The following is a 576716-nucleotide window of genomic DNA, read 5'->3' as shown; positions in this document are numbered from 1 at the left end:
GCCCTCAGAATACAGGCACGTCAAAGAGGTGTGGAAACTTGTCAAAGCTGTGAACATCAGGGTCTTGGCAGGGTGACTTGTTCTCTTAGATAAAAATGGCCCAGTAATGTCAGCTGCTGCGAGACAGAAGTGTCATCTGTGTCTGTCTTACCTGAAGTGGCTCAAACAAAGCAAACTATATTAACGGTTCATCAGAAGAGAATTGAATCTGTTTTAAACGTTATTTTGGTGAGTTCTGTCTCTTTTTTTTAAAATATATATCTACATTAGTTGTTATTGTTTATTGTTATTGTTATTATTATTATTATTATTATTATTATTATTATTATCACCACTATAATTATAATAATTATTATTATTATTATTATATATAATAAAATGTTTCTTATAATGGCACGTTTCAAAATGTTTTATTCCTTTTATACCAGAGTATTCATAAATATTATTATTTCAGAGTTAAGACTGCAGAACAATTTAATTTCTTAAAAAGAACAACCATTCAATCTTTTATTTTGTGTTAATAATTTTGTGTTAATAAGTTAAGACGCTATAAATAAATAGTAAACCCCAAAACACAAAACACAGAACCTCCTTCCAGAAAAACTAAATAAATGTTATAGACAACTTCAACAACTGCACTTTTTAAAATGTGTTTATGTGGAGCATATGCTGGTAAGTTGTTTTTACAATAGACATGATAAAAAATTGATAAAAATAAAACATATTGTCTGATGAATCATAATAGAGCATTTAACATTATGTTATGAAGCAAGTAAGCTTTTTTCACTTGAGTCACTATGTGTCACTATTCTTTTCTGAGTATCAATACTTGTTCAGTCCATTCCTCATACTCTCTCTTATCCTCTCTCTCTCTCTCTCTCTCTCTCTCTCTCTCTCTCTCTCCACATCTATTCTGCACTTGTGTTGCTTGCTCAATTGCTCAATTGGTGGAAACTTGCAGCACTTGTATCACTGTCAGCCCCTTTATTGGCTAGACACTCAGATTGTATTCTGCATCACTTGCAAATTGCTTTGGAGACAAGCATCTGCCAAATTTAAATGTAAATCCAAACATAGGTACATATTGGTAGTATCCTATTTAGGGCTAAAACTTTGGAAAGTATGGAGATCTGGTTTGAGAGTGCTATCACTGTGATTAACAATGATCACTTGAAAATCTGTACTGAATTAGCCAACTGTGCTTCCACTTCTGTTTGATATGTTTGAAAAATAAATTCCTGAATTGTTTTATGAGTATCTGTGTTAGAATCTGTATTAAGACAGTATGAGTTGTAATGATCAACTAAATAAAAATGTTAGTTAGCAAAGAGCATAAAGAGGGATCAACTGTATCCATGACAATATGACTATAAATTAATTAGAACATTAGTATATAGTATACTCCACATTGTTCTTAAAGGATTCTATTTCCATTTACTTTAATAAAATTGTGCCTCTAAAATCAAACTATTTGCTTCAGGATCTGTAGATCTACCAATTTTAGTTTTTATTCATGTTTTATTCAAGTATGCATGCTTAATTTTATGCTTTGCGCTTTATCTTCAAAAGTCAGTAACTGCTTCTGTTTCAGAAATTTACTGGAATGATCTATGAATAAACTGTCATCTAGTTAGGATATTGTCAACTCGCCGTCAAACTTCCCACACGTTCTGACAGCTCCTGTATCTCTCTACTCTAAAAGAGAAACTTATAATTTAATTATCTTTCCTGTGTAAGATGAATAATTTTTTTGAGAACTGGTTGATATATGTCTTCTGTGTATTAAAGTTTGCTTTACTAAACAGCTTTTAGGAATAAAGAGTGCACTAACATACAATAAGATCCTTCTTAATTTTTTCTAAAAGGCATCAAGCTTATAATTTACATATACATTGTCATCATCTGTACAATAGAAAACCAATACACAACCAATACACAATGTAGAATTGAGCTGATCTTGTTAAAGGCTTTGGTGTGCAATTGCATCACATAAAATTCTCTGACTAAAAATAATGTGCAAAATGGGTTTTTGTTGTGTACTTTTTTGTATAACACCTATTAAAGAAAATATGATGCATCCCAAACTATTGTAGTCATAATATAAAAAAGTAAACAAATGAGTGTTTTTTTCTGTTCTGGTAATCTGAAGTGCAGCAATTATCTAACATTAATATGAAACAGACATTGCCATGGTAATATCTTCTCATTTTAGGACATGTTATTATTGTAGCATGCCTTTGTGCAATTGCTTTTTAATTCTTTGCTATTAAACAACCTGAAAAGGCAAAAATTATTCTTGAATATGACTGTACTTATTTGTAATCGCCAGTCCTGAGAGGACTTTTAAACTTAGCAAAACATATTGTATCGGTTAAAGTAACCTAATGGCATACACATTACCTGTGATGCGGAGAATGAGGCGGAAGCCGAAGTAGACGCACTACAAGTCTTTAATGAATTACTCAGGAGACAAACACACATACAGCGAAGCGTTGCAGTCCTGTGAATGTAAATGGCAGTCTGTGTATGGTAATCCACGGGGCACTGGCAACAGCCAGAGAATAGCGATGCAGACAGCGTGACGTGGGAAAACAATAACGGACGAAGTGGGAGTGAAGATAGGCTGCTTATATGTGCGTGGTTGATGGAGATCAGGTGCACCGCGTTAGTAATCAGGCGAGCAGCTCCGTGCAGGCGGGGCTGGTGCGGGCGAAGACGCAGGGTGCTCCCTGACACCACCCCCTACCCCAGGGGCGACACCGGACGCCCTGACCCTGCGACGAGGCCGGCCCCTAGCCCTGGGCGCCGGGCGACGCGGGTGAGCGGCGTGGAACTCCTCCAGCAGCGCCGGGTCCAGCACGTCCTGCCTGGCCACCCAAGACCGCTCCTCCGGACCATATCCCTCCCAGTCCACCAGGTACTCGAGGCGACCCCCGCGCCGCCGGGAATCCAACACCTCCCAGACCGCGTAGACCTCAGGTTGATCCACAACCTCCGGCTGGACGGGCGCCGCGGGGTCACCTGGAGGGCGAGAGACAGGCGAGACATAAGGTTTCAACCGGGACACATGAAAGGTCGGATGGATACGATACCTGGGCGGCAACTCCAACCGGTAGGACACGTCGTTGATCTGCCGGACCAACTTAAAGGGCCCGATGAACCGGGGGCTCAACTTACGGCACGGGAGTTTCAGCCGCAGGTCCCTCGTTGACAGCCAGACCCGGTGCCCGGGACGGAACCGCGTCGACTTCAGACGACGAGCATCGGCGTGTCTACGAGTGTTCCGTACCGCCCAACGTAGTTGGGTGTGAGCTGACTCCCAGACATGGTTGCTTTCCCAGAACCAGGCATCCACTGGGGGCACGTTGCTGGGCTCGTCGGACCAGGGGAATAAGGGCGGTTGGAAACCCAGCGTACACTGAAAGGGGGTGAGGCCCGTGGTGTCTTGACGGAGTGAGTTTTGTGCATACTCGGCCCATGGTAGGAAACGACACCAATTCCCCTGGTCTTGGCTGCAGTAGACCCTCAGATACTGGCTCAGCTCCTGGATCTTCCGCTCCGCTTGGCCGTTGGACTATGGATGGTAGCCAGAGGAGAGGTTAACAGACTTCCCTAGGAGCCGAAAGAAAGCCCTCCAGACCCGGGAAGTGAATTGAGGTCCCCTGTCCGAGACGATCTCCTCCGGGAGGCCGAAGGTGCGGAAAACCTGGTGGAACAGGACCTCGGCTGTTTCAAGGGCCGTGGGTAGGCCCTTCAGGGGGATGAAGCGGCAGCCCTTGGAGAAGCGATCCACCACCACTAGGATGCAGGTGTTGCCCTCGGACCGTGGTAGGTCGGTCACAAAGTCGATGCCCAAGTGGGACCAGGGGCGCTGAGGGATCGGGAGCGGCACGAGCTTGCCCACAGGCAGGTGACGTGGGACCTTTGGCATGGCACAGGTAGCACATTCCTGGACGAAGCGGTTGATGTCCCTGGTCATACCGGGCCACCAGTAACGCTTGGACGAGCTGAACCATGCATTTCTCGCCTGGGTGGCCTGTACCCAGCCCTTCGTGGACTGACTGGATGAGACCCCACCGACAGGTGGTGGGGACGAACACCCGTCCCTCCGGACAGCCTTCCGGGGCAGGCTCCTGGCTTGAGGCCGTGCGGATCTCCTCGTCGATCTCCCATACGATGGGCCCCACGATGAGCGAGGGTGGAAGGATGGGGTCAGGATCGCAGGGTTCCTCCGGCCCAAACACGCGGGAGAGAGCATCAGCCTTCCCATTCTGTGATCCAGCTCGGTAGGTGACCTGAAAACGGAACCTGGTAAAGAAGAGCGCCCACCGAGCCTGCCTGGGGTTTAATCTCCGAGCCTCTCGCAGGTATTGGAGGTTCTTGTGGTCAGTGATTACTGTGAACGGGTGTTCGGCGCCCTCCAACCAGTGTCTCCATTCCTCCAGGGCAAGCTTGATCGCCAGAAGCTCCTGGTTGCCGATGTCGTAGTTCTGCTCGGCCGCGGAGAGCTTATGGGAGAAGAACGCGCACGGGTGGAGCCGAGGAGGAGAACCAGACCATTGAGAGAGGGCCGCCCCTACGCCAGTTGAGGAGGCATCGACCTCGACCACGAACGGCCTTCTGGGATCCGGGTGGTGGAGTACAGGATCGTTGCAGAAACGCCGGCGGAGCTCGTGGAAAGCCTCCTGAGCCTCCTGGGTCCACTTCAGGGTTCGTGCCTTACCCCTGAGGAGTGAGGTGAGGGAAGCGGCGATTCGGCTGTAGCCCTGGATGAACCGGCGGTAAAAGTTGGCGAAGCCCAGAAAGCGTTGGAGCTCCTTGATGGTCTCTGGGATGGGCCAGTCCCGCACTGCCTTAACTTTCCCCTCGTCCATCTGTATACCACGAGCGCTGATCACGTACCCCCAGAAAATGGGTCTGTGGGCGGTGGAACTCACACTTCGAAAGGTTCAAGTAGAGATGGTGCGACCGGAGTGCTCCTAGGACCTGTTGCACATGGGTGTGGTGATCCTCCAGATTCCGTGAGTAGATGAGAATGTCATCGATGTAGACCATCACGAACCTCTGGAGGTAAGGTCGGAGCACCTCGTTCATGAACCCTTGAAAGATGGCCGGAGAGATGGAGAGGCCGTACGGCATGACCCGGTACTCGTAGTGCCCAGACGGGTTGATGAAAGCGGTCTTCCACTCGTCCCCCTTCCTGATACGCACCAGGTTGTAGGCACTCCGGAGATCGAGCTTGGTGAACACCCGAGCCTCCCTTAGGTCCTCAAGGGCCGCTGGAACGAGCGGGAGGGGATAAGGGAGAGGAGCGATCTGGGAGTTCAACTGCTGGTAATCGATGCATGGACGGAGACCTCCGTCCTTCTTCCCCACGAAGAAAAAGCTAGACGCCGCCGGGGATGTAGACGGGGTGATGAATCCCTGTCGAAGGGCCTGCTGGACGAACTCCTCCATTGCTCGATGTTCAGGGGCCGACAGGGGATAGATGCAGCCCTTGGGCAGCTTCGCCCCGGGGAGCAGATCAATGCAGCAATCCCACGGTCGATGTGGGGGAAGACGAGTGACCGCTTTTGCACAGAACACATCCTTGAACGCCTGATACTCCTCTGGGATCTCCACCTGGGTAGCGGTTGTCGCCTCCTCCACCCGGGTGGCGCCCACCGTGGCTCTGGGGATCCTGGATGGAAGCCGGGAGAGGCAGTGTCTTAGGCAGTGGGGACTCCACTCCAGGATATCACACGGGTCCCAGGAGCATCTTGGGGCATGTTGCTGTAGCCAGGGTCTCCCCAAGATCACACTGACCGTGGAGTCCTCGAGCACCATGTACCGGATCTCCTCCTGGTGGAACAGCCCGACTTGTAGCGTCACGACCGGTGCGCAGTACTTTACCCAGCCCCTGCCCAGTGGACGTCCCTGGATGGTCTGGACGGCTAAGTCCTCGGAGCCCCTCTCTCGGGGGAGCTGCAGGCGGTCGAGGCAGGCCTGAGAGATGAAGTTTCCTGCAGAGCCGGAGTCGACCAGCGCCCGAACCGAAATGGAGAGAGCAGGGGTTAGCAGAGTCACAGTGAGTTTGGACAGAGGTGAAATATCCGGAAACTTGACTGTACTCAACGCGTGCGCGAGGGCGTGTGGGGCACTTGGAAATGGAATGACCCGGCTTTCCGCAGTATAAGCATTTACCCGTGACCAGGCGGCTGTTTCGCTCCCTCTGGGACAGTCGCTGGGAGCCCAACTGCATCGGCTCGGAGCCGGCGGCCGCCTGTGCACCAGGTGGTGTCACCAAAGGCAGGGGCGTAGCGTAGGTTGAGGTGGTGTCAAAGTGCATGCCGCCAGGCGTTGCGAGAGGCCGATGGATTTCTGGATAAATCCCTCCAGCCCCACCTAGTCATCACAGACGGCCATTGCTTGCCTAATTTCTGGAGATAACCCTTGCCGATATACACCGAGAAGCGCCGACTCGTTCCAGCCACTAGATGCCGCCAGAGTGCGAAAACGGAGGCTGTAATCCGTAATGGTGTCGTCACCCTGACGCAAGCTGAGCAGCTGATCGGCCGTTGTAAGGACCCCAGAGGCGGCGTTAAACACTTCCAGGAAGTGCGCCGTGAACGGCGCGTAGGCGTTTACCACCGGGCCGGCGGCCTCCCACAGCGATTGCGCCCACGCTAGCGCTTTCCCGGACAGGAGCGAGATGAAAAATGCGACTTTTGACCGTTCGGTGGGGAATCGCTGCGGCTGCATCTCGATATATAGATTCACTTGCATCAGGAAGCCGCGGCATTCGGACGGTTCGCCGGAGAACGTCGCTTGGAGTGCCATGGGACTGCCGGTGGCAGCGGGGAGGCTTGGACGAGCTGCAGCAGAAGGGAAGGCGGCTCGGAGCGCGGCGAGGAGGTCCCGAACTGAGTCCGAAGGTGCGCTGGGTTGGGAATCCATCTTGAGGTGAGCCGCTCTTTGTTTCTTCTTCGGTCTGTTATTCTGTGATGCGGAGAATGAGGCGGAAGCCGAAGTAGACGCACTACAAGTCTTTAATGAATTACTCAGGAGACAAACACACATACAGCGAAGCGTTGCAGTCCTTTGAATGTAAATGGCAGTCTGTGTATGGTAGAATAGCGATGCAGACAGCGTGACGTGGGAAAACAATAACGGACGAAGTGGGAGTGAAGATAGGCTGCTTATATGTGCGTGGTTGATGGAGATCAGGTGCACCGCGTTAGTAATCAGGCGAGCAGCTCCGTGCAGGCGGGGCTGGTGCAGGCGAAGATGCAGGGTGCTCCCTGACATTACCCTGTGGTTTGCATTTTTAAGTAGAAAAGCCCCAGATTGCCTGTAAGCCTTTAAAATTGGGTAAGTGCTATTTTGGGGCAAGTGAAAGACACTATCCTCTTTTGTATTTGTTAGTTGATTGTGTTACACACCATTAGTAAATCAAGGCCTCTGTTGTCAGGGCTCAACTTACAGTAGGGATCTTCAAGAGTTAGCGTTATCATTCGAAGTTGTTGCCAAGTATTGTAATGGTGAATATAGGCCTAAATGGAAGATTTTTTTTGAGAGAACCCAGAAAAGCTTTTGAGAACAAACTTTGTCCAGTGAGAAATTTAATGTAAGGCATTTCAAATTTGGTTGAAAGCTGGTAGACAAAATAGTTACTAAAGGGGTAAAGTGGAGCACAACTTTATTCTGAAACAAGAGCAGCTTCGTTATGAAGTACAAATTCTTACAGGCAGTGTATATTTGATTAGTATTATATAGTTTGCATAGCATTTAAACAACCTGACTTTTTTATTCTTGGTGTGGGATAACCCCCTTCGCCACCCTTCTTTACATCAGTCACAACCAGTGTTGCTGTGATAGCAGACTATTGACAAGTGTGACAGGACTTTGATTACAGCGTCAGCCCTGGGGCTGCGGCTCGTCATCTGTCAAGTCTGAGCTAAGCTCTGCTGGGCTGATGGCAAGCGCAAACATTGAGGAGAGATAGGGTGAAGGGAAGGAGAGGAATCATTAAATCATTATACTTCACTCTGCATTCCACTGTACACAAGTCAAACTAGTGGCAGCTTCAAACCCAGAATGAGCAATCAAAGTAGCTTTCAAATGGTTTTCATTCAATTTTCAAGTCATTTGACTACATTTAGTGGACACTGTCTGAAATGTTATGCAAATTAAGACAATGTTTTCATATTTTGCCCTAAATTTTAACTACTAGAAAATAACCTATCCACAGACTGAACCAAGATTTCATGTCTAAATGACAAGTAAACATTTGGAGAAAAAGTTTCATCTAGGATTCTATCTTCAAACTCTTTTCTGTGTTCAGTTGTCAATGTTCTCATGGGTCTCCCAATTTCCTTACATTTCCTAATAACTGCCAGCTGTAAAATGGCTACAAGGTGTGAAGAAGTTCATGTGTTTAAATCCTGACACTGCCCCTCGAATAGGCAACTGCTGGGAAATAATAAATGGAATTAATACTAGTCTTCTTAAAGGGTATTACAAATTTCATGGGCTAATGTTTGTCCACATTTAGAGACTCGTCATATTGAATACATTTAATACATATAAAATAAAATACATTTCTATGAAATTTTTTTTTTTAATTCTCAAATCCAAAACACATTCCTAGACATCATACCATATAATTTCTATAGCCATAGTTTTTAAAATTCATTTATACATCTTTAGTAACCTCTTTATTCCTGTAAGGATGGCAGTGGATCCAGAGCCTATCTCAGAAAAATTGGATATGAAACAGTAATACACCCTGGATAGGATTGCATTATTTATATCCTTCTATATATAACAGCCATACTTCTTTTTTTATCTGTGATGATGTGTTTTTAATGCACTTAGTAATTATCTGAATTCTGCCCAGTGCCTCCATCACTGCTGCCCGGAAATGGCAAAAGTACACACATCCTTCACTTAAGTAGAAATAAAGATTAATAATGCTTTAAAATACTCCTGTAAAAGTGGAAGTACTGACTATACTTTTTTACTCAAGTTAAAGTAAAGAGGTTTGGGCTCTGATATGTACTTAAATAAAAAGTAGCCATTACTACTTTTTTTTATTACTACCTGTTTTCCTGTTTTAGTGTCACGCTGGTAACTGGACCTCACGTCATAATGTTTTGTATTAGTGAAACCCTAATCAACATAAAGCATGAAGACAAAATATTATTTTAAATGTTCAAAAGTAATTATGTTTTAAATTACGTAAATCATAAGGACACCAAATGGAACCTTTGCTGTTTCCACACGAACGCTTAATGAGGTGATACCGGAAAAACTGTACCTCTTCTAACTTTTATATGGATTACATAATCAGAGAATATTTGTTTTAGATGTAAAAATGCTTATTCCCTGAGATTCAGACTGTTTTATTTATGTATGTGAAGAGAGATGACAGAGACAGCAGGGAGCGCTCCCTGTCTGTTTTCTTTATTTTACAAAAGCACAGCATTTTGTTGTTATTATGAGTGTATACAAATAAAATTAGACCCTTTACAGATTCAAATGATGTATTGCTCTTATCTGTATGTTTAAAAAAGACAGTAATTTAAGTTTGTTTCTGCTTTATAAAGAAAATTTGCCACAAAACGCACTGGGGCATTTGCTGACCACAGAGAGTTCATTGTGTGCATCATGCAGATTTTGGTGCTGGTTTGAGACTTGGTGGCACCAAGTATGTGCACTTGTAAAACGAATCCTTTTTGGTGAAGTTTATTTATTTGTTTATATCTGAGTAAAGAAAGGAGGTCTTGAATAAACATGTTGCGTTCAAGGTTTTAATTTCACCTCTTCTATATTTATTTATTTATATTTCTAAAAAAAAATGGTCAAACAGAAATGCGCACTTAAAATTCATTTCCGTTACACTTTATTAAGGTGTTCATTTTTACAGCCCTATTTAATATATCAATACAAAAGAATTTCTTATTTTGGTATCCAGGCTGATTATCCACCATATAGAACACAAGTAGAGTAAAGATGATGATGATCAGGTGATCAGGAATGTCTCTGTTCTCAGTAATGTTTACATCACTGACTCCCTCTGTCTCATCCACATTAGCCCCAGACTTCTTGTTGCCTTCTGACTGCTCATTGTTTGCTTTGTAAACTAGCCTACGCCTGTGGTGTGTGAGAGCCAGGAAATGTGGTTAATGGGATGAAAACGGCATGCAGTGAGATAAAAAAAGTTTGAAAAGTAGAAAGGACAAATATTTGTGTAAAAATGCTGTGAATAAAAGTAAAAAATTAATAGTGAAGTACTGATACCAGAAAAATCTACTTAAGTACAAATTACGAAGTATTTGTACTTTGTTACTTCCCACCTCTGTTACCCTACACAGAGCTTTATATCGAGTATATGACAGGTGGTTGACTGGTGGCTCTGTTATATTATGTGAACTGTGGACATTTTGTGACAATTTGCTGATTCATTCCTATTCAAAAGTAAGGCTTATTGTAATTCAATACAAGGTTCTTCTGACAAATCATCTTTATCTTTTGATAAAACGCATCTACGCTGAAGGTGAAGTATTCTCTTCCAAGATGACTCTGCTCCCATCTACAGAGCACAAGGCATCACTGATTGGTTTGATGAGGATGAAGATAATGTAAATCATATATTATTGGTTAATAGTGAGCACATTTTACCCCAACTTAACACCCATTGCAATTTTTTATACAGTATTTATGCAATGCTCTTATAAGAAAATATATTTTGAATAAAAGTTCAATGTGTATTTGTCGTAATACAATTTTTGGGGGGGTTTCCTTTAAACTAGTCTTTATTGTTTACTATAATCACAACTTGCGCACACACACACACACACACATACACACACACACACACACACACACACACACACACACACACACACACCTACACACCTACACACACACACACACACACACGCACACCAATTAGATAAAAAGTTCTGTCTAGGAATTTATGCCTCCCATCACTAAAATAACCAACATGCCAAGCATCTGTTTTCTATATAGCAATTTTGCTTTGTTAAGCAACTACTGTATCTCCATTTCAAAACCAGGTAAAATGAATTGGTTCTGTCATATTTTTTTTATTTTTACTTTTGGAAAACAAGAAATTATTTTACAAAAGCTGTAGAAGATAGACAAATCTTTCTACTATTTAAGCCAAAAAAATGCTAAGTGAACTTCTGAAAAGTAATGCCTGAAAATGATATGCTTTGCAGATGCTTTTTATCAGGTAGTGTGGTTTTCACATAAACATTCTCAAATTAAACTGATGTTATGATACATGAGCAGGGTATTGGGATACATGAAGGATAATTTACACTATGGAATGGCTGATTTTGGCAGAAACAAACACACATGAAGAAAGTTTAAGTGTGTCTCACAATGACATTTTCACATTTTAAACATACTGTATTGTGGATGCAAATTGCCTGTGGGAAGTAACTCTTCTCATTCTCCCTGTGTATGTCTTCAGGGATATGAAGCATCTCTGACCACAACAAAAATAAAATAATCCATTGTTCACTATCATCATTGCCCTGGGTTCAGCACCATTTACTCTAGGTAGACTGTGGGTCAGGAAGCTCAGTGGCAATGGTAAGATCAACTGATTGCACCATAATCTCAAGAACTCGTTTCCAGGGTTAGCCATTCTGTAACACCTTTTAAAGACCCTTAATCATTAATTTAAATGATGCCGCAAATAATATATAAAATATATTTTGTATTATAAATACTACAAAGTTAATAAATGTTTGTATTTTATAGGATATTGAATGTATAATGATGATGTATAATGTTTAATAAATACTTAACTCTATAGTAATCTTAAATGTTTAGAAACTAGGAAAAAGGTGGCAAAAAAAGAAAGAAAAAGGATACATTATATACTATAAATGTACTTAAAATATTGAACTTAAAAGTAACTTAGTAGTAATAGTAATTTAAGGTGCTTAAATATATAATTGAATGTTAAAATAAAAAATGTTGAGTAAAATAAATATATTGAATAAAGTTAAAGATTCTCTGGTTTGATGTTATTTCTGGAGGTCACTTGTTGTGTTATGGTTTAGAGAAAGTGGCATTGAGTAAAAGACAGGAGGTGGAGCTGGAGGTGGCAGAGCTGAAGATGTTGAGGTTTTCGTTGGGAGTGACGACGATGTACAGGATTAGAAATGAGTTTATTAGAGGGACATCGCATGTAGGGTGTTTTGGAGACAAGGTGAGGGAGGCGAGATTGAGATGGTTTGGGCAAGTGCAGAGGAGGGACATGAGTTATACCGGTAGAAGAATGCTGAGGATGGAGCCACCAGGAAGGAGGAAAAGAGGAAGACCAAAAAGAAGGTTTATGGATGTGGTGAGGGAAGACATGCAGGTAGTTGGTTTGAAAGAGGCAGATGTAGAGGACAGGGGGGTATCGAGACTGATGATCCGCTGTGGCGACCCCTAATGGGAGCAGCCGAAAAAGAAGAAGTTGCTGTGGAAGCATCAGAGGGCACTAACAGGTCTTATCTCCAGCGTTGTCACATGCAGCTCTTCAGGAACAGATGATAAGCAAGACCACTTTATAAACCACTGATATTGGTGCTTGCGTATCTGTGGAGAGCCTGAGTAGCATGTACAAAGAAAGGAAAATAAAGGGGATGTTGTGCTTAAGATATGAGCAGTACATTTATTTTATTTACTGCACTATAGCAGAAAATATGCATTTAATAAATGTCTTAATTCCTCTTTAAGACAACTCTGATGGATGTGTTATATCATTATAACAGAAAAGCTCCTTACTTACAATAAGCACTTAAAAAGAACTGCCTTGCTTTGAGCTCCCAGATGTCTCAGGAGTTAATCAGTTTGAACAGGAGCTCCAGCAATGCTTCCTGTGGAAATAAATATAAATAAATATATATTATTTTCGACCTAAGCAAGAAGAGAAAATGTCAACTAAAATTAATCAACATTCGTAATGTTTTCCCATTTGAAAGTGCTTTTGAGACTCTTAAAACCTTTGGATGCGTCTCTTTTACGAAGTACCTCAGCACAGTGAGAAAAGTTAGAAATGTAATCAGTTTCACACATTAAAGACTCAAACTCAAATCTATTACATTTACTGATGTGCAGTTGTACACAAATATTTCCAAACTTACCTGAGCCTTGAACAACAGGAAGCGAATCAGCAAATTATAGGCTAGGTTAACAAATCATGTCAACAAAGAAGATTCTTTATTACTCCTTTGTCCCCTCAGGTAGTACTAAACGTGTTCAAGACAGAAGCAGGTGAAATTGGCACCCACCTGGTTGATGATTGCTGCCAGGTTGCAGATTGCTGCCTTCCTCGTACAGGAAGAACTAAATGTGGACACTTACCAACAGTCTTTGAAAATGGGGTAATCTTCTATTGTAGTAACTAGCAGCAGGTCTTCAGAAATACTAGAAATGTTTACTCAGAGAGAACGCCCTGCGGATTGCAGGCAGACATAAAGACTTAAAATGTGAAGATGAAAGTATCTCAGAAAAAAAAAAAAAAAAAAAAACAGATTAAAGTACCTCATATTTATATAATAAATTAAAATAAACTCCCAATGATATAAATAGAAATTAAGTCTGAAATACAGAATTGCCTCTGTTTCTGACTGAAGGTCTATGTCAATGTGAATAGCTTAGAAACTATTTTCTTTCCTGCAAATAACGATCACCCAAATGCTTGTTTATCCATAATCAATATTTTATAAAAGTAATAAAGATTGCAATTATGTGTTGATTAAAGCAGCAGGTCTTAAAGGAGGTAAAATACCGCAGCTGGATTTCTGGCCTTCTCACTAATCACATGAAGTACTTGTGAATCCCCTTCGTCTAGCAACAGAAACACAACACCACAGAATACAGCATGCATACAGGAGGGTACAGTTGTATGTCTGTTCTGGCACTGAACCCTGACTTCACTAAAATACCTTAAATTGTGAGCTGTAAGGGTCCATATATAGAAACTGGATATTTTTTGCTGCACTGTAAACATCAAGATCGGCTGTACTATTTTTCTGACACCTACCTAGATGATGGCAGCCCTCTCCATAATAACGGACCCTGCAATAAATTTCACACATTTATATACTGATGTTATAACAGTAATGTATTTGTTCCATTACATTCAGTCTAATTAAAAACAGTTTTAAAGTGGGTATGTAATGTAATAAGGACTTGAATAGAAATTGTTGAGTGTTTAATGATCAAATGTGGCATAATAAATAATATATTCTGAATATCATATCATATCATATCATATCATATCATATCATATCATATCATATATCATGCATCAGGTCAGGGTTACTTATAAAGTGCTGAATTCTCTAAGATATTCAAAAGATTTTTTATAAAACTGCACAAAGTGTACTGGAATGCATTATTTCCACTTAGCACTTATTTACAAGCACATATGCCTTTACATGCACCTATTGTTGTTGTATCGCAACATGCTTTGTGGATGGCATGGTTTCTTTACATAAGACTTAAAGAATTGTAATGTGAAGATGAATATACCTCATAAAGGGGAACTTCATCTCCTTTAACGAAAGTTCCTCATCACATTCCTGCAGCAAGAAAACAGCATTCGATCATTTAACACCACATAGTATATTTACCCAGACTGCCACTGGTATAGAGACACTGATTTACCTTTGTGTCTGACTGAAGGTCAGTGTCAATGTGATGTGTGTAGGATCTTCCTTTGGATGAGACATGCCCAACCGATTGTCGCAACTCTAACAATCCACACAAACAAACACTCACATATGACTTCACATGCACCTATTTTTTTTCTGTGTCCCAAAATCAGATTTATGCACATTAATGTTTTTTCTGATCTTTTTAAAGTGATTCTCTACCTAAATTAAATGAAATTAAATATGTAGATGTCTTCAGAATAATTAAAAAAAACTCTAAGCACTGCATAATTGATCATTATTCACCCCATCACATTTGTATATATTTAAATATGTAATACAGCAAAAAAAAAAATCCAGATAACACAAGAAACAGTCGGTTCCATAAGCATTTGGACAGCAGCACAATTAGCATAATTTGGTAAACTGTGTCAACCACCAATATGGATTTGGAATAAAGCAATCCAGATGTGTTTGAAGAGTAGGCTTTTAGATTTGGGGGGTTTAACAACTCAGGTTGTGCTGGAAAACAATCCAGGACTGGGTGCTGTCACAAAGCCAGAAATAAAGCGGGTTACACTTAGAACACAAGTGGATTTATTATTTGCCCATTACATTTTTTTTCAGTTTGTATTAATATATGAAGTTACACATAAGTTAGTACAGTTATCACGTCATTATAGGATTTTTATAGCAAGTTCTCTTTCCAGCATCAGTGTCAGTTCTGTCAATTGACTTGTATTTGATTTTCTCCAAGCTAGTTTCCATAGCCCTCTGCAAGGACATTAATAAATGTTAAATATGTAAAATTTATTGCAGTTCTGATGTTGTTTTAGAGGAGGCTAAGGTTGCCCAGGTATATGTCAGAAAAATACAGAAATACTTCATACAGCAATTTAAAACCATTTTATTTGCTAATTCACTGATACAATCTGTCAGCTCCAACATACTAAAGTTGAATAAAACATTTATTATGAATAGATGAGCATTTGAGTGATGTGCTGTTGTCACTGTTATTTGCAGGAAATTACTAAATATGCAAGATACAAGGGCACCCTTACCGGCATACAGGTAAGAGCTTAAATGTTTTGCCACCACAAAGCTTTACTAACTGACGAAATTTCTCTTTTTCCCTCATAAGCGAGTCTTTGCAGGGACAGTGACAGAACAGGTTTCCTTCGAGCACACAGAGACGATTGTCCATGTGCCCGGTGATAAATTCAATACATTATTCATTACATTATAAATTTCCCTTCCAGAGTTTGTGCACTCTCTATGTTTGTGTTTCATTTAAAACAAACCTTTTAACAGGTAAGCTGCTCCTATCTGCAATGTGGATGTGGACGACTAGGTGGACACGTCCCTTCAGGAGCAAGAGAAGAGCTTCTACACTCTACACACTGAATTATTTCTATCTATATCAGTGAGAGACTGGATAAATTTACTGTGTGGTATTGAATGAGCTAATGCTCTTTTCTTACTGCAGAAAAGTCCCTTTTATGTCGTACACTCATCTTGACATTTAAGAAAACTAATTTTTAGTTAGTTTTTTCGCTGGTGATTTGCAGAAAATGAAGTCACAGGTTTTATTATTGAGCTGCCTGCCATCCATAAGGAGTTTCGGTGAGTCAACCTTTCTTTATTCATTTGGTTTTTCTGAAGTTCTGCTGTTAATATACAATTTCACTCTGTCCTGACTCATGTTCAGGGCCTGTATGATGAAGAATATGATGATTCTGGAAGCAGCCAGCAATAAGTCATGTGCTAATTTTACTTCATTCTGTCATTTTATGCATTTAGTGTAGCTGATGAGAAAAAGATGTGCCTGCTTTCTATACAGGATGTGGTCGGCTGGCCTATGACTGATTCTTTTCTTAAAAAGACTTCAAATCAGGAAGACAAAGTTGTTCAAGTACAATTATACAACACTAAATCGAAAAGATTTGAGTTTATGTATTTAATGTGCAAACCTAACTGCTTTTCTCCCCTGTGCCCAGATGCCTTTCTTGAGCTCACTGTGCTGAGCTGCTTAGTAAAGGAGTCACATCAAAAGGCTGTAAGAGTCTCATCAGCACTTTCAAATAGGTAAACTTTATGAATGTTGGTTCATTGTAGTTGACATTTTCACTCTTAGTGAGAGAAAAAATAATGACGCTGGGGGAATAGAGGAAAACTGAGCAAAACATACATTCTAGAAAACTCTATTTTGTACAATGTTTAATGAACTAAAATGTACTGGTCATTCTGTACCTAAAGCACAGTACCTTTCTCTAATTCACATTTGTAACATTTATATATGAATAATTTTTTTAGGCAGATAAATAATACATAAATTACATGTCCCAAGGTTTGTAGACACCTGAACATTACACACATGTGCTTTATCCCCAAACGGCTGGAACGATTGGAAATGCAAAATTATATAGGAGATCACTCTATGCTTAAGCATTACAGTTTTCCTTCAATGATCTAAGTATTTTATAATCATTTTCTGTAAAGTTAATTCACAGTGACCTGTTTGGCAGATTTTATACATAATCTAAGATGTATAACATAATCTCATCAGAAGACAGAGATGTTTTAGCAAATTTAAAGTTCATATTCTATCACTTTAGTGGCGTCCTTAAAAACTATAAGCAGCTACTTAAAAAAATAAAAAAACATTTTGTCTTATTTGTTAGATATATAATTTATTGATAGAAAAGAGTTGATAGTAGACTTTTGCATTAACAGGAGAGGAGCTACCTCTATCACTATTTCCCATCACAAAGGAACCGGCCCAAACCCATCACATCAATACTCTGGTGAAGAAGTCCCATCAGCTACTTTACCACCTTAGACACTTAGGACACTGTCCTCTTAATGGGAGCATTATGACTGGATGCATCAAAGCCTGTTTTGGGAAAAACACCATGAAGTATATGTGAGTTCCCCAGGTTATGGTCCTATCATCTCAGCATACACTGAGCTCCCTGACCTTCAGTCTATCTATAGCAGACCACGAAGATAGCGAAGGACCTTAGTCATCTGAACACTGAACTCTTCTCTCTGTTGCCATCAGTGATGTATTTCCTCCCTCTGATGGCAAACACAGAGCGAATGAGATCTGCTTCCCACAGGCCATTTGCACACAGATGGTAGATTTCCAGAGCGGCAAATACCTTAAATACCATAATTTAAGAATGGCAAGGTCATGAGTAATATTTCTTGCACTATTCAAACCTCTGGGAATAATTTAATCCACATGAAATTCATTCAGTAATTTCAATCGATTTTAGCCACAAAGTAATATAGTCTTTTCAGAGAATTGCAAATGATATAGAAATGAGGGATATGGACAAAAATGCAATATCCTTAAATATATAATATACATAAACAACACAAATACCAGGCCACTTTCCAGGTTAACTTGCAAACAAAATGAAGAATAAAGGTAACATATGAAGTCAGAAGCTGTCTATCACCTCATATATCAAATGGGAATAAGGGGAAGGGAACTAAGGAACTGGAAAATCAAAGAGAAAAGAAGAAGGTACCCAATCTGCAACTGTGTAGAGGGGCTTTGACAGACACGTCTCACAGAAGCTGACAGCTCTGTCAATAGCCCCAGGATGGCACGCTTGATTGACAGCAAGCAGGTGGTGGCTGAATGGAATTGTCAGACCAACTGTCAATCAACAGCCCTGCCACAGAAACGGGGGAGGCAGCGCAGCTGTCCAAGGTGATCTGTTGTTTTTCAAGGCAAAAGCAGGCATACATATGCACTGTGATAAGAAAAAGCTGGGCCGGGGAGAGGAGACAAGAACAGGTGTGCATGTCTTCTGTGCGACTGGAAATGTTTGTATTTCTTTTAAGAGAATGATCAGGAAACACAAAGAAGTAAATATACACTAAAGGTGAAAATAATGTTATGTTTTTGCTCTTAATTATGTTAATCTTGTATATTGAATTCATTAAAAAAAGAGGCTACAAATAAACATGATTCAAGGCATAAAGAAATTCTATATAAAGTCTCAGATTTTTGCTCTGTATTCATTAATCTCTTGCATACAATACAACATCCACACCAAGTACAACAAGATCCACTATAAAGCCATCGCTTGTCAGATATTATTGGTAAACTGAGCACTGATTACGAACTAAATGATAATATACACAAGATGTGTCTACAGTGTGTAACTGGTTTGGTTTATGCATTCTAAGGGGCATACTGAGTTTAAAACTGGGGATGGCCCTCAGCATACAAATGAATGTTGAGACTTCTTTAGACGTCTTCTTTATTATTTAGTGTGTAATTATCTCTAATGGTTGTTACTTTGTAAAACTGTCTTTTACATTCCACTTTTACATTCCATAGTCATTTGTTTAAATTGCCACACAGAGACCCTAAAGATTGCTGTGGATATGAATGTTCATATGTTCAGTGTTTATACAACTAACACAATTGGATCCTAAATTATTGACTAAAAAAAAAAAAAATATATATATATATATATATATATATATATATATATATATATATATATATATATATATATATGACCTGGCCTCCACAGTCACCGGACCTGAACCCAATCGAGATGGTTTATGGGTGAGCTGGACCGCAGAGTGAAGGCAAAAGGGCCAACAAGTGCCAAGCATCTCTCGGGGAACTCCTTCAAGACTGTTGGAAGACCATTTCAGGTGACTACCTCTTGAAGCTCATCAAGAGAATGACAAGAGTGTGCAAAGCAGTAATCAAAGCAAAAGGTGGCTACTTTGAAGAACCTAGAATATGACATTTTTCAGTTGTTTCACACTTTTTTGTTATGTATATAACTCCACATGTGTTAATTCATAGTTTTGATGCCTTCAGTGTAAATCTACATTTTTCATAGTCATGAAAATAAAGAAAACTCTTTGAATGAGAAGGTGTGTCCAAACTTTTGGTCTGTACTGTATATATATATATATATATATATATATATATATATATATATATATATATATATATAAGGGGTTTCTTTTTGAACCAGGTTCCTTTCAAAGTTTCTTTATCAAGTCATTTTAGCGAGTTGCACTTTGGCTTGATCATGTAAATTATTACATTCAGATTTTGGTAAAAACTGTTTTGCGACAATGATTATTGTGCTGTATAAATAATAATTTAAAAAGCCACAGGCAAAATGGTCAACTACAGAGAAGGGATCATTAGTGTAATCTTCAAGGCTTTGACAGCCAAAAAAAAAATCTCATGTACTGATGAATAACTACAATCTGAGAAGTGCAGGCTACCAATGCATAAACAAAACACAGAAAATTATATTCAATTATATCCTGCATCTTCTAAATGCAAAACATGATATGGAACTTGCATCACTTCTCAAATCATACAGCCATCTGTCTTGTTTTCTTTGTTTAGAGATTTCTTTCCCCCTATATGCTGTCTTTGGGATAATTGCATTCAAAAGTCATCATATATGGTGGCATACTCCACATTTTCTTAGATCAGGTGAAGTGGCCCTTATACCCCCAAAATCTGGAACTTTAGTGTACCTGAAAATTGACAGACATTTTGAAAATGTATTGGAAGACATACACCAATCAGGCATAATATTATGACCACTGAATAGCGAAGTGAAAAACACTAATAATCTCTTCATCATGGCATTTGTTAGTGAGTGAGAGACATTAGGCAACAAGCGAACATTTTGTCCTCAAAGTTGTGGTTAGACGCAGGAAAAATGGTCAATCTTAGGGATTTGAGCGAGTTTGAACATGGCCCAATTGTGGTGGCATCTTCAAAACTGCAGCTCTTGTGTGTTCCTTGTTTGCAGTGGTCAGTATCTCTCAAAAGTGGTCCAAGGAAGGAACAGTGATGAACCGGCAACAGGGTCATGGGCAGCTGAGGCTCACCGATGCACGAGTGAAGGCTGATCCATGTTGTCTGATCCAACAGACAAGCTACTGTAGCTTTAACTGCTGAAGAAGTTAACATTGATTCTGATAGAAAGGTGTGAAAATACACAGTGCATCGCAGGTTGTTGCGTATGGAGCTGCATAGCCAGACCAGTCAGGGTGCCCATGCTGACCCCTGCCCACCGCTGAAAGCACCAACAAGGGGCATATAAGCATCAGAACTGGAGCGGAGCAATAGAAGATGGCGGTCTGGTCTGATGAATCACATTTTCTTTTACATCACGTGGATGGCTGGGTGCATGTTTCACTTTCCTGGGGAACACATGGCACCGGGTGAAACTATAGGAAATAGGCCGGCAGAGGCAGTGTGATACCTTGGCCAATGTTCTGCTGGGAAACCTTGGGTCTGACCATCGATGTAAATGTTACTTTGACACTTAACACCTACCTAAGCATTGTTAAAAACCATGTACACCCTTTCATGCAAACATTATTCCCCGATGGCTGTGGCCTCTTTCAACAGGATAATGCACCCTGCTACAAAGCAGCTGGTTCGGCTATGATTTAGGGAGCACAACAACGAGTTTGTGGTGTTGATTCGGCCTCCAAATTCCCCAGATCTTAATCCAATCGAGCATCTGTGGGACACTACATCACACCTTCAGAGGTCTAGCCGAGTCCATACCTCCATGGTTGAACCGCCAACTCGGAGAAATGATGAAATACTGTAATTTGAACAGCACTGCACAGTGGATTGAAATTTATCTCCCTCTAGTGGCTGTAGCTCGACAACACAGCAGAAAAGCTCAAAATGTTTTGGACTATTTCCAAACTTCGTTCAACACAGTGAACAAAAAAATCGAAATAAGAATGGATACTGTTTCGTTGTGAGAACCAATCCAAACTTGACCACTTTGCATAGTAACAGAACATTTGCAATTTGATCATGCCAAATTCTAGTTAACTTCAGAGTCTGCATGGAAATGGAATTAATTCTGTTGTATCATTAAATATCAGACATGGCAAATAAATTCTATTTACACCTTAACTTTGTTCCATTGAGCTTGATTAACAAACAAGACTAAAGTCACTATAGGCAAAAATCTTTTATTTTTCTGATTAACATTTGTATTCGATCACAAAAAGCTGATCCACATCCAAAGACTGGAGACACAGCAAAATCTCAATATAGAAGATTTTTTACAAAGGTTTAGAAGTTAAAGGAGACTGTTTGCAGGATGAGCTACTTTATAAGGTACAAAACAGACAGATGACTGTTATAGACGGTAATTTAGACAGGTCACCAGTGAAGCTAGTAAAATCACAAAGACAATAACCTGCCACGTATGTGTGTAGCACATGAAATTTCTAATGCTCCTGCTTCATTTTCACATAGATGTGGCCTTTGGGCACACAAAACAAAGGCAGTTGGTATATATAATAAAAGTGAGATATGCAGCCTTATCTCAGTAAACAAAAAGTGCCTGCTCAAATCAGCAAAGTGGAGAGGCTGAAGAGGTTTGTTTAGAGTTAGATGTTCTACTCTACAAACAAATACAGAACAAAGCTGATGTTTAGAAAATGCATAGTGAAAGAGGCTGTCTGGCTTGAGCAAGGCAGCACAGAACTGTAGCAAATGCTAAAAGAAAGAAAGCAAGAGAGGACAGGGGGAAAAAACAAAGAAAGAGAGAGAAAGAGAGAGAGAAAGAGAGAGAGAGAGATCAGACAGAGGTTTACAGGACCATCAATTATTACTGTCATACAAAAGGGATTCTAGAAAAGGAAATAACTAATAGATCTTTACGGGTGTCACTTATGCTGCAGCCGGGCAGCTTTAAACTTTGATACCCTCTTGGGGGGCTCCTGGGGTACTTCTGAGCCCACCTCTTCTTGCTTTCTTTCGAGAATTGTGGGTAACGCAGGAGGGGTGATCGTCAAATAAGGAATCATTGAAGGCAGTGGATCCTTTTCAATTACTGTTCCTGAAAATGCCTAAAACAAAAAACATACAGGGGTCAGGACACACAAAAATCATTTTATTACATCTCAATCAGTCTGCGACAAATTGATTGAACCGATACACAGGTCTCCAGTACCTCAAAGCGTCCATTAGGGTAAAGACTTATTCCAGGACTGTCCTCTTCAGTAATCCCGTCGCTTGTGTCGCTGTGGGTGGCGTCATCGTGGCTGTGTGTGCGGTTAACAAAGGCACGACGCTCCTCAAAGTCTGCCGTGCTGCTCTCGCTGGTGTCACTGCACACGCTGTTCTCACGACTGCGAGACTTTAGGATGGATTTCCTCGGGACAGGCTCACCATTTACTACATCCACGAAGACCCTGCAGATACACAGGCATACACAATGCAATGTCAGACAGTTATGCTAAAAAACCAATGGTATCTGGTCTAACACCTGTATAAGACTGCTAAGTTTTGAAAGGAACTAATATGGTGCTTAATGATTGCATAATTTCTCAAATATGAACTATGCTCTATTATAATAAGATTTGTACAATGAAATGGCTGAACTGACAGTTTAAACTAATTCAAAGGGACATGCAAATGGCAGCTCGGCCAAAACTCAATAATACATCAAAATAGTCTGCCACTTCAGACATCAAAACTGAGAGATGATGCAATTTCTGCATATTTCACACAGTTCACTTCCTGTTTTTCATTATTATTATGACTAGTGCCACCTTCTGGTAGGGTGGTTTATTTATGCTAACACAAGCAGCAGAATTGACATGCATGCCAGCCATCAGCTGTAGCATGGGCAGTGTGTGTTTCACATAAACCTAACGAGATCTTTTGTTGGGTCTAAATCCTAGACATCAATTTGGTGTTTTAGGGCTCCGAGAGTGCTTGTCCAGTAGACAAGACGGCAGATTTGATGGGGTCAACCTAAAATAATTTCAGTCCTGCTTTTGCGTCAGTGAAACCAGAGCGTTTGACGGCTACCTGTAGATATCAGCAGGCGTCGTGATTTTATGATGCTCGTGAACAGCATGTCCGTTGCACTTGCCGTTCTTCTTCTTACGTTTAGCCTGCTCTTTCTGCTCTTTCCTCTCACTGAACTTTAGAGTGGTGTTCTTTCCTGTGTTTATTCGCACCTAAGCCACAGAAAACACAAATAGAAAATTACTCAGACTTGTGACTGTTCAACAACTACACAAGTTAGTACCTTAAAAGATGCAACTGTAGCGCTTCCTTACTTTTTTCGGCTCAACTGTATGACTGAAGTAGATAGTTGGAAGAGCATTGCCTTCCTCTTCACCTTCCTCGTCTTGCTCTTCATCAAGCTGTGGTTTGATGCCATTGATCTGGCTTATGTGAGAGGCAGGAGCAAAGTCAGAATGTTTATCATGGCCATTAACCTGGACCTTTGCACCAGCATCTGCCTCCTTCTCTTCTTCCGACGAAGAAGTCGTGTCCTCACCGTTGGTATCCGTGCTATCCCTTCTGATGGAACAAAATGAGGCTAATTAATAATTGTATTTTTATACAGCTGCAGATAAACACTCTTTATTAGGATGTTTAAATACAGAGCAAAGACAATGGTGTTTTTATTTCTAGCATATGATCAACTGGCAGTGAAGAAAAAGGACTGTTACTGTTGGGAATGTTTTACAAGCCTTATTTGTGTTTTCAGGGGGTCATTTATGTTGATAATTGGTCATGGCCTTCACTGTAGCCTCTTCTGCACAGCACCCAATCACACATGGGGGTGGAGTTTATCTCACCTGTCCCTCTCATCCTGCTCCTCCTCCAGACGCTCCAGCTCATCCAGCCGTACCCACAGCTCCTCCTCAGACAGTACTCTTTTACTTCCTGCATCCATACTGTCATCCTCCTCCTCTTCCTCCTCCAACTGCACCATGTACTCCTCCTTAGGCTTGGAGTTTGTTTTGTGGGCCACACGATGTTTACCTGTCAAATACACATTACACTCATCATAATGCATAGATTATGATAAGACAGAGGTTCTTCAATTTGCAAGCATTATTGTAAATAATTAACACCCATAGCTCTTGAGTATTTGGTCCCCAATCTTATTTCTTAACTTTTATATTTTAAACAAAATGATTTAAAATGTTGTGGCAGACTGAATGCCTCAGATATTCAAAATACTTTTTTGTTTAGTGTCATGCAAGTTGCAAACTGTGTACATGTTGTCAAATATGTATAATAAAAATAATAATTTAATGTATATATTGTTTTGGCTGATAGTCTATTTACTTTTTATGAATCAAAATTTTAATATTATTACATTTTATAGGCATATTGACACTAATTGTGATTTTTCACCATTGAAATGGGTCAGTCCGGTGAAGTCCCACAGTACAGTTTTCTTAATAAAACTTACAATTGTTGACTTATAAATATATAAATAGCTTATTATTAATGCTTGGAATCAAATGTAGTAGATGATGGGAGAACTGCAATCTAAATATGGCAAAGGATCCAGTGTCCTGGAGTTAAGAATCACTAGACTTATCAATCTAAAGCAGGTCCTGCATATGCCGGCATCATAATAAAAAACAGAACCAGACATCATTAATATACTTATCCAGAGGACTGTTGCAAAAATCTTAAACTTTAAACCTGGAAAAGTATTACCCAAAACACAGCCATCTTTGAAAGTCTTTGATAAATTAAAATAATAGGCACGAATGCATGATTATTAAAAGCCATTCACAATTGCTCTTTATTAATAATACTGTTTAAAAATGCCATACCTGTCCCTGCGTAGAACGAAAACTACCATTTGAGTTCTCTGGTTACAGATCAATTTAGACCTCACACAGCAGATATGCTTAGAGGGCAGATAAAGTTTAAACGCTATAATAAAACTAGAGTAAAATTTATTTAAAGTAATATTTTGCATAGACATCATGATGTAGAATGTAAAAATAAATTAAAACATTTACAAACAAGCATATGTTGATTATTGATGTTTTACTGAATCTGTGTCATAACCGTGTTATGACACAGATTCAGTTTAAATATCTGTTTAAATATCACTGTTTTTGTAAATTGTATTTTATCTTTCATTTTTCTTCTTCTTTTTTTGGCTTCTCCCATTAGGGGTCACCATAGCAGATCATCAGTCTCCATACCCCCCTGTCCTCTACATCTGCCTTTTTCAAACCAACTACTTGCATGTCTTCGCTCACCACATCCATAAACCTCCTCCTTGGTCTTCCTCTTTTTCTCCTTCATGCGGCTCCATCCTCAGCATTCTCCTACCGATATGTCCCTCCTTTGCCCATGACCAAATAATCTCAATCTCGCCTCCTTCACTTTGTCTCCGAAACGTCCTAAATGCACAGCCCCTCTAAAAACTTGTTTCTAATCCTGTCTATCCTTGTCACTCCCAATGTAGATCTCTGCATCTTCAACTCTGCTACCTCCAGTTCCACCTCCTGTCTTTTACTCAATTCACTGTCTCTAAACCTTACAACATCGCAGGTCTCACCACAGTCCTATAAACTTCTAAACTCCTGAACTTCAAAAGTCCTATAAAAAATCCCTTTCTCTCTTGCAGATACAGTAAAACCCCGTTGTACGAGCAACCTATAGTACGAGCAAACGGAGATACGAGCAAACTCGCTCGCAAAATTTTACCGTTTCACGAGCAAATTTCGAAGGCACGAGCAAACCCACACTACCGGTTCACGCTTACTTGATGACGTATCACTCGGTCGCTCTCGTTGTTCAGTGCAGCAAAAACCTAACTTTTTTTAGTTTTATATTTTTATTTCACGAGAAATCTTGAAAAATGTCTCCCAAGAAAATCAGTGATGGTGCTGTGAAAACGAAAGTAAATAGAATTACCATGGAAACCAAGAAGGTTACGAGCATGGTGCGTGTCTCACACTCGCAATTAACCACTACCACATGAGTAAGTGTTAAATTATGTTTACATTATGGTGATTAAAAATACTATGGTATTTACTTTTTATGTGCAGAAATAAGCAATCGAAAGAGGTCTTGGAATGGATTAAATCGCTCTTATTGGGAAAATCAGTTAGAACGTACGAGCAAATGGACCTACGAGCAATTTTCAAGAACGAATTATGTTCATACAACGGGTTTTACTGTATTTTTCGACCACAAATCGCTCCTGCCATCACTCTTCTCCACCCACTCCACCCTGCCTGCACTCTTTTCTTCACTTCTCTAACACACTTTCCATTATTTTGCACTGTTGGTACCTGAACTCCTCCACCTTCTCCACCTCTTCTCCCTGCAACTGTACTACTCCACTGCCCTCCCTCTCATTCACACACATGTACTCTGTTTTACTCCTACTGACTTTCATTCCCCTTCTCTCCAGCACGTACCTCCACCTCTCCAGGCTCTTCTCAACCTGCTCCCTACTTTTACCACAAATAACAATATCATCTGCAAACATCATAGTAAACGGAGACTTTTGTCTGACCTCGTCCATCACCACTGCAAACAGGAAAGGGTTTAGAGCCGATCCTTGATGCAGTCCAACCTCCACCTTGAACCAGTCTATCGTTCCTACCATACACTTCACTGCTGTCACACTATCCTCATGCATGTCCTGCCCCCTTACATACATCTCGGACACACCTGACTTCCTCATACAATACAATAACTTCTCTCTTGGCACCCTGTCGTACGCTTACTCTAACTCTACAAACACACAATGCAACTCTTGCTGACCTCCTCTATAATTCTCCATCAACAGTCTCAAAGCAAATATTGCATCTGTGCTCTTCCTCGGCATTAAACCATATTGTTGCTCACTTACTTCTGCATTTTGTAATGCTCCCCAAAAAAGTCGTGCAACAAATTACATTTGTAGAAATCAAACAGTTTAGTGCACTACTTTGGTGTGTGTGTGTGTGTGTGTGTGTTACCTTTGGTAACTGCTTCCACATTTTCTACTTCTTCTCTGATGTCAATAAAATCTCCTCTATCCTGCTGAAAGCATGGCAATTTGTTATTGGAAAGCTGTTCATGGGCTGTAAAACCAATTGTAAGGAGATAAAACGCTTACTAAGGCCATCCTTTTAAGATCTTCTGTGAAGCCAGCTCGGTCTTGAAAGCTCTTCATCACTTTGTGCAAATCATCCAGTTTACTCTTTACATCTACAACAGAATTGTACGACATATCGAGTAAACAGTTTGTTATGGCTATGCAAATGACTTAACTGACATTCAGAGAGCCTAATTTACACATTAATTTGAAGAAAAAAAACAACAACAATGCAAACGTAACTCACGTTTCTTTCTGTGTTCTACAAGTGTCTGGGCCTGCTTAGAAGAACACTTTGTGAACCAGTTATCTCCGAGCAGAACTGTAAGCTCATTGGTGTGAACCAGCTTCCCAGGCATGAAAGCCAAAGAACCAAATGGTACCTAAAATGACGGACAGAAAATATATAAATTATTTACAAACACGGCATGAATTTTATCATAGCCCAGACTTTAAGTAATTATATAACCAAGAAGAAACAAAGATAGCATGTGAGAGGGAAAAAAAAGAGAAAGAAAGGAGAGATACTCCATCCCCAACCATTTATACAAATGGCAAACAGAACCTGGGGCAAAAGGGAAAGTAAAACTGGCACACTTCTTATTACCATAATATCATAGGACAGCTTATCAGGCAAAGTGCTGAGGCGCTTCTGCAGACTTTCATAATCATTCTTGAATTTTCTCCTAACAGAGACAAGAACAAATGCAACACAATAAGTAATAATGATCCGTGATTCTGTAAAATTACACGGTAGGAAAGAAAATGCACCTTTATCAATTTATATATATTCACACTGTGTAATATAAATACCTAACCCGGTTTCTCGGTTTTGTACTTCAAGTCATGGTAAATAAAAGAGCAAGTAGAACAATTCTTATTAAAAAAAGATTAAAAAATTTAAAAATTAAAAACACGAGGGGGATTATATAAAGCTTGCGGGTTCTTTGACACGAGAAATGAGAAATGACACTCACCAGTGTGAAATTTGACTTTGGCAGTCTTTCACCACCTGTTGTTGGAACAGTGACACATGTTGTTATAACCCTTGAACTAAAAAAAACCTTAAGAACTTCCATTTCCATTAAACAGCTGCCTTGGACATACGCGTTTACGATAAGGTATCACTGTATACCACTGAAGTGTACCACAGAAAAGGTTTGTTTGATACAAAAATAAAAGAAAAAGCATTAACATGACCTATAAAGACAGTCACCTTTCTGATAAAACAGCTTATATAAATGAACAATCCTTGTTATATTGCTTTGTGCATTCAGCCCTTACTTTATGTAAATACAAATATTAAATATGACCAGTAAGGTAGCACAAATTCAAGTGTGTACCTCTGTCTAAGGTCATCCTGCGGTGATTCTGTATTTGTGTTGAATTGGTGATTATACTGTTTATCTGTCTGAATGGTAGTAATTATGAAACGATAGATGATGCAATGTTTAACAAATAAAGTTTTTTTTTCCCCTGTGTTTTTATGGATAATGAAGTCTCTGGAAAGGTTATAATTTCAGGTCATTTGATCCACTTGTACAACTAGAAATATATATCAAAGTATAGATGGAAGGCTGTGATTTCAATAAGACACAACTGCAACGCACTGATGAAAGTGAAACGAAAGGTAAAGTTGAAATTCCACTCACAACTGATAAGAAGTCGGTGTTGAATTCTTAAAAAAAAAAAAAGCATTAACTGGCTGACTGTTTTTCAATTACGAGAACAAGCGAGGTAAAAGCAATGCACCGACTCTTTTGCTTTCAGTCACCAATGTGTATTGCAGGTCACAATCTTCAAATGCTGCGATTGCCTTTCCATTTCTGCTGATTAAAAATTCATTAGGAGATCTGATGAAGGTTCAGCTATTGAGTGTGGAACATTCTGTCACAAACTAAAATATTAACCATTTGTATGTTACATTCTGTCACTGCCGTCATTGTTTTTCTATCTTAACAACCCCATGATAGAGTCTCGGAGAGATCAAGAGATAAATAAGTCTATGCAATGAAAGTTTTGCTTTCAGTGTGGATCGTTTTTCCACACGTCAAAAAAGATCTAAACTGTATGTTCATTGCATGTCTCCTTCTCTCCATGCTATATTCATTTTAATAATCCATTTTGGTTTTTTTTTTACTGTGGCACGTTAGACATGCGATGTAACATGAAATGTATAAATGGTTGTGTATTGTATTTCAGGGGTTTTTTTTACTACCACTGATGGTATTGCTTTAGCACAGAAACTTCTTCATACTTGCAGGGGGTCACTTTTCCATGAGCAACCTAAAATAGCTACACAGCCATCATGTAGTTGCAACCAAAGTTACAATACTTACAATATTATTAAGTCTATATACTTAATTTTTCAATTATGTGGAGATTCTTTTAAATGCAACAAAGGAGCCTGAGGAAATCTTTAATATGATTATGACTCTGAAAAAAAGAGGGATGAGGACTATTTGGAAATGATTGTGTGCTACACAAATATTAGCTACAAAATGAAGTATAAAATATTAAGAACACGTGCAATTTTCATGCACATGGTGCCAGAAAGAAATCCTGAAGAGCGTTAGCGTCATCTTCCCATGTGGTGACCCGAGCCAGTGTTAGCAACCCGAAGAACACGTGACCAATCCAGAAGATTCTCGAAAGCAGAAACATTTCGGCGTCAGTTTTCGTGCAAACCGCAGCAATTTGTCTTCTTTCGTCGTGGATATGGTTTAACAGATGGGTGCCATCACCATGCCTTCCTCTCGACGTGTCACGTAGACGTGCAGGAGGGGATCTCCTGACTTTACACACACACACACAAAACACAAACGCGTGCACAGAGCCTGAAATGATTATTACCTTTCGATGTTCCTCCTTTAATCTATCCATGCCTGTAGGTAGTTCACTACTCAGTTTCCCTTTACCGGCCATGCTTTGCTAGAAGCCGTACGATATGATTTTCAATGATCCGAGAACAACACTCAGGGGTTTGAAGTCCTATAGAAATGTTTATGAATGGCGTTGAATGTATTCCTGCGTCCTGGTCGCTTTTTAGTCATCAACGAAGCAGTAGAAGTGATCCAATACAAGATTGAGACCATTTCACCCATGCATTGTACAGGATCGAGCTTTTCCAGGAAAAAAAATGTATCCCTCTGGTTGTTTTCTTCCTAATCGTCTGCAATCCTAGTCCACCTGCGCCATGTTTGTCTCTCCACAACAACACCACCACCAGCAGATCCGCTGTAGGCCGCGTGATGCCAACATCGAGGCGTTTATAGGTGCGTTCAATTTACGCAGAACAAATTTAAGTCAATAAACTGTGGTATACTCACACTCATATGATAACCATAGCGTCATGAAAAAAGAGCACAAACACCTCTGAGAGGACAATGAACATGCGTATTTAGTTTTGTTTAAACTGTAATAATCGTAGCAAAATCATTAGTGATTAGATATAAACATTTACACAATATTTTACTTTTACCAATTTATCTAAAGGGCCTATCTGTACCAATGATAATTAGATTTGTAATCTCATAATTACAAAAAAGCAGGCAGTTATAGACCATTAGACCATACACACTCTAAACAAATTAAATGTTATAGCAAAGCAACTCAGTGCCATAGCAATAAAGCAAAATACAAGAAACATGAAATAAAAACCTATGAGCATATGAAAATATTATGATTAAAACAATGTAGAGAAAAAGAAAAGAGAAGCATTAATTAAAAGTGTAAGATTAAACAGTAGTGTAGTTTTCTGTAAAAAAAAAAAAAAAAAAACCTAAGGTATATTGTTTTATGCCCTTTTTATATACTTGGTGAACACACACTTGAAAACCTCAGATGAGATCTTCCTATAAAGATGACCATGTATTCATCCCTCTTTAAAATGTTATATTAAATATATAAAATACAGTAAATATAGTGTTTGTAAAAAATGAACAGCATGCTCTAAAGAACCATGTTTATTTTTAATGTCTGTAGAGCAAAACCCCCTTATGTGAGGGTAGGACAAATTTGATCAGAGCGTTTTGCCTGGATATGAATTGTCACAGAGGGGCATGGTGGGCACCTGTCTGTCTTGCATGTACAGGGATTTTGGGTTCGAATCCTATGTCCTTGTGTGTGCAGAGTCCACCCTGGGTTCTTTCCGTAGTCCAAAAATATGTGTTGTATTCACAAATTGTCTGTATGTTTGTGAGTGGTTGTGCATTTAAAACCCACTTGTACACATTGCATCTGTGTGCTGGACTGCATGCAATGAGTTGGCATCTTGTTTAGAGTCTATAAGGAAGGGACAAAGACACTAGCATATACATTCCAATTTTTATAATTCTTTATCTCTGTGAAGCTGATCTAGGACAATTTTTAAAAGCACTATACAAATAAAACTGAATTGAACTGAATTGTCCATCGTGTCCCCTATCTTGTGCCCTGACTTCCCTGCAGAGGCGGACCATGTATTTCACAACTAGGCATTCACTGTCCTACCTGAATCAATCCACCTCTTAATACCACCATTATGACACCATGGATATAGAAACCATCAATATTATAAAGACATGCAGAATACCAGAGTGCTACATCACAGACAGGTATCTCATACACTGAGTGAATGCCATTACTAAAGCAAGAATTCACCCTGGGTTTTCCGCAAATATATATTTTTATAATTTATATATATATAATTTTTTTTTGCATATTTTGTATTTTCCCAGGGATTTAAAATTAAAGACAATGCACAGTATAAATGGTTCATTAAAAAAAATATTAACGGCTGTTTTGTCTCACAATGTCCAACTTTTTTTTTTATTCCATCTTGTATAAGTCCTTGTAAATGTACCTGCATCTAAATAAATTTCTTCTCCTCCATTGTGGAATGTAAAACATCTATTAAATCCACACAGATATATTTTAACCTGTGCAGCTTGCATCAGATGCATTTTGTGAGTCTGGATAGTGTGCTCTCTGTCCAGCCAATCAAAGAACATGAAAATGTGATGTGTTTGGATGCCTGCTAGGGGCCCTTGGAGGGTTAATCAGACACATTGCAGTCTGAATAATAAAAAACAACAGCTTTAAGCAGCTGGAATAGAATTTAACAAGCGCCTACACTGTTAACTGTTACGGCAATATGTGATGTGACGGGTGATATCTGAATGGACAGAAACTCTACCTGATAATTACATTATTGGGAATGATTTAATACATGTTTATGGACTAAAATACAGTATATTAAAGCAGAAGTTAGCGATTAAGAGAATGTCAGGAGAGAAGGCCTTGCTGACCCTGACGGCCTGCCACAGGCTCCCTGGCATATGCTCCAGGTTCTCTCTTTACCCTGTGTAGGATCAATAGTTAAAAAAAAAATGGTTGGATAAAATCACACATTTTCATTTGTTTTTCACAGAAGTGATGAACCATGAAATGTAAATAAATGAATAAAATAAAAGCTACTTGTATAGTTTGTATATACTATAATAATTCTGTCTATAATATTAAGCTATAAGTATGGAAAATCTCTGGCACAATCTGAATTGTGTGTAAAGCGGATTTGTTTAGTGTATAGTGGTTAACTTTGTGCTCTTACGATTTGTTCTTTATTATACCATGATTTTATATAAAAGCTCTGCACTCTTAGTTTGAAGGGAAAAGGAAATTTTGATTGGGCGGCCATATTGGATCCCGGTAAGGACGAATAAGTGAGGGGAGAAAAGGTATGCTTTGGATTTGAATTATTTTAATATCTAATGCGTTGCTGAGGATTAAGTGTTGGTGAATAATTGTATAATACTGGTTACAGGTCATGTTTGAGTTCATCCTGCTATATTCATAGGCTTACCTGGTTATTTCATGTTAGTATCGACATGTTTATTAACTCCAACCTGTTTAATTTTGGTTTTATTCTGCACTTCGTCTCTTGGATTTTTCCAATCAGAAGCTGAACTGCACTGATCATGAACAGACACCTGAGGACATTTCTGGCTTGTATGGTAAGACTCAGGACTGATTTGTCCTCAAGGGGAACTTCCTTCCTGTGTCCTTACACATGCACTTCAGATTTGCGGACTCAGTCTACGAGCGTGAAGACGCGCTCGTACCTACAGTATGTTAAAAGGAAAGTCTTCGCCCCCAGAGCTCCTCCGTACGGCCACGTGTGTCAGGTCGGAGATCCGGTATTGCGCTGCAGAGCCGCAGACGTGGAGCCGGCAGCTGTGCAGGGAGCGGAAGTGAAGCGCGTGATCAGCACCATGGTAACGGTGATGCGCAGGCTGAGGTGCGTGGGTCTGAGCGCGCCGCAGGTCGGGGTTCCTCTGCGCATCATAGCTGTGGAGTATAGCGAGAGAATGCTGCAGGAGAACCCTCCAGCCGCCATCGAGGCCCGTGGGCTGGTGACAGTGCCCCTCAAGGTGGTCATTAATCCTCAGCTTCGTGTGCTGAATGGACAGACTGTCAGCTTCCAGGAGGCCTGTGAGAGCCTCTCAGGATTCTCGGCTTCTGTTCCGCGCTACATCTCTGTAGAGGTCTCAGGTGGTGTAGAAGTCTCATGTACTTTTCACTTCTTTAGCAACTGCTTTATCCTGGTCCACTGGTTGAAAGTGATGCCAGTGCATCATAAGGCAGCATTTGCACCAAAGCTTAATTTTGAATCCACCTTTCTGCAGTTTTGGAAACCCATACAGACATGCAAAACCCCAAATTTACTCATTTGGATATAACTTTTATACAAAAAGATTTACAGCTGAGAAAAGATGCAGGCATTATGGGGTCATGCTCAAGGGCCCAAGACCTGTAACCGAGCTCAGGATCAAGGCAGCACAGCTCAATAATCAGCAATATACTGTTTAAATAATATCCAACCTGACAATGATCTTTTCTGTGATGGGGGTTGTGCCTGTACATGAAAGAAAGCAATTCTTTTTTTACTTTAGAGAAATAAAATTGATTTCTAAGATCCTAATTTTACTTATTTGCCCTGAGCAGATTGGAAGCAATATATATATGAAATAAATATAGTATGATGTCAGTTAAAAGTTTGTAAAAAAACAAAACCAAAAAAAATACATGTTTGTATGTAGACTGTATACACTAAATTGCGCCTACATTTGAATAAGTGTGTGAATGTGTTTACATGGTGGTGCACTGGACCGGTGTTTTCATCTGTCCTGTCACACGGCCAGTGCGCAAGATCCACCGAGACACTGACCAGGACAAAGTACTTACTAAGGAAAAATAGATGAATAGTAACAAATAAGACAAATAGCAGATTGGGATAAAAGTTACAACTAAAACACTAAAGTATTTAGTGACAATCATCTAATCTTTTTTTTTTTTTTCTTTCCAAAGGACTGAATGAAAAAGCCGAACCAGTCACGTGGCAAGCGAGCGGCTGGCCAGCAAGAATAGTGCAGCATGAAATGGATCACCTCGATGGAGTTCTTTATGTTGATCGTATGGACAGTAAAACGTTTATTAATGTGAACTGGGAACAATACAATGAATAACAGTTCTGCATTAAACAATTACATTTGTTTGTCACTGATTGTGCTTTAAACTTAATGTTTGTTTTTTTATTCCATTATATTTTAAATTAGTAGACAATATTGTAATTTTGTAATAACAATGAGTGCAATCACGTAAAGCTTTATGGAAATTAAGAACCATACCACATTATCAGACATTTCTATCAAAACAAAATTGAAAACACCATCAACACACAAGAAACCGACTGCAACACTGAAAGAGCTTCGTCTGTCGTCTGTTTTGATGTGGCTGTGCATTATCAGAAGAGCAGTTAAAATACATTGTGTCTAAAATGCGGCCTCGTTATGTATTAAACTCGTACTTCAGAACCATATCAGTAGTCTGATAATGCCATTTTGCATAAGGCAGTGTTTGTGTCAATTTAGTACATTATATAGTAATTTACCTGTAGTAGCAGGTAACAAAAAAACTGTTAAAGTGCCTTTAAAGCAGCTAGATAAACATACAAATTCTCTAGTCACTCCTTTAAACGGCAGTGATATCAAAAGGCATGCCACATCTGCAATCCAGGGGGTCCTTAAACCAACATTTTTTGCAAATTTGGGTAAAGCAGTACCTACACAAAATGTAAAGCTCAGGGTCTGAGCACACACAGCATGTGTTTTTAAGATTGTGCACTTCATGCTGTCCTTGGCAATGATTATCTTCACAGGAAAGGGCATGGAAAACCCTGCATGTGAGGCAGGCAAACTTTGGTTTGGTTGATGTACAGCACTGATGCAAAGGCACAGGTTTGGCTTTTTCGTTATTTTCTGGCAGGTATGCCACCTTGTGGGCAGACATTTGGCAGACCCGTAGGTCACTGCAAAGTAAACTGTGGGATTTGTTACACGTATGACAGACTCCTTGTTCTTTATCTTCGTGTATGCATGTATGAGCAGTCACTCCTTTTTCTACATGAGCTGGCTGTAACCTTCCAGTATTTTGCACATTATGGTTTGTGTAGTAACACATTCCAAGTTCCTCACATTTTGAATCATGAATATAATGACAATCGTGGCACACAATGACACTATCGATGCTGGGTTCGGTAATGCAGCCGTGTTGCTTTAAATCATCTTTTGGTGGTCTGCTCTGGGATTGTGCATCCATCATGTGCATCTCTATAGATTTTACCTCATGCCCTAGTTTTATACAGTTCTGAAAACAAGAACAATACATACTATGTATTTCCTCACACTGAAGGCATTGCTTAAGATACAAGCCAGGTGACTTTATGCACTCGCACACACGTTGTCCTTCTTTTGACGCATTATGCTGGGCATTCCGTATTGCTGTAAATTGTCTTTTATTTTCATATGGCTTGAGGTTCGCGTTGGCCTTCTGTGGTGTTGCATTGATGTGACAGGTAAGGGATGAGATGGAGGTCGTCTGTGCCTTGATTTCATTCCCCTCCTTGTTTGATCGAGAAATGTTACTGGGGGACATCTTATGTGTTAAGGCATCTGTACTAGGTGGAATGTACAGGAGGCTGGGTGGTGAAGCCATGTGACTGTGCTTTGCCAGGCTGTCATCTGTGTATAGGTCTAGAGTTGTATCTAGAGCTAATGGTGGATCACATGTAGCATGGAGCTCCAGCTTTGCCTTTGCACTGTCCAGTGCCTTTTGAAAATTGCAGCCATGCTTTCTTTCGTGAATGAGCTGAAGCACCCACTCAATGCTGCCACCCAAGGAGTTTGAGGCAGTAAGCAGCAGCTGGCACTCTATACGAGCGGTGAAGAAACTGCATGCCAGCTGGAGCAGGTTGTGCGAATGAACCGGTTTTGTTGTTAGTCGAAGCTCCTCTTCATTGCCGCTCACTGGCTGGTATCCGAGTAATGCAAATAGCTCTTTAGCTTGCTGTGCTGTCAGAGCAGGTTTGATGCAGTGAGTAAACATACCCGAGAACATCTAAAAAGAGAAGTTCAAATCTTAAATATGATGGACAACACTATAAAATCAAACTTTTGTTAAAAAACAAATAAATCGGTACCTTCACCACCTTGTACTCCTTCCGCCATGGACACAAATAGAGATTTAGAGCTGCAAGCTCGAGCACTTCAAACGCCTTCACCAGACTTTTGAGTCTATTTTGGCCCTGTGTTTGGTTTGATGCTCGAAGGGACACTTCCATCACTGACAGCAGGTCTAACCCAAGCTGAGAGTGAAAGTCTTGGAGACTGCATTCGGACAAACGTGTCTCAACTTCCTTACACAGTTCTTCATCTCGGCACACAGGATCACACTCTCCTTGCTGAAGCCGATGTTCTAAGCAGGCCTGATAAACATCCAAACACCGCATTCCAGCACTCATCCTGAAAACAGATAGGTTTATACTTTTTGTAAACAAGTGAAAGCCATTCAAATAAGATGCTTTTCCCAATGAATATTACAAAATACTCTTTTTTTGTTACAAATACATATTTGTAAACCTTTAACTAGTGAGAGCACCTATTAAAACAGGATCTTAGCAAAAATGTGGATATTTAAATGAATAACTACAAAAAAAATAGTGAAACAATATACAGAATAACCGAATAAACCGATTATCTAATAGTATATTTCGATAGTTTAGTGTTCAATTCAAAAGCTAAAAAAAAAAAACGAAATCGAAAGCGGTTTATAACCAACAATCTCTGTGTCCAAATAACAACTAAACATTTATTTAATTACATAACTTAATTAAACTTTTTAACAACATTTTAAGTGTATTAGGTCGTATTTTTATTAGCTAAACCCGACATTTTTTCCGGTCACTTTCCTTTCTGTCGACTAAGTGACTTTTCCGAATACGGAACTTTTTAAAAAACGAATTTAAAAGCTTAAAAACAGAAATAACCTGAAACTTGTTCACTTTCTTCTGGTTATTACGACAATGTTTTATAACTCAAACTTGAATCCGCAGCGTGCGCGACTACACGCCTGAAGCTGAAGTGAAAATAAAATAAGAAAAAAAAACAACCTTTGACGTAACTTCCGCAAACGGCGTCCCAACGTAGTTCGACCTCTGGCTGAATACCAAATTGCTTCCTGTTGCATAAAAAGTGTACTAAACACTATTTGTTCATACCCTATGCAGTGAACTGATCACATGGAGGTTATTTGGAGTTTAACCATAAAGTGTACTACCGCTGTGGGACACGTGATACTCGCAGCTGCGTTCACGACAACCGACATCACGTGACTTTGTACGTGATAATTCAGGACAGATTTCATGGGTTTGGGTTATTAAAGAAAATGTTGCCTGGTTTCTCTAATGTAAACAAACAAACAAATTATTTGATTAAAGGATGTAATATATTTGATCTAGATGCATTGTTATTTTTATTATTATTATTGTTGTTATTTCTTCAATTACTTCCTTAATTATTTATGTATTATATAAGTATTACACATTTATTATATATGAATTAGGGCTGTTAAACTGAACGCATTAATAACACGTTATCCTCTTCTTCTTCTATGGACGCCATAGTCCATGGAGACTCCTGTCTGACCTCGTCCATCCGCCTGTCCATCAGCACTGCAAACAGGAAAGGGCTCAAAATCGATCCTTGATGCAGTACCACTTCCACTTTAACAGGCCTGTCATTCCTACTGCACACTTCACTGCTGTCACACTGTCCTCATACATGTCCTGCACCACCCTCACATACTTCTCCGACACACCTGACTTCCTCATACAATACCACAACTCCTCTCTCGGCACCCTGTCATACGCTTTCTCTAAATCCACAAACACACAATGCAACTCCTTCTGACCTTCTCTATACTTCTCCATCAACATTCTCAAAGCAAATTATGCATCTGTGGTGCTCTTCCTTGGCATGAAACCATACTGTTGCTCACAGATGGTCACTTCCTCCCTCAGCCTGGCTTCCACTACTCTTTCCCATAACTACATGGTGTGACTAATCAACTTTATTCCCCTGAAGTTCCCAGCACACTCCTTCTCCATTCCTCAGGCATCATCGCACCTCCAAAATTAAGTTGAACAATCTGGTTAAAAACTTCACTGCCATCTCTCCTGAACATCTCCACGCTTCTACTAGTATGTCACCTGGTCCAACCGACTTTCCACTCTTCATCCTCTTAATCGCTGCTTTCACTTCCTCCTTACTAATTCTATCCACTTCCTTCTTCACCAACTCCAACTCACTCAACCTTCTCTCTCTTTCATTTTCCTCATTCATCAGCTGCTCAAAATACTCCCTCCTCCTCCTTAACACACTCTCCTCACTAGTCAAATCGCACATTATCGCACATTAATTTTACTGCTACTAATAAAGAGTCCTCATCTAAACCATTGCTAATTTGTCTTTCCACAAAATATTTTTTTAAATAAATCAATGGAGAATGTTAAAACAATTACGGCAAGAAGACTTTAATCTGACCCAGCATATTAATTTACTAGAATACTAGTTATGCAGTGCATGATTGCTTAAAACATTTGTTAACTTGTACTGCCATATTGAGTTTATTCTGGAATTGTAACAACAACAACAACAACAATATTTAACATTAATAAATAATAAATCAATATAAGAATGCATACAAACATGTTGGTAAAGTCTATTATGTTAATGACTATGGTCTGCTGAGAAATAGCAAATGGCCAAATTAGACTTCTCTGAAAGAGAGAAGAATGTTCTCAAGTCTATCCAGAGGAAACATTTAATTTTTAACTCAGAATACAGAAATTAGATACTTCCATAAATATCTGCTTTTTTTGGCTTCTCATATTAGGGGTCGCCACAGCGGATCATGCGTCTTCATTCCCCCCTGTACTCTACATCTGCTTCATTCACACCAACTACCTGCATGTCTTCCCTCACCACATCCATAAACCTCCTCCTTGGTCTTCCTCTTTTCCTCCATTCTGGCAGCTCCATCCTTAGCATTCTCCTACCCATATACAAACCATCTCAATCTCGACTCCCTCAGCTTGTCTTCAAAGCGTCCTACATGCGCTGTCCCTCTAATAAACTCATTTCTAATCCTGTCCATCGCTGTCACTCTCAACGAAAACCTCAACATCTTCAGCTTTGCTACCTCCAGCTCCACCCCCTGTCTTTTACTCAATGTCACTGTCTCTAAACATCTCAGGTCTCACCACAGTCCTATAAACTTTCCTTTTCACTCTTGCAGATATCCTTCAATCACAAATCACTCCTGCCACTCTTCTCCACCCACTCCACCCTGCCTGCACTCTTTTCTTTACTTCACTAACACACTCTCCATTACTTTGCACTCCATTGCCATCTCTCCCAAACATCTCCATGCTTCTACCGGTATGTCATCTGGTCCAACCGACTTTCCCTCTTCATCCTTTTAGCTCTTGTGCTCTCACTTCCTTCTTACTAATCATCTCCACACCATCCAACCTTCTCTCTCATTTTCCTCATTCATTAGCTGCTCAAAATACTCCCTCCACCTTTTCAACACACTTTTCTCGCTAGTCAACACACTTCCACCTCCATCCTTTATTTCTCTAATTTGTAGCACATCCTTCACAGCTCAGTCCCTCTGCCTGGCCAATCGGTACAAATCCTTTTCTCGTTCCTTAGTGTCCAAATTTTCACACAGCTCTTGCACATTCCTCTTCATCTGCTGTCGCATCTCTCCTACACTTTCTCATTCCACCACCACGTCTCTTTGTCTTCCTTTCTATTTCCAGATGTCACACCAAGTACCTTTCTAGCTGTCTCCCTTATCACTTCTGCAGTAGTTGCCAAATCATCCAGCAGCTCTTGACCATTTCTTAGCCCCTGTCTGTCCTCTTCCCTGAACCTTACACTACCGTCTTCCTCCTTCAGTTTTACATCTTACAACCCACTTGTGGCGCATAGGCACTGATGACATTTATCATAAATACTTCTATAAACATATGAATTGAATAAAAATGTGTGAAAATCAAAACGCATTCTTGTAAAGTTCCACTAGATGGAGCCAAAACCACAAAATAATATTAGACTTCTCGTTTTCCAAAATAATTAATTCATTCAGTAATTTAAAGTCTCTAACTAACCTTTATTGAAAAACATGTTATAGGTTGCATATAAAAAGCAACATTTGGTCATTTGTTTTATATAGATGAAGCTATCCGGTCGTATTTTAGTCTACTGAGCTCGAATAAAACTTTTCTGAATATGATCATTAGATAGAATAGCTCTGGTACGGGGGCGTGGTTAGTGTGCCAAGAGGGCGGGGCAGTTTAGCCGCGATCTCTTAAAAACTCTGCATCGCCGCACCGTTAGCGTTTGTACATCCCGGTAACGGCAGTGTGTCCGACTACACAACAGGTGTGCGTGCGCGTGTGTGTTGGTGATGTCGAACGGGGAGCGCGTGGTTCTAGCGCTCGGTGGAGCGGGTACTGTGGGCTCCGGGCTGGTGAAGGGGCTTTTGGACAGAGGTAAGGAAAACGAGAACTTCAGGCAGGATTGATACCGCACTGTAATCACAGTGAAAAATTCTCCAAAAAATTAATAATCAAGAGTCAGCATTCAGATTTTCGTCATGAATATGGCTCTCAAGAATATAACACTGCAATAATACAATAACATTTTCTTTTTCCTCCTCTTTCTTTTCTTTCTTTCTTTTTCTTTCTTTCTTTCTTTCTTTCTTTCTTTCTTTCTTTCTTTCTTTCTTTCTTTCTTTCTTTCTTTCTTTCTTTCTTTCTTTCTTTCTTTCTTTCTTTCTTCCTTCCTTCCTTCCTTCCTTTCTTTCTTTCTTTCTTTCTTTCTTTCTTTCTTTCTTTCTTTCTTTCTTTCTTTCTTATTTTTTCTTTTATTTTCGTCTTCTTCTTCTAATAACAATTATAATAATAATAATATAATTATTGAAAGAATTAGAAGAGTGGATGTATGTTAGTGAATAATGTAGGATTTGCAGAACTTTATATGGACCATTGGAAGCTGAGAGAATGAGTGTATTTTCTTCACAGATTCCTAGGGATGCAAACAATAATTTGTTTAATAATTGTCAATACAGCATCTGATGTAGCTCATACACTCTCTGCTGCGTTGAAATGTATAAAAGTTGCATTACAAATGAAGTGTTTATTTCTAAAGGGTTTAAGGTTGCTGTGGTCTCCAGAGACAAGAATAAGCTAGAGAAGCTCAGAGACTTTGTTTCGCCCTCCACTAAAGGCAACCTGACGACTCTGGTAGGAGATGTTGGTAAGTCTTACCTCTTACGTGTCGTTCTTTGGGATGTCTTTGTGGGTCAGCAGGGGTGGGTTTGTTTAAAAGAATATTGCACCTTTTCCCTAGGTTCGGAGGAGGAAGCTGAAGAGGTCAAGCAAGCCCTCTTGAAGTCTGTGGGGAAGATTACAGATGTGGTGTCATCTCTGGGCTTCAGCTGGTGGCAAGGAGGGCCACCGCACACCCAACCTCTCAAAGAACTCCACTGGGTGAATAGACTCATGAAATCTTTTTTTAATAATGTCGAGTCAGTTAAGCAAATAGGCAAATGAATATCATATAGTCAGGCTTTGATTTAGAGTCTGTTTTAATAACTGCATGAACGCTAAACAACAATTGAGACATCCCTTCCTCTATACAGTCATTTGTATGTAAGTACTGGTTATTATTATTGGCACTTCACACATTACATACAGCGGTACCAGTTTAAAACCAGGGCTGTCAAAATTAATGATTTAATATCGCAAATTCATTTTAACTGCACAATTTTTTATTAACATACAATTAATGCAGCGCAAGTTTCTGTTTGACAATTTTATATATATATATATATATATATATATATATATATATATATATATATATATATATATATATATATAAGAGTTGAAATTAAAACCACACTTTTAATCACAAAATCCTTTCCTTACTGATATTGGAAAAAATCTCTACTGAAAAATTATTTTCAATTACTAAACATTTGTTTTACTGATGCTCCAAGTCTCAAATCAAGCACCAAAATCCTTTATTTGTGGATACTGCTGGAATATGCAAATTCCCAAAGGAATGAATAAAGTTTGTATGTATGTATGTATGAATGTATGAATGTATGTATGTATGTATGTATGTATGTATGTATGTATGTATCTATCTATCTATCTATCTATCTATCTATCTATCTATCTATCTATCTATCTATCTATCTATCTATCTATTTATTTTGTGTCCAATAGACATGAACAAGTTCTTTAAAAACCATCTATGACCTTTGAAACATGTCTAGTTTTCATGCTTTATAATGAGTATGGTTTAATAAGATAAAAATGTGTGATTAATCACGAGTTAACTCATGACAATCATGTGATTAATTGTGATTGAATATTTGAATCCATCGACAGCCCTAGTTACAGTTTTTCTCGAATCATCCTTAATCAGTAACCAGTAAGTGCATCCTCAAAACAACTGGTACAAACAGCACAAAACATTGAATTTCTTGCAAAAGCCTGTACTTTTCTCAAAATCCTAATTTCATCTCTCAAAAGTAAGTATTTATGCTAATGAACATGTCATTTCCCATCAAAATGAAAAGTCTCTTTGTCATTTTTCACAAACAAAATCATCCAACTAGTTAATTGTGTTGATCTGATGCTGTACACTCTCCTTCATTAGTGGCATTCAAGAGTCATTTGCTTAATTCATTAATTCGTTACATTAAAAAAAAAAAGGTAATAGAAATTTTAGATGACAGATGATGACAACTGGTTTATCCATTTTGCATTCAATGACTTATGCAATGAGCTGATGTTAAGATGTTTTGGGGGTTAAGACCGTTAAGGTAAAACCAGTATAATATATTTTGATCAACATTTACATAAACAACTGATAAGGTAGGACACAGCAGACACTTGTACACAATCGATTAAATAAATGTACTAAAGCATTCGCAATTTGATCAAAGCAACGAGAATTGTTTTTATGATGAGCACGTTACTAAATGATGTTCAGATTGAACAAGGATTCTTGAGAATTTCATTTCTGATCTGAGAAACGCTCCAAAGCAACTGAGAATAACTGTAAACACATCCCTGACTGACCCTGCCTCTGCTCTTTGGTCATCAGGTTATTGAGACACTTCTGTTCAGCACATTTGTATCATGGAAAACATTCTTTCCCCTGGTGAGAGATGATCCCAATTGCACCTACACATTTATTACAGGTGGGTCCTATTAATATGCATTCCAATCAAATAGTAATGGTAATGCAATGGAAATTACAGCTTTAACTATTTGTGCCTCCAATTATACTGGGAAAAATGTTGTGTCCTGCAGGGGGTGCTGGGGAAAAACTGCTAATGCCAGGCACAGGCTTTTTGACAGTGGGCTCAGCCGGCACTCTAGCATTCTGTCAGATTCTGCGAGAAGAGTACGCAGAGGTTCCCTGCAAACTTAATCAGGTCTGTCTGATAGTTATACAATTGCCTTCATAATCCTGAAATTTGCTTGATTTCTCAAACATTTCCAACTAAAATTCTGCTATTTCTCTGCTTGTAGGTGAAGATCAACACAGGTGTTGGTACCCCTGAGCGCATGGGGCCTGGGTACCTGAATCATGTGGAGTTAGGTGAGGCAGTGGCTACGCTGGTGGAAAGGAGGAATAAATCACACACAGTCTTCAACATAAATTGCCCTGCCGACCTTAAAACCGTCATCTGTAATGATAAGGGAGCTCTGTAGGGTCTATTCACTCTCGACTCCACTCACTATTTACTTTGCATGCAAATGAATACACAATGCTTAAGTAACGTCCAGCTTCTTCATTATACTTAGTTTAGACTAACACAACACAATAGAAATGCACGGCTTTAGCGGGGTGTAGCTGTGCACAAATATGTTTGGTTTGAAAATAGTAGCATGACTCAAGAGGCACACAAACAGATTCCTTTGTAATGTGAGAATGAAAGAGAAGAAATATTTTGGACTGTGCTCAAGCTTTATAGTTTAATCCAGGCTTCAGGTCGATGGGAGAGTGTTAGGACTGGAAGAGGGATGTGATCTCCCTAGCGTGACTCCCTGCTCTGCTAACAAATATTCTTCAGTCTACATCTGTTCTGCTTATGTGGTTCCAGTTATCCTACACCACACTGCCTGAAAATAAACAGAGCTGCGATGGTAGAATACCCAAGTGTTCAAACAAGGGAAATGTTATAGAAGGTAGATCTTTGTTTGTTTGTTAATGTTATGGTGTACTTTACATACACCCCTGGATATGTATTTGACATTTCACTAAATAAAACAAGCTCTAAAATCAAGAGTGGCCTGTGACCAGTAAAAACACAGATTTATTAGACCCGATTGATCACTTTTGTTTATCAGATTGTTTTATCACATTGTTTATTCAACTTGTTTATTTCAAAGGATGTACGAGGCATTTCAATGCAGGTTGAGAGAGTAGGAAATGGCTGAAACACATTAGCAGATGATCATGTAACGATTTTCTGCATCACCTGCTCAGGATAGCAAATACGTTTTTACGTATTAACTTAATCTCCATATCAACCGTTTGTTTATCATCAATACTGGGAACAGAAAGTGCCTGAATTCTGCAAACCTCCACGTGTTTAGTCTTGAAGGGGGTGAGTCACCTGCGCCTGACGAGGATACGAGGACGTGACCTCCACTTCACTCATCTGGTTAACATTAAAAATTGATTTTATTGCACTCCTTAAAAGGACTAGGAACTCAAATATTGGAACAGATTTCAAAACTAAACATCATCCCCCAAAACGCAACACTCGCCCTTCCATGAGACAATGTGGTCTCCGTGCCAGAAAAAGGCATGGCTGCTTTCCCTTCTGAAAATAATCTTTAGAGACAAAAATACATCACAGGCAACATATTGTTTGCTTCTATATTAGAAACATACTGCAGGTAATGTGTAATAAAGGATTATCCAGTTTTATATTCACCAGAATCATTGGAAATGAGTGGTGTCACTTGATCAACTGCTAGCATACTTGAGTGGTCTGTATTATTTCATTACAGACAGAAGGCCAGTGAGACAAGTCACGCTATGTACCTTACTTACGATTCCAAGGCGTACATTTCCAGAAAGTGGTGGTATTTCAGATTTGCAGACATTTCTTCTGCAAACTTGATAAACTAATTCTTCTGCATTGAAAACAGCACCAAGCACAAAGAAGTGCTAAGCCCATGATCTGATATATGACAATTAGAAATAGAAACATTTTCAACAATCTTAAACACAAAGCAAAACAGTCTGGGTCTGCACTGGTGGACAGTAGCGAAGTCAATGTAATTCGTTACAGTATTAGAGTTGTGTTTAATGCGTATCTGTACTGTATTCAAGTATTTCCGTTTACGAATACTTTTAACTTCACTACATTTCAAAGTCAAATATCTGACTTTCTACTCAACTAAATTACGCAAAATCACTCGTTTCTTTTTATAAATGAGTGGATAAAAACTGGTCAAGCACACAGCAAGCCACCAATCATGGTAGAGCACGTGCTGATTTAAACTGGTTTTGATTGCATGGCATCTTGCTGGGTGGTGACTACGTAGAAAACAAAGATTTTTTTTTTCTTTTTTTTACCACCCATTTGGATGGAGGGTCAGGATTCGGAGTGTGCACTCACCGCCCGGAAAAGTTCCCTCACTCATACACTCAGAAAGAAGGGGTGGGGGTTAGGTTGGGTGCTGTCACAGGGGTTAGGATTTAATGACGTGAATTTAATTGTGCAATAAATGCATTCTACATGAAATGGAGTTCTCAGAAATGTATCCAAATTTGTGAACTGCTCTGGGAATATGTTCTTACTCATCCAGTGACAATAGCTGAAGCAAAGAGGAGCTTTTCAAAACAGAAACTAATCAATGGGGAGAAGTTGGGTCATGGCATGGTTCACCTTCAGGGCTTAGAACATCTATTGCTGGTTAGAGGTATCTACTTAGAACAAACATACAGTTCCGCATCAGTTTAACAGCAAGCAGAACATTTTGAGAGGAATAAATGGAAGAAACTCCTGACTCGAACTTGCCACAACACCCCTTGTCTTATTTGCACAATTTTAGTTGAAAAGGTGGTTTCGGGCTCATGATCATTTTAATAGATATCAGTGTTTGACTCATTAATATCATTCTATTCATTAAGTCTTGTGATAAAAATGATAAGGAACATTATAGCCATATTGAATCATAGTACTTTGATACTTAAGTTCATTTAAAGGCAAATACTTTTATACAAGTTAAATGTTAAATGGAGCAAAGCACATGCTTTGTGTACTTCGTCCACCACTGGTTAAGTCCTAAAAACTCTTCTCTCACCATTTGATGACTCACCCACAATGACAAATGAAACATGGATGTATTGGAAACAAAAACCCTACAAATGCAATGCAGCTATAAAACACAGCTGCGCTGAGTTACAGCAGAGCTTCAGTTTGGCTAGTTAGTGATGGACATGAAATGGTAATGGTGGTATTAGCACGAATGCTCTGGAACCGGATCTGTTTAGACAGAGTGTACAAATGAAGAGAAGACGGCTACACAGACTAGAAGGCACCAGCAGTAGAGTTAAGGCAAGTCCGCCTCAGAAGTTCAGAGGTCATGATTCGAGAAAACTGTATAAACTACAACTGCTTAGACAACATGCAACATTAACACAAACCTTACTGGCTTTCTGCAGGTATCATATTCATATTAATAAAAACCTGAAAAAATAGTAAAAAATATAATTAATTTGTAATCACACGAGTTTCGTGGCCTACAGATGCATGCAACCTGTAATTATATTTCCACCAGAAATTGAAAGCAGCATAAATTCCTTTGGGCTTTTGTGCATTGCTAAAGAGAAATATTCTTCATTCTAGAAGTTATGTTTGTTCATGTAACAGAAAACAAGAACTGGGGAAAAATAGAGGACAATAAGCTGGACATCAGAGTTAACAATAGACAAGAAAGGGTATATGAGAAATTCCTGGGTGCACCGCCCTCTGATGTAAACTGGCATGTTTAATCCAGTCTTACCTGGCATGAAATATCTTGTAACATTCTAGAATTCTGCTTCTTAGTTATTCCTGGCACCCAAAGCTGAAAATCAAGACTTTTTCAATAAATCAAAGTTATACTTTTTTTCTGCCTTAGCCCAATTTGTACCCGTTACCTGTGAAGGACAACCCAGGGTAAAGGTCACTTCAGTTTTATTATTACAAAACCCATGGCATACTATACATTATGCATTCTTTTTCAACAAATTCACATTTAAAGATCATTAGCAATACAGCAAATATTCAATTGATTGCAGCCAGTGATCCACATACACAGAAGGAAAAAAAAAAAAAAAAAACTAGGACAAATACATTTATATTAGACAGATGTTACATAAGGTTAGATACATATTTACATTAGATATGGTACAGCAATGCCAGCATTTTATATTCATAAACTAAGACTTTTTTTTTTCCTTCTCAACATTCATTTTGCATAATTGAATGGAGCATAAAATACACTTAAGCATCAACAGTTCACATAAAAAAAAAAAAAAAATCTTTTGGTACAACTCTTTTTTATGTCGAAATGATTTTTGGTAAAGCAGTAAATATTTAAACACATTAGTTTAGTAAAATATTTGAAAGGAGCAAAAACAGTAAACAAGACCATATATAATTGTTTATACAAACAATATAATTCATGGTGGGTGGAAGAAAACGCAGTTATATACATGTATACTACTCTGTAGGAAACTTAATATTCAGTGAATGTTTAAATATGCAGTCCTTGTTATGTGCTTCTCAAAGTGCTGATCCAGGTCACTGTCACAATAAAAAAAAATGTAAATAAAGTGTCTGGCATATCTCTCATGCCACTATTTTCAAAATCAGGATGTAGATAGCTCGAAAAATCCCATTTATTATCCAACCTGCAAACATCATTCATCAAAGTATAACGTCAACAAAACAAGTTAGTTGGATATTTATCTGAAACATGCTCAATTCCATTAATTACAGTGTGCTAGAAATTACGTCCTTGTTTTTTCCTCATTAAAACAGCAGGTCAGTCCTTCGTCTTCAAGGTTTATAGTTATGATGATACAATGATAAAACTTAAATGGCACAACTTTTCTTACACAAAAAAAATTTAGTCATTGCAATCTCTTCACTCATGACTTTCTAGGAGTCTTTTTAAACAGCACAATTTTGCCATTTTTATACTTCGTGAGAAGACATGTACTAGACCCGGGTAAAAAAAAAAAAAAAAAAAAAAACAGCAAAACAAAAACAAATGGTTGTAGTTATTTTAGTCTTCTGTTCACTCACAGTAAAACAACTATATTATGAAGAAAACAAAACAGGACGCAGAGATAATTGAATTAGGCACGCTATTTGATTTAATTTTTTAAACGCCCAAAACAACTCCCTCATAACATCAACCTGATTCCATTTCACTAACCAAAGACCATTTGGGACCCAACTCTGCAACACAGCAGGATTCAGAGCTCTCACGCTTTTGAGGCTGCAAAGCTCCAGACTCGCTTTGTGTTACATCTTCTATGCTGGATGGATGACGGGTGTTTAATCTTGCAGCACTGATGATAGGAAAGACTGAGACGTTGCTGTCCTGGATTGAAGGACTAAAGAGAAACGTATGGAGTCTGTGAAAAACATCAGCCCCAGTCACAAAAAAAACAACAACTGACTTTTAAACAGTCTTTGTGCAATCACAGATTTTGTACTTACAAGCCTTAACCCCTAATGTATTAAAGTTTCTTTGTAAACAGTCCTTATGTGATAATGTTACCAATGTATACATAAAAAAAAAAATAGCAAGTTGTTGGCCAACACAGACTGTATCTGTAGATTTACTCAATGCTGACATTGTAGGCTAAACAGCACACATGAAAACGGTGTTCAGCTGAATTCACATTCCGCCAAATTTAGAATTCGATCATTCCGTACTAATTTTCAGATATACAAATATTAACAAACAAGACAGTTCAACAACAATGGATATTTTACAACGGGTGGTAAACACATTGTGTGCAACATTATATAAACAAACTGGACTACAAAGCATTGTTAGTCATGTTTTCTAGAAACTGCAAAAAGGCTTATATATTAAAATGTTTTTTAATACTGGTTTAACCGATACACTATTTATGCTGTTTGCATGGATGTACTATCTACTGACATGCAAGGGATTCTGTGGTTAAGTTCTACTGTTTCTCTCTTGCTGCTCGGAGGCTTTATTGTGAGTGGTGCTGGCACCCCTGCACCCTGTTTCATGGAAGTTCCACAACATAAAATCATAACTACAAACAGATAAATTATGATGCTCAAATGCACAAATTGCTGTGGTAGAGGATTAAAACCATTTCAGGACATGCGATTATAGGAAAATGATCAACGTCAGCGAGGTAACAACACCACACCACAAGACACAAACTGAATTGAATGTGCACAGTGCACATAGCATGAGCATCTCCTTTACGTGTTTCTAGTGACATAATAGGGCATGTTTGAGTTGCATGAATGGGCTATAAAGTGAGAATCCGCAAACCACCAACTTGCCCGGCCCTTTTCTTGACACAAAAGCACAGATAACTCTACAAAAATAACTTATTTTATATTGCAACGTTAAGTTGTACTTTTGGGTTTAATAACGTGCAGGTGCACGCTATCCGCACCTACAGTGACTCATTGTATGGCATATTTAATGGATGAGTTGTGCAGTGTCTTACCTGAGTCAGGTAGGTTTTGCAGCCAGATCCAAAGCTCCAGTCAAGTGCAGTGACTCCACATACGACAGGGCACTCTGCAGTGACGTTAGGCAGTAGCCCTCCTCGCCAATCAGATACCTAAGGAAAGAATTCAAAATCCGTTTAAACTGATCCAAAAGATCCTTATGTGATAATGTTACCAATCCCCCCACACAACCACATTAGCCTAAAATACTACAAACTAATGTAAAACATTCCCTAGAGAATCACTTCCCTAATACTGCATGCGTGTACAGGTGGTCCAGAGAAGATAAACGCAGTCATTTAAAATAAGACTAATAGTCACCTCTGGGTGACCAAGAACAAAATGTCTATCTAAAATTACATTTTAATTAACAAAAGCGCTGTAATCTGAATCAATAGTGAAAGAATAATTAAAAGGAGGTACATGTGGCCTTTTCTAGAATTCAGCACAATAACTTCCAACTGCTCCAATTCAGATCTTTCCAAACCACTTAGTTACACAAACAGTGAGAGGAATTTTATTTGTATTTTATAGAAAGTTTAAAAAAAAAAAAAAAAAAAAAAAAAAAAAGAAAAAGGCAAACCAGAGTGTAATGGAAATTCCCATATCACTGCCAACCTAACCAGGCTGTAAAAAAGGGTGGCTTTTACAGAGATAAACAGAGCTCTTGACTGTGGTCTCAGCAGGCACGCAAGCGCATTCTAGCACCCAAGAGTGGGGCAGTCCTCGAGACATAATATAGAATTGAATCCTTTACAATAAATTTACAACAATTTACAAGCAGCAGCACCAAGTGGAAATTCCAATACCCATTTGAACTGGTGACACATAGCAGAAGTTTTATGCTTTCTCTCCACTAATTTGCTGTTGTTAAAAGCACTTTCAGTGGCTATAGAAACCATCAATATTATTACAGAGCAATGCAGTATGAGAGCTCCATCACAGACAGGGACCTCATGCAGCGAGATTAAATGTCATTACTAAAGGTCGACCAATATTGGATTTTACAGATACCGATAATTATGTTAGATTGTACTTGCTGATAACTGATTAATCAGACATTTTTTAAAGTAGACAGTGGATAAAACTTTTTTTTAAATAATAATAAAAAAATCCATCTACATAGTACTGCACTTTATTACAAAAATAAACAGTACTGATTTATAAAAATTAAATAAATTAGTACATTATATCAATAATAAAATATAGCTGCAAGCAGCGATGGCGGGCCCTCGCATGTTTGTGTATCGCTATACGGTGCCCCCCAGAAAGCAATGCACGGTGGGCAAGTGCATCAAGTGGGTAAATATCAGTGGACTATTTTATGTTGTTACTGACCCATTTGGGGACTGTAGGTAAAAGAAACCCCACATTTTAGACAAACGGGGGCGCTAGTGAGCCACTTAAGAGACACACCATTGTTCGACCTTTTTGTCCACACTTGAGATGTATGTGACTTGTCAAATGTGATGTATGTGTCAAATTTCAAGGTAATCTAAGCATGCCAAAAGCCTTAAATATGCCTGACATAAAAGTAAAGTTTGACGCGTTGCCATGGGAACAGCGTTCGAGGTATATCAAAAATTCCTTCGCAATTTATTATCTACAATGTCTCAGCATCATGTTGACCACGTTTGGTGTCAATCGCATAAATATCCTGGGAGGAGTATTTAAAAGTTCACCACATGCAACTGTCAAAAAATCCACCTTTTGTGACTGACACACTTCCTGGCGCCTGTTGGTGTCGCTATGTCCGAGATTCACAATAGGCACATCGATGCGAACGGAATCCTTGGCAGAACATATACACAGCGTGTCATCTGAATAAGACATTTTTTTGCTTTAGATATTAAACACTTCCTGTTCTCCGAATTCGCCATAAATTTGTCGCCTCGCCATGGCAGCACCGTTCGAGATATCAAAAATCCCTTCGCAATTTAGCAAGTCCAATGTCTCGGCATCATGTTCGCCACGTTTGATGTCAATCGCATGAATTCCCTAGGAGGAGTATTTAAAAGTTCACTGCATGCACTTATAAAACAAACCAAAATGGCTGACTTCCTGTTGGGCGTAGCTCATAGTTTAGAGGGCGAACGTTGTTTGGCTCGATGAGATCTATATGCGTACCAACTTTCGTACATGTGCGAACATAATTGCCCGATCTGTGCACAAATGTTTGGTTTTGAATTTCAGGGGGCGCTACAGAGCCCCCCTGCCACGCCTTAATACCGGCCTTTGTCCGGCCCTAGTGACAAAGGACTCTGACGTGTGTGCCAAATTTCAAGAGTTTTCGAGTATGTTAAGGGACCTCTAATGACCAATGTGTGTAAAAAATAAAAAATAAATAAATAAATAAATAAATTCTAAGGAAACCAATAGGGCTTCGCACCTCTGGTGCAGGCCATTCTGGCCTGCTCCTCGGTGCTCGGGCCCTAATAATAATAAATAAATAAATAAATAAATAAATAAATAAATTCTAAGGAAAACAATAGGGCTTCGCACCTCTGGTGCAGGCCATTCTGGCCTGCTCCTTGGTGCTCGGGCCCTAATTATATATAACAGTGCTCTCCGTGCAGTGCGCAGTTTTGTAAAACAAACAGCAATTGGCATCAGTGATTAACCTCTAGAGGCAGCTCTTGTAATGACAGCGGACCTTCTCAGCATGGTATCGGTATGTTTTTTTTGCCGATAGTTACAGCAATCAACTATCGACTCAAAACGTAATCGCTGAAATATGATTGGATAGAAACTAACCGAAACATACACTACTGGAAGCAGCAAAAAAGAGAAAAGCTATGAAAGGAAGAGAATAAGACTATTGGAAATAATTTAATACATATATATGGAAAAAGGTTTAGGCCAGCAGAGAAGGCCTTGCTGGTCCTGATAGCCTGCCACTGCAAGCCATACAACACACTGCAGACTTGAGAAGAATAAGTGGGTTCTGAATTTCAGGGACTCACCCCTCGTGGATGAATTCTTCCAGCGCAGCACATTCAGAGACTAGCTGAGGCAGTTCAGAGCGCAAAGCCACATAAGACAAAATGGGCAGCAAATCATCTGCTCCACTGTAAGAAAGAAAAGGGAAAGGAGATAAAAGTATGATCATTCTTTCTAATGAACAGTAATACTTCGAACATTCTCATGTCTTCTCATGTCTAGAGGCTCTTGTTTGGTATTTCAGATGGTGCACTCATGCAAAGTGCAAATCCTTCAAAGTCACCACTTGGCAAAACCCACAAGTATTCACACGCGCTTTGGATTGAGGCGTGCTTGCGTGAGAAAGTACCTGGGTGTCCTCTTTCTTGCTGGCCCAAAGGACACCGGATATCTTTCAGCTAAGCAATTGAGCAGTGGACATAGCAACAAGCTTTACATAGTGAAGCCATGCCAAAATATCTAATTCCAGGTGTATAGAATTAATACTTATATCTAGTAAAGTCGAGTTTCAGGTCTTGCCTGAATGACTGAATGTGATCAGAATTTGGATTGTTTTTCTTGGATCATGTAGTAATAATTAAACTTCATAGATCATGAGGGTTTTGCCAAAATACATAAGGTTACATAGACGTGTCAATCCTATAGACATGCAAAATGAGGAAAAGGTTCACTGCAAGGTCCTCAGGTGAGTGAGTAAAAAAAAATAAAAATAAAAAAAAAAAATATATGGAGGGTGTGGGGTGTTAAGCAGAAGGGGAAAAAAACCCAGATTACCTCAAACAGTGCACCATGAGATCCACTCTTAATTTAAAAGGCAGTAAATGAATGGGGACAAGTGTGCAAAAAATACAAAATAAACTGATCAAGTGAAGGGAAAAAAAAAGTGTAAAAAGTGTGTAAAAGTGTCTTAGACTATGTAATAAAGAGACAAAAAGAAATCAGACAATGCAAGAGAATGAAAAAGGGTTAGAATACTTTAATTGTTCCTGTGCAGACATGCATGAGCAAATTCACAAGCCCTAACCGCCAGGCACAAACTAAAAAAAAAAAAGGGCAGCAAGCGTACCAATCTCTACTGCCACTTTAAAATCATAGATATATTTATATAACTTTGATACCAAGCACAAAAAGTTCCCTCGAGCAATTGCAATAAATTTAACCCATACTCATTATAGGCCGAAGCCACACACAGCTCTGGTAATAGAACATTTTAACACGGTACTAAATAAAACTCAAACAGGACACAAACACGCACATTTCCTATCCAATAAATCCAAATTAGCCAGTAGATTCTGGAAATCTGAAAAGCACAACGTTGAGCTAAACAGACATGATGCACAGTCATTCAGCTTCATTCAGATTATTTAACATGATGCCTGTATGAGCTCACATGTATTGCCTTGATTACAAATGTATTTAATGAAAACTAAAATAAAACCTCCCAACACCACAGCTGAGCAGTCTGTTATCTGCTTAGATTTAATGGACAAATACAACTCTATCTTGCATGCACAGGCCAACCAGCCCAACATATTACAGTTACAGGGGGAATAAATTAAAAAGGGATAAAAAGTTGATGAAAGCTTAAGCCACTGGAAAAAAAAACAACCTAATTACTTCATTTTACTTTCCAATCTTTAAACATCAAACATTTATTTCAGATATTATTAATATTTCAGATATTATTTTTTGTTATTTAGAGCAAGTCATCTTTCAGCTGCTTCCATTAGGGGTCACCACAGCGGATCGTCCATCTCCATACCCCCCTGATCCCTACATCTGACTCTTTCAAACCAACTACCCGCATGTCTTCCCTCACCACATCCATAAACCTCCTCTTTGGCCTTCCTCTTTTCCTCCTGCCTAGTGACTCAATCCTCAGCCTTCTTCATATATACCCCATGTCCTTCTTCTGCACATGAAGCAACCATCTCAGTCGAGCCTCTCTCACATTGTCTCCCAAACGTCCTACATGTACAGCCCCTCTAATAAACTCGTTTCTAATCCTGTCCATCCTCGTCACTCCCAATGAAAATCTCAGCACCTTAAACTCTGACTACTATTTAGAGTAAACAAGGACACCCATTCTTTGCCTGTACTAGTGAAAATATGTAATTTTGTTTGAGAAATGTCAAATTAAATTCTCTTTAATATCTTATATAATACAGTTCTTCCCTATCTACATTTGATGTCCCCTCTTATTTCCAGGCAGCTAACTGACTAATCCTCCAACAGCATTCTGTCACTTTCCTGTGACACCATGTCGAGGCCTGTATTTGTCCCTGAAAGAACGACCCACTTAACACGCTAACCATTTCAGAGCATCCCACTGAGAGCCTAGGGCTGAGACAGCCCCCCTGCTATGCTTTGACCAGTGTGGGGTCTGATGAAATCTGACAGACTGCTAAAGGGACATGCAGGAGGTCGCCTACTTAACTCAAAAACATCCACATCAACTTCCTCATGTCTCTCCCAAACTTTTGTTCAATGCTAGGCAGAAGAATGAAGGCAAGTAGACAGCAAGCTGAGCATTCACTAGTGCACAAGCCAAACTTGGCCTACTTACATGGCTGCCGTTTTAGGTGATGGATCGTTTTCTTGAAGGAGACGGTAATGCTCAGCACAGGCACAAATGAGCCGTAAGGTTCTCACTGAAGTGTAAAACAATAACAAAATGTTTTAGCCAAATTCAGTGCTTGCTCGATATTTTCCATGAAATCAAATCTAATTATTCCCCCAATATAAAAAATGTATTAATGATGGCCATTATATGAGCTAATTAATTACTTACTAACTACCACATGTTATTATGCCAGGGGATCTCACCTATGCATTCTAGCTTCTTCTGAGGACAACAGTCTTTACAGAGGAGCTGAAGTTCCTGCACTGCAGACTCGTATGGGTAGGAACCATGCAGTACAGCAGGATCTTTGGGAAACAGTTTGTCTGCTACACCAATATCACCAGGTGAAATATTACGGTACAGGAGAACACTGCTCTCAAAAGCCTGCTCGCGATCTTGATTCACCTTCCTAAAGCATAGTTAGAAAATAAACAGTTTTGTACGGAAAAAAAAGCTCAAGGATATACAGGACGACTGCCTTTAGGAGGACAGCTTTAAACTAGTTACAGAGGGCAACAGTATCTGCTATTGATCTGATTTTTATATTTCCAGAAATGCAGATCTATTTGAAAGTCAGATGTTCAGGGCATTTTAATAGTGTCTTTGGCAATAAAAATTAATTGCGTTCCCTGCTCTAACACATTAACTAAAAAACAGGCTATTAATAAATGATTAGTTTAGACAGACACATAGAAATGACACATTGAATAACTTCATTTGTTTTTAGCTTAAGAGCACCCTCTATTGTTAAGACTGAGCAAACACTGGCACTGAAATGAATTTGTAGAGATTGAGTTCAGTTTTATAGTTGAGTCAGTCAACGGTGGTACACTCTTTCAATCGGTATTTGCAAAAAATATCTAGGCATTTTTTTTGGTTCTTTCAACATAGCAGGGTGCAGCTCTTTTCTGATAATGAAAACATTTCAAGACCAGACAGGTTCACTTAAAGAACTTAAACAAACCTGCCATACTAAAATTATTCCACCTGACTCCTGGATTACACCCAAATCCCAGCATTTTTACTGCTATAACTCACCTGACTCAAACACTTTACAAGTGAGCTGCCAATTGCTTGTAAAATGCTGGCTAAACCCATGCATACGTAATGTGCTAGGCAAGCTGCTCAATATTTATTTTGTATGTATTTAATCATTACAGACTGCTAACCAATTTCACTTATTCCATGTTCTTCATTTTGATTTATTTAGCATTGGGTTATACAGAATCGTGTTAATGGACTGCCTACCAGTATTTCTATATTAAACACCCAGTTGTAGTGCCACTCTACATGCAAAACACAAGTTGATCTCTAATCAAAACTGTAACTAATTAATATTTACTAAATCAAAATCAACATACTATAAAACTTGGAATACCTAAAAAGTGCCAGTAGAGGGCCCCATATTGGGGTGAAGAAGACCTCCTCTATGCATGCTACACATTGGTCTTTGGAGCTTGCAGTGTTGAGACATTCAAAAGAAAGTAGACACAGAGACAGCAGCCGATCTAAAGAGGGGAGACAAAAGCATTCATTTAGACAATCATTAAACACAATCACAATTATTGTAAAATTATATTTTTCTTATGTTCTTTCTTTAAACATCCACATCCCTTCACTTTTTCCACATTTTCCACAACAATACCCCATAAAGACATCGTGAAAGAAGTTTGTTTGAAATCTAAGCCAATTTATTAAATACAAAAACCAAACAAACCAAAAAAAAAAAAAAAAACCTGAAATAAATAAAAATCACATGTACACAAGTATTCCGCTCCGGTGCATCCTGCAGCCACTGATCATCCTTGAGATGTTTCTAAACTTGATTGGAGTCTACCTGTGGTAAATTCAGTTCATTGGACATGATCTGGAAAAGTACACACCTGTCTATATAAAAGGTCCCACAGAGAATAGTTGCATGTCAGAGCACAAACCAAGCCATGGAGTCCAAGGAAATGTCTGTAGACCTCAGAGACAGGATTGTATCGAGGCACAGATCTGGGGAAAGGTACAGAAAGATTTCTGCAGCATTGAAGACCCCAATGAGCACAGTGGCCTTAATCATCCGTAAATGAAAGAGGTTTGGACCCACCAGGACTCTTCCTAGAGCAGGCCGCCCGGCCAAACTGAGCGATCAGGGGAGAAGGGTCTTAGTCAGGGAGGTGACCAAGAACCCGAAGGTCACTCTGAAAGAGCTCCAGCGTTTCTCTGTGGAGAGGAGAACCTTCCAGAAGAACAACCATCTCTGCAGCACTACACCAATCAAGCTTGTATGGTAGAGAGGCCAGACAGAAGCCACTCCTCAGTAAAAAAGACATCAGCTCAACTGCAGTTTGCCAAAAAGCATCTGACAGAACCTTAGACCATCAGAAACAAAATATGTCGAACATTCTTTGGCCTGAACGCCAAGTATCAGGCCAAACCAGGCACCGCTCACCAGGCCAAAACAATGGTGGGGGCAGCATCATGCTGTGGGGATGTTTTTCAGCAGCAGGAACTGGGAGACTAGTCATGATCGAGGGAAAGATGAATGCAGCAATGCACAGAGACATTCTTGATGAAAACCTGCTTTAGAGCGCTCTGGACCTCAGGCTGGGGCAACGCTTCATCTTCCAAAAGGACAACGATCCTAAGTACACAACCAAGATAACAACAGAGTGACTACGGAACAACTCTTTTAATGTCCTTGAGTGGCTCAGCCAGAGCCCAGACTTGAACACAATTAAACATCTCTGGAGTGATCTGAAAATAGCTGTGCACCGATGCTCTTCATACAACCTGATGGAGCTTGAGTGGTTCTGCCAAGAAGATTGAGAGAAACTGCCCCAAAAATAGGTGTGCCACACTTGTAAGATCATATTTAAAGACTTTAATTTTAAAAGGCTGTAATTTGTGCCAAGGGTACTTCAACACAATATTGAGCAAAGGCTGTGATGAATATTTTTTCGCTTTTTAATTTGAATACATTTGCAAAAATTTCACACACTTCTTTCATGTCATCATAATGGAGTATTGTTTGTACAATTTTGAGAAAAATAATGAGTTGAATCCACTTTCGAATAAGGGTGTAACATAAAAATGTGGAAAAAGTGAAGTGCTTGAATACTTTCCGAAGGCACTGTAAGCATGCTTGCCTACCAATGGCATTGTGGATGTCTTTGACTGTAGCTTTCAGGTGTTCTTTTAAAGCTCGCTCCTCCAGGTCTTGAAGGTGAGCTTCCATGTCACTATGGGTCATGTCAAAGGTCATATCAGAGAGTGTGTCACCTGTACAAGCTGAAGCCCAGTCCAGCTGGGCCATATACTGCTCAAGATCCTCAAAAGAGTTCTCTCGATCTGGAGGAACTGGGGTCGGGAGCACTTCTGAATCTATTTTTGAGGCTGCATTGTTAGCGTTTAGGTCAGGGAGTGGTGAGAGTGAGATGGAAGCATCTGATAGGCTGTGGCTTAGGCTAGGCTTGAGCTGACACGGTGGACTTTGAGGGAGCAGCAGGCTCTGTGCACTGTGTGAAGGCTTTAATGGAACAGCGTGGCCAGGTGTTGGACTTGGAGGAACAGTATGGCTTATTATGGGGTACAGCCTGTTATAAACTTCATACTGGAGCTTCTTTAATAACTTCACAACAGGATGCTCTGGACAGCTTAAATATAAAAAAAAGATTTTTATTAAAAGCAACATGGTAACAAGATAAATACATTATCTTAAAATCCTTATTTACCAACCATGTCTTTTTGAGTTCATACCTAAGAAGATAGGTGACTAGGCCTGAAACCAAAGTTGAATCATTTGGATTCTTCTTCAAGCTAGCTTTCCATACCTTAGGCCAATCCTAAAGAACCAAACATAATTTAAAAGAAAATATGTTTCAAAGGTTACCTGCTTTATGTAAATTATAACAAACATCCAGTGAACTGCACATTTAAGTGTCATTCACAAAAACACTTACATGATCTTGCTCATATTCTAATATATTTGCATATAGAACTCGTTGCTCCTGCTCCTCAGGTGTCAGAATCACAGATGAAGAAAATTTCCTGTAGGAAAAAACACAAATCTGCATCCTGTATACATAAAGATGGAAGTCATCGTAACAGTTTTTATAACAATAAGAGCAACATGCAGGAAAAGTCAGCTGGCATCGTGTAAGAAATAAGGGTGTAATTTGTTACAAGGAAGCATCAAATAAAGACATTTTACCTTTGCAAATGCCTGGAATTTTTTTTTATAAATATATATATTTTTTTCAAATTTTAACAAAAAAGTTTCACCTGTTTGCTTGCTCTTGCAGCCTGAGTCTTCTCTCTTCCATTTTCCTTTGGAGCTTTAGTTATTGAGGAAAACTTCAAAACGCAAGTCCTTAGTGAGTCCTCTAAAATTGTCAAATAATTTATATGCATTCCAGGCATTTTCATTCTTCATTTTTTCTGTCCTCATAATCCAAAGCTTGATTATGCAATTTTTATCTGCAATAATTCAGGAAAATCTGACTTGAAAACATAACAGTGCTCTTTTTTCCCCCCTTTTTCCAAAATTGATGCTGATGTCTTCTTTGCAACAAATCAATATGGATCGCTTTTCTTTCAGTCAACAAGTTTGACCTACTGCACACATCAAATGTCAAACATATGACCAATATATACTTTTGGGGGCGTTGTCCATAGTTAGCACTATTATGAATCACAGGATTTCCTGATATATATATATATATATATATATATAAAAAGAATATATATATATATATATATATATATATATAAAATAAAACAATCGCATTCACATATTAATGTCTATAGCAACGTTGGTCTCAGATCATCTCATAAAATGTAGGTACATTTAGATCTGGTTGCAGTTTGACATCTTATAAATAAAGGATACAGCATCTTGTCTGGCTCTGGCTATAATCAGGTTCTCCATCATTTGCCTCTGAAGAGACAGTGTCTTATATTGGGGGGGGGGAAACAAACATTAAAGGTAGCTTATTTTCGCAGCACACAAATATCAGGTAATAAAAGAAGTCTAAAGTTTAATCAATTTAAAAAAAAATAATAAAAAAAAATAAATAAATAAAATTTACTGGAGGATTTCAATTAGCAGATTGGTGTTAAGATGTGGACCCAGCAGTGTACTTCAACCAATCAAAGTAAGCATAAAAAAAAAAATACAATAAAATCATGGTTCAATGACTAGTTTGTAAACATGAACGACTGATTTCTCAGCAGATCCTCTCCTCAAATGTAATTCTTAAAATGTATTTTCCCTCGATGGTCACAGTAAAGAAGTGTCAACACTGATTTCTTAAAAAAAATGTAAATAAATAAACGCACAGAGAAATATGAATTTATTGACCCGTTTAAGTTCAAATCAAGTTCGATGGCACTAGTCAAATTACCTAATGTGTAGCACATCTAACAATAAAACAAACCAAGGAGACAGTGGTTTTATTTACACTAATGGTTAAGCAGTAAATGTGCCTGTTGGCATTCAGGAGCAATACATTTTAGTGAAATTTGGATGAATAATAAATAAATAAATCTGATTTTGTTTATTGAACTAAAAAGGCAGCTTTTGGCTTGCACTTGTTTATGAGGACTCAGCACTGTCCCCATTTCTAGAACTATTTTGTATTTACAAGCATTGATAATTAAGATGCAGGCATCTATATCTATCTATCTATCTATCTATCTATCTATCTATGCAGAAATTCAATTTAAAAACTACAGGCTGTAAATCTAGAGTGGGGATGTGAAAGCAGTGTCCATGTTTGCAGGAGGTGAGCTTAAACAAAGCCTACACTAATACCTTTTTGAGAAGCGACAGAAAATCCTTAAGAATAAATACATTTAATGTTTTACTTTTTAAAATACTGAACTCAGAAAAGTTCACTTGCACACGTCTATGTTAACCATGCTAAGGTGAAGAGGTCAAATGGTTACTAATTAACTTAAAAAACTAAACAAAAAAACACCTACTTTTTCGGCTATTTAACAAAAACAGGTCGGAGATTTAATTGAAACCAATTCTAATGTAAAAAAAAATAAGTATTTGAGAGATAATACCTTTAGAAACGTTCTGAATTTACTCCAGTAGGTAGGAACCCCCATCAGAGCTTGACCACGTTGTCGAAACATTTCCAGGTGTGTTTAATTAAAACGTCGTTTTCAGACTTGTATTTTTTAATAGATTACGATCAACTATAGTGGTAACATTAAAACTAAAGTGGTGCAAAAACTAAAAAATAATCATCAGTCTAGCTGGATTCCCTGAGCGGTATGACACTCTCTTCCCCTTCTCACACACACACACACACACACACACACGGTATGTTGATCTGCCCGCTGAGTGAATCAACGTCTTAATCGATGCTAAAGCAAAAGTGTCACCTGAGAGGAGACCCGCGCGCTCATTAGCATAAAAACACACTCATTATTCTACAGTCGGTGCTGCACTAAAACTCAACACACTGCACTGAAACACTCATTCATCCTTCTCATTAACTAACTCCCAAACAAACGAAGGAAAAAGTGTTGGTGGGAGTGGAGGACTCGTAAAATTACACCCGACTCTAATTACACGCCGGAAAGACACGCTTTAATTTAGCTTACACCGACACCCCACCTGCAGCGTGCACACCAAACAATGTCCTCATGACGCCGGAAACCATACCGAGCTGTTCTGCTTTTTAATCGCCAAATTATCTCCGAGCCAATCACAACACAGTGAACAGCCCTAAAGCCAATCACAACACCGCAACACGAGTCAATCAAAACACAGCAAACAACCCCAAGAGGCAATCCCAACACAATGCACAACTCCAAGAGCCAATCCCAACACAATGCACAACTCCAAGAGGCAATCCCAACAAAATGCACAACTCCAAGAGGCAATCCCAACACAATGCACAACTCCAAGAGGCAATCCCAACACAATGCACAACTCCAAGAGGCAATCCCAACACAATGCACAACCCCAAGAGGCAATCCCAACACAATGCACAACTCAAGAGGCAATCCCAACACAATGCACAACTCAAGAGGCAATCCCAACACAATGCACAACCCCAAGAGCCAATCCCAACACAATGCACAACTCCAAGAGGCAATCCCAACACAATGCACAACTCCAAGAGGCAATCCCAACACAATGCACAACTCCAAGAGGCAATCCCAACACAATGCACAACTCAAGAGGCAATCCCAACACAATGCACAACTCCAAGAGGCAATCCCAACACAATGCACAACTCCAAGAGCCAATCCCAACACAATGCACAACTCCAAGAGCCAATCACAACACAATGCACAACTCCAAGAGCCGATCACAACACAACAAATACATACTATTATAAATCTAAAGTTTAGCTACTGTTTTTCTTTTTCTTTCTGAGAAGTCCTCAGAACTGATGCTGCACACAGTTAAAGGTGCTAATCTAATCTAATCTAATTTAATCTAATCTAAAAGCCTTAGTTGTAATGGGCAATATGACTGAGGGGAGTGTTTTTGCTGCTAGCAATCACACATGAATTTGAAAAGGGAGAGATGAAAATATCATTAAATGCATGTAGTGAGGGTGGAGGGCTGCAGACATTTTGTTTTAGCCACACTCCAAGATCTAGTGAAAAACCATTTCAGGCAAGTGAAGACTAAGTTCCTTTTTACATTCAAGATTTTGGAATGGGCACATATTTGTGTGATAGTCAGCTGTCTGCTTACTATATATGAGTGAAGTAATAAATATAACAGTTACATAAGGTTGGACTGTAAGCTCCTGTAACAAATCAAAACAAAACCCCACTGACCTCCTGGCAATGCTTCACAGACCCCACTCTGAGAACCTATACATATGTATAAACTGAATAGTTTCATTCAGCCAAAGACTAAAAACCATAGTCAGAGTAAAACCAAAAAAACAAATCTGTAGTGATGTATATATAAAGTATCCTTTTTAAAACTCAAACCTACCTTGGAATATATCAAATGTATTACCACATATAGTTCTCAGCATTATCTGAATTTATTCAAATTAGTGCATATTATTTGTACATATGCAATATGTACAATTTTCACATATAAAATGTGAAGTCCTATATGACAAAGCAATTCAAATTAGTATTAGTAGAACAGGCCATGTTAAAAGCAGCGATGAATTTTGACATATTTGAAATAGATTATAAATATAGCAGAAGTTAGACAAAGGCAGTTAAGTGTACTTTACTTCTGGGCATGCAATTGATGGCGAGAAAACAAAGAGGATTGTTAAAATGCTCAGACATCTCCATGTGAGTAAAAAAAAAAATAAATAAAAAATTAATAAAGGAGACTGAAAAGACAATTGCTTGAGAAGAGGTATTTACCAGTGATGTTTTCTGTGTGGCCTGACCGGGGGCAAGCCGTGCCAGACGTGCCTCATAATTAGCTTTTAGTTTCTGGTTTAGACATGAAGCCTCCTCAATAGGTGTTAATTCCCTGTAACACAAATCAGGTTGTGAGATCAAAAACTCGGTTCTAAATAAAAATGAGTATCCTGGACTTCAGAACGTTTTTATTTATTTTTCTAAAATTGTGGGAAAAAGAGAGAGGAACACGTTTTCTCTCGTGCACATGTTTCTTCCCCTTATTTTTACAATAATGAGGATATACTTATTCATTTTTTTAAGCTTCTAATTTATTCCAGGCAGCATCATGGTGGAGCCATGGTCTATCCCAGGAACACCTGACACAAGGCATGTCTGAATAGCAAGCCAGGACACCATGCAGACTCCATATTCATACCCAGGATGTTTTGGAAATGGTAGGGAACCGAAGAACCCAGAGAACACTTACAACTCCATACAAACAAAAACTTGAACTCACGATCAAAACAGAGACTTATTTTCAAACTTATCACAGAAAACCAATTTCTCTATTACACTATTTCACAAGTTTCCCCTTTTTTAGAAATTGCTGATGCCAGTTGGAAAAAGTATAGACAGATCTTGATGACATTTAGAAATATATCAAACTGCACTTTCTTCACATACATTCTGCATGGATTTGTTCTCTATCACAAACTTGATAGCCATGACAAATCAATTTCTCAGCTCAATAAACAGGGTAAATATCCCCAGGACAGATCTGTGGTGTGATATAGACCATAAAATAAAAATAGAAAAACAAAAAATATTGGAAGGGCTTACAAGTCATAGTGGGACATGTCCATATCATAGTTTTTAGAGATACACATTTCGACTTACTTCCTTCAAGGGCTGTGCACATAAAGTACATTAACATACAGCATACACTTAAATGCATAGAGAATGTGCAACAGATGGGCGTTTGGACGGTGTTTGGAAAGATTACAAAGGTATTAAAAAAAACTTTGAAACAATACAAATCTGAAAAAACAACATTCAGAAAGAGGTAAACATTTGATAAAAAAAAAAAATGATGACGTTTGTATTTAAAATAATATTTTTTTTTAAATAAAAATATAATAATATTCACCATATCCTGGAAAAGCATACATGACATAATTTATGTTACATTGTCCTGGCCTGATGTACAGTATATACATAATGGTAGAAAATAAAATGTGTTGTTTTTTTTTTTTAAGGAATGATAAACAATCAAACACACATAATAGCATGATGTGCTGGCAAATTTTAAAATACTTTGACAATATCCAGTGATGACAATATTATCTTAGAGATGATGCAGGTGGCATCCTGTTATTGCATTTCTTGTCATTGCTTTTCGGAGATATCATGCTGTTCTTTGCCACAAACTTAGAGGACCTATTTTTACTTTCATAATTCCGCTGCCTATGTAATGCAAACATGACCTCATTCAGTTCAAGACTATTGCATGCCGAATGCAGTACGTGATAGAAATAAAAAACGAAAGTAAAACTTCTATGTAAAACAACAAACAAAAAGCAGCAGTGACCACGACCTGTCTAAATCATATACTTAGTTATTCATTAATACGATGTACATATTATTATTATCTAGCTGTAAGAGTACAAGCTCTAAGTCTATACCTCTGAATTAACAGCTCAAGTGTATTTATGACAACATTTAAAAGTTAAAATAACCATGAGCAGTGAACAGTAACTCCAGCCTGTGCAAAGATCTAGATAGATTACACACTATGATTATAAACTCATTCTGCACTGAACACATCTGCTTTACATAAACAGGCTCCACATATCTGAATTTTAAAGAACAAATGTGCCCCTGTACTGACCCTTAAGAATAAATGCGGGATCAATATTTCTTGCAAAGCAAGATAAGGCACAAATTTTAGATCAATATGTATTGGTTTTGTTTAACCTTATAATTCGTGACAAGATGAACGTTTCTAGATCATTTCTGTACGTGCATGTAGCACTTGTGAGCTGAATAAATATTTTGGGTAATTAGAGAGTTTGAATTTTTTACTTGTGATTTGATTTCTTTATTTTTTTACTGCAGTTTTATGTGCTTGTGTTTGTTTATGTTATTTGGCGTTTTATATAATCTGCAAAACATGGTAACATTTTAAAGTTGACGGTCAACAATCCAATTCAGGGACTCTGCACCGCAACGATTGTTCAGTGGAACTGTTATGAAGCAATGAGTGACTCACTTTTTGTTGTCTTGTGACTCCAGAACTTGTAGCCTCTGAAATTGTTCGGGGGGCAGGAAAGGACAGTCTTCCCCCTTATCTTCTGAGAGCACTTTGTGATGTCGAGAGTTCTGCTTGATCAGGCAGAATTTACTCGGCTCCATCACTACTTCATTCAATGTCTCTACATATATACATAAATAAATATATAAAATAGACACTTGAATTTCTGTTTTACAAAGTCTGGAGTATCTGGTGCAAAAACATACTGCTCACCTGATGTTTTGGTATTCGTTTGAGGGGTGATCTGTGCAAGTGAAGATGCCTGAATGGGGGTTGTAGAAGAATTAAAAACAGAGGTTTCATTTCTCTTTCCTATACTAGATTTTATTCTCTCTAAGCACTGCTCAGCCAACTTGACCATCTTCTCTACTTCCACTTCCTCCATTTCTCCCACAGCTGTCAAAGAATATAAAGAGAATGCAAAAAATATATGTAAGTATACACTTTCAATACACTGCCAACTGGTAAGAGTTTGACAGAAATCTCTATAAAAACTCTTATTACTCCAAAATATATTGGAACGGTATTAATACATCACAATCAGGGATGACATCATTAAATGAATAGTGCCTCCAGATGAAATCTCTCCAAACCCACAAGTGGTTAAGATAAGGTTCTCCCTTCCTGAACATGAAACTGCTAACGACTGCTTGTCTGTCTGGTTGATAAACAGCTGTTGGTCTCTAAAAACTGCTGGAGCAAAGCATACAAGAACAAAGAAAGAAAAAACCAAACAAACAAAAAAAGAGACAGACCCTACTTCAATAGTGGCTAGAGCTGACAATAGTATTGATTTTGCTGCAGTAAACTAAAAATGAACCCATTCAAGCTTTTTCAGAAAACTCTCAGTTTCACCATCATAATCAACACTGAGTAATTTCTTTGATACCTACCAACCTATATAAACCTGCATATGATTAGGACGATGTAGACTTTATGATATAAAAGGACAACATGAAAATAATAACATTCGGCATAATCTTTTTAGCAACAAGTCACATCATCATACACTCTCGAGAGTCATGCAAACTCAAACATTGATCCAAAACAGTACAATTATCCCATCATTACACACTAGATATAACTAATTATGCTTACAAAATATATACATTTCATTTCCAAATCAAGTATTTGCATGATTTATAATCTAACCTGGAAATGTTTAAAGAAATATATATAAACAATTATAATATCTAACACCTTTCCTGTAAAATATATACAATGGTGCATATGTTTATAAAGTGCAAACATAACCAGACTAAAATCTATGCTGCAAAATCTTCTTCTTCTTCTCTCAGCTTCTCCCATTAGGGGTCGCCACAGCGGATCATCCATCTCCACAACCCTCTGTCCTCTACATCTGCCTCTTTCACACCAACTACCTGCATGTCTTCCCTCACCACATTCATAAACCTCCTCCTTGGCCTTCCTCTTTTCCTCCTTCCTGGTAGCTCCATCCTCAGCATTCTTCTACCGATATATCCCATGTGCCTCCTCTGTACATGTCCAAACCATCTCAATCTCACCTCCCTCACCTTGTCTCCAAAACGTCCTACATGCGCTGTCCCTCTAATAAACTCATTTCTAATCCTGTACATCGTCGTCACTCCCAACGAAAACCTCAACATCTTCAGCTCTGCTACCTCCAGCTCCACCTCCTGTCTTTTACTTAATGCCACTGTCTAAACCATGCATGCATGTCTAAACACAAAATAACAAAACATTATAGAAACAAAATTATGATAAATACATAACCACACAGTCAACATTACAGAATTCTTATTAGAGGGAGGAATTGTACCTGTATATCATGGATAATACGATATGGCACAATCCTAGCACGATTCATATAATACATAAATATATTTTTGTATTGTATAAATAAATATTTTTTCTTATTTTCCCATTCCTTCATACATTGATTCACTGTAGTCGCTTCATGTGATTAACTGATATCTCATCAGACTGCATTTTTGCTTTATGCCCATTTGTTCCTAGTATAAGCTGCAGTGGAACTGAACTCTAAATAAAGAACACAAAGCACTTTTATCCCCTTTAAAGGCAACTCCCCCCAATAATGGCTTAGATTCTAATTCCTGAACAGACGAGCAAAAAATCAAAAATCCTGTTTCTCCTGTACTAGAAAGTTTCCTTGGTGTTCCACGTCGTTTGTTTCTCGTTCAAGGAACACCAGGGTTTTAACGGGTCACAAAGTCCAGAGTTTGTCCTCTGAGCATACGTTCTACTGAAACAGAAACCATGTGGGGATAAATATTAGAAACAAAAAGTGTCAAAAATGACTTCTTCCACCTTTACACATTGCATCCTGGAGCAGGGCATGAGAGATGTAGTTGACACTCCTCAAGTATTCACAGTAAGCTTCCTAAAGGAAGAAGAAGAAGTGGAAGAAGACTCATTACATCATTCGTTTCCTCAAACACATGATCATGCCAGGGTAAGGGTGACATAGACTGATATTATACATATAATGGGGGAAATGAAGCTACTTCAACTTTTTGTATTTATATGACAAGGAAATAATAATTCCAGTAATAACACCAGCCGCACCTAGACAAACTGTTTACCTGGGCATGTTCATTGATCAAGCAAACATGCACTACATAGTAAACAGTAAAACATGCAACAGAATACACAGTCACTGTAGTGAGAATAGACTGAAACCCTGCAGACTGTATAACCGGGTAGATCTCTGGCGGTGTGTTATTTCAAGATCTCTTTATAGTGTTGTGCAATTTAATAGTGTATACAGTTATATTGGACGCAGACCATATATTCAAATACCTTGTGTTTGTTCCCCGAATCCAGCTGAATCGCCACTTTTACGAGGCGCATAGCATTTTGAAGAGGTCTCTGAATGATGTCATTGGCAGCACAAGCCATTGTACATAATTATAATAATTGTGAAATAATGACCTGGGAGCAACAACTGCCTCATAATAATACAAACCGCGAAGTCAACAACCGATATCAACAAAGAAACCCGGAACTATTTATTTTCAAAATAAAGGTCACTCAAGTACCATTCAAAAAACGTTATTTCAAAATCTTTCAATGTACATTGTTTGAAGCACTCTTAAAAAAAAATAGATTTGAGGTGGCTGTTCCTTCAAGGGGACACGACATAAACCATTTTTTTGCCTTTACTAATATATCCACGTGTGCATATTCTAATATACTATATAAAAGCATACATAAAGCATAGGTCTGCATTGTAAAAGGCATGCCAACTTCCCCTATATTATACAATGCAGGTCTTAGAATTGAAAAGCTTTCATGTGAAGGAAAATCAATCCCTCTTTCTGGAACTTCAACCCCTGATTACCAATCCTTAGTCAGTGTTTATTAACTATTTTACACAAAAGAAACCCTGTATGTAGCCTGTTAAAAAGCTTACATAATTGTATTGGCAAGGCCTGCTGATATAGTATATAATAAAAATCTTATAACCTTTCCAAACTCAGCCTATTGCTACGCATTAGACCTGTCTTTATTACCAAATCTAGGCAGGCCTGCTCCTGCGTTTGTCTTGAAAGAAATGAGGATAAATTACAAATGTACCCTGCTGATTTAAAAAAAAAATGCAGACCGAACAAGAGAGACTAAGGACAGATTTTTATTTATGTTGTTTCAGAAATGCAAAATGGGAGTTGTATGCAGGTTACAGGAAAGAGATAAGATATCTATTGTGAGTCTTGGGATGAGCATGTGACTGTCTTTATGATTACAGCTGTCAAAAAAATGTATATGGCGTACATGGATAGATCCCTCTCAAATATACTCTTTTTAAAACCATAGAATCCCCTTGTTCTTAATATGACAACACCACCAGATGGTGCTCATAGAAAAGGAATTGAGAAATATTTCATGCCCATGCTTTGTAATAACCTCAGTGGCACCATGGCATTAGGGGCAGGTGTAGCCCATCCATCATCATAGGTATATAAACTTTATTGCCTTTATTTAAATATGTCCTACTCAACATACTTCATTCAGTAGTGATTAATTATATTTTACAATTTTAATTGCACAATCTGTGATTTATAGGCACATAAATCTAAATGATGTACCTTTTGTGCAAGTGCAAGCTTAGTGTTTCATCACATTGCATGCATGATGAAACAATATTTTGGAAATAAAGAGAGAAAGCAAGACGGTATTTCAGTTCTGGTAAACTTAAATGCAGAAAATAAGTGAAAAGACAAGGACAAAGTATCTATATAGTTATGAAAATTGAAGTGTTTTTTGTTTCCCTCCCTTTAATAATTTCTAACACCCAATTTCTGCTTCTGCATATCACAACATTTCTTTTTCATATTCCATGGATGCAGAATTTTGGTCTTACACGTCATTTAAAACCAGACGTTGAAACAGAAAGAACACAAGCACGAAACACAGACTAATCAGATTACAATGTGGTAAAAACTGGTTGTCAAGATACCACAACTGGCAAATGTAGGCCTGCCAGTCTATAGATATTTCCCAAGGCTTACTCATCCTGGAGGGTCCATTCAGTTCCAGACATTTGTATCCATTTTTATCATGGCCTTATTAGCTATTAATGGGTTTTCAACACAGTTCAATAACCTCACCCCACATCTCTGACTTGTCAGGCTCTACTGCCTACAACCAGAAGAATTAATTACAATTGATTAAACTCATCTTCAAAAGAACCCGTCGCTCATCTAAAAATAATTCACAATTCCTCTTTTGTTCTTTAATCAGTGGAAGTTTTTTTTTTTTTTATCATTCCTTTATAGAGGAAAATCATCTAACAAATTAGGATATTTTTGCCATGGTTGGTTGACCAGAGAACAGGAGAACTTCTCATTAATGATTTTTTTTTATAGAACACAATCAGGAAATATAAGTACACTTTATTATTGGGATTTTATAATAAGAGTTTAACCAGATTTTAATAAACTGCTATCATGAGACAGTGTATGGTAATAGGTTTAAATGGTTTTCTAAAAATGTATAAGTAAAAGTTAATCTTTGTGTATAAAACAAATTGTCCTAATACTTAATATGTGTCATATACTATATAGTTTATCCAGGCAACGTCTGAATATGTAGACAGCTAAAAACCCTGAGAGTCAGTACACCTACTTTTCAGTCCTGGATGCAAATAGAAGATTCACAAAGAGCGCATGAGCTGTAACCTATCATTTTCTTTCTTAAAGCAGGTTGCCGAAGACATTTTGACATATAATTGATGGCTAATTGCTACTCTGTTTCTTTGAAACCATACTCAGGTAAAAACCTCTGACACCTGTTAGGACTGATTGCTAGCTTTTTTTCTGTGATGCCATCACCACGATTTTAGTGGCAAGGTCTCAGAAATGACCTTTGACATCCACATTTAAATGGTTTTTATTATTTTTTTTTATTTAGATGTGAGAATTCTTTGCACAGAACCACCAAACACTAATTCTTCCTTTCAATTTATTGGAGCTAAAGACAGGATGTGTGACCATTTTGAGTTATTGATTCTTCAGAATAATATGTTATAATGTCAGGCAGGTATTGAACATTATTATTTACGCTGTCTAACATGGGATTGTGGGACATCACAATTATATAATGAGGTAGAACTGGAGATTTACAGCATTTTTAGGGGCCTAAAGTAATTGGACAACTGACTGCTCAGCTGTTTTGTAGCCAGGTTTATTCCATCTTGTTACCTAAATGTAAACATATGTTGGACTTCAGTATAATGTCCAAGGAGCTGTAACTGCTACAGAGGCAAGCCATCATTAGGCTGAAAAATCAAGCAAGAAAGCAATAATGCCAGAAGGCCTGGCAAGCCATGTAAAACACCTGGGGTGGAAAACAGAAGGTTTTTTCCCTCTGGTAAAGGAAAAAAACACTTTTTCATTAAACACCATCCAGGAGTTAGGGTTTTGTATGCTGTGTCAAAAAGACAACAATCAATCAAAGTCCCCAGAGTTATAATCTATTGGTACCTCAAATAACAAGAAGGCCACAATGGAGATGTCAAGAAATATATATAAAAAAAGCTCATAGAGTTCTGGAACAACAGCCTATGGACAGTTGAGACAAACATTTTTTTGTAAATAACTTTTACCAGAATGATAGAAGAGAAGAGTGTGGAAGAGGAAATACACTGCACATGAACCAAGGTTGAATTCTGAAGTGTATAGGGCGATATCATCTGCTCAGATTCAGCCAAACTGGATGGTGCTTCAAAACCCCAATGGACAGTGCTTCACAGTACAGCTGCAAATGGACCTGAAGCATACTTCAGAAATAAGTCTTTTTTAAGGCAACAAAGTAAAACATATTGCATTCTGCAAGTCAATCACCTGACCTGAATACAATTGAGCAAGGCAATCCAATTGCTGAAGGCAAAATACCCCAAGAACCAGCAAGAATTGAAGAAAGCTTCAGTTAAAATACTGACAGAGCAGTTCCAGAGAAGTGTCTGGTCTTGTCTATGGGTTGCACAATCTAGACAGTCATTGACTGCAAAAGATTTGTTATCAAATATTAAACATTTTATAGTTTAATTTATGAATGTTAGTTTGTCCAATTGCTAATGTTATTTCCTATTTAGAATGTACCAAATAGTTTCTTTGGCTAAACTGTTTTGTTTCTATTGATTTTTCAGCCTAATTAAGGCTTGCACTGTTGGCATTTTGAAAATGAATAGCAACAGATTCTTAAAATCCACCTAAAGGTATGTTTTTGTGAGGTTATAGAAAACCAGTTAACCCAACGAAAACCTACATGGACACAGGTAGAACATGTAGGAAACCTAGGTGTACTGTAACAAACATTTAGTGTGGAAAGGGTAAAAAAATAACTACAGTGCACATGCTAATACAATTTGTGGCTTATTTTGATGTGTATAATATGTGCTATTTCTTTAAATATATTCATCCCCAATGTGTAATATATTCATTTACAGTGTCATGAGTATAAAAAAACTGACAGTTTATTAATAGAACATGTTGACTTCATGCAGACTATTGCTGCTTATTATTTAAACTTTGTTGTGTTTCATAATTGTCCTACTTTTTGAATAATGAGAGCTACAAATTATGAGAGTCTGTTTGCCAAATACATATATTATAGAGTTTATAATGTAGATATTTCTAAAGTCTTAGCTAGTATCATTATTTTAGCACAGTATCTGACTACATGCAACACATCCTGGGGTGAGCTTTAGCTGTGTGTGTGTGTGTGTGTGTGTGTGTGTGTGTGTGTGTGTCTGTGTGTGTGTGTGTGTGTGTGTGTGTGTGTGTGTGTGTGTGTCTGTATGTATGTATTGTGAAGTGCAATGATACAGTCATGGCAGTGCCTTGAAATGCTTCAGATGCCTGGAAGCAGAGAGAGAGAAAGTGAGAGTGGAGAGAGAAAGACAGGCCAGTCAGAATGGGTGGGCAAGAGAGATTTATTACTTTCTGTTAATCCTCTCCTTTTTGGTGTGCAGGTCTTCTATGGCTCACTTGTTTCCCTCCAGCACCCAGTCCTTGTCAGAAGGCTCCACAGTGCTTGGGCAGACAAAGCCAGGGTTTGATGAAAATGACAAGTGACCCACAGAGAGCAGCAGCACACTACAAACACTAACCTATTGCCTTGGGTGGAGATATTTAAAATTGGCCCTTTACACCTTACATCCCATTTTTCTCAGGAGTTCTCTGGTAGGCAGTTGTAATTAATGGACCACTATTTACATCAAACCTGTACCCTCCTCCCCTCTTCTCCTCCATCTCTTCCAGCATCTCACCTGACAGAGGAATGTGTGAAGATTGACAGATCAGCTATTTCTGCTTAACAACTTTAATTAAAGCTAATTAGGTTTGGTGATAGCATTCTCAGCCCCCTCCGTCCATTCCAATTAGAGACAGTATTAGGTTCTTAACATCTTGAATCAGATAAGTCTATTGGGATGGAAGGGTGAGCCAGAGACAACAAAACCTCCTGTGTATAGATACTCTTTATAATGCACTATGAGGTAGGGCAATGGATCAAACAGGTAAATACCCAGTGGTCTAAATGGTATAGATTAACCAAAGATAAATCCTTATTCATGTTCCATCTCCCTCTTTATTTCTCTTTCCTCCTTGTCCTCCTCCTTTTTCTGTTTTTTAGCAGAGGCAGCTTGTCACTTTGATACCTGCATTAGAGCATCTTGCTGCCACAGCACTCATTTCACAGTAGCCTTTTTTCTTTCTTTGGCTATGCAGAGATTAAAGCAGCACCCTAATGTCCCTTCGGGGACATGTCTCTGTTCTTTCTTTACTTCAGATTTTCCTTACTGGATGTGAGAATCAGTTTAATGCTCTAACAAATAAGATATTTATAAGAATCTTCTCAGGTCACTTGGTATTCAAGCAAGAGATTCTTTAGCTCAGATCAGATCTACTATTTATTTAAGCAGTTCAACAGCTGACCCCAATTATCACAGTAAAAGGAATACACCCCCATCACCCCCCCCCCCCCCCAAAAAAAAAATAAAATCCCACCTAATTATTAAATGCTTGATTGCTTTTCCCACTAAAATGGACACTAAACTTTGATCTGTTCTCAATTTACTACCATTGCCCCAGCAATTACTATAAAATAAAAAAATATAAAATGCAGAAGATTTTTTTCGCTGCAAGTGAACAGAGGAAACATGAAACACAGGCAACAGGGATCTCATTGTGACTTTCAGACATTTTGCCAATACAACAGGCTTGTATTTAGTTTTATCCCAGCATTTACAGTCAACTATAGAACTACTGGCATCATTGGGCAGCGTGTAATTTATTTGAATGCTTTATTTTTCTGAAATTACAATCTTTCAATGTAATTTGTCAAGTGGAGCTGAAATAATACTTTCTTCTTTCTAAGATATCCCATAGGCTTAAGGTCAGGCCTCAGTCCACTAAAGATCTTCCATAGCACCATGGTCAAAGCATTTCTTTGCCTTATGCGCAATAGCACTGTCATGCTATTAGTTAAAGTATAGGGAAAAAGTAATGTTTAAAGCATACAAATATATTCTTGAAGGTTTTTGGTCTTGGTCTTTGTGATGACAGTCTGGGAAGTCCTTCATTCTATCATTCAGTGTATTTTTTAATGCCTTCGTTGGCTAAAGTATTTCTTTCACAGTGATAATTGTGTTCAGCTGTGTGCAGTGGTGGCTCAGAGTTTAAGGCTTAATGTTTAAGGTTGGGGTTTCCTGCCACCATTGTGGATGCTTAAGCAAAGCACGTAACCCCCTCTGCTCCAGAGGCTTAATATCAAAGCTGACCCTGTGTTCTGACCCCACAGTCCTAACAAGCTGGGATATAAAAAGAAAAAAAATTCACTATACTGTAATGTATATGTGATAAATGAAGGCATTCTTCTAACATATTTAGAAGAATGCTAAAAATGTATAATTCACTGACCACTGATTTGTTTGGGAAACCATTAAAAGTAAAAAAAATTCTCATTTTGTTCCATTTTTCTCTCAGGTTTGCAATGTATGAAAGTAGAACATTTGAATAAGTGTGTGTAACATTTTAATTGTGGCTCCTAGAATTTTTGACAGACATAAATGGGATAAACATATGGTGGTAATATGTTGCACTAGTCACCACTTGCATAACATTACATAGCTTTTCATAAAAGTATTGTAGTAAAAAACATTCTGAAATCGACAGCTAAAATGCTTTTTAAAAAACACTATTTGAAAAGTAAGCCTGTCTGATCTAAGGATAAAATAGATCAGTTAATTTACAAGTGATTTGGCATGAAATAACACTATCTCTGATACTGGTTCTTCATTTCATTGTATTTAAGTGAAAAATATATACATTATGTATGAATAATTCATTGATTACTCAGTGTTCATGCTCTGATGGGATGACTGGAAGGCTGTGACTTCTATTTCTGAACTGTGCATACTTCAATACATTTTTGATGTTTACAAAAAGACCTTATTTCTAAATTTTAAAAGCTTCTAAAATGAGAGCTTTCTCCCAGGGCACTTTGATTTCTAATCCATTGCTGCCATTCAAAAACACTCTGTCATAGTAAATGTCCCTTTGAATGTACAGTATGCTTGAGTGCTTCCTGTAATAAACAGTCAAGTCTGCTGCCTACTCCTTCCAACCTGTCTGGCACAACGTCTTTGGCCTAATGCAGTGTTTTATCAGCTCAAATCATAAAATGATTAAGATCTTTTGTTCTTCTTACAGACAGAAAGAAAAGAGATTTTCAGTTTCTCTTGAAATCTGTTTGGAATCTAATCTTCTTTTATCTTTTTCTTGTAGCTAAATAATACCACTCTATTGTGTTCACCACTTTATTTCAAGAAAGTAAAGATATTCTCATAATAGTGAAAACTAATCTTTCCTGTTTAACTGTTTTGGAGCAGGTAATAGAGGTACAAGTTTTCTTACTAGGTTGCCAAGCTGCCTAGCTTCTTCCTGATCTGAGGGCACCACAGTGAGCTTTCCAAGAGAGAGTGTCTCCTTCTGCCAGTCTCGGCAAAAAAACACTTTCATATAAATGCTAATCCAATTCAATCTATTCAGTCACTAATTCATGCACTTTTCTGATGGTACAATGGAGGAGAGAGATTAAAAACAAGAAGCAAAAAAAGTTGAATTGGCAAGGCAAGGTGATCAACAGACACAGTCTTTGCTTTTGTTAATTGAAGTGTTCAAACATAAAATCCACAGAAAATTAAACAGAATTAAACATCCTTATTTGTTTGTTTGCTTATTAATTTACTTATTTGTGTTGATTGACTGTGAATGTGTTTCTATAAAAAGAATACATGCTGTTCAATTTAATGTATGTTAAGAGCATTGCTAAGGATGGTGAATATGATGAGAAGAGGAATATGATGTGAAACTCTCAAATCTGCAGTCCCAGCATGTTTCATGGGCCACTGATCTGCCACAGGTCCCTGATCCATTTTCATCAAAAACGTCTGCGCTACCGTTGGCTTACTGATCTGATGCTTTGATCATGCAGAACAGCACTATATGAGGGACTTCAGCAATGTGCTCAGATTAAAAAAAAAATTTGTTTAGAGGAAAAGCCGAATTACCAGAAAAAAGTAACCAAGCTTGTATATTATTGATGTGTGGAGATAAAGCAAGGACTGTTAATGAATGTGGACTGTTGCTTGTATGAGCAAAGGTGGGTGTTTAAATCAGTGCAAATGTCTTGTTCTGTGAAAATTTAGGGTCACAAATTTTCCCTGTTTTCTTTCAAATTGGTTAGGTGATTAAGTGTTTTCATCCTAGTCAACCAACATGTTTATGCAAATGTATTGGGCATTTAGTCTTGAAGAAATGAAAGAGGCAGCTGAATGTAAGTGTAAGCAAATCCTACAGTTAGTTAGCAGACAGAATCATTGTCAGTACTGGGGCAGTTCAAAAAGATTGAGCTGGTTAACAGGGAACAAGTGAACTAGTGTTTAGTGCCATTGGTTTGGGATCTAGACTAGAAGTGTTTGCCTTTAGCTTTAATTTTATATCCTCTTTACCTATTCGGCCTAAACAAAATTAATATGTGCCTGAATGTATATCTGCCTAATTATGTGTTTTCTGAATAATATAAACATGGTGCCTATCTGTGCATAGTACAGACACATTTCAGGACAATTATAGCCTTAAACAACATAATCAGTTTTTTTCCATATTACGGGTTTACTCTGGTTAACTGTTTATAAACATTGCTGGTATTCTAGATTACAACAAATAAATGCATCATAAAATCAGAAATAAGAGACTATTAAAACGAGTTGAGAGCGACTTCTTTTTTACAAAACAAAACCAAGTACAGAGCTGTTACTCATCCAAAAAAACAGTGATAATCATAATCATTTTATGCATAGTGATGCATTATATTGCTTAATAGGACACTTTGCAGGAAGTAGCCTTGAAAAATAGTAGCGCTTGACTGCCTTTTTGCAATATAAATAATTTTTATTAAGGGCTCATCATTTCATTCAAATGGAACCAATCCAAGATACATGCCACATTTCCAGGGCATGTTTGATATAAAGTAATGTACTGTGAATGTAATGTGCTGCCTGCTTAAAACCCTGTTGTATGAATATGTTATATACAGTAGTAACAATCGGTAATGCAGTGCAGGCTGCTAGGGCAACACAATAGATTTTATTTCATATGGTATCTTTCTGTGGTGTGAAATAGCTAGGTATGGTGTTTTGGTGATAGATGATGATTCATCTCATATGAGTCAGTGTGAATTGCTAATCTACAGAATTGTGGAAATACAAAAATTGACACAAGCATGGAATTATTTCCTGACTGTAAAATACTGCCATTTGAAATAATCCACAGGCTTTTATTGTGATAAAACTATAATAATATGATATAATAAACATTTCTTTTAAAATATAATATGCAGATACCAAACAATAAAAAGTGTTAAAAAAGCACACAGACAAAGAATTTTAAACCTCATCATAACCTTAAAGGCTACATTTTAATGCTGTTTTTTGTGCAAGCGTGTTCTAGTTTCATTAATTGAAGAATAAAGTGCATAAAGATTTTATTTAATAACTTTCTAAAACCATGACAACAAAAGACAAGTAATTACAAGTAATTACAGGAAAATAGCGCAGTGGTTTGCTGGATATTGAAACTGACATTTTTTTGTGTTCATAATGAAGGGTGAAGCTTGAGCACTAGATTTCCTGAAATGGGATGAATGTGCATGTTTAAATCTTAGATGAGGACATGCAAGTTGACTGAATTTTCAATTCAATCAGTTTTACATAAAATCTTTTACTGTGGTGATGGATATTTGGACCCCAATGTAGTAAATGGTTTTATTTTGGTTTTGGCAGAAGTATTTAAGACTCTTTACTGGTACTGTATGTTTTCATAATGAAGACAAAAAAAAAATAATCATAAATATCTCATGATATTATACAATCTTGAGAATGTAAAGATTAGTGTTATTTCAACTGGTGATTTGAAAGCAGGTAAAATACATACTTTTTCCATACATTTGCACATCCATCCATTTTACTTACACAACAGAGTCAGATGGGTATAAAAGCCCATAGATAATTACATCACTTACTTGTCTATGTGTATTGTACTTGTCCAAATCCAAATAGTGCTTAAAATATTAGTTCTAGACAGATTTATATAAAGAAAAAATGGCTTTATAGATAATTTAATTACTTAAGAGAGCACATTTGGCCTTTAAAGACAAGACAGTGCACATCCCACTTGGTGTGGTGCTGCTCTCATTTCCTGTAACATAATTCAGGCAATTCTAAATCCGGACAGTACAGAACCATGGCCAGATGTGAAAAAAGGCTAAATTGACCATCTGCTAGCTGCCTTTAGGTAGTAAGTCCATCACATTGTGTCTGTTTCCAGTGCTAAACATAAACAAAAATGCAGAAAGTTTGTTCAAGTCATCTAGTTGACAAAAAACGTGATCATAACAAAAGGCCTGGAATGATAAATATTAATATTTAATTAATTTTATTCTTATTAAATATTATAATATTAGTTTAAACTATAATAAATGTTAGTCTAAACTGATTATTGTTCATAAAACTATAACAAATCATGATTATGGATTAAAGTCCTTTAATTAATATAATTTATTTAACAGAAACTTTAAACTCATAGTATATTTGCCATCACATCAGCATGTGCTTTATTAACATCTTATTCCAAATATGCCCTTGTTCTTTAATACCCTCTACTCTTCTGAAAAGACTTTGCACTAGACTTGCACTAGACATGGTGGTAAAGATTAGTAAGTGCAATAAGAGCTTCAGTAAGGTCAGGCACTGATCCTGGGCAGTGGTCTTTCTTGCATTCAGCATTCCAGTTCATCGCCAAGGTATTCACTGGGGTTAAGGTCAGGGTTCTGTGCAGGCCACTGAAGTTCCCCACACCAACCTTGACAAGCCATATCTTCATTGTCATGCTGGACTTATAGTGTATATACCCTACCATCATAGGAGGTAGTACCATAACTATTTACAGCAATAATCTTGACCAGTGACATTCAATAGAGGGATTATTGTCCAGGACCGAAAAGCATTTCATTATGTTCTCAAGACAACATCTCAGAATGAAAAATAGCCTCTCCTCCAGTCCATGTGAAACTTTGTGTGCTCTCCTTAGGTTTTGTTCCAATCACAAAGCCTGTGAATCTGTTTATCTTACAACAAAGATAATGAGGACAGGCTGTTAGTTTAATGTACTAGTCAAAAAATGTTTAGACACGCTTCAAGAGTTTTCTAATATCACACACAAAACATAAATAGGCATGTTTAAAAATTGCTTAGTACAAAAAAAATAGAAGAATGTTTCATTTTAAGAAGAGTTGAATTGAATATACATGTTCATATTCCTTGTGGTAAAAACAAAGCCCAGATGCTTATTTTATAATGAAACCATGTTCATTATAAAAAAGGCGTAATAGCAGGCATCACCATGAGAACAAGCATGCAAATTTCAAGCAAAGCGACTCACAGAACATGGATATATAAACCACAAAAACCCAGGTATATCATTAAAATTAGATACAAACTGAATAATGATAAAAACTGTGACACAGCAAGAGCAAGCACCAATACCAAGAGTAGAGAAACATAGCCTTTGGGCGAACGCAACAAAAGCTCGTCTAATGTGTATCAATTAATATTGTGTATGTGTCCAGTGATACTTGATGCAAAAAAAAAATAATTCATGTCAGTGATGAAATGTCAGAATTGTCATCAAGTCCATCAGTCCTGTACTTCATAGGGTTCGTAGAGTTTGTTTCACTTACTTATCTTCTATGGACCTTCAGTTCTGTTGAATGTGGGTAAGTAGACCTCTGATATTTACTTTTGAGTACTTTTTTACAGATATTACCCAGAAAGCTTTGCACTAGATAATGTCCTTTTTAAACATAAAAATAATTAGAGTTGGAAAACACAGGAAACTTGGGTTTGAAATAAAATTTGCCTTATTCACTTTGATATTATTTTACATTTTGGCAAAGCTGGGCCCCTTTTTACTTTATTGACTGATCCCACCAGGATCCTGTAGATCTACAGTACTTTTAAAAACTTCTACTGTAAGTACTCTACTGCTGCTGTAATCATAAAGACTGTCCTGTTCACATTCGAGGACTCCTACAGAATATGTTCTAAACATAATTTCAACACAATGAGCACTGCTTGCCTTTACTTTATAACAAAGGCATACCGCAATGCCTTAGAGAATGAACTCATTTACATTTTGTCACTTTGGTTTGCTAAATAGGGATCTTATTATAAATGTACAACAAATCTATGTTTGTGTTGCTTGCTTTGTGTTAAAAGTGCTATACAAATAAAAATTGAATCGAAAAAAAAAAAAAAATTAATAATACACCCTTCTTTGATTCTAAGAAACAAACCCAACAGTCAAGGCGTTTAATATGCAATGTTCCACTTGCCAACTCCATACAAAAAAGTGTCGTGCTGTTCCCTGCACTGACAGCAATAACCACCTCAGGTTTGTGTGCCTGCTGTGAGATTGTACTATTCTGCCCATTTCCCAGACCCTGGGCTTGGCATGCATGTAATCTTCTTATATTGGCACTGTCATGCTGAGAAAACAGTAAAATTAGATCTGGGAAGTATGTGGTTGGAGTGAAGGTGTGCATGTGTGTGCATGTTTGTGTGTGTGTAAGTACATGTTTGTGCACCCATACAAACTGGACAACTGATTTTGATTGCTGACTGTACTGCGTAGAACCATTTTAGGCTTCTGGAATACAGATTTGTGGCACTGAGCAGTCTCTCAGGTACAATTTTATGCAACTAGTTGTGCAACTTTTGCAGCAAACGATTTACATGTAATATATCCTCAACCATGCCTTCACTCACAAATCTCTTTGGTACCCCTTTGCTTCATTGCTTTCCTATCATATAAAGATTACATTTACATTAGACCTACATCAGATTTGCATCAAACTCACATTAGTTAAAAATACCCACAAGGCATGTTTGCTTATTGTGTCATTACTTCACAACAGATGCTGTCACATTTCTTTTCTTTTATTCATCTTCTCTGGCTACTTGTCTCTTTCTCTTTCCTTTAATATGCAAACATAGGTGCATTTCTATTATGTATAAATCCTTGGGGTTATAATACCTTTTTCCAGAATACAGCTGCTTTAAATATTCTTTTTCTCCTGCAGTGTGAGGAATGTTACAGGTAACTGTTGTTTTTAAGGCTGTGATGTCGGTAAATTCTCAGTTAATGATAAGGATTGCATGCAATCCTTTGTTTAAGGAAATCTGAATGCTGTTTATTTCAGGACATGCTGTTTATTTTATGGATGGAAGGTTGTGGTATTAAGATTCGATCACACTTTGGTAGAATTCAGAGCGAGCCATTTAAATACCACAACTTTCCTTACAGTCACATGAATGATTACATCACTTACATGTGAAACGTGCATATGTGTTTTTTTAAACAATGCAAATTATGCAATTAAGTATTCAGCCAATTGTGTGGCATGTTTTTCGTTGGCAGAGTTTGAGTAATGATTGCTTTCCTGAGTCTATAGTTTTTTCTCAGAATGGTGCAAAAAACATTGGTGCTTTGACAGAGATCAGTGGAAAATGGTTTGTCAGGTGCAAGCTGACTAAAAGACTACAGTAACTTATATAGACATTTTGCCCAATAAACCGTAAGACACATGGACCACCAAAACCATCTCCACTGCAGTGGGCAAAAGTGATGAAACTTGATTATTTCTGAGGCACAGAATTTGGCACCAACAGCCTGAATCCATGAACCCAACCTACCTTCAGCCTGGTGGAGGTGGTGTGATGGTATGGGGAAAGCTTATCAAATATTGATTAATGATTATTCAATTTTAGTCTTATTAATCTTAGAATAATTTTACATTGCGAAGTGTTATTTTCAAAAATGTAATCTCTGGCATAAGAAATAAAATCATATCATGGACAAGGTTTCCACCTTTAGCAGAAACAGTAATGGGTCCAGATTTATTCCTACTTTGTGCTTTTTGAATATTTTCAAAGAAATACAATTCAAATGGTATGGCTTAGATTAAACAGAAACCCATCACATTATCAATTTATTCAGTACAGATTGTAAACATGTTTACATGATTATTATTATTATAATTATTATTATTATAAATTAATAACATTTTATTTACATGAGAACAAAAAACTGATTCTGCAACAATATAATTTAATTTTGTGTAGTTCTATTTCCTTATTGGCACAAGGAAAGCTATCGTGGTAACACACATGTGATGTGTTAGATTAAGTCCTTTGTCCTTTGAATGTACTAGTTATGTCAATAGCTGTGGTGGGGAAGTCAAGCACTAAATTACTCATTACTCTGTCCATGCATGACGTGTTCAATTTGCATATCTAATTGTGATAAGTGTGATCTGTCCTTGGATGAGAGGTCTCTGGTTCTCTATGTGGACCCATGAGTCCTTGGGCTCAATGTCAGACAATATTGTATGCCATGTTCACCCACCCACCGTGTCCCATAATGTGGTTTTGCTTTTATTTTTTAAATATGTTTTTTTATAGAGCTTCTACATTTATATAGTTTTTTGAAGGTAGTCATTAAAACGATGTAAAATGTTTCTAAATTCAATAAAGTGTAATTATTTAATCTTTTTTTTATTAATACATTATTAATTGTTGTGATATTGAAGAGAACTAGCATTGAGTTTATGATCCAATAGGGATAAGGCAATCATTTGGTTTATTTACAAATATTGGAGATTATGAGAAAACCCCAATGAATAATAATTGTTAAACAAGTAATATGTGAGGTTTATGTTTTCTTTCAAATAGCACTGTGGTATTTCGTTATTCTACTTTATAATCAAATTACATTCATCAAAGTCTTATTAGCAAACTGAAAACTAATATACATTTTGCGAAAGCTACTTTATTTATAGCAGTATTCTTAACTTTAACCCTGGAGGCTCAAAAACTTGCATAGTCTTGAATTTTCCCAACACACCCATGCAATCTCCTGAGCTAAAGTATCTCTGCAACAACAACAGCAACAAAAAAAAAAAAAACACTGGGCTCTCTTTGCTGGAGTTAAAAACAACAGTGTAAAAGACTACTACATTTTCTGAAATCTTACATCTTTGAGCACTACACACAAATCCTGAAATATCTTTCAATTTGGGAGCCACCGGATTATTTGCAATCATTTGCACCACAATTGATTTAATTTTAACTAAAAATGTCAGCTGAGAATATCGGGTGTTTCATGTCCATACCTCTTTAGAGTTTTCTGCTGTGCTCTTGTCATTAGTAGCAGAATTATATTTTCAGTTTCTTCCAGAAGGGTCCCTTTTATGATCCTAAGGCACAAGGACTCTTATGACTAATTAAAACCACAAACCACATGCTCTGCTATAGCATTCTACAAGAATATCCAGTATCCAAGGGACCCCCACCCCCCCAATTCAGGGCTGGAAATAGTACTCAGAAATCGTACTTGTGAATTTGTAGATAATAAGAAAATACAATTCTCAATTAAAAGGTGGAACTAGCTGGCTGGAAATGTTCTCAAATGAAATTCAAAAGTTGATACTTTTGGATGTAGTATGAAAAAGTAAAAAGTTTTGTACCAATTAAACCAGTTTTTTCTTTTATGTGAAAATAGCCTTGCACTTTATTTTTATTTCATTTTGAAGCAGCAGCATTTTTTTGCATGAAAACATTTTCTACTCCTTGCTGCACAGTTTGCTCAGATTAATTAATCAGAGGTAAAATATACCGTGAACAACCAACATTTTCCATCAGCTACAATTGGACTTTTTGGCAAATGATGCTAGCTACTAGAACTGATGTTAGTCTAACTTGGCATTAGCAAAGAAAGCTTGCTTACTTAGTTAAATGTGGCCTATTAATGTTAGCAAACTACCCATACTTCTAAATGTTGTTTTGTTCCTCTTTCACTAATGCATTAATGTATTCAGACAGTCCATCCTTTGTTCATTCACCGGTGATTTCTGTTTAGCATGAGTGGTTGAATGCTTGTAGGATTGATATAAAATTATCAGTGTAAGAAGGAGATTACAATTTGGATTTACAATTAGGAATTAACACAAGCAGGCTCATGGTCATAACAAGAGCAAATGTTGTTGAGCATGAAGGCATCCTTACTGGTAATGTAGTTATGCATAATCTAAGATTGAGATCATGTCTCCAAGGATGGCAAAGATATATCAAATTTGCTTACCCCAGCATTTTATTAAAGAAGGCCCTGGGGTGCTCATATTCAGTAAAGTGGCTTATTCATGTTCAGACACATAGATAGCCAAAACACTGTCTACAAAAGGCAGGGTGAGGAGCCTACAGCTCATTGCATCTTATGAGTTGATTCTTGATATTTTTGATATTTTTTTGTTCGCTTATAAATTTGACTGGATCGCACACTGAAATGACTCTTATCAAACTTATCAAACTTATCAGATTATTATAGTATATACGGTAGTGTACAGTTATTGGATTTAATAAAAAATAAGTGGCATCTGTAATTTGTAAAGATAACTATGATGATCTTAATGCATAATTTAAGGGAGTAAACATATAACAAAGTACTTCCAATTAGACTGGGCAGTCACTGGGCAACAGTACTGTCTGTGATATTATCTTCAGTCAATTTAACAAGAAAAGATCATGTCTAAGTTGTATTCAGTGAAATACTTTGGCTAAGACCTCTGGGTTAGCCAAGGCCAAGAACCCCTGGATGCTCATACAGATGATAGACAGAGACATTTGGCAGCTGTTCCAATTTTAGTTTTTCTGGGTCTGAGGCAAAAAAGAAGGCTTATTGAGCATTCTTTGGTAAATACATGAGCCAAGCAGTGGATGCTTATATAAATTGATGTTTCACTTTCATTGTTGCTCACTTTAGGTCTGTTGCAAACTCCCTAATCCAAAGCTGTTTACAATGCACTAAATGTCTTTTATGTACCATACAGACACAGCTGGTTCTTTCAAGCTCTATAACCAAAACCCTGATGTCTCACACAAGGGTAAAAATGTTTTTTACCATAAATTCCAAATTTAGCATAAACCATTATAATAATATATTATTATATACTGAGTGTTTACATTGTGTGTAATCTTTACTAATGCAAGTAGTTTCAAAATCCACTGCCATAATGTTAAGGCAAATTAACATGCCAATATAGAACCATAGTTTAGGCACTCTACACTAGACCATGACTATTCACAGGCTGAAACAAGCTACTGCATTATAATTATATTTTGATTACCATAGCATGAGAAGTCCATTCAGAATACATCAGTCTCGATTAGTCCTGATGGACATGCTGTGAGAAACTAAGGTACTGTGCAGTGTAATGGAATTGATTGTTTATGCTACATATTAATGAAATTAAGGGTGACACTTCATAATACCTTTCATTAATACATCATTCATAAGCATGGGAAAATCAGTAGTTATTCAGCATTTTACAATTTACACATATTTAAAATTACCAGGTTATGTCAGTATGCCATTTAACTGTAATGGGAAAAAACAATCTTTCTAACAGGGCAATCTTTTTTAACAGCTCTGTATTTGGTTATTAATCGTGATACACATATCATTAGTCTGAATCTTAACATTGCCAAATGTTTTTAGATGACACTTTATGACATATAATATCATTTAAAAACATTTAAGTGGAATTAAAGTTTAAATTAAATTGCACTGCAAGCAACAGTGTGAATACTATTAATGGTGGTGCATATGAATGAACAGCGATATGAATGGTGGATGATGGTATATCTACTATTTAATTTCAACTATTGTCCAATTAGCTTCTCCTTTGACTGGTTCAGTGCAAAATCAAGTCCCAACATGATAATGAGTGGTTGTACAGTGTGATCAAAGCTGGTACACCTATCTCATGTACCTGAATTAAATGCAGTGAAATTGAATGACTCTTGTAATAAAGTAGATCTGCTGTAGTAGGCCATTAAGGGGTTGCTGCTTACTGTTCAAAATAGTTATGAGATCAGAATAGTTTTCTTTCATCACCTCAAAAACTGTCCAGAGTGCAGCCCAAGACCTAACCTGTCTTCTTAAACAGTTTGTAAAACTTGTGCCTTTATAACTGCCTCCTCAATATACTGCTGCAAAGAGCACCATCCACTACAAACTGGTAAAATATCTCAAACACATTTATCTAAACATTAAAAGATCAGAGCTTTGTCAGAAACTACAGTTTCCTACTACCTGTACACATCCTCTGACTGACCTTTGATTACAGATGGACACCAAAGTATCTGTGGTTGTGAATGCTTAAAGTCCTGTCCCATGATGGTTAAGGAACTGGCTGTGGTCTTCTTCCATCTGTAGTCCACCACCATCAATTTGGTTTTGGCCACATTAAGGAGAAGATGTTCTCAGGAAGAAGTTCTTCCTGCACCAATCCACAAATTTGTTGACCATGTCCCTGAACTGCTCTCCCTGCTGATCTGCAGTGTAAAAGATGAAGAGGAAGGGGGCAAATGCACAGTTCCCTCTGGTGCTATAGTGTTACTCAGGTTCCCAGTCACACAATCTCTGATTTGATCTGAACCTGGGAGATTATGTCCATTGTTACCTACAATCTTTTTCATTGGGAGTTAGTGTTAAATACACTTCAGAAATGTAAGTAAATGATTCTCAGTTTGGGGTTGGATTGGACCTTTTGCAGTAGATGATTGACTGCATCTTCAACTCATCCTTTGAAATTCCTTTTGATAAAAAATGTTTTTTTTTTCTTTTCGGTGCTAATGACTGGTCTGTATCCTGTTGTGGAGCCTCTGCAATTCTCCTCTCAAAGTCATCGGTGAATACTTACTTATTTCACCACTGCTCTCTGCAGATGGCCTTTGGCTATTTTAGTTTTTCTTCACAGCTCCAACAATTTGTCTGTAATCCGGTATTGTGGTATTCTTGAAAGCTTGGTTCTCCTCCATGCACAAGAGGAAATGCATTTGAAAAGACACTTCATACGGCTTGTCTATTTACTCTGTGGTAAATGTTAATGGCATTTGCATTGCTCAAGTATTTTTTCACTTTGCGTTTTTTCTAGCTAGTGCCATATTCACAGCTCCTGTATGTTTACAGAGAAGAGAAAAAGAGAAATCTAAAATGTTTTTTATTTGAAAGACCTCGCCTCCGTGTATCCCAGCTAAATTTGTGGGCTAGATTAAATAAATGACATAGCATTTCATTTAGCCATGTCTAGAAATTAAAATCTACCATTCTTCACTAAACCTATTTGTGGTTTGCAATATAAATTCCAATTATGTAATGTGAATGACCAATTGTAAAGCAAAGTGTTCAACTTCTATCTCTCACTCATCCAACCCTTAAAATTATACATGAGCATAGTATTAAAATAATTTATATTATTATTATGTAGTACAGTCTTTACACTGTGCAGTGCATAATATAATATAATATAATATAATGTGCAACTATTATATCACTAAAAAAGAAAAATTCAACAGCATCCATGCCAGTTGATTAAAATACCAAAGAACTATAATGCATAATATTCTAGCTACAATTTGGTGCCACACTAAATGGTGGTGAGCTACAATTGCGCAATCTCAACGCTCAGCTTCAATACTCAATCAGCTCTCATTTGGGAGCAGCATGTGAGACATTAACCTCGCCATGTTGTTTTCTGCCTTGCTTCTAATGGAGGGTAATGAAGCGAGCCTGTTAGATAGTGTGTGTTCCAGCCAGAGTGCAGAAACAGATAAATAGATACAGAAATAATTAAATCACAGTGGTAATTGCATAAAGGCCCCATGTGTGTGCAGTGAACATAGCTAGTGTCGGCTGTTCAGTCTCTGTAGATATGACCAACTGTAACAGTTTCTGCCAACTGGAAGTGGCAAACCAAAAACAGAAAAGCACAGTGATGTACCCATGTTTTTCAGAAAAACAAATTTTTTTATGTTGTTCTTGTTATTGTACTATTGTCAGGGTTTTTTTGGCAGTGTTTTTTTATTTTTAATTTTTTTTTTTTATTTAGGTCTAAATGGCTTTGTATTCAAGCTCACATCTGTATCTGACTGTCTTTATTTATCTATCACTATGCTTCTATCTTCAGTGATGGCTAGTTTCCACATGGAATAAGCAGTCAAAAAAATTCACACAATACATTCATTGAGAGACAGATCACCAACTCCAATTTGGGTATTTTTTTTAAATCTAGTGTTTCGAGCCTGTAATCATGGCATGTTTACTCTGAATAGCAAGCATGGTAAACAGCTCACAAAATGTTTGGTTGCTGTTTGTTGCTTTGTCAAAAAGGGAGATGGACTTGTATGATTCCTTCAAATCCAACTGCAATAATTATATAAATAGGTTATTAAATATAAACCTAATGTAAGTAGACCTAATCTATAAATAGTTAATTAATAAAAAACAGTTATTGTATAATTATTATTCAGCATCTTTTAATTTGAGAATTCAAGAATTCTGAATGCAATAATTCAAGATAACCACCTGTATGTATGCTCCAATGTACTGTAATATACCTTAAAGGCACTTATAATCAATAAAGTATTATCATGTTTATTACATGTATAATTGCATTTTGCGGTATGGCCTCTTAATCAATGCAGATGATGTGTCGGAAAAGTGGCTTAAATGAATGAAACCCAGTGATCACAACATTTTATGTAATGACATGACTATCAGTAATATAGTGGGTTAGAAAAAAATCTGCCTCAGCCTATAATCGATTCTGTTTCATTAACTATCAGTGAGTGCTGTTGTTCTTGGCTTTTACATATCTATCTATCTATCTATCTATCTATCTATCTATCTATCTATCTATCTATCTATCTATCTATCTATCTATCTATCTATCTGTCTGTCTGTCTGTCTGTCTGTCTGTCTGTCTGTCTGTCTGTCTGTCTGTCTGTCTGTCTGTCTGTCTGTCTGTCTATCTATCTATCTATCTATCTATCTATCTATCTATCTATCTATCTATCTATCTATCTATCTATCTATCTATCTATTATTGTGTGTGTGTGTGTGTGTGTGTGTGTGTGTGTCCGTGTGTGTGTGTGTGTGTGTGTGTGTGTGTGTGTGTGTGTGTGTGTGTGTGTGTGTGTGTGAGGCACAACTTAACAGTTTTCATTTTTAAAATACTATAGATTTATTTTTCCAAGACATGAGCTTGCACTTACAGAGTACAAAATACTTCCACGTCAACTGTCCTTATTTCAGAAAACACATCAGTTTTGTCAGATTTAACAAAACACTCATATGTATTCCAAAGTATATGAAAGTAAGAGCAACTGCAAGTAAGAGAACATAACGTGATTTGACAGAAGCGCATAATAAGGTTTATAATAAGCCATGAGGTTAGAAAGGTCAAGCCAACTGTGTCCTGTGCTGCCAGGTTAATAGAGAAGCCTGCAGGTGATAAGGAATGGATATACAGGTGTAGTCTCAAGAAGCACATTTTGCTTGGGATTGTATACAAAACATGCAAATGACCAGTTATTAACTCCACTCCTCATTTACATCTTACAATAAATAAGCAATATTTATATATAATCTGTTTTCAACTAAACACTGTACAAGTATTTGCTATTCTTAAGGAACAAACGGTATTAAATATATACATCCAATATATTCAATTCTGCAGTCATGACACATCAGGCTGAATTAAGCTGTTTTAATTTTGCTTCATTGAGGGGCATTCAGCCTCACACAGCATGCTACTAATCCTGTTCAATGCCTCCTGTACAGCTCTTTGCATTTACCTTTACTTAAGCAGAAGCCCATGAAAGCCCATTTGTCAGTCTTCTTTATGGCCTACTCGGTAACACTTTATTCATTGATAGTGTGATGCCATATCTGTTTATTTTTTGTCATGCAAATATCTTAAATGCTTAATTGATCAAATGCCATTTTTTCCAATCCCGGCCACTGTGTCCCTGCTGGGTTATGCTCATGCTGTGCGGATTTATTGGCTCTTTTAAAAATATTTATGTGTTTTAAAAACTGTTTCATGAAAGTAAAATGAGCCATGAGGAATTGAAGTGAAACTACCCCTGAAAAAATGTAGTTTCCTCTACAAGGTCTTATTTTTCATAGGGGTATAGAGGCTAAAATAGCTGCAGTATAATATTTGCTTTAGTTTTGGTTATTGGTTGTCTAATATTTTTTACATTGGTTATTGATTGTGTAATATTCAGCAGCAATTGTTGTCCTTTGTTTCCGGTTTGATTGTGAAGTCCATGTAAGTAGGCAATGATGCACTGAAGTAAGACCACCTACATTGCTCCTGGTGCAACAATTTAAAATCAATCTTGCAGCAAGAACAATACATGAAGCACTGTTTTACACACATGAAATACATGGATCTGTCATAGCTTATATTAAACAGCCATTGGACCTGCTCTTAAATAGTGGCATCATCTGCGTCATAGTTAACCTCACCACTTTCATAGTGATAGCCTTTCCCAGTTTTAGGTGTCTATGTGGAACGGATTTTACACTTGAAATCAAAAGAGTCACTAAGCCACTAGGGTTCAATCATAGAAGAAATGCTTTCAGGATGACACTTTTAAAATTTTGGACCGAACGAACTATTCCTACTTTCCCTTGTACTGTTTTTTCTCTTTTACTGTTAGTACCAGTACAATGAACCCAGTTTTATTGCCTGTTAACCCTGCAATTGATGCAACATGATGACAATTTATTATACTGCCACTTCCTTCAAGGGTTTTTTAGGTCACTGTGTGCATTCTGTCTTGTTTAATGAGATATCGAACCTATTAAAATCTGTGCCGGGTTATATAAATATTATAGCAGCAGTGATGTACTGAAATATGTTTTCCCCTGCTTTGTAAATACATACCATTAGAGTTGTTTTCAGACACTCATTCCACATTGACTTCCAAAACATTTAATTAGTATATGTTCTCTTTAAGAGTTAAACCAGTGACCTTGGAGTCACTTGGCAGCAGTATGTTTTAATAGCGCTCTATAAGATGAGCTACAGGAATACATCTCTTGCATCAGCTCTGAATGAACTGAAGTAAAATTAACCAAATAGTTAGGTAGTTGATATTTTGCTAGTTTGTTAATAGAGTTTGCTTAATTATTTTTATACTTTCTTCGTTTCACTTTCTCTTAAACAATTGAATATGAGAAGTGGGGAATTAATACCAAAAATGCACACAACAGTAAATAGACCTCAGGTTTACCTGGTGGGCATGAGTTGCGTGCCAGGGGAAGCTAAAAACAGACTTGTGTCTCAGCTACATATATTTCTGTTATGTTAAATACACAATTATGGCACTATTAGTTCACTAAAATTCATAAAATGTTAGAGATTAGATTCTTATTCCAAGATCAAACTAATAAATGAATAAATTATTGAACAATATTGGGATCCTAGTCAGCAAATAAATGATTGGTAAGCGTATCCTTTAAACCATTATTATTATTTTCCTTTAATAAAAGAGCACATCAAATTAACAAGAAAATGTTGAAAGGACAACTAAAGAACGTGATTTAAAAGCACGATAAGGTAAATAACGTCCCACCTACAGGTTACAATCCCATGACCTTGATGTAGTACCTATGTAATGTAGGTGTCATTAAGTTGATTAAGTCAATTTTTTCAATAAAAAATGCAAAATGTTAGTTTTATGTGTTATTTTATATGCTGTTGATTAATGTTGGCCGTTATTCTTGAATACAACCAATTTTTCAGTTATTAATGTGATAAAAACATGTGCCAACTCAAACATGCGGATGATCCGCTGTGGCGACCCCTAATGGGAGAAGCCGAAAGAAAGTTTAATGTGATAATTGAAACTAGTGCTATTTATGCCAAAATATGTTAGCAACCTAATTGACTCTAATTGGATTCTTTTTGTGTTGTTACTGTATTTTTTGATGCATAAAGTCTATTTCCATTGTAAAAATAGTCTCTGACAGAAAAGAAAAAAATCACTGTTGTTTTGGCCTGCAATTTCATCCCTATTTTTTCTGCAGGAAACATTTTTCTATCTTAATGTGCCTAAAAGTAGAGCTCTTATGATACATCATGCCTTTACATCATCTGTCTAAGCCATAAAAAACAGAGAGCAAACTGCCCAATAGCGCCGATCAATGACCGTCACAAATATTCATAACCTAAAACCCATGTTATAACAGTCCAAAAAAAATTTTTTAGAAGCTTTCAGCCAACAACAGTTCCAAGTTCTACAGTGTGCAGGTAAACCGCCAAAAAGTTCGATATTTTTAATAAGACTATGGGACTAATTATGGTGAAAATGATGCCTCAGGTGCTGCTAAATAGCTCATTATGTGCATTATGTTATTAACATTTTCTCTAGGCCAGAGACATTGTTGATTCAGCGAGATTTTTGAGAAATAATTGTAATATATTATTAAATATATAATATTTATATATTTAAGATAGGGTGTAGTACATTTTGTTTACAATATTAAACCTCTGTTTAATCAATTTTCCATTTATTTAGGTTTATACACATAAAAATACACATTGTTTGCATTGTTTATTACACAAAAATCAAAAAGGATTTTCTTCGTCAACATTTTTCTTCATTAAAATTTTATTTTAAATATTGTGAGAATTTAATCATGAAGTCAGTCACGATTGATAGATAGATAGATAGATAGATAGATAGATAGATAGATAGATAGATAGATAGATAGATAGATAGATAGATAGATAGATAGATAAACAGACAGACAGACAGATAGATAGATAGATAGACAGACAGACAGACAGACAGACAGACAGACAGACAGACAGACCGACAGATAGATAGATAGATAGATAGATAGATAGATAGATAGATAGATAGATAGATAGATAGATAGATAGATAGATAAACAGACAGACAGACAGACAGACAGACAGACAGATGATAGATAGATAGATAGATAGATAGATAGATAGATAGATAGATAGATAGATAGATAGATAGATAGATAGATAGATAGATGGCCACAGGCCATATTTATTATAGAATGGACCAAGATAACGACATAAATATGAAGTACTTTTTGCTTCATAGTTTTTCCCACTTTGTAAAGTGTTCTGAGTGAAATTAGCAGTAAAATTAGATTTTAATGCTTGATCACTGCTGTGTTTGCTCTGTCATGTTTGCATTTTCATTCTCTCTCTCTCTCTCTCTCTCTCTCTCTCTCTCTCTCTCTCTCTCTTTCTCTTTCTCTTTCTCTTTCTCTCTCTCAAAGTCCCAACTTTATAAATGACTCAGTCTTTTTCTGTAATTACAGTTCATAGTGTCACAGTGGTGGCTTTATGAAGCACACACAACACTGATTGATTTCTTTGTGAAACGTGCACTTCACATTTTCTTGCCTCAGTAGCACCTTAGAACTTAAGAAAGAGACTATGGCATGGGTGCAGTGGGTTATTACTGAAGTGGGTTATTACTCTCTTGGGTTAGTACATCAGGCAAAAATTTGTTGTAAGTCCTCTAATCACTGCACTGAATGAGAGATAGAAAAATAGAAGATTATCCTAAACACAGAATAAAATTTTAAAAACATACTGTATAAAGATCTTTTTGCTTATTTGTTTCAAATCAAGCACATTCAGTTAAGTTTTAACCGAACACAACATTAAAGAGAATGAGTCTGATAAATAAAAAACAATATAATAAAAAAGAAGGCAATATTACATTATGCTTACTGACCAATAAATTCTTTTAAAAGTGATGTATGAAAAGTTCAGTTTTCAAAATAGTTGAAAAAAAAATAGTTGAAAAGTGAGGTAAAAGTGCAAAATAATGTATGTGTGTAAAATTAGAAAATCAAAGACGACTGCAAGAATGAAATCAGGAAATAGCTTTTTAGCTTTTTTAGACTTTAGTTGTCCTACTTAAAATTTTGGACACCATGAGTCCAGGGTTGTTGGAAACTTCAGAGATATGTGATGGACTGATTTAAAAATGTACATACATTTCCAAATATTTCCAATGTATATAAAAACCATAGCAGGTGCAATTAAAATGATATCAGTCTTGTCATTTTAGAGACTTGTTGCTAGTATTAGTAATTTTTTTTTTAAGACTTGCATCTGGCGATAAGTCTACTGACTCTGTGCGGATGTTAGCAACTGTTCTGAATTCAATACTCAATATCCAGCTCACATCACAGCTGCTACCTACACCAGCAGAGAGTAAGCTCAACTCATCCCCAGGGTAGGATACCTATATTGTGCATTTTCACAATATGGTTGTTTTTATTAACAAGTCACTAATTACCACTCTTCAATAAAGTTTTTTTGTAAATCCCCAAGGTGCCATGACCAGTAATGACTCCTTTTTGTACGAAGTAAATTAATTAAAGAAATGACATTCAAAAAATAAATTGCATCATATTTTTAAGCACAAATATGGTTTTAGTAAGCATAAACTTAACTCTTTGTTAAGTGCATGCTTACTGAATTAATATGCAAATTATTTCATAGTGTCATCTGACGTCTAGAAATGTTTTGTGTTTTTTTTTAGCAGTCAGCACCACTGGGCGAATGAATGTATGAATGAATGAATGAATAAGACAAAATTCATACAAGACCTGGTAAATGTGTCATGGAGCACATGATCAGCATGTTAAATTAGCATTTCTTTGTCTTTTATATCTGACTGCCCACTCATGCTTACATGAGTAACTGTTAATAATTGCTCACTCCCATAAATATTTTTTTGGGAATCATTGATAATAATGGAAAGTCTTTTTTTCTTTGGAGGACTATTCAGATTTGAAAACACCAGCATTTACTTTGTGGCATTTTTAAATAATATGATGACTTATATGTCCATCACAGCCATATGTTTTAAAACTGTTTTAAAAAATCCTTCTCTTATTTAAAAATATGTTTTTATTAGGTTGTCATATATGATCACTAAGGCTCCAAACACAGTTTTGTAATCAGCTTTTTAAAATCTCACTCCCAGCAGATCCTGAGCTACAATGGTCATCTCATTTCAGTACTCCACATGTGATGCCGTAAGCCTGTAGAGATCTGATGGCTGGATGTTTTATTGTATTGCTGTACAATTAGAAATGAACTTGAAAATTTGTCTGTGTGCCTTAATCCCTCCTGTTCTCCTTACAAAGGCTGACAGCTGGAAGCTAAATGGTAGATGAGTGGGGAGAGAAATAACTGTTCCACTGTCACCTCTCGATCTCTTTACTTCCATAGTTCCATGTCCCGCAGTTGCTGTCTAGAAGAACAAATCTGTTTACTGCTTCATTGCACACTGAGAGTGAGATAGAGAAAATATATATGTAGTAAAAAAAGAGCAACTAAAACAATCAGGAACCAAAGAAAAGATGAAAAAAAAAAGCTGAAAGACGAGAAACATTTCTAAAGAACAATAAAACTTGACCTATCAAAACTTAATTCTGAAAAGAATAAAACTGCCAACAAAATTAAAGGCACTTTCAAGAATAGATATATAAGAAAAAAGCAAAGGATAGCAATCAAATGATTGTCTAAATATATGAGAGTGCAAGCAGGTGACCAAGAACACCCCATTAACACCTACTGTTTTGGACATAACGTAATTTCCGGACTATAAAGTGCACCCATATATAAGCCGCACCCTGAATTTTACAAACATTTTTATTTTTAACATAAATAAGCCGCACCTGTCTATAAGCCGCAGTCTACAGTGACACTAATCAACTTTACACAGGCTTTAACGAAAGACACATTACACATGGTGTAACGGGTGAAATATGGAGTTAGTGAGCTCTCCATTCATCCTGACTTAACGCGTTACAACGGCTTGTATCTAAACAGTAGCCTACCAAGAAAGTCATTGTTCACTGTCTTCCTCCTTCCTTTCACAACTATTTCTCTCGAGAGTTTATCTATTGGCATCGTCGTGCGTTTAAAAAAACCTTTTTTTCTCCCGATGCCGTGCAGCTCAGAACACAGGTGAGGTGCGTTTTTTCGTTTCTGTTTGTAAATATTATTGGTCTAATGTTATGGGGTTCAGTTTTTTGGCTTGAAGTTTGTGAAAAACCCAGGAAAAATTCATAAATAAGCCTCTTCGTTGTTTAAGCCGCGGGGTTCAAAACGTAGGCTTATAGTCCGAAAAATACGGTACTCTCATCTACTCGTCTACCCATCATAACTGGCCATTGTCAAAGCTACTGTAAAACATTAACTTTGAGAAATGACTGTTCACTTGCTGCCTAATACATCCTACCTCTTGACAGGTGCCATAGCAATGAGATAATTAATGATATCCACTTCATCTGTCAGTTGTTCTAGTGTAATAAGTAATTAAAGAAAAATAACCATATAACAGAAAATAGTATGGAAACACCCAGATGTCTTGTTTTTGAGACACATACATGTTCCTTATGTCTATACGCAAACCATTAAGGAGTTTAACAAACACACACCCACAAACCCACGCACGCACGCGCACACACACACACACACACACACACACACACACACACACACACACACAGACACTGTCATGCATCTTGTAAAACTTTCCAAAGGTCTTGTTTCTAGTTGGATAATTCTTTCTGACCTTGCAATCCAGTTCATTCCAGAGCATTTTAATAGGATTTCAGTGTGGTGCCTGGCCAGGCTATTTCATTATAGATAACACTCCAGTCAACTGTTTATTCTCTAAATATAGCTTACAAGGCTTGGACGTATATTTTGGACGTATACTATTGGACTTTGGACATATACTATTGTCTTGTTGTATGGTGAAGTTGCCTTCCATTAGCTGAAGTCGAGATGGAATTTCATGCCGTTAAACATGGAATGGTAGCCAAGTTGGTTTAGTATTCCTTTACCATTTAGCCTAATGTTTATAATGAATTAGCATGTTCTCCAAACATAAACAAAAATTTGTGAAACGGAATCTGACAAACGTACTGTTATTGCCCAAGGAACTGTGTTTATATAAATAAATAAATAAATAAATAAATAAATATATATATATATATATATATATATATATATATATATATATATATATATATATATATATATATATATATATATATATACAGTATATATAATAAAATTTAATGCTACTTACTTTAACTATATACATTTTATATGGGCACATTTAAATACAGTATACGTTATTGGTGCAGATTAAGATACACATAAACAAATGGCAAAAAAAAGTATATAAAAAGTATTTAAATGTTATGTGAGAGGTGAAGGAGAGGGCAAAAGCAGTTTAAATGCCATACTGGCATTAGTGGACAGGTGTGAAAAGTTGTATTTGCACTAGTGACTTGAGAACATCAACTGCCTGTCAAACGCAGCCTGCATTCCCACAGCCATTTCCTGTGTCATAATGCCTTTATCATCAATGAGCAGTAGGGTTTCAGAGCAGATGGTTGCTATAACCAGTGCTTTATTTGTTCTTGCAATTATTATTGTAATCACTGCAAATTTGTTTTAGTTTTAGATTTCTTACTGTCATTATACAGCCACATAGAAAATAGTGCTGTACAGCCAAATTCTATGTCATACAGTGGTAGAAAGATTAAAGCTAATGCAGAAGCGAAAAATTCAACCTAAGGGCAACAAAAAGTGCAACTCTATATTTGTGCTCCATTTAGCAATTCTTTGTTTACTTTGTCTGTGTGACCCTCTGATTTTTGATTATGTGAGTCTCTGATTTTACATATTTATAATGTCATAGCTCAAGAGAAAATAATGCTGCAAGGTATGCAGCCTAAAGCTCATCTCACACTGCACCACATGTGGCAGTTACTTACCCATTATAACAAGCATTTTAAACCACACCTGTGTAAACCTGCATAAATTACACTATCACACTTTCTGTATGATGTGAACTTTATTTAAAAAACACAATCTACTTTGATCACATGGTTGTGCAGTGTGATTTATGTTCTGCTGGAATGTGAGTTAGGTGATATTTAGCAAAAAAAAAAAAAAGATATCTAATGTCTAATGTCTGTCTAATGTTTATATTATATTATAAAGTTAATTTAATTCTTCATTCATCTAGTCAAATTGTTTTTTCATTCTACTGCCACATATTTTGACTTTGTTCTGGTTGCTTTGGCTTTTTGTAATCATATAGCACAAATAGATAAAATTTGACTATATTCAAAATGCTGTATTTTGAAGCACATTTAACCTGTTGGTCCAGATGTGGCTCTATCAGAAAGGTGGCATACTACTTAATAAAGAAACAGCCTTTATTTGTTATGCATTAAGCACAGTAAAATTCATTTTGTCACATATCCCAGCTTGTTAGGAAGTTCGAATCACAGAGCATTGTCAGTCATGTTATGGCAACCCTGGAGATGAAATGGGTTGAACGATTTTTTTCAAGAGCCCAATAGTGGCAGCTTGGAGGTGTTTGGGATCGAATCCCCAGCCTTCTGATCAGCAACCCAGAACCTTAACTGTTGACCCATGATTGCCACCTACAGTATGATTAAACAGCATTTTAGTGCAAATCAGATATTTTTCAGCATTGCAATAAAATCTAAATATGATGTAACTCTAGCTGCTAAGTAATCAATTAAAAATACTTTTGATATCCAAATATATTTTCGAATATTATTGTGAAGACTTGCTCAAATAATGAAATTCCATGGTCACAGAATTTCCAACCCTTGGTGACGACATCTTTTCTCTCTCACTTGAAGCCTGAAAAGTATAATTAAACTCAGGAAAAATAAATGGATATTTCTGTGTTCCAGTGATCTGTAAACAGGGCAACAAATGGGGTTTGTGAACCCTGCTAATTAAAATCAATGGTGTGCAGTTTTGTGTTTGTGAAATGAAACAGATCCACAAAGCAGATGTCAGGAAGCTTTCTGACCAAGGCTGATTCTTTTGTAACATATTGTGGAAGCTACAGCTAGCTCCAAACATAAAATCAAGCACATGCCTAGAGTTTGTGCAGTAGAACTTCCAATATCACACTAAGGATTTATGTTGATTGTAAGTTTACAAAAAAAAACCCATTGTATTTATATTGAGGTAAGTTTTTTTATAATATTTAAAACTGCTCTGAATTTACATCCCTGTTAGACATTTAGCTTTATTAGATTAGATTCAACTTTGTCATTGTGCAAGGTATATGTACAGAACCAATGAAATGCAGTATGTCAGACATACTGTTGTGTGTATCAATTAGACAACTTATTTCATATCTTAAATCTTATATTTACTAAAGTATTTAAAAGTTGATCCTATACAGGATGTTGGGCTGCTAATGGAACAGATGTGTGCACAAATAAACACATATGGGTAAACATACAGGTGTCATCATACGTATGGCCATATTCTGTATATAGAAATTAAGTTTACTGGCACAGTGTCTGTTTTTTTTTTTATTATTGGTGTGCATAGTGTGCAAGATTAGGTAAAACTGTATCTGAGTTTGAAATGCATGTCAATTAATTGAATAATTGCAGATGACCGCTTCACCATCTTATCCATATGTGGAGGTTTTGTTTAAACAAAAGCCAATCAAGCAAATAATCTGAAGCAATTATTCATTCTTAAACTTACTACAGTGGAATCAAAAAATAATTTAAAAAGTATATCATGCTCATATAATTTTGTCTCATTGGCACATTCTTTTTGGGTCTAAATTCTACATTTTACATGACCAGTTTAGTTACATCTGCATATTCATTCCTGCCATTGTGTCATGCATTCTGTTGCTGGTAATAAAAAATACAGTATTTTCCAACAGTTAGTTCTGGTCCATGAATTTTATTGGACAAGCAGTGTATTATAACAGCAGTGGTACATTTCATTGTTTGCATCACTTTGTTTGCCTTTGTTCACTAAATACAATTTGTAGAATAAACTATTACACTTTTTCTTTTGATAAAAATTGTATTTAAATATAAAATATATTCATTTGTTACATCAAAACTGTCAGTACACTTCATTTCAGTTTGTCTGTGCATTGTATAGCAACATGCAGCACTCTATCCAGCTGTGACTTCTTTGGGAACAACTTTCCAGGAAACAGGAACAGGAACAGACAGGAAATCAGAGCTACACTATGCTTATTGGTACTTAATGTAATGCTTGCCTTTGTAGAAAAAAGACCTTCAATGTTTCTCTTTATCTGTTCTAGCTTAACTATGGAAGAGGGCACATGGCATGTTTAATTTAACAAATAAGTGTACACAGTAATTATTCAATTGTTAGTAGTGCTGTTAGTGGCTCTCATGGGGGTTGGAGAGGGCATTGCCAGCAGCAGATGTGAGATGAAAAAGCATCACTGTTTTCTCACCTCAGCTGTACTTCTTTTGGTGCCTCCATGAAAAGCACTTCATTATGCAGCTTCAGACAGATTCCAAATGGAGCAGTGAGTGAATGCTCTGAAGCTATGCATACATTACCTCTGCTTTTCCAGCAGAAAGGGTCTGGAAGCATGCCAGTTGTCAAATATAATGCTTTAGCATAATGTACAAAATATACTTATTTAAAAAAACAGCCTTTTGTAAGTTCTTTACATTCGCTATTACATTCCACATTGTAACTGTATAATATTAGTATTCGAACAGATAATTAGAGCAGCATTTATATGTTTTAATATGTCCTAGAGTGTGTGATTAAACATTAAAAGGCCCTAATCAGAAAAAAAGAGAAACTAGAGCATTTAGTATGGTACATATATTAATAAAGCTTCATATACTAGTCACTCAACAATACTCACACAAATCATTTAAAACAAACATTTTCTTTTACTACCACCAGTTCACAGTTCTTTCAACTAAACCCTTAGTAGGCTTTAAATTTGTTTAATACAAATCATGGTCACATTTTGATTGTAATCAGACATAGACATTACATTGCCTAGGGATTTGATAATATTATATATTATGTGCTATATTGTAACTCAGCGTTTCCTTGGTTGGTTGCCAAACATGGTGATAACAACAACAACAACAACAACAATAACAACAATAATAATAATAATATTTATAATAATAATAATAATTTTAGTAGTCCTAGTAGTACTTGTAGCAGTAGTATTATTATGATCAATACTTAATGTGTGAGCAATGAATTTTCCTCTCGGTAAGAGGGTAATAAAAAAAAAAAAAGTGCATTGATGCAGTGAGCATACCAGAGTGTATCAGTGCAGAACTACAGAAAGGTTATTCACCTGTTCAGTCTGCACAAAGACAGAAAAAGCCATTACACCAAGTACAAGGCCTTCATTGATTCACCCTCCTCCTACCCCACCACTATCACATTTTTTCTCTTTCATTGTTACATCTGTATTTTCTCTTATCCTATTCATTACACATTTTCTCCATCTTGTTTTTTTCTTGTCTATCACACCCTTGCTATCCTCCAATGTTTTTTTTGGATTATATATTATAGCTCATATACTTTATTCCTACTAGTGTCTTAAGCCCTCAAACCCTATAAGATAATTAAGCAATAGATCTTGGCTGGCATATTTGTGAAAGTATTAGATGTTTGGATGTTTATTACAAATAGAGAAATCGCCCGCTTTACCACAGTTTGAATCTTGTGCACCCGGTTTATCGCAGAATTGCATTTGCCACATAACTAATTTGTTCCGCTGATTTTTCTGGTCTCTCGCGGATAGCAGGATAGACTAAAAAACGTATAGGGAATTGTTTTTATAGAGTTTTATGTTGAAATAATGACATTTATGAATAAAAATATAATTACTGTATTCTTACAAATGTTTTCTGTGTACGTTTAAAGTGTGTGGGAGGATGATTTCTGGCTTTAACAATAAAAAAAAGCATTTTTAGGGTGGTATCCGTTTATCGCGGTTTTACGTTCATCGTGGGTGGTTTTCAAACTTAACCACTGTGATAAACAAGGGATTACTGTATATCAGAAGTGTCTATGGGTAAGGATATGCTGACACATTGAGAAACATGTTGCATTGTTTTATATTGACATGGATGCTCTTTTACAAGCTTCCTAATAGTGCGTATATGTTCTGTGTTTCCTCTTGCTTGTTTTACCTGTCTAAGTTCTACCTATCATACTTATTTACATTTATTTTTACAATTAAAGGATGTGGAATTAGATCCTGTGATCACACATAGTAATAGTAATTTACAGTTTTATAGAATACCCAAAACTACAAAGAGCACTAAAGACTTTATCCAAAAATGTCCAATACACATCTCTGTACAGAACACATCACTATCTCTGCAATTACAATTAACATTGTAAATATATATATATATATATATATATATATATATATATATATATATATATATATATATATATATATATATATATATATATATATAATTGTAATAGCTGGCCAAAAAAGTCATAGGGTGTTAATGCTTTGCCTCACAGTCTCATGTCACATTATCAGCTGTGTTGTAATTACAGCTATAAATTTGTCTGTTCCCTTAAACCATTTTTCATTGACAAAGAAATGGTGCGTGATAGATTTCTTGATAAAAATGATGGAGTAAAACTTTATCAGTACTGCCTCTTAGAACTGTATTTTTCTGTTTCATGTGTCCAATGAAACAGATGCTTAAATTGGGTCAGTAGTTAATCTCCCAGTCAATAGAGCACAATAAATAATTTTTCTTTTATAAGTACACAATGTTTATTCCTCAGTGCTGCCAAAACACACCTACAGTAAAAATGTCAGTTTCTTTGTTTATATTCTGTGTGGCTATTAAATTAAATAAACATTTGTTTCTACTCATTATTACTGACAATATGGAATAGTTATAGGAAAGCAGGGGTGTCGATTATCATTTCTGTTATACTTAATCTCTTTAACATATCTAAGTACAAAGATTCAAATTATTAATTATAAATTAATAATTAATTATAAAGATTCAAATCAATTTCAGTATGGTCACCCACCACGGTTGTGTCATCGGCAAACTTGATGATGTGGTTCGAGCTATGCATTGATACACAGTCGTGAGTCAGCAGAGTAAACAGCAGTAAGCTGGGTGTCTCTGCTGTCCTGGAAGCAATCGTGCATTTTCTTTGCGTGTGGGTGCTTCGCCTATCTGATGGCAGGGGACAGTTTGGCCCTTGCTGTTTTAAGGCTGTCTTGTCCTTTGCTCTGAAAGCAGAGTCTCTATGTTTCAGCAGCGTATGCACTTTTGCAGTCATCCACAGCTTCTGGTTGGAGCGTGTAGTGATGGTCTTGGAGATGGTCAGGTCATCAATGCACTTGCTGATGTAGCTGGTCACTGTTGATGTGTACTCCTCCAAGGTGATGGAATCACCATTGATTGCAGCTTCCCCAAACATGTCCCAGTCAGTGCACTCAAAACAGTCTTAAAGAGCAGAAGTGACCTCCTGCTGGCCAGGTTTTCACCTGTTTTTGAAACGGTTTAGAGTGTCTGACGAGCGGTCTGTATGCTGGAATTAGCATAACAGAGATGTTGTCTGAGTAGCCGAGATGGGGGCGGGGCTCCGCACGATACATGCTGGTGATGTTGGACAATTAGTTTAGTATTACATTAATGCTTGTGAACAATGTAAACCTCTTAACCAATTTGTTTTACCCTCAGTTCTAAATTCAACATCCTGAGTGTATTTCTTGACATATAAGGTCTATGTATGTTAGTTGCTAAAAATCTTTATAGATTTGCAATGTAAAGCCATGCTGCTATAATATAGGCTAATCCAAGTATATTATTACTAAAATTATATTTCTGAGGAAAATTCTGTAGGCAGCAAAGGCCTTTATTTTCATACAGGCCTTAACAGAACTCATTCATTAAGTTCAATCAGATTCATTCAGATTTAAAGTGTTAATGAGTTTTAGATGTTTTCTTAATTCCATGAGTGGCAAGAAAGCTGTTAATCGATCATTATCATGCCTACTGTTCTCTGTAATTGCCTTTTTTTTTTTGTCATTACCCTTGACAGGCCGATGAGCTCTCATACAGTCTGCTGGACTGCTTGGATTTCAGTGAGAAAAAAGCAAGAACAATTTAAATTAATTCTTTCTCTTTCCTTCTCTCTACAGTATTTCTTGTCATCAAGATTTTGCTTCTGCTACTGAAAAACAGAGAGAGAGAGAAATAGAGAGAGAGAGAAAGTGTGTGTGTGTGTGTGTGTGTGTGTGTGTGTGTGTGTGTGTGTGTGTGTGTGAGAGAGAGAGAGAGAGAGAGAGAGAGAGAGAGAGAGAGAGAGAGAGAGGGAGAGTGAGAGACACTGAGAAGGTAAAGAATCCTGTAGAAGGAAGACTCATGTTCATTATCACATGTCTGGCAGAGCACCATTTTAACAATTATTATTTCTTGCTGCCAGTAATGTGGCCATTACAAAGACAAGTGGCCAAATATAATAGGGTTTAACATGGAGGAAAAGCACAATGAGGCCATTGGACAGCACCTTGTGCTCCTTTATGAATGGGCTTTGTGCGTATAAGTATATTTTGCATATCGTTTACATATTTTTAGAGTTAATATGCAGGACACAACTACTAATCAGGCTTCTAATTGTGAGGTAAATCATGCAAAATTACCTTATATATAACACAGACTATAATGTGTGTGTGTATATATATATATATATATATATATATATATATATATATATATATATATATATATATATATATATATATATATATATATATATATATATATATTGTACATAACACAAATACAGGTGAGAGGGTGATTTCTAAAATGTATGTTATTTAATATTTATTCATTAAAATTCATGAGAATTCATGAACTTTTACCTGTTCCCTTAAGCGAAAAGTTTGATGCGAAGGAAAACACAATGGAAAGCGATTCTTAGTCGAGGCAGGAAGCCAAATGTAAGACAACAAATAACACAAGAACTACGCCATTAAGATTTTCACATTTTCTGAAAATAATGAATTCAAAAAGGCTTACAATGAATTATGATCAATATAATTAATATTAACTTTGAATTAACCACAAATTAGGCATAAAAGATTTCTGTTGACAAGAGTATAAAAATAATTGTTGGCCAAGAATTAAGTTAAAATATTTAAGTAAAATAATTTTTTCCATCATGTCATGTTAAATGTCCTACACTCTTCTCAAACATGTCCTGCTTGTCATTTATTTCATAAGTAGATACATCACATTTTGTTCTTATCTTTTACATTGTTTTTTTCTTGATTTGATGGAGAATTCACCAGCAGATCTGAATGCTAGAACTGTAGAGCACTGCAAGCTCATTTAGCTCTGCCTAAGGCCACTTATTAAGGAAGCTGACAAACAAGAGCACATAGCTTATTCTGAACCTGTGACTTTTAAGAAGCTTTTTTTCTAACATTTCTGGACATTTTTTGACTGTTAAATTGTGCCCTTGGCCAAGCTAAATTGGCAATTTGGCTTGGCAGGTAAAGTAATCTAAATACTAAAAGTGTTAGCAGTAACATTAGAAGTCTATACTACACAATCCATTATACTTTTGCACCTTGATATGATATAAGCCTCTACTAATTCTGTACTTTACCCCATATGTGATTATATTGTGTTGGTCCTGTGCTGTGGTATCAGCTAAGACTTGAGCAGCAGATCCTTTAAATTCTGTAAGGCAGGGGTGTCAAACTCAAATTTACAGTGGGCCAAAATTAAAAACTGGGACGAAGTCGCGGGCCAAACTCAATATTTATTGAAAAATTGACTGCAATTGTGCATGTTTTCCGTCTCTCCAGATCTGTAATGTTGAACCTTTTCATATGGAAACAAACTTTAGTTTTGCATAAACATTGAATCTGGAACAACCAAAGTTTAATATTATAAACACATGAGAAATTTAATTTGAAATAAAACACACATCAGTGCTATTCGTTTCTTATTATGTCTCTCTCTCTCTCTCTCTCTCTCTCTCTCTCTCTCTCTCTCTCTCTCTCTCTCTAGACTTTCTAATTCCTTTTTTCACAGGTCAACAACAAAACAACCAAAAATAATAATAATTTCCTTCAATTAAAAAAAACCAATCATTCAACCATTAACAGTTCATGCCTTAGAGTAGAAAAAGTGCATAAAGACAACATTCATTCGAGCTCAGTTTGCTACACTCTGATTGACTCTGATTGGTTGAAGTCAGATTCCTGCATCTCTTCTTAAATGCAAGTGTATCATGTCTGAGTTGAGGCTCTGAGCAGAGCATCATGTCTGGGTTTAGGCTCTGAGCTGAGGAAATCCTCAGGATTGAGTGAAGGTGTTCATCAGTGAGACTCCTGAGTGGTGTTTTGTTCATCTTCATTAAAGACACCAGGTACTCTCACACAGATATGTGCTGGTGAACACAGAGAGGATTTGAGCAGCTTGGACACGGAGTTGGAGCAGTGTGTCGGGGAGAAACATGGAAACTGTGCAGCACACACAGAGTCGTACTTTGACTTGAGCGTGTCTCTACACTGGAGTTCAATCGGCTACATTTGGAGGTTGGTCGGTGCGCTTTCCACGTCAACCACAAACGGATTACTGAGCAGTTCAAATCTGCATTCTGGGATTCAAAGTCGGTAAATCTCCGGGTAAATTTAGCGCTGAGGATTTTCTGGGATTTGTAGTATTAGCGGTGTATGCGCTATACACTGGCGGGCAGCTCTAATACACATTTGATATGATCTCGCGGGCCAAAAATAATTACTCCGCGGGCCAGATTTGGCACCCCTGCTGTAAGGAGTGAGATGGGGCCTCCATGGATCAGACCTGTTTGTAAAGCACATCCCAAAAATGGCTGAGCTCTGAAAAATTTGGAAGATGGGTCAGTACCTCAAACCATTCCTGACCAATTTTTTCAGTGTAACAGGGAGTGATACCTGGCTAAAACAGACAATTTGGCTATTATGAAAAGTCTCATAGATCCTTAAGCTGGGCAATTTTCCATGTTTTTAACTTAATCAACTTTGACAACTAACTGTTCATCTGTTACCTAATAGAGTTGTTAGTGTACAATAAATTTTCATTTTATTTTACTTTATGCAGTGTATAGAAAAAGTCTAAACATCCTTAGGAAATTATAGGTTTTTTTTATATATAAATATTTTTATATTTAAAAAACAAAAAACAAAAATGTCAGCCTTGCAGAGGTGGAAAGAGTAATAAAACATTCTACTCAAGTAAAAGTACTGTTTCTTCAATAAATTTTTACTTAAGTACAAGTAAAGATACTGGTCTATAAATCTACTCAAGCAAAAGTAAAAAGTACCCCATTGGTGTGGGGTGGTGGATTCTAGTCTAGTTTACAAAGGACAAAGTGAAATAAATCCATTTTTTTTTAATTACACACTTTTACAAATGAATTTTTTTGCTTGTTTAAAGTATTGTTTTTATGCCTCGCCAGTGCATCTATCAATCGCAATAGCATTCATACAGTTAAATTTTATGTACTGTAACTGTATATGACCTAACCCGCCCATTAGGGTTCCACAAGCCAGTGCACTCAGTGCCGGTCCCAAGCCCGGATAAATGGGGAAGGTTGCGTTAGGAAGGGCATCCAGCATAAAACATGTGCCAAATCAAATATGCGGCTCATTGGGCTACTGGTGGCCAAATGGAGGAGAAAGAGAGATGGAAGATGTCTACTGAGACGGCAGGGAAAGGAGTAGTGTAGAAGAGTGGCGGTTAGAGTTGGTACAATAAATGTTGGTACTATGGCTAGTGAAGGGAGAGAGTTAGCTAATATGATGGAGAGGAGAAAGGTAGACATGTTGTGTGTTCAGGAGACCATGTGAAAAGGGACCAGAAACATTGAAGGGGGTTCAAACTGTTCTATCATGGTGTGGATGGAAAGAGAAATAGTGTAGGGGTGATTCTGAAGGAAGAGTACAGTAAGAGTGTAGTGGAGGTGAAGAGAGTTTCTGATAGGGTGATGAATGTGAAGCTGGAAGTTGAAGGGGTGATGATAAATGTCATCAGTGCTTATGCTCCACAAGTGGGTTGTGAGATGGAGGAGAAGGAAAAATTCTAGAGTGTTAGTTAGATGAATTGGTAGATGGTGTACATAGGACAGAAAGATTGGTGATTGGGGCAGACTTTAATGGGCATGTAGGTAAAGGGAACAGAAGTGATGAGTAGGTGATGGGTAAGTATGGCTTTAAGTAGCGGAATGTGGAAGGGCATTTTGCTAAAAGGATGTAAATAGCAGTAGTGAATACTTATTTTAAGAAGAAGGAGGATCATAGGTTGATGTATAAGAGTGGAGGAAGGTGCACACAGGTGGACTATGTTCTATGTAGGAGATGCAACCTGAAGGAGGGTTGGAGAAGATGCCTGAGGAATTGAGACGGAGTGTGCTGGTACCAAAGAATAAGGGAGATGTGCAGACCTGCTGTAACTACAGGGGAATTTTTTTTATCAGTCTCACCATGAAGTTATGAGAAAGAGTAGTGGAAGGCAGGCTGAAAGAAGAGGTGACCATCTGTGAGCAAAAGTATATCATGAAGAGCACCACAGATGCATTATTTGCTTTGAGAATGTTGATGGAGAAGTAAAGAGAAGGTCAGAAGGAGTTGCATAGTGTGTTTGTGGATTTAGAGAAAGCGTACGACAGAGTGCCGAGAGAGGAGTTGTGGTATTGTATGAGGAAGTCAGGTGTGTCAGAGAAGTATGTGAGGGTGGTGCAGGACATGTATGAGGGCAGTGTGACAGTAGTGAAGTGTGCAGTAGGAACGACAGACTGGTTCAAAGTGGAGGTTGGACTGAATCAAGGATCGGCTCCGACCCCTTTCCTGTTTGCAGTGGTGATGGACAGGTTGACGGTTGAGGAGAGATAAAGAAGGTGAAGGAGTTTAGGTACATGGAGGCAAGAGTGCAAAGTAATGGACAGTGTTTTAGAGAAGTGATTGGCAGGAGTGATTTGTGACAGAAGGGTATCTGCAAGAGGTAAAGAGAAAGTTTATCGGACTGTAGTGAGACCTGCAATGTTGTATGGTTTAGAGACAGTGGCATTGAGTGAAAGACAGGAGGTGGAGCTGGAAGTAGCAGAGATGAAGATTTAAGGGTTTTCATTGGGAGTGACGAGGATGGACCGGATTAGAAATTAGTTTATTAGAGGGATGTTTTGTAGACAAGGTGAGGGCGGAGAGATTGAGATAGTTTGGACATGTGCAGTGACGAAATCTAAAATCTTTGATTGGACACTGCATTCTCAACAAAAGTGTGTGATTGGGTATATCGTAATGCTCAGCAGATCTACTCTAAAATATACCAATTTTCATTTATTTCATATGATACATAAATTGTGAAACTGGTGATAGAGCTAGCTTAACTGTGCATTGACAATGTGTCCCCAGTTAATTTCGAACCATGGTGCTAACCAAATTAACAATGTAATGCAGTGATGCAATGCAACAGTACAATACTTTTGCAAACTAAACATATGTTATTAATAAACTGACCGCAACATGCTTGTGCAGGTTTTATGACGACTTTTGATAAGCTGCTAGAGCCATCGCTTTGGACAAACACAGCTCACACTGCATAATAAAGCTGTTGCACTTCTTGCACTTAAAGTAAAAGTGGTAGCTGAAATATGGTAAGGGGGTTTGTTTTATAAGAATTAAAAGGTTTTTCACTTTAAGCTGGGTCTGCATCACTGGCGTCCAGTGGCGGTGCTAGGGTTTCTGGGCCCCTGGATAATTTGTACTCTGGGCCCCACTAGATTTAATGCTGTTTGGTGTTTTTCCGTTTTTTTTTTCTGAAGCTCAGAGTTGTTCCATTACTATTGCTAGATTGCATAGAACAAGATAGATTCTTGGAAATACTGTTCTGGAATACTGTTCAACTTCTAGTGGATGAACATCAGGTTGAGTAACTAAAAGAATGTCTATTTTATGTTCAGTAAACCAACTTCATACAGCTAGCTTCAGAAACATAACACAAAACAGGGAACATAAATCACCTTTTTTTTTTTTTTTTTTTTTTTTTACAAAACTGGGTGTCTAGCTGACCTGTCTTGCTCTCTCCTCTTTTTCAAGTTTTTCTTTTCCTCATTTGACATCCTGTTTCTTGCATTTCACATCTACCAGATGCGTGACGAGTCAGAACTTCTAAACTGGTCTTTGAAGCACTGCACACGTGCAGAAATTTACAGGCCGTAATCCAACTCTAATTATCCTTTTCTGATTAGTGAAAAAAAAAAACTTTGCCTATTTATTTTTTATCTATCTTGACAAGTGTCCCAGCTGAAGAGAAGCAGAACCAAAGCATCATGCTACCCCTAACATGCTTCACTGTCTGTATTTTGTTCCTTGGATGATGCGCTGCACTATACTCCCTCCAATCCTCAACCACTCTTTGACTGGTCTCACCATCTCTCAGGGTACAAGAAAGACATGATTATAGACTCTTCTCTGTTCTAACACCTAAGTTTCAATTTACATTTGATATGAACAACTCAGTCTCTTGCAAATTGACTTGAATGAGAGTACAGTACTCTTATATGCTAGAGTATAAATTTGCTAAAGTTGTATGCTGGCACTTAACTGTAAGCCTTGGACACAGACAGTCATACATTAATTTTAGGGTTCATTTGGGGGGTGGGAGACTGGAGTCCTTGCATGGACACAGGGAAAACATGTTTAGAAACTTGTAAACCATTCGTGAACATGTGATGTGCAGTGGCTGATTGGTGCTGCAGCCCAACTGACACCCTAAAAGTTAAGGACGGTACTGACTTGTGAAATCAAAGAGAAAGCTAAGCACTGTTGGGTTTTCCGGCAGGGAGATAGTCCCATGTCTTGACTGTGCACTGCCTTCTTAAATTGGTTAAAAACTTCTATTTTTTTAAAAATAGTGTTTTTACTATTAAATAATATAATTGTAAAAGCCAGTATTTGTTGAAAATGTGTAATTTCCTTGTATTTTAAGGTGTGGATAATGTTTAGGCAGGTGTAAATGAAATAAAATAATCCAATTATCTCTGGCTATTATTGCATTGAAATTATGAAAACAACATTTTATTTAAATTTGGAAACCCTCAACATTTTTGTATTAATCGGAATTTGTTTTGAAATAATGGCATAATCACTGGGGAGTAGTGTATAGTAAGTTCAATACATTTAATCCAATCAAACCTGCTTAAAAACAACTATCAATCCACAAAACACATCTACTTTAGCACAAACTCTCCTTTAATTATATTATACTAAATTTTAAATAAAAGGAGATTTTTAACCCCTTTTGTGCAAAGATTTATATTCATAAAAGATCCAAGGCTACTGAGCTGCCAAGTATTTAACGCCAAGTGCAAGAGTACAAGCTCACTGGGATTTATTTTGCCTCCTTAAATGCATGACTAACAGCAGCTAAGATCCCCAGGCAATATTTTTCCCTTTTCCTCATTTAATCTTTTACTTTACACGTTTCAGCTGAATTGAAGAGGCAGGTTTTATAACAATTTCAGGATAGTGAGGCATATAAGTATGCACTGGTAGCTGACAAATTAGAGTGATGTAGAGTGCATGATCTTAGTGAATAATCCTTTCTTTTTTTGTCAGAACTAGTGCTCACCATTTTAAGATTTAGATTTGGATGATTGCTGGGTAATGCATACTATATTGTAGATTTACTAAAACAGTAAATGTTAAAAGGCACAAATGGAATAAAGGGTTTTTCATTCTAAAGGAACAACAGGACTCCATTTTGCAGTACCTGCCCCTTAACAGCTGCCCACACCAATCGATAACATCACCTAGCAACAGCTAGCCTGCCAGGTGAGCGATTTACTTGAAGTTGCTTTGAAAAACTCACTAAAAACTGTTGACCTCTGTGCATCATTGAATCATTGCTGATCCCACAGTGTATATTTACCAAATGATACATAGTTTTAAACAGAAATCCACTTTGCACTTAACACAACCTTCTTTAGAGGGGAAAAAATTCTATGTGACATCAATATGAATTTGTTATGAAATCTTGCTCGTGTTATTAGTGTCACTACATTTACTCACATACATTAGTTATGATATCAGTAAATACAGTGTGTGCTAGTTTAACCATCATAATAAACAAAATAACCATTAAAAAAAAGATAACTGCAATAAAAGTACATAAATAAGCAGGTAGTGATATATAAATATGAATGAAAAGTGCACTATTTAAAATACATTACAAACACCACTGGATGGTGCTAAATTATCCTCCTCATTGAACATACAAAGGCACAATAATAAACACCATTTTTTCACCTTATTATTCACACCTTTCTACCCACCGTGAGTTAAAAAAAAAAGCTACCCACCGTGAGTGGTTACAGTGGCCGACACCACTGTTATTTCCATCCTTTTACCAAAATATACCACCATCTGCCCTTCATTCCTCTCCCTAAGACCATACCTACATATCACCTCCTCATCACCTCTGTCCCAATTCACCAACATAGCCATTTTCAATCTGCCCCAAGCACCAATTTTTCTTTTCTAGGCACACACTCCACCACTTCATTTAACTCAATCCAGAATTTTTCTTTCTCCTACATCTCACAACCCACTTGTGGAACATAAGCACTGTCACCCTACATCACCCCACATCACCCTATCAGAAACTCTCTTCACCTCCACTACACTCCCTCAGAATCACCCCTACACCCTTTCTCTTTCCATCCACACCATGATAGAACAGTTTAAACCCCCTACAATGTTCCTGGCCTTACTCCCTTCCACTTGTTCTCCTGAACATACAGCATGTCTATCTTTCGCCTCTCCATCATATCAGCTAACTCTCTTCCTTTACCAGTCATAGTACCAACATTTAAAGTACCCACCATAACCTCCTACCTTTTTTTCCTACAATTTTTTCTCTTTTCCTTGCTGTCTCGGTAGATTCCTTCTCTCCTTCTCCTCCTTTGGCCAACAGTAGCCCAATTTCCACCGGTACTCTGTTGGCTAACGATACCTGTGGTAACCCGGGCCTCGAATGATCCGGTATAAAATTCTGATTTGTGATCCACATATTTGATTTGGCACATGTTTTACGTTGGATGCCCTTCCTTATACAACTACGGGCTTGTGAAAAAGAGAACACTGGCTTGTGCAACCCTAATGGCTGGGTTAAAAGAAAAATAAATAATAAAGTAAGAAAACATATTTGGGGAGATATCAAGGTCTACTGAACATGGGGATAAAGGTTGTACTTTCAAAAATGCTGAAACACACTCTCACACACTCTCACCTGCATAGACTAACTTTTATTCTGTTTATTTCATCTAAACATATTCAATTTCTTTATTTCAGTGTTGAAACTTTACTTCTATTGTGTGTGTGTAGAGATGCAGTAGGTAAAATAATACTCCAGTAAAAGTAAAAGTGCTCCCTTTAAACTTTTACTTGAGTAAAATTGCCTTCAAATGCACTATAATGTCTATAATGTCCTTTTTTGTCACAAAAGTATTGCTTAATCAATTCAGTTTTGTGAAAAGACTCTAATGTTACTCTTAGCACACCAATCTATTAATAGAATGATATTAATGACAAACACTGATTGATATAAAATTATATTAGCACAAAACTGTTTTACTTACTTAACTATCGCATAAACATGTTGTGGCAAATTAGAGTTAGAAGTGTATTTTTTTATTTATTAATTTATTAACATTTATTCATTTATCAAAATGTTCTGCTTGCTATTGAACTAATGCTGTGTGATTGACCAGTTAAGTTTTTATTCATTTATAAATAAAAAGGAACAACTGATTTTGCAAAATGTAGTGAAGTTAAAGTAAAAGTCTCCCCAAATGGAAATACTTCAGTAAAGTACAGGTATGCAAAAAAGCTAATTAAGTACAGTAACAAATTACATTTACTTTGTTAATGTTCACCACTGCCCATCTGAGGAATATGCTCCACATAATGACACTGTTTAGGATAAAGCAGCAAAACTGTTTGAGAACAACCATTTCTTTGGGTTTCAGTTCCTAAGCACTTTGTATTGGTAAAAGTGCTATTATTTTTATGGCAGGTTTAAGGTTTCTAGATTCCTGTGCATTGTGCAATACCAGAGTACAAATAAATAGCTTTAGCAAAAAAAAAAACCCGAAAAAACCCCACACTATACAAAGGCTTACAGTGAAGTAGTTAAGTCAAAGATATGCAAAATATCATGTAGGTTTGCTTTATGGTTGCTTCACTTACACTCATTTCAAGTGCATTTATGAAGCTTAATCTAACATTGAATAAAAATGAAAAATAGCTCCATTTGATCATGGGAAATGTGCAAGCTCCCAAACCTAATTTACCCACCCGCTATCCTTTCCTGTTGTGAAATGTCAGGGTGATTATGTGTAATCTTAATGAAGTGTGGGTTAACAGTTGGGTCTAATGAAGGCAGTGTGACATTAACAGTGGATTCCCCGGATGTATTATTCCACCCTTTATATTTATTACAATGGGCAATCAGTTAAATGCTTGGAAATTACCTGAAAACAGTAATTGCACAATATGAGCTTTGAAATGAGCCAATTCTGAACACTTCTATACCAATCAGGTGACTTGTAATGAGTTCAGCCCTAGTTGATGCAAATGTGGTAAAAACAGACACTGAAATTAAACATATATTTAGCTATATTCATTAAACGTATCCATTGCATTTAGGACGTTATAATAGGTAATCTACAGAGCCATCAGTGATGTGTGTAAACTACTTTAATTGTGTAAATATTGTTTATGACCCAGTCTAGAATTGAGTGATGTGTGTGTAGTGTATGCCCACTTATTAGTCTCTTAAAGCACATGTCCTGCACCACCCTCACATACTTCCTTGCCGCACCTGACTTCCTCATACAATACCACAACTCCTCTCTCGGCACTCTGTCATTCACTTTCTCCAAATCCACAAACACACAATGCAACTCCTTATGAGCTTCTCTATACTTCTTTATCAACATTCTCAAAGCAAATAATGCGTCTGTAGTGCGTTTGATCTGCATAAAACCATACTGTTGCTCACAGATGGTCACCTCTTCTCTCAGCCTGGCTTCCACTACTCTTTCCTATAACTTCATGGTGTGACTGATCAACTTTATTCCCCTGTAGTTACTGCAGGTCTGCACATCTCCCTTATTTTAAAAAAATCCTCAGGCATCTTCTCACCTTCCAGAATCTTGTCAAACAATCTGGTTGAAATATAATATGAAAACACTGAGGTTTATTATCTTAATTTTCATTTGTAAGATCGGGGGAGAAGGGCCTTAATCATAATGGCTGTACATCGACGCTCCGCATCCAACCTGAAGGAGCTTGAGGGGTTCTGCAAAGAAGAATGGGAAAAACTGCCCAAAAGTAAGTTGTAATTTGTGCCAAAGGTGCTTCAACAAAGCATTGTGCAAAAAGGCTGTGAATGCTTATGTACATGTGATTTAATTTTAATTTTATTATTTTATAAATTTTCAAAGATTTCAAACACATTTCTTTCATATTGTCATTGTAGTGTATTGTTTGTATAATTTTGAGGAAAATAATGAATGTAATAGATTTTAGAATAAGGCTATAACACAACAAAATGTGAAAAAAGTGAAGTGAACATCCTAAACTAAAACTTCCTATTTAATAATTTTTACAAATGTAATGTTTAACATTGTATCTTGAGACAATATAAAAAAAAAACATTTACTGCCTTGTTTAAATGATATTAGTGAGCTTTAATATGGTATCCACAGGTCCAAGAATGTAATGCACTTACTCACCTTTTTTTATGTGTAACAGAAAATATAAAGCTAAACAAGAGGCCAAATAGTGAAACAAGGGGTCAACTTCTGACTTGTGAAATAAATATTAAGAGATGAATGTTTTAAGAGATTAATGATTTTGTGGCCTTGTAAATGTGTTTGGGTTGCCATTAATAGAGATATGTCCAGTTCTTAAAAAATCCAAATAGAGTAGTAATTAAAGAAAAATAATAATTAAGGAAAATTTACTTTGACCTCTGCCTACCAAACTATGCTCCCCTACTTTCATATAAAATCAGTGTGTGCACGTATGTGTGTATATGCTTGATTGTGCCCATTCCATAAAAATCGAAAAATTAATCAAACTTAAGGAGAATTAATTACATTCAGTGGTCAAGGCCCTGAGTTACTGATCGGAAGGTTGGCAAACCAACCCCAATCTACCAATATGCCCCAGTTGGGCCCTTGAGTTAGACCTTTAACACTCTTTACTCCAACAATTATATATAATGAATGACCTTGCTTTTTAACAAGCTGGGATGTGCAAAGAAAAGAATTTCACTGTGCTGTGAAGTGTATGTGACACAATGCTTTTCCTTCTTTTTTCATCTTCTTCCTCTTCTACTATTGTGACAGATACTACCACTGCTTGTTCTGCACTCGTCATAGGGACAATGCAGACAATGTTGTGTGTGTGTGTGTGTGTGTGTGTGTGTGTGTGTGTGTGTCTTCTGTCAGGGCTTAGAGAGAGATGTGTAGATTGGTCGATGATTCACTTGCAGGCTTATCCTTCCCTTATGGCCAGAGTGTAATGGCCATAGTGTCTGTTAGACTGCCGATGTACATTTGATGAATGTCCCTTATCTTGCCTATGTCTTTAGCCACAAGATGCATCAGAGCGAATGTGCTGAAGCTAAGCGTATGTTTCTGTGGCCTGGCATTAGCACAGATCATTTACTTTCTGCCGAACCATTGAACCTGTTCTAACTCATCGGGAGTACGGTAATGCTTGCTGCCTCTCCCATTAAAATCTCTTAGATAAACGCACCGGTGGAGACCTCCTGCCATGCTATCAACCATAAGTCAGCTTCAAACTCTCCGAACACCAGCTTATTCTTCTCTTTCTCCACAGCCCTCCCTTGAGGTTTTTTTTTAACCACTTTCCTTCATTGCTTCTACTTCAGCATCTCATTAATCCTTTTGTTTATCTCTTTTCATTTTTCTTACCTGTTATTCTGTCCAGAATTTCCTGCAGTTGTGTGTATTGCTCTCTAGACCTCATTACCCAGTCTCTGGTTTCCGTTCTCATTCAAAATTCCTCCTTTCAGCCCATAGTTCATTTTTTTCACTACCTTTTATCCTGCCCTCTAAAATTAATTGCAGATACACTGTTTGCTGATTCAGTGTTAAATCGACCTCACATAGACAAAGGATACATGCGCTTCACCCGGAAACAAGCTTTTACATGAATATTAGAAAATTGAAAATGTTTTAGCTGTTATGTTCAAAATACATAGTCCTTAATCTTTCCATCTGGGCTTCATAATTTGTCTGTGATCCCTGGTTGTTAACAAAATCCATCATAAGATGCAGTTTCTGAGGTTATTTATTTTAACCTTGAACAACACCATCTGATTTCACTAATTAGTTTACTACCTTAACAACAAGCAAAATTAATTGATGAAATCAGATGGTGTGGTGTACATTGATAGTCATGGCATGGGCAAGGCACTATTTGATTGAATTTAAACATAATTTACTATAAAATAGATGCATAGAAAAATTAATAAAACGTGTTAATGGATGCAGTCAAGTCAAGCTTGTACAAATCTTGTAATTTAATGTGTGGTAACTTAAACTAACAGCTTATATTGACTGTGTTGGTTCAGACATTATTCCTGATATATGAGGTATAAATAAGGCCTCTGGTGCACCAGAGTTTATTAGAAATCAAATGAAATTGTTTATAGCCATTGCTTTAGTGTGTGGAGCTGTGAGCCTGAGTATCTAATGTATCTAAGAAAATGGAGAAAAAAATCTCTTTTACAGGGTATCTACACTAGGACTTCATAACACTTTCATAAAGACTGTATAAATATTTTATCATGCAATACTGTAGGATTTATGTAAGTCTTATGTCACATTTGAGCGATGTGACTTTTTTTAATGAAGTGTATTGCTTTATTTTTATATGAAAAGAGAAACGAGAAGATGCCTCAACTGGGTCGACAGTTGTATCTGTAATATTTTAGTGATCTGTAATGTTGTCTTTGCAGATTTCATTAATAAAATAATCGATTCATTTTTGTTTTCACTAAAATATTCAAGTATCATCTTACCTTTTTTTACTACGAGCATGAACTTTTTCATAACTGCATTAAAATTTGAAGTACCATTCATGTACAACTTCAGTTATTTGAAGATCCAGTATATCAACCAAACGAATGAGCTGAACGCCCCTAACAAAAGTAATAATTAACTTTGCATTTGTATCTTTGATGAAGTAAAATGTGAAGTGTTTTTTAAAATGAATCAAAGTGATAATCAAGTTTAACAAAACAAGTTTACCCATAATGATAATTAGGCCTTAAAATTATTAATTATTATTAATTTTTTTCTTCTTCAAATAAAGACAATGTCACATAAAACTTTTACACAATTTTGGCAGACTTGCTTCTTTTGAATGTTATGTTGAATATCTTATGTTATAAACACCCTGAGCAAGTACCCTTCAAAAAAACCCTTTTACAGTTTGCGGTTTTTACGGTTACAACTCTAGAGTTTGTGTAGTACAGTACATTGCTTATTATAATTAGATTAGATTAGATTCAACTTTATTTTCATTGTGCAGGGTACATGTACAGAGCCAATGACATGCTAATGTCCTGTTAGCCTCTCTGTAAATACAGTACATACTGTATGTTGCTTGTTGTTGTTTAGTGTAGCACCAGGGTTCCAGAGGAACATTGTCTCGTTTTTACTGTGTACTGTGTACCACTGTGTATAGTAGAAATGACAATAAAAGCCTCTTTACTTGACTTGACTTGACTTGCAGAACCTCTTGCAAAGAGTATCTATGCAATAAAACATCTGAGTGGGGGGTTTCGAAGTCCCATTTTTATGCTCAGATTTGTAGAATACAAACAAATGAACTATACAGGCCTTTAAATGAATATTAATTAAAGTTTTTTTATGTTTGGTTTAATTGTTGGCTGTTTAAAATACAAAATAAGCCATTTCTCAGTTGTGATAACTTTCTTATTAAGAGAATTTCATGGTAGGATCAATGAGAGCCTAAATCATAGTATGGTGGAGTAGTTTCTGCATGCTGAGGATAAGACAGAGAGGGTAAGAAGCACTGATGGTTATTCATGACCATCTGTGGGGCACATTGCAACCAGCAGCTTAAAGAAAATGACAGCTGTCTGGCAAGGAAGCATATCCTGGCTGGAATCTACTCCTTCCTCAAAAATGGGAAAACCCTTCAAGGCAAAGTTAAAATATTTTTTGTTTATTTATAGTGTTTTTTTCTCAATTTTTCTTTTGTTTTTTTAGCATTTTTCATACATAAAACATATCACAAAAAAGTTAATATTTATCCCTGCTTATTTATTTATTTGTTTGTTTGTTTGTTTTACATTTATTGAATTTAGCAGACGCTTTATCCAGAATGACTTACAATTATTAGATTTGTACAACTGAACAGTTTAGGGATTAAGAGGTTGGTGATTTGAATTCATGACCTTCTGATGAGAAATTCTAAACCACTACCCATTTATATTGTTCATTTTATAGAAAGGTACTTGGTGTGACATTTGAAAATAGAAAGGAAAAGAGACATGGTGGTGGAATGAGGAAGTGCAGGAGAGCACAAGGAGAAAGAGGTTGGCAAAACAGAATTGGGATCGACAGAGTGATGAGAAAAAGTAGGCAGGAGTATAAGGTGATGTGGCAGCAGGTGGAGAGGGAAAGGAAAAGGCATATGAGGAGCTGTATGAGAAGTTGGACACTAAGGAAAGAGAAAAGTATTTATACTGATTGGCCAGGCAGAGGGACCGAGCTGGGAAGGATGCTGCAAGTTAGAGCAATAAAGGATGAAGATGGAAATGTGCTGACTAGTGAGGAGAGTGTGTTAAGAAGGTGGAGAGAGTATTTTTAGCAGCTGATGAATGAGGAAAATAAGAGAGAGAGAAGGTTAGAGGATGTGGAGATTTGAAGCAAGAAGTGGAAAGGATTAGTAAAGAGGAAGTGAGAGCAGTGATTAAGAGGATGAAGAGTGGAAAGTCAGTTAGACCAGATGACATACCGGTGGAAGCATGGAGATGTTTAAGGGACATGACAGTGGGTTTTTTAACCAGAATGTTTAACAGGATTTTGGAAGGTGAGAGGATGCCTGAGGAATGGAGAAGGAGTGTGCTGGTACCGATCTGCAGTAACTGAAGAAGAAGTGACCATCTGTCAGCAACAGTATAGTTTCAGGCTGAGGAAGTGCACCACAGACACATTATTTGCTTTGAGAATGTTGATGGAGAAGTATAGAGAAGGTCAGAAGGAGTTGCATTTGTGTTTGTTGATTTAGAGAAAGCGTACGACAGGGAGGAGTTAAGGTATTATATGAGGAAGTCAGGTGTGTCAGAGAAGTATGTGAGGGTGGTGCAGGACATGTATGAGGAGAGTGTGACAGCAGTGAAGTGTGCAGTAGGAATAACAGACTGGTTCAAGGTGGAGGTTGGACTGAATCAAGGATCAGCTCCGACCCCATTCCTGTTTGCAGTGGTGAAGGACAGGTTGACGGACAAGGGCAGACAGGAGTCTCCATGGGCTATGATGTTTGCGGATGATATTGTGATTTGTGGTGAGAGTAGGGATCATGTTGAAAAAAGGTACGTGCTGGAGAGAAGGGGAATGAAAGCCATTTGGAGTAAGACAGAGTACATGTGTGTGAATAATCGAGAGGACAGTGGAGTGGTGCGGTTGCAGGGAGAAGAGGTGGAGAAGGTGGTGGTGTTCAGGTACCTGGGGTCAACAGTGCAAATTAATGGAGAATGTGTTAAAAAAAGAAAAGAAGTGCAGGCAGGGTGGAGTGGGTGAAGAAGAGTGATAGCAGGAGTGATTTGTGATAAAAGAGTCTCTGCAAGAGTAAAAGGGAAAGTTTATAGGACTGTGGTGAGACCTGGGATGTTGTATGGTTTAGATACAGTGGCATTGGGTAAAAGACAGGAGGTGGAGCTGTTGGTAGCAGAGTTGAAGATGTTGAGATTTTTGTTGGAAGTGACGAGGATGGACAGGATTAGAAATGAGTTTATACTAGGGACAGCACAGGTAGAACATTTTTAAAAGGCCCGATTGAGATGGTTTGGACATGTACAGAGGAGGGACATGGGGTATATCGGTAGGAGAATGTTGAGGCTGGAGCCACCAGGAAGGAGGAAAGTTTTATGGATGTGGTGAGGGAAGACATGCAGGTAGTTTGTTTGGGCAGATGTAGAGGACAGGTAGGTATGGAGATAGTTGATCCGCTGTGGTGACCTCTAATGGGAGAAGCCAGAAGAAGAAGAAGAAGAAGAAGAAGAAGAAGAAGAATTGGGGTAAAAGGTGTTTAAAAAAGAAATATCAATAAAAAATATTTTGTAAAAAAAAAAAAAAAAAAAAAAAAGGACGAATTTCCTGTATAATTTTGACTTCAAAATAAACATAACATATATGGGCCACTTTCTTCTTTAATCTGGCTTATACATTGTATAAATGTCCAAAACAATATCCTTCAGTGTACTGATTTTTCTTAAAGTGTAATATCATAATGAATGTTCTATAAAGAAAAAAAAAATCTAGTTATGACTATGCAAAAAATAAAAAATGCAGATATTTTGTTTGTATCCACATGCAATCTTTTATTATGAATTAAGCTGGTAGAATTCCCAAAATATAAAGAAATAGTTTACTTAATCCACAATAACTTTTAATAAGATAAAGCTGAAAATGAATAAACAAATGAACAAAATGATCAATGAGCAATACCCAAAACATTTTTTTTATTAGATTCCATGTTTCATTCAAGTTCAGCATGAAACTTTTTTCTAGACAGTTTTTAAATCAGGTAAACAATACCCCTGCTTATCTATGAGATATCTGTAACAATGAAATCATTACATGTGCGGTCCTAATTTGCTTTATTTATGCTGTTCTTTCTTGATTAGGTTGAAATTAAATGTAATGTAAAACATTTTAATTTGTTCATATATATCTATCTTTTTATCTATCTATCTATCTATCTATCTATCTATCTATCTATCTATCTATCTATCTATCTATCTATCTATCTATCTATCTATCTATCTATCTATCTATCTATCTATACTGTGTGAATGTGAGAATGACAATGACATTGTTTTGCACTGCATGCTTACTTATTAAAGGTCCACAAAGTCATCATTATGCTTCCATAATTAACTTCCACAAATGTCAAATGAATCATATTTTATTTCCTGTTTGTGAAACATGTCATAATCAGATATTTTTCTGTGTTTTTTTTTTTTTATGCCAGCTAGTTCAACTCTAAGATCAGGAATATCGCAGATAAGTAAATTCAAAAGAAATTGATTGAAGATTATGTAACAATATTTTTTTGCCGTCTGCCTAAAGTTCAAAAGCACATCCAACTTATCAATATAATAGTCAAGATTATGCTGTTATTTCATTTAGCATATTTCTGATTTTCCCTATTCATTTTCTTCTGGATCCATACCCCTGTTATCCTCATCATTAAATTCATTAGCCTTCACAGATACTGACAATAAGAAAAACATAAACAGATAAAGATGATATATGTTGATGTCTGACATGATATCCTTTGGCAATGTAAGCTGCAGGAGATCTCTTCCTTCTCATTCTCAACCCAAGACCCAAAGCCAGGGGGATTGCCTATTGTGCATTAAAGAACATTTATTTCATTTAGTGTGTATAAACATGTTTCTCCATGTAAGGATTTTCTAAGCAGGCAGGAAAAAAATATGATGAAATATTAAAATGTATAAAATATATTATAAGCAAGAGGCAGCCAACAAGATAGATATGTTTATATATATCTTGTTGGCTTTCTCTTGCTTATTTTATACAGTTTTGCATTGTATAAAGGGCATCTTTAACTGGAAAATAACAATAGTATAAACAGGAGGCTAGGTTTACGTAACAACTTTTTAATGCATGATGCACTAAGAGAAAAAAACCTCAGCATGAAGCATTATATGTTAAAATTAAAAACGTATTCTCTGGGGCAGACATCACACTACCCCATTCCCGCTCTTTTGGACAAGTGGCAAGATCCTGTTTTATAGCAAATAATCAGAACTAAATCTAACATTTTTCCACAAACAGATGCAAAGCATAAATGCAGGCACTGCGTTTATGATGTAAACATCATGTTTGTTTTGATCAGGAGGAGGGGACAGGATAATTATGGCATGGATACTGTCCATAAATCAGAGTTGTTTTCCTTGCAAAAGGATGAAGAAAATAAGAGATTTTTCCCTTTTTCTACTGCATAAATTTCTGGGGCTAGGTTTAGGCCTTTTCAGGATGGGAAGAACATCTGTTATAATAAACACAGTTCTCGAAAACAAGCTGTGAGACAATATGCTGGATGCCTGTAATCTAAAAATATGACAGTAATTTACTAGCAACACAGCTGCCAATAAAGTAGTAATGATTGTACTGAAAACAAATGCAAACATATTTGCAATAAACAAATGTAATATCTTACATAATATAAAATAACACATCGTCTACTAGCAGTATAATATTGTATTAATTCTATAAAAGAGGTTTTTCCTCTGCCAAGAAAGACACGACTCCCCCTTTACTTTGTACCGTACAATTAAAAGAGCATGTAGTTCAGATCAAATGTTGCAGGAACCTTGAAATGTGAGCGGCACTCAGAGACAATCACTTATGGAAAATACGGCGTTTAATGAATGAGACAAACACAGCATAAAACTAACTACACAAACATACAAAATAAAGAAAGAAAATAAAAATAAACAAAAAGTTAAAATTAGGAAAAAGGAGGAAGAGAAGGCAAAAGAAGGAAAGAGAGAGAGAAAGAAAGGAAAGAAATGGCAAGCTTAATCGTCAAAATTAACCACATCCTAAATGAGAAATCATCAAAGAATTCAAATTCACCTTAAACGGGCTCAAACTTAAACACGCATCTAAATTGGTTGGTAAAATGGTTACTTGCATTGGGTTGTTGCACAAGAGTCCGGATGCAGTAGACAAAGGAATCTTTGAAGAGTCGGTTAGGAGGGAGTCACATGTTCCTCCAGGTTTTTCTGAAGATCAGAGCAGTTGCTTTTCTTAAAGGTAAAGCTTGCCGGAAGATCTTTAAAAGGGTTTAAAATCTCATCTTGAAGAGTCGCTGCTGAGCTGTTCTAAGCGTCCGACTCTCCGGGCCTTCGGGACCCCGGCCTTCAGATAATTTTGTGATCATTTTGATATTAAACATGAAAAGCAAGGACAGCATTGAAACAGAGGTACATTAACATACCAGTTAACATTACCAGTATTTAAGGTATAACTTTGTTAATACAATGTTATATTCTGGTATATTACTGCACCCTTTTTAGGAAAGCAAAAAGTAGATAATTTTATATAAACTTTGACATCAGGCTTTGAAAGGAGACAGCATTAATGTGGAGGTACATTAATAAACCTTTAGAGTGTAACTATTGTTGAGGTAGAGTTAAACACTTGGTTTATTTACATAGGAAGATATATGCACGATGTATGTTTATGTCATGTAATGTGGGACATTTTATTTATTATTCAATTAATAAAAGAATGCTCCCTTGTGGTGTGTGCATACATATATATATATATATATATATATATATATATATATATATATATATATATATATATATATATATATATATATATGTGTGTGTGTGTGTGTGTCTTTGTGTGTGTCTTTGTGTGTGTGTCACAAACAGACGTACTGGTTTAAGGGTCCCTGTAAAGTCAACTAGAGAGGCCAGGGTGTGTGTGTGTGTGTGTGTGTGTGTGTGTGTGTGTGTACTGTGTAAGGTATAGAGACTGGCTTGTGTTATCAGTTGAATGCTGCTTTGAAGTCAGCTGGATAGGTCAGGGTTTGTACTGCTTCGTGTCTTCCGGGGTGGGGGTATGACACTGTGGTATACAAACCCCCAATAAAAGTGTAAGCCGTGGTGCTCATCCTTTGATTGAAATGCAGATGTCAAGGGTTAAAAGGAATGCCTGGGACATGAAACCTAAATGACCTGTGCCAGATGTTACATACAGAAATGCCTGGGACACGAAGTCTAAATGCTACAACAATCACAACAGTATGACAAAGCAGGGATTTGAAAACAACTTTTTTCAGATCTATAACTCAAAGCAGTAAGGTGGGAAAACTAGCTAAAATATCTTATTAGTGCAAGTTAATTGAATTGATGCAAAAGTCACTGGGTTAAGTATGTAACCCTAGTTCCCTGAGGGAACAAGACTTTGCGTCAAAATGTTTTGGGACAGCCTCGCGTTGTTCACGCTCTGAATCACGTGTAAAATCCGGCCAATAGGCAAGTCTTGATGTCATCAGCGGGCGACATCACGTAAACAAGGAAGCTACGAAGTGGGTAAGTGATGGTAGCGACATTAGCTTCTAAAAAAAGCATTTAGAGACAGACATTAAGCTGGTTTAAATCATACCTGTCTGATCGTTACCATTTTATAAACTTAAATGGAGAGCTATCCAGGTCAACGCAAGTTAATTATGTGGTACCACAGGGTTCAGTTCTAGGACCCCTGCATTTCACAATATACACGGTTCCCTTAGGAGTGTTATATCTCATCGAAACTAGATGATACAGCTCAATAGGCTTGGATAACTGAGTGTGTTAAAGAATTAAAAGACTGGATGACTCATAACTTTCTATTATTATATTCTGATTAAACAAAGATTTTGCTCATCGGCCCAAAAACCAGTACACAGAAGCTCCAGCATTTCAACCTGCATTCAGAAGGATGTACTGTACCTACTACAAACCCGATTCCAAAAAAGTTGGGACACTGTACAAATTGTGAATAAAAAAGAAATGCAATAATTTACAAATCTCATAAACTTATATTTTATTCACAATAGAATATAGATAATATATCAAATGTTGAAAATTAGACATTTTGAAATGTCATGCCAAATATTGGCTCATTTTGGATTTCATGAGAGCTACACATTGCAAACAAGTTGGGACAGGTAGCAATAAGGAAATGTTAAATTTATATATAAGGAACCGCTGGAGGACCAAATTGCAACTTATTAGGTCAATTGGCAAAATGATTGGGTATAAAAATAGCCTCTCAGAGTGGCAGTGTCTCTCAGAAGTCAAGATGGGCAGAGGATCACCAATTCCCCCAATGCTGCAGCGAAAAATAGTGGAGCAATATCAGAAAGGATTTTCTCAGAGAAAAATTGCAAAGAGTTTGAAGTTATCATCATCTACAGTACATAATATTATCCAAAGATTCAGAGAATCTGAAACAATCTCTGTGCGTAAGGGTCAAGGCCGGAAAACCATTATGGATGCCTGTGATCTTTGTGCCCTTAGATGGCACGGCATCACATACAGGAATGCTACTGTAATGGAAATCACAAAATGGGTTCAGGAATACTTCCAGAAAACATTGTCGGTGAACACAATCCGCCTTGCCATTCGCTGTCGCCGGCCAAAAAAGAAGCCATATCTAAATATGATCCAGAAACGCAGGCGTTTTCTCTGGGCCAAGGCTCAGTTAAAATGGACTGTGGTCAGACGAATAAAAATTTTAAGTTCTTTTTTGGAAAAATGGGACGCCATGTCATCCGGACTAAAGAGGATAAGGACATACCAAGTTGTTATTAGCACTCAGTTCAGAAGCCTGCATCTCTAATGGTATGGGGTTGCATGAGTGCGTGTGGCATGGGCAGCTTACACATCTGGAAAGGCACCATCAATGCTGAAAGGTATATCCAAGTTCTAGAACAACATATGATCCCATCCAGACGTCGTCTTTCTCAGGGAAGAACTTGCATTTTCCAACAATGGTGACAATGCCAGACCATATACTGCATTAATTACAACATCATGGCTACATAGAAGAAGGATCCGGGTACTGAAATGGCTAGCCTGCAGTCCAGATCCTTCACCTATAAAAGACATTTGGCGCATCATAAAGAGGAAGATGCGCCAAATGAAGAAGATGAAGACATAAGGCAATTGAGAATCTAGAAGCCTGTGTTAGACAAGAATGGGACAACATTCCTATTCCAAAATTCGAGCAACTTGTCTCCTCAGTCACCAGACATTTGCAGACTGTTTTAAAAAGAAGAGGGGATGCCACACAGTGGTAAACATGGCCTTGTCCCAACTTTTTTGAAATGTGTTGATGCCATAAAATTTTAAATCAACTTATTTTCCCCATAAAATGATACATTTTCTTAGTTTAAACATTTGATATGTCATCTATGTTGACATTTGATATTTTATCTATGTTTGATATGCCATCTATATTGAAATTTGAAACTTCCACATCATTGCATTCTGTTTTTATTCACAATTTGTACAGTGTCCCAACTTTTTTGGAATCGGGTTTGTACTTCAACAGTAAATTATTAGAGTTATTTTAGACAGCAACTTGTTTTTTGAAAATCACATCAACCATGTTACAAAAACAGCCTTCTTCTACCTTAGAAATATTGCTAAGCTAAGAAACATGTTGTCTATATTCTGATGCAGAGAAGCTCGTCCACGCATTCATGGCCTCCAGACTGTACTATTGTAATGCATTACTAGGTGGATGTCCTGCATCATAATAAACAAGCTACAGTTTGTCTAAAAAAGCAGCCAGAGTTCTCACAAGGTCGAGATAATATGACCATATAACCCCAATCGTCTACAAACTATTGCTACTTACCTACAAAACACTAAATGGTTTGGCTCCCATGTATCTTTCCAGTCTTCTAACACATTACAATCCGTCATCCTCCACCCCGTCGCTTAACGCTAATGACGGATGCATCCCATGAGTGGTCGCTCCGCCCGAGGTCTGTGGGAAGGGCCCCATCTACCCTGGCACATCATCTGCCTAGAGATGCTGGCCATGCTTCTAGCACTGAAGCATTTACTCTCAGACCTCAGAGGTCACCACGTGTTGGTCTGTACGGACATTACTGCGGTGGTCTCCTACATCAACCATCGAGGAGGTCTGTGTTCACGCCCCCTGTGCAGGCTGGTGCACCAGATACTCCTTTAGGCCCAGAAGAAACTCAGTTTACATCCCAGGCTGGTTGAACGAGGCAGCAGACACCCTGTCGAGGCAGGGGTTGAGACCCGGGGAATGACGGCTTCACTACGGTGTGTCGGAGCAGGTTTGGGAGAAATTCAGAAGCGCCCATGTGGATCTGTTTGCGTCTTAAGAGATGTTGCACTGTCCCCTCTGGTTCTCCCTTACTCCTCTACCCCTGCTGGGGCTAAAGGCCATGGCTCAGGCGTGGCTGAGGCCGCATCTATATGCTTTTCCCCCGTCGTGCTGCTTCCAGGAGTTCTGGAGAGAGTTTGCCGGGACAGACTCCATCTCCTCCTGGTAGCTCCAAGGTGGCCGAGCAAACCATGGTTTGCGAACCTGGTAGCTCTCCTCGAGCACCCTCCATGGGAGATTCCTTTGAGGCGGGATCTTCCTTCCCAGCTTGGGGGTGCCATATTTCACCCCCACCTGGAGATGTGGAGGCTGTGGCTGTGGCCTCTGAGGGGGCACAGCTCCGAGGTTCGGGTCTCTCCAACCAGGTTCTCTGCAGAGGGGAAAGCACACTCTTCTTTGCATTTAGTCTTAACCCCAATTTCTTCATATTGGCGAGAATGACATCTCGATGCTGGACCGCCTAAAGCTCTAAACAAGCTAATATCAACCAATCATTGACATAATTTAGAATGCGGATGCCCCTGAAGCCATAGCGGGCACTCATGCACTTGGTGAAGGTGCGGGGTGAAAGTGCTAGGCCGAACGGGAGGACCCGATATTGGTAAGCTTCGCACGTGAAAGCAAATCTCTGTGAGTGGGAAGAATGGCTATGTAAAAATAGGCATCCCTTAGATTTATTGTGACAAACCAGTCCTTGGACTTGATCTGAGACACGACCTCCCTGAGAGTGAGCATGCTGAACCTGAGCTTCACGAGTGAGCGGTTCAAGGAACGCAGATCTAGGATTAGCCGCAATCCATCATCCTTCTTCAGAACTACTGAGTACTGGCTGTGGTAGCCTGACTCTCTGACTAAGGGAGGAACCACTTTGATGGCCTCTTTTCTTAAAAGGGTTCACACTTTCTGTTCCAGGACCATAACCTGCTTGGGTCCCACTAGGGTGGAACACAACCCGTTAAACTGGGGAGGAGAGGACCCGAACTGAATTGAGTAGTCCAGTTCTCTGTTTGCAGAACCCACCGAGATACATCTGGCAGGCCTTTCCAAGCTGCCAGGAAATCTCTTAGGCTGGTCTCTGACCCTCCCAGAGCGGCTGGAGCAATGCCCTGCAGCCATTGGGGCCTCCTGAGAGGTGGCTGGTCTCCTCCATCCGCAGTGATCTCTCAGGCAGAAATGGAGGGAGACACCCACAGGAGGAAGGCTGCATTCTGAGGCACATCTTGAGGAAGAGTTAACAGCCTGGCCTCCCCTTCTGCCCGGAAGTCAGATCGGGGAACCAGCCTTTCAAGGCTGGCTTCTGGCCCTCTCAGAACAGCTGGGGTGATCCCCTGCAGCCATGAATGCTTCCTGAGCAGGCAAGGGTCCCCTCCATTCCCAGTGGGGATGGATGGAGTCACCCGGTGGAGGGAGACTACGCTTGGAGGCACATCTTGTGGGAGAGCTAACAGTCTGACCTCCTGGTGGTTTCGAGGAGGTATGGGCACCGTGTAATGAGGCGTAAACCGCCCATCCCGAAATAGGGTGCTCTGATTGTCAGGGCCGCTGCACCACTGCCTGTTTGTTTAAGGAGAGGACCACCCTCAGGTTGGCCAACTCCTTCGATCTGGGCTTAGATTTTGATTTTCGGCATCGCTTCGCCTTGGCGAGAGCAGGACCTGAGCCGCGAGGGAGTGAAGAGCCACACAGCTAAAAATGCTAACACATCGGCTGGAATTTAAAGCTCATGCCTGCACAGATTTACACACAAAGCGCTTACCTGAACAAACAGAAGCTGATGTCGCTACCATCACTCATCCATTTTGTAGCTTCCTGGTTTACGTGACATCGCCCGCCAATGACCGGCCCTACTGGCCGGATTTGACACGTGATTCAGAGCGTGAACAACGCGAGGCATTCCCAAAGCATTTCGACACAGCTCACTGAAAAGGAACTAGTTGAGGTAACTTTGTTTACCAGCCTTTCTAAAATGTAAATAGTTCTAAGAGTTACATGTTTGCTGCCAATCTCTTTTTTACCCAGATGCATCTGTTCATGGGTCAAGCAACTATGCATATATTTACTCCCCTGCTCTTTTACCTGTTCTGCATAGATGACACAGCTGGGGCAGCACCAAAGGTAAAAAAAGCTCTTAAATTGCTTTTCATTGATCTGACTTTCATCTTTATATTTGAGGGCAATTTTTGTTCTACAGTGCAAAGCTACTCAGTCAGAGGTCAATACATCTAGACCAGCAGAGGCACATATGTGTCTTAAATACGAATAAGTTACAATGAGCTTAACTCCTTGCACTTCCCACTATTTAGTGTTTCATCTTGCAGCGTATTATTCAGTAACACTTACTATTAATTATTAGGTAAGTCATTAAAATATAAACAAGTCCAAGTGTGTCACTTATGTTACATGTCTCCAACTTGAGCAAACAGCATCAACAGTTTTTGAACCATAGCCCTAACCTAAAAAAACAAAACTTTTAAAAACCATTCATCACTCTGGTCAAGCACTTTTTAAGACCTTGGTAAGCACCTCTTAGGAAGAGCAAGATACATTTTTCACTAAATGTTACAGTCAAGCTGGTTGTTGCCCCAGATAGCATTCGGTCTGACAATAATGTTAAATACAAAAGCAACCCATGAGGTTTTTTTTTTAGTTTTTTTTATGAGTTATAGGATTTGTCTTAATTATTAATTAATTATTTAATTACAATGTCAAAATCTTATTGTGAACAGTTTTTGTTTCTATCTATAGCACATTCTCTGTTGACCATAGGCCTAATTCTCTGTTGACATTTGGTCATATATATGGCCATTGAAACAGTCAGGAATGGTTTTCTGTTCTGGCACTCAACATTCTTAAAATGATATCAATCTTTCAGGTCATAATTATATATGAGAAATGTTTTCTATACACTTTATATACACAAATAAAACATTTAATATCACCACACAAATTTTTACATGCAGCTTTCATAAATTCTTCAGCATTGCATTATAAAAGATTCATGGAGTATTTATCTTGAAGTTATAAATACCCTTCAAATAGTCTTCCCAAATAAACACCCCCAAAGTGATGCATGAGTACTAGCATATTTATATATTAAATGAAACACACCTCTCTACTTGGGATTTTGATAGTGTTTCTATAAATAACATGGATTAATGATTTTACTTTGCTTTCAGCAGGATTCTTAAATTGTCATTCGCCAGACATTAGACAGATTGGCACCAGGTGCTGTTGTGAAAAATAATTGTATGTAGGATTTTAACTATTAACCATTTAACATTCTTCAGTTGCTGGCTTGAACAGCTACAAAATTGCTTAAACATTATTAACATTACTTATTTCGTAGGCTCTTAGGGGGGTAAAAAAAGAATCAATTTGTAATAAAATATTTTGTTGGCTTTCTAGATTTTATTTTCAATGCCAGTTTAATTGTTATCAGTGGGTCAGAATGGAGACTTCTAGCAAAGTAATATTTGTGTGTGTGTGTGTGTGTGTGTGTGTGTGTGTGTGTGTGTGTGTGTGTGTGTGTGTCCATTAGTATGGCAGGGACAGAGATAGAGCGGATCATGGGGGTCATGGCAGCTCAGATGTTTTGTTATAAATACTCCAGCTTTTGCGTAGTGAGGAAAGTCCATTTCTCTCCACACCCTCCCTCTCAGTGCAGTCTACAGACTGTGTAATAGAGTTGCCTCAGATAGTAAACATCAGTCCTGATGGACAGGGAGTGCCACAGTAAATGGGGAGATACCAGGATTTATATTTTTCTCCAAAATATCTATCTCTGTGTCATTCCTAAATTTTATACTTCACCCTTCATTTCCTGTACAATTAGCATTTGTGTGTTTGATTTCCTGTGATTTTTAGGTGCTTTCCCATTATCTCTTCTAATGACTACATGGGAGTATAATTGTCCTTGCTGGAGCAGAACTTAAATAGGTTTGAGGGAGAATCCTGCTGAAGGGAAAGATTTGCGTTTGTTTGCTTGCCACCTGATTATCCAAGGGTTTAATTGATCTTATTATTAAACTTCGCCTACGGTTTTATATTTAGCCAGTGTACAAAACCCTTGTAGATAAGCAAAGCTTATCTTTCTTGCTTAAGCCAATTTGCCCACAAATCTTGGAAAATAGCAGAATATCTTGCAATAAGGTTAATTGTGCAATTACAACGATACATGCCGAGACTATTGTGAAAACAAATTCTTAAGCTTGCTCACCTGATAGTGGACTATGCTGAACATAAACACAATTTCTTGAGTGCAATAATGAGTATATTTCAATTCTCCAGGTACTTTAGCACAGATATCTATTAGAGCAAGTTATATATGTGGCAAATAACCAGTAAGATTGGTTTACACAAGTAAATGATGAGCAGGCTTTAAAATTATTTATATTTAGAGCTGCCAGTAATAAAAGCTTGGATTCATTGCTATAAAGACAGCTTGATTTTTTCTGTGTCTACTATAGCAAAGCATTCCACAAAATATAAAAGGCAACTTGAAATATAATCTTTTTAGCTCCAGTTTGTAATGAGTACTTATGATACAACGCTGTACTATGTAAAAGCAGTTGAGTTTTTGACAACAGGATGCATTGTTATAGAATGGCATAGCAGTGTTATATTGTTGTAGCTGTAAAAATATTTTAGTATCTGTAATTTAATGATGCTCATTAGATTTGTGTGTGTATGTAAATTACTTCACTGTGAAGGATGACTGACTATTTCCTACAGTCATAAATTGATGGGGCTGCATTGTAGATACACCTGATACACCTGATACAACATCTATTGTTTCCTTCAATTAAAAAGCCAATTGTATACACACAGAACTCAAAGAGTGCTATTTTTGTCCACTCCAGGGTTGGACTATGTACTGAGAAATTACGTCAATTAAATTAACTGTACACAAGTATTTAATATTGAATAGTTAACCAATAAAATTAATTGAATGCTATTCATGTGAAAATATGATTAGCTTTATGATGACTTTTTAAAAATAACTACCAGGTTAGTCTGAAAATATCATTCAATCTCTGTTACGTTTGCAAGCCAGTTATGTAAGATCCTTAAGCATCGACTATAGATGGAAAGAGAGACGGTGGATTGAACAGACAGGCAACACTTGATAGTTCCCACTTGTATGTTTTTGGCATCTTTCTCAGGTTTTTCTTTCAGTAGATGCTGTTGAGCCAAAAGAATTGGAGCCAAAATAACACACAATACACATGATTTTATTTCATTTTCATTTTAATTTGGAACATGCACACACACACACACACACACACACACACACACACACACACACACACACACACACACATAAGCACTGGGATCGACATTTATTAAAAATTGTTAGCCCAAAACTGCACTTGATTAAAAATAAATTTAAATTTTTTTTTTTTGTCACTGACGTCTATATTTCCTATATTTATTTTTGACATTTTTATGCTTGCTACATTTTTCGTCTTTCCTACTTACAGAACTAAATTATGGTTTATATCAATTAAAATTTTTGTTCTATTTTTATGCCACTGACAGTTAAAAAGGCACTTCATAGCACATTGTTGTCAGCTTTATGTCACTGTGCCTTACTAAACCAGGTTATATGAATTTCTTTGCACCTGTTGCACAATTGCTAATAACAAGGACTAATATGTATGTCTCATTTTGCACTGCACTCACTGTCAGCCACATGACAATCGGGTGCCTGTCCTTAAGTTTAACACTGTAGTCTGGTGGATTATCTATTTTTAAATGCACGCAGATATGAAGTTGTGTAGCATGAAAAGGTCATGGCTGATGCCAAATAGGTATGATTATATTTTTTACTAAATTAACACATTTAGATTAGCCTTTTTAAAGGTTAATCTAAATGTATTCAACTAAAATACAGCACACAGTATTTAAATGGATAAGAGAAAAGGGCCTTTAAGATTAATAACAACTTGAAAGGTCTAAATCAAAATTGAGTTATTAAAAAAAGTTTTTTGTGAAAATTATATTAAGTAAGAGTACAAGCATTCAATTTCAGTGATAGTCCAGTAAAGTATAAATATTACAGTATAATACATGAGTACAATTACTCAAGGATTTTCAACTACTGGTCCACTCACACTACCTGTAAGTGAGCAAAAATCAGATTATTTTAGTTTCTAACAAGAAAATAGTATAAAATGTTATCAGTATCAATTATAATATTATTGTGTGTATCAAGTTTGATACAAGATTAAAAATTTAATAATATATAATATGTAATATATAAGCCTTTAGAATAGTTTATAATGTATAATAAGTAACAAGGCCAACACTACCAAACATTCATATTTTACTAAATAACAGATTTTTAATTACCAATAATGTTATTAGTCTAAAATGTGTTTATTTATCCATACTCATGCTCTGCTAAAGAACAGATTAAATGAAATTTCAAATGAAATGACAAAGTTATCTAGATGTGTTTCACAATGAATGATGGCAGTCAAAGCAAGAATACAAACAGTGCTGTGTTCCTTATATTTGCTTTAGTAAGCACCAAAGAAATTCATGTACTCTATATATCACTATGGTATTGATGCAACCCTACTTAATTGTGTAAAAAAAAGCAATGGTAACTAATAGGTTATAATGTTGTAATCTATTCAAAATTCAAGTGGTTAATGATCATTCAATTTTTTCATGTTCTAATAATAATGTTTAAAAATGAATGTTTAGTACTATTTTTTCTTATAGCCAAGTCATAGCTCGTTCTATTACTTACTGCATGATAGCATTTTGGCTTGATAAAATATTTGGTTCCAAGGGAAATACTGTATACTCTTCATAATTATGCCAAGTAATCTACAGCCAGTCCTGTTTTTCCTCTGAAATTCATTAAATTTTCCTACTGCTTTTCAAAATAAACATTTATGATTTATAACCCAATTTAAGCTTCTCATGAGAATGACATTTAAATCAATTTGCTCTTTTTTTTGTTTTTGGGTTCCACATTGTTCTCGATGACCTCTGTGTTTTTCATAACTGTCTGTAAAATCAATAGAAATTGATTGCCTTTGGATGATTACGCAAATGACTACTTTCTAACATATTTTGAGAAGTCATTTGTTTTAGCCCACAGCCCATTTATCATCATTTATTTTAAAAAGTCACCCCATTTACACAACACTGAGTTACATCTTGTAATGCACAGAGGAGAAAAATGAATGGGATTCATACGTGTGCTAAATTTGTTTGAAATATTTCTTAAAAAAATATACACAAATTGCAAAGAAAGTTACTAATAAAAACCGTGCAGGTGGAAACATAGCTGTCAGGGCTCCACCGGCTTCGCCTGGTCTCGGCGCCCTGCCCGTACTGAGCGCCTCTCCTGCGTACTAACTATCCACAACTGAACCTCATTCACGAGGCCTACTTAAGGACCTCAGCCTCACTATGGGGCGTTCTTTATTGCACGTTGTGCCTAGAGAACTCTCGTACTCTGTATTCATCGTGTGGACCGTGCCTCTCTTCACGACTCGGTATCCGTTTCAGAATTTGTGGGCCTCGCCGCCATTCGGCGTACCACGGATTATCTCCTTCCCATTTCGATTCTCGAGCAAACTCTCAGCTGTCCTATGTTTTCTAAATAAACTCGCTTCATCTACTACGACTTCCTCCTTCGTTTCTCCACGCATGACAACAGCACAGTGGACACTGGATTGTACAGTGCTTGCCAAATGTTTGAAACACCTAGTCTTTCATTACCAAACACCTAGACACATTCATGTTCTCTTTGTTTATATGCAACAAACTTTGTAAAAGGCAAAATTAACAGAAGACTTGGACAGTGAATGACCAAAAGAAAGTTCTGTGGACAGATAAGTTCAAATTTGATATTTTTGGCTCTAACAGAAAAATGTGGTAGATGCAGAACAGAAGAGAAGATGTTAGCAGACCGCCGCACACCCCCAGACGAACATTAAGGTGAAAGCTTAATGGTTTTGGTTGTTTTGGAGAAGATAAAGTTAGAGGCTTATTTTGTGTTATGTCCCAGTCTAGTGCTAGGGCGCCCAGCCTGATTAAAGGAACGGGTTGGTGGATAAAAGGTGGATTTTGTATAAGTGGTGAAGAATAGAACCAACTATCGGGGTATCTTAAAAATGGGAGTTTTATTGTAAGATGTATAGTACAGACTTCAGGGTAGACCAAGGCCAAAATAATAAACAGAAATCATTCTTATTACAAACACTAAATTACCTTCAAACAAATGCAACAGAAAGACAAAACACTTTCCTAACTCACTCACCAAAAACAGGGAAGAAACATATGAGAATATATTTACAACCGTTTAATGCAGTGAGTATTTAAAATAAGGTAACAAAACTTCAGACGGGACAGGGCAAACTCGGAGTCAGAATTAGTGTAGGCCAATCACAGGTTATCACAAGACATGGAACAGAATATCAAATGAACTAAGCGAGTGTCAGCTAAGCAAGCACCTGGTTCCTGCTTCTGTCCTGACTTTATAGGTCAACTCCTGGTGACATCATCTACAGGGAAGTGAGCTCAGCTTTAATTAACTGGAGTGCAGTGAAGGCCTGGAATGAAGTCTCAGGATGGCACCTGCACAAATAAACAACACACCGCATACAAATACAATACAACCCACAAAATACTTGGGTTGTAACATCTGGTTGAAAGGAATACTGAACCAACATAATTACCATTCTATACTTCAGCACTATGCAATTCTGCATGGACTGTAGATGATTGGAACTAACTTCATCATACAACACAACTTTGACTCAAAGCATATGTCTAAGTTCTGGAAGCATTATTTAGAGAGCAAACAGTCAGCTGGAGTGTTATCTATCATGAAATATTATTATTTATCTGACCATTCACCTGACCTAAATCTTGTTGAACAGGTCTGGGATGGACTGTATTGCACGGCCAAAAAAAACCCATTTAACTAGCAAAGAACATTCCAGAAGAGGCATGGCAAAGTAAGTTTACTTTGTGTGTAACACTGTTTCAATGCAAATAACTTTATCTTTATATTTATTTATATGTTTGTTCAAAGTAAATCTTTATACCATTTAATTGCCCAGTTTTTTTGCATATAAACAAAAGAAAAATGCATGTGTTTCTCAAAAATGACTAAAAAACTGTTTCTGAATTTTTGACAGGAACTCTATAGAAAGCTTGTAGAGACAGTGATGAGTTTAAGCAGTAAGAAATGTATAAATTACATCTTATTTAATTATTTTTCCTAAAGAATTAATCGGTTTCAAACTGTTTCACATATTATGTCAGATGTAAAATGCTGATGAATAAGGTGATAATAAATATTATATATTACAATTATTTGCACGGCTCCAATACTGAATCAATGGAAATGCAAAAACATTTAATAAATAACAACAGAAATAAATAAATACAAACAAATACACCTAAGTAATAGCAAAATAGAAATCATACAGTCTTTCTATCTTTTGTGCTGAAAAATGCACCATTGTCTCTGTCAACTGCCTTTTCGTGTCACACAAATTACCTCACACACTTTCTAAGCTCTACAGTAGCAATCCTGAAGCAGTGCATTGCATAGCTGCTCCAGTAAATGTCATTGTGATATTAAATAACCATTATTTGGTTTGGGTTATAGATTGAGGTTATCATTCTCTTGTTCACTTCTTCTGACCCCTCCCCCCACCCCCGCTATTCTTTTACTTGTTCTCAGAGGTGCCAATTAAATGAAAAAGGATGCTGTCTTCCCCAACCATTACTGAAATACATACATTTGTTTATTTTATTAAAAATTTGCTTGTTACTGTGCTTTCTTGCTGTTAGTGTAAACTTCCCCCTGTTGGCACAGTCTAAATACATGAATATATAATAAAGCATTTAATCAAAATTACTTTACACCCCTATAGTGTGTATCTACCTACAATGCCTTAAAATGATAGAAAACCAAATCCAAGATGCTTCCTGATTTTCTTATAATATTGCAGTATTTTGCATGATTCTGCACTAAGATTGACACCTTGTAGTTCCTGAATCGTTAATAGTGGGGAACTGTGGCGAATTAGTCATAAGGCCCAGGTATAATTAGGTATAAGGCCCAGCTGGAGCCGCAGTTCCTTTTTTAATTTCTCAAACGCAGCTTGTGAGAAGAAATTATGGTGTAGGATGGAAGACCTCTATATGGGCATGCAAGAATATAGCAACTCTCCCCAAACTCCTCCCCAATCTAACATTCATAGCACAATTTTTTTCTTTCTATCGTGTATTTGTCATGCAAACATGCAAAAATGTAAATGACCACATCTTAAAAAAATCTATTAACTCTTTTGTCATTCATAATCCACCACCTGCAAAACACTGTATTTTTCAGCACATTTTTCAAATGCTAAAAATCCGCATTAAAAACTTTCTTTCGGCTTCTCCTGTTAGGGGTCGTTTGATTTGGCACATGTTTTTACGCTGGATGCCCTTCCTAACGTAACTCTCCCCGTTTATCCGGGGTTGGGACCACACTGAGAGTGGCTGGGGTTGGTTCCCTGACCAGGGATCAAACCCGGGCCGCAGCGGAGAGAGCGCGGCATCCTAACCACTAGACCACCAGGGAACTGTTTAAAAACAGTATGATGGCAAATTTGATGCATTTCTATAGTAATTTTATTAGAAAATCTTTATAAATCTTTAATTAGACAGAGATTAAATGTGGATGTCCCAGGGCAGAAAAGAACTAACATCACAATGACTGCAGCAATGTCCAATCATTGGCCTCTATAAGACAGTCTCTCTTTTTTTCTGAATGACCTGCATAATCGATGCAAAGAATTGAGCAACATCAAACTCCCCCATTTTGTTGTCGTGTACGATAATGTGACATTGCACCACTCTGCTGCTGAAATCCCAGGATGTCAGTAATATTCCCACATCTATACTCCCCGTTCTTAAACCCCCAAGAGGAATTTTTATCTGCATGGTGGTTGACCACCATTCACATTATTTGATGACTTTACTAGTTGTATTCAAGGCAGGGTGTGGAGATAGTTCTCCTTAAGACTGCCAGGTTGGATTAGACATTCCAGAAGGTACTTTACCAAAGTGTGTTGCCAGAGAAGACATACAGTAAGTTGTGATGTTGATGAGACCTTGTGGTCAGATGCAGAAAAGATGGAGGACTAGAACCCTCATATTACTGTACAATATGAGTAATTAGATGACACATAAAGTTGATGTGATGATAATTTAAATAATGCTTCCTGTTCCATGATTTTAGGTCAATGTGTTATGAGTAACAGTGTATGCTTTCTGTATGAGAGTTAAGATAAGATGCTTTTTATTTGTTACATATACATCACAGCACAGTGAAATTTCTTTTTTTGCATGTTCCAACTTTTAAGAAAGTTGGGGTCAGAGCACAGGGTCAGCAAAGAGGGTTAAGGGCCCTGCTCAAGTGCTCAACAGTGGCAGCTTGTCACTGTTGGTGCTTGAACCATTAACCCTCGGATCAGTAACCCACAGCCTCAAGCATTAAGCTACCAGCAATGTTTCCAGTGTTATGGCGGTGAGACACATATACATTGTTTTGTTGGGTTGAGTGAGTTTTCAAGGTGAGATTAACTGTTTAGAAAAGATTCATGTTGGTGATGCAGACTGAGCCCAAAGTTTTGAAAATGTGGTTTTAGTATTGATCAATGTATGTTTACAATAAAGAAGACAAACTGTAATACGTTAATGCAAACACACCAGTATTCAATGAAGCACTATTTTATACTACTGTGCCAGCGATGAGCGAGTGGAGGGCGGAGCCGGACGGAATGAGCGGTAAAAGATACCTGCAGCTGATGCGACTAATCAGTGCGCTCTGTTTCAAAGAAGGCCATGCCAGCCCATGTAAACCATAACTTCATAGACTTTGTTTTGTTCAAAGACGTCTTCTAATTCACAGGGGTCTCCTAGTTCAAGTAAAGGGAAAGTTTCATTCTAAATGTTAGTCATGTTTGTATCTCACTGAGTAAAAACGGCAAGTTGTGAGGATCCTTTTGTTAAAGAGGTCTGCCAATCAGCATAAGGAGATTATGTAATCTATGTATGGCAAAAAAGTCCAGTAAACACTGAAATATTTCTTTTTTTTTCAAAATGCACCCACCCAAACTGCATACAAATATAGTAGAAATATGGGTTAATTTTTCTTCTGCCTCTTTCGAACCAACTACCTGCATGTCTTAGCTCACCACATTTATAAACCTTCTTTTATAAATTTTATAAATGTGGTGAGCTAAGACATGCAGGGAGTTGTTCGAAAGAGGCAGATGTAGAGGACAGAGTAGTATGGAGACAGATGATCCATCGTGGGAGCAGCTGAAAGAATGAGAAAAAGACTTAATTTAATTCAATTCAATTCAATAAATTTTTTATTTCATTTATTTATTTATTTATTTTTGTATAGCGCTTTTAACTTAGGTTAGCTTTTTCTTATATCTACACTTTACTGAACTTTACTTTCATTTTAGTAAATTTTAAAGTAAAATGTACTGTTTACTCAACTACATTTTGGTAAATCTTTGATTGTTGCTTGTTGGTATCTATTTGGCCTTCCTCTTTTCCTCCTTTTTTTTCTCTTTCCTGAGCATTCTTTTTCCTATATACCCTATGTCCCTCCTCTGCACAGATACGAACCAGAAAAAGCTACTTAAGTACAGTAACAATTTCCATTTACTTTATTACTGTCCATGACTGCACATTTGCAGTTTTGTTATGATTCTATGTGTACAGCACCTACAATATCCCAGGGGTTTATTACATGTGAAGATGTAGCTGGCTGGCACTAAACTTTTATAAATTTAAAAAGCTTTTAGTGTGTATTATTATTGAAACAGGTGGAATCTATCATAAATATAAAGCATCAAGATCTGATAAATACACATTAGTGCTCATACATGGCTTCTAATGACATATGAATACAGAGTAAATTTGATGCTACTGGAAGCTGAACCTATTCATTCAGATCCTCATGAACAAGGATGTGGTTCAGTTATTTAATGTACACAAAATGCATACTACATATTACAGAGATTGTGAAAACACAGAGATGGTGAAATTATAGAAAATGATGGTGCTTTGCATCAGTGATAGTGAGTACTTGGTAATTAAGCATCATCAAAGACTTTTCATATAAGTTTTTCTATATCATAGCATAATAGAGTGATACTCGGATGTCTGGTTGCATTGAACTCATTGCTGTTCTAAACCTTAATGGACCATTATGCCACTAAATAAGGCACATTTTTGTAGTTATTATGGCCATTTCTGCCTGTTTTTCAAGGTTTCAAAGACAAGTATTTTTATCTTTTACTATTCTAATCATGCATGTGTGTGATGTGTGTGTGTGCATGTGCATGTAGGTGTGTTGATGTGTGTCTCTTAGATCTGGGTTGGAGGTAAATACTGTATCATAATCTTTACATCTTACTTGTTTTTATATCTAGGGTATTTATTTCTTGGTATCTTGAAATTGTGGGTACCTTTAGTTATTTCCTGTGAGGAAGACCTGATTACTGAGGTTGAGGGTTCAGTAAAGGGTCATTATTAAAAGGTAAAACACGACTGTGAGACACACACAACACAACTCAAGTGTGAATAAATATCCATGTATTTACATTAAATAACCTCCTAGTAGAGCAAACAAAAACCCATCATGCATCCTCTATACTGTAGCTGTAAAGGTATAACTTAGGTAGTTGTTTGATGTTTGTGAAAGAGCTGTGTGCAAACCACTTCAAAAAATATCAGGTGGATGCACTTACAGCCCAAAGTCAATATGAAATTATCAAAACAACTCACAGTGAATCAATGTGTCCAGGCACAATGAATTTGGCCTGATAGAGTAACCAAAACATTGGTAAAGTCATACCTACTAATCAGCTCTTTCCTCTACACCATCATGCTGCGATGTTGCTGTAGTTGTATTTTTTTGGTTTGTTTTAATCTCTGTCTTTTGATAAGTGCCATTGACAACAATTAGAGTGCTATATAGAGTATTTGTTATAAAGCCAAATTTACAACTAAGCACCGAATGTATACCTTTAGCTCTAACAATAAGATTGAATTAATTAAAATTAATAAAGCAAAACAATATATAGGTTTCTACAAAGATTTTACTTGACCTGTGGTTGTATTTCACAAATAAATCAAAATAAATAACATTTTGTGCAACATTGAAGAACCTATAGAGTAACACACAAATAAAAGCATACTGCTGATGTTACAGAGCACAGACAGGAGAAAAATTAACGATGTGATCTATCTGTTCTGGCTAGATAATAGTTTTTGTAAAAAAACATTTTGGTACAGGGATATAAAAATAAAGATTTTGCAAGAGTGTATGCTAATTTTGTTAGCAAGAAATCAAGTGTCTTGTAGTACAATTAGCACCTGTTATAGGATTATCATGCTTCAGAATGGTCTCTGATTGTTAAGAGTAAAATAATAGGGTGCAGTAATAAAACAGAAAAGATGGACACTAAATTCCTTTTTTTAAAAAGTCTGTTTTTTAAATCCAAGGTTGTCATTTTAGAAAATAAGATTTTCAAAATATTTTGTAAAACTGCACAAAACAGTTTCGACATACAAAACTAGACACATTCCATGTTTTATTTGATGGTGACTTTAATATAGGTTCACCCGTCACACTAACACTAACTAAAGCTCTTGTCCTATATTTGCATTATTTATGCAATTGTCATGCTGCCACATAAAAGGCTGATTGGATAACTGAATAAATAAACAGGTGTACACGTGTGGTCCTACTAAAGCGGACAACGCATGCATACTATTGAGCCATTCACAATTCTCTTATCAACATAGCTTGGCTAATTTGCTCTGAAATGTCCTTGATGTGTGTTTACTAAGTTGTTATTGGCAAAAATATGTCCTTATATGTCCAACCTAATGTATCTAACTAGCTAAAATTAACTATGTCAAATTTTGGCAAACATAATGCCTTTAAAGCCTTTATGTACCTGTTCGGGAAGTTTATTTATGAATTTTAAAGGGACGTAGTTAAAAAAGTACCAAAAGCTACAGTTCTATGAAAATGTGTTACATCTTCCTAACAAATGAGGACAATTAAATGCTTTCATCCAGTAATTAATTAGCAAACAACAGAAACCTTTATTATTATACATAAACTTCAAATCAACATGCATTGCCACACATGTGCAAATTTGTCTCAGTCTTTTTGCTTTACTCCTGTTTCTACTTTATGATCATGTAGCATTCCAATGTAAGTGTAATAGCAGGTTCATATTCAACTTTGTGATGCAGGCGTATCTTTTCCCTCACAGTATTCACTATTACGCTTGAGATGTGATGTGTTTCTTTTAATGTCAGCACGCCAACCAAACAAGCTCATTTAAAATACAGAAACTGTTAACACAAAAACTTTGTGAGTCGATGTTTAAATAGAAACAAAGACAATTAGTCACGCTTTTCCAGTAGCTGTGTCTCAAAGGGCACCCAGCTGGATGTGGAGTGAAGTTTTACTATCTTATCAAGGGAGCAGAAAAAGTAAATAGGAATCAATTTGGTATGCAGCTTAATTTAGAGGTGATACATTTTACTTGGAGATTATTGGTGTAGAATGTTAGGGGCAATTGCTGTAAATAAAACTACACCTGGTACTGTCAAAGGGTTGCCCTTTGGCAGCTTTAGGTTGCCCCTGTTTTGGTGACCAATTTTGAGATCGACACCATCCAAAACCCTGCATTATATTCTTAAACAGGAACGCTCACATGTCAACATGTAGTACTTTGTTTTACTTATGTGTGTACCTTTTGTTTTATTCCTTTTTCCATTGTATAGTAAAGCATCTTAAAGTAAGCGTAATAGTTATTTGACTAGAAATGCTATCTATCTATCTATCTATCTATCTATCTATCTATCTATCTATCTATCTATCTATCTATCTATCTATCTATCTATCTATCTATCTATCTATCTATCTATCTATCTATCTATCCAACCATCCATTTATCAAAATATTTATTAAATATTAAAAAATATATATAATCCAAATGCAATGTTTTTTGTGTTTTTTTTTGCTTTAATTTGCAAAATTCTGTGACAAAAAAATCTTCACGTGTACATATTTAAATTTCAACAGAAGCTTCATATTTACCCACACAATCATTATTTCCACTGACACAGTTGAATATAAGCATGCTGTTATGAATGCAGGCAGGAGAAGGCAAATACAGGCTTGGGCTTTAAAGTAAAACAAGCAGACAAACCAAAAGAAGCAGGCAGAAATTTTAAAGCATGAACAGGACGAAGGTCAGGTGATCAACAAACAGGCACAAAACCAAATAATACATGATGGGGAGTTGCTGAAAAGCAAGCTCTCATGTTCACTATGACATGATGATGATGGTCATGTCATTACATACTGTATATCATTTATACACAGTTAGGAAGTCTACAAATGATGATTATCTCATTTCCTCTATGACAAAAGCAATCTTCCCATACTATGATTGTTTTTACTGACTCCGTGTCTGACTGAAAAGAAGGACTTACCATATTAATAAATCTTTAAGAAATTTACGAGATTGTATCAAAAAGTCAGAGACTAGCTCTGTTAACAAGAAAAGGTACTTTTATTTATCTATGTTTACACACTATCGCCTTCAAAATAGTCAAAGCAACACAGTACTCCCAGTGTTTCTGCCACTTCTGGAATGTGTCATGAAAGTCTTCTTCTTAAAACTATCAAGCGCCTTCTGCTATGCATACTGCTACTGCAGTGGTGTCAAAATGGTGACCTTCGAGCTAGATCTTCATCTTCAAGCAGAGGTCGAAGTCAGCATGAGCCAAATCTGGCAAGTAGGGTGGGTGTGAGAAACTAACGTGTGAGGAGAGCTTGTGACAGGCCGTGGATGTGGCCAGAATAGCAGACGTGGTAACACACCTGGTCCGAATAGCACCAGTTAAACAGGTCCTGATGTCTTTTAGCACACTGAACAATTTAGCTAGAAAACTAACACAGAACCTTTATTATTATCAACAAAACAAACAAATGATCACTCTGGTAACAATGCATGAAAGAAAAAATGACATTTGGAATAATAAAAAAAAAAGAAAAAACTTTACAATTAAGTAATTTGTTTTGGTATTTATTGGAATTATTTTAGAAAAATAAGAAAAATCACAGTTTTTCAACCCAAGGGGATTAGAAAAATCTAAGTTTTTCAACCCAAGGGGTTCATGGACCCCTTGTGGACCATTGCATAATTACAGGGGGTCTGTGGGATTTTAGATATTTAAGATATCTAAATGTCTGAATGGTAATTTCTTTAAATATTTTAAAAAAAAAAGTACTTTAAATACATTTAGCCCTTTAAATTCGAGAAAAAGTTAGTTTTCTGTGACTTTTATTTCATTATTTATTAATTTATTTTAAATTAACCTATTTGCTTAGTCATTCACATCTCTCTGTTTAAATTACTGTAGTTAGCTTTATCTGTGCTCATTGTGCTGTTGTTATTATACCCAACATTAATGGGTACAATCAAGGAATGTTCATTCTGAGTGATAATCAAATTAGATGTAATGATAGCAATAAAATGTGAGGACATTTTGCTCTTCATCCAAGGCAGCAAAAACATTGGTGGGTAAAATGGGTCTCAATGTGCATTGTTAATGTACACTACAAACATAAGTCCATGGCTAAAAAAAAGGATTCTACCTAATATGCTGTCTTTATTTCTTATTCAGGTGATAGAGAGATCCCAAATAGGTTACAGTTCAAATGTTTTTTTTTTTTTTAAAGATTATAGTAACTCAAAATAAGCCGACCATATTCAGCGTTGCATTTTATTACAAATTATTTAACAATTTCACAATTTGTTACTGTAAAAATGTGCACAAGACAGATAAATGATGGGTACATTTCTAATTTAATAATTCAGTTTGAACTCTGATTAATTGATCTAACATCCAACCATTTTATATGCGACTTATAACCCAGGGTCATGGGAGAACATGGAAGGAAGCTCATCTCAGGGCACAGTCACAATGCTAGTTGTGGAAATGCCGATCAGCCTACAACATGTTTTTAAACCGGGAAGGAAAGCAGAAGACCCAGATGAAACCTGCAAGCACAGGGCTGAGGCATTCAAACCCCAAACTCAAAAGTGAAAAGCAAAAATGCTAAACATTAAACACCATGCCTGCTTAATTATAGAAATACGGCATTCAAAAATCTATTATTATTAATCCATTAAAAAGAGTAGAAGTAGTCCTACTGACACTGAATTACTGCATAAATTAAACAAATAAACAAATGCAAACAAGGCCAAGTCCCACACAATAGCTGTCTCTTCCATACTGCACGGCAACTGAGAAGGTTGAGGGCTAGAATGTTTCTTTCAAGGTGCGTGAAGTCAACTATAGTCTTTTAAACTGTTGCATCACAGGGCAGCTTAACAAACTCAAAGAAAAATGTTATTTCGAGGGCAAATAACTGCATAAATTTGCATGAGCTAACAGACACACATGCTTGTTTAATGTCAGCCTGATTGGCAGGGGGCCATCCTACCCACCCGGTCTTTCTAACCATTGGCTGAGTGTGTTTTGCCATTCAAGAGCCCATAATTATTATTATTTTTTTCTCCACAATATTTTGGAATCACACAGATTAGATAGTTTCAGGTTCAAGAAGAGTGTTAATATGCTCCCAACACCTTCATATATATTAAATGGGTATTTCTCTCTGATTGAATAGTGTGTTAACCCTGATTTGGCATGAATAAATTCCAGGTCAGAACATACTGAACTGGGGAAGGATGATTACCTCAATTTTCTGGCCTGTTATTTTTATGGTGGCTGATTTGTATCTTTAATGAATGACAAAGCACCAGCCTACAAAGAGGTCATGAGTGGGTGATAAAGAAATGCCCATATTCAGTATAGACAGCATTTGCATTTACCCATAACACCTGGTTGTCATTCTGATCAGACAAAAAAGAACACAAACCATGACAAAAATTCTAATGTGTTCCACTACAAACAAATTACAAACCAATAGCTTTTAACAAATAAATCTATTTAAAAAGTTGTTTCTGTTATTTTGGGACATTATCAAATCATCTTCAAACCAAAAAAAAAAAAACATTGAAGAATCATATTGTAATCCTAACGTTTAATGATATCCTAACGGCTTTCACTGAATACCAACATGTAATCTACAAGTTGCCATTTGTGTTCTATTGGTCCTTAATAGATCACATATATTATTCTAACAAAAAGAATCCACCACAGTATCACAAGCTGATCAAGCTAATTTTCATTTCCAACCACACAGTCATATAGACGTTTAAGGTGACCTGATTACTGCACATATCGTAATCAAATACTCAATAACATGTAACCCTTGCTCACACACACATTAAAAAAGTATAGTTTTCAGATTACATAGTATACATAGTCTTTACTAAGAATAAAAACAAATACACAAACACAAATAGAAATAAATTTAGTAAAATTCTGAAAAAACTGGATGAATTTTTCCTTTTTTTTTTTGCTATCTTTTGTATTCTCTGGTGTGCTGTGCGATATGGACTTGAATGCAGAACTCCATATTAACATAAATGGCTTGGATGAGTTTTTGTGGCTCAGCTCCAGTGTGCATCTCTGCAGCAACTGAGGAAAAAAAAGACAAATCACAAAAATAAACTGTCACAAAATGTGACACGCGTTACTTTGTTATAAAAGTTCTTCTTTGGAAGAAAATTTTACTGTATCTATTGTATTGACAGTGACACAGGAACATCTTTGCTGTTCTACAGTCACACAGGTCATGAAGGTGAGTACGTGCCAAAGGATTTACATTTAAGTGACATCAGTCTGATGCAACTGTTTTCTCTTTGTCCATGACTCTCTCTCACAAACACACACACACACACACACACACACACACACAAAATACACACTAATGAAGAGCTTCAGAGTCCAGCACAAAGTTGATTCAGAGCAGTGTTTAATCACCACAGCACCATAAACCCTGTACGTTGTTGCCCCTCAGACATTTGTTTGTGTATTTACAGAAAGACAGTAATAGTCTAGTGATATCCCCTGCAATGGTTGATGGTGCCATTTAGACAAACAAATATTTACATGCTCATTTTCTTGATGTGGTTATGTCTCTTTCTTCTCTCTCTCTCTCTCTCTATAGCAGGGGTTCTCAAAGTGGGGTCTGTAAACTCATATTGAAGAGATCTATCATTTTTATTTTACTTTATTAAAGTGATGAAGCAGTTATGCAAAAGGCTTTGCAGTCAGGGACCCCTTTAACTGAAAAATTTATATCACAGACCCCTTCTAACAAACTTTAAACATGTCCAATAACATTTTACCTATTTATTGCAGCTTTGTAATTCCTTACACATCAGGTCCAAGTTATTAAAGTTGTGTTAGAAAAACATTCAATTAATGATACAAGTCCAAAAGACTAATAACTATGGAAATCGAATCATTTATTTCATCCCTGGCTGTAAAAATGTAGAAAACCCCTGTTCCCCATTCGGGAACTCAAGCTGCATCGCAACGCTTTGGTAACGATTTGCGTTGTCTACGCTCTAAAACACGTGTGAAATCTGGCCAGTAGGCAAGTCATGACAACATTGGCAGGTGACGTCACGACAACAGCTACAAAATGGATGTGCAGTGGTAGCGACATTAGCTTCTGCTTGTTCAGGTTTGTGTGTGATTGCTGTGCAAGCATGACTAACATAAAAAAATATCGTCTGTGTCTTCATCTGTGTCTCCGTTTCATTACGGGGAAGGATGGAGTGGAGCATTTTTAATCAGCTCTCAAGGGAGTCGATTGTTCGCATTGTAGCCGCATGGCCATGCGCACGCTTTGCTCCCAAAGAGCACTCTTCGAGGAGATTGCTCTCCCTCGTGACTCCAGTCCTGCTCTTGCCGAGGCAAAGCAGCGGCAGCTGTCGTGGCGCTCGCAGGCTGATCTGGCAGAAGGCATTAAGTCGGATGAGTCCTCTCCGGGCCTCTCCTGCAGGGTCGAGCGCCTGCTCTCTTGGGAAGATGTCCTTCAGAGGAGATACAGGAGGGCTCTCCTCTCACAGGTGTGGGGGGAAGCCCTGGTTCACCCCCGCCCAGAGTTGTGGAGGCTATGGCTGTGGCCCCTGAGGGGGCACAGTTTGTAGCAGATGGTCTCTCTGCTGTGTTAGTGGAGACCATCCTCCATTCCAGAGCTCCCTCCATGAGGAGGTCCTATGCCGGCAGGTGGTGTCTGTTCTCTACGTGGTGTGTTAGACCAAATTAACTGCCCGGTTGGTTCAGTTCTGGAGTTCTTGCAGGAACAGTTTGCCACAGGGTTGACTCCTTCAACCCTGAAGGTTAATGTGTCTGCTATTGCGGCTTGTATTACCCCACCTGCGGGGTAGTTGCTGGGTATGCACCCTCTGGTGACACATTTCCTCCGTGGCGAACGGAGGCTGAGGCCCGGGACGTGATCCAGTATGCCTGTCTTGGCCATTGTGTTGGCAGCTCTATCTGAGCCCCCCTTCGAGCCCCTAACTGAACTGGCCCTTAGGTACCTGTCTGTAAAGGTCATGGCGATTTCCTCCCTGAAGTGTGTCGGGGACCCGCAGGCTCTGTCCTTGGCCTTGGTATGTACCTAAGGTGCCTACGGCTCCCTCATGACCTGTCATGCTGCAGGCATTCTGCCCTCCTCCATTCCTAGCCCCCAACCAGGAGAAACAGAACCGGCTGTGTCTGCGAGCACTGGACATTTGTCTCCACAGGACAAGTCCGTGGAGGAGGTCTGAGCAGCTGTTTGTCTGCTATGGCCCTAACAGGAAGAGATTCCCTGCCAATAAGCAGACTCTCAGCAGGTGGATAGTGGATGCTGTCTCATCATCTTATGAGTCCTCTGGTCTCCCCGCTCTGCTCGGGGTCAAGCTTACTCCACTCGGAGTATGGCGGCCTCTACAGCCTGGTCCGCTGGAGTCATACTCCAGGACATCTGCGACGCTGTGGGCTAGTCTCTCACACACTAGGCAGGGTCTGGTCAGTGTGGCATGATTGGACACTCATTCCCAAAGCGTTGCGTATGTAACCCTAGTTCCCCGAGGAAACAAGACGCTGCGTCCCCGGGCCACACTCCCTGCATTCCTGCTGCGCTTACCTTCTCTCTTTTGCATAAGCTAATGTTGCTACCATCGCACAGCCATTTTGTAGCTCCTGGTTGTCGCGACGTCGCCTACCGATGACGTCACGACATGCCTATTGGCCATATTTCACACATGGTTCAGAGAGTTGACAACGCAAGGCGTGGACAATGCAAAGCGTTGCGACGCAGCATCTTGTTCACTCGGGGAACTAGGGTTATATACATAACCTAGAGACATTCTTCAATAATTACATTTTTCACACACACACTAACTTATGACCCTGGCACTGACGTCAAAAACTATTTTGGCTTCATATCGAAAGCAGTGTGTGTTTAAATATTGACTTGACTGCATGAGCAGGTTCATTGTCATGAAATTGTGGATGTAAATCAATGTAAAGACAATTCTATATGAATTGAATGTGATGTAGTTTTCTTGTTTACTTCACCAAACTATCTGAAATTTCATATTTGAAAATTTGCTTTAATCCCATTTATAAATGAACCTACAATATAAATATCTGTATCACAGCCACAAAAATTTAATTTTTTACATTATTAAACATATAGATCCATCTTAGGCAATCTTTAAATTAGATTATGACTTGCAATAATAACATTTTGAATGCATAAATAGTATAAATAGTATGAATGCAGAGATACTTCTAGACTGAAGCTCTTCTTTATAAATTGTAATTACACATCTTAAGGTAGGAAAGTTCCAGTCATGCAGAAAGCTGTATTGCTTCTTAAAATAATTCCCTTGTCTTGTTTAACACCCTTTCTGTCAGATTGTGCTGTAAAAAAGGGTTTATATTCCATCCTATACATTTGTGCAAACTCAACTATTTCAACAAAGTAGCCCATGCTGAAATATGCTAAAATGTATATAGTATATTAAACTCTAAAATGCTTTAGTTTACCGACAGATGTTGCTTTTAGAGGATAGAATTTGAATATTTACATCCTGTGAACTTATAGTAAATTTTTTAGAGAGCCATAAAATTTTAAATTAAACATGCTTTACTGTATTTTTAGTGGTCTTAATCAAAACCAGCATTTGGCCTTTCAGGGCATCACCTAAACATGTTTAATAAAAAGGTGAAAGCATTTTCTGGGATACAACATTAATCTGAACTGTAATGTAAGTCACATTGGTTTTACATTTTCAAAGTTGGAAAAACAATTTCAAGGGGTTTTTTTCGCCCTTAATGTTTCTTCTGCTATTAGAAACTTTTAAATGTCTGTAATAAAGATCCCAGTGATGCCTTTGGTGCATGTACCATGTACCAGGTTCATGCCCTGCGATTTCTTGAACTCTATTATCCATTACCTATTTATTACCTTTCCATTTCTACAAACCTTTTTTCAAGTTATCGTATTGATGTCTGCTTCTTTTCAATGCAGCGGAAAGGAGTCACAGCATGAAGTCTGGCTTTTTACACTTCCACCAAGTGCCACATTATCGTCTCTCTGAGGTCTGTATAAAGACAAATATAGAGAAATTACTGTAACAGCGTCCTTTTTTTTATCAATCTGTCAGCCAGTGCTATTCATACTTCATGTAGGCTCGGTGCGTTTAGAGTGTGCTCACTAAAGTTAGGTTTAATTATATTGAAGTAAGCATCGGGCATGCTGGTATAAGTGTGGTGTTTCTTTTTTTTATTATTTACCAAGTTACTTAGGTTATATTTTTAAATAACAGCATGTTTGGTGGTGTTTTATTACACTTATAACCTAACTTGCTGTTCCTATAAAAACCCTAGCATTGAAATAAACACCGTAATATAAATTTCACCTTGCATTATTGTCAGTCTCGCACACAAAATATAATTTATTTATGTTTATGTATTTCAATTCACACTACATCAGTGTGATTAATAGATCAGTATTCTGTAGTAATTACTTTATCCCCTACCAAATGTGTGTGTAGAGATACTCACTATTTATAAACTAGGCTTATGCTTTTAATCAGTTGATGGTTGAATTGCAAGCTACTAAATAAAATCGATTGAAATAGATTTAACATATCATAAATACATATTTAAAATTGCATTGCTTAATACCAAAAATTAATGTAAAATGTATCTATACCTTAACTTTTTTTTTTAATCCCTTAAGCATTTTTTTTTTCTGGTAACAGTCCAAATTTAACTTTGCAATCATGCTGCACAGGCAATTTACACTACAGCTGTCAACAAATTGATAAGACGTGCCCACGTACATGCCCAGCTCCCTCAGAGCACTGCATGAGGATGTGTATGGCATTGTGTATTGTCTGCATTGCTTTTAGCATCTCCTTCAAATCCAGTAAGTCTGTGTGGTGCATTCCTAACCCCCTGGCACCTGGAATCCAAAATGAAAGGACACATACATCCAATCATCAAATATATATGATGGAAGAGGGAAAGGAGATTAGCAGTAAATGATATTTTCATGGACGGCCGTAATTCAGGCTGCATTTGCCCGTATTTGAATAAACACTATAAATTCATGTGGCGGCAGTTCTTTTCTGGCAGTAATAAAAAGTGAAATGAATTGTGGGGAGGTTTTAATGCACAGTGCGTCTGATGTAGACTGATAGGCATCTGCTGGGGGCATAGGGATGGTGGGGATTGGTGAGCAGGGAGGTATTTTGGAGTGCTACTCACAGATTTTGTATTTTTTCTCCCCTTCTGGCATAGGCAGACATCACAGAAGGTTGACAGGGCTGGAGCAAAACATACAGGGCTCTATCACAAAAGGGGTTGTTCTTAATCTACAGAAAAAGAAAAAGAATGAGAGTGAGAAAAAGGGAACAAAGAACTTTGATTACTGCTTTAAACAGTGATATGGCGTGCTCAACAGTACTTGTATCAATAAAGAAATTGCTTTCTTAGCAATCCTTTAGCAAGTCCAAGGTCTCTGCATGCATGCCTTTACGCCAGTGTGTGTGTGTGTGTGTGTGTGTGTGTGTGTGTGTGTGTGAGAGAGAGAGAGAGGGAGAGATGAGCCTTAAAGTAAGAGGATGCATGTTGGGGGGAATATTAGAACCAAGTGAAGTTGGAAGTGATGTTGATCCTTTGATGATGATTCGCCTTTTCAGAGTTTGGTGTCAGGGGCTCAGCATGGCCTCATTCGTCTATGGTTTTATTTGTACTTACCTACAAATAGAAGTCCCAGTGTCGCATCTGCAGGGGTGAAACAGAACAGGCCCTCCATGTAATTTACAACACCCACCCACCCACCCACACACCCACACACACACACACACACACACACACACACACACACACACACACACACACACACACGCACACACACACACACACACACACACACATTCTGACTGCTCTCTAGCACAAGATACTGGACCTCAGATATACAGCTCGCATATACACTCTGTTTAACTACACATGTGAACATTATTTACAAATTTTTAACAATTATATGATTTAAAGTTGTCTGACTGCAGTTTTGCTTTGTCATGAATAATTCAGTTGTGGTGTTACTTTGAATTAAAAGCCAGTTTTCTCTCAAACTAAAAGAGTTTGAGACAAAAGTAAAGATACAATTTTATTAATTTCAAAGAAAATGTAATTTAACATTTTCTACATTAAAAAAATATATACTATTGAAACTTAAATAAAGCAATGTCGATGCTTAGCATGTCAGCAGAGTAGTTATATCAGTAGATTTATCACATTTATTTATTTATTTATTTATTTATTTATTTATTTATTTTACATACTGTACTGTTTTACCTGAACACTGGCTGGTAAAATCTTGGGCACAGTTGGCACAGTCCTTTCCTTTAGATTCTGAGTGTCATTTTTGCTTCTGTTTTGTAGATAATCCCTATCAGCCTTCATGATGTTTTTGTTTAAAAATGGTGTATAATATAATATGTTACTGGCAAGAGAAATGTTTGCCCAGTTGTCCTGGGTACTTTTTCTCCCCTTTCAAACATAGTGACACTAGCCAATCTATGAGCCTATGTATGCAAATAGAAAAACTGTTGTTGGTTTGTGTCTAGGATAGAGTGACCTGCATCTTGTAACTCGTGCTGTCTTACATTTCACTTAAAAACAAAGAGTTTGAACAGATAAAGGTTTTAGTAAAGGTTTTTATCATGTTTCTATCATAGTATTTTGTTAAGATCTACATTGATATAGAAGAAAAATGCTATTTCCTCACTATTTAAGTAAATGTCCCAATGAAGTGGGGGCAAATCTGACTTTCACCCATAGACTGTGCAGAATATATGGAAGCCTGTCATTAAAGGACTGTGTTAGCTTCACCTAAACTGGAACTCTTTAGCATAGAAACCGTTTGCTAGTAACATAGTTACATTAGCCTAGTTACATTTGAAAGAAAATAACTGAAAAAGATGCCATGCTGGAAGTTGCATAGTCAATCAAAATTACAAATCAAAAAAGACTTGTTTAAAAAGTTACTTAAAAATGTCTTAAATAGGTCAACACAATGGCACTATATCTCTGAATTTTACCGGTAATATTTTTAATAATGCTGAAATCATTCTGTAACTGTGTAGCCTTTGTGCCTTTGTGTGGTAGCAAAAAAAGGTGAGAACAGCCTCACACCTCCCAGTGTGATGAATAAGTGACAACTCAGAGGCATAATCATGGAGCTAAAGCTAGCACTAAGGCTTACCCTTCACTTCAGATGTCAGACAGGTTTGCTGTTCTCAGGTACCTGCTGAGAAGCCAATTGAAAGAGGGCTGGTTAGAGAAGACTTTACCTAGATAAACTTTAGTGTATAGGGTACATAGGGTATATACACTGTATATCACACACACACACACACACACACACACACACACACACACACACACACACACTTGGGTCTTTGGCAAGCATAGCCAAGGCGATACAGCAGACATCCATCCAGTGATGTTACATATAAAACACATTATGCAAAAAAAAAAAAACGTCTTATGTTTATTTTAATGGCATGCTGTCTGGATGTTCCAGTATAGGCATGGCATGAACAAACTCCAGTTTATCCAATATGGATCCAAATCCAATATAGGTTTGCTCCCAGTGTAATTTGACATTATGAAATATTATTACTGACCTATAAAGTTCAACAAGATTTTGTTGAAGGTGAGAAGATGCCTGAGGAATGGAGAAGGTGCAGACGTGCAGTAACTACAGGGGAATTAAGTTGATCAGTCACACCATGAAGTTATGGGAAAGAGTAGTGGAAGCGATGGAAGAGGTGGAGAAGGTGGAGGAGTTCAGGTACCTGGGGTGAACAGTGCAAGGTAATGGAGAGTGTGTTAGAGAAGTAAAGAAAAGAGTGCAGGCAGGGTGGAGTGGGTGGAGAAGGGTGGCAGGAATGATTTGTGATAAAAGGGTATCTGCAAGAGTGAAAGGGAAAGTTTATAGGACTGTGGTGAGACCTGTGATGTTGGATGGTTTAGAGACAGTGGCATTGAGTAAAAGACAGGAGGTGGAGCTGGAGGTAGCAGAGCTGAAGATGTTGAGGTTTTCGTTGGGAGTGACGACAATGGACAGGATTAGAAATTAGTTTATTAGAGGGACAAAGCATGTAGGATGTTTTGAAAAAAAGGTAAGAGAGGCGAGATTGAGATGGTTTGGACATGTGCATGAGAGGGACATGGGGTATATTGGTAAGAGAATGCTGAGGATGGAGCCAACAGGAAGGAGAAAAAGAGGAAGACCAAGGAGGAGGTTTATGGATGTGGTGAGGGAAGACATGCAGGTAGTTGGTTTGAAAGAGGCAGATGTAGAGGACAGGGGGTATGGAGACGGATGATCCACTGTGGTGACCCTTGATGGGAGAAGCCAAAAGAAGAAGAAAAGAAGAGAAGAAGAAGAAGAAGAAGAAGAAGAAGAAGAAGAAGAAGAAGAAGAAGAAGAAGAAGAAGAGAAGATTACTGACCTATAAAGCACTGAATAGTCCCACACTGAAGTGTTTGTCTTTGATTCACTGCTCCTGCTTCAAATTAAAGTTTGTTTTAACACACTTTGCTGTGACTTTCTTTACAAAAAATACAGTTATATAAAATAAATCATTTACCACAGATAAAGATGGGTTTCATTTAGGGTCTGGTTCCTCTGAAGATCTATTTCTTATGTAGTCTCAGAGAGTTATTCCTTGCTACCCTCAACTCTAACATACCGACTGTGGATTTAAATTTCTCTAAACTGTTTTCTTACAATGTCGAATAGCACGAAATGCAAATAACTCTGAATTCAATTGAACAGCATTTGCCTAATAAATATAAATAAATGTTCTCCTCTCTGTAAACCATCAGGGCATAGGGAGTAGGGCTAGCCAAATATTATAAATTATATTTCCTTTCATGTTATATGAGAAGTCAGTAACAAGCAATAGATCTAAATGAATATTACAGGTAAATTTAAAGACTGAAGCTGAAATGGTCTATGAAATGACCTGGTTTTGACTCAAGGGGGCGTTCAGCTTAAAACAAAACGAAACAAAAAAAGAACTAATTACAACAATTAGTAATGGGATCTGTCCAGGACTAACACTGAAAGCGCCAAGGGATACACTCAACTGCCCTCTTTGTAATTCATCTTCTTTCCTACCAAGAAATCCACATTCATTAATCAGACCCATAAGGAAGTAATGAATAATAGCTGTGTAAAAAAACAACACCAAGATAAAAAGCTGAGAGATTAAATAGTCTTGTGTATTTATATATTTAGACAGGGTAAACGTGCTTAAAAAGAAATTAATTTTCCTATTTATGTTCTTTTTTTTAAGGCTGAAGAATTTACTGTACATAAATGGTATGCACACACACCGTGCACACTTTATTTGTTATCTGTGAGAATTAATTTTCACTGAAATGCTTCAGAGAGGTAGACAGGCTCTTGAATGGTGCAACAGGAAAGCGATTGACCTATTGTTAGTGGATCCGGATTTTGACGGAAGGACAATTGGTTGTGCTCTTTGTCAGTTAGTGTGACACTAAGTCAGTTGTGGGAGTCCGTAAGGTCAGGGTATGCAGAAACGATTAGAATGCTGTCCTCTACTCAAAAAGCTGTTCAAACAAGATGTAGTTGGTTGGCTTGACATGTCTCTGAGGAAGCATGTGTTGGTCTTCACCCTCACTGGTTGGTAGCTGTTGTGTGATAGTGACAGCTCGCTTAAAAAGAAACAATTAAGGTGTATTTTATAAGGCATGGATGATGTACAGATTTAAGCATGAATAGTGTTTGATTTTATGTAGGCTATATATGCATTTTTAGTCTGTTTGAATTGTCAGCTTATTGTCCAAAGGAGATATTTTTCATTTATAGTTTATAAAAAGAAGAAGAGAGATTACAGAAACGGGAAGGTAGGCCGTTTATGTAAACAACTTGGGTTGGCCCAGATTTCATCTAACAGCGATTCTTTTGCTGAGAAATGATGCTTAAACAAGGACAAGGAGTGGTTAAAAAAAATCCAGCATATTTATATTGAAAAGCACTTTGATGATTGAAAGCATTTATTGCGATAGCACCATAAGCAGCAAGTAGGAAGAGGAAAAAAAAAACATTTGTGCTGATTGCACACAGATCTAGCCTGCTACCCCATTGGGGAACCATTTGAATTGCTAAAAGAAAAATGACAATAAGCTGCCTGTTCGAAATGGTCATTGTGTGTTTGTGTATGTCTGGTCTCTTTATTCTGTATTGATTGACTGATACTTAAATAAATATAATATAACATGTTGCTCAGTAAAATATGCTAAAGGCCCAGAGAAGTCCCTTTTAAATAAGGGTTTATTTGATGCAGGGCAGACTAATTTATCAAAGCTAATAAGCATGTTTAGCTCTCACTGCTGAGGCCCGGGTTCGATCCCCGGTCAGGGAATCAACCCCAGCCAATAGGGTTGCACAAGCCTTAGTGCCGGTCCCAAGCCCGGATAAATGGGGAGGGTTGCTTTAGTAAGGGCATCCAGCGTAACCAGTTTAATAGTTATCAGTATAATTTATCTGAGCCTATATAGTTTTGCCAATCAGAACATATTTTGTAGCTCTCTGGCTACAAAGGCATCTGTTCCAACTACCCATTCTTGAATCTAGGTTTAAAATAATGTTTCAAATGTGCTTGTTTGGAGTTTATGCACTTTTTCTGGGTCCGAAAGTTATAATTTAATGGATGGAAAGATACATTTACCACAGGTTATTTTGCTAGATGGACACTTTTTACTTAAATAGTTTTAGTCATTACCTTACCTTACCTTACCTTACCTTACCTTACCTTACCTTACCTTACCATTACATTATCCAAGTCTGAGAGTTTACGTTAGATTTCAGCTGCAATTTATTTTTGGAGATTGATGGCTTCAAAATATTTTGCAAACCATTTTGTATGATTTCTGGCTCAGCTGTCAAGATAGCATTCCCACCATAGGCTGAATTGAAAGCCTTCCACTATACACAGGATCTAAACCCCTTAATCAACACCTTATCACAAATATTTTCACCTGCAGTCAACTGTAAAACATCTTTTTCTCCTTTCCTGATCTTCTTTGTTATCAGCAAAGGTCAGATTATGGAAAGTGCTGCACAACCATACACTCAATATCATCCACATTATAGAGTAAAGATTTGTGGCAGTGATAAAAAGCAACCAAGTAAAAACTGTAGATTGTAGCCACGAAGAAAGCACCTTTTCTATAGTTATCATTCTCTCGACATTTGTATGAATGAAGGCTTATTGAAGCAATTTTGTGTAGACATTGCCTGTCAGTTGGACTACATTGCTTAAGCTTGTAAATCTCCATGGGTATGTTGTCTCGTATCAAGGCAATAAGTGGCCCCTGGTGTAAACATTGTATTATTGATGCTTGTGCCATTTAGAAAAGATTTACATGCCTCGCTAAAGTCCAATTACAGTGCCCTATAAATAAGTGGTGCTCAAGCGTTGTGTAATGCACGTCAACAAGGTCAGCTAGACCTCAATCATGCTCTTGTCATCAAATATCCCTCTTTTATGAGCTTGACAACAGCCTTACTCTTTTTTTTTTTTTGCAAGAATACTTTAGTCATAAAAAATTGAAGATGTAGGGGGAAATTAGAGACACTTAGAGGCAGATAATGTATGTGTGTTGTCCAGAATGAGACAGAGGGAAGTAATAAAGTGGATGCAAGTTGTAATAAAGCATCCGACGCATGGGCCATCAATCTCCACGAATGATCACAACGCTCAGGAGTTTTCCCTGGCCTGCCTTTGCCTCTGGCAGCACATCACCTGTTTACTCCCAAGGACAAAGCTTGGCCAGTGTGTGACGTCGTTCCTTTGGACGGCTCTTCTTCAGTGCAGCAGGAATCTTCATCACCACCCAGTGGTTGCTGTTTGATGCTGCATCCTCAGGAACACTTAGTAGACAAAGATGCCTTAATAGCATGTAAATGAGGAGTGTGGCATTCATTGTACAATATTTTGCTTTTATTAGACAGTGGTATTCAAATCGACCCAGAAGGGTTTTACAAACATGGATTTCTTAAAACGCTGATAAGCCCTATGAGGGGAGTTTTGATACAAGGAACTGTCTCTTCTTTCTTTCTTTGCTATCTGATGTGTCTACTGCATACATTTACTGCTTGATTTTGTTCCAGAAAATGTATTTGTTCAATCTGAATAATTTGCTGAACATGCAGATTTTTCAAAAAATTTGTTTGGTTTGGGTTCAGTGAATGCAAGTCCCTGTTCTCTTGAGATGGAAGTTCCGTCTGTTTTTCGATTTCTGATTGCCGTTTATATGTTTTAAAATGAGCAACAAGCAACATACATACATGGAAACATATCAAACTGATTGATGTGCTACCAAGAATTGCTATAAAAGCCAAGGTCATTGATCTGCTAATGGGTTTTTGGAAAGTAGTGGGTAGGTAGATGGAGAGTGCTCCAAAGATTATAGTCTCTTTTTGTAAAAAATGTCATGATTGCAGTTCAAGGTTAGTCATGCAAAGAATAAACCAACACACACATTTGTCTAATTATTGCCTATAAATGAACCTAACCCTAAACTTAACCTCACTATTTTACTGTTTTAAAAATATGTTGGTTTTCTCTCAAAAAGGAAACAAGCAATGTATTTGTAATGGTTTTCTACAAATGTCAAAATGTCCTTATTGTGTGCACTAAACTTAAACAATGAATGAGAAACAAAATTATCATCGTAACACAGAAATACAGAGATACTGATTTTTAATACAGTTCAGTCCATTGTTGTTGTTTGTGGTGTTTGTATAAATGCAAAAGAGTCTGTCTGGGCTTCTCTCTCTCTCTCTCTCTCTCTCTCTCTCTCTCACACACACACACACACACACACACACACACACACACACACACACACACACACACACACACACACACACACACTTTCCCTTGGGGTCATGATCTTTAGTCCCTGATAGTTTTGTGGTTATGCATAAAAGATTAATCCGGAAGCATGAACACTTTATTGTGCATGTCTGAGCTATTTTATAAAGTCAATAGCCCATCAGCTTGCTTACTGTACACTTTGGACATCTGCCCTGTAGCTGAATATGTATTTAGTTTGCTTAATAATCAAACAAATAAAATCATGTCTGATTAAATATTGCTCAATGAGTTTAATTATGCTCCTGACTTCCTTTCAAGGTAGGCAAAAACATACTGTAGTCAGAACAAATAAACTGCCATGTGTGATTAATGTGTATAAATATGTACAGAAAGCAAATTCTATGTCCACACAATTACTGATGTCTATTAAAAAAATGGCCATTGTACATAAGCTTTTTAAGTATTTTTATTTATTATAAGCATTTCCATTTGTCCCACCGTACTCCATTTGCTTGTTATAGAGACAAAGAACACTAAAGCTGAAGCATTGTAACACAGTTTATCTTTTGTGTTTATAGCAGCTGTAAATAGTCATTCCTCCATTAGCCTCTTTTTCCTTTCAAAGTCCAGCAGCGTCATTGTACTCAAAAACCACAAAATAGTTTATCCTGAATTTCAGCTTTACCTCTGACTGTAACAAAGCTTTGACATTTCTATATTCAAAAATCCACTAATGTAAAACTGGCAAATGGAATGTAAATGCTGTTGTGTATGTACATTTCTACATTGCAAATTTTCATTGCAAATTTTATTACATTGCTTATTTTAATTTTCAATTATATTTTTATTTGTCCATGATGTTAATTGCTATTTATATTGTAAATACTACATTTCTACATATGAGTTCACTGCAGGAAGAACCAGAATTAACTTGCTTTTTGGATGTTCATCAGCAATAAATGTAACTATAAACATATTGTGTGTTCTTTACTAAATAAAAATGAACGTTGTTGTTAAGACTAATTACATCTAAATCTCTGTAATTTTAGAGTAATAGAACACTTTAGAACTTGTAGTTATTGGTAATAAATGGCCGTTTATACCCTTCCCGAGATTGACTGATAACTTTTCTATTACACTGCATCCCACTGTGTTATATTTATTTGTACTCCTTTACTGTTTTATCAATAGAACAATTAGTAGATAAAACTAATTTGGTTTATAAGAGGCAGATGTAGAGGACAGGGGGGTATGGAGACGGATGATCCGCTGTGGCGACCCCTAATGGGAACAGCCGAAGGAAGAAGAAGAGTAGATAAGAATTTTACAGAATATTTAAAGAAGTAACTTATACTTATATTTATACTTATACCTTAAAGAATTATGTGAAACTTTAACAGTTTCCAGAGGTATAAACCATGTGATAAATCTACTTAGATACTTACGTTCAATTTGTATGTTCAAGAACAGAGCTTGCAATTTTCATTTTTGAGATTTTCTTCGACATATAATTTCTTATCCTTTGAACTAAGTAATTTAAGTTATTTTCTCCTTCACAACTGATCAGTCTAAAACAGACCAGAGCCACTTCTGGTTTAATCCACTGCTAAATAGAAATTCAGGCACATTGTCTTGTGAGAACAATTCCTAAGGCAATTACAACAAATCCAAGCTTCATATTTTATATGCTGAGAAAAGAGAGGAAATCTGACTGGAGCTCTGAGAATGGATGATGGTGACCTGAGGGGGCCATTGTGCATCATAACCTTTCCCTTTTATTTCTTCTAAATGGCTGTTATGCACAAATCTTTCATCTCTATGCTTGTGGCCTTTCTCATGTGGGTGCAGGGATGTGTATGAAATATGACTAAATTTAAGACACCCCTTCTATATCCTTTGGACATCAGTTCATCTTTGCTTTGTGGACAGCTGTGTGAAGAGAGTGCAGAAATCATCCCTTCTATGTGGAAAGCTCCGGTCAATCAATCAATCAATCAATTATAAGCGTCATGTGAGAAATCACAGAGGCAGTCCATCTGGCAGAATCAGAAACTGGACAGTGATGGACAACACACCACTGGCCTCTGAGGAAGAAAACTGCCTTTCTGATTGACTTGCTGTGATTTATTTGGTCATCCTGTGTCTTCAAATTAATTTGTTTTTGCTGGGATTTGTCCAGACACAGGCAAACAGGAGTGGCACTAATCATTTAGTTTTTAATTATATATTAACTTTGAATGCTGATATCTCATTAGAGGTGACTTGACAATTTGTTGGGACACAGGGGATTTTGGCATAGATAATTTCTTATAACTGCAATTTTAGGGATAATTCTAGTTCTGTTTTAACTTTAATTGCAAAATATAACACTGAAAGAAGTCATATTGGGGGTTGGGAACGTAATATTATATCTAAGTAACTTGAAAGCTTACAGCATTTTAGCTTTTAAATTTAACTCGTCATGGTTTCATAACTGAAAGGCTAGATGTACCGTAGTCTCCCTTCAAATTTAGCTCGACAAACTATATAATAAACGAATAAATAAAGCCCACTGGTAATACAGAGGGTTGCAATGCCATCTCATGGTAACTACGATCCTGAGTTCATGTTCAGTTTGTATAGAGTTTTCCCCTTTTCTTATATCTGTATAAGTTTAATAAGGGACCTCCAATTTCCTTCCACCTTCCAAAAAAAATGTGCCAGGATGTCGATTGACTTGAAATTTTCCCTAATTGTGAACCAGTGTGTAAATGTGTGTGGTGCCATGTGATTGGCTGACATCCCATTCCTGCTTGTGACCAGTATAAAGTGGTTGCTGAAAATAAATAAATAAATGAATAATGAATAAATGAGTAAACAATCAAATGGCCTGGATTTGTTTTTTGCATGGGGGAAATCTTGATGCAGGTTGTCTGGTGTGACACAGAGATGTTAAAAAGCTTAGCTTTAAGCAACAAGGCACAAACAATTCTGCAGCATGTTGAATTATATAAACGTACAGTATGTATTTGATTTTGGTGAGTCTGGTACATCAGAAAGCTTATTAGACTTTTTCATCCTTCTCTTGCTCTTCTGTTATCCCTCTGTTCATGAGAGTAGTTATTAACATTTACATAGCATGGCAAGGGAATGAAATACTTTAAAGATAAGGTAAGGTCATGATTAGGGATTACTTTTGTGTTTTTTTTCTTTATAATATTAATTGCACTGATGGTTTAGATGATTCAGGAAGGGCAAAGAGCACATCTGACTACACTGACAACAAAGCTTTGCTGTTTTAGATAAATGTGTTTTAATATTAATTCTCCTGATAGTTGTGTCACTATGGATTGGATTGACTGAAGCTCCGGGGATACACAGAACAGCTATTAGTGAGTCATTTTTATCTTTTTGGTTTGTTTCTCTTTCTCTTTACCCCTACAGGGTTATTTAATCAAAATTCGTCCATGAACACCTTTTTTTCAACATCTAAGCTGTTCATTAGTGTGAATGGTGAGACTTTATGGTTTTGTGATCATTGGATGATTGTTTGCTTGGTCACCCAAGGGTTTTTTCACATTTGATTGTATATTATTTGTGGCAGTAAGTATCCACAGATATTATCCCTTAGAGATCTGTGCATTCCTTTAGCAAGCTTTCCATTTGAGATTTAATATGTTTAATGTCAATTTGCAGTTAAGTAGTGATGTCCAATATTTCGGCTGTTTATTATATGAGATCAACCACAGTATTGCTGTGTTTGTCACAGGAGGACTTGAAGGCAGAATGGTTGAGCATTTCTCTTAAGTCAAGCATTTAGCAAATATCTAATTCAAATGGTTTGTAGTTCAGCATGATGAGAAGCTAGCACTTCAAACAATATGCTATTAGATGGCTGAATCTGCAAAGGGTTGTTCCTGTTATTCTCTTAATCAGCCCAGGCTACAAATTGAAATGACTTCTTATGTTATAAGCACTTCTTCCTTTGCACTCTTGATTTTGCCATAAATCAACACCATTAAAATTTAAATGATGGCCTTAATTGATGGACCTTTTTGGTATTACAGAAATAAGGAGGTACTGTAGAGTGTATTTCCCAGTTGCAAATATAACTCTAAGACAAAAGTTTTTCCCCAACAAAAGATGTGAAGTAGAGCCTGTTTAATATCCTAGACATTTTAACTATCCAAAAGAAGTCAAGTCAAGTCAAGTTTATTTCTATAGCGCTTTTCACAACAGACATTGTCTCAAAGCAGCTTTACAGAAATCAACAGTCAAGGTGAACGGTGTGCATTTATCCCTGATGAGCAAGCCATGGCAATTATCCAAAAGAACTGAGAAGACCTGTTTTCTTAAAGCAGTGAACCATGTTTACTTTATTACTCTTAATAATGAATCACAAACACAACAAGCACAATAACATTAATGCAGTAATGCTTACATTGTTACATTGAGTGCAGATTTATAAAACCTGTTAACAGCCGTTTGAGTTTTTTTTTTAACAATTTCAAAAAAAGTAAGGCAGAAATAAACAGTCTCTTGTAAAAATATCATAAACTTTGTATGGCTTTGGGAAGAAAAAATGTCACAGAGCTGTTTGTAAGCCAAACGATTCATGAACTGAGCCAAATTATGATTCAGAGCTGAAATGCCCATTGCAGCTAACAAGCTGTGAATTGTTCATGAGTGACTTTTCTAGTGATTATGAATAAGCACTTGAGCTATACACAAAACAAAAGAAAAACAAGAAAAGAAGAGATCGCTGGATCATTAGTATGGACATTGTTTTGCACGTTGTAGGCATAAACGTTGTTAATTAAGCTATTTTCTCAAAGCAGTGGACTTTTGCATTGTGCATGAATGTTCCCTTCTAAGATCCTAATAAGCATGTACTGTACATGCAGTTCGGAGGTCTTGAATATTATCTGGGCTGTAGGACTTCTTAACAGCTGATTAGGAGACAGAAATAGAAGCAAAGGAATGAGCTGTGTCTCCTGTTTATTTGAAATGAAAGCCTGTAGCCATACCAGGACTTCATGGGTAAGCTGGGTCACCCCTTGGATAGTTTAATTCGTCTTAACCTATTTAGAAATATAGCATTTGCATTATGCATGTAATATAAAGTTTGGAGGTTAACAACGTCTAAACATTGCACAATGTACATTCTTAATGGTAGCATGAATGTATAATAAATGTATATCTACATTATGATATAATATAAATAATTAACAAAAATAAAACAATAATAATAATAATGTACAAGACTACTATTTGGTTTTATGTGTGTTCATGCATGCTGTCATGTATTAGAAGCGGAAATTTATGTAATTATACATATTTATTTTAAGTGCAAATGTAAGGCAAATAACCTACTATAAACCTGAGCATGAGACAACAAGAACAAATGAGATACAAAGAGTGCAGTGAGAGATAAGGCTATATACAATACAAAGGCTAATCATGAGTGAATGTGGATCAGCTGTGGAGATCACATGTTGCAGTGGCTTGTGGGAAACTAACATTAGCACATTTTAATGTGCATGAGCGAATGCATAAATGTGGCTAGGTGGTGTGGCTGATTCTAATATAGCAAATGTGCCTTGCAGTAGATTTTATACAGGGAATATTTAAGAGTTGTTCCTTCTGTCCTTGTCTATTTATTTTTGTTAAATTTTAGGGCACTGTATAAAATTTGCTGGTCTGTAACTTATAGAAAAACTGCAATGTTTAGGGGCCCAATTTACTCTCGATTCGGTTATAAAAAAAATCTCAGCTGCACAGTAGTATAGTAACTGCTGTCTGTTGGGCTAATGAGTAGTACAGAAGTTCTGAGGGGCGACGCATTATAAGTTTCTTTTCTTGTTTTCTTATGATCACTACTTCATTTTCTTCTGATCTAGACATAACAAAAGTATTTTTTCCTTATCACGAGATCACAAGAAAACAACTTTTGTTATGTTGAGATCGCGAGTAAACTAATTTTGTTATGTCGAGATTAAAGAGACAATTAAGTCGTGGTTACGAGAAAACAAGGAAACAAATATTATAATACGTGGCCCTTTAGGACTTTTATATAGGTAGTACATGAGACATAAGTACTTTAATTGTCATAAACTTAATTAGTTGATTTGTGTATTTTAATGATTAATAAAGAAACAGCAATTGGTGTTTTGGAAGGAACAAACAAAAACCCATTGGGACCTTGAAAAGCTGCAATCTATGAGAGGTGAAAAGCTCTAATTTAACCCATAGAGAAACATTTATGCAGTAACTCAGGTAAAATAGAATGTGATTCAGCCTGAGCTCGAGCACTGGGGTAGCAGTCATGGCCCTCTTTGGAATATTTGTCCTGCAACATCGAATCTTACCTGTCAGGTGCCAGCAAGTTTAAAGCAATAAACTTGGTAAATGTGGCCATTACAGGTGTACGGATCCTTGAATTAAGGTGGTATATCACTGACACACAGCCTGCCATTTGGAGAGATGTGAAAGTACATACTAGTACATACTACATAGTTGCCCTAATGCAAAACCTTTCAGTAACGGTAAAACACAGGAGTTACTTGGAGGCTAAGTGGATATGGATTTGTGCTCGTAATATCAGAATGTTTGCTGTGGCCTTTTATAAGATTGAATTTTAATTCACAGAGGTAGTCCCTATGTACACAAGGTAGTGGAGGTGGTAATGGTGGTGAGGGGTGTCTGATATCTTAAAATGTACATTCACCAGGTAGTTTGTAAGCAGAGGTACCACTTGCTCATTCATCTTAGCATTTTAGATGTACACCATGTAAAACCTTGAGGTACATGTGCTACAGCAGCAGGAAACCACATTGCACTGTCAGAAAAAGAAATCAGGAATCTGATGATGTTAATAGTGATTATTTGCTGTTCCATTTACAAAACTGCTGCTTGCAGTATATTTTTTTCTCCTCTGTGTAAATTATACAGGCTGTTGTGCATAAAGAAACCCAGGAGATCTGCAGATTCTGAAAACATACCATAGTCACCAAGACACTGTAATCAAATGATTTATTGTTTTGAGCTGCTGCTACCATAATGGCACCTGCATAACTTCATGATTACTCAGATGTTCAAGTTAAAGTGGTCACTAACTATACATGTCTATCTAAGATGAGCTAAATAATAGATAGATAATATTATATAATATATAATATTCTTCTAGGTGTCTGTTTATGTCATCCTTTGTAGCATTTTAAAAAAACTGTTATTGGCTACGTGTTTAAAGTCCACTCAGGTAAAAATCTCTCAGGAAGTAGATTGGGATTGTTAAAGATTTTTTTCTAATAACACTAACTGATTTCTTCTTTTCTGCCTATACTATGGGCTGGTTAGTGTATCAGTTTCGGACTGTGCATGAGTGTTTAAAATTATAACCATGGAATATTTTGCATCTCCAAGATTATTTAGGCTTTGGGCAGAATGGCAACTCTTTGTTTTGTGAAAAGGAGTCTCTGTGGTCAGCACTAATTGTTTTGTGACAAAATGTTGTGCTTTCCATAGTTGGCAGAATAAAATAAGGCAGACACATACAGGCTTTTTCCCCTGAGTGTGATGACAGAATTACATGAAATAAAGTCCTTTGGACACAATGTAAACTGATTTTCATCATGTTAATGATGAAAGTCCTATTAAATAAAACAAATGTAGTTATAATAATTAATGATAATGACTACTTAAAAAGATGACAGCTGGTGTCTGGCATTCCATATATTAGATAATTTTTTACCTTTAGTATTGTGAAAATATGTTTAACGCCTAAAATTACAAAGGATTTCGATACCAAAGATCACTTCGGGTCAGATTGAAATAATTATGCAATACAGGAAAATCTCCATAGGTTAAATGTCAGAAAGAAAGAGAGAATTAAATTAATTAACCACTTGCAGTTAATTTGCTACTTACCCATTGCTACACTTTTATAGCAATAAAAAGACAAAGAACTAAAAAAACAACTTACAAAGAAAACTAAAATAGGAATGAATCTCTATATATAATTAGCCATCTCTTGCATTTACAGTATACACTTTTTTGTCCTTACTAGGTATGTTGTATGGAAGGCTTTAAAGAATCTTCATAGCCTCTTGTGGTATATATAATAAAGAACACAGTAAAAATGCTCTACACTTTTATTTTGCTAAATAAGTAATACAATATATCAATTTAGTCCTGACCTCATTCGCACTATGTTGCCCTGCATACAATGCCAAAACCTCATTCCAGTCATAAAGCATAATGAAGCGAGACTAACTTTTGCAGCTAATTTCAATTCTCAAGGCCTGGAAGACCAGATATTTTTCTGAAGAATTCATTTTAGTTTTGCCTAAAACATTGAAGTCGAGAAAAGTATTTAAAAAAAAACATCTGTTAGATGGTTTTATATAGAGAAATGGACCAAAATGTCTTCTAATCATTGTCCAGGACTGGTGAGTGGATACAGTGTTCAATAATACCAACCTTATTTTGCCTTCAATTCAGTACAGCTGCAAGTGTAATTCTGACGATAACATTTTACTACAGAAAGCCTATAGTAGTTAAATGTCTTCACAAAGGAAAATAACCCTGAGCTGCAGTAATGCTGCCTAGATCCTATGACAAAAAATCAATGCAATCAGCCATCTGTAGGATAAATGTCTAAAAGTGTTAGCATCATATTATCTATGTGGTGCTAGATCGAGCTTCTCAGTTGTTACATCACACTGTCTATAAGAGATCACTTTTATTAAAGTGTTGACTTTTATGCTTTGTATAAACTTAAAAGGTTGTTGAGAAAAATGACTAAGAATGATAAATAAGGAATTGTCTTGCAAGCATTGCATTATTTTAAGGCTGAGTCTTTTAATTATTTAGTTATATTTAGTACATTTCTGTTTCCTCTTTTCTTCTTTTTCTTCTTCTTCTTCTTCTTCTTCTTCTTGTTTTACTTGCTTTTCTGGCTTCTGGGAAAGTACATTTTGAGAAGCATGACAATTGTAAATTAAGTTGCACATGTCCAACATGCTGGACAGACCAAGCACAGTTTCTGAAATAGTCTGAGGAATTACCATCCAGAAGTTTTAAGGGGTTTCTGCAATTGCCTGTTTAACCTGTCCTAAAGCTACACCTCTGCCAAAAAACGGCCTAAAAGTGTGTAAACGTGTGTGCACCACTGCTTGGGAATTGGCTGGCATCCCATCAAGGATGTATCCCTGCCTCATTTCCCAGTGTTTTAATGGGATTTTTTTATGGACCCACATCGGCCCAGATCAGAATGAAGTGGCTGCAGTAAATCATTGACGGAGTGTGTAAATTTATGTGCATGGTGCCTTGTGACAGTCTGGCATATTAATAAATATATTTAAAAGAGGCGAAATTAAAACCTTTAATGCAAGACACATTTATTCACACCATCCTTTCTTAACTCAGATATTAAAAAAATAAACTTCATTGAAAATACATTTTTCATCATTAAACATGTTTTACCGATGCGCCAACTTTCAAATCAAACAACGAAAGCCGCCATGATGCACACATCCGGCAATTAAAACCGTCTGTGTGGAAACATACCAAAAGTTCCGTTTGGTGTCCAGATAATTTACGTAATTTAAAACATTACTTTAAAACATTTACAAGAGTACTTTGATTTTATGCACTGTGATGTGTTTCACTAATAATAAACATACATTTGCATAAAGCATTGATATTTGTCTATGCCCATGTTAATTAGAGTACTTGAATATATTGAGTATCAATTTAAGGTATTTAGAACAATCATGCGTTTAATCACAATTCAATATTTATTAATTGATTGAGATAATATTATATATATATATCTCGCGCCAGTGTTATCAAACGGTATATAACTAATCTGTGTCTGTGTTATCAGGATATTCTTTGGCAGATGTTTTGCATAAAACCCCCCCACGCTTTTATTTGCGCGTCGGGTCCACGCGTGCAGTAGGAAATCCGCCCCTGTAAATCTATTGGTCACAGATCGGGCGCCTCTATCCAATGCCTCAGCGCGCGAGGCTGCACTTGTAGTGTGGAAGGAAGTTGGCTCGAGGCTTCGTGGCTCCACTCTTCGCAGCGCCACTTGCACTCCGGCATTATGAGCAGAGCTGGCCAGAGCTGCGCGCCTTTCTGAATACCGTGCCGAGATCAGGTTAGAGATCATGGAGTTGAGAGCCCGCGTCTTCGTCGCCTTCCTCGCCTCCCAGGTAAAAGCACATTTCCGTGCGTGGAATAATCGCCGCTGCTCCTTCTGCCGGAGCCTCCTGGACCGCCGTGCTTCATTTACGACTCAGTTGCGTGACAGTTGCGTTATGGCAAATTTATTGTATTTATTTTACTTATTGTCAAATTGTCTTTTTTTACGCGCGTGATCACGCATCACTTGTCATGCATCTGGTTGGTTGTGTGTCAGTGATTTGTGCAGGGAGACAAGTGTATACACCGGGTTCCTTTAGAAAACTCATTTATTCTTTAGATGCATTTAGATGGTAAATGCATGCGCGTTTGGTTGTTACTTGCACGAGAGACGGAGTACAGAAGGCTGATTTGAGCGCAAGCGAAACTCCATCTACATTCAGCTCAGCTCCGAAGTTCAGCGTTCCTTTGGCTCCGTTCATTAGGGGTGAACGCTGTGTGTGTGTGTGTGTGTGTGTGTGCGCGCGAGAGAGAGAGTGAAAAAGAGGGTGCGTGTGTGCCTGTGCGCGCGCGGGCGCTCGCGCTCGCGAGAGAGAGATTCACACGGCGTTCCCTTTTACACGACTGAATTGAGACAAGCCAGCGAGCTGTGTCTCTCCTCACTCTCAGAATGATTCAGATTTTGATATGATTTTTTTCTTTTTTAAATGCAAGACAATTGATGCATATCATGTGCCCCAGAAAAAAAAACGAGGTTGCTTTTTATCTCCAACATCTCTTTAAATGATATTTGTTTTTTATGGTTTATATAAGGGATAATAGATTGAAAAGACTGATGTCTGTGTAATGCATGGCGATATCCAACAGGTGCCAACACATTAGATCATTATACCTTTTCCAATATTTACAGAGAATTGATCTCACGGTGTATTAGATATGGGTTTATTGCTGGTATATAAATATGTCAGAGGGAAAGGAAAAGCCAGAGTATGGTGTTGCATTCAGAGCTGCATGTTTGACTCTATAGACAGTGAGCAGAATGATTGCTTGATTTAATAAAGCATGTTGTTCCCTATATTCTACATTAGATATGAAATATCTGTACTGCACTGTGCATCGGAGGGATTTGAGATTTGGCTCTGTGGAAAGGTCGTGACCATGGCATTTTGTTTATACATAAACTACTGGGTGTTGGCCGGATTGCGCATGTCCGTAATGGGTCTTAGTCTAGATGTAAAAGTTTTCCTCTCCTTGATTTTCCGCTGCACGGATACTGAGGTGCTCTTCCAACTTTCTTGCTGTGATTTTCCGTCTGTCTGTCTCATCATGCGCGTCTCCTGGTTTCATTTCCTACACAGTGTTCAGGGCAGCAGGACAGAGTTGGAGGGAGGATTACCATGATTACGGTTACGCATGATGATGGAAGGCACCGCGTTTCCCAATACACGAACTATGTTGCGTTTTTTTAAAACTCCACCGCACATTTACCTTCCTCCGTTTTTCTTTTCCGCTCCGTGTGCGTTCGAGTGGAAGCAATCTTATTTATAGGCGCGCAGGTAGGGCGCCGATTCTCTCTTGCGCAGGAGCTGCTGGGATTTTTTCCCCCCTGACTATAAATCCCTGCGTTCAAAAGCAAACCAAACGTGGTGCAGCAAAGTAATCAGAACCTGCTCGCTCTCTCTCTCTCTCTCTCTCTCTCTCTCGCTCTCTCGCTCTCTTTCTGTCTGTCTGTCTGTATGTCTGCATGTCTTCTCTCTCACGCTCTCTCTCTCTCTCTCTCTCTCTCTCTCTCTCTCTCTCTCTTTCTGTCTGTCTGTCTGTCTGTCTGTATGTCTTCTTGTCTCTCTCTCTCTCTCTCTCTCTCTCTTTCTGTCTGTCTGTCTGTCTGTCTGTCTGTCTGTCTGTCTGTATGTCTTCTTGTCTCTCTCTCTCTCTCTCTCTCTCTCTCTCTCACTCTGTCTGTATGTCTGCCTGGCTTATCTCTCTCTCTCTCTCTCTCTCTCTCTCTCTCTCTCTCTCTCTTCTGTCTGTCTGTCTGTATGTATGTCTGCTTGTCTTCTCTCTCATGCTCTCTCTCTCTCTCTCTCTCTCTCTCTCTCTCTCTTTGTTACACACACATACACATTTCAGCAGAATCTGAATGTACACGGAATTTGTCATGGTGTGCTGGTGCTATAACAATCTGAAAAACTATAAAAACTAGGAAACTAAAACTAATAAAGTAATAAATAAAGATAGACATTAACCCCTATACAGCTTGTGCAGGGTATCTAAAAGTGACGCAAATGATAATATTTCCCAAATAAGTCAAAGGCGCAGGTTTGCAATATAGCAGTCTTTGTTAATTGCATTAACAGAACACGTATGAAATGACAGCGTGAGGTTTAACTTAATGTAGTGTTAGTCTTTGTGGAGGCAAATAAGAGGTGATGGTGGGTCCTTGGTATTGTTGATGGATTGTGGATGGAAACTATTGTGCAAACTGCACTTTATTTAATTCAAGATCAATATTTATGTCATTTTTGCCATTAACAGATTTAAATTCATGGGCATGTCAGTTTGTATCAGATGCCACCCCATTCAGCATTTCACCTTCCATGTGCATGGAGTCCCCTGGGATAGACCTGGCAACCCTGAGTAGGATAAGCTGTAAAGAAAATGGATGGATGATCATATATATGGATATTGCTCCACTGTGCATGGTCTTGTGCCCTGTTATGTTTTGGTGTCTTGTCCTTGGTGTACATCGCCTCTTCCTCCAGTTTTACCAATTTGTATCCACAACTGCCCTGAGCAGGATAAAGTGCTGAATGGATAGACGAAGTAATGTAGACATGACATAGTTTACTTAATTTATTTTTTTTGTCCCTGAGATTAATACTGCAATCTCTTTGATTTTTCTTATTATTTAAATCCACTCTTCTTGAAAATTGGATAATATGTGGATGGATGAAGTATTATGTGACAGCTTAATGTAGAACATTCAACACAACCACAAAATCCCACAATGCACCGCATTACAATATGGTCATAGTGATGTACCTAAAGGGAACAGTGCGCATCCATAATAGCCTTTGAAGCTCAGAGGGAATAGGGAGTTGACGTTTTTCAACGTTTCCAAAAATTGCTAGTCCATGCTGAAACTTCTGAAAAGGCTGCACATGAGTAAAAAATCGGGACAAGCGCTGGCCTACGTCAATATCCGTCTGACATTTATTTGCCTACCTGACTTTTTAGTCACATCACTAAAAATACATCATGGTCTCTGAATATTTAAGTTTTCTGTATATTTAAGTGGCATGTTTATCCACTTGAGAGAACATTTTCAAAAATCTCTATTTCTTTGGACAAATTTATCATCCACGTGTGGACAGAAGGCCAACATATATAGAAAGCGATATGTTTTCACCTGGATGTAGCCTGAGAAAGATGATAGAATAAAGTTATAGGGATTGGTTGAAAAGTTTATAACAGGTTTGTAACTGAGACTTTACCCGTACACACAACATTTTCTTGGCTACACACAAACAAAATTTACTCAGTGTCAGTATTTATAAATTTTTTGTTTTACAATGATCATAGATTTTCAGATTAGTGAGCAATTTTACAGCTTTGATGCATGGAATATGCTGATACTTTCCAACAGTAACATGACTGATATGTGCTATAGCACCTCCAAATTTAGTTCCACTTGCAGAAAAAAACAAAAAACTAAAGAAAATATATATCTATATATGACAGAATGTGGTAACACATCAATGTTACATTTGCATGTTTGGTATAGTGTTGATTAGTATATATTGTCACAGCAGAACAATTTGCTGTATGTTTATAAAAGTTGTTTGCTGCTTTCTAACTTTAAAATTTGGTATATAGCGAACAAAAAATGTAAGATTAAGGTAAGCAGCAAGGTAATGAAACTTTTCATCTTTCTATGTCAACAGGGCGAAAGCGATTTATGCACTCCTAGACAAGACAGACATGATTCAGCTCAGTGAAATTCTTCAGTTTGACTTCAATATCAGTATTTCCCTCATGTGGTGCTATACTGTAATCAGGAATACATATCCAGGAAGGAGATCAAGCTTATTCAGTGCAATTATCATATTTTATTTTGCACCAATGCACATTTAAAAAAGCTTCATACAACTCATTCATTTTCCAAATTAAGGCAGGCTATTTTCAGCTGTTTTCCGGAATGAAGACAATAGGTGAAAGACACCTTCTAATCAGCTTTGCATTATGCCTAATTTATGATTCTTGCTACTGACAAGACTGAAATTGAAGGCACGGCACAGGATCGTGCCACATTCGCTCCGTTTTCTAGTCAAAATCCTGTGAGGATAATGAGACTGTTCAGTCATTAGTGCTGCTGAATCTCTGAAAAGATTTGCTTTGCGCCATTCTCCTTTATGCCGCCACCCCCTAAAGACAAGGTCACTGCCGGACCCTTTTGATCACAGTCCTAATTGGAGAACTCCTTCCTTGTTTTGGTGTGGGCTCGTGTCTGTGCCCAGGGTGGATGTTTTGATTTTAGATTATCTAGATGGACTCTAGAAATAATGATTGAATATTGGGTTGTGTTTGTACTAAGCCTCACAGGTCACACTCATGACCAAACCTAGAGAGGAGCTATTTCATTAGGTACTCTTTGATGTAGTGGGAATAAATTACACACACACACACACACACACACACACACACACACACACACACACACACACACACACACACTGAGAGCTTGCATGTCAGGGGTGCGGCTTTTAAAGGCTCTGGTGATGAGTGGTATTAAAGTAAAGAGCCTTATTCAGCTTTTTGCATTTTTAATGGAAACGGGTAGAATCATCTTGGTCCTTGCTATTTTAATCATATTATAATACTAAAAATGTTTCTATTCGACCTGCATAAAGTAGCTCTGACTCATCCTGATGCGAGTTCTATATCTATATTTTCTTTTAATGACAGCGTTGGGTTTTGACCCTTCTGGCATATCCTTGTAATCAGGCATATTTCAGGTCCTTTTGTTTCTAAAGTCAAAATGTGTCATGCGTCTTGGTGAATCGACTTGCTTTTATTGCTCTGTTTATTCTCCTTTTTTTGCTCTGGAGAGAAAATGGGAGCAGGAGATTAGGAAGTTATAATTTCTGCAGGTGCATCTGCTCGTCTCGTCTCGTCACCGATATCAATTACCTGGAAGGTTGTTCGCTTCTAAATGTATTAACCATGACTATCTGAACGAATGAGTGGGTGAAAGAGGAAAAAGCAAATTAACACTTGTGTTGTGCCCCAAGAGATTATGAGAGACTTTGAAAGTGTCCTCAACCATCTTGTCTATCAGGAGCACATGCGTTCACGTCTGAAATTGGTTCCTTTTCTTGCAATGTTTAGGAAAGAAAAAAAATCTAATTGTACAGAGTGAAGAAATAACACTGCTGTTTCACTCATAATCATAATGTCTCGATGTGCCGTTCTCTTCCTTCGTCACTTTATCTCTTTCTCATTCCCATCTCTGTTTGCAGAGCTCTTCCTTCCGTCAGGAGGATAATTGCTGGGCAATCTGAAAGAAACAGAATTGTCTAATCCATTGCTCAAACACACGGTGTTGCACACAGCCAGCAAGGCCACAAAGAGGCTTCATCTTTTGTTTTTCCATCAGTCTCTATTTCCATTCATCTCATATTTTTTCATGAGTTCACTCTCAGTCGTTCGTAGGCTCTCGCTCTGTGCAAAACCACTCAATCTTTCTCAGGCACTGTTGCAGGGGAGTTGGTAAATATGGATAGCTCAAGGTTTGGCACTGTGATTCTATTCACCACATCCTGATGAGTTCTGGTTTAGGTTGTTCTCTCTCTCTCTCTCTCTCTCTCTCTCTCTCTCTCTCTGTCAATGGGAGATCAGTGGAATTTTTCACTCACTGTATCTCAGGTGTTGCTGCACATTTTGCAGTGAGAATGGCTTTCCCTTTTTCCATCGCTTTGGGTTTGTGTGTGCATACTTGATTTAGTAAACCCGCACCTGTGGGACCAGAGGCAGTGTTGGGATTGCTATCTGAAACAATCAGAGACCGATGCTGTCTCTTTGGCTCTTTCCTTTGGAGACTGATTTGGCTGTGAATAGGGTAGAAATGTCATGGTGAACAGGGTGCATGTTTATCTCTAGATGCTCATGCTGCACATTCCCACAGTTGTTAAAAGCAGGGCAGAGAATACTAATAGGAGGACTGATAGGGTTTGCATAGCAGAAAGAGCATCTCCATTTGTATAGTGTGTGTGTGTGTGTGTGTGTGTGTGTGTGTGTGTGTGTGTGTGTGTATGTTCGTGCTTGTGACAGAGAGGGTGTCTAGTGGGAGAGAGCCTATTCTAGCATCCGTGCTAAACATTGGTCTTCCACACATACATGCACTCACTCACCCATCTTGCGAACATAGTTTAACACTCAACAGATGATGGATTGCGTCTGTTTGAAATCCATCCACATATACCTGGGTTGTCTGTGCCACAACCACCTCACTGGGGCATTAATGTACTCACAGTCTGGAAATCAATTTACAGTCAATTCACAGGGCAGAAACTGAAGCCTCAGTGTAATCCTAGATGCCTTGCCTGCAAGACTGATGCCCAGGTTTAGCGATCAACCGTGTCTGAGTGGTGTCCTGCTTTTCCCTGTCTCTCATATAGGCTAAACTGTGGCCAGAGGTCATGTTTGCTCTTAGCTTGCCGGTGTAACTCGGTGGGAACAGGCGGTTGTGCGCCATTCACCACTGTGTTTTTTTGTTTCATCCCACTCAATCTTCCTTCTGTTGTCTTTAATTCTCACTGATCCTTAGAATTCTGTCTAAGCCAAATGTCCTAACCTGGCTGGATCAGTCAGACACAGTATCCACTTTTTCTCTGCATTATCCACTCCCACCACCTAGATGGCGACATAGTGACAGTGATTCTTCTGGGATCAGCAGAAGTGTAAGACAAGGCTGAACGACAAATCACTATTTGTGATTGTGTGTTCCAGTTTGTATTTGGATACATATGGCGAATAAAATCATTTTGGCTCTCAAAGGAATCAACACCAATCGTTTTAGCTCTCTGTGAAAGCGAACAGAGCTCAGGATATCTTAGCTGCCTGGAGAGCGTTTCCCGCTCGACTAGGAGAAAAAGGCCTGGGGTTTTATTCAAGGTGATGGAAAAATGAGAGCTAGAAGAGTGCCAAAGCTTGGCACTTGGATTGAACTTTAGCTGCATTCCTGTAAACACTATCCAGTACTCTGGTATTCGTGCATTTGAGGCTTTCATTCTTTGAACATCTAAATGGAGTGTGCACAAACACACCAATAACTGGCTAAATTAATTTAATCAAGATGCTCAGCTATTTATCCGGCTAGCATTTCTTGCATTCTTTGAAAATGCATCATGTTTTTGTCACGTTTCCTGATAAGTCTTAGTTTTCAGCAATTTGATGTACTGTGTATGAAGTGGCTTGTATTTCTAATACAAACCATTCAGTGATTGCAGCACATATTTATTTAATTATTTATAGAAAATTTCATTTAATTTTGGTCTTCTTTGTTCAGAGAGTTTAAGTTGACAGAGGATTTATAATCATGATCTATATTTTGAAGTTTAAAGCTTTGCCTTGAAATAAGATTGCACATTTTGTTCAATCTTCCACGTTAGCTAGAAATGTCCACTTTATGGAATATCAAATGTAAAAAAAAGTCTTAATATGTACTCATGGAACAAACATTGTGGCATCACAATTTTAAGGGTAAATGCAATAATATGTTTATATTAAAATATTTGTGACCCGATTATTCTGCTTTGCCGTGTGCTGTTATTTTGTTGTTCTTGCTAGATGCTAGCAGTTGATTGTTGCAATGTGACACTGCTTGTACAGTTACAATGTTGTGTAATAGGAGAAGTGACAATGGGCAGATTTTGCACTTAGCGCATTAAATCAAAAGCGCAACCATTTCTTTCTTGCTGCATTCCAATGTATTAATGGGAAATCCAAGCTGAAAGTATTGGAAACAGCAAATGATGAACTCAGATTTCCAAAATGTAATGTGTCCACATGGAACAATACTGACTTACAGTTTTAGCTAGTTAGCGCTGCTTATTAAGCAGCTTAGCACAACTGTCTTTATGATGGTATTTGCATGAAAGTCAAAACTTTTAAATCTGCTTTGTGTGAGCAGAGTGTACAGATGTGGTATTACATAAACAGAACAAACTAAGTGATAAGTGCTTCAGCATCTGTCTTAGTTCAAACAAAGCCAGAGCTAAATCGCAGTGACTATAGTAGTCAGTAGTCAGTTGGCAATGGTTGTAATAGGTGGATTTTTTCTAGAGGGTTCATTGTCCGGTTTGAGTTTATTGGATGGCCTGTTTTTACAATATTTATATTACACGAGAAGGTCTGTTTTTAGCTGAAGGGTGATAATCATTTTTATTCAATTCCTTGGCAATGTGTAGACTAAGTCCTAGCCCCGGCATTCATACAGTGTCATTACAAAGAAGGACAGAGTTTTGCAAAGTGGAGTATTTTGCGCTTTTGAAAAGCTGCGTCTTCTGTTTTACAGAGCAGTAAGCCTATCCTTGTATAAACATCTATAATGCTTTGAAGCGGCATGTACTTTTCCAAGAAAAGACAGCGAATCCTCAAAGCTGGCGCAACCTTTTAGCTCGAATACAAAAAGCCTCAGGCATGACGATGATGTGGCAGTGACGCTTGCTTGATTAGCGTATTAAAAATCTGCGGGTGTCTTAGTCATTAAGCAGCTTTGCCTGGCTCTTTTTGGGGGAAGGTTTGTTGGGGGTATTGCTGCGGAGGAGAGATGGGTGGGAGTGACTAAACTGATAGGATTCTGGAGGCAGTTGGAATGTACGTGTGTACAGCTGGGTGTCAAGCGACTTTTTTGTTTGCTTTCACAAGTTTTGGCTGTGCTCTATACAGGTGGCAGTAGCCAATAGAGGCATGCAGTATGGTACTGTACATTAATACTGCTGGGAGCAGTGCTGAGGAGTCAGTGGATGACGTTAGCGCTTAGTGATCTGAGCTGGATATTTTTAGGCAACATCAGGTTAGAGGTGAAGTGATTAGTTTTTTCCTCAGTTCTTCCTTTATTTTATTTCTGTGAGGTGAGACATTCTTTAATTAAAGGTTTCCTTTATTAATAGTAGGACCAAGAAGCTGCACTACAGAGGATATTAATAGTCTCCGAGGTTCAGGAACCTCTTGTGTAATGAAGACTTAAGTTGTCAGCATTGCAGTTCAGACCTTTTTTAAATAACCCTTTTTTTGTGAATTTGTGTAGTTTTGCAGTTTGATGCTTATTTAAGCATTGTTCGATCCATATTTGTGGGCGGATCCTTTTGTGCCCTTGATGCAGCCAAATATGCATGCATGCCGCTGGATATGATTTTCATTAGAATTTCATGTCTAGCCTGTCACATCCTCTGCACACTCTACACGCTTTGCTGGATACAATTTCCTGCCCCTGTAAAAAGCTGATTTTACCTTCATTCCTCTGCTCTGTCCATGACACATGCAGATTGTATCCACATAAACATACAGTACAAGCATTAAAAACTGAAAAAAAAAGCCAGTAGAATTTCTAGCTCAATTATCAAACAGAAATTAGTTTTTTTTTTCCCACCCACATATGTGACTGTATACAATGTTTGAATCACCTCAGCCGCGTCTGGTCTTCTTGCCAATAAATATGTTTTTCTATTAGCGATTTAAGCATGTAAAAGGTATTGTCTTTGTGAGACACAGTTAAACTGAGAGTATTGAGTTACTGATTACAAACAAGAAGTTTGCTGCACAAGTGCCATATACTTGCTATTAAAAAACCCTGATCAATATGCACTTAACCTCTTAGTGGATGTAAACAGATTCATATTTATGTATATTTATTTACTAATAAACTATGTTATATATTTGATTTCTTGTACTTTAGTTCCCATGTGGACTATAAGGGAAACAATAAGGAATAAGTGCAATAAGGAATTGCAATACGAAATGCAGATACTAAAAACAAGAAGTGTTCACCCACACTCTCTTTCAGCCAGACACTTCGTCAAGGCCAATCATAGTCTGTATACATGTTATGTGTAATACAAAGAAAATACACCCACACTACACAGACTGCTATTATTCAGTGTGCAGCAAATGGATTTACTATATGGATTGTCTAACCAAATTAAATAATGTACTAACGCCCTCTTGTTTTTTTTCTGTGTTCTTTAACCTTTTATATGTTTAAGTTTTAAATGATGTGTTCAAAACTTTTCATGATTTTTTTCATCTGTGTGTTTGAAACTTTTCAATCAATGATTATAGTTACATTTAATGTTGTGAAACCTATAAGAGACAAATTATCACATACACTGCTCAGGCATAACATTATGACAGAACATGACTGGTGAGTAAATAACACTGATTATCTGTTCATCATGGTACCTGTTAGTGGGTGGGATATATTAGACAGCAAATGAACATTTTGTCCTCAAAGTTGAGAATTTACAATGGGTAGGATAAGGATTTGAGTATGACAAGGCCAAATTGTTATGGCTAGACGACTGGGTAGCAGATCATCTCCAAAACTGTAGCTCTTGTGGGATGTTCCCGGTGTTATCAGTATCTATCAAAAGTGGTCAGAGGAAGGAACGGTGGTGAACTGGCGACAGGGTCATGGGCAGCCACTGTAGTTTAAATTGCTGAAGAAGTTAATGCTGATAATGGTCAACAGCTCAGGACTGTTTTGGCAGCAAAAGGAGGACTATCACAATATAAGGCAGGTGGTAAAGTTTATGCCTAGTGACTGAATGTTATAACAGCTATAAACAGTTCTCCCCTCATCACCCTCTAAGTTTCTTTTTTATCCAGTAAAACAAACAACCAAAAAATATATTATATCAATGACAATATTCACTGTTTTTGCTAATTCCTGGTTTCTGGTACAAAGCACTGACAATAGAGACTCCTTCCATTGATATAGAAAAAAATACGTTTTAAATACAGAAATCTTTACTTCATTGTTAAATATGTGCTTTAATTGTTGTTCAATATAGTACATGTGAAATAGTTTTATTTAATTATTATAAATTAAATGGAAACGTGAAAGTAAACACACAAATGGCAATCTGTGATTTGTTTTGTAGCTAGCACTACTATCAGAGTTGCTGTTTATCACAAAACACCTTCTGACCAATCATAATCAAGCTTTCCATGGCGCTGCAGTATAAGATTGTTGGTTTAGCTAACAAGGTCATGGGGCTTCGAAATGTTTGGCCTAGTTTACAGTGTCTGTTTTTATTCTTTAAAAGTCAATTTGTATTTTCGGGGTTGTGCTAGACAAGCACCAGGAGAATCTGGCTGAGATTCAAGATGTCAAGTTTGATTCCAGCTGATAGCCACTGCAGTGAGGCACTTAACCTCAGTGTTCTCCATGGGGACTCTACCTGCAGCTGTTTTTATGTAAATGTCTTTGGCTTCAAGTATCGGAGGAAAAAAAAAAGACAAACTAAAGTTTAATTGTGAATATTTTACAGTGAGGTGCTTCATATGCATGAAATTGCTTGCCGTAATAGGCATTTTGACAGATGAATGAGCTTTAGTGTGGCTCATCTAGTTGACCGGCCTTTCAGTGGGTCTTCCCAGATGCAATCTAAAAAACATTTGTTAGCGCTACTGCCCAGTGACAAGCATGGACCACTCATGGCATTAAATAGACACCCGCATCAATGTTGTTAAGAGCTGGTTATAGCAAAAAGCTTCAGCTTTTATTCTCTTTTTTTTGTGTCATCATGCCATTTTGCAATATTTACACGTTACAATGATACTACAGAAGCTCCTCCTGCATCTTTATCTACGTAAGCCTTTCCTCTGAAAACAATTATTCCAAGTATATTTTGAGAATCTGTTAAATTAAAGTATTTATTTACTACATTTAATCATCACTACTGTTTAATTTTTAATTTATTCAATTGAATTCTTATTTAGTAATAGTTCACCATAACATTTTGAGGTTTAAACATTATTTATCTTTCTCCGTTACATTGATAGTTTATGGATTTCCATCATATCTGATAAATTCATTAGGTCACGAATCACTGAAACATCGCAAGGTTCATTACATGAAGTATTGATTGAATGCAAGTCTGCCAGCATTCATTAGTCTTTTTTGCTTGTAATGTTTTTAGCAAAGAAAAAAACTGAATATATTTTGCTCGAGACCGCTTAGTGCTGCTATAGGTGCTTGAGAATATCCTAATGCACTTAGTAAGGTAGCCAGCTCAGCTTAAAAGCTGCAATGATTGCCCTTGACACTGTCATTTTAAGAATTGTTGAGATGTCAGCAAATGCAGTTGTAGCTGATTTTAACCCTGAAGTGTTTTTGACCAGGGACGGAAATGGCAATCGATTTGCGAGCCGAGTAAATGTTATAGACGGTAGGTAAATATTGTTTGGTTGTCATGTAGTGAAAAACATTTAAAAACCCATATTTCAAATCCAGTTCTTTTAAAGCTTAGTTGAGTGGCTAAACTTTCCATAAATGCCTTTGACAGAATGAAGAAATGTACTAATTCTTATTTTATTTTTTCTTCAAGCTGTGTGTATTAAAAGGTGAGGGTTGCCTGCTGGTGTCTTCTTAGACAGAAGTGTTTGATTTTTTGCCTGGTTGCATTTCACTGCTATTCTCAAGCGTTCAGACCTTCAGCCTCTACCATCACCTCTATGAAAGTCAGCGGCCCTTATGGCTGTAATCATTCTTTCCTCTTTGACCTCTTTCTTCTCTCTCTCTGATTTACTCTTAAGGTTCACAAATGCCATAAAGGAAACAACCTTTTGTTCTTCGCACTGATGTAGATATAGACAATGTTACATGTAGACACAAAAAAAGGAATATAGAATGACAAAAGAGGAATTGGCAAAAAGATTGAGTGAGCAAGAAAGAGAGTAAGTGCATTTCTTTGCTGTTGCCTGGAGGTGATAGCTGGACTGGTGAACCAGAGCAGGCTGAGTTGTAGTGCTGGAATGGGCAATGACAGCCACATCTCTCAGCCTCAGGTTAATTCTTTATGTCTCCGATTATGTTTTTCTATTCTATAACCAATAGATACATGCTACTGTGGAATAGATGGAATTTTTTTTCATACTGTGTTTGAGAAAATGAAAGCTGGAGGAAGTGACCTCTTCTAATCACCATCGACTTCTGAGAATCATAATTAGATCATTTATAAACCATAGCTGAGGGTGAGTATATAAGCATTAGCATTAAAATACATTAAACATGGACCAGGTTTCAAACTGAATTCATTTTGCCAAGTTGCAAACATCCCTAAGATTTTTTTTCTTTAATACAGTATTTAAACAGATAGATGGATAAAGTTGAGCACCTGTAAAAAAAAAAATAACAAAATACCCAAAGCAAAACTTGTTCTAATTCACAACATTTTGCTTCAGTTTATGTCTCCATTCCATAGGTAATTTACATTGCTACCAACTTCATCAAATGCTGTTAGCTGGCATAAAGATTGGATCGTTTCCACATTCTACATACTGCAGCTGTAGGATCAGGATGAGCCCTTAACAGGTGTTTCTGGGAAAGCGTCCAAAACAAAACTAATTCAGCACTACCGCACACTGTGTGAAATGATCGCCTGGTCATTTCATTGATTATCTGTGCTCATCTCCATACCATAAACTAAGCTAAAATTATAAACAATCAACACTAGCGCTTATTCTTCACAGGAAATGCGGCTTGTCATTTATCACTACATATGAAATAGATTTTTTTCTCTCAAACCTCGAAAACACTTTAGTTAAATGGCACCAGTAAAATTTTATTACAGTGCGTGAAATGAAACTTTAATTGAATTTGTAGACAGTCATGGTGTTTGCAATAGAAGGGTCACTCATATCAAGGTTTTGCCTTCCTGTGTGGGAGTGAAACTGACCGCTTCTATTTGTTTTTGAGGGTCAAGAATATATTACACTCAAGTAAAAGTCGAGACTGTTATTTAGTCTAGAAAAACCTGATGTTGTTATTAAGTGTTGTTTAGCTTAGTAATGCTTAGTGTTATATTGGGGGTTGCTTTTCCTTTTTTCTCTTTATTTCTACTTTTTTGAAAAGCAGAAACTTTCTCAATCTTTCACTCTGCATTCTGATTGTTGTGAAATATTCCCCAAACACAGACCATTGTTTTATATTTAAGACAATGCTACAGAAAGCCCACATGGACATGAGGACATGTGAAAATCCATACAGACAAACCAGATCAAATCAGGGAGCTGTGAGGTGTCAATGCTACTTGCTGCACCTCTCATAAGTACTTATGTCTTTATCTCATATTCCTCAAGTCAGGTATTAAAAATGTGTCGAATATCTGCAGGTGCAGCAGCCAAAGCATCAAGCACAATGATTTGATGAATGACTAATTGTTATTCCATGGTCAGTCTGAACACTTGAATCTGATTGGCTAGAAGGTAATTTTGGCACTTTAATTTGATCACTGTTCTAAATCAATGCCTTATAAACAGTTGTAACCTTAGTAGCACATAGTAACAATTATATACACAGAGTGAGACAGCTATTGTAAACATTTTCTAATGAACTCACTTAGCTAGATGGATGATTTTTGTGTCATTGCACTCTCTCTCTCTCTCTCTCTCTCTCTCTCTCTCTCTCTCTCTCTCTCTTTCTCTCTATCTTTCTCTTTTTTTCTCTACCCTTTTCCCTTATAATATTTATATAATTTATTAATATTCATACATATAAAGAAATCTTATTGCACTACTTTGTGTATGATTTAGAGCATGCAGACTTCCAAATCAAATGGCCCATATATAAAATATTTTGCAAAACTTACCAGTTATTTTTATTTATTTGGACAATTTTGCACTGTAAGCATCACTGTAACACTACAGTTTTCCCCCAAACAGTTACCACAAAGTTGAAGGCACACAATTGTATAAGATGTCTTTGGATTTGGTAGCATTACATTTTCCTTTCATTTGAATTAGGAGACCCAAACCTGTTTCAGCATGACACAAGTGCACAACGTGAGCTCCGTGAAGGAATGGTTTACATGGGTTGGAGTTGAAGAGCTTGAGTGGCCTGCTATAGAACTCTGACCTCAACTCTATTAAACATTTTGGAATGAATTGGAATGCAGACTTGACTCAAGGCTAATTGAGCACAAATTTCTCCAAACAAAATCAAGTGTTATATCTTTAGATAAGTGTGAAGATATTATAATAGCAAATGGGGAGTAGTTGTGGAACGTGACATTCACTAAGCACATAGAATCTTATGGTCATGTGTCCACAGACTTTTGCCCATATGATGCAGCTTTAACTTGTCAATTCTGGCAAATGACCATGGAAAACCATCACATGTAACACCATTTTAATGTTATTCATCTTCTGTGCCAGGCATTGAAATGGTCTATCCCCTAACCATGGATTATACTGTACATTTCATTTATTTCTTTTATAGTATATAAATTGTCCTTTTAAAAACGTACTTGAAAGTTTTGTTAAAAGTCAACAGGATTATTGTACATGATGGCTGACAGGTTATGGGAAATGGCCTGTGGGTGGTGGTTTGACATGTCAGTCGAGTGCTCGGTGAAAACGAGGAAATGTGCCAGACTTTAAAGAAGTTGGAGTGTCTGGCTTGCAAAACTTAGTATAGGTTAATCGTAGTCTATTATTTCGTTTAATAAAATGAAGTGGGCTTGACAACCATCAAGTAAAATTGTGATGGACTTCATAGATTTTGAACTGACAGCTGTAAAGTTATTTTTGCCAAAAGGGCACTAAGTTCAAGGTATCATGCTGAATGAGGGCGAGACAAGCAGGATAAGGGAAACTTTGGGCCAGGCTCTCTTTCAGTGCCTCAGGGTTGACTGTCCCTTTAGTGAACATATAAACCTTGTCTCAGAGCAGTATGGGATCTGTGAGTTGCTCTTCTCTGTGTGATCAAGAGCAAGTGCTTGGATTGAGGATAGAGACAGTCCACTTGAGATCCATCCAGCTACTCAGGAGGGAAGGTATAAGAGCAGGGGTATCAGGGCTATTTAAACAGAGTGCATCAGAGGACTGCCCTGCTAGGAAAGATATTGCCAAGTTTGGTGAAAATAGCTCAAATCAGCAAAGAGATCAGAAATAGAGGGTAGGAAAATATGTTTGAGCGAATTTTAAGTGTGCTGTAGTTGTTAGCTCTTCTGTGAAGCCAAGTGTAAAATCCTGACCCCATGATGCACCTACTAGCCAACAGTGGGCTTTTTATAGCCACATTATAGCCAAAGTTTATAGACACCTTACCTTTACAACCATATGTTCTTCTTGAACATCCCATTCACTCAGGAGTGAAGGCTTTCCAGTTGCATGGCTATGGAGATTTATGCACATAAAGCCGAAGTGAATTAGTAAGGTCAGACACTGATGTTGGGTGAGGAGGCAACCAGTGAGGAGGCAACCAGTGTTTCAGTTCATTCCAAAGATTTTCAGTGGAGTTGAGGTCAAATCTTTTTGCAGAACAATTGAATACTTGTACTCTTTCTGGGCCTTTAGCTTTAGCATATAAAGACCTCCTATACAATTGTAAGTTTACAACTTTGGCAAAAGAAATGTGGTGTTCATGACACCATGTGGTGTTCATTCATAGCTGAAGCATAGCTGTTTTATAGTTACATAATAGTAACTTAAATTTACAGAATAAAATTAAAAATTGTATATTATTTTATATTTTATATTAACAATGACAAATGAGACTACCCACTTAATCAACATAAATGTATTAAAACCAATTAAAAGGAGGAAGTGTGAGTCAGAACCCTTTGGGTGGTGCAATGGCTGAACTGCTTTACTAGCAGATTTAGCATACTGTGTCCATTTAATAGGCATTTCATTGTTTTCAGTTTTATGAGTGTCAGTAAATGTAAAACAGCTGTGAAGTGCTTGGTGAAAGTCGTAGGTGCTTTGCATTAATCAAAATATGCATATGATTTTGCAGCAATTCAGTGTTACAGACTCTCTCTAGTGGGAAATTTATGGCATGGTTTGGCCTATGAAAAGCTTCGGTGCTTCAGTGCTTCAATGCTATGCTCCAGTGTCTCCTTGGTGGAGCTTGGTGAATTTGGTTTCTATTTATTTCAGTAAATAGAAACATTTACTTTTACAAAGAAATTTATTTGTTAAACCTTTTTTTTATTGTACTTTATGGTAACCTTGTTTATAGGTTCTTCTGTGGGTGCCTTTTTTATTTTTTATTTTTTCTAAACCTAGTTCATGTTCAGAGCAATGACTCTGACAGTACAAATGCACACACTATCAAAGCACAGATGTTTCCCTTGAAGGGTCATCTATATCAAGCAGCAAAAACCTAGGCATGTCAGATCCGGTCAAAGACACATGCAAGCCTTTTTTAATTAGTGGTTGACTGAACTGGAATAGATTATGTAAATCAATCTCAAGGGCAACTAACCTATTAGGATAAACCAAACAAATACATCTGCTTTGCTATTTCCCTCCCCAATCTTTAGCCTTTTACAGTATCAGCTCTTTTCTGAAAGCTCATGTCAGCCAGAAGATTCTTAATCTTTCTGGATGGTCCTTTAGCATTCTCTTCAGTCCAGATGATCCTGAGCTTAGCATGGTAATGAGAGCTTCACCCTCTGCAAATGAATGAACAGTTTCAGCCTATGACAGGACAAAAAGAGTTCAGCTTCTTTTGCTATCGCTAATTCAAAAAGACAGTCAGTAAGTCATAATTGCTTTGTGTAAATGCTAACCACTGAAAGTATACTTGAGTTTGCATTCTGATTGATCATTTTATCATGAGACAGTGGATGCCAAGGCTTCTAAAAGCTAAATCTCAAAATAGACAAAGGCCATGTAAGAACGGCCCACTGACATTTAGTCGGCCAACTGAATCTGGCTCAAGGACTTGGCAGTTAGTCGGTGCAGCATTGGCCATTTTATATGCACAGTTCTCTCTAAAACCAGCTTTACAATGTATTATTTGCTACCTTATATTGCTTTTGCAGACAAAAATTGCATGTCCGAACAAATTTTGGTCATGAGTTGTTGACAACTTGGAACGCATATTGTGACAATCTTCACAGTCGCTTATTTAGTGAGCACTGGCAGCATTAGGCATCTTTTCATGGTTTCTTTTTTATAAAAGTATCTGATATAAGAACGGTGAAACTCATGAGACAGCTACAAATGACGAACTATAAACAGAACATGAGCAGTTTACTGAATTTTTCATTCAATTAGATTTTTTTTAACCCAGCCATGAGTGACCCCTTTTTACTTCCATCTCCAATTATTACATTTTTAGAGTGTGTTTTCAATAGAGATCATATTAGCACTATTACACCAAGGCTAGTTTCTGTTTATGCAGCTCGCATTTTTTGCTGATGTTGTGGGCAGAAATTAGTCATGTTCAAGAATTGCAAGTCTGTCATTAAAAGATTTTCATCTTGTAATCTAAGATGGAGAACAGAGTCTGTTATTCAGTAGAATCAATCAATTTATAGCATGTATGGATTAAATAGGGTTCATCTAGTAATTTGCAGCAAGTAATAATTGCTGAAAGATTTCAGGTTTAAGGCATTAGACTACGTTTGACAGAAGCCACCGGATCATGTCACATGACTGTGTGCATTCGTGCCACATTTTGAGTTAAAGAGCACCTGTATTTTTTAAGTCACATCTTGAACATACACTTTTTTCTTGGTCATGCTCGTCGTGTTCCCGCTCAGGTTAAGTTTTTTTTGTTCATGTGTCATTTGATTTTTTCGTTTTCATTTGTTTTGTGATCTACTTTCGCCTCTCTTACGCTACACAGATCCTTTTAAACTTTCAGCTTCATCAGCAGAACCGCTCATTGTCTATTTAAACAACACTCACTAATTTGCTGACTGTCATGACTGAACCACTCTATTCCCCATGTGTCTTGTTTACAATTTGACTACAGCTTTTGCAGTGTAGTGTAGCTTAGCGCATACGTTTCTTTGCTTGGAATTCGATTGCTTTTTTTAATTGGAAGGTTGTCAGACGTGAACAAATTACAGTTTATGTTATTTATTTTCAATGAGTGTGTGATTTACATTGTCAGGCGACCAAGCGATTTTTGCCAATGTGACATAAGTTGAGCAAGGAACGCAAAAACAAATATAGAACACAACTTAGAACAGCAATATAACGACCGCTGTAGCATGCTTCATATTCCCCCCACTGAGAAATATTATCCATGTTTTTATCCAGAGATGCCATGCAGCTATGGGCTCAAAGTGTTTTATGAACCCAATTACAGCAAAGCTGGTATTTTTTCTGCTGTAAATCGAATTAGTTTTTGGCTCTTTCTGACTCTAGTAGACCATTGAGTGTTGCACAAATACAATTTATACACAAGTTAACGGTTTCCCTGAACAATTTTTATTTGGTTTATTTTTATTTATAGAAAAACTAGTACAGTATCCAGATATGACTTTGTGCCTATATATTTTAATGGCCAGTGCCCCAGTGCCTTTTAGTAAAACCATGGCAACTAACAATAATTCCAGAACACCTGCTTACGATATATCTTGAATCATGCATGGTGAAAAGATTATTGCTGGTGGGAATGCTGTGTTTTTCCCCAGGTGGTTTCGGTCTTATTTACTAGTCACTTTGTATTCAAGCCAAGAAAAAAAAAAAAAACCCTTATATATTTCTCTTAGTAGAAAATATTTGCATTGTGTTTGTTACAAAAATGCTAAAACATATAGCCTATTTATTTTTTCACAGTCTGCACTTGCAACTTTTAATTTCTACACAATTAATACAGCCAGTTTTGCCAACATTCCTCACAGATGCAGTTTCATGCAGGTTGTGTATCTTTCTGGAGTTTTGTAGAAAAAGACATTTTTAAACCTTCTGGTTTGCTCCCAGAGCAAATCAACTGGGTCAAGATGCACTGGCTAGACAGGCCATATTATTACCGGCACACTTCTTTTTTAAACTATTAAATGGTATTTAAACTCAAACATAACATTTTACAAAATGGCAAGGTCTAATTAAACAAATCATGAACCAACAAAATGCTAGGCCATTTATTTTTAGCACTAATAATATGGAATGATTAGCTACATGGAATGATTATCAGCACGGCGCTTTTAAAACACGGAGACAAATAATATCTGGTTTCCACAATCCTGGATTCTATCATACAGGGCATGCAGGGGGTGCTGAACTGTCATCAGTCACTATATTCTTCCTGCTCTTCTGCGTGCACCCAAAAACATAGCTGCAGGTCAACTGATAACTTTAAATTACCCCATGTGTGTGTAAAACACTCTGTCTCATCCATAATGCATTCTGGCCTTCCACACTGTTCCCAGGAGGAACTGGAATTTATATGACCCTAAACAGGATAAAGTAGTTTCTGCAGATGAATAAGATGAATGTACTACTTTCTTGGGCCCTGGCATGGCATCAATAATCCTCACTTTCCTGGTTGCGTAAGGGTCAGAGAGCAACCTCTCCTTCCATCAGGTGTTCCGTTGACATTTTCAGTGTTTGAGCCTTTGACCTCACAGTCTCATTCAGAATACTGCCCAGGCTGTGATATCCTTAGGCGGGCAACTACATGCTTACGGGCACTGGGCTGTTGTCAGGGTTAACCAGCAGCCTTGTGTGTTGAAAGCACCTGGAGGCCTGAAGCCCGTGCTGACATTTCCTTGTGGAGCTCGTGCCAGAATGCATGTCATTGCCTTTTGATGCTTCCTCCTCTTGTTTTGTCTGGGTGTCTGTGCAGGAGAGACAGCTTGGCAGGGGCATGGCGACAGGCTCATAAAGGAGAAGCCTTCTCTGTTGGCCCGCATCTCTGCTGCGTGACCGTTGGGAAAGAATGACCCCTCTCCCAATAGACACTGGGTCTGTTTGTGTGAGTTTATCAGTCAGGTGCAGTGAGCACAGTCTGTTCTGGATTTCCCATAGCCAGCTGTGGATTTGAGTGTGTGTGTTTGTGTGTGTTTACCAGCCTATGCGGTCTGATCTGTGTTCCCAATGGTCTGTAGAGCCCCTCACTAGTCCCTCACCTGTCTGTGCTTCGTCAGAAGGCTCACTTGTTCTTCATCCATTGCACCGTATGCTGGAACAGTCCAGAAAAACTTGGTTCTCTGTCTAGCTCTCAAATCAGGGCTGCAATCGAATCTACATGGAAGAACAGAAACATGGAGGAGGAAATGCATGATACAGAGGTAAAACTCTATAATAAGCCCTAGTATAACCAAATAATTGACTGTCATGATACAGTGTGGCGTCATGCTAAGGCCGAAAGAACTATTACACAGTGTAACATAAGACAAATCTAACACTATGAGACTGCATGATAAACAAGCATTGACCCATGATAACCGTCTTGCAGTTTCCCATATGGGAAAACTGGCTGCAACTCGAAACAGTTTTTTGTTTCAAGTTGCAGCTCTCCACTCATTTGCAACTACATAGTGGTATAGATTTAACTGAGTTGCATTTCCAATCCAACCTCTGCTCTCCTCCTGATGAGGCAACATAAATGCCTGTGGGGAGGCTTGCTGCCCGACTCCATGAATATTAGAGTGCTCCAGGAAGCAGGATGTTAGGAGAAGCAGGGCTCATTATTACATCAAGGTTAGAAAATTCACATAGGGGTCCCTGGTTTCTTTTCCTTTTGTAATTCTTCTGCTTGAGTTCAATTACCCACCTAAATTTGTTTATTTTTGCATGGATTAGCTTTCTATAGCAGGGTAGTAGCTCATCATACGTCGCTTATTATACTCTTTGGAAATGTGAGATATGGGCGTTGCTGGGGTGATAGCAAACCAGTGTGTGTGTGTGTGTGTGTGTGTGTGTGTGTGTGTGTGTGTGTGTGTGTGTGTGTGTGTGTGTTTGTGTGAGTAGGAGATGATGGATTTTTCACTTTCATTTCCTTATGCTCATGGCCATTACATTTTGGGATGGGGTGTTATGAGGTTCAGGCTTAACCACTGGTTTAAATTAAGGTCAACCCAGAGACCAGCTCCACATTTAAATGCATGAAAGAACAGAATGGATTCATAGATTACACTTTGACATTAAAAGCCATGACATTTGCCCCAGTAGAAAACTCCACATTTTTATTTCATTTCATTTCCATTGCCACCAGGTTCGAATTCATACGATGTGTAATATTTGACAACATAACCCTTGTGATTTGTTTACCCGTGAATTGATTGAACTGTTAATTAATGTTGTATAAAGTCCTGGCAAATTATATTTAAGTAAAAAAACAAATAATGTGTAAAAATCTTCCAAATTTAAATAAGTAAAACCATTATTTACAGGCAAATAAAGAAGACAAGTCAGCAAAACATATCTCAATATCTGCTTTTTTTTTCGGAATACGTGGCTAAGAAAAAGACACCAAATTATATATGGCTTTTCTTACTGCCACATATTGAACAATGTTACTGAATTAGAGCCAAAGGCACTCAATCTCAACACTAAAGTCACACAGGAATAGCTATAGTTCCTAGCTTCATTGCATAGTATGGTAAGGTCACAGCATATGTATCCAAGTATATTGCAGTGTGGTAATATCACTGTTTGTCCATGTGCAGTTCATGTAGGCATGTGTGTGTGGTATAGGTCTGTCTAGCTTTTACAAGTGTGTTATATCTTTTAGTTCTGTGTTATTTTATCAGACTGTATATTAGTGAAATTATAATAAACGCCACATGATTGGCATAAGTATTCATCATACTGTTAGTGTATATTGTTAAACTTGATTAAATGCTTTAAACTAGATGAAATGCACAGGAGGTCATTTTATTGATGTATAACAACTTGTCAAAGGCAAGAAGAAGTGACCTTGGAAAATTGTAAAGAGTACTTTAAAGATAATGAAAACATAAGGAGTAAAAAGTAAGGAGTTATGTATGAGTCCTTAAAAACACTTGAGAATCATTACCTCATAATTATACTTATTTATAGTAATGAAGTACAATGACTTATGTATTTACCACCTCTAAAGATAAAAGTGACCCTGTGCAATCACCATTATATTCTCAGAATACCTGTGAGTAAGAGCTACAGTGTATGTTTTCCATCCAGCTAACAAATCATGCATCCTGTTGATCCTGAGCATGAATATGAAATGTTGGTTTGTGTACTCTGCCTCTGGTGTGTGATGAGGCATCATCGGGCAGCAGTAGGCTGTGAAATTGAGTTAGGGTGGGTTGGTTACAGAGGGATGGAATTGCGACTTGGAGTTAGGTTTTCGGAAGCTGTGAGTTGAAGGATTGGGCCTGTAGAAAATGCCATTATATCCGTCTGCCATTCACCTGCAGTCTTCATCTGGTCGCCCTGCCCCTGGGCTCAGCAGCTACCTTCTGAGTGACACATTGATTATTCCTGTTAAATCACCTTTTATAGCTGCTTGTAAAGCTGGGGATATGGGTTTGGGTTAGTCCATCAAGAGGAGCCTTTAGAGCCTTGCAAACTACGAAAAATGGCAAGGCAGTATAAGCTCTAAGATGGGATGAATTTGAAAAAGAATAAGATCCCAAACTAGGCTGTCGAGGATTGAAATGGACTTCTTGTTCCTTATCCTTTCTGCCCCTCCTGTACAAAACAAGACAAGATGTGTGAGAGGTCGGCATTAGCCCCAAGACATTGGTGGCATGTATGAACTTTCTGTGCGGGTATTCTCTAAATGGTGACCATGAAATCATGCATGCTAGTTCCTCTTTGAATCAACAATGTGTTTGGCAGCTGCATGTCACAAATCTATGAATGGCAAGCCTTGTTCTTTATTTATTTCCCAAAAAATGTGTCAGGATAGAGGTTCGACAGGGTCATTTCAGTGATGCAGATGTTCACAGTATCCTGTTGGTTTTCATGGAAAAGAACAGGAGAAAAGTTTCCACAGTCTCTGGGCAAAAAGAGTGGCAAATAATGGGATACAAAATACAGAGTACATATATATATGTAATCGCTTCAGAGAGCTATGTTGCTCTTTTTTTATCACAGTGCATCTATATCCGAAAAGTACAATAGTATCACTATTTCTGCTGCCTGTGGGAAATGTGTGATAATAGCCCTATATGGATAGGATTAAATACTGTATACTTGGGGATCTTAGGTAATTCCATTATTTGCAGGTGCTACTTTGTGATTTTTTCTTCTGTCCATTCTCTCCTGAGAAAATTACAAACCAAATTGTCTGCTGTTATTTATTTATTTATTTTTTGAAAGCAATGCTGCTGTGTTTTGATCATTTTCGTCTGGAGAGAAACCCCGGTTATTTCGCAAACTGTGTCCTTTTCTGTTGGAAAAACATTTTTAACCGCTGCTACGCTTTATATTTGTCATCTAGCATGGATATCGCAGTTTGGATAGAAAAATACGATGCTGTAGGCTGATAAAAGCCTCTATTATAATGACAGTCACAGGAATAAAGCTTTATACTTTACTTTTTTACTTTATGCTATAGATTCAGCCTTACTTTATATTCATATATTTATGTATGCCACAAGCCTATACAACATTTCTCGAAGGAAATGACTGAGCACTGTACGTTTCTAGCATTCTTAAACATGTAACATTTGATGTTGGCAAATAAATATAGATATAAATAATAATCATTTATTCCAAAGTAATAATCAAATATCTTCCCACTGAAATGTATATTTTTTTTTAAACTCACATGAACACAGGAAGATTGTGAAACTCCATAGAGCATCTCAGTGTTCAGGCTTGAGCTAGAGACCATAGAGATTGTGATACACTACTCTCTGTGCTACAAGTCTACCCTCCAGCAATGCTCTCTATATACAACCTGTTAATACATCTGGAATAAAAGACAAGGGCCATGTAAGATGCATACCTCAGTGTACAAAGTGTGAAACAAAAAAAACCAATAACCCCAATATAATTCATTCGATATTCAGACATGAAAGGAAACCTGCAAACATTTTATTAGAGTCATCACCCATTGACACCAGCACACGTGGCATTATCAGAGCTATTTCAGCACATTTAATAGCATGTATAGTAGAACGGAAACGTTCACAATTCAGTTTATGACTCAGGAACAAAGCAAACCTTTGCATTTCAGAGAAAACATTTTTAATTTCCTTGAGACAAACTCCTGATGCATCTGCTGCACATCTGCTTCAAATATTTGAATGCAAAGCAGTCCCACTGCAAAGGGTGTGCTGACATCATGCTATGTAAGATTGGTGTTTTGTATATTGGCACTATGAAAATATTCCATCATTTTATTCCATTTTATCATTCTTTGAAATCGATTTTGGTTGTGTAGGTGCCTTGTGTGGGTGTTAGTACTGCTTTGATGTGAGAAAAAGAATGGGAATAGGAGAGAAATGTAGAGAGAAAAAGTGTAAGAGTAAGAAGCAGTCTGCAGAAAAGAACATCACTACATGGGAGAAAATGGACTTATATTTTCATCACCAGCTTCATTCTGGTGTGTTTTCTTTCAATTTTCAATCAATACTGCAAAATGATATATAAAAGGTTTTTATTTTTTAAATATTTTAGGTGGCCCTAAACATTTACACATTATATATATATATATATATATATATATATATATATATATATATATATATATATATATATATATATAATTTATTTATTTATTTGTTTTTTTTAATTGAAGCTGTAGAAGTTTCGTTTGTTAAAAGCTTCTACTCTTATGTACAACCACTTTACTTTTTGTGCAGCTCTCTGGTGTGGTTTGGATTAATTAGCAGCACACTATGTGCCTAATCTGCATGAATTATTTTTCTGAAGATGTTACATTCCCTCATTTCATGCATATGTGGGTGTCAGATTTTAGAGACTTTTTTTCCGAACGCAATAATCACATCCTCATATTCACTGAAATTATCTTCTCACATTTAAGTCCTTCATTGTGAAACTGTCAGGCGTTTAACCCTGAGACACTCTTCTACCTAACATTTCGGCTGTAATTTACCAACTGCATTAACAAGCTTGTGATTAATCGGTTGTGTTTAATTACCGTTGAGCAAATTTTTTTTCAAATCACAAAATTTTAACGATCCTGAGATTTCTGAGATAAGGTCAGATCGCAGAGGACATCTAGGACTCAATGACTTTCACTTGGTACACTCCAATGAGCTCTGCCCGTCGCCACTTAGTCATTGCTTAACACATTATTGATAGCAGCGCATTAACAATATTCATCAGATTACAGACAAGGCCAGCACATTGCTGATGCTGCTTCATTTGTTATGTGTATAGCTCAATGCCTTTGTATTTAAGAAAAGCAAGACAAGGTTAACAGATCATATATGTTTTGTCATTTATGAAGCATTCCTTTTTTGCATTTATGTGTTCGAAATAAAAAAAAAAAAAAGCAAAGCAGAGATGAACCTGGGAACAGATATGTGTTCTGCATTGTTAGCTTATTTGGCAGTTTTTACTGCTATCCAGATAAGAGACTGGCACACTTGGGTACAGCTGGGATTTTAACATCAGTTCCAAAGGGCATGCATGGGGAACATGTCCATCAATCACTTGTCAGTATAAGTAAAAGTGCGTGCTTTTTTTTTTTTTTGCAGCCGAATACATTTACTATAAAAACAAAACAAATAAAAACAAAACAAAAAAAGAGTTCTATAAAGTTATTTGTGTGTTTAATGATTCTTAGCTTTCCAACAGATTTCTACTTGGATCTTCATGCCAATAAGCACACTTATATACATTGTTAATGCATTAGTACCCTGAAATTGCTCCCAATTCTTATTGTATCACTAAAATGTCCAGTAAAGAACATTTAAAGATTTTTTAGCTTAAATATCTAAATAATTCATGAAGAACATACTTTTTAAGCATCATGTAGGTACCATGGTTATACTTAAAAAAGTGTATATGTATGTGTCTATGTGCAATTATAGGTAAAAAAAAAGGACAATCTAATAAGATTTTTTTGGCTTGTCCTTCCGTGAGAAACAATGTAAGATGTAAGATTGCACTCAAGGCTTTTTGATAGATCACAGACAATAGATACAATGGGAAGGCCATGTAGCCTCCTGCCTGAATGAACAGCAACTCTAAAAGCACTCATCTCATTTCTCACATCTGAATTTCTCACTCTGACCATTCTGAAATCTATTCCTACCAGACGCTATACATTTACACACTTATGTAAATAAATAATAATTATAGTAAAAAAAAGTGCTCTGCCATTGAACCTCCCTTATCAAAGTGCACAGATAGCTCTGCTTTAATGTGCTACATAACCACATCATAGTGAATAAAATATAATTTTATATATATATATATATATATATATATATATATATATATATATATGTAAAGAGAGAGCGAGCAAGAGAAAGAGAGAGAGAGAGAGAGCTGATATATACAGAAAAAAATCCTCATTGCTCTCTTGATGATAATAATAAATATAGAAATAAAGAAAAAATAGAAGTCATCTACAAGGACAGTTTCCTCATATTTTCCTCTGGTACATGTGCACCAGCTCTCTGTTTCTCCAGTGTCTGATGAAAGGACAGCGGATGTAATGTCTTTCACTCATGTTTCTCTTCCACGTTTGGTACTTGTAGCTGAGCAGGTTGGTGGTTACAGATGGCTCCGGTGACAGGATCCTCGCCAGATCCCCATCTGCAGTCTCAGCACTCCGGACATTGATCAGTTCCCACAGAGCACCGCTGTCTTCCTCTGCTGCATATGTTTTCAGACACAAGAGCAAGTTTGAAAGTATAATGAGATTCTGTGAACCAATTGTGATGAAATCGCAGTTATTTGGTGTACCACAACTAGTTTGACAATTGTGTGGATTTTTCGGCAAATAGCAACATATAAAGCTAGAATCTTGACAGTGTTCACAACAACAACAACAACAATAATAATAATTTTTATACATAAAAACCAGCTCAAAATGGACAAAATTACAGACAAACTATTATAAGACAAAGTGTAAACCACATGAAAGGAAAAGTTTTTCAATGTGAGTGTAAGGCTGAATAGTGATCCAACAATGTCATACATATTCCTAAAGGAGGACTAGTTTTACACTTTCAGATATGGATGTATTTCTAAAAGTTCGGAAACATGCACATTTCTTTTAAAAGAGCCTGCGACTTTACTTATTGATTAATCTGTACCTAAAAGCCATTAAGGTGGCTTTTTGTTATTGGAAATGTTTTGAGGAAAATCAACCTATTGGGTTGTTTTATATGAAAGCAATAATGCAGAACTTTGTTTTGTGAATTGGATTTTCAAAAATGAATTGCTTTAGCTGAGGGAAAGAAAAAAAAAAAAAAAGAGTTGGACAATATAGCAGGCTTCTGACAAGGTCCAGTAGGATTCATGTTTCTGGTTTATTTTATGTTTTCCCTGCCAGACTCTGAGATTGGAGAGGTGTTCAGAGTTAAGGAGCTAAATCAGGCAAATCCGCAGTCATGGGAGCTCATACACTTGGCTTTGGTTTATTTCTGGATACATTGAGGTTTACTGAGCATGGTGTTTCTCCAGAGAGACCCCTCTGAGACTATAGAAGGGTTTAATAAGTACCCGAGACCATATCAAGCCACAGTGTCTATCTTCTAAATAAACACTGGCATGCTTCAGTGCATTTTCCTCCACACATTGCCTAGGGAAAAACAAAAAAAATTCTTCATTGGATTATTAAAAGTAAATTATTCTTTTGCTAGAATTGGAGGTTAATTCATGCAACACATCATACTGGATGGACAAATCAATAGCCCAGACGCCTGGAACAAACAGATTTCATTTACACTGCGTGTTCCTTACCAGAATACATTGGGTATGTTACATTATTACATTACAGTGCATTAGGTACTGCTACTTTAAAGCATATTATGTACTTAATCGTATAAAAGCAACATACATGCTCCAGCCTGCAAGGCATGGTCTTACAGAACAAGATAAATTGCATGAAGACTGCAAATGCTAAGAGGTTCTGCTAATTAATAAAGTTGTACAGGAACTTTTATTACTTCATGTGTAGAGAGAATAGTAGTAACAATATGACCTGGAGTTTTATGCATTAGTGTAGCAAATGAACAAGTATTATGTGGATACCAGCAAACAAAAAATGTGTGTGACAGCTTTCTAATTTGCTCAGGTAATCTAGTTGGGATTGAAATATAGCATCAAAGTAATCGATGGAGAAGGAGTATAGCAACAGTAATGCGGAAAAACTGCCAAAACCAAGCAAAATAAAGCCCTGTAATAAAACATAAAGTGACCTCCACGAAGATATGGTTTTCTTGGGTTGGAGTGGAATGGACTGCTGTAGAGCTTTGGCCTTAACCCTATTGAATTCCTTTGAATGAATTATAACGCTGACTCTCCTTTATGGCTGAATGAGCCTAAAGTACACTCCAAAATATAGTGGAACATCTTCCCAGAATAGTGGAGGCTATTATAACAGTAAATGATGATTAAATGTAAAGTGGGATTTTCAAAAAAAGCACAAATTTATCTTATGTTCAAGTGTTTACAAACTATTTTTATGTACTGTAATGTGGCCAAGCCAATGTCAGAAAAATATTACCTTTTCTTGCCTGGATGCTTAGCTATAAAATTGATTTGCCAAAAAAATAATAATTCCCTTCAAATGTGCATTTAGCTGCATAGCATACAAACAAACATTTTCTCGATAAAATTACATCTCCATTATCAGACTTGTTTTATGGATTTACTTTCACCTCTGGTCCTTTTAATCCTCATTATGTTTGAATGTATTAAAAAGGCTCCTTATGAATTATTCAGTCAGCTGATTGTGTTGCCTTTTAGACACTGTTTGGTTAATCACAGTGTTATTTGCGTGATTACCATGCACAATTTGCCATGGGCAGTTCATTGTCACCTACATGACAGCAGAAAGCTAAACTAGAAAACAAGAGAATAAACAATGTCGTGAGAGTAGGAGGAAACAGCAGGGCAATCATGCATTAAACCCGATTGGCAGAGGGTGGCGATACAAAAAAAAACGATATAAATTTCATCTACCTGTATGCAGCATGGCTGTCACCCTGTTTGTTTGATGGATGGGGTGAAGAAAAACGCCGTTTAAGCCAGGTGGAGACGGTGCGATGTAGAAAGGTATCAAGTGTAATCAGCTTTCCCATGTCCTCCAAATAGACGGAAAAAAGTATGTGGAGGAAAAAGTCTGAAGTCAGAAGAGGCACCCTGTGTGTGTTTGATTATTGCTTACTATTATCACAGCTGTAGTGGATTACATACTCAATTTTCATTTCATTTTAGCCTGTCTGAATTTGCCATATGAGTTAGCAGCTGGTCAGCCGAACTCTTTGGTAGAACGTAATTCACTTTTCGCAGAAAAGTGAATTTGGAAATTCATTATTTTTGTGCTCCTTTCTATCAGCAAAGTAAATTCATATAATGTATCTTTTGCAATTTAGAATTCGGCCACGTCTCTTGCACAAAATGAGTGTGTAATTGATATATTTTAATTCTGAGAGGATTTGTGGATAAATCGCTGTTCAAGAATATTGCCCTGGGTGAGTAGTTTAATATTTCCAGCAGCAGGCAGTAGTTAATCTATTTGAGCTTGCTCTCTAACATCGGGCAGTGTTGCATTTAGTTCACATAGCAGCTTTTCCTAAGTAACTGAACAAATTAAATCAGCATTGAGAATGTCACCCTGCATATGAAGAAAATCTTAACATTTATGGTCAGCGCCCTTGGATACATCGCTCACTTTTTTACACTTGGATATAACATATAGAAATGACATTCAGATACTCAGTTAAATAATTTCTGCTGATGCATCAAAAATCCGCTCTGTTCATAATTTTTTATTTTTTTTTAATTAATATATATTTTTTTATCAGAGAAAGTTTTAGAATATGAAATATACAAAAAATTTCAAAATATGAAAATACAGGTATAAGTAAATACTGGTTTATTTATAAGTACTTGGAACGCAGCAGACTGTTGAGTACAGATCCATATGATGGAGGTTTATTTTACAAACTTTGCAAAGGTCAAGGCAATCTGGGTTGATGCTGATAATAAACAGGATTCCAACAAATCCAAAAACAGTAGCAAAAGGCAAGTTTTTTTGGGCAGAGCAGGGTCAAAAATACCAATAATCAAAATTCGACCAAACACAGATTAAAGTGCTAGGCAAGGAGCAAATTCAAGAAGAGTCAGACAAGGTCATACGCAATAAACCGATTCGAAAAACATGTCTCAGACATTAAAGCTTCACACAGAAGTTCAAATCCATGTGTTTTATTTTTCACACTGAAGATTTTCAATATTTACGATTGGGCTCCTGTCTGAAAAGATACAACACACGCTTTTGTTCAGAAGTTTAAGTGTCATATTTATATCACTGACTTGACCTAGAATTTCTCCTACAACTTGCATATTTCATCCAAGCTTCAGAAGCAGACAGAGCACACAGAGCTTTTCACTAAAGTGTTTTTGGATACACGGTGTCACGCCTTTCATTTCACTACTCTATTGATGGACTCAGCAGCTGTCATCGGTACACATTATTAATGTGAAGTTTGTTCATCTGTAGAAACCTATTAAATTCTTCAGTTTTTTTTTTTGTGGGACCGTATTAAACTGCCTAATGGTCGCTCATAAATTACCTGACAAAGAGTGTGATACTGCCGCCGCCTCTTGCGTCTTCAAAATGAGAATTTTCTCGTTGAGACAGACCAACCCGTTTTTAATGGGGCGATCTAATTAACGTAGAATTAATTTCCTTACATGGGATACTGGAAACAAATATCAATCTTCTTTGTTTTTGATTCTGTGCCAAGCTGCCGTTAATGAGAGTGGCTTCAACGTATTGCCGGCGTAAACTAAGGAACATCATTGCAATGAATGTATATGTACATATCTCCATCTGTCTGTCTTTCTATGTGGCTGTCTGTGTGCCTAGCGACCTTATGCTTTAGCACTTTACGAAACAGAGTCTTCTATCTGTGTTGTGACTGCTGTAGGTTTTGCTGCTTCTCTTTAATTAGTGGAAGAAATGAAGGACGGGTTAATTGGTTCATGAAGCTGGGTGGAGTAGGCCTGTCATACCTATGCTTGTCTTTGACAGTCGCCAGGTGTGTGTCTGTGTGTATGCCCGTACGTGTGTGTGTGTGTGTGTGTGTGTGTGTGTTTGTGCGTGAGTGTTGGGCTGCATTCATATTGCTATATTTATCAGCAGCCCACATTTTCGGATATGTTGGTATCAGAATGCTTATTGTGGCTACTGCAGACAGATTGGAGCCCATTCATAATTTACAATTCATTTTGCTCTCTCCCCTTCCTGAAAGGCCTTTCCACTTATACTGCTAGCTGTTTGCCCAGAGCAGGCCAGGTGTGTGACCTTGAGTATACTATAGGGAGTTGAGCAAAAGACCCGTGCAGGTTTTTTTTTTAGCAGCAGTGTTCCGAGAACCTCACTGCATAGCAAGGTATGCCACACAAATTATTATTTTTTTTTTTTACAATTTCTACCTACATATTCATAACAGAAAGGTATAGGGACTGACATTGCCGCTTCACAGCTACATTGTCCTTTGTGTTGGTGTGTTAGTGATTACAAGTGGCTGTGTGTGGAGCTTGGGTTGCAGATTGTTCTCTGTCACACTGTTGTTGCCCTCGTTCCAGCCTGTTGCCCTCAGTGCTTGGCGTGGAACAGTGGTTGCTGTGCCATGCTGGGACAGTAGTTCGACATTCGGCACGGCTGATGATGGTCTGAATCATCACGCTATGATGCGCATTCAGCTGCAAGGAAGTTACCCACACCATCTGTCTGAAGGTTTATCAACCTCCAACTGCATGTCTTTCACGCACTTTTCTGGCCAGAAGCTTCAGAATCTGTGCAAGATTGCAACTTGATTGCAATCCACACTCCTTTGCATATGCTTTTCGATGTGTCAGAATACTGAACTATTATCTGGCAATGCTTGTAATTCGTTTGTTTGGTTTTTATTTTCTTCTCTGCTACTGTGCTTAGGTTTAAGTGTAAGCATAGCATTAATCATAATTATGTCAGTGAAAGGTCCTCACAAGGGTAATGAGACAAACGTGTGTGTGTTGAAGTAGACATCTACAACCTTTAGATTTAATGCACAGTTAATACCAGTGCATTAGTTGCAATCGATAAAGCTTTATTCTGGTCATTAGCGAATTCCTTTTACTCAGCGTATGTATGAAAATACCTTTTTATAACATAACCAATAATCCTACATGAGTTTCACAAAGGAAAATTGTCTTTTTTTCCACCTCTATTTTTGTGCTGTAATTGTAATCAAATCCAGCATAAAGTCAGCAAGAGAAACAGTATATACATACAGTATATTCATTAAGTAGGGTAATTAGGGCTGGACACATCCTACATATATTTGATAGGCAACTGGACATTTGAAAACTCTAATATGCAACTAAAAAGGTAGATAATTTTTTATGACAGTGGTTATGACAAGGCTCCATCAGTACCAAGCTGCTACTTTTGGGCCTTTGAGAAAAGCCCTTAACCCTCAGTGTCTAAATAAGATAAATTGCACTGGATACGTGTCTCTGCCTAATGCTACAAACTAGGGATGCACCGAATATTCGGCCACCGAAAATATTCGGCCGAAAATGGCCCAAAGGTTTTGATTACTTTCAGTTAAAAAACCTGGCCTTTTCTATACATGCCAGGTAAAGTAAAGGGTGATTTCACAGGACTTTCTGTCTGTTTTTTTAAGGTTCTCTTAAAACGTATTTAGATTGTTTGCCCTATAATTTTATTTAATGTGATGCTGTATGATATTATGTACAGCACATCAACTCGTTGTTTTTAAATGTGCATTATTATTAACATTTTTTCTTTACTTCTATTTCTTATTTAGAAAATGTTTAAAATATCACTTTTCATGCGCATTTGGAGAGAACTTTAGAGCAAAAAAATACCATTGTAATGATTTGTCTGTGCTTTGCTAACTACACATTCACTTTATAATTTAACACATTCTCAATAATACTAGCATACTTGACTGCTATAATTATATAAGTACTGAAGTACTGTACGCTTAGATAGACAGGCAAAACAAAGCATTTTTCTTACTTTTTCTTTTGTGCTTCTTTTATTATTTACTTCATTCAGACTGGCTCAGAAGGGAAAACACTTTTAATCTTAGAGAAACTCGCCCCATTGCCTTTAATGGTCCGACTAGAAAAATATGTTTTTTCTTTGGTGTGCCACATTGGGACTCAAAAGTGGTCAGGCAATAAATACTTAGTTTAGAACTTCTTGTTTAGGGGAGGCTGCAGTGAGGGCCAAGCATATTGTCAAAAGGGGCACTGGCCACCTTCTTTTTTCCCCACTCACAACCGCTCCTGCTGAATTGAGCAATGTCAATGTCAGCAATGTCAATAAAATTTTCTTGCGTTTTGTGCAGCAGTGTACTTTTTTTTTACATTCTTAGTCGTGAATGTGTGCAGTTTAGAATGTGGAGACACTTTTCACTTTTTTAAAACATCAATACAAGCAATGTTTAACTGCCAGAAATGTATTTTTTTATTTTTTTCAGCATGATGTCCAGCATCTCTCTTTCTCCTGTGGTGAATCTCCTTGCACCCATTCATGTCTAGCCTCATTTAGAGCAGCTCAGCTCCTGGGGCTGTAATGGTGTGGTAGATGCACTGTCAAAATGCTGAGAATACAGTAATTAGACTACAATGTACTGACTTGTATTGAAAACCTGGCTTATTAAATAAATACATTTGGAAAAAGTAGATAAAAAAAATAGAGACATATACTGCTCATTGGAAGCTGCTCATTACAAACAGCATGTTATAGTTACGATAGCATGATTTGACTCATTCCCTGTCAATATCTGTGCTTCAATGTTGTCAGTTTATTAGGTATATTGACTAGTTTCCTATAAGAAGTCAAATTAGTTTACACATTCACAAAGGCTAACTTAAAAAAAAAAAAAAAAAAAAGTTATTAAACCCCACTTTGACTTATGAGAAGAAGCGCATGGATAGTACATTTAAAGCTCCAGCTAAAGTTTTGTCAAAATTGACAGCCATGTGAGATTTCACTTGGCCGCCATCATCTTCTGATGGACATCCTTAATGATGTACTAGAGATTAAACATCCCTGGGAGATAGCAGATTAAAAAGAAGGCATGCTTTTAAGTAGGCTGTCATGTGGAAGCTTGTCACCCAGGCGCATTTGTCTGCTGGAGCTGATAAACACACAGACACTGGACACATTTGCTGTCTGTGTGATAGAGCTAGAAGTTTAAAAATCTTTGTCTCAGCATCTGTGTGTACTGTCTTCCCTCTTCCCACAGTTTTAATGAGCACTCTCCCACCAGATTTCCCACAGTGCTTTGCCACACACCTTGTTGTTGTTCTTATTTTCTGCACTCTGCAGCAGGTGGGATTGGTGGGCCATTTCCTGGCTGCCCATTGGTAAACAAAGCGTTCAGCAGTGAAGAGTGATTCAATTAAGGTTAATTGAAAAGTGCATCACGTCTGGGGCTTGAGCACTCTCTCCTGTCTCTCCTGTCAGTTAGCTCAGCTTGGCATAGCATGGCACTGCAAGGCTTCATTCTCCAATACTGCACACTACTTCCTTCTCTTTTTCTGCTTTATCAGGATCCCACCTCAGCAGCTCTGGCAGCCTCTAGAGTCTTTCAGTCTTGAACTAATGAGAGAGCGATGCACATTTTAGTCATCTCTTCTGTTTCTCAAACTCTGTCTATTTGTCTGCTTCAGTGGGCCAACTGTTCTAGTTAAGGAAGGAAATATCTGTGTAAATCTGTGTAAAGCTGCTTTGAGACAATGTCCATTGTAAAAAGTGCAATGCAAATTTGAAATACAAAATTGAATGGAATTAAATTGTTGTGTTTTATTTACTGGTTGTGACTGGTGCAGTGGAAAAAGTACATAACAAAAAATGATGAGCATTGGCAGGGGTTGAAGATATACCTAAGTAAAAAAAAACACATTTAAATAAACTTAAACAGAAAAGAATTAACTGAAATCAATATCATTTGTTCGATAAGTGATCATGACTGCTTGTATGATTTCTCAGATGAAAACAAAACAAAGCAAGGACAATAAATTACCAATAGAAATTCCCAATTCCTACCAATAAATATAACTGATTGTGGTACAATTTATATTTTTTGAAGGCTATGAATTTGATTAGGCATCTTAATGTACACTAGTTTGTAAATAAAGTAAAAATACAATGATTGTATATGTAGTTGTCAAAATAACATGTTTTTAAGTTGTTTAAAATTATAAATAAAACAGTACTATAAGTGGTCAAAAGCATAACAATTAAGAAATCTAATTAAGAAATCTAATTAAGAGTACTGTAATGTTTATTGACACTGAGTCAAAGCACAAAACCCAGTAGTGAGCCACAATTGTGTAAGTACTTTTCACTTCAGGTTACACAACAAAATGACTCAAGTCAGTTATAATGTACTAAACAAGCTTATCTCATTGCTGGATGTTGATCCCTATTTTATCCAGAACAGCTTGTCTATTAAATTTTGTACCATAAATGATAATTAAAAAATACCAAGTTTCTTTAATATTCTACAGGGATTAAAAAACAAGTACCATCAAAGTTTTACTGGTATGTCTTAAGTCTAGTGACTTTTTTAGTCAGTTGACTGAACAACAAAACAGAGAAGCCAAGTGCATATGGACAAAGATTCATTTTGTCTTTTAGCAGCTGCGCTTCCATTTCTGCCCTAACTGCATGGTGCTGTGGTCCATCTGCTGCTGCTGATGGTTTTGGCGTTAGTGTTAGTGCTGGGGCTTCGTGTCTCTGAGCCTGCCATTTGTTAATTCACACTGATCTGAGGATACAGCAGATTTGGAACATGGCATGAGTGTTGGCTTACTGCTTCCCCGGGGCATCCTTTTTGACAGACAGTGATAGGAGTGCTGATAGACTGAACCGTGATATTTTGTAGTGTGCTGGGAATCGTATTGGGACAAAGGAAAGTCAATATTGAACGCACGTTTGAAACAGTCTAATACTTTTGGACAGTTTATGTTCGTTGCACTTCTTTCTCAGTGTTACATCATAGGATTTTATTGACATAAATCCCCGGCTGAAGTATAAAAAAGACACATGCTTTGTACCTTCTAGAAACATGTTTTGCTCTCAGTAAAACTTTTAAAGAATTTACAAGAATCTTACTTGACATATAGACTTTACTTCATATGAGCAAAAAAAAAAATAATTAATTGCAACTATTATGAGAAACTTGACAGCTGTTAAAAACTTGGACAAATAAGCTAAGATCTATATCTATTCTGAAATCTTGTGATATCTTTTACGCTTTTATCGGTATACCTAATGCAAAATTATTGGCAGAAAAAAACTATTTGCACAAAGTTTGCTTTATATGTAGGATTGGCAGATAGTTCTAACTTTTGAAGGGATCAGAGTTGTATTTATGTAGTAATATGACAAATTAAACTATTTATTTTGTTAATTGGTAGACATAAATAGATAAATAGAATCAAATATCAATAAGCTATGTTGTAAAAAATTAAACAGGACTTTTTAGACTTTAGTTCACGGGTGCACACAATTTTTCAGCATGCGATCTACTTATAAAATGATCAAGTGAAAATTACTCACTATAAATACTACTGATTATACTATAATAATGCATAAATAAATATAAATTTTTTTTAATGTCATGCAATCTACCCACAGTACCTTTGCGATCGACCGGTAGATCGCGATCGTGTATTGGGCACCCCTGCTTTAGATTATGTTAAAAAATGTTGTTATGGCATCGGGTCTTAAATTCCATTTAATTGTCCCCAACTAAAAATAATAAATACAAATAGAAACAAATTATATTCAGTTAAAACTGAAAAGATCCAGTTAAACATGTACACAAGTCATTAAGCTCATTTGAAATGTACAAAATGTTTAAAAATTAGCTGATGAAATAAAGAATATGCAATGTTTTAAAAATGTAAAAAACTTTAAATAATGAATTGTGCAGAATTAAATTTTTTCTATATAACCAATATGTAGCTAAAACTAATAATTGGCTAGAATTTGTCTTGTTGATCAATGCTGAAGTGGAATCAATGCTAGATTAACCATTAACTATGAAAACTTATTTACAAAAAAGCCAGTTAGCAACGTTAGAAAAATTGTAAAAACAACTGAAATTAATCTCCACTGAATTCTTCTAAATAAAATATTTGACTGAGGTTTGTGACAGTGGACTTGTTGCTAATCTATTTTCAAACAGATGGCTCTAGTGCTAACTACTGTTCATAGCATGAAAAGGTTACAGCAGATGACAAATTGGCAAGTTGTAGCTCAGAGTTTAACTTTGTTAAATGTGTCAAAATGAGATTTAAGTAAAATTTTGAAAATCTTATTCATGGTCCACATGATTCCGTCCATAGGCTCTATACATGTTTATAGCTTTACATGGCAGAGAAATTGCACAGCACTCCTAACTTTTTTTTTACATTAATGCTGTTATCTTTATATCATTTAGTTTACGAGTTATGTACATGTTACAAAAATCCAGCGTACATTTCTGACAGCTTTACATGCTTTCTCATGTTTTTTTTTTTTTTTTTTTTTCACCTACATGCTGTTATTCCTGCCGCCTCTTACTTCAGGCAGCACAAGTGTAATTCAAGCTCAGCATGTTGCATTACACTTACTTTAAAGTGATCAATAGAATTTCTTGAAAACAAGAGTAATTTTTGCAGAGGTACTCCCTGACACTTTGTGATGGCTTTATTTTATTTTTTATCATAAACTGTGTTTGTTTGCTCACTGTTAGAATCCTTTTGGCAAATTGGCTGGTCTCTGATAGAACAGCATACGGTGGGGAAAAAATGGGCAAGAACATTTCTTTAGCATTGTTAGCTTTAGAATCTGGCAGCCTAGTGTACAGCGAGGTGGAATGAAATACAGGGTTTTGTGCCATGGCCAACAATGAAAGACTATCATTTGATAAAAAAAGCATCCCTCAAGTGCAGTGTGGAATCTTTCAAGTAAATGCCATACCGATGAAGCTAAATGTTGTAAATTCTGAGGAAAATATATATATATATATATAGAGAGAGAGCAAGAGAAGAATCTTCATACTTATCCATTTTGCAATAGAATATGGATTCCTCTGTGTCTGTATGTTGTGTTTGCGTATCCTTGTAGGAACCAAAAGTGAAAAGGAATATCTGCCAGGATTTTCCCCTCAATTTCAAATCCTACAAGAGCAAAAGGTTTTCTTACTAAGATTAAGTGTAAGGTTAGATTTAGGTGTAGTCAGAGCATTAATTAGCTGCACATTGATAATTATGTCAATTGATGGTCCTGTGTGTGTGTGTGTGTGTGTGTGTGTGTGTGTGTGTGTGTGTGTGTGTGTGTGTGTGTGTGTAAGTGGGTATTTTCTAACATTTACTACAGGTAATCTATAGGCTTAGATGAGTGCTTAGGGCCACAACACCAGTAAAGAGCCATAGCACTGTCACTGCCATGGATTAATGGGGTTTCGAGTTAAAGAGACTTTCTTGTGTTTGTGAGCTAGGTACTTAGCACTAGTAGTGCCACACTGAACCCATTTCTCTCTCACATTCACTTAAACCCCTCCCTGACCTGATGCTCTCCTAGGCCTTGTTATTGTACTGAATCATTTTACCCTGTTTAATTTAATTTCTCTTATTTGACTGTGTTGAGATGAAATATTGAAATGCATGGCTATGTGTAATTTCTCCCTGTTCGGAGCATTGTGTGCATTGTGGAACATAATGGCTCAGCTGTCAGTTTAAGAGGCGGCCCCACACCTTTCCTTCCTTTCCAGGAGTTTGACAAATGGCCCTCAGGTGGAGATATGACAGCACTGTAAACCACTCACTCTCTCCCTGAAACAATATGACGGCAGGTTTATAACTCTCCTCCTTGAGCGGTCCCCTTCTTGGCACTGTAAAGTTAATGCGATTGGCATATTTTAGCAAATTGGAAAACATGGGCATGGCTATCTGAGATTAGGAGCAGCTGCATAGTTAAATGAAGACCAAATCCATATAAATATACTGTATACAAGTGAATAAATGAATGGATCCTTTGTTTAGTTCTCTGTTTTGTTATTTTCAATATGCTGTTTTGGTGAATAGTGAAAACTATTTTTATAAAAGTCCACCAATTTGGTTTTTTCCTGCTGAGTATTACTATTGACCTCCTTTTTTTTAATCTCTTATTCTGTCATTGACTCATTATTATTATTATTATTTCTCCTGTCAGTACAAATGCTGTTTCTCTTGTTCTTTGACTGTACTTTAAAGAGCCTCTTGTGAAGTATTTCTTACAGCTCTTTTTCTCTACACCCCCATCTTTTTAGATTTTTGCAAAAGGGTCCTTGTAAATTCTTGTTTTTTTTTTTAATGTTAATCTATCATGTCTCATCTAGCAGTTCAAGAGATCACTTTGGAAATGATTTTTATTATCAGCACAAGCTCCCATGCCTTTTTAATACAGACTCGGTACACAGTGCACTTGGAAACACTTAAGGTGGAAATAGGGGGCAGTGGCTGTTGTATATTTCCACAAGAATCACACCATTTCGAGTGTTTACCTCTCAGCCCTCTATGATAGTGAGCAGTGAGCAAATGCGAGTTTTAGATGTGCCTAGACATGTATTCATCCTGCCAGCCTCAGGATGTCAATAAACTCTGAGAATATGAGATATTTTGATATGTCTGTCTCAAAGCTAGTTTAGTGAGAATTATACAATGTGTTTCCTTATAACTCTAAAACTAGAAGACACATGAGGAACATAAATTAAAAAAAACAAATAAATAAATAAAATAATTTCATTCTATGTATTCTGCACATAGAGTTGATTATTAATTTGGCTCAACTTAAAAATAATGCAGGGTGGTAGTCCCTTTGCTTCATGAGATATTGCAGTATAAATGGCATTATTTAAAAGGTCTAATTTAATTCAGAAGGATTATTCAACTCACTTGCCTATATGCTTATATCTGCAAAGCCAGGCATTTTTTATCAGAATATAGGAACCGAACCAAATTGAAATTAGACATTTTAACGCTCTACACACTGCACCATAGGAAATATTAAGCAGTTATTGAGCTTCTGATCTTTTGGTTGATGGACCTACAAAAAATGTAATGGTCTGACTTACTATACAATGGGGAAAAAAGCTTACATATTCTGACAATTGTAGAATTGTAGAAAAGTATGCTTTTCTCAGCATATGGGGATTGAAGTGTTGAGCTGTAGGAAAGGTCCTCTTGTACTTCATAATAAAAATAAATAAAAAAGAATCCACAAGCTGGCACACACTGGGAAATTGGTCCATCATAGACGTTCCCTCTTTTATAAACATCTTCATAGACTTAACAGAATTCATTAATGAAACTAGAAATTATTCATTATTCATTAAATTAGACAGAAAGTCCATATCCTAGCATTGGTAGGTTGTCAAAAAAACTAGCTTACAATTTTAACTATTTATTATGTTTTTTACACACACATTATGCAAATTATGGCAAAAGAAAATAGAAAAGAAAATCTGCAGTCTACCATCCTTAATATTTGGGCTTCCAAATTGGCACAACACTTTTGTGATAAGGCAACAGCAGTGTATAATTGGCTTTCAGGTATAGTATACAATGTTTGTGTGCGTGTGTGTGTGTGTGTGTGTGTGTGTGTGTGTGTGTGTGTGTGTGTGTGTGTGTTGTGTAATTTAGAGAACTTGAGTACGAATGGTTAGAATTTAGAAAGCTATGTCCCTGAGCTGACAGTGTCAGAGCTTGTTTTACTGCACATGAGTGTTTATCACTTGCTTAAGTGCCCTCGAGCACCAACCCCAGCACCATAACTCTAATGGAAACCAAAGTTACAACCAAAAGAGCAGGGCTCCTGCAGCTTTCCAATAATGCATCATGAAAGTGTTACGTTCTCAAATATGGATAATGAAACACACACACACACACACACACACACACACACACACACACACACCATGAAAAGAAGGTGCAGCCATTTCCCCTACCAACATATTTCCTTCTTTGGGATCCTTGTTGACTTCTTTTCAAATGGTAGCGTTTTTTTCGATAGACTTATTTGAGAGCCACACCACAGCAGTTGTAATGACAATGTGTGTGTTGATTACATAATTCGTGTGGATGTAACTTAACAGAATTCACGTAACAGAATTCTGTGATATACTTTGGTCATTTGATTTTTCTAAACAGTTTAGCACACTTAACCATGTGGTGGATGAGCCTTTTTGTGTTACTTTAGTGCAGTATCAAAATCACAGCTCAACTCATTATATGCAGTATTTTTTAGCACTTTAATTTCACTGTATTTTCATAATAATTTGCAGTAGTTGAATAATAGCCTTTATGCTGAATACTAGGATAATATGCTGGGAGTTAAAAGGGTGATTTTCATGCAATATTGATGTAGAATACAAATCTGTTTGTCAGAAATTGATGATAATAGTGTGGGCTGTAAATTCACATTGATGCAAATGACTGATTCATATTAAAGCACTCTTTCAAATATGTTATAACTTTTATAGCCCCCCCGATTGATAGCATAGTTGATGCTGTATATAATTGAATAATGTAAAGCAAACAGCAGAACTGCAAATATGACAAAGCTTTCTGTAAGGATTTCTTCACTTAGCATTTTTGGAAGAGGTCTCCCAGTTTTAGCATTTGTAACAATTTGATGTAAAAAGATTTTTTTTATCAGAATTTCACACAGAGTATGTAGTTATTCTGTTTTATAAACTTCTAGCATTTACTTCAGAGTGGTATTAGCTTGATGCCCCTCAATGTTATTTTCTTATAACAACATGTTCTTGTTTAGTTCCCTACTTAAAAGTATTGAGTTTATTGCAATTTCAATCTGGAATGGAAAATCTGGTCTTGACTTTCATAACATTTATTTTCAGTTATTAGCAGAAGTGGGCAGCTCTTAGACAGTCACTAATTAATAGCACTGATACACAGAATACATTATTGACCCCTCCCCCCAACCCACCCACACACACATACACACACACACACACACACACACACACACACACACACACACACACACACACACCCACACACACTCAGTCACACATATCTTTCAGATATATTTGTTTTATTGTCATCTCTCATATTTCACAAAGTGTCTAAAAGTTGTTGTACTTAATACATTGAGTCTACCCTTGAGCACCACAGTCAATGTTCCATTTACTGTATCATCATTTTCTTTTCCAATTTATCCAGCTACAATACCCAAGCTCTTTTTAATTTAGCAATTTAAAACACATTTCGTTTTACAGCACAGTCAAATGTAATGAAATTGCCTTTTGTGTTGACAGTATAGTAGGCGGAAGAACATTTCCTGTATTTATGGCCTAAAAACATATGCATGAGCGCACAGATCAGGGACATTAATATCAGAAAGGAGTGCTGAGGCAGTGTTAATGAATAAACTAAGTGGATTGTAAAAACAGACTACAATTAGCTACACTGATACAGAAAGATGTTGTGGTGTGAGAGTAAGCTAAAATTTTGATGGTAGGCTTAGAGAATATTGGGATTGGATGAAGATGAAGATGGACTGGTTATTGATCCATGGTAGGATGGCATAGGGCTGAAGTTGAAAGGTGCACTCACACAGCTGTGTGTGTGTGTGTGTGTGAGAGAGAGAGAGAGAGAGAGAGAGAGAGAGAAGAGATTAAAGATGAGAGCATTAATGCACATAAAATGCATCCTTTCCTGTAAAAGGCTTTGCCAGTGAGACAGCCACTGCACCACACAATTTTTTACAGAGTTGGTGTTTGCCATGCATACAGTGCATTTACTGTTGCTGATCATATGTCAGCCATTAGGTTTACTAATTTATGCATTGTTCCTATTTATGTAACATATTCTGATAGATGTATAAAATAGCTTTTGAGTTTGGAGTTAAGAAAATAGTTTAGAAAGCTTGCTACTTTTTAAGGTTAATGCTAGTTTCTAAATTCAATAATAGGTTATTTACAAAAAATGAAAAAGGTGAACACTGTTGAGTGTGTGAGTTGTAAGTATATCTAAATCACTGTACAGGTGAATGCTCTAGCAAAGTGCACTTTTCTGAAGGGTTAATAAAACAAGCACATGCAGTTTATGTTTTTTTCTTTGTGAAAGGTTGTGGATATGCGTAGTGCATTACATGTAGTGCATACAAGTAATATTTATTGATAGTGTAATTGATTTTAGGGTTCAAGGCCTGTTATACCAGGGGGAAACAAATCATGTATTTGCTAGCCTTTTTGGCAAGTGAACATTCTAATTTCTAATTCTTATATTTTTGTCTCTTGAAAATGTAATTAAAGAAAAACTTCACCCTGGATGACATGCATATACATATTTATAATTAATATCTAGGATTATTGACTACCTTTTTGTTCACAGTGCAGCAAAGCTTTCAGTCTTTCCAGCTCCTTTACTTCTTTATCAGCATACAGTTAAAACAGATATTGCTGCAAAGCTTAAGCTTTCACACTAATACCACCATCAACTCCGTCAGACTTGTCATCTTGTAAATTAGTCATTTAGCTCTGTCATGAGACATCAACATATGCTGTCTCCACCACTTTCTCATTACTATGACATTAAATGTTTAGAATGGTGATTGTGAAAAGCTCCTTTTTTAATAGCTAACAAAACTTTTCCTCATATTGCTTGTAACACCATTTTAACTGTGTTTGCAGAGTCCTAACTTTTTTACAGAAATAATATAAATAATCCAACACCAACTGTCAGATTAGCACCGCATTTACTATGCACATCACATGTATTTTAATATAAATATACAGTATGTGAATTGAAAAAAATAAGTAGGGAATAACACATATGACACACTAGGGTGCTGACAGTAATTTCGTAAATCTTTTTCCATAAACAAAAAAATAAATTACACTATCTGGAGAAAAGTATTGAGACACCTGACTTTTAGTGCCATATGTGGCTCTTCTCCAAACTGTTACCACAAAGCTGGAGGCAAACAATTGTATAGGACGTCTTTGGACGGTGTATAATAAATTGCGTTCACCCGAACTTTAAAATCCAAACCTGTTCCAGCATGGCAATGAAAAACTTCAAGCTCCGTAAAGAAATGGTTTACATTGTTTGAAAAGGAAGATCTTGAATGGCCTGGTATAGAGTTTTGATTCCAACCATCATATAGTTTTGTAAAGATTTTAGTTTTACTTTCTTTTGCTCAGTTTTTTTTACTGTTTTCAAAAGAAAAAAATTAATAAATCACACAATCAGTTAAAATTAATCAGTTAAAGAATAATATCTACAAAATGGCTCAGTGTGTGGTTATTGTCTGTGGTTATAACTAGTACTGCATTACATTGTATTACACCATTAGGGATTACAGTCACTCTACTCTAGCATAGTATATGTATGTGTATATATATATATATATATATATATATATATATATATATATATATATATATATATATATATATATATATAAATTATTTAAAACATTTAATCGCGAATAATCGCATGATTGTCATGAGTAAAATTGTGATTAATCTGTGCTAAATGTACCGTAAATTATACTTGTTTAAGTTTTGAATACTCTAATCATCATGGGCATGGACAAATATGGATGCTTTATTCAAATGTATGTTTATTATTACTAAAACCACTATGAGTAAAAGCTCACACAGTACATGCTCGGACATAATTTGGGTCTCTGGCAAGTCAATTTGTCCACTGAATGTAATTTTGCTACTAGATTAGTGTGTGAGCGTAATAGATTTTTTTTACTGGGCATCATGAACTTAAGCAAGAAACGAAATAATGGCTTTCTAAGAACGTCGCCGCTGAAATTCATTACACTGAGTAAACACTAATAAAAGATCTGATGCTTTATTAGCTCTGTGTGCACAAGAACACACACACAAGAACACACACACAAGAACACACGCACACACACGCGCGCGGGCGCACACCCACATATGACTGCACTCAAAACCTCCTCACTTACATCAGTACATGACTTTACTAATACCCTTGTGGCATAACTTTATGACCCCATGCATAATATTGTTTTGGTCCCCCATTTGCTGCTAAAACAGTCCTGACCTGTTGATCATTAACAGCATTAACTTGTTCAGCAATTTGAGCTACAGAAGCTCGTCTGTTGGATTGGACCACACTGGAAGCCTTCATTCCCCATGTGCATCAGTGAGCCTTGGCCGCCCATGACTTTGTTGCTGGTTCACCACTTTTCCTTCCTAGGACCACTTTTGATAGATACCTACCCACCACTGGCCCTTGTCAAACTTTCTCAAATCCTTATGCTTGCCCATTCTTCCTTCTTCTAATACATAATTATTTTAGGACAGAATGTTGACTTACTGCTTAATATATCCCACCCACTGACCGGTGCCTTAATGAAGAGATAATTAGTGTAATTCACTTACCCTTCATAATGTATAATGTCATAATATTATAATGTTATGCCTGGTCACATATATATATATGTGTGTGTGTGTGTGTGTGTGTGTGTGTGTGTGTGTGTGTGTGTGTGTGTGTGTGTGCTTGCATGTTTGTCTTAGCATCCTTGTAAGCCCTTTCATTGACATAATTATTTATGTATCTAATTAATGACATGACTCTTCCAGAATCTAACTTTGACCTTAATCTCATTAACCAAATTAAAACATTTGGTTAACTGCAGTTTTCTTGGCTAAATGTCCCTTACAAGGTCAAAACTTACAGATATTTCTGTCTTTGGGCACAATTAAAGCTGTTACTACAATCTTAGGAGGACCTCCACCTGTTATGCTGGACCTGATGTGCTAGGAGAAGGTATATAATCTCCATTTCTACACTGCATGTACACAAGCACTAATAGACACAAAGATTAAGATTCAAGCATGGAGATGGTAATAAATCTGCCTGCTGCCACATCTGCACTGTGCAAAGTCAAGGACATTCTCTCCTACCAGTGTCTCTCCTCTAGACAAGACGTTTGATTAGCGCTTTTTTTAGAGCCGGGGTCAGCCATTGGACAGGACGGAGATACCAGAGACAAAAGAAAGAAAGAGTGTAAAGGCATCATTTATCATGCTTTACTCTCATTGTTCTGGCCCTTGCACCTCTGAGAAATTTCATATGGGACTTCTGTGACTGTAAGTGGATATAGAGAGTCTCTGTTACGTTACAATAATCACTTTTACAGTTGTGCTATCTGCTCTAGGGAGCAGGAACTGTGCCGCAATACAATCTATCAGGGCTTTTCATTTCTATTATCAAATCAGTAGAGATTTTAGTGATAGGATCATTAGGGCATGGACAGAGGAACAAAGCGAGGAAGTAAAGGGTCATTACCCATGATTTAGATCCAATATTTATCAAATAGATTCAGAAGTAGGAATGTTTTATTAAGGATCTATATTTAAAGCATTTATTCTTTTCAGACCTTGTGAGGTGTACTCTGGACTTAAAAAATCCAGCATGTTATAAATGTGGGATCACACTGTTTGTTTTTTTAGGTTTTGTATGCCAAATGAAAACTGGGTTATACACACTAAGATGTGAAATTGGCACATAAACGGCTGGGTGATTTCACACCACACAAATTGTCACTATATCTGTAACTTAAAAAAAATAAAAAATAAATATATAAAAACTACTTCCAACGAAAGCTACATGCAATTTGAATATTGTTATTTGCAAAGCACTTTTAACAATTTAACAATTAGTAGAATATCAATAATTTAATATTGTCATAATGTGCACTAGATGTGTTAGCAGCCTTTTTTTTGCTCATTTCCAGGCAGCAGCATTTGCAGTCTAGCCTTATTTCTGTGGTTGTAATCATTTAAATTAATGTGTAGTTTTCATTTATTAGTCTTACTACTGCTATCAATGCCTTTACTATAACAGTTTTATTATTGTATTTTCTCCATGTATATTTTTGACTTGACTCAGATTGAGTTGTTGATAAGTGTATGCTACATACTGTAAGCTGCTGTATGTCCATGTTTGATATACTCCATCTCATTCAGACTGACCTAAGGCTCAATTAGGAAAATTAAGCCTTTGGTCCTTGCACACTGCACATATTTTTTATGCAAATCATATTTGACTGCCCAAAAAAAGAAGCCATTTGATTGGCGTCATTAACAGATTTGACAAATCTACAAGAGTACTTCCCACATTAACGCTTTATTTGTAGACTGTATATAAAATTACAGCTTTTATTTGAATTGGATATCTTAATCCAAAAAGTTGAACATTAATAAGGAGTTTTGAGATTTAAAAGCATTTACTCTTCTGAAAAAAGCTTTATTTATGTTTCTCAAAAGTGTCTGTGGGAATTTCTCAATTTAAGCCAAAAAAAATATTATTGTGGCTGGCTGGCTGGCATTCAACATTCAAAAGAGTTTCAGTTGAGCGTATGGCTTTTATTTATTTTAGAAAACCAGAATTTCTCTGCAGCAAACTCGTCAAACCATGTCTTTACTGACCTTGCTTTGTGTACTTCTGCATTGTCATGTTGATACCAAAAAGAATATTCACCAAACTGTTTTTACAAAGGAATCACATTTACTGACAAAAAAAGTCTTTGTATGTTGTAGCATCAACATTACCTTTCACTAGATTTAAGCAGCCTTGCCAAAACCCTGAAAATAACTCCAGACTATTATTTATCCTCCACCAAACTCTACTGTCGGCACTATGCATCTGCCAAACACAAATTTGTGCACCAGGCTGCCAGCTAGTTAAACATCACTCCAGAGAGCATGTTCTCACCATTTGCACTGAGTCCTTCCTACTCCAGCTGACACTTGGCATTGCAAAGAGTGAAAATGGGCTTGTGTGTAGCCGCACCATTATGAAAACCCTGATGTTGCTTGCAGAGCAAGTAAGTAACCCTCCACTTTCTTTGTGTGGTCACCAAACATTTGGCTTAGCTGTTGTTACTAGATGTTTCCATTTCACAACAATAGCGCTTAAGTTGACCAGGAACATCTAGCAAGGCAGAAATGTCATAAACTGATTAGCTTGAAGCGACTCAGCTATTCGGTACAAGCGATCATTCTGCCAATGTTTATGCAGAATGCATTATGAAGTGTAATTATTTATTAAAGCAGAATAAAATCAATGTACTGTATGTCTGACATAGCTCTTATTAATATACTTAAGATTAAAGATGAATTATATTTTTTAGTTATGCCACAATCTCAGCTTTACTAGCTTGTTTCGAAAGAAAAATGCACGAGATCCCTCCATTCTGCACGGAAGTGTCACATTTACCATCTTACAGGTCTTTCGAATGGCAATTTTAATTAGACACACTGAACTCAGGCACATTCAGGCAGCAGATCAGCAGTCAAAGGTCAAAAACGGTCTCCAGACAATTTGGAAAGTGTCTCAGGTGTTACTCTTATGGCTGACTAAAGGAAACATAAATAAATAAGTAAAAAAAAGTGCAGATATCCAATCAAGCCAGTCTAGCACTTGACTGTAAATCAGGTCCAAAATTTGGGTGAAAATCTAGAAGTGTAACCCCTGTATTAGCATTTGCATGTTTTTATTTCTGTCTACTTTGTATGCTAAAAAAAAGAGGACAAGCACAAAGTAATCTTCTTTTTAAGCTTAATGTTCTAAAGCACAGATCAATGTGAAAATTAACTCCTTAAGTATGAATAAATGTTTGTGGATGCCTAAAATAAAACTGAATAGATGTGTGAAATAATGAGCACATGATCACTTTCAATGGATATAGTATTAATATGTGTGCTGTGTTTTCTACTTGATGTATAAAGCATCCTTAAATGTCTTTACACCGGAGCTCATTGAGGAAATTCCTTATTTATTAAATCATAAAGATTTGCCTTTTCTCTACCTTCAGTTAATCAGGCATTAAGGCATTTGTATTTGAATCCACTTGTAACTACAGATGTTCACAGACAAAGAGATTACTACTCACATTTACATGTGAACACACACACACGAACACACACGCACATAGCTGATGGCTGTGTGGCCTGCTGACCTGTGTGTATGCGTGATGAATTGTTTCACAGCACTGGGCCCTCGAGCTTAGCATGCATGTCATCACTTACAGCACTTAATGTGTCAGCCGTTGCACAAAAGCACAAAATAAATAAATAAATAAATCAAAAAATAAATGAATAAATAAAAGCAACAGTGTGATGGAGGTCCTTGAAGGGTTGTACATCATTGAAATGACTGTTCCTGTCTCTCATCCCGTCTTGAAGGTTGTGCATGTGTGGGTCTACATGTGCACGATGAGGATACTTTATCAGTTGTGATGTGAGCAAATAAATCAGTGTCTCGCTATAATGGCCATAGTTATTTGCAGAGCGTTGGTTAGTAGCTATCGTGGTCTTTGCCTGTGTCGCTCCATTTAGCATTGTGCACAAGAGCCAGCTTTTCATGGTCAACAGTGTGCTTAAGACATCTCCGCACAGTGCTGAATTATTCTATTTACTGACAAAGATGCAGGAGTATTAACCTATGGCTGGTACAGTGTACACCACAACAGTGTTGCTGTAAGCATGAATGCCTTTATAAGGCTGAGACCAACACAGAATTTTGACCACGTTAAAGATATAGATTTCTTTCGTGCTACCAAGAAATAACTACAGCACCTTTTCGGAGAGCATCGAAACTGTTTACTGCAGATGATGTAGCACCACTTTTCACTACAACCCCTTTGCAATCTCTGCAGTTAAAACAGATGCTATCATTTTATATGGCTTAGTGTTGATATCTGTTTTTTTGTGAAACAACTTGTAATTAGAAGGGTTAGGAAAAGCCATTCACTCGTATCAGGTTGTTCACACGCTATTATTCGCTTTCTTTCTTCTGCACAGCATGTCTGGCTTAGCTCTGTACTACTATAGTTGGCATCTGCAGCACCATTGCCAGAAGCAATAGAGCCAGAACGTGTTAACCTTGCACCCTGCTGGGACAGCAACGAACAGCCTGATAGGAAGAGGTGGCCATTTCAGAAGTTCCAATTCTATCCTTCACTTTGTCACTTGAAAGCAGCGCTGAAAATGGACAAGTCTACACCGGAGTCCTTGTAACCCCCCAGTCTGGTATTGTTAAACATGACCACCTCTTGGCACAGGTTGAGTCAGGCACAGATCCAGCTCTATTCACATGTTCCTTCTTCTTTGTAGACCTCCTGCAACAGCAATCAACTCTTGATTACCTGAATGGCTGTAATTAGGAACAGTAGCTGCCATGTGGCATGGAACGTCTTTGTTTTTGACTTCTCTGTTCTTTTTTTTTCCTAAAATAAAACATAGTGAAGGTCATTGATGGTGGTGGTGTTGCTCCCCTGCTGCTCCAATGAGCTGTCAGTGTGCACTGTCTCTAATTATTGTCCTCTTTGTGAATTCCCTGATTATGCTCCTTATTTAGTCATTAGTTTAGTGCGCTTTTTAATTACAGGCTCTCCCTCAACCCATGAACACGACCTCCTTACAGAGCTGCGTAAACATGACTGCCCATGAGCCCATTTCAATATTCTCTGGAGCAAAGGCAAAAGTCTTTTATGAAGCTCTGTCAGCAATTTTCTTTTTCCTGCTTTGTTACAGTACTAGAAATTACAACCCACTATTATTGCATTAATTATATTTATTGGTGAGTTCTTATAGTTATTAGTCTGTTTGTCTGGCCATGTGAATGCAATCTCTATTATTTAAATGCAAGCAGACCTATAAATTATACAAGGTTATCAACAATGTGTTCCTTCAGTAGCTGGTTTCAGAAATAGCCAATATATTATTATAGACATTTGAGTAACCAGCTCTAAGAATATATGGTTTACATGTGTTGAAGTAGAAGATCATAAGTGGCCTTCTATAAAGCTCTAACCTCAACCATTCTGGACACATTTTTTTGGAATGCTGGCCGAACCCCAAGCCTCCTTACCCCACATTATTACTTTACCACCACCCTTATGGCTGAATAAGCAGAAATCTCCACGTCCACACTCTAAAATGTAGTGGAACATCTTTCCGGGAGAATGGAGGTTATTATGTGGACAGTTTGTGTGTAGCTTACCTGGGAGCGGAGCATGCTCAGTCGGCTCAGTTGGCTGAAGCTGCACCTGTATGCCTTTTCTCTCTGTTGCATTGCTCCCGGGAATTCTGGAGAGAGTTGGAGTCGGTCTCCTCTTGGTGGCCCCGCAGTGGCCGGGCAGGCCATGGTTTACGGACCTGGTAGCTCTTCTCGAGCACCCTTCCTGGGAAATTCCTCCCAAGAGGAATCCTCTCTCTCAGGCAGGGGGCAGCTTGTTTTACCCCTGCCTAGATTTGTGGAGGCTGTGGCTGTGGCCCCTGAGGAGCCTGCAGAGGTAGTAGAGATAATTTTCCAACCCAGAGCTCCCTCCATGAGGAGGTTGTATGTGGCGCCTGTTCACTATGTGGTGCGAGAGCTATCAATTGGATCCCGTTAACTTCCCAGTCGGTTCAGTGCTGGAATTCCTTCAGTGTCATACGTACATACGTAACCTGTAAGGCAGCAGTGGTGGAACTGTTACACATCGTACTGACAACACTAAGTTCATTTTCACAAATCCTGTTCTACAGTTATTTGGCTTGAAACAAAAATTGGAATGCTTGGGGAAAACCTTTTTTTTTCTAGTTATAAATACAAATTAAATTCCATTTACTGTTAACTGTGACATTGAATGTTGACATTCTAGTTGACATCCTTGCACTCATGCTAGAGATTTTGAGTTAAATTACCATTCTGTTGCACATTTCTATGTAGGACATTAGGTTTTTCTAAATTCCATGTACAACACAATTTGCAACAATGTGCAGGCTATGCAACAGCTATACAGAGATTCACTAGTTTGATTGGTACAGTAGCTATAAAGCTGTTTTTTTTATCTATAAAGTTATGGTCTGTTTAGTTTGTAAGACCTCTTTATTAAAGCTTTTGCAGTTAGTATGAAATATCAGCTATTTGCAGTTAGTATCATATCATATTAAAAACAATGTCCAGACAAATAAATCTACAATACATCAAGTTTATGAGCCCTTAAATACAATATTTTGCCTGATTTCACCTTTATTTGCCCATGACTAATGGTTTCTGAGTTTTATTTACAAAGAAAGAAAGAATTCACTACTGGTGAATGCCTGCCCTTTCTTTCTATCTTTCCTGATCTTTCAGTGGCTGTTGCTGCTCTTGTGTTTGACTGGCGCTGTGCCCTCACATGCTGTGTGCTAGAGTTGGGTGACCTCTGTCAGAGCTTCTCACCCTATTCATTAATCTCCCCCTGGGCCCTGTCAACAGTGTGTGTTTTCACTAACATGCACTCTGCAAAACACACAAACAGATTCACCATCGTACTAAAAAACAAGTCTTAATTTAAAAAGGTGAAATATAGGTTTGTGGCTATATAGCTGATATATTCTAAGCAGGTTATATGAAAAAGTTATATGATAAAGTTAGTAGTGCTGCTACTTCACAGCTTGAGTCTAGGGTTTGATCCTGAGCACAGGCTATCTGTGTGAGTTTTTAAAGGCTTTTCTCCAGGTTCAAGAACATGCCAGTATGGATCTGTTGGATTGGCAGTGAAAAATGTGTGGGCACGAATGAACTTGTGAATGTGTGTGTCTTTTACAGGTTTGTGTCCAGTTTAGCCAAAATAGCCTTATTGATCCACTGTGAACCTGGATTAAGAGAATGAATAAATGGAATAATCAAGGTACTGCTTTTTACTAATTGAGTCTTGCTTAGTTAATGATTCTAAATTCATTTTTTTGGTCATATGATGGTGATTCTTAAGTCTCACACTTCTTTGCTTATGATGCGGTACATTTAGTTTTTGAAGTCAATATATTTGTACAAGGTATAGGATTATAAAACTGAACAAGCAAATATAGTTGTGAATAAAAGATGATGTCAATAAAGTTGATGTTTAACTTCAAGTAAACAGAGCCCTGTAGAGTGAGCACTAAGAGATGTATATAATAGAAATATCGATCAGGTTGATCAGGGGTTCTAATTTAGACTGATACGCTGATAGCTCCGGTGATGTAACATGTAAGCAAAAGTTAATTAGTTTTTTGCGTATTTTTGCCACCTTGACTGCCTGAGCACACTGATAAATGCGCTATAAATTATCTTGTTAAACTTGTGCCAAGTCAAGCATCTTGAAGAGCCGGGCTGTGCACTTCGGCCGGCTCCGAATCCGCAAATCTCACGCTGCTTAATTTTCTCTCTCAGCGAAGCATCCCAGCTGAGTGCTGTTGACTTTATCCTCTCCAAACAAGACAAATAGCCTGGGCAGAAACAGAGAGTGCTATCTAACACACATCTTCATACACACTGCTTTGCTCTAAGAGAGAAGGGATTAGGGAAGAGAAGTGCACTGTGCAGCTCAGAAAACATGCTGCTTCAAATCACCATACTGCCTGGAAGGTGGTAAACTGCATGTATAGTGGATTAACTCTTCAGGTTGTCCTTATGCATTGCTTTCTGCTGGCTGGTTTATGGGTTTTTTTAGGGTACAGATCAAATATGATGGAAAATCTTTTATGTATTTCAAATAATGCAATGTGTTTGAATCCTGGTGCGTTTTTCCAGTCTGAATGTTTTTTATTTATTTAGAGCAAACTTCTTTCAAAGTAAAGAAGTAGTAAGAAATGAAGTGAACTCAACATGCCATTTATTTTGGCTAGCAGTACATTGCCATACTTTATTTTGCACATCACAAGCTACTAAACGTAATCTGAACCAAAGGAGAGGGCTGTAGCCAACAAACAAAGAGTGAAATATAATTCTAAATGCTATACAAAAAGCTTTAAATCCAGATATTTATAATGATCAAATCTTCTATTTAGTATTCTCTGTGTATTATGTCTCTCTCTTACCACAGTTTGTTTAGTTTTTCAATGCCTCACTTCTGGTGAATGAATGAAAGAAAGAAATTTGAGAACATTTTCAGTCCTACAAAAACTCCAGGCAATTTTTTTTTACCCACTGTGGAGAGCTTGTTAACTCAAGAAAGAGGAAATGAGAGGCAAGCATCAGTTTCCAGAAAAAAGGAAAAAAGACTTTTTTTTTGCCATGACTACTTTTCAGTCTTAATGCATATACACATTTACACTGCTTTGTGTGTCCAGCTTATCTGTCTGTCTGTCTCACTTCTCCCCCTCTCTCTCCTAATACACTTCCTGCATTTATTTGCCGTTCAACCTCAAACACAAAACAAACATCAACCCAAATTTCCCTCAGATGTGAGACCCTTACTACTCACCTTTCCCGGCTCTGCCCACCATTCACAAACCAGTTAAATACCTTGTATTACACAATCAAGTTCCAGAGTATTCGAGTTAAAGTTTGATTCATATGAACTATTAATATTTTTAATATCTTGTAGTGCTGTCCGTTGCAACAGTGTTTCTGGTTCGCATGTTCAAATGGGGCAAAAATTCGGATCTATTATTATGTCAGTGATGTTTAAAGCAGTGTGGTTCTTCGTGTATGTGTAATCAGTGATTGGACTGAACTGTTTTGACATTTGCAGACCCTGTTGCAGGCTTTGCCATGTTCTACACAGGTCCCTCTTAACACTTGACTCAGGAGTGAGGTGCAGGGTGTGTGTTACAAGCCACATCATTAAGGGCGAATGGTGAGATTTATTCTGGATTGATTAAGACTGGCTGTTGCAGCTGAGTCCCTTTGCCTCAGCTGGACGTGGCTAAGGAGTGTGTGTGTGTGTGTTTGTGTCCTCTGTGTCACCAGACATCTCTATTAAATCCTATTTGGGCATGCATGCCTTTATTATTCTGATTTAATACAACAATGCATCCAATATCCATTCTGCTTCCTTCACTTTTTATTTATGCCACTTTGCCAGCGTTCCCTTCCTCTCGCTTCGCTAGCCTGGATTGCAGCACAATGGATATTAAATCAGATTTATTGTGAAGATATAGAATAGTGTCTGACCAGCAGCACAACCATCTCCTCTCTCTCTCTCTCTCTCTCTCTCTCTCCTCCTCCTCTCTCTCCCTCTCTCTGTCTCTCCCTCCTTACTCACCTCTAGAACCGAGGGGTGACAGTGCAACAATCGCACAATTGATGGCCCCTCAATTTTCCCAGCAGAATTGGTTATACTGCGCCTCGGAATGACACCGGTCCGAAATGGAATTAGGGACAGAAGGCTAAACATGTCGCGTTAGAATAACCAAGGAGACCACCGAATACTTAGGAGCAGAGGAAAGTGCTCGTCCTGACCGCGGCTGCTTATCAAGCTGTCATGTTGATGTGATTGTGGAGCGGCGGCCCGGAGGGACGGATGGGGGTGAAGATGAGGGAAATGGAGATAGAGAGCAGGTGCCTACGTCACCTGTGGTGTGTTGCATCAACTGATGCACAAGAGCAGCCTTCAATTTCACATTTCGATACACTGTGAACAGGGAGGATACAGCTAAAATACCCTAATGAGATTATGTGACATGGTTATATATAAGGCTGTGCCAATATTGTCAGTCTCAGAGTCTGTTATTGATCACAAAGGTGTTTTTTATTATATAACAAAAGGCAGTTTGTTTGATTTGATCTGATTTAAGTCTACTTTCATATTGATATTGAATATGAGAACGCTGATGAACCCTGTGTCCTTTGGTGGTCACGTTATTTTCGTACTTTAATAACTATTAGGTATAACAAATATTCACATATGCATTTCAGTGGCATATAAATACAGCACCATATTCAGAACATCAAATCACAATAAATATTTTTTTATGTCATAATGGAATAAAGTTTATCCAGTAATTTATCCAAATATTTGAAAGCTTTTGTATTATTACTGGAAATTTTCATAATTGATGGTTGTCTTAAGGCTAAAGGCAAAGTTTACCACACAATTGATCATAATATACATACTGTTGAAGAATAATATGGCATGCTTCCGAGTTTTTTGTTTTTTTTTTAGTAGCCATGTGTTTTTTATTTTTTATATTCATTCTTTTAGTCCTGTCTCATATATACTTGCATGTTTGTTTGTTCTCCCTGGACTATTGTTCCCTGTTTTCCCACTTGTTCGTTTTGATAGATTTCTTGATTTTGTTCTCAGTCATTTCTTTGATTTTGACTTGCATGTCCAACGTTTATGATTCTGCCATGGATTTGTCTGCCTTTAATACTAATAAACACTTACATTTATCTGCACATTCTTCTGCAGCTTTTTGCATTAAATGCTGATTAGCCTCCATTCTGTTTCTGCTATGATTTCTTATACACTATGACATTTAAACAATATTTGCATGTAACCTGAAATATATGTAAATTATGCTTTTGCTTATACACATTACATATACTGTATCTAGGTCATAACATTGAGCATAAAAGTAATAAGTAAGAAATAATTCATCATAACATCCTATATTATAGAAAAATATGCAATTACAGGGTGGTTGACATGAAACGAACAATTTTTCGTTAGATTTATTATATAATGTTGAAAATATAATATAACTGATTATTCGTTAGCACTCATATTTCTGGTATACAGGTTAGAAACTATTGTTTTCTTATTAGCATGTCTTTTCTCTTTTGAAATTAATTAGACAGAAAATAATGCTGCATCTCTTGCTGAGATACTAAAAAAAACATCTGTCCCTGAAGAACTGCCAGTAAAAAACCTTTTTACTGCTGTTTCTATTAAAACTCTGAAACTGGAGACTCCTTCCAAACATGCTAAATAATGTAATGACATTTTCACAGAAAGCTTCACTATAGCATCAAGTATCCGAACTGGTCATGCGAATCATTTGCCTCAGATCTGATAAATCCTTGTGGACGTTAGGATGAGTGCAATGATGTCAATAATGTCAATTTCTTAGTTCTCAGTGCTTTTGCCCTCTTTTGGTTTGTTTGGTTCTTGTTTTGCGTTGTCTCATATGGTTTGTTTTCATTACATGACAGCATGGCACTCAATGTATACCTGAGATTTGTTTTGCAGCTGTAATTTTCATAGACAAAATACATTCATATGTAACTTATCTGCAGCACATTCAACTAATCATACAATGGATATGATATAGTACATAGGTTCTGCATATCTACATAATGATTTTTATATATATATATATATATATATATATATATATATATATATATATATATATATATATATATATATGTGTTCTCTGTTTGTTGTTGCACTGTGGGGTGAGTAACTAGAAAAACACATTTCAGTAAGTTACATCACATACTCTTAAACCTTGAACCTTGATGTTCTGCACAGATTAAACTACACCGACCTCTTTCACGATGCCCTTTGCACTGTTTAAAATTAAAGATGCTAAAGATATTATGTCTAATCATGTTTTAAACATAGTGAATTTCAGCTTTTTAATAATTGTTCTCTGCAAACTCATTTAAGCTTTTCAAGTCATGTGACAACAATAGAGTACAGGCATTTTTAATAATGTTTTAAAAAAAAGAACAAGATGAAAGAATATTCCAGGCACATATTCATTTAACACCTATACATAATGTATTGAGCCTGGTATATATTCCTCAAAAAGAAGGTTTAGCATATGAGCACTTTGTTTTTACTTCTTTTTTCCTGTGAGACTGGGTTGCTTTCTAGAGTTCTGCTTAATCCACTTTGAATAGCAGTGCAACACATTCCTCTCAATTTAATCAATAAACAAACAGTATGTCCAGCCTCAGCTTTAATATCATTATACTGAATGCTAAAATGGACAATAAATATCAAATGAACATATCTGTGCAATTCTATTACATTAGGATTCATCCTGTGTATTTCTCCTAGCTATAGTGTGCATTATCTGATGGTTTAAAGCTCTGAGCCCCAGAGGAGAATGCTCTCTGTTATGGAAGCTATGTGCTGCTTAAAATTCAGTGAGTGTACCGAGAGAAGTCTCAGTGAGAAAAGGGACAGAATTCTCTTTCTGTGGTATCTCAGAGCCTAGTGTGCACAGTCCTGCCTTCACAATGAAGCATTTTTTTAGAGTTATAGTTTACAAATGTAACTGATACGCTTATGCAAATCGAATCATGTGTATTTACAGTTTGACTGTCCGGTAAAATGCAGTAATGATTTCTGTTCGGAGTGTATGTGAAATATTTGTTATTGATTTTGAGTTGAAACCAAGCTCACTGCTCATAATAAATAGCCTCTCGAAGCGTAGCACCGTTAGCATGTTAAGTCTGTCTGAGAGCTCTTTATTATCCAGACACCTTCTCAATATTGTCGCTGATTTCTATAACAGCAATATGTACGTAAACATTGCCATGAACGAATCCTCCATTTTTTTTCTCGTCCTTTTTATGTAGCGTGCCGAGCACACATTTGTTTTGTGCTAAGTGCTGCAGGTAATATATCCTCTTTCTTTGCCCATAATGCACCTGCGCCAGGCCATCATGTGCCATTATGTGCAGCAATTGCAGCTGCTTAACACATTAAGCTGGGAGAGCTGTTCTTTGGGCTGAACATGGCAAATGGAAGAAGATTAGAGTCATTACAAACTAAAAAAAAAGCAAAGAAAAAAGGAATCTGTGCATGCCACAAAGCCACTGCTGAACCTCATATGATGATAAGGACTGTTATTTCTCTGTGCTGGTGCAGTTTAGGTGGTCACAAAGGGCATTTAGATATAGTTACTGAAGATGAGGTTGGGAGTAAATATAGAGAAAAAGTGTTTTGCTCAAGAGTCTCACATGCCAGGAGAAATAAATGAATAAAATCCTGTTGCCTCTCAGCATGTTCTATACCATCACTCATTCTTGAACAAGATTTAGCCTTATTTGTTTGCATCCCATCATGCAAATCTCATCCAGCTTTCCATTTTCTATATGCCTTATTTCTAGTAACTTGCTTTACAGCTGCAAAACATCACCTTGGCCTAAAAGGGAGAGTGAAAAATGTGCTTATAAAGCATGTTTGTAGATACAGGATTATGGTCTTAAACTATGTATCAAATAATTTTATAGATATATAAAGTTAGCAAGCTGTTACTGGGCTTTTTTTTGGCACCTACAGTATGCTCTTATTACTTCTCCAAAAGAGTCAAAGGTTTTCTTCCGCCTTATCTATCGAGAAGAGTTATGCTGTTTTATCACAGTGTTTCTAAGGGTAAAGAGAAAATTACACCCTGTGCTCTGACCCAATTCATCTTCATCATTTTACACAATTTCTAACATTAGCTCAGAAGAAAAGGGGGAAAAAAAGTAAAATAGCTGTTATTTCTTTTATATCCCATCCTTCTCTAAAGTATAGTGTTTCTAGTGATAATCTCTAAATTTGCACTGTCAGATTTTCTACTGCGTTCTGATGTTTGCGCTTTTCGCACGCCACCGACAGTAAAGGATGAAATCTATAAAACACAGTTTTTAGGAGGAGCACTAGATACATTTTGAGGCAGACTCACCTTTTTCACGGAGCCTGATTGCTGCTGCCGAATGGCTCATTTAGAGGGATATTTGCATCCAATTAAATTCTCGATTAATTGAATGGGACTGGTGCCTGAAAGAACTGGATAACAAGCAATTAGACTCAATAATTAAGCATTGACGCAGACGATCGCTGCAAGGCCGCGACCATTTCCCGCTGATTGTTATTATACAAGAGCCAAGGTCATAAATGCTAAGCAGTGGTGCACAGTGTCTCTTCCAGGTGACATTTCAGATCCCAGAAGACTTAAAACAGTCGGTGCTGTTAATAAAGTTCATACCACAGGACCATCAAATTCTCAAATCTGATTTCTCGGAAGGTATTTAAGAGCAGCTATAACAGATTAATACTGATAATACATAAACAGCTCATTAACAGGGTGTATGACAGTTGCTTTGTGTAATTAAATATTAAAAGGCTTTAAGCATTTTTTTATTTAAATAAAAAAAATATTAATTTGTTGAAGTTTTAACAATAAATGTATATTTATATGTTTTTAAATAAAATCTTCAGTGTCTAAGCTTAAACCCGTCAAAAGTAAAGCTGATCTTTATATTTTGATAAGCTAAGGGCATGACTGTTACATCACCGTAACACAAGAGAACATATTCTTATCATTACTTGAATGTTCCACACTAATTGAATATAACTAGACACTTGTTTTAAAGTATAACATTTATTCATCCAAAGATTTGGTCTTTACTGTGGTACAACAGGAATAAAACATTGTACTGTTATAGGAAATAAGAACTTTGGGGTATTACACACATCCCACCAACACACCAGCATTAAATACAACAGAAGTTAAAGATTTCCTCTATTGCAATTTAGACTTTCCTCTATTGCAATTTTTCACATTAATTAACAAACACCACTTTGAAAACATAAAAAACTTTACTATCTGACTTATACAATTCCTGTATTATTATACAGGATATTGTTATTATAGAAATCATAACACAAATACCTCATTACAAGCCTGTCATCCTGTTTTTAATCTACAATTTGTCTTTATTTTAACAACATTGTGATATAATTGCTTGTAAATTACTTGTACCTGCAGAGTCTAAAATACATAGAAAATGTACAGAGGTTCAGTATTTAAAAAAATAATAATAATAATTTAATAAATGTGAACGATTCTGGATGAGTGTCTGCAAAATGCTGTAAAATGAATTCCATCCGATTTAGTAAAGTGTTCTGTATAAAAAACGAAATCCAAAGTGCTAGAATAGCAGTTTTCTTTTCAACATTTTTGGTACAGTAACAGGTGAATGCAGAGACTTAAAAAAAAAAAAGAAAAAAGAAAAAAACACAGATGACTTTTTTTTTGTTTGTTTTTTTTTTAGTCTTGATTGTCAGACATAGTCTACCACCAGCCTGGGATATCTCAGCCATTGTGAGGAGGAGTGAATGGGATGCTTGTGGACACTGAGATTGAATTGTTCTGTGCTCTTCTGTCATGACTGACAGGTAATCTACCAGCGAGTGATTCGAGGGACCACACGGCACAATTCTAGATACACGAGCTATTTGCCGGGTGCGTATTATTTTGCAGATGGCAAATGTTTATCTCCGGCAGACACGTTTTGAAATTCTGCCTCTCTGCCTTGTGTTTATTACAATCTGTTTGTTTGTTAACCTCGGCTGTAACCCCATGTAGATGAGACTGACAGTGCATTTTTCCCTTAGCGTTCCTCCCTGCAGATCAGAGCGCCCCCGTTTCTGCCACATTCTGTCTGTGCTGCAGCGTCTCAGGCTTTACTGCCTCCCCGTGCTTGCCTTCATAACACGTCTTTGCCACTACCACCTAGTCTAGATCTCTCTTGCATTTAGAACAGAAAAATGACAATAAGGAATGATTGTCTGCCACTTTTTTCCCCTTTAGTCACTTTAGTGCACTTTTTTTTATTTTATTTCAGTAACGGCCCAAATCTGTTGTATGCATGACAAACAAAAACCCACTCATAATGACAGTATTGGGTTAGCAGGTTGAGTGCAGGTAGAAATGAAGACAGACCATGGAGAGTTTAGGTAGTATTTGTAGTTGTGATGCCTGGGTTGTGGAATTACAGCTGTGCAGGAGTGTATATGGCAAAGATTGTGCATTATTGACTGATGGTTAGGTGATGAAACATGCTTCATCAGGTGTATGATGCAGTAGCTCATTCCAAGTAAGAAATGGCTAATAACTATTACTCACACTATATTGTAGAAAGAGAGACTGGAGTTCGTTTCACCATTTGCTGTTCGAGAAACTTTTTCGCTAAGTAATCACATTTACGTCATCGTCCAGTTTTGTCAATAAGAATATGAATTTCTAGGTATACCTTCCTGAAAATTATTCCCACATAAAGCCTGTTTTTAAATTGAATTTGTGTAGATTGTGCAATGTAAGTATTATTAGAATCTCTGGGATTTTAGTCCCAATCCAAATCGTTTGGATGGGCACTTTTTACAGAGAGTGCGAGCATGTGTCTGGAAATATTATAGCATTTTTTATGTCCTATAAAATGACTTGTTAAAATAAACCCCAGGTTATGAAGTTCCTGTCTAAATTGAAAAAAAAATGTTTTGTGGTGTTTTTTTCATCATAAAAAGAATACAAGATACTAAAAGAATACATTTGACTTACACTGAAAACAAGTATGAAGTAAAAAATAAAAAATAAATAAAATATAGTAGACATTTAAAAAAGTTTAAATAATTACTTCCACGCATTTTAATGTAGGTTAGTCATTGATTTCTGAAAACATATACTACCACTGATTATGCACGAGTTGTTGTCAAAGTGTTTTGACCCTATTTTTGTAGCACGCCAACAGATGGCAGCACAAGGCTGCACGCACAGCCACAGGGAGCACCAGCCTTCTGAAATTCGTGTGCCCAAAGACATCGCCCTTTGCAACTTTGCGTTACCACATCTGCTATTCTGACCATGTGCACATTCTGTTACCAACTTGTCCTTTTTTATTAACAGTTTATTATTATTCAAATTTGTGAACATCAACATTTAAAGAGTTTGTGAATTTGTGAACATGAACAATTTTTAAACAATTTTAAATAAAATGCCTGCTTCATTAAATTATTTATAAAGTAATAATTTATAATATTTTATACAAATAAAATAGATTAAATGAATGCAATATATTTTTATTATATTGACTAAATAATCAATTAAATTGGCACAAATGAAATTGATGAAATAGAATTAAATTACTGGAAAAATTTTATGAAAGATCTAAAGAAAAGGTTTATCTGTGTTAGGCCCAATTTGGGTAATAAAGATGTGTGTGTGTGTGTGTGTGTGTGTGTGTGTGTGTGTGTGTGTGTGTGTGTGTGTGTGTGTTTTACATTTAATATTAAATTTTTTAAAGATATAATCTACTGTACTGTTCTACTTATTTTAGCATACTTTAACACATTTCTTTATTTCTTCCATTCTTCATTCATTCATTCCCTTGGAATTGCTGAACTGCCGAATTGTCAGGATTTTCTCCTTTTAGGAGAAAAAATAATAATAAAAAAAAATCATAGAGCTAGCAATACGGATTCTTTATCGTTATCATGAATGTGCAAAACACATCTTGATGAACAATCAAGGAACGAATGAGCAGCCACAGTGACTCGGTGCTAACTCTAGTTTCTTTTTTTAAAACCCCTGGCACTGCTGTGTATGTTTTCAAGTTAAATAATAATAATTAATAAAAGCACTCAAAGTGTGAGAGACAAACTTGTGGTCCGCCACTTAATACGTTCCTAAAGGGGAACTCAGATTTTAACTATGTTCCGCACGTAAAAAGGATTGGATTCTGTACACATGTGCACCGATTCAAAAGCCCTGTAAAGAAGAATTTAGGTACGAATACGTGTACTGTTACACCCCTAGTTCACAGTGCTTAAAATCATGACTTAACAGACTAACAATACTGCAGAATATACTATACTATACTATACTATACTATAGACTGAGATTATGCTGAGGATTCTAGCGGTGTCCTCACTATATACACTTATGTCTGGTTATGACCTCACAACTTCTTGAATGTATAGTTTGTTTAAATATGTAATATGATAGACTACTTATAGAATAGAATAGAATAGAATAGAATAGAATAGAATAGAATAGAATAGAATAGAAATGCTTTTTAAAACTGATCAAACTAAAGTATTCTAAAGACCGATAATTAACACAAGGTTCTCCACACTTGGTATACATGTCAATATGTTGACAGTATTGTACAATAAGTGTATTTGCATTAGACTGGTATCAGAATATTACTGAATTGACAGTAACCCAGAGATGACAATTATTTGAACGACCATTTCGTCAGCCTGCAGGCAATCCATCTTTGAGATGTTTTTAACCTCCAACCTTTTTGAAACACAGTGATGCTTATGTTAATACATTTTAAAAGGCTTCTGAAGCATCCATCATGCCATTATTGCTGTGGAGTTTTTCAAAGCTGCTGGTTAAAATGAAAGTGGTATCTTGATACAGATGAACAAAAATGGATAAATAGATCACTCAGGGTTTTTTCTTTAACGTTTCATCACTGATGTCCCAAGCACTTATCTGAGAAAAGTTGCACCTATGATCACTCATCAGTCCTCTAGCTTTCAGTAGAACAAAGCAATAATGCTGTAGGTGCCAGTCTGATGCAAAAATATATAACAACAAACCCAATATTTAAGAAAGCACAAAGACAAATTAATGCACAATGATTTGAGATGCATCCCTTCTGAGAGAGAGAGAGAGAGAGAGAGAGAGAGAGAGAGAGAGAGAGAGAGAGAATGTTTTTTAACCAAGAAAAATAACATACATTATGAAAAGGGCAGAAAACAGAAAGAAGCTCTGACAATTCATACAGGAAAAATTTTAGAGTTGACCCTGAAGAACAGTAACCTATATGTGGTCCCTTTCATGCATTTCTAAGGTAGGTCATGTGGATACAGCATGGGGAAGAATACAAGACCATGCTGTGACCAGCATAACATGATGTATGAGATGGTAAATGCAGCAGCCTATCCTCTTACTAGTTACACATGAAATCCACAGCAGATGTTATTTCTGATTGCACCTATTCATGATATTTTCTAAATGGCTACATTGGTTGTATTTTCAAAAGATTAATAAGTCTTTTTAAGTAAAGAAGTAATGTAAGTCATTTAATCTACCATGGTATATTGTAATATACCAACCAGTGTTGATAATCTTTTGTCATGTAGTAGTGTTATGCCTACACTCCACACGTTTCATGGAAATTAAACCAGTGACATGGATTATTATTGCTATTAATAGTGGTAATAATTATTCATTAGTAACTAATTAATAATTTTTTTTCTTTGTGTTTTTTTTTTTCCCCAGTGTAAATATTAAGTTGTAATGAACATTATTTGAAATGTCTGCAACCCACTCCAACTGTATTTTATCAGAATAAAAAAAAAATTATTGTAAATGGGACATTGTCTAATTTTGCGCATACTGTGTGAAAGAATTTTTCCGACTCTTTTTTCTCTGATCTTTTTCTTCTTTAATCTGATTGATACTGCAGTCGGTTGACAAAGACAGCAATAGGCTCTTTTTGTACTATGTGGTATACAGTATGCTGATGCATTTATATGATATCTGAGCAGAACTGTTTGCAAAATCACATGGGGAATACTGTCTGTTTTTCTGCAATATACTCCTGTTTCCATGACTAAATCAACCTAGTTATGTTAGGAGTTACACATAAATTTACACATACAGCAGAGATCAATAGAACAGAGGACAGACTGTGGTTAATTCTCATTTCCTATTGAAGAAAGATACAATTATTCGTGTTTAACTTTTTTTTTTTTTTTGCATAGATCCACTAGCAAACAGCACTGATTAAAAAAACAATGCAAGATTGAAAAAGAGCTAATAGAAGGAAAATTAGTCATTTAATAAAATGAAATTAAATTATTTTATTGGAAAAAAATGCAAAATGGTTCATATTTCAAAGACAGATGCATTTTTAAATGCATTTCAGTTTTAATCATGTCGAAAGCGCTGAGTCACCACAGGCATTAAATTTTTACCAAAGGGGCCATTTCCCCCCCTGCAAAAGCAACTGTAAATCTTCTGACTAGCATATAATGAGACTTCAAAACTTCAAAACATGCATTATGCTATATCTTGAAATACAATAAATTGTGGTAATTTAATCATAGAACCATTTAATCATAAAGTTTTCTTTTATGTATACTTTCTTTGGATGCTTGACTGTTGTGAATGAGTCTATAATAATGATCCTGTCATCTAGATAATCCTCTCCATGTGTGAAAGCCATACATTTATTTTCACTTTTTTTTTTTTTTAAGTAAGATGAACACCGGATCATTTAGTATTCCTGTCGGATTGTGGATTTGTGAAGTAAATCATGTCTAAGGCACTGTTGGGTAAAGTAGGAATATCAGAGATTAATGAAGTGCTTGAAAGGTGCAGAATTCACTGCTTTGCAGTGGGGGAAAAAAAGTGCTGGCTTTTAAGATAAGCCCTTTTTTATGTACCCCATTTGGATGCAATGTTATGGAAATTAAGAACACTCCAGGGATGGTGTAGAAGATAAATTATGGGCATTATTTTCTATTTGCAGTTTCTACATGGAAATGCTACAACTTGTGTGTGTTCTTTTTACTAAAAATTATTTATCAAAGAGGTTTAAGTATTCGTTCCGAATATATTTCTTATACTTTAAACCCTTATGAACATGACAAACGGGTACGTTTTTCATGGGGCGTTCAGTAGTCTGGTAGAACAGGATACAGTACATTATCATATGCAATCACTATTACTTTTAAAAATTAACAAAAAAAGCTGAAAAAAAAAAAAAAAGATTGGTGGTTTCTGTGAATATTGCCAGTGAGTGACTTGAGGTATCAAAGTGAGGAAATGGGATGAAAATGAGAAAAGGAAGAAAATAAATCAGGTAAGATCCAAAGATATAAAAAGATAAGGAAATGGCATCATGCTGAATGCTGTGGTCTACAGGTACAGAAGTTTAATAGACAGAGGCAAGGCAGAAGGAAGAAATTTAAACAAAATTAAAGCTTGATCCCCTTAAAGCATCTACCTATAGTTTGTGAAAAGATATATAGTAAAGCTATGAGTTACACTTAAACTAACACCAAGCCTTCTGACTCATCTTGAGCTCAAAGTAAATGTTTACTTGCCAGACCCAAATTTTTAGAGACTCCGCAGATACAGATTCATACAGTAATAAAATAAAGGAATTTAAAAAACAGCCTGCTCATGTATTATATGATAGTTGAAAGTTTACCCAACGCTGACAAAACATCAAAAGAATTGTATTTTTTTTACCCTGAAATCCATTGACCAGCCGTTCTCAATTCAATCTCTGTTGAAAGAAAGAAGGAGGGTTGCCGCATAGGCCGGAGGGCTTATTGGCACCCTTGCCCTTTAAACTGATAAATGGAGCCTGGGCTGGATGTGATGTTGAGAAGAGTAGATAATCGAGCATGGAACACAATTGTTCAGTCTGAGACCTCTCGCTCTGTTTCTCTCTCACACAGACACACCTCGTCTAATCATTTACTTCCTCCCTTTCCAGCCTCTCTGTCCAATATGAAGCGATTGAAAACGGCAACAATCTCTCTCGGGTTATTGAACTCTGGATTGTGCCATAGATGTAAGTCGGGTCATCAGACATAATGCATGATAGGTGCCTGTGCCATCAAGCTTTTTTGCTATTGGGGAATCAAGAGTCAAAATACCAGATCTCCAAGGAAAACAAAACTCAAGTAGTAACAGATCTATAAGCTTTTTTTAAATTAGTCTAAGTGATGAGCTATTAAGACCCCTGAGCAGCTGCTTTTTTGGATGTTGCTGTGGCTCTATGCCAGTGAGCCAGGCTCCTGAGATGACTGCTAAGCCACACTGAAAAGGAATGTTTGGGTAAACAGTAGTAGATATTGTCATTCTCCCATCGCAAATGTTTCTAAGGCTTTACCCAACTGTTATGTGGGTGTGATGCACTAGCAGACGATCTTAGCAAAAAAGTAAATCATAGCTAAATCAATAGACAAATAACCCATGGCAAATTTGCCTTTCAGGAAAGAAATTTCTTTATTATTTTTTGTCTATAAAGCCGTCCCTGCTAGTATTGCCTTCTCTAGTCTGATTAATGCAAATCTCAAAGGCTGCTATATAAATCACGAAATTCTCAAACCAAGAACTCTCTCTCTTTCTCTCCTGAATTTTATTGTTGTTAGAATTGTGATACATGCATTATTCTCTATAGTCAAATGTAGTCAATCATAAGATTCATATGTGCCTTTTCGTCATCTCATTCTACATTTAGTTCTCATTGGCTGTTATAATAACCTTCACTGTTCAGGCTAGAATTTGGAGGGTGGTTTTAGAGATTTGTGCTCATTCACCGACGAGGGCTTTAGGTACTTAGGTAATTCAAGTACTGATGATTGTGAGGGCAAGGAGGCCTGGGGTACAGTCAGTTTTCCAATTCATCCCAAAGGTATTCATGAGTATTGAGGTCAGAGCTCTATTGCAGGCTAGTCAAGATCTTCCACTGCAAACCATATAAACCATATATTTATGAAGCAGGCATTGTGAAATTTTTACGCTTGAAAAGGTTTGGGTCTCCTATTTCAAGTGAAGGAAAAATTGAATTTTTAGAGACATTCTATAGAACTGTGTGCCTCCAACTTTGGGAACTTAGCTGAAGAACCACCTACAGTATGGCTGGAATATTCATGTGTCCCAATTCTTTTGTTTATATCATGTATTTTATTTATTTAAAAACAGTAATTATATTCAGGAGAAGAATGGGAATAATTGATTTACTGGAACTGAGTCTTCTTCTTCTTCTTTCGGCTGCTTCCATTAGAGGTCGCCACAGCGGATCATCCGTCTCCATACCACCCTGTCCTCTACATCTGCCTCTTTCACACCAACTACCTGCATGTCTTCCCCCACCACATCCATGAACCTCCTTCTTGGCCTTCCTCTTTTCCTTCTACCTGGTGGCTCCATCCTCAGCATTCTTCTACCAATATAATTCATGTCCCTCCTTTGCACATGTCCAAACCATCTCAATCTCGCCTCCCTCACCTTGTCACCAAAACATCCTACATGCGCTGTCCCTCTAGTAAACTCATTTCTAATCTTGTCCATCCTCGTCACTCCCAACGAAAACCTTAACTTCTTCAGCTCTGCTACCTCCAGCTCCATCTCCTGTCTTTTACTCAATGCCACTGTCTCTAATCCATACAACATCGCAGGTCTCACCACAGTCCTATAAACTTTCCTTTCATTCTTGCAGATACCCTACTATCACAAATCACTCCTGTCACTCTTCTCCACCCACTCCACCCTGCCTGCACTCTTTTCTTTACTTCTAACACACTCTCCATTACTTTGCACTGTTGACCCCAGGTACCTGAACTCCTCCACCTTTTCCACCTCTTCTCCTGCAACCGCATCACTCCACTGCCCTCCCTCTCATTCACACACATGTACTCTGTCTTACTCCTACTGACTCTCATTCCCCTTCTCTCCAACGCATATCTCCACCTCTCCAGGCTCTTCTCAACCTGCTCCTACTCTCACCACAAATCACAATATCATCCGCAAACATCATAGTCCAGGGAGACTCCTGTCTGACCTCGTCCGTCAACCTGTCCATCACCACTGCAAACAGGAAAGGGCTCAGGGCCGATCCTTGATGCAGTCCAACCTTCACCCTGAACCAGTCTGTCGTACCTACTGCACACTTTACTGCCGTCACACTGTCCTCATACATGTCCTGCACCACCCTCACATACTTCTCTGACACACCTGACTTCCTCATACAATACCACAACTCCTCTCTTGGCACTCTGTCGTATGCTTTCTCTAAATCCACAAATACACAATGCAATTCCTTCTGTCCTTCTCTATACTTCTCCATCAACATTCTCAAAGCAAATAAGGCATCTGTGGTGCTCTTCCTCGGCATGAAACCATACTGTTGCTCACAGATGGTCACCTCTTCTCTCAGCCTGGCTTCCACTACTCTTTCCCATAACTTCATGGTGTGACTGATCAACTTAATTCCCCTGTAGTTACTGCAGGTCTGCACATCTCCCTTATGTTTAAAGATCGGTACCAGCACACTCCTTCGCCATTCCTCAGGCATCTTCTCACCTTCCAAAATCCTGTTAAACAATCTGGTCAAAACCCACTGCCATCTCTCCTAAACATCTCCACGCTTCTACCGGTATGTCATCTGGTCCAACCGACTTTCCACTCTTCATCCTCTTAATCGCTGCTCTCACTTCCTCCTTACTAATCCTATCTACATCCTGCTTCACCAACTCCACATCATCCAACCTTCTCTCTCTGATTTTCCTCATTCATCAGCTGCTCAAAATACTCCTCCACCTTCTCAACACACTCTCCTCACTAGTCAACACATTTCCTCTCCATCCTTTACTGCTCTAACTTGCAGTACATCCTTCCCAGCTCGGTCCCTCTGCCTGGCCAATCGGTATAAATCCTTTTCTCCTTCCTTAGTGTCCAACCTCTCATACAGCTCCTCATATGCCTTTTCCTTGGCTTTCACCACATCCCTCTTTACCTGCTGCCGAATCTCCTTGTACTCCTGCCTACTTTTCTCATCACTCTGTCTATCCCACTTCTGTTTTGCCAACCTCTTTCTCCTTATGCTCTCCTGCACTTCCTCATTCCACCACCACGTCTCCTTGTCTTGCTTTCTATTTCCAGATGTCACACCAAGTACTTTTCTAGCTGCCTCCTCATCACTCCTGCAGTAGTTGCCCAATCATCCAACACCTCTTCAACACCACCGAGCCTCTGACTGACCTCTTCCCTGAACCTCACACTACACTCATCCTCTTTAAGTTTCCAGCATCTTATTCTTCTTTCAGTCCTCACTCTTCTCCTCTTCTTCTTCGCCTTCAAAACCTTCAGACCACCATCCGATGCTGTCTAGCTACACTGTCCCCTGCCAACACCTTACGGTCTCCAATCTCCTTCAGGTTGCATCTCCTCCATAGCACATAGTCCACCTGTGTGCACCTTCCTCCACTCTTATACGTCACCCTATGATCCTCCTTCTTCTTAAAATAAGTGTTCACCACTGCCATTTCCATCCTTTTAGCAAAATCTACCACCATTTGCCCTTCCATATTCCTCTCCTTAAAACCATACCTACCCATCACCTCCTCATCACCTCGGTTCCCTTCACCTACATGCCCATTAAAGTCTGCCCCAATCACCAATCGTTCTTTCCTAGGTACACAATCTACCACTTCATCTAATTCACTCCAGAATTTTTCCTTCTCCTTCATCTCACAGCCAACTTGTGGAGCATAGGCACTGATGACATTTATCATCATCCCTTCAACTTCCACCTTCACGATCATCACCCTATCAGAAACTCTCTTCACCTCCACTACACTCTTACTGTACTCTTCCTTCAGAATCACCCCTACACCATTTCTCTTTCCATCCACACCTTGATAAAACAGTTTAAATCCACCTAAAATGTTCCTGGCCTTACTCCCTTTCCACTTGGTCTCCTGAACACACAGCATATCTACCTTTCTCCTCTCCATCATATCAGCTACCTCTCTCCCTTTACCCGTCATAGTACCAACATTTAAAGTACCAACCCCGAACCTCCACTTTCCTACACTGCTCCTTTCCTGCCGCCTCTGTAGACGCCTTCCTCCTCTCCTTCTCCTCCTTCGGCCAACAGTAGCCCAATTTCCACCGGTACCCTGTTGGCTAACGATACCTGTGGCGGTCGTTGTAAACCCGGGCCTCGACTGATCCGGTATGAAATTCTCATTTGTGATCCGCATATTTGATTTGGCACATGTTTTTACGCTGGATGCCCTTCCTTACGCAACCCTCCCCATTTACCTGGGCTTGGCACTAAGAGTGCACTGGCTTGTGCATCCATAATGGATGGGTTATTTACTGGAACTGAGTAATGTTCGAAAAAATGACAAGAAATTGTCAAACCACAGAAATTCATTCATGTCGAGTAACTGCTTTATCGCTGTCACTCTTTGGAATGCTGCATGCGTAATCAGAGGTCTTACTCCAGGTGGGACACCAGTCCTGGCACAACCTACACACACTGCCACATTCATTCACAATTACAAGTAATTTAGCATTGTTAATCTGCCTATCTGCAGGTTTTTGGATAGTGAAAGGGAAAGGGAGTTTAGGACTTAATCCAGGACCCTGGATCTCTGGTAATGGTCCCTAAAATGCTCTAGGAATATTCTACTGTAGAAATATTTCGGTCCATGTCTTTCAGTGCAGAAGTGCCAGCAATAGCTGCAAAAATAGCAAAAACTCGCCATCTGCCATTTTTCCGCCTTCTTGACCTGATCGTTTACAACTGATGAGCTGTTACCCAACCTCTAGATCACATTTTGAAGCAGGCTTTGACTACCAGAGCATTCATTTTTTGCTTCTACTGAGATAGATTGTCTCACAAATGTCTAACATGATTTTCTTTTGTCGTTGTTGTTGTGCCTCGAACATGTGAGACGTTTCAGGGGACAGTTGCATTCACATGACAGACAGATATAGGTCACTTAGAATTACAAATATGAACTATCAAGGTAGTCCATATTCATCAGCTAAGCACTCACTTGCTGAACAGACAGGTAATTTTGAACCTTTTCTGGCTGGACCATATTCAGGTACTTGAGATTCAGGCTGATTGATTCTTTTGCAGCCAGGTGGAGGTCACTGAGGCTCAGTCTTGCATGTGTTCTGACCAGCCTCAAGCCATTGGCGCTGGCAGAACTGAAAAGACATTCATCTCATTTATCTTTTCACGAATGAGAACATCATGTTGGCTGGTTATGAGAGTGTCTGAGTACAGAAAAGGAGACAGACAGTGTTCTAGCCAGAGATTGGCAATGTTTAGACCTTGACTTCAGAAGGAATTCAATCTGATTTTATTTGTATAGACATTATCACAAAACAGCTTTACAGAAGCCCAAAGCTAGATGTTGAGTTGCATTCTTATTATGCGAGCCAAAAGCAATCGTGGAAAATGTAAAAAATGCTCTGATGAAGAAAAGTTCCTCTTGAGAGGAATAAAAATCCGGAGGGGGAACCCATCATCTTCTAAAAGAGTTTTAACATGTCATGAATAAGAAGCATGTACAAATCTATTCAATCCAAGTGAGATTATCAATTTAAGCTTGAATCCTGGGTATAAACCATTTTGAATCAGTAATTTATGCATCCCAAATGGCAGGTCTGTACCTAAACCTTTGCTCTGTCGATCATTTAAACCTTTATGTCATTTAGGCACCTGTATGACTGCATTTTTATGGCTTCACACGTAGCACACACTTTAGGTGCTATGGTGTCAGTGAGCCAGATTTTCTCTAAACTTATATTGGCTTATTGATTTCCTGCAGAGCTGACATTTACACCAGACTCTGTCAAGGAGCTTTCGGCCTTCATCAATGAAGTCAGTCCCGTAATGGCACTCCTGGCCAAGACACCTACCTAGGCCTCCGATGTGATTGCCATAGCTTATATCACACTCATTTTGTTAGGGCCACATTTGTTTTCACCTGTATTTTACAATAGCAATTAAAAATAAATATTTGTTTTCAATTTTAATTGTTTTGAAAATCTTTATTCATTTTGTAAAGGATATAGTTACATCATTTTAGTACTTTAATGCCTACACCACATTTGCAATGTGTATTCTCCATATATAATGTTATTTATATTTTATATATATATTATAATTATATATATTTGTTGCTTTTTTTTAAAGGCTAAAAAATCCATTCAGGACCTAATTTATCTATCTATCTATCTATCTATCTATCTATCTATCTATCTATCTATCTATCTATCTATCTATCTATCTATCTATCTATCTATCTATCTATCTATCTATCTATCAGAATTATTTATTTGAATTTATTATATTATTCTATTATGTGTAAAGTATCAGATACACTTAAATAAACCTATTAACATGCGTGGCATACTGTAGACATTTTATTTTGTTATTTATTATTATTATTATTATTTTTTTTTTCATATTTGTGCAGCCCGAACCTGACACGAGGCATAAACAGCTTGAACATTGTAAAAGCGGCTAATGATTTTATATGCATGCATGTTCATGTTTAGAAAAACAACATTTCCATATACAGAATGCTATTATTTGCATTGAAATGCTGAAAATCTCAAACTCAGAATGAATGAGACTGAGGGATTCAGTGACTAATGTAATCATTTGAGTGAGAGGGAAGTGACTTTCAGTCATTATTCTAAGATCCAGTGACTCACACTGATCCACTAAATGACTGATGAGCAAATCACATTTATGAGTCAAAATAACTGACTGACTGCAGAAAAAAAGGTTCAGAATGCACAATATTGCAAATATGGGTGTTTTTAAAAAAAAAACATAGAGGTGACAGGTTAAGAAATAAGAAAATGCCTTTGTATGTTGTTGAGACACCAAAAGCCACCTGGACAGGTTTAGTGCACACTGGCATGAGCTGAACTGTACTGGTTTTTTGAAAACATTTTTGCTTACTTGGGGGTAAAATGTCCAGAATTCACCATCTCCCAATTTCCAGCTCTCTAAGTGGACAACACTTTAAGTAGATTCTGACAGTGCCAACTGAGTACTTGCCACGGTGTAACAGTTCCCATTATACTCGTCTACTAAGCTATTCTCAGACAGTGTAGCCCTGTGATGTGAAAACGTGCGCGAGAATTTGATATACTTCTATTGTTACACTGCCCCAGTCTAACAGTCTTTTTTCATTCCTGAGTGACTTTTTTTTGTTTAAGAGCTTGCCTTCTTTTTATCCTCCTGACATTTCTCTAATTAAGACTGATCACATTAGCTGCAGCAACCTTCGAGCTAGCGCTGAGGTTTTTCCTGCACTACCCCTATTCTTTCCTACTTTTATCCTCCTACAGTAGGATTAAGGTCAGATGGTCTACCTAGAAGTTTAGGCAGATTGTGACAGACTAGGATTACAGCACTGTAGACATGATAGCTTTTTTCTTCATGTCGCCATAGATAAAAGCGATGGGATGGGCCTTCTTGATTCTGGAGGTTAACTTGGGGAGAAAAAAAGAGGCAAGCCTTTCATATCCTAGCTTGGAGATGGAGAGTTCAGATCTGGTCATTAACTGGCACAGAATTCCTCATGAGTTTGTCTAATGGCTTTGGTGATACATGTGGAAAAACAAACAAATAAATGTGTTTGGTTCACCATATCGCCATAGTGGAGAGGCCTTGTTTTTTGCCCACTTTAAATATGCAACTGTCATTTAAATCATGAATAAATGATGATAGCAGTATGCATTCAGACCAAGAATGGGATTGAACTCTGATTTGCCTTAACAAAAGAACAAGACTCCAGTCTTTCAGTAGAAGCTGATAATTCTCATAACCTGACTATATATCTTAGTTGAGCCTTGTAAAGCCAAATATTCTCTCTCTCCTCTCTCCCCTGCATAGCACTCGTTCTTTCATCATTGCTTCTACTTGGATATTTGCTTTTTTTCTATTTGTCTGCTGTCATGTTATTGTCTCATTCTGATTTACTCAAACGTGCTAACTATCCTATTTCCTCCATATTTCTCTCGGCTTTTTAAGCCTTTGCTTCCTGCTGTAAGGGCATGTCTGAATCAAAGGCGGCTTGTTAAAGAGAATTAAAAACGTATCTGTGTAGGACAGTGGGGGGGCATTTTGCAATTTTCTCACTCCTGTCTCTTCAGTCAGTCTATCAGTCTCCTTGACTGTGCTTAATATGGATCTCACACTGAGCTGAATTATTACAAACTAATGAAGTCAACTGCAGTCGGATTCCCTGCAATAATACGGTCGCCAGCTTTTAAATACACCCGTAACTGCATGTGGAGAGAAAAAGGCAGAAGAAAAGAAGACGAAAGGGCTGTGTTTGTCGGAGAGCAGATTAATGGCAGGGAAGAGATGCCTGAATGTAGGAGGTTCCCTGTGTCTGGATGCTGCTCTCCCCATGAGTATGCTCACAGCTGAGATGAAGGCAGGCCTTTCCAATGCACATGTTCTCCCTTTTCTTCTGACACTTCAAACAAGTGCACCTATCTCTCTGGGTCCCTGGCTCTGTGTATCAACATATCAACCGAGACCTTTTCACACTCATCCCTCTCTGTACTTCTCTTTCACTGACTCATACTTTTTTCCCTCTTTGACTCCAATGCACACTTCTGTTAAGGTGATGGTGCCACTTATGTCACAGCAATTTTGGATTCTTGAGTCTGAAAGGTGTGGATAATTTTTTTGGTCAGTTATGCTGGCTCGTATTCAAATCACAGGTTAATAGTAATGTGTTTGTTCTAATGTGTTATTGCTTCTATAAAAACTGTCACAGGGACCTGTATGGTGAAGGATGAATATAATGTAAAACTAATAATACACAGATTAATGTGATGTTATTTTATAAAAAAAAGGAAAAAAAACAGTCACAGCTTTATGGACTAATAGTTTTTTCAAGATTTTTTTTTTAGAAACTTATAAAAGTGAGTCTTTTAGGAGGACAGTAACATTAGTAATAAGAGGATCTATCTTGTCTTATGGATGATCCGCAACATTAAATGTAACTTTAAATGGCTAAAAAGTGTGATTTATATTTTTAATCTCACCATCACTTAAAATGCTTTGGGTGGTAGAAGAAATGTAACTCTACTTCAACCCAGGCACTGTTACACTACCCCACCACTGATTCCACGATTCCAACACATCCCAAAGTGTTCTATTCCTCACATAATGAATTTTTTATTTGTGAAATATGTTATGGTCTTCCCATAACCATGCCATTAAAAGGATAAAGATGTCATTATTTACAGATTAAACTTATTAATGTCAGAGTGGTCTTATCATTGCTTTCTGCTTTTCTTTGCTTTGCTTTTTCCATTAACTCGCCTCATGTTTAATAGTGATTACTGTCCTTCACTGATTGATGTTAATGTAAATACCAAAGCTCGTCTGCCTATGATAAAATGAAAGCCCTCTCATTCTCTCTGCATTTTCTCTCTTTCTCATTCTCTCTCTCTCTCTTTCTCTCTTTTTCTCTTACAAACACACACAATCTCAGATTGTTAATGCTGCAGCAACTTAAACATGGTTTTAAAACGCCTTTTTTTGTCACAGCTTTAAGTAAAATATCATTTTTGATATCTTGTTCTGCTAAGACAGAGCCATGGCTGCATGGCTCTCACTATGTGCATAAATGTTTATTGAGGTCATTATTAACGACAGTATACTAGACTCGGCTAATGTTTATTGAGAGGAGTAAAAACTTAATAATAATGTAATTCAATGGAGCTGATATACCGATGGTTTTAGAGCATGTATTGTCTCACAGCTTCGGAGTCTATTTGGAGTTTCTCATGTTCTCCCTGTGTCTGTGTGGGTTTTCTTTGGGTTCTCTGGTTTCCACTTATCTCCAAAAACATGTAGATCTATGAGCTAAATTTCTTGTAATTGTGAATGAGCATCTGATATTCTAAATGTAATAGGTTAGAATGTGATACAGGATATGCTATGGATCCACTACAACAGTTAAATGAAATGGTACTGAGGATGAACAAATGCTATACTGAGACAAATCAACACTGGTATGTAGAGTTAAACTTATTTGAACTATCTGGCTTGACTTTTGGAAAAAAAAGTTGATTCAGTTTTACTCCATTTACACTGGGCAGTGTAGCTTGAAAAAATTAATTATTTGCAATCCTTCATTTCTACAGTTGAGTGAACAGTCCCATACCTGAGGAGTCAATCGGCATTTGTTTGGCCAGAAACCTAAAACAATGAGAGATCTTTGTGCAAGTGTGCTGAATCCACAATATATGTTCCGCAACTAACAATGATTCACTTTGTACAATTGTCCTTTCAGAAGTCTCATATACACTATGTTTCCCATCAGCCACTGCACTTTCATGTCATGTCACATGACCTCTGCACCCCATTTATATTCAATTAATTTTAATTACCACTTGTATATAGTTTCACTTTTACTGCACTCTTTGTCTAATGTTTATCATTCGGCTGTTCTTTTACTTGTGCCTTTGAGGCAATGGTTCTTGCTTCCTTGTGTTTTGTTTTTTTGTTTCGTTTCTTTCACTTGCATCTGTTTCCGCTCACATTCCATAACTACAGTTCAAATTATAAGATCTGTTATGATTATTCTTTTCTTACTCATGATTCACATCAAATACATTTGAAGATGACATCATAATCCACCTATGAACACTACTTAGGGCACTATACACATCCTATTTAAAATTCGGCATGGTCAATTTGTGCAAATCCTCCATACATAGTATTTTGACAATTTAATGAAATTTGTAGTTGAACGTTTTGCAATTTATACTATCTAAGTATGTAAGAAAAACATGAGGTGGTGAATATGGTGGTGGTGGTATGAACATGTCTATTACTAATTAATATAGGATAACCTTTAAAGCAAATTTTCCTGAAAGTTTTATCTGATCGTGGGATACAAATATGGATATAGAACCTGGTTTAAGTTTTGGTCCCAAGCCTTTCTGAGACTTGTTTCTAACTGGAAAACCACCACTTGTGTCTGTCCAGTCTGATCTCTTTCAAAAACTGTCTAGACTCTGTCCTCCCTACTATTCCTCTAAGTTTCTCCCATATGCTTCTACTAATTAAGAGTGAGGCACGCCAGCTGTGTGTGAGCAGGCCTGGTAATGTGCGTGAATCTGGCAGCTGGCTGCCCACATGAGCCCCTCCATCTCTTGTGCAGGTTCCCATTCAGAATTTTTGCAAATCAAGCTAGCATTATGGCAGAATTGACTGATCTCTTAATTGCTTTACTGAGCATTTGAATCAAAACCAAGGTTAAAACCAGCTTAAAAAAAAAAAAAAAAGCCCTAGTGAGACGCTGAATATCTTTAATAGGCGTCACAGTAAGATGAGAAAATTGGGATTTGAGATTTTTTATTTTTTTGGTTATTCAATTTTACAAGAAAAGTCATGCAATTTTCATTTGCAATTATGCAAGTAGCTTTGTTAGTAATATTATTCATACATGATTAGTCTAGTTATATTCTTTTTTTTTTTTTCTTTCAGGCTTAAAGTGCAAATAAATTGGTAGCTCAGCTGGAGTTGGGCAGTTCACATGCTCCTGAAAAAAGACTATGTATTATTAATATTGTAAATAAAAAACAAAATCCTAAGCCAATTCCAATGCAAGCTGTACGTGTGTAAAATTCGACAAGGCTTCCTAAAGAGAGCAATGGTTCTTAGGAGCATATATGCACTCATGCTTGTATCATTGTCAGAGCAAATTTGGGCTTCTTCCTGTCTAAAAAGGGTGATTGATGGAAGACAAAAATAGGTGTGAAGGAGTAATAATGGTAGCAGGAGCAAAAAGAGGGAGTGACAGAAAGATGGACAGATATGTTCACCATGCCTGCAGGGCTCCCACAAACCCTCTCAACCTCCAAGCTTCCTCCTGATGTTGAGCACAAAGCCCCAGTGCAGTTATTCCCACTGGCTTTTTAAAACATAGATGATTACCTTTATCTTTTAATAGAGAATGGCATTAGTGAAAGGAAGGCAACCACAAATTACTATAATTGATCCATTCAGCTTTCTGCAGAAAGCTAATGTTCTTGCTTCTTGTAAAAAAATAAATAAAATGCATTGCGAAGAGCAGAGAAAATTAACTTGGTGATTAATTTTAATTACAGCAGTCTACATTGACCCAGCAATGGTTAGTTTAAGTCTTATATTATTATGTGGGGGAAAGCATTTATGGCAAGCCTCAAATTACATTACAAAATAAGACGTAACTTGCACAGATCATTAATAGATTCCGAGAAAAAAAAATTATTCGGTGCATACATCATCTTCTCACTGACTTAGGTGGACTATAAAGACATGCACACTGACTTGATTTGTGGAAGAAAATACCATCTATGTGCTTAATTTACCATGAGAATAACTCATTAAGAAAGCCCCATGTGAATATGAACAGCCTACAGTTTGAAATTAAGCTGTGGAGATAAATTACAGGATTGATTTCTGCCATAAGTTATTTTAGGGCTAATTAGTGTGTGTAGATGGTAATCACCAGCAGCACAGCAATCTAGGACTGGGACCTTAAGGAAAGTATCCTTATACTTTATTTCTTTTTCTCTGCAGATTGTGTGCACTGCAGCTCAAGAAGAGGTGGAGGAGGCAGCATGCACACCTGGCTTCCAGGTGAAGAAGTACCATGTGGAGTATGATGGAGGGTTTCTGAAAGATCAACCTCTTCTGCAAGGTAGGGAATGCGCTTGAATTACAGAGTCAGTTTTAAAAAGTGTAAGATTAAATATCTAAGAGGATTTAGCACTGCCTCCAATTCCAGTCTGGGGTGATGGTTACATTCAAAGATTCCTGTTTATCAGCACTGTGTACACAGTTGGTATTTATATGAACTGTATTGTAATCTGAGTCAAATGAATGTGTGTGTGTGTGTGTGTGTGTGTGTGTGTGTGTGTGTGTGTGTGGGTGAGAAGTTTATCAACAGGGTGAACCTGCATGATTTGTTTTTGATAGAGTTGCTATCAATCCATCTCTCTCTCTCTCTCTCTCTCTCTCTCTCTCTCTCTCTCTCTATCTCTCTGTATATATATATATATATATATATATATATATATATATATATTTGAGGACAACTTTGTACATAAAGAATATTCAGTGCTGTTTCATATAATGTCCTGCTTTAAATCGTTTTTTTTTTTTTTTATTGTTGACATGTGACATAGGAGAATCTATAAGTAATTTTCCCTGTTGTTAGCTGTTCCTTAAATACTTTACTATGGAAACAAGTCTCAGGCTCATGACTGTTTTTTTATTATTAGTCATTTTCTGACTAGTGATTTGTTGGTAAGATCATTAAAAGCTTTATATTGTGCAAGTTTGTTTTTTCTTTTGCCCAGGAGCGTGTACTGTAAATGTTTAGTGCCAATTTTTACCGAAATGTGAAGTGTGTGTGTCTAGTTAGCACATTCAGATTTTCTAATTGTGCTGCTCGTGTTGTTGGCAAATTATTGCTGTCTTAGCAAAACATCATGCAAGTGAGATATTTTTCCCTCCCATGTTCTCCCAAATTGGTCACCCGCAAATTTCCAACCAGGCTAACACATGCATCCTCTGAAACATGCAAAGTCAAGCCAAACTCATTTTGTTTCAAATAACTGCTCATACTGTAACACACTTGTAAGTAAATACTTACTTTTGTATGTACTTTTGAACACTCGGGAATGCTCATGATTTGCAAATATCGCTGTAATTGATTTGAAAATATGCAATATCTCCTAGAAAGCATAAGCAAATTTGCCCTCTTATTTGCAGGTAGTGTTGGCTACTGCACTCCCCCCCCCCCAATAAAAAATTAAATTAAATAAAATTAAATAACTAAATAAATACATATAGTAATTAAAATGTAAAAGTAAGTAAAATGAAATTACTCGTTTTCATTGCTTTACAGAATCTTTATACCTCTAATTAGCCCAGCCAATCTCACAATTCATTCCAACTAGATTAAGAACATTTTGCAAAGAGATTGCATTATAACCCAAATGCACAAGTGCAGAACACACACACAGACAAATGTAAGTCATAAGGTTGAATGGTTAACATGGCTATTATTTCTAAATAAAATGTATTATTAAAAGATAACCCACCACAGTGTACTTTTGGATGTGCATTTATATTTGTATTGGCCTTTAAATATTTGAAGTGAACTGGTATATGTATGCCCTTTTATCGTTTTGATACGGCTCGGTCGGGTTATTAACAGATCACCCGGCTGCACTTAAACATTGCTTGTGTTTGACTTAATATTTCTCGAAGGCCTTAACGAATAGTGACTGTGCGTGGGTGTGTGTTTTTTTCCCTTTCATCTCTTATAATTCATTTCTTTCCACAGTTAGAAAACAAACCCAGAAAATATTCCTGCACTCATAAATTACTCCCTTTGATTTTTCTGATGTTTTCAAAGGCTTACGTAGTGTCTCATGCTGCATCTGCTGAGAGGAATTTCCTTCTCTTTGACTAAATCTCCTGGGAATCAGATGTATTTGTCAGAATCGCACAGGAAGTTTACACCTGCCCAATTCCTTTTAGATTTTGCGTGTCAAAAGCTTTATGACAAATTCTCAGTGATTTAAGGCATCATGCTTCATGATTGAACAACTCATAGCTATACAGCAAAGTGAGAAGTAAAGGTATTGAATAGGAAATCAGTGTTAATTGTATTTAAATTAAGCAACTGGTCACATGTAAATAGGGGATTTTTCAAAATAAGAAATGCCTTGAGCACCAATTAGTGTAAGCAAAGAATTAAAAAGAAAAATGCCAACTGGCTGTAAGTTAATTGCAGTTAATAATAGTTCTTCTCCTTAGAAACAAGTTGAGCATGATTTGACTGGTCAGCAAGCATAGGCTCCCTCACGGCTTCTTCACTCTTTTTTAGTGAAGCCACACTACTTGCTCCCTGCTGTGGAACAGTTTGTGTGTCAGAGTTGTCACAATTCAGTGGGCTGCAACTCCTCTGAGATTCCCTATAATGTCTACGAGCACATTTTAAGCTCCTCTGGGTAATGTCTTGCTGGCATCGAATTGGTTTCCCAGTGGGAGACTAGCTTTCCTGCCAGAATTTTGTTCTCCTCTTCAAAAAAATTCACAACCATGTCAACAGGTTGCACAACAAGGTAGAGAAGAATGGCTTTCCAGTGTCAGCTAAGAGGGGTGGCAGCTATTTACCTGATTTTCTTTTATGTAGGTGTTTGTATTCACAATGTGTTACTGATTGGTTTGGTGATTTTTTATTTTATCTTATTCATATTTAAAGGGAGCATTTTTTTAGCTACATTAATTTTAAATACGACCTGAAATGTCTTACATGCACCCCAGAATTTTTGTATAATGTCAAATGATGGGTAGTGATGAGCCGGTTCAGTGGTTAAGGGTCTGTGGTATAGTTCAGAAGGTTAAGGGCTAGCAACATCAAGCTGCTATTGTTAAACAAAGCACTTAACCTTATTTGTTCCTGGGGTGCTCATGGCTGACCATTCGCTTTGAGCTTATATACTGACATTAGGGCCTTGCCTGCAGTGTTGCCAGAGTGCTTTTGTGTGCTGCAGCATTCACTGAATCTACGGGGTCCCAGTTTGTTTTAGCATGACAGTGCTAAAGTGGACAAAGTGAGATCTATAATGACCTGATTTGCAAAGTTAGTGTGGAAGAACTTGAGTGCCTTCCACAGTGCCCTGTCCCTCAACCCCACTAAACACATTTAAAATGAACTGTGAAGCTGACTGCTCCCCAGGCCTCCTCACCCTACATCAGCTCTTGATCTCACTAACACTCATGAATGAGTACAAATCCCCACAGCCACACTCCAAAATCTAGTGGAAAGCCTGCCCAGAAGAGTGGAAGTTATTATAACCACAAATGGTGGATTAAATTTGTTATGAGCTGTCCAGCGAAAACATATAAATGTAAAACGTTTTGTCTTCGTACATTTTTGACCATATAGTGTAAAAAATGTGTGATTTTAAATGATACAAATGATCTAGGAGTACTCCTAAATTACTGAGGTTTTACATAACTTGCCACCTGAAGCCCGCGGTCATTTACTGAGGAGTTGGCGTAACATCAGGTATTAGTCAATACACAGAGCACAGATCATTGTAGAACACCAAAAGTGAAAAGCATGGGATTACGCATTGATGGAAGAAATGCTTCCGCTCTCATTACATAAAAAAGAAAAATAAATAAATAAAGTCAACTATTGGTATTGTAATGAGTCCTGACATTAGGTGGAGATACTGTTACCAACATGAGGTTAATTATTTTACCATATTAATTTGCCAATGATTAAAACTTTCATTAAATAAAGAATGACATGTCAATTACAGATACAGTAATGCACTGAATAATGTAAACTGCTGGTGCTGCTGTCGAGACTCATCAAAATTGTGTCCAAATTAAGTTTCCCCATCAGCCAGTAAACACGCACGTGTCATGTCCAATGATCTCGGCACCTGATTCACATTTACTATTAATTAGCACTTATATATGGCCTCACCTTTCAGAACACTTTTTTTCCCACACTCATTGTTTTTCACAGTTCCTGTGTTTATTCTCAATTTATGGTTTCTGTTCCCTTTTTAGGTTGTTTTGTGTTTTTATTTATTTGTTTGTTTTTTTGGTTTGTCTGTATTTTAATAGAAATTATTATTTGTGCATACATTTGTCTTCCTCTCAATTACATGACATTACTAATCATGATCATTGATGTGGTATGAAATATGGGCTATATGGAGAATAGTATTGGGACACCTGACTTTTCCAGACACATGTGGTTCTTTCCTTACCACAAAGTTGAAAGCACACATTTGTGAAGGATGTCTTTGAATATGGTAGCATTCAATTTCCATTTACTTGAACTAGGAGACCCAATACCATGACAATGCCCCTGTGCACTAAGTGAGCTCCATGAAGATATGGTTTATGGGAAGTGGTAGCTCAGTGGCTAAGGCGCTGGGTTACTGATCGAAAGGTCGTGGGTTCAAGCCCTCGTATCACCAAACTGTCACTCTTGGGCCCTTGGGATCTCTGGGTGCCGTATCATGTCTGACCCCAGCTTCCGAGCAAGCTGGGATGTGTGAATAAAGAATTTCACTGTGCTGTAATGTACAGTAGATGTGACAAATAAAGACTATTCTATGTTGTTTGGTGTGGAAGATTTTGACTCACCTGCTCTGACCTCAACCTAATTCTTCACCTTCAGGGTAAATTGAAATGCTGACTGCACCCCTGGCTCCCATAACCAACATCAACACTGTACCTGACTTTACTAACATCCTTGTAGCTCAGTAAGCACAAACTTTCATAACATTTGAAAATGTTGTGGCACAACCTCCCAAAAAAATTCGAGCAAATGATACCAGCAAATGAAGACTGAATGCAGAATTGGGATGTTCAGAAAGCACATACAAATCTTATAGCCAGGTGTCCACAAACCTTTGTCCAAATAGTGTATCTGAGGGACAATAGATAAGCTAAAAAAATTATCACTTGAACTTTTCTGTCATTGCATTTGATTGGGAGAAGCCCTTTAGTCATTATGGAGCCCTGCAATCCATATACACTGAGACATTGCAAAGTTCTGCTTTACTGAGCTTACTATCACATACGCACATACACATGCACACACACTTGAACACCATAATTGTCATCAAGGTCATCAAATGAAACAGCCTGGCTTCATAGTATTACATTTTTCTATTTAGACTTTCATGGATTAATGAGAGGGGAAATAAAAGTGTTGCATTTCCACAACGGGAATGTTCTTATCTCGTGAATTACCATTAAGTCTCGCTGGAAACACATTACTGGTGTCACACGTGGTTACTTGATGCATGCAGATTTATGTAAATGTGTTGCTCCTCTCTCTTTCCTGGGCCAGGCCCGCTCTGTAATTATGGCGATGGAAGTGGTTAGGAGGTGGATGTCGTTGCTGGACTGGGCATTCTGGGTTACAGATATTAATATGTCGAACTCGGAGGAATGCACGTGATGATGAAGTATGCGCAAAGATAATGTGGACATTACAACACAATCTTTTGCATGAGCTGTCCTTTGTTAGCACCCGGCTGCTCCCATGTTGTTAGACAAACACATTAAATACAGTATTCGTTATATACATCCGGATACCTTGACAAATATTGTTATTTCCATATGGACACGCCTGGCTTCATGAATAATAAGCGAGTATGTGCACAGGTGAACCACACAGTAGTCCTTATGAATGCTGATCAGGTTATCTCTCCTCTCTGTCAAGGCCATGACCTTGTGTCGCCACAGAGTTTGTGAGCAGCATACATAAAGTACACAGTCTAAAATAGTGCTAACTGCACACCCATAATGCTGAAGCCATTTCCTTTTCTTTTCCTCTTCTTTTTTTTCTAAACCTTTATGTAAGCCAAAGCACAGCAGGGAATAAAACTAAAATTAAAACATGATTACTTTCACACCAGACAAGCGGATTGCAACGTCCAAATCAGAAAATACGTTCTTCTCGTTTAACCTGCTTGATAAGCGCCAGCAGTAACAGAGATGCAATGTTCCCTCAAATAGGTATTTTTTTATATGACTAAAATGTAAATCAAATAAAGTGGGATGCTTCTCAATCTGTGTGCGGCGAAGCAGTTCATCGAAGTGTCATAGTTTTCAGTGTACGCCTTCCTGCCGGATACATGTACATCTCCTCACACTTTAATGAGAAGGACAAAATTGAATGCAATTTTATGAAAAGCCAATGAGATTGATCCTGTCATTTCTCCAAGCCACCAACCGCTAATTCGCAATTAGTGCACGGGCATTTCCCCTCAGTAGAGCAATGTGGATATGGCCCAGATGCACACAGATGGACGTTCGTGCTCCTCCATCTCAGGAAAAATGAGAAAAGCAATCTTAGAGAGGTGAGGAAATTAGACAACCTGCATGTTTTTAAGTCTTTCATCCCAAAATCTCAAAATATAGGCAGCTGTATATTTTAGGGTTTTCATTTATTGCACTGAGTGTATTTTTTTTTTCTTAAAGCAAGTAACCAGTCTGGTTGTTAAGCTCTGTAGTGTTCTCAGATTATGAATGCATTAGCTTAAGCAGCTTTTAGGAACAAGATGTAAAATTAGGACAATACTTGGAATTTAAATGATGCATATTTTTGTAGCCTTTGGTGCAATATTTCTCTGCTTATTCCTGTTCTACAAAACTGCCTTTTCCTCAGTGTTGCATCATATGAAATCAGATTTATACAAGCCGGTTGGAAGTGATTTGGGAGTCAAAATTACAATTTATAAAGTTTGAGCTTAAGGATTTCTTGTACCTGCTGTATAATATATAGACCCAGATTAGACTGACATTATACGTCTGTTTTACAATAGTTAAAACACAGAGGACTGCAGAGAGTCTGACCTTGTCTGGCACTTAGCCAATTGCTTATTAACTATATTAAGTGAAGAAGACCTCTATGCTGGCATGCCCACTTTATGCCACCACTCGCTCAGACCTGAGTATCATTACATAAAACATCTGGCCTTTGACACAGTCTAATGTCTTTAAAGCAATTTCATTAACAGTCGACACTTTATTATCTGTTCTATATTTTTTTTAGGAACTTTGGGTATTTGCACACAAAAGCGTGGAAATGATGAGTCACTGGGATATGCATTCATTACAGTAAATCCATTTGATGGTGGAAAGATACCTTCAGGCCTTCATTATTTTATAAAAATAGCTGGTTTACCGACTGTAAAATGAAAACACAGACTTATTTTTTCATGTTCAATGAAACAAATCGTCATTTTGAAATAACTAAGTGGGGAACTGTGCTTCTCATATAGGCCGTTGAAATCTTTTTTTTTTGCTACTATGTCTCACACCATACAGAACATGGGTGGAGACATACCAAAAAAAACGAAACATGACCAAAACACACATCCAGACTATATGATTAATCAATTTCTCATTCTATCATGATTGCTAAAAACAATCCTTTAAATTTATAATAATAATATTAATAATAAACTATTACTAAGATTAAATCATCCCCCAGTTTATACCCCATATTTTCATGACCATTTGCTAAAGTTTTAAATTCTTCTTTGACTTATTCTATTAAATATAACATGCCTCAGAATAAGACATATTTCTTTTTTTGTCCCCCGGCATGGTGGAGGAAAACAGCTGAGTTGCTATAGTCTTTTTCAAAGTTATACTTCTGTTGAAAAAGCTGACCAAAATATAACTTCAAGTGCACATTGAGCATCTGAATAGCAAACACCAGCCTGCTGTCTCCTGAATCATCTTTGCTGAATTTCTAACAGCATGGACACATTAGTGCCAGAAAAACCAACCGCTGTGAATGCTGCGATATGGATTCACAGAGTCGCAGTGCTCCTTAAGCTCTACACAAAGTTAGAACAGTGGCCTCGCCACCCAGAACAAGTACACCGGGCAGCACAAATTAAGTCACAGGATCTCTGTTCTTGATGAAAGCAACATGTTGTCATGTTGAAAGTAATCATGTGTTGCATCCAATCAATGGCTGGCAGCCATACGGTACATCATACACAGCCTCGGCTTGTATGACCTCTGGCACAGCAAACCTGAGCAATGATGAAGAATAATAAAACAGCACGAACAATGCCCAAAACATAAAAAAATTTAAAGAAATAGGGTAACAAAAAAAACAACCTCCAGTGAGAAATAGCAGCAAAAATGCACATTGCGTGCTTTCAAATGGAAACCTGGGCTGGGTTCCAAACCCACAAAAAGTACATTACTGGATATACAAAATTACTATATTCCAAAATAGTGGTATAAGACGTAATACTTAGTGCATACTTTGCTTTTTGGGATGCAGACTTGAATTCTCATTGAATATGTATTGCCTTGCCACTGGCAACCTTCAGAATAATTTGCACAGGAAAGCAGGGCACAGCACAAACCACATGACACTGCTTACTCACAATAGCATTTTTTTTTTTAACTAGGGGATGCTTCAAATCACTATTTTCCCTAAACATTTTCTTTTTTATTTTTTTAATTGATTCATTCATCCTAATAATTTAGTCACAAATGACAAATTAGTTTACTTTTCTAGAATCCTGTGTGTTCCCAGACAGATAATGTTCAAAAATTGAAATTTTCTCACCATATCCAAGGAATTTAGGATGAAAACCTGAAAAGGTTAGTGTGTTTTATTAACAAAGCCTGTGGTCTAAGCCACATTTTGTACTGAAGCTTTCATGTCTTCGCTGCAGACAAAGTTCCAGGTCCCCGGCACTCTTACAGCCATAACAGTATTGCATTAATCACTCTCTGAACACACAACAGGCTGCACAGGGCCTTTTTTTGGGCCAGCTTTAATTGACTATAAATCATGCACACACTTGATAAATGACAGTAATTACAAAGGCTTGGATATGACGCAAGGATGCACTTTTATTCCTTTTTAAATAAAGAGAGGGTGATCAGCAGATCCTGAGACCTGTGTGAGGAAGCAAAAGAGAGCGAGAAAGAGGCAATATTTTCACTGCAGCTTCAAGCTGTCTCACGGTGGACAGGAATGCCATGGGAACTCAGATCACATGCTGCCAAAGAAGACTTACTGTTGGCAGTAAGAGAAAACAACATGGCACAATGTTGCTAAGGGATTGGCAAAAACTATATATAGAGGGTGTTTTTTTGTGTTTTGACACATTATGGGTAAGATATTTAAGAGAGAACCATCTGTACCATCTCACACGCTCCCAGTTTGACTCTTCAAAGTGATCATATTGTCTATAAATGTTAAAGGAAGAGAGTTTAGGCTGTACCAGAGAAGTTTCAGGACTGGTATATAATCTGATGTTTCTATTAGCTCTGATACGCATTTAAGTTCAGTGCACTAGTTATATAGACTTACGCTGAGCACCAGTGATGATCTCTGCTCCTTCCTTCCTTCCTTCCTTCCTTCCTTCCTTCCTTCCTTCCTTCCTTCCTTCCTTCCTTCCTTCCTTCCTTCCCTCCTTCCTTCCATTCAAGCAGTATATTAATGGGTCTTGACATACCTTTCTGTAATAGCAGGCCATGTACTGTATGACAGGATTAGATAAAACCACGGTTAAAGGTTTTGCTTCCATTTTTGCGCATGAAACATAAATGGGAAATAATTTTAGGTAGGAATTGTGAGTAGGGAATTTGTCAATTTAGAGTGTTATACACAACTAATATAGACATGAAGAATGAGGGTTAGGGCACAAATACTACTAAGACATTGGTCCAGACCAAAAGGGCTGTCCAATCTGGTATGTGTGCAGGTTTTCATTCCAACCTGATAGACTATTGAAAGCCAGGCCCAACTAATTGCGTAGATGGAATCAGATGTGGCTCCTGCTTGATTGGAATGAGAACGTGCACCCACACCACCACTTTGTGGATAAGATCGGACACCCATGGCTGAGACATTAATATGCGAAGCAGGCTGTACAAAAGCCAGCAGCTTGACTTACGCTGGATTACTTTAGTGGGATATTTTCTTGACGCACCCTTCCCCACTCCCTAACCTACTTACAAGAGGAATTTACATTTCAAACCCGAATACATCTGCTAGGACTCATGAGCATCATTTAAAACACTGCAGGAAAAAAAATAACCAACGATGCTTCATTTAAATCCGTTCTTTCACTCGGGCGTGTTCATCAATTAGTAGCATGATCTCTTTAATTGTGGCTTTGAAGGAGAATTTAGAAGAGTAGCATTTACCATGTGCACCCAAACTGTCGGAATTAATGGCCTCCTGCGTCCGAAGTTCGGCGCCTCAAATTAATGCACACTCGGCGCGCATCAGAGAGGAATCTGCAGAATCTCTGCTGCCTGAAAGGTCAAAGCTAAACTTATCCATTTTAATGAGCACTCGGTATTCAAGGCTCGGCTATTAATTTGAATAACAGTTGTACAACAGGAACACTTTACAATTATAGCCGAAATTACTCGAAAACATGGCAGCCTTGAATGTGTTAATGTTTAGCATGAGACAAATCAGAAAAAAAAAAGTATTTTTGAAACCGTGCAAGACAATGGGCTAGGTGTTTACAATAATTCCACACTTATACACTCACACATTTAGTTATTCTGATATCTCATGGTTTTACAGTGGCAATTTTTTTGCCTGATTTGTGTGTGTGTTTGTGTGTGTGAGAAATATTTGACACCTCTTCACATCTTCAACATTACTTAACACCTCTTCATGTTCACAACCTTCACATAATTAAAAAATAATTCTCAATTAAGCACCAGTATGTTAAAGATTTTATGAGCAGTGTTAGCAATAGTGTTGGCAAATTCCACAAATAACCATAGAAGGACCCAGATATTGTGATTTGTGGTGAGAGTAGGGAGCAGGTTGAGAAGAGCCTGGAGAGCTGGAGATACGTGCTGGAGAGAAGTGAAATGAAAATCAGTGGGATTAAATCAGAGTACATGTGTATGAATAAGAGGGAGGGCAGTGCAGTGGTGCAGTTGCAGGGAGAAGAGGTGGAGAAGGTGGATGTGTTCAGGCAGGGTGGAGTGAGTGTAGAAGAGTGACAGGAGTGATTTGTGATAGAAGACTCTGCAAGAGTGAAAGGGTCAAGTTTATAGGACTGTGGTGAGACCTGCGATGTTGTATGGTTTAGAGACAGTGGTATTGAGTAAAAGACAGGAGGTGGAGCTGGAGGTAGCAGAGCTGAAGATGTTAAGGTTTTCGTTGGGAGTGACGAGGATGGACAGGATTAGAAATAAGTTTATTAGAGGGACCGCGCATGTAGGACGTTTTGGAGACAAGGTGAGGGAGGTGAGATTGAGATGGTTTGGACATGTACAGAGGAGGGACATGGGGTATATTGGTAGGAGAATGCTGAGGATGGAGCCACCAGGAAGGAGGAAAAGAGGAAGGCCAAGGAGGAGGTTTATGGATGTGGTGAGGGAAGACATGCAGGTAGTTGGTGTGAAAGAGGCAGATGTAGAGGACAGGGGGGTATGGAGACGGATGATCCGCTGTGGAGACCCCTAATGGGAGAAGATGAAAGAAAAAGAAGAACCATAGAAGCACAAACTTCTCCCAAACATCCCCCTGAGAAGTCCTTTTTTTGCAAAACGGCACATTATTTATTCTTATATGTGTAAACACTTTAATGCACTGTTCACGGTCCATCCGGAGCTTAGCTTATCACTGGCCATTTAATAACCAATAAGTTAAAAAAGTTTACCTACCTGAATGTTATTGATAGGTGGGAGGGAATCAATGTGGACACTGGAAGATCATCGGAACCTTCTTGAATACTTAAATAACTAAAGACAGTGTCTATGATGAAAGGTTTGAGTCCAGTAGTCGTGTGTAATATATATAAGCAGCTCTAGGGGTAGTAATAATAACAAGTCATAGGTAATAAGGAATAAGATTTAATGAGGCAATAAAAATGCTGCATGAGAAAGATAAATAAAATATATCTAAGAGTATGTTTTATTGTTAGCTATACAGTACATAATTTCTATTGTAGCACTGATTCACCTGGTGTTTACCATCCAGGTTTCTAAAAAAAAAAAAACAATAGATTGTAATAATTTGGAATTCAAATATGCTAATTTATGAAAGTAGATTTGATTACTGTGATGTGCTCATTTTAATTCTGGTTACAAACCATGATATTTAGAAAAATTAAATAAAATAGTTTGTTCCTGAGATGGTGTCCTGAGGTGCAGGCAGATGAATATAATTTGCAAGTCGCTTTATTAGCAGTCCAAATCAACAAGACAGACTTAGGGGCTACAAAAACAAACAAGGGTTGAATGTCTGACGGAGTAATGCAGGGTAATCAAAATCGACACATAGATCAGAAGAAAAAAGTCAGCAAAGAAGAATAACGAATGGAAAAATCACAATTGAGGAATGCACACTGGAATGATAAACACATAAAAGTTAATGAGGGTTAACAGGAAACTAGTGAGTTGAATAGGCAGATGAGTTTCTGTGTGTGTGTGTGTGTGTGTGTGTGTGTGTGTAAGAGAGAGAGAGAGAGAGAGAGAGAGAGAGAGAGAGAGAGAGAGAGAGAGAGCGTTAACGTGCACTTTTAATTTGTAGTGAAATATAAATTAAGATATGATGAATGGTATGATGTTAGAGTGAAAATTTGAATTTTCATATACATTTTTCAGCCAGATGTGTTTCTTCCCACACTGTAGGTAGAACCAAAATATGGAGGCACACAGTTAGGGTGTCTTTGAATGAAGTAGCATAAAATATTCCCTTCATTTGAACTAGGAGACCCAAATCTGTTCCAGCATAACAATGCCCCTGTGCACAAAGCCAGCTCCATGAAGATATGTTTTACATGGATTGCAGTGAAAGATCGTAAGTGGCCTGCTGTAGAGCTCTGACTTCATCCCTATTAAACACATTTGGGATGAATAACAACAACGACTGCACAAATCTCCAGAACTGCACTCCAAAATTTAGTAGAACATCTTTTCGGATAAGTGGAGGTTATTATAACAGCAAATGGGGGACTACTTGTGGAATGGGAATCTCAAAAAGGACTTAAAATCCTTATGGTTGGGTGTCCACAAACGTTTGTGCGTATAGTGTATTTTAGAGATGATGTACTACTCAAGGTTAATTTACATTATTTTATGACCCAGAGTAATGTAAATCAGGGCCTAAAAGATTAACTAGTGAAAAAGTAGGAGGGGGTTTAAAACACAGAGAATGGCACAGACCTTTGCTTAGACTTATCAAGGAATTTGAAACTCAACACAAGATGCTAGATTTTCCTCTTTTTCATTAGTTCCTTTTAGCCTTTTAAATCTATTTAGTCATTAAGAAACGAACATTTCTGGCAATAAATCTTCAAAAGAAAAAAAAAAACAAAACATTTTTGGCATACCCGAAATTTCATATTCTGGTTTGTTTATCTCTTAGTGTTCGAACATCTTAATGACTTAAGGAGAACTAATAAGAGAAGCATTTTAAGAATTTTAAAAACTGTGCAGTACCTGTATGTTAAATGTGTGCTGCTGGTTTGCACTAAACCATAAAACAAATTCCTTGTATGCTTCAGTATATTTGGCTAATAAAGATTTTGATTCTGATGACTGTATAATATCCGCTTAGAAAATCAAGTTACCCACGTGTGTAAAACAATTCAGCAAACTTTCCCCAAAATTAATAATAAGTGAACTTCTAAAGTAAAGCAGCAGATTCTGGCCATTATAAGGCTTTTCATTTGTCAAAGGTCCATATACTTATTAGAATAATTATTGTAGTATAAAGGATGTGGTTTTATTCACAAGATGTTTTAGAGTGCTGGGAAAAGCATTAATTAATTTTACAGTCGTAATGGAAGACAACTTATTCACTGTCTTATTGACTGTGTTGTCTATGCATTGATTGACTTAGTGCTGCCTGGAGTCTTAAAAGTGCTATATGCTGACAAGCTAATGTAGAGTCAATTGTCCATTGTCTATAACTTATGTTTCAGTCATAATGGATGGTTACAGACAATGGAGTCTATTTTAGCAGCCTGAGTTAGTCATATTAAGTCTTTAGTTTGACTTCAGTCATTCAGTGTAAAGACTGAGACTTTCACTTTACTATTTATAATTATCCATTTTTCAAAGAACATTTGGCAGACCAAAACGACTAACTCTTGATAAAAGGCTGTGGAATTCCCCAGGACATAAATACTAAGTACATTTCTTCAGGCCATCTGGGTTTCAGTTGCTTATGCGGCTGTATTTCTCCACTGCAGAGCCGTCGGTTGGCATTTTGGTTGGCAAATGTGAAGTCTGATCATCAAGCACACATAGATTCAGTGCGGTGAACTACAGTAGGCCAATCAATGGTGCATGGTAGACTGACAGGCGTCGGCTTTCACGGTTAAGGGCAGGTAGTTTGTCTGAAGAATAGATTTTTTTTTTTTTTAAATGAATAAAACAATAAATGCTTCTTAAAAGCAGGATCAGCATATTGTGCAAATAGAAAGATTTGGAGGTGATTTCTATCTTAATGTTAGTGTGAGCTGTTCAATAAGAAGCTCAAGTTGTTCCACAGTAATTGCCAGGTCAGTTTTATGTTGTTTGAGTTGGATTTTGAGTTTGTTTTATTTTATTGTTATGATACTGTTCTGCTGTGTACATTAGGAAATACTGTTAGCAGGCACTAGGGTTAAGTTTGATGTAGCTGAGGTTGACAGTGTTGGCGTTTATGGGTTTTTCCATTATTCATGGCAGGATAGTGGTAGGGTTAGTTATTAAAAAAACAAAAAACAAAAAGATGCAGTAACAGTTAACCCCACCACTCTCAGAAATAAGTCCCACCACTCTCAGAAATCACTGCTGGGTAGTAATGTGGCCAGAAACCATGTCACTAGTGGATATCTGTAGTGGAATAATTGTTGTACAGTACAATGCTGTTGATTATTTGAGGCTATGTGTGTGTGTGTGTGTGTGTGTGTGTGTGTGTGTGTGTGTGTGTGTGTGTGTGGGTGGGTGGGTGGATTTATGTGTGCCTGCCTGAGACATGTCGCTCTGACCTGTTGAAAGAAATAATGATCATCTGCAGGACTAAAGGCGCTTATTTTTTCATCATAAATGCCACACACACACAAACACACATGCACACACACACACACACACACACACACACACACACACACACACACACACACACACACACATTGCTAGGTCTTGTCCTAGTCACCCTTTTTTCCAAGTAGTTATTTTCCTCATAGAGTAATTGTGTTCCCGGTCTTGACTTTGTTTTGTTTGTTCTTTGCTTCTTTGGATTTCGTTTGTTTTCCCACAATAGTTGACTTTTTCTTTTTCTCTGACTTTGACTTTTTGGATGGCTTTTGGATTGTTGGGCTGATTATTTAAATAGAGCTCAACCTGCACATGCATTCATCTTCATCGCTTATCTGACTTCTAAATCTCCTGATTTATCCTGTATAAAAATACCAGAAGGATTGCCTAGGAACATGAATGACTCACTTTTATATTAAAAGATTTATCATAATATTGTTATTCTGTATATTTCTTCCTGTTATTGTGAAATACGATATGCTGCAAACTATGGTGTAAAATAAAGGTTATCTCTGATAGATCTGCTGCTGTATAGTCTTTAAAGAAGTGTTTGTGCAGTGAGAAACAGTATGTGACCCTGAGAGAAAAAACGAAAGAAAAAAAAATAAAATGAAAGAAATGCAACATTGTGTTGAACGACCAGAGCTTTGCTTCTTGTAGATGCTTTCTGAAGTTTGTTTTATTGAAAGATTTCGTCAAACCCAAACAGGGATGTCTCGCTACATCCTTTACAATTATGTGATGAAATCAAGCTTTTATATACTGTACATACTGTACAGGTTATAGAAATGTGTGTGGAAAAAATGTAGCAGTTTCTAAGAAATTCACGGCTCTGCAACAAAGGGAGAGAAAAACATTTTTTCATGCGAATGAATTAAATGCATGAGTCTCACAGCTCTCCTCAAAACAGTAGTAGTGTTGGTTTGTGGAAAAAAAAATTTTCCACATACTGTAGCATTGTGGACGCACTGCTACGCTTTAACCGAGTGGCTATAAAAATAATAAAACTCCATATTTCAGTATGTCCAAAGAAATGAAATGCTCTCCTCTTTTTTTTTTTTTTGTTTTTTTAAATTTACATCTGAATTGAAGAGTGTGACAAGTCTTTTGTGTGGCTGAAAATTGATTTACTTTTTCCTCATACCAGAAACAACAGCCTGAGCTTATCTTTGTTAGTCTGCTTATCACAAATGCATTTTTATTGTTTAATTAACTCTCAGTAGATAACCAAAAAAAGGATAAAACGAGAGAAAGAAAATAACATTTGTGTACGTAATTCTGTTTCTTTTTTCCCTTCTGACTTTGAATGTCAAGGTTTTTTTTTCGATTCTTCATAAAAATACTCAATCATGTTTGCCTCCTGTGAGCAGTCAGAGGTCAGTGTTGGTACATCTGTGGGTTGTGAGAATCAAGCTGCTTTCCCTCAGAAGACTTTGTGCCAGGAAAGAATGCCAGCCCTGCTGAGGCACTTTAAGAGGTCCTGGAGGTGTGTGTCCAACAGGAAGCGGTGCTAGTTGCCATGGCAGAGGGATTGAGAAAGAGGAGGGAGGACAGGAACGGGTAAACCTGAGGTGCGAATGGGAATGAGCCAAGCTTTCTTTTAAAGGTGAAATCTCTGTACTTGAGTGCTGCGCTGGCAGATCCATCTCTATCTCAGCCTTTAGTTATGACAGCCTCTGCTGTCTGACATCTGTCGACTGCCATGTTAAAGGCTCATCTTGGCATTGCTGAGGCAGCCTAATATCCCCCTCACTCACTCTTACCCTAAGGTGTGTAATTTCTGCACCTCGGAAGTGGCAGGAAAGACGCATTTTCCTGTTTACGGAAAAATGAACAGATATCTCAAAGGATTTTGAAGGCTCCAGGCATCAAAGTGTGTTCTGCGGTATTCCTGGTGAGGACTGTGCGTACCGTGCTTCTATGTCAGAATGAGTTGTTTTTACAAATGATTACTTCAGAATTTCATTAAACTTTTACACATAGCTTGGAATACATTTGTATCTTTTTCTTCTTCCTGTCATGATTGTTCACAAATCTGTCTAAATCTGTGTTAGTGAGAACTTCTCCTTTGCCGAGATAATCCATCCACCTCACAGGTGTGGCATATCAAGATGCTAATTAGACAGCATGATTATTGCACAGGTGTGCCTTAGGCTGGCACAATAAAAGCCCACTGTAAAATGGCCCTCTAAAATGTTTTACTTTATTGGGGGTTTCGAGGAGGATGCTGATGCAGATGAGCTTCCTTGGGATGCTTTCTGATTGTTTGAGCAGAATTTCTTTCGTTATCCAAACTGATTGTTGCAGCAGCTGCCTGGGTGGCTGGTTTCAGACAATCTTTGAGGTGAAGACGCTGAATGTGGAGGTCCCGGGCTAGTGTGGTTACACGTGGTCTGCGGTTGTGAGGACGGTTGGATGTACTGCCAAATTCTCTGAAACACCTTTGGAGATGGCTTATGGTAAAGAAATTAACATTCAATTCACAGGCAACAGCTATGGTGGACATTCCTGCAGTCAGCATGCCGATTGCACGCTCCCACTAAACCTCCGACATTTGTGGCATTGTGCTGTGAGGGGTTAAACTGCACATTTTAGAGTGGGCTTTTATTGTAGCCAGCCTAAGGCACACCTGTGCAATAATCATGCTGTCTAATCAGCATCTTGATATGCCATACCTGTGAGGTGGATGGATTATCTCGGCAAAGGAGAAGCGCTCACTAACACAGATTTAGACAGATTTGTGAACAATATTTGAGAGAAATAGGCCTTTTGTATACATAAAAAAGTGTTAGATCTCATGAAAAATGGGGGCAAAAACAAGTGTTGCATTTATGATTGTGTTCAGTGTATACATATGCTAGTGCGGGAAAACATATTAGACTGAAAGAATTGGAAATCTACCAGTTAAACATAATCCAAAATTGCCTTTATTTTGGAAATGTATGCATGTATGATAGAGACATCCAATACTTGTAATGGAGGATGCTGTGATATCTGCTGTGTAGCACCCAGGTTTTCTTCTGTGTCTGTATTCTTTTTTTGCATATGGAATGGACCCATCCACCATCGTTAACAAACAGGGAGCTATGAAATTTTGCTATCGAGCTACACATGCACAATAATAATATTGACTTTGTAGCAACATCCATCAACCAGAGACATAATTCAAATCAATTCTGCTTGCTAGCTGCTCATTTCCTGTAATATGGAAATGCTATCTAGAATTAAATGGGAGGAAAGAGAACTATATTTTCCAGCTAACCATGTTTGGATCTTTCCAGCGGTTAGAAAGTTATGAGTTTTAAATCGGGGAATATCGACTGATAATAATTAGTGCGATGGAATATTCCGTTGAGAGTGGCTGTTTTATTAATTAATTAATTTTTTTATTTTTTTATTTTTTTATAATGGTGCAGGGATCAGAGAGTGAGACAGAGACAGAAAGAATCTCATTGACTGCAGCTTCAATGGCTGTGTGCTGATAACAAACAGGAGCAGGGCTTCCCATAGGAGAAATACACAAAGCAATTATGGCAGGCGAAAGTTGCCTGGAGAAACTTATTAAAATTTAATAAGCCCAAGGTTCTTTTTTATTTGGTGTTTTGTGATGGAAAAATTTTTACATTCTCCAGTTCTAACATAAGATCAGGTTGTGAGGTGACATGAGGTTGGGGATAAAAATGTTTGTTCTGTAAAACATAAGAAACATGTGATTTTTACAAGGGCACTTTAACATAATTATTAGACATTTATTTATTTATTTATTTATTTATTTAGCATCTATCTGATTCAACTGTTCCTATTGAAACAAAACAAAAAAAAAAAAAATAGAACAATTGAGCACTTTATCTTGCAATACAATAATTAGGGCTGTTCTGTAATACAAAATTATTCTACAACTTCTAAACAATCATGCTTGAGAATTCTTAAATGCTGTGGTCTAATTAGTAGTATTTAAGCGTTTAAATAGAAGGTGTCCTCTGAGAAGAGTGCGACTGTGCGTGAGACAGAAAACATCAGAAATACTGCAGGATTACTTTTTTTAGTGCTTTTGTCCCACTTAAAAATGTGAAAATCATAATAAACATGTTTTAATATATGTATCTCAAGAATCTACACTCCCAGTACATGACAAGTGTAAAGATTCTTGTTTGAGGGGGACATTTGCATGATTATAAATAATTACTTGGAAGGCGTATGGTGACAATCTCTAATGCATAATATTCATTGTTGTTTTTCAGATAATTGATTTCATTTCACAGTCAGATTGGGACTGATGCACTGATATATTCATTCAATGTAACATTCGAATGGCCTCATTGGAGCATTCTGGCGTTGGACTTTATTTATTTAATTATTTATTTATTTATTGCTCTGATTTGCTGTAAACCAGATTTAATGGTGCATTTCCCATATCGTTGGCAAACGGCTTTGGACATCTGTACTGGGACCCATAATTAGTGTACAGTGCTGCTGAATACATGAGGCTATATGTATCTTTGCGTGGGTGTGTAGATTCGTGTGCGCTTGAGACATGTTGCTTTGACCTATTGAGAAAAATGCAGAGAAATAATGATCATCTGCATGCAGAAAGACGCTTATTTATTCATCATAAATGCTGTATATAAATGTGCCTACACAGACATTCTTATATATTCACACTTTCTAGGCGATGTAGTGAATTAGAAAAACACAGGGCTCTATGCTTGGTTAGCTTTGTATATACAGTATTTCTGCTTTGAACACAGACTACACCCTATCATTACGACATTAAACTCCTAATGTCTATAATGACAGAATGTTATACAGAATAGAACAAAAAACGGAGGCGTGATAATTGCTGAGTCTTCTAAGTTGATTACATCACATCACCTGTCTCATCGCTTTTAAATACTGTAAAAGTACAATAGTTATCATTAAAATGATTGAATAATAAAAATACAAAAAAATCCCTTTTATCACAGAGGTGGTAGAGGGTTTGGGTTACTGATCAGAAGGTTGGTCTTTCAAGCCCCGGTATTGCCAAGCTGACCCCCTTGGGGCCCTTGAGCATTGTCTTTAACCCCCTTTTCTCCAGGGGTTCTGTAACATGGCTGACCAGCTTCATAACATCGTTAGTATATGCTAAGAAAGAATTTCACTGAAAGGTACATGTGACAAATATAAAGCACCTTTACACTGAGACCAAATGTACATCAGTGACAAAAGTTACAGAGAATATGTTTCTCTCTTTCTACAGAGCAGCAGGTGTGAGTATTGTAATGTTACATATTTTCGTTTCTTTATACACAATGTGAATTAAAAGGACTAATTATAGGTCTAAATTTAAGAGGCTAATATTAAAGCTAGTTCTGTACTTAAGCATGGGTGTTGGGGCTGGTGGTATTAGAATCTACTGAGCTCTTGTCAATTTCACACAGAACAGTCACTAGAATTTACATAGAATGGTGCAAAACTCAGCATGCACAACAATCATGCATCCACCCAAACTGGAGAGTTGAAGAGTGGAAAAAGACCAGGTGATTTTTTTTTTATCTCCCTAATTTTTTAACTGTCTAGAGACTGTTGTGTGTGAAAATTTCAGGAGATCTGTGTTTTTTTTTAAACCAAACCCAGCCAATTTGTCAAGGTTAAAGTCAAAGAGATTACACTTGTTTCCCATTCTGACAGTAACTGAAGCTCTTACATGTTTTTTGCTGATTTGCTGTTTTTTGTTTGATTGGCTGATTAGATAGCTGCATGAATTCGCCAGTGTACAAGTATTATTAAAAAACTTGGGGATATATTGTTTGTTCAAAATACAATTTATTAATTGTAGTATACATTTTAGAATGAGTAAAAAAAATATAGGTATTGTCAAAAAATCCCAATTAAAATACAAGTAGTAAGTCTAAAAGAAAAAGCAGTCAAAATTAAACAGTAATTTATTTTTTCTTTTACATTTGCAAATTTGTAAATGGAAGGAGGCATTTTTATGTGTATTAAAATGAGTTTATATTAAATGAAACAAAATTTGTTAGAGTTATTATTATTATTATTTTAATTTTTTTGCAGATGCGCTTGTCAATTTAAAGTTTAGTATCTGTGGAAGTATACAATAAATGAGATAGATGCATGTGCGGAACATCATTTTATTGTGCAAGCATAAAACACCAACACTATAAACAAAACACAAAATAACTAAAAACATAAAAAATGTTAATAAATAATTTTAATAAATCCTGAGCATGAACCAAGTATCATGGGAAGACAAACGTGAGGAAAAAGAGTCCTGTGAAAGGTGATATTTATACACAAACATAAGACAGCATGTGCTGTGAAAGGTGATACTTAAACACAATTGCTAATTACAGATGTGATTCAAGCATGAGTGATTAGAGACATGTACCCAAGGAATCTGAGGGGGCAGTGGCTGCTGGGAGAAGAAACTGGTCGTCCATATTTCTGAAACCTAAATGATAAAACTATACCAGGACATCTTTAAATTATGCACAAAAACAAGAATGAATAGACGGACAAAAGACAAAGGAGTGAAATGAAATGTGAGCATGCATGTAATAACACAAAATAAATTCTGATTTTTTTTATTAAGAACAACTATAAAAACCTCATAGTGCTAGTGGAATAAGTATGTGAACCCTTCAGTTAATGATTTCAAAAAGCTAATTGGAGTCAGGTGTTAGCATACCTGGAGTCTTGTTAAGAAAATGATTTGGGAGATGTGGACTAGAGCTACTTTGGCTGATAAAATCACTCAAACACTCAAACGAGAATATGCTATGAATATGAGCTAGACCTTGCCAAAAAAGAGCTTTCAGAGGATCTACGATTAAGAATTGGTGATGTATATAACAAAAGTGATTTCAAAGACTTCACCAGTCTACAAGCAAATGATCCACAAATGAAGATACTTTGGACTTGTGGCTACTGTACCAGGAAGTGGGTGTCCAATCAAAATTACCCCAAGAGCACAACAAAGACTTATTATTGAGATAGAAAAACAACCCCTAGTATCAGCCAAATATTTAAAGGCATCATTGAACGGGCTAACTCTGTGTTTATGAGTCTACAGTATGTAAAACATCGAACAAGCAAGGTGTCTATCGCCGGACACCATGAAGGAAGCCGCCCTTACTGAAAAGAACATTGCTGCATGCCTGAATTTTGCAAAAGTGCACTCTACAGCGGTATTAGCAAAATGTTTTGTGGACTGATTAAAATAAGATTAAACTATTTGAAAAAGAAAAAAAAACCACAGCACTACATCTGGCATAAATAGTGCACTGCATATCATCATGGACACATCATTCCAACTGCTTTGCTGCATCGGGGTTTGGCCAGCTTGCGGTCATTGAGGGAAAGATGAATTCCCAAGTGTATCAAAAAATTCTTCAGGATAATGTGAGTACATCAGATAAAACTCTGTAGATGTTGGGTAATGCAACAGGACAATGACCAAAAACACAGGAGCAAGTCCACAACAGAATGGCTCAAAAAAAAATTTCTCCTTTCCGAGTGCCCAACTCGGAGCCAGACTTCATCCTAATAAAGATGCTATCAAATGACTTAAAGAGAGCCATATACATGGAAAATCCAAAGAATATGACAAAGTGGAAGCAGTTTTGCCGGGAAGAATGGGCTAAAATTCTTCCTGAATAAAGTACAGGTCAGATCCACAGCTACAGGAAGCACCTGGTTGAGGTTATTGCTGCCAAGGGGTTGGGGGGTGTGGGGATTCACTTAACCCTTGACTTAGGTTAAGATCATAATACATTTTACAGTATACAGAAAACCATGAAATTCCACAAGGTCCACATACTTTTTCTTGCCACTGTATACGTATATACAAGTGCTATTTACGAAGAAAGTGAATAAAGTTTTTTTGCTCTTTAGAAAATGTAAATCTTCATGAACAAAATGAAAAATCAATAAAAGGGTAAATATTTAAATAGAAAAATGTTCCATTAGTCTGTAACTGAAAAAGCATCTTCTACCTTCGGCTGTACACAATAACAGTTTTTAAAAACATTATATTTTGATCCAGTGAAATATTGTCTTGTTGCCACCACAAATTTAGTTCGCAATTTTTCTTGTACACAAAATCATCAATGAGTCATTAAATGTTCTTCAGACTGCACTTATGGACGTTGATCTTACAGTTGAATTACAGTTGGTCTAGAATTTGTATCACAATTGCTTAATTTTCAGAAAAAAAACAGCACTTCATCTTTGTTTGGCTCATGTACATGGAGCCATGCTAATGCTCTCACAATAAAAAAGCTCACTGTGAAGTGTTCCGGACACAAAATGAACAGACTGCAGGTGCCAAGTCACAATAATGATCATTAGGCGTCCTCGAGTTTAGTTGTCAAGCCAGTCGTTAGTCATTCCACACCAAAATTGAGTGCGTTTTCCATCTAAATAATGAGGAAAAACAAATGCAAGAATAAAAATAATGATACCCTTCCATTTATATTACTCTCCAGATATCACACACTTTTCAGGTTATATACAATGGCATAATCACCCATCAACTGATTTAAATGTGAAAGTATATGTTGGTATATTCTTGGTATTTGTGTTTGATTGTAACAACAGTAAGATATTATTATGCTGCTGAATTCATGAAAGGGAATTCATTAGTACGCCAGTACGAGTGCAACACTTAAGTCCATAATATTCTGAGAAATTTGTGCAGATAATGTTTCAGCACTTTTGATCATTTACAATGAATTATTTTTTTTTTTTATTGTCTTTTTAACTTTCAAATACATAATTAGAGTGCAGTTGTCTTAGTAATTATCCAAGGAATATTCTGCCCTTTGAAGAGAAAGTGTGTGTTCATATGCAAGGGCTTTTTCAGTTACATTTGTTAGGTTGACTGTCAGGGTAAAGCATGAGAAGGATTTCTTTGTTTTCCTACTTAAAGCTCTGTTATGTTTTACATTGACTTAAAGGCTGTGCATGATATATAAATGAGGTAAATATTACATGAATATTTTAATTCACTAAGCTTTGTTTGAATACATTATCACTTCTATAATAATGCTATGTGTGAATTCTTGTAAAATTTAAAAAGTGTGTGTTGTTAAATGTAACTTTTTTGTTAAAAGCCTTCAGGACAGAATATATATATAAATGCCACTTAATGGTTGTTTTTCACACAATTCTCAGTAAACTCTTGAGATTGATGTGTGCAAAAATCCCAAGAGATCAGCAGGTTCTGAAATACTCAAACCAACCCATCTGGCCCCAACGCCTATTGAGGTCACATTGTTCTCCATTTTAATGTTTGATATAAACATTTTCTGAAGTTTTGGCCCTGGGTCTGCCTGATTTTGTGTATTGTGTTGATGCCATATAATTGGCCAACTCGAAAATTCCATGATTGAACAGGGCCACAGGTGTTACTCTTAAGCATATATGTGTACACATTCTAAAATATTCCAATGTTGAAACAATACTTGTTGAAAATATCTTGGTTTATGGTTCACTTGGTTATTATTTTGTCTTGTACTTTGTGTTCATGCAGTAGTTACACTCGTTTAGCTATATTTATATTCCGAGGGACACATTTCCCTGATTGCAATTTGAAAACAGCTGCTCCACCTTCTTTCGCTCCTTCTTTTAGTCCATGTGTGAGTGACATGCCGTGGTTATAGATAATCAGTCTTTCAGCATATGCCTACTGATTTATAGCAAAGACTTATTTAGCGTAAGCACATTTAAAACCCAGCAAACAAAGGCTGTCATCAAAGCCTTATGCAAAGACGTTTAAAGCTGTTAGACACTGACAGGTCATGAAATGTTTATCTTTGTACTTAGCTTTGCTAAATGTTTGATTTGTTAGTGTTGGTGTGTCAGATTATTGCACTTTCTTTTATATATTATTGACATCTTATACTGTGTATTTAGAAGCGTTCACAGTTGCAATACTTGAAATAATTTTCTACATATTAAAACAAGCGTTGTAAATAAATTGTAAAGTATGATGAGCTGCTTAAATGTTTGTCGCTCAAGCTATTCTTTTTTCTTTCTAATAAATTAGCATTTGGATTTATTCACTTCAATCTAGAGTCCAGATGGTGGTTTCAGAGCGAGTGATCAGCTTGTTCTTCCTGCATTACTTACCATATTTATTACAGCAGAAGTGTCTAAACTGCAGTTCTGGAAGGTCCAACACTGTTTAATAAGTTTTGTAGTAACACTGTTGATCAGTTAGTCAATTAGTCATCTGTGAGCAGAGTTGAACCAAAAACAATATAAATAAAAATAAAAAATTATTAAGGAACAGAAGAGCTTTATTTAATTTTAGTTTTGCTCCTGTATACTCCAATAAACATTGTGGCAAGAAAATTTTTAACATAACTTTTAAGTAGACTTTTAAATTAATTGTTATTGAGCAATTTTCTCTATTTCATAGTCCTATCTGGTAAATCTCCTGCCAAAAATAAGATACTGGTTTGTTACAGTGATAGTGTAATAGCTTCAGTTTGTCACAATGTATAATTACATGGTTACCTCATTATTGACTTTTTCAAAATACCAATTAAAATGCACATTTTTTTATTTTTTTGGCTCGCTGCTCCTCCTAAAAGACATGCTAGATATCATCTTATATTGACAAAAGGATAAAAAAAAAAAATAATTCTCACAAATATAGTGTAACAACCTCTTTAGTTTACATGGGGGATTACTTTAACATGGGGAGTTAGGGTAAGAATATATTTTATCTAGATTGTCTCTGGGATTTCAGCCCTGTCCGACTCCATTATGTCAGTAATTTTTTAGGACTGTACTGTAGGTGCACACAGGTAGAAAAGCCTACATCGTATTTTACTGTCTATAAAATGACTAATAGTAATAACGTAATATAACGTAGTTTCTATTTGCAGTGACGTTAGTAGAGGCTACAGTTGATCATGTGAGAGACAAAAAAGACTTTACATACTGTACTTTTGTCTTACATTGACAGCATTTGGCAGATACCCCTTCATCAACAACGATTTAATTTTATCTATTTTATACTCCTGAGCATTAGAAGGTTCAGGGCCTTTCTCAAGAGCCCAGCAGAGGCAGCTGATTAGATGGCTGGCATCTTAACCATTAAGCTACCACTTCCCACAGAGAGATTTTCATCTCTCTCTCTCTCTCTCTCTCTCTCTCTCTCTCTCTCTCTCACACACACACACACACACACACACACACACACACACACACACACACACACACACACACACACACACACACACAAAAGCAAGTGTTATATAAATCAGTGGTAAAAGGCACAGTTAGTCGAATGGCCCCTTCCTGTAAAATAATATGATTCTTGGTCTTCAACCTTTGCTTTAGAAAGTAGTAAAAGATAAAATTCTAACACTACATTTCATCGCGCTTATCACTTTTGAAATTTGTCTGAATCTGACAGCTATTAGGACAACCAAACGAACAACTACAGCTTTTCATAGCCTGGCTGTGGCAAGTGTTTATATCACCTGCATATTAACCTTTGAAGAAGCTCTGCTTTTGTAATTGCTCAAACACAAAACGTCAATGGTCCATGCCTGTAGAGAACCTTGCAATTTTGATACATCAGATTCATTCAAAGTTGTGTTTGCTGTAGATCTATGTATCCTGTGTTCATGCTCAGTTAAAGGTATACACATAAAGTTGTTTATAGCATAAAATAAAGTAGCATTATCGGCTCTGTATGACATCCTAATTTTTTGTATATGTCAGGCAAAAGTCAGGAATGCTTTATCTGCAGTGCAAATATTTTAATGCGCAAAAAAACATGCACAGACTAAGCGCAGGGACAAAAAAATTATAACCTGTAGCGTGGGCAAAGAGCAGACATCAGCGATGGCAGAGTGTGAGACAACGAGTGAGGTGCAAGGCTAGAACATATATACACATCAGTTACAATCATTTCACAAGGTTCACTGCGGTGAAGTGGCTGATAGGAAGGACAGTCCAGTGTCTCTCTTGGCATAATCCCAGTTAACACTATCGATGCTCTTGGTGTAAATCCATTTAAAAGCTGCATTCCAAATTAAAAATGTCCTGATAACACATTAACTCCATCATAGCAAATAGGTAACAGAAATAAAATCAATGTACATGTGAAAGGCACAATTTTGTGAGTGAATAAAGGTCATGTTGTACCCAGACAGAGCTTTTAAGTTTCCTGTCCCGCAGGCGATGCGCAGTGCATATCAAGTGTTGAGAAATGGATAGCGATGCATGCAGTGCACATGTTCTCTTTTTCATCACTTAATAATTAGAGAACTGAGAAATAGAACAATGGAAACCATGTCTTCTCCTGCCACTAATCACACAGCTTTTTTTTTTTCTCCTTGACAGTCTTTGAAGAAAGAAAAAAAGCAAAACCTTACTACAATTGTCTGTATACTGAAAGACAGTTGGGATTTACTTTTAAAAAAGGTACTTTATTTACTTTAAATCGGTAAGGCTACATTTATATGAGATGGGAAATGTACCCTGGCTGTAATGCATTTGAGTGTGTCCTGCCTCAAACGAGCTACAGTAGAAAGCCTGGCCATCAATTGGTCATCAAGCACATATTTCCAAATGCCCTGCTTGACCTTGCACCACGGATCCCTGAGGCTGTTTCAGATGACTTGAGCACATTTTTGTTCTCGCCTCTCACTTCAGCCTCCTTGCAGTTCCATGTAGCAGTCGTTAATGTCCTAAGCTGTAATGCATTTTGAGGGTTTTGTACAGCAAATATTAAAACACAAACCAATGTTTAACTGACTATATACTAAATGCTGAGCATCGTTTGCTCCAATGCTTAAAGTTTCATTTAGTTTTGACACTTTGTGTAATTTTTGTTTTAAAATCTATTTAGTTTAATGTAATAAACAAATATTTTTTAAAATAACGAAACAATACTATGCAACATGTTAACAAGAGAAGATCCTTCCATGGATTTCTTGCCATGTACTACTGCAAACCACCATGTCTGCTGTTTGCTAGGTAAAAAAAATGTATAGACAACTTTGCCCTGTTCTGGGAAACATAAATCTGTTTAAGGCTGGTGTGTTTCACCCTGGCATATCTGTTTTACACCATCTCCTACCTGCCCATAGATTGTATCAGTAACAGGGTCAAGAGCAATGAGCAGGCCTCCACCCAGTCTGTCCTTAGATCGATAGCTGGCTCTGTGAGAAATAAGGTGGTTCTGCACAGCAATGCAGTCTTTGTGTGCGACTCTCTTCTTGTCTAAACAGCACACAGAGCAAGAGATTATATTTAAAGTGAAAGAAACCATCATGTAGTTCAATTAATATGGCAGAGCTGTTTAACTGAAGAAATGCTCTGAGCAGCATAAATTATTTGTGCAGCTGTCTAGGAAATCCTGTCAGATTTCACTGTGGATGAATTGACGCAAACAGCCAAAAGGAGGAGAAACATCTTTTTTGGCCATATTTATAATAAATCTCAAGTTGAATAAATCATAAATACATTTATCTTGTGTGTAGATAAATAGATAAACAGAGATTGCTTTGTAGTCTTATTAGGTTGTCTGATTTTTAATATGATTAAATATATAATTATGTAAGAAGTAAAGTAAAGTAAGAAGCCAGTTTAACCAGTACAATATATGATTTTGCTCACACAGTGAGTGACAGGATTTGATCAAGATATTGCATATCTATGTTATTTTTCAAAATGGACCTAAGTCTAATCAATTCCATTTCAGTTCAGTTTGTGATCAGATAGCAGCTGTCAAAATGTCCATGTCCCTCCTCTTCCACAGTTGGAAAGGAATTTAAATGCAGTTTTCTCTTTTTCAAATTTGGTATATCCAAGATGTGGTTCAGATACATATAAAAGAGAAACCTACCATATGTATTTCAGGTCATGAAAGAAAGCCATTGGTGGAAGGAGTACACAAACCATGTACTTGAGTTGGAGATACCCTAGGTATAATATTATTCCAGTAAAAGTGTTTCCTTTAAACTTGCTCTTGAGGAAAAGTCATAGGTATTTGTCTTTTTACTTATATACAATATACTTATTTATTTATGTACTTGCTTAATCAACTCAGTTTATGTGAAAAGCATTTATATCTTTTAAAATTATCATGAAAACAAAAAAACCTAAAACAAAAATCACACAAATAAGGCTGTGTTGTGGCAAATTTGTCAGGAGCAGTCACCAAGCACCTCAAAATAAGATTGAAACATTAGAAAAATGTAGTTGAGTAAAAAGTAAATATTTTATTTGAAATGTAGTAAAATTAAAGTAAAATTCTCCCTAAATGGAAATAATTCAGTAAAGTACAGATACCCATCCACTGATCTATCCATCCAATCATCTATCTATCTATCTATCTATCTATCTATCTATCTATCTATCTATCTATCTATCTATCTATCTATCTATCTATCTATCTATCTATCTATCTATCTATCTATCATCTATCTATCTCTCTCTCTCTGTCTGTCTGTCTGTCTGTCTGTCTGTCTGTCTGTCTGTCTGTCTGTCTGTCTGTCTATCTATCTATCTATCTATCTATCTATCTATCTCTGTCTGTCTGTCTGTCTGTCTGTCTGTCTGTCTGTCTGTCTGTCTGTCTGTCTGTCTGTCTATCTATCTATCTATCTATCTATCTATCTATCTATCTATCTATCTATCTATCTATCTATCTATTATTAGTAGTAATATATTGTGCTCATGTTTCGACACTGTATTCTTGTTATCATTGTGGTTGTTGTGGTCATGGATAATCATCTCACACAAATCCACCTTAACAATGGTACAAGTATCAATTGTAGCTAAAGAGCCTAGTTAAGCAGAGTGTTTCTATTCAAGCCGACTCTATTATGTTCTGGCTGTGTTAAGGTTATACACTAAAAGCACAAAAACATTATGCTTTCAAGAGCATTAACCTATTATGAGATTCAACCATGAAATTAAATGGAATATGCTTTGCTACCCAAAATTCTAATTTACTTCAAAAAAGGTCATAAATACCTTTTTTTTTCATAATAATATTCACAGGTTTAACTCATCAAGCAAATGAGTACCCAAATGCCATTTTATTTAATGTTGGAAAGATTATATTATTGTTTAAAGCAAGTACTGTTAGATAACACAAAATAATACTGTCCAATAGACTACATGTCACACATATAAAGCAGGTCTATATGACTCTTACTAGTTATCATTAAGACGTGCAGTCTATATTTATGCCTTATCTGAATGCATATAAAAAACGATTTTATAAGCTTATTGTATAGCATAAGTGCTCTGTGTGATTCAAATATGGCCTTCTATTTGTAATGTCAACACTAATGTCAACATTCCAGACTTATTGCTCAGATACTTGTTCATATATGAACATTGTCCTTTATCAACTTAATTCAAAATATCAGTATTTACCCATATGGTCTTGTTGATGGATACTTTTTAGAGATATTGAATGAAATATGTGAAAATAAATCAAGGAAATGGCGGAATAAATTATGTAGTATGCATTCTATAAGTGATGATAAATTAAGGAAATCTGAAATGCAAGTAGATTGTTTGTTTGTTTACTGTGATGTGTGCGTAATTAGACAACATCGTTCTCTTGCAATAAATGATGCATCCCACTACATGAATATTGTGTTGCTACATAATTAGGTATGCACTTCTTCACAAAAAGAGCAAATACTTTGAGTGCAAAGTAGGCTAGTTTAAAAGTAGGCTAATTGGGAGGCAGCAACATTCTCACTCACCCAATGATAAAACAAAGAAGACAAGACATTTACATATACAGCTTGGCAGATGCCCTCATTTAGAAGGACTTTATACAATTTATACATCTGAGCATTCACTGTAAGGGTTCAAGGCCTTGCTCAAGGGCCCAGCAGTGGCAGCTCTGCTGAGCTATGAGGAGGAACTGGATGAGAAAACAATGTCACACTAAGAGTCTGAGCAGTGTACATAATGCTGGAAAGTATGGCATGTGATAAGATGACTTGTAAACAGTGTTTATCGCTCAATATATGATCCTAACTCAGATAATTGGCTGCCAGCTTTTAAGATAGCAGATTTTTTCACCCTGAACTAGAATGAGCCTTTATTGTTGAACACCGACATCTACAGCAAGTGTGAAGCTTGTCATGAGCGACTGAAACGGTCCGAACGTCTGAATACTGATGTGGGCAATTTCCACATTATGAGCAAATAACTCACTTCTAAATATGGACTTTTGTGCATTACATGGCTATTACACTTGCCTTTTAATCGATTATTCCTGGATTCTAATGTAATATTTTTGTTGTGCAGACAAACTGTTTTAAATTCAGTTTGCTGAATACAGTTTGCCTGTGAGTTGTTCCCAGCTTGTTGAAAAGTCTTCTGAACCCACCTGATTCACTTACTCATAACGTTTTTGTTGGAGTTACAATTTCTTAAGCAATAATGCTTATTATGACAACTTTCAGTGTCTATAATTCTTTTTTTTTATGCACTTGTCCATGTGTAGAACATGCAGGACTAGACAATGCACTCAGAAAATATACATGTATCTATCCTAGTGCTAACAGTATATGAACACATAGTCAGGATAACTTTAAATGCAGTACTTTTTAAAAAGCCAGCAAGTACAAGTTCATAAAACTTCTTTAAAACAAAGTTAAAAGAGAGCAATAAGCCAGGAGTCGGCTTATTCTACAATAATAGAGATTAAACCCATTAATAGTGCATAGAGGGCAAAGTCCATGAGATACCCATATAGGTTATATAGGCTATGATCACACAATCCTCCTAGATCATGTGTGCATCTAACACAAAGCTGTGGGCCAAATCCCGCATGGAGCTTTATCTCATTTGCTCTGTGTCTAGAAAAAATATAGCAAAATGCCATTCAGTAGGCGTACAATACTGATCAACAGAGAATTAGAATTCATAGTACTTCCAGAGAGTTTTATACAACACATGTGATCATTTTTACTTTCGCCACTGGCTCGCTCATTGGGGATAAACTTTAAAAAATTATAAGGTACTGAACTTATTACAACTTTTACAACTTGTTACAACTTTATAACTACCTTATCTCTGCTGCTTTCAGACTATTTTCATTCTTAAAAAATGAAAATCAACCCCCGTTTTCTGAACTTAATGTTAATTCTACTTGTGTTTACAAAAGATATTTCCATTGTCATTGTGGAAAAATATTAAAATAATATGTTAAATAATAAGGAACAATTATGCATTATTATGCAGTATATATATATATATACATATATATATATATATATATATATATATATATATATATATATATATATATATATATATATACACTGCTTGATACTTGGCTTAAATACATTATGTAATATGTCCTCCTCTTAAACTTTGCAGGAAAAAGTAATCTGTTATGAACAGATCTGTAAAAATATAAAAAAATTACCTTATCACTAACAAAAAATATTTTATAATCTCCTAAGACACATATTATATGTTGTGTTCCTTTCTTTATTTTTCCAGATATTTTCGCACTTGCCTTCAAACAGGATGAGGTCTGATAAATAGCAATAACAAACTGTACTCATATAAAAATCTATACACAAAGGATATCTCTAGATATACAGTACAATGATACATCCACAATAATCCCCTGCAAGCTGGATCTGGGTGTCGTCAGAATGTATAGGTTCCTTAGTTGTTTAGTGTAAGTTCCTAAATGTAAGTGAACCTTTTGAGTTAGCGTCATGTCCTGTTGGGCAAAGGTTTGCTGGCAAAACCATTAGTCCAGTTGAGTATTGCAGCCCCATGGTGAGCTTATCCATCCAGTGGTTGCTGCATCTGCAGGTCTTTTCTGGCTCAGTGACGTCTGGATAGATCAGCAACAATAGAACCCCCTCCTCTCTCTTCATCAAGTGTGAATGTCAGTGCACACTACTGTAAGGTCTAAAACTCCACAGGACTTTAGCACAGAGAGAGAGAGAGCTAGAGAGAGAGAGAGAGAGAGAGAGAGAGAGAGAGAGAGAGAGAGAGAGAGAGAGAGAGAGAGAGAGAGAGAGAGAGAGAGAGAGAGAGAGAGAGAGAGAGAGATCCCAGAGACTTCCAGCCTTAGGGAAAATTTCAACTGTCTCTAGTCGAGCAAAGCATGTTGAATCTACAAGAATAAAATGGTTGCTAATGGTTTCCTTTAAATTCATGTGAATTCAATTGAACTGATTCAAATGGACTGTAAAACCAGTTGGGATTTTCAGTGGCCAATTAAAATCAATTAGATTTTCAGTACAACTGCAGCCTCTAGTCTGAACTACTCCAGTTATATTGTGTGGATTTGTCTCTATCTATTGTGAATAACTATTTATTCACTTATTGTCAGTAACTGCTTAATGCTAGTCAGGGTCATGGTTGATCAGTTCACCATGCACACATGGCAATACAGAGAATTTGATCCACCTTATGACATTTTTGGGAAATAGGACAAAAACAGGGAACATGGAAGAAACCGATTTAGACACAATGTGTGATCTCCACACAGACACTTACATGAGCCAACCAGGAAACATGGAGCTGAAGTGGCAATGCTACCCACTGCACCACACTCTATCAATAGCAAGATACGATGGTAGTAAATTAACTGACTACACAAGATTGCAATACTGTGTAATTGCTAAAGAACTGCATGTGAATAGATTATTTAGAATAATATATTACATATGAATTCCACCAGTTGCAATGGAAAACAATCAGCAAATAATATGATATTACTATAGCTAATTATTTTTTCAAGCAAATGCATAGTTTAAAAGGGTTTAAAACCACACCATTTTGTGGGAGGTTATTTTATATCTTCCCCTTACAAACTAAGCTAGACAAATCTTTCCTTAATAAATAGAGTAATGAACTATTATACATCAAAGTCTAAAATACCAGTCCATGAGTATGTCGTTCATGTAGAAATACACTTAACCTACTAAGCTAGCATACATATAGAGAAACTCCAGTAACACCTGGAAAAAATAGTAATGAGCAAAAGATGGTGGCTTTGTTTGTGTTGGAGTTTTACAGAGTCTGTGGCTATTTCATCATCTTCTACCTAAATATATGCACTTACATAAGACAGGGTTCCTCTCCAGAGGTAATGCATGTACACAAAAAAAATGAGCTGCTTGTCTTTGCATATAGAAACAGTGTTCCTTCTGATGTTTACAACTTTATTTCTGAACCAGGGGTGTGTGGGTAACTGGTGATCTGAGGGAGCTATTTTTCATAGTGTCCATTTAGGTGTCAGCACTGCAGTAGCTTAAACAGATAAGTTCTGGCCGTCCTGCTGAATCGGAATCTATAAGGATGATACCGCATCACTTTCCTTCTTGCTCTAGTAGAGCCTGAAATGTGATATTTGTCTCACAAGCTACGCTTAAACCTTCATGATAGGAGAAATCAGCTGTTGCCTCTGGCATTCACTCCCTGCTACATCACATTATTCTTTGAAGGAGGAATGCCTGAGCTGGTAAACTTTTGGAAACTGGCTGATCTGAAGAGTCCAATATAAAAGACTAGAGCAATGTGGGGACGTCGTTATATTAACATCTCCACACAGGTAGGATGAAATGCTTGCAGCTACAGTTTGGAACCACTCGTATATGTCAGGCTTCAAACCATTGTCTGCACGTCTGATCAGCACTACTGTCTCTTTTAATGCCACTGAAGCCTCTGTTCTGCTGAGCTGAATCTCATGAGGGGTTTAATAATCACAAAATAAAAGCTTTACTGACTGGGTTCAGTGATGTACACCAGGTGTCTTTACCTCATTGGAGCCCTGTGTTTTCCTATTTCTTATTTTCTTTGCCATAATGCATAGCTGATATGGGGCACACCAGGGCAATTGCATACACGGATACACTAGAAATACACGGTTGACCCCATTCACTGCGATGTCATGTTGCATTATGGTCTATCTTATGAAGCAGGGCTTGTGGGCTGGACAGTTACCAGAAAATACAAAGTTACTGGTATATTTTTTAGATTAGATTTTGATTTTCCCATTTATCTGTTTGCACCTATTTGCTATTTAGTCAGAATATGATCTTTGATAGACAATGTGAAGTTCACATTATTACTGCTGTAATTAATTACTTAGGCATTGCATGGACTGAGATCATACTGAGAGCTAATCTTCTCTAAACCTTTTTCATCGTATTCAAACAATCTTGAAAGGCTTTGTGTTAAGTTGTTAAATGCTTATACAAATGCCCTGGGCTCTGGGTATTTTCTTATACATATATTTTCAACTGCAAGCATTTCCATTCCAGTTTCTTAATATTTTATTATTTATTACCAATAAAAACCTTAATTGGTTTTTGTTCCATATTTTTTTCAAAGCTATTCGATGAAACAGCTAATATGCAAAATCAAGTCAAGTGGCTACATTGTCATTTCAACTATATTCTGTACATCTGTAATAAAATGGCGTTTCTTGATTATTACAATCTTCAAGGTAATTTAAAGAACAATACTGTAGATAATATCAAGGACCAGTACACAGAGTTAATATAGAATGATGTACATATTATTACTATATAATAAATGCTGTATATAAAATCATGGCTTGTTAATAAAAGCATTTTGTTTAAAATGTCCTTAGCAACAGTTTAAGTCTTAGTATGCAAAATTGCAAAAAAGATATAAAGATGTTCACTTAGTATGAGAGTGTGCCTCTTTGTATGTGTATATACAGTGGGTGGTCAGGGCCAGCAAAGCCTTCTCTGCTGGCCTAAATACTATCAGAAGCACTGACCTACATTTACAACCTATATTCTAATATTTGTTCCATTAAATTGTATTAATTTATTCCTAACAGTTTATTCTCTTCATTTTTTAGCGTTTTTCTTGGCTGCCTTCTGTGGCTTCCAGTACGTGTATGTGGATATTAGATTTTTTTGTCCAATTAGATTTCAGCCTCTATGTGCTGCCATGCCAATTTAATCTGCCCAGGGCCTTCAAACCCAGTACTGCTGGCCTTCTTACCATTGTCTCCTTAAGAAATATCTCTGTTTCTTTAACCAATTAGATTTCATATTCGCCTCACAGGGCAGCTAGCTGGCCCAGAATATCGTCAGCATTTTTCCGTCCTCTGAAAACTTTATTTTCTTAGTCATTTATCACCATGGTTCTCAAAATAGAATTCAGTGACCTCCAAGGAGCTGCAATGCATTTATGTGCATGATCGAGGTTATTATCAAGGTTTTTTATTTATTTATTTATTTATTTATTTAATTTTGTCACTTTAATTCAGCTAGTTTATTCCTAATCTAAATAATTAAATAGCAAAAATGAAAGTATAGCAAAAAAATTTATTTTAGCTTGCTAAAATAAATTTTAGAACAAACATACAGTTCCACATCAGTTCAACAGCAAGCAGAACATTTTAAGAGGAATAAATGATGGAAGAAACTCCAAACTCTAACCTTGCCACAACACCCGTGGCCTTATTTGCATGATTTTTTTAATTGTTGAAATTTATTAGCTATCAATCAATGTTTAACTCATTAATATAATTTTATTAATGGATTAGTGTGTTAAGAGTAACATTACAGAGTTAATTAAGCAAGAATCTTGTGATAAATATTACAATAAGACATAATAGCCATAATAAATCATATTACTTAGATACTAAAATATATTTGAAGTCAAATACTTTTGTACTTTTACTCAACTAAAAGTTTAAAGGGAGCATTTTTACTTTTACTGGAGTAATATTTTACCTACTGTATCTCTACTTCTACTCAAGTAAAATGCTTTGTGTACTTCGTCCACCACTGTTAAAATTACATAAACCATCAGGACACCACACATTTTTATATGGATTACATATTCAGAGAATATTTATTTTTGTGTGAATTTGTTTATTTAAATGAAACATTTCAAGCTATTTCTATACATATATTTATTATGTTTCTGAGGCAAGTATTCACTGAGATTCAGGTTGTTTTATTTAGTTGTCTGTGAAGAGAGATCACAGAGACGGTAAAGAGCAAATAAATACTAATAAAAGTAGACCCTTTAAAGATTCAAATGATGTGTTGCTCTTATCTGTACGATCAAAAAAGAGTAATTTAAGTTTGTGGCGGCACGTTTGTAGATCTCAGAGGGTTCATTGTGTGCATTATGGCGGATTTTGGTGCAGATTTGAGACTTGCTGCATCATTAAAACAAATTTTTAGTGATTAAAAATAATTTTTATTAGTTTATTTATTTATTTATTTATTTTTTATATCTGTGTAAAGAAAGGACGTCATTAATAAAGGCGTATAATTTCGCCTCTCTTAAGTGTATTTATTTATATTTTTCATAAAATAGTCAAACAAAATTGTGCACTTCATTAATTCTGCATTAATAAATTTTGTGTTGTTAAAATGAATTTGCATTAACGGACATACATTTTTGACAGCCCTAGTGTGTGTGTGTGTGTGTGTATATATATATGATATGATATATATATATCAGCTGAGTATTTTTGATTGCTAAGCATAAAGAAAAATATATGAAAGTTTCTAAAATTGACCATTTTTATCTATTGCATTATGCAGAAACATGTCAATGAGGTATTGTTAACATTGTGTTCTGGGTAAATTGTGTTTGGATTACTGGGGGAAAAGCCTGAGACTGAGTGTGATGGTGTGCATTACTGTATTGAATACAATTTTTGAATGTTTTTGTGCTGCTGCTTTGCTGAGTGCAAGTCTATTTTCCCCCCTTCCACTTCTTCTAGGACGAAGGGACTCAGCTATTGTTGTCCGACATCAAAGCGTCTCTCGGCGACGTCTCTTTGCTTCGCCGCCGCTTTCTTTCTGCCGCACGGGCAACATTAGAATGCCATCAAACACTCGCAGCCTGTTTTTGAACTGTCTGACACCGTTTGCCTTGCAATTTGCATGCTGCACAGAATCCTGCTTCTTGTTATTGAAATAAATCTAAAAGGTTGTAATGGAAAAGGAAATGAACACATCTGTCATGCTTAAGGGATTTATTGGAGCAAAAAAAAAGAAAAAAAAAAAAAAAAGAATTATGCACAAGGCTGCTTTTGCCAAATGCCACAGACTTCTTGGTGGAATTTTTTTTTTACTGTGGTATCATGTCAGTCTATGCTTGTTACACATTTTATGTTTAAATAAGATGGGTTGAATTTCAGATTTGTCGGTTGTGAACAGATGCTGACCTAAGTTGTAAATTTCCGATTTGGATGAATAAGGTATCTGTCTATCTATCTATCTATCTGTCTGTCTGTCTGTCTGTCTGTCTGTCTGTCTGTCTGTCTGTCTGTCTGTCTGTCTGTCTGTCTGTCTGTCTGTCTATCTATCTATCTATCTATCTATCTATCTATCTATCTATCTATCTATCTATCTATCTATCTATCTATCTATCCATCCATCCATCCATCCATCCATTTATCCATCCATCCATCCATCCATCCATCCATCATGCTGAATGCACACTTCATGATTGTAGCCCAGGATTTTCTCCGTCAGTATTTATATAGTTTGAGTACCACTACAGTATGTTAACTAGCAAAAAACAGTCTAGGTGCAAACAATCAAGCACAAACAATGATTGACGAAATAAATTATGTTTGCATGTCAAATCAAAGGGTTTTTTGGAAAATAAATAAATAAAATTTTGGATCTATCTACAGATCTTTATGTGGAACAGACAGTCTTCTGACAGTCCTCCGTCATATTTTTCTGCACAACAAAGTGCATAAAAAAATTTAATATCCAGGCTCTATCTTAAAAAAAACTCACATTATGTATTGCTCTCATGTTTATATTCATAAACGCCTGGTTTAGGAAATTTCCAGGTGAAAGATTGTGTAGTATGGCCCACATCTACTGCTATGCAAACAAAATGACCAATCTCAATATTTTAAAAGGGTGTGTAGTGTCCACAATGTGCAACACTGCTCTTAATATTTGTAACTTTTCAACTAAAATGAATCCATTTCTAATTTGCAAGGATGCCATTGTGCTACAGTGTAAGAATCAAACATCAATGCTAGTCCTAGGATAATATATAATTGAATAGATCTACAACAAGCAATAGGACTTGTTGGATTTGTGTTATAATATTGTGGTACACTCAATCGTTGCATGTAAATTGAGCAAAAATATGCGACTTTAGAATGCAGAGAGAGTTGTAAAAGCTGCACGTGCACATCGTACACACATTTGCGAGCCCGAGAAAACAGCGACTGTCTGTTCGTCTGTGTGTTCAGAACCCCCATTTACTCTCTGACCTGAGAAAGATGGCTGCTATTACACCAGCAATCACAAGCCCCAGTATGATAGAGAGAGATGGCAGGTGTGTAAGAGACAAGAGAGAGGAGACATTAAAGAAATAGACAGTAAAAGCAAAAGCGATTGAAAAAGGCTGAGCATGCAGGACAAACGACAGGCTGATAGAGAAGGAATGAAAGACGGGTGTGTTTATGGACATGTGAGTGAAGGCTTACACACAGGATAGCGATATGGCAAAATGTGTACAGTTTGAGTCCAAAAATTTGTGGAAACCATGTGGATTTCACACCCAAGCGCTTGTTGAACGTCATTCCTGAGGCAAACCTGCCGGTTATACAGTAATAACGTCCATTTACGTTTACTGAATTTAGCAGACGGCCTTTTCCAGAGTGACTTAGAAAATTGCTTTGAAGACTCCAACCACAAATACATGCTAATTCTGGTTCATTAGGGCACAGTAGGACAAAAAGATTAACTAGAAGTTCATTTTACCACCTAGGTGGCAGAACAGAGAAGAGACTTACTTTCTTTGTACCCAAAGACATGGTGAGAGCCGTAAATGTTTTTCTGGAAAGGCTTTTTCACTCTATTTTAAGGTATTTCTGTGGGGATTTTTATGCTTGTTCAGCCATATGAGCATAAGTAAAACCGGGTACTGATGGCAAGGGAAGTGACCAGGGGTGCGTTTCAATTGTACACTCCGTGATAATTAGTTTTGATGGTTAACAACAGGACCTCTTCTAAAATGTAATGAAAAGCCTTCCTAAAAGAGTAAAGCAGCAGAGAGAGACTAATTGGGTTCTAATGGCCATGGTTTTGGTATTGGATATTTGAATGGGCAGGTGTACACATTTTAAATATCAACTAGTTTCACATGCAATTAGGCTCATAAACACTTTGCCTGCATAGCTGATGAAGGACTATTATCTGAAATGTTCTGTTTTTCTGGAAACTTGTACTAACGATGTACTATTATTATTAAAGTACATTGCACAGAAACAAAAACACACACAAACACAGATCATTTTGAGTAAAATTGAATCCAGATATTCGAAATGAGGATGCTGCCGTTTGATTGGCAGCTCTGAAAGAACAAGAGCAAAAGAGAGGTACAGAAAGAGAGAGAGAGAGAGAGAGAGAGAGAGAGAGAGAGAGAGAGAGAGAGAGAGAGAGAGACCAGTGCACCTGTAGATGAGTGGAAAAGTGTGGGCATGTTTCAGCTCCCAGTTGGTGAACTCTCAGAACTGAACCCTCAAAGCTCCATCTGTTTCCAGTTAAAAGTACACACACACACACACATACACACACACACACACACACACACAGATCTCTGGCTCACACAGCCACATTAACACTGTCAGTCTAAAGGCCATATCTCCCTTTTTAGGTGCTGTTTTTTTTTTTTTTTTTTTTTTTTTTTTTTTTATGTTTAAGCAGAATAAATGGCTATAACTCTAATGTTTCTCACACAAGAGAGAAAAACTTACAGCAAATTTTTATACAATTTTATGTACAATTTATTAATGACTGACAATATGATGTATACTATGAAAAGTATACTGGGACATTTTTTACTTCTTGATTAGTTGCAGTGTTGCCAGGGGCATAGTAATTTCCAGGTACAAACAAACAAACAAACAAACAAACAAAGAACAGATTTCAAGTTTGCCTCCACCCACTTTGATTTTAAATCCGAATGCAGATATAGATGCACTATATAGAAAAAAACACCTGATTGGGACACCTGGTTTTTTATGTGGCTCTTTCTCAAACTGTTCCACTAAGTTGAAGGCACACAATTGTATAGGGTGTCTATGGATGTGGCAGCAAGAAATTTTCCATTCACTTAGAGTAGTCAACCCAAACCTGTACCAGCATGACAATGCTCCTTCTCTATGAAGATATGATTTTTATGGGTTGGAGTGGAAGATCTTCTGCTATAGAGCTCTGACCTCAACCCTGTTGAACAGCTTTGAGATGTATTGGAATGCTGACTGCATCCCAGGAATTAGGTACACACAGACACAGACACACACACACACACACACACACACACACACACACACACACACACACACACACACACACACACAAACACACACAGTCGCTGAGAACTGAGGCGGATATAACAAACCAAGCTGTCTGCTCCTCTTTTCCATGTTGCTGCTAACACACCAAACACTTTACACATAGGACTGTATTATTATCATCATTGATTATTATTTCTACAATTAATTATTAGTTAGCAGCTAATAATACAACTTGTGCAATGTTCCCTGTATTTTCTCAATCATGTTTGCACAGTTTTGCACTCTACTGCTTGCACTAAGATCCAAGTTCTACTGCACATATATTTCCTTGTACATATCATCACATATTTAATATTGCTATATTATAGTGCTATTATTTTTTGTCTTTTTTTTTTTTGTTACGGTTTTGCTGGTCTCTGTAAACTACCAAACACATTTTGTTGTATCACTATAATGACAATAAAGTATCTAAGTCTTAGTTCATCTCACACTACATCAGTACCTGACTTTACTAAATTCCTTATGTCTGAATGAGCACAAATCTCTACAAGCACTCTTCAAAATCTAGTGGAACACCTTCCCAAAAGAGTGGAGATTGTTATTATTATAGCAAATTGGACTAATTGGTGTAATCGGATGTTCAAAAAATACATATGAATCTTATGGCCTCTTATGTGTGTGTGTGTGTGTGTGTGTGTGTGTGTGTGTGTGTGTATGTCATAATAATAGTGAAAAAGTAAAGGTGAAAAGTATATCTGACAGACACACTGGCCTTGTTATTTTGAGAGACTTAGCAGTGGACTGTAAACGCTTTGTCCTGCTCAGCCCTGCTTCTGTTACACACGCACAGATGCACACACACACACACACACACACACACACACACACACACACACACACACTCTCAGTGTGAAATAGCAACAGTACCCTTATTACAGCCCACACTGACACTGCCTGTGACCGTGTGTGTGTGTGTGTGTGTGTTTGTGTGATTGTATGCACGTACCATAAATGGATGCACCACCTCAGCAGACATAGAAAAATAATCACAGCAAGAAGAACAGAATGCCATAGAGAAAGAAATCAGGCATGAAATCAGATGTGTATTCATAGCTCTGGATGCACTTCTCTTTATTCTAAGCTTTCTCTTGATAGGCAGGATTTCCTCCAGAGGGCATGCCGGACACAGGCTGATATACGAGGTGTGTGACTGGAGCGTATGTTGGCCACTCTTCCCGGCAGCTCGCTGTCCTCTCTCTCTCCCATCAGCACATTATTTATGAGGCTTTAGTTCACAAGAGGCCATAACGCTTCATTTCCCAGCACTCTTTCCCCTCTGTGGAAAGGGCTGCTTCCATATAAAACTGCAGTTTATTGCTCCCTGGAAGCAACCAAGCTTGTGTGTATGTGTGTATGTGTGTGTGTGTGTGTGTGTGTGTGTGTGTGTGTCTGTATTATTTTATATTTTATTTTATTTTGTCTGTGCATTAAATATGAACTGAGAAATGTACCTGAGTATTATCCTATTGGGATGCTGAAGATATAAGCATATAATAATACAAACCTGGATTACTGAAGTTGCTTAGCTTGCTACATGAGGCAAAAACGTGACAACTAGAACACCAAACACTCAAAGAAAAGATGACAGAGAGAAAAAGACAGCGAGGGATAAAGAGAGCAAGAGTGGGAAGAGAGAGAAAGGGAGGGGGGTACCAGAAAATTTTAGAGCAACAAAAGTGATCAGGTGTTGCAATCAATGGATGTCTGATATCATGGCATCAGGATCATGCATGGTTTATATACCCATAATGAGACAAAATGTGATTCCAGCTAAAAATAAGTGAGTAAGATAACACTTATTCAAAGTTAGAGAATAGGCAGACTCCCGATCAGATATAACTTTATGACTACCGATGAGGCATACCATTATGGCCACCTACTTTGTACTGGGTTGGTCCCTCTTTTGCTGCCAAAACAGTTCTGACCCATTAAGCTTAAACAGCATTAACTTCTTTAGCAATTTGAGCTACAGTAGCTCGGACCACACAGGCCAGTCTTTACTCCCTGCGTTCATCCATTTGCCTTGATCGCCCATGACCCTGTCGCCGCTTCACCACTGTTTCGTCCTTGGACCACTTTTGATATATAGTGACCACTGCAGATCAGGAACATCCCACAAGAGCTGCAGTTTTGGAGATGTTTTGATGCGTAGATGATCTAGCGTCAAATTTAGGCTCTTGTGAAACTCGATCAAATTCTTATGCTTGCCCCTTTTTCCTGCTTCTAATACATCAAATTTGAGGAAAAAATGTTCACTTGCATTCCACCCACTGACAGGTTCCATGATGAAGGGATAATTTGTGTTATTTACTTCACCGGTCATAATGTTAAGCATATTAATTGCTGCTAATGTGGTGATCCAATTCTTTGAGAAAGTAGCTTCAGTAGAATAGCCAGACTGGGTTCAGCTAAAAACAAGCTTTTAACTATTAACTCATTTAATCTAAACAAGAACAAGTGAAAAGATCAGTTGGTTTGAATTCTTCAGTGGAAGTCGGTGCAGTTGTTAGTCAGGTATCTGATTTTAAATTGTCTTTCATTTTAATTAGCCTGAGAGCTAGATATCTGAGGTTCAGTTAGCACACACTGTTAATCTGAGGAGTTTGCTGCTGCTAGATAAAGAGTGTAGCACACAGCTAATAATGTGTAATGAGGAACCATTTAGGAATAAGATGATGCTTCCGGCCATCACCTGCATGCCTTATTCGACAAAAAAACAGTCCATGTACAATGTTGCATGTGCTGATAAAAAAACACTGAAAAATCCCACATTTCCTACATTTGTTATTTTCTTTTTTAATCTTGTTGTTTTTCGACTAAATATCTCATAATCTGTCTTAATATCCAATAAAGTTTATTAAGGCTCCCTGTCATCATCACTGGAGCATTAATTAAAAAAATCATGAAAGACGTTTAAATGATGATGATGATGATGATGATGATGTTGGTAAAGGAATCACCACACAGAAATAAGTGCATGTGAAAGACAAGTTTAAATATGAATACCTGTGTCAATATTGAACTTTTTATCTTACGTCTACTACAATATTTATTTTATTTATTTAATTTTAGGGTTACTAATCATCTTGAAAGCAATGGTTTGCATAAAAAAGGATGTGAAGAGAAAAGAGGGTCTGAAATGTCAAAGAGAAGAGGAAAAAAGTAAAGAAAGGGGGGTATGGGACCGAGAGATAAGACAGCCGTGGACATGATCAGAGGGGATAAGCTGGGCTTCTGTGGCGGTATCTCACTCAGTCAGACTTGAGGCACAGCTTACCACACACACACACACACACACACACACACACACACACACACACACACACACAGACGCACAGACTCACACACATACACCCATACTGCAGTATATGTAGCTGGGGCCTCACTCTAAAACCTTTATTTTTGTATTTTTTTTTTATGAACAAACTATTGACCATCTTCTAAACTAAAACTAAAGTAAGCTTTCAGAGGTTTCCCAGTACCCCTGCTTCACTGTGCCATTGTGCTACTCTTTTATCTGAATGATCGAAAGAGAAAAATAAGAGAGAGCGAACCCTGAATTATGGCCAGTTTTCTGAACAATGAAGCGACTTGGCAAGAACTCTTCTCAGGACAAAGATGATAATTGTTCACTGCAGAGTGCACAGCTGCTAGTGGAAGTTATACTGCATCATTCTCTTGAAGAATCTTTTCCCCCTTACCCTTTTTCTCTCTCTGTCGTACTCTTTTTTCCATCATGCAGGAACCTTAGTCAGAGGTATAATTTATTTACTCTCTATGTCTCACAGGTAATTATAGAAAGACTGTAACCTTTGTGCAGGCATTTTTGCATAGGGATACGGAAATTAAAGAAATACTTCAGCGTTTTTTTCCAGTTTTTCTGAATTGCATTAGACAAAAATTCTGACTTTTACTAAAGAAAAAAACAAAACAGACATTTAGTCAAAACTAATTAATATAGGCAGTTGAGAGCTTGAAAGCAAATATTGAATTCCATCAATAAAAGTTAAAATATGTGAACAAATCTTTTTGAAACTGCAATGGTTACATTATAAAGTTCTTAGTATGAGGCAGGCATAAAATTACTTTTTAATAAGGATAACTGGAACAATCTTTTTGTTTAGTGATAACACTGAATAATATATAAAGTTTAGAATATTTCTTATTGTGAGAATATTATACATTACATGCAAATTAATTCTCAATAAAACTGGATTTTATTGGCAAATTAAAATTCTTACTAGTTAAAACGTGATGAGAACAATATGATTTAAAGCTTGAAATTAGTAAGGAATGTCTAGAAGTTAGAAATTAAATAGTCAGTTTATTCTGGACATATAAAAAAAAACTAGACTGTTTCTGCAGTAACAGTCCTGTTATTTCTTTCTTTTAAAAATTCTCAAAAGTAACAACTTCTGTAATAATATTGTGCTACAAGGTATGTCTATTAAATAACAAGACTGATATAATAACTTATGTTTATTTATATGCATGCCAGTTTTAATGCTTGTCCCATTCAATATACACCCCATTCACACTTAAACACCGCTGCAATCTTGTTTTCCACTGGTCAAAGGCATAGAGCAGATTTTTCGTCAGCTTTTTTATAACTTGTGCCGTTTTCTTCTTTACTGCATCAGTTGACTAAACATGTGTTCCTCTTAGTAACGATTTCACTTTAAAGAAAAGAAAAAAGTCACATGGTGCTAAATTCATCGCATATTAAGGGTTGTTAGCTGGCACATTGTCTTCATGAAGAATGAAACCAATTTTTTCACAGTTCTGCCCTTTTTTCTGATTCTTTCTCTCAGCTTTGTCAAAACGTCCTTATAATAATGCTGGTTCACTGTTCTGTCTTCTGGACAGAACAGTCTTTTTGTACTATCTGTTTAATGTTTTTCAAATTTTCTTCGGTTCTTAAAGTGGAAGGTCATCCATGGCGTTCATCATCATTCACATTTTCATTTCCTTTGCTGAATCTTTTGTGTCACTCAAACACATGGGCATGAGACTCACAGTCTTTCCCCTAAACCTCAGTAAGCATTTGAAAAGATTCTGTTGGTATTTTGTTAAATTGTACAAAAAAATTTTAATTGACACATTGCTCGACTTTTAAACTAAGCATTTTCCGGCGCATAGCAGACAACTAAACTATTTTAAATGACGACTGACAATCAAGTGAACGGCTGAGAGTGTTGATATCCATCATGCAGGTTAAGACATGTTCAAAGTCACCATTCAAGGGTTTACAACCAGTTCTTTCTACTTTGTCTAAGAGTTAGGAACACAGTCTCATTATTTTATAGATATACCTCGCATATTGACTACAAATAACAATAAATTCTCTCTGTGGAAAAAAGTACTCTGATCTTCAAAAATTGACCTATACAAATAGCAAAAAGCTTCAGTAATAATAAAAAAATAGTAATAATACATTTTTTGAATCGGAAATAATAAACATACATATATATTAATACCAACTACACTTTACAATCGTTATCTGCATTTCTTTTCTCAGTGTAGGGAATTGTTACAGCTCTTGTTTTTGCTAATCACCCTTATGCTCTATATACAGTGGATATAGATCAAGCTGAAAATTGCCAGAGTACAAACACTACAGTTTTTTTTCGCTGTAATCACCAACAAATTGTGTTGAGTGCATTGACTATAAATCAGACTAAAGTCCTGTAGCAAGAGATGAAGCAGGAGTTAGAGACATAGAGAAAGAGAGAGAAAGCGAGGGAGAGAGAGGGAGTAAGAGAATGAATGAGAGAAAGGTGGCGAGAGGATATTTGGAAGGTTAAGGTATCTCACATTAATGCCTCCTGATAAATGAGTCATATTTTACATTTTCTACTTTGCTTTAAGCGCACGGCTCAGTGAGCACAGAACGAACTTACAGGTGCAGTCACATTTCCCAGGGACATGGCACTTTATTTCTGAGACAGCAAATCTTTCTTTTGCTTTTAACGGTACATAAATTACCCCAGAAAAGAACCTACTGTGCCAAATTTTCAGGAAAAAAGTGATTCTGTACGTGGAGCATACTGTCCAGTCTACTACTGCAATGTCATTCACACTTCTCCACATTATTTGGAAGATTGTAGCTTTGGTTCTTGCTGCAGTGCTAATGAGTGTGTTTGCGTTTGTGTCTGCAGTGCTGTTTGATGACTGTGAGGGGAGTAAGGACGTGGCATTTGAAGTGTCCAACCCTGACTTCATGATAGACCAGGACATGAATCTGGCCCCGAGACGAGATGTAGCCGACAGTGGGACGGTGATATTTATTCACTGGCACAGTGGCCACGCTGATGACACAGCACAGGTGGACATAATTGGGGCACCATCCCAATCTACCCATACACTCAGGGTAAGTGAGTGCATTTGTGTATGTCTGTCTGTCTTTTGTGTCACTTTACATAATATGTTGGCAAGAAATCAATGCTGGGCATGTATAAAGTTAGTATTAACGTGTAATGCTATGTGAAGTGGTATTTTGTTTTTATTATTCTCTGACTTTACTTTTTAAATGTATTTGTTTTTAGTGTACTGTCTGCCATACAACTGTTATACCACTCTCAGCAAAATTCTTACTTCATAGGGCTGTATAAACTCCATAAAAGCCCTATATGACATAACTGACACACGTGACCTATGCTCAGTTCAATTCAATATTTCACTAAACAGGTTAATAGAATTTTAGATATACATGTATTTTAATACCCAAAAAGAGACCCAGAGTGTGACAACCGCAGTTGACCCATAGGAACAACCCAGATATGGATGCTGTTTTTTCTGCCATGTTTGGATTATAAATTATTACAGTGCACAGGTGTAGAAGATTGAAGGTGTGTTGAAGGTTATGTGTAAATAGCGTCAATAAAAGCGCTAGGATTGATCACAGCAATTTAAAACTATAGTATTAAGGAAAGATTATCCACTGAAGCAAGGGTAAGTATCGAGCATATGCTTTTTTTTTTTTTTTTTGAAGTCTTTAAGGTATCCACGTGGTGACTGTTTACAGGGGCAAAAACTGAGTCACAGAAATCTCCAAGCAGAAGTAAAGCATCAGGATGAATCAGACAGGTCCGGAGGGTGAGATGAGCCACAGCAGTAGATGTGTTTCATGATAAGGCATCACATCAGATCAGGCAGGAAAAGAACATGTATAGCTTGACAAAGAGAGAGAGAGAGAGAGAGAGAGAGAGAGAGAGAGAGAGAGAGAGAGAGAGAGAGAGAGAGAGAGAGAGAGAGAGAGAGAGAGAGAGAGAGCACAGATTATTATTCTACAGAGTATACACTGTGAGAGAGTAATACAATAAAAGGAACTAGTAGATAGCACAGGTATAATACTACATACATACATTTTGATGATATAACAGACTATCAGTCTTTCATTTCAATACACATGTGTACCAAATGCAATCCTTTTCATGTACAGAACAGAAACTATTAAGTGGCGAACTGCAAGTTTGTTTAGTCTCCGCCTCGCTTTTTTGAGCGCATTTTTTAATTACTATTATTAAACTTGAAAACATATACAACAATGCCAGGGGTATAAAATTGAGCATGAAAACGCTAAAGAATCCATAGCACTAGAGTTAGGATTTTATGTCCAGCTTCAAGAATTTCACATAAAATGAGAAAATCTTGACAATTCCACATATTAAGGAAGTGAACGAATGAAGTAAAATAGTATGCTGAAAACAGTTGAGTTTATCATATAATTTAGAAAATGTAATATTAAATGTAACACACACACACACACACACACACACACACACACACACACACACACACACACATACGCATCTATATTGGGTCTAACAAATCCAAACAAAAATTTTAATCATTTAATTGTATTTACTCCGTTTAATTTGTAGCAATTTAATTAATTACCTGATTTAATCATTTATAATAAAAGTGTATTGCATCAATTAGATTTGTCCTATTTAGTTTTTTATAAAATGTTATAAAATAATATTACTATAAAATATTACACTAAAATTGAACCGAACCGTTATTTGAAAATTGAGATACAAACCGAATAGTGAATTTTGTGTAATTTTACACCCCCTATCAGGTACTGATGTAGGGTGAGGCAGTCTGAGGTTCAGTCAGCGTTCTAATTCATCACAAAGGTGTTCAGTTGGGTTGAGATCAGAGCTCTATCCAACGCGTCCCATTACAGAGAGAGGCATTTTGCATATGGAAGGTGAATACAATTTTACTAAAGCAAGCTCCAAACTTCTATACTACAACCACAACTGTGCCACCTACATCATCTGGAGCAGTTCAGAATTAATATATGTTTAATAACATGATAAAAACATAAAAAAGTAAATTAAATACAACCTATTTACCAGAGATGCATACTCATAATTTGCACCGCTCCTCAAAATCACATATTCACGTATTCATTCATGGTACGGCTCGTATTCACTGATCTGGAAGTGGAGAACAAACCCTTTCCCAAGCTGAGACAAGCTAGCTAGCTTTAGAGTTGGCAGACCTCTCCTCACAATGTCTAGCTTTTCTAGAAAATAGATTTTTAATTATGTCCGGGACCAAATTAATTTCTTTTCCTCTGTAGGCATAAAAAGTCTAACTCTAATGCAGTGGTTCTTAACCTTGTTGGAGGTACTGACCCCCACCAGTTTCATATGCGCATCCACCGAACCCTTCCAATGATGGCCAAGCGGGGCGTGTCATCACGAATCATGAGTCGGGTGTGTGTCTTGACCTCCGCCGAACCCCTGAGACTGACTCACCGAACCCTTGAGGTCCGATCGAACTCAGGTTAAGAACCACTGCTCTAATGTATTAATGTGTGAAGCATGCTATAGACATGTTTTTTCAGTCAAACTTGGCTGTAACAGTTTCCCTCTGACCAACAAGTCAGAGGACATAAAAATGCTGATGCCAGCTAGCTTGAAATCTGATTGGTTAAACAGAGCTATTTCTTAAGGAGATGATGGTAAAAAGGCCAGCAATACAGACTTTGAAGGCCCTGGGCAGATAAGATTGAAATGGCAGCACATAGAGGCTGAAATCTGATTGGACAAAAAATTCTAACATCCACATGCACGTACTGGAAGCAGTGCAGCCAAGAGAACTACGAAATGAATAGAATAAACTGTTGGGAATAAATTAATTCAATTTCATGAAACAAATATTAGAATTTAGGTTGTAAATGTAGGTCAGTGCTTCTGATAGTGTTTAGGCCAGCAGAGAAGGCTTTGCTGGCCCTGACGGCCCACCACTGAGAACGGGAAAGGTCACTTTTGTCCATATAGTGTAGGTTGGGTCGAGCTGATTTTTGCTTTTACATCGAAATCAGTGTAAATAAGAGAATTGTGTAGATGTGATATACTGTAACTACATACATTCTAAGTCACATTTTAGAAAAGCTGAACCATATGCCAACAAAAATCCTATCTATTAGTGCTCAAGCTGCATCAAAAGACAAAGTAACACACTAAGAGGAAAATACTCTCTTCTGTCTATGAGCTCACAGATGACTGTGATTGTCTATTGACAGAAGAGAGAGTATTACATATTACAGAATGGCTGTAAAGTTGCTGCGAATGGAACTCAAGATCTCCTGATGAGAGAGCAAACACATTTATTTAGCATCATTTCGGATTCCATCATAATGATCCGAGTTATAGGATCATTTGTACAATTGGAATTTGCAACATTTTTATATACAGTAGATAAATGTAGTCAGTAATCACAATCTTTATCATCTAATCAACTCTACAGGTTTATATTATAATTCTTGGCTCCACATTCGCTCCCCAGTTCTGGGTTTGTTCTTCCTATGTGCGAAGTTTGCATTTTCTTGCCATGTTCATGTGAGTTTCCTCTAGCTTCTCTGTTTTCCTTCATGTACTTCGAACACATGTATAAAATTTAACCCTGACACAGGAATTCAGAACATGATATATTGAGTATAGTTTAAATCTAGGACACATTTTCTATTATTTCTCATTATTAAAATATTATATAACAAATATAACACCATGTAGCACATTTTTCGATAAATATTTATTAAAGTTTAAATATATTCAGTTGCAGACCATTTTGCTTTTTTTCCAGACAAAACTAGCATCCAGGGTCAAGCCTGAAATGAATAAAATATTTGTAGAAAAGTTGAAATATGAAGAAATATATAACGTGTGCTTACATCCAGGATATTTTTGCAGTGAGAATAAAGTGAAAGGAGGAATGAATGAATCCGTGAAGATAAATCATATCAGATCATTTTCCATCTTTGATGTGGTATATCAATCAAGGGAATTCCTGTGAAAAAAAAAATGCTTAAGGGAAAAATGGAAAAGATAAAATGAACAATAACCTAGTTGCAGAAGTGTGCACATCCATTTGTAATAGGGAATGCGACTGAGCTCAGAATTAACCAATTACATTCAAAATCATGTTCCAAAGCAATTACCATACAGCTGTCATAACTAAAATCATTGTGGTTAACCCCCCAAGAGAAGTCTGCAATTTCTGTAAGAATATTTTGGACATTTCCTTTGTTTTTATTTGACTGCTGAAGTAATGGTCCTTAACGTGCTTGCAAAGCATGTATAGGATCTAAGTTTAGGAAAAAAACGGTATTGATTAGGAAAAGGGTACAACTGAATTCAAAAGACATTCGCTATACCGTGTAGACTATTATTAATGCATGACAAGACATTACCAAGAACAGGACTGTGTATGCAATTTTCGAAAGGGGTGAAAAGACATGAAAAAACATTAAACATTCAACATCCAACATTAAAGGAGCTGCTGGAATATCAGACAAGTACTGGTCCCAGAATGTGATAGCTCTTGTATTCTTCACAGGTGTGGAATATGTGGTTATTGGGTATGGTGGCTAGATGGACGCTCTAAAGCTCTAGTCATGAAAGAGGGAATCATGGATAGCACCAGAGGCCAATTTATTTTGGCACAAAACCTGCAAGGCCTCGGTTAGACAGCTGAAGATGAAGAAAAATTTTACCTTCCAGTACGATAACGAGCCAAAGCACAAAATCCAAGTCAACAAAAAAAATTGATTCTGGAAAAAAAGACAAGGACTAACATTTTGAAATGACCCAGTGAGAGCCAAGATGGTACGGAAAACCTGTGGAATGTCTTGCTCAGGAGCTCTCTTTATAATCTAGTGAAATTGTTTAGTGCTTTATTATAAGCAAAAGTATGCTTTAATTAGGTATTAGATAAGGGGTGTGCATGAGATGCAATAAGGGTTTACTAGTAGCTACTACAAGTATTTTTGCTTCCTGTTTTTCCTTGAAGCATTGCTTGTTTTCACTTTAATTTTGTTGTTTGCTATAAGAAATTAAAGGCACTACAAATCTTACATGATTTATATTTTAATATTATGGTTTAATATTTTATATCACAAAAACCTAAAGGATCTAGAGTCTATTTAGTATTGCAGTACAAAATGGTACATTGTTTAGTTTCATAGTAGAATTTAAATATTGTTTTTTATATTTGTTATTTTTTGTTCCCTGACTTCCTGTCTATTACTGTTTATTACCTAAATTCAATGATGTGCATGACAGCTTACACTCACTAATCGGTATCAGGAACTCTGGGAACTGTACTCAGACTAGCTACCGGTGCTCTCAAAACCGCTTTATTTCTTCATGGCATGGATTCCACAAGATTTTGGAAACACTTCTCTGCGATTCTGTTCCACGTTGATTGCATCACGCTTTCAGGCTGTGATTCTTCCATTCTAAAACATCCCAAAGGTGTTTCCAGTAGATTTAGATTCAGTGGTCCAGGGTTTGATGCACGTTGTGCATTCTGAGATTTTTTTCTGCTCTCCACAATTGTAAGAGTGGCTGTTTGTGTTATTGTAGTTTTTCTGTCAGCTCTATTCAGTCTGGCCAATCTCCAAAGACCTCTCACATCAACAAGGTGTCTTCAAGACTGCCCAGAAGATCAGCAGTTATGTTTAGAAAGACTAGCCTGCCTGGTGAATTGTGCCACATTTCTAATGCTTGATGTTTACATTACCTAACCTTTCTGACCCACATCAGTATAAATTTATCCATTGCACTGCGGCTACATGTTTCACGTGTAGTACAGGTGTACAGGTATGACATACCAGTAGAATCGTAGAGATGTTTAGGAGAGATGGCAGTGGAGTTTTTTACAAGATTGTTTAACAAGATTCTGGAAGGTCCGATGCCTGAGGAATGGAGAAGGAGTGTGCTGGTAACAATTTTTAAGAATAAGGGAAATCTGCAGTTACTGCAGGGGAATAAAGTTGATCAACAAACCATGAAGTTATGGGAAAGAGTAGTGGAAGCCAGGCTGAGGGAAAGAGTTGACCATCTGTGAGCAACAGTATGTTTTCATGCCGAGGAAGAGCACGACAGATGCATTATTTGCTTTGAGAATGTTAATGGAGAAGTATAGAGAAGGTCAGAAGGAGTTGCACAGTGTGTTTGTGGATTTAGAGAAAGCGTACGACAGGTTGCCAAAAGAGGAGTTGTGGTATTGCATGAGGAAGTCAGGTGTGTCAGAGAAGTATGTGCTGGTGGTGCAGGACATGTATCGGCTCTGAGTCCTTTTCTGTTTGCAGTGGTAATGGACAGGCTGACGAATGAGGTCAGACAGGAGTCTCCTTGGACTATGATGTTTGCGGATGATATTGTGATTTGGGGTGTGAGTAGGGAGCAGGTGGAGAAGAGCCTGGAGAGGTGGAGGTACATGCTGGAGAGAAGGGGAATGAAATTCAGTAGGAGTAAGACAGAGTACATGTGCGTGAATGAGAGGGAGGGCAGAACGTGGAGGAGTTTAAGAAATTGGGGTCAACAGTGCAAAAGAATGGAGAGTGTGTTGGAGAAGTGAAGAAAAGAGTGCAGGCAGGGTGGAGTGGGTGGAGAAGAGTGGCAAGAGTAAAAGAAAGGTAAAAGTGCAAGAGTGAAAGGAAAGGTTTATAGGACTGTGGTGAGACCTGCGATGGTGTATGGTTTAGAGACAGTGGCATTGACTCAAAGACAGGAGGTGGAGCTAAAGGTAGCAGAGCTGAAGATGTTGAGGTTTTCATTGGGGATGGACAGGATTAGAAACAAGTTTATTAGAGTGACAGCGCATGTAGGATGTTTTGGAGACAAGGTAAGGAAGAAATGATTGAGATGGTTAGGACATATGCAGAGGAGGGACATTGGGTATATCGGTAGAAGAATACTGAGGATGGAGCCGCCAGGATGGAGGATAAGAAGAAGGCCAAGGATGAGGTTTATGGATGGGGTGAGGGAAGACGTGCAGGTAGTTGGTTTGAAAGAGGCAGATGTAGGGGACAGGGGGATATGGAGACGGATGATCCATTGTGGCGACTCCTAATGGGAACAGCCGACTAACATGATATTTGAATAGTTAATCAATAATATTAAATAAAAACAAAATAAGTATTTTTATATGATCATGAATTGCTCATGCAAGCTTCATACACCTCTGTGAACACCCTTACATTAAGTGTTACCGCTCATTTATTTACATTTCTATGCAGTCTTTCTCTTTCTGGAGAACACCCCCATGCTGGATAGCACGTTACAGGCCTTGGGCGAAGCCTTTCCCAGTGTTGTGCACTCACACTGCTCTTGTCTGCCATGATGAAAAGATTTCCCAGGCCTGTCATTCCTTGACTCATACCAACTATCACCCGTGTCTTTTCGGTGCTGTTTCTGTATCTTTAGGTCTAATAAGAGGGTGCTAGAGCTTCTGGTGTGTCACCATTCCTGCTGTTGTTTACTCTATTCTCAGCCTATCATTCTCCTGGTCTCCAGGGGTGCTCTGTACTGTAGAGTAAAAATGAATTAAACCTCTTTCATTATAACAGTATAATGTTAAAGCAGATTTGGAAAGACACTAGTGCTAGTGCAATCCCACTCGCGTGTTTGAAAGGATTGCCGTCTCTCTCGTCCCACTTTGAATTGCTCTTACAGGGAGCTCAGTGCAGTTTTCGCATATTGAAGTTTGCACACAATGGCACAATTCAGAATGGTGCAGTGAAGAGCGAGCAGCTTGGAGCATGGGGCTTTTTGCACCTTGCTGTGATTTCCATGTATCCACTTGTGGTGACAATAGCATCGACTGAGGGATTGGCAGAAGCCAGGAGAGCTTTATTGGAATAGTCACGCTTGAAGAGGCAGAATCAAGGTGTGTGTGGTGGGGGTGGGGGTGATGCTCATTATGGATCATTTGGCCTGTAATCTCCGTCAGGCTAAATAGGAGAAAAAAGTAAATAAACGTGGAAAAGCACCGAGCCTGAAGCCACTGCCCTGCACTTCAGCTGGGGACCTCACAGTTGTTTTTGTTGAGAGAATAAATGCAGCATTTGCTTTATTTGTCAGTTTTATTGCATGTTGATTATTGATAAGTGTGAGAGGAAATGGGAAAAATGTTTTTATTGGCCCCAGAGGCCAGCGTGGTCATGGGAGCTGCTGAAGAGGCAGCGTGCTGATAAATGGAGGCTATTATGTGAAGTCTTATATTTCACAGCATAATTCACAGCCTTGTGCACACGATCGATATACGAATTAATGAAAGAGCAGATTTCAATAGGAAATGGATGCAGGGGATATGGCTTACTGTTGCTTTTCATTTTGCTTGGTTTTTTTTTTTTTTTTTTGGTCACCTTGCCTTTCGAGGTAAGAAAATAGAAAGCAGAAAGCAAGTGTATCGCAAAACTTGAATCTAGGAACAAAATACTCTTTGTGCATTTGCTGCGGAGATCTGACGTGCATTTTCATTTTTGCTTTCCTCGTTAGATGCGATGAGATTATGATGATTAAGATTTTTCATTTCTTCAATTTGAGGATTGTCCACTATTTTGAATGTTTGCCATTTGTGCTCTTTTTTTAAATACATATAATGCTATGTGAAGCCTTTATCTTTAATTCATTGTTGTGGCTTAAGGATTGAGTGTAAAACTGTACAAATGAAGAAATCCAGAAAGTGAAGCAGTGATGGAGAAGTGCTACTCTGTTAAAAGTACACAGTATATATAAATACATAAATAAAAAAAAAACCCGGTTATGTCTAGGGGACGCTAAAATGCATCGAGATAAACGAAAACCAATATGGCGGCAATATATTAACATGCTTGAAATTTCATTATGTACATGATGTGCGTCATTAAATGAGAATGTGCATGCACGTGTTTTTGGAGGTTTTTTACACAACAGCGTTGCCGCGATTTGTTTGATTGGTCATGCGGAGCGAGATAATAATAATTAATAATAATAGTAATGCTGATAAGGAGGCGGAAGCCGAAGTAAACGCAAAGTTTATTGAGAATACTTAGGAGATAATCCACTAATATTTGTAGCGAAGCACTAATATCCAGTGGTCGGTCCACGAAGTGCTGTGAAAGCAGAGACAGTTTGTGTAGAGAATCCATGGATCCATGCTATGGAAAGCGCAGCGCTGGGCAGCAACGGATAAACGTGGTGCAGACAGCGTGAACATGGAAAACAGCAGGATCGGGGTAATCCGGGCTGCCGTTGCGGAGTCCGAGAGGAAGGGTACAGTGGAGGAAATTAGAAGAGCAAATTGTTACTTAATGTGCAATGCTATGCTCAAAAAGCACATACCATACTTATGACCCATATGTCAATATAGTGTATGTTTACGTATATATATATATATATATATATATATATATATACAGGGAGTGCAGAATTATTAGGCAAATGAGTATTTTGACCACATCATCCTCGTTATGCATGTTGTCTTACTCCAAGCTGTATAGGCTGGAAAGCCTACTACCAATTAAGCATATTAGGTGATGTGCATCTCTGTAATGAGAAGGGGTGTGGTCTAATGACATCAACACCCTATATCAGGTGTGCATAATTATTAGGCAACTTCCTTTCCTTTGGCAAAATGGGTCAAAAGAAGGACTTGACAGGCTCAGAAAAGTCAAAAATAGTGAGATATATTGCAGAGGGATGCAGCAGTCTTAAAATAGCCAAGCTTCTGAAGCGTGATCATCGAACAATCAAGCGTTTCATTCAAAATAGTCGACAGGGTCGCAAGAAGCGTGTGGAAAAACCAAGGCGCAAAATAACTGCCCGTGAACTGAGAAAAGTCAAGCGTGCAGCTGCCAAGATGCCACTTGCCACCAGTTTGGCCATATTTCAGAGCTGCAACATCACTGAGTGCCCAAAAGCACAAGGTGTGCAATACTCAGAGACATGGCCAAGGTAAGAAAGGCAGAAAGTCGACCACCACTGAACAAGACACACAAGCTGAAACGTCAAGACTGGGCCAAGAAATATCTCAAGACTGATTTTTCTAAGGTTTTATGGACTGATGAAATGAGAGTGAGTCTTGATGGGCCAGATGGATGGGCCCGTGGCTGGATTGGTAAAGGGCAGAGAGCTCCAGTCCGACTCAGACGCCAGCAAGGTGGAGGTGGAGTACTGGTTTGGGCTGGTATCATCAAAGATGAGCTTGTGGGGCCTTTTCGGGTTGAGGATGGAGTCAAGCTGAACTCCCAGTCCTACTGCCAGTTTCTGGAAGACACCTTCTTCAAGCAGTGGTACAGGAAGAAGTCTGCATCCTTCAAGAAAAACATGATTTTCATGCAGGACAATGCTCCATCACACACGTCCAAGTACTCCACAGCGTGGCTGGCAAGAAAGGGTATAAAAGAAGAAAATCTAATGATATGGCCTCCTTGTTCACCTGATCTGAACCCCATTGAGAACCTGTGGTCCATCATCAAATGTGCGATTTACAAGGAGGAAAACAGTACACCTCTCTGAACAGTGTCTGGGAGGCTGTGGTTGCTGCTGCACGCAATGTTGATGGTGAACAGATCAAAACACTGACAGAATCCATGGATGGCAGGCTTTTGAGTGTCCTTGCAAAGAAAGGTGGCTATATTGGTCACTGATTTGTTTTTGTTTGGTTTTGAATGTCAGACATGTATATTTGTGAATGTTGAGATGTTATATTGGTTTCACTGGTAAAAATAAATAATTGAAATGGGTATGAATTTGTTTTTTGTTAAGTTGCCTAATAATTATGCACAGTAATAGTCACCTGCACACACAGATATCCCCCTAAAATAGCTAAAACTAAAAACTACTTCCAAAAATATTCAGCTTTGATATTAATGAGTTTTTTGTGTTCATTGAGAACATGGTTGTTGTTCAAATTAAATCCTCAAATAAAATTAATCCTCAAAAATACAACTTGCCTAATAATTCTGCACTCCCTGTATATATATATATATATATATATATATGTAACATACAACTACAGGTACTGATGTAGGTGAGGAGGTCTGGGGTGCAGTCAGTGTTCACATTCATCCCAAAGGTGTTCAGTAGGTTTGAGGTCAGAGCTCTATAGCAGGCCACTCAGGATCTTCCTCTCCAAACCATGTAAAGCAAGATTTTATTATATCGCATCCAAAGACATCCAATAAAATTGTGTGCCTCCAGCTTAGTGCTAACCACATATGGCAGGAAAGGTTAGGTGTCCCAATACTTTTAGCAATATAGTGTATATAGAAAGGGAGTAAAGAACGTGTAGCACAAAACCAGTCAGGAGGGAAAATGTCTGGTCATGGTCTTTCTCTAGAACTTTAGTTATTGCATAATTCCTTTTTTATGACAGAGAGCTGGTCTAAAAGCAGTCTTCTACCTACTGTGTCTGCTGAATATGGTGCTTCTTGGACCTAAAAATTTAAAATTTAGCATCTCTTTGCTGTCCTCCCTTCATTAGTAGAGTTTTATTACTGTATGTCAGTGTCTGTCATTGGGTTCTTAAGCTAGCTTCACTGTCACTCGCTATGTCGATAATATGCTCCGTGGCAGCTGTTATAAAATGCTCAAATGTTCTTGCTGTCTCTCTCTCTGCATAAGTGTATACGTCTATTGGGGGTGGGATGCTGTACTCAGGTATCTTATAGTCTGCAATGCAAAACCAGTTCATTTTGATGTTCTAGCACCACTACGCTCTGCAGAGAAATGACATGTCAGAAATAACTAATGACACATCTCAAAATAGGACCAAGCAGAGAAGTGGCAGAATCAACAAGGACAGGATACTCATTTCTGTGTTCTGAATTGTGATGACAAAGAAAATCCTAAAGAGCATCCTGTCCTCTGTAGTTCTTCTCTTCTCTATCAATGTGCTCTGATAGCTCATCTTATGAGTGACAGGATGTGGTGGACATTTTTTTTTTACTCTCTGCATCCTTTAATCATAGCTAAGCACCATTTAATACTTCCTTTCTAAGCTTGAGCTATTTTTAATATGACATTTCCTCTAAGGAGTGTCATCCTTATCAAATTGTTGGTTGTCTCTGAATAGATCATTTTGGAGTTTTGTGGAACAGGAATTAATAGTCGTAATAAAAAATACATAAAAAAAAGCAGAATAATAAAAGAAGCAAGAGTGGGCAGACCTGCTATCAATTTTTTGTTTTTTTTGTTTTGGTCATTACAATTTTTGGTTTTGGTCATTATGAGAATGCTTTTTTTTTTTTTTTTTTCTTTTTTCAAGAATGTTCCCAAAATATACATTTGTAGGGTTAGATTTTGGTTATAAACATAAAGCTCTAAAGATAACCATTAAAAAAATGTTCTGTATAGTTTCTCTTTAGGTTGTTGAAAAAACATCCGTGCAACACTCTGGAAGGTTAGTTTTTGATTACAAAAAACTTGTCTCTGTTTTGAACAGAGACTGTAAAATTCATCCAGTGACATCAGATGATTACACAGAGTAACACACTCCTAACATTTGATCTTCATTAGGGTTTGTTTTTTGCAGCCAATGTTACTTACATGACCATAACACATTATAAGAAGTGACAGAATAAAAAGCAGATAAATGAAGCATACATTGTACTTTGAACATAAAAGATACATAAGGAAAAACACATAAGGAAGAAACTACAAATGTAAATGTTTTTATTTATTCTTTTTTTTTAATACTGTTTTACTGTTTAAAGTGTTTGGTATTCAGAGGAAACATAGTATGAATCCAGCAGGACATTACAGATTTAGAGCAAAAAAGAAAAAACACTAATGCAGACCTCATGATAAAAGATATAAACTTTCAGAGTTGAGGTATTGATTGATTTTACATCCTCAGCCTTCCTATCTCATACTACAGCCTGCTGTCATGAAGTGGGAGGTCTTAAAGCATATGACCTCCAAGCTCTATTTGCAGCTAGACAATTCACACACACACACACACACACACACATGTCCTCTTTTAAAGGAATTTGGCTGATTTTTTTACAGAAAAGATGAATTGTAACACACTTGAGCATAGTGCTTAGCAGTGTTTAAGGTTAAGTGCTAGTGTTATAATTAGTAGCACCATACAGAAGAAGATGAATGCGACTTTTAAGTGCTGCAGCTACATATCAGAAAGAAGCACACATGTGCTGTATGTACAAGTTTTTCATTTGGGAATTAGCAACAAACGGAGTGTATTACAGGTTTAACTTCTTAAAAAAGATGTAGCCATTTGTGGAACCATGATGAAATTAAACAGGGTGCGCATTGCGGCCAGAGAGACGCTGCTAATCTCCACACCTCCTCTGTATCTGTTATTAATGAGACCTCCGAGTCGGTCCAAGAGCAGGCGAAGAGCTGAAGCCCAACTGATTGTGCCACTGTAATTTATGAACAGGAAACATTAAAGATTCATGACTATCTTTTCTCTGGGATGTCAGCTCGTGTCAGGAGGCGCTATACATCAGCTGGAGAAGGAGAGCAGAGCGGAGCGGAAATGAATGTCTGAAGCTTGTAGTCCTGAGACGGGAGCAGGAGCGCATGCCGATCTGTCCTTGAAGATGTGGGAGGGAAGGAGATGTGAGAAGGTTCATTACTCAGTAACAGTGGCGAGGTTGTCTATGCCTCCAATAAGGAGGGAGAGAGAGAGAGAGAGAGAGAGAGAGAGAGAGATGTGTTTTAAAGTTTCATTGCTCCAGGATTTGCTCATTTCTCTAACAAAAATGTTTCATCTCAACTAGAGTAGCCATCACTCTCTCCTCTGCACCTTTTATCCAGCTGATGAAAATAACATAAACTCCCATTATGGGAAGAGATATTGCTTAATTTTCCAAGGACGCAAGGATGGAATAGCAGCTAAGGTGAATTGCATTTCAGGACTGATGCTGTGCCATTCAAGCATGCCATTTAGCCCAGGCCAACTAAGGGACAGAGAATGCCTCTCAGCCAATCATGCAACATTACACGGCTATGATTAAGCGTGTGATTTGTATAGATGTAATAACCAAAGGCGAGTAAAACAAGGAGGAAGCATTCTGCAATGTACCACTAAGCAGCCCCCGGGCCTTTTTATGTGACATTTGAAATGTGTACACTGCTCTTGAGGGGTAGCCTATTAGGAGAGCAGGGGCTAGTTTGTTCAGGCCGGATGCATTGTGTCTTGTTTCCATGTCGTATTGGGCATTGGACCTGCCCTCTGTGCGTCTTCTGCTGAGCAGCACTGGGGCGACAACGTGTTGGGGTGACAGCATGGGGCGCTGTAAACAAATCGCTTCACTTCTCCACCTCCACCAACTCTACTCTCTCTGTCATCCTGACAGCCTCTGGGCTCTGGCAGCCTGGCATACTGCTGCAGCCAGGCGCAGTCTCACAGCAAGGACAAAAGCCACCCAGCTACCAATGCGAATGAAAGCTCAGCTCCAGAGATGCTGTTGTTTTCCCTCTCAAATAATGTTTTTTTTTTTTTCAGTGACAATAAATGGGCTGTCATGGTTTTTCTTTTTTTTTCTTTTTGCTTCCTCAGCATGTATGTCGGGTTTGCTGTGCTTTTGTGAACAGCAGGAATATGGGTACGCAAGATACTGAAAGAGCAGAAGATAGACCCAAAGCCAGAAGATATTTATAAAGATCTGCTGTTTTTTTGTTTTTAGACAGCAAAGATGAAACAATAAAATGGAACAGAAATGAACAGTAAAGCCAGAGATGTATTTTTTTTCCCCTGACATTTTGCTTTAGTCCCGCACTCTGTTTGTAACAACAAATTACTGTTTGTACCAGCAACTTACTCAACTGACTTTCTATCCTGTTTTCTCCTGACTGCACTGACACTTTTGTGCTGTTTGGTATAATAAGTGCCAGTGCATGCTGGGAGCTGTGTGAGGTTTGTTCTGACTAGCTGCATAAAAGTGAGCTCAGGAAACACCTGCCAACAAGCAGATGTGCCTGCATGAATAGACACAATTATCCGCCATATCATTACTTTGATTTTTGGGTAATTGTATGTTTACTGATATCATGCATTCTGCTTCTGCTTTATGCTTTCTGTCTCTTGTTGTGTAATTAATAATACTACTACTATGGACCCTGACACTAAAACTAATTGTTTTTTCCTCAAGTAAGAGCTTTGTTTTATCATCTTTACCCTTGTTAATGACCCAGTGAGTCCTTATTCCCTAGAGATTGAGGTCATCCTATAACAAAGCACTTCCATTACAATATAAATATTTCACCAGAAGATAAATATGACAGATAAATATCAGAATGATGTTGTATCAAGCTTTGTTGATTGTGCTGTTGACCACATAATGAAGTTTTTTCTCAATTGCTAACACACTATAACTTAGCTTAAATCTAAGTTAGCCCCGTTTTTTGTAATAGAGATGTGAATTGATTTCACTGGTGTTCTCTATGTAGTGGAGTAGTCTTTGTGTTTGCTAGGTGTTGTGTGTTATCTGAAGCTGAATTTTGATTCTGATGCAAGAGAAATTGTTTTCATACCTTTAAGAAAATGGTTACTTGTAACTTGTGTTAGCAACAAGAAAACTCTAATAACTTTCTTTCGGCTTCTCCTGTTAGGGGTCGCCACAGCGGATCCTCCACACGTTCGATTTGCACTGAGAGTAGCTGGGGTTACAACAAGAAAACTCTAATAAAAAATTATATTTTACAGAAGTAAGAGTACTATTGAATAAAAGGCTCTGCCCTGTTATACAATAGCTACCAAACAGGGAGGGTGAATATTAACACATACATCCTCTGAAAAATATGAAGCCAGCCAACTACCTCTTTTCAAACTGCTCCATCACAGAGCTGTTTTATTCATCACTGCATTGAAATGTACATGATTTACCAGGTCCTTCCGGTGCAGCATATTTAATCCTGGCCACACATACGCAGAAAGTTCTAGAGGTAAAAAAAAAAAGTAATTGCAGGTAAACTGATTATGAGGTGCTCCAATTTCACTTATTTTCAGTCATGTCAGCAAAACTGACTGGGTAATTGCTGACTTCGGTGCTTACAAGCAGGTTTCAGACAAATGAAATGTAAATTATAATCATAGAAAAGACACATCGAAACATTGCCTGGAAAGATGCCTTGCCATAAGATTTGTCAATGCAGTTTTGCATAGGGAACGTGTTTGCTGAGGGTGATGAGTGACTCATCAATTGATTGGGACTTTCAGCCATCGCAGGTTTTCCAAATAGGAAAGTAAGGGTCTTATTGTGTCCACACACATAGAGCTTGCTAAATACACAGGCAACTAAATTATTAGTCCTCTAAATCACTCCAATCTTTCACTCAAATGATTAAAAACCTGGCTATCAATTAATTTTAATATATACACAGATGGGTAACGAATTAAAGGAGAAACCGGTAGTGCCCTAATGCTGTGGCAAATTGATACAAAGTTCTTTAGACTGATCATCTTGATCTTATGATGGAATATTTCTATTCTGAAGGGAGTGGTTAGTTTTAAGGATCACACTACAAACATGTACAAGGCATGAGAACTGAAATAGTTTACCAGATATAATGATACGTTTAAAAAGACCGAGCATGTTGGACATTAGATTATTTCCTGCTTAATAAGTGATGGTTTGAAGGGTCTCTTATCAAGCATTTGCTGGTTGATAATAGTCCACATATTACACATGACTCAGTTTCAGTGGTTGATGATGAAGTGTAGTTTGAGTCCATAATCCTGACAATTAGTTAACCTTTAAATCTATGCAAACTCAAAGCATCAGTCTTTGTTCCTTGTTGATTGTTTTTCTATAGAGCCAATTCAGATGTCTAGACTAGCTGATAAGATGCCAATGTAATTCCTCCCATTCCTTAAATGTACAAAAAGCAAACACACACTTATATATGGAATGCTGATGATGAAAGTAATGATAGTGATCATTATGTTTGCTAAACTGCTATCACTTCACTTGGTAACAACCCTTCAAACTCTTATCACCAGAGAGCAACCAGGATTTTTGTCCTATTCAAACTGGTGGATTTGTCACTAAAGGGTGCAGTCTTTGCTCGTGGTAGACTACCTCACTGCTTTACCTCCAATCCTTTTAGATTAGTTTGAACACAAATTTCTCTTTCAACTCTCTGATCTAAAAACATTACACATTATGAATCACTGTTAGTCGTTATTTTTTTCCTGCTGTAGGATTTTGCCAGTTATTATATGGGCATATGTTTGAATGACTGAGCTGCATAGGCAGAACAAACTCACATGGGTCACTGCCTCCGTGCTAATGCATTCGGTTTCAGCGTGGCATTGATGGCATGAGTGACAAATATAATTTGCACTGATGGCCTGAAGGATTCTAATTGCATGAAATGACAAAGACGCAAGAAAATGAGAGACCCAAGCACGGCTGAGGAAGAGAAGACAGCTTCAAGCTGCTGCCAGTAGAGAAGCTGATTACTTGATTTATTGAATTTAGATGCAAATAAATGACATTAAGCATGTACAGGTGTGCCTTTCTCCAAAGCTACACATCCACACACACCCACACACACAGAGCCACACTATGGCTGTAAAGATTCCTCGAAGTAACTCAAGTAATTCGATTACAAAAATTCATCAAATCAAATTATTTTAGTATATTTAACTAAACTAAACTAAACTAAACTGAGTGTCCCACGGACCATTATTACTGATGCACCACCTACTTAACTCTGGAGCACTCTGGACAGGTAAACACAGAAGATGCTGCAAAAGTAAAAATGGAGGAACAAGGAGAACACAGCAAGGGGCGAGAAGATTCATATGGAAGCCAATTTCTGCCACACTAAATAAAAAGTTTGCCTAATTCCTAATTCATATAATTTTAGCCAATCGGGCAGCTTCACCTCTGTAGTGTCAGAAAGCTTTACTCATTGAAAAAAAATAGGCTACAATCAACAGAATCGCATGGGATAAAACTAAGCCTCCGATCACTGGAGAGAGCTCTGTCTAACAATCAGCTCTCAAGAAGACGAAATGAGATGACGCAGAGGAGGCTTCGTTCATACACCAACAGCTTCAAACTTTAGGGCGACAACATGATTACCAGTGGATGCACCAGAAATGTTGAATGTTTACAAGAAAAAAGTCTGAAAAAATGTGGTGGAAACGGACTTCATAGGATTTAGGCCAAAGAAAGAGACAGAATGTTTCCAGAGTTTGGGGTTAATTTCAAACTAAAACAATATATTTTTATGTATGATTTTTTTTTTTATGCATATGTTTGTATTTGCATTTTGATGTAATATGGCAATTAAATGCACTAAATGGGTTTAGTTTTGACAGATATTCTTATATGCAATTTCAACAATATATATATATATATTTTTTTTTTTTCAAGAAAAAAATTACGGTAATTTTAATAGACTCGACTTATTTTTTCTTTTATATTTATTATTGATAAGTACTTCTTATCCGATTACTCGAATAATTGTTGGAATAATTGGTAAAATATTTGATTACTAAAATAATCAATGGCAACAGCCCTAACAGACACACACACACACACACACACACACACACACACACACATACTGTATTCCCTGTATATCAGCCAGCTTTCAATCACAGTTCCAAGCAAGGCATTTTTAGATTTTAGAGGGGTTTTTTTGTGCGTTGAAATAGAGCGCACCACCAAGAGGATATGAAACGCGCTCCGTGACATTTAAACTATTAGCATTTTAGAGCATGGAGGCCTCTTCGGACAGTGGTCTTCCTCTTCACACACACCACCCTATTGTTCACCTGGTTTTGCTCTCTTCTCTCCTTTATTTGCTGGTCCGTTTCATAGTTTTCCTTGCTCAGTGTGCTGGAAAAGCTTAAACAAACGCTCAGTCCATTAGGAAACTGACATAACAATGGACCTTTGCAGCACATCATTAGCTTTGTTTGAGTTTCTGTGAATGGGAGGCACCTTTTAATTACACGTCCACTCAAAGCAAGTGCGACTGGTGAAATAGGCGGACTTGCTTTAATGACCACTTTTAATGACCTAGATGAGCTCATTGATCGGGAATGGAAAAAATTAATTAATGAAATAAGTGCTACGTTGTACTCTGGCTACTGTTCTGTGACAGCCGCAGCAGATTCCAGATTGTTATAATGGGTTGCTTTGAAAAAGGAAGGGGTATACAGCGGCTAATTAAATGGCCTTCGCGTAAAGTAGATTTTTAAGAGGATGAATAGGGAGAGTGTTGTTAATGTCTAAACAGGTCATCACTCTCAAAGAGAGAGAGAGATAGAGAGAGAGAGAGACTCCTCCAGTCACTGGCAGTTTAGTTAGTTTGTGTGCACACATAATTTGTTTTTCTTTTGATTGATTGAATTACATTTGAGCTACAGAATTAGCAGCATGTATTGCAAATTCATTAACAGTGTTTTAAATGCAGTGCAAATTATATAAATGACAAAGGCAGCACTGCAATCGCAAGCTTTAATACAATCGAAATAGTTTCTTATGAAAGCAGATTGTGTGTTTAATATTTTTTGTCTGTGTTTTGGTGTGCAGGAGATCCTGGGTGTCGGAAAGATGACACCTTACAGGTCGAAGAGGTCCCTTTTGGTGCCACCCATGTTTGTGCCTGAGAACCAGCGTGCACCTTTTCCCAGGTCCATTGGAAAGGTAGGATTGTAAGAACACACACACCTAAACACACACAGACAAATATACAGTACAAGGCATGAGTACTATAATATATATTATGCTTTATCTACAGTGTAAATGGTAATTTTGTGCTGAATGAAAAGATATAACAGTTTCATCAAAGTGCTGCTGAATTCTCAAATTTGATTGGTCAGAAGGTATAAGCTAATTTTCTATAAGATTAGCTTGGGCAGTATTCCTCACTGCAATTTAGTAACAAACATATCTAAACATTGAAATAGTAATTTTATATATAAGAAGAGATTTATTTTATGAAACTGCATCGCACCGTCACATCTTGGATTAGATCCTTGTAACAGTCATTATTTCTTTTTTAAATAATTACATTAATAAGGCAGTCAAATACACCAGCATAACAATGCCCCTGTGACAAAACCAGCTCCATGAAGATACAGTATGGTTAACATGGTTTGTAGTAGAAGATCGTGAGTGACCTGCTGTAGGGCTCTGACCTCAACTCTAGTGAACACCCTTGGAATGAATTGGAACACTGACTGAACCCCAAGTTTCCTCACCTACATTACTGAACACATAAATAAACACAAATTTTACAATCTCCACAACCACACTTCAAAATCTAGTGGAATATCCTCTCAGGAGAGTGGAGGTTATTATAACAGCAAATGGGAACATGTCTAACGGGATGTTAAAAAACACATGAATCTTGGTGTCAGGTTTCCACAAACTTTTGTCTCTATAGTATACAATGGATCATTTGATAGGTCATGTATTATTTTTTGTAATATCTTCGATATCCTTGTCTATTATACTGTATGCCTAGAAATAATTTTTTTCTAAAAGAATATTTTGAATTTAACAGTGAAGTAGGACGCTTAGACACTTAGATGTTTCAAACCCCAGGCCTCAATGATTCTCATCAAATCAGACGGTTCTCTGGTCATTTCTGAACAAAAAAGAGAAAGAGAGATAGAGAAAGAAATAGACCTCATTTGATTCCCATTGAGTATTTGTCCAATTTGGCAGCTGCCCTTGTTGGCCATTGTCATAGCTATTAGGGAGAATGAGGGGAGAAAGAATTGAGATCCAATCTGAAAGCTTTCAGTGTTTCTCACAGGAATGCCATCAGAACATGAGGCTGTGCTTCACCTCATTTATTGCTTTAGACATTCTGCTGCAGGTCTTTAATGTCATTAATAGCACCATTTCTAGAAACGATCAGCTGTCATCATTAGCGCCCTCAAAGCTTTTTTCTGGGTCCAGCATGGAGGGTGACCTGTTTTTTTTATACAGATACATAGAGTCCATATATATTCCATTTTCACACTTAGCACATTTGCTGCAGTCTGAATCTGACTGAGAATCTTCCTAGCGACCCTGGTCTGGTTTTAGACTCGATTATATCGAACCTTGTTGTATTGGCATTGATGATCCATTGATGACAGAGTGAAATTCCCCTGAAACTATATTGAAAACCTTTTATTTTTTTCTATGTAATTTAAAAAGATCTAGGAATTGTAAAGTATTTACAAGAAAGAAAGTATTGTATGTAATATCCAGGATTCTGCACTATTTCTGGGCATCTATTTTAATGTAGGCAAATGTGTGATATTGACCATGATAACTGCTTTGTATAAAAAGGTCAGATTTTTTTTCTTGCCTAATCTCTTCTATTGAAGCGTGTTCAGACGGCCCCCTCAATGGTTTTGATCTGCAATGGATCATGAGGTTTGTGGAGTCTGTTCCAGCTCGAGTGCACGCTGTCATTAATAATAAAAGAGGACAAACCAAATACTAAAAATCTCTGAAAATCTGTGTGAATGTTCCAGAGATTCTACTGTCCACTCAATGTGTTATAAATTACAAGTTATAATTATTTGTAATTTGTAAATTGTAAATAAAAAATGAATGCAAAATATTTACATTTTACATTTACATTTACATTTGCGGCATTAAGCAGACGCCCTTATCCAGAGCGATGTACAAAAGTGCTTTGAGTCTCTAGCAATGAATAAATTTACACTGGTACGCAAGATAACAAACGCTATAAAAATGTAACTCTTGAAGTCTACAGAGCAAAATAGGACCATATAATATGTCTTTATCTCTAGATATACAGTATAGTGTTTATGTGTGTTTGATGAAGAAATTATGTTGTATGTGTGTGTGTGTGCGTGTGTGTGTGTGTGTGTGTGTGTGTGTGTGTGTGTGTGTGTGTGTGTGTACTTGCTGTGAGACAAGATTCTCCCACTCGTGTTGCTTCTGAGTCCAAAAGTAAGAAAAAGAAAACAGAAAACAAAAGCATTCATACTATAATAGTACACTGAAGAGAAAAACTTCTGTGGTCTTTCTGCCAGGTTTTGTGTTGTGGTACCCCTTCAGGTAGTGTGAGCTTCTTTTGAGGGTATATAAAGAGTGCACTTGGAGTGTATTCAATGAAGCTTTCTCTATAGCAGCTTACAAGAATAGTGTTAGAGAAAAGCTTGCATAAGATTGAGTTTAATTTACGCTATTCCTGATGGTCACTTTACAAGTAAAAGCATAATATAATAATATATCAAAAATGTGATGGAAAGCAGCATTGTTTTTGTTTAATTAATATTGTAGGTGTGTGTGCGTGTGTGTGTGTGTGTGTGTGTGTGTGTGTGTGTGTGTGTGTGTGTGTGTGTGTGTACTAGTGCTCTAGGCAAAGCAGCCAACCTCATAGCTCTTCCCTTTGTAAAGCATGCTATCTTTCTGTCAGATGAGAGAGGGTCAGAGGTGCTGGTTTGTTTCTTCTTCTATTTTTTTCCACTTCTGAATTAATTTCCCAGACATTGCCTATGGCAGGAAAGAGACCTGTCGTGAGCTGTCATATAGCAGCAGGAGGTCTCCAGCCAACCTTTCTTAAAAACGTATTCTTCCTGTGCAGGGTCCAAAGATAGTGAAAATAAATATAACAAAATGAATCGAATGTTCAAAAGCAGAAAACAAAATAAATGAATTATTGGCTGGTTATTTGTGATTAATATTATAATATCATCATAGTGATATTGTAATATTGCATTGAGTTACGTCATACATTTTCAGTAGATCATCTAGATCAGTGTTGCGGTCTCACCTGGATATGATGTCAGTCCATCACTAACCCAGCAACACATACACACCCTGACATACCTAAAGGCACTTAAGTATTGCACTTTAGTATCATATTTTTGGCATGAAACCAGAAAAGCCAGAGGAAAAGTACATGACACAGTATGAACTGTATTCATATAAAACTGTTTATATGAACATTTTCATACATGAAATTTGGTATTCATTAAAAAGATCCTGCAATTTCAGGGCAAAAGAAGTTCATATCCCTGTTGTGCTGCTGGATGTGTGTAAATGTGTTTACAAAGATATTGACTTCAAACGAGCAAATTCAACTAATACCTTATCCTTAGATTACTATATTTTTGGATATGCATTCTCAAGATCCTTATCTATCGATTCTAAAGTATCAAGAGGATTGATTCTATAAATTATTGATCCTAGGTGAGATTTCTTAAACAAGTAAGCTTAATAATCTCTTAACGTGAATAGAAGCTATTTCTTCTCTTGTTGTGCCTCCGTTCATTGTATAAACGAGTCAGCATTCTGTCAGTCATACAGGTATATACATTAAGACCATGCCATCATCTATATGAAAGGTGGGAGAAGCAGAAGAGTTGATTAGACAAAAAACGTCAACATTCTATTTGGTTTTTTTTTTGTTGTTGTTGTTTTACAAAAACCTAAAAAGAGGAAGATAGTTAAAAAGACTTTATGTCACAGTTTGAATATGGCTTGTGTGACTAATAACTTCAGATTTCAGTCAGCTGGAAACCACAAATGTCAGCAACCACCATAGCCATCACATATGACCAATCCAGACTTAAGCTCCCAAACATTTCACACACTTCAGCATTGTTTCTCCAATCCACTTTTTTCTGTCTATTCCTTGCCCTCTTTTCTCATTGCTGAACTGTTTCGTCTCTGTTTTTATGTCTTTGTTTTGCTTTTCCGTGAAGCAAAGGAGAAAGAGTTTGACAAAACAGAATTGTGATCGGCAGAGAGAGGAGAAAAGTAGGCAGAAGTACAAGGAGATGTGGCAGCAGGTGAAGAGGGGTGTAGCAAAAGCCCAGGATAAGGCATATGAGGAACAAAAAATAGGATTTGTACAGATTGGCCAGGCAGAGGGATCGAGCTGGGAAGGATGTGCTGCAAGTTAGAGCAATAAAGGATGGATATGCAAATGTGTTGACTAGTGAGGAGAGTGTGTTGAGAAGATTGAAGGAGTATTTTGAGCAGCTGATAAATGAGAAAAATGAGAGAGAAGGTTAGATGGTGTGGAGATGGTGAAGCAGGAAGTGGATAAGATTAGTAAGGAGGAAGTGAGAGCAGCGATTAAGAGGATGAAGAGTGGAAATTTGGTTGGACCAGATGACATGAAGCAGGGAGATGTTTATGAGAGATGGCAGTGGAGTTTTTAACCAGGTTGTTCAACAATATTTTGGAAGGTGAGATGATGCATAAGGAATGGAGATAGAATGTGCTGGTATTGGTTTTTAAGTATAAGGGAGATGTGCAGACCTGCAGTAACTACAGGGGAATACATTTGATCAGTCACACCATGAAGTTATGGGAAAGAGTAGTGGAAGCCAGGCTGAGAGAAGAGGTGACCATCTGTGAGCAACATTATGAATATTATTTATTATATCCCCAGCCACTCTCAGTGCCGGTCCCAAGCCCGGATAAATGGGGAGGGTTGCGTTAGGAAGGGCATCCAGCGTAAAAACATGTGCCAAATCAAACATGCGGATGATCCGCTGTGGCGACCCCTAACGGGAGAAGCCGAAAGAAAGTTTATTTATTCTATAATTTCATGCTGAGAAAGAGCACCACAGATGCATTATTTGCTTTGAGAATGTTGATGGAGAAGTATAGAGAAGGTCAGAAAGATTTGCATTGTGTGTTTTTGGATTTAGAGAAAGCTTAGGACAGGGTGCTGTATGGTGGTACTGGATGAGGAAGTCAGATGAGGCAGAGAAGTATGTGAGGCTGGTGCAGGACATTTATGAGGACAACAGGAGGTTGGACTGCATCAAGGATAGGCTCTAAGCCCTTTTCTGTTTGCAGTGGTGATGGACAGGTTGACGGACGAGGTCAGACAGAAGTCTCCATGGACTATGATGTTTGCGGGTGATATTGTGAATTGTGGTAAGAGTAGGGAGCAGGTTGAGAAGAGCCTATAGAGGTGGAAGTATGTGCAGGAGAGAAAGGGAATGAAAGTCAGTAGGAGTAAGACAGAGTACATGTGTGTGAATGAGAGGGAGGGCAGTGGAGTGGTGCGGTTGCAGGGAGAAAATGTGGAGAAGGTGGAGTTGTTCAGGTACCTGGGGTCAACAGTGCAAAGTAATGGAGAGTATGTTAGAGAAGTAAAGAAAAGAGTGCAGGCAGGGTGGAGTGGGTGGAGAAGAGTGGCAGGAATGATTTGTGTTAGAAGGGTATCTGTGAGAGTGAAAGGGAAAGTTTATAGGACTGTGGTAATACCTGCGATGTTGTATCGTTTAGAGACAGTGGCATTGAGTAAAAGACAGAAGGTGGAGCTTGAGGTTTTCATTGGGCAGGATTCATTGGATGGACAGGATTAGAAATCAGTTTAGTTGAGGGACAGTGCATGTAGGACAATATGGGGACAAAGTGAGAGAAGTCTGATTGAGATGGTTTGGTCATGGGCAAAGGAGGGACATGGGGTATATCGGTAGGAGAATGCTGAGGATTGAGCCACCAGGAAGGAGGAAAAGAGGAAGACCAAGGAGGTGGTTTATGGATGTGGTGAGGGAAGACATGCAGGTAGTTGGTTTGAAAGAAGCAGACGTAGAGGACAGAGTAGTAGAGGACAGAGTAGTAGTACATTAGAGTAGTAATGGGAGCAGCCGATAGAAGAAGTTTTGTCTCCCTGACAAAACTGTTTGCCCATTGCCTGACCATTGCTTTTTTATTTTACCATGACTTTGCTTTTCAAGCTGGATTATTCTGCCTTTGTAAAAAAAAAAAAAAAAATGTAAACTGCGTCAACGTAAACTGCACTTGCATTCGCTTTCACAGGTTTCTATCACATTATATGACAATATTTTTTGAATGTGTTTGTTCAGTTAGTACTGGAAACTATTGAATAGTACTACTGGTAGCTTTTAAAAACTGAATAAACTAAACAATTGCACAGAAAAACAATTCACGTCATGTTAGGTATTGGTAAAGTTATTGAAATGTATTGTGAAGGCAGTTTTATATATTTAAAAAAATATTTTAATTTGATTAAAAAAAAGTTATTCTATTACTCTAAGCAGTAAAGAAATGCCTGAGCCAACAAAAGACTATGAATAAAAGGATGTATAAAACTCAGTTTGACTTATAAATCGGGTCCTTTTTTTTTTACATCATATTCTTTTAATGCCATGACACTTCTAGCATGTCAGGTGAGACAGCAGTTTCTCTATGTGCTGTGTTTATTGTGCATGATCACCTTGATAGGTTGTAGATATTTTTTGTCTCTTTTGTTTCCATTGCACACTCGTTTCTTTTCACCTCAATCAATTCACATCTAATTCACCTTTTCTCTAATGTGTCTAAACATTTGAAACTTTGCAGGTGCTGTCATGCTGTCAAGTAATATAGATTGGTAAAGCATGTATAATCGGGATAGATTTAAATCTAAATGGATTTTTTTTTCTTTTTACTTACTATATCTATGCGTCTATGCTTTGCCTTTTAAGTTTTGTGCACATCGCTAAATGGGCTTCAAATGCAGATGAAATGGGCTTGTGCCTGATAATTACCAGGTGATTAGCATTCGCTTACATTCTTCCTCAAACTTTATAATTCTGTCAAGAATGTTTTGATTGAGAAATGCAGGCTGAGTTTAGGATGTCTTTGGAATAGGTAGCATTACATTTTCCCTTTATTCGAAAAAGGATTCCCAAATCTGTTCCAGCATGACAATTTGTCAAAGTCCAGCTCCATAATGATATATTTTATTGATGTTAGGTTATAGATGTATATGTTATAGAGCTCTGACCTCAACCCTATTACACACCTTTGAGACAATTTAGAATGCTGACCTTCAATTTAAAATGCACCCCAGACCTTCTCACCCTACATAAGTACCTGACTTACTAACGCCCTCATGGATGAATTAGCACAAATCCCAACAAGCATACACCAAAATACAGCACAAGGGATGTTTAAAAAAACCAAACAAACAAACTAAAATAATTACATTAAAAACTCCTATCTGCATCATAGACCTTGAGGTCCTGAGTAAGAGATGCTCAGCACGATTGTGACAGAACTGACCCTCTTTAACCTTCTTTAACCTTCAACTTTCTATTACTTTCTCATGTGCTTCTTTCTGTTTGTCTCTCATACTCTGTCTTTCCCTCCTTCACCTTCCTGATCGCTTCTTAGTGACCCTGAATCAAGAAGCAGGCTAATGTGGCTATTTTATCTGACTCTGCAGGTACGAGTGTGGAAAAAATAGATTTTCAGGCACGAATAAAACTCACTTGCTTGTGCACTCTGCGCTCATCACGAGGCACCTTTTCAAGTTTAACGACTCCGGCTTTTGTCTTATTGATGAGGAACAGCGGAGGAAATGTTCCATCTAAAAATAATCGACAGCGATGAACATGCCGGCTTGCTCTGCAGTAGAAAGTGTATGTTTCATTTATTACACATTTACTTGCTCAGTCTGGGGAAGAGGTATTTTACTTTTTAGTGGATTTGTCTTGTCTACGGTCTAGTATGTGAAAGGGCGCTAGGGAAAATGTCATATGTTTGAAAACTTTCATATGAAAGTTAGAGAAAACTGCATTGAAAGACCTATTCCTGTTCCAGTGAAGGACAGCTAGCTATCTTACATTAAAAATCTATTTAAATTCTAAGTTCAGCATCAAGCTGGTTTCATATCAGATTTTTAGGTCTGTGAAACAAATGGCAAAAATATTTTTTTTGAAACCAGGAATAGACTATATGAAGAAAAGTATTGGGACACCTGACCTTTTTAGCTATATATGATTGATCCCCAGACTGTTGAAACATAGTTGGAGGCACACAATTATTTAAAATGCCTTAGCTTTAATTTTTCTCTTCGGAAGGTGACACAAACCTCCCGCATGACAATGCCCCTGTGTACAAAGCCTTGAATATAAAGGATGGAATGGAATATCTTAAATGGCTTGCTATAGATCTCTGACCTGAACCCTACTGAAATCCTTTGTGAAGGATTGGAACAGTGATGATAACAGCATTTGGGGAACTAAATGTTGAAGTGGATGATCAAAAAGCACATACCAATCTTATTGTCAGGTGTTCACAATCTTCTATCCATATAGTATATTTATAAATTATTAAGCTTCACATCAGGTGGTTCTTTTCCTCCACTTCAAGCATTCAAATCATGTAATGGACACAAAGCCATGGATTATCCTATACTCATATTTACAGTGCCTGTGTATCTGAGTTGACAGCACTTAAGACTCTTAATCTTACCAGCATGGGTTCAGGTCCTACATTTGGATCCCATACTGGGCAGAAACAGTATGGATTAGTGTTCACGGACGATTGCATTCAAGTGATAAGAGCAAAACGAGTGTTAACTATGAGTACTCCATGTATAATAAGTCCAACTGCTTAGAGTAGCCATGATTTGGCATCTAATTGTTGGTACCTAGCATAGACACAACATATTTACAATGCAGTGACTCTCGTGTGAAAGAGTTAAACTGTGAAATGCTTCAGTTGAAAAAAAAAAAAAACAGTCTTACTAGGTTTTTGAGAAAACGATATCACATGGTATTGTATCAGCTAAGAATTTATTAACTTGATTGATATTTTGTTATTGTGCTATCTCCACATATTTGGCTACAATGTGATGTATCACTTTGATTATAATCTTATCACTTGCATTAGACAAACTAGAGCCTGGGTTGTCGGCCTACCTCCGTCTCTGCAGAGTGTATTCTAAGTGCCCTTCCCTGTTTTGATGATGTTGTGATGGCACAGGAGCATTGCTGACATATTCACGTTTCTGATTAGAAGCTTAGGTGAGTCTGTTTTGCCATCTCTTGTAACTATCCACAAACTTGCTCACATTTTTATATTATGCCTCCATATGCTACATGATCACTGCAGGCAGACAGCCAAGGCAAGGTTAGAAAATAAATACAAACATTTTCACATCGTTTCGGTAAAAGTATCTATGAGTTTTTAATCTAGAGATGTCAAAGTATATTATTAGTATGAAAGCACATATTTTCCATGTTTCTTTGGCTGTTTTTCAAAAGTCATGGAAAGGGGGATTTTCCTGATCATATCACATATAGTTTATCAGCAGGGCTTTTGCAGAACCATCTGGGGGAGAAACTTCTAACATTTTCTATGATGTTTCATTTTTATAACCCTTGGGGTTCATAGGGGTTCATTGTTTTTTATGGCGGTTATCCATGACATTTAAGTTGAGCAATAATTAGCAGAAAGAAGTATATTGCTGCTAGCCAATTGCTGTGGAGTTCTGCAGCACAATTAAAGGTGTATTCATTCATACATCCATTCCTAGTTGTGTACAGTAACAAAGTATTTTTATTTTGTTACTGCAATTCAGTAAATTATTTTCAATTAGATCTATTATATCAGACTTCTTTCATTGTATGAAAATATATCATGTTCCTCTACGTTCCTCTCCACTTTGAAACAAATACATAAATTGAATTCAATGAGAACCATATAACCTCTATAAGTTCTCCACAGAGTATGGGTTCTCTCTATGTGCCTGTAACAATAGAAAATCTAATCTTGTAATGCACAGGAGAATTTAACAGTGAATTTGCATACATTATTAAAATATAGTTATCATAGACTGAAGTTTTATTTTTGAAATGTAAATACATTCCAAATCTAGTATGTATGTACTTTTCCTCAAGTAGAATTGTAAAAGAAAGACTTTCACTTACGTTTATGTTATTTGGCAGACGCCCATATCCAGAGTGAATTACAATTTTATTTAATTTATACAACTGAGCATTTGAGGGCTATGGCCTTGCTAAAGATCCCAGCAGTAGTAGGTTGGTATAGATGGAATTTAAACTTACAACTTTCCAAACAGAAGACCACCATCTTAGCCACTGTGCTACCGCTTCCACTAGCACTACAACTTAATATTTAAGCAAAGGATTAGAATTTTTTCAAGTACAGAAATGGTATACTTCATTCACCGCAGTTAATTTTCAGTATGAATGAAGTTTTTACCCTGATCAGCATTGCTGGGGATCCAGAGCCTATCTTGGGATTACAGCCTAGTCCATAGCAAAGCCCCAAACACACATTAGAAGCAGTTTAATATAGCATATAGCAGTTTACTTGCTGGCATGTAAATGTAAATGGCATGGACAGTACCCTGAGCTTGGGATCGAACCATAGACCTGTGCAGACACCCTTTCTCAGTTTAACTCACAATTATCTCATTTACACAACTGAACAGTTGAGGATTAATGGCCTTACTCTAGGGCCATTTGAGATTTAAATTTACAATCTTCTGACCAGAAGTCCAATGTGTTAACTGCTGAGCTACTCTTAAAAGAGATACGTTTTTAACCTTGTCTGGTCACCTGAGCCTCATCTTTCCACCTTTCTTCCGCTTTTTTCTTTACTCCTGCTCTTTTTGTACTTCTTTGCTCCTTACGATTCCTTCCACCAGTCTTCCTTCTGCTTCCCCTTTACTGTACCTCACACATAAAACTGTGGAACAAAAACATACCATATCTAAGTCTAGTGTGTATAGCATTAAATCTCTCAGTGTGTATCTGCCTCAGGCCTCACTAAATGACTGTGTTAATTATGCTCACACGGACACAAAAGCAGCTCTTCATAGCGCTCTGTTCTCCTTGATCTTGACTGTTCTCCCGAGGATGAGACATGAGGTATGGGGTGAATCGAGTTATTGCTGCATTTTCCATGGTGAAGCTCCCCAATGGATCATGCTAATGTGAAATTCATGCTGATAAGAAGAGCTTTAAGGAGGGGGGAAAAAAGCAATAAAGGACAGATTTGCCATGATTTCATGCTTGCCGTTATATGACTCTTTGGAATTAGAAGAGATTTAACATGGGACCGTGCTCATGTGTCACGATGCACTTTTGCAAATGGAGTGGCTATTCACCTCCTGATGTTCCTCATTGCTGTCCTGTAGTGCGGCCTGTCTCTCTGATCTTGTGGTTAATTATAGAAGTCACTCTTGCAGTTGATTTTTTTCCTGCCCTTCTCTCTCTCTGCAATGCTCTCAGCAGGGATATTTAATATTTTATTTTTTTTCTTGATACACATTTACATAAGGTGACCTGGAGAAGATTTTCATAGTGCGACCGCCCTTTCCGCTGAGCTGAGTCTTCTGCAAGACCGTAACATAAGTATTTTTCAACTCAGTGCTCAAAAAAAAAAAGTTTGGTCAAGTGTTACTTTTTTACTATTCTCTGCAATCAGGGTCAGAACATGAATCATTTCAGTTTCCTCTCAACATCTTTAAACTGATTTCCAAATTGCTAAACCAATCAGCTGGACTAATTCCCCAATTGTTTTAAACTACTGAAGAGTTGATGAGTGTGTGTGTGTGTGTGTGTGTGTGTGTGTGTGTGTGTGTGTGTGTGTGTGTCAGTGTCATCAGCAAAGTAGAAGACAAGGCCAGTGCTCTTTTCTCTCTGCTATCCTAATAACCATACACCATCTGTGGATAATCAGAATCAACCAGCTTTTACTGCTGATTGCCATTAGACTTCCAGCTTTGACCTCCTCCTGACAAATATTTAAAGCACAGCTGTGTGTGTGTATATGTGTGTGTGTGTGTGTGTGTGTGTGTGAGAGAGAGAGAGAGAGAGAGAGAGAGAGAGAGAGTGATTGCACTTAAGGAAATAATAAAATACTTGTAATGAAATGCTGTCAATTACTGAATCAATAGTAAGACCGTTTGTAATCTCTCTTCACAGTTTATTGGAGATGTGTTTATTCCGCACAAGTACTAAATTAAAACCACAAAATTAACAAACATCAAGCCAAAACAAGTTAATTTTTTAAATTTTCACTACGATTCACAGACCAATACACAAAAAAAATCTGAATTTATTTTCATAATTATTATTTTCTAATTTTCATATACATATATACATGAATAAATTTGTTATATTATTGTTATTGTTATTACTATTATTAATATTATATTACTTTCTGTTCCCTTTTTAACTTTTCCTATAAAAAATAAAATGATTGTATGTTAGTAACATATATAAAATGTAACATAGTAGAGCACTTTCCAGTCAGAAAAAATAAATTAATAAAAAAGAATACAAAAAAGCATAATAATTTAATTTAATTTAATTTAATTCATTTTAATTGTATAGCGCTTTTGACAATGAACATTGTCTTAAACAAAGCAGCTTTACGGTGGCGACTGTGGCAAGGAAAAACTCCCCGAGATGGCATAAGGAAGAAACCTTGAGAGGAACCATACTCAAGAGGGAACCCATCCTCATCTGGGTTGCACCGAATGTCAATAATAAAGGCTGTCAGGGTTTTCCTGCAAAGACACGAAGAAGTTTGACATTCAGAGTCTGCAGAAAAAAAATATTGACAATTGACAAAAACCAACAATAAAAGTGCATAAACTGTACTTGTGGCTACTAGTGCATTTACAGCAAATACTGTTCATTATTCGTTTATTAGTGTTGACTACTCTTTATAGAGTACTTGCACAGGTACAGGTTTGTAATTTGCACAGGTACACTGGGTACTGTTAGATTGCAGCTCCACCGTGACTCCGATTCCCAGCAGGCACTGCAGCCTCTGACTTAAAATCCCAGAACACTCGCACATATTCCCACTTGCCTTCACACATCAACTGATTGAGCACACCCATGCTCAATCTCACACACACACACACACACACACACACATACACACACACAAAGGCACACAAGCACACATATTTCTTGTCTATAAAGTCTTTCTGAAGTATACACTCAATGTGACTTACTTCCATGATGTTACCAAGCCTTTTCTTTACTTTGTTTTGCCACACCATTGTCCTCTGTTGTGTGTTTGCGAATCGCCAGACCATTGCCTGTCTTTTCGACATATTTTTGATTCTCAATTGTATTTGCCTGCCTTATTAAAGCTGCATTTTCCTGCATGTGTCTTGCATTACATAACAGCTGCAGTGGGTATTGAAATGCTTGTGATGATGCTCAGATTCAGGCGTTGACAAGGCAAGCACTTAGATGTGAACAAACACAGATTGAGGTATGAACAGTTGAGATGATGCAGTGATTCGAGTTATTAAATAATTCAGAACATTAGATACAATTACAATAAATATGAACAGTAAATCTGTAGTTATTTCTAAATATCTGTAAAGTTGCACGCTTGGGGAGGGATCAGATCTTCAGCGGCCAGTGTTAGATACAAGAGATTTGTTATGAACTTTCCACTCGAACCAGACTGTGTGTTTGGCAGAGATACATGTGTACATTGCATTTGTAGTGTAAACTCTAATGCACCTCAGTGTATTGAGGCTAGTCATGATCAGGTTCATGGTTTTCAAATTGAATTTCAATAGTTTTAAAGAAAATTAATGCCCAGCCATGATGCTGTTTAGGATTGTTGTGCTGATTTGATTTTTGTTGTTGCTGATTTTTTTTTTTTTTTTGATTGAGTTTGGTGTTTCAAGCAGTACAAGCCATGTGAAGGCCTTAGAATCTGTACATTACTGTCATTGCAAGTAACACTGAATTGTCTTGTATTGAGTGTTGTTTAAGTCAGTGTGTTGTTCAGGTCAAACAAGGATTGTTCTGGTAATTTTTCAGGTAATATATATATTTCTTTCAGGTGAACAGCTTTTTCTAGGATGGTTCAGACGTACTGACAAATCTTTCAATGCTGAATCTTTCATGGCATTAGTTAAATACTGGAATAGTGTAAAATGTAGCAGGGGAGAATGTCAAATAATAAATGCAGTTTATGTGGCAGATTATATTTTGTTAAAACTTCTATTTAATATTAATAATGATAATTTTCAAAAACACTGGTTTTCATATTAGTGTCAATATCGACAATAGATCCTGAAAGTAATGGTATTAGATCATAGAGACAAAGTCATATTGCATCCATAGCTAACAGAAATGAATTTTGTCATGGCTTTATGTTGTTTCCCATTGATGACACCATCCGATTGGGCAAAGATTTTTAAATGCTTAATGATACAATTACTTTTAAATATGGAGATTGCAGTTTAAAATAATGTTTTTTATGATGATTTTATTTTTCATTATCCCACACAAAAGTACAGCAGTCACTGATTTGATACAAACTTTGATGCTAATATTAATACTTAAAGATATTTATTTTTGCTGTTCTTTGACCAGTAAAAAAAAAAAAAAAAAAAGAAAACAGGCTATAGACTCAGTCTGGATGTTTTTTTCATACACTTTGCTTTCTTTTTGTTAACAGCACCTTTCAGTGATTGATGTATAAATTGTTTAGCCGAACTAAAGCTGTGCAAAATGTCACACAGCCTGGTGTTGACAGTACATGTAAAGCTTTTATTGACAAATCCAGGGTCCCGTGGTTTCATTAGAAAATGTTGTCTGACAGCTAAATATACACTTTGTACAAGTTTTGATATTAAGCAAGTAGCGTTAAGGCTGGTTTTGAAGACAACAAATGGCTTCTGGCACAGCTGGCGACCCACTCTAGTGACAAGTGGTCAGTAAAGATGCATTTAAAACACATCAGCAGAACCTAAGTATGATTATTATCCAATTACCCAAAATGCATGTAAATATTAGGTCTAAAGGAATCCTTAAAGATAAAAAAAAAATAAAAATAAAATGATAATAATTGGGGCACAACTTTTCCAGCCATTTGTGGTGCTTCACCAAACTGTTACACAAAGTTGAAGGCACACAATTGTATAGGATGACACTGGATTTAGTATCATTACATTTTTCTTCATTTGAACTTGAAAACACAAATCTGTTCCAGCCTGACAGTGCCCCTGTGCACATGTAGAGCTCCATGAATCTATGGGTTGGAGTCAAAGATCTCATGTGGCCTACTAAAGAGCACTGCCCACACTGGCCACGTTTGGGATGAATTAGAATGCTGACTGCACCCCAGGCCTCATCAGTATCTGACTACTAATTCTTTTGTGGCTGAACGAGCACAAATTTCCACAAGCACACTCCTAAATCAGGTGGAACATCACAAGAGTGGAGGTTTTTACAACAGCAAATGGGGACCAAATATGGAACGGCAATGGGAATCACATGGAATTTTATGGTCAGGTGTCAACACACTTTTGTCCAAATAGTGTATCTATAAGGGGACGAATGCAAAAGGAAACAATGTAATGGTACAGTGGCAGCTACTGCAGAGCCAAATATCTTTTAGCCTATCATTTTATAACTAGCTTTCATTAGTACATTAGTACAATAGAGAGCATGAATTTATAAAGCGATATAATGAATTATAAGTATGTTTTTGATTTATTATTGCAGGGCGATATCCAGCCAAGCATCATTCGAACCAGAGAAGGACTGCAGCATAAATAAACGCAAAAGGAGGCAAATTGAGCTCCAACCCATGCCTCATTAGTCTTCAAAACATAATAAACATGTAATAATTAGCAAGTCTGCTCAAATGATCAAAGCCCCTGTTATGACAGAATACATTTAGAAAATGAGAGCATTCGACACATAGACCAAGCTACACGCCAAGCAGGCACTCCAGGAACAAATGGCAAGCTGGCTAGATGCAGAAAAATTAACTTGCAACGTTTACTTAAGTCTCTCTTTATTAAGGCTCAGGAGAGCAAGAAACTTCTCTTACATGGTTACTTTGGAATATAGCATTTTCATGTGCTGTGCTTCATATTTTTTTATATTTTTACATGCAGCAGTTTACTTAGAAACCTCTTTTGGTCACTACTTTTATGATTTTCTATTAGTGGCTAATTAGCATGTTTTTTTTTTTTGTGCATGAGGAACATGGAAAATGTTGCTTTCAATATTTTTTTTGGTGCATTTATAAATGTCTAGTCTCTGGCTTGATGAACTTCAGTGGAACCTAGTGTTCTCTTCTGCTTTTAAAGTCCATCTGCTTCAACTTTATATGTTTTCATTCTGTGATGCTTTTCTACTTAACATATTTGTAATGAGGGGACATTTGAGGCACTACAGACTGACGGACAAACGGACAGACAGACAGACAGGCAGGCAGGCAGGCAGGCGGGCAGGCAATTGATAATGTTACAGCAGAAATTTACAGATTAGCAAAAAACGCAATGTCAAATAAAGATATGTACAATAATAATAACTACAAGTAAAGTAACAATAACTAAAAGACAAAAACAAATGCCATGGATTTTGTGTGTGTGTGTGTGTGTGTGTGTGTGTGTGTGTGTGTGTGTGTGTGTGTGTGTGTGTGTGCATGCAATTGTGTATAAATAAGATAATAGCAGTTTCTAAAATCTCATTCCAGCCTCAAACCAGGTGCCAGCAATGCCACTAAGACCTGATGATCACATTTTCCCCCATTTTAATATTTCATGATTATTACCTGAAAATCTTATATGATATATCTTTACATGCATTTTTTTTTGTTATAACAGAATATCTAAATATGAGCAAATATTCACCCCAAAATAAGTTTCACTTGGAGTGTGTGGATTCCATCTCTCGCTTATTGATTGCTGCATTGTGTACAACGTCAGAATTTGCAGCTCCTCCTTGCTGTCATACCCCCGCAGTGACACCAGCCTGCTTCTCTTTTATGTTCTCTCTGCTTCTAATGAGAGCTGATAGAAATAGGTGAGCACTTCCCGATAGACTGAGCTCGGCATGCCTTTAATAACTGAGAAGAAAGCTGAACAACACTGTGTGTGTGTGTGTGTGTGTGTGTGTGTGTGTGTGTGTGTGTGTGTGTGTGTGTGTATGCGTGTGTGCGTGCATGTGTGTGTTTAGTGTCACCACGTGTGGCACATGTGCACTGTAAATAGTATAGAGTGCAGGAAGTGACAATTGATCCTCCCGTGATCCATTGCCACAACATCTCAACACCTTCCCCGCACCTCACAGCTAGCCTTGTTCATTCTCAAGCTCTTCTCTCATTCCCATCCTGTCTTCTCAGGGTTTGAGCTCACCTCAGCTCCACTCTTGTCTCTATTCTTCCATCATTATCACCTTCGGCTCCTTGCTGGCATCTCATCAGTCCTCCTGGGGTTTGGTTTTTCTCCAGCTACAGCTCTGATTCTTTCTCTCACTCTTTGCCTCCTCCTACCTCTGCAGAAGCTCATAATGTCTTTAATAACTCAGAGAAAGAAAAACCTTTTTTTTATTGTTACGACAAATCGATAGAAAGGCAGTTTGCTGTGTAAAGCAAAACAGGAAAACAACTTTGTGCATACTTCTACAACAACCACTCCTAAGACAAGAACATGGCCTCTACGAGGTCTACTAGAGAAAGAAAAGAATGAAAATGACATAGGAATGAGCAGAAACTACTGTGAGACTGCTGCAGTCTTGGGTAAAGTAAATAGGAGGCCATGATGGAAAGGCACAAAACACAATTGAGTAAAAAATTACTACTGCAACAATAAAATACTGGTTCAAGTACAAGTAAATCAGGTCAACAAATACAAGTACAAATTAAATTGTATACAATATATAGACAAAAATATTGGGACACCAGTCTTTTCCAGCAATAAGGGGGCTCTGCCTCAAACTGTATCCACAATATTGGGGCAAAATATTATAAAGGATGTATGTGGATGTGGAAGCATTACATTTTCCCTTAACTTAAAACTTGTTCCAGCATTACCCTGCCCTTTTGTACAAAGCCAGCTCTATTAAGATATGATTTACATGGGTTGGAGTAGAAGATCTTAAGTGGCCTGCTATAGAGCTCTGTCCTCAACCCTTATTAATACCTTTGGGATTAATTGGAACACTGACTGCACCCCAAGCCTCCTCACCCTGCATACTAACATGCTTGTGAATAAATGAGCACAAATTTCAACTAGCACACTCCAAAATCTAGAGGAACATCTACCCAGAACAACAGAGCAAATGGGGACAAAATGAGAAATGAAACTTAAAAAGCACATATGAATCTTATAGTCAGGTGTCCACAAACATTTTGTGAATAAATGTGTGCATAACCTACTGTACACTAATATCAGCATTAAAAGTGCTTAACAAGAGTTCCAGATAATAAAAAAAAGTTTGCAGAGTTTGTAATTAACTGTGATAGTATAAAAAGTGCACTAAACATGGTCTGGGAATAAGGAAGTGCATAATGAACATAAAAAATGCTATTTCCTAGATTATTATTTTAATACAGTTTGTTTATAAATGTGGATTTTTCTATTCACTGTAGTTGAATGGTTAAATGTAGCATGCAGTGGTTAAATGAGTGTGTGGGTACTGCATCAAATCTACTATCAGCCTATAGTCATTACATAATATGTAATGCATTTAAACCGCCACTTCAGCCAACATAAAACTGCAGTAAAATAGAAGTGTGCCTGAGGTTAACAGTTATAACTGGGGAGTTTTAAAGGGTGCAATGTGGCCCACAGCTAAGCAGAGTTACTCTTACCACATTGTTGATTATTTTTAAAAAACTGTTCCTCCGACTCCACAACAATCTGATAAAAAAATGTTTTTGGCATGTCTTATATAATTTTTTCGGATAATTGTTTCTTTGCTGTAAAATGTCCACAAAACAAATTATGCTATAAACACTCATCACTCTCTCTTTTTTATTTTTTTTGATACTAATAAAACAAATATTCAGCTTATTATGTTACCAGGAAACAGCAAAGCTCTCCATCCGCATAATAGTTGGAGACAAACTTACAGTTACACTCTTTAGTCATATCCGTTTTTTCTGCCCACTTTATAAGGAACACCTGCACATTCCTGCAGTTATCCAATCAGAAAATCTTGTGACAGTCAGTACCTAAATGTACTAATGCCCTTGTGGTTGAATGAGCACAAATCTCCAAAGATCTAAAAAATGTAGTAGAATATCTTCCCAAAAAATCAGAGGTTCTTATAGCAGCAAATGGGTACAAAATATTAAATGGGATGTTCAAAATAAGCACATATGAATCTTTTGGTCAGGTGTGCACAAACATTTGTCCATATAGTGTATATCACATTGCTACAGTATATTAGAATTTGTACCTGACTTTGTACATTAGTTCTAACTGTGATTCAGAAAGTAAGTAAAGGATACACATAACAGATTTTTGGTGGAGTGTTTGTGGGCTGATGGCTGAGGGTCATAACAAAACAACAATCGCATCACCACTGCTTAACTCCCAGCCCTCCCCAACTTTTCCATACATTTTCTTTCAGTATGAAAGCATGGTTTGGAGTGTGTTATCCATCTTGAAATGCTGTGAAATTATGAATGATTACATTGTTTGATTTGCCAACAAGTAGTGGTTAGGATGCGGCGCTCTCACCGCTGCGGCCCGGGTTCAATCCCTGGTCAGGGAACCAACCCCAGCCGTTAGGGTTGCACAAGCCTTAGTGCTGGTTCCAAGCCCGGATAAATGGGGAGGGTTGTGTTAGGAAGGGCATCCAGCGTAAAAACATGTGCCAAATCAAACATGCAGATGATCCGCTGTGGAGACCCCTAAAGGGAGAAGCCGAAAGAAAGTTTTACATTGTTTGATTTGCCAACAAGTAGCAAGTGACAATTTAGTGGTGTTTTTCTTTTACATTATTCTTTCACCAGCCTCTCTCTCTCTCTCTCTCTCTCTCTCTCTCTCTCTCTCTCTCTCTCTCTCTCGCTCTATCAATTTCCAGTTCAAAGTACTTCATTGGCATGATTCTTTATATCATAATAATGATTGATAGAAATAAAATCCAGACCCATTAATAACAATGACAAAATGACAAAGTAAACAAACTCATGAAAGTATATTGTGCAATATATTTGCATACAGTAATGAAGTACAATCAAATTTAATTGCTATAAATAAAAAAAGAACATCAAAATAAATGTAAAAAATAAATGTAATCTCTTTCTGTTACTCACTCTATGGCCATGCTGTTTGAGACTTCAATAGAGCTGTGGTATAATACGGTTTATTCTATATATTGTACATTATGTTTGTTCAGTACTAAAAGCTGTTTAATAAGCTGTGTAATACGTGTTTGTTCTGTTTGTTCTGGTTTCCTCTAACCTGCCGCCTCCTCCTGGAACGCTTCTGACCTTCCCAGTCTCATGTAAGTACTACAGATCACATATAATCAACCAGATTATACTGTGTTTGTGTTGTCACTTACTATGCCACGGAAATAAATTGTGGTTAACCATCTTCATTAAAACCATAACAATGTCATATTAGTGTGGATGTACACGCAATATAAACATGCCAATATAATCACTCAATCTAATTTGTTCCATTGAAATGATGAGGCTAATCGTTCCTGCTCATCTACACTCATTCTTTACTGATTGAGTTATTTTTGAATAGGAGGCCATTGTTATTGTTGCTTCTTTTTTTTTTTTTTTTTAGAATGTGAATGTTAGAATGTTGAATATTGAATTTCGTGTGCATCGTTGCTGCAGGTCATCTCGTCTGATATGAAAGAGGACCACATTTTTCGATTGATGGGAAAAGGGGCTGATCAGGATCCGAAAGGTGTGTTCAGCATCAACAAACTCACTGGAGAGGTTGCAGTGAGTCGTGCTCTGGACCGAGAGGCCATAGCTTTTTACCATGTAAGTTAACTGCACATTTACATATATATGGTATAGAGACACTGCCATTGACAAAAACACAAGAGGCGGAGCTGGAGTTGTTGAAGATGCTGGGATTGATGAGGATTAGAAATTCGTTTACTATAAGGATCTTACAGGTAGGGCGTTTTAGAGACAAGGTGAGAGAGGTGTGATTTAGATGGTTTGGTCATGTGCAGAAAAATGACATGGGGTATATCGGTAGGAGAATGCTGAGGATGGAGACGCTAGGCAGGATAAAAAGAGGAAGGCCAAGGAGGAAGTTTGTGAGGGAAGACATACAGGTGGTTGGTGTACAAGAGGCAGATGTAGAGGACACATTTATATGGAAATGAATGATCCTCCTGTGGCAACCCCTAACTGGAGCAGCTGAAATAAGATATATCTAAGATACATATATAGAAAGACTCAATATTGATTTCATTTGATGAACTGTGACTTTATTTTGGTATAGTGCCATGAAGGCATAAAAAAAAACCTTGACATACACTGGCCTCCTTAGTTTACCCGGATGTCATATGCACTGAAAGCATCTAAATGTATGTTGATTGTAAAGCACAACTGGATTAACCTTTTAGCTTTTTACCCATCCTGTATTATTCAGCATATACATGCCATTAATAATATTCAAGCAAATGTGACTCCAGACAGAACAAACCAGGCTGAAGTCACATTTTAGGTAAGCACACTTGCTTATGTTATGGTTATACAGTAGATAAAGTGTTTAATAACATATATAAATACAATATATACATATATAAATTCTTTACTCCAAACCAGAATGTTTACTGTAATTCTAGCATTTATATATGCAGGAGGTGGTAGCTAAGTGATTAAGGCATCGGCCTTTGGATCCAAAGGTTGTGGGTTTAAAGCCCAGCCACACCAAGCTGCCCCTCCTGGGCCCCTGAGTAAGGCCCCTAACCCCATTGCTGCTCAGTTGTATAAATGTGATAAATGTAAGTTGACAAAAAATGCTAAAGAGCATTGTTTGTGCTTTTACACATCTGACAATTTAAGATAGAGGATGGATTATCTATTCTATCTATTCAGTACAGTCAGTAATATATATATATATATAGCCCGTTCCAGTCGTATAAAATCAGTAATTTTCTTAAACATAACAACCTGACAGAAAAAAGCCCCCTGGCTACAGCAGATGACGAGAAAGATGATGTGTAGCATTTGATTTGGCAGCGCAGTTGATCGGACAGCTTCTTTCATTTCAGACCTTGGTTCCTTGTAGTTGTCCTTTGTTGCTGTTCTGTTTTGGGGCATTCGAACTAATAAAGTGTTTGAACAATCCGGTCATGCTTGCTAGTCATAGTTTTTTTTTTCTTTCTTTTTGTTCTAAGTATGCATTGTTATCATTCTTTTTGGCTTTTATCTGGGGCCTGAGCATAAGTAAATGGATATTTCAAAAAAAATAAAGTTTTTGGGCCTTTTGATTTAATGCATTATGGCTCACAGACAAAAAAACGTTTTGAAAATAAGATCAAATGATCAAAGTATTTTCATTGTTTTTGCTGGAATAATGTATGATTTTGGGATTTGGCAGATGCCCTTAGCCGAAGCGACTTACATTTATCTCATTCATACAACTGAGCAGCTATGGGGTTAAGGGCCCAGGTGTGGCTGGGATTTAAACTCATGACCTTCTGATCCAAAGTCCAATGTACAATGTTTAATGCCTTAACCTCTAAGCTACCATCAACCCACTACCCACAGTTTGTGGTCTGTAAATACGTATAGTACATTTTAACTATGATCATTATTACACCATTTGTGCAGAGGCATCAGAGCTGTACTGTTTTTGAGATTTGCTGTTTTTCTTTTAGAACTTCTGTGTTTTACTACATTTTGTATTTTCTCCAGCTCAATACACCTGCTCTTGATATTATACCTGAGGTGTTTAAAACACAGTTTATGGTAACAGTTTATACCCGGTCTTGTGTGTATATCTGAACATTCTTGATTTGAGAAAACATCAGGTTAGTGTACAGTATAACAATATACAATACTGTGTGTGTATGTGTTGGAAGCTGCCTGTGTGGTAGCGTGTTCAAAATTTAGGTGGGATCAAAGCCCATGCTCTTGCGCACCACTTGACATTTACATCTCTCTATTTGCTGTCCGCACACAGCCCCGCAATCACGGCCACAACCGGCAGCACTCATGCATCAAAGCCTGCCATATTTGCTGTGATGTTATGAATGAATGAAGGTGACCGTGTCTGACTTTACATGCACACATCTCTCTCTCTCTCTCTCTCTCTCTCTCTCTCTCTCTCTCTCTCTCTCTTTCTTCCTCCCCCCCTCCCTCCCTTCTTCCCTCCCTCGCTCCCTCTCAGCTGGATTGGCAGGTTTGCGAGTGAGTCATGAGTCTCAGTTGTGGTTAAAAAAAAGCAGCACCTCTCTTGGAATGGACTGAAAGCCCTGCTTCCTTAATAGCATATTTTTGTGCTGCGCTACACACTCTCTGTCTAATCAAACAGATGGGCTTGTTCCCTTGCTCTCTTCTTGGCCACCTGACATACACACATGCACACAAGCACACACCCCTATCAGACGGCCACACATTGCCTAATTCTGTGGCAGCAGGAATGACTGCGTTTTTCTGTCTGTTTCCTGTACAGGGCATCAGGAATAATTACAGTTGAGCTAATTCCAACTCATTTTCTAGCAGCAGTAATCATCTTCTTAGATGATAAAGCAGATCGGAGCCAGTCTGTACTCTCTGACGAATGTCATGTCCCAGTCTTCACACAGCTCCAGAAGCTCTAAACCCTCCAGTGCAATTCTGATTCTCTTAATACCCAGATGTGTGAGACTGAGCGTGTGTGTGTGTGCACGCGCTAGGGATCAGCTTTCATGCAAATCTGGACATCTGGACTTTAATTGATGTTTGCTACTATCACCCATAACTGTGATAAAGGGCATCACTGCCAAATTTTAAATCGAGGGAAGACAGAAGACGTGGACCGAAGCATTAATTTGTATAAAAAAACTGATTCGAGATCAAAATGCAGACAGCCATCATGGTGCAGCTGGCGAGTTAGAATAATTTATATCTGCATTAAAGACCAGAGCTGGTGAATAATCAGGGGTTTTTACATTTACAGCCCATATTTTCCATTTGGTACAGTAGTGGTGAGTAAAGCATGCGCCTAGAAATCCTTTTAGGAACACATCCTGTAGTGGAAAGCGGAACATTTTCTACTGAAGGTCCAACTAACCGTGCAATTGACATCTTTGAAGCGCTTTCTCTTCCTGGTCACTGTGTAATTATGCTCTTCACTGTGCTATTCATGGCCAGAGTGCTGCTGGACACTAGGCCGTAATGATAAAAGCCCCATTATTGCACCAGTCTGGAGTCAGGCGTCTATGTCATGCCTGCTTAATTCCCTCTAAAAGCTCCTTCTGCATGTGCTCTGCTTTGTTTGAAACCATAGAGCAGCATGTAGACGGTAGAGCTTTAGTCTCGGCTTATGCTGTGTCCACGGGGGAAAGGGACATTCTCGCATTTAAGTCCAATCCGTGCATGGGTAAATCTGAGCTTATTTTTAGGGGTAGGATATATTGACTGTACATTTTTCTGTCATATGAAACCTCGTTCTTATTTTCACTAAGGTTCCTGAATGTTTTGGTTTCTATAATTGTATTTCGAGTAAAATAGTGCTCCATTCCTCCACTACAATTCCACCGAATTGGAAAATCTCTGCAAAGACTTGTTGAAACTGTTCTCGCTCTTTCGGAGACAGTTTTCCCATTCGCTCATCTGTATTTACTACAGTACTATGTCGTTTGGGGTAGGCACCTTAAATATGTGCAACTGTAAGGATATAAATAATCAGCTAAAATTGATAAAACAGGATAATCATGTGAATAAAAAAGCTCAACACACATTATCCTGACCTATAGTGTGCATTCTATCAGTTATATCCTGCAATATTTCCAAACAGCACCACTGCATAGTTGGAATCCTAGTAGACTTACAGTATGTTGTTCGTGCTAACAGTAATCTTTCTTGTTAATCCTTGTTAGCGTTAATACACTGTAGAGAGCAAAAAAACAATGATGTCCACTTTGCTAAAAGGCACGGCAATGGATGGAAATCATATTCCAATACAAATACAATACAAGAACGAAGCAGAAATAGGCAGCTAGCTATTCATAATGTACAGCAATGGGTGACGTTTACTGTACCTCTTCAAAACAATGCACTGTAAAATGTTTTTAGAAAGCTGATATATGCTTTTTAAATTAATTTATTGAAAGTAAATACTAGTATAGCTACTAATGCGTATTTAAATTGATACTAGTTGCCTTATTTACTGTTAAACAAATTGTCATGATTAACTATATATTGTTTATTTTACAGAAATATCTTTGCACACTAGCTTTGTGTGCTTGTCAATAATGCACTGTTCTCCAAACTGTATTGATCTTTTTTTGGTAACTGTTTTGCATTGCTTGCACACTAGCACTTTATTGTGTATGTCTGTGTGCCCTTAGTTAGTTCTCTGTAGTTTTGTGTTGTTCTGTGCCACACCTTTTTCATGGAGGAACATTGTTTTGTTTTACTGTGTACTGTATGAATGACACAGTATGACAATAAAGCCAGACTTGATGCCTTGGGTAACCAGTGATGAAATTATGTAATATGCTGAACATATAGTAGAAAGGCCTTTTCTGGATTCCCAAGTGTTTGTATGGTTTTTCTCTAGTTAGAGTTTGGGAACTCGGCGTTTCAGTCAAATGCAGCACCTGAAATGAGTGAGTATAAAAAGTCCATGTTATAATCAAAGCATCATGTGATATCTTAACTGAGAAAACAGAAAGGTATTACTTGTTCCGTAAGAAAACAGTCCATAGTCCATAAATCTGAATTTCCATAATGTCTATATTGACTCATTTATTATTTAATGAGCCTTTAATACATAGTGTATTTTACCTCATGCATAAAAATTAAACAGCATGATTTAATTGTTAAGTATTTGGGATTTGAATATAGTTAATGGACCAGTGATTAGTTACATTCTGCAGGGCTTTGACATAATAATAATAATAATAATAATAATAATAATTATTATTATTATTATTATTATTATTATTATTATTATTTCAAAAACTACTATCTGTCCATCTGTCCATCCAGCTATTTATCTACCACACAATTAATTCAAAGTGTAAACTACAGTTCTCACACAGCACATAGTGACGGCTCCAGAAGGTGTGAAGCACGGTGAAGAGGTAGCTGCTGTGAGTTGCACAAAGTTGTGGCAGAAGGTATTAACTGTCACATTTGCACTGCTTCACACTTGCTTCTTCTTCTTCTTTTGGCTTCTCCCATTAGGGGTTGCCACAGCTGATCATCCGTCTTCATACCCCCCTGTCCTCTACATCTGCCTCTTTTACACCAACTACCTGCATGTCTTCCCTCACCACATCCATAAACCTCCTCCTTGGTCTTCCTCTTTTCCTCCTTCCTGGTGGCTCCATCCTCAGCATTCTCCTACCGACATACCCCATGTCCCACCTCTGCACATGTCCAAACCTTCATAATCTCGCCGACCTCACCTTGTCTTCAAAACATCCTACATGCTCTGTCACTTTAATAAACTAATTTCTAATCCTGTCCATCGTCATCACTTCCAACGAAAACATCAACATCTTCAGCTCTGCTACCTCCAGCTCCACCTCCTGTCTTTTACTCAATGCCACAGTCTCTAAACCATACAACATCGCAGGTCACACCACAGTCCTATAAACTTTCCCTTTCACTCTCACAGATACTCTTCTATCACATATCACTCCTGCTATCACTCTTCTCCACCCACTCCACCCTGCCTGCACTCTTTTCTTCACTTCTCTAACACTCTCCATTACTTTGCACAGTTGACCCCAGGTACCTGAACTCATCCACCTTCTCCACCTCTTCTCCCTGCAACTGCACCGCACCACTCCACTCCCCTCCCTCTCATTCACACACACATACTTTGACTTACTGTTACTGACTTTCATTCCCCTTCTCTCCAGCGAGTACCTCCACCTCTCCAGGCTCTTCTCAACCTGCTCCCTACTCTCACCACAAATCCCAATATCATCTGCAAACACCATTATCCAGGGAGACTCCTGTTTGACCTCATCTGTCAACCTGTCCATCACCACTGCAAACATTGCAAACAGGAAAGGGCTCAGAGCCGATCCTTGATGCAGTCCAACCTCCACCTTGAACCAGTCTGTCATTCCTACTGCATACTTCACTGCTGTCACACTGTCCTCATACATGTCCTGCACCACCCTTACATACTTCTCTGACACACCTGACTTCCTTATACAATACCACAACTCCTCTCTCCACTCTGTCTTACGCTTTCTCTAAATCCACATACACACAATGCAACTCTTTTTGACCTTCTCTATACTTCTCCATCAACATTCTCAAAGCACTGCTTCACACTTGCACTTGCACTTATTTACCCCCTTGATTTTTTGTAGTCTCCCAACCTGGATCTTAAATAGACATTATTGGAATTATTTTTAATTTCACATCATAACGTTGCACTCCAAAACCCATAATACTGAACGTGAAGAATAATCAATATAGTTTTCAAAATGAAATAAATAGTTTTTTTTTAATTAAATTTTTTATTCTTTATGTTTTCACATGTTCACATATTAATTATATTCACATTCACAATTTTTTATTGGATACATGTTTATCTGTGTTGCTATATACCCCCTAAATTTGTCTTGGTTTAAACAACCAGTTGTATATTAAATACAACCCACAAATAGGATGTCATTGTTTTTATGTGTGTTGTTACAGGATGTTTTCAGACAGCGGCATTGGACCTAATATATCTCATTACTGGAGTTTATATCAAGGACAAACTTTGGCTTTTATAAGCTTTTTTATGTGTAAATTCCAAAACTAGATGGAAGAAAAGCTCAGCATTTACACACAGGACTTTCATCTCAAGCAGAAAGAAGTCTAAGAAGAGATTGAAAGAATAAGAACATTAGCTTTTTATACCAACATAAATTTTTTTTTTACAGAAATGAACAACAAAAATAGTAAATGAATTAAGGTTTCACTTTAGTTTATTTTTCTTTTAAACTGATATTGTTGAGTGTACAGATAATGAGGATGGTTTAAACACAAATCAGTGTTGGTAAATAGAACTTAAACTTGTTGATTGCACAACGCATCATTAATTAAATTAAAATGTAGCACAATTAAAGAAAGAAATTTTTTTTAAAAATGAAAAGCTAGCCTTAGTTCTTAGAGATAAAGCTCATCAAACTGTATTTTCATGTTTGGGGTCATTGGTTTTCGGATGGGTAATTTGAAGTGTTTGAGAAAATTAAAGTTTAGAAGAATAATGATGAAGAGAAGATGAAATGTTCTTTATGCCAGCGTGAATGTCTACACAGTCTCTATCTCAGTCAGTCTGTCTGTCCTTTTCATAAAATACACTTTAAACGAACAGCACATAGAGAAAGGGAAAACAAGAAGGCAGATTTGATAAGTATTACAAAAAAAAATGACACGTATCTATCTGTAAAGAGCACTTATATGCTGGAGTAAAATAACGACAAATTGCGATAGCAGGCGCTGTTCCGTTGTAGCCATATGACAGCTTTGCTTCATTGCCTGCTGAATAGAGCTAATGGCAAGCAGGGGTGTTCTCTGGTTTCAACTCACACTGTGGGTCCGTTCTCATCTGGCCTCCAGCATGATGGAGTTGAGTTATCACAGCAGTGTGGCTCATCTTCAACTGCCCCAATGCTCGTAGTTTGGCCAGGTTTGCTTACTGCTGGCGCAGGCAATGTTTTGATCCACCGTAGGGAGGTAATGGAATAGCGGTGTCCAACAGCTGTTTGTCTTCCATCGATCCGCCTTACCGTCTGCAGTCCTCAGGCTCTGGCACATTGCTTGAAATTATTGCATTTGCTCTCTCTCTCTCTCTCTCTCTCTCTCTCTCTCTGTGTGTGTGTGTGTGTGTGTGTGTGTGTGTGTGTGTGTGCATAGAGTGATATTTATCTGAAGTTAATTAGAGACAGTGTACTGTGTTGCCACTTTGAAACGGGAAACCCATAGACTGATACAGCACATTAAAGTAACTCGAACAGATTGGAAGGGCTGAGTGGTGGGTATTTACATGCTTCTGCATCCAAATTCATTTTTTTTTTTTTGGTTTAGGAAATCAATAGGAGCTCCCACATGGAGAACGATGACCAAGCCAAGCACATATGGCCTGAGTCCATGCCATATTGTAGAGTCTGTTAGATCTCTCGTTGTGGTCAACCAAGCACTGCTACTTTGCGCAGTAAAGTCACAATCCATATAGTGTCTCAAGATTACTTCTTAATTGTCTCGGAACGTTGAACGGCACTATTAGTCCCATCTTTTTTCTACAGAACCAAATCATGTGTGTAATTTGAAAAATTGGCTGTGATCTTTGGGTTGATGTGTTTCGCACTTCCCAAATTCTTTCTAAAGGGTCCTCTAAGGGCACTGGGGGTGGAAAACTACTGTTCATATTCATCATCATTTACCACTTTAATGTAGTTTGTGTCGTGGTGGATCCAGTGCTTATCCTGGAAATGCAGGAAAGCAGGTATACCACTTTTAATGGGATGCAAATCCATTCACACACAAGAATTAATGATTTTTAAAGTCTGTAATCCATCTACATGCATTTTTGTGAGAGGAAAACAGAGAACGCAGAAAAAAATCCACAAGGCCACGGTAAGAATATGTGTTCAGGATTAAATCAGGGCCTTAGCAGCTTTCACTGTTCAGAACGATGACAAAACTTCACAATTATATAATTATCGCAGAATTATCATAATTGGTCTACTGTGATCAGCTTTGTTAATTTCCCAGCTTTGTTAAATAATAATTTAATGAGTTATGATGCTGAGTTGCTAAGAAGCTAATAATAGCGATGAGAATTTTACTTTCTTTTTGATGAATCTACTTAATTCTAACTTATGCTCCTTCATCAAAAAGCCAGATTTCACCTCATGTTCTTATTCAACTAGTGATATTATAAACACTTAAGGCAACTGCTGCTAAGTGAAATCTTACTCTACCTTCTACATCTGTGTTAATTAATTTAACAATCATTAAAAAACCCAAATTGCTCTAAATAAATATGTAAAAAAGATAAGACATTTGAAAGAAATGAATTAAATACTTTATGCTCAACAGAAATTTAGGTCCATGTAAAACAAATTACCGTAATTTCCGGACTATAAAGCGCACCCATATATAAACCGCACCCACTGAATTTTACAAATATTTTTATTTTGAACATAAATAAGCCGCACCCGTCTATAAGCCACAGGTGTCTATACTGAAACTAATAAACTTTACACAGGCTTTAAAGACAGTGTCTGTTACACGGTGTAACGGGTGAAATATGTTGTGGCTCCTTTAAGAGCAGAGCGGCATTTTGGGAATAGCCTGTCACTGCATTTTTCCGCTATTACTGCATGTGTGCAAGACCGAGGATTATGTCCTTATTATTTTCTGATGCTCATTTCTAAGTTTCTTTGACTAACCGTAACGCTGTTGCCAAGAAAAATAAAAAAAGCACGAGTTTTGGAAACCTGTCTGTGCTTATATGATTTCTGTTGCAATTGGAGTTCTCCCATGACCCAGACTCAACGCGTTACAACGGCTTGTATCTAAACAGTAGCCTACCAAGGAAGTCATTGTTCACTGTCTTACTTCTTTCCTTTCACAACTATTTCTCTCGGGAGTTTATCTTTTGGCATCGCCGTGCGTTTAAAAAAAAATTTTTTCTCCCGATGCCGTGCAGCTCAGAACACAGGTGAGGTGCATTTTTTTCGTTTCCGTTCAAAAATTTCATTGGTCTAATGTTATGTTGCTCAGTTTTTTGGCTTGAAGTTTGTGAAACCGGGAAAAACCCAGGAAAAATTAATAAATAAGCCGATTCGTTGTTTAAGCCGTGGGGTTCAAAACGTGGGAAAAAAGTAGCGGCTTATAGTCCGAAAAATACGGTAAGCTTTTTTCATTCATTTTGATTGACATGTTGATGTGATGTAATTAACTTTTACTAAATATTTGAGAAAAAACAAGCAATTATTTCAAGCATTTCTCTCCCTTGTACTGTAGTTTGTATATTTTGAATTTTTTTCTTAATAAATGAAATAGATGTTATAGAAAGTTACAGTACATGCATTTATTTATGCTCAGAAACTGTAAAAATTCACACAGTCAATTTAGTTCTTGATGGCAGTGATTAGTTCAGAAAGATTCCCAAAAATGTCTATCATTAATCGAAATAGAATTTGAAGACTAAATGAAACAGTGCAAATGTATTGATGTGTCCTTAAAGCAAATACTGTAAAAATGTGATCTATATCTAATATAAAACTACTATTAGATCAATATTAATTGATATTTAAAAAAATGATTTTATCATGTCTGCAAGTGCACAGAAATTGAAATTATTTGCTCTGACATTCTATGACTCCGAAGTGACCTCCAGGCAAAGTAAATTACGCTAAGAATGCAAACTAAATTTGTTTTGTGTTTTGCACTTAAATAAGGCTTATGTTATATCTTTAATAACCCATGGCCTCAGTCTCACTGTGCTGGGGGACTGCTTTCAAACTGGCACTAGTCATGAACTGAAGAGCAGTGAGAATAAACCATTAAGCAACCATTAAACTCTTCATTAGGCTTAGAAGTGCTAAAAGGCAAAAACGAGGATCTAACCTTCCAGGGACAGAAACTGGTTTATAAAGAAAGATCTTTGAAAGTTATTTTTTTCTTTTTTATGAGTCATGTGTTTGTCTTCGCACAGATGTCCATCCTGATTGGATACTTGGTTATTAGACCTCTTAAGCCTGAAAAACAACTTGTTTTTGAATAATTTGATGTGATGTTGCAGCCATGATGAGACTCTGGCAGCAGGAAATTTGTTTAAAGCTAGAAGGTGGGTGAGAAGTGCAGCAAGAGCTCCTGCACTGTGGGTTAATGATGATGGATTATTATTAGCATAGCATTAACACCGGTGGTGATTTGTGCCTGTTTAAGGTCACGGGGAATCCATTTGTTAGTCATGTACAGTAGGTGCAAACCAAAATGTAGTGCATTTATGTGTTTTTGTTTGTTTGTTTCATGGAAAGAATTCAACAAGATGCAACAGAAGCAAATGTACTAAAATAAGAACTAATATATAATTTGTTTCAGGGAAATTAGTTGCTGATGTCATATTTGGCACTCACAAAATATATTGATTAGAACTGATAAAAAAAAAGCTACAATATATGAACAACAGTATTGGGATACCTGAATTTTCAAGCCATATTTCTTTCTTTTACTAACTGTTATCACAAAGTTGGAGACATATATATAAAATGTCTCCAACTTTCTCCAACTGTCTCCAAAATTATATAATTTTTTTTTCCTTCACATGAACTAGGAGAGCCAAACCTGTTCCATCATGACAATGCTCCTGTGCACAAATGTTCAATGGAGAATTAAAAAAACACATACAAATGTTTTAGTGAGGTTTCTACAAACCTTTGTCCATATAGTAAACATAAACATTCATAACTGCTTATTCCAACAGACATTGCCTGACAAATTACTTTAGACACACTTATGGTACTTTAGTAATACACAAGTCAACTGATAAAATTGATACAGTGTAGATACAGCAATATTGAGTTGTGCATATTTCATTTAAACAGCATGAGCCTTTGAGAGCTAGAAAGCTCATTGCTCTCTCTCTCTCTGTCTCTCTCTCTGTCTCTCTCTCTATCTCTCTCTCTCTCTCTCTCTCTCTCTCTCTCTCTCTCTCTATCTAAATATATATATCAGCGTTTCATAATGGTATTGAAGTGAAGTGTAACATGAAGTGTAGAGAGTGTGGCATAGAGCAAGTGCATAGACTCAGTAGCAGTCAATAGTAGTGGTCATAAAATGCTTAACACAGGGTGATCCATAATCAAATACGAGGAGCAATGAAAAAAAGGTTTTTTTTAACAATTGTACACAGAGTATATGTAAATGACAATGTACAAGAACCAAATACAATGCTGAAGAATGCAGTAGTTAATGAGCGACCATTTTTCAGGAAGGGCTCTGCAGTGTATCGTAAATTCTGTGGAAAAATTAATTATCAAATGAACCTTCTGCATAACTGTTACCATTGAAAATCATGAGTGTAAAAATGATTCATGTATACTTTAGGAAACATGTATTTCCTCTGACTTTTAAGCAAATTAATGTTCAATACTTATAAAAGCGATATAGAACGGTATTATTTCTTCAGAAGATTTGAAGTTTTAAAATGATTATTTGAGATTTGAAGATCGTTAGGAAACCTCCAGCTTCGACTGGGGGTTTTATACTATTCAGGAAAAATAGTGTTTATGTCAGATGATGCTTTTTGGAATTAGCCTTAACACTGGTGACACATAACCATATGAACACAACCCTCAAAGGTATAAGTTGAAGTGTTTAAGTATGGTCTATAAAGATTAGACAATAGTTTTTATTTTTATTAAAGGGGATACTTTAGCGCTTCATCTCTATTACAAGAACAAATGTTTAGCGAGGATTGGCCCTACCATTCTTTTCAGCATTTTAATGAGCTCTATTGTAATGTAAATAGCTCATGTCTTTGATCTTAACAGTAGTATAAATGTAATAAGCTGGTAAATGTGCATTAATTGTCACCACTGAAAAGAAAATATGTGCACAGATCATTTTCAAAGGGGCGCACTAAAATACACAGTGATATTTGTACAACTTTCTTCATGTCTTGTAACACTTCATAAATTATTCTGTGTCAGTTAACACAATATCCCAGCCTTTGAAGTACATATGACTCCACTTTAGCAGGCGGGTGAATTGTGTTTGTTATTAAGTCATACACACAAGTATGTGGGCAGATACTGTAGAGAAGTGGTGTTCATAATAACAGACACACATTTTAATAACTGATGTATTATTCATTAAGGTTTAGCCAGAGTGTCACACTTGAGTCTTAGTTTTGACAGGAGCTAAAAAAAAAACTTTGAGTTTTGGAGATTATAAAGGAACCTTGTTTACTGGCTTTACACAAATTCTTAAAAAAAAAAAAAAAATCAGTCATTTTAGGCCCTAACAAAATTCAAATCATTTTTGTTTTGCTGCATATGTCTGTGTTTACACTCTTTCTGTCACTCTATTTTTATAAGTAGTAACAGCAGCTTAGATCTGGAAAACTGCCAAAAAATTGTTCTGAAATATTGGATTTTGGCCAAAATTGTGTTTTTCTGCCAAAAATATTACTTTATCATCAACGTTTTTAATAGACATAACTGTATGTTTTAGATTTAGATTACTTTCCTGCCTTTTCCTTGGCCATCTGCCTGTCAAATGTAGCAGGAAATGCAGTGGGAACTTGCCAGTACTTGCAACTACTCTTGGCAGCCTCCCTTATATCTTTTCTTCATGCCCATTCTTCCATATTTGAAGGGAAATAAGCTTTTTGGTAATGTCACCATGGTGCCCCATTTTCTCCACGTGTTAATAGTGGCCATCGTGATCTGTGGTAAACCTATTTTTTTCTTTTTGTAAAAGGTTTTGTACTTCTCTTCTGATCGATACATTTCCTAGACATGTTATTTAAGCTCAGCAGTCAGATAAAATCAGGATACAGAAAATACAGACACTGCTGATGTTTAATTAGGGTTAATCAGAAAAACTTATTTCATGACAGATCTTTGATAATTCCTTTTAAATATGTTAAATGAATGATGAACATGTGATTGGTTAAGTCGAATGCAAGCAAAGTACATTAAACACACATTATATGAACATTATATGGCTTAGTAACAGATAGGCAGGTGTTATGCTGGCTGATCCATTCTCATGGTCAATCCAAATGCAAGTGGAATTAAAATCAGAAGGCATAAGAATTAGGTAAAGTCCACAATATGGACAAAATTTTAAAGAAAACCTTACTGTAAGATTTATATGTTCTGAACATCCTATTCCAAATGTAGCGTCCATTTGCTATTTGTTATAATAACCTCCACTCTTCTGGAAAGAAGTTATGTTTTTGCTCATTCAGGCTAGGAGGACATTAGTGAAGTCAGGTACTTTAGTGTACTCTAATGTAGAGTGAGAAGGTCTGGGGTGCATTCAGTGTTCAAGTGTATCCCCAATTTGTTCAACAGGATTGAGGTCAGAGCTTTATTGCATGGCACTCAAGATATCCCAATCCAATCTTTGTAAAACATATCTTCATGGAGCTGGCTTTGTGCACAAAGGCATTGTCATGCTGGAACAGGTTTTGGTGTCCTAATTTAGGTGAAGAGAAAATTTAACCCTAATACATCCAAAGACATCCTTTATAATTGTGTGCCTTCAAGTTTGTGGTAAGAAGAACATATGGGTGGAATCTTTTAGTAAAGAAGAACATATGGGTGGAATCCCAATAATTTTGCCCATATAATGTACAAAAAATAGATCCAAAAAAGTAAGGATCAAGAATGCCTGCATAATGCCGAGCTGATGCATTAAAACATAATGTGTTTGTGACGTATCGACCACAAGCAAACTGAAATATTTAACTTAGAGGATGTGATTGTTCCCTGCACAGTGTTTATGGAAGTAAAATGCATAGATAGATAAATAGTATTAAGCACAACCAGATCACCATGTGAACATAACCTATATAGATATAAACTTTTTATGAGGCCACAACTTCTTTTTTTTTTTTTTTCTTCTTCTTCTTCTTCTTCTTAAGCCTTTCCTTTGTTGACATTGTGGCTATGAAAGGTGAAATTAATTTTTATCTTCAGCTGTTTAACAGAGTCCTGCAGCATTTCCAACCTTGTTAGCCAGTACAGGATGATTATCTCCAATGGAAGCTTTGCCAAACATCCATGGCGATATTCATCCAAATATCACTAATCGGCCATTTTCACAAAAGGTGCCAATGATTCTGAGATTGGCTCAGATGTTCAAATGTCTTTACAAGCATACCTACACTGATGCAGCTCTACAGAGGAATATGAGTCATCAGGGGTCTTTTTTTTTGCCGATATTTGATGACTCATTACACACAGAACATCATGAAAAATCAGTAAGCTGTCTAACATAACAAATGAAAAACAAAAATAAAATCCTAAAAAAATCTAAGCTTATATAACAAGAGAAATATGACTATGCTGAAATGGAATGAGAGGAGTTGATTTGATTGCATATCACATAAAGACAGCTCTTAATAGGTCTTAAGTCATGGTTGGGTTTTTTATGCCTGGACCAAAAAAAAAAAACTATATATATATATATATATATATATATATATATATATATATATATATATATATATATATATATATATATATATATTCTACATTGTTGAAGGATTAAAGGACAGGCAGCAGGGGGAAAAGTGGGAAAGCATTAAACTTAGTCATTTTATACAGTTACTGTGTAGAAAATCAGCCTTTACTGCTGCCAGTTCAAAGTTTCTCAGAACCAGCAGTTTATAATTTATCATGTAAGAAAATAAAGGTTATTTTATAACCACTATTATTAGTACAGGTAAAACTAAATAGTGCAGAATAACAATTACATATAGAAACTTTGGTGAAGTCAAATCATGAAGTTACACTCAATTATTGCATAGATCCATTCAAGCCTATACTTTATAAAAACTTAGTCTTTACCCTAAGTAGCAAGTTGCTAATTTTCTAGATACTTTTTCTAGATGCAATTATATGTAAAATAACATTTTTACAAACACTTGATTACGATTATAGAATAACTCACAATAGTGAGTACACCCCTCACATTTCAGCAACTATTTAAGTCATAAATATCATCTCAAGGGACAATACTATAGAAATAAAACGTATGTATTTGAGAGTAGTCAATATGCAGCATGTATAGCAGTACAGATTTGCTGTCCTCTAAATATAATTCAATATACAGCCATTATTGTAAAAATAGCTGGCATCAAAAGTGAGTACACACTAAGTGAACAACCCAAGTACCAGCAGCACTCATGCAGCTCCAGACTGTGATGCTGCTACCACCACAATGTTAGACTGTAGGCAAAACACAATTTTCTTGGTAGTCCTCACCAGGGCATCGCCACACATGCTGAACACAATCTGAGTGAAAGAAGTTTATCTGTGGTCTCCTCAGACCACAGGACATGGTTTTATAAATTCATGCTCTTGGACAGTTTGTCTTCAGCAAACTGTCTGTGGGCTTTCTTGTGAGCCAGTTCCAAAAGAGGCTTTTTTCTGGGACGACGGCCATGCAACCTGACTTGTTACAGTGTGTGGCATATGGTCTGAGCACTGACAAGCAAACCTTTCGGTCCTTTAACCTCTAAAGCAATGCTGGCAACACTCATGCGTCAGTTTTTTTAAGCCAAATTCTGCACCTGACGCACAGCACGAGGACACAACTTTTTTGATCGACCCTTTCAAGGTCTGTTCCAAGTGGAACCCGACTTGGAAAATTTCTGTATGACCCTGGCCACTGTACTGTAACTTAGTTTCAGGGTGTTACTGATCTTCTTATAGCCTAGTCCATCTTTGTGGAGAGCAACAATTTTAATTCTCAAAACCTTAGAGAGTTGTTTGCCATAAGTTGCCATGTTGAACATCTAGTGGTCCGTATGAGAGAATTGTACTCAAAGCGCCAAATCTAAACTAATGTAATACAAGATACACAAATTTGCATGGTCCTGTCAAGCAGACAAAAACTTGATGAAAATAATGAAAATACTGGCTGTATGTTGTGTTATTTTTAGAGGACAATAAATCTGAACTGCTATACGAGCTGCACATTGACTACTCTAAAATATATCCAGGATTCATTTCTATAGTATTGTCCCTTAAGCATATATACTAAAATGGTTGCTGAAATATGAAGGGTATACTCACTTTTAAGATATTGTATGTGTGCATACCCAGTGCAATATAAAACAAAAATAGACACCCTTTTTCATGTCGCTTTATGGTTTGTTACTTGGTTATGGCTATAATATGTATCACTGTTGTCTTTATGCTAAAGCTGAGCTGCCATTTTTGGAAATACGGCAGCAGTCTACTGGTATTGTTTATCTTATACATCTATATGTGGTCATTCATTTAAGGATATTATTTAATTTATTGTTTCCCTTTGTTAGGACTACGCTGGGAAAAAAATGTAAATGTGTTACTCTAATTTATTATCATTAATTGGCTCTTTTTAACTTTTTGCTAATGCCAGGTAAGACTAGCATCAATTCTGGTAGCTAACATAATTGGCTATTGATTTCTATCAATTGAATTAAATGTCCTCTTAACATTTTTACTGTCACCTGATGAACCTTTTTGACTTCCATTTTGAGTAAGATTTTGACACATGATCTATATTTTCACTTAAGTATAATTTCTCTGTATTTTTTTTTTTTCACCATTACATTCTAGATTCTGCCCCTACTGACTTCAAAACATTTATAGATCGCCTGAGTCATTGATTCTTTTCTGGTTTTGATTATTGTCTTGCCCTTTTGGGTTATCTGCTGCGGTTTACATAATAATTCGAGCTCTGTGCTTTTTATTTATCCCGAATTTAGCTATTTGTGAATTCAGAAATACAGCTGTGAGAGCACATGAACTGCATAGTGCAGAGAGACTTGCTATGGAAAAACCTCACTATTCTTGCAGAACAAAAAGTGGTGTGTTTTTGCAAGGACTTTGATTAATCCTGGGAGCAAGCGAAGGGCAAAGCAGAAAAGGGGTTCGATAAAAGTGGGAAGCCTTCACCCGATGACCTCGCCATGGGTGCTGGTGCAAGGAGAATAAACAGGCAGTTGTCCACTTCATTTATGCCTGGCTTTTGGGGATATGGGCAGAGACAGGTGATGCTCGTGTCCAAATCCTGCTCCTTCTTTCTGCTTGACTGGATAATAATTTACTGGGCATTGGAGAGCCGGCATTGCTGGCTTGCACACAGGAAAACCGCCCATCGTATTTTTATTCTCTCCCCCTCTTCTCCTCAAATCCCTCTGTAGTTGTGTGTTAGAGAGATAACACCTGTCTTCTTCTTGCCCTTCACACAAATTGCAATGTCAGGCTGCAAATGTGTTCTGTAAATGTGCATCATGGTAGGAATACCAGTATTATGAGTTTTACTCATGAACCAGCTCTGTTGAATTTGATTCAAATCAAAATCAAATTAAAATTTTATGTCACACAACCAAACACCATGCGACATGCAAGCAAATGTTTTAATAAGTGGTCCAAGAGATAAAATTAAAAAAGATCTGAAAATGTTTTTGAGTAGAATAAAAAAAAAAAAAAAAAAAAAAAAAAAAAAGAATTAGACATAATAATATAAATATGGTAATTTTCCAAAAGAATAATAGAAACGAAAAAAAAAAAAATAATAGAACGGAAAACCAAATATTAAAAGAAATGGATTTAGAATATACAAATAGAATATAGAAATAATATGTAGAATATACATATGAAACAGAAATTATATTCCTTATAAAGAATAGAAGTGTGACTTATTATGAAAGACATAATAATTGCGTGTAATATTTAAAAAAAAAAATGTTCAGGTTGTATGTTGAGGTTCTGACATATAATCAAATTTTAAATCACATTATGCGATGGTGCTGTTGAATTCTCTAACCTGATTGGTCAAAAACTGTTAAAAAATGTCAGAAATCTGTTACAGGGTTGTTTCTGGTGCACACTTTACATAATGTCAGGTACAGTGAAATAGATAGATAGATTATTATGTTATTTTACAACCTTATTCCAAAATGGATTCAATTAATTATTTTCCTCAAAATTCTACAAACAATACCCCATAATTGACAACGTGAAAGAAGTTTGTTTGAAATCTTTGCAAATTTATATATAAAAGAAAAAATTATTAACAGCCTTTGCCATGACACTTAAAATTGAGCTCAGCTGCATCCTGTTTCCAATAATCATCTTTGAGATGTTTCTACAACTTGATTGAAGTCCACCTGTAGTAAATTCAGTTGATTGGTCATGATTTGGAAAGGCACACACCTGTCTATATAAAGTCCCACAGTTAACAGTTAACAGGTCCAACAGTGCATGTCAGAACACAAACCAAGCCATGAAGTTGAAGGAATTGTCTGGAGACTTCTGAGACAGGATTATGGCTGCTTTAGTCACCTATGGCTCACGATTTTCGAACCCTTCTGACAGGGACAAAGCTCTGCTGCTCGGCGCATTTGGCAGTATTTCAGCGAGTCCTCCCATGTTGCTCTCATGGGGCTGCTCTGCTGGCACAGCCCCAAACACAACCCAGCACCTCCCATCATTGGGAGGTACAGAAGCAGAGCGTTCCCCCTGTAAGAGATCCTGTGTGACACTCTGGACCAAGACCCGTAAAATGACAGACTGTCATTTTATTAAGAGGGCTTCGGCCAAGAAGTCCTGACATAGGACGTTCTGGGGAATTAGCGAGAGGGCATGTTGCACTGCATCATACGGTGCTTGCCCAGCCCTGGCACATCCAGGGACCTGGTACATTAACCCTGTAGATCGAGGCTATACGATTTAGTTTGGGTCCTATCCCCCCTGTTTGACAGGTTGTGTCACAACCTTTTGGGAACCAAGCAGGCTCTGGTCATGGAACAGTAAGTATACACTTTCCTGAGGAAGAAGACCATCGAGGTGGTCCCTCCATCAGACAGAGAGTCTGGGTTCTACAGCCAGTACTTCATAGTTCCCAAAAAGGGCTGTGGGTTGCATCCTATTCTAGATCTACGTCAGCTGAACCGCTCACTTATGAGACTCAGGTTCAGGATGCTGACCTTTAAGCAGGTCGTGTCTTAGATCAGATCCAAAGACTGGTTTGTCACAGTAGATCTAAAGTATGAATAGTTTCATGTATCCATCCTCCCTTTTTACAGGATGTTCCTGAGGTCTGCTTTCGGGGTTGAAGCTTACAGGTATTGGGTTCTTCTGTTTGGGCTTGCCCTCACACCCTGCACCTTCATTAAGTTTGTGGATGCGGCTCTGGTTCCCCTGAGTTTTCAGGCATCCACATCATGAACTAAATCGACGATTGGTTGAAATGAGCTCAATCAGAGCAATTATCTGTCTGGCACAGAGGTGTCCTTCTCGCTCACATGAATGCACTGGGGTTTCGACTGAACTCTGAGAAGAGTGTGCTTTCTCTATTACAAAGAACCACTTATCTAGGCGTTGTATGCGATTCAATCTATTGATCCGGTTGGACAATACCTCTGTGGTCTCGTTCATCAACCATCAAGGAGGTCTGCGCTCACACCCCTGTGCAGGCTGGGATGCCAGATCCTCTTGTGGTCCCAAGTGAAGCTTTGGGCAGAGACCCTCTAATAACATGTTTTTTCCGTGGCACCCAGAGGCTGAAGCCCCCTGTGTGACCTGGAGTGATTGTGTGGAGGACCTGGCCGGTTCTGTAACCTTAACCTCAATGCCACTCCTGGCCCCATCGTTCTTCGTTCCCAAAGCGTTGCAACGCAGCTCGAGTACCTGAAAGGAAATGTCTCTAGGTTGCGTATGTAACCCTAGATCCTTGAGGGAACTAGACATTGCCACACTGCCGGTGTCCCTGCAGCGCTTCCTTCTCTTTCACATAAGCTAGTGCCGACTTCACTCCGTGTGCTTTTTATAGCTTTCTGATCATGACGTCACCCCGCCGGTGATGCCACTCTTTCCATTGGACTGATTTCACACGTGATTCAGAGTTTGGACAACACGGAAGCGTTGGAACCTAGAGGCATCCCTGTCTATAATAATAATGTTGTTTTTGTTGTTTTTTTTTTTTTTGGGAACACCACACACCATCATAATTACTTGCATTTTTACACTTTATCGTTACCCAGAATTGTGAGTTCAGAAATGTGGGTTCATAAAGTCAGGTTTACCTGTGAATGAGATTTCCTGTGGTCAGATCACATGCAACTCAGTGCAGTTAAACCTATAATGCACTCTGCATGAAGCCCTACAAAGCCTTGGTATTTAGTCAGGGCTGTAGAAGCTTCCCCCATCCCCAGTCCCCAACCTCTTCTGTTGTTTAGAAACTTTTATAGCGAAGGATGACAACGACTAGAGACTCAAGGAATGAAAACGTAATTGCTTCTTCGCAGAGCGTTTATGGTACATACAGACTTAATTTGTTTTGTCAAGTGCACAAAATTGCGCATTCTTGTTGTTCAGAGCTTCTTTTAACAGGCGTTTTGATGTGCAGTTACATGACTTCCCACTGAGTGCAAGCCCAAACAGCATCGTTAAGTTTTCAAACATCTCCAAAGATGGGGTTTGGGGGGGTTTAAATCTTTTTGCTAATGTTTGTTCGAAATGTTACGACTGGAGTCTTGCGTGTCATTAGCTTGTACTATATAGAGTATTAAAGATGTGTTTTTTCATTAGATCTGCTTTTGGCAACTGAAAATCATCATATTGGTTTGTGTGTAGCAAATAATTTGCTGTTGTTTTCTCATAAAAGGTTGGAATGAATAGCAATACTGGCAGTGGAAGAACAGTTCTCCTGTCAGGAGGTCTAAACACCGAGATCTGAGGCTTGCTTTGAGGCCACTCAGCTGCAGGATCTGCCATATAAAGGCAGATAAATAATACCTTTTGAGAGAATATGGCTGTTCCTGCAGCACGAAGCTTTTTCCAAAGCCCCGGTGACTCTTTCACCACATTTCACTAGGGGATTATTTTTATCTGGTCGCTCCCATAAAAGATCTCCCCTCAGTATCATTATCTTTCTCGCTTTTTTTTTTTTCTTCCCTTTTTTTCCTTCACTTTTCTTTGTCTGATTTTCTTTCATAAGGTCTCTTTTTGCTGCCTTTAAAACTATTTATAGTTTTTTTTATCTACACACATCAGACAATTTGCTTTATCTTTTATGTATTAAAAAGTTTCAAATTAATTTTGACTCCTCTCTCTATTTCCCTGTATCAACTGATAACATCAATGATAGCATATGAGTCAGAAAAAAAAGTCCATGCAAAAGTATTGTACAAAAAAATGTAATAGACTTCATGCATATTTAGAGACAATGGAGATTAATGAAGCTTTTAAATTGCTGTTATCAATATCAGCAAAAATATAAATACGGTGCCTAGCATAATTATTCTCTAGCATGATTGTTTTCCACATTTTGTAGTGCCGCAAGCTGGAATTGAATTGGACTGAAATTGATTATATTTATCAGGAATCTACAGAAAACAGCCACTAATAATGAAATGCTTGTGGAAATTGTATAGTTTTTCTAATTATTATTTAACTAAAAAAGTTAATAATAAAAAATTATTATATGCATCATTTGCCCATTGTCCTGTATATGGCCATGAGCTTCATTACTTATCAGCCCCTATTATTTCAATTATGGGTGTTTCTTGACACCCATAATTAACCCATATATTTAATTCTGAGTTTGCACCTCACAGTTTGTCTTACGTATGCCTTCAATAGTTTTTTTCTTTTAAACCATCTTTGGTTTCTTGCACAGATTATGGTTTTTATGTTTAGTGTTTTGCCCCCTGGCATACCAAGCCTTGTTTAATGATTTCATGGTATTGATCTTGTTCTGTGTCAATGTTTTTATGCTTTGCCCTGCCTACTTTGGTTCTTTTTTGGATTTTATTTCATTGATTAAATGTCTGTCACCTACACTTGCATCTATCCATTTCTCGACAACCATGGTTTTTTCTTTAAAATCACCAAATTAGTTCTGGTGCAAGCAGTTGCCTTTAGATTTTACAGGGCAGTAAGAATAGTCCACAAACGTTTGTTCATATAATGTATAAATGTGGCAGAAGATTGTCTGTTCATTTTTTTTTAAATGCATAACATTTTTTGGCCACCACTGCTCATCACACTGAGAACACCATCCCCTTATTAATATTATATAATAGTTACTGGAAAACTGACAAGGATTGTGGACAAGATGGATATCTTGCCATATATAGGTCAGCTCTAGAAAACAAAAAACTAATGCAATCTTCAAATGATGGGATACATTTTACATTTACAGCATTTGGCATACAATCAAACAAACAAACAAACAAACAAAGACAAACAAAGTGAATTATAATTATCTCATTTATACATTTGAGCAGTTGAGAGATAAGGGCCTTGCCAAAGGACCCAGCAGATTTGTGGCGTTGGAATTTGGTGTTACTCATAAACTTTTTGGTCAGAATTCCAACATCTGGACCACTTGTGCACTGGCAATGTTAAATTGAAGTGATTAAAATCCATTTTAGAATAAAGCCCCAGATCAAAATCCGCATGAGAAACTTTGGCAAGACTTTGATGAAAAAAAAAAAACATATACTGTTCCCCAAAAGCCTCTGAAAATATTTTGTAGAAGTTGAAAAGTTTGATAGCTATTATGGACAAAAATATCAAGATACAGAAGTGCAAAGCTGAGAGAGACATGTGGCAGAAGATGCACTTTTGTAATTGCAACTGAAGGTTGATCTGTCAATGAATACCACAAGGGGAATTTAACTAAGCAAATAAACCAATTAACCTTTTTGTCACTGCAGTAAATGTCGAAATTTGCTCATTTCACCTTCTAACCTTAGACATACTGCTTGAATCTAATATTTCTCAAAATCCTAATTAGGTTGATTTTGATTTTATCATGTAACTATGAATTATATAAATATTTTTTCTTTTAGTTTGCAGATAATTTAATTAGTTTGTAATTCTACTTTAAAAGTACAAGAAGATTTGAAAGTGTTTGTGGTGATTACACAAGCATGATTAAAGATAAGTGAAAACCAAGTGTATGTATTCTTTAAAAAATTTTTTTTTTGATTATGATTTTGGTGAATGTAGGATCAACAATTACCGTAATTTCCGCACCCATATATAAGCCGCACCCACTGAATTTTACAAATGTTTTTATTTTTAACATAAATAAGCCGCACCTGTCTATAAGCTTCAGGTGTCTACACTAATGTACTTTACACAGGCTTTAACGAAAGACACGTTACACACGGTGTAAGGGGTGAAATATGTTGCGCTTCCTTTAGGAGCATAGCGGTATTTTGGGAATAGCCTGCCACTGCATTTTTCCGGTATTACTGCATGTGTGGAGAGCGAGGATCATGTCCTTATTATTTTCTGATGCTGATTTCTAAGTTTCTTTGACTAACCCGTTACGCTTTTGCCAAGAAAAATAAAAAAGCACGCGTTTTGGAAACCTGTCTGTGCTTATATGATTTCTGTTGCTGATTTCTGCTGGAGTTAGTGAGCTCTCCCTTCACCCAGACTCAACGCGTTACAACGGCTTGTATCTAAACAGTAGCCTACCAAGAAAGTCATTGTTCACTGTCTTTCTCCTTCCTTTCACAACTATTTCTCTCAGGAGTTTATCTTTTGGCATCGTCGCGCTTAAAAAACGCTTTTTCTCCCGATGCCGTGCAGCTCAGAACACAGGTGAGGTGCTTTTTTCGTTTCCGTTTGGAAATTTCATTGGTCTAATGTTATGTCGCTCAGTTTTTTGGCTTGAGCTTGTGAAACCAGTAAAAACCCAGGAAAAATTCAGAAATTAGCCGCTTCGTTGTTTAAGCCGCGGGGTTCAAAGCGTAGGAAAAAGCGGCTTATAGTCCGAAAAATACGGTAAAATAAAATGCATTTAAATCTAAAGGTTAATAAGCATTAAAAATAAATGAGTGGATGTTAAAAAGGTATTTTTGTCTGTATAAGCTGACAGGTCAAAAGACAAATCATTAAATGAAAGATTAAGTAATATTATTGTGTTTACATTTAATGTCAGTCGCCACTGTTCACAATATCCTACAAATATGAACCTAAAAAAAAAATTTCCATTTACATTGTCAGTGTGAACCTCTTTCTCTGTTCTTCCTCAGTGAAAAATGTTTCTTTTCCAAACAGATGTGTGAAGCTAGTAAGTGAGACTTCAGCACAGGTTCTGTTACTGACCCACAGGGTAATTCTTGCAGATGGTAATTCTGGAAATCTGGCTTTTAGAATATTTTCACTTCTACAACACTGTTCTTGCCTGTAGGGTCAAAAAGTCTCGTCAAAACACTTGCTATTTTTGGTATATTAAGTGCAATTTTATTCACTCAACCAAACAAGGGAGGAAAATTCTTTCTTTTTATCTCTTTATACTTTATAGAACGTTTATTTTACTCATGCCAAGAACAAGAATTATATTTTTTGGATCATTTACCAATTAGTGAAAGAGAAGGATACACTGAACTTCATAGCCTATTGTACAAATGTAAAAGTATGATTTATTCGGGTTTACTTATAAGAAGGCTGGGGTGCAAGACCCTTAACTCCCTCTAGGATGCTGTTTAATGGCCAACCCTGTGCTTTTACCCGAACTTCCCCCCAACTGCAAAGAAAATAATTATTATGCTATAATGCATGCACAGTATATGTGGCAAATAACAATTTTACACCTCATTTCCACCCAAAGCCATCTCTTCTCATCACATGGCTAGGATAAGTGGTAGAGCCCACTTCCTTCAAAACACACCAAATAAACATTCATGCCTTATCAAATCGCTGATCTTCTATATCACAATGCAGTGGATCACATTTAGAGATAAAGTGCGATCTGCCCTCTTCTATACATGTTTCGCTTTCCACCCAGTGTGCATGTTCTTTTGAACTCCTGGTCAGAGACAGCGGAGGCATCGATGGGGTTCAAACTTGATCTCTTGATCATTGGTTGAATGTGTTTCTTTTGCCCCATTCAGTAACCCGATTGTTCATCCATGCATTGAAATCCCATCTGATACATTTTGTCTTTTTAATTGTCATCTTTATCTCAATTCCAAAAGATTGACACACCATCATGTCACAATGGAATAATTAAAATGTCTCACTTCAGACATCTGGTGGTTTGTTCATAGTTTGCCTCTGCTCTCCAAAGCATACCAAGCTGTTTTTGAATATTAGAAAGGATACTGTATATATACTGTATATACATTATATATACATTACAGACCAAAAGTTTGGACACACCTTCTCATTCAAAGAGTTTTCTTTATTTTCATGACTATGAAAATTGTAGAGTCACACTGAAGGCATCAAAACTATGAATTAACACGTGGAATTATATATGGAATTATATACATAACAAAAAAGTGTGAAACAACTGAAAAATGTCATATTCTAGGTTCTTCAAAGTAGCCACCTTTTGCTTTGATTACTGCTTTGCACACTCTTGGCATTCTCTTGATGAGCTTCAAGAGGTAGTCCCCTGAAATGGTCTTCCAACAGTCTTGAAGGAGTTCCCCGAGAGATGCTTGGCACTTGTTGGCCCTTTTGCCTTCACTCTGCGGTCCAGCTCACCCATAAACCATCTCGATTGGGTTTCGGTCCGGTGACTGTGGAGGCCAGGTCAACTCTTCTTCTTGGTCAAATAGCCCTTGATGCCTTCAGTGTGACTCTACAATTTTCATAGTCATAAAAATAAAGAAAACTCTTTGAATGAGAAGGTGTGTCCAAACTTTTGGTCTGTACTGTATATATATTATTTTTCATATATTGAATATCTTTCCAGATGTCATGCAAACTTCAATATGCATCTTGACGATTAAACATAAAATAATTTTGTTCTCTTGCTTTATTTGCAACATTTAATCCACCTGCAAGACAAGATTCAGCGACACATATTTCAAACCCACATATTCCATGTTTTTGGGTAATTTTGTAAAAACAGTTTTCCAATTAAGCATCTGAAGTCATACCACCAGCATGCCTCAGTCTTGGCTGAAATGAATAACTTTACAGTACAGTAGGTTAAATGTCTTGGTAATGATGAACACTTCTGAAGTAACACTGCACCTTATGTCTCCCCTCGTTCTCATGGCTTATTTAACAGAACTATGAAGTCCCTGAGTCCCTGTACAGGCTGCCAGGAATTCCAGCTTGAAGATTCATAAACTCTCTAAGCTGCCATAATAAACCAGACATAAGTCATACCGTTTGAGTTTTTTTTTTTTTTTTTTTTTTTTTTTATTATCTCTAACCTTCTTTCCTCAATTGTACCACTTTTGACATTGAAAACCCTTTCATTTATTAGGAACAGTGAATGAAAGATTTCAAAAACATTACATCACACACAATGATCTATGTATTCATTAAACATCACCAGCTGAAAAACTAAATTTTGCAAACTCATTCACTGACAAGTGCCTCTTGATAGCACCATTTCAATAAGAGCTTCTCATGATCAGACTGTTGCTAGTATGTGTATTTCATAACTACTTATTACTACTTCTACTGTTGACTTCAACAGGGCCAGCATATTGACGTTTTTGCCACTCGTTTCATCACAGGTTAAATTTAAGAACAGCTATTTTGATTAGTCCTAACTTTCTTGTTTTATATCAGCCTCAGTTTAAACAGCATTTTATGAAATATCCTGATTATCTAACAGTTCTGAAATTTAGAAACCAGGCTAATAAATGCTAAATGCACAGTGATGCAACCTCCACTGAAGATGCTTATATTTTGTAGGTACAATTGTATATGTCTGAGGCAGGATCCTTTTCCATCTTTTGGATTATGACTTAATCCAAGTTCTTTGTTTAGTGAGACCAGCAAAGGCACAATAGTAATGGCAATAACCCTGAAAGAGGACAGCCCTTTCAAATACTCCTAGTGACAAAAAAATAGCCTTGTTAGGGATTAGGGATTGTCACATGGTGTATGTTGTTATATAACATTTAGATGTATGCAAGCATGGCTACAATCCATAAAAAATCCATAAGAGTATATACTGTATAGATAACTAAATGACCAAAGACATTATTTAAGGAAATAAAAAATGGTTTGTGTTTGATATTCATTCTCTTGTCTGTTGTTCAATGCTTTAAATAATCAACATAGAGCCAAAAGATTCTGTCATTCTTGTTTTTTGACCTTATGTTACTTCCATTTGAAGACTCAATGTAAGAGTCCCTTGATTAGTGTACTCAATCAGAACATCATACTGGTTCCGGCCAATCAAGTTTTAGAAACCTTTTGTGGAATTCTGCTGAAAGGCCATTAAAATCCAGGCGAATTGCCATTGTTCTATTTTGGCTAGCCTGGACTTTCATTCTCTAATCACTGTGACAGATTGCAGAGTAACTCATCAGCTACAGTACTAAAGCATGCCTTCGAGCAATAATGTTTAAACCACAGAACCTGTCAATATTCATCCCATTTATTTTTGTATTTGCGGACATTTGCTGACAAAGAGCACTGCTAATCAACTCAGTGATTTAATCTATAGAAATCTTAGACTACTTCATGAAAATATGTAAAGAAACCGAAAAACAAAATATAAAGTAACTTATAGATGGTGCCACTTTTTTTTTTACACACTTATTCACTTACCCAACAGAAAGAGAGAGAGAGAGAGAGAGAGAGAGAGAGACTTACACACAGAAAGAGAGAGAACGAGAGAGAGACACAGAGAGAGAATGTCTGTAACCTTGTAACCTCAATTGTACCAATTTTACTCATGGGTGATTTTAATATGTCTGTTGTCCATAAACCTCAGGTTAATGATTTTATTCAACTTTTGGATTCATTTAATTTTATTCAGAATATTAATAGTGCCACCCATGTGCAAGGACATACATTTGATCTTGTATTCACCATTAGAGAAACTGAGGAGGCCATATTTTGTAGTAAAGGTCATCTTTAGTAGGGTCCCTGTCCCTGATCAAATCAATTTGCTTGATTCTTCCAGTTCCAGTTATGTCTCTGATGTATATTTCGTATATTGTTGATGATACTTGTTGATGATTTAGTCACCATATTTTTCCTCCTGTTTAACCATTCTTGATTCTTTTGCTTATGACATTTAGATGAGCCAAATCCAAAGTCCAGACATGGTTCAATAAAACCAGTCTGATTATTAGGCAAGCTTGAGCAAGGGGAAAAATTATCACAAGTTACCCATGATATTTGTCACACTTGTTAAGCTGACTATCATTCGACTGCCAACACCCCAAATATTAGCTCCAAAATGATACTTACTTTCTCCACTTTAGCACTATTAATATGCAAACCTTATGATTCCTCTGATTCCTGAGAAGCTTTTACAACACATTACTTCTTGTCTTTTGCTTTTGGGCCTGGAGTTTTCATTTTATCAACCTTGCTGACATTTGAATCACTTTGCCGCTGTTTCACATTCCCTGATCTAGAACTAAATACAAAGCCGCTGACCTACCTTCTTAATGTCATTCCCTCACAGCTATTAAAAGGAACATTTTATACTGCAGACCCTTCTGATCCTTCTGTTATTAATATCTGTCTCTGATCTGGTACTCTTCCTATTAGTTGAAAATGCTTCATAAAAATATAATTTTGACAATAAGATTTGTAGCAGCTATTAGCCAATGTCAAATTAGCCATTTATTTAAAAGCGCCTGGAAAAGGTTGTCTACACTCAAGACTGTTAAAAATTATATTTTTTTTGGAATTAAAGCTTAACACAGTGCAGACTCTTTGGTATGGCTCACTCAAGATATAAAGTGACATATACTTGTGGATGATTTAAAGTAAAAACTGGGACATTCTCATGGTATTGGTTCTTATGTCAACTCTTAACTCAGGTTGTTGTCCTGAAATGATTTACCACTTACTTTACATTTAGGGCATTCACAATCAGAATCACCGTTAATGCCAAGTATGATGGGTTGCATGTATAAGGAATTTTTCATGGTGTGCTGGTGCTATATAAATATTAAAAACTATAGAAATTAGGAAGTAATAAAGTCATAAAGAGTTTGTGCAGGTTATGTAAAGTGAGGTATTGTAAATGATAATGTAAGTGAGGCTGTGTAATGATAACATTTCTAAGGTTGACTTTTTGTTTATGGTTTTAATGTAACACATATGAAATGAACAGTGTGAGATTTACATTACTGTAATTATTAGCGTTTATAAAAGGAAGTTCTGGGATGATGTTGTGTACTTTGTATTTCTGCCTAGGACGGTTACTTATATTCTCAGGGAATATAATTTAGTCCTGAATTTCAAGGAAAAAAGGTGTAAAAGTTTTGCACAATGGTGATCAAAACTGGTGGAAAATCAAATGATTGGAGAAGTAAGGCAACGTAGGTTCCATTATCACTGCCCTATCATTAGAACATCAAGAGAACAAGATCCCCCATCAGTCAAAGTCAAACCAGCCAATCATGCAGTCTTTGTACGCAGATGTATAATAAGCAGTGTAGATATATATTTTTTTTTCCCACAGAATGTTACATTGCCTTGTCATGCAGTCTTTGCAGCAGTTACAAACAATGTAGAGATATCCTTTGTGTGTATGGGAGAAAACATGTGTCGGTAGAAATCAATGTAAACCAGAAAAGCTAGGAAAACAATCAGGAAGTAATACCCAGAACTGGCAAAGAATAGCAAAATGAATTAAAGTGAAGTAGATTGAGTGAAAACCTGGAAACAGGAGCACTACAGTTTTGGTAAATGTGTGAGCATAGTGAATTGGGACTATATTGGATTTGGATTAGGATTATCTTTTTTAGGCTTCTCATTGATTGTCTGACAGATATTAAAACATAAATGTCTCCAAATCTTCCAACTTTCCTTCAACTCAAATAATCTTGGTCAACTACCACTGTACTTCTGAAAAGCATTGCATTTGAAATGACTAAAAGTTTAAAGCTCTGGGTTAGTTATCAGAAGGTTGAAGGTTCACGTTAGAGACCTGCACGGGACGGATTTTTCAGTCCCTCTCCCGCCTTCTCCCGCAAGGTTCTGTCCCGCTCTAAATATGTTATTTTTCTCCTACTCCCGCCTGCAAAATGTATGTTTTTTTCCGCTCCTGTGCGCAAAAGCCTGCAGGTAAAATGTATATGTACCGGTAGTTTTATTTTCAATGGACTGACTGCTTCTGTTTGACTTTTTGTTTAAATGATGAACATAGACATGATCTTTTCAGAACATAGAACATCAACTAAATGATACCTTATAAAAACAGGCCATGGTTTTGTTGTGTTGTATGTTCCTTTTTTTAAAAATGAAGTAAAACCTGTAGCACATTTTGCTTCTGTGTGCTCTAGTAGTCTACAGTTGTAGTCACGCATGAACCACGTGAGAGTTCACTTCCGACCTTGTGCCTGTAAATCATTGTGCTTTTGAGCAGTAGAAACATAACAGTTCATTTGTTTTTAGTAATTTATTATTAATTTAAAATATTTTTGCGACCATTTTCCAGGAGTCCCGCAAATGATTTGATTCCCCGCACACACATTAGTATTTTACCCGCGTTCACCCATCAAATCTTTTCCTGCGCCACACTTATTTGCCTCGGGTCCCGTGGGTCCCGTGGTACTCCCGCGGGAGTGCAGGTCTCTAGTTCACACCCCAGCATTGCCAAGATGTATTGCTGGTCCCTTAAGCAAGGTTTTTAACCCTGCCTGCTCCAGGTGTGATATATGATGGCTGACACTACACTCTGATCCAAGGAAAAATTTCACTGCACTGTAATGTGGCATGTAACGTCTAACTTAGAACCACCAGCAAACTCAGTGTTTCCTAATGTTTTTATGATCTGGAGAAAATTATGCATACATTTTTCCCTCTTGTGTTAATGGCAAATTACTGTTCATCGTTATTAACTGGTCCTTATTTTTCTGTTTACAGTTAGTGCAGACTACTTCTGCCATGGTTGCTCACTTGTACAAAGGAGAGCAATCAATTCATTAAACCACTTCATTGGTTCTCAGTCCATTATAGAGTTCAATATAAAGTGCATTTATTTGTATAAGCTTTTAATGAATTATAGTTGCTGATACCCTTGCACTTTTCATTATTTCAATATCTGTACAGTCTTCCACTAAGAATCTGTTGGATTGTCAGGGGCAAGACTGAAGTCTAAGGGTACATCCAAAGATTATAAAACGGACTACTATTCACTAACAGGCAAGCCTTTACCAGCCTTTTAATCTAATTTTTTTTTTAGGGATCAGTTAACATTTTTGTTATAGTCATGCCATTGCACAATTGTTTCTGAAATCCTTGTCTTAAATGGTAATGCAAATGATGCATCCCAAACCACAGATAAATTATATATTGATATAAATGATACGTTGATATATTACTTACATGTGCAAGCAAAGCACTGTGACAGAAGGAGAGGAAAATAAGGCTAGAACCTTTTCATCACAGCTTTGCAGGATGATATGCAGATGTGCTGATAAACATGGTGTAAAAGTGCCTGAGTGTTAATTTCCACTGTGACAGCGAGTGAACTTTTTTTTTCACCCAACTCTGCTATTAAAGTCGTTTCCAATTGAAGCTACGTGTGAAGTTAGAGACATTAATTGTCTGTAAATTGTCAAATAGTTTCTAATATAAATGCCATTTGAAACAAGACTTCCTGGAATTAAGGATCAGAAGACTGTAACATTAGCCCTCCTTCTTTTCAGATCCCAGGCACCGCTCTGATAGCCTTTTGTAGCCCTAAGCATTTAGAGCAGACTGTCGTGAGAGATACTTGGATTTTTTTTTTTTTTTTAGGAGCTGCATTGACGTGTGTATAAAAATGGGTGCTTTTAAAATTTGATCGACTTCTTGGCACTGGGTTTTTCCTTTTATTTATGAAACGTGATCACCAATGGCTCTCCTGGATATGGTGCAGAACAATTCTATGTCTAAAAATAATTCAGAAATGCATTGCGTTGTATTTAACCCCAGCCATTAGGGTTGCACAAGCCTTAGTGCCGGTCCCAAGGCCTGGATAAATGGGGAGGGTTTATGAGGGTCCCTGTGGTGTAGTGGTTAGGATGCGACGCTCTCACCGCTGCGGCCCGGGTTTGATCCCCGGTCAGGGAACCAACCCCAGCCACTCTTAGTGCCGGTCCCAAGCCCGGATAAATGGGGAGGGTTGCGTTAGGAAGGGCATCCAACGTAAAAACATGTGCCAAATCAAACATGCGGATGATCCGCTGTGGCGACCCCTAATGGGAGAAGCTCAAAGTTTTTATTGCGTTGTATTTCAACTGAAAAATGTATCCCAAATTCCGAACTACCTACTAAGTATCAATGTATAACCCCAGATGACAAATGCTAATGTAGAGTAAAGATAAATCTGAGTGATATATGTACTACATATGTAAAAGGAGAATTAATATCACTCATTTGCAACTTGTTTCTGTCCTAGTGTACTGTAGTTTCCAACAACTATTCCTATGCTGCAACATGCAATCATATGCTGCATGGTTTAAACAAAGAATGAAGCCTACATGAAGTATACATTTTCTTGAGAACTGTCCATTCTGTGTCAAAGGCTGAACTGTACAGCATGTCAGCATTTTGGATGTGGCTGGGTTAGAGGAGGTAGATAGTCTAGTAAGCAGAAAAACACATTTTTAGGATCAAAAGTAATTAAATGATATACACTTGCTGATGCAGGAAAGAATGATACAGTTGCATTATATACAGTTGCCTGATGATTCTCACAACCGCAGGGTTAAAGGTCAGGAGTATACATTTAACATGTCGGAATTGTGTGATAGAACTTGAAGAAGTCATTGTGGCATAATACAATCATGCAACTACAGAAAAAAAGTCACAACTGCTTGATATGATCTGCACTACAAAATTACAGGGAGTGCAGAATTATTAGGCAAGTTGTATTTTTGAGGATTAATTTTATTTGAGGATTTAATTTGAACAACAACCATGTTCTCAATGAACACAAAAAACTCATTAATATCAAAGCTGAATATTTTTGGAAGTAGTTTTTAGTTTTAGCTATTTTAGGGGGATATCTGTGTGTGCAGGTGACTATTACTGTGCATAATTATTAGGCAACTTAACAAAAAACAAATTCATACCCATTTCAATTATTTATTTTTACCAGTGAAACCAATATAACATCTCAACATTCACAAATATACATGTCTGACATTCAAAACCAAACAAAACAAATCAGTGACCAATATAGCCACCTTTCTTTGCAAGGACACTCAAAAGCCTGCCATCCATGGATTCGGTCAGTGTTTTGATCTGTTCACCATCAACATTGCAGCAGCAACCACAGCCTCCCAGACACTGTTCAGAGAGGTGTACTGTTTTCCTCCTTGTAAATCGCACATTTGATGATGGACCACAGGTTCTCAATGGGGTTCAGATCAGGTGAACAAGGAGGCCATATCATTAGATTTTCTTCTTTTATACCCTTTCTTGCCAGCCACGCTGTGGAGTACTTGGACGTGTGTGATGGAGCATTGTCCTGCATGAAAATCATGTTTTTCTTGAAGGATGCAGACTTCTTCCTGTACCACTGCTTGAAGAAGGTGTCTTCCAGAAACTGGCAGTAGGACTGGGAGTTCAGCTTGACTCCATCCTCAACCCGAAAAGGCCCCACAAGCTCATCTTTGATGATACCAGCCCAAACCAGTACTCCACCTCCACCTTGCTGGCGCCTGAGTCGGACTGGAGCTCTCTGCCCTTTACCAATCCAGCCACGGGCCCATCCATCTGGCCCATCAAGACTCACTCTCATTTCATCAGTCCATAAAACCTTAGAAAATCAGTCTTGAGATATTTCTTGGCCCAGTCTTGACGCTTTCAGCTTGTGTGTCTTGTTCAGTGGTGGTCGACTTTCTGCCTTTCTTACCTTGGCCATGTCTCTGAGTATTGCACACCTTGTGCTTTTGGGCACCCAGTGATGTTGCAGCTCTGAAATATGGCCAAACTGGTGGCAAGTGGCATCTTGGCAGCTGCACGCTTGACTTTTCTCAGTTCACGGGCAGTTATTTTGCGCCTTGGTTTTTCCACACGCTTCTTGCGACCCTGTTGACTATTTTGAATGAAACGCTTGATTGTTCGATGATCACGCTCAGAAGCTTGGCTATTTTAAGACTGCTGCATCCTCTGCAATATATCTCACTATTTTTGACTTTTCTGAGCCTGTCAAGTCCTTCTTTTGACCCATTTTGCCAAAGGAAAGGAAGTTGCCTAATAATTATGCACACCTGATATAGGGTGTTGATGTCATTAGACCACACCCCTTCTCATTACAGAGATGCACATCACCTAATATGCTTAATTGGTAGTAGGCTTTCCAGCCTATACAGCTTGGAGTAAGACAACATGCATAACGAGGATGATGTGGTCAAAATACTCATTTGCCTAATAATTCTGCACTCCCTGTATATTTCTAGCATGATTGTATTATTCAAACTCAAAGGAACAAACAAAAAGGGCATTCATGGGGTCAACTATGCTGCTATTTAACCTAGATACTTTTGCTATATGATAATAGCAGGATAACACAAACTATTTGAAGCATAAAATAAGAGGCTCTGAGTTTTATATAATGTCCCTGAATGGACTCTTGAGTCATGAATAATTTTATATAACGTAAGCGCTGTGAGAGGCTGCAGAGTGTGCAGTGCTAAAATGGGCTTGTGTTTGTGAAGCATGTCAGAGTAGCACTTATGATCTCAGATCACAGCTCTCTCTCTCTCTTTTCCCCTCAATCTAGTTTTAGTCACACGGATGTCAAAGGATTGAAGATCAAAAAACAAAACAAACAACAAAAAAATTGGACCTGTGTGAAGAAAACTCATCATCTTGCAGGATACGTGCCTAATGAATCACCCAAGCAAAGATAATAGTCAGGACCAAATTTAGAAGCAGAATCTGTTCTGTAAGAAAACACATCTGATTCATATCTGAAAATGAGGGGGAGGCTACAGGAAGATAGAATGAGAAAAAAAAAGAGAAAATTTGAAAAAATTGATAAATAGTGACGGATCGAGTGTGACTTCATGGCCTACAGTGAGAGTAACATTAACCATGCAGGCGAGATTGTAAATGCAGATTCAAAAGGAGTGACAGATAGCAAAGCAGTGTGTTGGCTTTAACGGGCCAGCGGAGTGTCGCTGCTTGGTCTTCATGCTCCGATGTGAAAGGCAAATTGCTGTGTCTTTGCACCTCTGTTCATGACTGAGAACAGAGCCAGGCTTAGAGCATGTAGTGTGAAAACACTGGGTGACCTTGCTAGTCCTGCAGGCCAGCCGTGTCTTGAAATGGAACACTGATGTGAGCACAGTTTCGTGGGAGCTCACCTTAAGCTGTCTCTGTCTCTCCATCTCTCCTTCTTTCTCCGTCTCTCTTTCTTTGTCTCTCTCTCTCCTCCTATCAGCACCTGCGGATGCACTTGGAGAACACGATGAGTGCAAAACACACTTGACAGGAATTTAAACACTCCTCAGATGGGTGTCAAGAGGGTGAGAGAGCAAAACCGATGGCTGCAAGAATAACACAGGATACTGGCTAGACACCTGTGCTAGAGTGGGAGGGGCCAATGTGAATCTTCAGCCCTATCAAAAGTAGTTTGATGTAAAAAAGACAGATGCAGACGCAAAAGCTTTAACGTTCCCAGCTTATCTCAAATGCAGTTGATGCAAAGGTTGATAATGAAAGGAATAATATACAAAGGAGAGTGCTGTGATAGAAAAATAATCAAGACTTAGGTGGTGTGATGCAACCAGACGCAAACATCCTGAAGTTGATTTTTATTTTCCTTAAGCAGTTTGTGCTGGAGCGTTGTATTCTTCTTACACCAGGGCAATTCCCCAATGATCAAAATTTTTAATTCGTAATGAGCGAAACGTCATGTTTTTTTTAACGGTTTGAGTCACAGCTCCTTCACCAGGCATTTTTTTCCCCTGCTTTCTGAAGATGATAAGAAAAAAAACTAGTTTTACTGATGCGCCAAGTCTCAAGTCAAGCACCAAAATCCGCCATGATGCACACATCCGGCAAATGAGACCACCAGTGTGGAAACATAGCAAAAGTTTAGTTTGGTATCTTGATGATTTACGTAATTTAAAACATAATTATTTTCATTTTTTTATATCATTTGAATAATGAATTTAAAACATTTAATATTTTGATTTCATGCACTGTGTTGAGTATGGTTCCACTAATAACATCCACTAATAATAAACATTTGCATAAAGCATTCACATTGGAAAGTATTCATTTCAGGTATATTTAGAACAGATAAAATGTGTTAATAATTATAAAATATATATATATATATATATATATATATATATATATATATATATACACACACACACACAGCACACACAGTATATATTATTAACATTAGAAAGTGTTGAACAATTATCTGATGTGTTTTGCTAACAAGCTGCACCAGGGAGACGGAGGGAACATGAACATGATCACTGTGATTATGTGTGAGGTGTGATGTTTAAAGTGTAATTTGCTATTATTTGTGCATGCAAGAGGGTTTTGCAGTGTGAGTAGACATGCTGAGATATAATTATTTTAATATTTTACAGTTATTACCTTGTGGCTAGTCAGAGAAGAACATCTGATTTTTTTTTTTATAAAAATTTTTAATACAATAAATAAATAAATCAGTTCCTGTTTTTATGCTACAATTAAATTTGGGCAAAACCCGAATCAGCTGCATTAATAATGATCCTTTTATTGACATTTTACTAGACAGCGATCTATAATCCATTTCACTAAAACACTTTAAATCACATTTTCGAGTAGAAATGCATAAAAAATGTAAATTAGATGTAAGCGAAAAACCTGTTAATGAGTGTGAATGTGAATTATCAGCTTTAGTCCTCCATAAAGTGTACAGCGATCGTGACGATTTTGCCTGAGACATTACAGCTAAAGTTATGCAGAGTCAGGACTCTGTGTGATGGGATGAAAAGGAGAATGAATTCTCATAAATTTGTCCTATTCCCATCTGCCTGTAATAGTAGGAGAATGCAGCGGATAATGTATAGACCATTAGTGGTGTAACCCCTGACGCAGGGACTTGCTGTACATCTCCATTGCCTGGACCATTAATCATGTCCAACAGGCCTGTGCTTGAGATGGCCGGAGCCAAACGGTGCAGCTGACCCCGGCCTTGGAATGATGGAGAGACAAGGAGAGGCAGGGAGAGTGATGCCATGCATTATTGATAGTGATAGCAAACTGTGGTAATGTGTTGGCATGCCTCGGAAACGCCCACACACAGGCTACTCGGTGTAATGGAGCATTCTGGATGGGCTCGTAAGGTAATGCACGATGGCAAGTCCTATAATTGGTCATTCTCTCTCAGGTGAAAAGGGTGAAGACAGTCATTATTGCTCATAGCATCATGGCTACAATCTTGCCGGTTCCAAGTTTTTAAATCTCTTTTCTCTTTTTTTTTTTTTTCCTCAAGTTCCATGGTATGTGAACTGCCTGAAGCGAGCGATTTGGCCCAAGTATAATAGCCACTGACTGTTTTTTCCCAATCTTCAGTTGTCTAGTTTGGGTGCCACTTTCTGTTTGTGGCTGTCAGAAATGGAGCCTGATGTGGTCTTTTGCTGCTGTAGCACATAAGCTTTAATAAGCTTCAGACTTTTAGGGCAAGAGGTAGCTTAGTGTTTAAGACGTTGCACTTCTGTTCAGGAGGTGGTGAGTTCGTATCCTATCAATGCTGGGCCCTTGAGCAAGACCCTTAAAGTTCAAATGTAAGATGCGTTATAAGATGCTTTCATGCTCAACATGCTTGTAAAGAGTAGTTAATTGCAGATCTACAACCTTCCTGTCAATCTTAACCAGTTTGGCCATAACGCATTTCTGCCCACAGACTTGTCACTTGTGATTTTTTTTGTTGTTTTTTTTTCCACAACATTTTGTCTTAATAAATAAGAAATGGGTGTGTGTGAAAATCCCAGTAAATCAGTAGTTTTTAAAAAATCCCCAAGCATACAAGATTCACTGACATTGCACTTCTCAATGTTCTGATGACTGATATGAACATTAACTAAAGCTATAGTTATACATACCTGATTTTATACATTGTGCCAGTGCTACATGTTTGTTTGGAAAATTGCCTGATTTTAATATACTTAAAAATAAAGCAACTTGTATACCAAATCCAAAGGACACATTAAGAACCTTGATGTGATCTACAAACACTAAAAAAGTGTTTTGAATGCAGTTTTGATATCTAACTTGGCCATGGCCTGAAGTATTTCATCATGTGCAATTTTGCATGTGTAAATCAGATGAGGAGGCAGGTAGAATTTTGGTTTGCTCCATTTGGCTGTGTGAGGTTTGCTGATAATGCAGAATAAATTAATACGTGATTCAGTATTTAGCAGGTCCAACCCACAGGCAGCCCGTTTTAACTTGTAGATGTACAATTGAATCGCCTTTGTCTCTGCACTAAAACTCTGTAGATACTGTGAACAACAGATCAATCTGTCTTGTATGAATCTGTGCTTTTCACTTTATTGCTTTTTTTATACTTATATTTACTTTCTTTAAACACCTCTCTGGCTTTCTTCAGTGTCTTCTTCTTATGCTGTCACAGCAGTGTTTCACGGTTTTTTTGGTTGATGCATATGACCTAGATTTCTTATTTGTCTCACACCACAGTTGGATTACGAGAAGCTTCTTGAATGGAGCTGAGGCTTAACGAGCTGAAATTGTAGATCAAGACACAGTAAAAGCACAAAGCACACATTAGTTACAGATGCACCTGATTTTAGCACAGAAGGCTGTCAGTTATGATGACTGAAGTAACATATATAAGTATAAAAACTTCAGTCATAATGGGGAATTTGAGTGAGAAAAACAGAGTGTTTTAGTTGTCTCACATTCTGATCTTAGACATATATCTGCTCAGGCAGTGACCGGGAGCAGCCCTGCACCATTGTCTGGCAATTTAATGTAACCACACTACAGCATATCACGTTGACATTTATGTTCTGGGCTGTAAATACACTCACTGTTTAAAGTCATTTATAACCAGCAATATTGTGTGCAAGAGTAAATGTTGGCTCAAAAATTTTATATATATATATATATATATATATATATATATATATATATATATATATATATATATATATATATATATTTTTATACACATTATATGTACATTTTTTGAGCCAACATTTACTCATACACTCAATATTGCTCAATATACTGTATGCACTCTCTCTCTTTATATATATATATATATATATATATATATATATATATATATATATATATATATATATATATATACTGCTAGACTATAGACTGCTATATGCTAGACTGTCAGATGTTTATTTCTTTATTGACATTGTCTTAATAAACATTGTTTTAGTAATTTAGTGACAATGGTGACAATAGTCATTGTTTATTTTTTTGTTTCATTTATTTATATTACTTTGTCTTCTTCAGTCCATATTTTCGATACCATTTTTAATATTTAAAGGCAGGCGTTTGTGTTTAATAATAATGGTCTGCAAATTTCTTCTCAAGAAAACCTTTGCCATCTCAGATGAATGAACATTCACATGTATAAATGTTATACTCAGAATTAACAAATCAAGTTGCAAACCACTGTAACTTTTGAGTTCATTTTTTATCTTGGACCTATACCATAACACCAGGTTAGTCCAAAACCACTGTGTCACACTGTGCAAGATCTTAGCACAAGCTAAACAGCATCGCTCTCATTTTCCCTGCATGTAAGAGCTGCTGTGCTCAGGCCTAATTTGTCCTGTCACTGTATATCTTAGTCACTCCCGCTCCCTCTGTCAGGCAGATAAGGCTTTGTAAAACAGATCTGTGGCAGTTAGGAACAAGCACCCGTGTGTCTATGGTTTACTTCATAATAAATGCCAAGCACAGTCAACAAAACACAGTGATTATCATAGAACCATTGTTTTTTTATATTTTCTTCTTGTCGGTTAAGATAAGATAAATGGTACTTGCATAATGTGTGCTTAAATTGCAGTCTTTGGGCTTTGTCTCTGTCCATCTTTATTATCATTCATCTTCTGAAAGGAAAGTGTATGTGGGACAAGAGAGAAATCATGTAAAACATAGTTGCTGTATTGAGGGTTTTTTTAATATAATGGTTGCGCATTACTGTTAAAATGTTGCACTTACTGAGGATTGTTTTGTATTACTATTTTAAATGTTTTGTGTGATTTAGAAATTACTACTCAAGGACACTTTCTGAATAGATGAAGCCTCTTAGAGGAGGGGTGAAAAAGCTTACAGTACAGTGTCCCCTCGAAACCTACAGGGGTTACATTCTAAAACCTGTTATGTTATTCCTAACGTTCCTGAACATCCGGTCCCACCGCGGATTTCCGCAAATTTGAAGATAATTCGCAACTTTCTGTTGGTTAGGTTCCAAATGAGAACCCGCAAATTTTCCGAGCCACAAGTTCGGACCTGCGAATTATCTGGGGATGACTGTATATCCAAAGTCCAGTATTACAGAGCACCCACTGGATAACCCCCATGCATGACAAAAGGGAAACAATATTTATCCTGACTGCAGTTACCGGTACCACAGGCTAATTGTAATGCTTGACCCGGCTTGTATTCTTTCCCTTTCAGCTCCAAGTGTCGACCACAGACATGACTGGCAGGTTAGTGGAAGGACCTGTGGATCTGGACGTGTTTGTAATTGACCAAAATGATAACAGACCCATCTTCAAGGAAACCCGCTATTCCGGAGAGGTTCTGGAGGGCTCTCCTACAGGTATGAACTATTATTTATCTCTCTCTTTCTCTCTCTCTCTCTCTCTCTCTCTCTCTCTCTCTCTCTCTCTCTCTCACACACACACACACACACACACACACACACACACACACACACACACACACACACACACACACACACACACACACTTCCAACTGCATATAAGCCATTTAGAAGGGATGTGATAATTATGTTCTCTCTGTCTGATGAAGCTTAATGGTCAAGAAGTAAAAATGGAAGAGCCCAGGGACAGATTCTTAGTAACCAGGCCATGCAGTCTGAGAGTATTAGCGGTATAATTTTGATAATTCCCCCTTATTTTAAAAAAAGGAACAGACAGACCTTTTCCTGTTGTTACTTATTTGGTTTGTTTGGAAGCTATGTTTTCTGCTATAATGCTCATGTAAAGGAACCGTGGACACTGAGACATTACAATTCAACTAATTCAACTACTAAAAGTGTAATGTTTTACATTAGCTACAAGCAAGAATGATGGGGTCCAAGCTCAATTAATGTGAGGTCATCCATTAGGACCCATGGGTGATTAGAATATATGTTTAAAGTGGGTTATTTGAAGACTATTGGATGTTCTTAATCTCTTTAGCCAGCACTGATTACTTTTGAGAAATGCTTTAATACTGAAACAAGTAATTGGAATGGTGCACTACAAGAAGAGGAGCAACAAAAAAGCTAAAAGTAGTGTATTCCTTATGCTAACAGACAATTTAAAGCTATCTGTAAGTATATTTTTGGAACTGTGTCCTCTCTGGTTGCAGAAAGTACATTTTGTTATCTGGGCTATGGTCTGCTCTTATCCACAGCATTATTTCCAGTGCTGTGAGTCAACACATATTAAGAAAGAATTCAGGGCTGCAACCCAAACTGCATAATGTGCCCTAAATAGTATGCTGAAATAATAATTACCTCAGTGTTGTACTGACAACTGTAGTATTATGCTACTCCGCGGATATTAATAAATGCTGCAATTTCTCTCTCTTATAGAAACATCACAGAGGGAGGGAGAAAAACAATAAAATAAACTTTATTTTGCACATAAAAATGACTGTCACAGCTACTGAGTAAGCTGATAGATGTGAGTTAGGTTTGATTGTCTAATCTAGCATAGTTGATTCTCTAAATCCTATGATGTACTGTTGTTGTACAAATGCAAAGGATGAAAGCTACTCGACATTTGGTCTGACCTGCTCTAAAGAAAGGAAATTCCTCTTTAAACCCTTTTATATCCTGGGAAAACCAGGGTTCTGGCTTCTCTCTTGTCTGTCACATAATCCACCAAATCACTGATTTGATGTTTGTTGCACAAAGCTTTGATTGTTTTGTAGCATTTTTTGTGCGCATTGATTGTAAATGAATGTATGCAGCAAGTTGCATGATGAGAAAAGTGAGCTCACACTGTAATGATACTTTGTCATTGTGGGTGCTGAGGGAAACCTTTCAGTATATAAGAGACATTTTCTACTGTATAAAGTTCGGAAAGCCACTGAACGTAAATCTTTTTCTTATTTGCACTGTGTTTTAACATTGGGTAAATTTACACCATTTTATTGCATATTATAGCAACATATTTGATGCGATTACAAACTATAAAAAAATCCAAACCATATTCATCTTCATACAATTATTTATTCACAGCCTTCACACTGACTGCATCTTCCATTCCATGCTTGTTAGTAAAGCCATCCTTCATTTTTTAGTACAGTTCATTACAGTGACATTATTAACTAGGTTAAAAGATCTCAATTAACATGTTGTCATCTTGATATTTTCCTAGATCGAATTGGTTTAACCTGTTTTAATATAATGCAACTGAATCTCTTTGTTAAAAATAAATAAATAATTGGAATTAGCAGCAAATGTTAATAAATTAAATGTTTACAATGGGAAATTTGTTCTCTTTGATTTTCAGCATCGTTTACATTACTCTCTGTCTCATCGCCCTGGATAAAAGTCACTGGCGGGTTTTAAATGAGATTTATCATAGTCTCTTAATTTTATTCTTTATGCAAATAACAGTGAGGAAAAATAGCTGATTCATTCAGTTTTTTTTTTTTGTGTGTGTGTGTGTGTGTGTGTGTGTGTGTGTGTGTGTGTGTGTGTGTGTGTGTGTGTGTGTGTGTGTTTTTTTCTTTGTCCACAAAGGTGGATTTAGGTAGCAGGCAGAATTTCAGGATAAAAAAGAATAGCTTTCAGCTTTTGGCTCATTCAAGTTCAGGGTTCACCATCAGTTCATAAATAAGTAGCTTACTTGCTAACAAGGCACTGGTGAGAATCATCTCTTTTTATCGGTTGGTTCAACCTGCCTGCTTTCTGTCCATACCTGAGGCTCAGCTATGCCATGACTACTACTGTAACATTATGACAATGTAATCTGACAGCTGGTATCTTATTACAAACTGCAAAGCCGTATGGTTGTTTCACTAAATTGTTTTATTTTTCAATACATTTAACTAAGTGTGACATTCAGTTAGAGAAATTTATACGTTGCCTAAAAACATTTATAATAATATTAGATGAAAAACATTTTCGCAATATTTTCTTAAAAGATGGATGCCAAAGTAAATTATTGGCAGGCACACCAAATTTTGTTTAAAATCAAAAGTTTTCCACAGCCACATTGGCATGAGAGAAGTAAATGTATGGTCTGATTTTTGAGAGTCACAGAGGATGTACTGTATTTCAAATAAATCAATAAATGATTGCAAACAAGCACCCATCACTCTAAAACATACAGATAATAACTAGCTTTTATGCTCTTTAAGTTCTACACCTTTTTTTTTTCTTTTTTTCCCCCTGCAGTTGGTGTGCAACAGAGATTAATGCAGTCCAATGAAATGTCACTGCTACTGCAGCAGTCAGGAAAGCAAAATGAAGTGAGAGCTGTAACAGCAGGATACTTTCACATTGCTTGTACAGCTTCAGTAACTTGGTTAAGCAAAGGGAATTCATCTAATAGCCATGGGAGGAAATAAAATTTGGCCTAAGGGCTTAATGAAGTTACGAGTGAACCTTCCCTCTGTTCATGGCCTCAAATCAGAGAGGTGCTAAACCCCCACAGGCCCTGTGACAGTTCTGCAGGCTTTAGCCAAGCCAAATAGTTTGTTTAGGTTAAGCTGCAGTCACACAAGACATTCAACATGCAAAATTTCTTCGGATACCTGCTGTGAATATGGGAGGCAACTTGATATAACAACGTTAAGATTTACAGTCTGTTCATGTATACAGTGAAACTGCAAACCAAGCAGCCTAAATTAATGATTTTATATTAAAGCTGTGCAGTATAAAACAGAATACTGCAACACTGATATAATCTGTGCTTTCTTTATCTTGTTATAAAGTCCAACAAACCTCAACTTTGGAATGTAGAAAAATACAAAACTTACTTGTGTCAATGCAAGCAAAAAGTGTAGTGTGAATGCAGCTTTACTGAAGTTATAGTTTAAGACTGAGGGCAGGTTTGCATCAGGTTGGTTTATATATTAAGTACACATTTCACCCTACCAGTTTAACTTAACAAGGGGCGTAGCCATTTTGCATATGAGTGGCATTGTGTCTAACAGCCATGCGATCATGAAACCTAAAGTCAACAGTTTTATGCCGTACTGTCATCATGACATAAAAAATCAATGTTTTTACTGTCACGGCTATTATTTTTAAGGTTATGATCTACAGCAACTCCATAAAGCATATTTAATCTCTTTACCCTATGAATTCACCACACAGCAAAATTAGCAGATCCATTGTATATTATTCAATCTTCTTCTATTCCTGTTAGGTGTTTTTTGGTGCAGTTCAGTCTTTTATATATATATATATATATATATATATATATATATATATATATATATATATATATATATATATATATATAATATATATATATATATATATATATATATATATATATATATATATATATATATATATATATATATACTATTTGGAGTCTTGTGAGTGTCTTCCTAACTGGAATTTATATGTGATTGCTGGTGGTAGTGTCATATTGCTATTGATAGCTGCATTTTGTCCATTTTTCAGTATCACTCTGTGGTGTGATATCACAGCATGGGCATGAGCTGGAAATACACCCTGGATGGGATACAGTGCACCATGCACACACATTTGCACCCAGGGACAATTTAATATAGCTAATCCATCTCCAATCCAACTACTGCCATGGTTTTGGCGGTGAAAGGAAATCAGAGAACTTTTAGGAAACCACACAGACAGTATCCTGTACTCAGGATCAAACCAGGGACACTGGCGCTGTGAGGCAGCAGTCACTCTTGTGCATTTGTATTGTCTCTTACAGTGATATGATAAAAAAAATACATATTGATATTGCCAATTGCACACTCTTTGTTCATATGCAACTGCGGAAACAAGTCACTATTGGGGATGCATGTAACCCCAAACTACCACTCTGGCCAATATAATTACAACTCATTACATTTACAGTAAACAACAAAATACACCAAAACCAAAGAAAGTGATTTTTTGTTAACTCCTTATCTTTCAAAGAAAGCGATCATTAGAGTTTCATTGTAAACCTAGGAGATAAAATATGCATGTCTCCAATATGGTAATGAACAGGTTTACACTGCTACACCTCTAAGAACTTATCATTATCTCTGACTCCTAAGGCTCATAATAGAGTCAACAGAACTTGCTCACTAGGGAATGACTGCAAGTCCTTCTATGACAATCCATCCTCGTACAGGTGTGCATTGTATATATAATATACATGCACTTTGTATGAAAGCGTAGTGCATTATGTGCGCAGGTGTGCACAGTGGGTACGTGGGTAGTGCTTGGCCTTTCGTCTCTTCTTGGTGAGATGGATGCTTTTCTCCGGTGCAGATGTGCACAGCAGGTTTCGTCTTGCTTTCAAAGCTGTGCTGGGCTGACGGAAGATGAATCGGCACTGCTTTGCTGCTTTGCTACTTCTTTTCAAAGGTCCCATTGAGAACGAGTGAGTGCCTCTGTGTGCCCTGGGGTAAAACGGAGGACTGTAAAACTGGTAACTGAAAAGCTGCAAGAAATTATATATATTGTGTGTGTGTGTGTATATATATATATATATATATATATATATATATATATATATATATATATATATATATATATATAAAAATGGACAAAAGTTTCATATGAGCTTTTTTTTTATATTATTACACATTTAGGTCCAATTTATTGTTATAATAACTTACACTTTTGTTCAAAGATGTTCCACTAGAATTTTGGAATGTAGTTTTTGGAATGAGATTTTTGCTCATTCAGCCATTAGGGCATTAGTAAGTCTGTTATTGTTATTGTTGATACTGTTGTATTTCAGGAGGCCTGAAATGCCGGCGGGTTTCCAATCCAAATAGAGCTAGAATAGGATTGAGGTCAAAGCTCTATAGCAGCCACTCAGGATCTTCCACTCCAAACCATAAACCATATCTCATGATGCTTGCTTTCACTCCGATCCATAAACCATCTTTATGTAGCTGACTTTGTGCACAAGGGCGTTGTCATGCTGAAACAGGTCTGGGACTTCTAGTTCAAGTAAAGTGAAAATTTAAGGCTACAGCATCCAAAGACAGTCTATACAATTGTGTAATTTTGTTATTACAGTTTATATAACATATAACTGGAAAAGTCAGGTGTCCCAAAACTTTTGTCCATATTGTGTATCTGTATTTGAAATATTCTTTTTTTAATAAAGGTGAATCCTGAATTCAGTTTGCCCCTAGTAAAGTAATTTGTGTTTTCCAGTTAGGGAACTATAGCACTAATATATCTAATAAGTTCTCACTGTATCAGAATCTTAGAGTCATTGGGCCCAGTGATATTGCTACTCAAAATGTTTTTTTAACACCTTTCATTCATTCATCTTCAGTAAACGTTTTCCTTTTTGGACACAGTTGTGGTGAATAGTGTATGAATTTCAATTTAATAATGCTGAAGAATGACATAAAGCAGAGGTATTCTGCCCTTTTCGCAGTGTGCTCTGCGTGGGCCATGTAAATGGAGTGGCAGGTCTACATAAAAAAAAAAAAACATTTTTCTTTAGTAAATATTAAGCCACTTTGTATAAAAATAATGGTAAAAATATGGTTTTATTTTGGAGTGGTGTTTAGGTCATGCTACTGAAGCAAACCAAAAAAAACAAAAATTGGCATGCATAACCTGTTTGTGTTTAGCACACTGTCTTCATTCTCCTGTTTCTGTAAATTATAAAAATGAATAAAACAGAAGCTGTGGCCGAACTGGTGGGTTGATCATACATTTTCTAGTTTGACTGTATTAAACTAAAGAATATTCAGGCTCAATGAAGTTAAAATGGCTTTTTAAATGAAAGACAGGCAGTTAGAATGGACAGAGATTAAATGCACTCAGGGCTCTTCACCTTGATTTTAAGTGTAACTCCTTGGTAGAAAGGTACATGCAGGAGGTTCTGTGCTTCAATCTGAGCTCTATTTTATTACCATTCGTTTCTTTAGTGAAGATTAAAGTAAAGACTGACTGACAGCAGTGGCCCTTGTGCATTTCCCTGATAGCAAATAAGCAATGGCCTATAGTGCGAGGTTTCTTATTTAACATACTTTTTGAACTACATACTGCTGTGATCTTAATTAGACGTTTAAGGTGTTGTACAGTATGTGAAGGATTTATAAAAGCTGAATTACTGGCCCATATTTCAAACTTTTCTACATTTTTTTTTATTTTTTATTTCTGGCCACGTTTGCCTAAAACTGGCCATTTTATGAACATTTTTATTTTGTTTTTTTGAGGAGCCGATGTATTTCTCATTATATTCCTTTTCAACATTATATTGTTTCCATGTTTTTTTCTAATGGTTAACTTTATGTGTCTGTGTTTCAATCCAAAATTCAACTTTGAGAATCTGTATCTCATTATATTGATTTATAGTCTGCCATTGGATTGGATGAGCAAATCGTAGACTTTATTTTGCATGACACATAGATCAGGTGTCAATCAGGAATAACTGAAATTTAAAAAAATAGTTTGCTGGTATTGAAATTACTGGATGGCATTTGTACCACATGAACAGTTTTATTGTAATAACTTATTAAGGAGGGATGGATCTTGAGAGGTTTGCTGACATTGTAACCACTGTGATATAGTCACTGAAGAGAATTTGCAGTGTTTATACTGTCCTTTTTGTCTATGCAGTTAATTAGGTAACAGAAATATCCTTGTGTGTTCCCTGGAAGACTTAAAGGAAAGAAAGCATATCTCAAGCATGGCTAAAACTCTGTGAAGTTCCAGGTTCCCTGAGGCATCCCATTTTGCTGGTAGTCTATGTCTGTGTATCAGATAAGTTTCTTCCAATAATCCTGTAAATGGTAAATCTATGATGTATATTTTGAGGTACCTTGTTTTATTTTTATTTTTTAAGTCTGACTCTAAAACCTGATACCATAATCAAATAATTTTGTTGGTTTAAACAATGTTTAAAAAAAAAAAAAGAAAAAAGTGTTCATGGTAAGCTGTACACATGGAAATGGAAAAGTTGCTTATGAAATGCCCAAATTACATCATGTGGTCTGTTCCTGAAGCATCTATGACTTTAGAAGATACAGTATATGAAACTTTGGCTGAAAGAAGGAATTAAACACACCAAAGCACTGACATACACTCCATAATGCACCATCATATTATTTTCTCTCTGTGACTGCTTTAGTAAATATACACTTACAGGACATAACACAGTGTAGAGTGTTAAAATGACCTTGCGATGGCGTTGCTCAGGTGTTTCTCCTCATAGCAGTGACCTTAATCACAGCTTCTTCAACCACAGTTTATCTTCTTTCTTGTGGTGACTGGTCACTGACTGCAACCCTTGTTTCATTCCCTCACCTTCTGACAAGATGCCTTTCTCGGTTCAGGTGTGAACGTGTGAGCGTGTCAAAGCCAGTACTGTGTGCTGCATAACTGACTGGAGCTTCAGCCTCAGAAAATAAAGGGCTAAAAGAAATCAATAGCTAATTGCCAGGACAGGCCCCCAGAGGAGAGGCAGCTAGACCCCAGCTCTGATTGATCCAGCCGAGAAAATGATTGGGCTGTGGGTGACACTAATACCAGCAGGTAATTTGTAGCATAATGCCGTTTTCTGTGTGCCAGGATTTCCCGGCTCTCACACGACGACCCCCTGTTCTCCTCTCAACATGACCTTTCACTCTAACAAAGCCTCATTATCTGTCCTTCAGTCCAGCACCACCAGCTAAATTAAGGGCCGTCACATGTGGCTGAGAAATATCTGAGTATGGACAGGCTGCTGCAGCACCTCTAAACTCTGTCATTTGGCTTGGCTGTTGAGCCTCATTTTCAGGGTTCAGAATCTACACCTACATGGGCTTATGTGATGATGTAATAAGCGCTATATTTGTTTTATGGTATTCTAATTTATTCTGTACACTTTACACTGCATTGTCATCTATGCTATCTACTGTATATGGCCATAATATGTATGATTCTTAACCCACTGCTGCTAAAATATGAGAGACTAAAATGAATGTAATCATTGTAAGTCAGTAATAAGCAAAATTGCTTATCAAAGGTTTATTGGCATGATTAGTCATAAATATTAGGTTAGAATGAATTCTATTTAATTCTCAAACCCATGTCCATGGATTTGCATTACCCTATATCATCATGCCATCACTTTCACACAGTCAATGTAAGCTGTTGATTACAATTTCATTTAGGACATTTGGCAGACGCCCTTATCCAGAGCGACTTGTAATTCTCTTATTTATACAGCTAAGCAGTTGAGTGTTATAGGCTTTGCTCAAGAGCCCAGGAATGGTGGCTAGGTAGTACTTGGATTTTAGTGCTTGGATTTTCCCAGATTTGCAGCTGGGAAGATCATTAATAACAAGCACCTATAAGTACAAACTACAGATTTTTCTCCCCTTGGCATAGCTGATATTCATTTATTGCATTGCTCAGTATTTTTTGCAAGAAAAGGCATCAAACTACTGAGTCTCCTGGTGCTGGCATTTTCATCTGACGAGTGCTGTTGCCCTATCAGTCAACTCATTGTCAATTTATAACACTATCAACACATTAAATGTGTTCTATTTATTCATAGCAATGGTGAAGAGTGCCATTGCTATCCTGATTTATATTGTAATGAGCTCCAAAGTGTTTTTTTGTTTACTATTCAGAATCTATGTTAACCACTTGACATCATTAACTAACTCCTAGGCAGCTAACTACCGGTAGTTAAAAATTGATTCTGATTTTCTGCTGTGTGAATGGTTAAAAGTGTCTTTGCTATCCTGGCTTTCTTTGTAATGAACTTTCATTAGCTTCTAAGCTGACCACCACCAGTAATGTAAGATATTTTGCATTATTATCTGCAATGCAGAACTGCATGGTCTTTAGGTAGAATCTCATAAATTTTTGTGAAGGTGGCTTTCTACAGAAAAAAAAATGTCATCTACTTTATTTATTACAGAAAACTAGACGTTTAAACCACTTTAACACAGGCTTCGTTTATTAATACCTGTGCAGGAGTAATGTGGCTAATTTCACGTGCGGTTCCATAGGCAGTAATTCGTTTCTCCATCATGGAAAAACACTACCAAAGTTTATTCTATTATTTTTTTTCTGAAATGACTGAGACGGGGGTGGAGTGAGTTGGAAATGCCTATAAAAAGCAGGACAGAAAGTCCAGGTAAACACAGCCAAGCACGTCCGCACGTAATCTTTTGCGGTTGCTGATTCCTTTAATGAAACATATTTTTAGCATATTCTACATATTTGTTTCAAGTAGTGGTCCAAACTCACATCTTCATATATATTTTTACTTTACTTTTTGCTTAAAGTAGATATATACAGGGAGTGCAGAATTATTAGGCAAATGAGTATTTTGACCACATCATCCTCGTTATGCATGTTGTCTTACTCCAAGCTGTATAGGCTGGAAAGCCTACTACCAATTAAGCATATTAGGTGATGTGCATCTCTGTAATGAGAAGGGGTGTGGTCTAATGACATCAACACCCTATATCAGGTGTGCATAATTATTAGGCAACTTCCTTTCCTTTGGCAAAATGGGTCAAAAGAAGGACTTGACAGGCTCAGAAAAGTCAAAAATAGTGAGATATATTGCAGAGGGATGCAGCAGTCTTAAAATAGCCAAGCTTCTGAAGCGTGATCATCGAACAATCAAGCGTTTCATTCAAAATAGTCGACAGGGTCGCAAGAAGCGTGTGGAAAACCAAGGCGCAAAATAACTGCCCGTGAACTGAGAAAAGTCAAGCGTGCAGCTGCCAAGATGCCACTTGCCACCAGTTTGGCCATATTTCAGAGCTGCAACATCACTGGAGTGCCCAAAAGCACAAGGTGTGCAATACTCAGAGACATGGCCAAGGTAAGAAAGGCAGAAAGTCGACCACCACTGAACAAGACACACAAGCTGAAACGTCAAGACTGGGCCAAGAAATATCTCAAGACTGATTTTTCTAAGGTTTTATGGACTGATGAAATGAGAGTGAGTCTTGATGGGCCAGATGGATGGGCCCGTGGCTGGATTGGTAAAGGGCAGAGAGCTCCAGTCCGACTCAGGCGCCAGCAAGGTGGAGGTGGAGTACTGGTTTGGGCTGGTATCATCAAAGATGAGCTTGTGGGGCCTTTTCGGGTTGAGGATGGAGTCAAGCTGAACTCCCAGTCCTACTGCCAGTTTCTGGAAGACACCTTCTTCAAGCAGTGGTACAGGAAGAAGTCTGCATCCTTCAAGAAAAACATGATTTTCATGCAGGACAATGCTCCATCACACACGTCCAAGTACTCCACAGCGTGGCTGGCAAGAAAGGGTATAAAAGAAGAAAATCTAATGATATGGCCTCCTTGTTCACCTGATCTGAACCCCATTGAGAACCTGTGGTCCATCATCAAATGTGCGATTTACAAGGAGGAAAACAGTACACCTCTCTGAACAGTGTCTGGGAGGCTGTGGTTGCTGCTGCACGCAATGTTGATGGTGAACAGATCAAAACACTGACAGAATCCATGGATGGCAGGCTTTTGAGTGTCCTTGCAAAGAAAGGTGGCTATATTGGTCACTGATTTGTTTTTGTTTGGTTTTTGAATGTCAGACATGTATATTTGTGAATGTTGAGATGTTATATTGGTTTCACTGGTAAAAATAAATAATTGAAATGGGTATGAATTTGTTTTTTGTTAAGTTGCCTAATAATTATGCACAGTAATAGTCACCTGCACACACAGATATCCCCCTAAAATAGCTAAAACTAAAAACTACTTCCAAAAATATTCAGCTTTGATATTAATGAGTTTTTTGTGTTCATTGAGAACATGGTTGTTGTTCAAATTAAATCCTCAAATAAAATTAATCCTCAAAAATACAACTTGCCTAATAATTCTGCACTCCCTGTATACTTGTGTGTGTGTGTGTGTGTTCTTATTGCTGTTGTATGAAACATAAACACTTCTTATTCTCTTATTTAAGCATTAAGACTTAAATAAATGGAATGTGTTTGGCAGGAGACTCACAGACCTAATGTAGGCTACCAGGTGCTTTTGGGAAACATCTTGAAAACCAGTGCAATAGGGATTTTGTGGTAAAGATTCTCTGTCTCTCTGATAGGATTTTCTGGTTGGGCATCTCTGCATCTGTAAAAGTCCTCTATTGTGTCATAAATATCTGAACTCTTCCTTAGATTCTTTGGCATGGCAGAATTTTACTTGACGTTAACGGAATTACTCCCGCCCGGAGGCAGTCTCGTCTTGATTGTTCTTGAGTGTGTTCACGTTTTAAACGTGTCATATCACACACACACACACACACACACACACACACACACACACACACACACACACACAATCACATACACACACACACACTCACACACACACACACATATATATATACACAGCTGGTGGGCTGTTAGTGAGGACAGAAAGAAAACTTCAGCACAGCCAGGGGTCTGTTCATACCCTCAATATAAGCTTACAATCTTATTCACTACTATCAAGATTCAAATGTGGCTAAAGTAACTGCAATGAACATTAAATCTGATGAGCACTGAGCCATTCATGCAACTATATTTCAGTATTCAAAGTTCATCAGTATTTGGTTTATTTTTCCACTTCTTTAGATTAGGATTCCATTCTCTTTAAATTTTTCTTCATCTGAATATAGTTTACTATTTGGATGTAAATCAAATCAGTGAGTTTGATGGGGTGGCCTGCTTCACTTTACAATCAAATTGCATCATTATCGTCCACTCAGATAAACTCTCCCCCTTTTGATTCCCTTTTTTTTCACTTTTAGTCTCTTTCCTTGATGGTCCTGGGTGAGTGCTAATGCAAATGGCAGAGGGACTCCCAGACTAGCTGACGACAATCAAGCAAGCTCACTGTGCAAGATGTGAGCACTCGTTCCATGGGTCTCTCCCTGCGGGGGTTTCGCTACACGGCCACTGCTAATCTATTAGAGACTTTCTATTCTTTTTTTTTTGTCCCAGTATCCACCAGAGCGCTGAACATGTACTCGATTAACCTACCCCTTTCCTTTTCCAGAGAGTGAAGAAAAAGAGAAAAAAAAATTGGAGAGATGTATAATGAGAATCCTATCCGCCTGTCCCTTTTAGTCCCTATGTTACATGTCTCTGATGCCCTGAACCTTTTTAAAGGCTCTTTCCAGTTCCTACTTTCCACTTTACATTTATCCTTCTTTATTGTTTCACTGGAATGTTCCCAGACAAGATAACTAGATTAAACGTGGACCGAAGTCCCTGCGACGACTCTTTAAAAGGTTCCGGATGAAATGGAAAGAGAAGAGCAGTCTTGAGAGAGATAATATTCCAATTGCCTGGTCTTAACTTTGAAGTGAAGGTAGTACATAATTTCATCAGCATGGCAGGTCAGGAAAGAGGTATAAAGCATCCTGTCTCCCACAGGTACAGAGGTTTAACTGGTCTGTGCTGTGGGGAAGGAGGCCTTTAATGCTTCACTGAAGCTTGCTAAGGTTTTCACACTCTCAGCTTTTTTTCCTGGCTGTTTGGCACCACCTACGGATTAAGCACTCCCCCAGGAAGTGCTGGAGCATGAAGAGAAATGTGACATCATATAGTGGAGATAGAGGGAAGTGAGAACATATAGAAATGCTTGCACAAGTTCACACTAATTCATGCACTCAGGGCATCTTATAGCACTAAAGGCTGCTAAATAATTTTGTCAGAGGAGTTTTTCTAGATTTTTCTTTTTTTACAGGAAACATGCTGGATATGGAATCAGGATTTTTAGCCTGCTGTCATCTATTTAAATCCAGAAACTTTGAGTCTTCCAGTTTTTGTATGTCAGTTCAGATGTCAGATATGACACTCAGCTAAAAGAAAGGCTTGGTAAAAAGAACCAAAGCTGTCAAGATCGCTTTTCAGTTTTCGTCCTCCAACCCCCTCTACAGTCCATCTCAACCACGCTAATACTTCTTCCTGTCTTAAACCCCTCACTCAGTATATAGGATGATATGGATGTGTGAAGACAAGCGTGATCGCCAAACTCATATTGGAGATTGTTCAGGGTCGATGCCACCAGCTGCCTACTAGTGCTGATTTTTGTACAAATTGCATCAGCGCAGCTTGTTTGAACAATGAATTTATCATAAATAAACCAAATGAGTGCTTTAGAGAGTGCACTGCTGTAGGAATGTGACAGGATTGCCTAGTTTCAGGAGCATGCTGCATGTTTTCCTTTGGGGTATGAAGACTTTGATTGGGTATTGATCTGGAATGAAAGTTTCCCGATGAATGTGAGATGATTTCTTCAGGGATGATGGAGAAGGGTTTTATTACCGCAAGTTATATCCACTCTGCATGGTGGTGCGGGGGATAGTGTTGTCGCCTCACAGCCCCAGAGATCGATCCTGAGATCAGGTTTTACTCTCTGTGTCCATGTGGGTTCTCCAATTTCATTCCACCACCCTAAACCTTAGCTAGGGAATTGGATATGTGAAATTGTCCTAAGTGTGAATGATATTGCATCTTATTTAGGATGGATTCCTTGTGATAGCTCAAGAGAGGTTCCGGATCCATTGCAAGGATAAAGTGGTTTCTGAAGCTGAATGAGTGAATGAACTAATTATTCCACTCCCTTGACAGAATCATACAAGTGTCCTCAATAACTTTTTAGATGATAAGATTTATACACATGTATACAGGCATGTGTATATATATATATTTTTACCAAACTAAACAGAGCTGAGAGTATTTCTAACAGGCCTGGTAGGAATTGCTCAGAATTTTTTATGCCTCTGTTTATTAGGAAATAAAAGGAGTTTATTAATTGTCTGTTAAACCCACCTACTGAGCTGCAGCCGAATAAAGGAGTTCTAACATGCTGATAGTGAAAAGATCGATGCCATGGTTTTGTAAACCAACAAAAAAACGAAAGAAGCAAATAGGAAAAAGTCTTGAAAGAAGGGCTTTTTAATGCTTGTACACTCATTGGCTACTTTATTGGTAACACCTTATGAATACGGTGCCGTCACTTAGTAAACAGCCTTAGATCTTGCCATGAAATCAACAACATGTAGCCATTATAAGCTGGGTAAATTGTGGCCATAATTGTGCCATTATAACATTACACCATCAAGGCCAGCCTAAACTGTTAACAAAAATCTATGGACTAATACTAATGTTAAATTATGACATCACAGAAATATGAAGATTCATCACACCAGCCAGCGCTTCTGATGTTATTTTCTGACGTCTAATGTTGTCCCATCCGCCTCAGCGTTTGGAGTGCTGTGCCACCTGAGATGTATTTACGCTCATCATAGTTGGAGAGGGGTTATTTAAGTTCTTGCAGCCTTTCTGGCAGCTGGAAGCAGTCTGAAAAGACATTGCACTGCATTTTCACTTACAGCAGTGTTGCTCACTTTTTATTTTCCACATATTTCTGATTAAACTCTGTATAAAGTGTTGTGTATAAAACTTAACTGTCAAAGAAATGCTTAGACCAGTCTATCTGGCAGCAACAACCATGCCTTTGTTTAAAGTGGTCTGTACTTGAATAGTTTTGTGTTTTACCTTATGATTGGCTAGTTAGAGTGCTTGAGAAGTTATGTAGGTGTTTCTAATACAGGGAACAGAGAGAAGGAGTGCAGTGAGACACAGCAGTTTATAAGTAAATGTTTTTCTTTATTATTTGTATTGATTAATTAATAAAAAAATATTATTTTAATTTCCTTGACATATTCCCTGCTGCTTTAACAGATGGCAGGATGGATTTTGATAAAGCACCCCAAGGCACAATCAGACAGAATAAAAGCGAAGACTTGCCGAAACTGTATTTCTCCAATGTTTCCAACTAAATCACATTGAATTGCCATGGCGTCTTTCTTTTGTCAAGACACGTGTATGTTTATTTGTTCCCCTGGGGGGACAGGGATGACAAGTATGCCATTGCAGTTCCAGACACAAGTGAAAAAGCCTCTTAATTACTTAGTGAGCCTTTTACAGTTTCCACTGTCGTAGTTCTGAATGTCAAAAGTGATTTCCAGACAGCTCTCTAGAGAGAAGCAAAAAAAAACCTTGCACGAGTTAGTTTATGTGGGGAAATGAAAGAACGAAAAGCAATTTTTCAGGTCGACTGACAGTCTTGACTGTGACAAAAGCAATCTAAGTGGGCAGCATTTAGATTTTTTATTTTTATTTTTTGCATTAGCAGCATGTATCAGAAGCGCAATTGTTTTTTAGGTGAAGGAAGTTGAAGGAAGTGCGAAGTTGTCGCTGTTTCATGCAGAGCTCTATCACAGGATGTGCGCTATACAGTCAGGCAGCTGAGTCGGGATGTACTTTCCGAAGCTTCACTTCCCATTCTACTCTAAACCGGCACTGTACATCTCAGGGTTTGATAAAACTGAATGAATAATACATATCCAAGTGTCAGCAACTTCAGGTTGGGATTTATGCTGCCTCAGCCATGACTTTGGTGCACTCTGAATGAATTTCAGGGGCACAACAAGATGGAATATTTTTCAGATTAGGGCCCTTAAAGCATGCCATAGAGACCCCCAGTCTCCTTCTTGATTGGTCCTGGGACCGGCACTGTTAGCAATGAAGACGTTGCAACCAATGCATTATTATTATTATTACTTTTTATTATTTTTTGCCTTTATCTAAGTGTATATATAGATGCATCTGTACCATGCCTTAGGTCAGTGCTTCCCAGACTAGTCCTCAGGGTCCACTAGTTTAAATGTCTGCTTTAAATTGTCTCTTTTATTTTAACACCTATACACTGTTATTAATTATAAATGCAGTGGTTAAAATACACATTAGGATAAACAGACAGCCCACACAAGTTACCTAAAAGGAGATGTGGCAAATAAATAATTTATAATGAAATGTAAATATATGCTATAATTATGCCACATTGGTGTATTCTTTTTTTAAGTAAACCTTCTTAAACAACCAACTACATTTTACATACTTATCAATTTTGTTTATATGTGTATGTTATACATGCTGTACATATATACATTTATAAATGACATGATATATGACACGTGTACATAAATACACACAACTACCGAGAGACAAGGTGTGGTAAAAGCCGAAAGGTTTGGCATATTTATACGAGTGCTACTGATTGTGAATGTGAAACAGGTGCACAAACAGATGACATAATTGAGTGGCGGATGTAAAGTGTAGTTTGTGTCTCTGGGAATATTCCTGACACTAACAGTTTCATAATTCTAGAAAGAACATGAGTGATACCTATGATTGACATTTTCCCTTATCTTGTCAGTGTTATCAAGATGAAAATACTATATGAGTCATGCTGTTAGGAGCACTTTTATGACACATTAGTACATAACTTGATGACGAGTAAAAGAAATAGCTTTTTTTTCCTTACCTCTGTTATTTAGAGTAACAGTTTTAGCATTTTTATCGATTGTTTAATTTAGTTTGATTTGATCCACAACAGCCATCATTATTTACTGATGCTAAGTGGAGAAAACACTTCACATAATTTTTGATTTGATCATGGTTTTGATCATTTGTGTGTGTAGAAGATGAAAGGCAACAGTTAATTTGAATTTAAATAAAAAATTATATTTGTGTACATTTCGTAATGTGGAAAGAAGGGGTAGAAATCAGCATGTTAATAAGATCTTGCATGTGCTGTATGTTCTGGGGCATGTCAGATCTCTAAAGAAAGCATCAAAATAAAACTAAACTGTATTGCCTTTGCTGCATGTACTGTACAACACCAACCACAGTGATATCTGTCTCTTAAAAAGACTCTCTCTCGCTTTCTTTTTTTATAATTTTTAAAACAATTTGGTAAAAAACCTGTTCCAACAAGACCTGTTCCGAAATAGACCTGTGGCATATTAATAACATTGATCTGTTTATATCACTTCGATGTATAAATGATCCATATTGCAAATATATTAAGGCAAACTATTCAACACTGACAACACTCATCATTTAAAGATACAATCCACTATACACATTTTTTGTGGGTTTAAAGTGTCTCTACACATGCAAGCCTGAGGTAATTCAGGGCTTTATTGTAATTTAGGGCTAACACTATTCTTTGATCAAATACACTATGATCTCATGGCTACAATAGGCAATCATTATGAGTGAACTCAGTCAAGCATGTTACCAGAAAAGAAAGTTCAAAGTTAAAAGGAAATCTGTGCCTCTTGGATCGTAAATGAAGTTGATCTCATCTGTCTGTGTCTCATTTGACCTAGACTAAAGTGTGTAATTGAGCCCTTGGTACACTGTACTCTGGCACTTTCTCAGTGATGCTTCTACATCATTGGTTCTCAGCTGACCTGTACAATTATGAGATTACCTTTCTCACATCACACCTGATCCGGCTCATTACGATTGTGATAAGTGATGAGCTGGATCAGGGGTGTTATAGGCAGCACTGTGTAGCTTTTCCACATAGCCTTGACTAACAGCTTCTCTATGATTCAAACACGATAGGCATGGATCATGTGGTATGCCCCCCCACCCATCACACATGCTCATGTTATTCAGCTCTGGCCAGCTATATAGACAAAATACATTGTCACCTGCCGAAAATCTGGATCTGTCATGGATAAAGAGCGATAGCCTATTTTTCATGTGAATTTGACACTTTCCTCAGGTTGCATCATCAGGGAAATCAAGTCACACAATGCAATATAAGGACAAAGCAACAGACAGTTGTCTCAGGAATGTAGTTATTTGTTATTGTTGTCATTGTACTTAAATGGAAATAAATGTTCTAACATTTTCACTTTCTACTTTTTTCTATCCGGTCTCTTTGTAGAAAGAAATGCCTATTCATGCGAATGTTACTTAATGTCTGATTACTTTGTTGAAAAGAAATTAATGTCAGACATCCACTCTAAAATAACATTCTTGTTTAATCCAACAAAATAAGGGCCAAGATTAAAGAAAGCTGCATAACCCAAGTGCTAAAAAATGGGGTTTAAAAAAGGTACATTTGCCATGACTCTGTTTCCATGGCACCTGTAGTCAGAGAGACCTGCCAAACTGCTATTTCCATATTCTCGAACTTTTTACTCAACATCCAAACTTCTGCATTAGTATCTATTTCTGTTTACTTAATAGAGTGTTGCAGTTCACCCTCAGGATGTGTAATGGCTCTGCAATGGAGAACAGATCTTGTGAGAAGTTCTGCAGAGGTTTTGCCACACACTGCAAAGGCCATGGAGTGTAGGAGTGGGAGTGGGAGGGAGGCTGTGCCCAATGTAAAAGGGAAAGTAAGCCTAACATGTTAGTGCAAGCTTAAGAGCTCTTCGAGTAATCAAAAGTACTTAGACACAAGGCTGCTTTGGCTCACTGAAACAGGTGGGATATCTTTTCTTTTTTTTTTTATTGTGAGAAGAACTGTCACACACCGAAATAAAACACTTGCGCCTCATTCAATAACATCCAAAATAATGAGGACTAATTTGCATTTGCAATCAGAGAAATTGTGTTTGCAGTTGGTGGGTGTATGGGAAGTTATTTACAAAAAAGAATAGTGTGAATTTTGTCAAAGCATGTGGAGAAAGCAATATGTAAATGAGAACTAACATGTGCTGTTTGTTCTTGATAGGTAATGCAAGTTTGGATTTGCTAAATATTTTCGAAATAGGATATCCGTCTAAAACTAAATAGCGAAGTTGATGTAGAAGTGTATCACAAAGTAAATCTTCAGCACTGGTAAATTGGAGGTTGTTATTTCTAGGTGTTTAGAGGCAATACAGCTTAAAATGTGCTGATTCCCCTGGTCATTACTGGCACTATTCACTTAGCAGGAGGTACCATTACATTTTAGTGACAGTTGCTAATTCCCTTTAAAATTATTGCTGGAAGCAATTTTTTTTTTTACAAGACTACTACAGATTAGCAGAAAATACGCTTCTTACTGATGACCATGTCTACAACCTGACATATCCTCACAGAACCTCTTCCTTTAGGGGTCAATTTTTTTCATAAACATGTAAACACCAATAAGTGGTAGCTTGAATGAATTAGGCTACACATCTTTAGAAATGATCCATAGGTGATATTGTTCATAAGTATATATCTAAACACCTTTTATTCAAATTTTTGGAGGGAATTCTTATTGAAATTATCTGGTAGCATCACACTTCTAAATATATGGTTTGCAATGTAAAATGCGCTGCTTCTTTATAAAATCAGAGTTGAGGAAATCATTGTGTCAAGTCATTTTGCATTTTTGAGTGGAGTAAAGGGAGTCCTAAAGAATGCCCAAGTTAAATGTCTCTAACACATATAGTATGCTTTAATCTGAATTACATTTTTATGGATATTAATCTATGTAGGTCATTCTGTGGAAACTTCACAACCAATCAAACAGGTGTATACAGACACACTACAGGAGGAGTTATTCAGTTAGGGTGAATGGATAGATAGATAGATAGATAGATAGATAGATAGATAGATAGATAGATAGATAGATAGATAGATAGATAGATAGATAGACAGACAGACAGACAGACAGACAGACAGACAGACAGACAGATGCAGTATACATGATATACCGTAATATAAGGTTAATATAAATACAGTACACAGGATATACAGTATTTAAGGTATATATAGATGCAGTATACAGGATACGGTAAGGTAAGGTGTATATACAGATACACATACATATAAATGCAGATGTATATAAGGCACAATATGTGAAGAGAATGAGGGGTATACAGATTTACAATATGCAATATTTACATTGTATGTACAACTGTACAGAAGTTATACACAATGTTTACACCGTGTTCTAACGGTGTAGTGTAGAGTTCAGTAGTATGATTGTGGATGGAAAAAAGCTGTCCCTGGACCTGCAGGTTCTGGTGCGTATGTTCCTGTATCTCTTTTTTTTTTTATGAAAGGAGGCTAAACAGTTTGTTACTGGGATGTAAATTGTCCTTGGTGATGTTGTGAGCTCTGTGCAGACATCTTTTGTGGTAAAGGTGCTTAATGGCAGGTAGTTGGGTGCCAGTGGTGCGTGGGGTTTTTTGTTTATAATAAAAGAAAATGTGTACCCTGTAATGTTTCAGGTTCAAAAGGGAAACAAAGCTAATTTATCTAATATAAAAACCCAAATAACCTTTAATAATAAGGCAGAGCTTTGAGAACATTTCTTATTAATGTTTTTGTTCACCCTGTAACAAAAACACATTTTCACCTATTATTATGACTTTTTTGTTTTTATTTTGTCTGGCAATATGACTGAAGTTGCTGCCCTTTGGTTGTATGTACAGAATTTCTTTCTGCAACAACTGTCCGCACACACTTTCTCAGTCAAATTGCTGGTGAATTTATTTGTATCAACTAGGCCACCATTAGGTAGAAACACTCCAAAGTGCATATTCATTAAGACAACCATACAAAATGAACTCATGTTATTTCTCTCATTTGAAAAGCACAACCCTGAATAGACTCTGAAGTGAATTGGAGCCTTATCTTCCTATTGCCTTAAGAGTTGGTACACATTTCTTTTTTAGAATTTGTTATAATTTGTTTGTGCAATACACATTATTCATATGAAGTATTTAGGTAAACATTTTAACAACCACCTCAAAAGAGTTTTCTAATCTAGTGTCTAGAGAAGTAGACTTTATTGCCAGTTCTCTTTATATAATTGTATACATGTCTGACAAGTGCAAAAATTACATATGAATCTTATGGACAGGTGATCAAACATTTATTCATGCCGTATAGCTGAAGAAGAGTTGAGCATGGCTGGACAGTTGTGTAGCATATAATTAGAACCTGTCTGTAACCCAAGCAATTTAAGTGAAAAACTGTCCCATGTATGAGTAGCATTGAAAGTAAAAATGATAGTAGCATTGATATGAAATACTTAATATAGTTCATGAGGTATTAGTGTGTTTTTAAACTGCAGGTCTGCAGTAATGGTAGATGTTGGGAATGATCTTGATTTGTCCAGATACAGTAGGGGTTTTGGGGCATTGAATGGACACTGCCTCAGGAAAGAAGCTGTTCTGTAGATTGGTTGTAGTAACATGAATATTTTTCTAGCTTTTGCCAGGCAGTTGGGTGTAAAGGGTCATCCATAATGCTGGTGGCACTATGACTGTAGGCTTTGCGGTTTGTTTTGATGCCTATTAATGTTTGGTTTTTTTTCTACAGTGTTTGCTTGGTCTGTTCCTAGGAGAACAGCCAACCCATATATTATATGCTGGCAAATACTAGCTGGAGTGATTTTGAAAAAAAAAAAAAAAAAAAAAAAAATTATCATTGCATTCATCAAAAAAGCAAGTACAAGGTCATGGTGTCTGATGAAATCTCCCTCTCATCTAGTGCCAGAATTGCTTGAAGCCTTGCTTGAAGGAATATTCATTATATGTGTGATAATCAGGAAGATTTAGAGTTGTACTTTTTTCCCTTTTTTTTTTTTTTTTATTATTATGTTTTGTTATTTGCTAATTTTATATTATGAATCTGGTTACAATGTATTGCAAAGGATTTTTGCTCAAATTTAATGTACCACAAAGGTTAGCCATTCATTTTATTTGAAGTGTGTTGTTTTTATGTTTTAAATCTTGACTTATAGAATTTATAATTATTTGTCTTGGAAGTTTAATCTCTTAATTTTAAAAGTAATACAGTTTCAGGAAGCTCTAGTATTGTTCAAGCTTCAGAGCAGTAAACAACCATACATCATCTGAGTACAACACACACAAATCCAGGCCAGTCCATTGTGTAGTAGGTACTCTTCATTTTTTATATATTATTTTTTTTTTTATTATTCCTCCTATCTGATGCTTTTTCATTGTGAGTGCTTATTTATTGATTGATTGATTGATTGATTGATTGATTGATTGATTGATTGATTTAATGCATCGTGCATCTTCACACAACTGAGCATCTATTATGTGTCTGAGACGTTCATGTGAATGATATTTACTATGAGTATAAACTGCTTTGATGGCTCATGCCCTCAACAGAACTGTGTAAGAAATGATACCTGGCTTCAATAGCTGTGATTGATACCAAACACATATTGCTGCATTAAATTCAAATTCAAGATTTTATTAAAACAGGACATATTTACGGTTTTTGAGGCATCTGTTGAGAGATTCAGGGGTTATTTATACACATCTTAAATGTTTTTACATCTCCTTTGGCTGGTTTGAAAGAATAGCACTAGAGAAAGCAATATAATTTTAAATAGGAGTTTTGTTCAAAGTGACTTTACTTGTTCAAGTAAAAGGTAGAGCAATCTCTCGAAAGACTATTCAAGTTTGAAAGTGTCTGCTATATTTATTTAAGCCCTTTGCTATCAGAGAGACACAGCAGTGTTTTTTTCTAATAATATTCCACAGTTTATATACTGTATATTAACAAAAGAAAGACCTGTGCATCACAAAGCTTCTTAAAACAGAAGCTACATAGCACCACATCATAAACTTTTACTTGTGTAGACACTTGGCTTATTATTATTTATTATGCAATTATTGTATTCAGTCATTATTTGGATAAACTGACCCTTTTCTGCCGGACATGAATTCATGAACATCATTAGAGACATGTTAACCCTGATCTGATGTCAATATTTTTGCACAGATCCACCCACTTTTGCACAATTAATATGGGTTATAGGTATATGTTGTTCTGTTTACCCATAAATTTTATCTGACATATTGGAGGAGACTATTATAAGGCCTGCCAATTTGTACACATGTCGTGTATGAATTCAGTGTGTTGTATGAAAGATGTCAAAACTTTCTATTTTTAATTCTATCTATTAATGTGAAACATAAGCTATCACACTGTCTTTTATGTATACAAAATTACGTATATAATGTCTTTTACTTGGAGACCCAAACCTGTTACAGAATGACAATGCCCCTGTGCACAAAGTGAAGATATGGTTTACATGAGCTGGAGTGGAAGATCTTGAGTAGCCTGCTATAGAACTCTCATTTGAACCCTACTGAACACCTTTGAGATAAATTGGAACACTGACTGCATCAAAGGCCTTCTTACCCTACATCAGTACCTGATTTTACTAATACCTTTGTGAGTGAAGGAGCACAAATACCCACAAACACACTCCAGAATTTGTGGAACATCTTCCCAAAAAAGTGTAAGGTTATTGGAACAGCAACTAGATACTAAATGTGGAATAGAATGCTCAAAAAGCACAGAAACATTGTAGGGCTAGGTTATAGTGTATATTTATTAGCAATGCTAGTGAATATCTTGATAGAACATAAACAGGCACACAGACACAACCAAAAGAGAAAAATAACTGTCAAATATAACATTTTGGAAATCATTTGAATAGTAATAAGACAAAGTTCAAACACCGATATCCTGCTTATATATTATATAAAAATAATACAAATAAAATTAGGCTGATCTGTTTTAGCTAATTCACAAATGCAGTGAATGGTTTCTTTATATTTACATTTACGGCATTTAGCAGAAGCCCTTGTTCAGAGCAACGTACAAAAGTGCTTTGAGCCTCAATCAATAAATAAATCTACACTGGAATGCAAGATTACAAACTTAAGATAAATGTATGCTGAACAAAGCAAACTTGGAAAGTGTTAGTTTTATTGTTTCAGGAAGAGGAAGGTCTTCACCCGTCACATAAGGATAGCCAGGGATTCTGCTGTTCAGACATTTAGGGGACGTTCATACCACCATCTTGGTGCCAGAACAGAGAAGTGCCTGAAGTATACTTACCTCTTACCCTGAGAGAAGGTAGTACCAGTCGAGCAGTGCTGGAGGATCTTAGACAGCGTGGTGCAGTGTGAGGAGTGATGAGGTCTCTGAGGTGAGATGGTGCTGGTCCATTTTTGGCCTTTAAGGCAAGCATCAGTGTTTTGAATTTGATATGTATACCTACTGGAAGCCAGTGGATGGAGTGCAGCAGTGGGGTGGTGTGGGAGAACTTGGGCAGATTAAACACAAGTCGTGCAGTTTTTTTATTACCTATATTTACACAGGCTCAAAAGTAATCGGACAAACTGGCAATCATTATAAGAAAATGAACATAACAACATCTTCATTGCTTTATTGCAAACCCTTTGTGGTGGGATAAAACATTAGAAAGATAAGTCAGGGCAAAACCTTTTGGAACTGACTAACATTTTATTCTTAAAATAGTTGGAAAAAAACATGTACATGTGACTGCACACTATTTTTCCAGGCTTGGTACGACAATAATTTAGACTGCCACAGTGGATATGTGTGTTGTGCTGTGTGTGTGTTGGTAATAATCAGACTTGTTCTTTAATCTTTCTGCATTCACGTCCAAGGGATAACAAATGGAAACAGCATCTCAGCTCTCAAATGCCCCAATGTGTTCCTCAAAAACTGTATTGTGAGCACAACACTGACTCCAAAACCATTAATGTTCCCTTTAACGTGAAATATTCACATCAACATGCCAAGCACACTTGTCCAGTGAACAAACCTAGCTCACTGCACTGGTAAATTGAGTACACAGATGTCACAGCGTGCACGCTTGCATTTGTTGCATACAGACGTGACATGAATTATTTACCAAAATTCTGAATAGAAGAAACAAATGAAAATATGAACGCATAAATACATATATAAATAAACAATTTAAAGAATGAATGAATAAAATATATTCTTTTAAATTAATTAATGAATAAAACATGAAAAATAATCTCAGATGTTCATGACAGATGAAAACCACATTATATTTCATAAAGAAAAGTATTTTACAGGATCCCCTTTTGCATTTTTATTCAGCCAGACAACATAGTTTATATGCAGTGTGCTGAGAAAAATGCCTGCCTCCCTCATACACAAATCGCAACTGAGTACATGGTCAACAAGTGGGAATTGAATTTTTATTTAAAACTGTTTATCTTCTTGAGACAGAGTCTTTCTCCTTCTCTAACTCCTACTCTATTGTCTTTTTCTCTTCCTTTCTCTGTCTTCTCTACCATATTAGTTATTTTGTTTATTGTGAGCTGGAGTTTCATGGCTGATAGTCCTGTTTGGAAGAACATCAGCTGAACCTGGATTAGCAGATGTTGCCATTTTCATACACTAAGGTTTTTTATCGATATTTCCTTGCTCACAATATTCCAATTTGAAATATATCTATAAGCAATGGAATCATCCATAACTAAAGGCATTAGAAATTACAGGACACGAGCATTTCCACTAATTCATGTTTAAGGAGAATAGGAGTAGGAGTGCAAATGTCATCAACTGTGCAACATTTCAGTTAGATGGTGATTTCTGTACTAATGCGCAGTGAACAGTGTGCAAAAAAAAAAAAAATTTTTATTTTTTTTTTGTTTATTTGCAAATCGGCTAACAAATGCCCTTTCCCCTGCTGTTTTTAGCTTGTTCAGTGGCTGGCATGTAAGCAAAAGTTTTGAAATCACTTTTTTTTTTTATATATCAACACCATTAACATTATTGTAGCATATTAGACGGCCACTTCATTGCAGGCTTATGAAATACTTTGGATCAAATCCACCCCTTCTTCATTCTTGCCTTTTTTTTTCTGAGGCATTTTTCTGAGGTGTGTATATATATATATATATATATATATATATATATATATATATATACACACACAGACACAGTTCGTTCTGCACATTCTTGCAAATAATTATAACTTCCTTATGCCTCATTGTTACTATTATTTTCTTATTTATTTTTCTCTTTACTGTTATATACTGTTTAATGTCATTCTTAGAGACTTGGGTCCATCTCCATTTGGTCTATTTGAACCTTAATTTTTTTCATTTATATAAAAAAGGGAGGTAAAATAATTTTGTCAGTCATTTCAAGCATCTTGGTAACTCAGTGGTTAAGCTATTGGACCTCTGATTGGAAGGTCATTAGTTTAATTTCCTGCACTGTCAAACTGCCACATTTGGGCCCATGAGCAGGGCCTTTGATTGTTTAGTTCTATTAATAAGATGGTTGTAAGTCATTTTGGATAAAAGTATTTGCTAAATTCTCTAATTGTAGATGTGAGAGATGATAATGACTGTGAAATTTGTTAAAATGTCTTCCAATGTATTATTAATGGCTTGGAAAAAAGCACTGTTTACTGAGTATTGCTTGACAGTGTGTAATGGCAATGTTTAACCATCAATGAAAAAGTGTAAAAGAGATATCAGTTATGACTTGTGCCAGAGAGAACACCGCACTAACTACTGGTTAGACTTTGTTTGCGGTAATATGTGATGGTGTTCTGTGTTCCTGGAAGCAGGTGCTTTTCCACCCACTGAGAAACTATATTGCTTTCCTCATCACTACTACCTGAGGCAGTTGGTAGTTAACACACTCTGGTGTGTTGTGATTGACTTCAGCAGAAAACATCCCTCCTTGGAGTTTTATCTCTGTAATATCTCTCGTTTCCCTACTTTCTCTCTCTCTCTGCTCTTTGTTTATTGCTCATCTGTCTACTTATAGTTTCCCCATAGCATCTTTCTGCTCTCTTTCCTCTGCTTCTATCTTCGATTTTCTTCTTTGAGTTGGTCGAGCGGATGCTCTCTAACAGGTTATCTGTTTTCTGGATTTTTTTTTTTGTACAGCTATATTACTGAATATATGCCTCTTTCAATAGTTATTAGTTACACATATCTGTCTAAATTACTTTTTTCGATCCACAGCAACGCACCGTGCCAGTGTTTCTTTAACTCATCATTTGAAGCAATGACCCGTGTTTATTTTAAAACAGACATAAGAAAAACTGCTTTTGATGAAAGCGCAATTGTCAGCGCATAAAGATATCGGCCTGCAGATGTTGTTTTGACTTACAGATGTTGTTGCAAGAGGCCTGTCAGTTTTTAGCACAAGCACTTTTTACTCAGCAGGAAGGAAGCGAAGAAGATGAGTAATCTCATGTGGCTAATACACGTCTCACTTCCTCTCGTCCTCTATTTCCAGCTTGGCTCACAGGCTTTCTTGAGTGGTTTGGGATTATTCTGATTAAGCCCTCTGCTTGACATGAGTTAGAAGCATACAGAGAGCCTATTATTGTTTTTATTTGTGGGTTTTTTTATGTTAATTTTGTGTACACTATGCACTTCGTGTGGCTAGGACAACTTACTTTAGTCCTTAGTTCTGTGCTCTGTATGTAGCTCTATGTTGTTTTATGTAGCACCAGGGTTCTGGAGAAACGTTGTAGCATTTCACTGTGTACTGCGTCATCTATATTTGGTTAAATGACAATACCAGCTTTTTGACTTGACTTGACTCTTGACAATTGGCAAGCTACTTCTCTGCTTACAGTAGTTTTATTGTTTGCATTGCTTTTCAGTCATGAAGCTTTTATTATAGAAAATGATGCAGTTCTGATCCATGTGTTTAGGACAATCCTATTTGTATTTTTTTTTTTCTGTTTAGTAAGAGATGGTTTTGTACTGGAAAAATCTGACTTGCCCACATAGAGTGAGTTTTTACCCGCTTCACTTTGAGTTTAAAGTGGCATTGGGATAAAGTGACAGGCCGTCTCTACTTATAGTAGTGTCTTTGTTTGCATTTGCAAAAGATGAGGAGTTTCTGTTATTTGACTTTGCTTTCTCAAGGGAATAAAAAATCAAAAGAAAAATCACGTGGCAGTGAAGGATTACAATATGCGCAATAAGACTGACATGCAGGTAAAGCAAGCACTTTAAAGCAAGGTGAAACTGAAGGAGCTTGATGTGTGAAAAAGCTCACTTACTTACCAAAAAAGACAATATTAAACACTAAACTCTTGGAATATCAACTAAGACTAAGACGCTAGACGCCTTGATAATGTAGTACTTATACATCTTACACTTCATAGACATGAATACACTCATACATTCATTTATTCCTTCATCCTAAATATGCTATTATTCCAGTCAGAGTGATGGTGGATTCCTTTCAGGAGCACTGGGCATATGAGGCAGGATCGGACACAAGCTCAACTCAAAATGTCATGTACACACACTTTTACATTCTGATCCACCCCTAAGGGCACTTCAGCATAGGCATGCAACCTATGGCCATGTGTATGTCAGGTTGGAGGAAATCAGAGAACCCAGACCTTACCCATGTGGTCACATAGAGAGAACATTTGAAACTTAAAAAGCATACAATAGCAAGAGCTCATTATCAAATTGGGGACCCTGGAGTTGTGTGCAACATATAAAATATTTGATACATGTAATACAATGCACATTTTATGACATACAGTACTTATAAAATACATGTAATACTTTGAAAGTGCAGCCTGAATCAGAATCAAATCAGAATCAGAATTGAATGCAGACGCCTCCAAACTGCAGGTCAGGTGACACCCAGAGATTTTACATTCCAGTTAAGACTAATTAACTATAAACAGGAAACAAGAACAAAGAACATTGTCCAGGGGGAGCTGGAGAACAGAGAACTCATACATTGGTCTCTTTCCTAGAAGTATTACATATGCAGTGTTGGGGAAAGTTACTTTTAAAAGTTATGCATTACAATATTGAGTTACTCCCCAAACTAATTGCGTTACTTAGTTACTTTTTATGGAAAGTGCGTTACGTTACTTTTGCGTTACTTTTTCTTACCTGGTTAAGGCTTGATCTCTTTCAGGCCTTACAGGTGTAACAGGTGAGAAGTTCTTGTACTCGTGTTTAATTCAGCAATGCATTAAAACAGTGTAATATAGATAATTGCCTTTAAGAAATAAGTTATATTAGGGCAAAATACATTTAAAATGTTTAATAACTGTTTAGAGAACAATAAAATGATCGACTAATTTTGACCACAAGGCTGAACACTTTCCAATCGCATTTCTGTATACTGCTTTGCAATCTGCTTTCACCGTCAGAAATGTAACTACAGTGGTACCTTGACCTACGAGTTTAATTCGTTCCATGCTCGTATCGAGCTCGTATCTCAGTTTGCTCGCACATCAAATCAATTTTCCATATTGAAAATACTTAAAATGGCATTAATCCGTTCCAACCCTCAAAATGACACCCCGTTTTTATGTTTCATGTTATTAAATTAGGAAAATAAATTTCTGAATAACACATCTTGTATAAAAACATAATAGAAAGAGTATGTAAAGATATAATAAGGTTTTATTCAATGTATTTACCTTGGAGATGAGATGACTTAAAGAAGCTAAAGAAGACGCCGGAGGAGGGGGGCGGGGGGGTGTGGTGGAGAGGCGAAAAGCGGCGAAGGAGGGAAAACTCGTTTTTTTACTATCACTCCTGTACACTACATATCCCTAAACTTAAATTTTTTACTTTTTCTTCTTTGCTTATCTTAATTTTCGTCACAATCTTTGCTTTCTGGCTTCGTTTCACTATCTAGCAGCGGCGTCTCGAGCTCGTGTAACAAAGCAAAAAATTCTCGTAGGTAAAGGTACCACTGTATGTTGTTCGTGTATATAAGGTTAAGGGTGTGGGATGCACACCGGTGATGTGGAGGGAGAACATAGCTTTCGCTGTCATCTCATAAAACTTCGTACAATTCCGTAACTATGACCTCGTCCTCGTCTACATCATTCTCTGCTTCATCATCAGCTTGAAACATTCTGAACGCTTTTACAAAGTTCGCGCCATCGCCAGTGACTGTGGCAGTTATCTTACCAGAAAGAGCAAACGAGCTGTGAATTTGCTCTATCTCCGCTGCGATGGCATCCTACGTGTGTCTCCCACGAAATAGTCTGCAGGCAATTGCAGCTTTTTGCCGATGGAGAGTAACAGGATCAATCCAGTGTACAGTAATGCCTAAAAAACTTTTATTCTAAACAGTTCATAGATCTGCAGCGGTGGAAACATATTCCAAGTCGGCAAAAGTTTTCTTTAGTTCTGTCTCCATTTCCACATATGCCTTGTCCATATAGTTTGTAAAGGTTTTGTGATCGGGCAGCACGTCCCCCGGCCTTGTCCCTGTCACGAAGATTTTGCTGATTAAATGTGGGCGCCTCCACAGTGGACAGCGGCTGCATCTCCTCAACTATAAAAGCATTAACCACTTTGTTGAGTTTAGTTGAACTAATTGTTTTACCTGGTGGTGAACGTGAACTGAAATCAAGTCTTTGTTGTTTATCTTGAGGCGGGGTGCAGGTTTCATTCGGCTCCCTCTCTTCCACATCTGTAGTGCTGTGCTTTGCATGCAGATTTTTTTATTTTTATTTCAAGTGGTATTTTTTGCAGTTGAGAAGAGCTTTTAACCAACACATAATCTACACTTAACGATTATTCCCTTCTCCTTTTCCTCGACTATTTCAATATAATGAGAATCCTTCAATCGCAGTAATGTAATGCTCTGGCCTGCCATCGCTTCTGACCCGCGGCTCGCACGTATGAGTGCGCGATACTACGTGACTGCGTTCGTTTTAATTTACTATTTTTTTTTTATGCAAAATAATTTAACTGAAAAGTAAGTCAGATATTAATGTGTAAATTTATAAAGTAAAGCACTACTTTACTCGTTACTCCAGAAAAGTAATATTATTACGTAACGCACGTTACTTGTAATGCGTTACCCCCAACTCTGTACATATGTATTTTAAAGTTTGGTCCATTGACTGAACGAAGCAGCCAATACACAGGTGGCAGATAAGTTCAGATGAACGAGGACACGTGCCGTCCTCTAATTTAATCGCTCGTCTTCTGGTGTGGACAGGAATGATTAAGTAGGGTTTAATGAACTAAAGCAATGCTTTGCCACGTCCTTCTGCAGATTAATTGAGCTGTTTCTCAACTTAATCAGGCACACACATACTTTTTTAAAACAAAAACAAACAAAGAAATAAATAATAGAATAAAACAAATACATAATAAATAATGAGAATTTTGCTGTTCAAATTAAAAACTTTTAGCACCTCGGTTTTATACAAAGCTTTTCAAAGAAGAAGCGTTTCTGTTTTTCTTTTTGTACTCCGATTCTAATGGCAAGCATTTTTATTAGAAGTTATATTAAATAAAATATATTAAATAAAGGGTCTGAAATTTAGTTACCAGTCATTTTGGAACTTTTACTAGTCAAAAACAAACAACAAAAAAAAAAAACCAGAGGAGTCACATTAAAACAGACTAACAGTCATAGCTTATTCAAAAAACTTTCTTTCGGCTTCTCCCGTTAGGGGTCGTCACAGCGGACCATCCGCATGTTTGATTTGGCACTTGTTTTTACGCTGGATGCTCTTCCTAACGCAACCCTCCCCATCTATCTGGGCTTGGGACCGGCACTAAGGCTTTTGCAACCCTAATGGCTGGGGTTGGTTCCCTGACCGGGGCCGCAGCGTTGAGAGCACCGCATCCTAACCACTAGACCACCAGGGAACCTCATAGCTTATACACAATATATTTATTATAAAATCTCATACTATGTATATATATATATATATATATATATATATATATATATATATATATATATATATATATATATATTTTTTTTTTTTTTTTTTTTTGCGTTTGTCCTTGCATATGTTGTTTGTGGAGTCATACATGAGCCACACATGCCCTGCTTTCCACTGACATTAAACTTTTTTTTTTTCCCATTTGCTTCTTCATTGCTTTTTTTTCATTTGCTTTTACGTCATGATGTTTTTGTGTTGTTGCTATTGCTTCAATGCAAATAAACCAGTGTGGCAATATTTGTTGCGAAGTGACTGGTATGTTTAATTAAACCAGATATGTGTTGATGCTGCATAAATAGACTGCATTTAATATATCTTGATGACTCGCGAGTTGAAAATCTGCACTAAATTTGCACAGGTTTGGATTACACAAACTTTTCCAGCAAAGTGAGTGAACAAACTTGATAAAAACATTAGTCACCAGTCACATTGGCGAGTAATTTGACAGCATGACTTACCTTGGTTCATTTATAGCTGCGTTTGTTGTTTTGGCAGGTGTTCATTTGTGTGATTAAATATAGTTGTTACATAATGCTGTTGCATCTAATATTCAGATCATTCAAAATGTGCATAAGCACTGACACATAAAGCTTTCTATTTGTATTTTATTGAAGGAGTCTTCAGTGCTTTAAAAAAATATTCCAGTATGGACAGAATGAGGATTTTGAGGTTTCTAGATTCTCAGTAGAAGAACTTGCTTTTTAAAGAGAGTGTTAGGATAGAGGTGGAAGCCCTTGTTTTATCTGTTCTAACATAAGTAATTGATAAAACTACTTTTTTTTGGACATCAAATGCTATAGAACGTTTAAAATGTGTTCAACAATGAAGTTTAAAAAAGGTTGTGTTGGCAAATTGCTATATTATTTGAAGAAATGAGAAAATAATCATATCCTATAATGTCACACTCATCATGTATTATTCTGCTGTGAAGTGCAATTCCGTGGTCTCTTTTCAAGTTCGAGCTGTTAACAGCTTGGTGCTTCAGATCAAGTTTCAGGCTCCTGTGATCAAGAAAGGGGAAAAGAGACACACCTGGAAGAGCAGGCACATTATCCTGATACAGATTAATCTATTGGGAGCCATACTTGTGAGCTTAAATTAAAGAACGGATGGGAGAGGAGACAGATATGATAACCGACTCTGATCATACTCAGGAGGACAGTCCTAAAAAAACCTCAGACATCCACTTAGATTTCATTTAGCCCAGAGGACTGGTTATCACAGGACTACAGCTTTCAGTCACAATGAAGTTCCGCTGAAGCCCAATTGCTTGAAATAATCTAGTGAGAAGAAGGACAGGTAAAATACCTTTTGCCACAAGTTCTTTTAAATTTGCTAAGTTGCGTTAAAACTCCTTACAGCGCAAAAAGCTTTAAGGTATAAAAGCTACGATACAATACGAGACAGCAGGAGGAGATGATTCGTTACTTCGGTCTGCCAGGAACTCGGCCCGAGATGAGGATGCATATAAGGAGTGAAACACGAGGCTTATTTATCCTTCTGCTATTGTCTTTGCGCATCTCTAATAGGACATTCCTCATTTATATATTCCACTCAAAAGCTGACATGTCAAACAACTCACCGTCTTTACCTCTAGAAGTCCTGAAAAGCCTGTGACAGCGGTCTCAAAGATTCATCGCCTTCTTCGGTATGAACTGCCGCTGCACCTAGAAGACAGGGTTTTTTATCTTCTTGAAGTGAGCCTTATATCTCAGAGGCACTCTTATTTGAATTCCAACAGGCTTGAAGTTGACAGATATTACCATTATTTTTCTTCTGTCCAACTTTTTTTTTCAAATTCTCTTTCCGAAAAAGCTTTTGAGATGTTGTTGTTCTTTATGCCGGACCCTGAGCAGCAGCAGGCCTTTCTGTCTGTAACATCATAAATAACTGAAGGCGCCACTGGCCAGAGGCACACTGCTGGTTGTATGTTTGATTGGCTTTGTGTGTGTGAGCACAGATGTGGCTGCAGTTGCACATGGATTGTCAGAGAGAAAGTGTGTGCGTGTGTGTGTGTGTGTGTGTGTGTGAGTGAGCTGTGCCATCAGGGAACAGATGTAAAAAACACACACTTCAGGCCAGGCCTTATTATTCTTACTCATAGTTCATTTGTAGCTAAAAGCCCCAGACTGTATCTGATTTGAAATGATACAGAAATCATGCAGATCCACCAAATTCTATAGAAAACAGGTGAACGCTGCTTTCCCGACATGTAAACTTGGTCAAGATCTCCAGCCCATCTGCCACAACAGGAACAGCATTTTTTTTAGACAGTCCTTCTTGATAGTGCTTTGTGCCAGCATCTGTATTATTTGTTGCGTAATTGGACACAATTGTATTTAATCAAATTTGCTCGGCGACAATGCCATGTGTATACATTTGCCCAACCTTGTTTTCAGTAATGGCTGTAATATTATGTGCACTTGATATAATTGAAAATCACTCAAGAGCAAATTAGTACACAAAGCATTGTTAATGAGAGATGCTGTCTGGCGTATGCAGTGAATCCTAATATGATGCTGCGATTGTGCCTGCTTCTGTGCTGTGTGTGTGTGTGTGTGTGTGTGTGTGTGTGTGTGTGTGTGTGTGTGTGTGTGTGTGTGTGTGTCTTTCAAGGTCAGCATGGCGTGGTCTAAAGTTGTTCTGAATTCTGAATAGGAACAAAGGGATCAATTGGCGACTAAATAAAACAGCATGTTGCTTGCTTAACGCAATGTTGCGTTCTGGACACACATGGTCATGTTTGCTCCAGAACATCCCAAAGCAAGGGCTGGGCTTGTCTTGGTACTGATTGTTAAAGAGGAAACAGCTGGAACAAGTAGAGAAAACAGTGTGCTGAAAGGGAAATGATAATATGTCAGGGCAGAGGCAGAGAAATGGAGAGGTTAGGAGAAAAAAGCAGTGGGTTGCTGTCACCATGCCCAAAAGATGCTGCATGACCTTTATTGAACCAGGGGCAATTATGCACAGCCCTATCCTCTGCAACTCTGATACATACCTTCCCCTGAGCATTTAGTCTTATATGCATCACTCCTTCACATTTTCTCACATCCACTGCCTCACCTACACTTTTCTATTTTTGTTGCAGTATTCTTTCTTTGCTCTGGATGTTAAACAGCTCTAGCCTTTACACTTCATACTGTGTGAGCAGCTGCCTGGGTATTGCAAGGGACCAAGTTCATAGTTTTTGCATGCTAGCACAAACCACTGGAGGCTTTAGCTGAAAACAAAGCCTAAGTTATTAGCTAACTTATTAACTCATCCGTCCTGTTAATTGTTCCCCGAATTGGGATTTGATTCGACCGTTGTGTTATGCCGAGAGCGGGCGATGCCTACGCAGGGAAAGTAGAGCTATAATCATATCTGTACTCTAATACCTAATGTATTCTACTTGCAGCAAAGAGCAAAGCAGAAATAGAGAGGGTATGCTTATAATTATAGACTTATAGAAGTATAGTGAAGCAGAGAAACAGGATGTTTTGGATAAATGTCCTTATCCGCTGTGCGGTGCTTTTGCTGGGATATACAAGTGCTGGAATTCAGCTGATGTATAAAATGTCAATGTGCCTTTTCTCCAAGCTTCCTCACCACATTCGTTCCATATCATTAACGTGTAACTTCCTAGCGCCCTAACTTTATTCATAGCTGCACTCGAAAGGAGAAACCGTTCGTTCTTTGGTATGATTGCTGCGTGACAAATCAAGTCTCCTCTTGCAGGAGCAAAAAAGTAAACAACTCCTGTGGTGATGCATGCAGAATAGTGGGTGACAGTGGTGATTCTTTGTGGTGGCTGTGCTAATAAATGTCTGTCGCTACAGCCAAGGACAACACACTACTCAACACAATTCTAGTGCAGTTGTTCATTTCTGGTTTACTGATAGTTTCATGAACTGTCAAATCACTTGGCATTCTTACGAAGTCTTGCCAGTTGTTCAAGTTGCATGGTTTCTGAGAGCCTGTGTATGATTATATGTTTTCTGTTTCCTATTTGCACTTTTGGATCATCTCTAGATGTTTTATGCCTGAGTCTTTGTCTGTGTTAAAAGTAAAATTTTGAAGTGGGCTTAAAAGAAACTCTCCGCACGGGGAACTCCGTATTGTTATTGGGTCTGGATTGCTTCAAAGAGTGTTAAAGATTTTATTAGACAGAGCATTTAATTCACAGCAGTTAAGCATGGCTTTAGGGTATTTGTGCCTTCGGTAGATGAATGGAGGTCCGTTAAAAAGGGAAGTAGTTGTGATCCTTGGAGTATGAGGATTTTGTGTGGAAACATAGACATGTAAATTGAGCTTTTATTATAATTTAGAGATTAGCATGAACTTGTAGAGAAACTGGATCTGTTTTAGCAGTGGATAGTTTCCTCAGTGTATGACTTTCTTTGAAAATCCACCGTCTGGAAATAAACAGATGTTTTCTTACTGTATTGAAGGACATCCTCATTCTCTCAGCGAATGCATTTCAGTGTCAGGAGTTGTAAGAAAGTAATGGAATTCTTGCTTGGGATGGGACAAGTCGTACTGCAAGGAGGAGTGAGAATCTGTAGGTTTGGTAGGTTTCAAAGTCTTTCAACTTCAGATAACTCCATGACAATGTCAAAAAAAGTTATGCTAGAGCCTAGATAAGAACTACTCCAAACATACAAAATGCTGGGACTCTCAGTACAGTGTGGTTACTTCTTGCACTTGTTTTCATATATCATGAAGAATAGCTAGTGAATATCTACACACATAAATTTTGTATGATTTACGATGAAATTCAACCCTCCACTTGTTTCATCTTTGTGGTCATATGAAAAAGGAAATAGGAAAAGGCAAGGACTGGTAATTACTAGGTGAAAGAGAGACCCCGCAAAACATCCCCTCGAGGCAAAGACTGACTATCGGAATTCAGCAGGCGTCTAACAGCTTTTCCAGTGAGATTGTGTATTTCCACAGAGAAGCTCGGACTCCATTCTGTCTTCCTTTCCCTGAAGCGCAGCACGCTCTACTTTTGCAACAGGCAGGATACAAGCGTAAATAGCCGAATGTGGAGCACACTGTTTGATGTTTGTTCTGGCACGATTGCTCTCTGACAGAACTGTTTTCCATTTTAATTTGTGATCATTTGTGTTTATTATTGCTCAGCAATTACAGGCTATCCATAATGTAAGAAATAACCTGTGAGTGTGTTATTCCACTTACACCACAGCGATGAGTCAGTGATTTGAATTTTTAGCGTATTAATGAACACCACGTTGCACATTTATCACTGTTTAGATTTAATGTTGTGGAATGCCAAGATCTTTTTCTCTCACACACACACATGAACACACAACACACAGCCAGTCATTTTTACCGCGAAAACGAAGGAAACGCAAAGACACTGAGAAAGGGGTACAACCAAGACTCCTTCCATAAATGTTAAATAAACATACCAAAAGAAAAAATACTACATCAAAGTAAGGGTGTTTTTAGATATGTGGAGTCTTAAATATATAGTGCGTCCTCTGTCCATGTCCCTGTGTATGACCTGTTACTATAGAAACAAGAAGTACGTTTATTTTCACATACATGTTATAGCTGGAACTAGCCCTGCTGTTAGTTGAATATTTTAGCATTCAGCTATGCTCTGGTGTAAAAAGCAATAATTCCTGTTCACTCACTGTAAGATTCTTGAATGTTAGAATAAATGCCCTGGTGAAGGCTTCAATTACTTCTGTATAATTCAACACTAAATGGCCTTGCTAAACCTAAAGTCGGCATTCAGCCAAGCTGGAGAAGTAAAAACAAATTCAAGAAATTATTTGTGTTGTGTTTTGCTCAGTTTGTCCTTCAGCTAGCCAAAGTATAATAGATGAAATCTACTCCACAACCCTCCTTATTTTTTTTTTTTTAGGAAAAGTGCCCAGTCTAGTAAAATGTACATGTTTACATTAGACTGAAATTGTTCCAAAAGTTTTCAGAAGGTAAATTTGTGTTTTAACTGATCAAGTCAATAGCAGTGCGTTTTGTTCCCCCTACAAGGCAAGTTTTTCCCTTAATATAGTGCCAATCTAAATTCGCAAGCAGAAGCATTACCATAATAAACCAGCTTCTTTATTCTCAATAGCAGTTGACCTAATATAAATACTCCATAACTTGTAAGTTGCTCTCTAGAAGCATACTTTAGCCAATTACGTCAAAATAAAAAAAGGTAATATTGAAGTATGCAAAAATAATAATAAAAAAAGGCAAGATTGTATTTTTATCTGATGCTGACAGGACATCAACATCTATTCAGGGGTAACTTTTGACTTAAAAATCAAGCAGCTGTTTGAGCTAGTCAGGATTTATCATGTAACTTCCAGCTGCTAAGCCCTAAAGATATGATTAAGCTGTGTGTGTGTGTGTGTGTGTGTGTGTGTGTGTGTGTGTGTGTGTGTGTGTGTGTGTGTGTGTGTAAAGAAAAGTGTGTGCACACATATGGGTCTCGATTTGTGCACGTGGTGGAACAGGTTTTGGTTCTTCAGGTTTGGGTTCAAATCAATGAGAAATTTAATGCTAATTTAATCCAAAGACATCCTATAGAATTGTATGCCTTCAGCTTTGTGTTAACAACTTTGAGAGAAAAAGAAGAATGTCTCCCAAGATTTTTTTTTTAACTAATTGCACTTCCAAGAGTGATATGTGGTATGTGAATTTAAACATTGCATTGCACATTTAGTCCAAATTTGCTCATATAATTTCCTCCACTCTTCTGGGAAGACTAGAGGACACTAGATTTTGGAGTGCTGCCATATTTGTGGATATTTGTGTTCATCAGCCACAAGAGTATTATGAAAGGCAGGTCCTGATGTAGGTGAGGAGGCCTGGGGTGCATTCAGCATTCCAATCCATCCCCAAGGTGTTCAGTAGGGCAGATCAGAGCTCTATAGCAGACCAAACCAGATCTTTCTCTCCAAAGCATGTAAACCATATCTTCAAGGAGCTTACTTTGTGCACAGGGGCATTGCCATGCGGAACAGGAATCACTGTCAAATCAACACCTATTGACCTACAGACTAAAAGCACTATGAATAAAAAAGAATATAAACCAACTAAAGTTTTGAAGAATATTCCAAGTGACAAACTGTGTGGGAAAAACAGTTGCATGTAATCTACCTCTTGTTTGAGAATTGATTTATTTAGTTTATAAGGAATGCAGACAAGATTCAGATCCCAACACACTGATAATCATCCACAGGCCAGTTTACATTTTGCCGTATCCAAATTATCACTTAGTTCATTTAATTGCAAGGAAGCGAGCACACAAATCTCATTAAGAATTCTCTCTTGACCCTACAAGGTGAATTGAAATGTTTGGATGGCCCACTGCGTAAATAGCTTGCTGACCTCCCTCCGTCTAATCAATATCATTCTTCCAAAACTGGGACTAGTAATTTATTTGAAGGCACTGGCCAGGTCTCAGCATATCTCAGTAACGTCTGTTGCTGCTGTGTTTGCGAATATTGATATTCGGTTTTCATTGGGAGATTGGATATGCTGTTTATAAATGCAGAACTTTAAATTCTAAGTTATTTTGATTTATGTCTTAGCTCATCTATCTATCTATCTATCTATCTATCTATCTATCTATCTATCTATCTATCTATCTATCTATCTATCTATCTATCTATCTATCTATCTATCTTATGCTCTCTCTATCCTTTTTTTCTCTCTCACACACTCACCCTCTACATGTCTGTCATTCTATTTCAAGATGGTTTATAAATCTCAATCACATATATACACCTTCTCCATCATTTTCTCATCCTGCCTTAATCTTAGCCCTGTTCTTTCTTATTACCAAGCCTATCACACAGATGCAGTACCTCCCTGGGGTGAATAAGATCTAGAAGTCATATTGATTTCCCTAGCTCACTGTAATACAGGATGTACTACATGTGGCACTGGCCATTGTGTCGTGGTGCTGCTAATGTACAATTCAGACAGCATATTAGGAGGCAGTTAAGGCAGAAGGGTGAGGTGTGCAAACGCACAGATAGTCTTTACATTCGAAATATTTTATTCACCCAAATCTTGAGGCTGAATTAAGCAAATGTCAGTGTCAATCCCTTGGTAAGTATCAGAGTAGTCTACAAGGTAAAGCAGTAGTCATGGCTGGCAATCACTGGGATTCAGCTGTGGCTGGACTGAGGTCAGGTGTATGCATTCTAAAATCTTATAAAATCAGATTTCTAGTCAGGCATGTGTAGAATAATACAGTAATGCAAGAGGAAAAATTAATAAACTGTAAAAAAGAGATTTAGCTCTAGAGATATATATGTAACCCGCCTTGGTATGGCCAAGGCTAAACACACACACACACACACACACACACACACACACACACACACACACTGGTCCAGCAGCAAAAACTTAGCCAACCTTGTAAATTTTCAGAACAGGAGATCTCTTTTTATTTTATTTTTTTTTGCAAATGATTTTATATAGGTTTTATTTTTTTTCCAGGTAAAGTGCTCTCATATTAATCCCTACACTGTACTGAATAATAATTTTGTATATTTTTCCTGATCTCTTTCCTTAAAAAATACTCTCACATACATTATTCCTGAATAACAACCTTGGGTGCTATGTGGCATGGATGGCAGGAGCCTGTAGAACTTTCCATGACCTTGTCTTTAAAGCGTATATTTATTAACCAGATAAGCTACTCTAGCCAATAGTATTCAGGTTGATGCATTGAGTTTAATTATAGTCTTAGTATAGATTTCAAAGACCTTATATAGGGTATGGTAAGTAAATCGGAAGTGTAGCTATTTGTATTGAAAATAAATAAATAAATAAATAAATAAATAAATAAATAAATAAATAAATAAACAAATAAGAGTCACACACAAGTGTGTACCTAACCAAGAAGATGTGCATTCTAGTGCATGGAGAATAGTGAAACCTAGAAGCAAACCAGGTGGCTGCTTAGTTATTCAGGTTCTGGGCTACTGATTGGAGGTTGTTGGAGTTTGAATTCTGGTACTGCCAAGTTGTTACTTTTGTGGGTCTGCACAAGACTTATCTGATCAAATCAGCTGTAAGTCACTATAGAAAAAAATACAGTCTGCCAAAAAAGTGGCACATAGCTATAATCCATGAAGATGGCTTTGGACTGCAATTAATACGAACAGGTTCACCAGATTGGGTTAGCTTTCAGGGATGGTTAGCAATGCAATTTTACAAAATGGCTTGCTCCAGTACCCATGCTTTCATGGGATATTTCCAGTGGTGGGTCGTGCATTTTGTACCTGGGCCTTCAGTGGGGACTTAATCCGACTTAATCCACCTCTTAATACCACCACTATCACGTCGCGATTATAGAAACCACCGATACTATTCAAAAACGCAATATAACAACGTGTGGCATTACAGAGAGAGAGGCATTTCACATATGGAGGGTGAAAACCATTTTACTAAAGCAAGAAACCCAATTAAGACAACTCCAAACCTCTACACTCCCACCACAACTGTGCCACCTACATCATCTGGAGCAGTTCAGAATCAATATTCGTCTAATAACGTGACAAAAACATAAAAATGTAAATAAAATCCAACCTACTCACCAGAGATGCATATTCATAATTTGCACCGCTCCTCAGAGGCTGTAATCCAGTGGTACCGCTCATATTCACTGATCTGGAAGTGGCGATCAAACCCTTTCCCGGGCTGAGACAAGCTAGCTAGCTTCGCGTTTGGCCGACCTGCTCACCATGTCTAGCTTCTCTGGAAAATGGATTTTTAAGTATGTCCGAGATCAAATCTATTTCTCTTCCTCCGTAGGCATGAAAAAAGTCTAACTCAGATGTATTCATGTGTGCAGCATGCTACACATGTGTTTTGCCAGTCGAGCTTGGCTGTAACAGGTTCCCTCTGACCAACCAATCAGAGGGCGGAAAAATGCTGACGATATTCCGGCCCAGCTAGCTGGCCCTGTAAGAATACGAATATGAAATCTGATTTGTTAAAGAAACAGACCCATTGGTAATATGCAGGCCCTGGGAATATAAAATTGACATGAAAGCACATTGAGACTGAAATCTGATTGGACAAAAAATCTAACATCCACATACACGTACTGGAAGCAGTGCAGCCAAGAGAAACGCTATGAAATGAAGAGAATAAACTGTTGGAAATAAATTTAACAAATTTAATGGAACAAAATTAAAAGTTAGGTTGTAAATGTAGGTCAGTGCTTCTGATAGTGTTTAGGCCAGCAGAGAAAGATTCGCTGGCCCTGACGGCCCACCACTGGATATTTCAGTGGTTCATAAAGAGCGACAGTCTAGCGAAGGGCATGAGATATCTCTTACCCTGCCTGATCTTATAGTCTACATAAGAGAAAGAGCTGATAATACAGTAATCTGGACTTCATGTGTAGCAGTTTGAGGTCATTTTATTACACCTTGCAATGCTGTTAACATTGATTCTGGCTTGGCAATAGGGAGAATATAGAGTTCATAAAGGAAGACAATAGCTGCTAAATTGTGCCCAGTTTCGAAAATGATTGCCGCATAATTGAAGGTTGATGATTTGCATTCACTTTGCTGGCCAGCCCCATTAACCAATTAGCTGTGCTTGCTGATTTATGTGTTAGATGATGAGACTTGATGGCTTTGTCATGGACCGTACTGATACGTGCCTCCAAGCACTCTTTATTTTTATGAGAACAACTCTGGAGACAGGTTAATGTCACAATAATAATCGCTTTTATTAATGTTTGACTACTGACAAAGAGATAATTGGGATTAGCCTGATCGTTTAAATGAGGAGAACAAACTAAAGGTGCAACATAAGAAGCTAGGATTATTCAGTATGTGCTAAATCAGTCTGAAGTGAGGATTTTCATGCTCAAAAAAATTGTAAAGATGCAACTGAAAAAAAATGTATCTAATGAGCAGGAAATGCTCAAAAATATGCAGCAGCATGACCATAAGTATTTACAGGAGCATTTTAGATAGCTTTTGGGTCTTAACTTCTCATAAGAAGGCTTTTTTTTGGCAAAACTGGATGCATTCCAGGCATGCAATCATGCTGAATTTACACAGTCACAGAATTTAATTGAGCAGCACTCTACTTTGGCTTGAAGGAGATTATTGAAGTGGTTATTTTCATCTCTGAGCCAGCACTGAAAATAATATGTCACTGCCCACACTATTAAAGTCCACATATATCATCAGATGTGACCTTTAACGTACTGTCTTTCCTTAGGTACAGCAATGACGTACTTTTATTTTAAGAATTTGTAATGATCTGTAGTGATTAACCTACTGTATATCCGACATGTTGTACTTTCTCTGGATTTGCCTGCCACGAGTTTGAAGATAGAATGAGAAACAAGGATATGTAATACCAATTTGTAGGGATTTCATTCCTTTTGTTCAAATTATTCATTTCCTTTGATAATTCCGAATGAGCGGCATGTATGTATAAGAGGGTGGGCAAGTGTGCTAGTGTTAGTTAGATGAAGCGAGTGCCTTTTAACTTGATTTGGCTGAACAATGAAGTGGAACAGCTCGGCGTGGCTGCGGATGTCACCAGAGAGCCCTTCCACACACCTTGGCATTTGTAATTAATCATTAGAGGTGCTGCAATTGCTGTATGCTAATATCTCTCCTTGAGCATCAGCCACTGGGGAAAACCACACAGCATCAGTGTTTCCTAACCAATTTTAACCCATTTAACTCAAAAAGTATTCTTTATTGTGTTTGACCCGGGGTTGTATATTTCAAGAATCTGTTTGTACATTTTATCTGCCACAGACTTTATGTAGGGCACTAAGCTTAATAAAAGCAAGCATTAAACCTTACTGGCTGTGATTGAGGCCATTAACTCTGGAAGGCGGCTATGATTCAGCCTGGGTCCATGCCCAGTGTGTGATGTTGGCATCTCAGCTGGCTTCATTTGCAAACCTTTTAGGTGAGCAGCTCAATGAGGCAAGGGGAAATGAGTTACCTGGCACCATTGGCTGCAGCTTTGAAATACCACATGGGATCAGAACACCATAATCACCTATGGACAAAAGAGCACAATTGACCCTGTTTGCTGGGTGAGGACAGCTTGTCCACCCTGCCCGAGAGTTAAACACTAGGCAGCGAATGTGTTGCAGTGCTTGTAAACAAAATTGGGCAGTTAGCATTGTCCTTCAAGCAGGATACTCTATACCAGGTTGTGTAGCTGATCTGCTAAGCCTAAATATCACCCTTAACACATGACATGCTGCACCAAGCAGATCAACAAGCACATATTTGCCTTAGCAAAAAAAAAAGCCCCAGGCTTTTTGTTTGACTCCACCCATTAGCTACATGAGGTCAAATACCCCCATGTCCTGGATTTTTTGGTATAAAAAGAACTTGACAGACCTCTTGATATAGCGCTTGTAGGGAATTCAGGAAACTTAAATAACCAAAACTTGTTTTTCTCACATTGTGGATAGTTGGATGTAAAAAGGATACAACTATATTGAGAGGAAAGCACTTTCAATAATAAAAAAAAAAAAAAGAATAATAAAATGCCAATCATCCCACAGTCTGCACTTAGGATATGTCAACCACTGGCCAGTGTGACAGTTCTTCTGGGAGCATGTTTCAATTTCTGATGCATGACAGCATCAGATATGACTATGCTACAAAACCCAAGGACAATAAGTCAATCTATGTCAATCTGCTCAGATTTTATTTTCTCCGGGCAATTAATTTTTTATTTCAGTTCATAAAACGCCAGCTATTTCAGAGGCCTCAATCAAATCCACACTATGCCTGAATATCCACTGCAGTGTCAATGTGAAACCAAAATATTTGAGAGATTTGGTTTAGAAGGACAGAACGAAATACCTTTTTATTTCTTTTTTTTTTTTTTTTTCTAGGCACCACGGTGATGACGATGACCGCTTTTGATGCTGATGATCCCAACACGGACAATGCCGTCCTGCGGTACATAATTGTGAGACAGTCTCCTGAGAAGCCTTCGCCCAACATGTTCTACATTGACCCAGAGAGAGGTGACATTGTTACTGTCATCTCACCATCCCTACTTGACAGAGAGGTATGTGCATTGGTTTATTAAGGCAAAATTATGCTTTATTAAACAGTAACCCTAAAGAAAGCTTCCTTCCTGAAATGTGCTTACAGTACTAACACCCTTGTGGTTGAATATGCACAAAATTCCACAATCACGCTCCAGAATCTAGTAGAACACCTTCTCAGAAGATAAGAGACTATAATAACAGCAAATGGGTACTAAATGTAGAACATGATGTTCAAAAACCACGTATGAATCTTTTGATTAGGTATCTACAAACATTTGTGCATATAGTGTATCTGTATGTTGATCTAAAGCGAATACATTATACTGAATTTTGTATATGAAGTGTAATTAATTTAATAAAGAGGCGCAACTTTTACTAGTCATGCTATGAGCAGCCTTGTTGATTTGACATCACTTGCTGAAGCAGGTCAGAAATGTTGAGTTATTCGCAGAAAGTTGAACATCATTGTGTGTAATATAGCAGCATGTCGGTGACAGGAAATAAACCTCAGAGGATATTGAAGTGAATTCATCCTTTAAGAGATCCATTCATATTTTATTAGCGAATAAACCAGCTATCGGTTTCCACATAGTGTATTTGCATATGATTGAAATTCCGCCCGTTCCTGTTCCCTATGTTATCTGCTTGTTTGATAGTTTTCGAGTGTGGGATTAATTGCTTGTGAGGTCTGATTGTGGGTGTGGAGACAGGAGGAGTAGGTGTGTCTGAAACCATGGTGCAATGTTGTCTTGTGGGTAGCTGGTGCTAGTGGCGTTAGTAGACGAATGCTAATGAGCGACTGGAAGCAGTGTTTCCTGCGTCTCCTCAGCGGAGCGAGACAACGGCATGATTGCTTTTTCAGCGGGGTGACGAATGTAGGAACATCAATTCGGCCCGCTGCTGGAGGAGGAATATTAGCTGTTGTCAGACACTTAGAGCGTGGTTTAATTGAGGTTATACACACTTAGCCACCAGTATCGGCTGTGTCCGACAAGACCGACTGAAAACCCGTCAGCCGGAACAATGTACTTGCATGACATAAACATCAGTATGAGTGAACGTATGGCTGTGTGTGTGTGTGTGTGTGTGTGTGTGTGTGTGTGTGTGTGTGTGTGTGTGTGTGTGTGTGTTTGTGTGTCATAAAGGTGTATATTTTTCCTTTGTTTTTTCAATTTATTTATAGTATTTTCTGACATATTACTTTTGTTGACACACAAGTCAGGATAGCTGAATATTTGTAAGATTTGAGTAGCATCCGGTTCATTCTTTCCATTTATCCTGCAAGCTTCATTTCTTTTTCCGACATGCTTAGGGGTGTAAGATGTGGCAGGTGATGCACGCCACTTTCAAGGTGACATCCGATGGTTTAACTTGAGTGTGTAAAGGTGTGAGGTTTGTGCATGTCGAAGTCTTTAGAGACACAGAAGTGCAAATTAAATAACAGATGTTGCTTGGCTATTGTTGGCAACATGAAAGCGTTTCCTTCATGAGCAACTTTGCTACATCATGAGCTATTAACATCCTTAACCTTCATAAATGAGATGTGGCGACTTGTGTGTTTTAAAACAGCATGAATAGCTGATGTGATTTCACAGCAATATCACAGAGATTTGTGCAAAACCTTTGACTGCATTGAAACCCTGTCTTCAAAAAGATATGAGTCCTTTTGTTTCCCAGTGAACATTTGGATCAATAGAAGGCTGTCATTTTTTAAAATCAGATACACTGATAAGAATGATTATAGTCTGTACAGGTATGTTAATATCCGTCATAAAAGATAATGGTGAAGTGTGTGCGTGTGTGCGTGTGTGCGTGTGTGTGTTCTGCTTGTTAGTCAGAACAGCATGCATGAGTAATGATGTGTTTGACATAAGTGTTTAAAACCTCTGTTAACATATCTGATGGAGCAGATTCTCAGCAGACGTAATTAATTGAGCTGAAAGCCTGGCTGCTATCACTAAGTAGAAAACTTTAACTATCACTAAATCATTTTCCGTCTTTGCTCAAGCTATACGAATACACTCTTCTGTCTACATTGGGTGACCTTTTCTTGGTGACACTGCTTCCGCAGGCGGTTTTCTCAGCACATACTGAGTCGAGTGATTTTTCAATACTCCCACACCAAATATCACAGGATGCTCTGTCAATATCTGATGGTTGGACAAATACAATTGCTTTCATATTATTTCAATTAAATAATACAAAAAAGAAAGAAAATGCTAAGGCAATTCCACTGATGTGCTAAGTGTTTTGATATGTAATTGATTGGATTCACAGCTTGTAAAGCTTGATGAGTTTTTACAGACAGCTGATAATATTCTAGTTTATTTTAAGTACAGTCTATTTCATTTGCACCTGGATCTACAGCATCAAACTGCATATAATGAAGTTTATCATCAATTAGTACACACTTGTCAAGTGTAACGTTTTTATTTTTAGTTTTTATTTACTTTAGAGTTTTGTGAGATTTCCGTCTGTATGGACAAACGTTTGTGAACGGCCAACCATAACATTCATCAATGCTTTTTGAACATCCTCTTTTAGTCCTTATTTGCTGTTAGAATAACCTCGACTCTACTGGAAAGGTCTGAGAAGTAGATTCTGGAGCATAGTTGTGCTAACTCATCTACGAAGGCCTTAATAAAATTAGGTTCTTATGTATGATAAGGAGAGCTGGGGTACAGTCAGCATTCAAATTTATTCCAGTTGTTCAAGGTGTTGAGGTTTAGTATTATTGAGGTCAGAGCTTTATAGCAGGCCACTCAAGAGCTTCAGCTCCATCCCATGCAAACTAATGTAACTCATTCTATGCACAGGGACATTGTCATGCTGGAACAAGTTTGGGTCTTTTAGTTAACGTGAAGGAACATTTTAATTCCACCTCACCCAAAGACATTCTATACAATTGTGTGTCCACAAATTAGTAGTGACAGTTTGGGGAAAATCACATATGGTTAAAAACTCAGGTGTCCCAATACTTTTGTCATAATGTATATACAGTGAGGAAAATAAGTATTTGAACACCCTGCTATTTTGCAAGTTCTCCCACTTAGAAATCATGGAGGGGTCTGAAATTGCCATCGTAGGTGCATGTTCACTGTGAGAGACATAATCTAAAAAAGAAAATCCAGAAATCACAATGTATGATTTTTTAACTATTTATTTGTATGATACAGCTGCAAATAAGTATTTAAACACCTGAGAAAGAGGTCAAACGTTTCCTGTAGTTTTTCACCAGGTTTGCACACACTGCAGGAGGGATTTTGGCCCACTCCTCCACACAGATCTTCTCTAGATCAGTCAGGTTTCTGGCCTGTCACTGAGAAACACGAAGTTTGAGCTCCCTCCAAAGATTTTCTATTGGGTTTAGGTCTGGAGGCCACACCAGAACCTTTATATGCTTCTTACAGAGCCACTCCTTGATTATCCTGGCTGTGTGCTTCGGGTCATTGTCATGTTGGAAGACCCAGCCTCGACACATCTTCAATGCTCTAACTGAGGGAAGTAGGTTGTTCCCCAAAATCTCGCAATACATGGCCCCGGGCATCCTCTCCTTAATACAGTGCAGTCGCCCTGTCCCATGTGCAGAAAAACACCCCCAAAGCATGATGCTACTACCCCCATGCTTCACAGTAGGGATGGTGTTCTTGGGATGGTACTCATCATTCTTCTTCCTCGAAACAGGTTTAGTGGAATTATGACCCAAAAGTTCTATTTTGGTCTCATCTGACCACATGACTTTCTCCCATGACTCCTCTCAATCATCCAAATGGTCATTGCCAAACTTAAGACGTGCCTGGACATGTGCTGGTTTAAGCAGGGGAACCTCCCGTGCCATGCATGATTTTAAACCATGACGTCTTAGTGTATTACCAACAGTAACCTTGGAAACGGTGGTCCCAGCTCTTTTCAGGTCATTGACCAGCTCCTCCCGTGTAGTTCTGGGCTGATTTCTCACCTTCCTTAGGATCATTGCGACCCCACGAGGTGAGATCTTGCATGGAGCCCCAGCCCGAGGGACATTGACAGTCATGTTTAGCTTCTTCCATTTTCTAATGATTGCTCCAACAGTGGACCTTTTTTCACCAAGCTGCTTGGCAATTTCCCCGTAGCCCTTTCCAGCCTTGTGGAGGTGTACAATTTTGTCTCTAGTGTCTTTGGACAGCTCTTTGATCTTGGCCATGTTAGTAGTTGGATTCTTACTGATTGTATGGGGTGGACAGGTGTCTTTATGCAGCTAACGACCTCAAACAGGTGCATCTAATTTAGGATAATAAATGTAGTGGAGGGGGACATTTTAAAGGCAGACTAACAGGTCTTTGAGGGTCAGAATTCTAGCTGATAGACAGGTGTTCAAATACTTATTTGCAGCTGTATCATACAAATAAATAGTTTAAAAATCATATATTGTGATTTCTGGATTTTTTTTTTAGATTATGTCTCTCACAGTAGACATGCACCTACGATGACAATTTCAGACCCCTCCATGATTTCTAAGTGGGAGAACTTGCAAAATAGCAGGGTGTTCAAATACTTATTTTCCTCACTGTATGTGGATATAGTTGATATACAATACTTTGGAATGTGATGTGATCAAAAGGACATTCATTTTTACTTTGACATTTAGTATTTTCTTATAAAAGCTCATTGCACAAGTAGTATATTCCTCTTATACCAATTTTTCAACAATGATTTTTTTTTTTTTTTTTATCAACTACAGAGCTATGTCATACTTTGTATCCATTAACAGTGACATTGGTGTGTTACATTTCAACATTTAGTCATAATGCATAATATAGTGATTTTCCATTAACTTATTTCAGATTGTTTTATTACTTTTATACCACAATAAAACTGTCACTGATTACTGTTATCTTTTAATTAAAGATCGCCAAGTTTGTAGTTACTGGTCATATTATACAACATCCACAAATAACAAGTCAGTTCCCCTTTATCATTTTATTGCAGCAGCTTTTGTCAGCTTTTTCATCACTAGCCTCTATTTAAACACACACACACACACACACACACACACACACACACACACACACACACACAAAGACTAATGAATGAAAATGAAAAATGCAGCTTCTCATCTAACAAAAAAAGTGCAAAGTCATCAATTCTTTTAAAAGTCAAATAAAATCTCGCCACAAAAAAAAGTTGCTACTGTGGAAACAATACCATTAAAATGAGTGGAAATTTAAACATGATCAAGACTTTCTAAACAATCAGAATGGAGAGTTTAACAGTGCATTCTAGAAAGTGTGTCCAAGTTAAATATACTGTATTCCAGTTACATTATAATGACAAAGCAAATGACACCAAGCCATACTGTTAAGTAACTGGTTGAAAGCAAAACATTTTGGTGTACTGAATGGCCCCAAGAGCTCAGTAGTTGTTATCATTCTTAATAATAACCAGGAATCTTTCTAGCAATACAAATCCGACCGAACTAAGTGCTCAGTGGACAAGGGCCATGGTAAAAGATGTGACCAACAACCTAATGAGCTCTAAAGTTGAGCTCCAGAAATCATGTGGAAATGGGAGAAACTTGCAGAAGGTCAACCATCACTTTGACACTCGACTTCCCTATGCAAGACATTGCAAGACACTTGAAAGGAATGTTTGCAATTATTATTATTATTTTATTATAAATCAGTTTTTTGCTTTGTCGTTATGGGATATGAAATGTGCACTGATGTGAAAAAGAAAATCATATAAACAATTGCTGCAACATAGCAAATAATTATGAAATGATCTGACTATTTACACAAGGCACTATGGTAAAAAATAAGTAAATCAATAAAATTGTATGCCCTTTTAAAAAAATCACAGCATCGTTTTAACAGACAAATATACGAAAAGGTACCATTATTTGTCACTGTGCTCTCGGTGGTATATTTGGCTGTGAATATGAATAGTTCCTCATAAACGGATCTCGTTTCAAGGTTCACAAAAGACATAGCCTTAAAGGCACTGCACTGACAAACAGGTACGTTTGTGCCTTATTTCTTTCCCCCGAGAGTGTTGTTACGGCAATAACGATCATGCTCACCTTTCTGTGACTTTTTATCACTTCTTATATTGCTTATTCATGAGCTCACAATACTGTGGTTTTAAAAAATAAAAATAAATAAATAAATACAAACAAAAAACCCTGTATAACAGTTTTGAAGATAGTTGAAGATAGTTGCCTTAAGAACATGGTTCTGCAGTTTGATCAGTAGGTTGCTCTGATGCATGCTGGAATGTTTTCACACTGCTTACACTTTGGTGATGGTCATGTTTCTGATTATATTAGAAGGTGCTGTGTCTTTTGTGCTTTGATATGATTTTTATGCTAATAGCAAACAATATTTAACACACCAATACTTAGAGTTCAGTTTGAGGTTTATATGAGGCAGACTCACTTGGATTTGTGCATTTTAGTGCTTTTTAGGCAAAGCATTCACCTCTGTGAGTGTGTATGAACAGGACAGAGACTATAAGTCTGATACTATATTGGTTTATTTTCACGTTCAACATCCTTCAATAAAAATGTGTGTGTGTGTGTGTGTGTGTGTGTGTGTGTGTGTGTGTGTGTGTGTGCACGTGTGTGTATATTTTGACGGATCTTGTCGCTTCCAAAAGCGACTGCTGCCATTAGGAACTGCTTAAAAACAGGATTTGTGTACCTGACACCATGCAGAATGGTTCACTAATTACCTGGCAATTAGTTTAGTTAATTCAGGATCTGCACCTGCTTTAAAGCACCTGCTGTTATGTCACTGGTAGTGCACTGGTAGTTTTTTTTTTTCCAATCGTGTGTGAGTATCTGCTTTTGTATTACACCAAATCACGTAGCGAGCTCTCTCAGCAGGCAACAATTAACCATGATGGCATATAATGATTTGCTTTTTCTGTTGCCAGGTTGCATGTGCAGTAGCTGTTGTACATCTCCTCAACCTTATTTGGCTCAGAACTTAAACAATGGCTCGGTGAAGAAAATAAAAAATCAACAACCTCTGGCCTGAATAGCGTTACAGTTATAGCATTTATCGTACGCTTATATCCAGGGCAGCTTCCAGAATTCTTTGTAGTCTTTATTAAAACCATAAGTTGCATTCATCCATTTAGTGTCTCGCGGTCACAAAGCGACTCCAGACAATTAATTTCAATGCGAACATTGAATTTGAGCAAAAAGAGTGTAAGCAACTAATGGGGATTAAATATGAGAGTTGAGAAATTTTATTTATGGAAATATGGAGTGATTCTGTACATCTACTACAAACTGGAGTAAAAACAGAAGAGAGCAAGCCACCTGTTTCCTGATTTGTGGAAATCTACTTGCATCACTCACTGAGAAAATTGGAAATAGCTCTTGCCAGCCTCATAGTAAAGTGACGGGTGACTTGCAGCAATAAAATCCTCTTGATCTCATTCTAGATCCCTTTGTCCGAAAATCATCAAGCTAAAAGCCTGTTGAAGGAGGCTAATACAACATGAAGTATGCTTGGAGAGGAGACAGGTCTTGCTATCCCTGTGTCTAGGGACAGTCAAGCTATACTAGAGGAATGACAGAAGCAAGTTGAATAAAGCGCCTTAAAAAAAGCAGCTGCTAGCTCATTTTGGGCTTTTAGATAAGCATGTGTTGTAAATCCTGCAGCTACAGAAAGCCAGTTGGGGAGAGTAGCAGTGGGGTGGTATAGGAAAACTTTGCAGGAGTTGGATGATGCTTAGAGGCAGACATGCCAGAATTGATTCTCAGTGGTTCAATCTGGAGCTTATAAAGGATTGAACAAGCATTTAAATGGCACCTATGAACAGAAAAGGCAGGACACTCCTAATATTGTGAACAAAAAAATATGTTTGTCATGTGAAGCAATATGATATCGGGTTGTCCAGAACTATCCCAGTGTATAAAATTCAGTATTCCAGATTTCTTTTTGCTTTTTTATTCTTAGTAATGTTGTGCTGTGACTGCTTGGTTATACTGTACATTACCTATCCATGATCCAGGAACAGCAGAACACTAGTGAATGTGTGATTCGTTGTAGTTTCATTGTATAGTTGACTAATAAAGTTAAAAAATGACTAATTGTTGTATGTTCAGTAAAGATTGCCACTTTTGGATGGTCATCACTACATTTGATGATTATTCAGGAAAGTTATTAGTTCTTATCACATACTGGGGAAGCAACACAGTTCTTATAAACAGTACTGTGTGTATGCAGTACTTATAAATATATTATGCAACATCACCTGCAGAAACCCTGTTTCACTCAGTGGACATATTCAAGTTATGTTTTATTAAAAGTAACTGAAAAGCCTCTTCTTCACATTACCCACCTCCCCGATCCTTTTGTGTCAAACACACACACATACACACACACACACACACACACACACACACACACACACTCACACACTCACAAGACATCCAATTAATCATGGGTCATAGCATAGTGATTTCACTCCGAGCAGCTTCATTCAGCCAGATCCCAAACAGTCATTCAGATGATGGCCCCTGCCTCTCGGCTGCACTTGCACACCAAATGGCTTTTCAAACATGCTTTTTGGGCCTGTGCCTAATCTGATCTCCCCTCCACGTAATTGAATGTCAGTCGCCATATAAAGATTCTTTCCAGTCTTCAATTAGTGGCTCATTGTGGGTGTCAGAACGGCTAGACAAAACAGACAGCAAAATATTTACTCCTGCAGGTGGGGCCGGAGTTATTATAGCATTTCATCTATATGCAAATAGATTGAGAGCATGAGGGACCCTAGCATCACTTGATAACATTGCATTATTGTATTATTTGGTGGCACTTCACTGTATAAAGTATATAAATTCCCATTCATTCAGCCATTATCATGTCAAGATTGAGCTTCAGTTGGTTGCAAAATAGACTCGTAAGTGGAGTTGAGCGCTGATTTCAGGTTCATGAAGTTGCCTTGGGTAAAGTTTTTGTATGCATTTACTCATCATCCTTTTTCTGGTACATTATTAATTTTTTATGTTTTTCAGGTATTACATTATCTCTTATATTACTTTTAATGAGAGTTTATAGTCAATTTAGTAATTTTGTTTATATTTATGGGTTTGTTTGTGTGTCTGCTTTACTATAATAATATTATTATTATTATTATTATTATTATTATTATTATTATTATTATTATTATTATTATTATATTCTGATAAAATCACATTCCAGTGCGCATGAAAACTCACTTGTGTTTATTCTCCACTTCTCATTTCTCTCACTGCTGGATTTCTGCAGTGAATTGAACAATTTTCTCTTTTTGTTTTGTTAATAATTTTCAATTAAGATTACAGATTCACTGAAGTGGTCTTTAGGAAGTCTTTATAAGTTCATTTGGTTGTGTACTTATCTTTATGGGTAATTATGGGTAATTCTGAATTGGTTGGGTAATTGATGAATGCTCTATTAATAAGGGAATTCATATCATCCAAAAGATTACTAATCCAACTCCATGTTTCACAGTGTCTGTTTGCTGATCTGTATGAAGGATGCCAAAAATTCTGTCCATAAATATTCATAACACCATTAAAATGTCCTTAAAAACCCATATCCAAACCAGCCCTGTCTGTCAGTCTGTCCATAATGAACAGTGGTCACTGAGCTGCTATTATTAGTATATACAGTAGGTCTGTGTTTGCACCCAGTTGAAAAGGTCACTCTTTATACATTCAAAAGATTATTCTACTGACTAATGAGTCTGAAAATGCAGAGACTCGTTTTCCCAACTTTACATCAATGTGTCTTCGCACTCTGGTGGTCCTCATCTCTGGTCACAGACACACTATGCTGTGGAGTTTCAGGTTTTCCCTGCTGTCAACATACATGACACCTAATTATCAAGCACTTCATGAGCTGGATCAGGTGTTAGGAGTAGGAAACTGTGCAAGGTCGTTGGTCCCAATGCCTGGAGAAGTTTGAACTGTTTTTAAAGGACTCTTTTGATAGTTTCTTTTCCATTTCCCATTTTGGTCATTTTCCAATTCCCACCCACCAGACAACTCTCCCATATCACATCACTGCTACCAACTGGGGAGGATAACTTGCGAAGCCAGGAAATTCTTTTTGATCTTAATGTGGTTCGTGATGCCTCACAGGGCAGTGCAGCACTCTTGGGGGTTACACTCTACATACCCTCTTCTGCATCCATGTCACTGTAGTTGACAGGTGTGGGAGCAAGGACAAGATTGCTCTCTTCTGTAGTTCTGATCATGGATGATTGTTGTGTCTCTGTGATTTAAACTCTAGGGCAAAATCTAATTTTGTTAGTTAACTGATACCACCATCTATAAAATGTAAAGTTCTGTTAGTGTTTTATGTGAAATTTGTAAGCATTGCTAAAAATGTATGTGAATATCTATGTTCAGGTATTTGGCCACCAATGATGCGTTTTGACCACCCTTTATAGGGCTTTCCATTCACATACAGTGGAGCTGCCATACCACACGATCATGGTGCTGTTCATGATGCTCCATTGATACAGAGGTAAAAACTCGTTAAAATCCCTGGGGACATATGGATGTTTTTATGTCTCCTCAAGAAGTATAGACGCTGTTGCGCCTTCTTAGAGCTGAAGTGTTCTGTTGCCAGGAAAGATCCTTAGAGATGTGGACTCCTAAGAACTTAAAGCTGGAGATCCGCTCTACCCCAGTTCTATTGATGTAGACAGGGGAGTGTCTCTGTCTGTTGGATTTCTGGAATTCCACATTAGGGGTTCTCAAACTGGTGGTTGCTTTACTTATTTCGTTTCCTGAATATAATTTTTATTATAACAACTGAATTAGTTTGAGTCATGTGTCTTATTTTAAAACATAAAGCTGCTGTGACTCAGTGGAACAGCAGAAGCAAAAAAAGAAAAACTATATAAAAATATGCTGAGACATTTATTAATTATGAATTTCCAAACTGAAAATGTATGTTACATTTAGTGTTGTTCTCCAGCAAAAAAATGGAAACCCTTGGTCTATATTATGTTATCCATCTAAAGCTGAATGTTTTAGACTAAGTTAACTTTAAAATCATTGCAACTTGTAGCACAGGTAATATGCAGTTCACTTTAAATTTTGCAGTTCACTTAAAATTATTATTTATTTATTTATTTCGTTTTTTTAAAGCCGGATTTATGTCTCCCAGTCAAATGTGCAGTACAGTTGATGATTTTGGTGTGTGTAGTAGCAGTCTGGCTGCCCTGTTGTCTGGAATGAGCACTACAGATGGAGTCCAGCTCCAGACATTGATGAGAAATAGCATTCCCTCTTTCTCCCGGCCTTCTCTCTTTTACTTTCCCTACCCTTTTCTCCTCTATCACGCCTCTGTCCACTTGCATTAGCAGGGAAATGAGATTCCACTAATTAATTAGATATCTGAGTGCTAAAGATGAGGATTACATCCCAATGAAGGTTAGGAGTGTCAATCATGTGTTTTTTTTTTCCTTCTTCCTTTCCATGCTGCAAATTCCTGGAGATAAATTGAGCCCCGTGGGCATGGTGGATAGAAAAAAAGGGGCAAGTCGTTAATCTTTTCCTGTTATTAATTGAGTCTTGCTGAGCCACTCGGTCAACGAAGGTGTGAAACATCAGAGAGAAAGAAAATGAAGAAGGAATACTGTCCAATTTGAAACGACGAAGATGGATGCTTGTAACAGACTGGAAAAGAAAGACAGAAATCTTTCTTTTAGGTCTGATTTCAGGACGAATGTGTAGAGTAAACGTTTGCAAGTACGCTGCTATTGACCTTATGGAAAATATGCAAAATAAAACTGCAGTCCACAGTAATAATTGGCCGTCTTGCATTTTTCATGCCGATTGAATCCTCAACCTCTGGAAAACATTTTAGCGTGTTGATAAACTGCACACAATATCAGAGTGCCAGCAATAATTACGCTGTAAAGCATTATCTTAGCCGCTGTTTAAACAAAGTGGTGTGCGGATATTAAATTGCGGGCGGCATTAAGGCTAATCTAAACATTCAATGAAGTATGCAGCTATTAAAAAAAGGAAATTAATATGATATTGCACTATTGAACTTGCAAGGACTTGGCAGTAACTCGGAAAGTTTCAGCGATAAAACACCTTAGTTTTCTTTTTCTTCGCTGGCAAAAAAAAAAAAAGTGCTGCAAGCAATCTCTGTGCAATCTGTCTAGTCACCGCTGTAATATAATGAGCAATTGTTAGCATTTATATGATACGGGCAGGTAAGTGTGCACCTCACAATTTCTTGAGAAGTCTTTTTAGTTGTTCGTTAAGAAAAATGGCCCCAATTACCACATGCTCTGCCAATCTGAGAGGAAATGAAAGGCATGAGTGTTATAAATTTCTCTGGATCCCGGTCTGGGCAATAAAATTGCATTTGCGCTTTATTGGTGCTGTAAAGCAAGGCTATGCTCGAATAGCGAGAAATAAAATGCCTGAATGAGGAGGGGCTGAGGGATAAACGGGGCAAACTGAAGCTGGAAGATAGTGAGGTCCATACAGAGTTTAATGCCACCGATTCTTTTATGTATAGGAGGTTCTGGGTTTCGTCTAAAATGAATGGGTCTTGGAAGAAGTTCTCAACACAGTCTGCTCATTAGTTCTGCTCAGTTCACACGCATGAAGTGCCTTCTGTAACCTTGACTCTATGTCCAATTCATGCTGTGTTTTGTGGCCTTGTGGTGGTGGGTGGGAGTCGGGGAAGATTCGATCCTCGTGCCTGTGTGGGCTGAGATAAGAATGAGGTCAGTGCTCCTCACGTAGCAGGACATTGCAGGATGGATGATGGGTAATGAAGTGAGCGATGAGCCTGCTCTTTCTCTTTTCTGAGCTGCATGTTCAGACATCCTCAGGTAGAGAGTGAGAGACAGATGGAGGGAGAAACAGAAGGATCCTTCTTGTTTCATTTATTAGCCTGACAGGAATGAAATATTGAAGAATAGAGCATGGATTCAATCAGGCCTAATCATTATGATAAGGTCACACGGGTGACACTTTACTCAGTAAAACAGCAATAATGAGGAAAAAGGGATTGTAAAAGTTTATAACCTGAGACACTTATTCAACATTTTTTTTAAGTGCCTCTTCCAGCCAGGTTAGCTTTTAATGTGTCATATATACATTACTCTGATGTGTCCATGAACCTTTACTTGGAGTCGGTGTTCAAACTGCAATGTATTAACTACGTAGGGTATTAAGTGATTATAAATCAAGCCACAGTTGTATTTCCCTGCTTGGAGCAACTCATGATGATACCGTATTTTTCGGACTATAAGCCGCTACTTTTTTCCCACGTTTTGAACCCTTGAAAACGCATGACGATGCCAAAAGATAAACTCCCGAGAGAAATAGTTGTGAAAGGAAGGAGGAAGACAGTAAACAATGATTTACTTGGTCGGCTACTGTTTAGATACAAGCCGTTGTAACGCGTTGAGTCAGGGTTAAGGGAGAGCTCGCTAACTCCAGTTACAACAGAAATCATATAAGCACAGACAGGTTTCCAAAACTCGTGCTTTTTTATTTTTCTTGGCAACAGCATTATGGGTTAGTCAAAGAAACTTAGAAATGAGCATCAGAAAATAATAAGGACATAATCCTCGTCGTGCACACATGCAGTAATAGCGGAAAAATGCGGCGGCAGGCTATTCCCAAAATGCTCTTAAAGCTCTTAAAGGAGCCACAACATATTTCACCCGTTACACCGTGTAACAGACACTGTCTTTCGTTAAAGCCTGTGTAAAGTTCATTAGTTTCAGTGTAAAAGAGACAGGTGCGGCTTATTTATGTTTAAAATAAAAATCTTTGTCAAATTCAGTGGGTGCGGCTTATATATGCGCTTTATAGTCCGGAAATTACGGTAATCACATTTGGTTGTGGAGCAGTTACTTCTCAGTGATCTTCTGAGTGGGGTGATGTTAGTTCGAATTCAAGCACAGTTGCTCTGAGAGTGTCATATGCAGAGCATAATTGATAATGAACCAAAAGAATCAAAAGCAAGTATATAATGTGGATGTGACACACAAACCATTTTGAGGTAAATTTTAAGTTTAAGGCATTAATAAAATGATCCAATTATTCTTTATAATACCACTACTATATTTCAATTAATGCTATAATACATTTACATATTACATTCTTGTACACCGCTCTTTTTGTTGTTTGTTTGTTGTTGATTTTGCATTTTTGCTTGTTTAATTATGTGAAACCAAATTGAACAAAATCAATTGAACAAAATCAATCAAAAAACAAATCAATTTTTTGTCTTTGGATGTAAATGCACTAATAATAAGTATGTGTAGCATATGGAAGTGGTCGCTTGGATGTGTTCATGAGGTCATAAATTCAAATCCTAGTTCAAATCCTTGGCTTATGAGCAAGGTCCTTAATTTTAAACTGATCATGTTATAATTGTAATTTGCTCTATGTAAGAAAGTCTGTGAAATGCCATAGATTGTAAATCTTAAAGTATTTGTGATACTAATACTACCATTTGAAATTTTTCCAACAAAACAAAGACATCGTTCAGTCCTTCCTTATTGTTCTATATTCACATTTATGGCATTTGGCAGATGCCCTTATCCAAAACCGCTTACAACTAAGCAGGGGAGGGTTAAGGTCTTTGCTCAAGGACCCAGCAGTGGAAGCGGGATTTGAACGTGTGACCTTCTGATCCAAAGCCCTATGCCTTAACTACTCAGCTACAATGGGCTGTTGACTGTGCTTGGTTTTTATAGACAGAGATAGACAAAATTGTAAGAGTCGAAAGAAACTGGTTTAGAAATAAGAGAAAACAAGACTTATTCTCTACAGTTTTTCTGAATCATACGTCTCAGAACATTATGTGCAAATGTAGCAAAAAAGAATGAAACAATTATATGAAAGACAAATGGCTTGTGTGACAAAAAGATATGGGTAAATCTAGCTTACTACTGCACACTAAAAAAATCCTCTGTGAAAATAGTTTTAAATCAAATCCTGTGAAATTAAGTTACAAACATTTTCAGTCTGCTCAAGATTTCAGAGAATGGTGAATAATTGGTCAGGTAATATTACAGAAACTTAAATTTCGAAACTATTGTCATGTGTAATGATGTTGTAGCGAAGAAAGACTTTGTGTTCTGGTACCTTAAACACAATGTTCAGACATGCTTCGTGTGTGTGTGTGTGTGTGTGTGTGTGTGTGTGTGTGTGTGTGTGTGTGTGTGTACACGTGTGCACATGTGTTGTGGTCGGATCCATGATTCTTCAAAAGAAAATCAACTTCTGCTCTCTGACAGACGAAGAAGCTCTTAAAGATTATGTGCTTTTGAATGACTGATGGCATGACACTTGCCAAAATACCATAGAGACCTTTTTAAAATTCAAAATTTCAGAAATAATCTTGAGCAGGCAGGCTTTATCACTCTGCCCAAGCATGGGTCTGAAATGGCAAAGAAGAGAGAGGAGGAAAAAAAGGAAGGATGAAGTGCTGGAGGCTAAGGGCATCTCCTAGCCAATGTTGGAGTAAAGCCTTTTGCTTTTTTCTTATATATGCAGTCAATCACACTCTCACTACCTACTGTATTTGAAACACCAGCACTGGTGCCAATCAGCCAATCGTGTAGAAATGCATAAAAGCATGCAGATACAGGTCAAGAGCTTCAGGTAATGCTCATATAAAGCATTGGAATGGCAAAAAAAACAGTGATCTCAGCTACTTTAACCATGGGATATTCGTTGTTACTGCCAGACAGTTTGGTATTTTAGAAACTGCTGATCTTAACAGTTTGGACAGACACAACAGTCTCTAGAGTTTACACAAAATTGTGAGAAAAACAAAGAATAACACACGAGTAAGTGTTCTGCAGGTAGAAACATATTGTTGGAAGAGGTCAGGGGAGAATAGTCAGGCTGGTTGAAGCTATGCAGAAGGCTATAGCAACTCAAATATTATTCGATATTACTGTGTGTGGTTCCATTTAGAAATCATAAGGATGATTTTTGACCACAATTAATACCAGCAGTTTAGGCTTAGGACTATAATTAAGACTAGTTTTGTACTTTTTTGCAAGTCTCCATTTCTGAGCAGTTGATGCAGTGATGAAAATATTATCATCCAATTGAGGATTGAGTCTGGTTTCTCTTAATTTTTCTTCTTCATACTATCTCAGGGAGTTTTTTCTTGTCATCATTGCCTCTGGCTCTGACATTTATTAATTTCAAATGTAGATTCTTCATATATTAAATTCTGGAAAGCTGCTTTGTGACACTGTTCATTGTTAACAGTGCTATACAAATAAAATTAAATCGAAATGAATTAAAAATAACTCCTATTTATAACCATGATGAAGAGAAAATTTATGTTGAGATGAATGGGCTGGGATACAGCAATGAAAGTTTTATTTTTTTTTATTTTTTATGTACACTATCACTATATGGTGTGGTCTAACTCCTGGTCCAGAGTAGTGATGTGGTGTGAAGTGAAGTGTGTTGCAGTAGTGAAGTGAGTTATATGATAAGATGTTTTCTGAGTTTTTCTTCCTGGAGAAGGTTGTGTAAACTGTAAAACCCTAGATTGAAGTGTTTTCATTGAGGAGGCTGTAAATAGAGCTTCTTTTTGAATTGAGAACACTTGAGTATTCAGAGAATCCTCTTCTAAACAATTTAATTTGAAAAATGCAAAAAAAAAAAAATGCTAAGGGGCTAAGTTCAAACTTATGTTTCTTCATGAGAAAAAAAAGAAGTGTGTGTGTGTGTGTGTGTGTGTGTGTGTGTGTGTGTGTGTGTGTGTGTGTGTGTGTGTGTGTAAAAGATAGCTGATGAAGCATTATGAAGAAATCCTTCTTTGTCGTGTCGTCTCCCTATTGATATGTGCATTATGCGCCTGCTGTCCATTATGATCACAGCTGGGAGCCTAAGAGCATTAAAGGCTCAGTCTTAAATATGCACACACATCACAAAGTGCTCTTTACAATGTCAACTTTTCAAAAGGGTGAGTGCAGCGACATCAGAGCAGGCATGCCAAAGTTTACCATTAAACTCCATAATCATTAAACCTCTTTCTAACAGTGCTGAAATGTACTTTCAGCATTATTAAAGCCAAACATGTGATATTACTATGGTTGCTAGGATGTGGATAAAGATTGCTCGAGATGGACTTCAACTGCCAGATATTCTGAGGTGATAGAAAGGAGCATGACCCAGGCATGGGTTAGAATAGCTAATGGAACTTAGCTGATGCTGAAATGCAGGAGATGATGAAATGAATGCTGGGTTATGGAGGTGATGGTCAATATTCTCTAAAAGCACAGCTTCCTGAAAGTCTCTCAGGGTTCTTTCGTAATGTTTTTATTTGTTCACAATCAAGGATTCTTTTTTCACGTACAGGTGTAGGCAAAGAAAGAAAGATTTCACCTTTATTTCACCTTCACTTTTTGTGTTCGTGTGTGTGTCACTTTATGAACGGAAGTTTGTGGACAAATAGGATTTGTGTAACATCTATTAGTCCCCATTTGCTGACCTTTTTATATATATCTTGCTCTCTCTCTCTCTGTCTAGTTTAGCAAATTGGGTCAAAATGTGGAATGGGATGTTTAAATGCACATAAATCTTATGTTCAAATCAGGTTTTCACAGGCTTTTGTCCATATTGTGTATCTGTCCATTTGTAAAAATATAAACCACATGAATGTAGAGATGTCCTGTTCATGCCACCTTTTCGGTCATGCCCTGAATGCCTTGCTGTTTTAACCCTTAGCCTAAAGCAGATGCCCTGTGCCCTTTCATTTTTAAAACAAACTGCCTGTTTATTGCAAATAAAAGATTTGTTTTCTTTCCCTTTTCGGCTGGGTGACTTTCATTTTAATAATTCACCCTCTCTGACATGTAATTCCTAGAATTTTAGACATAATCACACTGAAATTAGGGTCAAATCTCTCTCTCTCTCTCTCTCTCTCTCTCTCTCTCTCTCTCACACACACACACACACACACACACACACACACACACACACACACACACACATTTTTTTCAGCAGTTCCAAATCAGCACACACAAACACCCTCACTCATTTTCCCTGAACACACAGCTGTCAAATATCATATCATTTGCTGTCTGCTAAAACTCAACACACAAACATTCGAAACTTGCATTTTTCATCTTGACAGTGTATAGAAAGAGTGATAGTAGATAAGGCAAATAAATGAAAAGTGAAAACCTTTAGGGGGGTGGGAGGTAGACAATGAGAGAAATTGAGGGCGAGTGGAATAAAAAAAAAAATTGAGATATCAAATAAAAGAAAATGGATGACATGTGCAGGCCTGAGCAGCAAGAGATTTTATGAAAATGTCAAGGGCAACAAAGAGCAAGAGAAGAGGCGAGTGAGAAGAGGTGAAAACGCAAGGGTGGGAAGGAGTTTTGTGCATGGCTACATTTTATGGGGCTTTGCATGGCTTAAATATGTCAATGCATCAAGGCATCCATGTGCCCTGTTGAAATACTGCCATAAAGTAGTTAAAGAGAAAATAAACTTGGATCATAAGTGTAAGAGAAATGGGCTAGATAAATAAAGCCTTCATTAGGCAACTGCAAAAAAAAGTAAAAGCAAATAAGAGTTTTTGAAGAGATGCCAAGCTTGAGAGTTTGTACTGCTCATTATCTGTTTACTTATGATCACCACTTACAATGAAGCTTAAATGTGTGAAAAGCTTGCAGCCTCATTATAGTCCTAAATGCTCCCATTTTGTTGACTGTCATCAGTGCAGTGCCGCAAGGTTCATGCCAAAAGCCCCAAGATTCCCCACAGTTAGCAATATAGCCTAAAATGTATTAACTAGATTTAAGTCAGAGTGAAAACAGTACTTAGTGCCAGCCTTATGTACTTAAAGTCAAGCTTGTCAAATTGACGCATTTGATTTGTCCAATGGCTCTTTTTAATAAATAAAAAATCTATTATATATTATTTCACCCCATTTTAATTTCATTCTATTTTTGCTAAATTGCATGTTCTTGTAAATGAACCTTTCACCCACCTTCCCAGTGGCATTGCAACGGAAACAGCAAGCATCACAATGGTGCAATATACAGTGTTAAATACGGATTTCTGAAGAGTTTGTTACAGCTCGATTATTGACTTGGAAAATGAGGGACCTTTTTCAAATCGTTGCTCACCTTCGCTTGTTAAACTGGTACTTCATTGTGGCTGTTTTTCCCCCCCTCATGTCCATTTTGATATAAATCAATAATGTCTCCTTCACTTTGTGCTACTGTTGCTGCCAAATTGCTGCAGCACAAAGCTGTAAGAGCACTTGGTAAATTGCTGTGAAATTATGAGCCTGCTCTGGCATGTTTAGACTTTATATGTTTACCCTCTCTCTCGCTCTCTCTCTCACTCTCTCTCTCATACATATATATATATATATATATATATATATATATATATATATATATATATATATAAATATAAATATATATATATATATATATATATATATATATATATATATATATATATATATATATATATATATATATATATATATATATATGTGTGTGTGTGTGTGTGTGTGTGTGTATTAGACATTTCTTGCCTTTTATTGTGCTTTAGACCATCAGTTGTCTTGTGCTGAGAAAAGGGTGAGTACAGAGTCAATAGCACTACTGTACAAATCCATATTATGGCAAGAAATACTCAGTTAAGTAAAGAGAAAAGACTTTAAGTGCATCCTCAAGTGCAGTCTCCAAAACCATCAAATGCTATGATCAAACAAGCTCTCATAAGGCCCGTTTTAGGAAAGGAAGACCAAGAGCTACCTTTGCTGCAGAAGATACTTTTATTTGAATTACCAGAATTAGAAACCAAAAAACAGAGTTTAAGTGGCATCCACTGTTCAGTGAAGACTGTGTGAATCAGCCCTTCATGTTCAAATTGCAGCTAAGAAACCATTATTCTAAGTATTGAAACACAAGGAATGGACATTAGATCAGTAGAAAACTGATTTATGGTTTTTATAATTGTATCTATCGTCAACAGTTCCTGAATGTGTGGTAGTTGGGATTTTAATCACAATTGAGGGCACACTTAACCGATATGGCTTTTTGCACCGACGTGCCAAACTTATTTGTTTCGCACATAGTGAGACACTTTGTTTTCCAAAAGGACAATGCCCCCAAACACACTTCTTGGTTAGGTGAGAGCTATTTGTTCAAGAATGAGAGTGATTGAGTGCTACATCAGATGACCTGGCCTCTGCAATCACTCAATCTAAATCCATTTGAGATGGGTCATCTGAGTTGGAATCAATCAACACCTTTGGGATCTCCTCAAGATTGTTGGAAAACCATTCCAGGTGACTACCTAATGGATCTGACTAAGAGAATGCTAAGAATGTGCAAAGCTGTCGTCAAAGCCAAAGATGGCTACTAATCTAAATCATGTTCTGGGTTACACTAGTTTGTTTACTACATAATTCCATAGATGTTCTTTTATAGTTTGGATGTCTTTAGTATTAATGTACAATGTTAAAAATAATTAAAATAAAGAAAAACACTGAAGGAAAAAGTGTATCCAAACTTTTGCTATTATATATACATATACACAGTATGCTGCCAAAGAAAAGCAGATTTATCACTTCAGTGTGTAAGTTTTTAAACATTTACCAAATGGACACAGTAGAATTGAGTTTTCACTCATAACAGATTTTTTTTTTAATAAAATGTAGAGTTTTATAGAGAGGACAACAATTTTATTCATTTCTACTTCTTTGAAAATGAAATTATAAAATGAAAGATTGTTCTCTGATCTTTTACATCTTTTTATCACTTAAAAATGTGTGAAATCCTGCTGAAATTCTGATCTTTACTTTTTAATTCGATGTGTTTCATTTGTCTTTTGTGTGTGTATCTTCATATCCAAATGATTAACCTCCTTATTATTTTAAATGTGGTCTATTATGTGATTAATTAGCAATAATATTAACATTAACTACAAATTAACTTTAATTATTATGTAAATATATAGTCTACAAGTAGGTAATTGAGTCTGATTTAGCATGAAATGTATAAGATGATGCACTGAAAGAGCTGAAACATTCTTAAGAAAAACATATTATTCATGTTTCTGTGCTTCATATATTACTGACTGAGTAAAATAAATACGATTTACTGATATTCTCAGGCCAAGCACGCTTACTTTCAACAAGCTGTTATGTTCATCATTTCGTTACATATTTAATTAAGGGCACATGCCTTTTTTCTTTTTTTTCTTTTTTTCTTTATTTATTTCTGTTTAGTGTTTTTTTTTTTTTTTTTTGCATTTTTCAAGCAGTTTTCTCACAATTTTTACAGACTTGCTTTTTAAGAGTGTGAGTGTTGTGCATTTCTGACTGCAGTAATTAACCTTTGTGCTACTGTGCATGATGTTTGAGCATGTGGCAGGTGTCATACATTTCTTCCCAGAATGATGACTCACAGACAAGAAGCAACATAAGAATTCAACTCTTATCATGTACCCTCCTGAGCAAAAAAAAAAAAAAAAAAAATATATATATATATATATATATATATATATATATATATATATATATATATATATATATATATATATATATATATATATATATATATATATATATATATATATATATATATATATATATATATATATATATATATATATATATATATATATATATATATATATATATATATATATATATATATAATGCTTTAATGGTCTTAGGAACACATTTTCCTGTTAGAAAAGCAGGAGAAAAGCAAGATTGAAACAAGTAGATAATGTAACTTATTATGGGATATAGTAACATATTTCGAATTGACATTTCTCTTTTATTTCTTTAAACATTTACGCCATGTGGCTAAACTTAATTGCAGCTAAGATTTTTTATTGTTCCATTCAATGGTGCTTCGTTTTAAACACTTGATAAGTCGCTAAAACATGTTGTGTACCCAAACGTGTGTTGCATTTTATATCAAACATTTAAATCATTATCATTATTTTATATTGGCATACACAAAGAATATATAAATGATTTTTACTATTTCTAGCATTTCGTCAAACACTTAACTGCAACAAAATAAATGAGCAAATGGGTGGCACAGGAGCTCTCAGGTATGCATATGTATCGCTTATCGGAGCATTTACACGGGAAATTTGATTTGGCAAATCATACAAGTACATTACTGCAAAGTTAAATACAGATTACTATGTCAAATTAAAATAGCATTTTTGTTTTAATGACACCCAGAGTTTACTGGGAAACCATAGTTTTACAATACATTAATGAATGTAAAGGAAGCAAGAGAAAAGTAATTGCTAAATAAAGAGTACTGAGACTCGCCTTGGCATGGTGTTGCGTGCCTGAGTTGAAATATGTACAGCTTCTTTGTGTATCCGATTCTTAGTTTTTCTTCTACCTCCTAAATACATGCTGGTAAATTGCATAAGGTTAACTTACCCTAAGTGTGTATGTCTGCTTGTGTGTGTGTATGTGGTACCCTGTGATGGAGTCTAGTTTTCCCAGTTCCCAGAATAGGCTCTGGACCATATAATAATATAGAATAAAAAAAAAAATACAATAAGTTTAAGATGTTTCAAATAGGAACGTGTGTATTCATGTACAGTAAAAGTGATATTTACAATGTATACAAATTCCCAATGTAAAACCTTTGTCAATCCACACAAAAACAACACTAGGATCAAGATTAACATTATGGATAATCTTTTTAAAAGTTATAGACTGGTGGAGGTCTAGTTAATATTCCTTTCTGCCTTTTATTCAAGCTTAGAATTGCTGTCATGACTCTGATTAAAGTGCTAGTTAGTATGTACTTAAATGGCAATCAAGCCTGAGCCGGTTGTCTGTGTTCTTCTTATTATTGTAATGATTTAAATGCATGTATTATTTGCACCCCTGCTGGAAATTTGCATGTCTGGAAATCGAGTGAAGTGGCTCTTGCGTGCATGTTCATCATTTCGTGCTTCATTACATGCTCACTGGTGAACAGAAATGTTCTATTTTTAATTTGGTTTCCTTTTGCCTTTAAGTAAAAATTGCTCATAATCCACCATGGTGACAGTTTTCCACAATTACATTCTTGCTGTTGATTTCAGACAAATCGTTGCACCTCGTCTTCTGCTGCTGCATGTTGCTTGTTTGTGTGTGTGTGTGTGTGTGTGTGTGTGTGTGTGTGTGTGTGTGTGTGTGTGTGTCCCAGGAGAGCACCACAGGGTTGGCGCTAATCCCATCTGTTCCAAATCAAAGGCTGTGGCATCAATCAGAACTCTATTCTCCGCATCCACACAGCGCTCTCGAACCCGAGTACAGCGCCGCACTCGCTGTACTCATTAGAATTCAAGATCGTTCAGGTGCGAGCGTAGTCCTGTGCCTGCACATACGAGTGTTTCGTGCGGAATTTTAATGCAGCTGCACAGTCTCTGATCATACTCTTTTGTACTCTTTTGTACTCTTTAAACTTTCGTAGAAATCATGAGCATGTCTACTGACCAAAATGATATATTTATTTTTATTTATTTCCTTGCATATTGTAATTTGTTGCTTCCTGGCTTTGACAAACTGCCACAGAGAAAATGTGTCCAGTAGACTATAAAAATGAGTTTCTGTTTCTAAACCATATGTGTATTCAAACAACATGCATAAATCACGGATAATGATCAGAACTTCTTCCTGCTGGAAAATGTTTTTTTTTTAGGCTGAGGAAACTTTTTTCTTTCTTCCGTTTCCTTTTTTTTTTATACAGAGAAATGACACAGAGAAAACCTTCATTGGAAATGGAAGAAGGAGGAAGCTACGCATAGTGTGTCAGGTGTGAAATCAGACAATGGTTCACCATTATGTCTAGCAGACTTGTACATTTCTCATTTCAAAACACCAAGCACCTGTGAAATCTAACCTTAATAGACATACACTTGTTCCACCTATGGTCCAGTACAGCAAATTTTGTCCTCAAATAAATTATGAACCATCATGTTGTCTTTTTTCCCCCAATGCCAAGTGAGCTGTTGTGAAATTGTGGAACCATGCAAGTCTGGACATATACTACTGGTCAACCTGAATTGCTCGAATAATGTTGTTGCCTGAGATACTTTTTCTACCTTTATACTTTTTATAGTCTTTTTTGGTAATATTGTGAGTTTTTTCCAGAGTTGACCTTTAGCTTGAGATGGCATTTTTTAAATCTGTAAAAAAAATCGACAATTGTCACAATAGATCGTTTTTTAAATGGCTTTGATTGTGTTTGCTCCCTGCATATACTGTATGAACAAAAGTTTGTGGCTACCTGACTGCAAGATTACAATGCACTTTTTTAACATCCCATTCCACATTTTGTTCCTATTTTGCCACATAATAACCTTTACTCTTCTGGGAAGTTGTTACACTATATTTTGGACTGTGGTTGTGGAGATTTTTGCTCATCAGTGGTGGACAAAAGACATAAACAATGTTCTGTAACACTAGATAAAATATGACTACAGTGAAAGCAAAAGTGCTCCCTTTAAACTTTCACTTCAGTAAAAGTTCAAAAGTATTTGAATTCAAATGTACTTTAGTATCCAAATTGTTATGATTTATTATAGCTATAATGTTCCTATGATCATTTTTGCCACATTTTCACTCTTGCTTAATTAACACAGTTTATGTGAAAAGACTCTAATGTTACTCTTAGCTCATCAATTTAACACTGATTGATATCTATTTAAAGTATCATGAGCCCAAAATTCTGTTTAACTTCTTAAAAAACAATCTTGCTAATAAGGCCACAGATGTTGTGGCAAGTTAGAGTCAGGAGTTTCTTCCATCATTTATTCCTTCCAAAATGTTCTGCTCGCTGTTATACTGACCCTGTATGAAGTAGATACCACCAAGCATACAAAACAAGGTCAGTGGAGTTTTGATCCACTCATAAAATAAAAGGAACAACTGATTTCACAAAATCAGTCAAAAAAATGTAGTTAAATAAAAAGTTAAAAGAAATTTGACTCTGAAATTGGGAATAGGGTATGTTGAAGTCTCCCTAAATGTAAATACATAAGTAAGATACAGATCAGTATCAGTAATGTAAATACATCAGTAAAATACAGATACGGAGGGCAAAAGTGAAGTAAGAAGGACTCGGGTAGAGTAAGCGTTCCAGCTTATATCGAATGTTCTCAATAGGATTGAGGACTGATCTGGATTGCAGACCTGTCATGATATTCCACAACCCATGTTGTTCCCCACAGAATTAGTCTTTTTTTTTAGTTTTTTTATTTGATTTTATCAAACCCCTGTGAATTTGCATTTATCTTATATCATCACAAACAATTCTGGAAAACACAATATGAAATTTTTTTTTTTGATGTGCAAAAGTTCACACATCTTTCACTCATGTTTTGAAAGACTCTTGTAAAAGTTTAAGTACTGACTATACTTTTTTACTCAAGTTGAAGTAAAGAAGTTTGGGCTCTGACACTTAAGTAAAAAATAGACATTATTACTACCTGTTTTAGTGTCACGCTAGTAACTGGACCTCACATCATATTTATATTAGGGTTATCAAGCGATTAAAATATTTAATCTCACTTAATCGCATAATTGTTATGAGTTAACTCATGATTAATCACGCATTTTTATCTGTTGTAAATGTACCTTAAATTGAAACTTTTTACGTTTCTAATACCGTAATTTCCGGACAATAAAGCGCACCGTTATATAAGCCGTTATATAAGCACTGAATTTTACAAATATTTTTATTTTTAACATAAATAAGCCGCACCTGTGTATAACTGTGATTGCCCTTCTGAGAGAACCCCTGGTCTCTGAGCCACCACTGAAGGGGTCTCATGTACAGGAGGCCAAGTGGAATGACACTGGACACTGCTGCCATGAGTCCGAGCAGTCTCTGGAACTGCTTGACAGTGAGTGACTGCCCTTCTTTGACCTTCCTGACCGCCGTGAGAAAGGACGCTATGTGGGCGGTGATTCTCTGTACGGAGAAAGCACACTCTTCCTGGTACTCAGCTGAGACTCCAGCTCCCTCATGGGAGTTGGAACGCCATCTCGATGCTGGACCGCTAAGTGCTCTGATTAAGCTAATATCAATACTCAATACTTGAGGATACAGATGCCCTGAAGTCTAAGGGGAGCCAGAGCCGCATTGACCATTCGTGAAGGTGCGAGGTAACAGGTTAAGACCGAAAAGAAGGACATGATATTGGAATGCTTTGACCCTCGAAAGCAAACCTCAGGAACTTCCTGTGAAAAGGGAGGATAGGTACGTGAAAGTATGTATCCTTTAGATCTACTGTGACAAACCAATCCTCGGATCTGATCTGAGACACGACCTGGTTGAGGGTCAGCATCCTGAACCGGAGCCTCATCAAAGAGCGGTTCAGCTGACGTAGATCTAGGATAGGACGCAACCCCCCCTCCTTTTTGGGAACTATGAATTACCGGCTGTCGAACCCGGACTCTCTGTCTGACGGAGGGACCACCTCGATGGCCTCCTTCCTCAGGAGAGTATCTACTTCTCGTTCCAGGACCAGAGCCTGATCGCTTTACACTAGAGTGAGAGAGAGAGAGCGTTGAACCGGGGCGGGTGAGACTTGAACTGAATCGCATAGCCTCGCTCTACAGTGCACAGGACCCACTGGGACATGTCTGGCAAAGCCATCCAGGCTGCCAGGTACTCCCATAAGGGTATCAATCTCTCAAGACTGACCTCTGGTGTGTCCAGAGCCTGGGCAGTGCCCAGACACAGCTCTAGAAACGAGACCTCCTGGTCCGCAAGGATGCTGGCCGTGCCCTGAAGCACATTAGAGGCAAAAGAGATGACAGTCCTCAGGTCTATCACCTAAAGGTGCTTGACCCAGGGCGGCGCGTGGGATCCCACAGACGGAAAGCGTGATGTGACGCTCTGTCTCTGCACTTAGCGGTACGAAGTGCTGGGTTGGTGTTGGGGTTGCGCCCGCCGAGCAGCCCCATGAAAGCGGCGTACGGCGGATTTCGTATGCCTGCAGTACCAACATGGTGTGCAAACATCAAGCGGCCTGACTTCTACAGCTACAGTATAGTAACTATTACCATGTATATGATTTCTTTTAACCCTCCCATCACTGACACAGGACATAACAATGTCACTGAGTAGACCCTACTTAGGGCACTATATACACATTATTTGATTACTCCTTTCTCTGTGTTCATACTACTAAGTGACAAAGCAAGAGGTGCCACTTAACTTGTTTTGCTACTGCATGACAGAGTTGCAATTATGGCAACAGCAACAAACAACATTTACATTCAGAGTGTTCAATCCTGCCCGAATGAGATATGATGCAGGAAAGTGAAAAATGTGAAACAATTACTTCAGTCACTTGCTAATATGATACGGCATATGCATGCATTTTAAAGTTTATATATTTTGTTTATTTCCAACTCATATGCGCAGTCATGTCACTGGCTGTCTTTCAAGCATCATTGCTGCACTGTTCTATAAAAGCGAGGGATATGGGTTTCTTTTTCCTATGAGACCAGATACTTCAGGCTAATGAACAAATGTCAGCTTGTCAGTGTAAACCAATTCTTACAACAAAGTGGCACATGTATGTGAAAAAAAAAGGATGGCATGTCTTGCTTCCTGTTTATATTACATACACTCTGTGGCAGGTATTTTGGTCAGATTTTGTGTGCCATCTTTATTAATAATGTAAAGGTTAAAGATTTAGATTTAGACGATTTATATGTTTCTAAATAAGACTTTTGTTTTCCCATAGCTGGACACAGGGTCTACTTCATATGCATGAAAGCTGGAGCCTAATAGGCACTAATAGGAGAAGACTGTGAAAAGAACAGTTTTTCTTTTGTTTTGTTTGTTTTTTTGACTGACAGGAGAAAAATAGTCTGGTGGGCTATGTGATGATGCGATGATGTAGTCTGTCTGCAACTTGCCACACGAGGGACAACGCTTTAATCGCTGGTTGCACACTGGCTTTCCACGAAGATTAAAATATTTTCACGCTTGACTTAATGCGTTGGCCACTGTTAAAACAAACGTGATGTGTGCCGTGCTTAAGGAGAAAGACATTTCCTTAACAGTAATATGTTATTGAAAAGGAGCAGACATGTATATTTACATATATGAATAAGAGGAGCACTATTAACAAAGCCTTGCCAATAACATGTCTTCTACCTTTAGTCATGTAAGCAGTTAAATGCAAAAAAGGTAATTTATCCTTATATATTCATCCTTAAAAAATGTCTGGGTAAATTGTTTATTTATTAGTTTGTTTGTTTGTTTAGAAAATATATAATAACCTTACTATCAGTCTGCATTTAAAACCAGTTATAAATTTAAGTGATATCATTAATGTGGGACAGAATTACTAGGGCATGTGCTGAAAAGCTGGCATTTATACATGCAGGATTTTTCCAGTGTTTTTCAGTGATGGTGTAATAAACACATACATACAGATAGTAACACTGTGTTTTAAACATAGTGCCCAACATTATTATTCACCCCTCAGCCTCTTGAAAACCTTCACAGTGATGTCATATAATGCTATGATGCCATATGATCGGAAATAGCAGAGGTATACAGACTACTTGAAAATCATACCCGAGTAAAAGTATATATACCTTATTGCAAAACTTACTTCAACTTCAAATTAAACGTTACTAAATCCAATATAACTTGTGTAAAATCTTAGAGAATCTGACAGTGATGGACAAAGTACACTAACCATGTGCTTGAGTTAAAGTAGAAATATGCTATGTAAAATATTATTCTAGTAAAAGTAAAAAGCCCCTTTAACTTTCACTTGAGTAAAAGTGCAAAAGTATTTGCTTTCAAATGAACTTAAGTATCTATAATCCTATCTAGTAAGGCTATAATATCTGCCTACCATTTTTGTCACATTTTGACTCAGTTTATGTGAAAAAAAATCAACTCAGTTTATGTAAAAAAACTCTAATATTACTCTTAGCACATCAATCTATTAATAGAATGATGATAATGAGTCAAACACTGATTGAAATCTAATAAAATTATCCTAAAGCCAAAACCTTATTTTTAACTACTTAAAAAAAATCTCACAAATAAGGCGAGGGGTGTTGTGGCAAGTTAAAGTCAGAAGTTTCTTCCATCATTTATTACTTTCAAAATGTTCTGCTTGCTGTTGAACTGATGCTGAACTTTTTGTTCATACTAAGTAGATACCATTACTGAAACACGTTCAAAACAGAGCGCAAGCTCTTCCCTGATTGGTGGCATGCTGTGTGCATGACCAGTTAAGTTTTTATCAACTCAGAAATTAAAAGGAACGACTGATTCACTAAATGTAGTTGAGTGAAAAGTCAACTATTTAACTTTAATTTTGTGAAGTAAATGGATATACCTAATTTAAGTACAGATACACAAAAAGCTACTTGTATACAGTAACAAATTACATTTACTTTGTTACTGTCCACAACTGGTATCTGATTTTCAACAGTACTTGAGTATTTTACTCAGATTAAACGTATGCTCAAAGACGCAAAGTCCTCAACACCAAGCCACGTTAGTGAGGCAAAATCAGTTGATTTATTAGGTTTCTAAAATACATCCAATTGTACAACTCAACACTGCATTAACCAAGATCAACACAACAGCCTCTTCAACATGCCAAAATGAAAAAGATCAAAAAAGTCAGTCAGTCAAAAAAAAAATACTAAGAAGTAAGACAATCTTTCAATAAGGTTGTAACACAATTTTCAAATGCTGCATAAAAAAATTGAGGGTTATCAGGGACTTGCTGCATTTCAATAAGCCAGGTGTATTAAATATATTGAGTTTCACACATCCACACCAAGAAGGCTACAAATACATATTGAGTCTTTTAACATGGAGAAAACTCCAAATGAGTTTTAGTTTGTAGAAAACAATAAATAGAACTTTACCACAGGTAGAGCAGCCTTTAGAGTAGAACCAAAGAGATAAAACAGTTTTTAAGTGTATTAAAGCAGCTGTCCAGTAGTTGACCACCACTGAAGAGAGAACTATTAGCTGGTTGTTGGATGAACAATGGCATTCAGAAGATAATGAGCCCTTTTGGTCCCAATCTTGTTTGTCCCTGTGCTATTCCTCTTTCCCACAAGGAACTTAATATTCAGACTGTTATTTAATGCACCATTCAGTCTCTATTTTATTTCAGCAAAAGCTGTTCTCAAAGTTTTTGGACTGAAAATGACGCCAGCTATGCTAAAAAGTCGCTCACAGGCAGCAGATGCGGGCAGGGTACTGTTGTTAATGACATCTTCAACATTAGTGCGAAATGTACATTTTTTCAATTAAAATGTAGTGAAGTAAAAGTATACATACTGAATCATGGTTGTAGTTAAGTAGAGTGAAAAAGTCGCTTAAATCTTGATACTCAGTAAAACTAGAAAGTATACACAAAATAAATCACTTAAGTACAGTAACAAAGTACATTTACTCAAATACTTGAGTATACATGACCAGGATATATCCTTAAGTTCAGAGGGTTCTCTGTTGTGGGGGGTCTATAAATGGTATGGGAGCTGCATTATCTATGTTATGGGTGTTAACTCACCTTTATTGGCCCATGTATGGACTTGTGAGTATGAAGTTATGGACATGTCATTAAATTAAATGTGCACCTAACAGTATACGGTATGCACAGATCCTTTTCATGATGATGACCACTTATTATAAGTTGCAAACATAGACTTTTCAACCTTTCAGATCTTTCTAGAATTTAAAATTCTTTCTTGCGTAGTCTTAGTGCTTCCAAGAATGCTCAATCACCCACTTTATAATCGGTTGTTTGGTGTAGTGAAGTTGTGAGAAGAGAGCAGTGCTTGAGACTTAGGCAAACGGCCAAACACACACACACACACACACACACACACACACACACACACACACACTACATAAAAGGTAATGCTGCAAAACCTGGTCTACCAACTGCATGGCACAAGAGATGGAGTCCCAATAAGCTTCCCTCTCACGCACCATGAGGCAAACCTAAATCTGCTGCCATGTTGCCATAGCAATGAGTAAGTCCCTGAATTTAGAAGCTAAATAAAGCTAGGTAAACACCTGAGCAGGAGGAAATCCAGGCTTGGTAAATCAAAGGGAGATTGTCAAGACACAGATGCTGTCAGATGCTGTGTGTGTGGGCTTCCCTGCTTTCTGCTGGAGAGATGTACACACTACTATGACTGAAAGATACAGATCATTCAAGCTGGCCTTGGCGGTTTTTTCTTGTCTGAACGACTCGACTGAATCTGCTGGAGTTTTCCATTTGAATAAAAGAAGATTCAGTCACGCTTACAGGCAATGGGATAATGATGCATGTTAATTATAGGAGTGTGCATGAATGTTTCACATCATTTGTGCTCACTGAGCCGATGGTGTGTGCGTCGAGAGGTATTTTGTAGTCTTTCTTTTATCCATGTCGGCTACTTTGCATGGCTGACTACAGCGTCTCTCCAGTCAGGGGTAAACAGTTTGTAATGTCAGCCAATATTGTGGGGAAGTTTACGCTTGTTGAAATTATGTAAGCATTACTTTCTTGCTATTTTCCCCAAATGATCTCCAGTAACTCGAAGTAAAACACTTTTATCAGCTAATGAATCCATTTGATGCTGTCAGCAAAATAAATCGATACCCCCCAACACCCCTCCCCATCCTCCCCAAACCTTCAGTTCCCCGAGGAGCACTCTTCTACTTCTATCCATTCCTCTACTAGCGCTCATGTTCTAGACGTGGCAGGCTGTCTTTGATCCATGCTAATCTAATTAACACTTAAACAGCAACACCTGTGCTCTTCAGCGTAAGTACCGCTGCCACTTCCCAGATGGGTCTTTGAAGGCCCTGATGGAGCTGATGAGGAACGGCCCTATTCCCTCCTCCTCCTCCTCCTCTTTTTATCTCTTTCTTTCCCTCCTCCTTCTCCTCTCTTAACTGGGCCAGGGTTGTAATAGGAGGCTATTTCGAGCCTGGATTCATTTCGAACCGCTTTGTAATTGACAGCGATTAGTCTGTGGCTGGATGATACACCTGATTAGATTAGCCTTGCTCTTTTTTATGCTTTGCACCCCTAAACCCCAACCTTGATCCCAATTAGTCTCACTCTTATCAGCTCTTGAGAGAGTAAGGCACTTATCATCAACTCACTAATTGGCCTGATGAAGCTCGGTAAATATGGTCAATGTAGTTTCACAGTGATGGTGCAGAGGGTCTACAGTAGTGTTTCTGTGTGTGTGTCGTAGTAGTGTGTGGATAATATGTGTACTCATACTCGTAATTATGAATTATTATACTCATTCATTCATTCATTCATTCATTCATTCATTCACCTTCAGTATATTTTTATATTCAAGATCAGTAGCCATTGGTGACTCATATACATGCATACACTCATTCAGTTTATCCAGTTCACCTAGCAACATGTTAGGAGAAAGCTAAAGAACTTGGAGAAAACTGATGGGAAAAACGTAAAATTCTAGTAACCTGAGCTCAGGATCGCACCCTGGAGTTATGAGGTGACAACATCCCAAATCTTGTTTGTTGCATGACACTCTGGTGTGTTGCATGATTTGCTTAGTTGGCATAGGACATGCTTATACATTTGGTTCACAGTCATTTTGTTCTTTCTTGGCATATCCATGAATGTTTATATTCTGGCCAAAATATAAAAACACTGATATCATTGCCAAGGACTAGAGTTTCTAGGCCACATCATTTCATCACTGCAGCAGAGTCTGCAGTTTCACAATATTGCACCTCAGCCCTGTCCCTGGCATCATCTCCTTTCTGCTTGTGTCTTTCTGAGTTTCAGGAAGTTTGTGCTTCCACACTAGAGAGCCACAGGCTCAGTAGATGTTTGAAATATTAGAGGTAGAAAAGAGTGAAAGATCAATCCTTGTTCCACATCTCGTATGTTCCCTTACACACAAACAGATGGCAAGTTTCAGTTTCTGCTGCTGCAAAGCAAAGCACAAACACACCACACCACACACACACACACACACACACACACATAGACAGACACACACTCACACTACAAGATTTGGCATTGTTTCTGGAACTGTACTAGAGGGATGAACTCCAGTGTTCCAAAATATTTTTTCTCAACTATAGTTTTGATGATGCTGATGGAGAGCCTTGTCTAACATGTCAGTCTAAAAGCTCCTGTAGCTCCTCAGTTGCTCATGGTGGAAATACACAAAAGCCTCATTCCAGTAAATAGCAATTTATAGCCTGGTTATGCCCATGGAATGCCCTTGGGGAAAATGGATAATATTTACCACCAATTCAGATACAAGCAACTAAGAGTTTCCAAAAACTAATTTTACTATTATTTAGTTTCAATTAGTTGTGGACAGTAATACATTATTGTTACTCTGTTACTGTACTTAAGTATATTCTTGATAACATACTATTACGTCTATTAACCCCCTTACAAAGAAATGAACAGTCTAGAATTTTATTAGAAGGTTTATTTTTAACAGAGAGACAGAATCTAAAAAAAAAAAAACTTCAAAGAAAGGTTATAAAATTATTTTGTATTTGATCCCGTACAAACCAGCAAGAATTCTGACTCCCACACACCCAAAGTTTAAAGTTCTTTAAAGTTTTTTAATGGATTTCTTTGGATATTCTGTCTCTCTCTGTTAAAATGAGCATACCATAAATATTCTAGACTGTTCATTTCTTTGTAAGGGGAAAAACTCACAAAATCAGCAAGGGACCAAATAATTATTTCCCCCACTGTATCTGTCAGAGAATTTTCATTTTGAAAAGTGTTCTTGTCACTACATTTTAATGTTAACACTGCATTTTCTTTACTTCACTACATCTTAGGGAAAAAACCCTGTTCCTCACTACATTGAAGTGAATACATAAACTGCGTTAAATAAAAACCTATCACAAGACCACAACTAAAATCGCACATTGAAAGTTTGTTTAGAGTAAGGCTTCTCTGACTGTGTGCTAAAATGATAGAAACCTTTCTCCTTAAATAGGTTTGATGCACAGGTGAAGTGAGCATTGAAATTCATATATACTGTATTATTGGATCGTTTTAATTGAGTCCCTGGTGGTCTAGTGGTTCGGATGCGGCGCTCTCACCGCTACGGCCCGGGTTCGATCCCTGGTCAGGAAACCAACCCCAGCCACTCTCAGTGCCGGTCCCAAGCCCGGATAAATGGGGAGGGTTGTGTTAGGACGGGCATCCAGTGTAAAAACATGTACCAAATTAAACATGCGGAGGATCTGCTGTCGCAACCCCTAATGGGAGAAGCCGAAAGAAAGTTTATTGGATTGTTTTAATTGTTCCATTGATGTTGGGTTTTTTCATCTTTGGGATGCTTTAGCATGTTTTAGTTTTAAATCGATTTTTTTTATGTTTTGTTTGGAATTTGGTATTTAAATCGCTTTCAATTAAAAATGGAGGATAATCACCTTATCAGAGATGATAAATCTGGGATGGAAAATGACTAATCACTTTTATGATAAGCATCGTCCACATCAGGTGCTCCACACTCATCTACTAAGGTAAATGTCAGGTTTTGGTGTTGTCTTGACACTGATTAGTGTCTACTCTTACATCAGTGTCACAATAATTGCTGTTTAATTGAGTGATTATGTTTGGTTTGCTAGAGTCTATGTTTTTTTTAATTATTCATCCAGACATAATAAGATAAGGTAAGCTATACCTTTATTTGTCCCACAGTAAGGAAACTTTTTAAAGTATTGGAGTATTACTGCAGATTGCAGTATTAGTGACAGCACATTTACTAAGGTATTAAAAGAGGGAACAAAGATATGCTGATGCATTTTTTTTGCATATCAATATGACCTCTAAGTAGTTAATCGATAAGTCCACCAAAGTGAACTACAGTATGTGCTATGTGTACCTTCTAAGATATACACACTCTTTATTGAGTTGTGTTGTTTGAATACCAATATACACTCATCATTAATCCTCAGACCTCAGTGGAAATGGTCTCCTGGGCCATGCATCCATAATTACACAAAGAGAGCCCTTGTCACGACAGTATTCACGAAGAGCCACTCATCCGAATTGGAATGACATGGCTTTCCCAGATCGATTGTCATGTATTAGCATACTGCAGCGTCAGTGCTTTAGTCATTTGGATTGTTAATACATCTGTGTTCATTTTTCATGCTAATTAGTTTGAGTCTCATGATTCATTTACACACAGAGAGAGGCTTTTTTGGGCTCCATTAGTATGTTATGAATCAACCAGTCAAGCGCAGTAAAATCAATCAGCACAACTCCCCACTTTGCTACTTGAGATCACTGATTAAAGAAATAAGAGAAATGAAAGTGAAAGGCATGATGCATCTTATAATGTAGTTAGGCAAGGCAGTATCATGTATATATCATTTGCGTTGCCTTTTTTCCTCTGATAAGTGGAAAGTTAGTCAGTACTTTCAGATTCCTGAGTATGTGCTATAATTATAAGCAAGATATGGATTTATGGCAGATGCCCCTATCCAGCGTGATTACCTATTATCTAATTTATACAATGGAATAGTTGATTGTTAAGGGCATTTGCTGAAGGGCTCAGCAGTAGCAGATTGGGGTAATGGGAATTGAATTTACAACCTTCCGATCAAAAGGGCAACATGTTAACCACTGAACTTTCTTTGTCTCAAAAGAGTTGAATAATTTTCTCTTTTTAACATATTTCCTAAAAAGTGGAAAGTGGTAGCTTAGTGTTTGAGGTGTTGGCCTTTGAACCAGAAGGTCATAAGCTTAGCTCTACTAAGCTGTCACTGCCCTGGGGCAAGACCTTTAACCCTCAGCTGTGCAGTCTCATAAAAATCATAAGTCAATCTGAATGAGGGCATCAGCCAAATGTCTTATACATGCATCCCACATAACTACCGCTTAATAAGGAAACAGAAGTGTCCTAGAAAAAAAGCTTGTTACGCATCTATTCACTAGCAGAACTACAGTCTTGAGTTGCGGTATGTTAAAGTTTGAGGAGCTTAAAACGATTTTATGTTTAGTGTGTTTATGTGTGGGGGAGGTATTTAATTTCTAAAAACTGGATCTGATTTGTTGTGTTACACGTGTTAATTTCATATGTGTTACATTAACACAATTAAGAAGGACTACCACTGTATATTAAATCCTGTACCTTGGACTTTTTCGGAAAAATTATCATCGCACTGCTTTACTTGCATTACTATTTGCACTGCCTCACATTACATACCCTGCACAAACTGTATAGTTTATCTTGATTTACTATTTTATTTTTTTAATAGTTTACCCTAACCCTCAGATTTTTATAGCACCAGCACACCATGACAAATTCCTTGTACATGCAACCCATGATACTCAGCAATAAAGATTCTAATTCTAAAAATAATTTGGTTACTGATGTTAAGGAGGTTAAGGAACCTAAACACAAGGTTAGGTTTAGGTAGGGCTGGGCGATATATATATTTTTTTTAAATGTTTGACGATTCACAATTTTGATTTATATTTTTTTATGTGTAACTAGTCAACTTAAAACATAACTACAACAACATGACTTAAGTAAAATTCTCTTTATTAGTTATTTGAAAAACCATCAGTTTAAGGGACGTTGTATTTTTTTGTGGGTATGCCATAAAATATTCATAAGTGGTCAACATGGTGTAAATAAATGTAAAGCAAATTCTCTAGTTGAATATCTTTGTCATAGATTTGAATGAAATATGAAAGCAAATACTGTGCAATTTGAATTAAACATTAAATATTTCTGAAAACAAATATTTTTCTGACAATACCCATTTCTGACAATACCCATTTTAACCAATGTAAACATTATCTCAGCTTGGTGTCTTTGTCACAAATGCTGGAATAAATTAGTGGTGCTGCCACTTCCGGTTGCAACGGACTTTCGGCGTATTTTGCATTTGACAAAAGTTTAACATCTGACTTCTCGAATCCAAACCATTTTCAAACCACAGAGGAAACGTTACAATTTTTATTTGGCACAAGGTCATCCTGACGTGAAGAGCCACCAGTCTTCATGATGTTATACGCTATTTCTACATTGCTATCCTTTATAGAATGCTCTTATACGTAAGCACTTAATCTGACATGCCATCAGGTGATCACATATTGTCTTAATCATTGTCTTAATCATATGCCATTGGTGCAATGACAATGTTTCTGAATGGATGCGTGCGTCAAAATTTTTATTAATAATCGCGATACCTCAAATTAAGTAAAAGATTTAATATCTTAAAACAATTAATTTTAATTATTGAAAAAAAAATTTAATCACCCAGCCCTGTGTTTAGGCATAGCATAGGTTTTTTCATTATGTCAATGGAAGGTCCACAAAAAGAATTCAGATGAATTTGTGTGTGTGTTTTTCCATGTATCCATGAGAGTGGTGAGTGCATCCAGGGACACTCTTTTGTTTTTCGACCGGTCAAAGCCTCTTTCATTAAAAAGCAGAGTCCAGAGCCAGAGAAACTCTCCTGAGTAAATCTGCTGAAGATGTACAACCTAATCTAAGCCTGCTTCCTCTAACTGCTGTTCAGCTTTCTGTCCAAACAGCTGGGTTCTGCCTCTAATTTCCTGTCACTGCAAATGTCACCATGCTTGCCTTTTAAGAAAAACACTATATGGACAAAAGTTTGTGGACACCTGACATAAGTTTGTATGTGCTTTTTGGACATTTCATTCCACATTTAGTCCCTGTTTTCTGTTACAATATCCTCCATTCTTTTGGGAAGATGTTCCACTAGATTTTGCGCTCATTCAGCCATAAGGTCGTTAATAAAGTCAGCTATTGATTGAGGAGGTCTGGGGTGCAGTCAGCCTTTCAATATCTTTGTAGAGCTTGCTTTGTACACAGGGGCATGGCCATGTTGAAACAGTTGAAGTGAAGAGAATGTAATGCTACTGCATTCAAGCCCCGGCATTGCCAAGCTGCCACTCTTGGTGCTCCACATTCGCTGTATCATGGCTGACCCTGTGCTCTGACAACAGCTTCCTAACATTGCTGGGATATGAAAAAGAAAAAAAAAACTTTCAGTGTGCGATCTTTTTGTTCTTGCGCAAATAATGATAATCGAACAAGTTGGGGTGCCACAGTGTATTCACTCCTAATCTAAACTGAGCCTTATAGTGTATAAGTGTGCTACTGTACCTGTACCTAATTTTTTCTTCTTTGTCAGATTTAGGAACTTAGGAAACATTTGACATTGACATATGACATACCTTTAGAAATAATTGTCTGAATGCAAAGTCATACATTATGATCAGCCTTGATAAATCACAACATGTTGTTTACAAGATTGTTTTGGCATCCTGTCCACATGAAGGGTTTTTGATCACTGAAATCAAAAGATCTATGCTATATTGCTCATGTACCCACTGCCTTCATGGTACAAACATTACTGCATGCTGAGATTCATATTGATTTTGCATTGAAGTTCCACCTCATTATTATTTCACATATATATGTTTTCTGTTTTTGTTTTTGACTCACATCTTTTGGATTTTATGCACACACCTTATGTTAATCTGTAGGTCTTTTACATTCCACTTTTACATTATATTTAGCAGAGGCATACAAAACAAGTCTAATGTCAATTATTTTGCATTAATTAATAGTACAAGTCTAGTGGTCCCTGGTGGTCTAGCGGTTAGGATTCAACGCTCTCACCGTCGCAGCCCGGGTTTGATTCCCGGTCAGGGAACCAACCCCAGCCATTTGGGTTGCACAAGCCAGTGCACTCTTAGTGCCGGTCCCAAGCCCGGATAAATGGGTAGGCTTGCGTTAGGATCACGTATCATGAATATGGATGATCTGCTGTGGCGCCCCCTAATGGGAGAAGCCGAAAGAAAGTTTAATTAATAGCACAAGTGACATGCCTGCTCATAAACACTACTTGACTCAAACTTATATATATATGACTAGCACATACACTTTTGACATACAAAGCATCCTAATAAAATAACTATCTGATCTAATCTGTGCCCAGAAGTACACATTTATTCATATTTATTTACAGAATGGGCCTATGTGTTGAAAATGCTAACACACCTGGTGCCTTAGATAATAGAAGAGGGGAAAGAAGTATTAAAGCACAAAGAGTAAAATAAGAATAATACCCTTGCTCAGCAATTCAGGAGTGAGGAAAGAGGAAATAGGACAGAAAATTGAAATAATTTTCACTGCACTGTACAAAGTATATAAAAAAAAAGGTGGAGGGACATAATCATTTTTAAAACTTTAGATAAAGCAGAACTTTCTGTCAAAATGAAAGGAATAAATGGAAATGTGCAAAGAAAAAAAATGACAGCAAACCAGCAGAATTAAAAGCTGGAAAAGAGGGCAGATATGGACATGACCGGGCTTAGGAGGTGTTTCTTTATCAGACATCACAATATCTTTTTATAATTCATTTAATTCCTAAAGGTTTTTTTAATCTTTTGTATGGAATATTATGTCCTTGAGGGATGAAAGAAGGATGAGTGAATAGGCTCAGGGTTTGAAAGAGAAGATCATGTAGAACAAAAGAGTTAACTGTGATTATGGCATCATACTTTTTTCATGAAGGCATAGAAATGATTTTTGTAAAGTTTTATAATTACAGTGGAACCCGGTTATGTCGATGTCCTAGGGGGTCGCCAAAAAGCATCGAGGTAACCGATGATCGACATAAACGAAAATCAAAATGGCGGCAATATATTAACATGCTTGAAATTTCTTTATGTACATGATGTGCGTTAATAAATGAGAATGTGCATGCACATGTTTTTGAAGGGTTTTTTTACACAACAGCGTTGCCGCGATTTGTTTGAAGAAGGCATGCTATAAAAATAAATACAGTACATGTTTATATGTCAGGAATCCACCTGCCACGCCCCCTTCGGCCCCCTTCAGCGTGTCAGGTGCTTTCTCGGCCGCTTTCTCTGAAGCTCCCGGCTTCAACCGCGCACATATGGTGCTCGTTTAGCATCATCACCAGCTCCTATTTAAACTTCCACACTCTCACTGTCCGTTATTGTTGGTATATGTTGGTTCACGGAGGTCGTTGTTATCGCACATGCGTATCCCGGTACGTGTCTTCCCACCTCTCTCTCAACGGCTGCGCTTTTCTTCCCAAAGCCGCACCACGCCGCGCCCCTACTAACACTACGAACACTAGCACTAACTAACAGCAGAGATTCACCAGTATACAATACAACACCTGTAGCAGCTGTAAGCCTTGATTTTTCCGCCACTTTCGCAAGTTCTTCTGCGGCTGCACCGAGATAACCGACGTTAAATGGCAAATTTTTCCCCCCTTGTCATTGAGATATCAGGATTCGGCGACATAAAAAAGTCGGCATAACCGATAAAAAATGCTTAGAAAAAGCGAGAATTTGGCGGTTCCACTTCATAAACGTCAACTTATTAGGGTTGTTAATTTCTAATTCACTGGAACAATAAAATGACAAACGTTTGACAAACTGTTCATTGAGTTTCACTATTGTCATTTTGCTTCACTTCACAAAATAAAATGCTTTTAAACCTTGGAAAACTAGCCTGGGGCTTGCTTTAACAGAATTGTAATGCAGCCCACATGAGGTGTGAATGCGATCTGCTTTGATGCCACATGCTGAGTAACGTGATTGGGTCAGCTTGTCACATTACTTCCTGTGTCAAGTAGCGTGAAAATGGGGAAAGAGTTGTTATGGCCTGTGAAGTCATAGGAAGCATATATAGGAGTCATTGGAGTCATAGATATATACACTCTGACTACTCCAGATATATAAACCAGCATAATAAAAAAAAACAAGATTAAATGCTGTACCATGTATACCTCTCTTATACAAGACTAGCTCCTTATTTTTTCTTGAATAACGCTACAAAGCTGCACATCCTATGAAGTGCTGTTTTACACCATTCCAGTGTTTGTACTAATGGAAAATAACCGTTAAGAATAATATACAAGCAAATGAATTAAAGCAGATAAAATAACTTAGTTGTTACTGTTTGCAAATCCGTGCAATTCTTCATGCACCAAAGTGAAGAATGGATTAATGCAGTCAATTCACAGTTGATGCAGTTATCATCTCAGTCCTCATTGTTGCCTTGAGAATTCAGGCCAAGTGTGAAAAAATCTCATGCTGTTATACCAAAATATTTAACAGAGAGCTGATATGGGGACTCTGAAAGCTAATTATTTTTCAATAACAGCACTGTCTGTGTTGTATTTCATTTCTCTCACACCGTACCACTTTTCCAGCTGTGTATTTTTTTCCCCAGACATCATTTTTTCTACTCCTGTATCGAATTTTAAGGGACGTCCTCTAAGCTGTGTGTCTTTAAGACTTTTCGGACTATACTCTGACTGTTGTCACTGTGGTGTTAACACTGAAGACTCACATTCTAACCAAAAAATAAGCCCCAGCGGACCATCCGCATGTTTGATTTGGCACATGTTTTTATGCTGGATGCCCTTCCTAACGCAACCCTCCCCATTTATCCGGGCTTGGGACCGGCACTAGGGCTTGTGTAACCCTAATGGCTGGGGTTGGTTCCCTGACCGGGGATCGAACCCCAGGCCCCAGCGGTGAGAGCGCCGCAGCCTAACCACTAGACCACCAGGGAACCAACATTCTAACTAAAAATAGCACGACATTATACATTGTCAAAAAAATCTATATAAAATGTTTGCAATATAAGTCCTTTTTTTCTATATAGACTGTAACATTTCGGAACTAGTGCATTAATATTACCTTTATAGTGGAAACTATTGTTACAGCTGCTGTTATATAGTATTAGGAAAAAGCGGGCTGTGCCTATGTACCGAGGCAACACGTCAACTTTTATATGAGTATAGATAACATTAATTTACAGGATGACATAGAGATTTTGTTGATATTGTCATTATTTTCTTAAAGCTGTTTTTGCACAATAGTCAGACCACTAGGGGGCCTTGAAAAACTGGCAGGTGACCACCTTCTGACCAATCAGAATCAAGGATTCAAAAACAAGGTGTTATACATCATTTTTAATATGTGGGTGTGTCAACTAACATGACAAGCATTTTCAGATTCATGTTTAATGATTGCCTCTGAAAAATAATAATAGGACTTGGCCATTAGTTTTGATTTAGTTAAGAAATGCCATAGACAACCTACTCAGTCTCTCTCAGAAGGTCACAGATGCGATTGGCCGATAAAGCAGAATGGAAGAACTCGGGAATCACTTTACTCATTATGATGTTGTCATGTCACACAGGAGTTTCATGCGAGGGGTTTGACACCAGTGAGATTAAATCTCCTCTCACCTTCCTCTCATCCAGATGGATGTTTTTTTTCCCACTCAACTCAAAGGCCTGTGAAGGACCATCTGTTTATCGGTGGTAAATAATTTCTGAGCTGGTTGTTGGTGACATCCATCCCAGCCAATCTCTGTGACCATCTGCAACAGCACATGCAGCAGAAAGCTCCATGTGCCCTGCTGTGCTTTTTCACTGATTTCCAGTCAGGTGGATTACAACACAATCGCATTTTATTATCAAAAACAGATGAAGCTGTCTGCTTCAATGTTAGAGCACAACCATGGGAGGATGAGCAATGTGAATTGCAACATTGGTTGTGACAAAGCGATCTTTAATTCTTTGGCAAGTTAAAGAGATCGACAGTTTGAATAGTGACAAAAAACTTTTGATTTTTGATTTTTGTTTTTTGGAAAGTAGGACGAAGGTTTGAAAAGGGTGCTGCAGTGTCATTGACTGGATCTGCGTCCTGCTTCAAATGACTTTACCAAATCTGTAAATGTGTTCAGGTTTATATTCAAATTACGTTTGGTCTAAACCGTTTGTCTTAGTTTTGTTAATGAAATGTTTCTCAGAAACACTGAATAAATAATGAATTCTGGCTCTTTTGGTTCCCAAATTATAAACAAATTGTAGCCTAAATCAAACTACCATGATTTTGATTAGGATATAATGCGTTATTCTGATATTTTTAAAGCACACAAAATCTCACATTGGATCTGTAGGTAAAGAATTAATAGCATCAAGTGCAATTTTATTTAGTTGACATAGTGCTGAAGATGTTGGAGACTTAAAAGTCTATAGCTACTGAAAGCTGGCTCCCCTGTAGTGTTATGCTCTACTTCACCAGAGTGAGTGTGCCAATCCTGTATGCTAATATGTATTCCAGTCCAAACTTCACCATTATGCAAAAAAATAAAAAACTATGACAGCTTTCTTTGAATTAGCAAGCTTTGATGTCATTCATCTTGCTGGTTTAGCCCCTGTGTTTATAGAAGCTCATATGTTAGACAAAAGACTCTAGATCATTTATGATGATGTGAAGGACATGACTAGTTATTGCTATTTTGTTTATTGTGTAGTTTGTAACTGTGCTACAATTAATCTTTTGTTTCATGCGAAGTGTTGGTCTGTTATTCTGTGAAAAATAGACTGCATTCCTAACATTATGTTTGCATGTGATGAGAGGAATGACAACAAAGCCTACTTGACCTCACTTGGCTTGAGAAATGGTGCATGACTGGGAGTTTATGAGCTGCTCATCTAATCAGTCAATCCTGTGTCAGGAGTTTAATGGAGAAAATCACAAAGATACAGGTCACAAGCTTTAGAGATGCTCACATCAAATATTGGAATAGGGGAATAGTGTGGTCTCTAAAACTTTAGCCATGGTATGGGTGGTTTGAGTATTTCACAAAATCTGTGATTTTTGCACACAACAATCTACATAACTGCATGAATGTAATGTCCCTATTTAAGTAAAACGTGAATGTATGAAAATATGGAAAAAAAAGTCTGTGGTTGTTACTGTAATTTTGTTCTCTCTTTCTCTCTCTCTCTCTCTCTCTCTCTCTCTCTCTCTCTCTCTCTCTCTCTCTTTCTCTACCTCTTCTTTCTCACTGTCTGTTAAGTGGCCTAAACAAGATAACTCGAAATCTCCAACTTGATTTGTTTGCAAGAAGTTTTACTGTCTGGCTCCCATTCAAAGAGCAGGAGCACAAAAAAATTACACACATTTGCTGTTACCCTGGTCTTCTGTGTCCTCAAAGTGGTGCACTGCTGAGATTGTTACAGTGGTATTCATTGCAGTGTCTTCAGGCAGACATATTTGTGCTGCTAGGGCCCAATAAACCCACACATGCACCTCTTCTTAATAGTCCTGCATTGGAACATATTATGTATCATTATTTCAGGAGGATTTCACAATCATGTTTTAGGAATCATTTGCAGATCCCATTGTAATTTGAGCAGACATTGCCTTCTTACGTGCTTTACTTCTCCATACAGCCTTGAACATCATCCAGAAGACAAAAAGGGACATTAAATCCTTCTATATACTCCAGGATGCTTTGGAACAGTTATACACTGTCAGATCAGTGAAGACAAAACAGGAAGCACAGTTGAAACGGTCAACTGTTTGAGTCACCTACCTCCTGGGGATTATATGAAACAGATGAATGGGTTTTATTACCGTGGAACTTAAAATGGCACAGAGTGGAATTTCAGTACAGAAAATTTATGTCTGCATTAACACTTCCACTATGTGTAATATGTGGTTGCTTTGCATTTTTTTTTGTGAGGCATGCTATTACAAATGCTAACAACCTAGTAATTATTTTCAGTATATGTATTTTTTTCTGGGAGTAAAATTAATTTTCTTTATGAGCAGAACATTTCTGCTTAGAAACATTTATTTCTGTTAAGAAACAGACGATTTGCCTTTATCAGTTAGAAATAATAAAGGCCAACAATCTTTTCTTTCTGTCTCTCATAGATGCACATGTATAAAGTATAACGATTGTTTAATAAATTTTTTATTAAAAATATCTGCACGGTATGGCATAAGAATGCTGATGGTTTGCTGGACTTTGGGAGCACAGAGGCAGAATGGCATTAAATGCACATTTTTCTTCTAACTTTAATATGTCGGCAGTTTACACAAATTCGGCTACAGCCACCCTTTTGCCTTTAAACGACCCTAGTTTGAGCTCTCGGTTTTGTGGCACGTCTGTTCATTGGTTTTTACACTGATGAACCTTTGTGGTTAACACACAATCTCAAGCAATTGCTTCGAAGGACCTGCTCCATTCTCATTTCCTTAAGAGTCAATAAAATGGTTTGTTGCTTAGTGTTTAATTTCCCCTGTTTCGCCAGATTAAGGGAAGTGTAAATACCTTTTCAGAACTGATGTAATTGTTTTTATTGCTTATTGGCAAAGCTTAACAAATGGTAAATCAGCATTGACTAAGCAATTACCTAAAGTCAAATCGAATCACTCGAGACCAGTTAACTTGTACTATGACTGGCCTTTTTCTAAATATCAAGTGAAATGTGTTCACATTTGTCTGGTAACTTATGAAAAGCAATAACTGTCTATTATTTCTTCCCACAGACCCTTCCCACCACACAGTACGAGCTGGAGATTGTGGCTAAAGACATGGCAGGAAGTGAGGTTGGATTGACAGGAACAGCAACTGCAACCATAACCATCACAGACAGAAATGATCATGCACCTGAATTCACTCACTCACTGGTAGGACATTTTTTTGTTCTTGGCTTTATCCATATTCAGAGCAATCCTAATATGGAGAGAAATGTGAGGCAGTATTTTGATTTAGTTTTTGAGGCAGGATAAGTTTTTTAATATTAAAGCTGTAATGTATGACGTGTGACCTTTGTATACTTTTTCACCTCATCTATTTTCAGAGTCACACCTCTAACTATATGGTATCCTTAATATTTTGAGCAACCAATCAACCTAGAAATGTGCTGGGCAAACAGGCGAGAATGCAAGCACATGCTGACAAGTTTTTAATAATCAAAGCAATACAAGAACAAGATTCAAATGCAGGGCTGAGGGACAGGCGAAGGTCAGGTGACCAACAAGCATAGCATAGACAAGAGCTAATAAGAGCCAATCAAGAAACCCAGAAACAAGCCCAAAACTAAGATAGCGATCAGAAAAACAAAGACAGGAGAAAATCAAGATGTATTCTTCAAGTACAAAATGCATGTAAACTAAGACTCCTGGTAATATGTGAGTGTGTCTGTGGGTCCAGGTATGTCAAATAAATTATCAGTTTGTAGTGTGTTAACGTTGACATTTAGATTCTCTATTCTATACACTATATAAAGAAATATTTCTCTCTATGTAAACAAATATAAGATATTTCTAAAAGATATAAAGTCATAAGTGTGGTGTTTACCAAGTGTTTCATTTAAATTTTTAAATACTCAGTATACTGAGACTGTGTCAGAATCCTGAACATTGTTCAAAAAGCGTTGTGAGAAAGCTACTTTTGTAGCTTTCATTCCCCGAGGTACCAACAAACATCCTGAACCTTTCGATCATAGTAGGCATGGTGTATCGTAAAATACCAAAAGTTTGCTCACATTCTGTAGTGTAGCCTTTGTATATAAAACTGCAATAATTCAGAGAAGATTTGCAGTCTATGAAGTTAAATTTCATTATTCTTCTTGTGAACAAATGTACACACTCAGGAAGACAGCTAGTAGGATGCAATGGCTAATTTTCTGGGGGGTTTTGAAGGGTATTTTTTTTTTTGTGTAAATGCCTGTGCGAACAATTTGCAAATAGATTCATTCCAGTTTTCAGACCCAATATGTTGAGCCATAACATTATTTAAAGAATACGCTTATAAAAATTATAGCACATTCTGTTGCTAATGGAATGAAATTATGCATGCTTTTACCATGTCAGAAATGTACAGAAAAAGATAACTTATGCTATTAAGGGCTTCCATTATCATAAGCATAATAAACTTATAAGCCTCTGAGCAGACTTTCTGTAACTCTAATTACATGGTGTCCATTTAGGAGTTCTAAAGGCAATCTTGTCCTATTCTCAGACACTAGAGATAAATGAGTTTTTAATAAAAATATGTTCCAGAGTTTTCTGCTACCTTTCAAAGTGCACAAAGGTGGATATTGTGTGTGTGTGTGTGTGTGTGTGTGTGTGTGTGTGTGTGTGTGTGTGTGTGTGTATTAAGAGTGTAACCCTCAAACCCTGCTTTCCTGGGATAGGCTCCTCCTATACCATGACCCTAGGCAAAAAAAAAGATGCTGTGAGCCTTGGCACTCCTGGAGGTTTGGCACAAAGTGGGTGCTTTTATATGCAGTTTGTGATGTGAATGAGATTCTGTGTCATCTAACCAGCCATCCATATACTCATACATCTAACTATTATAATATTTTTTTGATATTAACAAAGGCAAGTCTAGGCTATATTACTGTACAATGCCTATCCATTATACAATATGGATACCAGGTTGGCTAAACACAGAGTAAGTGCACAAAACTGCCTATTTGCTATGAGGTTTAATGTGAATCACACACACACACACACACACACACACACACACACACACAAACACACACACATTTTTTTTTCTTCTGTTCAGAGCTTTGCAGCTTTTCACATAGATAGGCGAAGTGAGTGCTGGCAGCACATCCATCATTTTAGTCTGAGATGCAGCACAGTGACACAGTGACAGCTGTGATTCACACACGCTTGGGTGATGGACTGGATCTCACACACATGCTGTTGTCCTTTGCGACCTTTGCATTTTAAACTAATTGTAATTGTAATACAGGGGGTTTATCCTGCAGGGAGTACACTTCACTTCACTACAATGTGTAGACATGTTGGCTTTGTGTGTGTGTGTGTGTGTGTGTGTGTGTGTGTGTGTGTGTGTGTGTATGTGTGTGTGTGTGTGTATGGATGCCACACTTTTAGCCTTTACTGTGCACTCAGCAAGTGAAACCAGAGAGAACCATTTAGTACAGTGAAGAATTGGAAAAAGCAGTTAAACTACCTCACTATTACTTTCAATGGTGATGAATTATTTGGAATTTGCCACCTTTGTACTTAGAGGTATTGAGAAATAGAGGAGAGAGAGAGAGAGAGAGAGAGAGAGAGAGAGAGAGAGAGAGAGAGAGAGAGAGACCGACCAGGACAGGGGGTTGTGATGCTATACCTCTGATATAGTGAGTCATGTGCTTTTTAATGGAAATGCCCTAAGATCATATCAGGGTCCCAAATGCATCACCTCATCTTGCTTCCTACTCTCTTGGCCTGCTACCATCGTGCATTGCAGCGTCTATGGCCTCTGGCTGAGGTATGTGGGTGTTCTGGGGTTTTTTTCTTCATTTTTTCAGTGTACTTCTCATCTGTCCAGGTATGTGCCTTATGCTCCTATTTCTCATCCTGCTTTAACTCTGTGGAGAAATGGTCTGTAAAAAGAAGTGCATAAGGCCATCATATTTGAAGCACATCCTCTAAAAGCCATCACACTACTAAATATATATAGCTGAGGCATCATAGCCTGCTGTATCATCAGAAATATGTAGTACATCAATCTTATACATTTGGTCTTTTTGAAAGCACTACAGCGGTCTTGTTGGACAGCTTTGCAATCTGTGAAGATTTCTGTTAAAAATTGTACAAACGCAGCACATTGTAATAAAACAATGTAGAGATTATACATGATTAACTATATCTAACTATAACTATATACTAACATGTGTTTGTTTGTGTTTTTTTTTTTTTTTTTTTTTAATGTTTTTACAACCCATCCAACATATAGTCCCCATTTTCTCTTTTAATAACCTCCACTCTTCTGGACAGATTTTGTAGTGTGGTTGTAGAGATTTGTGCTCAGTCAGCAATAAGAGTGTTAATAAAGACAGGTTTGATTGATGTAGGTTGAGGAGGCCTGGGGTGCAGTCAGTGTTAAAATTCATCCCAAAGGTGTTGAGAGGGGTTGAGGTCAGAGATATAGACCTACCAGAATCCTATGGTCAAGGACAAGGCAAGATCTGTTATTATCAATCAGTCAATTTGTTATTATTCTAGGAGTACCTTATTTTATCTTGTTTATTCAGGATTTGTTACCAATATTGAAAGAAGATTCTGTAGCACAACCTATTGATCATTTTCAATGAGCTTTCATTGCTAATCAATCATGAAATATGTCTATATCACTGTGTCATTTGGCAATTTACAGTACAACCTACACTTGGCAAACATCAGATAGAATTATATGGTATAATATGTTTATATGTGTGAATGTGATTTTCTATGCACCCTACTGATAGATATATAATATATGGTATGTATAGATATATAGATCTTTTATCTTTACAAATATATGTGTCATTAAGTAAGTAAATACAAAATAATACCATGTGGCATACACTGTATGGACAAAAGCATTGGTAGATCTGACATTAGTCAGAAGTATTTTTATAAACTGTTTTAACACCAAAAAAGGCGAATTGACTGTGAGCAGAAATTAGTTTCCGAGGTGAATTCCAAATTGCGGATACAAGAGTAACCTTAAGACCTTTAAAACAAGCTCAATTTACTGAATGTACCCTTAAAATAAAGTGATCAAAAAAACACTTCTATCTGAAGTGTACCTATGTTGTTCATCAGATCGTGATAAATATTGTATTTTAACTTCATTAGGTCTAGGTATAATTGTGTGTTTTTAATTAATTTATGTGATTCCCTTTAATATTTAATGATGAACCAAAGTAGGTACACTTGAAATAAAGTATAACAAAAAAACCCTAATAAGATCAAGCTGTCAGCATGTTTTATGGGAATAAAAAAATCCTTTTTTTGAATGTCTATAATTGGTCCCAAGCACAGGAAGAGATATTTCCAACCCCTAGACTGAACTGAAACACAACTTAGTACTTAATTTTTTTATTGTACGCATATGCAGAAGTGCTCTCTGGAGTACCATCAATAATTGATCAAAACAGAGCTATTGGATGTAGGGTGTATATTATGCAGGCATTTGGAGCCAACTGTTTTTGCATGGATAAAATGAGCGGCTGTTCATTTATTACAATCAAACCAAAGAGATTATTTATATGTCCCAGTGAGTACAATTAGGCTCTTTGTTGCTCTCTTTGATGAGAGATGATAAGTACAGTGTGTATCTCACACCACTTAAACAATAAAGTCTGAAAATCAAGTAAATAAATCTGAAAATTAGAAATGTTTCATGGGTTTGTTTTATATCTTTTATTTCTTTTCTCACCTTTACCATAAATAGCACCATAGATTGTGCCAGGAAATGTTTCCTCTTAACCCAACTTACCTTTACTTCATTCAAACTATTCCCATGTTGGATGTACTGTACTACTATTTCACTAATGTTCTGATACTGTGATAATAACTGTATATAAAGGTTCTCCAGAAATCCTGCCATCGCATTATTTTTTGCAACATTATTCTGTATCTATACTATCGATTTGAGGGGAACAGAAGGCTTATTTTATGACAGTTCTTTCCCATTATCTTTCCTGCTCCACCACTTCATTTTTCTTCATTACCCAAACCTGTCTCCAAGTTGCATCATGATGATCTCACCCAGACAGAAATCACCCTAACAGCATCTCACGTGCCTTTTTTTTTTTTTTTTTAACTCCCTTAAACTTCATCATACCCAGAATAGCTTGTCCTACAATGCTATGAAAATCAGCTTTGGGGAACTGCCACAATAATTAACCATAATCCCATTTTTATGAGGTTGGCAGAGAGGAAAAGCTGACTCAGAATCTCTTGACACGTTCATTTTCACGGCTGCTCAATGTTAGAAGATTAATGGCAGCCTTGATGAAATCCAGCATCTTCTTACAATTGATCCGGAGTTCTCTAATGTTGTTTTATATTTTTATAATGCCCTTTACTTTAGCTTTTGACTTGAAGGGCATAGTCTAAAGTTTTGATAATTGTATTCATTTCTTAACACATGGTGAAGAAAACAAGGGATTCCTGGTGGAGTAGAATTGCCTTTTCACAGCTCCAGGGTCCCTGGTTTTATCCTGAACTTTTGTCTATTGTCTATTGTCTAACTATTGTCTGAGAATGTCACATGATTTTATATGTTTTAGTCTGTATGTTTATTAGTTTATTTATACTTTTTGTATGTTGAATAAGGAGACAAGTGCATTAAAAAAAACAAAAATTAGTTTTTCCAATAACAAATAATACTTGTATTGTAAAATCCAAAAGTTATAATCATGTCTATGGCCAGAACAGAGGTGAATAACATTACATTTCATAATCAGGATTAAACACAGTACAGCTGAACACATAAGGGTAATCAATCAGTCATAAGACATGAATAGAACATAATCTTATGACTTGAACCCAAAAAAAACAATATCAACAAAGCAGTGCTTGTCCTTAAGTCAAGTTAAATCAAGAAGCTTTTATTGTCTTTCCACCATATATAGCTGATGCAATACACACTGAAATAAGACAACGTTTCTCCAGAAACCAGGTGCTACATAAAAACACTGTAGCGCTAAAACACACAACAGAGAGCTACATACAGAACACAGAGCTAAGGACTAAAGTAAGTTGTCCTAGCCACATATAGTGCATCATGTGCAACCTGGTGCAAACAGTACAAGACAAAGACATTGCAAACAGACAATACAAGACAGTTTGAGACATTTACACAAAACACATAATAGTGCCGACCAGTAAACCTACTGTAAATGTTATACAGTACAATGTACAAAAAGAGAATTATGAACAATAGGGTACTTGTAAACATAAACACAATATTGTTCAAAAACAGAAAGAGCAGCAATCAAGAGGTGTGCAAAACAGCATGAAATAAGTATAATGTAATTATAATATAGGTGGTGCTGAAGACATTAATGTGTATGAATTGAAATGAGTATTAAGTGTGTGTCTGAGTTTGCTACAGTTTAGTTCTGTCTGTTGAGGAGCTTAATGGCTTAAGGTCATGCTACCAATTTTGGCAAATCCTTTGAATTGCCACTAGTTCTGAATGTGTGTTAATGATGCCCTGCAATGGTCTATGTTGATGTTCAGTCTGTATTCCTACTTTAAATCTTGGGATAAGCTCCATATTTACCGTTACCCCGACCAACATGAAATGATAAATATGAAAAAGATAAAATGATAAATTTTTTAAAATAATAAACAGCGGCATCGTATTTCAACATAAATACACATTTATTTATTAGATTCACTGCTAATTATCACAAAATAAATAAAGCAACCCATGTGGCTTCTTCTTCTTGTTTTGGCTACTCCTGTTTGGGGTCACCACAGCGGATCATCCGTCTCTACTACCATGTCCTCTACATACCCTTTCAAACAAACTTTCTGCATTTCTTCCCTCACCACATCCATAAACCTCCTCCTTGGCCTTCCTCTTTTTCTTCTTCCTGGTGGCTCCATCCTTAGCATTCTCCTACCGATAATGAATGTATGTATGTATGTACAGTAAAACCTCGACACTCGCGACCTTGACACTCACGACCTCAAGAGTTCGCGATTTTTTTATTTGGAACAGGACTCGTGAAAAATCTTATAGTTTGCGAGAAGCCGCGAGTGGCTCGAAAGATCGGAATAACATTTCAAAACAGAGTTTGTACTAATAAATTACATAAAAATGTTTGAAAAACAATTTTTTATTGTATTATTCATTTAAAGTAGTAAATAAAACATTTATGACAAGTAATACAAAATTTTGGTATATATTTTTTAAATGTGCTAATATACAGCAAAAAAGGCATTAAAAAAGAAACGATTAAAGTATTAATTACATGATAAGAAATGCGTGAATAACAAACACCACAAAAGACATTTGTGAGACAAACTGTAATGTAAGACTTAAATACATTGTGCTAATTAACACAAAATTAGAGACAGGTGCAGAGATCACTTGACAGTGCAGTGACTGGTGGGAAGCATAGTTCCTAAGCATAATCCCGGTTTTTACTGAAAACATTACAGTTTACTGCTTAATCATAGTCTTCTATTTTATATATATATAATTTAATTTTTTTTTTTATTATATAAAGTATACATTTAAAGGGGTACATACATAGGGTTACATTTATAAATGTAAATTTATATCCTAATTTCCGGTTGATCAGATTTGAAATAGAATTGAACTGAATTAACTAACTGAGCTCAACTAACTAAATTGACATTAAATAAATATGCATTGGTTAGTTGGCTATTTTTATCTTTCATTTTTGCCAGGGTCATGTTTTTGGATTACAAATATTAATTCCAAACAACAGGTGAAATTCTACCAACTGGTATAACATATGCATATAATATGTAAGAAAAAAGTCTATTTGCCTTAAATATGCAAATATACTAATACATTTGGTGCTTTCTCATAAGTAACCATTAAATTGAGACGCCTTTTTAAACACAAACACAAACATTCAGGTGTAGAAAATGTGAACATCTTATGTCCTGCTAGTTATTTTAGAGTGGAGTGCAAAACTAATTCTCTTATCTGTAATAATCTGTAAAGTAACAGTACTTCAACTAAAGTAACAATTAATCTTTCTACAACTCAAAACAGTACATCGTCTAATAAAAAAGTTTTGTAATAGAGCACACTATACTTTTTTTTTTTTTTTTAAATACCCAGAATCTACATCAAATCCATTCCTGGAATCTAATCATGACTACAATGCTTGTGCTAATCATGGGAACAAGGCCCCCAAAGCTGCCTTTGTTTTCACCTGACATTTTCACAGAGTGTTTTTCCCCCACTGTGCCCTGTCTTTGCATTGCTGCTCGACATTTCTCTTCCTGGAAAACAAATATGTACAGTGTGTGACAAGAAAATGAGTCTCTACACAGTGATAATTCCAACTGGGGGCAGTTTGGCAGAGTCCCTGAGCGATAATAATACTATTAGGATAATGTCAGACCTATCTATCCTTCCTCTGTTATCACTCCTTCCCATGGTTACCCCATACACTGGTGTTCAGGGTCTGGTTTGATGTAGTGGCAAGGCCTGGGGCTCTGCTCTTTGCTGTACTGAGAATGTAGGCTCCCATGCCGTCCGCTGCACCTCATGATATGCGCTGATTTATTTCTGATGAGCCAGGTCTATGTTTGGGAGCAGCCACTGATCCTGCTTATCATGCCTGTCACTCTGGGAGAGTGACAGTTAATCTGAGCTCGCCTTGTCCCCCCACAGTGACAACATGAATCTTGCTCCATCAAAATGCTAATGACATTAACAATGATGGCTACAACCCATGGCCTGAGTCAAATCCTGGCAACCGTCAGCGACACGCATTGATCGGATATGCATGTTCAGGAATTGTTCATTACCGAAACGCTTTTATGAGCTAAGGTTTGCCACCAGGGAAGTGATGTGTGGTGACAATTCATTTTCTACATGATGGGAAGGTGATTCATGTTTGTTTGATTGTTCATTATTCTAATGAATAGAAGATATGAAGTAGGTTACTTGTAATGAAATGACTGGCAGAGTGGCCCTGAATAGCCATACACATTCATGGCAACAGCAGTGACTTGGGGATGGAATCTGGTGTCATTCAAACCTCGCCCTCTATTTCGAGAGCTGTAGTGCTTCTCTTAGGTGCTTTAAAGAGTCTTCTTTAGTCAGCAGTCTTTCATTAGCCAGCCAAAGGATCAAGTGCCACATTAAAGGCCTGTAAGTGCTTGCTATATCATTTGACCTTCTTACTGAATAAGTTCTTCAATGGAAATTAGTTTTAATAATGGGTTATAATCCAATCTGGTGCTGGTGAAAGTTAAAAAGGTATTTCTTTATCATAGGATGCAGAGGATAGACCTTAGAGAAGGATTCTGATTGATAAAGATACTGTAAGACAAAACAAGACAGCATTATCTCATATTTTTAAATGTTTCACAGTTCACATGACTAAGTAAATGCCAGCATTCAAAGGTCAAAGTTGGGCTATTAATATTTTTATCAAATCCATCTGAATTCATCACTATCAGATTGTTTTGTCATTATAAGTGGTACAGTATTGTTTAGTCTCTGGTGGGTTTTCTTACACATAGTTTAAACTTTTGGTATTCTCCCACCTCCCAACAAAATCATGCCAGTAGTAGAAATGACTATGATGAGTTTTCACCCCTGTAGTGTGTGAAGGTGTGTATATGTTCAGAATGGCCTGTGATAGCATGGTGTTCCCAGGACATGTTCTTGATCTAAAAATATACAGTGTACGAATCAATGAAAACCTCTATTAAGTAATAAATGCACGTGTAGTGTATTCTAGTTAATACCATAGCTACAGTTCAATAATTTTATCAGAAGTGCATTTTCTTAAGTGTTTACAATTCCATTCAATTTTTTTTACAAATGTTTTATTGTACTGTATGTCTGTGTTCACCTCATCCTAGTTTCAAATGTTTATTAGAGTCAAATTACATTTTACTGTAATATACATGTAAGTTTAGAATGTATACATTTGTCAGATGCTGATGAAATACTCATTTTAGCAGAAATACCATGTACAAATGAATGTGAGTGAGCTAGCCAGCGACACAACCACACTCTTTCTCATGAGATATTGCTTCAGTATATATTTGGATCAGTCCATGATGTGGAAAGCATGTGCCGTATACTACAACATATAATTTATTCCTTACATGATGCAGAAATCATGTGTAATATATTCTATAACATGTAATATACACTATACACTACATGATATAGTCAGCATGCATGCTATTGTGCTTCATATGCTGTACTTCAATCCCAGTGGACCTTGGTTTAAATCTTATTGTAACTGAACCCTGCCCTCACTGTTTACACACATTGCATGCTGATTATACGAGAAAGCAGCTGTATAGAAACATGCCTGTGCACTACAGAGCCATCAGTAATAAAACTAAAACAATATGCACACTAAAATGCCACACTAATCAGTCATGAATCAGATACTCGACTTCTGCAGTGAAACAGGCACATGGTTTTAATACATTTTAGCAGTGATTAAGCAAAGTGGGAAACATTAGAAAAAAGAACACGGCTAATGTGGCGTAAAAGGCATATTAAGAAGGGAAACATTGTGAATAATATTATGTAACCCCACACATTAAATCTGTGAGAAAAATTAATATCAGCATAATGGCTGTGCATTTACAGGGAGGATTTATTAGCCGTAGAATTCCTCTAATAACGAATGATGAGATATTTATTAAACCCATTTCTTATAGTCTATATGCAAATCCCTGTGTATTATTCTGTAGCTCCTATAGGGCAAAATATATGGATTAGTAAAACAACTGTACATTTGTGCTGACTGACTTGTTTTGCTTTAGTTTTTTTTCCCTTTGGTGAACAGCATTAGTCAGTTTGGTATTAGTGTACCAGCTGAGTAAACTGGTCTTTAACATTGACCACTACTGTGTCTTTAATAGGTATTGAAACAGGAATGAACAGATTGGCATCCTCTAAAAAAAAAAGGCCACTAAATTGTTTTAAAATACACCTAAGACATGAGAAATAGCAAACATTTTCCCAAAAGTACTAAGACATATTAACCAGTATTTACCGATTTATGCCATTACACACAAAATACCACAGATAGGTGTAGGCTTACTGCTTTAGCTGATATTAGACATTGCTATGATCATTTAAAAAATAGTTTATAAAAGACCAGTTAGCTAGATATCACACTCCTTAAGATAGTCCACAAAGCAAGCAGTAGATAGAGTTAGCCTGATTTTAAAAAAGATCTCACCATTGCAACGAATGTCTTAATATCTTGTTGTTTTGACAGTAAAAAATAAGTAGGTGCTAATCACTAGCTGACATGCTTGAACACTAAAAAAGTCCAATTAGCAAGATATTCAACTATACCAGGGAAGTTTTGAATAAAATTGTGACTAAGCTTAAACTTTTTTATTAAATATTTGGAAAAACTGATGGACATTGCATTGAAAAAAAAATAATGCAGAACATGCAAATATTTTAACTGAGAAAGGGACTTGCTAGCTAACAATGTAGCTGTATCTTTAGTAGTGCTCAAAAGATGGCTAAAAAAACTTTCTGTTGGAAAATTATAATTAAATCTATCCTTGTTAAAAAAGCAGCAAGATTAAATATTTATTCATTTGCCTCCCAGTGAAAGCAGAAAAATATATTGTGAATTGCGCACAAACAGTGGAGTCTGAGACAGTTTTTTTTTTTTTGTAATGTTTAATTAATATATATGTATTCACATTAATAGTATGCTACATTTATAAATCAGTAAAATAGCACCCACATTATATGTCTCATACGTACACAAGTCTTCAGTAAGACAAAACTGCTGTAATAATCTATTGTTGAATGTGATATTGACACACCATTGAATTTAATAGAATTGAATTGTATTGAATTGAATTTAAATAAACTTAAGTAAAATAAATGACTAGCATGGATCATTATGGCATGTTTTGTAGAGGTTGTCTTGCTGAGACAAGAGCATTCCAGCTTCATAAAGAAATACAAGTGTTATTCTTTGAGGAAGAAAAAAAAAGACTAATCTAATCATATTTTATTTCTGTCTTTCAGCCTGAAGTGCCTCTAATGAATAATTTGTTCGTAACATTCACTGTGGTCTGTTATATACTCCCAATTAAAGAGTGCAAGTGATAACTCAGAGACACTTTTTTATGAAGACCATCTGTCCTATGTACTCATTACCCACTATGGAGACATCTTCCAAGTCTGCCTGATGTCATCATAAATAGAAATAGTTCAGTGTACGTGTAGCACTTATAAGCCATTGAAATGTTTTAGGGCACAAGTGAAATTTTAATGATGTTTTTTCCCTTGTGCCTGCAAGTTTTACTAAAAGTTACATGAAGTATATTTGCACAACTTTTACAAGGTCGCCGGATGATGTCTGTGTATTATCTAGGGCGGTGCTGAGAGGTCATTGGGTTTGTTTCCCTTCCGACTCATAAGCTGATCTCTGTGTAAACCTGCACTCAGCTTTACAGTCTGGCTGAACCCTGACATCTGTTTAATGTATAGGCTCCTGTGAAGGTGTTTCTTATAATTTCTCAGCTTCCCACAGTGCAGGCAGGTTAGTCTTCAACATTTTCTAAACAGCAGAGATGCAAGCAGGGAGGAAGATGATCCTTTCTGAAACAAGGACACTGATGTAAGTATGTAGTTCAGGAAGGGGTTTTTTTTATGCTGACGGAGAGCCTGTGCAATGCCTCACACACACAGAAAGAGAGAGAAAGAGGGAGGGAAAAATTAATGGTCCTCCTGCTGCACAAAAATTTGCCTGTATTGTGCTTCACAGCCCTATCCAGATCGGAGGCTGTTCAATTTATTGGCAAAATATTATATATTAATGTAGATCATGCATATTAAAAAAAATGTCCTCATAAGATCAAAACGATCAAGTGATCATTTTCTTAGTAAGGACGTTTGGGACTTTGACATTTGCCAAATTATCATAACATGCGTTGCACTTTTTTATAGTTATAATGCTGTGTAAAGAAATGATTTGACATACCTAATTGAAATCAAAGCAACTGACAAGTTTCCAAGTTTTTTTTTTTTAAGTAGTAAAGTTTTCTTTACATTTTTATGGTCAATGACTGCAAAATCTTGAAGTCTTTATAAGAAGTCTCTAATTCAGCAGACCGTAACTTTACACTTTATCTAAAAAAACATTTTTGTCGAAAATTTATTTATATACAATTTCTAGCTATAAACTTTGTCACAAATTCGTTTTACAGAAATCTGGATTTAGATTTATGGTATATCTACAAGTCAACAGCAGAAAGTTGAAATCCTTCCTAGAAACAACATGTGGAAGAACTCTATAAGGGACCAAACTCAAAACCCATCCTCCTTATTTTTGCATATTGTGTAAAGGTTGAAAGGAAAACTTCGTTTAAAATGGTCAGCATGTTTGGACGTACTTTTATGACTTGGAAGGAGAAATAAGTTCCATTTACATGGTCTATATGAAGTTTTTTTTGTTTTGTTTTGATTCGTTTTTGCAAGTATGATGTGTAGTCCTGTATTTTAGAGGTTGCTTCTCTGTCCAGAAGGTCACACTGTATCCTTTTCTCACAGTACAGGGAGCTATAAACCTGGTCATTTCCATCCGTATCTCACACCACTGGTTACTTTGTGCACACCAAGGAATTGGGGTCTTATCAGTGATATGGCAGGGGCTTGGTATCAACAGCCTACAAAGATTGAATACATCCATCTGACCGCTTCAGTGCCCCAGATGATTAAATGGAATGTGACTGTGCACTAGTCTGCAGAAATATGTGGGCTTGTTCTTTTAAGCCCTACTTTTTTGTTCACTTTATGGCATGTTCAATTTGCCCAACCTCATCGAAAAGTAAATTATTGATGTGATTTACTGAAATTGGGACGTTATGTATCCCAGTAATCAGTTTTAACCCCTGAAAAACTATCCTTAAAAAAAGAGGAGCATTAAAGTGTTTTCCCTGCATTCTAACATTTTAAAACACACTTGTTCTGTGTACAAAATATTGCTTGGGTTATTACATGGTAATATACATGCTATTACATAGTATTACACTACAAAGCTGTTGAAGTGTTAAATCTGATTTTCTATAACAGTGGTAGTGCTGTAAATCAAATCATATTTATGTTTAATATGTTTGTTAAATTTTATTTTATTGTTGCTATAACAACAGCTTGTGTATAACAAACATTTGACATAACCTAAGACTAATAACAAACGTGTGTACATACAAGAACATACAAGAAATGTGAAATTTTGTTAGTGACAGGTTTTTACAATTTACCTTTTATGGACAGTATCTTCTACTTTACTTTTACAATAAGGGCATTTGGCTTTACCCAGAGCGACTAACATTTATCCCATTCATACAACTGAGCAGCTAAGGGGTTAAGGGTCTTGTTTAAGTGCCCAGAAGAAGCAGCATGGTGTGGCTGGGATTTTTAACTCCCCGCCTTCAGATCCAAAACCACTCCTCACTAGATAATAGTAGTAGGTCTTCCATCACAATAGTCTTGCAGTGTTGCACTTTCCAGCTTCCGAGATACCATCAAGGGAATAGTTGCTGTAATACAAATATTAATGTATCACTCTACTGGTATTATCCACCTGCTGAAACGATTACTGGCCTATTTACAGAATGATCATGTGATCATATGGTAGCGAGTTTAATATCAAAACCAGTGTGTACTGTATATCCTACTTACCTTGCTAGAGTTGCTAATCTTCATATAAAGCAAAAGTCCATTAATTGATTTAGAATGGATTTAACTTTGTGTTGTTGACCGACATTTTGAGAGACCGACGTTATTCTAGTGAAAACACTTCATTTTATAGTACACTATATAATTATAATGCTGCCTTTTGGTACTGTTATTAGTAATGTAGCCGGTGGTCAACATAATGGATATGATTGCTTTCTGTCATTGCTTTCTTCCTTCAGAGTAGTACATGACACTGTGCAATATAAAACTGCCGGTGACGACTGAGGAACAGAATTGCTAGCTTTTGCTCTGGTAATACACCTCGGGATGTTCACAATGTGCTTTACTGCTCAGAACACTGCATAGCTGATATGAATCTAATTGAAAACTTGATAGAATAAAAAGCTAGAGAACCTGGAAATAAGAAAATAAATTGTTGCTTGTAGAGCACGGTTAGAAAGCAGGGGTGGGTATAGGAAAAAATAAAGAGAGCAGGATTATTATATTTTTTGTAAATTGCCATTTCCAGATTGTAGTCTCCCATAATCTTAAATGTGTAACACGTGAGGCTCCAGATTCACATTATAATACTGTATGCTATAGGGAAAAGAAAAAGCAGAAATGGCTATATCCCCTCCGGGCCTGCAACTGTTAAGCTTTTCAAACTACATCCTTCTGTAATGCAGCTCTCACTCTGACCCCACACTCTTTTCTCCTTACATTAATGTGATCCACACTGCACCCACCCGAGCGAGCAAGCGAGCACCCCTGGGACCTGGGGCAGTGATCACTTCACACACTGTTGAGCTGAAATGATGCTGGGGCTGATGGGGAACAGAACTCATCTGGTCTTACAAAAACATTTCTGTTCCTCAACCAGGCCTGTGACATTGAGGTGGATTGAGGGATAGCTACAGAGCTTAGCATGTCTTTGAAAAGAAAGACTTTTTTTGTAGTGGAGGAAAAAAAAATACACAATGCGCTGTTTCACAAAAACTCTTTTAGAGTGGATATGGAAGGGGAGGTAGCTTTAAATAAATGTGATTAATGTTTTATGATCTTTAAATTTTTATTTTTTCATTTAATTTAATTTCCATGTGCAACACAGCACCATGATTTCAGTGACAGGTGACAAAGAACAAGGATTTTCTACATTTTATTCAAATTAGGCGTGATGCAGTGTACTGACAAATCAAAGCAACTGATCCGAATGAATTCTTTGATGCAGTTTTTTTCAACGCCTTACTTACAACTTTAGTTCCTACTTTCAATAAGTTCTCATTAGTAATCTGACACTCAAAATGAAAGAAAAAGTCATAGCCATGGTTTTATCTTGTACTGATTTAAATATTCGAGAACTAAAGATTAGCTGCTAACTGAAGTAGCTAGTTCAGTTATGGTGCTTTGCTAATTTTGCAGCAAAGCAATTAAAAAAACCTAGTACGCAACTGTAAATCAACCAAACATGTTATAGACTGTGCATTATTGGATTAATTAACTTAAGGTGCTGTATATTGGTAGCTACTATTGATTCAGAAAAAACTGTGAAAAAACATCGCATGCCCAAAAGCAACAACATTCTTGATCTCTGAAAATCTAACTAAAGAAATGTTGTTACTTGTTATGTAGACATGTATACTGTAAGTATATACATTAATACATATACAAATACATACATATATGTATATGTAGGTTTGTAAAGGGTACAAGCTGAATGTTTATTCTGTACTCCTTGATAAAGTCTCGGATGTTTCTGACACACCAAAGTGCACTTAATGCTTTCTGAGAGTGGAATATTTAATGCCTCACAGTTCCATCTAAGGGGTCTCTGAGAGGTAATGACTTTGAGAATCGGAGTCTTCTTTTTAATTGCTGCAATTGCCTTGATTGCTACTTAAACTAATCTGTTTGAACCCTCTCAATACTTGACTTTAATTTCTGGAAGAATTTCTGAACTAATCAAGTATGTGCTAAGTGTAACTGTTGATTGGTCCTTTTGCTGAGCTCTGTCTTGTGTTTTGTAGTTCCAGGAATTAGTGGATGAAGGCTCTAAAGGCATTGTGGTGAACCTGACTGTGGATGATCGAGATGACCCTGCAACAGGAGCTTGGAGAGCAATTTACTCCATCATTAATGGAGATCCAAACCACAACTTTGCCATTCACACCAACCCTGACAATAACGAGGGCATGCTGTCTGTGGTCAAGGTACATGTTACCTCCTGTTGTCTTGCAGAACTAATAACCCAAAATCACAGTAATATTAGAGTAATGTAATACGGTACATGTGGTCATATGTGGACGATCTTAAATAGCTTGCTAGCTCTGACCTCAACCATACTGAAAAACTTGGAATGCTGACTGCAGACCAGCCCTCCTTACCCTACATGAGCACCTTGTTGCTGAATGAGAACAAATCTCCATAAACACATCTTCCCAGAAGAGTGGAGGTTATTATACCAACGATTTGGGACTAAATGTGAAATAAGATGTTCTAAAAGCACAATTGAACCATATGGCCAGGTTCCACAAACCTTTGTTGATATACTCTTTATGTGGAAGAGGGTAGTCCTGTGACACCAAATATGCAACAGTTTCAAATGATGTGGTCAGAGATGGCAAAATATTTCACTCAAGTACAGATGCTGATGTTTGAAAAGATGTTGGTAAAAAGTACTGACTACACTTTTTCACTTAAGATAAATTTAAAAAGTATTGGCTCTGACATGTACTTAAGTAAAAAATAGCTATTTCTGCTTCATATTTTAGTGTCATGCTAGTAACTGGACCTCATATCATTATTATATTAATACAAATGTATTTCAAAATTGTATTATTTAATTAATATATCCAGACTGAACAACCACAAGCAAAGCAAAGATGATGATTAGGTGAAATGTCTCTGTTCTTAGTCATGTTTAAATCGCTGACTCTCTCTGTCTCATCCATGTTGCCATATTTATTGTTGCCTTCTGCCTTGCTTGTTGTTTGCTTCGTAGGCTAGCCTACATCTGTGGCACACGATATCCAGGAAACAGTACCGCAGTTGTAGATTGAAAAAATGCGCAGTGAAAAGAAATAAGTTAATGGGCGGAAAATGTTGAGCAATGAGAAGAAAAAATATTGATTATGTCACAAAATAGAATAAAACTAAAGTAACAAACCTGTTTTGAAAATGTAAGAAGTAGAATGTACAGATATTTGTGTTAGAATGTCTTCATCTTCTTCTTCTTTCGGCTTCTCCCATTAGGGGTCGCCACGGCGGATCAACCGTCTCCATAACACCCTGTCCTCTACATCTTCCTCATTCACAGCAACTATTTGCATGTCTTCCCTCACCACATCCATAAACCTCCTCCTTGGCCTTTCTCTTTTCATCCTTCTTGGTGGATCCATCCTCAGCATTCTCCTACCGATATACCCCATGTCCCTCCTCTGCACATGTCCAAACCATCTCAATCTCACCTCCCTCACCTTGTCTCCAAAACGTATTTGTGTTAAAATGTAATGAGCAAAATTAAAAAGTTAAAAATAAATAGTGAAGTAAAGTACTGATACCAGAAAAATCTACTTAAGTCCAGTAACGAAGTATTTGAACTTTATTTCTCCGCAACTCTGGCTTAGAAATTGTTTGCTTATTTGAGGAGAAAGAAATATGTATTGTATTTAACAATTTTTTTTTTTACTATTGGGACTGACCAGATTTTAAAATGTTGAAATCTCTTCATGTTGAGATACAAATTAGAGATCAAGAATTTCTGTCGTTTTTACCACTACAGTATATACAGTAAATGTCAAAATTGGACCAGATGGCCATGTTTTCCCAGGCTGGCTCACACATAGAACAACATGAAAAATGAATATGGAAGAAAAGCATTTCACAAGTTTCAAGGACAACACTCCTACTTTTAAGTTGTGTATAATTCCATAACTTAGAAAAAAAACGTTGGATCTATGAATTTTCTGGCAACAAAACATGCACATTACAGAATTTTATAACACGGCTACCATGTCAAATAAACCAGATATTTTCATTTGCATGTACATCCTTAGCAGCTTACCTGCTCATCTCGCCAAGCTCGCCAGCGTAAATAGTCTATAAAACGGTTTTAATTTGCACATTGTTTAGTAAATGGTGCATTATCTTGACCATTCTTCTTCCTTTTCTTTGCTCCAGCCTCTAGATTATGAAAGCAACATGTTTCACACTCTGCTGATAAAGGTGGAAAATGAAGACCCTTTGGTTCCCGATGTCATATACGACTCCAGCTCCACAGCCACTGTCTATATCACAGTTGTGGATGTGAACGAGGGACCGGTCTTTTTCCCTGATCCTCTAGTGGTTACTAAGTGGGAGAATATTCCTGTAGGCAGCTTTGTAGCTATGCTTAATGCCACTGACCCAGACTACCCTCGGGTTCAGAGCATAAGGTAAGTGACAGACTCACAGTATGCATGAGAAACAAATCTACTATACATAAGAAATAAATCAACTCAAGAGAAACAAATACAGATTTTTAGCTACATTTTTAAACTAGGCATGCTTTGTACATTCTTTGCGCTGAACAAATAAATGGTCTGCATGGTTAAGCTCAGTTTGGAGTTAAACAAGGTGGATTACAATGACACCACACACAAATCAAAGCTTGGGCTGAGCACGAAAGCAGTGCTTCTGCTTCTCAGACATCTCCCCATCTGTCAATTCGCACCTCTTAATTTTTCACTGCTCCTCTCCTGACAGTCTTATTGTTTTCTCCAGCAAAACATTAGCCCATTGCTCTGCATCAAAGGTTTCGACCATCTGCTTGATCTATCATTTATTCGCCTGCCTACAAACAGATCTTCTTTTAGTGCTTTAATCATTCAAATAGTTTCTGATGTCTTGAAAAGTTTGTGCTATTTACTGTGAAGTTGAGGAGACCATTTTTTAACCATCATGAATGGCAGGGACAGATTACTGACTTGGTGCACTGGGCATGTTCCCAGGGGTCATTAGGCACCCTCAACAAGCATATATCCAAAGTGAATGATTAGAGGGTTAGGCTGTTACATATTGCTTGATACGGTTGTACCAAACCGTATTTGCATTTTCAATGTAAACCACAAAATATGCAAACATTTATGCTAGAGAAGAACCTTAAGATTCAGCTCAGCTGTATCCACTTTCAACTAAAATAGCAAATGTACAGGATTATGTATTATTTTATACTATGTAAGTTATCACTGTAAGTAATTTTTTATTTGTTCACTGTAAAATTTTACTTTAAGAATAATGTATTGAAATACATTTTTTTAATAATTACATTTAGCTAAAGTTTAGTTTAGTTAAATGATAATAATTTGCCCTATAGAGACTTTTTGGACAACCTATATGTTCTTCCAAACTAAAATTATATATATATATATATATATATATATATATATATATATATATATATATATATATATGTGTGTGTGTGTGTGTGTGTGTGTGTGTGTGTGTGTGTGTGTGTGTGTGTGTGTGTGTGTTTAGGAGTCTTAAAAAAAGGGCAGTCTGGCTTCCTAACACTAGTCTGTGTGTGGTGTGTAGTGAGGTGGAGAGGATGGCCTTAGAACAGTTTATTCCTAGGGGCCTAGGATTTACTGATCAATCCCTGAAGACAGAGAGAGCTTTTCAAAGCATCCATGTGGATCATTCATTTAATATAGCTCAATACAGGGGCTGTTAGTTTGTCACAACTCAGCTGTATGATAGCTGTTATTGGTACAGCATTTTAACAACATTGATATTCATACTGACATTGAAACTCTCAAAGTATTTTGGAGTTTTACTAAAATCATGTTTTGGTATTTTGCCTTTTGAAGATTTTAAGCAATTTATAATTATAAAAAGTTTTTAATGTATCTCCAGTGAAAGTAGTTGCAATAATATTGTATAAGAATTCTTAACTCTTCAATTTATGTCAATGGACAAAAAATGTTGAGAATTAATTGTCATTTTTCTACATTTACAATATCATGTGTTTAAGAGCTCAGTGGATGTGGGTCTGTACTTTATAGTGTCAAAGGAGGTTTGCAGTTTTGCAGCAGACAAACCCTGGTGTGCTCCTTGTCATATGTTCAGGGTGATTCTAGTGGACCTGTGCCCTTTGTCATGGACAGTGCTTTACACGATGGGTCATGTGTACATTATGTGCACCTTGCTCAACACAAGTGTAAATCTATCCTGTGCCTGTGTCCTCGTCACCTCTTTTCATCTGCTTTTGCAAGGGAAAGTGTCTTTGAAGTGCCCTATGTTATGCCTTAGGCTGAGGACAATAAAAGATCAGAAAGAAGAGGGACACAGAGTTGAGGGGGAGAGTGGAGGACACTGGGTTTCTGGCAAAAAAATTCCTTAATTCTGTTTATGAATAAATTTTGGCTCACAAAAAATCTTTAAAATGATCAAGGCAGAACATTTGGCAGAAATCAGAATTCCCTTGTATGACAGGAATATGTGTTCAGTAATTAACGATGCGCTGTGGGGTTTTGCGGCTTTTCAAGAAGAAAGAAAATGCAAGAATTTAATTGATTGGTACATACATTGAAGCTATATTGAATCTGCATTACACATACATAAGCATAAATATTTTTAAAAAGCAATACTGGAGGATTCATATAAGGCTTGCTTGGAAATCTGTAAGAACATCAACATTTTATGAGGTGTATTGCTTCATCTTTACATCAAAGCAAGAAGACGTTGAATTATTATGACTTTGGACACTTTTAGAAAGTTGTAACTGTAAACTATACACATATCTTAGAAGTTACATTGTCTTCACAAGAAATTGCTAATAAAATATTGCCAAATTTTATCTGAAGTATCATTATAAATTTAAAAAACCTGTATCTACTAGGAGCATGGAAAATGATGTTGTTGGTGGTGTTTTCTCTGCATTCAAAACTATTCTGAAGCATCTTTCCAATACAGCTTTAAGTATTTACTAATCAAGTTGAATAAATCGATTCAAATGTAGAGTGGTTATCATATTCTGCCAATACACTTTAGACATGCTCTGTAAAAATTCTATAATGTATCCTGAGTGCAAAACTACTAACAAACAAAATATGGATTAAAAGTAATGTATTCATTATTATTATTCTCAATAATGATAGACTAATATTTTTTGTTTTTATTTATGTTTCATGTCGAAGCAAAATCATTTAATTCAATTCATTTCATTTTTATTTGTATAGCACTTTTAACAATCAACATTGTCTCAAAGCAACTTTACACAGATAATGTGGTGATAAAAATGAATAAGATGTTCTTTATAAGTGTAAGTTTGTCCCTGATGAGAGAGCTGGTGGCAACTGTAGCAAGGAAAAACTCCCTAAGATGGAATAAAGAAGAAACCTTGAGAGGAACCAAACTCAAGAGGGAACCATCCTCAGCTGGGTTGCACCGAATGTCCATTTATTACAGATAAACAATGTTGCAGGGTGCACTGATGTGATCAGGAGAGAACTCTACAGAGAGAGAGAGAGAGAGAGAGAGAGAGAGAGAGAGAGAGAGAGAATGAGAAAAGGGGTGACAGGAAGAGAAGGATATGGATTATTGTGTCCTTATTGTTGTATGAAAGTTAAGGTCACTGTGCAGTTGGGACTCCAGCAGGACTCGCTATAGCAGCATAGCTAAAAGGGAGAACCAGAAGGTAACACAGACATGAGGGATCTCTGGGATAAAAGACGACCCACCACACCATCGTCAACAAACCTGAGTGAACGTGTGAGAGTGAGGGGACGACAGCATACAAATATTCCAGTTCACCAAACACTTTACCTTCATGATCCCCCCAGATCTGTTCCTTTACCTAAGAAAAATCTACCTATAAAAGACTTGACTAAATAAATATGTTTTTAGCTTCGAGACTGAGACTGTGTCTGAGTCCTGAACACTGATTGGAAGTCTGTTCCATAACTGTCGGGCTTTATAAAAGAAAGATCTGCCCCCTGCTGTAGTCTTCATTATTTGAGGTGTCAACAAATAGCCTGCACCTTTTGATCAAAGTAGACGTGGGGATCATTATAGTACAGAAGTTCACTCAGACCGTTAAGTGCTTTATACCTCAGTAGTAGTGTTTTATAATCAATGCAAGATTTAATTGGGAGTCGGTGTAGACTGATTAAAACAGGGATGATGTGGTCATATTTTCTAGATCTGGTAAGGACTCTTCCTGCTGCATTCTGAACTAACTAAAGCTTATTTATGCACTTACTTGAACATCCAGACAGTAAAGCGTTACAGTAGTCTAATCTAGATGTAACAAAAGCATGAACTAGTTTTTCTGCATCCTGTTACGACATTATATTTCTAATTTAAACAATATTTCTAGGGCGAAAGAGGCAATCCTGGTAATATTATTTACGTGAATTTTAAAGGAAAGACTAGGGTCGATAATCACACCAAGGTTTCTGACTGCTGTACAGACTGTGATAGAAACACCATCCTGAGATGCTATGTAATCGGAAAGTTTACTTCTAGCTGCATGTGGTCCTAGTAAAAGTACTTCCGTCTTATCCGAGTTGAGCAGAAGGAAGTTATTAAGCATCCACTGTCTAATGTCCTTTACACACTCCTCAACATTTTCAAGATGATCTCTCTCATCTGGCTTTGCCAGCTGTGTATCATCAGCATAGCAATGAAAGTGAATACCATGTTTTTGTATAATTTCACCAAGAGGCAGCATATATAAAGAGAAAAGCAGTGGGCCTAAGACAGATCCTTGCGGAACACCAAACTTTACCTCAGAGAGTATGGATAACTCACCATTTATGCCAACAAACTGATAGCGATCATTCAAATAAGATGGAATAGTTTATTATCTTTAAAACAGGTTCAATTACTTTTTCAATTATCTGTTTTTTTTTAAAGAAACTTGTAGGCAAGGGATCAAGAATGCAGGTTGATGATTTTGATGAGGAAATAAATGAAATTAAGTCATACTCTTAAATAGGGGTAAAACTTTTTTTTTTTAATAATTGATTGTTATAATTACACTGCTGTCTACAGGGTTTTTTATAAAAATAGATTTATATAAATCGTCTGCATTTTTTGCCTGATGTTTTCAACTTTATTATTAAAAACATTCATGAAATCATTACTACCTATTGATGGTGTGGATGTTAGTGCAGTGCTTTTATTTCCTGTTAATTTTGCTAGCATGCTGAATAAAAATCTAAGGTTATTTTCTATGAGGGTGGAGAAATATACTGATCTAGCAGCAAGTGTTTTCTATAATTCAGAAGGCTCTCCTTCCATGCTATTTTAAAATACTGTCAATATTGTTTGATGCCATTTACATTCTAATTTCCGAGTGGTCTGTTTTAAGATGTGCGTATGATCGTTATACTACAGTGCTAATTTTTTCTCCCTGATCATTTTGGTTTTAAGGGGAGCTACATCATCTAGAGTGTAACGGAACGTTGATTCTAGGCATTCAGTTACACCAGTCGAGCTCTGCGGGGTAAGACGGAGATCTAATGAATATATCAACAGTTGCGTAAGATTATTGATAAAACTCGCTGCTGTAGTTGACGTGCATGTACACTTAACACGGTAACGTGGCAAGGTACTAATGCGATGATATAAGACCTCCATCTCTAACAAAATGCCTCACATTCATTTGCTTCTGAATGTGTTGTAATAGTATCTTTGAACAGTTCAGCCTAACACATGCAGGTAGGAAAGTTAATTTCACAACAGGGAACTGACCTAAAGTGATTCATCCTTCCCACCCGAACCAGCAAAGTAAACACAGTCCTGCCTTTTTAATAGTTATGCTGAAATCATCCCTAATATAAGAAGCCTATATATATGACTAAAGCCAATCCATAGTTATATCAAATGTACAGCAGGCTTAAGGTGAATGATGACAAGGGCATTGTTAATATCCTTAGCTGTGCACCATTTGTTTGAATGTGAGAATGTCATTACTTTTTTTTTTCCATTTCTTTAATAACGTTATATAAAAGCGATTTTAAACAGCAAGGATGAACAGTATACAAGGATCTATTACAGATGGCCACATTGATCTGTCTGAGTCACTTTTTTGTTGTGCCCTCTGATAATTCTTCAGGAGAATGGTTTTACAAGATATGTAATTAACAGTGCATATAAATCTCCAGGTATTCGTTTCTGCATATGATGAAAAATGAATATGTTCCACATGAACAGACAAGACTGACTTTGTGATGAAAGAAACTCTATGAATTCTCCATCAGTGAGGTTTAATGTTAAATTTTTTTTCACTAAGGTAAAAGAGGAGTGTGAAAGCATTACATATGGTAATTTGATACGTTTTTCTAAATTATATTTCAGGATGAAACTGTGATTATAATGTTCCTTTCAAAAAGGTAACTGCCTTTTGAGACTCACCATGTTGTATCAGGCAGCAGTTCAAACTAAAAATTAAAACCATAAATTTTATAACTGGACATATTCAGCACACTGAACTTATTTGTTAAGCAATAGTTATTGCTATTTTAAAAGTTTAGCTCAACTTATATATATATATATATATATATATATATATATATATATATATATATATATATATATATATATATATATATATATACAGTGAGGAAAATAAGTATTTGAACACCCTGCTATTTTTCAAGTTCATCCACTTAGAAATCATGGAGGGGTCTGAAATTGTCATCGTAGGTGCATGTCCACTGTGAGAGACATAATCTAAAAAAAAAAATCCAGAAATCACAATATATGATTTTTTAACTATTTATTTGTATGATACAGCTGCAAATAAATATTTGAACACCTGTCTATCAGCTAGAATTCTGACCCTCAATTACCTGTTAGTCTGCCTTTAAAATGTCCCCCTCCACTACATTTATTATCCTAAATTAGATGCACCTGTTGGAGGTCGTAAGCTGCATAAAGACACCTGTCCACCCCATACAATCAGTAAGAATCCAACTACTAACATGGCCAAGATCAAAGAGCTGTCCAAAGACACTAGAGACAAAATTGTACACCTCCACAAGGCTGGAAAGGGCTACAGGGAAATTGCCAAGCAGCTTGGTGAAAAAAGGTCCACTGTTGGAGCAATCATTAGAAAATGGAAGAAGCTAAACATGACTGTCAATCTCCCTCGGACTGGGGCTCCATGCAAGATCTCACCTCATGGGGTCTTCCAACATGACAATGACCCGAAGCACACAGCCAGGATAAACAAGGAGTGGCTCTGTAAGAAGAATTTCAAGGTTCTGGCGTGGCCTAGCCAGTCTCCAGACCTAAACCCAATAGAGAATCTTTGGAGGGAGCTCAAACTCTGTGTTTCTCAGCGACAGGCCAGAAACCTGACTGATCTAGAGAAGATCTGTGTGGAGGAGTGGGCCATAATCCCTCCTGCAGTGTGTGCAAACCTGGTGAAAAACTACAGGAAACGTTTGACCTCTGTAATTGCAAACAAAGGCTACTGTACCAAATATTAACATTGACTTTCTCAGGTGTTCAAATACTTATTTGCAGCTGTATCATACAAATAAATAGTTAAAAAAATCATACATTGTGATTTCTGGATTTTTTTTTAGATTATGTCTCTCACAGTGGACATGCACCTACGATGGCAATTTCAGACCCCCCATGATTTCTAAGTGGGAGAACTTGCAAAATAGCAGGGTGTTCAAATACTTATTTTCCTCACTGTATAGATAGATAGATAGATAGATAGATAGATAGATAGATAGATAGATAGATAGATAGATAGATAGATAGATAGATAGATAGATAGATAGATAGATAGATAGACAGATGTGTCAACAAATACCGCTATCGATTAGTTACGGGTTAGCGTGGTGAAAAGATAAGGCAGCTTGAGAAATGGCAGGAGTACAGGGTCAACCGTCAGCAGGAAAAGAAAACACAGTGGTGTCACGGATGAAGGCGAAACATCAGCACGGTAAGCAGAAACTGTATAATCCTCATCATGTGAAAATGGTATAGTTGAATAAATTACTATTGTGTAAACTGTTTGTTTGCTAACTTCGAAACAATCACACTGGATCTGCTCTGGCGTGACTCGCGTGCGTCTGGTTGCGCAATCAGCTCGCTCGCGACATAGTGATGGATTCAATTAAAACGGTGCAAACAAACAATAAATTTAAAACCAGTAAATTACAGTAGCAGTGAACGATCACATTTTTAGTCACTGTTGTGTTTTTTAGCAAATGCTTAGGCATTTGTACACCGATGATTATTTTTTCCTTTTTTTTAATAAAGCCTGTTAGTTTGCTGCACTTCTCTGTTCCATTCTCTTTTTATAGCATTTGTCTGCTAACAGTAACTTATCTGTATTCAAACGTGATTTACTGCAGCTTTACTACGTTCAAATGCTTGTTTCACTCTTTGTATATTTAATGTATGCATATATTATTGAATTATTATACAAAATTCATTTTTTTATTATATTCAAGATGCTTATATTCTCACAACTAAACAAACTGTCTGTGTATTTTTCAAGCATGCAATTATTCTTAAAAACAAAACAAATGTTGATTTACACAATTTACACCTTGCATATTAAAATGCTTTTTCTTTATTTCTTTTTTTTTTTTTTACAGAAAGAAACAACCCAGCATGAGTGAATTTGTTTAAAGAAGAAATCAACTATGCACTCCTCAACAAGCAGCTACTATAAGATTTAAAATGTCAAAATTAAAGATAGGTTACCTCAATTTCTGGCTTTTGCATTTTTTTATGTAGTTATAATAAAGAAAACAGCTTATTTAAATAATAAATACAGTGGGGGGAAATAATTATTTGATCATGTGCTGATTTAGTAGGTTTACCCCCTTAAACAAGAAATTAACAGTCTAAAGGTTTTATGGTAGGTTCGTTTTAACAGAGAGAGACAAAATATAATAAAAAAAACATGAAGGAAAGGTTATAAATTAATTTGTATTTAATTGAGTCAAATAAGTGTTTAATCCCAGACACAATTAGCAAGAATTCTCCCACAGAATCAAATTTGTTCTGTTCCTTTAGTAAAGTACTCCTAATATCAACTCGTTATGTGTATAAAAGACACCAGTCACCGAATCAACCTCTTTCATTCAAACCCACCACCTTGGGAAAGACCAAAGAGCTGTCAAAGGACATCAGGGACAAGATTGTAGACCTGCAACAAGGTTAAAATGGGCTACAAGACTGGTAATTGTTGATCAGATTGTTGTCTTAGACATATGTTTTTGGTCATTGTCATACACAAAGAGCCATCCACCACCCATCTTCTGTGTTCTGCCTGAGGCCAAAAGTTTCTCATCCAAGATTCTACAGTGCATGGCCCTGTTTATGTGGTGAAGTCTTCCTGTACCCTTAGCAGAATGTTTCCTCTTCCATGTTTGACAGTGGGGATAGTGTTCTTGGGGTCATATTCTGCATTTCTCTGCCTATTAACAGGGCGAGTCGAGTTGATGCCAAAGAGCTAAATTTTTTTCTCATTTGGTCACATCACTTCTCTCAAGCCTTCTATGAATTATTCAGGTGTTTGTTAGCGAACTTCAGACGGGCATGTTCATGTGCATTCTTAAACAGAAGGACCTTGGTTGAGATCATTAACAGGCTCCTCCCGTGTAATTCTGGGCTGACCCTTCACCTTTCTCAGACTTTTTTTGAACTACAGTTAGCACAGTGTCACTGTGGCTACATACTGAAATTAAGATTTATTTGACCCGTGCATGAAAACGCTAAAGAATCTCTGCTGTATAGGATAAGTTTATTACAATGGCCAGACTCAGAAACTGCTGTTCAGCATAAATGCTTCTCGGAGTTCAAGTCGCAGAGATATTTCAACATCCACTGTTCAATAAAGACTGCATGAGTCTTTTTTGGGACTTTTGGGCCATGAAATACAAGGAATAGAAATTAGATCAGTGCAAGCTTGTTCTTTGGTCGTATAACTCCAAAATCGTGCCTTTGTTAGACGTCCGGATGGTGAAAGGACAGTTTCTGAATGTGTAGTTCCCACTGTGAAGCATGGAGGAGAAACAAAAGTTATGTAACTAGCATTTTATTTTTTTTATTTATAAGACTTGCTAATGATTTATATTATTCCCATGTTGCAACTTATAGCAGAATCACTTTGTGTCTGTTCAAATAGTCAGGGTCAAGCAGTTCAGAAGGCATAACATTGCAGAGCTTTGCAATCTGCTATGCATTATGGCATGTAGGCAAATCCAGCCCCTCTTAAAAGCCATCTTCGAACCAATCGTTTGTTTGGAAGAAATGAGGTCTGACTCCATTAGTCTTAATTCATAGCATATTCCTGGACATGTGGATGTTAAAAGCTCTTAAAGATAGATTGGGAGGAAGGAAAAAAGTAGAACGAAGGAAAAGAATATTTCAACAGCGATGCAAATTACATTACAAAAATATGATGCCATGCTGATTGGATTGTATATAAAATGAAGGCACGGGGCATTTTGAGTCCTTTTCCTTCCTGATTTAACTTCAGTCATAATAAATAGAACAGGGAACTTATGATATTTAAATAGTTAATAGAATGAAGATGTTGCCTCCAGAATTCTTGACTGTTAATGGTTTTATCAAGGTAGTGAAATGCAGAACATGCTGAAATCATGTTTGATATAAAATCTTCCTTTTTTTTACTCCTTTCCACTGACTTTTATAATAGCTCACTTCACTTAGCTGTGTTCCAAGTTTTGACTTTCTCTATCTAATCTTGTGTTTATTATCTCCTGGTAATAGCTGTATTTCACACCGGACTTTACTCAATTCAAATTAGTACCTAATCTTTATTGTTCATCTTTGTAAAAGAATATAAGTAGCATTATTAGGAATATTTGCTTGTTAGTTTTCTAACTGTACCACCTGCATTATGGCAACATGTTCATTTAATGAATTTTGTGCACACTGCCTCCTATCCTAATGATATATATACAGTATATACATATATACATATTTAAATGCATTTATATCTCCAGGACACATTGACCTCTTTAATAATGCACCACCATATTATTTCAGCAATTTTTCTTCACTCTGGCCAGCGCCCCACTTTCAGAGACATCAAAGTCATGAACAAAGTAGTCCTTAGTGGAAACTGAACAAAAATCACACTTTCTTTAGCTGTGGGTGAACAAAAGAGAACAGCATAAAAACCAGACTGTGTAGGGCTACAGTAGGACTCAGCGCAACCGTTCTGGTATGAAGGAATTTGACAGATGGGATTCGCTAGAACAATTAAAACAGAGACATTCTCTGTAGTCCTCCGTTCATGCCATTAGCAGTGTGCAGGCAGACATTACATTTGTCTTCTCACATTCGGGAGCTGAATTATTAGTCATAATTAGGCTTTCATCACGATTCATTGAAAGTATACCGAAAGACTGGGTTACAAGGATCAAACCTTTAATTCCTGTAAGTTCATTTTGATTTCTCACATTCAGTATAAAAAAATATAGTTCTTTAAACTTCAAAATGCCATAATCTGAAAAAAAAAAAAAAGGTTTATCAATATAAAATGTTAGCTTCAGGCATTCAGTGTAAAAAAAAAAAAGGGTAATTTGAAGAAATAAAGGATGTTACTATTTATGTTTCTGTCCACTTCCTCACCTTTCTGTGTCGTTTAAACTTGTGTAGTTGTCTCATAGCCAAACATCTTTTGATTGTGTCAGTAGAACTGAAACATCACTGCATTGCTCCACATCAGGTCTCACATTGAGTCATGTGACATGAAGCCCAAATTTGCTGACTTCGGACTTACATTAACCAAATATTCACTGCATGACAGGTTTGATCGATTGCTTGAGATCTGGCTTAAATATGCTAAGGATCTGAGTTATTTATTCTTGTTAGGCTGCCTATGCAAAAGTCTAACTTTATTTCTGACATATAACTAGTTGACATATACGCTCATCAGCCATGTTAATATGAACACCTGAACCCTTGCACATGCATAAAATTAGCCATTAGCTAGCCATGTGGCAGCAGCATAATGCGTACATTTATGCAAGAGCTTTAGGTAATGTTCACGTCAAACATGAACAGGAAAAAGAATATATCTCAGCAATTTTAAACTTAGCATGATGGTTGGTGCCAGATGGGCAGGTTTTAGAAATTGCTGATCTCATGGGATTTGCGTGCACAACAGAAAAAAATGACGAGCAGCAGTTTTTTTTTTCAGCAGAAAAATGATGAGTTGATGAGTTCTGAGAAAAATAGCCAGTAAATCAATTAACCACTCTTTATAAACACCATAAGTAGAAAAGCATTTCAATATTTCAATATGCTACAAAAAAGAAGAGCACATTCCACTCACGTTACTCATAAACAGTCATCAGAAGTCACTGAGTATTTATTTATGTATTTATGTGAAAACTGAACCTGATTTTTTTGATGCATCACATGATTGTCCACATTTTTCAACTATAGTCAAGTACAAAGAATTCCAAAGACTGATTCTAATTTTTCATATGAGTAGCTGTACATATATTCTTGTTCCTATGTTTCAAGTGTCCAATTAATGAAGATTATGTTTCTATTATATATGTGTAGTGGTTTGTTAGTATCTTTGGCTAAATTCTTAAAAATGGCTAGAAAACAGGATTTAGGCATTGATTGTTTAAACCATATTTTGACACCTTGGATTTAAGAGAAATATTTTGTCACAAATGTATTTAGAAATACATTTTTGGAGATCCACAAACTAAACCAAGTCCCAATCAGTGAAGTTTATAATCACGTAAGTCAAATTCAAAGTGAGTCAAATTCTCCCTTTTCACTTTTGAAGGGTTTTAAAAATGCAAGGACAGATCAATAGAATAGAAAAGATAAGAAAAAATTGTCAGCAAACTCTGTCACATTATATAGTATATTAAAATTCTGCGAAAAAAAACAGTTTTTCTTAGGCCACCTCATGTTTCTATAAAAGCCAGAAGTGTTGCTCTTCAGGGTGTTTAGCTCATGCTTATTCAAAAAGCTTATACCCTTCACAACAACAAGATTTAGATTCATGAAAGGGTCATGGATATGGGTCGTGTTGATAAATAAGGTGAGATCTAGTTTCCTGGGAAATTTAGTTTGTGTTTTTTCGACCAGGATGTGACAACAGGTGATATAAGGAAGGCCAAGTTTGCTGACATTTGGACTGTTTAACAAATAAAATTTATAGTCTTAATAAAATCTAAAGTGTGATCAGCAGTGAGGTAGCAGTTTTCTTGCATAATATTTTTAGACATATTCTAGAATTTTTTCTTTCTCATAGGTTAGAAAGGTAAAGAGTTACTCTAAAAGAACTTGATGAAAACGCTAGTTTTCACATTGTTCTTGCAATTTCGTTGCTTCCTTTTTCATAAAAATTTACGTGTTATTTTTATTCATAGTTCCATTCCAACATTTTGATATATGATAGCTGAATTACAATATTTTTGTAAAACGAATTCTCATTTTTGGTGACAAGTGCCTGTTTTAGGGTTTGGATAAAAATGTGTTCTGCTTAAGGAATAGTGGCCTTTATAGTCTGGAATGCCAGTGTGTATTGAGGGGGTGGAGGAAGTGCTGGCAGCCATGATGGGTTTGTGATAATTAAAACAATCCAAAAGGTGCCAAGAGGAAAAGAGCTAGAGTGGCATGGCCCTGGTGAAGCAGGGATAAATTGCTTTTCTCTGTGTTAATTACAGGGTTATGATTTTCAACTGATGCAAAGAACAGCTTTTTTTTGTGCCTTATTATGATAATAAATGTGATTTTTTTATGCATTGCTGAGGCATGATAATTTATGAAAATGATCCGCATGCTGTGATTTCTATTACCGCTATTCTACAGTCAAGGTTTCAACTGGTGAGCTTACACACAAATACAGAGTGCAGAAAGACTATGTTGGTGTGTGCTTGGTGTTAAAGTGTTTGTGTATCTGAGTCCCTGGGTGTTTATGTATTTACATTATTGCTGATGTCCCACTCGGCTGGTTTAATAAGTTTGAGGTTTTGACAATGCTCGGTTTATTGTAATTGGTCAAACACTTATCTAACCACATGCTCTGTATTCCTCAATGATTTGTCAAAAAGGCCATAGCGTCTTCCTGAGGACCAGGTGGTGAAAGTAGCTCCTTGGCATTCTTTAATGAAACACATGGAACACTATCTCAGTGCAATTTTTTTGAAAATTTAAAATTCAATATTGCATTAGGCAGGTTAGAGTTATAGGTGATCTTCAAGTGGATTAGGTGGACTCATTATGGTGAGAAATTGAATTGATTTTAAATCGACTGCAGGAATTGAACCAAATTTCATGTTGTGTATAATTTGTGGTTGGAAGCAATATTTTTATGTTTTGTTTTTCTGCTAAACTGAGCGATAAGGCCTAAACTGAGCAGCATAAACATGTTCTGGATATTTGGACACAGACAAAATGAGAATATAAATGCTGAATGTGATACCAAAATGTGTTAAGATTGTCATTTTTATAATTGACTGAGCAGTGTCCCTGTGTTCCTCATGCTTGGGTGATTTTTCTTTTTGTGATTATTATAGAAGCTCGGCACGTTTTTTGTTTCTGACCAATGAAGAAAAGTTGATCAGCTTTTTATACCTACACACCTATCAGCAATTTGTGTTGTATTTGGTCTGTTTAATCATCTGCAATCTGAAATTGAAGCCATGCTGGTACCAATCGAAACAAAATTATTATTTTGCTTTGCTATTTACACAGCAAAATGACTAATAGGTGTGAAGCTTCCAGGTATGCGGGTGTCTAACCCTAACCCTAACCCTAACACGGAATAAAAAAATACAGAATAAAGCCAGAATTCATTTCTTTATAAGCACATTGCACTACATTGCACATTGCACATTTAAAGGCAAAATTGGACACTATAAGTGATTTGGGTGATACTCGGATCTACAGACCTGTAGATAAAACTGTTTCAAGTTCACCTGAATTCATGCATTTTTTTTTTTTAAGAGCTGCTTAAACTAAACTCTGTAAGCTTTCAGAATCAGATCCTGTGTGGTCGTGTGAACAGTGACAGATGCTTGTATGAAGCCTGTCAGAAAGCTGCAAATCAATAGGAGACAGATGGACAGCACATGACAGTGCGGACTTTAAGGATGAGTTAATAGACAGACGGTTCTTCTTTCTACGAAGCCCTTAGAAGTCACATCATACACTGATGGATGGGATGTCTTGGAATTTTTACATTTTACAGCCTGACTGCTGCTTATGTTTTCAATGGGCAGCTATTTACTGCTCATTCACAGGGTACTGGTTTAAAACGGAATGCTTATCTGATATTAAAGGAATGCTCAGGTCTATGAACAGCATTTGTATGACAAATGCTATTATTCCAAATACCATGGGCAAGGATTTCCAGTACTGACAAACTAACAAAAATAATCTGTGGATTAAAAAGGTATTCATAATAGGACTTACTCATAATAGACTCATGCAGCTTTCTGAATCACCCAATCTAATGGCATTAGTACAATGCTTAAAAGCAGATACAGGTCATGAGTTGTTGTTTACGTTTTTACAATGTTTATTTTAAGCAGCAGAATAAGGAAACAATACAATCTCAAAGAATTTGACCATGCCTGGTTGTTTTTGCCACACTGTATTGAGCATTTCAGAATCTACCGAGATTGTCAGGATGGCTAAAGTAGTATAAAAAAAATCTCTTTGCAAACATGGTGAGCAGAAAATCATCTCAATATGTAGAACACATAAGACCTTTCAGCTGTTGGGTAACATTTCATTAAAACTAGGGAGTTTAATATTAAAAGAATGTTTCCTAGACATTTCCATCTCGAGAACAATCAATTCTAAAATGCTGAAACCAGCCCAAACCTACAAACAATGCAATCTAACGTATTTTCCGGACTATAAGCCGCTACTTTTTTCCCACGCTTCGAACACCGCAGCTTAAACAATGAAGCGGCTTATTTATGGATTTTTCCTGGGTGAGAATCATTCATCACGCTGAAAACAACCGGGCATGAAAAAACGCACTTCACCTGTGTTCTGAGCTGCACGGCATCGGGAGAAAAGCTTCACCGATGGTGATTTTTAAATGCACAACGATGCCAAATGATAAACTCCCGAGAGAAATTGTTGTGAAAGGAAGGAGGAAGACAGTGAACAATGACTAACTTGGTAGGCTACTGTTTAGATACAAGCCGTTGTAATGCGTTGAGTATGGGTGAAGGGAGAGCTCACTAACTCCAGTTGCAAATCATATAAGCACAGACAGGTTTCCAAAACTCGTGCTTTTTTATTTTTCTTGGCAACAGCGTTACGGATTAGTCAAAGAAACTTAGAAATTAGCATAAAATAATAAGGACATATTCCTCGGCCTTGCACACATGCAGTAATACTGGAAAAATGCGGCAGCAGGCTATTCCCAAAATGCCGCTCTGCTCTTAAAGGAGCCACAACATATTTCACCCGTTACACCGTGTAACAGACACTGTCTTTCATTATAGCCTGTGTAAAGTTCCTTTTATGTTCAAAATAAAAATCTTTGTAAAATTCAGTGGGTGCACCTTATATTTGGGTGCACTTAATAGCCTGGAAATTACGGTAGTCTTTTTTGAAATCATGATTTCAAGAAATGCTGTTTTTTTTCCAGATTATTAGCATTGGAGCTATTTAGTTTTGGACATAGTGGAAGCTGAACTACATTGGTAACAGAATCACACATGAATTTTAAAATTCAGGTCTGAATTTACAAATATATTTGGGAAACCATGTTACTGTCCTACCAATATTCTCTATACTTTACTATTAGACATTTCCTAGACTAGAATCAAAGTCTTTAATGTTCTCTTATTGTCTATTGGCAATTTAGATGAAAATGCAGTTAATCTAGAAGTTCCTTTAAGAAGTTTAAGGACATGCCCAGATTTATTCAACTCCATTTTCATTTTATAAATGTTTTACTCTGAGAACATTAACCTTTGAACCTTTTTTAAGCATTTATATTTCATTCTAACTAAGGCACAAAAGGAAAAAAGAAAAGCAATGTAAAAAAAAAAAAACGAAAGCCAAGTTATTTTCCATCTTGGAGGATATTGCCGCCACTTTCTCATCTTCATGTGTCTTCAGTCGAAGCAGTTTACAGCTTTGACAGCTGAAGTGAGGCATGCAGAATTTCAATGACCAAGGCAAATATCCTAACGTCTGCCCTCGAGCGTGTCTCCTGCATGAGGTGTTCTGATGGTGAGAGCACTTAATGTTTGATCATCACAGCAGCTCATTCAGCTGATTTTGAGGGAGCATTCCCAAGAATCTGCACGATTGTTTACAAATAAACATCTGGATTTGCGATGGTGCAATGTGCTTCCGAAGCCCTGTGGCCTCCCCAGTAACACGCTTGGGTATTTCATTAGTCGCTTTAGCTCTCTGTAGCAGTAAGGATTAAAAATGATTTGAAAAGCAGTGAGAAGCCATGCTTCAGCTGCTGCTCCTTGTAGAGAAAAGCATATGTGTTCCAGCTTCTCTGTCGGCACCACAGCAGCGTAATACACATACAAAGCACACTCCTACGCCTCTGTTGTGCGTGACACAATACAAAAAAGCTGAAGAAGAAAGAAAAAGCTTAATAAAGGTGTACGAGTGGGAGGAAATCCTCGTCCCCCTATGTCTGATAGGGATGAATAAGCAAGATGTTTGGATGTTTGTTTGGCTTTCTTTGGCTGTATGAATATGCAGACAAGTGTACAACAGTGACTTTCAGTGACTTGGTTGAACATCCAAGGTATTGTTCCTACACAATTGATGCAAGTAAGTAACTGTATCAGTAACTGATAATAATGATTAGTGATCATTTACATTCTTGTGCCCTTGAGATCAGTGAGTCAGTGTAACTACTACTGTGATTGTCACATCTTGCAAAGTTCCATAATATAGAAAATCCCATAACACAAATATGTTACTACAGAAATAATAGAGCCGTATTCGTATGAGTGGAAACACTGTCGCACATAAGAACCGTGGTGAACAGACTCCTATGTAACTAAGCTCTTTTTTATTTGTTCACTATGGATTTTTTCTGCACAGGAGAGATCTATCATAGCTAATGTCAGATGGAAAAAGAATTGTATGCAGCTCTGGGGTTCTCGGGGTCAGATCCGAACTTGCCTTGCGGCACAGGCAGAAATTGTCCCACTCAAGCAGAAACGTTAGCAAATCACCTTTCTGCTGCATCTTTCACTAAGCCAGCAAAAAGTGTAGATGACTTTTGCTACAAGGTCTTTCGTGTGTGTGTGTGTGTGTGTGTGTGTGTGTGTGTGTGTGTGTGTGTGTGTGTAAAATGAAAGTGAAAATACTAATCCATACGTGTTACATTTCTGAATATGAACAAATGCCTTTGCTTATTTGGTGATAGTCCTAATTACCATGTATCCCATATAGATATCAATTTGCATAATGTGGATTTAACGAGGCACTAATGACCTTGACAGGAGGCTAATGGACCAGAGCAGTGTGTGTGTACAGAGGGAGGTGGCTTGCTTTGGTCTGTATTTCCACATGGCCACTGAGATGCCAGTGTGTGAGCCAGTGTGTGAGCCATACTCTATTTATTACACCACACTTTGATGAGCTAAACTCTGCATGCTGCAAGCTTTCTTTGTAATTGGAACACAGTACAGTATAAAAGACAATGATGATGTGTGTGTGTGTGTGTGTGTGTGTGTGTGTGTGTGTGTGTGTGTGTGTGTGGTTGTGTGTATTCCTACAAGGAGAGTTTGCATCAACTTCTCTCTGAATTCAAATTAAAGTAACACTCAGCTGGATTCCGGTATCATCTGTATAAATCATTTTGCTTTTTGTTGCCGCCTACTTCAGCTATATATAAGAAAGAAAGAAACCCTCTATAGCGGGCTACATAGCGTGAATTTTCATTGCATGCTGAAGCCAAAAAGATTTCATCAGTGAATAACAAATGAATTTGCAAACAGCTCAGCAGCGAGAGAGAGTTATTTGTGCCCAGAGCAGCATGATGATAATCTCACGCTAGCTTGTTTCTCAAAGACGAACTTGTCCTCGTGTGTATATGACCATATTTCCTGAGAAAGCGTTGGGATAAAAATGTTTATAGGTAGAGACGCATTGCGGGAGACGTATTTTTGTTGTGAAAAGATGTGGGAGACGTGTTTTTGTTGTGGAAAGCGAGAGGAAACGACAAGGTTAATCGCTTGTGAGTGGAGTACAGCTGTAATATCCTGCATTTAAGATTGCAATCTGAGTAAGTGACCAAGATTACATTTATGGGCTAACAAACCCTTATAGAAAAGCTTAAACATGTTGTTTATAATGTTTTACTCATCTTCTAAATTGCAGGGGGGTTTAAATTCATTTCTTTTTACAAGACAGTTCAATTAATTTATTTTGTTTCACATGGCAGCACATTATTAGCATGGCCCTTCCTATGTACTGTACATTGGATTACAAAGTGCATTTCAGTGCAAAGCATGGTTATATGTACCTTCATATGCTTTCCACGAGCTCATATTACTTACTGAATTAATCACTTTGTTTTTTTACAAATTCCCTTCCTAACTGTCTGTTGTCCATGTGTCTATTTGTTTTGTTTATATGCTCATCTCTGAAGCTTTCATGCCATTGGCTGTTATCCATTGTGTTTACCTGTATGTGTTTAGTCCCTAATAAATGTTTAGTCTACGCAAACTCTGCTCTTAACATGTCATGTTTTCAACGTTTCTGTATTCTGTTTCTTTCGGATGACCTTTTTTTCTCCAAAAATGGATTATCACAGTTTATTGTGGCCTACCTGTAGTTTGACCTACAGAATGTTAAGGACTGCATTTACTGATTTGTGGATTTGCCCAAATAAATCTCTCACTCCTGCTCTTTACCCACAAATTACACTTTTTTTCCAAAGAAAAAATGTCTTCTTCTATAATCTTCTAATATCTAATATATTTATTTTAAGGGAAAAAGAAATAGATATATATTGTATGTTATGTCATAAAAATATATAATTATTGTCAAGTTCAAGTCAAGTCAAGTTTATTTCTATAGCAATTTTCACAACATCATCTTAAAGCAGCTTTACAGAATTTTAAGAGGTAATTATTTTAATATATTCGTTTTTTTTTTAAATATATTTCTTTTTTCTTAAAATAAATAAATGCGGGTAATTGTAAGAAATGTGTGCAAACGCTGTGAACCCCTTCTCTAATGTGTGTAATGAGTATAAGGTTGTGATGTAGCTTTGTATTTGTTACTCTAAGAGCTTTACTTTAATTGTTCAAGGTTGTCTATCATTGTATGGTGCATCATGTTAGTTATATAAAATCCCCTTACCCCCACACACACACACACACACACACACACACACTCTAAGCTTACAGTGGCTCACAGTCGTCATATAAAATATGTGATATATAGATATAGAAGTTCAGCTCTAAAGTATTCCCTGTGTGCTCATATTGGTCTGCAAGTATGATTGATTTTCATAGCATAAGGTGTGTTAAAATAAAAGCTAAGGGAAATGTCAGAGAGTTCAGTAAGCTGTTCCATATAACTTATGAAAATATAAATGTGTGCTCTTCCAGGCACCATGGTATAATAGTATCTCTTATACACACACAACCACACACGTATACATTAATATTTTCAAGATATAGACTGTACATACACATTTTTGTGACTACCTTCATGTAATAAATTCAACCTTAACCTCATTAATCTTAAAGAAATAGTTGGAGTCTTTTAGTCTGCACTTTAATGCACTAGTTCTCAAGCATGCATGTCTGTAATAAAAGGAAAGAATCTTTGAGTCACAGTGTCTTTCCATACTTGATGTGTCATTACTTACTATAATGTGTGTGCAGATGCATGACGATGACCTGTCAAACGTTTATCATTTTTTATCTGAAGACAAATGAGGTTTAATATCGCTTTATCTGTTCTTATAGCAAAGCAAAAACACAAGATCACACTGACAAATACAAATAAAAGGACATTTTGGCAAAATTTGATACTGATAGCCTATGCGGCAGAATTATATCAAATGATGTTGATTGTAGATAATCAGGTATTAGATTTGTCTTTAGGTGATGTATTTTATTTGACATAAATTGAAAATTTGTTGGTGCATTACATATTGTGGAAAGCTGTCTAACCACGATTCCGCTACACTAAGTACTAGTCAGTACTGGCAAACTTGTTCTGGGTAAGGGACCAGTGAGGTATTCAATACAAGCAATGATCTGATACATTTAATCTAAATTTTGAAATTGCATAAGAGGGAGAGAAAAGAAAACTCCGAATGTACTGTTACTGGAAAAGAGTCGACTTGGTGGTGTCAATGGCACTAAAATAGAACTCTACATTGTGTTGTTTTCCTTCCATGGAAGGCACCTTTATACAGCATCCCTTTTAAAATCCCATCTCATCATTAATTCATTGAACTAAAAGCATATTATTCATTTACTAATCTAAATTATTCAGAAGTACAATGCGACTAATAGGAAAGATGTGTAGTTATGAAAGTGACAAAAGGAATGGATGGACACATGCACTTACACCTACACACATTCACACACATTCACATGGACATTAGCAGTGTGGAAGAAAACAGATGAGATTGATAGCCTGTTACCTTTTCAAGGACGGTATTAAATGAAATGATGACACAATCTTTTATTAAATATAAATAAATAAATGCAATGCACAGAGATCAATGCATCATCCAGCAAAACTGTATTGAATGGTCCTGCTTTTAACATAAGAAAACAAGAAATCAATGCACATGATACCTGTTGTGTGGATGTATAAGCTGTGAAAAGCAGTGGTGTAAAGTATTTGAGTAAATGTACTTTGTTACTGTACCTAAGTAAGTTTTTGGCTTCTGTCTACTGTCTACTGAGTATGAAAGATATAAGCAACTTTTACTCTCTACATAACTACATTTATGATTCAATATATGTACTTAAATATACTCAACTATATTTTAATTAACAATGGCCATTAACAATTACATTTTGCATGGCAGCTTTATCTGCCGTGGCTTATTTATTCTGCAGAACAGGCGATATCTCCATTTACAGGGTATTAAGGTTACTAGATGCATTTTGTCTTTTTGCGCCAAATGAAGCTACTCCGCACGAAGACAAATTAGCATTTTGCCCAATGACAGGTGTTTCAAATGCAATTGTATTTGTAAATCTTTTAAATAGATTGTTTTACTACTTTGTCTTTTTTTTACCAACTTGTTTGATATTTGTTTCTTTCCGACATGAAGAGGCGGTTGTGTTGATATTGATTATTGCATTGTTGAGGTGTATAAGTTTTTTATTTTAGGAAAAAAACTCACAAATACAGTTCACCTCACAAAAAAAACCTCACAAAATAGTTTTTGGCTATTTGTTAACATGTGTCTTGGTGTTTAGGGATTAGTGCATCTTTCAGCCTACGTTCAATATGAGTAAAATATTAAAGTACTGTTCAAGACTTTTACTCAAGTCATATTGGAATTGGTGACTTTTAACTTGTAATATTTTGTAGTGAGGTATCTATACGTTTACTCAAGGATGATTTTCAGATACTCTTTACACCATCGCTGAAAAGGAAATGCATTCACTAGATATAATGTATTATAAAAGTTTGTTAGAAATCATCTACATGTGCTTTCTTCAATGCTTTTCAGGTTTGCAGTGCTGAGAGACCCAGCAAGTTGGCTCAGTGTAAACCCGGTGAAGGGCACAGTAAACACTACAGGCACGCTGGACCGCGAGTCTCCTCATGTCCACAACAACCGGTACAGTGCAGTGTTCATGGCAACAGACAATGGTAAGAGGGTCTTATTCTACTCAGTTACTCAGCTCTTTGGCTTTTTGAACTCTGGCCATGTAAATAACATCCCTCTATTTCTGTTTGTTTGTATTTCTAACAAGATTGGCCGATTAAAAAAAAAAATCTTGTATCTCATAATGTGTTTGTTGTATTCCAGTGTGGGTGCTTGGTGAATATATTTGAAGGCTTGTTAAGTGTTTTTTTTAACCACCTTCCTACAAAGGCACAATTTCAGTACCATAATTGGCACAATATGTGTTTAAATCTGACTTACCAGTGGAATGAATTGGCACCCATGCCATAATTGGCCCTGAACGTTTGTAAATGGCAATGAAGAATGTCGTGAATACTAAGTGGTGACTGCTTTGTCTTTTAAATTGCAGTCTAAACCATTGCCAAAATCACATTGGAACCCTTCGGAGAGTTATTTGTACAAGTCATCAGTGTAGCTTAGAGCTCAGCTAGTGTCGCACATTATCCTCACGGTGCAGAAAATTACACGGCCCCAGACACAGAATGCTAGGCCCCAGTCTTAGTGATCTCTGGGTAGTGTAGTTGTTTCTCTTGCTTGGCATTTGCTGAGATTAAATTAAACCAAAGTTGATGAGGTGTCCCTAATTGTTGCAGAGTGTTTATCCAAATGAAAGCAAGGAGGTCTGGTGTTTGGAAAAAGGGGTTGAGCTGGGTTTTCGTGTATGTCAATCCTTCGGGCCGCACTCGGTTACCTCGGCATCTTGCCACTTCTCCTACCCATTCTGTGAGTGTAAGAATAAGAAATATGGCTCTTTGGAAGTGCTCCATTAACAGATGTGTGATATTGCTTTAGCAGCAGGGGTCTGCCACTGTCATGGATTGGTACAGGTCTGAGACAATGAAGCAGGAGAAAATCATCTTCCACACCTTCTCTCTTCCTATCTCTCCTTCTGTCACTCATCCCTCTCCTACATGAATGCATCAATGACATGAGATTTTTTTTCACGTTCTCGAGTGTTTCCAATGTTATTAACCCCCCCTCTTTCTCTACATTGCTCTTATGTCAAATGACAGTAAAAGTGAAACTAGACATGACACGTACGAGACATGCTTCTAAATGTCCTCATGTGAGAAGACTGGGAGCAGCTTGCAAAATCAGAGACAGAGAAATTAAATGCTGTGTGCAAGAGCCGGAAATGATAAGCGAGCCTTGTCAGTTTTCAGAAAAAGGCTTTTATGTTTAGCATAATGCCCATTAGCCATCAGGTATTATTTGAAAGTTATCAGTTTATCTCTTTAATAATGCTCTAGCTGTGCCATTTTATTTCTTTTGAGAAAGGGTGAAACTGTATGATAGCACAAGTCTTTCAGGGGAAACAATGCTACGCATAGCTTCACATGTGGGCCAACTGTGTGAAATCACAAAGTGAAAACTTTTGATGATGAACTCCTCACTAGTAACCAGAGCTCAAATTCAAACCACCGAACCAATAGTTTTAAAGATCCAGCAATAACTACATGCTTCATAAATCCATTTAAAGTGGAAGTAGAGACACAACAGTAAAGTAAATTATAATAGAAAGCTAAAAAAATCGCAAAATAAAAACAGCTAAAAAAACAGAAAGAAAAAAATCCAATTAATTTCAGAGATATTGTAGATAAAAAATATTTTTTTTTTACTATATCCTTTACAATAATAGGCATAATTTCTTTGAAGAAGACATCATCTAGTTAACTAAAGCACTGATATTCTTTAACTGATTCAATATATCAGAATAACAAATTAAATATGATTCAATAGCCTGCATACCAGACACACATTTTGATTTCAGGATCTCAAATAAATATCTTGTGGCTGCAAATTAACTGGAAAAAAAGATTAGTAGAAAATAGCAATAATACTGAAAGTACATCAAAATAAAGTATGAAAAATAAAGTGAGAAAATATTTGATTTTAAAGTGGCAAAGTAAATTTCAAGTACATCTTAATTTTGAAGTACAGCCCAAAAACACCCTTGTCCAGAATTCAGTTTACTCCTGCAGAACTTTTAGGTGTTGTAGAGCCTTATAGCAACTAGGAGGAATAATTTCCTGTGACCTTTTATAAAGCACCCTGGTGGCCTCAGCTTCCCACTGAAGATGCTACTGTAATCTTTCCATTGTGCTGTGTAGTGGGCTAGAGCCACTTTTCATCATGCCCAGTAGATTGTACAACATCCTTCTTTCTGACACCTTCTCCGAGGAGTCAAGTCCCTCTCCAATAACAGAGCTGGCCTTTCTTATGATCTTATTCACTTTGTTTGCATTCACTGTCTTAATTCTGCTGCTCCAACACACCAGAGCATGATCTGGACTGGACACTGCTGACCGGTAAAGCCCCTACTGCATATGATAAAAGACCCTAGACCCCTCAGAAAGAAACATCGACTCTGTTCATTTGTGTACAATACAATCTGATTCATGTCCTTTGAACAGTCCAGGTTTCCGTTCAAACAAACTCCCTGATATTTCTAATCTCCACAAACTGCCTCCACATTCCCAACAATGGTGAAAATAGGGCTCAGAGTATATTTCGCCTAAAATCTACTACGAGCACATTAATGCTGCTGATGTGAAGTTGTAGATACTAAACCTAACCCTATTCCTATACACAATTCCTGGATTTGTCCTCCTGCGCTGCCATGATGCACCCCACTATTGCAGATTCATCAGAGAACATTTGTAAGTGGCAGCAATTTTCGCTATTCCTGAAATGTATAGAATGAATAGAAAGGAATGTAGGATGGTACCATTTGGTGCTTCTTTGTTACGCAGAACATTGTTATACACTTATATCTGATGTTTGATATATTGTGGCTATCCAGTGAGGTAGTAAGCGATAAAAAAACAAGGTAATCTGCATTACCTTGCAATTTATTAGAGGGAGTGAGATGGTACTGAATACACTGGAGAAGCTAAAGAGCATCAATTTAGCAGGCCTTCTGGGCCCACGCAGGTGAATATAAGGTTAATGGAGTAAGTAGTTAATGGCATCATCAACTCCAACATTTGTCTAGTAAGCAAACTGCAGAGGGTTTATCAAAGGCACTACCAGGGGAAATTTCCTTTTGAGGGTCTTCAGGATGTTCAAAACTGACACATTCTATTCGTGATCATTATCTGTATTATAACAGAAGGTGGTTAAAAAAAAAAAAACAGTATAGACTCCGTTTGGTTGATTTACTTCTTTTATTTTAAACCTTTGTATCTGTTCATTAATAGATCTTTAACATAATATTATAATATTAGTTTTTCTAAAATAGTCTATTGCTTTTATATTTTATTATATTACAGTCGACAAACATTATCTGACTATACAAAAAAGAAAATCTGGCAACCTTGGAAGCATGAATTATATTCTGGACATTTTACTGGGTTACTCAATGATGCTAGGGATGAGGGACTTTCTCTCTCTGTGTCAATCTCTCCCGCTCTTCTTTTTCTAAACTAAACATGGTGACAAATTGAAGCCCGGTGGTAAGTTAGTGGTGGTGTTGTTATGGAAAAACGATCACTAAGTGATTCCAGATACTTTTGCCATGCAGACTTTGACAATGGCAAAAATGTAAATATTGTGTTTATAGAACTGGCAACCCAATATTTGTGTCCGTTCTCATTGCTGGGTACTGCTGCGTTCTCTGCAGCAGTACTAAGATGTCAGTGTTAATCTGAACACTGTGTTCACCTTTACTCTGGGTGAGGTGTGTCTGGTTTTGGTGGTGTTCGATCTTGTACTGACCGAATCTTTCTTTGAGGGTCATTTTTTTTATCCCTTATAACGCATAGTCCATAACAGACACCCTGGATTGCTATGAGCTGTCAGATGATTGCATGACATGAGAGTCCTGCTGGTCACTAACAGGTTATCGATCCAGTCCAGTCTGCCATGTCTTTATTTGGAGAGCTCAGATGATGAATGCTGCTGCTCCCCCGGTGACCACAAAGGGGGACAGTGCTGACAGCTGACAGAAGCTGGGTAAAGACAGGAAAGAACAAAGCAGGACAACATAGATAAAACAAAAAAGTGGGGAAAAGAAAGGAGGGATTAGAGTGAACGAATAGGTGAAGCTGTGAAGGTGTATGTGTGTGTGTGTGTGTGTGTGTGTGTGTGTGTGTGTGTGTGTGTGTGTGTGTGCGCGATTCCCAAAGGTCTGTCTGACACATACATGACCTTTTTCTAAGCATAGAAAACAAACATCTCTATTTCACAGATGTTGTGTGTGAAGCTGCAGCTCTATGTCAAAAAGTCAGAGTTTGTGAGCCGACTTCTGTAACTTCACCAACACTTGCTCATCCCTCATCCACAGAGGCACCTTGTTGTTTCAACATTGGCACAGGTTTCCCTGTGTGAGTGCATAATTCTGGTCGGAAGCTCAGACACATTTTTCTCTCGCTCCTTTATTCCCCACTGAGCCAGCAGATGTTCATTCAGTCCATTCGTGAGTGAGTGCATGAGTGAGTGTGTGTGTAAATAGGCTCATGTGCTCATATTCGTCCTGCGTGATCATGTGCCCGAAAACTACTCATCATATGCTTCTTCAAAATTCATTCCTATTTTTCTTTGCCGTTATCTTGACAGAGATGAAAAGTGCCGTATCAAATCTATTGCGCATTTACACATTATTAAATGTGCTGCACTGTCACTGAAATTACTCGGACACATGTATCACTCTGGATTCCTCTCTGCCTCACTCATTTAGACACCACATACAAACGTCTTGTTGAGTCTTTTCTTGCTACTTTGTCAACTTCCTGGCTAGTGTTTTTTTAGAGCAGTGATGTTACAGTGAACAAAGCAGAGTGTACTCTGAGGAGTGTTTATCAGAAACACTAGCATATGGTAAGACTTTGGCTTGCATCAGTCACCGCGAATAAGAGGACAGCATGCTGTTTGAGCACATGCTACTGTTTTATATATATATATATATATATATATATATATATATATATATATATATATATATATATATATATATGAAAACTATTTTATAAAACCTTGAACAAAGTATATTTTTCTTGTTGAAGAAAGTCAATTGATTTAAATTTAATTTTTAATTTACCGGTAACCAAAAGGCGTAGCTTTAATCCAAAAATTCTAATTTAATAAATATTAGATTTTTTTGTTTGTTTTCTTTTATCAAATATACATACATTTAAATAAACAATGAATTTTTTTTTAAATACAAGTTCATATAAATTATTTGTTTTAAACAAACAAAAAGATATAGATTTAATACAACATTATTCCCATTAAGGAACATTGCTAAATATTTTATCCTATCCAAAATCTAATCAATAAACGACATAAATCATTTCCATTACATCAATATTTATGAACTTATTTTACACTATTTCCACACATTAACAATTTCAGTATTTAAGGGTTTTTTTAACTTCCAATAGCTGGCAAACTTTGACATTAGAAAACAACAGCCGTGAATTAGGGAAATGCAATGCAATGCAAATTTAGTAGTTTCATCACTACTAGAACTGCCTCGTTGTATTTTATGATGCTACAAATAATATCCAGTCAGAAATTAGAACGGAAGTACAGAGTTGTTCCAATACACAGTCATAATACACTGTAAACTGGTGCAAACTGGCAGCTTTCAGAATGCCGCAGACCGTAGCATTGCAAGGAGTAGCAGGTTTCAATTCTTCTCATTGCACTTTAATCTGAACTGGGTTTCCTATACTTCAAGGCTTGACAGCTTTTGCTACTGAATATATTCATATATTAGTTTCAATTTCTTGGGATAGATTGACTGATTTATTTATGATCCAGCATCCTCTGTATTAAAGAGAAAGAATCACTTCATGCTTTTGGATACTTACACATAACTATTGAAGAACTTTGTTCTCTCCCACCAGACTGGTGTGTATCGTGAGGTAAAAGCAGGCAGTGGACCAAACCAATGTGAGGCACAGGAAAGTGGACTTCAAACATTTCTAAACTTAAAATAATTGTGTAAGTAGTAAAACAATGTAAATGCAAAAAACATTAAAGCATATGTCCATTATTTACAATACGCAGAGTGACTAACATTACACACTTAAGTACAAAAGAGCTGCATTAACAGACAATGTTAAAACATTAATCATTTATATTTTTTATTAACTTAATTCGGAAGTTAATGTTTTGAACTTAAAAAATAAAACAAATAATGGTAAACTGAACTGAAAGACAAATTATTAATTGTGTGAGGTACTTTTCAAAAACCTTTTGCATCTTTATTCAGTGCATTTGTCAAGGAACCACCAGCCTCGCCTCCCTCTAAGGCTCTTACTCAGCCTCGCTCTAGTCTAATCACCTGCACCTGTTCCCCATTTACCTTTCCCCTTTATAAGGTCCCGATTCCCCCCCTTTACTCACGGTCGGATCTACTCGTTGCTACAATAGATCACCTGGACTTCCTGCCACTCATGGTCCCCGGTCTGTCATGCTCCTGGCTACATTTCGAATGAAGTGCTCTAGATAAGTTATATTGTATTGTATTGTAGTATAATTAAAGACATTGTAGTTTTTGTAATTTACTACCGGTTTCTGACGCCTGGTCAATATACGTGACCGCATTCACTAGGTTACAGGTTTATTGTCACATTGAGAGTGGAAACGTTCTGATGTGATTTGTGTTGGTTTCCTTTTTTTTCCCAATCATAAAATCTGCCATTTTGTAACAGGGGTGAGCGGACTTTTTGTATTCATTATATTAACATTTTCACTGCTCTTTATATTTGACCTGAGGGAATGAGAGCATACTGTATCAAGGGTTTATATTTATAAGCAATCATGTGCAATGTTATAAGAGTAGCAATTTAATTATTGTTAGTCTTTAAATATGAACCTTACACTGAATCTTTATTTATTTACTATGATCCCTTGCACTCGCATTGTATATTGAATTAATTAAAAGCATCCATCAAACAATTTATATAAAAAGTTCACACACTTGCAGGTTTTTAAAAGTAAAATAAGTTTTAAAATTTGAATATCCTAGTCGTGGATGTACGGGGCATGTGTCTGAGCTCACATTCAAACTCGTGTTCAAAAATATTGATCAGTGAACATAATTAAGGGGTACATAAAGCATGTGCATGATCACAATGTCCAAAAGGCAATCAGTATAAATACAAAAGAAAAGAACATGCAACAGAATATAATCATAAACAAGTAAAGAAAATGGGGCACCATACTTACATTACCAAGAGCAGGACTTCCCTCTGAATTTGGCATGTGAACAAGAGAAAAAAGCTTTTCCAGAAGGCTGCCAAGAGACCTATAGCAGCAGTAAAGCAGCTGCAGGTAAAGCTGGCATAGCTTACAAAGCCAGAGGGTCCAGACTTTTGTGTCACACTGTGATTCATTCCTCATTTAATTTTTAATAAACACTTTATCTTGGGCCCACTGAGAATGAGGCAGGAACACATGCTGGATGGGACACCAGTTCATTGCAGGACACCATACATACACTCTCAACAAGAGCTAGGGTTAAATACAGGGACACTATGCACTGTAGAGATGCTGTGATGTGTGTACAAGTAATACCGTTTGATTAAGAAAAGCATAACCATCACAAAAACAAAATCAAGAAGTTTGAGGCTCAGTTGCCAGAATAAATGTGCCATGACCCTGTATAGCCACACTGACATGTTAGAGGAAGAGGAGAAAATCTGAAGCTGTGCAAAACAATGGAAAACCATATTTATGTAAAACAATATAAATTATTAATTCTAATGACTCCTCTCAATTCTGAACAGTGCATCTACGATGAGGCTCTCCCATGTTGTCGTGTCCCTCACCCACTAAACAAAAATTATTTCTTATTGCAATGATGTGCTCTGCTTTTTCCGTCCATATATATTGTATTTTGCTATTACTGACTCAGCAAAGCATAAAATAAGTCACAAGACAAAGTAAAAAAAAAAAAAAAACAGATATTCATATGATCTGGAATTTCTTGATATGAATATCCAGCAATTAGAGATTTTGAACAAAATAAAAATGATAATGTGATGTTTCTTTGTTGTATTGTTTGGCTATGGCTGCACTTATGTTTAAGTTTATGTGTAACAATGAGGTGTGGCTTCACTCCTTTGATCATTATGTCATTAGTTATAGTAAATGCCAGTTCTCCTACTCATTTTCAAGTCCCAAAACTAACATCTGGATGCTGCATTTTTGCACATAATGATCAGGACTGAAAAACATTACAAAAGCCATAGTATCCCTGACCTAATGTAATAGGTACTAAGGAAGTAATACAAATATTGTAATAATAATATATATATGCTAGTGTACTTTCCTTCAACAGATAATAAATCACAGATAGTCAGCATTGTTTTATAAAGGACAAGGCAAAAATCATGATGAAAGGCCACTGCAGAGGTTAAGAAACAGGCAGGGCGGCATCACGGAAGGATAGTCCATAATCAGGAATTGGAGAAACAGGCAACAGGACAAACCAGGAAAGTAGATTGAATGTAGCAAGCTGGAAATAAAACACTGGGAGAAAAAATCCCTGTAATGCACACAGACATTAAACAAAACTTAGTTCAGGCTCAGGAACTATAAAGAAGTTATAAATAGACAAAGTCATCAGAGAACTACACAAGAAACAGGTGTAAACAAGTGGAATCATAACACAAAGGGGTGGAGAATGAATCAGGTAAAAATAAACACATTTTATAATAAGAGCACTGTGCTACTACTGAGCTAAAAGCACTGAGGGGTTTTGTAACACCTAGATGTGGTAGAAACCCTACATTTACATGTTTTTCCTTTCCCATATTTTCCACCAATACCTGCTTATTTCCACCCATGTTGATTAGAGCCTACATGCTGGAGCTTGTCTGCACCCACTGTTTAGCTTGGCCCATAATTAGTTTCTCTTCAGTAGCAGAGCCGCAGGTGACTCCCGCAGCCATGTTTTTGACATGAACCGCTGGCTTTTGGGTAAGAGGTGAGCATCACAAAGAGATGTATGGGAGCTGTAATTATTCTTCTAATTGTAATAATGGTACAGTATTATAACCAATCCATTCTCCCCAGCTCAGGTTTTGTGTTTTTGCTCCCTGAACTGTATTATTAAGTTGCTCAGAATCCGCCACTTGGCCAGACTATGTCTCTGTATTGGAAACTCCCAAGCCAGGATATTGCAGGACCTGCCACAAAAGATGGTGTGCTTTTAAAATGAAAAGAAATGTGAAATGGCTTTAGTTGACTGTTCTATTCTGTCCGGGATGTCGGGAGGCAAAACGCATTTTATCTATACTAGTGGGACAGGATTACCTGAGACAAGACGAAGAAAAAAAATAAATAAAACAGTGAGTTTGTGACGTTAGTCAGCTTGTGTTGAGTTAAATTAATGGCGATCGACTTTCCGAAAAGCATTATTTCTCTGTTTATTTGACTTCTCTAACTTGATGTTAGAAGGGCTGTCATAAGAGCTTCACTGTCCCTAATAGCATGCAGCCTGTCACTTTTTCTGTTCCAAAGCTTTCAGGAGGAAATGGAGTTTAATCATGGTTTCTCTCTATGCATTTAAGAAGACTATTACTGGCAGCGCAAAGTCAGATCTAGGGGACGGGCTGATGAAAGGCTCAGCTTGGTGTTATTGGAGTGAAAGAAAGCAAGGCAGAGAGTGAGAGAGAGAAAAAGAGAGAGAGAGATGCTCTTCAGCCATGCTAGTCTCTCATTAAAGGGGACACAGGAGGCTAATCAGGCAGTTTTGTTCTGCAGGGAGTTGCAGGTTTAATTGGGTACTTGTGCAAGTTCCAGCCAATTCTCTAGAGAAAAAGCAGGACCTGAGTTTAATTGCAGATCAGTTTTTCTTCCTTCTTTGCTTTGAAGCCGTTGACGGTTGTGAGGTGGAGTCATGTTTATTTAAGATATGCATGAAGCCTGACAGTGAAAGCTGATTGAGGAGCATGTGTTTATTTTGTATATATTTTTTATTTATTTTTTAATCAGCATGCAAGACCAGGCACTTTGCTCCATAGCTAGGTAAGCATTAAGGCTTTCAGTGTATTAAGAACAGCAGCGATTGGACTGTTAGTTTCGGTTTGGCTGTCATAAAATGAAAGTGCATAAAAAGAATGCATAAAATATCGGTGTAGATTAGAAAGTCTGCTGTAGGTTTATGGATGAAGACAGGAGGAGGGGAAATTCCCTACACTGTCATCCTAAGCACAACTGCAAGTATTTTTCTATTTTTGATGCTTATTGTGTGTTATGCTTCAACTAACAGACCTGACTAGAAGAATTTGTAAATACCTTTTCCACTATAGCAAACATTATAACCTTGACTGTATATCTGGTATACAGTGCCCTCCACAATTATTGGCACCCCTGTTTAAGATGTGGTCGTGGACTTCAAAAAATTCTACTTTTTTTTAAAACAACATAGAACCCAAATGCAAAAAGAGAAAATCCAACCTTTATTTAAGTACATTACTTTGGTGGTAAAAAATCACACATTTAGAAAAAAAAAAACTTGAAATCATGTGTGCCACAATTATTGGCACCCCTGATGTTAATACTTTGTACAACCTCCTTTTGCCAACAAGACAGCACTTAATCTCCTCCTATAACATTTCACAAGATTGGAGAACACAGAGAGAGGATTTTGACCATTCTTCTTTGCACAATCTTTCTAGATCATCCAGTGTCCTGGGTCCTCTCTTATGCACTCTTCTCTTTAGCTCGCCCCACAGGTTTTCGATTGGGTTGAGGTCTGGGGACTGAGATGGCCATGGGAGGACCTTGAGTTTGTGACTGCTGAACCACTTTTGTGTAGATTTTGCCACATGTTTTGGATCATTATCCTGCTGAAAGACCCAATGACGACCCATCTTCAGCTTTCTGGCAGAGGCCATCAGGTTTTTATTTAAAATATCCTGGTACTTCAAAGCGTTCATAATGCCATGCACCCTAACAAGGTTCCCAGGGCCTTTGGAAGAGAAACAGGCCCACAGCATCACAGATCCTCCACCATACTTCACGGTGGGCATGAGGTGCTTTTCGGCATACTCATCTTTTGTTTTACGCCAGACCCACTTAGAGTGTTTGTTGCCAAAAAGCTCAATCTTAGTCTCATCTGACCAAAGCACACGATCCCAGTTGAAGTCCCAGTACCGCTTAGCAAACTCCAGACGTTTACGTTTGTGAGTGTTAGTAAGAAAAGGCTTTTCCTTGCATGCCTCCCAAACAGCTTGTTGGCATGTAGAGAGCGTCTGATGGTTGTTTTGGAGACTCTGTGACCCCAAGATGCCACTCTTTGATGCAATTCTGTGACGGTGAGCTTGGGAAATTTTTTTACTTCTCTTACCATCCTCCTCACTGTGCGTTGTGGCAAGATAAACTTGGGACCTCTTCCAGCCTTGTTTGTCACTGTTCCAGTTGTTTTAAACTTCTTAATGATTCCTCTGACTGTAGATACCGGCAAGTTAAGGCGAGTGGCTATTTTCTTGTAGCCATTGCCTGACTTATGAAGGTCGACACACATCTGCCTTACTTGAATGGTGTGTTCTCTTGTCTTTGCCATGTTGACAAATGGGTAAGAGAATTAGGCCTCTGTGTCACGTCATATTTATACCCCAGGGAAACAGGAAATCATGAATTACTAATTAAAAGTCCCTAGATACCCTGACCAACCTTAGCAACTACAGAAAAATATATAAAAAAAAAAAAAACAATTAAATTTTTCAGAGGAATTGTTAGGGGTGCCAATAATTGTGGGAAACATGATTTCAAGTTTTTTTTTTTTTCTAAATGTATGATTTTTTTTACCACCAAAGTTATGTACTTAAATGAAAGGTTGGATTTTTCTCTTTTTTTGCATTTGGGTTCTATGTTGTTTTAAAAAAAAAGGAGAATTTTTAGAAGTCCATGACCACATCTTAAACAGGGGTGCCAATAAATGTGGAGGGCACTGTACCTTTATACATTTACAGCATTTAGCAGACGCCCTTATCCATAGCATCTTACAACTCAGCAGTTAAGGGTTAAGGGCCTCGCTCAAGGGCCCAGCCACTGGCGGCTTGGTGGTTGCTAGGATTTGAACTTGTGACCTTCTCATCCCGAGTCCAAAGCTTTACCATTGAGCTACCACCTCCCTTATTATTCTGTACTAGCTCTATCATTCTATACCAGCTCTATCATTGTGTCTGTCTCTTTTTATCCCCTAATAAATGAATCGCCAGATTGCCAAACCTGATTATGAAACACGGATGTACAATGTGATAAAACATAACTGGAAATTTTCATCTACAATGTGCAATACGATGGGCAGAGGTTTATTATAGACACCTGCACATAAATGTATTAAAGCTAATAGCTTAATAGTTTAAACAGCTCCCAATCATAAAACTTTTAAATGACCCACAGGAAGGTTTCTCACTTCACAAACTATTTTCTGGAATAATTTCACAGCGTGTCACCGCAAAATAGCTCTGAAGAAAAGCCAGGCAAGGTGCTATCAGCTAAATAACAGTGTAACCCTCCCTGGTTGAGTTTCTCTGAGTAAGTTTTGAAGATAATTTAGTTTTGAAGCAGCCAGTTTTCCCAGCAGCCAGCCATAGAAGCAGAACAGAAGAAAAAGCTGCCAGGGTGTCTATGTGAAAGATATGGCCATGTACTCTCACAGTGAGGCATTATGGTTAGGCTGTAAATGCCATCACGGGTTAGGAAATTGGGAGGATGTGGTGTATTTTTCATTATTTTAATGGTTACCCTGCAGTCAAATACCATTGGGCTGTCAGTGGGACCTTTCAGTTATTTATGAATATATCTAGAGTTTTATATCCTTATGAATGATCCATACAATAAAAGCATATGGTCTCATTTTATACAGACTATATTGTGGACATATGGGAAAAGCTATTTCTTTGTTGTAGGGGAACAACTGAAGAGGCAACTAGGCATTTCAATGAGTGTTAATGATAAGGTCAGCTATTGTATAGCTTTACAGTCATTTTTGTAAAATCAATGACCTGACTGAAACACTGCCACGGGTTTTAATGTGGACTGAGATTATTCAAGATTAATCGCTTTAGTGGTGAAATATAGAGCTGGCTGGGAAACAGATGAGCTTTTTTGGTGGTTTTTTAATGATGATGTTTGGCACATTATTAAATGTAAATCACAGGAAGGAAAAGGTGCATTGATTTCTTAAAGTATAATAAAGCAGCATTAACTCACAGATATTAAGATATAAATACACTATATGAATGCAAATTTAAAGCCTCATTCTGTTTGATGTATTTCTATGTAGAGAAACAAAAACCAATATATGGTGGTGGTCCCTACATTTTACATACTAATGTTAAATAATTCTTGAAAAAATAAATAAATTATATATATATATATATATATATATATATATATATATATATATATATATATATATACAGTACAGACCAAAAGTTTGGACACACCTTCTCATTTAAAGAGTTTTCTTTATTTTCATGACTATGAAAATTGTAGAGTCACACTGAAGGCATCAAAACTATGAATTAACACGTGGAATTATATACATAACAAAAAAGTGTGAAACAACTGAAAATATGTCATATTGTAGGTTCTTCAAAGTAGCTACCTTTTGCTTAGATTACTGCTTTGCACACTCTTGGCATTCTCTTGATGCCTACTTTGAAGAACCTACAATATGACATATTTTCAGTTCACCTTTTTGTTATGTATATAATTCCACGTGTTAATTCATAGTTTTGATGCCTTCAGTGGAAAGCGATTTAAATGTGAAAAGAACTAAGGGTATACATTAGTAGGTAAAACATAGTGTGCCACTAGCTGTTACTTCATGTAATTATTATTTAGAATGATGGCATGCGGTTGACACAGGATTATATTGCTGCAACTACTTACAGTCTAAAAATCATAGAAAAACAGGGGAAAAAATACAATGTAGACCCTATCTAAACTTTTCCACCATCCATGCTGTAAGTTAGAAGGGTATTGATGAAACCTGGGTGATTAGGCAACCCAGTGTGCCGTATAGAGCCTATGGAAGAATGAACAACACAATTCCCTCAAGCTAAAACTAAGTGGCTATTGGTGTGTGAAGAAATAGGAGAGATTGGCTTTGTCTCACACACATCTATCTTCTAAAGCTGCTGAACATGCAAAAGGAGAAAAGGAAGAAAAATAAAAATTTGATATCGGTTTTGTTTGATAGTTCTGGATATAAATATGTATTATAGAAGAGCAAAACAGTGGGTTGTATTGGAATGTCTTTTCTTCTTTATGTTCTGGTACTATTTTTATTCTCTTGTAACCCTTTTTGTACTGATTTGGTTTCATTTGCAAAGCGAAGCTTTGGCTTTTGCTCTCATTTACTCAGCACTCAGGTGTATGATGGAGTTTGAAGTTATGGAGCCAGGTTAGAAGACAAAACAGACTAAAGCACAGGAAAGAAAGCAGTATAAGTGGATAATCTGTTTCAGATAATATAGTGTGTATCAGGATTTATAGTTGTCATGTTAAGAGAGATATTTAATAAACACTAGAGCAGACGAATTAAAAATGGTAATCGAAAACATGGTCAAAACTGGCAGAGTTCAGTCGATTCACAAATGGACTAGATGAGGGCAAACAAGATCAAAACCAGGGACAGAGACATGCTTGGCAATAGACATAGTATCACTGTTTGTCAAAAGCCAAAGAACAAGCAAACATATCATAACACATTGTTTTCCTGAATGAAAGTCCTTTTCATAGTGTGTGTGCGTGCGTGCGTGCGTGCATGTTTATATGCGTGCGCATCAGGGAGTTGGAGTCGAGACCAACCATTTTTGAAGGGACCTGACAATAGCATGTATGATTTGATACACATTGATACGCTTGGATTTGATCCAAAATGATTCGATTCAGCTCGGATGCAATGTGACTCACTTGGTTTCAGTTCAACATGCATTGTTTTGACTTGTATAAGTGAGAGGAAATTAACATCTTTTACACACTGTGTGTTTTGTCTAAACAAAACAGCTGTTACTTGCAAGATTTTTGTATAAAAATATATAACAGTACATTGCAAATTTGAAATCGCACTGCTTTTTGTTTTGCTGTGTAGCACCAGGATGATGCATCTGACACGCAGAGTTTGATGATTTCTAGCACTTCTAAGAAATCGCTCTTCGGAAAGCCTGCTTTTGGTGTCTGGTGCATTCAGTTAAGAGACAGATCTACACATGTAATCATTGCTGCAATATCATCAACAGTTGGACTTTTGTTTAAAGTCAACGTTTTTGTTATGACACATCTATTCATCAGTCAGCGTAAGAATTCAATACCATGGCATGGTTTCTGCTTTGGTAGTGGTGGTGGTGGTTGTATAGTCAATATTCAGAAAAAAAAATCCTCAAACGTATTTTGGGTTAAATCCACACCCACTACTGAATATATAAATAATCTGATATAACAAATAGTAGTGCTTTTACGCTCACATATAGAAATCATGTCATTTTATACCACATTATGTCTTTCTGTCAACACTTAGGTCTCAGTTTTGACCAGTGAAAATTAACCTTTTTTGTAAGAAGTGAATCCATTAAACTATTTTTAGTCATGTGAAGGATACTTGTGACGCATTCAACGCAAAGCGAGCAAGCCAGTGGATGATGTTGTACTGTTGTACTGTACATACTATCCAGTTTGAAACCACTATTAAATACACTTTTCGACAACCTTCAGATTTTCAAAGTGGACATAATGTTCACTTCTAATTGTATGAATTTAAAGAAATGACGCAAGGCAAAGCTCCTTGTACAATAATACAAGTATGCTTGTATTCTTTTGTATGAGTAGAATAGGAATCGATATGTTTTTAGAAATTTCAAATTACTGTACACCATTGTACAGTAGAGCATTTAAAAAACATAAACACATTTTTCAGATCTGTCCGTTTTTTTTTTTGGGGGTGTAGCTCGATTTTGTGGCGTGCTCCTACAGTATTGGTGATTTTTTTTAAACATCGCACTCGCATTCACATTTCTGAGCCTGTCAGCTAATAAAAATTATCTCTATTGTAAATACCACCTCTATGTTTTAGAGCCAAAACACAAATCCCGGTGTGCAAATCCCAGTGGAATAATGTTTTTTCAATTTGTGCATGTCAAACTCATCTTCAATATTCCTCACAATCTTTTCTCTGGGCCAGAGGATAAACATATCTAATATACAAGCCCTATTACTGCAAAAAGTCTTGAGGGTCAGACACAATCCATGCAAATCCACATGGTGGTGTTGTGTCTGTTTGATGGCAGCCCGAATCGCAAAGCACCGTGCTTGTCTGTGTGTCTGGGGGTGTGTGTCTGTGTGTTTGCATCTCAGCCTCGTCTTCACTTTCCATCTGCTGCTTGTTTTTGTTGAGACACAATCAGCAGCTGTTGGTCCTGCTGCTCTTCTAATGAACTAGTGTTGCATCTGAACATCAGAACACTTTTCTATTTTAGTGCACCAAATTTTATTAACTCGTAAAGCAGATGAAAAGACTCACTATTTCTGGCCCCACTCATATATTAAAGCATGGCTGCTTTTAAAATGTGAAATGGAAAGCTTCTAAGCATCGGGAAAAGTACCATACAAAACAGTCAACAGTAAAAACAAAATCTGTTTGTTTTGACCTTTGGCTATGAAATCTAACAATCAATTCTCAAGTACATGTCAGTATTCGTAAGTGATGAAGTCAATCATGACACATTTTCTCGCCAAATTGCCCCTATATGATCTGATGCCGAGCGGCATAGTGGTGTAGCAGGTAGCGTTGTTGCCTCAGGGTGTGATCCTGAGCTCCAGGTGTCGACAAATTTCACATGTTCTTTAACACATACCCATAAGAGTTTCCTCTGAGTAAATTGTTTACCTCCCACCTCACAAAAACATGCCTGTAAATGGATTGGTCCGAGCGTGTGTGTGTGTGTGTGTGTGTGTGTGTGTGTGTGTGTGTGTGTGTGTGAGACTTTGTCCCCAGGATATCTCAGGAGTCTACATCTGCAGTGTCCAGTACTAGTATAAAGCTTTCAGTTCTTTAAAAAAAATGTATTAGTGTAAAATCAACATATAGTTCCATTAAGGAAATATTCATTCATGATTCATCATCCAGAATTCATGTATTTTTCAGACTGTTATTATTATGTTTTTTTTTATACTATGTGCAAATGCATCTATAATGGCTACTAATGGAAGATGAGTAATGTGGTGTTAATGGATTCTTGTGCGACACATTAGATCATCCATTATGAAATTATATATTGTAACAGATGGATGTGACAGACGATGTGCTTCTTTTCAGTATTATTCAATTATTATAAACAGTGCCTTTTAGAAATTTGGGGTCATATGTCATGTGTAATCCATGGCTTACAGCTAGAGGTGTGTATCAGGAAACCTGGGAACTCATTTATTTAACATGTAGAAGTCACATAGGAGATGTTTTATCATGCCCTTGTTCTGCCCTGTTCCTCGTTCTTATTTGACCTACAGAATATCAATGGCAAAAGACTAATTACACTATATATATATATTCCTTCTTACACAACACTTTAAGGCTCCTGGTTAGGCTGGGCCATGTCTCAACTAATGATTTTGTTTGATATATGGGCATCAAACACATAGGAAAGGTTCAGCATACTAAGTATATTTTTCACAAGTTTTATTGTTTATTATTATGTTTGTTTATTCAGATAAACAATACATGTATTTACTTTTGTGTGACACTATTTATTTTAGAAAGACTGTATGCGAGGAAGTGTTAGTGTTCATTCATCCTGAGTAACTACTTTAAACTATTCCAGGGTGCTGTAGTTTCCTTCATTTTTCATTTTGGGATAAAGAACCACCTAAGTCAATTAGAAAATATTTCTGGCTGGCACAATCGAACAATAGCTACAGGAGTGTCCAAAAAGACATTTACAATTGGATAGAACTCCTTCTGGACCAGGCAGGAGTGAAATAAAAAAATATCCCATACCCGCCATTATTCAGAACTGCATTCACTTCCAGTTAATTGTAATATAAACCAAATTCCAGACAGAATATTTGTTCTTTTTGTTCATTTATTCATTTTTGTTATTTATATTCAACACATGTCTCAAGACTTCAATTAAAGTAATTTCGGATATTGATTTGACTATGGACACATAACTTTATTAGTTATTTTGGACTACAGTTTTGGTTTTTAGAGCAGCATTTGTATTCTGGAACAGTTCATTGTAAGAAAGTGTTAGTGTGTTAACACCCCAAGGAAAAAAAAAAAGATCTCTAATGAGAAGATGTCAGCATTTAAAATGTCATATAAAATAATAAAACATGCCAACAAAGGCTTTGTCACTTCTTGCCTGGAAACATTTAGCAGTGATGCTGTAACAGTGCCAATGAAATTAATCTGATTTCTGTTTCTAAAATGACATTTGTGGCTTCAGCATTTCTGACAAACTGTCCTCCCTCTTGTGGCATAGTGAAGGCTTTTCAACAGCGAACAGCTTTTCAATAGCCACTAATCTCAGAGACGCAGCGTATTTTAGTAAAGTGGATGTTTCCCCTCTTTTGATTGCTGGCAGGATTCAGTAGAGATGTCAGGGAGCGCAGACATGAGAACGCAGGTGCAGGTTTGGGTTTTAAAGTAATCAAAGCAGACAAAGCAGAAGGATCAGGAGGTAATTGTAAAGCATAAACAGACTGAAGGTCAGTCGATCAGTAAACAGACAAACACTAGGCCTGACATGATGGGGAATTCATTAAAAAGGTCAAAAGAGAAACGGGTATTCAAGAAACAGTTACTTTGCAAAGAATGAGAGCGATTCTGGGGGTTTTCTAGCAATGGGGGATGGGGAAAGGTCTGACTGGTTTTCAGCTGCCAAGGGGTTGACTGAGGATCTTATGTATTGCAGTTCATTTTGTCGTTAGTAGCTTCGAGAGCAGGTACAGATGCTGACAAAACCTCATACGAACCGCACAACAACTCTCAGGCATGACCCACATGATTCATGATTCCCTGCGGTTGGAACTGAACACGGCTTGTGCTCTGTTGTTTTCTATTAAACCAAATCAAGATGAATGTTCAGGGAAGGTGTGATGAAATGAGTTTTTCGTATTTGCTCATGAAAAACAGACATTTGATTCTTTCTGCAGCTTCACTGTAATGGTGGTTTTGGGTTATAGAGCCGCAAACAATTGTTTTCATGTATGGTTGCGGTCTATATGAGAATTGTGTCATAGCAGCAATTTGTACAGCAGATAAAACAGAAAGAAATATATATATATATATATATATATATATTGAAATGGTTGTTGTCAATGTTTTCTCTCTGTGGTTTTATACATGCTTGTTTTAGCCTTTTAGCTTAACCTTACTTGATTAAGACAGCACAGAAAGCCAGCTGTAAATATTAGGCACTGCTCTCAAGTGTATTTCAAACCTCAGCAACTGATTTATCTTGTAAAGAAAAATGTAAAAAGGTCCGAGGCTTTATTCAGGCTAAATGTGTTGAACAGCAAGGATTAAAATATAGATAAAGCAGAGGCACAGAAAGAAGAAAGAATTACAGTACACTATTTTCACAAAAGTTTGTGGACACCTCTTCCCATTTGCTATTATAATAACTTCCACTTTTCTAGAAAGATGTTCCACTGGATTTTAAAGTGTGGATATGGAGATTTGTGCTCATTCAGACACAAGGGCATTAGTATAATGAGGTACTGATGTTAGGTGAGCAGTCCTGGGGTGCAGTCAGCGTTCAGTCCCAAAGGTGTTCAGTGGGGTTGAGGTCAGAGCTCTATAGCAGGCCATTCAAGATCTTCCATTCCAACCCATGAAGCTGGCTTTCTAGCACAAGTGAAGGGACATTTTGATGCTGCCACATCCAAAGACATCCTATACTATTGTTTACCTCTAATAGTTTGGGGAAAAACAACATATAACTGGAAAAGTCTCTATCCTTTCTTCTATAGTATACTCATGTTATAATATTTCATTATTTATAGGTGTTAACAGTCACATGCCACATTTAAGTTCAAGTTTAATTACCTTGGTCCTTTTAATTCTGTGGTAAATTACGAACACAGTTTTCCATGCCTCAGTTTTGCAGTATAAAAAATAAGGTCGATTTTTTACAGCTTTTTAAGAAAGTATTTGCTTATATTTCATTTCAGTTGCTTTGAAAGATTACTGTAATACTATTTTATTATGGTTTTTTGTTTGCTATCCTCAACTATTCTTCTATAAAGAAAATCACTCATTTCTAATCTATTTTTTGTCCCAGGTAACCCTCCTGCTACAGGCACCGGTACACTGATCATCAATCTGGAGGACGAAAACGACAATGCGCCCTACGTGGTGCCCTCGGTAGTACGGGTATGTGAAGATGCCAAGGAGGTGAACGTGGCAGTGATAGGTGCACGAGACAAAGATATCCACCCCAACACAGACCCCTTTAAGATTGAGCTCGGGAAACAGTTGGGTCTGGAGAAGACGTGGAGGATGTCCAAGATTAATAGTAAGTCACAGTTTAGATCCACACACAAACCCTGATCATCTAGTGAAAGCTTTCATTTAATAATTGTGTCAAAATAAATGAATAGCGACAGAGTTGATAAGGCCTTTAAAACTAAACAAAGATTTATATATATATATATATATATATATATATATATATATATATATATATATATATATATTTATATTTATATTTATATATATTTATTTATTATTTTTTTTGTGCGTGCTTGTGCTTTAAATTGATAGTGGAGGTGAGTGTTTGAAACAAAGGAACATGTTAAAGGCAGCAACACAGTAAGAGAACACGGAAAATAATTCTGACGACAGTGCTATTAATATCTGACACTTATCTGTTGTGTTAAAATTATAATTTCTTGTCTTGGAGCGGGGAAAAGAAGTACCCAGCTGAAACAAAACCGAAAACATATGGGAATGAAATAGAAGAAAGAAAATATGAATAAATGAACAGAAAACAACAGGATGGAACAGAATAGAAAAAAAAAAGAGAACAAATTAGAAAACATAGACGAGAATAAAGAAAATGTAAAGAACAGAACAGTAGCGAACAATGGAGAACAGAAGATTCTAGAACTGTAGAAAATAGATCTGGACAGAAAAGAACAGAAGACACTAGAACAATAGATAACAGATCTGGACAGAAAAGAACAGAAGAGAGAAAGAACAGATATATAAGAGTAGAACAGGAGAAAAGAGAACAAACTAGAAGTGAAGAGAAGCAACGCTTCAGGCTTCTGCACTGACAGACGGAGAGTAAATCCTGACCTCAAACATTCTGTATGATTGACAGGGAGGAAATAAGACTGGGAAGAGTTTCAGGATACAGGCATGCCTGCATGTGCATGTGTGTTTTCATAAACTCACTGTCTTCTCCCACAGACACACATTCACAGATCATGCTGCTGCACAGTCTGAAGCGAGCCAATTACAACCTGCCCCTGGTCCTGACTGACTCCGGTTTCCCACCACTCACAAACAACACAGAGCTCAAAGTGCAGGTGTGCACCTGTAAGAAGAACAGAATGGACTGCAATGGAGTAGGCTCTCTTCGAACAAACCTGCTGCTGCTGCTCGGCTTGCTCCTGTCCTCCATGCTCTGTGAGTACCATTCTATAATGTAGAAGTAAATAAATGGGTGTAAACAAGTAAAATCTGTGGAAACTTCTAGAATGGTTTACAATACAAAGCACCAAGAGCATTGTAGCGACAAAGGAAAAACCAATGTACAGGAGAAAGGAAGTACCATTCACTTCTTCACTGCAGATGCAACTATGGGTTATTTCAGAAAATGAGTTTTTTTCAGGAATTCTCAAATTTCATTGTTGATTGTTTTTTTTCTGGAACAGCCATTCTGACCGTCATCCCAGCTGTAGTTCAGTTCTCAAATTCATATTAAAGCTGTCATTGAAGCTTCATATTGAAGCTGTCATTTAATACATTTAATTCATTTCTATAGATATATTTCATTTACTCAGAGTTGCATGTGAAATGTGACTATTAATATTATTATTGATACATGTATTAAACCAAAAATAAATAAATATAAGCATTACTATGGTCAAACTATGGTTAAAGGAGACTTTAGTGTCAGTGCTTAGGAAATGTCAGTGGGTCAGGAAAAGATTATTCAGGGCAGCGAATGTTCTGGCCTTGGCTTTGTGGAGAGAAGAAGAGAGTGTGAGCGAGATCGAATGTGAGTTAAAGAATGTAAATCTGTGGTGTTAGAGGAATTAAACACTTTGGAATGGAATGTTCATGGAAAATAATCAACTTCTGGATGGCAACAGTAAATTCATACCACATCACACTGCCGAATCTTTTGTTGTTGTTGTTGTTGTTGTTGTTGTTGTTTTATTCTATTCAATATATAATCCACCCCAACAAGGCACACATAGGTAGTAGTTGCATTCTAGTTACATTGTAGTTTAAGTGTAATTCCACAGTTATTACAGGCGTTTATGTATTCCTAAAAGCTAACCTTTCCTAGACTACAATAACCCATGCGCACTTCATTTCTCCAAAGGCACCAAATTCCTTTCTTCCTTATTTTGGCTGCACTTTTGTAAGCAGTATGAAAGTCTCCCCAGTTTGGGCCTTTTGGCTATTCATGGCCCCTCTCGGACCCTTAGCTTGTTTACTGGCAGCAAGCCTAGCTCTTCAGGGCCGGAGAAACCACTGTTTGCTGAGGCCTTTGGGTTAAATTCTGAATACATTTGCATAATATTTTTAATACATCCTCCCTGTAAATTATAAAAAAAAAAGAAGTTGTCTCTAGGCTGAAGTAAATGTTATGGTAATGATATGATTATGAATAGTTTATAGGCTTGCATATATATAATGTCTTTAGTATCTATATTTTTATATACTATTTATCAACTGTATTGTAGGGGAAGAAATTTTCCCTACAGACTTAGGTAATTTGTTAAAGCTGTCTGGATGTACTGTTAGCTGAGATAGCGCTAGTCTTTATATTTTATGACATTTGACAGTAAATTTCTCTCTACTCATTCTTGTCAGAATAGAGGTAAAGTGACTTGGTGTATAATAAGCACCCATAAAAGCTGCAACAGTTTTATGACAGAATTCAAAATTCTGCAATTTCCTTGCTACATTACATCAATAATTGTGTGTGTGTGTGTGTGTGTATGTGTGTGTGTGTGTGTGTGTGTGTGTGTGTGTGTGTCTGTGTCTGTGTCTGTTTGTTGCCCAGCCTACCCATTCCCTTGTTTATAACCCATCATATAAGCAGTATATCTCATTTATATTATTTGCAGTTGCATGAATAATTTACCCTACTCATGAAAGGGGGCCATAATGGATCTATTTCTCAGTTGATTTAGTGGAGAAATAGATTTAAAATGTTTAAGATTTGTGTTCTGCCAAGGTTTTTGGACTATGTTTGGTCTATGTGCTTGTCCAAGTATGATCCTGTGTGTGTCTAAGTGTATGTGTGCATGCATTTATATAAATCACTGCTATAACTGTATATCACATTTTATTAGACTTTGTGTGTGTGTGTCTGTCTGTGTGTGTGTGTGTGTGTGTGTGTGTGTGTGTGTGTGTGTGTGTGTGTGTGTGTGTGAGAGAGTGCGTGATATGCTCTATAGCCAACTTTCATTCCCAAGGCCTGGTTCAAGTAGAAAAGGGCTCCATCTGTATTCCATGGCACAATGGAGACATTGAGAGGCCCAACATGACCTACAGGCATCATATGCTCTCTCTCTCTCTCCAATGACACTTTATCTTTGTCTCTATCAATGTCTGTCTTCAATTCTTGCTGTTTCACTATTCTGTTATCACTCCTCTAATCAGTCATCATCTCTCACATCATATCTACACCATCATATGTCTGCTTACTACCACAAACACAAACATATAGCTTTTCATCTACAGTATGTTCCAGTGGTGTGCTGTGCATTTCACACCATTGTCTTCAGTGGCGTCTGACCTGAATCAATTCACCTCTTAATAACATTATTATGATGCGACACCTATAGAAACCATCAATATTATACAGTATAACAGCGCTGCATCACAGACAGGTATCTCATGCTAAGAGAATGAATGTCATTACTAAAGCAAGAAACCAAATTAAACAATCCCCCAAGTCTCCTTTCACTGAAGTCACAGCTGCAAAACCTGCATACATCATCTTTTGCAGAAACATCAATATTAACTTCATAAAATGAGGTTTTCGTGCATTTTTTTGTGCATTAGGCTTGTCCTTGCGTTCTTGTGCAAATTCTACAGGAAAAAAACCTACAAAAGTATAAACTGTTCATGAAAAGCTTAACAACTCTTTTGAGCTCTTTTGGCTGACGTTTCTTCACAATGTCGAGCTTCTCTTGAAAGGTCCGCCTTGAAAATGGCCTTGTAAATATATCTGGGACCAAATCAAGTTCTTTTCCTGTGTCAGCCACTGTGAAATAAAAAACAGCTGTTAAATCCAAGTGAATAGATTTGTGCTTGTGCAGTTTGCTGCAGATGTGTTTTGCGAGCTGTGACTAGTGCGTTCCTACCATCCAATCAAAGGATGCAAAAATGCAGACGTTATTTTGCACCGGCTAAAGGGCCTCAGATTGAGCAAGTCACAATCTGATTAGTTAAAGTTACAGCTTCAAGAAACATGAATTTGGCTTTACAACAGCCCACAGTGCTGACTGTGAAGAGCATACGATTAACCACGGCAACACTTAAAGTGCTGGTAGAAATCTGATTGGATAGAAACTCTAACCCTAAACTTACACTCCAAAAAGCGGTACAACCAATAGAAACACTATGAAATAATACACACAATGCATATTCATACATATTAATTGACAAAATATATACAGTAAATGTAACTCATTGATTCTGGTAGAGTTTAGGCCAGGAGAGAAGGCCTTGCTGGTGCTAACGGCCTGCCTCTGTTATTTATTTATGATCTGAATAACCATTTTCAAAATGTACTTTAATTTACTTAGTCATTGCACTGTTGGTGTGTAAATGTTAAATTCGAAGCATTCTGCCGTTCTTCGGTTTTAGTGTAATTTCTTTTTTCTTTTGCTTTATCCTTGGAGGACAGTGCGATTCACTTTGTCAGGCAGCCTGCAAATCTACACTACTACACTGATGACTAACACTCTCCAAATATTAATATTAACACTCTTTAATATTGGCTCTGTAATAATTGGGTGGGTATTGGAGATGCTCATGTGTATGTATATATAATTATACACACATTTGGGGTGTAAAAAAGATATGTATATAGACCCTGTCTCCGGTTCACCACTGTTCTTTCCTTGGACCATGTTTGAAGATACTGACCACTGCAGACCAGGAACACCCCAAAAGAGCTCCTCAAACTCAATCAAATCTTCACGCTTCCCATTTGTCCTGCTTCTAACACTTCAACTTTGATAACAAAATGTTTACTTACGGCTTACTATATTCACTAACAGAATCCATGATGAAGAGATAGTGTTTTTCACTTCACCTGTCAGTGGTCATAAAATTGTGCCTGGTTGGTACAGTATATATATATTTTATGTTCTTTGACCCCTCATAGAGGTTTTGACTCTTTGATGGTTCCTTTTTCAAGGGGAACTGTATTTATGTTTACAGTAAGTAAAAATTGTGAAATACTTCTCATAAATGTTTTATTTACTACTTTAAATAAATAATACAATTTTTATGTAATTGATTAGTACAAACTCTGTTTTGAAATGTTACTTCGAACTTTTGAGCCACTCGCGGCTTAGTCCGGTTCCAAATGAAAAGTCGCAAATATACACTTACACACGCACACACACACAAACACACACACACGCGCATACCCATAAATAAAAAATCATCAGTGTCTAATAAACATGGATGATATCATCCTCTTCCATCTTCAATAAACCTGGAATTGATCCTGGGTTTAGGCTAAATATTAGAACCAACCAAGTATAAAAGCAGTCATCGAGTCAGCAGAGGGTGTTTGGGTGCATCCAGTTCTTCAGGAAGTGAACTGCAGACAGCTCTACTGATCCTGAACAGAGATTCCCTTTCATCCAACTCTAAGTAGCCATTTCGTTTAAAAAAGAGAGAGGGTGTGTGTGTTTGTGTGTTGCCGAATATCACCACAGTTGAGAGAAAATCCATTTTTCTGTTTTCCCTCTACTTCTTACAGATAAAACACTCCAGTACACTTGCTTTTTGTGAAGCCATAAATAATGTATATAAGTGTAGGGAGTAGCACAAACATGTTCCATATGAAGGTACATAAGTATCTTGATGTAGAGGTGCTCTTTCAGCACTGATAAATTCTGCACCAAGTACAAGTCCTGCAGCTTCCCCATTCCTGCCACCCTGTAATTACACACAGCAGCACACCGTGAGCACTGTGCAACATGACCGATTAGTTCAAGCTTTACAACACACACACACACTATCTTTGTTGGTTCCCACTGTGTGGGTTTGTTGCTATTTAAATAAATTGATTTGATTTTACAACAAACAAACAATCATTTTATTTAATTTTTTTTAAAACCCTCAGAAATTAGAGGTGATCTATCGATGTTGACTACATCCAATCTTGGCATGCTAAAGGGTTTTGGGAGACAGAAAGAAAAGGCAGGTAACTAGTCATCCGCAATCCACCGAGCAATGATCAGCACCTGTTATAGGCTGAGCAGATTGTGAGGGTGGATGGAGAGTCAACAAATTCAAATACGGTTATCTCACATGCAAACGAATGAAGCTATGCTGCTTCCCCCCATATTAGCCTAGATTCCCAATGGTGCACATGATCACAAATGGTGAATGGAGATCTGTACTGTGGAATCCGCGCACTACAGAGATAGCAACAGTGCCCCCTGTGGGTATGCTTGGAAGATGCACTGGGAAAACAGTCATCAGGTATAATCATTACACCATAGTAGGGAAGGATTTCATATATATAATATACAGTACTGTGCAAAAGTTTTAGGCACTTGTGGCAAATGCTGTAAAATAAGAATGCTTTCAAAAATAGAAGTGTTAATAGTTTATTTTTATCATAATGAATGAAACAAAATTTTCCGTGATCATACTGTATGTAAATGGACAGAAGAGAAATTCGAATCAAATCAGTATTTGGTGTGACCACCCTTTTTCTTCAAAACAGCATCAATTCTTCTAGATACACTTGCACTTCTAGGTACAGGTAGGTTGTTCCTAACATATTGGAGTACTAACCACAGATCTTCTGTGGTTGCCTCAAATCCTTCAGCCTCTTCATGTAATCACAGACAGTTTTGATGATGTTGAGGTTAGAACTTAAATATAGTTTTTAATGATATTGGTTGTGTGTACAGGGGTCATTGTCCTGTTGGGGCCAATCAAACACGTCGCTAATGGTATTGCATGATGTACAATATCTGCCTGTGTTTCTGAGCATTGGAGACTCTGTAAGTCCTGACCAAATCTCCAACCCCATTTGCAGAAATGCACCCCCAAACTTGTAAGAAACCTCCACAATGCTTCACTGTTGCCTGCAGCCACTTACTATTGTATCACTCTCCAGCCATTCCATTTGTTTTTTGCTACAGCCAAATATTTCTGATTTTGGCTCGTCAGACTAGAGCACCTGCTGCCCTTTTTTGGCACCCCAGTTCCTATGTTTTTGTGCATATTTGTGTCACTTAGCCTTGTTTCCATGTCAGATATATGGCTTTTTCCTCCTGCAATTTTTTCATGAAGACCACGCCTGGCCAGACTTCCCCAGATAGTAAATGGGTGTACCTGGGTCCCACTGGTTTTTGCCGGTTCTTTGATGGCCTTTTGGACATGTTCCGATGCCAAGGAGAAGTAAATCAAGTCAAGTCAAGTTTATTTCTATAGCGCTTTTTACAACAGACATTGTCTCAAAGCAGCTTTACAGAAATCAACAGTCAAGGTGAACGATGTGTATTTATCCCTGATGAGCAGCCATGGCCACTGTGGCGAGTTAAAAACTCCCTTAGATGTTATGAGGAAGAAACCTTGAGAGGAACCAGACTCAAAAGGGGAACCCATCCTCATTTGGGTGACATCAAGAGTTTGATCATAAATCTTTCAACAATACAGAACACTGGAGAGTGAGAACTAACATGAGCACTGGAGTATAAGATTATAATAATGTTCTTTCTACAATCTTATACAGTGTTTATGGTTATAAAACTAGGAGCTACTGAGCAACTCATAAAATAGCTCAACATTTGTGATCATCACAGATCCAACACCAGCTTCTCCATGCCAGAGCCTTTAAACACTCCAGGAGGTCCAGGAGTTTCCTTGTGCTTTTTCAAAATAAAAATTCAGTATAACTACCTTGTGTCGTGTTGCTGTGTTCAGACTTGACATGGTGTGTGACCTGTGATATGAAACTGTCTTTCTATGTCAGTTAATGACTGCATTTTAATCTAAATACAGTATGAAATTCATGATCATTAGTGCCTGCATGGTTTCAATCATACATCTGACTGATCCTACAAAATGTACAACATGTGCAAAAGTAAGAATAAAAAGCCAAAGTGTAGTCATGCCAAATATTGATTTGATTTGGCTTTTTCTTCTGTTCATTTACTTTCCATTTTAATAATTATTAAAAATAAATTAACACATTTATTTTTAAAAGCATTCTCACTCTGTCACATTTTTTCACAACTGCATAAAACTTTTGCACAGAACAAAACACAGATCAAAAGCATCAGTTAATGTTTGCATTAAATAACAGAAAAGGGGATAAAATATGATCACGGTGATTGTTGTCATGGCATGGATGGGTTTGTGCGAGTATTTCAAAAACTGTTGATCTCCTGGGATTTTTACACACAACAGTCTCTTGAGTTTACAAAGTGAAAAACAAAAAAAAATCCTGTGTGGATGGTTTGCAGCCTGAAACACCTTGCTGATGAGACAGATCAGTGTAGCAGACTGGTCTCAGCTGACAGGAAGTCTATAATAACTTAGAAAAAGCACTCTTTCTGAGCATCAAGTGTGTCTCAGAACGTACAAAACATCAAACATTAAGGTGGGTGGTTATAACAGCAGAAGAGCATAGAGGATCATTTTCCTTCTGTCAGGTAGAACGAGAATCTGAGGAGATCATGGGCAAAACCTAACCGAAGAAAAAGAAAAAGTCACCTGGTAATTTTTCAGTCTGTCAAAACATTTGAGCTTCGGTCAATATAAAGTACGTGTATCGACTCACCAATAAACATGTTAAAGGCCTTCCTGCTTTTAAAGAACGAGGAGATGTAAATGACATATGACTAGCCACAAATACTAAAAAAAACATATGTTCAATCTTTTTACCTCACCACAACAAACAAAGCGCTTGTTAACTTTTAAATGTGGAATTCTGTCAATTTATTTAAATTTGTTATTTAAATAAGTGTCTACATCCTGTTCTGAAAACACAAATGGTAAATATGCATATGCAATGATGCATTTTACATAAATCTGTATAAGCAGAAGTATAGTTATTTCCATTCAACTAAAAACTTTCTTTCGGCTTCTCCCATCAGGGGTCGCCACAGCGGATCATCCGCATGTTTGATTTGGCACATGTTTTTATGGTGGATGCCCTTCCTAACGCAACCCTCCCCATTTATCCAGGCTTGGGACCGGCACTAAGAGTGGCTGGGTTTGGTTCCCTGACCGGGGATCGAACCCAGGCTGCAGCGGTGAGAGCGCCGCATCCTAACCACTAGACCACCAGGGACCCAAAACTTTCTTTCGGCTTCTCCCATTAGGGGTCGCCACAGCGGACCATCCGCATGTTTGATTTGGCACATGTTTTTACGCTGGATGCCCTTCCTAACACAACCCTCCCCATTTATCCGGGCTTGGGACCGGCACTAAGGCTTGTGCAACCCTAATGGCTGGGGTTGGTTCCCTGACCGGGGATCAAACCCAGGCCGCAGCATTGAGAGCGCCGCGTCCTAACCACTAGACCACCAGGGGACCCTAGTTATTTCCATTCAACTAAACTTTAAATATCTACTGTACTTTTATTTACTCTAACTTGTTTTCACTTCTCATGATCTATTATGAGCTAATAAAAAGAACCCCAATAACTATATGCTAGTTTTACTATGATTTTAACCTGAATATACTGACAGGGTAGTGTGTGGGCACTGGGAAGCAGTAGATCTGAACTGAGCAAGACTTTTAAAGCCAATGGTAATCTGATAAAAGATTCTTGGAGGGCTGAAATGTAATTAATCCACAAACAGGGAAATAAGTCCAAGCTCTATCCATCACACAACTGAGCCACCGGCATACCACTTAAGTTTTAAATCCCCTTTTCTACCAAAACAACCGCTTTTACCCTTTTAATCTACTCCAACTACAGAGGAACCATATCTTGAAGGAAACAAATCCATCAGAATGACATTTCGCAGCATTTCCTTTTTGTTAATCTCTCTGTGGTACACATGGTGCACCTCATTGTGACCCTTTTTTTCACTTAATTAATATCAAGTTGAAAGGGATTTGTGGTGGTTTCATTGGGAAGCCTAATTTTTGGTAGAAGAAAATGGACATTTTGCCTTGGATTAGTGAAGAGGAATTGTTTAAAGTTTTGAGCAGCTTTAGTGTGGTGTAGCTGGATATTTTCTGTGTGGTTGAGTGTAAAGTTATAAAGATGAAAGTTAGCCGAGGTCCCTCAACGCCAACTTTGACAGCCATCTGCTGTTATATGTTATTTTAACAACGACAGAGAGACAGTCTGTGAAAAGGAAGAAAGATTGTGTATTACGTGAGCGGGCTGCTGTGCTGGAGCAAAGGGGTCACATGTTATCATGTTTGCTTCAACTCTAGCTGACTGCTGCCACAACTACTTTCTTCCATTCAGGATGATCCTAATTAGATCAAACACCCTTCCATCCTGCTCCCTCAATCGTTCATTTTCTCCACGTTTCAGATCAGCGGCAGATGCCGGGTCTGCACTTCTCTCCTCTGTATGTGTGTGTGTGTGTGTGTGTGTGTGTGTGTGTGTGTGTGTGTGTGTGTGTGTGTGTGTTGGATTATTTGTTTCTTGCCTGACTTCATTGCATCTTGGAGAAGTGAGGTAAATTGATTTGCTTATGTATTTTTGTTGCTCACTCTTTTTGCCTGAGGAAAAAAGAATTACCTTGTGTGTGTCTGGGTCTCTAAGCGTGAATAAAGGGGTGCAGGAGACTCATTACATTTGCAAAAGGCATTTTTTTGAAACAGAGGAGATTTTCTCTGTGCTTCTAAGCAGTGTTCAATTTTTATTTCCCTTTCAGATTCACTTAGGTCCGAAAACACAGAAGTGGCTCGATGGAAAAAAAAACACATAAAAAGAGGGGGAAATCAATAGCTCTTCCTATTAAATATTCCCCCCATCAGATCTGGCACGCTTCGATCAGTCTAGCATTTCTCTGGCCTACAGGCCAATTCATTTCGGAACGTCTCACAAAATTACAGCTTGCATTTTTCAAAACTGGTCCTTAATCTCATTTTGTGAATGCAGCTCAGGAGAAAAAAAAAAACAAAACAAGAGAGCAAGAGAGAGAGAAAGAGACAGAGAGTGGAAGATGGAGAGAGAAATAATAATAATGGAGCTAGTGAAAGATCCGGGAAGTCTACCCTCAGTATTACTTTTGTACATGAGTGGATTCATTTGCCAGCCCAGTATCCAATAGCAAAGTTCTGTTTTATTTGCTGTAGCTTTATCTCAGTATTAAAGGAAATGGAGTGTGATGTTCCTCTGGGATAGGACTTGTGGACAAAAATCGAAATGATTTCTCAATATAAATAAGCTCAGTTATTCTATATGATAGAGATTTGTTACTAAAGGTCGCCATCTACATTTCCTACTGGTGGTTTTCACTTTAATGTATATATTTGCTATCCCATCGTTTTGCAGCATGAGTCATTTGTTTGCTTCAATTTTATGCATAGCATATGCTGTGAGAGAGAAATACCAGTCAGTCTTTAGGTATATGGCACTTTTTCCCTTACACTGTCAGTAACTGCATCATGCTGGTCAGGATCACACTGAATACAGAGCCTATACAACTCAACCTATGCAGGAATATACTTGCATTCATGCATTCACACACTCATTTACACCTATAGGCGATTTATCTTAGCCAATCCACCTACTAGTGGGAGGAATCCAGAGAACCAGGAGGAGAACATGGGTTCCCATGGGTTTCATATATTTTATGGGTTCCCAAAGGTATATATATATATATATATATATATATATATATATATATATATATATATATATATATATATATACAGTGGGACCTCGGTACTCGTGACCTTGATAGTCCGCGAGAAGCCACGAGTGGCTCGAAAGTTCGGAGTAACATTTTTAAATAAAGTTGGTACTAATAAATTACATAAAAAATTTTTGAAAAACAATTTTATTACTGTATTATTCATTAAAGTAGTAAATAAAACATTTATGAGTAATTCACAATTTTTGTTGAGTTTACAGTACATTGCATGTACAATTTCCCTTACAAAAGGAACCATGGAGAACCAAGGAGAGTCAAAAGATAGATCTTCAGCAGTATTTTATCAGAACTTTAAAGTGATACGTCTATGGATGCCTCTTGATCTTTTTACAAACTCAGTACTGCTTAAAATGACCACTGTTTAGGCTTTTTTCTCACATTCCTGCTCTCTTTCTTTTTCTCTCTTTCAGGCTTGTAATCTGTCTGTTGCCCACTCACACTGAAGAGCATTTCCCAGTCCGTGAACCCCATCAAACCAAGACCAAGGCAACTGACAAGGATCGTTCACCACATTTCAGAAGACACCTTTAACTCCAGGCCTCAATTTATTTCGTCCAGCACCATCAAAATTTCCCAGTCTCCCCCTCCCTTTCTCTCTCTCTCTCTCTCTCTTTTTCTCTGTCTCTCTCTTACTCTTATTCCTTTATTCCTTTCCTGCCTCATCTTTCTCTCTCATATCACTGGACACTGTCATGGATGCTACTGCCTGAGATACTCTCACTGGATAAGGATGTACCGGATGGGGGGAAAAGCAATTAGACTTTCTGATGTATTTTATTTGTCTCTGGTTAAAGAGTACTGTACGACTTTGTTTACTAATGTAAGGCGAGGACGTAAGGCGTGTTTAGTCTGCCGTGACTGTGGTTTCTTAGGGCAAGGTGGTAGCCAAAAGCCTTCAAAGTTTAAAGTCAAATCTCTGGAGTCTTTATTTTTTTCTTTTGGTTTTTATTGCATTAGTTGTTATGGAGTGGAATATATCTTTATAGTAACAGTTGTGAAATGGTGGGGGGTACACTATATATATTTTTATTTTTTACCATTGTACAAATTTCTTAATTAACTTATGTAATTTGACTGCGGTCAATTACCCCTCCCAAATAAAAGACAAAAAAACGGGATAATTTTTGCATATTTTAGACACTGTTTTCATCGCTGTTGATGTATTTCCTATTTTTTCATGTATTAACTTCAGGTTTTTTTTTGTTTTGTTTTCCCAACAATGTTTAGTTGAATCTGGAGTCCTACACTGGTTTGCAGACTGTTTGTCTGTCTAACCTGTGTTTTCATGGCTCTGTTGGTATGACACTTGTCTCAGCGTCCTGCCCGTCCCCCCCACAGAGAGGCCAAACAAGGCTGTCGGTTTGTCGGTTCGTATTTTGCGCTTGTGAGAAGTGGATAAAAAAAAAAGAAAGAAAAAAAAATAACAAAATGTTTGTGGATTTTTTGGAAAGACCCCTTAAGTCCTTATAAAGCAAAGTAAACAATGACGTTATGAATGAGTTATGTGTGTCTTTTGCACTAATTTAATAAAGCCGTTACTGTACTTCCCACCACTTTGGATTTTTTTTTTTTATTATTATTTATTTATTCAAGTTCAGCTTAAGGTATCTTTGTGCAGCGTAATTTTCTTCTTTTCTGAACCAACAGCATAAAAATATGAGTGCGCTTACATTGTAATGTTGAAAAGCAAATGGATCCTAATGGTGAGGTAATGAATTGAAAATGAGGAAATTCCACAGGGAGAGGACAGCTTTGTTGAACAAATGCAATTTCACGTTGATGTGCCAGGCCTTAGAATAAAGCTCAGCTCTCTGATCAGTCCTTGTCATGATATAAGGGTCATCATTAAGCAATGGGACTACACACATAGACACAGAACTGCAACAGCAACACACCATACATGGAAAACAATGGATAAACTGTGTCAAAGATGTATATTACCATTTATGATTTTTTCTCAAGCTTAACCAGCTTCCATGTTGTACATTTCTTGTTCACACTGTTGATAAAGTACTCCTGGAGTTTCAGAATGAAATGAATTTGTATATTTTCTTTTTGTTTCGTATAGCTACTTTACAGTGTAATTAGTGCTGTTTACAGCTAGGTTTATGGGCCACTGTGCTGGTTTGAAAAAACACCTGAATAATGTTGAAAATCTAAAGCAAACCCCCCAAACATGCCTTTTCTTTTTCACAGTTCACTGTTTTTTTTCCACAGTAGCAGGCTCATTGTGAATTTCTCCTCATTGTGTGTTCCATCAATTATGAATTACACTATGTAAATAATATAGCCAGAGCCTTTTTTTTTTAGCTAAAGTCATACAGTCTCAGGCTTGTCTTGGAAAATATTCTCTACGGGAGCACAAAGCACACAGGATTTCACTACAGGAACAGTGGCAGGCTGACTTTAAATCAATAAATGATCATGGTGCATCATTAGGATCAGAGTAATGGAACATAATTGGAACATGGCTTTGATTCTGATCACTGCAGGCAATGGAAGAGAGCCAGCTTTATGAAATGTTTATTTTCAGTTCTGTTCAGAGGTGACAGGGATGGCTGAAGTGTAATTCCTTCTTAGACCTGCCAACTTGCTGATGCCCATTTCATGACCTTCCACCAACAGTGACAGTACCATGTGGTTAACTTTTTACGATCCCTTATGGGATTGTTATTTCTATTTGATTATATTCTCAGTTACAGGTTACAGTATACAGTATTGCTTCTATTCAGGAGGCAGCCTTAGTTGCCACATTCTTCAAAGGCACCTCATCTCATCTGGCATCACTGTAACCATGTGGATAGCTTTGAATCTACTTTGGTCACCCACATGATTATAATGCACCATATGTTTACAGCACTAATTACATATCAGTTGTTATTTCACTAATGTTTTTGATTTATTGGGTTATTTTCCAAAATTTTGTTTTTCTGGCACTGGCATAACTTAACTCCTGTTTAAAGAATAGCATAGCTTACTAGCTGTTGAACTGGACATTTAAAAATATATATTGTTTCAAAACACTTGTACTAGCTCTAGGTCTAGAGATCTTTAAATCAGGGGTGATAGCAACATGCATTAAACAATAAAAATAGTCCTATAACATAAACTTGTGGAACACCTAATTTTACTTTTCTTTGAACAGATAAGTCAACTTATAAGAGCACTTCATTATTTAGTTCAGTTAAACTAAAATATATTTCATCTGTGTAGCTCTTAGGCAACAGCTATTTTTACCAAGCAGCTTTACAGAAATCAAATTGTAGATATAATTCCTTTTTAACAGTGGAAGGAAAAAGTCAAAACTCTAAAAGACAACAGGAAGGAAGGACCCTAGTTCATAAAGGGAACCTATCATTGATGCAGAAGATACTACAAGAGTACAGTATAGTCATAGAAATGAATGCAAATAGTACTTCATGTAATAAATACTAACTTGTCAGAAGGTCTCAAACCTCACTATTACACTTTCCTATTAGTTCTAATGTAGTTTTATTGTATATTAGGCCTGTTATAAATTAAGCAACTCACTTTTATTATTAGACCAACTTTTTGGCTTGTGCTTATGTCTGTCAAGTCATCAATTATGGCATCATGCAAAAATGTATTTATATCTGACTGACATGCTTAAAAAAGTGGCAATCTTCTAAATAGGGCACTTATTTAAGTTTGCAAATGCCTTTAAATTCTGCCTACCAGGGGACAAGCCTTCTCTTTAAAATGCAGTGCACATGGTATTGACCCTGTTCTCTAGTTTTATATTGTGTAGCATATACTCCTTGCATTTTATATGCTTAGTTCCAGTATGTACCTAGGAAGTGATGGTTCACTTCTCTGTCATCAAGGACAACTGTCACTTTTCAGTCCACTGATTTGTAGCATGGAGGAATCTCCCTCCCTGGATTCCTTTTTCATAGGTGACTTAGTGTGGATTTGTCTCCCCTGGACTGTGAAATCCTCTGTGAGCACACACCCTTAAGATGATAGAGAGAGTCAAGCCTCTTTCATTACCAACCGATCTACTCTGTGTTTTACAGCCACACATACGTCTGAAACATCCATTGCTGAAACTTTGACCATTGATCCACATTTCCCAACATTTCCTTTAGCTTTTTCTATATAGGTAGTCCCCAACTTATGATGGAGATGTGTTCTGATGCCCCCAAGACTACCCAGAAGTCTTAAAGATTGGTGATCAGTATGGGGTAGTATAATGTAATTTGTTTAGAATATAGCAAAACAGAACAATTTATTGTAATGCACTGAATAAACTACAGAATATATTTGTTCGGTTTGTGAGTGGAGTGCAGAGCATACACTGCTACATTTGCCTGCTATTTTAAATGTAACATATTTTTTACAATTTTTGTTATGTTGCTATTGGCATCACAATATCGAAAAAAATTGTAAGTTGTACCATCGTTAATTGAGGGACCATCTGTATATTCAGATTATTGTGAATGTATTTGTTGTCTATTGTAACATCTGTCTCCAGACCTGAACCCTATTGAGCACCTGTGGGGCATCCGGTAAAGAAGCACCATGTGTATACCATCCAGCAGCTCTGTGATGTAATTATGGAGGATTGAAGAGCATCCAAGCAATAACCTGTGAATTCCATGCTCACTAGGATTAAAGCAGTGCTCGATAACAATGGTGCTCACACAAAATATTGATACAGTGGACACAGTCTGGACATGTTTACTTAGGGTGTACTCACTTTTGTTGCCAGCTGTTTTCACAATAATGGCTTTATGTTGAGTTGTTTTTAGAGGACAGCAAATCTTTATTGCTATACAAGCTGCACAATGACCACTATAAAATAAATCTAATTTTCAATCCAGTTTTCCTTCAAATGGTTAAAATGGTTGCTGAAATGAGAGGAGTGTACTGAGATACTGTGTGTATATATATATATATATACTTTTTGGCTCAAGAAAACAGGAAGAAAAATCATCACCCAGTGTTTTTGTAATCACCAGGTGAGACACACAGCAATCATCAAGTGCTACAGCTCAGCCTGTGTTTCTAGCCTGACTGACTGAGTACACACACTCTTCACATCTGTCTCACTTTCCTGGCAACAAGATAATAAAAAGCAGTTCATCTCTGGACATTAAAAAAATGAACACAAGAGTCATGATTGCTCTTTCATCTGTCAGCTCCTGCCTCTGTTTTTCTCCATCTTTTTTCCTCTACTTCTAGTCTCTTTGTAGTTTTTTGTATTTTTTACAGTACTTGCATGTGGTTTTGTAAGCTTTGCATAGAACCTTTCAAAGTTCTATGAATACCTTGCAAGCATGGCTTCCCTTTTTAAACAGGGTTCGAATTATTCATTAGCCACATTCTTTGTAACACTAGTGTGAAAAATGTATTGTGTTCATGGTATGTTTGATGGAATTTTCATTTTCAGTATTTTATAGATACAGAAATTTGACACAAAATGGTGCAGAAAAAAAAGCTAAAACAAATCATCCAGTGAGCAACAGTTCAGCGAGTGGTAATATGAGTGGTTATAGGAGAATGGCTAAACTGGTTCAAGCTGACAGGACTGCTAATTTAAATAAATACATGTTTCTTAAGTAAGTAATAAAGCATCTCAGATTGCACAAGATCACACACACACACACACACACACACACACACACACACACTATCTATATCTATATCTATATCTATATATATATATATATATATAGATATAGATATATATATATATATATATATATATATATATATATATATATATATATATATATATATATATAATTGCCAGAAATGTTTATAGAGCAGTGGGTTGAGAAGTCATGCAAGGAGTAGGTTTATACTTTTATGTAGGTGTGAGCGAGAGATCAAGCATAAAGCTTAAGTGAAAAAAAAAACAATAATTAACTTGAACCACCCATTGTTTATTCAATGTTCATTCATTCATCTGGCCATAGTAGTGATGGTTTAAATTAGACTACAAGGTTATATTTTAATATTCTGGTAATAGAAATTTCAATTCAATCTAATAAAAACCAGCACTGCAAGCAGTCTTCATTTTGTTGATTTTAGTTAAAATATGTGCAGGTAGGTTTAACCATGGCAGGCCCTTGGGATGAGCAACAGATGTCTGAGACTTAATTGTTTCTGCAGAGTTCCTAAGGCAACAGATAGTAAGAATACCACACACCTGTGTGCGAGTTCATTCTTCACGAGCCAGAACCACCAAAGCTGTGTGAGTTTGTGATGCAGAGAATTGTATTTCTTTCCCTCTTTTCCCATTTACACTTTATCTATCACTTGTGGCAATGTGTCTGGGGGCTTTAAGCTTTTATCTGTCTCACATTTATTTGATCCTGCCCTCTGCATGGACCTCTGAGTCACCGCATCTTGATCGGAAAATGCAGAAGCTCTATTTTGTACCATGAACGAGCAGCACTGACACTTGAGCTTGGTCTCCAAAAGGATATTTCATTGGGTCTAAGACAGGCAAGAACAAGAAAGAGAGAGAGAGATGACTCCACACCTGTTAGCATATTGTTCAAGTGGGCAGAATCCCATTCTCACCCAAGAATGTGTTAGCTGGGACTTTCTTTTGTACAATGGCTAAAAAAAGTGTTGCTCGCGTAGGCACCGTGTTCCACAGCTCTGCCTTGGTGTAACTCAGACAAGTGTAGACATGGTCTTCCATCTCCCTGTGTCAGCCATCACCCACACACGCACAAACGAGCTGAAGGCAATTATGGAGAAGGGGAGTGCGTCAACACTTTTGTGTTATGTATAGTGCTGTGGTGGAACGCCGCAGACTCATGAATAATTGATGATGGGCGTCTCATTATCTACTTGCCTGGGAAGAGAGAGCCAGCCAATCAGCAAACCACCAGGATAGCGTCTACCACATTTCTGCTACAATTACCAACGCACTGATATGCCAATGCACTTTTTCACATACATTGTTATTGTAATTTGTTGCTCGTGCCCAGATCTCATGCTGACCAACAGTCATACCAGCAAGAGCAAAGACTGTGACAAACATGATCACAGCAGCAATGACTAGCAACTCGCACAATCCATCACTGAGACACACTTCATCAAGGGGCTTTGCACTATCAACTTATCAGTAGCAATGAAGAGATTAAACCAACTGCAAGGATTTAATTAGATGTCCAAAGTAAATCTGATTCCTGGGACCTAATAATGGATAAAGGTATAACATGCTTAAGAGACTGCCAGCACACTGTCTTACTCGTATTATTCACACACACACACACACACACACACACACACACACACACACACACACACACACACACACACACACACACACACATACACACACACAGACACACGCACACTCTGACAGATGAGTGGCAATAAGTAAGGTTTATACCCAAGACCCACATTATCTTCAGTGAATAGTCTCATCTGGATACTCTAAAGGTTTTTTTAAGATCTATTGCTGTAATCATCTTCACAATATGCTCATACTTACACCATCCAGGCATAACATTATGACCACCTGCCAAAAATTGTGTTGGTCCCGTTTTGCTGCCAAAACAGTTCTGATCGTCGAACATAAACAGCATTAACTTCTTTAGCAATTTGAGCTACAGGAGCTCATATGTTGAATCGGACCACACAAGCTAGCCTTCACCCCCTCATGCATCAATGAGCCTCGGCCGGCCATGACCCTGTTGCCGGGTCAACAGTGTTCCTTCCTTGGAACACGTTTAATAGATACTGACAACTGCAGACCAGCAACACCCCACAAGAGCTGCAGTTTTGGAGATGCTCTGAACCAGTAGTCTAGCCATCACAATTTGGCCCAAACTCACTTAAATCTTTAAGCTTGTCAATTTTTCCTGCTTCTAACACATAAACATTGAGGCAAAATTTTCACTTGCTGTCTAATATATCCCACCCAGTAACGGGTACCATGATAAAGAGATAATCAATGTTATTCCTTCTCCGGTTATAATGTTATAATGTCATAATATTATGCCAGGTCAGTGTATAATCCCACTATCAGATGTTACCCAAAAGAGGACCGGTTCCAGCCTTGTTCAAAAATCTATATCTGAATTATCTTTGTGACAATGTTTAATGAATAGTAGATTGAAACGAGGATCTAATGTAAAAAGAACTATCACAAATGAATAGTTTATAATTAGGCATTGCCATGGACATCATTAGACCTATAGGTATCGAATTAGTGTAACACTGTATTGCTTCTGAAATACTATTTGTCTGGCAGCATCTAATGTTAGATGGTTTAAGAAATATCTACAATAAAACGGTTCACATTTGTTTTTGTTATTTTGATGATGATATTCAATTATGTGCAATCATGCCCTGATGTGATTTGTAAAGTAATATAAATTGAGATCTGCATGTTAAGTGGCTAAAAACAGCAAGTGAAAGTGGTCAGAAAACTATTTCCTAACAGCAAGAGGCAACATCTGCCAGCAAAATCACAGAGGTGTTGTGATTTCGGAAAAAAGAAAAAAAAAAAACCAAACTACCACAAAAGTGGTCGAAAAACATTTGGTTTGTAATTTTCTCAGAGGGGAGCAAGAAAAACACTTGATGATTGATCGAAGAAATGGAAAGGAACAACAGTGAAGCACCTGCAAATGATGGAATTACCCCAGGTCCCTATGTAAACTTAATGCTATCTGAATAGTGCTATAGTTGACAAAAGAAGGTGCAAATGGTTTGTGGTCTCAGGTTCATATAAGATGCAAAGATAATGCCATATAATATATACCTTTCCTAGGCTGCAATTCCTGCATGTTGTTTACAAGGATGTTCAACAATAGACCATGCCTCTTATCAGCTGTTTTTTTGGTAACAAGGATCATCAGTCTTGAGGCGTTTATGTAGAAATGGAGGCTGTGATGCTCACACTACCATTTACTACTAGGCCGTCTCTTCCAACCTCTTGTTTAACCACCAAAACCAAAGCACAAGACTTAAACAGAAATATTAACCAAAGCATGTTTATTCAAGGTTAATCACAGATTAAAATATTCATAAACAGAAGGATAAATTCAGCTGGCCTGTTAATTAAAATAAAATAAAATATAATGAACAAAACTGCCTCCCTACCAAACAATGAATAAATCTCTAAATGAATCAGACTAATGCCACCCCCAACTTTCAGACTAATGTCGCTTTCATTTGTGGTGTGTAAATACACTAGAAAGATATAAGACATGACTAAAAACACAGATATGCAAACAATAGGATTGCACAAAGGTCTGGTGGGCGATGATGCAAAGAGTAATCGGAGACACAAATCACATGTACACTTGTACAGTAATAACAGCTGGTTTTCTGGAAATTATGGTAATCCAACTCGAATTGTTTTCATATACAATATCCTCAAGTGGTTCTTATGAAAATAGTGTAGCTATGCAACTGAGAATGTTGGGTGCAGTATTGAACAAGCTAAAAAAAAAATGAGGTCAACAATTTAGCTAGCTAGCTTTGAGGACTTTCTATTGATGGTGCTGTTCAAGATATAATGTCCAGTAAAGAAATGTCAGACATATTGGTGCTAAAACTGCTAAATAACAAAACTAGTAAAAAACTCAAGTCAACATACAACTAAAATTACACTCAGCTCCAACCAATAATCAAAACTTTCATGACAGCTGAATTGGTTTCTATAGAAAAACCTACCTGGTGTCTATAGATAGTACTAAATATTCTTGTTTACAAGCCCAAATGGACACAATATTATTCACAGTCCATGAAATCAGCTAAGCTCATGAGCAATCTAGAGCATAGCATAATGACTCGTTATGTACACTGAACTATAAGATTGATTGTATAGATTTGATGGAATGTTCTTGGAATGAGTGTAGCTACTTTCTCTCCAGTTTAATCATTCTCTTTGTTCTAATGTTTTGTTTGTTTTGTATTATTACAGTATATATTACAATGTATGTTTTGGAATTGGGAATGTATGTAAAGGCTAAAAAATATAGCTAACCAACAATAAACAGTATAAAAAATAGCAGAATTGCAAGTTGTTTGAAATGTGTTTTTCCAGTGCTTTTTTTTTTTGAGAACATGATTTGCCAATAACCATATAAATATGTCCTCTCACAAAGCCTGTATACTGTGTTTGTGGCAACTGCAATTTCATCTTCGCCAGTCTGCACTGTGGGACAACACACAGTAAATGTAGTATCATTAAATTATTTACCACAGATTGTAACTTAAATCTTTCCTAAGATGCCAGGGTAATGATTACAGAATTGATTACTGCTTATTCACTTCCACTCAAAATGTATATATCCAAAGATATTGGACTATGCACAGATGTGTCTGACTGACAGGTAATTACAAAATGGAGGGCAGAAAAATAGAGCACAGTGAGTACTGCCTCATAGCTCCAGCAAATCTAAATTACCTTTAGTTGTGAATGAGTGTGTGCTTGGTGCCCTGTGATGGACTGGCATCCCATCCCATTTATGGCATATTACTCCCTCACGCCAAGACTCCTAGGATAGGCTTCAGATCCACAACCCTGACCAGTAAAAAGAAGTTAATGTCTGTCCCACTATGCATTCATTTAATCAATGCAATGCAAGAAGTAGTCACTGTTTATTTTTCTATTATGTAAATACAATATGTGATCAAATTAGTACTACAATTTGTACTCAAAAGATCTCATATTCCATTCAAGTTCGTCCTTTATAAGGCAGTTAATAATTTGAAAAAGCTTGTGGAAACAGAACTGAGTGAGAATTTAAATAGAACACACTGTTTTGTAGAAATCCACTTAACTCTGAGCAGGAAGCTCTTTTTTTGCAGCAGGGATGAGAGTCGATTGAATAACCTCTCCAGCTATTAGCCCCATTTATATACAGTAAGTAAGGTAATCAACGTTATCTGCTGACATGTGCTACAAGCTGCAGTCTCACAAATCTGCACTTGCTGTGAATAGTTGCATTAACAAGCCTTGAAATATAAATTGAATAGTCTCACTATTGATCTTTTTTCTCTTATCTATATTGTTTATATTCCTTGTATTAACTCAATTCTGTCTTGATTACAGTGTACCTTCCATGATTTGTGCATGTTCAAAATAAAACACTGACAGTTGTGACAATGTTTGCACTTTTGTGTACTGCAAGCTTTCTTTACTACTATTACCACCACTGCTACAATTACTACTAATATTGTACTGCATTTACTACCACCACCTCCCCTTTCTTTACTACTAATACCACAACTAGAACAACTATTAGTAGCACTAGCACCACTACTGCTATTATTGACACTACTACCACCACCACCACTGCTGCCACCACCACCACCACCACTCACCAATCATCACCACCACCACTACCACCACCACCACCACCACTGCTGCCACCACCACTCACCAATCACTCACCACCACCACCACTGCCACCACCACCACCACCACCACTGCTGCTGCTGCACCACCACCACCACCACTGCCACCACCACCACTGCCACCACCACCACTGCCACCACCACCACTGCTGCACCACCACTGCTGCTGCTGCACCACTGCTGCTGCTGCACCACCACCACCACTGCTGCACCACCACCACCACTGCTGCTGCTGCACCACCACCACCACCACCACCACTGCTGCCACCACCACCACTACCACCACCACCACTGCTGCTGCTGCACCACCACCACCACCACCACCACTGCTGCTGCTGCCACCACCACCACTGCCACCACCACCACCACCACCACCACTGCTGCTGCCACCACCACTCACCAATCACCACCACCACCACCACCACCACCACCACCACCACCACCACTGCTGCTGCCACCACCACCACCAACCACCACCACCACCTGCTGCTGCTGCTGCTGCTGCTGCACTGCTGCTGCTGCTGCCACCACCACCACCACTGCTGCACCACCACCACCACCACCACCTCACCACCACCACCACTGCCACCACCACCACCACCACCACCACCACCAACCACCACCACCACCACCACCACTCACCACCACTCCCACCACCGCCACCACCACCACCAATCACCACCACCACCACCACTCACCACCACCACCACCGCCACCACCACCACCACCACCACCACCACCTCACCACCACCACCATCACCACCACCACTCACCACCACCACTCACCACCACCACCACTGCTGCTGCTGCACCACCACCACCACTGCCACCACCACCACTCACCAATCATCACCACCACCACCACCACCACTGCTGCCACCACCACCACTCCCACCACCGCTGCCACCACCACCACTCATCACCACCACCACTACCACCACCACCACTGCCACCACCACCACCAATCACCACCACCACCACCACCATCCCACCACCGCTGCCACCACCACTCACCACCATCCCACCACCGCCGCCACCACCACCACCACCTCACCACCACCACCACCACTCACCACCACCACCACCACCACCACTCACCACCACCACCACCACCACCACCACCACCACTCACCACCACTCCCACCACCGCCGCCACCACCACCACCACCACCACCACTCACCACCACCACTCACCACCACCACCACACCATAAACAAACCTGTAATACACACATTGGAATACACGGTGCATCTTAATAACTGAGGCTGATGTGATTCTAATCATAATGCATAGCCAACGATATCATTTATGTAGTTAACAATAGTTTGCCTCATACAGTATTTTTTTGGTTCAATCAGACAGCAAATCATAAATTTACATAAGTGCTTTCCGAACTGACTTCTAACGCATGGCCATTTCACAAACAGGCCTTTATAGTGCAAAAAAAAAAAAGGAGATTAAATAAACCAACTGTTTATTTCCTGTTCTGTCTCCAGGAAGATGCAACTCTACTTCTGCCATGTTTATCTATATTCTGTGTGACTCTCAGGACACGCCTCACTCTCCGTAGTGTCATATACATGTAGCAGCAGTTGTGTGTATATATATATATATATATATATAAACAAAAATCAATGCATCGTTAAAAATAATGCATCGTGATACAAACGACAATTTTTTTCAGATTTTTTTGTAGACTTGTACACTTTTTTAAATTGATGCATCATTAGCATATTGTTAGTAAACCAGTGAATGTTGCTATCTTTAAAACATAGTGTATGTAAACGTGTCACATTTTACAGTGTATGGAGCCTTTGCAAGCCTTTTCATAATTGCCAAAAACATTATTATACTTTGAGGTGTTTAAAAAAGTTTTACTCAAAAGTTAAAATGCTTTTGAAAATGCTGCATCTGAACAGTTACCTACCTGAAAAGTAATGATAATTGTTTAAACTGAATGCGATGCACCTGTAGGATGTCATGCTTCAGAATGAAGGACTCAGAAATATTTTTTCTGAGTCTTTGTGGTAGCAGATGATGTGAATTCTGGGTAATATTCATAGTGGTGTGCTAGTTAATCCATTGGCTGGTACCATAACATTAGGCAGAGTGAACAAACTTCCCCTCCTGTCCCTCATCCTGATATCCTGTGCTGTTTATATGCCTGTTCTGGCAAATAACACTGAGGAGATTAGCATTTTTAATGCACTCGCTGAGAATAAAGCTGATTGAAAAAACAAACAGTGAGCTTTTCCATAAGCTCCATCCCAGCCCTGGAGTACAGTTTTCCTCACTAATGTTGTTGTTCCTTTTGGATGGATATAATGATATCAGCAATGCATGTTTTTTCCTTTAAGCCTGAGCCACAAATAAACCCGATGAAAAGAGTTTGTCTAATTGCACTCCATTCTTTCAGTGAATACTTACAGCCAACTCCAGAATTACTGGAACAATAAATAAGTAAAGTAAACAGAATTATGTGCAATTATTGTATTTTTAGCTTTAACACATAAGGACAGTGTGGGGTTTATCAAAGGCAGCTATAGAGCAAAAAGTTATTCCTAAGAGGTCTCAATAATTGACATACGCATAATATGTTTTGGGGAGAAAGTTATTTTTTTTTTATTTTTTACACAAAATAAGTTTTTATGATGGATCAGGAAGCGTTTAAGTCTTACAGTTCTGAGGCTTCTTGAACTCAAACTCACTTTACGGTCTATGTGGAGTTTCACATTTTTTTCCCATGTTCTTGTGGTATCCTTTCATCTTCCAAAAACCAGCTAATTGACGTAGGTGTGTTCATGCCAAAGTAGACTACACAATCAAAGCACAAACTAAACAAATGGTCAAGTGACACAACGATAATATCATTATCGATATTTTTTCAACACATGGATAAGAGCTTTTGTGTGAAACACGGCATAAGGAGATTAAACTCACTAATGCATGACTATCTGCATTCAGGTTGTGTAGTTAATTGCTCAAAATCATCCTTCATAATACAGGTAGTCCCGGAGTTATGATGGTTCGACTTACGATTTTTGTGATCTTAAGAGATGTAGGCCTTTGAGAACTTTTACATTTTAATCTTTGAAGAAAGAATTCAAGTGGCAATTACCCAGCAGTTGTTCCTGCAATTATTGGTTTTGATATTTTTAATAGTAATTTTTTTTTTTAATTAGGTTTAAAATCGACGTTATTCTGACTTCTGATCTGGGCATAGATGGGCATATATCATTTGACAGAGTGGTTTCGAAAAAGAGAATTACCTGTGATAACTCTTTCCACATCACTGGTGATTTGTTAAAGTCCATCTGTGCATCACAGACATAAATTTCTCTATAAAATGTTCCAAACTATGCTATTTGGCACCATAATGCATCTCTTAGCTAAGCACAACAGGAGGTCATTAAATAAATTTCCCTTCTGCAATTGTTGCTCTTTCACTTGGCTTGGTGCGATAGCACTGCAATATGGATTGTTTTCCACTAACAGGCGGTGAAAATAGCTGGCTCATTATTTTTAATGGGTATTTCAAATCGGTCCATTTCAGCAGCATGCTGTATTTGGCTGGCCAGCTGCACCTTGGGACTGAAGTGTGACTGCGCATGAGTGTGCGATGCTGAGGGAGTGCCGCACATCTTGCTGCTGGGCTTCCCATTGCGCTGCAGGGCCTAATCTAGGAAGATTTAAATTTGTTTACTTTGATAAGTGACAGTGGCCCTTGATGTTGAAGGAGAAAGTGAGGAAACAAACCGTTTGAAACTTAATAGAGTTTGTGTCCGACCTTGGCCCTGGTGGCCATAGCGGACAAATTATTATCATTTTTCAATTTAGATCAGGCAGTTACAGAGCGGTTTTTTTCCCTTTGGTGTCCCTTGAATGCCAGATTCTCAGCTGCACTGCACCTCCTAACAAATGATATTTTCCTGTGCATTTTCCATCAAGATGATTTTTAATTAAGTCTCCTCTCTGCAGTTCCCACTGAGGGTTCTAATCAAATCATGTGAGCATTCTCTCATCCTTTGCTGGTTTGCAGAGAAGCACTGTTTCATTCCCTTGGTAGAAGCCATTCTGTCACACTGACAGTTAAAACCGTGCCTGTGATGCAGCCACATATGCAACTGATTTAATGCAAATCATAATAAGTTGAAAGTATAAGGGTTTATAAAGATCATGAGGTTCTTCGTGGAATATTTTTAAAACATAAACATTGGTGGTATTTCTACACAGCTCATATTCCTCCTCTTTGTTTCTCGCTCTTCCTGTCTTCTTGGCCATTAACCCCATCTTTTCATTTTCTTTCTTTCTTTCTTTCTTTCTTTCTTTCTTTCTTTCTTTCTTTCTTTCTTTCTTTCTTTCTTTCTTTCTTTCTTTCTTTGTGTGTGTGTGTGTGTGTGTGTGTGTGTGTGTGTGTATGTGCACTTGTCAGTTTGCTAAATTGCTACTATTTGCACTTTTGGTAGATGCAAAATTTAATCTACCGAGTGGCATGTTGTTTAATGTAGTTTAATGTATGATTACATGTTGTTCACACAATAGCAAATACTCACCAGCCTCTGCTTCAGTAGCATGCTTTTACTTTGAATAACCATCAGACACTGAAACTGACAGCTGCACATGAGTAACTCAGTTTTACAGGCAGTATAATTCTACTTAATATCATAAGAGGTAAATGCACAGGAAGTTGAATTTAATGGTACATAATAGTCTAAGTAGTACTAAGAGCTTTAAGAACTAATTGAACAGAGAATATGTGAACCATTTGAAGCTTGACCTAAAACTCTTTGCAGGTAATAAATGATTCCACCTAAATTTGCATTACTTTCAGCATAAAGTTCTTTAGAATTTCTAATGTAGTAATACTTTTATACATTTCAAAACAGCACGTTGTAAAACATTGATTAGAAATTGATGTGCTATGTTGATAAAAAAAATATATCTACCATAATTGCCAAAAGAAAAAAGCCATTACAACTTATGAAAATAATTTCATAGCACTTGTTTGATTGAATCACTGACTGCAAGAGTATTTCCAAAAAAACAGCAACAAATCTGAAACATAAAAGCAAAATCTCTTTTACAAATTAATAGTAACTTATAGTGGTAGGTTAAAGGGGTATCCTTATTGAACATCACATGCTTGCCATACATTGGCTACAAAGCACATTGATCTGATGAAAAAATTAGCTGGAGGATGTTCACTGTAAGAGGAAATATACATTTCAATAAATATAGTGAGAGTATTGAGTATGAATATTTTTGCCAAAATTTCTTGGATATTTTAGATATGCAGTTAACTTCACATGACTCTAATATAATGTATAACGATGCTAAAAATCCACCTAAAAGAAGCTGAAGTATTCAGAAGAAGGGGTTTCGCTAGATTAACTAAATAACAGACATGAAATGTTTCTTTTATTGTAATAATTATATACTTTGTCCAGTCAGCAAAGACCACAAAATAAAAAAAATAAATAAAAAAACTTGACTTTTTAAATTTTTTTTCCAGAATATTTTGGGTTTTCTGATTTGTGGTTGCAATTTTTGTTCTAATGGCACAGCTAAGAATTAAGGTTACAATAAAATGTGGATCGCAGACTGACTAATGCAGCCCAGATGAGTTATTGCATTTAACATGTAAAACAAAACCTATAGCAGGATTCAATTTTTTATACAGTATTATATAAAAGGTATGACTTGCTTCTTGTCTCGGTAAAGGATTACCGTCCCATACCGGTTTGAAAGTGTACACTATTTCCCACAAATGGTGCTGATCACATCTTACATTGCTAATCATTTTAACAGCAAAGGAAATTAAACACGAAATATTGTTGAGATATAAGCAGATGAAAGATTAATGCACACACTCGAACATTGTCAGAATTTGTATTTCGATACAGAGCATCCTATTAGAAAAATATGAGAGAAAATCTCATACTGACTGAATCGTTAAGATTTACTGGATATACACCACAGTAAAACAACACATCAAAGTCTGCTTATCCATGATCTGCTGAGTGCAGAGTTTTCCCACACATTTTCTTGACCAAGCTTTGGTGGAGTGCTCTTTAAACTGGATTTATGCGTTGGTATAGAAAAATCGAGCTTGATTTTCATTCTAAGAATATAGTTGTCACACGGGGTGGATAATGTAGGCAGCAAGTTGGCATTGCTAGCCGTAAAAAAAAAATTCCTGGTAACCGTGACATAAATTAAACATAAATATACACACACCTGCCAGTGTTATGTAACATTAAATAAGATGTTGCCAAGGCTTTTTACAATTTACTTAGATATCCAAATCCTTTATCTATTTAAGCTGGTTCCAGGGGGCTATGTTTTAATAATAAGAACGCCCCTGGAATGGTTTTAGTGCCTTATTTTTGAGAGTGCTTACTTCATGAAGCTCATGTGGGACCTTCTTTAAATGCTAAAAGCCAGATATTGTGGCTAAAGATAGCCAGGGCATTAAATACAGAGACAGAGACGAAAAAAAAAAAACCACAAGATTGTGTGTGTGTGTGTGTGTGTGTTGTGAGTGTGTGTCGGGGGAATTGAGAGGTTTTTTTGCCAGTGTTCAAGTGAGACCTTTGGGTGTTGCGAATGTGAATTGGTGCAATCAAAAAAAAACCTGGTGGAATACGCTTTGTAATGCATTTGTTATGTTCTGGGGAATGGAGTGTCATGGGAAGCGGTTCAAAAAGTACTGTACACATAAGTGCTTCCAAACATATTTGCCTGATCGATGGTTCCAAGTGGCCCTGTGCAATGAGCCTTAAGAAACACAGGTAAGCCCACTGACAGCACTTTTTTTTTTTTTTTTTATGTTTCATCGCTGGCAGTGACACATTTGCTTTAGGACAGTGCACAAGCAAGTGTCTGATGTCAGGATTTGGCCTCCAGTGCTGGTGAGAATGCAATCCTGCATGAATACATATATTCTAGGGATTTGTCTGTTTGACAAGAGTTGAAGTGGCAAACAGATAGAAAAATGTGAGAGTACAAGATTGCACTAAAGTGAGTGTGCTAGAGCATGTGTTATCATTTATACAGCTCGTTCAAAAACTGATGGGTATTCACAAACTGGAGCACTGAATAGCTGGGTGTGATTTAAAAAAACAAGCTGGTGCAATCTTTTTAAATATAAGTGGGCATAAAACTACCATAGATGAACAATTTCAGTAACCACTTTATCCTGGTCAGGTTCATCTTTTATGTACCTATTCACCCCTACTTTAGACAGTGGGATGAAACCAGATAACCCAGATTTGTTATTCATGAAAAAAATTGGGATTTTGGGGATCACATGGGATTTTTGGATTCCATTTAAAGTTTTCTTAAAGCTATTAGGTCCATCCTTATATATATATATATATTCTATCTATATTTTTAGCAAATGTCTTAATACTTATACTTCATTAGTATTACTTGTCATGCAATACAAACAACACCATTACATTTTTCCATACTTATTGCTTTGTACTTACTTGATCTGAACAATCCTTCCATCTAATGACAGCATTTATGGTGGAAAATTGGGTTCAATCAAACAAAAAAAAATAATTCTTGTTGCAATTTGTTTTTAAAAGCATAAAGAAACATGGAGGATCTTTCAGTATGCCAGTCTTTCCGTTCCTGTTCACGTCCTACAATCTTCTTTAGTGATAACCTGGTGTTGCGTTCAGGTGATTGAGCTAAAGTTTATAAGACCTTTGAGAACGAGACCTTGAACAAAACAACACTTCACTTCCTGCCATTGAAGGAATTCTCACGTAATTGCAGGGCTATTTTAATGCCTATTGATTGCTGTGGAAGTGGATGATAAGTGAAGCGCCTCTGTTACCCAGGACTTTACACGCTTCTGCTTGTACAGAAATGGGAAAGTGTGATTCTATCAAAGGATTCAGGAGGAGAATTCACACCACTGAGCACAAGCACACTGTTTTGCAGGAACATTTCAGCATTCACTGTTCTGCTGTGTGCTGCTAAACTGCAACAGGAATTGATTGTGTGGTGCTCTTTGGGATTCTCAAGGACAAGTCAAGTATACATCAGATATTTAACTTTAGACACAAGTAGACAGATTTATCTGAAGAAGAACTATTGGTAGAGGCTTAGTGCTGATTGGGAACTTTTTAAAAGCCTGGTTTCATAGATATAGAAACAGTTTGGTAATGGGTAGTGGTGGTTCTCTGATTAAATCTAATCTTATTGATCAGTAGTAAGATGTTTACCCTTAATGTAAATGGCATTCATTAAATGCATTGATAGACTGATGGATTAGCATTTGGCAGTGTGAATCCCCAGTCTTCTCCAGGCCAGACAAGAGCTTCACTCACCTGCCTAATGATATCACCTGTTTCCTGCATGAATACATAAATATATGTACACATGTATGCAGTGATAAATACACATAATTCACTTTAATTCTTTAGTTCTGTAAAGCTATAACAATTCATTCACAACCTTTCTTGAAAATATCTTTCTTTCTAATGTGCATTTCTGAGTGATGGATTTCCTTTATATTATTCCTGATTTTTGATTTTATGACATATGCTTTTGCTAATCAATTTGATTGTCCTGTGCTGATTAGTTTCTTTAATGTTTTAACCACTTTCTGTTTTTGATTTTTATATTATTGCTAGTGATTTAGACTATCACCTAACGCTTACAATCGGGTCCACTCATGTTCACGGGAATTTAAACTTGTTTACCAAAGACAGAAAAACAGTTTTTAAATGCTAAGTATCATCTTGCCAAGATAATATACAAATAATATCATCTCCTGCCAAATATTTGGTCAAATAAATTATGTTTTGCTGGGTAAAATATATATATATATATATATATATATATATATATATATATATATATATATATATATATATATATATATATATATATATTGCACACCCCAAGCAAATTTAAGATGAAATAAATATAAACAGCTATAAGATAAACTGAATATTTCTATTTCTGGATATTTCTATACAAAACATGCCAACTGAACAGCATTCTCTGAATATAATTCTCACATTTCTTTGCCAGAAAAAGGAAATGCATACAGAGACAACACTTAGACAACAAACCAGCAATGCATATTAATAAGTATTCATACCGATTACAAAAATGTTTTTTTGAGATGTGACTATGGTCTGTAGTGATTGATGTGACATAATTATAAAGTATAAGTATAAAGAGTTCATGGCATAAATTACTAAAATGATTGATCTCTTTATCTTGATCAAACCCATCCTTATTCTTTTATATATTTGGTATACGAAAAATGCACAAAAAATGTATTAGTTATGGCATGAATTTGTTTTTGCTTTTCCACATTTGTGTGCTGTGAATGTGTGAGGGAGAGAGTGATTCACACACACGCACACGTTCATGCATGTTTATCTAGGTGGGATAGTTGTCTGTGAGCAGGTGGTGGGGGATTTAGAGAGAAAAACACAGATCGATAAGCAGTTTCGCATTGACTCCCAGCATGCCAACACAAGCTCGACAGAATTCTACTAGGACATGCAATCCATCACGCCCTTGCCAGAAAATACCCAAAACACACATTTTCGGACACATTAAGAAAGAGTAAGTGTTCTCATGGACACTGTGTTAAAATAAAAGTGTTAAAAGACTAGAAATGGCTGCGCTCAAGCACGGTGCTGTCACGCCGGAAGATAAATGAGGCTGTCAGGAGGCCTGCCTTAACTCTAATCCATATATTACACATCTCTCTGGGCTTAAGCCCTGCCATGCCTGCATACACACATCATAGCAGCCATCGATCCCACCCTGGCTGGACAGGCTAAGAGCAAATGAGATATTTCAGCCTGATAAGGACTTATAGAACCGTATCAACATCCTAACAAGAACCACACTGTGCATTCAAGTGAAGAGTAATACTGACTTTAAAACTACCTGTAGATTTCAGCATGAGCATAAAAACAGGCTGTTGTTAACAGGTCAATATTTGAATGCTCATGGCCAGAGAGTGCAGGAAAAACTTAGTGATAGAAAAATTATTTAGTGTGACAATGAGCCCTAGAGTGATAGTGTTTTATGACATGCTGTAGCTCTGCTTGAGTTTATGGACCATAACATGACAGGCGGATGAATAACAAACTGCCTGGTATTCTTTCATTTATGTGGCAAATGTAGAGATTAACACAGCAGCATGAATACATTAGAATTAGTGACATACTCTGGTTATTCAATCAATAATTGGAATGGCAAAGTAAAAAAAGTATATATATTGACCAAATATACACAGTTCTCAGTGATGACAAAAATCACATTCAGGAACATTCATACACAAGCTTAAACACAGATAGGGAGCCTACATGTCTGCTAAGTTTGCTAAGAGTTTCAGTTATGTACGTCTCAACTGGGTTCATGTGGTGTTTTCACAGAATAGCAAACAGAAATATTTTTCTTTGTCAAACTCTTAATAACTTCCATACAAACAAAAGCAAGAATGTAATGTGTACAGTCTGGATTAGAAAGAAATCAGCCCCAGCCTCATATTATTTTGTCAATATTTTGTATGACCACTGGTGGGGCTGTTGCAATTGGTCCCACAAAAATTAAGTTAAGATATTTCTAACAGCTCTAGTGGTTAGGATGCGGCGCTTTCACCGCTGCGGCCCGGGTTCGATCCCCGGTCAGGGAACCAACCCCAGCCATTAGGGTTGCACAAGCCTTAGATAAAGACGGAGATAAACCTATAGGGACTTATTTATACATTTAAATTTTAGATTCATGTATGTATGTATTTCTTTCGGCTTCTCCCGTTAGGGGTCGCCACAGCGGATCCTCCGCACGTTTTGATTTGGCACATGTTTTACGCTGGATGCCCTTCCTAACGCAACCCTCCCCAATTTATCCGGGCTTGGGACCGGCACTGAAAGTGGCTGGGGATGGTTCCCTGACCGGGAATCGAACCCGGGTCTCACCGCTGCATCTTAGACCACTAGACCACCAGGGGACCATAAAAAATTTAGATTTTTAAATTTAAATTTTAGATTCATAATCTATTTATTTATGTAAAACTGTGTAAAAAGCGCTATACAAATTAAATTTAATTGAATTGGAGAATGTATATGAAATACAAGCTAATTCGATTGCAATTCGATATTGCTAGTCCATGCTTTTCATTAATTACTAAAAAAAAAACTGAATTAAGAAAGAACCAAAAGATTGCTGGCTAGAGTTACAGTAGCTTCTGCTTTAAAAAAAGAAAAGATAAAAACAAAATTGGGGCATGTGGGAAAATTCTGCAGCACTGCATGTCAGAATGTCTACAATGAAATCATTTTATTTGAAAATAAATTCATTGATGAAAGGCTGTGAAAATCTTCCAAACCATCAGCAGGTGATGATTTTTCTCACATTATTAACATCTGTTTCACTGAACTTAATGAACGATTCATAGTAGTTTATTAATGATATGCTTGAAGATGAATAATGGAATAATCAGCTGGGTGTCTAAGTATCTAAGTGAACATTTTGTAGTCATTTTGTCGCTGAGAACAGAGGAGGCAAAGTGAAATTGAAATAGAACACAGATCGAAGTTCAGCCAACTGACCTCACCAACTTCGATGAAGTACTCTGGGTATACGCTTTGTGGTTCATAATAAGAAAAAGGACCATAGATGAGCAGCTATCTTCCATCAGAAGACAATCACAATTTCAGGGCCAGGGAAATACACAGTATATAAGACTAGACTATATGGGCAAACATTAGTGGACATTCAGTTTATTATGAGTAACAATCAGTAACAATTATGTGGTTTTCAATTTCCTATTCCAGAGTTAGGTTCTTCTGCTGGTATAATAACCTTTACTCTTTTTAAGCATTTGGAGCACGTGAATTTGCACAGCCACAAGGTCAGGTTCTGATGTCGGTCGAGAAGACCTGTTTTTCAGTCAGCATTCCAGGTCATCCTAAAAGTGTTCACTCAAGTTTCTGTTCCAGACACTTGAGTTCCTTTATGCCAACTTTGATAGAAAATGTCTTTGTTGAGGTCATATTTTGCAAAAGGGCAGTCATGCTGGAACATGTTAACTCTTTTTAGTTCCAATGAAGATTTTTATTTATTCAGTTAGATGGTTACAAGTCTTGTACCAAACTTCAAAATAAATTTTTTAAGAGAATTTTCAAAGATAGAGAGAATGTAAAGAATGTGAAAATCCTGTGAAGGCAAATCTATTAGAAATTTTTAAAATAACTAGCCAGCAATTAAAGCTGATTTTCTGCATGTTATTCCCATAGTCATTATGTCATTTAAAATTATTTCAGTGATACGTATTTATAGACTATACTGAATGTCGTTTATTAGCAATTATATCAAATTTGCCTTCCTTTGGGACTGAAACCTGGTAGTGTACAGGTCAGCATGAAGCTCTGGTCTTACTACTGGAGTTCTGGAGGGCATCCAGATAATGGCACCTCTTGAGGAATGTCCGCATTTATTAAACTGCTCTGGTCGTAGCTTGTATAAAAACATTGGAATTTTCTCGAATGAAAGTGTGTGTATGTGTTTGTGTTTGTGTTTGTGTTGGTGCACGTACATGTTTGTGTGTCTGTGTATGTCCATTTGGCCCTAGCAAATTTTGCGCTAGCAGTATCTGGCGCCATGGTGATAAACACAATTTCAGCGAGGGCTCTGGCTATCTTTAAAGAGCAGACATAGCAAAAGAGACAACAAAGGGGGAAAAAAATCATTCTCATTAACCCGTCCACTAAATTATTCACCCTGTTTACTCTATCTCATAGCCACACTATTCAGCTGTAAACTGCCCTTTAGCCATAATCAAAAAGCTGAAGACGTTGCCACACTTTTTGCACTCTTTGTCTTCATCTTTGCCTTTTGTCACTCTATTTATTTCTCTTCTCTATTCTATTTTTTTGTCAGTGATCTTCATAGTGGCTGATATCTTTTGTAACAGCATTACTGTGTGATTGTTTGTTAGGACTTGGAGTGCTTGGGAAATGTTTGTAGGCTGTTATTAGTGCTGAGTAGGAGGGAGCAGGCGTAGCTGCAGTTTGCTCTAATAGAGGCCAACCGTAACCTAACTGCATGTCAACCCCTGGCATCAGTCAGACTCCGAGACAAAATGAGGCACGTGTAGAACAAAGCTCTTCTCTCACCTCTGTGTGTATGAATACGTGTGTAAGGTCACCTGTCTGTCAGTTTGCTCCTGCGTCCTTTGATTGCTTCTCCTTCATTCTTTTAACAATAATCATTGGATGATTGGAGGATTGAAGGTGTCCTTTATTACCCAGTCAAAATATCATTTATTCTTATGATATTTACAAAAAAAGTATTATGCAGCAGATGTATAGGTGCAAGAACAAGCTTTCAAGGTTTAGCAAAACCAATAGAGCAGATAAACAATACTCTGAAATGTGAGCTTATGAGCGCAGGAAGAATATCGAATAGAGGTGGAAGCTCATAGATTCCATCTCTAAAAAATATATATATTCATTTATTTGAAACAGAAAACACATCATCCTGGTTAGAGATGTGGTACATAAGTTGTGGTTTTCTGATAAAACTGAATAAGATAGTTGAAGAGCAACATGCCCACACACATATACATCTGGGACCATTTTTATGTAGAGAATTTACACATTAGCATGTTTAATGCAGACCAAAGTACCAGAAGGAACCCTAAACAGTCTTGGGAACAGGCAGCTGAAATAAAGTGACTTACAGTAAATGTTTTCTGAAACAACACACACCCAAAAAAAACCTCAAATCCATAATACATTTGCGAAATACAAGGTTCGTAAGCACATCAGGTGATGAACAATCAGGGTATTGAGGTAAATACAAACCAGAATCAAAACCCTAGACAGCAATCACAAAAAAGTCTTGACATGTCATTATGAAAACAAACCTGAGCCAATACATCACATTGTGTATGTTTGAGTGTGTATATACAGAGGTGAGTGGCAAGAGAGTCCAAGTGTGTGCAATCAGTGATCCAGTGAATGTGAACATGACGTTCAGTGCGTCGTAATCAACTCTCAATTTCAGCAGTCAGGACGCTAATCAGGGTGTCGGCCAATTTAAGGTGTATCTCATTTGCAAAATCAGTTGCATTGGAATATTGCCTCCCAAAAACTTCCCACAGTGCACCACAAAACCATGCCCTTTTTCATGGCATTTAAACCTTTATCTCGAAATGCAAATGGCTTGCTGTTGCTGTTGATGCTTTAAAGTGATTAATCAAATTAGAGATTTTTAACAACTACATGACTTTTTATATACAGTATGGTTGAGTCACCCTTTTGAGCAGCTAATGATTTTTTTTTAATCCACTAACTAGCCTATGATACTGCTAGAAGTATCATGATTATGCTAACAAATTTATATGACATCAAATTTAAATATTAGATAACTTGAGAATTTTACACTGACTGTTTAATCATGTACAGTAATTGGCAAATGAGTCATCAATATTCCAATATTTAATACTTCAGGGCCCTTACCATTTACATTTGCGGCATTTGGCAGACGCCCTTATCCAGAGCGACTTACAACTGAGCAGGGGAGGGTTTTAGGGCTTTGCTCAAGGGCCCAGCAGTGGCAGCGGGATTTGAACCTGTTATCTTCTGAGCAAAAGCCCAATGAATTAACCACTGTGCTACCACCTCCCAACTCATGTACACCACTAATTAAGCCTCACCAACTGTGTTTGTAGTTCATGGTGCATGCTGGGATATACAATTTGATGCAAATCAAGATATGACAATATGATTTCAGGATCAAAATAGGGACCATGGTGCTGTGAGTTGGCAATATTAGGAAACATACTGTATACAATTTTAACAATATTGTTCATACAGTAGAATGTATGTGTTCTTTTAAAGCCCCTAAATCATAGATAATATAAGAAATAATGCCATATTTCAGGATATGTCTAAGCTAGCATTGTGCAGTTAATTTCTGTTTTTTAAGATATTTATTTTCAGTCCCTATATCTGCATTTCTATATATAGTATGTGCACACTACAATATGTTCTTACAGAATTCAGTAAAACACTTTCTTACATTGCATTGCATTAATCTATTCAACAAATAGGACATAATTTATCCATTGATTATAATTTATTATAATTAACTTGAGATAGTTACAGATAGTTTACATGTGCACAAGCCATATTATTTTTTTTTCTCACTATCAAAACCAATTACATTATACTTTCATATTCTCTTGGCATCTTCCATACATACAAATTCTTCCTGAATGAGTGACAGGCAAAAAAACACAAAAATAAGTAAACATGAAGCTAGTTATGTGCGAAAACAGCTGGACAACAAGTATCACATGCACAATGCTGAAGCAAAACTTCACAAAGTAAGACTGAGCCCAGGAAATGTAAATTAAGAAGTAATTAGCAGCAACAGTAATCAGTAAACAGGTAGTGATGGCATAGGTTAAAGACAATGGGAGCAGGTAAATTAAATCTGATAGATTCAAACAAAACAGCTCCCAAAAGCAGATTTGAGCAAAACCTGCTAACTAATCAAAGGTTTAGCGAACAAATGTAGATCTACACATACACAAACACACACAGATGCTACAGATCCAGTTCATCTCATTTTGGTGATGGAGCAGGTCATGGTCCATGTGGCTGGGCCAGTGCCTAATGATTCTCATGTCATGTCTGGAAGTAAGCCACTGAAAGCTCCAGCTAATCCACAGTTAATTAAGCTTGAATGGAGCTTGGCACTACCTTTTTCTGAAAGGGTGTAATCCAGTCGTTCATACTCTGCACTGAAAGCTTGTAATAGTGGGTTACTGTATGTCTTTCCTTTCTATCCATTCCATCCGTCCCCTTCTTTTTTGATAAATGTTCCAATTCTTTTCTGTTTTTTTCTTTCTTTCTGTTCTGTTCTGTTTTTCTGACAGACTTTAAGAAGCTTATACTAATGTTCATATTACACCAGTCAGAAGCATTTGCATAGAATAGACATCTTTGCTTCCTGGCTGCTTCTCATTACTCAGGCATACATATGCAGCAGTCACTCGGGACATCCATACTCTATGAGGCAGTACACATTTTAAAACATATTCTTGATTTCTACTAGATTTCTTCTGGGATTTATCTATCTATCTATCTATCTATCTATCTATCTATCTATCTATCTATCTATCTATCTATCTATCTATCTATCTATAATAAAATTTTTAGATCTAGCAAATATTTGAAATATGACATTTGTTTTTTGTTGGAAAAAAAACTTTTATAGCTAATTTTGGTTAAATGAAATGAAAGCAGGCATAATAATGTTTAAAACTTGGTTTAAATGCAGAAAACTCAGGTACACTATTGGGGTAAATTGTAAGATATTTTTTACGTAGTCGAATATTGTAACTTTTAGTCACAAACAAAGTGCAAGTTTAAAACTTAACAATGCTACAATCTCAAAGCCAAGGGAGCAAAACTGCCCATACTTTTATCGGTCAATCACAGTGACACTAGCCAATTTATTCTTTGAGCTAAGTCTGCAGAAGATGGCAGACAGCACTTTTCTTCAAGTGTACCCTTTATTCCATATTGGCAGCATTTGTGGTTGGCTGCTTGTATCAGTTGACATATCCTTCAAATAGTAACTGTCATGTAATAGAGAGCAAACTGGCCAGTGGGTGCTGATTAGCAGGTGAACTAGTTGGAAACTGGAGAAAAACTCTGTTGAACTTGGAAAAGAAACAAAAAATAATTTGAAAAAAAGTAAAAACGAGATTGTACGTGTGAAGTTAATTCTGCTTATACGTATTTCAGAAAGATTTTCTCACTTATTAAAAAAAAACGAAAAAAAAACACATCTACCTCTGTTTTAATCAACACTTCTTTTGACACCAGCTCTGTGCAGCTGACGTGAAATGGCTCAATCCCCTGCTTTGTTTTCATAGGTGTTGTACCCACTGAAACCCACACCTTTACCTTTTATACCTTGTGAAACTTTCATTTCAAAACTTCAAGTAAATATATATATTTCACTTATCTTTTGTGTGGAGTAAAGTTATCAGAAAAATGCTATATTTAGAATAACCACAAATATTTTAGGGACATAGACTTATGTCTGAACTGTATATATATATATATATATATATATACACACAGTTCAGACAGTCTATGTCTTTCTTTCTTTCGGCTTCTCCCGTTAGGGGTCGCCACAGCGGATCCTCCGCATGTTTTACGCTGGATGCCCTTCCTAAAGCAACCCTCCACAATTTATCTGGGCTTGGGACCGGCACTGAGAGTGGCTGGGGATGGTTCCCTGACCGGGAATCGAACCCGGGTCGCAGCGGTGGGAGCGCTGCGTCTTAACCACTAGACCACCAGGGGACCCACATAAGTCTATGTCTGAACTCTCTCTCTCTCTCTCTCTCTCTCTCTCTCTCTCTCTCTCTCTCTCTCTCTCTCTCTCTCTCTCTCTCTCTCTCTCTCTCTCTCTCTCTCTCTCTCTCTCTCTCTCTCTCTCTCTCTCTCTATATATATATATATTTATATATTTATATATATATATTTATTAGGTACACCTGTCCAACTGCTCGTTAACGCAAAGGTCAAGACAATCTGCTGCAGTTCAAAACGAGCGTCAGAATGGGGAAAAAAGGTGATTTAAGTGACTTTGAACGTGGCATGGTTGTTGGTGCCAGACGAGCTGGTCTGAGTATTTTAGAAACTGCTGATCTACTGAGATTTTCATGCACAACCATCTCTAGGGTTTACAGAGAATGGTCCGAAAAAGAGAAAATATCCAGTGAGCGGTAGTTCTGTGGGCGCAAATGCCTTGTTGATGCCAGAGGTCAGAGGAAAATGGCCAGACTGGTTCGAGCTGGTACTCAAATGGCCT

General features: G+C 37.2%; 6 protein-coding genes and 1 non-coding gene across 14 annotated transcripts; 3 read left to right on the top strand and 4 right to left on the bottom strand.

Annotated features, from left to right (window-relative positions):
* Positions 1 to 21655: 21655 nt before the first annotated feature.
* uri1 (URI1 prefoldin like chaperone) lies at positions 21656 to 30830 on the bottom strand. 3 transcript variants are annotated; one of them, XM_046864320.1, is made up of 11 exons: positions 30428 to 30830; positions 28552 to 28586; positions 28182 to 28260; positions 27822 to 27957; positions 27596 to 27687; positions 27456 to 27519; positions 24306 to 24492; positions 23778 to 24021; positions 23524 to 23675; positions 22661 to 22901; positions 21656 to 22556 (listed from the first exon to the last, which is right to left on the bottom strand). In XM_046864320.1, the coding sequence occupies exons 1-11, from the start codon at positions 30497 to 30499 to the stop codon at positions 22374 to 22376; spliced, it is 1485 nt and encodes a 494-aa protein (XP_046720276.1). In that variant the 5' UTR covers positions 30500 to 30830; the 3' UTR covers positions 21656 to 22373. The 3 variants fall into 3 exon arrangements, with proteins under 3 accessions (XP_046720276.1, XP_046720274.1, XP_046720275.1); XM_046864318.1 differs by having other exon boundaries at positions 23778 to 24024; positions 30428 to 30827; XM_046864319.1 differs by having other exon boundaries at positions 23778 to 24024; positions 27456 to 27516; positions 30428 to 30826.
* Positions 30831 to 33205: 2375 nt separating this feature from the next.
* pdf (peptide deformylase, mitochondrial) lies at positions 33206 to 35117 on the top strand. The gene is made up of 3 exons (XM_046864321.1): positions 33206 to 33291; positions 33513 to 34105; positions 34922 to 35117. Exons 2-3 carry the CDS (start codon positions 33532 to 33534, stop codon positions 35077 to 35079), a joined length of 732 nt encoding a protein of 243 aa, XP_046720277.1. The 5' UTR covers positions 33206 to 33291; positions 33513 to 33531; the 3' UTR covers positions 35080 to 35117.
* spata2l (spermatogenesis associated 2-like) lies at positions 35021 to 38208 on the bottom strand. 2 transcript variants are annotated; one of them, XM_046864316.1, is made up of 3 exons: positions 38061 to 38208; positions 37092 to 37413; positions 35021 to 37009 (listed from the first exon to the last, which is right to left on the bottom strand). In XM_046864316.1, exons 1-3 carry the CDS (start codon positions 38135 to 38137, stop codon positions 35585 to 35587), a joined length of 1824 nt encoding a protein of 607 aa, XP_046720272.1. In that variant the 5' UTR covers positions 38138 to 38208; the 3' UTR covers positions 35021 to 35584. The 2 variants fall into 2 exon arrangements, with proteins under 2 accessions (XP_046720272.1, XP_046720273.1); XM_046864317.1 differs by lacking the exon at positions 38061 to 38208 and adding an exon at positions 37938 to 38044.
* A 3135-nt stretch (positions 38209 to 41343) lies between these two features.
* On the top strand, positions 41344 to 45328 carry si:dkey-238o13.4 (uncharacterized protein LOC560780 homolog). The gene is made up of 6 exons (XM_046864613.1): positions 41344 to 41510; positions 42169 to 42276; positions 42370 to 42509; positions 44140 to 44236; positions 44349 to 44473; positions 44571 to 45328. The coding sequence occupies exons 1-6, from the start codon at positions 41426 to 41428 to the stop codon at positions 44751 to 44753; spliced, it is 738 nt and encodes a 245-aa protein (XP_046720569.1). The 5' UTR covers positions 41344 to 41425; the 3' UTR covers positions 44754 to 45328.
* A 2893-nt stretch (positions 45329 to 48221) lies between these two features.
* vps9d1 (VPS9 domain containing 1) lies at positions 48222 to 69974 on the bottom strand. 5 transcript variants are annotated; one of them, XM_046864650.1, is made up of 16 exons: positions 69790 to 69974; positions 69298 to 69370; positions 67201 to 67383; positions 66946 to 67108; positions 64695 to 64806; positions 61219 to 61281; positions 60612 to 60664; positions 60290 to 60377; positions 60087 to 60172; positions 59481 to 59983; positions 57721 to 57850; positions 56546 to 56751; positions 56286 to 56370; positions 53743 to 53847; positions 50776 to 50892; positions 48222 to 49689 (listed from the first exon to the last, which is right to left on the bottom strand). In XM_046864650.1, the coding sequence occupies exons 1-15, from the start codon at positions 69886 to 69888 to the stop codon at positions 50781 to 50783; spliced, it is 2061 nt and encodes a 686-aa protein (XP_046720606.1). In that variant the 5' UTR covers positions 69889 to 69974; the 3' UTR covers positions 48222 to 49689; positions 50776 to 50780. The 5 variants fall into 5 exon arrangements, with proteins under 5 accessions (XP_046720606.1, XP_046720605.1, XP_046720608.1 ...); XM_046864649.1 differs by having other exon boundaries at positions 48222 to 49668; XM_046864652.1 differs by lacking the exon at positions 69790 to 69974 and adding an exon at positions 67521 to 67677 and having other exon boundaries at positions 48222 to 49668; positions 69298 to 69332.
* Positions 69975 to 172653: 102679 nt separating this feature from the next.
* On the top strand, positions 172654 to 549025 carry cdh13 (cadherin 13, H-cadherin (heart)). Its single transcript, XM_046865279.1, has 15 exons — positions 172654 to 172843; positions 253587 to 253707; positions 301125 to 301336; positions 320774 to 320887; positions 341230 to 341235; positions 341582 to 341734; positions 383188 to 383332; positions 428127 to 428305; positions 473701 to 473841; positions 490378 to 490560; positions 492530 to 492783; positions 515028 to 515170; positions 535460 to 535693; positions 536593 to 536811; positions 547886 to 549025. Exons 1-15 carry the CDS (start codon positions 172799 to 172801, stop codon positions 547891 to 547893), a joined length of 2157 nt encoding a protein of 718 aa, XP_046721235.1. The 5' UTR covers positions 172654 to 172798; the 3' UTR covers positions 547894 to 549025.
* Positions 549026 to 576133: 27108 nt separating this feature from the next.
* On the bottom strand, positions 576134 to 576206 carry trnag-ccc. Its single transcript has one exon. It is a non-coding gene; the product is annotated as a tRNA-Gly (tRNA).
* Positions 576207 to 576716: the final 510 nt, after the last annotated feature.

This window comes from Silurus meridionalis, chromosome 13, assembly GCF_014805685.1.
Source record: "Silurus meridionalis isolate SWU-2019-XX chromosome 13, ASM1480568v1, whole genome shotgun sequence".
Taxonomy (NCBI): domain Eukaryota; kingdom Metazoa; phylum Chordata; class Actinopteri; order Siluriformes; family Siluridae; genus Silurus; species Silurus meridionalis.
Note: the sequence above shows the minus strand (reverse complement) of the source record. Positions and strands in the feature narration are given on the sequence as shown.

Excerpts from the sequence above, each read along its gene's own strand:
- uri1 (XM_046864318.1), bottom strand. The coding sequence starts at position 30,499 with ATGGCCGGTAAAGGGAAACTGAGTAGTGAACTACCTACAGGCATGGAT. Across the intron at positions 28,587-30,427 it reads TAAAGGAGGAACATCGAAAG|GTGGTGAAAGACTGCCAAAG; the intron begins GTAATAATCATT and ends TTCCAACAACAG. Across the intron at positions 23,676-23,777 it reads ATACAGTTGAGCCGAAAAAA|GTGCGAATAAACACAGGAAA; the intron begins GTAAGGAAGCGC and ends TCTGTGGCTTAG.
- pdf (XM_046864321.1), top strand. The coding sequence starts at position 33,532 with ATGAACAGACACCTGAGGACATTTCTGGCTTGTATGGTAAGACTCAGG. Across the intron at positions 34,106-34,921 it reads CATCTCTGTAGAGGTCTCAG|GACTGAATGAAAAAGCCGAA; the intron begins GTGGTGTAGAAG and ends TTCTTTCCAAAG.
- spata2l (XM_046864316.1), bottom strand. The coding sequence starts at position 38,137 with ATGCAACAGGAAGCAATTTGGTATTCAGCCAGAGGTCGAACTACGTTG. Across the intron at positions 37,414-38,060 it reads TTGCGGAAGTTACGTCAAAG|GATGAGTGCTGGAATGCGGT; the intron begins GTTGTTTTTTTT and ends ATCTGTTTTCAG. Across the intron at positions 37,010-37,091 it reads AGGAGTACAAGGTGGTGAAG|ATGTTCTCGGGTATGTTTAC; the intron begins GTACCGATTTAT and ends TTCTCTTTTTAG.
- si:dkey-238o13.4 (XM_046864613.1), top strand. The coding sequence starts at position 41,426 with ATGTCGAACGGGGAGCGCGTGGTTCTAGCGCTCGGTGGAGCGGGTACT. Across the intron at positions 41,511-42,168 it reads GAAGGGGCTTTTGGACAGAG|GGTTTAAGGTTGCTGTGGTC; the intron begins GTAAGGAAAACG and ends TTATTTCTAAAG. Across the intron at positions 44,474-44,570 it reads TTCCCTGCAAACTTAATCAG|GTGAAGATCAACACAGGTGT; the intron begins GTCTGTCTGATA and ends CTCTGCTTGTAG.
- vps9d1 (XM_046864650.1), bottom strand. The coding sequence starts at position 69,888 with ATGGCTTGTGCTGCCAATGACATCATTCAGAGACCTCTTCAAAATGCT. Across the intron at positions 56,752-57,720 it reads CCTCTACTGGCACTTTTTAG|GAAGGTGAATCAAGATCGCG; the intron begins GTATTCCAAGTT and ends ACTATGCTTTAG. Across the intron at positions 50,893-53,742 it reads GAAGAATTCATCCACGAGGG|GTATCTGATTGGCGAGGAGG; the intron begins GTGAGTCCCTGA and ends TTCTTTCCTTAG.
- cdh13 (XM_046865279.1), top strand. The coding sequence starts at position 172,799 with ATGGAGTTGAGAGCCCGCGTCTTCGTCGCCTTCCTCGCCTCCCAG. Across the intron at positions 172,844-253,586 it reads TCGCCTTCCTCGCCTCCCAG|ATTGTGTGCACTGCAGCTCA; the intron begins GTAAAAGCACAT and ends TTTTCTCTGCAG. Across the intron at positions 535,694-536,592 it reads GAGGATGTCCAAGATTAATA|ACACACATTCACAGATCATG; the intron begins GTAAGTCACAGT and ends CTTCTCCCACAG.